At 45.6% G+C, this 538,082-nt stretch overlaps 2 protein-coding genes, 2 long non-coding RNA genes and 1 pseudogene across 8 annotated transcripts; 1 reads left to right on the forward strand and 4 right to left on the reverse strand.

The window, feature by feature from the left end:
- Positions 1-29,323: 29,323 nt before the first annotated feature.
- CACNG3 (calcium voltage-gated channel auxiliary subunit gamma 3) lies at positions 29,324-114,453 on the reverse strand. Of its 3 annotated transcripts, none has more exons than XM_086692706.1 (5): positions 113,294-113,407; positions 40,885-40,950; positions 40,732-40,815; positions 35,820-35,960; positions 29,324-30,414 (listed from the first exon to the last, which is right to left on the reverse strand). In XM_086692706.1, exons 2-5 carry the CDS (start codon positions 40,925-40,927, stop codon positions 29,903-29,905), a joined length of 780 nt encoding a protein of 259 aa, XP_086548832.1. In that variant the 5' UTR covers positions 40,928-40,950; positions 113,294-113,407; the 3' UTR covers positions 29,324-29,902. The 3 variants fall into 3 exon arrangements, with proteins under 3 accessions (XP_086548832.1, XP_086548833.1, XP_025772655.1); XM_086692707.1 differs by having other exon boundaries at positions 40,885-40,946; positions 113,294-113,398; XM_025916870.2 differs by lacking the exon at positions 40,885-40,950 and having other exon boundaries at positions 113,294-114,453.
- LOC112853366 (U6 spliceosomal RNA) lies at positions 86,123-86,221 on the forward strand (annotated as a pseudogene).
- Positions 114,454-140,732: 26,279 nt separating the features above from the next.
- On the reverse strand, positions 140,733-145,691 carry LOC147573062 (uncharacterized). The gene is made up of 3 exons (XR_015245655.1): positions 143,842-145,691; positions 143,631-143,749; positions 140,733-142,675 (listed from the first exon to the last, which is right to left on the reverse strand). It is a non-coding gene; the product is annotated as an uncharacterized LOC147573062 (long non-coding RNA).
- A 5,094-nt stretch (positions 145,692-150,785) lies between these two features.
- On the reverse strand, positions 150,786-487,352 carry PRKCB (protein kinase C beta). Of its 3 annotated transcripts, none has more exons than XM_086692704.1 (17): positions 486,981-487,352; positions 485,941-485,972; positions 349,435-349,517; positions 316,869-316,980; positions 316,411-316,539; positions 257,283-257,439; positions 255,937-256,071; positions 245,505-245,601; positions 235,841-235,987; positions 209,858-210,031; positions 197,429-197,520; positions 195,494-195,556; positions 190,270-190,408; positions 181,404-181,484; positions 181,010-181,117; positions 175,715-175,855; positions 150,786-151,438 (listed from the first exon to the last, which is right to left on the reverse strand). In XM_086692704.1, exons 1-17 carry the CDS (start codon positions 487,151-487,153, stop codon positions 151,286-151,288), a joined length of 2,016 nt encoding a protein of 671 aa, XP_086548830.1. In that variant the 5' UTR covers positions 487,154-487,352; the 3' UTR covers positions 150,786-151,285. The 3 variants fall into 3 exon arrangements, with proteins under 3 accessions (XP_086548830.1, XP_086548829.1, XP_086548831.1); XM_086692703.1 differs by lacking the exon at positions 150,786-151,438 and adding an exon at positions 156,123-157,497; XM_086692705.1 differs by lacking the exons at positions 150,786-151,438; positions 485,941-485,972; positions 486,981-487,352 and adding exons at positions 156,123-157,497; positions 483,794-484,102.
- On the reverse strand, positions 308,655-311,279 carry LOC147573063 (uncharacterized). The gene is made up of 2 exons (XR_015245656.1): positions 310,923-311,279; positions 308,655-310,678 (listed from the first exon to the last, which is right to left on the reverse strand). It is a non-coding gene; the product is annotated as an uncharacterized LOC147573063 (long non-coding RNA).
- Positions 487,353-538,082: the final 50,730 nt, after the last annotated feature.

Genomic DNA, 538,082 nt, shown 5'->3' on the forward strand with positions numbered 1-538,082 from the left:
GCATCCTCCAAGGAGCTGGCCACCCACGTCCCTGCCTCCTGCACACATTCGCTTCCCTCTGCCAAATCGCCAGATGTGAGACGTGTCTCGGCACAGGAGAGAAATGGGTAAAGATGGCTGGGATCCTGAGCCCCTGAGTTGTCAGCCTCCTGCTCTCCCTGCTCGGTTAAGGGAGTTGTGTCTACACGAAACCATGGTTTCTTTTTTTCTCTAAGAAATGTCTCTTCGTGTGTGGCCTCCAGCCATCTCCTTTAAAACCACCTGGCACACATGTATAATCCTGGCCTCTACCCAGGCCCACCAGGTTATAATCTCTGGGGGCAGAGTCTGCAATTTTAACTGCTCTACTGATTCATCATTCTTCTCCTGCGGGCCTGCTGTCTGCCAGGCACTGTTCTAGGCTCTGGATATGCCAGGGAACAAAACAGACAAAAATCCCTGTTTGCACGGATGTTATAGCTAACGGGGAAACACCAAATAGACAAGGTATTTAAGTAAAATATATAGCATATTAGTCAGTCATAAGTGTTAGGGTGAAAAATAAAGCCGGGAGAGAGGGTAGGAAGTATGAAGGTGAAGTTTGAATAAAGACTGGAAGAGGAGTCATGTGAATATCTGGGGGAAAGGTGCTCCAGGCAGAGGGAACAGAAAACCCAACAGCTCCGAGGAAGGACTTTGCTTGGAGTGACCCATGAATAGGAGGAGGCCAATATGACTGAAGGATCCCCAGAACATTCTTCTGTGCGCTAAAATGGAGAACTCCCTCTGTGGGCAAATGCCACTAACTTTTTCCTGTAAAGTCTGCCATCCTGGGCGCACTGACACTTCCGGAATCTTCCTCCGGTTCATGTGTGTCTTTCACCAAGTTCTTCCTGAGTACTTAGGAGGTGCCTATGAGGTTATGAGGCTGAAAGTCCTTCCCTTGTAAGGGGGTTCCTGTTTCTTTGCCTGCAATCCAGCTCTGGGACTCTGGGACTTCATTCTTCAGCTCCTTAAGCTTTGCACCATCCTCAAAATTCTCTTCAGTTATCCTTTATTCTCTGCTCTTGGCCACGGGGTAATAGTACTACCCAGCCTGGGTTCAGCTCCCAGAACCTCTGTCCCAGTGAAAGGCATGGGTCCCTCATTGGCCTGCAGGGGATGCCAGGAGGTTGAGTTTAGTCTTGGACATACTGGGTCTGAATAGGAGGACATGTGCAGGAGTTGGGTTGATACGTCTACGGCCCAGAAGAGAGGTCAGGAATGGAAGTACTGTTCGAAGTCAGTGGTAAACATTTGTTGAAATGCTTTTCATGTGCTAAGCTGGTGATTCTCAACCCTGACTGCACATTAAAAGCACCAGAAGGGCTTTTAGGGGCACCTGGCTGGCTCAGTAGGTAGAGCATATGACTCTTTTTTTTTTTTTTAATGTGTATTTATCCTTGAGAGACAGAGAGAGATAGAGCATGAGCAGGGGAGGGGCAGAGAGAGAGGGAGACACAGAATCCGAAGCAGGCTCCAGGTTCTGAGCCATCAGCACAGAGCCTGATGCGGGGCTCAAACTCTCAAACCGTGAGATCATAACCTGAGCCGAAGTCAGATGCTTCACTGACTGAGCCACTCAGGCTCCCCTAGAGCATGTAACTCTTAATCTCAGAGTCGTGAGTTTGAGTCCCAATGTTGGGTGCAGAGATTAATTAAAAAAATAAATAAACTAAAAAAAAAAATACAAGGGTCCTACTTCAGACCAATTAGCATTGAATCTTTGGGGGTGAGGCCCAGGCATCTGTGTATTTTAAAAGTTTCTTACATGATGCTATTATGGAGCCAGGGTTGAGAAACACTGTGATAAGTAATGGGGTAGATTGGTGTTTCTCAACCTAGGTGTCTGTCACATTGGAACAATCTAGGGAGTTTTTGAACATATTGCTGCCTCGGTTTTACCCGTAGAGAGATAATTGGTTTGGGTGCAGGTGGACCTGGGGATTTAAAAAAGCTCCCCAGGGCTCCTGGGTGGCTCAGTCAGTTGAGCATCTGACTCTTGATTTTGGCTCAGGTCATGATCCCAGGGTTGTAGGATCGAGCTCCTCATTGGCCTCCATGCTGAGTATAGAGACTGATTGGGATTCTCCTTAATATTCTCTCTCTCTCTCTCTCTCTCTCTCTCTCTCTCTGGACATCTGGGTGGCTCAGTTGGTTAAGCATCCGACTTTGGCTCAGGTCATGATCTTGCGGTTCATGAGTTTGAGCCCCACGTTGGGCTTGCTGCTGTCTGCCCATCAGCGCAGAGCTCACTTCAGATCCTCTCTGCTCCTCCCCTGCTTGCCATCTCCCCCAAATAAGTAAATATACAAAAACAAAGATTCTCTCTCTCCCTCTGCCCCTTCCCCACTCACACACTCTGTCTCAAATTTAAAAAATAATAATAAAATAAAAATTAAAAAGCTCCCGGGGTGATGTAGTCAACGTTGAGAACCACTGAGCTGGGTGCTGCACGCTTAGGAGGAGAGGATTACAAAGATGAGCCAGAAATCTTTCCCACGTCCAGAATCTCACTTTGTCAGAAAAGGCACCGTAAACCAAAAGTTTGCCACCGTACCGGAAAAAACATTCCAGTTGACTTCCGGTTGCTCCACATCCTTGTCAACACTCACTATTGTCTGCATTTAAAATTTTAGGCGTGCCAGTAGATGTACAGTAATATCTCACTGGCATAAATTGTAAATTTGTTCATACTTCTTCCTGCTCCACTGTCTGCAATTCTCTGTTGCTTTTGGATGAAGCTCAGAGTTGTTACCATGAACTTGGAAAAGGTACTTGCTGAGTCCCCTGCTTACCTCTGAGACTCACAGGTATTTCATGCTCTAGCCACATGGAACTACTTTCAGCAACCTCAACGCACTATGTTTTCCTCGCTTTTGCATTTCTCTGTCTGTTAGTACCTCTGCCTAGAACATTCCTCACCCTTCTTTCATTGGGTCCATCCCTATTTTCCTGTCCTTAACTTAGAGGTCAATTGCTCCAGATGTCACTGACCGCCTCTTTCCACTCCTAGACTCCGTCCTATCTTTCCTGGAATACCCCATTCTCCCCCCTCCTGCCCAGTTTCCCCACCCCCAACCTGATGAATCCCCTTCCAGCTGATTCCAAGCTGGTAGATTTCCAAGTCAGCCCCCATACTCTTGCCATCAAAAAATGGGGTCTTTCTCTGCTCCCTTGAATAACTACCCTTATAAGGAAAATATTATGCTCATCTTACAGACAAGCAAACCGAGCCCAAGATCACATGGCTTGTAAGTGACATAACTATATTCAAAGGCAAGAGTCCTGGCTCCAGACCCGAAGCTCTTCCCACTAGGCTGTGGGAATCTGGCTGCCGTGGGCGTGCTCGTCTATAGCTCTTCTTGCCCCAGACTCTCTTCTGACAAGGAGCATCACCTGTCTTCTTTAGGGGGAACTCCTACTCTCATTCTAACGGGGATTGCCAACCACAACATGTCCTGCTCCTGTGGCTTCAGGGCATCAGACCTGACCAAGAAAATCGGAGCCTTCCTTGCAATTTTCTGAATTAAAACTTATGAAACGTTGGGTGAAGCTGACAAGAGGTGATGAATTGCCATGTTTTCAGCTTCGTGGAGAAAACAGGTCTGAAAAAAAAGGAAGTACCACCCACCTGGTTTGTGTGTGTGTGTGTGTGTGTGTGTGTGTGTGTGTGTGTGTGTGTGCTGGGGGTACAGGGGACAGTGGGGGTGGGGGGTTGCTGAGTGAGCAGTCACACGCTCAGTGAGAGCAGGAGGTATGGAAGTTCTCACTTTTATTGACCGTGAAGTCAGTTGCATCCCTAGTCTTCCCAAGGTTTAGTTACTTTGGTCAATAAATTCCCCCACTTTGCCTCAGTTCCTTGAAACTAGGTCACTTGCAACAATTTAAAGAACCCTCATAATATACAAGCCTTGGAGGAATTAATCAAGGGGGGAGGATTAAGGCATTAGGTAAAACCGGCTTCTTCGAACAGCTTGGGGGGTGGCAGGGGTTGAACTGGAGTAGGGTCTGTTGATGACAAAGGTGAGAACGTAGTCTCTGCCCCTGGCTCCTTCTGTCAAGTGAAAGCCCTCAGCCCCCAGTTCAACTTGACTGCAAAGGCATTTAGGACTTAGGGGAGAAATGAAAATGTATTCTTCTACATCAGAGGAAAAAAAGTGTCTAACAGGTTGTGAATAATTCAGATTTAATTACAAGGAAAATGCCTTCCTTTCCTTTTTTCTTTTTATTCTGTCCCCTGCCTGATGCTTAGGCAGCAGGTTTAGGAGATATTTTTGTTCTAGAAATTCCACTTGAGAAATAGCTAGCCAAGTCCTCAGCTTTTCTTCTTGCTGGGTGTGAAGACAGGGGTGTTTGGGATGTGGGTAGGGAGGAGCAGCAGATATGCCTCAGCTCTTCCTACCGGAGGCTGCCAGGCTTGGTACACCACTCCGGGGGTCCTACTCCAGTGTCTGGGTCCTCTGAGCTTGTGGCTTAGAGACCGAAAGGGACAGATGTGAGACGCTGCCAACCACGCAGATGGGCGCCATTACAATGTTGTGGTGTTGCGTCTCGGAAGGGGCCTTATCGCCGCTCAGCAATCCTATTACACGCTTACTGCCGTTGATTTCAGACCTCATTACTCACCTCCAGCCCTCAATACTCACTCTCCCATCCCCATTCTGCCCTCCTCTCCAGAGGCTGATTTTTTAAAATACAGCTCTATTGAGATATAATTCATATGCCATAAAATTCACCCCTTTAAATTATAGAATTCAATGATTTTTTTATTATATTCACAAAGTTGGACAACCACCACCAGTCTCTAATTTTAGAACATTTTTATCACTCCAAAAGGAAGCCCCATACCCATCAGTAAGTACTTCCCATTTCCCCCCTCCCCATAGTCTCTGGCAACAACTAATCTAATTTTCTACCTATTATCTCAGTAGGATTTGCCCATTCTGGATATTTCATATAAATGAAATTCACACAGTATGTGGTCTTTGTGACCGGCTTCTTTCACTAGAATGATGTTTTCTCAATTGATCCATGTTGTAGCATGTATCAATATTTCATTGCTATTTTTTTTTAACGTTGATTTATTATTGACAGAGAGAGACAGAGCATGAGCATGGGAGGGGCAGAGAGAGAGAGGGAGACACAGAATCTGAAGCAGGATACAGGCTCTGAGCTGTCAGCACAGAGCCCAACGCGGGGCTTGAACCCACAAACCACGAGATCATGACGTTCAACTGACTGAGCCACCCAGGGGTCCCATTTCATTCCTTTTTATGGCTGAATAATATTCCTTTGTATGGACATGTATTTGTTTTTTTCCATTCATCAGTTGATAGACATTTGGGTTGTTTCTAGTTTGGGGCTGTTATGAATAATGGTGCTGTACACATTGGTGTACACGTTTTTGTGTGGATATATTTCCAATTCTTTCAGATGTATCTCAAGAGTACCATTGCTCAGTCACATGGTAACTTTCTGAGTCACCATTGAATAGGTAGGTCACATCGGGACTTTTGAGAAATTGCCAGAATGTTTTCCAAAGTGGTTGCACCATTTTACAATCCTACCGACAATGTATAAGGATTCTGATTTCTCCGTACCTTTACTAACGCTTGTGATTGTTATGTCTTTTATATTTTAGTCCTTCTATCATTGTGCTTTTGATTTACATTTCTCTAACAACTAATCTTTTCCAATCCTAATGTCCTTTGCCCATTTTATAATTAGGTCATTTGTTTTTCTTTTTATTCTTAGGTTGTAATAGTCCTTTATATAGTCTGGGAATAAGTCCCTTATATTATCTCCAAATACTTTCCCCCCTTGCATGGGGTATCTTTTTGTGTTTTTGATAGTGTCCTTTGAAGCACAAATTTTTAATTTTGATGATGTCTGATATATATATGTATATATATGCATATATATATATATATTTTATATATATTTTTTCTTATCACTTATGCTTCTAGTGTCATATCTAAGAAATCCCTGCCTAACCCAAGGTCTTGAAGATTTAGTCTAGTATTTTCTTCTACAAGTTTTATAGTTTTGGCTCTTACATTTAGATCTGATTCATCTTGAGTTTATTTTTGTATTTGCGTGAAGTAGGAGTCCAGCTTCATTCTTTTGCATGTGGATATCCAGTTGTCCCAACACCATTTGTTGAAAGATTGTTTTTTTCCCAGGTGCCTGGCTGGCTAGGTTGGAGGAGCGTGTGACTCTGGATCTTGGGGTTGTGAGTTTAGGCCCCACGTTGGAATTAGAGATTACATAAAAATAAAATCTTAAAAAAAAAGTCCATGGGGACGTCTGGGTGGCTCAGTCGGTTAATCGTCCAACTCTTGGTTTCGGCTCGGGTCGTGATCTTGTGGTTCGTGGGTTCGAGCCCTGCGTGGTCTGCTTGGGATTCTCTCTCTCCCTCTCTCTCTGCCCCTCCCCTGCTCACACTCTTTCTCTTTCAAAATAAATAAATAAACTTAAAAAAAAGTCTAATCTTTCCCATTTGAGTTGTCCTGGCATTGGTGTTGAAAATCAATTGACTATAAATGTAAGGGCTTATCTTTAGCATCCGAATTTGATTCCATTAATCTATAGGTTTACCCTCTTGCTAGAACCACACAGTCTTTATAGTGTAATTTTGAAGTGTGTTTGGAAATCAGGAGGTGTGTCTTCCAACTTTGTTCTTCTTTTTCAAGACTGTTCTGCTATTCTGAGTTTCTTGAATTCTATATGAATTTTAGGGTCAGTCAGCCTGTCAATTTTTGCAAAAAGGCTGCTGGGATTTTGATAGGGATTGTGCTCAATCTGTAGATCAGTTTGGGAATTATTGTCATGTTAGTAATATTAGGTCTTCTGATCCATGAATTGGGATGTCTTTTCATTTCTTTAGGTCTTCCTTAATTCTTTTTTTTTTTTTAATTTTTTAAAAATGTTTATTTTTGAGAGAGAGAGAGAAAGTGTGCAAGCAAGAGAGGGGCAGAGAGAGAGGGAGACACGGAATCCAAAGCAGACTCCAGGCTCTGAGCTGTCAGCACAGAGCCCGATGCAGGGTTCAAACCCATGAACCATGAGATTATGACCTGAGCTGAAGTTGGCCGCTTAACTGACTGAGCCACCCATGCATCCCATGTCTTCCTTAATTCTTTCAACAATGTTCTTCAGTAATCAGTGTACAAATCTTGCACTTCTTTCATTGAACTTGTTCTCAAGTATTTTATTCTTTTTGGTGCTCTTGTAACCCTAATGGTTTTCTTAATTTCATTTTTGGCTTGTTCATTGCTGCTGTATAGAAATAGAATTGATTTTTTAATAATTGATTTTTATATGTTACTGTTGTTGTATTTGTTCATTAGTTCTAATAGTTTTTGCATATCCCTAAGAATATTCTATATATGAGATCATGTCACCTACAAATAGAGTTAGATTCACTTCTTCCTTTCCAGTCTGGCTACCTTTTATTTCTTTTTCTTATCTAATTGCCCTAGCAAAAGAGTTTTGAAATGGCTTAATGTAGTTGTCCTAAGGTATATCCTGGGCTTTGGATTCAGTCAGATCTGGCTATGATTTCTGGCTCTACCCCTCCACTCATTGTGTGATTGTAGGCTGGTACCTGGACTCCTTTGAACTTTGATATTTCACTTGTAAAACCCAACTCGTAGGGTTTTAACAAATGTTTTTTATTTTATCATTTCATTTCATTTCATTTCATTTCATTTCAGGCTCCATGCCCAATGTGGGGCTTGAACTCACAACCTTGAGGCCAAGAGTTGTGCGCTCTACTGAGGGATAACGATTTTAAGTGAGCATTTTCATCTTTCTGGAAATTTTTAGGATTTTCTCTTTATTCTTGATGTTTCCACCACCATGTACCTGAGTGTGGACTTCTTTGACTCTTCTTCCTCCCCAGTGCTCTTATCTGGTAAGCTGCTCACTGTTACCACAAGGGCTCCTAGAGTTGTTTTATCTCCCCAGTTAATCACCTTGGCAAGTACTCCTGGGCCCACCTTTCCTTCTTCTATCCACGTGCAGCTCAGAGTCCCTGTCCCCACATTTCCACCTTCTCTGGACATTCTCTTGCAGATTTGAGGGATGGTTTCCTCCCGTTTTGCTTACCCTTATTGCTGTCTGCCTCCCTGCTTTCAGCTTTGATTTAAAATTTCTGACCATCTGATGACATTTGCCTGTTTTCCCATGCTGATATAGATTTTCTTCATGGGATTTGAGGGGAACACAGATATAGGTGCTTATACTCAGCTTCTCATGTGAACCAATCTCCAAGGGAACTTTCGAACACACTACTTACGTATTGAGTACAGAGCATGGAATTGGTTCACCGTAGTTACTCAGCAAGTTATTTTCAGATCAAATCAAGGGACAGGTGGATGGTAGAGAACATTCCGGACACCGTAAAGCCCATTAGCCTCTCAGTCCTGACCACCATAATATGTTTAGGAGATGTATTGTGGAAAAAAATGGACTAGTTAGGGGACTCTCAACATTACTTTATCTCTCTGGCCCTCACTTTCCAACTCTTGAAATGGGGCTGGTAATAATTCTCACCTGGTGGGATTGCCATGAAGATAAATTCAACAACGCACAGAAGGTGCTTAGAATGTTACTCATGGCATATTAATCAATAAGGATTATATATTTTTTTAATAGTGACAGGGCATCTGGGTGGCTCAGTCAGTTGAGCATCTGACTCTTGATTTTGGCTCAGGTCGTGATCTTGTGGTTCATGAGTTTGAGCCCGCTTGGGATTCTCTCTCTCCCCCTCTCTCTGCCCCTGCTTGGAGATTCTCTCTCTCCCTCTCTCTGCTCCTCCCCTGCTTGTGTTCTCTCTCTCTCTCTCTCTCTCTCTCAAAATAAATAGATAAACTTAAAAACAATAATTAAAAAAAAATCAGGCAACAGTGAACATGTCAGATTCAAAACTATTCAAAAGTCATGTGATCTGTGTTACTTGAAGCCAATCTAACCTTACCAGCAGCCCTCCCTCCTCCAAGTCTATTTCCCCATTCACCTGCACCTTCCTCCACTTCGCCCCCACCCCTCCACATCGCATTCGTGTGCCTGCTCTCCCGGCCAAGCAACCCAGAAGCTTGCCGCATTGTCTTCCCTTTAATGGGCCTTAATAAAAACCCTTAACCAAGGCTGTCATTGCTGTCAGCAGGGGGTGAGTAAGCAATTAGCATTCCTTACTTAATGGGCCAGTATTTCTCTTGGGGTGCCAGTACCGATTAGGAGAAGGAACTAAAGTTTTCATCTTGTTCCCTGATGGACAGAGTACAATGTGTGGCAAGACCCCTTTTCTTCAGGGTACCACACAGGTGAATTTGAGAACAGCTCTACCTGTGGTGGCCCTGGAGCGGTGACATAGAGGTCATCGTCTTACAAGTCACGCTTTAGAAGTACAAATGCTCCTTATGCTCTGACAGTGGCCATATGGATCTAGCTGGGCGAGGTTGGAAGGCACAAAGCTATGAATCTAGAGAAAGAGATTGATAAAAAAGAGCATAAAGGATGCATTTCTGGATTTCTGGCGATTAAGAAAGCATCACATACCAAGAGATGCCTAGAAGAAATGTAGAGAATGTATTTCTGGGTGGATAAAAGAAAGCTCTCATTTATTTGCAACTATTTATTGAGCAGGGGTTATGGCTGGAAACCAAACAGACCCAAGTCTCTTCCCTCGTGTCTCTTACATTCCAGTTGGAGGGTACTGGGGGACCAAGGGGCCAAAGGAAAAAGAAAGTTTAGATGATGGTGGTTAACATTTCAAGATTAGCGATGAACATGAGTAGGTTCTTCAAGGTAGATCTGTAGGGGCAAATGAAAGACCGCAGATCCCTGATCTTGGCTAGCAAGAGGAGGGGAGAAATTCCAAGAGGTCAAGGAGCTTGTGGGGAGAGGCTGAGAGCTTCTGGGGAGGGCTGGGGAGGGCTGACAGAGAGCAAGGGGACCTGTGACCTAGTTTGGTGGCTGGACGTGGGTTCTTGAGGGAGACACGGTAAAGGGCTGGTTGGTTGCCGTGGTGTGAACTCACTAGCAAACTTGCCTTGCTAGGTGCTGGTGGCTAGAGGAATCCAGGGTTTGGGGACCGAGGAAGACAGAACAGTGTACTGGTTATAGGCCTGAGATCCAGCAGAACTGGGTTTGAGTTGCAGTCTGCCGCCTGCTGTGTTATGACCTTGGGAAGTTTTGTAGTTTCTCTGCTGATGAGGACTTCAGTTTCTTCATCTTTAAAATGGGAACAATGTTGTAGCTTAGTTGTATGCATTTAGCAGGCTAATGAGTGTGTGTGTGTGTGTATATATATATATATATACACATATATATGTGTATATATATACATATATATGTATATATATTTATGTGTGTATGTGTGTGTGTGTGTGTGTGTGTGTGTGTGTATATATATATATATATATATATATATATATATATATCTGACATTATTATCCTGTTTGCAAAATTGTCTCTGCACAGGCTGATTCACAGCCGCCTCTGGAGGGAGACTGGGTGGAAACATGCCTCTTTCTCAGACCTGTCAAGGCTATCATCCCAGGGGGTGAGCCGCTCAGACGCCCAGGGTTGCTTGGGGTCCACTCCAGCTGGGCAGGGGCTCCTGGCTGCCTCTGTGTCCTTGCACTTAGAGGCCTCTTTTCACTTTGTTTTTAAATATTTCCCGAAGCTCTAATTGCTACACTTCCTCAAATGTTTTTAATACAGGCAATCAGCGAGTACTGCAATTAGGAGGGCCTAATTACCATCGGCTTTCTTTCTCTTCTCTCAGAAACCACCATTGGAACAGTCACAAATAAACCTTAATGAAGACCAAAGATCTTTCTCCAGTCGAAAGGCGTTTGTAATCATGATCTGTTATTGTCCAAGCCAGCAGGCAGAGGGGGCTTTGCAGGGGCTCTTACACATTCAGCAGCAGGAGGTGCAGGGAGAGGTGTGGCTGGGGTCTGGGAGGAGGTGAGCAGGCAGGCTTAGGGCTGGGGGTCTGTGATCCATGCAGGCGTCCCAGGGGGCTTGCATTCAGTCTCCCTAGCGTTGTGCTTTAATTTATGTATTTGGCTGGTAGAGTCTCTTAAGTCACCCTTCGAAACACTTTTTGAGATGCAGCACATGAATGGGAAAGTGTATGCATCTTAAGATTTGTGAGCCTTTAAATGTGTATGTAGATCCCAAATAACCACCACTCAGATCAAGACTTAGCACGGGGGATTGAGCAAAGGCACTCCCTGGAAGCGGGGACACAGGTGAACATGTCAGTGTGGGGAAGCCTGGAAGCCAGTCACGTCCAGCTGGAGGAGCAAGACCACTGAGGGGCTGGTGCAGAAACCATGGAAGGCCGTAGGCCCATCGGAGCTGCCGTCTCTGTGATTTCACACCAAAGCGTCTGATGGTGGATCAGGTCCCTGTGCATCAGCAAAGCCGGAGCTCAGGCTGGACGTGGCGTGAGGATTGCAGGGCTGGGGCGAGCCGGAGCCTGGCAGCACATCAATGTCTGCCTCTCACCACCTGGAACCTTCGATGGTACCGTGTCCCTTCTTCCCTCCTCCTCCCCCCACCACCTACAGCTTCGCTTCACCAGTTCGGACCTGGAACCACGCAGGGAAGGTGGTTGTGGGATGCATGGCCCCCAGTCTAACCAGGCTGATGGTAGAACAATCCAGCACAATGGAAAAATGTCCGTGTCCACCAGCTGTGGCTCGTGGGGTCGTGTCCTCCAGCCCCAAGATGTAGGGCCCTTGAGAGAGTCTGTGTTCCAGCCGCAGGACGCCTAGAGCAGGGTCCTTCCCAGAGCTGGTGCGAGGTGGAGGTCTCTGGCTGGATCTCACTCTGTGTCCATCTCTCTCCAAGCTAACAGAACTGGGTCGAACTCTCAGCCGGTGACCTTGGCCACCGCACTGTTAGCACGGCATTCACGGGGGTGGGGGTGGGGGGTGGGTGCGGTTCTCAACCTTGGCTGCACAATGGAATCATCCGGGGAGCTGTACAAAGTGCTGATGCCCACCCCCTAGAGAGGTCCATATGACTGGTCTGCAGTGCGGCCTGGGCGTCAGAATTAAAAAAAAAAAAAAAAAAATCTCCCTAGATGATTTGAATGGGCAGCCAAGGTTGGGAACCAGTGCAAGACCTACAGATTGGGAGGCTGGCTCTGCTCTCAGGGGCTTTCTGCTTCCCCTCTGCAGCAGAAAGGTTAAATGGAACGGAGGCTGACCTCCCTGGGGTAGGTTCCCCCGCCCCCCACCCACCCACCGGGCATACTCCTCTTCTTCCTTCCAAGCTCATTGCTTTTGGCTCACAGATCAGCTCGTGATAAGATCTGGAACACGGGGGAGCTAGAAGGTCTGCTTAAGCCTCAAGGCCGAGTGTCCTCCTTCCATCCAGCTAATGAGATTCCTACACATGCCCAAACAGTCCCCATTTCTCCCCATGATGGCGAGGGGAGAGAGGGTCTGCAGGGTCAGAGAGAAGCTACCGGAGCACAGGTCCATTCATGCGGGTCATAATCCTCAAACTGTAAACTCCCCTGCTGTACTATATAGTGTGGCAACCAGAGTTAATCCTGTGTTGTAGATCTGAAAGTTGCTAAGGGAGTAGATCTCAAAAGTTCTCATCACACAGACACAGAAATGGTGACCCTGTGAGGTACGGATGTGTTAATTAACCCTAGGGTGAAGATCATTTCACAACATATACATATATCAAATTGTGAAGTTCTATGCCTTAAGCTTACACAATGTTATGTCGATTCTATTTCAATAAAGTTGGAAAAAAAGAAAAAGAATACTCAGACCCTGACTCTTAGATGATCCCCTTGTCTGGGTCCCATCCAAACCCAAGTGAATCAGACTCTCGGGGAAGTGGGTCCTGGCATAGGTATTTTGTATTTCATATAATTTTGCTAATTTTATAAACATTTGCATGGAGTTATATTACAGTAGAATATGCAAATCTTAAAAAACTTAAAATTTTTTTTTAATATTTATTTATTTTTGAGAGAGACAGAGCGTGAGCAGGAGAGGGGCAGAGAGAGAGGGAGACACAGAATCCGAAGCAGGCTCCAGGCTCTGAGCTGTCAGCACAGAGCCTGATGTGGGGTTCGAACTCACAAACCTTGAGATCATGACCTGGGCTTAAGTCAGACGCTCAACCAACTGAGCCACCCAGGTGCTCCAAAAACCTTTTTTTAAAACATTTATTTATTTTTGAGAGACAGAGAGAGACAGAGCGCGAGTAGGGGAAGGGTAGAGAGAGAGAGGGAGTCACAGAATCCGAAGCAGGCTCCAGGCTCTGAGCTGTCAGCACAGAGCCCGACTCAGGGCTCAAACCCACGAACTGTGAGATCATGACCTGAGCCGAAGTCGGTCACTTAATTGAATGAGCCACCCAGTTGCCCCTAGAATACACAAATCTTAAAGTTTACTTACTTATTATGAGAGAGAGAGAGAAGCAGAGAGAGAGAGGGAGAGAGAGAACCCCAAGCAGGTTCCATGTTGTCAGCACAGAGCTTGATGGGCTCGATCTCACAAACCCTGAAATGATGGCTTGAGTGGAGACGTCAAGGGTTGGACGCTTAACCAACTGAGCCACCCAGACATGCCGCAGTTGAAGTTGTTTTTTGTTTTTTTTTTAAAGTAGGCTTTATGCCCAGCAGGGAGCCCAACATGGGGCTTGATCTCATGACCCTGAAATCAAGACCTGAGCTGAGATCAAGAGTCATATGCTTAATCGACTGAGCCCCCCAGGTGCCCCTTATAGTAGAATACGATGAGGGAGCATGGGGTGGGATGAGGACAAAATACAGGTTAGTTCTGCCCCCCCCCCACCCCCCACTCCCCAACCAGGTGGGATATGTGTGATATTCCGCAGGCAGTCCTGGCTGCCCAAGGACAAAGACAAGGAAAGAAAACAAATGACCAACTCATAGAAATCACAGTGATACAGGACATGGGTCTCCATCAGTTTACGAATATCTAAGTAAAAAAAAAAAAAAAAAAAGGCAATCTTATCAATAGCCTAATCTCCAGAAACCTGTAGGCTCAGTTTCCTGGAGCCCCAATATCACCCCTCCAAAATGTTATGGGGAACAAAGGCAAGAAGGAAATGGCAGGGAAAATTAACTTTCCTTATAACCTGCAGCCCACTGACAAATACTTAAGGCAAATACAGGGTATAACATTTCTCCTGGAACTGATGTTAACACCTTAGTGAAGGGAAAACAGCCTTAGCTTGACCATAGCAAGGCCTGGGGTATCTTAGGAGTCCTGTTTAGCATATCAAAGTCCCTCTGGAGGCCTCCCTTTGATTTTACCTCCCCAACTTCATAGTATATAATGAGGCTCTTTTTGCCCTTGGGTCCTGTCCCCGTGCTTGAATAAAATCACCGTTTTGCACCAAAGAATTCTTTCCTGGTCCTCGGCTCCGGAACCCCCCCCCCCATCACCCCAAAACCTCATCAGAATACACAGATCTTAAGTGTATAGCTCAATGAATTTTTACAGAAATATATACCCATGTACCACCACCCCAATAAAGCTATAGAACTTTCGGGCACCAATCCCCCAACTCCTTGTATGCCTCTCCCAGGAGGTAACTGCCCCTCCCCCCACAGGATACCACTATTCTGACTTCTATCACCTCGTTTAGTTTTGCTTGCGCTTGAACTTCATCTAAATGGCAGCATGCAGTACACAGTCTTTTAGATCTAGCGATTTCTCTCAATGTCTGTGAAATTCATCTACCTTGCAGGGGGCAGCAGTAATTCATTCCATCGACTGAACATGCCCCAGTGTATCGATCCATTCTATTTATGATAGAAATTTGATTGTTTTCCATCTCTGGCTATCCTCACAAAAGCCCCCGTGGTCACTTTTGTACGTATCTTTGGGTGTAACTCATGTTTTGGGTGCACATGTTTTTCTTGGGCATATAATTGAAAGGGGAACTGCCAGGACATAGGTTCAGTGTATGTTTAGTATTTACAGACAGGAAATAGTTTTTTTTCTTTGTTTTGTTTTGTTTTGTTTTGCCTTTTTGAACTTCCTAAGGTGGTTCTAATGTTGAGTCCAAGTTGAGAGTAAGGAATCTGGAAGGTCAGGAGAGGCACTTTCAGTAAATGCATCGTATGAGAAAGGGGTATGCCAGCAACCTGGCGTAATAAGGCCAGGTTTATTATTTCTCAAGTGTTAAACAAAATTCAACAGAGTAAATGTGAAGATCGAATTGGCTTTATTAAGTGATTCATGACTCAGGCAGCGTCCCAGCCAGCAAGTAGAGGGGAGCTCCGATGAGTCGTTCAAAATGGAAAATTTTTATAAGTAGAAGTGAGGGATGGGGAGTTATTAGCAAAAGAAAAGGAAAGAAAAGATTGTTTTGGGCAAGGTCACCTTCCCTTAGGGGGAAGTGCAGGGGGCAGGTGGATTACCTCATCTTCCCGTGGAGAGCCCATGTGACAGATTACCTCACTGGGACTGATCAGAAAATCCCAGGTTGATTGGCTCAAAATTCTGGAGAGAGGATAAACCTGCAATTAAGTCCTGGTTTGCTGTCCTGGGGGCAAGTGACCCCACTTTGGCCCCGTGGCTTTTTTTTTTTTTTTTTTTTTAACGCCCTCAATCCTGTCCCGATTTTCTCCCACTCTGAAGCCTGCCTATGTCCCGAGACGTCCTTCCTTAAAATCTGCTCTCCTTGTCCAGCCTATAACCAGGCCCCAGCCACCCAAGCTGCCCATCCTGGTGGTCGCTGTCCTCGCCACTCTGGCCAGTGAGGAAGGATGAGCTCTGATCTCGTTTTCTCCTGGTTTCCCAACATGGAGAGAAGGAAGGGTCCTGGCCCCACGGGTGAGGGGTACAAGGACAGAGGGGGATACTTTCCAATTCAGGTCCAGTTTTCTTTCCTCCTAAGGCAGCCGAAATCAGACACTACTTGCTTCCCTGAGGATTGACTTCCTGATCAAATTGGTAGACCTCCAAAGGCTACGCAGGGAAAGCCTGCCAAACTAGGAGAGAGGTGTGGCTCAAGCCCGTTCTGAGTTATTTTGGAGGAACGTAAGCTTTATTACTGTACTGATTCCCGGCCGATGACGTGAAATATTTATTTTTTTAAACATTTATTTATTTTTGGGACAGAGAGAGACAGAGCATGAACGGGGGAGGGGCAGAGAGAGAGGGAGACACAGAATCGGAAACAGGCTCCAGGCTCCGAGCCATCAGCCCAGAGCCCGACGCGGGGCTCGGACTCACGGACCGCGAGATCGTGACCTGGCTGAAGTCGGACGCTTAACCGACTGCGCCACCCAGGCGCCCCAATTATTGAGGAATGTGAAAGTGTTAACGTTCCCAGAACTGATGTTACCCGGGCCTAATATTATTCAGGGGGAAGCTTACTATTCAAACAGAATTGGAATGAACTGGACGGCTTTCACCATCTTCCTTTGTGTTCAAAGAGGACATTATCTTCTCAAGGGGGGAATGGCTGCCATTTGCATAATGTCATTCCTTTTGTTCCTTCTGTTGTCCCAACTGATTGCTTTAGAATATTCGACCTCTGCTACTCCCCTGTCTTTCTTGCCAATAACGATCGTCCTCTTCCCTCTAGATATGGCAAATGTAGGTAAACCGAGCCCACTCCAAAGCGCAAGCCTCCCTGTGAATCCCCCTCCACTGGGGTGGTGACATGAACACATTGACCGTAGGGTGCCAGAGACTGGATGGTGGGGGGGGGGGGGGTAGGGAGGGACAAGCCGGCTCCCTGGGCTCCCTGCTGAATGGGAATGTCTCATTACCTGATGGGAGAGGGTGGGTTTGAAGAAAACAAGCCAGATTGGAGTTTTAGGAGTTCTCTTTCCATCTCAGGAAGTAGGGATTGCTTGTTTCCTTGTGGTTAATAAAATCCACTAAGTTTCTGCAACTCAGCTGTTCTGCCTGCTCTAAATTGTTCTGAGACCTTAAGGGGCAGGGATACTGGGGCTGGCGATGGATAGGACTTTGTAATACTAAATGTTTTCCTTTCTCAAGCACTGGCTATGAGCTGGTCGTGTTAAGTGCCACACAAGCATTCCCTTGTTAATAAACAAACACCGCACCCAGTGAGGCGGATTCTACTGTTAACCCCATTTTGGAAAATAGGAAGAGAAAAAACTTTTCCTCTATTCTCTTGGGTTCTGTCCCTGGGTCCTGTAAATTAAACCGACAAAAGATCGGTTAATGGGAGAAGATGCTAATAATTTAATTTTTTGCATGCACTCCAAGATCTCACAGGAAAGGAATAACTCAAAGTAGCTAGACCACAAAGGGTGATAAATTTATGGAGAAGTGACACAACAAAAAGGAAAGAGGTTTGGGCTTCGGATGGCAGTAGACTGTAAGAAGGTAAATATAGGGGGTAACTAATGGAAGGTTATTTCAGTAAGATTTGTTTATGCAGATCCAAGTTGGTGCCATCTCCAGTGATAAGAATCCCTTCCTTTTCGTGGCACGGGAGTGGGCATTTGGGGGATAACTTCACAATGGGAAATTTATGCCCTGCCGTTAGGCAGAAAGGGGGAGGGTAGAGAGATTTTCTTATTTCTGCTGTTTCTTGATTGCCTTCAGCTCAAAATAATCCTTATGTGTGCTAGGGGGTGAGCCATATTTTGACTTGGCATACCCCGAGCCCCTCCAGCAGCTGAGTGGGCTATAGAGTGTAACTTGCCTATCAAATTACAGAGAAGGACTTGGACTGGGTCTGTTTTTTTTTTTTTTTTTTTTTTAATTTTTTTTTTTTTTTAAACGTTTATTTATTTTTGGGACAGAGAGAGACAGAGCATGAACGGGGGAGGGGCAGAGAGAGAGGGAGACACAGAATCGGAAACAGGCTCCAGGCTCTGAGCCATCAGCCCAGAGCCCGACGCGGGGCTCGAACTCACGGACCGCGAGATCGTGACCTGGCTGAAGTCGGACGCTCAACCGACTGCGCCACCCAGGCGCCCCGAGACTGGGTCTGTTTTAAAGAGAGGAAAGTGGGGTTGAGGCAGCAGGGGCAGACCTCCAAGTGCAAGGAGGTCAAGGTCATGTAGCTCAAAATTTCCGCTCTTCCAAGCCCGTTACCCCTCAGGACACTCAACAGAGGAAGGACTTGTAGAGACGAGCGGTAGCAGGAGAGGGAAAAGAACTAGGACGATGAAGACTTGCGAGTCAAGCCAGGAAGCTTCTATCAGGAAGGCTGGGAGTCAGCCCCAAAGGGTCAGCAACCAGAGATGAATCAACCCTAGAAGTGGGGAATAAAACCCAGGATTTATTGTTTTATAACAAGGCAGTAGGGAGTGGGAGAAGAGGCAGGGAGAGAAGAGGATGGTAAGGGTTAAAGCTATGAAGAAGTTTATTGCAAGGAAACTGGCTGATATGAGTGTGGGGTTGGCTGGACAAATCTGAAATCTGGAGGGCAGGCTGTTAAGGAAGGGCAGGCTGGAAACTCTTGGGCAGGGGCTGATGCTGCTGTGCATGGGTGGAGTCTCCTCTTTAGGGAAGCCTCAGTTCTGCTCTTAAGACCCTTCAACTGATTGCACCAGGCCCACCCAGATTCTTGAGAATAAGCCCTTTCACTTAAAGTCAAATGATCATAGATGTTAATCACACCACACAATTTCTCCACAGCAACACCTGACTAGTGTTTGATGGAATAACTGGGTTATTCACATAAAACTGCCCGTCACAGTGCTCAAAAAGCTCTTGCTGAATTATTAGGCAACAAGAAGCCAGTATTTATTGAGCAGTTAATAGATGTCAGGCACTGTTCTAAGAAGTTTGTATGTGTTAATTACTTTCCCTTCCCAACACATTTATAAAGTCAGTATTATTATTACTTGTGTCCAACATTAGTGCTGCTTATCAATCTGTATTTCCTCTTCTTCCTCTAGGGACATGGTAGGTTTTTACTTTGCTATTCCCTTCAAATTCAGTAGAGCCACGTGACTTGTTTTCATCTATGAATCATGAGCAGGAATGACGTCTATCACTTCCAGGTCGGCACATTTAAGAGCGAGCTTGTCACCTCTTTTTCCTTCCATCTTGTCACTTTGACCAGCAATATCCAGACGGATATCCCCACCAGCTTGGGTGTCCTGGAGCGGGCGATGTGAGCAGAGCCCCCCGGCTGACCACACTGGACACACGGCATGTGTTTTCAGCTACCGATATCTCGGGGCTGTTTGTTTCCACTGTGTAACCCAACCTATCCCCATTATCTGGTTTTGCGAAAGGGGAAACCGAGGCACATGGCGATTGAGTAACTCTTCCACAGTCACACAACTAGGAGCCGGGATTCAAATGCCACCATCTATGCGTCCTTGCTGTCTGGAACCCTAGAATGACTCAGACTGCCACTTTTTCTAAAACTTGATGCTTCAGTTTTCCTTTCGGGAGAGACTTTTACTTCCTCTTCTCCCATCGCAGACATTTGGCGACGTCTGGAGACATTTTTGGCTGTCAGAACTTGGCGGGTGGGGGGAGGGGGCTTTCTGCTACTGGCATCTGGTGGGTAGAAGCCAGGGATGCTGCAAACATCTAATGCACACGACAGTCTCCCCGCCCCCCCCCCCAGCCCCCCCAAAGCTATCCAGCCCAAATGTCAACAGCACAGCTGGAGCAAAGCCCTGACTTTCCTCTAGAAATTCCTCTGTTGCTTACGTTAACCACAGTTGGCTTCTTTTGCTCGTAACCAGAGACGCGATTGGGTTGTCATGAGTGAGTTAATTAATTAATCGAAAACAGTGGGGTGTCAGTGCTGGGACTAGTCTTATTTGACATTTGCCTAAGTGATCTGGAGGAGTAAGGGGTGTGGGCCCCACATTCCCTGTGACACTTAGCTGTGCCAGGTAGTGAAATGCCAAGCCACTGGTGAGAAGCTGCAGGAAGGTCTCACCAGGCTGTGTGAGTGGGCAAGGATGAGCTTCAGTGTGGGCAAGTACACGGTGCCGCGTTTGGCAAAAAATAATCCAAGCTATACTTAGAGGTTGGAAAAGGATGGAACGGGAGAGGGGAAAATAGATACAAATGAAAGGACTTCAGGAAGTGATTCCCAAGCCTGATTCTCAGCCTCACCTGAGCTCTAGACAACAACACGGATGCTTAGGCCCTCGTCCGGACGCGCTCGATCAGAGGTCTGGGCGGTACTACTCAGGCCTGTTTTTTCTTTTCGGCAGGAATACAGACCCAGTTTCCCCAGATTTTCTGATTTTCAAAAGAAGCGAAAGAGACTGGCTTTTATGTGTAAGTTCCGACGCCCCCCCACCCCCCTTTTGGTAACTTTTAATTTTGAAGTAATGTCAAGCCTCTAGAAAAAAATTCCAAGAATGGTATAAAGAGCTTCCTTTTTCTTTTTTAAGTTTACTTATTTATTTTGAGAGGGAGAGAGACAGCACGAGCAGAGGAGGGGCAGAGAGAGGGGGAGACAGAGAGTCCCAAGCAGGCTCTGCACTGTCAGCACAGAGCCCAGTGTGGGTCTCGAACTCACGAACCGTGAGATCATGACCTGAGCTGAAATCAAGTGTCTGATGCTCAACTGACTGAGCCACCCAGGCGCCCCAAAGAGCTTCTATATCCTATACCCAGATTCGACAGTTGGTAACCTTTTGCCTCATTGGCTTTATAAGTTCCCAGTTTTTAGAAACATCCAATGGATCAAGCTACACAAGAATGTAAATGGACTTTCACCCTTAAACTATCAGTTGATGACTTCTGAAGGTCAGGCTCACTTCAAACCAATCAAATAAGAGTCTCTGTGGTGGGGCCTAGACATATGTATTTTTTTTTAATTTTTTTTTTTTAACGTTTATTTATTTTTGAGACAGAGAGAGAGACAGAGCATGAACGGGGGAGGAGCAGAGAGAGAGGGAGACACAGAATTGGAAGCAGGCTCCAGGCTCTGAGCCATCAGCCCAGAGCCCGATGCGGGGCTCGAACTCACGGACCGCGAGATCGCGAGATCGTGACCTGAGCTGAAGTCGGACGCTTAACCGACTGAGCCACCCAGGCGCCCTGTATTTTTTTTTAAAAATTTCCTCCAGACGATGCTAATATGCAGCTAGGGCTGAGAACCATTGGTCCTGGTCCCTCATGGTAATTGCATGTCCCTCATATGTGGTGGCTTTAGGCATAGACAGACATGTGATCCCATTCGTGTGACCCCATCTGGGCCGGAGAGGAGGGGGAAGTCTAATGGAATGATTCTAGGGAAGTTCTCTTCCCTCCTAAAGATACACAGAAATGAGTCAGCTCTCCTTCTGTGGGATGTGTACTTGGATACAATGGGATGTTGTACCTGGATGTGATGGATGCTGGCCTAAGGACGCAAGGCCTAAAGACGGCCTAAGGGTGGAAAGGTGACAAGACTTTGGGTCCTTGGATTTATATTTGAGCTGCTGAATTAACTAACCTGGGGTCCCCTTTCCCCGGGGATTGCTTTTTACAAGGGATGCATGTTCCCTACTCCACTTGTGTGGTAGAGGTGACTAGACACCTACCAAAGATGCATGCATACCTTATATTATGTTGAGTTATTACCGGGAAGTGTGGAGGCCAAGGGCAGCCTATCCCAAGATGGGTCACTTTGCAATGAAGACTATTCTGAATTAAAAAGCGATCAGCAACTGGAAGGTTTAGGAAAAGTTCTTTACCTCCCCCACAACTGCCTAAAAAGAATTTTGATAGAGAAACTGCTCCAGGAAGAGAGCTACGCCCATAGATAACCCAACAGTATGATAGAAACTAAGGTATGGTAGACAGGGACGCACCCAGCAAGGCCTGTTTAGTCAATGTTCTCTATGTCCCACTGACCCACAAACATTTGTTTCATTCCCTTGTGAATCACATTCCTTCCTTTTGAAGTCCCAGACCCCACCTCTTTCTCCTTAGGTCAGAATGACATGTATACGTTCATTTTGCCTGATCGTCTTTGGATTTTCTGTGTCTGTGTGGATTCCACGTCCATACGCTGTTAAATTTTATTTTCTCCTCATCATCCGTCTCACATGCAGTTTGATTTCTCAGTCTGGCCAGGAGGACCTCGAGGGGGACAGGACACCCTTGCACCCAACAGGAGAAACTCTCCAAACATGGATGCCATTTTCAGCAACTCCCCTGGAATCTAGATGGGACCATGTGACTCGTTCTCACTAGTGGAATGTGACACGAGTGGGTTACTTCGGGTCCAGGTGATTGAGTGTAGGTGTACAATCCTTCACCTCCTCACCCCACCCGTAAGCCCCCTTCACTCCGTCTACCCACGTGGATAACATCAGGACAACCCTGGAGCCCCAAGATGGCACAGCTACGAGACAGAAACAATTTGGTTTCCTCGGTTACAGCCTGGAGCAGAGCCATCCAGGAGCGCGGCTCAGCTAGGAAATCTACACTGGGCTTTGTGTGAGCAGGAAATCAAGGTTTGTTGGGTTAAGCTCCCAAGATTTTGGGGTTTCTTTGCTATGACAGACAGGCTCGACGATCTAAGGAAGACAAGCTATTTGAGTTAGAATTGGGTGTTCCTTGTAGACCAAAGATTATCATTATTTTTTAAGTAAGCTCTACACCCAACATGGGCTTGAACTCACAACCCCAAGATCAAGGGTCTCGTGTTCCACCAACAGAGCCAGCCAGGCACTCCTCAAAGATTCTTATTTAAATGATCAGAGAAGGACCTATAAAGTCCAGATAACCATCTCAAAACTAGTTTTTGTTTGTCTGGTTTTGCTTTTATTTGCAAAGAGGCAATCAGGATTCTGCAAATTAAATCACTGTCCAGGGGCACCTGGGTGGCGCAGTCGGTTAAGCGTCCGACTTCAGCCAGGTCACGATCTCGCGGTCTGTGAGTTCGAGCCCCGCATCAGGCTCTGGGCTGATGGCTCAGAGCCTGGAGCCTGTTTCCGATTCTGTGTCTCCCTCTCTCTCTGCCCCTCCCCCGTTCATGCTCTGTCTCTCTCTGTCCCAAAAATAAATAAACATTGAAAAAAAAAATTAAAAAAAAATAAATAAATCACTGTCCAGGAGTTACTTGCTTTCTGCCTGGTGACTTGGCTGTGCCATTGCCTTTGTGGTGGCTTTGATTTTAGACTGATGATTTGCTAGCCCTCAAGACACGTCACCTGGTTTCTGGTCCCTGGTTCTTTCTCTGTCTTGGCTCTTTCTGAACGGAACTGGCTCTAAGGTTCTGATTTCCCTTGTATAAACATCATGACTAAATGCCCTCCTGGTCCTGCTGCCCTGCTGTCCCTAAGGGGAACTCTCAGCCAACCCCATATGGCTGGGTATTCCCCAGTTCTGGAAGCTTCCAAAGGCACAGGTTCTGGTCAGTGCTCCTTTGGTAACTAGGAGCAGAGATGCACTCAGTCTTGCTCAAAGGAAAAGGGAGATTGTTGAAGGGATGCAGAAAGTCTCCCAGAGGAAATGGGATGGGAAGCTATCAGAAACCAAGGAAGCCACACTCTGCTTATGATGCTGTGGCTTTCCTTTAAACAGTTCTTAATGCATTCACAATCCCTGCATCCTTCCTTCAGACAGTGCACTGTTCACCAGATGAATAGTGGTACCACATTTGGCACAGAGGACAATAGTGGAGGACGAGACAGTTGGGTACACTCCTCTCATGGATCTAACATTCTAGTAAGCAAACAAATACACACGCACAAAATATTACAGACTTTTGAACTATCAAGGGCATAAGTATGGACTATACCAAAGAAAAGCAGTGGCTCTCCTGCCGAGAATTGAAGGAAGTCCTCGCTGAAGAGATGATTTGTCAGCCTGGACCTGAAGGATGAGAAAGGGCCAGTCATATAAAGAGATAGGAGAGATTTCAAGCAATGGGAACAGCAGGTGCAAAGGCCCTGAGGTGGAAATGTGTTTGGCTGGGTCAAGGAAGTGAAAAGAGAAGACACATGATGAGAGGGTAGGCAGCCAGGTGAAAAGTGACAGAATAAAGTTGGACCGGTTAGCAGGGTCTCCATAACGCAAGACCTTGGAGCCCATGGCAAAAATTTGGATTTTATGTACATACAGTGAGAAACCTTTGCAGGGTTGTCCTCTCTTTGCCATGTATGTGGCCCATTGTTGCTGCCCTGGTCCCAAGGCTTCCTTATATCTTTTCTGTCCTGTACCCTTTAGCCAACTAGCAATTGCTTTGTGTCTCTTTGTTAGAATTCCTGGCAGAGATCATCTGACTGGCTTAGTTTACCTTTTTTTCTTTTTAAGTTTATTTATTTATTTTGAGAGAGAGACGAGAGAGACAGAGCACACTAGTGGGGGAGGGGCAGAGAGAGAGGGAGAGAGAGAGGGAGAGAGAATCCCAAGCAGGCTCCACACCACCAGTGCAGAGCCCTGTGTGGGGCTCGAACCCACGAGCCCTGGGATCACGACCCGAGTCGAAGTCAAGAGCTGGATGCCTAACTGAGTGAGCCACCCGGGTGCCCCGCTTAGTTTACCTTTTTAAGTCAAGTCACAAATCCCAGGCTGCTGGCCACCCGACAAACAGATTGGCCGGCTGCAGATCTGGTATGATCTGTGATCCAGCCAGCTGTGCTCTGGGGCAAGGTCATGTCTAACTGATGATAACGTCCACATACTGGAGACTTGGGCAAAGCCAGCAATGATAGAAGCTCTTAGAGAAGTATTTCTGAAGATAAAATTTACGAAACTAGGATGTCACTGGGCACCTAACTTATTAAACTTCCAAAAAATATGTATCACATTGTATCTGAGCAGCACATGCTCCCCCCCCTCCCCCCCCCCAAAGGAACTCCAACTCTTCCTTTAGGTCTGACTGTAAATATCACATCCTCTTCCTTGACCGTCCATCAAAATTAGCACCCGCCCCCCCCCCCCACCCCATATATTCCTTGGTATTCTTTGCACTATAGTTTCCCTTTATGACACAGATCACAGTTTTCCATGATGTTGATTTGTGCGCTCACTTGTCTGGTGCACGTTTCCCCCTCTGGATGGAGCATTCCACCAGGGCAGGGCTTGTACCTGTGAGGATTATGGCTGTTTTGGTACACAGTAGGTCCTCGATAGTAAGTGCTAGGTGAATGGGTGAATGAATGAATGAATGAATGCACGGGAGTGAGAGATCGTGTGGCCTGAGGAGTCACCAAAGATTTCGTGGAAGCAATGAGGCTTGATCTTGATCTTGAAGACTGGACAGAATTTGGAGAAGACAAGGACAGACAGTTCAGGCCGGAATAATACTCATCAGCAAAGCCCGTGCACAGGCAGTAAGTGCAGTACGGCCAGGGCCGACTGTGGGCACTGATTAGAGCAGAGGGGTGTGTTGATAAGATCTGGAAAATCAGGGGTGCCTGGGTGGCTCAGCTGGTTCAGCACCCAACTTTGGCTCAGGTCATTATTTCGCAGTCCATGTGTTCGAGCCCCACGTCGGGCTCTGTGCTGGCAGCTCAGAGCCTGGAGCCTGCTTTGGATTCTGTGTCTCCCTCTCTCTCTGTCCCTCACCTGCTCGCGCTCTGTCTCTCTCTCTCTCAAAAATAAATAAACGTTAAGAAAATTTTATAAGATCTGGAAAATCAAATTGTCTGTGTGGGAAAGGGCCTAAATAGGAAAGATAGAAATCTGAGAACTGGATTAAAACAATAGCTAACATGTGCATGGTGATTGTGTTTCAAGCACTTTTCTAAGTGTTTTATGAGCGTAAGCTCATCCAATCTTCACAGCACACCTGAGGAGTAAGTACTGTGTTTGTGGCCATTTTACAGACGGAGAGGCTGAGGCACAAGGCAATTACCCCGCCGAAGTTCTCACGGCTGATGAATGCAGAGTTGGGATTCAAACGGGCAGACGCGGCTGCAGCGTGTGTGGGTTTGAAGGTTATGCCAAGCCACCTCTCTGCTCTGGGAAGGTAGAGACAGAATTTGGCCAGAGATCAGCTCTGGGGGCCACAGAGCGTGACAGAGACACCCAGGGGTTCTGGTCTTGAGATTGGCCGGAGGATGCTGCGGGTCCAGAAATGAGCGGGCTGGGAAATGGAGCCGCATCTGGGGGAGAAGATGAGGGACTCAGTAAGGAGCAAGAGGTTTGAGAATCGTGGTCGGCAAGGCTTAGGCGGTGACTCTTTCCTACGCTTTGGAATCAGGCAGACACGGCTTTGAGCACCTGCTTTGCCGCAAGTTTCAACATCAACAATTCAACAAGAGTACCTATCTCAAAAGTGAGGATTAAAAGAGGCAAAAGAAGTGAAGTTCACAGCACACAGAGTGGGGGCCAGGGACCACGAATACTCCTCACGGGGTTGGCCGGGCTGGAAACTGCAAACTGCGAGTGGTAATATTAGTCTTCATGTGATGTCAGCCACCTAGGTCTCTGAGGCCGCACGCGCCAAAGCCTTGCTGGGAGCAGACCTTAGATGGAACAGGACGTGGGAAAGGTGGGCAGGGGGTCCTTCCAGGGGGTCAGGGGCCTACGTCTCTCTTCCTGCTGTCTGGCCTTTGTACCTGTAGTTTGTACTTGGCCTCCAGAGCAGATGTCTGGCTAGTGAAGCCCCTGGGACCTTTCTCTCCGTCCCCATCTCCCCAGATGCCCTGTTTTTGATAAAGTCCTAGTTCCCAGGGCTCCGGGCTGCGGCTTGTTCTACTTCACAGGATTCGTCACCTGTTCACTCCATCCCTCAGATCCTTCCCTCTCCAAGGGTGCCTGAAGCCTCGAAGCCCAAAGCCAGGGATGAGACAATGGGACCTGAGTCACCTCTGCAGTGTTAGAGGACACCGGTCCCGTAGCTGAGACAGTTACCCCCCCCCCAGTGCGCCTTGCATCTTTCTGATTAAACCGAGGAAAGTGTCTTCCCCGGTGAGAGAATATCTCTGACATCTTTCTAACACTTTGGTTACATCCTTCTTACAGAGATCAGGCAGCAGCCATCAGCTTCGAACGGGCAGCAGCTAGAGGATGGCGTGATGGCTTTGTTTTGATTGTGTCTATTTTCCCAGTTGCCATTTCCTTACGGCGAACGATTCCGGTTTTCCTTTCAAAGCGGTGACATAAAGTTCAACTATCAAACCTACTTCTTGAAGTAAAACGAGTCGATGTAAAGAAAAACGGTCGACAGGTAATTGTCGATGTAGTATGTGCTTATGAAAAACTTGACGAGGGTAGTGCTCGGATGGCCGGTCCAGAAAATCCTGGTAGACCAGGAGGTGGCTCACATTAGGGACTATCAATAGGCTGACTATCAATGTCGGTTCCGCTCGTTAGCATCTTACACACGTTCCCTCTTCAAGCCTCTGTTCCCTCACTTGCCAAAATGAGGATAGTAATTCCTACTGCACACGGGGTTGTTTTAAGGATTCAGTGAGATAATTTGATGTATGTGAGTGTAATTTGCATGAGATGACTCTTAAAAAAATTTTTTTTTAATGTTTATTTATTGTTGAGAGAGACGAAGACAGACAAAGTGTGAGCAGGGGAGGAGCACAGAGAGGGAGACACAGAATCCTAAGCAAGCTCTGAGCTGTCAGCATAGAGCCCGACGCGGGGCTCGAACTCACAAACTGTGAGATCATGACCTGAGCCGAAGTCAGACGCTCAACCGACTGAGCCACCTAGGCGCCCCTGCATGTGACGACTCTTAAGGGTTAAATGAAATGAGTTGTTGGGAGTCTGCGTTCTACAAATTCACCGCGTGGGTGTGGGCCAGCGCCTCCCTCCCCAGGCCTTCTGTCCCATGGTAAAGTCTGGGCAAGTCATGTAACCTCTCTTGCCTCAGTTTCCTCCTTGGGAAAAATGGGGCTATTACTGGCAGGATTAAATAACGAAGTACGTGTCTGCTGCTAGATCACAGCCTGGCACGTGACAGCGTTAGGTAAGTGTGAGCTCTTGGGACCATCGCTATGCCCTCTGCGGTGATCGCAGCCCTAGGTGGGAAGGCTCTCCGGAAGTGTGAGCATCTGGCGTGGGCCAAAAGCCCTCTAGGAAGCCACTGTTGGCAGAGGTGACTTTGACCTCTCTTGCCTTTTGGTACGGAATATTCAAAATATTCAAATGTCCTTCCCCCATGCCCTCAGGCCCTCTCCCCCCCCCCCCATATAGAACATCTATTTGGCTTCTGTCGTCCTGCAATGATGCTTTTGCTGTATCCCCCTCAACCCCCAAATTCATATGTTGAAGTCCTAGCTCTCCTTGTGATGGTATTTGCAGATGGGGCTATGGGGAGGTAATTAGGGCTCCATGGGGGGCGGGCTGTGCTGGGAATAGTGGCTACCTAAGAAGAAGAAGGAGAGAGAGAGACAGAGACAGAGACAGAGCGAGAGAACTGCCACCTCCGAGCTGTGAAGACACAGTGAGAAGGGGCCATTTGCAAGCCAGAAGGAAAGCCCTCCGCCGCCAGTGGCTCTTAGGCAACAGACTTGACAAGACAAAGGGCCCACAGTGACACCTGGCTGGATACAAAGAGGCTCTTTAAGCCACAGGCCCTATGCAGCTGACCAATGGGCTACTTGCAACCCACCTAAGATTACCAAAAAAAAGGGAAAGCTCTATCCGTCCCTCCCCCCCAACCCCACCCTCCCTGACTCTGCCCTGTGACTCTGGCCCGTCACCACCTCCTGCGGCAGGACGGCCTCTCCTGTGCTGTCCTGCCCGCTGCCCCCATCGTGGTGTATTCAATAAACGCTTCTCTCTTCTGTTCTGCTTTGGGCGAATCCTCGCCCGGCCCTCGCCACCGTCCTCCACCCAATCGGGACACCCCACAGTCACCAAGAACCAAATCTGCCGGCGCCCTGATCTTGGACTTCCCAGCCCAGAAGGATGAGCAGCAAATATCTGTTGTTTAAGCCTAACTCCTAAAACTAGGAGTTTTGTAAGAGCAGTGCACGTTGACTCAAATAGTGCTCACTCTGCTTGGAATACATCCAAAAATTAAAAACCTATGTATTGATTATTTGCACATGACATTTTGTTTGAGCCTCACAACTCTGTGGAGAACACTCTACCATGTTCCATTGTACAGATGAGGAGACTGAGGCTTCAAGGTCAGGTGCACTCGCCCCGGGCCTAGAGCTCCTGGGTACCAGAGCCAGCTTGCTTGCCCCCAGCTAGCCTCCAGGGATTCAGGGGAGGGACTCGCCGACTCTGACACTGGTCGGGGGAGCACCTTGCTGGCCTCAAGGGGTGACAGGGTGGTGGGGAGCCTTCCTGGTGGTTAGCGTGTGACGAGCAGAATTCAGCTTCTCACACAGAGGCGAGCCAGTCCCACGGCAGGCAGGGAGTTTGTGCAAGAAGTAGCCGGAAGAAACAGAACACGCCCAGCTTGGTTGGTTACAACAAGGCAAAACCTTTAATAACATGAGTGCTTATTACATTAGCTGCTTCAGGGCTCTGACATCTTTGATTTCTGGTCATGTTTTTCTAACACGTAAAGGTGAATGCCTCCCTCGGGGCCACCTGGGCGGTTGGGGTCCTGAGGATTCATGTGAGTGGGCAATGGGGACAACTGCACGCGCCTGGGGAATCGGGGGTCCCCCTCCCCCCCAAGCCACCACCCGTGACTTTGAGTAAAGTCCTCTTCCAAGGAGGGAAGAATGTGGAGGTCCTTCCAGTAAAGAAGGAAGAGAGGAAAACATCTGGCACAGATACACAGAGAGAGAAATGACATCATGGGGTTGCCTTGAAAAGTGGGGGGGGGACCTGGAGGGGGAGGGTTGGGAGTTGGGGGAGGGGGGGTAGGACGCGGAGGGCCCCGGGCCAAGTTTGGGAGAGGGCTGAGTCCATTTGGTTTCATTCTTTGTAAAAAGTAATACCATCACGAGGACCATGCCATGCAACCTCCCGGCCACCTCTGTTCGCTGCCCCCGCGGCTGTGCTGGGGCGGAGGTCAGAGGGCAGAGGTCAGTTCAGACGGGCGTAGTGCGCCTGTTGGCCGGATTATTATGCAGCGACTCCTTGAACTCTTTGGGCGTGGAATTGTGGAACTGTAGAAAAGCGTGGTCCCGGTCGGAGTTGAGGAGGGTCCCCATGGTGATCTTTGAGGGGTCCCGGGAGAGGGTGAACATGGAGATGTCAGTGGAAGGGATGGTGTGGAAGCCTTTGCTGATGGGGGACAGGTCTCGGGATCTGGGCTCCGTGGAGCGCGAACTTGAGCGCCTCCGGAATCGATACCTGTAGGGCGGAAGGCGCGCAAAGGTGGATTTCTTCAGGAGCTCCGAGTGGGATTTGGCACGTAACTGCTGATGTTTTTCTATATAGATGTGCACAGCGACAACTCCCACGATTTCTGCGATGATGAAAGAGAAGGCCCCGAAATAAAAGGACCAGCCATAGGAGTAGCTTTTTTTGGAGTCACGCTGCCCGGGGTCTCCGGCATTGGCTGATATATAAACTATGATGCCGATGATGTTGCTTAACCCTAAAAGAAGGGAAAAGAGAAACACATCTTTCACACACCTCTGCGGTAACTTTGAGCCTTGAAATATTTATAGAAAGTGTGGAGGTAACAGGGAGACGGGTGAATGGATTTATGGCTGGGAAATCCCACCACGGGGTATGTCTCACGAGGTCCGTCTCTTGGGAAGTGAGGAATTCTGCTGCTCGGTCCCCGGTGGCCTGCGTTCAGCTATGGGATGCGCCCTATTCCTGTAGCGAGAGCCGGCGAGCTCCAGAATGCATGCATTCTCCCTTACGAGCCATTCATTCCATCAAAACCTGATCTCTGGCGCTAAGTCATGAGGATGGCAGAATGAAGGAGGTACAGGTACCCGCCTCTGAATGCCTCACCGTGGGTAGGAGAGACTGACATGTAAATGCAATTAGAGCAAAATACAGTGAGGGCTCTATCAGAGACGCATGTAAAATGGTTCGGGAGCAAAGGGAGGCAGGACAGGTGCGCCCCTGGGGTTTGAAAACAAGGTGACATTGAATGGGGTTGAGCCAGGAGCTGAAAGGCTACCGACTACATAATGTGACAGAAGAAATCAAGAGTGACCTGCTAGGGTGTTAGCTTGGATGATGAGGTGACACCCTGAGCTAAAATGAGAGGCAGCAAAGAGAACAGGTTTAGAGAAGAGGAAAGATTGGAATGCACTGAGGCGGACGTGTTTATCGAGAGTCTAAATGCAGCTGTCCGGTGGACATAGATGGGTCTACACCTGCAGTTGGGGGACCCAACGAGTCCAAGGGGAAGGGACAGTAGCTTACTAAGTCTTTTTTATCTGCACCGGAGAAGGTAATGCTTTCAGTTAGCTGTCGGTTGAGCGTCAGGAATTGGGGAGCGCAAAGCCGATGTCCCCAGTAGGCATGGCCTGCAGACTTAGTGTCCCTAAGTGCCATCGGAGTAGCCCTGGAAATAGTCACTTAGAGATGAGCTGATTCTCTAGGGAGTGGTAAGAAGAAACAACAGAACCTGAGGACCCAGGGGCTGTGATGATCTCTGACCACCTTCCTCACATTACTGTTCCAAAGGTTGAGTCTCTCTTTTTGTCTCTTCCAGGGTGTGATACCAACATTGACTCGGGGGAGTTGGTATATCGGCTGGCATCTCCTTGCCTCCAATTTTAGGGCGGGGCTAAATGGAGGCCCTCGTTACAGTTCCTAGCACAGCTGGTGAATAACCAGATCCAGCGGCCTCCTGTGCTCCCTTTCTGGTCCTTGACTGCTCCGTACTCTTCTTGTGGATCCCCAAGGTCTCCCCAGTGGTCCATCAACTAAAGGGTTAAAGCTGGGCACGGCAGGGGCCACGAGACTCTGCTCCAGTGCTGTTCTGACCTGCTGGTGCACGTGCATTGAGGGGAGTTAATATTGGATTATGATCTCTGGCCATTCATTCTCCATCTAGGACTTGCTTCAGGAAGGCGGGCTGGGGGGTCTGCTTCTGCCCCGTCTCCTCTTGCAGGCATGATCCTACGCAGGCATCCAGCAGGTAGGCAGCGAGTTCTAATCACTGAGCTATTTCTAAACATGGGCGTTGACACAGACAGCCCGTGTCAGGCTGCAGGAAACCACAGGATGAAAAACTCCTTCTCTTTCTGGAGTGTCAATTCGGCTTGAAGATTAGTGGGGAAGACACATTCTTTTATATTAAAATGAACATGGATATAATAAGGAGGAGAGAGCAGAATTCACATGAATTTTTAAGTGTAAATGGGAGACAGACTTCAAAGACATTTCAGCTCACTCAAGGCGCTTCTAGTGATGCCCCCCGAGTCCCCAGGGCCATGTTTTCTTTCTCCTCTGCTAGCAGGGAAATTCTGGTGGCAAAGTTTGGGAAGCCCCTCAAGGAAGCCTTTTTTGGGGGAGGGGGAGGAGGGAGGGGGAGAAGTTCAAAGAAAGACCTGGATGTCAGACCAGGTTAAAGGAGGCAGGAAGCCAAGTGACTTGCCATTAACTTATAGGGCTCTTACCATGTGCCAGGCACTGTACAAAGTCTTAACATGCACCATCTCAGTTATTACAACCGACCTGCTCCTCCCTTGGGGAGTCTGGGTGGCACAGTTGGTTAAGCATCTGACTCTTGGTCTCAGCTTGGGTCACGATCTCACAGTTTTTGAGTTTGAGCCCCACATCAGGCTCTGAGCTGATGGCACAGAGCCTGCTTGGGATTCTGTCTCTCCTTCTCTGTGCCCCTCCCCAGCTTGTGCGCACGCGTGCTCTCTCTCTCTCTCTCTCTCTCTCAAAATAAATAAATAAACTTAAAAAATTAAAAAAAATTAATCCTCTCTTAAAAGTTTATTTCTTTATTTTTTGGTAATCTCTACATCCAACGTGGGGTTAGAGCTCACGACCCTGAGATCAAGAGTTGCACACTCTTCCAGCTAAGCCAGCCAGGTGCCTCTAACCCTCTTTTACAGAAGAGGAAACTGAGGCACAGAGAAGATATGTAACTTTCCACGCTAACAGTGCTAGGAAATAGTAGAGGTGGGATTTGAACCCAGGACTGTGTTTTGGCCACAGCGCACTTAGATTTCAGTAACAAATTTTAGGAAGAACAAGATGTAGGTGGGCAATCACTTTCTCCCAACCACTAGACTGTCAACATCTTGAGGGCAGACCTAGGCTGGCTCTGTTCATGGCTTTGGCCCCATCTCCTAGCCCAGAGCCTGGCCATAGCCAAGAGTGTTTCCTGAATGACTAGGCACATTGAGTTGCCCGAGAATTAACAGGTGCAATGTATATACCAGCAGCTCCTGTGTAGTAAGTGATTACCGTGTACTAGGTGCTATCCTAGGCATCTTACAAATACCAACTCATTTCAGCCTCTTAACAGCCTCAAGAAGTAGGGCTATCGTTACCCCCACTTTTCAGATAAGGAAACTAAGTCACAGAGAGGTGAAGGGACTTGCCCAAGGTTACACAGCTGGGAAGTAGTAGAGCCAAGATTTGCACCCTGCAGCCTGGCTTCAGAGCCTATGCTCCTCCGTATTATGCACAGTGCCTGTCCCGTAGTAGGTGCTCAACAAAAGGTTGTTGACTGCTTGCCTGAAACCTCAGATCCTAAGAAGAGCTGAGCAAAAAAGAGCCTTAGAGAGTGCCGAATCCTCTGACACTTTCATTTTATAGGTGGGAAAATGGAGGCATTTTGGCATTCCTTTGGGAGATGGGGGTGTCTAGGAATAGACCCCAAGCTTCTGGCTTCTCCTCAGGGCTTTCACTGCTGCCCCTCATGTTTCCCAGTCCCCATGTGTCCGATCCACCTGCCATCTTTCACAATACCCTTTGTGAGAAAGAAGTTGCTGGTGACACACTCTTCCCTGACAATCCCCTTGGGGGACAAAATAATGATCCTTCTCCCACATGGGAAACCCGAATGTCAGCACAATGCATTATCCACTGGGTCAGTCAGAGCCCAGCGGGTCCTGGACAGGCCGCAGATGACTAGAACGTGCCTCAAAGCCACACAAACTCCTGAGTTTCCCAGTTGCTACCGTCAGTCCACACAGAGCGTGGTCAGCTGACCACATCCCCATGGCAAGATGGCGGCTTTCTCTCTGGTCTGTTGCTGGATTTGGTGTGGTTCAACTTCCCCGTTTTCCTGTTTCCCAGGGCAAACAGTGGGGGAAGAATGGGGGCAAGGTCTAGGAGGGGGGCAGGGCGCTGGGTTTTAGACTTTGGAGCCATGTTGTTGCTGCTTTTCCAATACTAGAAAATAATATTGGGGGGCACCTGGCTGGCTCAGTCGGAAGAGCATGTGACTCTCGATCTCGGGGCTGTGAGTTCGAGCCTCACGTTATGTGTAGCGATGACTAAAAAAAATAAACTTAAAAAAGAAAATAAAATAATATTGTGCTTTTTATGGTCAGCCTCTTTCCAACAACACTGAGACGTGGATACTATTATTATTTCCCATTTTACAGTCGAAGAAACCAGGGTATGGGGAGTCGGGGAGGTTCCCGAGGCTCACCCAGGTAGAGCCAGAATTAACATCTAGAAGGAAAGTCCCCCCTTTACACACCATTTCTTCTTCTACCGTTCCCACCCTGCTAAATAGTCTGCCATCACTGGGCCAAGTTGGAAGGCCACCACCAGAGTTGAGTCCCCTTCCCCCACCCACCTTGTTCTATGCTTCTCTAAAGTATTCGTCCTGAGGGCACTGGATGAGGGGTGGGGTGGGAAGAGATGGAAGGGGGGATGGAAACGCAGGGGTAAGAGAGGAAATGAGGCGGGTGGAGGAGGGATGGAAATGGGGGGAGGAGAGAGAAGGCAGAGCATAGGGCCCCTTCCCGAACTGACTCATCCTTCTCGCCACCTTCTGGACAGGCCAGGTATTGGTTATGAGCTCTTCCCAGAGGGCATCCGGGGCTGCTGGCTTTTTACCTGGTTCCCGGAGACGCTTTGAACAATATGAGGATTTGAGCCCTTGGAAAGCCGTGACACGTCTCAAAGGGCCAGACGTGCCCAAGTGAACAGAAAGGCGGACCCCGTCAAAGCACACTGAACCAGTCCTTCAGGTCACACATTACACGCACCACACCTGCCCCCCACCCTACACGCAAGCATGACACTTGAACAACAGGGGAGTTAGGGGTGCTGACCTCCCACACAGTCAAAAATCTGTGTTTAACTTTTGGTTTTCCCAAAACTTAACTACTAATTGCCTACTGTTGACGGGAAGCCTTACTGAGAACACGGTCAACAAACTTGTATTTTGTTTGTTCTATGTATTCTATACTGTATTCTTACAATGAAGTAAGCTAGGGAAAAGAAAATGCCATTAAAAAAACCATAGGGAAGACAAAAATACATTTCCACTACTGTATGCATTTACTGAAAATCCATTCCTCAGTGGACCCGCGCAGTTCAAACCCATGTCGTTCAAGGGTCACCATACATATGCTGTCTCACTAGTCAGCCCCTGTCCCCCTCTGAGCTGATCCTGCCACCCTAGTCTCCTGCCTTCCTATGATGCCACCCTCGTGTATCAGCATCTTTGGTTCTAAGTGAAGTCTGTGGCTCTTCATTCTTTTTTTTTAATTTTGTTTCAGAGAGAGAGAGAGAGAGAGAGAGAGAGAGAGACAGGGAGAGCAGAGGAGAGGGGCAGAGGGAGGGAGAGAGAGAATCCCAAGCAGGTTCCACGCCCAGAGCAGAGCCTGGTGCGGGGTTCCATCCCACGACCCTGGGATCATGACCTGAGCAGAAGTCAAACTTGGAGGCTCACCTGACTGAGCCACCCAGGGGCCCCTGGCTTTTCATTCTTCACACGAGCGGAGTATTTTCTCGCTCTTGCCCTGGACGGAACCCTGAATAGCACTGCTCTGTCCTTGTGGGCCTGGCTGGGGGTTGGTGCCTGTGAGGACCTCGGGGCCGGGGCCGGAAGCTCACCTGCAGAGACGAAAAAGATGCCCGCGCTGAGGATGACATTGTGTCTGCTTCGGTGGAATTCGCTGGCCGCCACGCAGAGCCCGCCAAAGAAGAGCAGCGTGACGCTGAGGATGGGGAAGACACTGGAGGCCCTCACAGCTCCTGCGGAGAGAAGGGGAGAGGGTTCCACCTGCGTCCCCGCCAGCCCCGGGATCCACCCATCCCAGGCACAGGCGCCCCTGGGGAAAACAGCACCTGCGGAGGAGGACAGAGCCTGCATCTAACATGGGTGTGAGACCAGTACGGCCGCTCAGGGCTCTGTGCTCGGTGCTAACGCTCTCCAGTCGCCGTCCTGAAATTCTGAATCAGTCTGTCTTTGAACTGCGTTTTAGAAGTGAAGCCTGATGGGCCCACAGACATTGCACTAGGGGACTCGGAGCCTTGACTTGTGTCATCGTCTCTGTCTCCCACACCCCCTTCTCCTTGGGATGGGATCTTAGCTGCCCATTCTCCTGCCCCAACCAGTGATCACTGGCACCCTTCGTTCCTGATGGGGGCTGGGCACGGACGGAGGAAGGGTCAGGGTTCGGTGCGAGCCCCAGGCACCTGCAAAGCTATGCATTCACCCCTCAGAGTGTCTCCATGCCCCTCGGGGTAGTGTGACATTAGGTAGGCAAATAAAAGACACTGTGACAGATCAAGAGAAAGAGAGAACAGAAAAGAAGAAAAAGCTTTTTTGCCTGTGTTTTGAAGGAGGAGCTGGGATCTTCCTTCACCCTGGGCCATGCCAATTCTGTAGCCAGCCCTGCACCCAGAGTCCCTCCCGTCGGCTCACACGCTGTTGGCCAAAATGCAGAGCCTTTTCCCACTGCACACCTATCTTTGCCTATTCCTTGGTCTGGCAATATTCTCTTGATACCCACTTAGTCACCGAATGAACAAAGGAGTTTACTTATCCATGCAACAATGTTACTGTGTACCTACTGGATGCCAGGCGCTGTGCTGGGCCCTCAGGTACCACCAGTGGACATGTGCGGCCACCCCCAGGGCACAGGAGCTGCCCTTCAAAGTAGGGGCTGGCTGAGGGGCTGGAGCAGCTCCTGGAGGCCCCTGTGTTAACTCTTTAGTTGCTGGATCATGGAAAGGCCCTAAGGGAGGCCCCTTAGGCCTTGGGGAGGGGTCCTATGGTAGGGGTTCCAATATTTACCCAGCCAGTATAAGGGTATTTCCTGGTCTGTCCAGACCAGAATATACCAGTTGAATAAATTCCATGTTCACGGTGTACAAAAGAGTTAGGGTCCCAGGTCTCATGGGGCTTACAAGCCAGTTGAGTTGACAGTCAGACATGGCTATGTCATTTGCAGGCCCCAGCGCAAAATGAAAATGCAAGGTCTCTTGTTCCAACATTAAGCATTTCAAGATGGCGACTGGAGAGAATTGAACACCATGAGGCTCTTGGAAGGGCCGGGGATGGTGAGAAGTTGTAGGATTTAGGGTATATTTCTTTTGATCGATCGATCGATTGATTGATTTAGAGCAGGGGAGGGGCAGACAGAGAAGGAGAGAGAAAGAATCCCAAGCAGGCTCCAAGCTGTCCGCGTGAAACCACATGTGGAGCTTGAACTTACAAACCCCGAGATCATGACCTGAGCCAAAACCAAGAGTCGGGTGCTAACCAACCGAGCCACCCAGGCGCCCCAGGATATGATCCTAAGGTGAAGCCACCAGAACTGGCAGTGCGTGGTGGGAGACACAGGAGCTGAAAACCGTGCCCATATTGGGTGCCATGCTGCTGAGCTCAGGGTGGTGCCCAAAATGCCTAGGGCATGTGCAGGTGCAGCAGTGGGTGGGGGGGGGGGTCACGGCAGGAAGGGTGTGAGTTCATTTTTGGCCTTGGGAAGTTCAAAGCTGAAGGTTCAAGGCTTTCAAGCCTCCATTCATGGTGACCCTACCCCTGCTGTTTCTCTTTGCTACTGCACGGAGGTGCTTATGTGCCAACTGCCAAACTCTTTCTACAACTTAATGTCATGTCACAAAAGTTTTCTGAAAGTCTGGTAGCTGATTTAGCCAAGGGGGCTGCCTGGGAAGGGCATTGGAGTAGACGTGGGGTGAGGGTGTGCGGGCACACAAGGGTGAGGTTCTCTTAATGAGAAGAAAATGAAAGAGTGTTTGCTTTTGCTTAAAGACAGCCACCCACATACCCAGCACTGGAGTCTGGGCAGACCCGGGGCCCCATAACAGCGTCCCTCCCAACACTCTGCTTCCATGGTGAGGTTTTGGGAGAGGCTGGATTCCCTGCTTCCTTTAGCCCCCAGTTGAGGGGTACCCTGGGGAGGGGGGCTCTGGAGTCCCGGGTGGGCACATGAGCCTGGCTGCAGGCACAGCTCATTTATAACTTCTCAATATTGACACGTATGACTTATGGGCTTCCATTTGGACCCTCAGTCTGGGACCCCACAAATATCAGGGGTTGATCTGCCTCCAACGGCTTCAAGGGAAACTTGCGAACAAACCTTTAAAGCATTCGTTCGCATTGTATATTGGCAGGAATTGCGCAAATATTCAATGTGATGAGTTTAATTGATTGAAAGAGCCTTTAAATTAAAAAAAAAATTCAAAGCATGATTAAATTATGATCATGCACAAAGGAGACAATCTGAACGTTTGACGCTCTTGAATTGTGTTGCTTATAAAGGTGCAACTTTGCAAGGTGGCTGCGGTAACGACGTGGCAACCAGCTGGTGGCCAGACTCACTCTTTACCCACAAACGAGACACAGGGTTGCAGGTGTCTGCCTCAGGACGTTGCTTCTGTGATTTAGTCTACTTTCATTTTAGCTCTATGGACACAAGGGGGCTTCAAACAAAAACGTTTTACTGTCTTCCTCCCCTACTTACTTCTTTCCTCTACTGTTCTTCCTCCCCAAACTATCTAGGGGTAAGTTGAGGTTGCAGACCCCTGCAGGAGCGCACCCCTGGCTCCGTGTGGTGGGGTCGGGGATTCCAAAATTCCCAGCGGGACATTCGTGTACTCGTAAAGGCCTCTCCTTAACCTCAGCCTGATTCTGTGGCCAGTGACGTGTGGGTAGACCGTGGGATGGGGGCAAGGACCGTCACCTTCTTAGGGGGAGCAAAATACTCTGTTGGAAAAGCAATCCACCTCTGGGAAGAACTTAAATCAGTTTTGCAAGTTGTGAAATAGAAGTTATAGCTGTGTTTCACCTCCAGCAGGGCAAACATCACCATGTTGCATTAAAGCAGGAAAGAAAAACAAAGAAAAACCATGCGTACTCAGTAAAATCCCCCTGGAGATGACACTAAGGTCATTCTTCTGAGGAGGTCCGTGTACGAAGCAACATCTCTACATGTGGCCTGTAGTCCCCATACCAAATTTTTCTGCTGCTGGTACAAATTCCCGTAGGCATTTGGATAAATCCTACCAGATGCATAAGGACCGCAAACAGAGAAATGGTATGTTTACATTTTAAAAATCATCTTAAAAACAACTATTTCTTAATCGACCCTACTACCCCTTACATTGTAATGTGGTTCAAGGCTCATATAGAGACTTACAGTCCGTCTGCAGACTAACAGGTGTGAGTACGGCTAAAAATGGTTGAAATTGAAACACCATTCTTCTTGAGCTACGAGTTACAAACATACTCTGAATAGGACAATTTATTGAAGTTTTTATTATTTTATTTTATTTTTAAAGTTTATTTTTGCGCGCGCGCGCGCGCGCGAGAGAGAGAGAGAGAGAGAGAGAGAGAGAAAGCAGGGGAGAGAAAGAGAGAGACAGAGAGGGAGACAGAAAATCTGAAGCAGGCTCTGTGTGGACAGTGGAGAGCCCTGCTCAGGGGTCGAACTCCTGAACCTCGAGATCAGGCCCTGATCCCAAGTTGGACACTTAACCGACTGACCCGTCTAGGTGCCCCTCTTGAAGTTTTTATTTGTAATAGCCATAAAAAAAAAAACACCCCTTACTTTTAACATTCCCTAACAGTAAATTTAGTCAATGCCTTTGAAATTCCCTTTTGTCTGAACTTGACACACATTTTGTTGAAGAAGTTACATTTAGATTATGTTAAGCCCCAAGTTCTCTCTGTGCCTAGATCAATGTCAGGCCCCTATTTGCAGCTGGACTTTGCTATGCTTGTCTCGTGTGACAGAAAAGAGAGAGCCCACATTGCTTCATCATTCCAAGTTGAGCCCTGGGCTGAGGGTAACGTGTGTGAGCTCAGTTAAATTTCTTGAGCCTGTCACGTAGATGACATTATCATCTCCATATCCGACTAGATAAAGACAGCTGAGAGATGGAAAGGTTAAGCAATTTGACCCAGGTTTAATCCAGCCAGTAGGGAGTCAGACAAGGGTAAAAGCCCAGACCAACCAGAACCCAGAAACCTCACACCAAGCCATCATCTCTTCTGCCCCTCACGTGCTGCCTTTGTGACAGTCCCGCGTCAGATCCAGATTACTGATCTCAGGACAACCCCAGCCCAGATGCTGGCCCTGCCCCAATAGGATGGAAACTGCAGAGAGTGAACTTGGATTTACATCTGTTCTCCCAGGGCTTGCTCCTTAGGACCGTGCCCATTAATACCTCAACTCAACTCTCTCAGGAAGGCAAAAACTTGTGTTCTAGTTGAAGAAAATTCCTTAGATTTTCTCCTAAGCAGACTAAAAAGAACCTTTCAGTTTTGACTCACCTACTTTTCCCCTTTCTATTTCTGGTTTATTGACATTAAAGAGACTTAGATATCAGAATCGCTTGAATGTCTCTGTCTAGTAGCAAAGGTCCCAGAAGCTCCTTTGGAGTATCCATTTCCAGGGGTGAGCATTGAGGAGCCTCAGGGGCAGCCGGGTGACTGCAGGGCCACCCTCCCCTCCCTGTCCCCCCCACCCTGGGGGAGACCCCAGAAGTGGAAACTTACGCAGGAGGTACTCTGCTGTGTCTTGTTCATAGTCTGCGTCTTCAGGGAAGTGATCGATTTTCTTGCACACTCCTCGGAAAGCCCCTGTGGAAACAAATGTGGGCCTGAGCTGGGGGAGGAGCCAGAGCCCCTGGGGTGAGCCTGGGTCCTCACCCCTACGGTGAAGATCCTTCCATGGTTGTTGCTGGCTGTGCATATTGTTGGCCCGTCAGCATCTGTCTGGGACACAAAAGAGAGACAAGTAGAGGAGGAAAAAAAAAAAAGAAGCAGAAGACTTAACTTTTTTGCCTCCTAGATTTTTTGCATGACGTTGAGATCTATTGGGAAGGGCAAATAGCTATGAAACATAATCATTCATTATGAGGACTGCTTTATCTATCCCCCCCCCCCACACACACACACAATTGGAGAGGAAAAAAAGAAGGAAATGGAGTTTGTGTGTATTAATTTTCTGTTTTATCGATGAGGAAACGGGCCTAAGAATTTTGCTTGAGCGCACATGGTAAATAGGGGAGCCAGCATTCCAATCATGATCTGCTGACTCCCAGGTGTCTATCCTGGGCGTAGCTTCAGGAATAGCACACTGCCCCTGATCCTGCTCATATCGGACACGGGACTATCCCCTCAGTCCTTCTCCTACCCTGAGTCATAGTCTGCTGTGCTTGGCTGTGTGGCCCACGCCTTCAGGAGACACAGAATGTACAGGTTTCTTGCAGAAACTGTCAGCATTTGCTTCCTTTTTTCTCTTCAAGATCAGTTTATAAAAAATGTTTATTTGAGACAGAAAGAGAGTGGGGGAGGAGCAAAAGAGAGAGAGAGAGAGAGAGAGAGAGAGAGAGAGAGAATCCCAAGCAGGCTCTGTGCTGTCAGTGCAGAGCCCGACCTCACGAACCCCTGAGATCATGACCTGAGCAGAAATCAAGAGTTGAACACTTAACGGTGCCACCCAGGTGCCCCTGATATCAGTTTGACTTAAATCATTTTGGGTATTTGATAGTCATTGTGGGTGTTTGTTAACTAGGCAATTAACCAATCTCTGGGGCAGCTAATGGCTGCGCCAGTTCTTATAAATGACAGCAATTTCTGAACTCCTCACCTTAACCCAGCAGGACATTATGCATCATTGTTCTCATCCCAGCCTGAGAAGGTGGCATGGAGGGGAGGGGCAGTGTGATGTCATGGAGAGTAGACAAGGTTTTGGATCACACAGATCTGGCCTTATACTGCAGCACAGTTACTATAAGGATTAAATAAAGTATGTGAAGTGGAGATAATTTTTGCAAAACTCCAGGCGTGCCATCATAACAGCTAGTGCTTATTCAATGCTTCCAGTGGACCAAGCACAGAGCTGAAACCTGACATCCCTTCTCTCAGTGACTCTTGTCCACCTCCCTGGGAGGTAGGGGCTATTAATCCTGACATTTGATGATGAGGCAACCCAGATCACAGAGGAGACTGAGGTGTCACAGCTGGAGAGGAGAAGAATCGATATTGGAATCCAAGCTTCAAAGCCTGTGGTTTTCACCATTAGACTATGAAAGGTAGCCATTATTATTATGTCGATTATTATCTTGTAATAATGAGTGTCATGCACTTAACCCCTGCTACAAGTAGGCTCCGAGCCAGAGGCATTTCCCAACAAATGTGATGCGATATGCAGAACATCTCCTTGGTTCTGATTCTCGGCTCACCAGGCAAAGGGTGGACACAGAACCAAGGAGAGGGTCCTGGAGAGGAGACTTGCAGATTAAAGGAAATTCTTGGAAGAAACACAAAGTCATAGCTTCTTCCCTGATATTGAAAGAAAAAGCCTTCATTTTTTTTTCTTGTTCAGACTGTGTAAAAATTTTTGAATATTTATTTGAGAGAGAGAGAGAGAGAGAGAGAGTGAATGGGGGAGAAGAGCAGAGAGAGGGAGAGAGAGAGGATCTTAAGCAGGCTCCACAGTCAGTGCAGAGCCCAACGTGGGGCTCGATCTCAGGACCACGAGATCATGACCTGAGCCGAAATCAAGAGTGCATGGTTAACCGAATGAGCCACCCAGACGCTCCTTTTTTTGTTGTTTAGATTTTAGAGTTCCATTCGCATATTCCTGTTAGTTTGTAAACCCCATTCCCTTCCAGCTAGTTGAATAATAAGTCATAGGAAGTCACACACGCTGAGCCCATGTCATGCACTGGGTGCTAACCTAATTCCTTTACATGTTTTATCCTTGTTAGCTCTCAAAACTGCCTTATGAAGTACCTGGCATTTTGATCCCCTTTTACAGGCGAGAACACAAAGGCTTAGGAAAATGAATGATTTCGTCAAGGCACACAGCCATAAATGGCATTCTCATAAGTGGCATGCTTGAATGGAAGTCTGCCTGACTCCAAATTTAAAAATTTTTAAATGTTTTTTTATTTTTGAGAGAGAAAGAGAGAGAGAGAGAGAGAGTGAGTGGGGAGGAGCACAGAGAGGGAGACACAGAATCTGAAGCAGGTTCCAGGCTCTGAGCTGTCGGCACAGAGCCTGATGTGGGGCTCGAACTCACGAATGGTGAGATCGTGACCTGAGCTGAAACCAGGAGTCGGCCGCTCAACCAACAGAGCCCCCCAGGTGCCCCTCCAAAGCCAGAGTCCTAACCACTGTTGTGAACTGCACTCTCTTCCACACATTGAGAGTTGCCAGCAACATCCTGGGCCAGGTGGCTTTATGATAATTTCGTGGTCTATCCACAGCCACCAATTGTGGAAATGAATCGGACCAGTGAGTGATTTTTTTCCACCAACCATGTTTTTTTGCCCCATAATCTATGCTGGGGACCACCGAGCAAGGCAAAGGTGGTGGTTGTAGGACCGCCTACTGTTAGTTGTTTGACAGGCACCACAAAGGCTTTCATAGGAAGAAATGTTGGAGCTGAGAACGAAATGTGGACGTTACTGAGACAGACCCGTCGGATCCACGTGGGAATAAAGAGCTCCACGCACGTCTGCACCTGCTTGCGAACCGGGCCTTACCCGAGGTGGTTCACACCTGGAAACTAGAGCTTAGAGCCAGCAAACACTGGAAGCTCCCGGAGAAACAGTCCCCGGTATTTAGGGTCTCAAGCCACCCACCACCTGTTCTTGCACAGCCCATGAGCTAAGAATGGTTTTTGCATATTTAGATGGCTGGAAAAAAAAAAAAAAAAAAAAAACAACCCGAAGAATATTGTTTCATGACACGCAAAAAACTACATGAAATTCAAATTTCAGTGTCTGCAAATAAGATTGTATTGAAGCACAACCGTGCCTGTTTGTTTACGGCTTCCACGCTATGATGGCAGAGCCGCGGAGTTGTGGCAGAAACAGCAAAGCCAAAAAATATTTACTATCTGGCTGGGGAAGGTCTTGCTGATCTGTGGTCTGAAGATCCCTGTCCGGTGAGAGAACGCAAAAAGAGGAGTCTGGGCCTTCCGGGGACTCTCGGAGGACATAATCCGAGCTGGTTCTTCTGAAGGGGATAACATCTAGGGCAAATCTGGGTCATGGAATGTTCTGTTTGGTGTTTTTGCCTGGTTTGTTTTATTTTTTACCTGCTGTAGTTTAATGCCTATTTTGATGTATTTTTTTTTAAGTTCAATATGTTGCTGCAATTTAAAATTCAGGATATGTCACATGAAAGCCTCATTTACAGCTTCTGTTAAAAAAATGGGGATCTCTGTCCCACATCTCCATGTGAAAATTCTCCCCTGCACCTGGGGAGTCGGCCGCCCCCTGGAGACCGGTGCGAACTTTCCAGCTGGCCAGATTCCCCACCTGGCTCTCTGGCACTTGAGCTACCTGTGGCGAATTACCTCCCCCAGCCTCAGTTTCTTCCTCTGTAGAATGACGACAGCAACAATAATGTCGTGGGGGTTGTCATGAGAATGAACGGAGCCTCTAACAGCAGACAGAGCGTCGGCTGGTATTCTCAGCACATACTCTTTTAATCGGGCAATGACGTAAACCACTTAGCACAGCTCTTGGCACATAGTAAGAGCTCAATAAATTATAGCTATTACTACCATTGGTTTTGGTAGGTATTTTAGGACCAGAAGAGACACATTGGTGCCAGGTTGAGATTTAAAAAAACAATCTAAAACGAAAGGGAATCAAGAATTTCCCTGAGGAAGACTCCACGCTGAAAAGGAAGCTGCTGCCATCACGACTCATCAAAAAGTGAACTTGGCTGTTCATGCAAAGAGCACATTGCCAGCTCCCTGAAATAACCACTGTTTAGCATTGCTGTATATTTCCTTCCAGACTTTTTCCCCCCCCTCCATGCTTTCACACACAAATGGTTTTATAAAATTGAGATCATGATGTTCTTCTCACTTACATTTTTCTCAGGAGTATTTCCCCCTATCAGTAAATCTAAGAAAAACAGGATGGGTTGGACTTGCCCACGAACCGCAGAGGGTGGAACCAAGAGAGACGTTGAAAGCATCTTCCCTGCAAGGATGAGGCAGGACACAGGGACAAGCACTCACCCAGCACAGTTTAAGCCAAGGCCCTGGGGCAGAGGGAAGCAGAAAGCAGGACTGTGGTAAACTGGGAGGAGGATCGGTGGTGGGAGGTGATCTGGGCGCAGATCCGGTGGTTACAGGGGAGAGGCAATGTGCACGCACGCAGGGTAGGGCAGGTGTGAGACCTAGGCTGTGAGAACCCACAGACCGCAGGACCCCGGGAAGAGGTCTGGAACGGAAGAGAGAACCAAGGTAGATTTCCTGGCGTGTCAAAGTGAATCAGTTGCAGAGACTGGCTTTCTGGTGAAAACAAGCCTCATCCTGGGCAGAAAAGAATGTGCTGATGGTTCATCTCTGGCTCAGCCAATGGAAAACCATGTCTTCCGTAAGAGGAAGGGGACTTTCTTTCAACCAACAAGCCTTCTTAAAGGTCAGACCCTAGAAATATTCCCAGTAAAATAAAAAATGAGGTAAGAACGCCCACCATCGCTTCTGTTATTTACCACGGTTCTACAAGTTCTAGTGCAAGAAGAAATAAAGCAGAATTGAGAGTAACAGGCAATAGAAAAAAATAGGACAAAGTTATCATTTTTTTTCCAGGTGAGAGAATAGTCTGCTTAGAAAGCTCGAGGCAATTTGCTGGACAAAATATTAGCATGAATGAAAGAGCTCAGTCAGGTGGCTTCTTCTAAGCTATTAAACCACATAAGAAAGAAGTAATAGTTAAGTCATTGTGGCACCGATGTTTGAAGAGTAACATTGATCAGAATATTTGTCAATGCAGAGAAGTATTACAAGGAAGGCAAGAAGCAGTCCATTATCCGATGCTCAGATAATCGCCGTTAACTGAAAAGAATAGAGGTATTCAGGGGCGCCTGGATGGCTCAGTTGGTTAAGTGTCTGACTCTTGATTTCAGCTCAGGTCATGATCTCATGGTTTGTGAGATCGAGCCCCACATCGGGCTCTGTGCCGACAGCATGAAGCCTGCTTGGGATTCTCTCTCTCTTTCTCTGTCTGTCTCTCCCTGGCTTGTGCTCGCTCGCTCTCTCTCAAAAATAAGTGAATAAACTTAAAAAAATGGAGGTATTCATAGTTGGAAAATTCAGACAGTATATATCAAAAGGCATAAGATTAAAAGTGAAAGCATTTCCGTAACTCCCCTCCCCCCCCCCAAATTCTGTCACCTGATAGCTCAGTAGGGCGACTTCTGTTGACCAAATGTTGAGTGAAATCATGTCTATGCTGAGATCTGAAGGGTAATTAAAAGTTCAACGGAAGAAGGGAGGTGTGTTGTCCCAGTCAGAGTGCAATAGTGTGCATGTTATCGAGAGGGAGAGGAAAACTCGTTTGGGAACTCAGAGTAACTGAGGGTGTTTAGAGCAGCAGTGGTGGTTGGTCTGAAAGACAGTTCCAGTGGTTCCCGGTGGGTGGCAGAAAGGTGGTGGGAACCTGGGATAGGGCAGGTATGACATCTGGGCTGTGACGATTGGTCACTTCAAACTTTGTCCCCCCCCTTCCTAGGAATTCACTAGTGGCCAAGGCAGAAGATTCTGGTTCTAGGAACGTACATTCTCACTGGGGACAGAGTCTCCAGACTACATAGATGAACAAGGTCCCTGTGCTTTGAAGGAAACAGAACAGGATGATGTCATCGTGACTAGGCATGGGGTGGGGGCAGACGGTGAGCAATTTGGGGCAGTGTGGTGGTGGTTGGGGGGGGCGGTGTTCGGGCTCTGACCTGCATAAAGAGAAGGAGCCAGTTATGTGAAGAGTGCAGAGAGGGCTTTCTAGGCAGAGGCATGGGCTCTGAGGTGGGAATGAGCTTCGTTAGTTTGAGGAACAGAAGGAAGCCCAGAGGGGCAAGACAGGGTCTCTTGTGGCAGATTTACTGGGTCAAACTTCAGCGAGAACAAGCCTAGACCACCTGCTGTGCCAAGTTTGGGCAAGGGCCAGATAGAGCTTTTCTGGGTCATCTTAAGACAGCTCTGCTCAAGTGTTTTTGGCCTCGGGTCCAGAAATACTGGACACAGAGCAAACAGACCTTCTCAAATTTGAAGTCCTGAAGGGAGACCCTGAGTGAGGGGCAGCCATCCACTGGATGTCCCTCCTCCAGCATCAGCAGAACCTCTAGATGGTTTTCCAGGAAGGACCCCCACATCTGCCTGCATAGCCCACACTGATGGTCCTGGGAGAGAATTTGGTGGCTGGGGCACCTGCCTTCCCCAACCTAATAAAGGGACATCACTTCTGAGTAGTCTCTGGATGGTTACCATGTGCTCAGAATGACGGTGGCCCTCTCAGCTCAGTGCCAGTGCCCAGAACATGGTCCAGCCCAGGAACCCTGCCAACCCAGTGCCTGGACATGGGCACCCATCTCAGCCAGCAGCCCATCTGGGGCACCCAAATTTCAGGCCCCCAAAGTCCAGCTCAGAGCTCAAAACCAAGGCTAAGTGGAGACCAGAGCTCTCGGTCTAGAGACATAGGTCTTTTGTTAGGTCCCCATCGTGACGACTTTGCCTTAAGGAATCAGGAACGAACAAACATCAAGTTTGTTTATGCACCAGGAATACTTAAGAAAGCAAAAGTTACTGCCTGACTGTGAGAATGTAATAGAATAGAGCTCTATTACGGAGGATAAGAATAGCTTAAAACAGTGGTTTTCCAAATGGGCTGCATGTTGGAACTTCCGGAGTGGAGGCTGGGGTGGCTGGAAAATATTGGTGCTCTGTTTTACCCCCGGAGCTTTGTACTTAATCTATCTGGGCATGTGGAGTTTTCTATTTTATTTTTATTTTTTAATGCTTATTTTTGAGAGAGAGAGAGAGAATGAGCATGAGCAGGGGAGGGGCAGAGAGAGAGAGGGAGACACAGAATCCGAAGCAGGCTCCAGGCTCTGATCTGTCAGTGGGTTCAAGCCTGATGTGGGGCTCGAATTCACCAACTGGGAGATCATGACCTGAGCTGAAGTCGGACACTTAACCGACTGAGCCACCCAGGCGCCCCTGGGCATCTGGAGTTTTCAAAGCTCCCCAGATGAACCTAACTGTTCAGCTGAGATTGAGAACCACCCCCTTCCAGGCAAGTCCACTTGCAAGTAGGGACCTTTATTTCATAGTAAATAATGAGGTTCAAAGAGACGCTCCCATCTTTATCTTGAAAATGAAACGATCATCTATGAGCATACATTTGTTTTGTCTTATCTTTTCCAACTATGCGCTGGGATGAACAAAAAAGCAAGCTGTGTTGATTTTCAGCGGGAAGAGAACATAATTTCTTTCTGGTAAAATCACGAGAGCCCAATATGAAATCCTTCACTCTCCCAGCTGGATCGTAAAGTCTGACTTTCCCAGTAGGATCATAAAGTAGGTCCTTTTGGCAAAAAATATTTGAGTACGTCATCATCTTCTCAAGAGGTTCTCTTAATCCTTTGATATTCAAATCACTGGATGTGCCCTATAGCACATCATCCTTCTTGTTGATTTTTTCTTCTTCCATTGCTAACGGGTGTCCCTCCGCCCGGCTCCTGGGGCCCCAGGCTGGCATAGCACATCACTCCTCACATCCATTCTGTGACGCTCTGTGGATTTTGCTAGATGTGCAATCTCACTTTGCAATCGTTTTTGCCTCTATTTGCATTGCATTGGATTGTCCCATGTTGACAAGAGCTGGCAATCAGAGAGAGGCTGCCAGACAAAGATGGTGAATTGCGGGGTACAGAATGGGGGTGGGGGTGTGGGATGGGGCAGGGAGGGTGTTTTAGTTGAGCCTGGTTTTATAAGTGGTCAGGCCATGCATGCACATATTCCCGTGAAGGGGATTTGCTTGCTTGTCCCCGCAACCGAGCATGTGCGGGGATTTGGGTAATGAGTTCCTGAACTAACCTGGTCTGTCTGAGCACATACAGTATAGCTACTACGGCTCATGGCTTCTAATAAGAGGACCACAGGAGTGAGTGAGTTTGGGAGAAACAAAGATCCTCTTTGATTGAAGTGTACAACCCGATTCACTCTCGTTCAGTGGATGTCTGTCGAGGTGCCTGGTTTGCATCAAGCTCTGTCCTGGCACTTGGGGTTTTATCAGCGAACTAGATAGACTAGGTTCTGGATCTCAAGGCTGTTATGCTCTAGTGGGGAGACACCTACAGAGAAGGAAGAATAACTACAAATGTTTCTGTACAAAGGAAAAGATCCTTTTAAATAATGATACGTGCCATGAAAATAATAAACGTGGACTTTATTATTTTGACTCGGGGACGGACAGTCATGAGATTGGGCAGACAGGGAAAGCCTCTCCGAGAAGGTGCCATGAGTGAGAAGATGAAGCCAACCACGGGGAGATTTGAGGGAAGAGCTTTCTAGGAAGAAGGCATCACATAAGCAAAGGCCCTGGGGCAGGATAATGTGTAGTGTGTTTCTGGAACCAGGAGAAGTGATACAGAGTGAGTAGGGGGAGAGCAGTTCCATGAAGAAGCTAGACTAAGCTTTAGGCAGCTGAGAAACGCAGTCTGCCTTATAGTTTTAAAAGATCTCTGGATGCCAGGGGTTCACAGAGGAACAGGAATGGAGTGCACCTTCAGAGGAATCATTGAAAGCCACTGTGAACCCTTTGAAGAAGTAACTGGCGATTGGGGGTGGAAAGGCAAGCCAGCCAGAGTCCTCGCACATCCACTTGAAGAGAGATGCCCAATGGAGAGAGCATCCTGCCTTGGGACCAAGTACGGGAAATTTAGCCAGGACAAGGGACTCTGGGTCCCTTCTCTGCACCTAGTTGATAGGCCTGCTTCCTTCCTTCCTTCCCTCCTTCCTTCCTTTTAGAGAGAGAGAGAGAGAGAGAGAGAGAGACTGAGGGGGAGGGGCAGAGGGGGAGAGAGAGAGGGAGAGAGAGACAGAGAGAGAGAATCTTAAGTAGGCTCCATGTTCATGTGGAGCTGATGCAGGGCTTAGTCCCACAACCCTGGGATCAGGACCTGAGCCGAAATCAGGAGTCAGACGCTCAACCAACCCAGCGCCCCTGGCTTGCTTTATTTCTGAAGAGCCTGGTGTTGTCGATCAGCCCATTGGGTGGGTTTGGGGTAAAATACTTTCCCTGGTCCTTAATTATTTGGCTAACTGCAGGTGCGACAGGAACACCAGCCTAGCCCAAACTCAGGTCCTAGCCAGTCCCGGAGCCCAGAGCTCCGCCCATCTTGACCGAGATGATTCCAGTCCACACCTGTCCTCTGCCTCTCCTTTGCATTCGCACCCAACTGCACAGGCACCGGAGTGAGATTCACCAATGAGGCATGTATTTGGGGTACAGCAAAACGGGGTACATAGAGGGAGAATGACACTGGAAATTATTTGATTTTTTGACTTTTACGAAAGAGCATTAAAATAGTATGGAAAAAAATCAGAAGTGTGTTGATTTTCCTTGTTTGATAGCTTATTATTATTTTTTTTTAAGTTTACTTTCTTGAGAGGCAGAGACAGCGTGAGTAGGGGAGGGGGAGAGAGAGAGAGAGAGAGAGAGAGAGAGAGAGAGAGAGAGAGAGAGAGAGAGAGATTACCAAGTAGGCTCTGCACAGTGAGTGTGGAGCCTGACGCAGGGCTCGAACTCATGAAACCATGAGCTGAAATCAAGAGTGGGATGCTTAACTGACTGAGCCACCCAGGCACCCCAGTATTATTTTAAAGGTGGATTACTATGAGGGTGGGGTGGTCACCATAATCACTTGTGTGCTTCTGAAAGTCCTCCTAATCCTACCTAGGCAGGCATTCACAGGAGTGAGAACTCAGCCCGTTTCCTTACCACAGGGGCAGCCATGGCTGGGCAGGGGCTCTGGGGAGAGGCCTGCAGCCCCTTCATTTCTGCTGCTTTTAGGTGATGGCATCTCTCCTCCAGAGGTGCCTGGGAAAGTTGCATGTACCTGTGAAAGGTCCGTGAAGGTCCATGAAAGGTCCATGAAAGAGTCCACTGGACCTTTGTTTTAAAAAAAGCACACTCCCGGGCCCCTTACTGGAGGCACTAGTTGGATTCTGAGAACCTGTGCTTCTTATCAGGCACCTCAGATCCCAATGCACATCAGAGTCTGAGAGCCACGCTCTCTAGCCAAGTGGACACAAGGTCATCGTCACACGCACAAAGGCCATGGCCGAGGACAAGGAAGGTGGGGTCTGGAGTGTGGAGGGTTTAAGGACAGCGATTCCCCCTTACAAGATCTGAAGCTGGAAGAGGCTGGAAACGGAACAAGGTTGTCTGAGGTCTTCCAACATGTGGGCACCCCACAGCCCTGTCCCTGGTACACCCGTGCCTTGGACTTAGCTTTCACGTTCACCAGTGTCAGCGGACTTCGGCACCACTCCCAAACGCAGCCCTGCACACGACCACGGAGGCGCGCTGACATTTGAGGGAGATTCGGTGACCTATCCCTCGTGACCTGACCCCTCCGTTTGCTCTCTAACTTCTGCATGTCACATGTCAACGCCACAATCACAGCATCACGTGTGGAGGTGTGGCGTTCGAAAGGTTTTTATTTTGAGTGGACTTTATTTTTCAGATCAGTTTTAGGTTCACAGCAGAACTGAGCAGAAGGTACAGAGATGCCTCATATCCTTCCCATATCCTCCGCACACATAGCCTCCCCCGCTATCAGTGTCCCTCGCCAGAGAGGTGCACCATCAACGAACCTACCTTGACACGTCATTATCACCCAAAGTCTATAGTTTACACGAGCGTTCGCTCTTGGCGTCGCACATTCTATGGGTTGGACAAACGTGCAATGATGTGTATCCACCATCATGCAGAGTAGTTTCACTGCCCTGAAAATCCTCTGTGCTCCACCTGTTCGTCCCTCCATGTCCCCAGTCCTTGGCAACCACTGTGCTTGTTACGGTCTCCATAGTTCTGCCTTTTCCCAGCATGTCAGAGAGTTGGGATCACACAGTATGCAGCCTTTTCAGATGGGTTTCTTTCACTGAGTAGTATGCACGTAAGGTTCCTCCGTGTCTTGTCGTAGCTTGAAGTTCATTTCTTTTTAGCACGGGTTAAAATCTCATTGCCTGGATCTAGCACAGGTTTATCTATCCATTCCCCTACCGAATGACGTCTTGGTTGTTTCCAGGTTTTTGGCCTTTATGAATAAAGCTGCTATAAATATACACTTGTGGGTTGTGTGTGGACATAAACACCAAGGGGTATCTGGGTAAATACCAAGGCGTGTAACTGCTGGATCATATGGTCACAGTAAATTCAGTTTGGAAGAACTGCCAAACTGTTTCCTTTAAAAGGCTTATTTATTTATTTTGAGAGTGAGAGTGAGCAAGCATGAGTGGGGGAGAAGCAGAGAGAGAAGGAGAGAATCCCAAGCAGGCTCTGAGCTGTCAGTGCAGTTCCTAACATGGGGCTTGATCTTATGAACCTCGAGATCATGACCTGAGCTGAAATCAAGAGTCAGATGATTCACCGGCTGAGCCACCCAGGCGCCCCACTGTTTTGAATGAGTTTCTGTTCTCCACGTCCAGCAGTGAATGGGTTTCTGTGGCTCCACATCCTTGCCAGCATTTGGTATTGTCAGTGTTCTGGATGTGGACCATTCTAATAGGTCCACAGGTCCATAGGTCTAAGAGGTATTCTGTGGTTTTAATTTGCATTGCATGACGACATACGATGTGGAGCATCTTTTCATACATGTACTTGACATCTGTATATATTCTCTGAGGATGTATCTCCTCTGTTATCTGTTCTATTTTTTAATCAGGTTGTTTGTTTTCTTATGGCTGAGCTTTAAGACTTCTTTGTATATTTTGGCTCACAGCCCTTTATCAGATGTGTCTTTCGCAAATGTTTTCTCTAGCCTGTGGCTTGTCTTCTTATCTTCTTGACATTGTCTGTCCAAAAGTTTATTTTTTAAATGCTGATTTGGCACTTTCTTCATTAGAAAAAAAAAAAATTAATCCAGTGGAGCGTTTTAAAAAGCGGCGTCTCTTAACTCTTGAGAGAGCTGGACTCAGATTTCTGCCGCTACAAACTTTGTAAATATGTTGCAAAATCAAACCCGCAGCACCAGAGCCTGTGTTTAAACTGTCTGTGCAGGAAGTCATACTTTTTGACATTTTGTGCCATTCTGACTCTGCTAAATGGAGGAAAGGGAGAGAGAACCTCCGCGGTCTGTTTCCCCGCTACCCTGGGCTGCTCATTTCAACCTCCACTGGTCAGCTCTGCCCAGCGCTAAACAGCTTTGCTCCCAAGCAAATCCAGCCCAGGCCCTGACATTTATATCCAGAATCCTTTACTCTCTTCTATTCATTAAGCATGGGAGGTTGCCATGGCAACCATTAACCGCACCTGACATCCAGGAATAGTTCTGGCATTTTGAGCAAACACCACACTGGGATTTCGTTCTGCAAGGTAACCTTGCAGCCTGCGCGGTTTCTCCCCGGCATCTGAGCTTTTCCTTCCAGGCCCTTTGCCTGGCTCAGAGGGGGAGAGAGAAGGCGGGTCTCTCCTTCTCGATTCCCCATTCCCCTGCCCACTCGCCCACTAGGATCTCCTCGGGACCTGCAGTATGATGGAGGTGTGGTGGGGTGTCTCTGGACAGGACGTGTGAGGGCCGCAGCGCGCGCACGTGTGTGTGTGTGTGTGTGTGTGTGTGTGTGTGTGTGAGAGAGAGAGAGAGAGAGAGACAGAGAGAGAGATGGGGTCGGCAGAGGCGGATGCCAACGTATTCCAGAAAAGCAGAGAATGGAAAGGGGTGTGCACATGACTGTATACACGTGTGCTGGCGGGGGTGTGAGCTGTGTGTGGTGCACGCACGCCTGGGTTGCACCTGAACCAGAACCACGGGCTGCGTGTGGAACCCACGGGACCTTCTCTCCCCTCTGCCATCCCGCCTTGTCCTTCTCGCATCCTCTCCCTCTTGCTATGCTCTAGATCAGCCATTCTCAAACTTGAATACGTGTGTGACTAGCCTGGGCACCCCTGAAAACGCAGGCCCTGAACACGCAGGTCTGGGGGAGACCCTGAGATTCTGCCTGCTTCTGGGATTTCTAACCAGTTCCTGGGTGCTGCTCATGCCCCTGGTCCATGAACCACACTTTGAGTAGCCAGGCCTGGCTGACCCCAGAAGCAACCCACCCCCACCCCAGAAACTGAAATAGCACTGGTGCCTGGACCCTACCACGGAGATTCTATCAGAACCTGTGGATATGGGCCCCGTCTTTTTATTTAACTTGTTTTTTAAATTTTTTATTTACTTTTGAGAGAGAGAGAGAGACAGACAGAGCACGAGCAGGGGAGGGGCAGAGAGAGGGAGACACAGAAGCCGAAGCGGGCTCCAGGCTCTGAGCTGTCAGCACAGAGCCTGACACGGGGCTCGAACTCACATTCGTGAGATCATGACCTGAGCCGAAGTCGGATGCTTAATCGACTGAGCCACCCAGGAGCCCCGGGCCCGGTCTTTTTTAGAGGCTCCGCCAGGTTATTCTAAGGTGCAGCCACAGCCCTGGGTCTGCTGCTCTCCTTACTGTTCCTCTAACACACATTTTCTGTCTGTGAGACCTTTGCTGTGGCCGGCCTGTCTGCCCGACCACTCTGTCCTGGGCCTTCGGGGAGCTGGCTCGTTCTTAACACTCAGGTCTCCGCCTGCCTTAACCGCTTCCAGTCACTTCCTTCGTAGAGCTTATGATTCTATGTGAGTGTGCTAATTATTTCCATTTATTGCCTTGTTTACTTTCTGACTCCTTCACCGGAATACAAGTGCCTGTGTGTCTCAAACGTCTCACACGAGACCTCATGCGAAGTAGGTAATGTGTGAGTATTTATCAGATGTCTGTCCGTTGTGTGTTGCATGGGAGGGAACCTCAGACAAGGTGGCTTCTCATGGGATAATGAGCAAAGTTGTTAACCTGGCCTGTGTGGTCCTGTGTGATCTGGCCCTTGCCCACCCACAGCTGCTTCCACCCTTACTCCTCTTGGCTCCAGTACGAACTAGCTGTTTATCCTCAGGCAAGTCACTTGACTTCTCTGAGCTTTAGTTTCCTTAGCTTAAAATGGGTATAATGATGGTACCCTCGGAGGGCTGCTACAAGTGTTAAAGGGACAGTGTTAAGAGCCACAAATCTTGGAAACATCTTCTGGTGGTTTTATGGGTTGGATTCACTATATAGGTGACCAGGAAAGAGGTCCATATGGACCTCAATATGGACCTCAATTCAACTTATGAATTGAAGTTGCAGTTCAATATGGAAGCCCTCATCTCATTTTTGTAAGCAAAAAATATGTGCAAATGGATTATAAGGCAGTTAATGTGAATGGTGGCCCCAGGAGTTGAGCAGTGCACTGCCTGAGCAGCTGTACATAGGTTCTTTTGTGGATTGAAGCTAGATAGGTAGATATTGATTTAGATTTCAAATAGTCATGGATACAGATCTGCACATAGATATGTCTCAGTAGGCACAGGAAAAGATTAATAAAGTTACTTTCAACAGTGGTTACCTCTGTGGGGGGGGGAGGGCATAGCATTTGAGTGGCAGAATTGGGAAGGCAACTTTTGCCTCTTACTCTCTATTTTTTAAAGTGGATTATGAGTGGGTTTTGCTCTCTTTGACTCTGTTTTCCTATATTTCTCAAATTTAAAACCTGAAAATTTTAAAGTTTAAAACTAAAAGCAGAGATAACGTATAAGGAAATGTCTAGCTGATCACTGTCTGGTGTGGGGTTGCGTGTTCAGGAAACAGGGCAACTAGAGGGGAACGAGAGGCCGTCGAGAGTCTGCATGATGGGGGCGGGGGGTGCAGGTAGGTTGGAGGCTAGAAGAAACCCTCAGCATGAAGCTTACAGCTTGTCTTGGCACTTTCTGGCCGTACCCAGGGGTGCCCCAGGGTTCCTTGGAAGTGCTAACGAGCTCACAGAGCTGTCCTCGGGTGCTGGCTGGGCCGTGTTTCTCTGGGGCATCTGGAGGTGGTGTCTCCTCTGTCTCACCTAACTACACAATGATGCTGATGTGAGGATCTCAATCCAAGTAGGTCAGTGGGAGTCACCAGGAGGGAATGGCGGCGGCTCCACGTGAGTTCCGGGCTGTTTTGCTCTCCTACTCGTGCGTTTCTAGCTTCTAGTGCAGGTTCTGCCATGGTGCTAGCTGTGTAACCTTGGCAAGTGATGTCTCAGTTTCCTCATCTGGGAAATGGGCATAATCATAGTACTTAACTCTCAGGGTTGTTGTGAGGATTGAATGAGATCAAATTGATGAGGCAGATAGCATGCTGAAATACTCATTTTTAAAATTAAAGAAAATTTTCCAATGTTTATTTTTGAGAGAGAGAGAGCACACATGAGAGAGTGGGGGAGGGGCAGATAGAGACGGAGACACAGAATCTGAAGCAGGCTCCAGGCTCTGAGCTGTCGGCACAGAGCCTGACACGGGGTTTGAGCCCACAAACCGCAAGATCATGACCTGAGCCAAAGTCTGATGCTTAACTGACTGAGCTGCCCAGGTGCCCCTAAAATTCTTTTTAAAAAATTTATTTATTTAAGTAACCCCTATATCCAATAGCGGGGCTCAAACTCATGACCCTGCGATCAAGAGTCACACGTTCTTCCAACTGAGCCAGCCAAGTGCCCCTTGGTGAAATACTCATTAACCCCCAGCTAGGATTAGTCTAAATATCATTTCCAAGGGCTACCATCCCTAATTCGAAATTCGGAATTCCAAACAGCTCTGAGCAAATAAATGCACCTTATGATTTATTTGGGAGCAAAACTATGAGATTGTCACATGGACTCAGCTGGGGGCAGAACCTGACCTGAGCTGACTTGGGAAAGCATTCGTGGTCTTCGTTGGTCTCACTTGGTGCAATATTCCCGAGTTTTGCTGCAGAGCGACGGATGCATCTATCTGATGGCGGGAGGCTGTTACAGAGGTATCCAGCCATCTATAGTAGATGTCCCCTAGCACCTTTCTAAAATCCTACCGTTCTGATTCCTGGAATGTTCTGAGGAAGAGACTAGAGGTACAGCTACGGCAGACCACACACTCTTCATTTGTATGCCTTTCTCCATATATTTATATCACATGTTTTGGCATTTGTCTTCTATTGCTCTTTAAATCAACTCACTTTTTTTTTTTTTAACTGAGATGTATTTTAAAAGGAAACTTTATAACCCAACTGTAAATGGAAAGCTAGTACCGCTGGCCATAAATAGAAGGGCATTGCAAAAGATACATACAATGGAAACAAAGTGATGTTATTAAATCCAAGCTGGATACTGTGAATTGAAAAGCAAATACCTTTCTCCTCATGGGGTGAGATGTTATTTAGTGCCCTCTCTGGGGACCAGGCATCTGCCTTGGGAGCATGGGTGTCCCCTGCTGGTGGGCTGTCGGGTAGCCCCCTGGGGGAATGAAGGGACCAGGTGACCCCCTTCTATCTGGGGTGGGCAGCACTCACATTCCATGCCCACAGGCACGTGACATCAATGGTCATACTTCATGTGATGAGAGCAGCCTGAATTTGCTCAGTGCCACCCTGCCCCCATCTGCAACCAGAAATTTCCTTCTGATCCACCAGGCCCTTGGGCCTGTGTTGCTGAGACTGCCCCGAGGGAGGCATCATTTAATTTAACTAGAGGACTTCGAGCCTATAAGCTGGTTTGGCCAGGAGCTAGACTCTAGGCAGGAAGATGTTTGTTCATTAATTTGTCCAAAAAAAAAAAAAAAAAAAAAAAAAAGATCTACAGAGTGCCTACTATGTGCTAAGCACCATGCTTGGTTCCATGGGTGCAGAAGAACGTTAGATGAATGAAATCCCTGCCCTTCTGGACGTGGGGGAGAAGGAGCAAGCTCATTACTGCGTAGGAAACATGCTATGAAGGCAATAAGTAAGGTGCCATGACCGCCAATCACAGTGGGATGGACGGGAAGCCTCTAGAAGGGTTGTCTGAGCTGAGGCAGGATGCTGAACGTGAGTCAGCCACGCTGAGAACAAGGGGGAGAGCATTCTGGAGGGCTGGCCGACATGTGCAAAGGCCCAGAGGCTAGACTCCTCAAGGGTGGTGTTCTCAAACTTCAGGGGGTGCAGCACCCCCAGGAGCACTTGCTAAAATACAGATTCCTCAGAGATTCTGAGCCGGGAGGTCTGGAGCGGCACCCAAAATTCTGCATCAGCACCCAGGAGATGCTCAGGGTCTTTCTATTCTGCATGCCCCGCCCCCCTGCACATGTGATGCTTCTCAAGAGAAGCTCCTTTCCTTACGGCCATGGATGCCATCTCCAAACACAGATCCCCCAGGCCAGGGTGTTGGGGGTGTGCGTTCTCTCTGGGCTTCCAGACTCACCAACACTCCACACGCCAAAACCAGGCTGTGGTCTCTCCAGACCTCACTTTGCCAGAACCACTCATCGGCCTGCACAGAAACGGGAGCCTCGTTCTCTCCAGTGCTGTGACTCTGGGGTCTCGTCCATCCCTGGGAGCAGTGACTCCTCCACATTCTGCTGTGGTCCCTGGAAGAGGCCGAGGAGCACACACAAGCCCTGTCCTCTACCCATCTCGCCTCCCACTGTCCGATTCCTGCACGATGCAACGGCCTTGAAGAGAGCCAGAGGGCTCTCATCTCTTCTCTCATCTGCTGGGATGGCTTGGTAGTTAAGAGCACAGGTTCAGGACTAGCCAACCCCAAGTTCGAACCTGCCTGCCCCTTCTTGCTGGTGCAACCTCGTTCAAATTTCTCCATGTCTATGCTTCAGTTTTCTCAGCTGGAAAGCCAGGGAGGCCAAGCAAATGAGATGCTATAAATACAGCATTTGGCATGTGTCTGGGACCCAGGCTACGTGGACGATGGTCATGATGACGGTCACTATGCAGCCTGGTGGGTCACTCGGGGGAGCCCTTCATTCACAGGAGTCCCCTTTCTTCCCATCTGGGAAGCTGGCCCCCCTTGTGAGGTGTGTGTCCCAGGACTGTAGGAGGCCTTTGTCTTGTTATGTGTTTGCCTGTGCGTTTTGCCCCATGTCTCACGGGAGAGGGCACTGCAGCTCAGGGAAATGAAGGACGTGATCTGAGGAAGACCCAGCCAAGTAGCCGAGTTGGAATCTGAACCCAGACCTGTTTGTTTTCACTCCCCAAGTCGCCGCCATAATAGGACTGTGGGAGACACCAGACAAACTGGGCAGACCTGTCACTCATTCCAGGAGCCAAGGGCAGACAAGGCACACACAGCCTGGGTCAAGCTGGGGGGCTTCCGGGGGTGGGGTGGAATCTTAGGGCGTCTCAGCTGGGCTGCTGGGAGGCCATCTGGAAAGGCGCCCAGAGCAGAATGAAGCCACAGACGGATCGATCCGTCGTCGCCCCAGTGAGCAACATGGCCACCCGCACCATGCTGGCTCTGTGGGGATGTCAGGAAACAGGCCAGGACCTTCCCGCGGGAGCTTTGTCTCATTGGGGAGAGAGCACACAGCTCACAAAGAGGGAATCCATTTGGAGTGGGCAGTGAGTACTCAGAGTTCAGAGGAGCTTCTGGAGTGCTGGGCATCAGGCGGGGCTGAAGGGAAGTCTGAGCCTGGTCCCCAGCCAAGTCACTGACGCGGAAGGCGTGGGGCGGTCGTGTTTCAGGAGCTGGCGTAGCCAGGGCGGCATCCCCAGGCGGGGGTTCCTGCCAGGGATTGGAAAGGATGGCTGTGCCTGGCCTTGGAGCCCTGCAGGATGGGTAAGGTCCAAAGGGTTCCTGAGACCCTCCAGGTGGTCTTGGGACCTTGGGATCACTTACACTCTCTGAAACTCAGTTTCCTCCTCCATAAAAGAGGGATCATAACAGTACAAGACCCCCGATGAGACAACGCCTGTGCAGCTGTTAGCAGGCAGGCACAGAGTACACGTTCAATACGTGCTCTCAATTAACACCTGATGCTGGGGATACGGAGGGTGGTGGCCAGAGTTGGGGGAAATGAAGTGACAGGTGTGTTCTCACAGCTGAGGAAATACACCCCAGAAGTCCAAATGCCCCTTCCTTGGATTTGGAGAAGACCTTTCTCCCAGAATGTCTGGGCAAGGCGCAGAGGTGGATAAATCTTGGCCAAAGACACAAGGCAAAGGAGCTGTATGACAATGTGGCCTGGTCCCCTGTAAGCGGTCAGTGAATACTTGTTGAGTTAAGAGAACTCCAAAAATAATTCTGCGGGGCGTCGAAACGGGGCTGGGGCTGCTGAGTTGCGGAAAGTGCCAGCACGAGCCGTCTCCTTCGAGCCTCAGGTGGGCCCGGCCACTCCCTTGTTCCGGGAGCTTCCCTAAGATCCTCGGCAGAGAATAAAAATAGCCGCACGAATCTGCAGCTTCCTCAGGCGCTGACCGAGGGGCTCACAGCCTTGCACACTCGGGGACTGTGGCTCCTCAAACACCATCATGCTCAAAGCCCACGGCTCCTGTTTTCTACCCACTATCATTCCTGATTGTGCAGCAGGGGGGCTCCCGGATGGCATGGACTTGGACAGGGGTTGGTGGTGGGAGGAGGAGGTGGAGGAGGGGGCAGGGGGTGGGGGAGGAGGAGGCGGAAGAGGAGGAGGGAGGGAGCAAGGGAGAGGAGGGAGAGGAGGAAGAGGGGACAGGAGAAGGGGGAGGAGGAGAAGGTGGAGGAGGGGGAGGAGGAGGGAGGAGAAGGTGGGGGCAGGAGGAGGAGGGGCAGAGGGAGGAGGGGGAGGAGGAAGAGGGGGCAGGAGGAGGGAGGAAGAGGAGCAGGGGGGAGGAGGAGGAGGAACAGGAGGAGGGGGAAAGGGAGGAGGGGGAGGAGGAGGAGGGAGGAAGAAGAGCAGGGGGAGAAAGAGGTGGGGGCAGGAGGGGGAGGGGGCAGAAGGAGGAGGGGAGGAGGTGGGGGAGAGGAGGAGGGAGGAAGAGGAGCAGTGGGGAGGAGGAGGAGGAACAGGAGGAGGGGGAGGAGGAGGAGGGAGGAAGAGGAGCAGGGGGGAGGAGGAGGAGGAACAGGAGGAGGGGGAGGAGGAGGAGGGAGGAAGAGGAGCAGGGGGGAGGAGGAGGAGGAACAGGAGGAGGGGGAGGAGGAGGAGGGAGGAAGAGGAGCAGGGGGGAGGAGGAGGAGGAACAGGAGGAGGGGGAGGAGGAGGAGGGAGGAAGAGGAGCAGGGGGGAGGAGGAGGAGGAACAGGAGGAGGGGCAGAAGGAGGAGCAGGGGGGACGAGGAGGGGACAGCAGGGGGAGGAGGAGGAGGAACAGGAGGAGGGGGGGAGGGGGAGGAGGAGAGGGGAGGAGGAGGAGAGGGCAGGAGGAGCAGGGGGCAGGAGGGGGAGGGGGCAGAAGGAGGGGGAGGAGGTGGAGGGAAGGGAGGAAGAGGGGGCAGAAAGAGGGAGGAAGAGCAGGGGGAGGAGGAGGAACACGAGGAGGGGGAGGAGGAGGTGGGGGAGGAGGAGGGAGAGGCACAGGCAGCCGTGAGAGTCCGTAGAGAATTTGCCAGGTTTCAGAATGAAGCTGCCACATGGCTGTAGGGGAGTCGGTGGGAACACAGGGACATATATGTCTGTGCGTGAGGGCTGTGGCACCCACACATGCAGAGCATTGTGCTGGCTAATAAACCCTGGGGAAAAGAACCAGGCTCCGACCAAAGCAGATCCTGTTGTCCAGACTGGGCCACGAGGGCAAGGCTTCCTATGTTCTCCGCATCACCGTGGTGCGTTGGGGCAGAAGGGCAAAGCCCCTCGCTCAGGCGGCGGGCTCCGGGTCAGCCTCGGCTGCCGGGCTGCCCTGTGGGCGGAGGGGCTCTCGGTACCCTGCAGCGGGCCGCTCTGTGCGCCTGGGCCCAGGGCTGTCTTACAGGGTCCCGTGCTTAGAAGAGTCCTGTGCTTGACCGAATGCTCTGCCCCACTGTCTTGAAAGCCTTCGTGTTTCCTGACCCGGGAGCTCCCCATTTTCAGCTAGCACAGGACCCCACAAATCATGCTGCCCATCCTGCAGCCCACACAAGGCGACCAGAGAGGAGCTTTGTTTGGGGGCCGTGTACACATCCTAGATCTATCTTTTGGGCCAATTTCGTCTTTTCACTGAACTCAAAAAGGGTAGAAAAGTTGAGGTCTTAAACACAGAAAAGTGCTAAGAAAAGGAACCTCTCAACATAGGGATTGGGGCGCCTGGGTGGCTCAGTCAGTTAAGCAACTGACTTCAGCTCAGGTCATCATCTCATGGTTCATGAGTTCGAGCCCTGTGTTCGGCTCTGCACTGACAGCTCAAAGTGTGCTTGGGATTCTCTCTCCCTCTCCCTGTCCCTCCCCGACTTGTGCTTTCTCTCTCTCTCTCTCAGAATAAATAAATAAACTTAAAAAACAACCACATAGGGATTATGAGCCTTGACTCTGGAGCCAGAGTGCCTGGGTTTCAATTCTGTCCCTGCTGCTCAAGCTGTATAACCTCGGGCAAGTTGCTCTAGCTCTCTGAGTCTGACTTTCCTCATCTGTAAATCAGAGATAATAGATTCATCTCAGAGGGTTTTTGTAAGAAATAATGATTTTACATATGTAAAGTTCTTAGAATTGTGAAAGTTTCAGCTACTATTATTTTTTTTAAAAAAGACAAATTGTTATACACGCTGTGATTACTATTTATTCAGTGCCTACTGGGTGAGAAACATAGTTTCATTTAATCCTTACAAGAATACCGTGAGATACATACTGTTGTTTTCATCTGCGTTGTTATAGATGAGAAAACTGAAGCACAGAGAGGGTAAGTGACTTGTGCAAGGAAGCACGGCTAAAAAGGGGCCTTGAACACAGGTGGCCTAGCTCTGGACCTGGACATTATATTCCTCTTTGCTATGCAACTCACCAAAATTGGGGAGGGACGTAGATTGTTTTGATGGGGAGGGAGGCGCCACTGAACTAAATTATGGGCAGGTCGATTAGAGAGGATTATGGAGGAGCCAAGTGGAGATGCCCAGTGGGCTGTTTCCGACCCACAGCCTCGGAACAGGAGGCCATGGTTTATAGTCTAAACCACTTTTCCCCACTGTCTGATACGGTCCAGCCCCAGCCACCAATGTTTAGTTCTGTCTTCCTTCTTGTTGGCTGGGATTTCATACTTAGAGCAGGTTGGTGAAGGCGGGCTCTAACAGTTTTCCAAATCAACTCCTAAACGGGTCAGGTCCAGAGACAGACGGGGCAACCGATCACGCTGGAAACACGCATCTGAGGACAATAGGCCTGGCCTGGAAAAGCTTCTCCTGCTTCCTTGTGCCCAACCTCCCGCCTCATTGCTTTTTATCACATACTTAAAAAGGTCTTAAGATGCACCAGGTATTTTTAAAAAAAAATTTTTTTTTTCAACATTTATTTATTTTTGGGACAGAGAGAGACAGAGCATGAACGGGGGAGGGGCAGAGAGAGAGGGAGACACAGAATCGGAAACAGGCTCCAGGCTCTGAGCCATCAGTCCAGAGCCTGACGCAGGGCTCGAACTCACGGACCGCGAGATCGTGACCTGACTGAAGTCGGACGCTCAACCGACTGCGCCACCCAGGCGCCCCGCACCAGGTATTTTTAAATAGCACTTTACAGATACTAACTCACAGTAACCCCATGGGATACTGACTTCCCATTTTACAGATGGGAAAGTCGAGGCACAGGGAGGTCAAGTAATGTGCCTGTACCTGTCTGTAGAGCTTTTGCTCTTAAGTTTTGCCCCATACTGTGGCTGAGAGAGGCAACCCAAGTGTGCTGTGGTTGGCTGCCTCCTCCTGACACAGAAAAGGGAAACAGCCTGAGAATGCTCTGAGGGTCTTGGTCCCCTGTGTCCATGCTGGAGAGCTGTCCAGGAAGCAGGAGCCTGTAGAATCCTCGATATTCGTCCCTTATTCGTCAGACATCACCTAGAGGGTGTCCAGGAAGAGCGTCTACCTCTGTTTGAGCTCAAGCTCCCTCAGGAGAGTCGCTCCAATGAGCTGATCTGTGCACACTGACTGAGCACCTCACAGCAGGATGTGGGGAGTCCAGAAAGCCCCCCACTTTTTGAACCCTCCTCCTTGAGGAGGAGAATCCAAGGTGAAATTCCAGGATATGGACACCGGAGCCAGACCGCCCAGGTTCAAATCCCTGCAGCAACACCTACTAGCTGTGTGACCTTGGGAAAGTCACCTAACCTCTCTGTACCTCAGTCTCCCCACGTGTAAAATGGGGATAACAACCACCCTATTGCATAGGAATGTTGCGAGGATTAAACGAGTTCATCTGTGGTAAGTGATGACAACAGTGGCGGGCACGTAGGAGACACGGTCTAAGCGACAGCTATTTTCATTGTTGGGGATTTCCTGTCTCAGATCGACTATCTGATACCTTTCCCTTGCCCTCAGATGTTCAATTTGTCAGCAGATTCCGTCAGTCTCCAAAGCGTGTCACCGTGTGGAACACTTCCGCTGCATGCTGGTCCAAGCTACCAGCACCTCCTGCCTGGATGGCTCCAGTAACCTACATGTTCTCCCTGCTCCACTTTTCCTCATGCCTGGCCCACAGTGATGTTTTACAGAGAAAACCACTTCGCATGACTCCCTCGCTTCCCATCAGATTTAGGACCACCTCTGAAGTTCCCACCAGGCTCAATGGTCCCTCCATCATCCGATTCCCTTCTGTCTCCTAGCCCTCATCTCCTACCATGCTACCGCCTTGGTGTTCCAGTCACACCAGCTGCAAACACACGGAGCTCTTCACTGCCCCAGGGCCTTAGCACATGCTGTTCCATCCACCTGGAATACGTATCTGTATTCTCACATGCCTGGCTTCATCTTCCACTCGGGTCTCAGCTCAGATGCCCTCCCCATCAACCATGGTAGGACATGATCTGATTTCCTCTTGAAGATCTGCTCCCGTCTTTGGGGAGAAATCATTACTTACACAGCGTGCTCTTGCAATGTTTCTACCAAGTCCCACCAGGCACTAGGCACCCCTGTGTGGAAGCACGTGAACTAGAATTCATCTGCTCACTCAATAGGCATTGTGCTAGGAAGTGTGTGCAAAACCAAGGCAAACGAATAATGTGCCGGCTCACCAGGAGATCAAAGCCCGAGCTAGAAGCTTATCTGGTGGTTTTCTCAGGCTGAAAACATGCCGTGGCCCAGAACTTTCCGTGAAGAGTGAAACTGCTCTAACAGGTGTCAGGAGGCCTAGGTTTGAATCCCAGCTCTGATGCTTGTTGTGATGACCTTGGGCAAGTTACTTAACCTTTCTGAGCCTCTCCTACCTGATGATGCTGCTGTTGGGAGAAAAAGACATAAAATACAGAAAAGCAGCTAGCACATTAGGCACTAAATACTTGTTTGTTGCCTTCTTTTTCTACCCTACATACTCATTAGTCCTTTTTTCTTCGTTCAAATGCCTTAACTTTGTGTACTTTGCTGAGATATAGAGCAGTGGTTAAGCATTTGTACTAGAGCCTGACTGCACTGCTTTCTCAGCTGTGTGACCTCAGGCAGGTTGCTCGACATCTCTGTGCCTTAGTTGCCACATCTGCAAAGTGAGAATAATAATTCACAGAGCTGTTATGAAGGATGAGCTAATTCAGAAAAGGTGGGTTGGCCGGTGGCACCTAGTCAATGCTTTAAAAACCATTAGCTGTAGGGGCGCCTGGGTGGCTCAGTCGGTTGAGCGGCCGACTTCGGCTCAGGTCATGATATCCTGGTTCATGAGTTCAAGCCCCACCTCGGGCTCTGTGCTGACAGGGCCTGGAGCCTGCTTCCGATTCTGTGTCTCCCTCCCTCTCTGCCCCTCTCCCACTTATACTCTGTCTCTCTCTCGCTCTCAAAAGTAAATAAAACATTAAAAAAAAAACCAAAACGATTAGCTTTCACCACTGATAATATTAAGCAGTGGGCTCAGGCACAGACAAGGGCAGCCTGCAGAGAGGACGGATGGGATGGAAAAACACAAGGCCACAGCCTCGAAGTTGTAGAGATGGCACAGGCACCCCAGAACGCAAGAGGGAAATGCGTGCTCGGTCTGTGCCCTGGCCAGCTGCAGGCACCAGAAGGGCGGATTGCTTCCAGAACAGCCACACTCAGACGCAGAACGCACTGCACTTCTGTCTACGGTGGCTACAACGGGGAGTGCTTTGGGGTGACCCAGCATCTCCCCCCCACCGGGTGCACTGGCCTTCCTCCTGGATCCCTGGCTCATCTGTTCGTTCATGTGAGCTTTCCCGAGGGTCCACAGAGACAAAGCCTCTGTCCCATGCCCAGGAAGTTTCAGGTGCAAACAAGAGTCGGGGTTGGGGGGCAAGTGAAGAGTTCAGGGCGGAGAGGAGGCAGACGCATCGTCAAGCTCATCCCCCTCCTCACATGCAGATGAGGGGACGCTAAACGGACACCCTTGTGCTGCAGGCCCAGGGCTGCTGGAGGCGTCCGGCCTCCGCAACCCACCCCCTGTTTTCGGAGATGCCACCGCCAGCCCCAAGATGCGGAGCCATGCCTCAGAAACACGAAGGACACAAGGACGTTCCCCCCACCACCCGGGGATGAGAGCCCTTCCCTGTCACACACCAGGCAGGATTCCTTCCCTGGCTGTGTGTTCCCCACGAACATTTTGTCGCAGGTGGGGGGCCTCTGGTTCTCTCAAGGGGTGCATGGAACGGAAAGGTGACCCTTCCCTGTTCACTGGGTGCCGTGATGGGGGGAGCACGCGGGTGCAGGTTACAGCAGAGTCTAGGAGTGCAGTGTGTGACTTAGGAGTTGTCGTCGCTTGTGTTGCTGGTACACACACTCCTGGAGCTGTGTGTGCCAGAGGCTTCCGGGCTGGGCTCTTGGGAACAATCCCCGAGGGGTGGCGGAGGGAGAGGGAGAGCGGAACGGCCGCGCAGCTGTTATGTGGACTCAGCACTTCCACGGGGACTGTGGAGTGAGAAGGCATTTTATTAAATTATTTACTTATTTATTATTTTCTCAAAAAAAATTTTTTTTTTGACATACAGAGGACCGGTGGGGGAGGGGCAGAGAGAGAGTGAGGAAAGAGGGTCAGAAGCGGGTGTGGCCCTGACAGCAGCTAGCCCGATGTGGGGCTCGAAACTCAAGAATCGTTAGATGGTGACCTGAGCCCGAGGCACCCCGAGAAGGCTTTTTTTTTTTTTTTTTTTTTTTTTTTTTTTAATTTTTTTTTTTTTCAACGTTTATTTATTTTTGGGACAGAGAGAGACAGAGCATGAACGGGGGAGGGGCAGAGAGAGAGGGAGACACAGAATGGGAAACAGGCTCCAGGCTCTGAGCCAGCAGCCCAGAGCCTGACGCGGGGCTCGAACTCACGGACCGCGAGATCGTGACCTGGCTGAAGTCGGACGCTTAACCGACTGCGCCACCCAGGCGCCCCGAGAAGGCGTTTTTGAGTGTCCCGAATGAAGGCAAGGAGGGAAGGCCTCCGCATCCCCACCTCGACCAGCTGCTGGATGTGGGATGCGCGTGTGACCTTGGCCAGGGCAGCTCCCTTATGCGAAGGGCAATTCTGGGATAGGGGCTCAGCTGTGAACAGGCTGGGCCAGCAGGTGCAATCCCAGCAGTGGGAGGAGGAGGGCTGAAGGGGAGCTTGTGCACCTGCTGCAAAGGTCAAACAGACAGGGGTGCGAGTCCTGGCTCTGTCGCTTTCTAGCCCAGAGATCTTGGCTAAGTCAACCTCTGGGAGCCTCATTTCCTCCACCTGTAAAAGGGGGAAGCAGCCAGGATGGGCTTCCTAGGGCTGGGATGAGGGCTGACGGAGGGCTGCAGGTGGAGTGTAGCCTAGAGCTTGGCAGTGTTAGGAGAGGTCATTATTATGCCCGGAAACAGCACATGGAACTGGGGGATTGGTGTGTGGTGGGGGGTGGGGGTGGGCAGGAGTTAGGGGTGGGAAAGATGGTTCCCCGGGAAAGCGTCTCACAGTTGGGGACGGCTGAATTTTGAAGAAACTGGCCATACAGGGAAAGGTGTGGGGTGGGGGAGGTGAAACACGGACAGAGGAAGAGTTAATAACCCAGTGGTGGGAGAGAGCCCGCAGATGGCCAGGCGGTCCCTGTCCTTTGGGGTCAGCACCTGCCTCCCTTTGCCCCACACCTCTGCTACACGGGAAACCAGAGTTTAGTACCTTTCTGCTTCTGAAACTTCCATTCAGCCTTTTCACCTTGCTCAGCATGGTGAGCTTCACCAGCTGGAAGGGAAAAAGCGAAAAGCCCAGAAGGAAGAATAGGAGCCCCGAGCTTCCATGGGGCTAAATACAAGCCCCAGTCAAATGCAAAGAAACCTAAAAGGCAGTGAGCACCGTGACTCCAAGAAAAGCCCACTGGAGGGATAATCCCCTCAATGGCCGTGGCACGGCTGGGTGAATGACACCAGGTAGGCACCAAAGAAAATTCACTGGGTTGGTTCCATCAAAAGGCTCCACGCCAACTGGACCTGGAAAATGTGCCATACTGCCTGGTGTCCAAAAAGGAGACTGAGGCCAGCTCTGAGCCTACCTCTTTTTTGGGTTCAAATCAGTTCAGTCTCTGAGACTGGATTCCCCAGAAAGGGTGAGCAGAGAGATGACTGGAGGCGAGTAATGAATGAATTAGTCCATTAGTTCATTCAACAAACACCGAATGGTCAGCTAGTATTTGCCGGGCACTGCTTAGTCGCGGGGCCTCAGAGGAGATGACATCGGATTAGCACTTTCAAAAAACCCAGTCTCCCCGGTTACAAGTCAGAGCTGGTGGTGACCGGAAGGCGAATGACAGAGGCTGAGCAAACGCACCTTTCTTGAGCCGGGTGCTGGTGACCAGGTGTGTTTAGTTTATGGAACTTCATGAAACGGTATGCGTGGGATGCATCTCTTTGTGTGCACCTTACACTTTGATTTTTCTTTTTAAGTTGAACAACTTAAAACCTCTAAGTCCTAAAAAAGATGACGGTACCCTTTTCCATGTGCAATTAGAAAAACCACTCTCTTTAACATATGTATGAGGAAGTACAACACATTCTAATTTTTTCCATGATGACTACTCTGGTCAGTTTTTGAAATATCAAATCTCATTTTTAAAAAGCTTTTCTCTCTCTCTCTCTCTCTCTCTCTCCACTCCCCCACGTGTTCTGGCCCCAAGCACACACGCTTAAGTTTGCTCCGAATCCAGCCCTGGTGGTGACTGAAACCCACCAGGTCTCTGTCTTCCCGAAACTGAAATTCTAATGAAGGAAAGCAGCCATTCTGTAGGCAAATTAATACAGAAATGAGTTGACTGCAGATAGCAATGAATGCTATGGAGAAAATCAAACAGGGCAACGGAGCACAGAGCTGGTGGGGGGTGTGAAGAGTCAAGGAAGGTTCCCTGAGACGATGATATTTAAGTGGATTTCTAAATGGTGGGACAACCTCCACAAGAAGAGCTTTGTAGGCAGCAAGAATGCGCGGTTGAGGGACCACAGAGCTTGCTAGATATGAACAAAGGGTTGATGTGGCTGGAGGAGAGGAGAGAAGGGGGAAAGGAACGGGAAGGAAGCTGGAGAGGCAAACAGGGACAGAACGGGCAGAGCAGCACTTTACAAACACCTAGGCAGCTTTAAAAATTCCAGTGCCTAGAACCCTTCCCCCCCTCCCCCCCCCCCGACAGTCACTTGCAGCCCAGGCATGAGTGTGTTTAAAAAGTCCCCAGGTGAGTTCATGATTTTGAGCCCCACATCGGGCTCTGTGCTGACAGCTCAGAGCCTGGAACCTGCTTCGGATTCTGTGTCTCCCTCTGTCTCTGCCCCTCCCCCACTTGCACTCTGTCTCTCTCTCTCTCTCTCTCTCTCTCAAAAATAAATAAACATTAAAAAATTCTTTTTAAAATTGGATTCTGTGTCTCCCTCTCTCTGACCCCCCCACTTGCACTCTGTGTCTCTCTCAAAAATAAACATTAAAGAAAATATTAAAAAAAAAAAAAAAAAGTCCCCAGGTGATTAAATGTGCAACCATGGGCACCGGAAGCCCACACAGAAGTTTTTGAACTTTTATGTGCATCCCATTCACCAGAGGATCTTGTTAAAATCCAGATTCTGATTCAATAGGTGGGTTTAGGAGCTGTGTTTCCTTTTTTTTTTTTTTTAGTTAAAAAATTATTGATTTTGAGAGAGGAAGAGAGCAGGGGAGGGGCAGAGAGAAGGAAGAGAGAGAGAACGCCAAGCAGGCTCTGCACTGTGAGCACAGAGCCTGTTTCGGAGCTCAAACTCATGAACTGTGAGATCATGACCTGAGCCGAAACCAAGAGTCAGATGCTTAACTGACTGAGTCGCCCAGGTGCCCAAGGAGCTGCATTTCTTTTTTTTTCTTTTAAATGTTTATTTATTTTTGAGAAAGAGCATGAGCAGGGGAGGGGCAGAGAGAGAGGGGGAACAGAGAATACAAAGTGGGCTCCATACTGACAGCAGAGACCCTGACCCAGGGCTCGGACTCATGAACTGTGAGATCATGACCTGAGCCAAAGGGGGACCCTTAACTGACCGAGCCACCCAGGCGCCCCAGGAGCTGCATTTTTAGCGAGCTCCCAGGTGATGCTGATGCTCCTGGTCCAAGGACCACACTTTGAGTAGCAAGGTTTTGGGCTGTGATAAGGAGGCTTTTTTTTTTTTTTTTTTTTTTTTTTCAACGTTTATTTATTTTTGGGACAGAGAGAGACAGAGCATGAACGGGGGAGGGGCAGAGAGAGAGGGAGGCACAGAACCGGAAACAGGCTCCAGGCTCTGAGCCATCAGCCCAGAGCCTGACGTGGGGCTCGAACTCACAGACCGCGAGATCGTGACCCGGCTGAAGCCGGACGCTTAACCGACTGCGCCACCCAGGCGCCCCAAGGAGGCTTATTTTTTAAAGAGCCGGGGAAGCCATTGGAGAAGAGTAAGCAGGAGGCTAGCACGACCTTCTGGATGTTTCAAAAGATTACTCAGGCGACAATGTGGAAAATGGATTGGAGGGAGAAAAGAGTGGGCGCTGGAAGATAAGGGACAAAGGAATCAAGGGGGAAGGCTGAGTGACTTCTCTTGCTTTTCCTGCTGCCCCAGGCCCTAGGGGCCATGGGCATTGAGAGAGCACGAGACAGATTACAAATCTACAGCATCCAAGGCTTTAATCTCGAGTACCTATCTGTGTCATCTCACTAGACAGATATTCAGAACTATCCCACGAGGAGTAAGTCAACTAAGTAATGACTTTCAAAGCCAGATCTATGCCCCAAGCAGAGCAGAAAGGAGGTGCAGGTCTGGGGAAGCACAGAGGACCAGCAAAGCATACGGTCGTTTTAAAGTATAAGAAAATGATCACGGATGTCTCAGCTCTTTGGTTGACAGCTAATAGCAGTCTCTTGGGTGACAGAAAGGCCAAGGTGGGTGAAGGAAGCATGTTGTTATTTGGAGAGCTGATCCTGCTGGATGCATATTACCAATTCCCCCAGCCCTACTCCCTGCCTCGGGAGCAATGCCTTCAAACCAGTCTCCACAGTCCCGAAAAGAGTCAGGAGCCAGAGAAGCAAGGGGTGCAATGAAGATCGCGGGGGATGAAGGGCAGACCTTCGCAGAGCAGACAGGGGTGCTTCCTGCTCACGTACTTGCTGTGACCGTGTTGGGCTGTGGGATGTCACACTCCTCCCAACCCTGCCAGAGAAGCTGGCTGACTTGGGTTGCTGTGCCTCCAGTGGTGCGCTAACATTCCAGGCTTAATCCCTCAGCTCCCAGGGAATAGATCCCAACTTATCTGGAAATTCATTGACCCAGGAAAGAAATAAAAGTGAATGTTTCTGCAAGACAAAATGACCCAATGTTACCCAAACTTCATAGTGTGTGAGACCCCTTTTTAGTATAAAGGACGGCCATAGATCCCCAGATAATTGAGTTATTATGCTTTTTTCTAGCAACCAGGGAGTACAAAACCAGGGGTTCTGAAGGTCATATCCTGCCAGAGAACTTAGTGTGGTTGGCTCTTATAGCATTTTGGAAAGACTGACAATCATAGCTAACATTTGAAAACTTCAGAAGCTCACACAAAATCTAGAATTCTGGCTTTCTTCCAAAAAAAAAAAAAAAAAAAATCAGAGGACCCGGCAACAATGGGCCCACATTTCTGTATGGGGCCATATAATTTCCGGCTTGCCATCATGCCTCCAACCCCTTCCCTCGAGACAACCCATCTGGCTCTGTAGGCACCTGGGTTTGTGGCCCTTGTCTCCACATTCCAGAGTCCATTGCTTGGACCCATGAGGTCCCAGGTCCACAAGCTGGGAACAAAGGACTGACTCTTTATCTGCACTTAAAAGCAGTTTGGAAGCCACTCAGATCAAAGATCTTAGTCATAGCTCAAAAAAGGAGCCTACAAAGTGAGAAATGAATGTAGAAATAACCACAGCTTTCCACCCAGAGTTCTTTGATGTCAGTGGTCTCTGATTCTCAAAGTGGGGGAGTTGTGCACACAAGTACTTTCAGATTTTGATCTCTCCAAGCAAAAAGGACTGTAAGTCCCTCAAATAGCATGGGAAATGTTGTCCTAGGAGGCATCATTCCATCCTCTGTGTGTGTTCAAACGACTTCATTAAGACCTGATGGGCAGCAAATAGGTTCAGGTCATACTTCTCCCCTTCCTGTCCTCCCCTCACCACTCCCCGCCCCCCACCCCAGAATAAGTTCATGGAAGGCAACATGGCAATATAAATCAAAAGACTTTGAGATATGGCTATCTTTAAGGAGGGAGAAGGCTGGAATAAACCATGTGATTCTGGATTTCAACTGGAGATATGATAGCAAACTCATGTTTAGCTTAATATCAATATAGATTGGGAAATATCAGATTATAGATATGTCTATACACGTGGGTTTGTATACACACATACATTTCCAAGCTCTGTCTGCCGGCAGGGTCTAGAAGCAACAGCATGCTGGTACACCGAGCGTAATCAGTACCCCGGATCTTGATCTCCAATCAGAGAACCAGAGCTCTCTGGAGAAATAATTTCCTCTAGGACTGCAGCAGGAAACACATAAGATGAGTCTGGAGCATCTCGTAGGCCAGGAAACGAGGAAGTGTCCAAGATACCCACCAGTGGGCATCTATCAAAAGGACACAGGTGGGGTGCCTGGGTGGCTCTGTTGATTAAGCGTCCGACTTCCGCTCAGGTCATGATCTCATGGCTCGTGGGTTCGAGCCCCACGTTGGGCTCTGTGCTGACAGCTCAGAGCCTGGAGCCTGCTTCTGATTCTGTGTCTCCCTCTCTCTCTGCCCCTCCCCTGCTAGTGCTCTGTCTCTGTCTCTGTCTCTCAAAAATAAATAAACATAAAAAAAAAAACAAAAGGACACAGGAGCCAACCAACAGAGCTCCCAGTAGCCAAAGCTGGAACATTCTCAGCAACGAGATAAACAGTGGAGTAATGGATTATAATCCAAGGTATAAAATAAGTAGCTATGGGTCCATAGTGACATAAAGCAATAAACGGATGAATAAGTAAATGGGCGGTAGGGAAGGAGACAAATCTCCTGTACAGAAGAATTCCAAATAATTTATACAGTTATGGCCACCTCAGGGAGGGGAGCATAATTCCCCAGAGGAATTTCCTTCCAAATAGCAATGTCTAGAAAGGGGTGCAATGCAACTCTACAGGGGAGAAACCTGACACACACAACCTCGGCCAGGTGACGGAGGTCAACATCAACAGTGACAAGTCATGTGGAGAGTTCGCGCCCTTGGTAAGATGTGATGAGAACGGCACTTCGTGTGGTCCTTCCTCTCGAAGCTCCATAACCCCTGATGTAATCATGAGAAAAGCATATTCTACAGAATCCCCAGACAGCCCTTCTCAAAACCCCCGAGGTCATCAAAAACCAGGGAAGTCTAAGAAACCCACAGTCTAAAGAAGCCTAAGGAGATATGACGGCTAAACATAATAGGAGTGGCCCAGATGGGATCCTGAAACAGGAAAAGGACATTAGGTAAAAACTAAGGAAATCAGAATAAAATTCAGCTTTAGTTAATAATGTGTCAATATATTGGTTCATGAGCTGGAACGAATGCATCATTCTAATGTCCTTAACACCAAGGGAAACTGGATGTACATATACAGGAACTCACTCTACTATCTTGGCAGCTTTTCTATAAATCAAAAACTATTCTAAGTCGAAAGTTTATTGAAACATATGCTCATCTTTTAACTCAGTGTTCTCAGCTCTAAAAATTCCATAAAGAAATAATTCTGAACGTGCGCGAGAATTTATTTACAACAGTGTGTGTGTGTGTGTGTGTGTGTGTGTGTGTGTGTGTGTATTGTTTTTAACTGGAAGCAGACTAAATACCCAATAATAGGGGATGAAGTAAATAAATTATGATACATTAGAAAATGACATACTATCTGGTCATTAAATGATGCAGTAAAACATTTGTTCATGTAGAAAAGATGAACGTGATGCTTTAGTAAATAAAAAAGTACTTTACAAAAAATTTATGGTATAATCTCATTCTGGTTAAAAATAAGGGATTCCTGGGGTGCCTGGGTGGCTCAGTCAGTTAAGCATCTGACTCTTGATTTTAGGTTAGGTCATGATCTCACAGTTCATGAGTTTGAGCCCCACCCACATCAGGCTCTGTGCTAGCAGTGTGGAGCCTGCTTGGGATTCTCTCTCTCTCTCTCTCTCTCTGCACCCCCCCCCTTAAAATAGATGCATAAACATTAAAAAAAAATAAGGGATAGGGGTGCCTATGTGGCTTAGTCAGTTAAGCAACTGACTCTTGGTTTTGGCTCAGGTCATGATCTCACAGTTTGCGAGTTCAAGCTCTGCATTGGGCTCTGTGCTGACAGTGCAGAGCCTGCTTAGAATTCTCTCTCTCTCTCTCTCTCTCTCTGCCCCTCCCCCATTTGTGCACGCTCTCTCTCTCTCTCAAAAATAAATAAAAATAAACTAAAAAAAAAAAAAAATAAGGGTTAGCTAAGTAGGGCATAAAATGTAAATGAGCCTGGGTGGCTCAGTTGGTTAAGCGTATGGCTTCAGCTCAGGTCAGATCTCGCAGTTTGTGAGTTCGAGCCCCGTGTCGGCCTCTGTGCTGACAGCTCAGAGCCTGGAGCCTGCTTCCGATTCTGTGTCTCCCTCTCTCTCTGCCCCTCCTCTGTTCACATTCTGTCTCTCTCTGTCTCTCAGAAATGAATAAAAATGTTAAAAAAAAATAAGAAAATGTAAATATATATATTTGATGGGGGTTATAGCTGTGCTAAGAGAATATGAGGATTATCATTACTTGTTACTTTCTTTTTTTTTTTTTTTTTTAATTTTTTTTTTCAACGTTTATTTTATTTTTGGGACAGAGAGAGACAGAGCATGAACGGGGGAGGGGCAGAGAGAGAGGGAGACACAGAATCAGAAACAGGCTCCAGGCTCTGAACCATCAGCTCAAAGCCTGACGCGGGGCTCGAACTCACGGACTGCGAGATCGTGACCTGGCTGAAGTCGGACGCTTAACCGACTGCGCCACCCAGGCGTCCCTCATTACTTGTTACTTTCAAGCTAATTTTTATTTCCTAAGTTTTCTATAGTGAACAATACATTGTTTCTATTGTAAAAAAGAACATTAAACATACATATATATTTATGTTTGCATATGTTTATGTATACATATGTATTAAGTATATACATATATAGTTTATATGGATATATATTTTTTCTTTTTCTTTTTCTTCTATATATATGTTTATATATACATATGTATTAAGTATATGCATATATATTTATATGGTTTATGAGACTGACTCAGGACAATATTTATATGGTTTATATGGCTATATATATATATATTTATTTTCTTTTTTTTCCTTAAGAAAAGGAAACACAGGCCCAGGCTGTGGACCCCCACTTGACTATGGCGACAAGCAGCTTTGGGGTAAAATCCAGTTCTTCTCTTTCTCAAGGCCACCAGGAAAACAACGAGGAGATCCTTCTCAGTACAAGGGTTTTGTTGCTGGACACGTGTGGGAAACAGAACAAGATGGCACACATGGGTGGAGAGGTTCTAGAACTTTGCAGACCCACGGTCCTTCCTGTCCATCTTCAGGCTCCTTTCTTGGATGATTCTCCAAGAGGTTTCCGTTTGTTCAGGCTGCCAAGTCTGGGGGACTCTCCCAGCTGCCTGGCATGCACTAGGCTCTCACAAAATGCTTGCTGAGCGAGCCAGTGAGTAAGCGGACGGACACATGCATCTTCTGCTCTGCTTGCTCCTTGTCCTCTCTTGTTTCCATATCTAAGTTGAGAGGATTTCTATTTTGGTTTTTGGAGGCCTTGCTTTCCATAGCACAGCCGTCCTCTTTCCGGCTGCCTGTTCCAATCCCCCGAGCAGCTTCAAAACAAGCCCAGGACTCGGGGTCTTGGGGGTCTGGAGGAGGGGGTGGGCATCAGTGCTTTTGAGCATTCCCTGGGTCACCTATGTAGCCAGGACTGAGGACCGCCCTGCCGACTGTGCTCCCAGCTCCTGTCCCTGGGTGGGGGGCGGCTGCCGGTAAGGGCCACTCGCAGATCCAAATAACCAGCAGACTCTGAATGAATGACCAAGCCCTTTCTGGTGCAGGGCATCACCTGCTTGGGACTTTGGTGACTCATGCAGGCACCGGGCAGCCCCTCCCTCCTCCCTTCCTTGGCATTCTGATAATCCTGGGTTTACAGATAATTTCATTCTTCAGACACAGTAGTTGTCATGCACACCAAGGAATGAGGAGGGTTAATGCTTTAAAATCATCACTTAATGTGTGTGTGTGTGTGTGTGTGTGTGTGTGTGTGTGTGTGTGAGAGAGAGAGAGAGAGAGAGAGAGAGAGAGAGAGAGAGGCATCACAGGGGAGCCTGTAGATCTTGAAACAGGGATGAGCACGCGTCCCCAGCAAGCCCAACCTCCCTTTCCAGAGGATAGTTCAGGAGTGTCTTCAGAGATAACAGGAATATTGCCTCAGCCCCCCTGAGCTTGTCCTTTGCAGCACTTATCTCAAAAATAATTGATTAATTTTTTGTGCACAGCTGGGTGTCTGGTGAGGAAGAGGTTTAATTTTGTTTTCTGCAAGAGAAACAGTTGATGTGTGGTTCTGGGAAAGCTGCAAGTTCAGAGGACAGATTTATGGAAGGAGACAAAAATGGGAAGTTATAGAGCCCTGTCAGGGCAAACTGGCCCAGCTGTTGGTGCGGGAAGGCAAGGTGTACCTGCCCCCAATATGGAAGCCACCCTGGGGTGGGGGTGGGGGGCAGGGGAGGATAGGACCGGAAGTGAGGTCATCGAAAGGGAAAGACAGTCACGGATTGATGGACAATGGGAACACTCCTGACCTTGCCATCCAGAGAGCAGGCTCGTACTTGAATCTAAAAAATCTGTATGTCTTATTCTGGTGTGATGTACCTCTTGCAAAATTCTCCTCTTTAGCTGCTCCAGCAGAGTTTGGTGGCTGGAGGTGATGGCTCTAGGTAAAATCCTGGTGCTGTCCCTTAGAGCTGTGACCTAGCAGGTTACTTAACCTCTCCAAACCTTAATTTTCTCACCTGTAAAATGGGTTTAATCCTAATACCCCTTAGAGTTGTTTTTGGTTTTGTTTTTTAGAGAGAGAGAGAGAGAGCACGTGAGTGGTGGAAAGGGCAGAGGGAGAGAGAGAAAATCTCAAGCAGGCTCCACACTCAGCATGGAGCCCACTGGGGGCTCTGTCCCATGACCCTGGGATCACGACCTGAGCTGAAATCAAGAGTCAGTCACTCAACGGACTGAACCACCCAGGCGCCCCACCTCTGAGAGTTATTTTAAGGATTAAATGAGATATTGTGTGAAACATGCTCAGAATAATACCCAGTCCAGAAATCGCTAAATCACTCAATAAATGTCAGCTTTTTCCTTTTCTTCTTTTTTTATTCACACCTTAAAGGATTATAGCAGCATGGGTAGAAATTGCACTATCTCTGGATACTGAGATCTAGCTGCCATCAGCGCCAAGAGTAGCAACTTGAGAACGTATTTGGGATTTTCCTGTCCCAGGAGGCAGGCTGGGTGTCTCGGCAATGGGGATCCTTTCTGAAGCTAGAATCTATGGTGGCAGTTGTGACACATTGTAGCCTCCAGGGAGCACATCTCCCTGGGCTCCAGTTCAGGCAGAGACTCTGCAGAAAGATAGACTGACCATTTGGACCCCAGGAAGCAACCTGGAGACTTAGAAGGACCCAAGGAGAGAAACTGGACCTCCCGCTGAACTGGCAGGTGGACTGCTAGGGCCTGGCCTCTGGAGGGCGCTCCTGAGAAACCATTCCTAGGCTCAGGCGGCAGTCCCCTGTCCCCCACCTCGAGGGCAGTCACCACCTAGCACCACTCTATCCCCAGTGCCTGGCGCCTAGTGCACACTCAGTGTCTATCTGAATGAACAAGTGAATTAATGAATGACATACATTTTTCAAAGTCCTTTCACACCTAGTATCTCATTTAATTCTCATAACAGCCCTATGAAATATGCAGGGCAAGGATCATTTTCCCAATTTTTACCGGATAAACCGGACCAGGACTCATACGTAGTTGGCAAGATTCCAGGTCTCAGACCCCTATTGCTCTTTCTACTATAGCGTGCTGCTTCTAAAATGTGTTTCGTTTGTTCTGCCAGAAGTTAAGGACAGTATGGTTTTATCACCATCGTCTGCCTAGACTTTTTTGGAGTGTATAAAGTCACTTGACCTCCTTGCCAAGCATCTCCTGGCTATGAAGACAATTATCTCCTCCAGTGCCCTGGAACCTGGACCTTCTGCCCATCAGAGCAGACAGACTTCTCCCTTGGCCTGTGGGCAGCATTAATGAACAGCGGCTGGGAACCCCGTGGCTTTGGCACAGGAAGCCCTGCTGCCAGCAGGGATGGTGTTGTGTCCCTTCACACGGCTAATTCAGGGGATTTCTCATTCCTAAGCCAAGGGGATTGCTGGCCCAGCTGCCTGGAGGGCAGACATCCTGGTGTCTTCTCCAATGCCCTCTCTAAGCGAAGAGTTTTCAGATAAGCAAAAGGACGCAATTTCACTACCTAGATTTGCCTTCCTGCTCCTGGACCTACGACAGGTGCACAACACTGTTTGTGGGAAGAATAGATCTTTTTAGAAGCAGCAAGTTTTTCTCAGAAGGGAGATAAGGCATGCACAGTTTTCTATGAAAACACATTCCTGCAGCTGAGGAAGAAGCTGGGGAATCAGATGGATGGGATAAGAGGCAAGAGGATTGGAAAGGTTTTGATTCAAGGTTTTTATGTTTTTTTTTTCTTCCCTACCCATAATGTTTCTAGTGTGGATCCTGGAACCAGATGCATGGTCAGGGGTGAGAGAGAACCTCTCCTCTTTAGATCTCCCTTGGTGATTTCCAGGGGACTCAGAACATCTGTTGACTGATGCGAGGCAGATAGATTTGCTTCAGTGGGGGTCAGGTTTCGCAGGCTGGAACCGAAATGGAACCAGATCCGAGTTGGAGAATATTTCTCAATCACTTGTAGAGGGTATCACAAGAATCTTATTATCAGTAACTGTAAGTTCTGAAATGTGCAAGGGACGTGCTTCTTATTTTTATATTAGGGCGGCCTCTGTTCTCACTCGATTGCATTCTGATATACTCACTTCAATGGGATGGAAAAAGAAGGTGGAGCGAACAACCTTATTGTCCATTTTGCAGATGAGGAAACTGAGGACACCAAGAGTTCCACAGTCTCTTGTGCAGATTCACAGCTGTCAGGTATAGAGGAAGATTCAAATGCTGCAAGGTAGCTCTGAAGTCCACACTCCCAACTGGATAAATGGAGTAACAAGAGAACCAGAGATTGTATGACAGAGTTGGGGGACCCTAAGGTCATCTAATCTTCTTGTTCTGTAAAGATGGGGCCCCCAAAGGGCTTGATTTATTCCGGGGCACAGAGTAAGTCGGGGCAGAGTGGAGTCCAGAACTAAGATTCTGGCTCTTCTAACAGCGAAGATTTCAAATATTTTCCCAACATCTCCAGGATCTTTAAATCCAAGGGACAGGTATTTTCTTGACTTGGGTGAGAACCCATGTCCAGAGTGGTCAAGATCTGAAAAACCAGGTCTACACAATCACCCACACGTTTTCAGAGCCAGATGTTTAGCATGGAAGAAACTTGACATCCAAGCAACGGAAATAATGTTTCACTTTCTCCCTGCCAGCTTTCCGGTCTTCTAATCAAACACCTTGGTTTGGTTTCTTCTCCCAACACACCAGCGTCAAGTCCTCTCTGGCCTTCCCCGTGCCCCATCCTGGTCTGGGGAATTTAGGCTCTTTTCCTTAACCCATTTCATTTTTTAGGATTATTGTTTGATTCATTCTGGTTTAGACTGTACCCAAATTTCTTAGGACTGACTCAAAGGAAAAAGCATTTTGTTAAAATAGCTGCATTGCTTTTAAACAATTTGTCCTCCTACTCACTTTTTCTTTTTGGAAGACAGAAACTGAATATAGATTTGTGGGAGAGAGATACAGAGGGAACCAGAGAAGAGGGGCAGAGAAGAGAGAGGCTCGGGAGAGGGGACGGGAGAGAGGAAGAGGGGAGGGCAGGGCAAGGCAGAATACCAGCTCCAGGAATGACGCCAGGAAATCAGCCAGGACTCTTCCCCACTTCTGGTTGTGTACAGGCTGAGACCCAAAACCAGTCCCTGTTTCTGTCAAAACGGAATCAACGCCCAGCCCAAATGTATATTTTTAAAGATCGCATTTTTTCCACTGCCCCTAAACAGGTAGTTTCATTAACGAAGGGAAGGGAGGTCTCTCTGTGGTCCCCTAACCGGGTTTGGGTTTGGGGAAGCTGGTAGCCAGAACACAGGGAAAACAGGCACAGGCTGTACCCCACAGGGGGGATTCCTGCTGACTCTGTTTCCCCATTCATGACTCCCCAGGAGGAGCAATTGAAAAATTGAGCTGCTTGGCACAGCGGGAGGGCAGTTCATGCATATTCAAATCCCTCCCTCCCAGCACTAAACTTAGCTGCCACCTTGCTCATCCTGAATGCCTTCCACCTCCGCGTACCGGTTATCCTATCTGCTCCACCTGTGCCCAGGAGCCTGTCTCCTCTGTCGCCCCCACGTGCTTACCTTGTCATTGACCGTGATAATAACAGCTAACACTTAGGCTGGCTCTACCCGGTATCCCTGTTCAATGCATGCTACACGTGCGAAACCGTTTAATCCTTATCACAACCATATGAGGTTGGTGCTGTTATTGTCCCTTCCCTTTTGTTGACAGATGATGAACCTGAGGCACAGAGAGGTTAAGTAACTTGTCCCAGGTCACACAGCCAGTAAGTGGCAGAAACAGGTCTTGAGCCCAGCACTGTCTGACCCCCTATGCCATGCTTCTGTGGCATACGTCTGACCCCCTATGCCATGATAATAACTCAATCCTGTGTACCTGGCTTTCGCCAACACAACTTTTCTGAGGAGAATACTGGCCTTTCATTCTGGTCCAGGTTCCTATAGGGCCCCTTGTCATCTTCTCCTAAAGGATATCGCTTCTACCCCTCACTTGATTATTTAGGACTGAATGGTTTGTACTAAGTCAGCAAGATAAAATAGTTGCCCTTGAACGCCTGGCAGAGAGCGCATTCTTCAAGTGCATTGTTACAAGGTGGTCGCCGAAAGTACAGAAGTACCACTGAGAGGAGGGTATTTGGCAAAGGTTTCACCCATCTCCCAGGTATTCTGAGTATCCCTCTGGATCAAGCCGGACTAGTGCTGGATCACTCAGTGCTGTGAACGTCCACAATGCCAGCACGGTCACTGAGTGAGAACGATACACAAACACTTGGCCAAGGGCTCTATCAATTATTATCTCATTTAATTTCCATAACAACCCTAGAAGGGAGGTACTATTTTTAAAAATGTTTTTAATATTTATTATTTTTGAGAGAGAGAGAGAGGCAGAGAGAGAGGGAGACAGAATCTGAAGCAGGCTCCAGGCTCCGGGCTGTCAGCACAGAGCCTGACGCGGGGTGTGAACCCACGGACCAAGAGATCATGACCTGAGCCGAAGTCGGACGCTTAACCGACTGAGCCCCCCAGGTGCCCAAGGGAGGTAGTATTACTTTGCCCATTTACAGATGGGTACCTGTGTACCGGAAAAGTGAAGCAGTGTGCCCAAGGTCACACAGCCACTTAATGGCAGAGCCAGACGGGACTTCAACACAGAGCACTGTGCTCTGTGGCTTTGGGGACTTTGCCATCAGCCGTGTCGAGAATACTCTGTTTTGTGACATGAAACATCATCCACTTAGGAAAGAAAATGTTCTTATCTGATCTTGGTACCAAGGAGAGTGGGATGTGTCTATAAATTCTAAAACTTATTTATTCTAGCAACTATTTATCAAACACATACTATGTGGCTGGTGCTGTGCTAAACACTTCATATATAATATTTTATTTTGCCCTCAAAATAACCTCATGACTACAGTTTTATCCCCAGTCCATGTAAAGAAACTCAGACTCCAAGAGATTAAGCAATTTGCTCAAGGACAAAACACGGAGCCTGTTGGAGAGTCAGGTCGGCTTGACTGCAGGTCTGCTTGGCCACCGGGTTCTCCTGTATTCTGAGCACTGTGAGTGTGCGGTTGACCAGGTTTCCCCTAGACAAGGGACTGCGAGGAAGCTTGGTTCACAGGCGGCTTTATGAACCACCCTTAGCAAGAATGTAGTTCATTGTCCGGTGCAATTCACTCTCATTCTTGGCTCTGTCCAGTCCCTTTTTTCCTTTAGTCCAATTTTAAAAATTGGACCCATCTTTTCTTATTTTGTGTAATTAAAGCCCCCTTAACTCTTTTCTGGAGCAAGATGGGTATCAATCGACAAATATATTAAATATTATAGCCCCATTTCACAGTTGAGGAAACCGAGGCACAGAAGAATTAAGTAACTTGAATAGGGTCCCCTAGTTTACAGGTGGTAGAATCAGGACTGCAAACCCAGGTGATCGGGCTCCACAGGCTGAATCCTTGCCCACTCTGCTAAGCTACCAGCAGCTACCGGGGCAATGGAAGGAGCCAGGAGCGTCTCTTAGAGTGAGCTCTGCAGGTAGCTAGAGGGGAGACTGGGACCCAGGCACGAAGGGCTCCCTGTGAGTGGGTGGCCACCCATTGTGTTGATGGCTCAGGCCCACGGGCTCATCAAAACCCTCTGAAATGCAAGGCTCCCACTCTTGTCAAATTGAACCGGCTTTGCAGATTTCAGTTTCAATCCTGCCAACTTGAAAGTTTTAGCATTTCAGCTGTTTCAGAATTATAAAAGCCTACAAATGCTAAGGTGCTTTTTTTAGAGTTAAAAAAAATGTGTCTTTTCCCCACCATCACATAACAATCTGAAGGGATTTTTTTGCAGATTCTTGCCAAATGTGTATTTTTAAAGATTGCATTTGGCTAAAGACCAGAAGTGGAAAATCTGGGAGGAATGTTGAGGAAGTTCTAAGGCATATTCATAGAGGAGGAGAGGGGAAAGCTCTTTCCTCTCTGCAGACCCCTGGGTCTGCTGGGGTGGATGTTGTTTATTTCAGCTTTCTTGCTACCTTTGGTGACAAAGAGTTTCTTTAAAATACTGACACCTCAGCTGGTCGGGTGGCCCAGAGGACATGTGGAGTGTGGCCCTGGCCAGGGAGGACCACCATCACTGCATGAAAAGCTCCCGGCTCAGCAACTGTCACCAGGAGCCAGATGGCCTCTTAGTGGACAAAGTTACTGCACTTATTGGATCAGGTGGCAGCTCAGTCCTCACTAATTAGGTGTCTTGTGTGTGTGTGTGTGTGTGTGTGTGTGTGTGTGTGTGTTATGTGTCACAGACTCTTCCCCAGTGTGAATCAGCTCAATCATCATTTTGCAGTGTTTCAGATTCAGATTGCAAACATCCACCAACAAATAGGAGCCTTGCTTTCTAACGAGCTGGAGATGTGTGGAAAATAGAATCACTCACAGTAGTAGTGAGCCACAGATGTTCCATGGAGACAGCCGGCTGTGCCAAGCACAGACGGTATGTGTGACCACGAGACAGGATGCAGAATCTTGCAATGAAAGTGTTGCCCACAGAGCCCAAAAGATGAAGAGATGAAGACAGGCAGAGATGGAATCTGGTTTCTTCTTCCAAAGTCCTGGCCTTCTGTATAGCTGCCTGACACTCCATTTGGGAGTGGTCCAAAACGCTGAATGTTTAAATTTGAGTAACTGCCACCAAGGCCTTCACTACCAAAGTAAAAAGATGCTTCTAAGGAATCAGAATAACCTGGGTTCAAATCCCAGCCCCAACCCTCAACTGACTGAGTGTCTGTAACAAGTCATTTAATCTTTTAGGACCTTGGGCATAATAATAGGGCTTCCCTGTTGGGTTTTCATGAGGATTAAATGAGAGAATACAAAGAAGTCTCTTGGCATCATGCCTACTCACAGCATATGTTCAGTAAACAATAGCTATTGCCACCACCATCACCATCATCACCATTACTACATCATCATCACCACCACCATCACCATCATCACCATCACCACCACCCTTATCACCATCATCATCATCATCATTATCATCATCACCACCATCATCATCATCACCATCATCACCATCACCATCATTTCTAGCTCTGCAATCCTAGCAAGTTTGACCTGCTAAATTTCATTTTTCTCCTCTGTAAAAATGGAAATAATTATGTCTACTTCAGAGTTGAGTTAATGTTTATTAACTTCCAGCACAGTGCCCAGCACATAGATGCTCAGGAAATGTGAATTAATTTTTCTTCTCCATATTACCTTCAACCTTACTTTAAAACATCACTGAATTTGGTTATTAAGAATCAATATTTATCGTTCAATGCAGGTTCCCTCAGCACCTGTGAACCAAGAGGCATGGACATTGACCTGTCCTCCAGGAGATGATCCTCTAATAGGTAAGACAAAAGCTGAGTAGAATGGTTATGTTTCCGGGGAGACCAAGAGGTTAGAGAGTCTCAAGGCATTTGCTCAAGGAAAACAAAGTGGTTTCCAAACAGGTCATTCTGAGTCCAGAGTCTACACTTTTAACCATGATTATCATGACTACCATGGCTTCCAGGAGAGAATGGGTAGAGGTGAAACCAAGGGTTTCCATTTCTCTTAATTGCTTCAGTTCTTTGTTTTGAGGAAGAAAAAGACAGAAGGGGAGGGAGAAGAAAAATGGTTTCTGATTTGTGTGCAGGGGAAAACAAGTATGCTCCTAGTGTCCTGGGAGCTCACTCAGTTTCCTTTGAATAAGGAAGGCCCTACTCAGAGGTCAAGATCACTTTAAATACCTTATAGAGGAGTACTCCTCCTTCACAGCAGGAGGCAGGGCTTGGCCCCTGCCACTGTTCAAGGCAAATAGCAGAGTTTGTGTCACTGTTGGGGCTCTGATGAAACAGCCCCAGCAATGGCATCCTTGGAAGAAATCCCACACAGTGGTTAAGAGCCCAGGTTTGGAGCCAAACAGAACGGGAATCATATCCCAGCTATGCTACCTACTGGATGGGTGACCTTGAGTAAGTGGCTTAAACTTTCTAAGTCCCCGGTTTCCATTTCTGTGAAGTGATCACTCAATAAATGGCTTTGCTGTTTTTATTGTTTTCAGAACAGTGCCCCCTGGGGGCGGGCATGGTGGTGGCAACAGAGGGTGCCAGGGACAACTGAAACTCAGAGCTCATATTTGTGCTTCCAGCCCATTCTAGGTGGTCTCCTTTCACTGCAAAATCTTTGAATGTATGTGTGTGTGTGTATGTGGGGGGTATCTTTTAATAATTAAGACATTTTCCTGATAACCACCCCCTTGCTACAATCTTTCAGGATAATAACCTGTCCATATCTATTAAAATCATAACCCCATACCTCTACTGACTTAGCAATCTCATTTTTGGTAATCTAACCTACAAAAACAAAAGCACCAGCATATAAGGACACATGTGTAAAAATGACTGAAAGTGAGACAAAACAAAACAAAATTGGAAACAAGGTGGACAGTGCTCGCTTCGGCAGCACATATACTAAAATTGGAACGATACAGAGAAGATTAGCATGGCCCTGCGCAAGGATGACACGGAAACAAGGTGGATATTCATCGACAGGGAAAAGGTTGAATACACTGAAGGGATTCCAGTCTGTGGAATATTATGCAACCATTAAAAAGATTGAGTCAGATCAGTGCCTATAAACCTGGAGGAATATCTACGATGTATTGAGGGAAAAAAGCAAGTGGCAGACCGGTATCTCCAGTGTGGATTCAATTTTAAAAATCAAACAATGCCGCTCCCCCACCATGTGCATGTATGTATGCGTTTCGAGAGTGAAGATACAGAGGAAACACATCTAGCTGTTGACATTGGTCACTTTGGAGTGAGGTAGGGAGGGGACAGAGTGGGAGTCGGGCAGGGCATATTATTACTTCTCTTTCTATTTTTAGATGGTTTCACTGCTTAGAGTAAACAAATGTTACTCTTATAATTTTATCTAAGTAATCTCTACACTCAAGGTGGGGCTCAAACTCAGGATGCCAACAGCAAGAGCCACACGCTCTACTGACTGAGACAAGCTTGTGCTATAGGTGATCACATAAAATGGGCTTTTCTTGACACTCCCAAGTCCTTGAGGGAAGGGGTCACACCTTTTCAGCTTTGCTGGTCTCAGACCTGCTCAGTGCCACCCTTACCCAGAGGAAGTCCTCAGTAAGTGTGAAATACATGAGTGAGCATTTACTCAGCCAATGTTATGGGATCTGGCTTTCCAGGGAGCCCATTGACCTCGAAGTGAGTTTCCACTCAGACAAACCTCCTGATGGCGATCATGCTTAGCTAATTCCCTACCACAGAGCTGTGTTCTTCAATGTTTCCTTTTCAGTGACTGATGACTGTGAAAAATTGAAGTGGCAAAGCTGATCAATCACCCTGGAAGATGACACTTAGCTGGGAGGTCTAGTGGCTTTGCTGGATGACAGTTAGGACCCCTAAAAGGACCTGTTCACATTAACACACACCAACCTGAACAAGGAGCAAATTTAAATCTGGGTTAAAAAGTCCCGAGGGCAAAAACGTGTTGCTCAAAATGGCATTTGGCTAGCTGCCTTCCAACAGCTTTTCCCAGCTTCTTAAAAAATACATAACATACCAGAAAGAGATAAAGACTCATAAGCCTAAAACCAAAGACTGAAAGACAACTTAATGGCACGGTCTTGGGAGAAACAACGCCAACTATTAATGCAGTTGGAGATAAATGAGAAAATAGAGGGGGAAGTAAGACAGATTTGAAAGAAAATAAACTGTAAGCAATCACACTGTTCAACTCTGTACTAAAACATTTATACGTTTCTATGAAGCAAATGATTTTCTAGACAACAAAATGACTCCAGAAAAAGGCCCAATATAGACAAGACATGAGAGAAGTTGTCAAAGAACTACTTTCAAAAAAGCCCCAGGCCCAGAAGGTTTTACATGAAAATTTCCATGCTGCAGAATCTACGTCACAGCATAGAAAATCATTTTATCAAGCTACTACCACTCTGATTCCAAAACTTGACACCAGGAGCACACAAAAAGGCAAATTTCATTGACAAATACAGAGAAAAACCCTACATACATATTAGCAAATCTATTTCAGCATTATGAAAAATTAAGTATGTCTCAAACAGATTTATCACAGGAATGAAAGATAGTTGGCTAATATGAAAGGCACTAACTTCGCCTATTAGCCAGCCAAAGGAGAGAAAGCTAGCCATGTCAATAGATACCCAAAAATGGAAACCTTCATGCCCAATTAAAATTCTTACTTAGCTACATAGTGACAGAAACTCCAGAGCATGATAAAAAAAACACTTTACGCCAATAGCAGATGCCAGGCTTCTCGGTGAAACCCTGGAGCAGCTAGCTGTTCACTTTAGGGGGAGCAGGAATCACCCCTAGGAGTCTGCTAAAAGGCAGATTACCAGCTTTGTACAAATTCTATGATTTATATCCAAATCTGCAACCACACTTTGAGAAACACAGTCTGCAAAGCATTACAATTACAGTTAGGAGCAGGGCAAGGTGACCTTTGAGCATCACCACTACTTAACTAAGCCTCTAACTAAGCCTTGACTATTCTCTAAGCCTCAAAGGAAAAACAGCAGGGGGAGAAAAAGTTCTATCTACTATTTGCAGATGATATGATTGTTTACCTGAAAAACCAAATTAAATTAATTACATTGCAGACAGCACCGCTAACCAAGTTCAAGCAACTTACAAATAGATAATTACTGATCACTAGCTTCTTCATATTAGTAATACTAACCACTTAGAAAATATCTTGGAGAACACCACCCGTTAACGTTAGTAACCAAAAATATAAAACCTACCTACAAACAATGTGCCCAATCAACATACAGGCTTGAATGAGGAAAATGGAACTTCTCTAAAATACATAAAAGAAAACATTAATAAATGGGATATATATTATGTTTTTAAATGGAGGAAGGCTCGATGTTTGAAAGAGGTCAATTGTGCCCAAATAAGTCTATTAATTAAATTTTTATTAATATCCCAGTTTTCCTGGCAACTTGATAGAATGGTCAGAAAATTCACAGGGAAAATCAAAACGTTAGAACTAAGAAGATGTTGATAAAGAAGCATGGTAAGGGAGAACATGACCTTCTGGTATTAAGGGTCTCATGAAGCTATATTAGTTCAAACAACAGAGTGATAGAGCCTCAGAAATAAAAATATATTGGGGCGCCTGGGTGGCGCAGTCGGTTAAGCGTCCGACTTCAGCCAGGTCACGATCTCGCAGTCCGGGAGTTCGAGCCCCGCGTCGGGCTCTGGGCTGATGGCTCAGAGCCTGGAGCCCGTTTCCGATTCTGTGTCTCCCTCTCTCTCTGCCCCTCCCCCATTCATGCTCTGTCTCTCTCTGTCCCAAAAATAAATAAACGTTGAAAAAAAAATTTAAAAAAAAATATATATAGATTAAAAGAAAAGAATAGAAAATCCAGAAACAGATACAGTTCTAGTATGTGTGTGTGTATGCGTGCGTTTAACAAAAGATAAAGGTCATAATTCAACTCCATGTGGATGAACTATTTCGTAATTCATAAATAGTGTAATTTGCAGTTTAAATATCTAGGGCAACTTTGTGTCCAAGTACTTGGTATTTTCCTACTGCTTACAACAAACACAGGAGGAAAGTAGCATGGAGGCGGGAGAGGGGTATAAAGCCTTCAGGATTAGCTTGCTATGAGCCCAATACGAGTTTCCAGGCCTTTGTGGTTTCCCAAACATTTATTAAGCTCTTAGGCTCCATTATTGCAGGGTCAGAAAGGATGGGAGTGGGGTTTCAGTTCTTGTTCCTCTGTTTACTTGATGTTTGACTTGGGGCAAACCACTCAGCCTGAACCTCAATTTTCTCACCAGAAAATGAGGATAATGCTCCCAAGTCTTGTGTCGTTACTAAAGTTGGGAGGAAAAATGAAGTCATGGATGAAAGCTCTGTAGTCGTAAAGCATTGAGTGAAGGTAGACATCTGGTGACCTGATCCTTATTTAGGGTTAAAAGCCCAGGCTGTGCTTAGAGGCTGCCTTAATTTGCACTGGGGCTCCATCACTTCCCATCTGTGGGTCTCTGGAAAGGCTGTTTGTACGTTGGTTTTGTCATTTACCAGCTGTGGGTCCTTGGGCAGTTTAGTTAACCTCACTGTATTTTGGCTTTCCTCATCATTAGAAGGGTGATAACAACAGTGGATAACTCAAAGTGTTGTTACAGGAAGCATACCACTTAGAACAGTGCCCAACATGTACTAGCTAATCAATAATGTTTGTTGTTTATCATCATAATTATCTCTGGGGATCTATGCCTCTCCTACTCCAAGGTTAAAAGACTGGGCCTGAGCCAATCAGCCCCGTGGGACCTCTGGTCTACAGTGATTGGGTCAGTAATGGACATGTGACCTAATCAGAGCCTATGAAATGAAATGAGGCTTGTACCTGCTGCAAAAGACACTCCTACACTAATGCTGGATTCAAGCATAGAAGAATCTAACCCTGAGAGCTGTTCTCATACATATTGTATCCGTGAGTCTCTCATTGTTGGAGGAGGTCATTGAGAGGATGTGGCTGCCAGTTGACTTATGAATTGGACCCAGGCAATTGGAGGCTCCTCACACCCCCATCCCCACCCCCACCCCCCCCTTTGGAATGTATGCTCTGCTCACTGTCCCCACAGTGGAAGCCATTTTCAAGGACATAACCTTGAGAGGGTAAGGTGGTGTTGAGACCTTCTGGACTGAAAATGTGACTGAACCCAGTTATAAGGCCTCTAAGTAAACTTTTACGATTCTGGCGGGCAATGAAGAGAATAATTTGTCTTGCGGCCGGCTCAAGACAAGCCTTGTATATAAGTTCTCTTGCCTATTAAAACTACCACCTTCCAATCTGTAGTGGTCTGCCTCTTTCTTGGGTCTCTCCTTGCCCTCGGGGCATGCGGGGACAGTTTACAAAGCCCCACTCCTGTGCTACTATGAACCGAAGTCAACAGAGAGGAAGAGAGAAGAGAATGGTAAGAGTAATTCTGTACTTGTGAGTTTGATCCCTGTGTGAAGCCATCCCTTTACTATCCACTTATGTGAGCCAACAGAGATCCCTCTGAATGTCTGTCTGTCTGTCTCTTTTTTCTTAAGTCCATTAGAATTGGGTTTTCTGTCACTTACAATTGAATGAATTCTATACGATACAACAGTATTATTATCCTGTTATGAGCTCAGACAATATGTTCCCAAATTCGCCAGAACAGTTGGGTCTTGCTGTTAACACAAACTCGGCACTTAGTACATTTTTCATCCTCAGTGTGTGGTCACAGTATTATGAATGACGATCCTTCATCCAAATGATGGGCACTTTTAAGGATGAAGACGACACTGCCCTTTTCCAAATACTGGTTGAGAGCACAGACTAGGGACAAGTTCGGAGCTTCAAGCTCATGACCTTCAAGCAGCAGCCCCAGGGCTGGAATGGAAATTAGCTGAGACCATCATTTCAAATTTCAAAAGGTCACCATTTATGAATAGATTCTTTAATGTTCACCCAAAACCGGATGATAAATCAGAATTGAAAGGATAAAGGGCTGAAACAATGGTTACACACGACTTGCTTTCCATGACCCGGTAAACTCTATCTGTGCCCAATTAGACTGGCAATGACCTCCTGGGGTTGCATTCAGACTTTTAACATCAGTTACTCTGTCACATGGCACCTCATCTAATAACCTTTCGCTGGCTGCCTGTGATAGAATTAGCAGGGGTTGGAATGTCCGTGTTTGAGTGTTTCCTGATCAAAAAATACAGGATGAATATGGGGAAGAAATTAGATAAAACATCCCTTCTGAGTTCAGCATTAGTGCATCCAGTGGCCCTCTTAACACCCCCACTCGAACGTTAGATGGGAAGCTGTAAATTCGTCATGTTCAAAACCTAATTACCAGCTCCCCTACAAACTTTCCATCAATAGAAGGCCTCGCCATCCATGCAGAGGTTAAAGCTAGAAACGTAGGAGTCCCCTGACCTTGTTTTCCCTTGTCCTTGATGTTCAACAGGGAATTCTGTTGATTCCAGCTTTTAAGCATCTCCCAAAGCGATAGCCAATGTCTCTGTCACCACTGCCACTTCCCAATGGGGAAATCCATCACTGAACCTGGATTATTGCATGAAGGACCTTTTTTTTTAATTTTTATTTGTTTTGAGGGGTGGGGAGGGGCAGAGAGAGAGAGGGAGAGCAAGAAAACTGAGCAGACTCCACAGTATCAATGCAGAGTCCGATGTGGGGCTTGACCCCATGAACTGTGAGATCATGACCTGAGCTGAAATCAAGAGTCAGACTCTTAATCAACTGAGCTACCTACCTCAGGCGCCCCTGCACGAAGGACTTTGAACTGGCCTTCAGATATTCTTCTTCCCATTGATTGTCCACACTGCAGCCAGAATGAGCCTCAAAAATGAAAACCTTATCATATCAGATTTTTAAACTTACATTGTAAATGTTCCAAAGGGCTCCTTTGCTCTCAGGATAAACTTAACATACCTTCCACAGATCGGAATGGCTCCTGCTATTCTCGGGATTCACCCCACCTGTGAATTTACACCTGCCTCTAGCCACTACTGAATGCTTAGGCTTCCCTATCAGTCCATACTCTCCCTAGCCCTGAGACCTCTGTGCCTGCTGTTCCTTCTGTCTGGAACAACCACCTTATTCCTTCATCTCTGTAACTCCCCTTCCTCCTTCAGCTCTTAAGAGAATTGTCATTTTTCTTAGTTCTTTTTAAATGTTTATTTATTTTCGGATGCCTGGGTGGCTCAGTCGGTTGGGCGCCTGACTTCGGCTCAGGTCATGATCTCACAGCTTGTGAGTTCGAGCCCCGCATCGGGCTTTGTGCTGACAGCTCAGAGCCTGGAGCCTCTTCAGATTCTGTGTCTTTCTCTCTCTCTCTGCCCCTCCCCCGCTCACACTCTCTCTCTGTCTCCCAAAAATAAATAAACATTAAAAAAAATTTAAAAAAATAAATGTTTATTTATTTTTGAGAGACAGAGCACAAACGGGGGATAAGGAGAGAGAGAGGAAGGGAGACACAGAATCTGATCTGGGCTCTGAGTTGTCAGCACAGAGCCCGATGTGGGGCTCGAACCCACGAACTGCAACATCATGATCTGAGATGACGGAGCCACCCAGGCGCCCCTGTAATTTTTATTTTGGAAGATTCTTCTCAGCCCAGGGAGGAAGCAGCTTGGTGGTTAAAAGGAAAAACCACGGAATCGTGTTGTTGTGAGTTCAAACTCTGTCTCAGATAATAACTAGGAGTGTGACTTTGGGCCACTTACTTAACCTCTCCATTCCTATGTTGTCTTATTTGTAAAATGAGGACGATAAGCATTGTTAAAAGGGTCAAATGTGATCACATAAATTACTTAGCATAGTAGCTGGCACATAAATTCTCAAGCAGTGTTAGATATTGTCATTATTATTTCACTTCTATACACGGTCGCTTGAAAGGCTTTGTCTTTGGTTCCGTTCTCTTATTTTTCACACCCAAAATGTGAAATTTTTTTCACAAATGTATTTTCACATTTTGCCACTGACAATTTCTAAGTATGCATTTCCAGATCAAGCTTCTAAAGTCTTCTCTTACTGGGGTTGTTGTAATAGCCCCATGGCTTAATCTCTCTGCTTTCCTTTTAAATCTCTAAAATCTGTTTCCACATAGCACCTGACCATACTTAAAAAAAAAAAAAAATGTCAGTTCAGACCACATCACTCCTCTGCTCCAAACCTTTCAATGGCTTCTCATTATCTTTCTTTCAGTCAGGTGTCTCAACCCCAGTTGCCACTGTTGACACTGGGGATTGGAAAGCTCTTTGCTGTGAGAACTGTCTTGTGCATTGCAAGATGTTTAGAAATCATCCCTGGCCTCACCCAGCACCTGCCAGTGCTTGCCTACACCCCTACCTAAGTCGTGACAACCAAAAATGTCACTGGACATTACTAATGTCCCCAAGGGGCAAAACCACCCCCTGTTGAGAACCACTGCCTTGGCATAAACTCTTGATACCTTATGATAATCTTCAAGATTATTCCTGGGTCACATGCTCATCCTGAGAGCCAGGCCGGGGTTGGTGCCACATGGACAGAGAGGAAAGAATGATAGAGCGATGGGGCAGCCCCCAAAGTAGATTAGAATACTGTTATCAGAAGGCGGGGGGGGGGGGGGGGGGGGATGGATGCAGGGCTGGCCAAACAGCAAACCAGCAGGAACAGACATTCCTGGAAGCATCCACAATACCCTTTGATTCTGCATTTCACTTTGCTTCCCAGGGCCCAGCACTGGGACGGGCCAGGAGCAATGTCTGTTCTCTGGAGGCCTGGCAGCACCCTCCCTCCCCTAAACTCTCCATCTTCACGCACAGGGTCCTTTAATTATAGGTAGAAGGTAGACTGTTTATACATTTAAGCCCCCATCCGCTAAAAACCTGAGGACTCAGCTCTGTTTTCCTGTGCTTTGCTTTGTCTCACATGTAAGGTGTCTCTCAACAGATCCTGAGCCTCCAGCTCTCTGTGGAGTCGTGGCTGAGCTTTGTTGGTGTTCCTGAACAAAGACACAAGGCGCAATGAATCCTCCAGGCCCTGTCGGGCGTTCTACCAGCAGGGTTGCATTTTAATCAAAGACATTGCTTTCAGTGCTTGCTGGAACCTCACGTTGCCTCTTACATCCCAGTGGTGGTGCAACAATGGTGGAGCTTAGCTGCAGCCAAAGAGAACTCAGAGCAGAGAGACTGGAACGCGCCAAGGGGACTGTTTCATCTCCCAGTGGGGAAGATAAGGCACAACTAGAAGGAAATCTTCTGAAGGAAGTACGAAAATGGTTCCTTCAGGTTCTCTCCTCAGCCACTGGAAGTTTGTCAACAAAATTAAAGTAACAGCTGTAGCAGCCATTCTCCACGTTTTTGATCTCAGGACCCCTTTCTATTTGTGCAAATTACTGAGCTGCTGTTAACGTGGGTTATATTTACCAGTATTTCCTGTTTCAGAAAATAAAACTCAGAGAATTTAGAAATATTTATTTTAAAATTCGTTTTCCAAATATTAAACTCGACCTCATGTTAATACAAACAACATATTTCTATGGAAAATAGCGATATTTACCACCCTCCCTCCCCCCAAAAAGTAGAGGAGTGCTGTTTGTTTTTACATTTTTGCAAATCTCTTTAATGTCTGGCTTAATAGAAGACAGGTTCTCGTATCTACTTCTGTATTTGACCTGCTGCCAAATGTTTTGGTCGAAGCACAGGAAGAAAACGCAGCTTCACACAAATATGTGGTTGGGAAACACACGAGTATCTGAATAGCCTTCAGACATGATTGTGGATATTCTTCTTTGATACGACACCAAAACTCAACAAGAACTGATTTCTTAAAGGCTGGTGACTATGTGGAATCTGAAACCATATTAATTAACTTTTCATGTTCTTACCCACTAAAATCTTTGTTCTAATCCTGTATTTTGACCAAATCTTTTTTTTACCCAGGGATAATTTTTTAAGTAGGCTCCATGCCCAATATGGGGCTTGAACTCATGACCCTGAGAGATCAAGAGTCATGTGTCCTACCAAGTGAGCCAGCTGGGCACCCCCAGAAATAATTTTTAACATGATGCATTGGTCCTTTGAGAAATATCGGTTCACTGAGTTACACGGGTCTTCCAAATTTGGCACATTTCTTGACACAATATAAAAAAAAATCACATTCACTCACAGGGGCAGATACAAGCAAAATTGTAATTTTCATTTGAAATCTTGAATTTTACCCTTGGCAACAAATGCCATCAGTGGCTTTCCTCGAAGTGACAGGATCACTTAGCTCATTTTCAAGAAAATGTCTGCCAAATATCCAAGACCAAATAACCATCATTTGCCTGTCAGTCATTCTTTCAAGTGAATGTGGTGTTTCATGGGAAAAAAAAGCAGCTAACTCAGCACACAACTCAGTTGCACAAATGCCTTTGCTGGAGACCAGCAGTGTAGCCTGGCTTGCCAATGAAGAGCTTTTGTGTGCTTCCCATGCTGTTACATGTAAGGCTTGAGATTTCATAAAATTTAATAAGGACACTTTGAAGGGACACTAGTGTTTTCTTGCACTGTGAGTTAGCGATGGTGATAAACACAGTGACAGCTAGTGTGGATGGGTGCTACTGCCTTTATTCGAGCTCAGGTTCCAGTAGTGTCACCCACTGTTGGCTTTGGCATCATTGGTGCAAATGTCAACACAATGAAAAAGGCGGATCACATCTAATTATTGCTCTGAGATAGTCTTGACCTTGAAGACTCGCGGCCATGAAATGGTCTTGGGAGGCCTTCCTTAGCCGCTGGAGTTAATAACACATTCTCTGAGAACACTGAACTATCACAACAGTGTTAAGGATCTCAGTTGTCAGATTTGAAAGACTCAGGGTTGAATCCCACCTCTACCACTCACTAGCTGTGAGACTTTGGAAGTTACTATGCTGAGTTCCCCTTGTTCATCAGTAAAATGGGTATAATAATACCCCATGGGGGCCCTTGAGAGAACTAAGTGAGATAATGCATGTAAACACTCAGTATGCACCTGCTATTGTTATTTATCAAGGTTCTAATGGAACTAATGGTTCCTCAGTGTGGCTTATCTGGGGGACATTCTAAAATACACATTTCTTAAAATTTTGACCACCTCATCAACCAGTATGAAAAGAACCTGGCTTAAGATCACTAGTTGGGTTCTGTGCTGACAGCTCAGAGCCTGGAGCCTTCTTCGAATTCTGTGTCTCCCTCTCTCTCTGCCCCTCCCCTGCTTATATGCTGCCTCTCTCTCTCTCTCTCTCTCTCTCTCTCTCAAAAATTAATACAACATTAAAAAAAATTAAAGATGTGTCACTAGAGACCATGAATCTGATTCCTTGGTAGGATCTCCGTCAGCTGTATCACTGGCTTTGCTCCTAGAAAGCAAAGATGCGAAGATTTGTGAGGGTGAGGGGACTAGCAGAATAGTGGTAACCATGGCCTGGAGAGTTCCTTGCTGTGGACAGAACTACGAACATGGGCAGACATTGCCCAGTGCCAGACACTGTTCTATGTGTTGTACAGATATTCGCTCATCAAATACCCATAGCAACCTCTGGGTGGTACAGTAAGAACCTCCATTTTACAGATGAGGAAAGAGACACAGAAAGGTTAAGTAACATTGGTATACTGTCGTGCACTGTTATACACTGTTGACCTAGGGATGTGAGCCCAAGCAACCTGACTGTAGAGGTGAGCTCTTAACTACTACACTATACTAGGAAAGCAGAAAAAAAGGAGGGGCGTAGGTAATGGCTTTTCCAGAAGGTTCTTTCCTCCACCACAGGACTTATATTTAAAAAGCACAATTTTGCTCTGAAATAACCTGTTAAGAAACGCTTTGAGTCACTCAGAAACTCTAAGAAAAATGAAAACTGTACCAAAAAGCACAGTGCAATGCAGATAAATATATGGCATGATTTTGAACAACTGGTTAAGTGTTAGAAAAAAAAGATTCCATTTGGACCTTTTTTTTTTTTTTTTTTTTTTTTTGAATGGCTATGAGACTGTGACATTGAAACCACAAAAAGGAAAATGAAATCCTAGAAAACAACTTAGATTTGCACTGAACATTGTCCACCTAATCATAATAATTTCATTGGCTTTCAAACTTCAGAATCGACCTGTAGCCCCAGCATGGGAGGCACTGGCATAGATACAGAACAAAATGCAAACAGGATGAATTCTTGACAATGTAAAAGTAAAAATACAACTAACAGATATGGGTGAGTGGAAGGGACAATGTGGACACCGTCATTCCAGAAAGGGGAAGCTGAGACCTTCTATCCAAGGTGGATGGGGAAAGAAATAAAGATTTATGTTATCTTTAGAAATTGGAAAGGTAATCAATACAGAGGGTGGAGTGATTTAGCTAATCCTCCTCTATTATGGCAGGAAGTCGATAGATTGTAAATCAAGAAATAGAGGATAAACATGTTATTTAGACATACAGATGTAACCACTGGGAGAACCAAATCAGAAATGGTTAAAGAGGAAACAAAAATCTTGCTCTGAGGAAGAGAACTTGGGGTAGGGGGAGTAAGCACCCCTGAGGCAGATGCTTGTCATTAAAAGCCCTTCTGGATGATTTAATTTTTTAAGTAGGCTCCATGCCTAGCGAGCAGCCCAACGCGGGGCCCAAACTCATGACCCTGAGATCAAAACCTGAGCTGAAATCAAGAGTCGGATGCTTAACTGACTGAGCCACCCAGGCGCCTCTACATGATCTAATTTTAAACATAATGCGCATGATTAAATGCCTTCATAAATTATAAGATAATTTTTAAAAGCTTTTTGAGTAAATTGTGAAGAATTTGAACCGGAGGAGAAAAACACACCCTTTCCCATCTCTTTCACACAGTACAGCACAAAGACAGGGAAATGATATTTATTACAAATTCACCAAACTGGAAGTAATAGTCCTTTCGGGGCAAGGGGATGAGATTCCAGTGATGTGGATCCAGCACAGAGGAAAGCTTGCCTGGCCTGTTTTGTTTTAAAAGTTAATATTGAGAATGCGTTTTGTGTTACTTGTATGTTACCAGTGTTTTAAGAAAATACAGTAAGAAAAATATGCCACTCAAAAAACATGACAAAAATCAAATATCCAGGTTTTTTTTTTTTAAAGACAGTTTAAAATTTTAACCAATGTGTGTAGTCACTCAATTTGTCTCCATGGATTTTTCTAGAAGTAGGCTATTGTCCTGCTTTCTTTCCCCTCTGCTTAAGGATAAGAAACCAGGAACTCTGAATTCGTTTCTACTCCAGCCCCCAGCACTTAGGAGAAGTCAGTTCTCCTCTGTGTGACCTACACAGCCTTTCAGTGAGTGCATTTGGCAAATGTGTTTTGAGCCCTTACTGTAGGTCAGGCTCCTTGGAGACATACAAGCCCGAAGAGAACGTTCTGTGGCAAGCCCCTTCTCCCCGTGACTAATACAGGACCCTTGCTCCATGTTCTGAGAGTCATCTGGTCCGAGAGACATCCTGGTCTGTTCACCTGGATACACTCTCTCAGCATCTTTCCTACGCATTTCTGGACTTACCAAAGATGAGAACTTGGCTCCTTTACTCTCTGCTGAGTCCTCAGCACCTAGAACACAGTAAGTGCTCGCTAAGGACTTGGAGAGCAGGGGATCCAGGATGGGTCTGCCCCGGCTGCAAACCACTCACTTCCCACCTCCCATGGGATCTCCAGGGTGAGAAGAGGGACCAGCCCGGGAGGAGGCGTTAGCCTGGGCTGGAGAAGGGCGAGGATCTGAGTTAGGAGGGGCTGCCCACTGGGAGGGGTGAGTCTAAGAATTTTGCAAGATTCGCTCAACGTTAGAAACTTCCGTGTCACTATCATCCACCCCATTTCCCCACAATAAGAGATACAATACTGAAAACAGTAAGGGGCCAAGAGCTTGCTTTCAGGGGAAGAGGTAAGATGAGGGTGAAGAGGTGCTATTCCACTGTGACCAGTTTTCTAGAAGCACCAGGGCAAGGTGAGGCAAAAACTTAGAAGACTAGGGTCGAAGTTCGTGCCCACAGGAAGCCAGGGAGGTCACAGGACAAAGCACTCCTTTTATCAAGCAGCAAAGAACTCCATTGAGGAGGAAACCCAGACCGTGGCAAACTGAAGAACATGTCAGTTGTGGGCTTAAAACCTCCAAAGCCTTCCAGTTCAGCCAGAGTCAAAGTCAAAGTTCTTACAACATCTTTCAAGGCCTTATACAATCTGGTATCTAGCTCCCTCGACTGATGTACTTGCTCCTCTGAGCTCATCCTCTTCAGCCACAGTGGCTCCCTTGCTCCTTGAGCACCCCAGTCACATCCCACCACTGGGCCTTTGCACTTGCTGTTTTTTTCCCCCTGTCTGGAATGATCTTTCTCCCAGTAGCTGCCTGGCTTGGCTCCTCATCTCCTTTATACCTGGGGTTAAATGTCACCTTCTCAGGGAAGCCCACCTTGATCACACTACACTTTCACCCTCCTTCCTGCTCCAGTGCATCTTCCAGCTTTTGGACAGTTTGGAGAAAGTCCCTAGTGCTGGGCTGGGACTCTCCATTACCTAGGCTAAAGGGATGGGCTCGCAGCTCAGCCCCAGGGACTGTGACTGGAAAATCATCTTTGGAGGTGGCCCAGCATGAATTTTCCTTGGTTCAGACCTTATGATCTCTTGGAACCTAACCCCTGCCATCCCCCCAGCACACGGGAGCTGAGCCATCACTCACCACAGAGCGAAAAAGCAGAGAAGAGCAATTATTATGCTGTGCAGCAGACCTTTGACTGAGATTAACATCATTGCCTGTTGATTTGATCTTTTTATTTCTCTAAACACTTAGAGCATTTTGATCACAAGCCGGATTCATCTCTGGTGAAAAGTACTATTTTGAAAAACCAGGACTTACATGGTAGTATATATTTTAAGGCATTTTCAGCTGATAAACCGCTAATTGGTCCTGTGGTCCTGTAATTTGCAAAGGGTCAAAACGATTTGTTGTAAATACACATCTGTATTGACCGCGGCATGCCAAAACCAGCTTCCACAGGTGAAGCAGAATTTTGCAATGGCTGAGATGTGGAAGACACTTCAACAGTTACCCATGATTTTTGGAACTATTTTAACAGGTGGGTGTTATTGTATTGCAAGACAGCTTTGCCTCATGCTGAATGGCATATGCCACGGAATACAGAGTGGTGGAGATACCATTTCCTAAACACGCAGGTAACTGAATATACATAGAACCTGAAGCACAAGGGATGGGAACAGGGTCTGATGGATTTGTGCACACTATGTCCCCACAACATGTATTTACTTTTTTCTCTCCCCGAGTGTGCACCCAGAGTATTGCAAGAATTTGAAACGAGACTATTGAACTACTCTGGATAATCTTTGAGGGAAAAGATGGGAAATAAGGGACAGACAAATAATGTTGAGATATTCAACATAGTGACGTCAGTCTTCCTCAAAAGACACGCTTACTGAATTGCTAACAGTCATGGCAGAGATTATAGGATACATTATTTTAAAAGTGGTTTGTGAACGCTTAAGAGCAGAACAGTGACTGGTAGGGATTAGCATGGGTTCACCAGGAGAAGCTCAAGGTAATTGAATTACCCACCCTGAAGCGACAAATTCAATGAATATTTATTGAGTATCTAGTATGTTCCAGTTCTAGGTGGTTCAGCAAAATGTGGTGGGTAGAGCTATTTGATAATATTTCTTAAAACGCACAGGCTGAAAGGTAGATACATGGTGTCAGGTTTGGCCTGCCCCAATCTCATCCTAGGTGCCCACTTCTGTCCTCTCCAAGCCCAAGGTCATCAAGACCCAGGCCTGGTGGTGTATTGGTCTGCTGCATATCTAGTGGGTGTTTGTGCTCCTCGAAGATGATTTCAGGGGTGCCTGGGTGGCTCAGTCGGTTAAGTGTCTGCCTGCAGCTCAGGTCATGGTCTTGCCTTTGGTGATTTTGAGCCCTACATCAGGCTCTCTGCTATCAGCAAGGAGCCTGCTTAGGATCCTGTCTCCCTCTCTCTGCTCCTTCCCCACTCTCTCTCTTTCTCAAAAATAAATAAACATTAAAATATATATATATATATATTTCCGCCTTTCTGAGTGCTGCGTGAGAATCAGGCTGCAGATCCCGAAGTAACAGCAATCTACACCAGAACTTGATTCCTGCCTGACACAGAGGCGAAAGCTCAAAGAAGTCAAACAAATGATGGGTCCCAGTGTACTCCTCAGGAAGTGGGACAGCCATGAACCTAGTGGCTTCCCCAAGTTTGCAGACACTCAAGTGCAATGTAGAAGATGCAACGATCTCCAGTGGTTTGCTTACTTGCATCTAATCAGGTTCTTTAAGAAACTCTGTTCTTCTCACTTCCAAACCATTGGTGTTGCCATTAAAAAAATACACACACACACACACACACACATACACACACACACACACATCACAGGGCGCCTGGGTGGCTCAGTCGGTTGAACGTCTGACTACTGATTTTGGCTCAGGTCATGATCTCACGGTTGCAACATGAAGCCCCACATCGGGCTCTGTGCAGAGCATGGGGCCTGCTTGGGATTCTCTCTCTCCCTCTCCCTCTGACCCTCCCCTGCTCCTGCACACACACATACACACACACTATCTCTCTCTCTCAAAATAAATAAACATTAAAAACAATTTTTTTAAATTTACATTTGATTTAAAGAGGTGGTGTTTCTCAGAAGCCCAGTGCTACAGTATCTGAATCTTGTTAGCTTTACCATTTCTTTTCCTTGACCTTGCTGGATTTAGAGTAAACATTGGGGAAGGTTGGGATAATTCTTTTTCACAGTTGTTTCTGTTGTTGAATGGCTCAGAGCCAGTGACTAACACCAAATACTCCTTGGCACAGGAGTGAGCTGGTTGGAAGAGACCTGTCCGTCAGGCCCCAGGCCCTTCAATAAAGGCAGTGCAGTGTGGTGGTTCAGGTGAAGCTTCTGGCGATCACATTGGCAGGTGACCCAAAGCAAGCGAGTTACTTCTATGAGCCTCAGTCTCCTTGTGGGTGGAGCAGGTCTGCTAACAGTACACAGGACTATTATGAGTTGCATCTATTTACCCTAAATGCTTATCCAAGTGCATGGAGTACAGTCATGAAAGGCAGCACAGGGTAGGGTTGGAATACCAGCTCTGCTTCTTACTAACCATGGACTCTCTGGGTCTCCATTCTCTCCTTTGCAAAATGGGGATAAAAACAGTATCTACCTCCTGAAGAAGTAACAAGGATCAAATCATATTTGTCAAACACTCACTTAGAACAGTGGCTGGTATATAGTATGTGTCTGGGTTTTTTTTAAGTTTATTTATTTATTTTTGAGAGAGAGAGAGAGAGAGAGAGAGAGAGAATATGAACAGGGTAAGGACAGAGAGAGAGGAAGAGAGAGAGAATCCCAAGCAGGCTCTGCACTGTCAGCACAGAGCCCAACGTAGGGCTTGAACTCACAAACCGTGAGATCATGACCACAGGGCCACTGAGGCGCCTCTATGGTATGTGTCTGTTAAGTAAGTAAATAAACGCTCAGGATTTAGCCCAGACGTGAACATTCAGTCGGCCCCAGTAATCGTAGCTTGGTACACGCAAGGCGTTCGTTAAGTGTCAGTTATTTCTTATTTCCTTGGCCCTTCCGGGTTCTCATGGCCCAGCATCTCCTTTTCCAGCTTCCTTGGAAGCAGTCCCCAGGATCTATAATTGACACCTGCCCCGTTTCCTGATTCCAGGAGGGAGGGCAGGCCTATCCTGGAGGTGTGGCCTCTTATGCAAGCCTCTTGGGCTGGAGAGCTGCTAGTCTAGACTTTACTGTTCATCTACATCATTTTGGAGCAAGCCTCAAGAGACCCTTAAAATGCTAGTCAAATCCTGACAACTTCTTCAATCTCTGCTTTTCTTTCCAATTTTCACCAGCCCCTCTGCTCCTTGCCCCCTAAGAGTCAGTGCTCCCTAGGGTTTTGTCATTTTCCCTGTTTATATTCATTGGCTTTTCTCTGGCCCTTCTTGTGTGCTTTCATGTCTTCAATTTCCACCTATGTTTAGGTGATCCTAAGGTCATGCCTGGTTTCACCTCTGACCTAAGCTCTACAATACTGATCCTTAACATTTTGGAGGATGCAACTCTCTCCTTAAAAGCACGTATTTACATAACATTTTTCTTCAAGTTTCATGAACTACTGAACCTCATGTATAGAGCAAATGGAGGGGAACTGCTGTCTAGACTTCCAATACCAGCTGCCTGTTTTTTGTGGACATCGGTTTCTTTACCCTCACTTACTCAGTAGCCATCTATGATTGACTCCACCTTCACCCTAGTCTCTAGGGTCCTGTTCTTTCCACTGCCATCAGAACACTGGCTCCTAAAGTTTCCCCCTTTTGCCAGCGCTGACAGATGCTGTTCCCTGCATACCTGGGCAGGGGTTGCATTTTCCTGGAGACCTTTAAGAGGGAAGGATCTCACGGACTTTCTTCCACCCTCTCCAAGTCTCAGGAAGAAGTGAAGTACTACCTGGGCAAAGAATTAAGTGCCAGTTCTCCCAGAAAGAGAAGAGGATGCACAGAATACCTGGTGAGATGAAGAGTCTATGATGAAGGCAAGTAGTACAACCACCTCTCCCGACCCAATATTCTTTTATGAAAAAGACTATTTTTTTACATTTATTTATTTTTGAGAGACAGAGTGAGACAGAGCACGAGCAGGGGAGGGGCAGAGAGAGACAAGGAGACACAGAATCTGAAGCAGCTTCCACACTCTGAGCAAGCAGTCAGCACACAGCTTGATGTGGAGCTCGAACCCACGAACCGTGAGATCATGACCCGAGCCGAAGTCGGACGCCCAGCCGACTGAGCCACCCAGGCTCCCCCGCCCCCAATATTCTTGAGAAAACAAAGGCTACTTCCAGAAATAAAATGTTGTTATGGATTCCTACATGCCTCTCCAGTGAGATATAACAGGAGTTGGCAAACTTTACTTCTTCTGTAAAGGGCCAGACAGTAAATATTTTAGGCTTTGCAGGCCAAGCAGCAAAATTGAGGATACTATGTAGGTACATATGCAACAAGAGAGAAAACAAATTTCCATAAAATTTTTATTGGCAACGTTCAGAAGTACAGATGCTTAAATTTGAATTTCTCATCATTTTTATGTGTCATGAAATATTATTGGATATTATTTAATTTTTTCAACTACTTAAAAATGTACAACACATTCTTAGTTTGTGGGTTGTACAAAAATAGTAAAAGGGCTGAATTTGGCCCATGGGCTATAGTTTGCCAACCCCTGAGATATAGTTACGTATCATGGTAGATATATACTACTGTGTTTTCGGCTTCCAGAATTTTAGAGACAAAGCATGAGGATATATACCCTGTCTATTGAAGAGTGTCAAATGAGTGGAGTGTAAGTGTGTAACTTTTATTTTAGCTTTCAACTGTGTTATATCTAATTTCTTATTTCCTTAATGATATTTTGGGCAGATGTCAAAACTTTCCAGTCACTTGTGCCTGTTAAAACTTCCAGATTGCAATGCTCTATCCATGTTTGTCCCTCTTAAAAAAATTTTTTTTAACATTTATTCATTTTTGAGACAGAGAGAGACAGTGTGTCAGTGGGGGAGGGGCAGAGAGAGAGGGAGACACAGAATCCGAAGCAGGCTCCAGGCTTGGAGCTGTCAGTAGACAGCCTGATACGGGGCTCGAACCCACAAACCACAAGATCATGACCTGAGCTGAAGTCCGACGCTTAACCCACTGAGCCACCCAGGCGTCCCTCGTCCCTCTTTTAGCTTCTAGCACCTTCAGTATGCTGTGGCCGGGAGCAGAAAGAAAAGAAGGCCAAAATGTTACTTTACTCAACTTGGTGAAGGTATAAACCTTTACTATTTGTTGTTACTGCTTCGCCAGCTAACACTGACGGTCAGGGTTCTCTGCGTGGCGGGGACCTACGTGTTGTCTGTCTTGTGGAGACACATGCATTGGTTACTGGAGGCCTTCCCACTGCAACTTCCCTCTCTGATGTGGGGTATCTGAATCTGATCCAGTCTCTTCCCTCCCACTTGGCTTCCGACACTGGAAACTCATGGCTCCACGCTGCTGGACCAGCAGCTCCTGTGGTCCTGTGGTCACGCTCCTGTGACCACTTTCGAAAGGACTTCTTCCCTTTGGATGGACTCAGCTCTGGGCCAAGGTGCAGGGTTTGGGGAATGCAGCAGGAGATGACTCTCAGTCCTTGCTTCACCCCCAGGCCCAGCAGCCCTGTGCAGGGCAACATCTTTGTGAACATCATGTAGCTCTAACTAGGGTCTGCTTGCCTAATGGATGGCTCTCTTGGGTGGGATACTGACCAAATGGCTCACGCTCACCTATTCACCAGTTCCACACAACCCACTGAACCTCCCCATTCCAAAAAGGCTGGCCCAGTGTCATTCCCTCTCTCAGCCTGGTGTCTCCCCCAACTTCCCTGCCCAAATAGGCACACAAGTAACGTCCAAACCAGGAATGTGATGCCAGTCTCTCTTTTTTCCAGGCACCCTCAATCTTTATAAAAGATTCTTCTTGGAGCCACAGGTGACTCACTAAAAAACCACAAGTATTTAGGAGAAAGGGAGGTGGTATAAGAAAGCTAGCTTATCGTTTGTCTTTGCACATGGGTATTATCTTTACAGGATGAATTAAGGACTACTGGTCAACATATTATTTAGAGGTATGAAGGAATAAAGGAACTGTAAGAAGCATAAAAATACAAATAGTTGAAAATGCTTGCTACTGTGTTTCTTCATTTTACAGGTATGGAAACTCATGATCAGAGGTTAAGCATCTTCCCAGGTGTTGCAGGCAATAAACGGCAGGATCCAGGTAAGAACCCAAGTCTATCTGATCTCAAGCCCCTTGCTGTTATCCCATGTTCTCTGTGGTCAGAGAACAGTGCATTAATGATTAAAGGCCCATTTGCTCCTACAGTGAAAAAGTGGGCTTTGGCAGGGTCGTGTGGATGGAGGAAAAAGAAAAACAACATTGGAGTTTTGTGGGCTTCTCTTTAGCCTCAGAAACACTGGTGTCACTGGGGGGGGGGCACTTCCACATGTCAGAGTATAATTTTTAAATGGTTAGAAACATAATTTTCCTAAAATATACAATGAGCTCATGTCAAGTTTTATTCAACTCCTCAATGAGAGAACTGGCAGAATGACAAAGCTAGTTCAAAGGGGGATGTTATATATATTTTTCAGGGAAAAAATTCTGAAGTAAGATTGTCAAGTTAGGAAACTGATTCATGTTCTAGAGAAAGGGCAATAAATCTACAACATTTGGGGTTATGTCTTCTAATGAACAGAAATCATTTGCACCTCTAATGAGCAAATTAATTTGCATCTTTCCACGTTTCTACAAGTAAACATCTAACTATACCACTGACCCTGAATCTGTAATGAAACTTAAGTCAAACAAAATTACATTCCCCTAGAGAATCCGATGACCCCTTCGGTAAGATTGTTAGAAACTGCTCTAAGAGAACATTCAAAGGATACAGTTATCTTTTTGGGGGCTTTTTTTTCTTGTTTTATTTTTTCTTGATGGATACCAGTAAGCCCACTAGTCACCATGCTAATAACCTACACTGGTTACCCAACCTTGGAACTCAGATCACTTGCCTTTTTTTCTAATCCAGAAAATAAAATGTCAAGTGATGAAGCAAACAGAATTACTTTCAAATCATCTACTTCCTTGAATGAGTAGGATGGTAGGGGGGCTGGTTTCAGGTAGAAGGAAGAGGAGTCAGTCCTTTTCACCAATGATAGAACTTAGGAATAAGATTCAGAATATTTAATCACCGGTAAGACATGAGACCAGTCAGAATAGATGCTTCCGTAGGGCTGGGGCAGGATCATGATGGACCCTGCTGGGCTGGGTCTTAACCCTTTACTGGACAAACCTCATAGATGTCTGGGAGGTTCCAGGATAGGCTAGGGTAGCTACAGTGGTGGTGGAAGGGGGAGGGTTGATGGGGGACTTGGGCCAGATGCTGTTTACCAAGAAGTAGGAAAGTATTTCAACATTTTAACAAGCAATATGGCCATACAGACATGTTCTAGTTGAATGTTATCATGCTCACACCTCAACCTCTGCCACCTCCCCAATCCTGACTGGCCCTACAAACACAGGCATAGTTACTCACCCCCATCCTGCCTTAAAGCTCCAGTCCACTTCTCTCCTCTATTTGCCTCTTGGGCTTTAGGGACAAAGAAGAAGCATGCAGGGAAAGGAACAGGAAGGAGGTCAAGAGTAAGGAAGAGAGAGCATTCTGTACCCACGTCTCAGGGAAGGTACTGCATCAGATCTAGGAGAGGAGGAGCAGAAGTGACTGGTTGGTACTGTTCCTAAGCTCTAGAGATAGACCAGGGCTCCCAACAGCCAAGGATCCCTGTCCTTATATTCTATTGGAGGGAGCTAGGAAATATGAAAAGTATGAGTTACCATATGCGAGAGCACCCAGCACAGAGCTTGGCACATGGGAAATACTCAACAAACGTTACACCCTTCTCTCATCCCTGTCCTCAATCACATCTTTGCAGCTTCCCCGAAGGCTTCTGAACACATAAATAAAGCTGCAACCCCATCTGGCTGAAAAAGTCAACCATCTGGAGATTTGGAAATATAGGGGAACTTCTAATGACTGGCTAATTTTTTTTTCAGTTTTTCAGCCAGATGTTTGATGTCATTCAGGCCCATCTGTAGCAGAAATAGCATTTTGTTGAAACTCTTTTCTGTCATTTTAAGTTCCTTGTCCTAAAAGCTAAGTGGGCTTTATTTTCTTCGTAAGCATTTTTTTCAATGAATTGAAAAAGTGATCACTGACTAATGGAGAACAATTCAGGAATAAAATACAAAAATATCAGAAATTTAGATTAAAAAGGACTTTTAGATAATTTCCAGGGCTCAAAACTGGCAGCCTATGGATCAAATTCAACAATAAGGTAAGTTTGGCTTGGCAGGCACTGCATTAAAAATTGTTTTAATTTAGTTTCCCACATTTTATTTACTTAAAAAATTTTTTTCAGTGTTTGTTTATTTTTAAGAGAGAGAGAGAGAGAGACAGAGACAGAGACAGAGACGAGACAGAGTATGAGTGGGGAGGGGCAGAGAGAGAGGGAGACACAGAATCTGAAGCAGGCCCTATCTAGGCTTGGAACTGTCAGCACAGAGCCCAATGTGGCGGGGCTTGAACTCGTGAACCACAAGGTCATGACCTGAGCTGAAGTTGGATACTTAACCAACTGAGCCACCCAGGAGCCCCTAGTTGCCCATATTTTAAAAATCAAGAGATCTTACAACTGGCTTTTTAATATTTGGAATATTGGGATGAATTTGGTACACATCGGCCCAGAGTAAAAATCAACTCAAGTCCCATAGTAATTGTCCCTTAGATGGGGGATTCTTCTCTCTGGTTTGCCTCAGTCCCCACCACTCTCTGTTGCCCCACCCTGAGACCACATTTCAGTTACTATAGATCTTCTCAAATGCAATTACTTCCCCCTCACCCACCACAGAATTAAGAGGACAGGGAAATCCCTGTTCCAAATGTTATATTACCTGCTTCATCTGCATGGACATTTAGATTTGTTACTCCTTAATCTTACCTGGGGCTTTCATTTCAGAATTGGATAAACTGAGGCTCAAGGGAGGAAAATAACATGTACAATTCACAGAACTGTTAGCGACAGAAATGTGATGAGTCCTTGGGGTTCCTTGCTACCAGGCCAGTGGTCTTTCCATTATGTAAATATATCACTTTGACTGTGTCTCAGACTTCAAGAGGTCTTAATGAGAGAATCATGCATTGAACGTGTTCTCATTCAAATGCACATGCTGCCATTGAAAACACGCAGCAAGTTGGGGCCCTACTTTGTGAATGCCTTGCGTGCTTTCCAGATAATGAGTCAGGCATTCGTTCTGCTTTCTGAGTGTGGGTGTCTCTACATAGGTCGATTGTTTTTTTTTTTTTTTTTTTTTTTCATTCAAAACGTGTCCTTTGCTGTCTCTGAGTGTGTGCCTGTCTGATGTCTCCTGCACTCCTGCAGATGCTGCACAGGCATGCTGAGTGTTCCGGGACCTGACACTTCTGAATGGAAAAACCCATGTGTCTGGGCATTCTCACGAGCTAATGTTTGTAGCAGTAGCAACCTATCCACTGGAGCATGAATTAATGTTCTCTAGCAAATGCTCTGAGAAGAAACATGGCTAAGGTGAAGTAGGGCCTGCTGGGTTTAGGTATATAACCTCAGGCAAGTCATATAGTTTGTCTAGGCCTCAGTTTTCATCTATAAAGTGAGGATAACATGGGTGCCTGGGTTGGCTCAGTCGGTTAGGCATCCGCCTCTTGGTTTCGGTTCAGGTCATGATCTCACGGTTGTGAGATCGAGCCCCACATCGGGCTCTGTGCTATCAGCGCGGAGCCCACTTGGGATTTTCTCTCTCCCTCTCTCTCTGTCCCTCCCCACTCTCTCTCCCTCTCAAAATAAACTTTAAAAAATGAGGACAATAACAATGCCTACATCAATGAGCTCCTTTAAAGAGGAAAAAGTTAATTTTTCAAAATTGTGAGAACAGTGCTAGCATATAGTAAGTACTAAATATAAATGACATTCTGGTGAGTTATAGAAATGAAAAGTGGAAACATCCCTTCTCTCACTTGAGTGATGTGATCCTTCTTAACTCATGTAATCTTGCCAGGCCCGTTGTAAATAGTCAATACTTGTTGCTTTTAACATCATAATGACTTAGAGGAGTTTCAGAAAATTTAGATTCCAGTGATCCACTACAGACCTATAGAAGCAGAGAATCTACTTGTGAGGCCTCATAATCTTTTTTTTTTTTTTTTTTAAGCGGCCCATGTAATTCTGATGATTTAGCCAAGTTTGGAAACATTGATGTAGTTTCATTATCCTTGAATATCTTTGGTGGTGGAGAACTCATAACCTCTTAAAGCTCCCCATTCCACACTGCATAGTTATTTATATTGAGGTAACACCTATTTTCCTCTAGCTCTTACTTCTACCCTCTGGAGGCCACAGAGAACATTTCAAATCTCCTTTCCATATGACAACTCTTCAGATATTTGCAGACAGCTGTCATGTCCCTCCCAAGCATTCTCTTTTGGACAAAATAGTCACATTCTCTCATGGTTCTTAAAAAAGTGTGGATGAACTGACTCTTCTAATTTGATATTAGGGAAAACTGAGCTACAAGACCTCCAGTTATCCTTTGACACTAAAAGACCAGAAAAGTGAGGATGTCGAGACTCTGGGAGACAAGGGATCCTGAATGAGAGATGGGTATGCAGCTTTATTCCACAGGATGAATGCTGCCTACTGCATGTGTCTTCTCATGCAGGAGATCAGAGGTTCCTGAAAATTCCTTGAACATTTGCTATATTCATACACAAAGAAAAATCTTGGCTTCAGATTTTCATCCAGGTCCATCTAGGTGGTAGTTCTACAGGTGTACACATAGCTAATAATTCACTGTGATTCATTCAAGTTCATGCATCTTACTGTATTTAATACTTCAAAAATGTAAAAAAAAAAAAAAAAAGTATAGCTGGGTCAAGTTGCATGAAGACTGCAACAAATTTTCTCCAAAGAATTCACCTAAAAACATATCTTAGATTCATCTAGTTCCATCTTGATTCAAATTCTCACTTCTCCCACTAAGCCCACAGAATGCCTGGGTGGGATTCCAATTCCTTGTGCAAACTGTGGGTGTAGGACATGATGTTGGAGAAAAGAGAAACCATCAGTTGAGAAATTCTGAGCAAGGATTCAGGGATTTTAGGCCCTAACAGGGGAAGCCAAAATTGGTGTTTAATTCTGCATTCCAAGGTTAGTTCCAAGAGGCAGAAGAATCAGAAATAACTGAAGCATGGTCTACATATGTACCTTGTTTGACTCAGATTTTTTATGCCATCCCTAGAACCATGTATACATCAAAACATCCACCAAATCACAACTTTACAAAAGATAACTCAATTCTTTGTTGTCAATATAGGAAAGGGAACTATGGAACTTCCCTAAGGTAAATGACTTCACCATATCTGATCACCAATGATCACAAACTTTAGATTTTTGTCAATGTTTGGGAAATAATTATTCTAAAATTTCCATCAGTACCCTGGATAAAATAAGAGCTTTGGATAGTGCTAATTCATGACTACCTATTCCAAACTAATCATTTCCCAGATTAATAATTGAGGGTTGGAGTAGGTAAATGTCTTAGCCAAGGTCACATGCATAGTTTGCAGCATTACCCAGGTCTTCTGGCTTCAAGTACAATGATCTTTGTTGCATTTAAAGTAGTCTTTTCCTACCTGGGATTCCCACCAGTTGCAAATTTGTGTTGGAAACAGAATCAATGGTAGTAGTGCTACAGTCAGGAGAGCAGTTGTTCAGAGTGTGAGGACATGGGAAGAAGGCCAGGGAATGATGCAATATTACACTAGCAAGTGATGTCATAGCATGATTTCCTAAGAGATTTACATAAATGCAAGTTCTCAAAAAGCCCTGACAAATGCCAGCCAGTGGGAATGCAGGCATGGAGAACCAATGGCAAACAAGGGAGGGGAACATACAGGAAACCCAGATTTCCTTGCTCGTCACTGTGACAAGCTTCACAGATTCCTCAGAAGCCTGAGAAAATTCCCTTTTGCCCCTCTAATCCAGTGCCTTCCCTCAGGCACATAAGCTCCACAGAGCTTTGATTTTCTTCTCTATTTTCCTATTTGCTACCACTGACATTCAGGCATTTCCCAGTGATGCTGAGAGTGACTCTTCATGTAGTGAAAGTGAGTTTAATCATCAGTCAGGCTACCCAAGAGCTTGACATTCTAAAAATTGGTCTGTCCTCTTCGTTATAATTTGGAGCAAAAATCTTCAATTTTTTAAATTAGAAGTGTGTCTGTCCTCTTCGTTATAATTTGGAGCAAAAATCTTCAATTTTTTAAATTAGAAGCTGTGATTTTTGGAGAATCAATCTTATACAAATGTAATGGGAATATATTTGTTGAGTTTGGAGATGACTTAAGAAAGAAAACAGATGGATACCAAATACTAACACTTCAGTTTTGGTTTTTTTTGTTTTTTTTTTTTTTTAACATTTATTTATTTTTGAGACAGAGAGAGACAGAGCATGAACGGGGGAGGGGCAGAGAGAGAGGGAGACACAGAACTGGAAACAGGCTCCAGGCTCTGAGCCATCAGCCCAGAGCCCGACGCGGGGCTCGAACTCACGGACCGCGAGATCGTGACCTGGCTGAAGTCGGATGCTTAACCGACTGCGCCACCCAGGCGCCCCTTCAGTTTTGTTTTGATCCCAAACAGTGAAACATCTATTAGTAAGGAAGTTTTGTTAAAATGTGTGTGTGCATGTGCGTGTGTAAGGGTTCACATATGTTAAGTCTTGTTGGCAATGCAAGTTCGTGAAAATATCTACTTAGACCAAACTCATAAGAAACTGATAAGACTATGTTAGAAATAAGGAAATAGCTCAGAGTGTGCCAGCCTAGGTCACAGTTTCTCCCTCTCTCTCTCTTTCTCTCTCTCTCCCTTTCCCTCCCTCCAGTCCTCCCTCCCTTTTGCCCTCCCTTCCCCTCTCTCTTCCTTCCTCCTTCTCCCTCTCCCTCCTCCACTGAAAGGCAATTTAAGCAGAGCCAAAGACCCCATCTCAAGCCACAGATCAAAGCAGTTCACAATATGCTTAGGAATTTTAGATTTGAAGACTTTGCTCAACTGCAGAAGCTGCCTAGAGTGCCACAAAATCGCATCTCACGAAGCTTAAACCATAAACAATCAACAAGACCCAACCCCTTCATCCCACTCAGCATTTGTCTTGCTGGAAACAGTCTGGACATCTGCACATTCTCAGCAATAATTCAAACTATTCCTCTTTCCCCATCACTCCATCTCCCCCAACACCCGCTGGAATATCATAATATCAGAAACTGCATTATTTGGGGCCACTGAGAGGAATTTTGTAAATACCTTCTAGGCAGCAGGTCCTCCACAGCCCCGAATGGGTCATTACTTCTTCATTCTTCCTGCTGGTTTCATTATCACTTGTAGATTTAGTCCTGCACACACCTCTGGAATATAACCAGTAGTCCGTGCCCACTGCAATGGTCATTAAACTAAAAGCTGCGAAGGCTCCCACGGTGGTGATCAACATCTGGATACCTCTGTCACACATCCTCATAATTCTTCATGGTACTCTGGATGGCTGGGGGTTGGAGGGGTAGGTTCAATGCCAGAGGGGAAAATCACTCTGCAGCTGGGTAACCTAGGGCAGGCTCTTCCAAAAATTCGGGTCTCCTTTTGTCACCATCCACAGAGACTTTAGGAAACCTGGGATCTCCTGTCTGGAGCTCTCTCCGGTTCCCTGGGTCGCCTATGGCCCTTGGAAGGGTGCAGGCTCCAGGGGGTTGGTCCACATCACTGCTGCCTTCTGAGGATCCCTGGGTTCCTTTCATTCCTCAGGAGCTTGGTAAAGATGAGGGTCCGTGCAGGGCATGGCTCCGGAGCCTGGAGCTGCCAGCTTGGTTTGAGATGCGCCTGGCTCCTCACAGCCCCGGGAGACTCAAGGCAAAGAAATCCAGAGAGGTCTATGTGTGTGTGTGTGCGTGCGTGCGTGTGTGTGCGAGCGCGTGTGCTGGGGGTGAAGGCGGATGGCAAAAAATAGCACTGCTGGGAGGCGAGTCGCTGAGAAGAGTGTTCATTGCTTCCCCAGCCTCCCAGGAAAGCTCTCCGCCTGCTCCTGACACCCCCGCTCAAACTGGAGAAAAGACAGAGTCCTGGGGCGGGGGCCGGCCGGTTTCATCGGAGGGCAAAGGTCTGCGGTGCTGAAGGGACAGCTCCCGCCTGTTGCCCCGCCTCCGCCTCCCTAACGCCCAAGCTTTAGGTCCGTGGTGCTGAAGGGACAGCTCCCTGGCAGCCGCTGCTGTTGCACCCCCTGCCTTTCCAGCGTCGGGGCTAGATTGCTGGGGTGCCGGAGGGTCAGTTCTCCCTCCCGCCGCCCTTCCCCAGTCCCTTTCCAGGCCAGCCAGCCGGCTCGGCTGCCGGATCGATCCCACGCTCCGCGCAAAGTTTCCGGAGCCCAGGGCAGTCAGCGCCCCGGCTCGTCGGCGCTGCAGCACACCCTGTTCCTCCGCTCCCGGAAGGGTTAAGAAAAGGGGAAGGGGAAAGAAGCCCGCAGCGCACTCTGGCGCGCTCTCAGCTCCCACCCAGCGCGGCGTTTTCCCCCCACCAATGAGCCAGGCAAGTTTGCCTTTTGCTGCGGGCGCCGCTGGAGCCCATTGGGGAAGACCGAGTCTTCTTAAAGGGACCGGCAACTCCCGGCGACAGATCTATGTCTTACTCGGGCGGGTAAAAAGTGTGGTCACAGGCACATCTGTGTATAGTCTGTCTCAATTTGGCTCCCCAGAAAACAAACCAATATGTCTACCCTCCTTTCTCTGGAGCTCTCGTTTACACCGGAGACAACGTGCTCAGATCAGACCCGGAACTGTTCATATACATATGATCATGTATTCCTAAAAGACAGAAGGAACTGAACGTATATAGACTCTGTTGTACGCATATCACAGATTTGGGGCGATGGGGTGTGAGATATTGGTCTTTGATCTCATATACTTTAACATCTTTACATCTGTGGTGGTGGGGGTTGATGGATTCAAGGTGGGATAGTCAATAAAAATGTCAAATTCTTTCCAAAAGTCCCTGGAATGTTCATTTGTTTACATTTTTGTCTAAGTTAGACCATGAAGCAGGTGAAGTTAGGTCTGCTTTCCTTGTTAGTCCAAAGTGCAAATGCCATTGCACACTTGAAAGCTAGTGAGAGTCTCCCTTTAAAATAGTGTTGCAAATGATCAGCATTTGACCAGCTTTCTATTACTATTATTCTGGCATACACATGAACACAGAGTTGACTAATGACAGTCCACAGAAATGCCATTATTATTATTATTGTTATTATTATTATTTTCCTATGGCATGACGGGAGGCTGGGTGTTTGGAATTGAGGCTGCTTGGGTTGTTTCTGCAGTTTCTGAGATGTGACCACTACCAACTGTCATGTTTGAGTATTATTAAACTGGACAGAAATATAATGGAAGGTAATCACAAACACATATAGTCTCCTGGTGCCAAGTCAGGCTCTCTGTCTGAGAGCATCTATACAGACGACTGAGTAGCAGTAATGTATTGAAGAGTTCTCAGATGTAATCACAACTTCTTGGTTACTTTGCTACATTGGGGGGGGCAGTTTAAGGTCACTTGAAGACTTGATTCTTGGTGTTAGATAAACATACCTGTGCATACATGGATTTGAATATAAGGTCATGGTGTGATTGTGTTTAAATGTTAACCTGTGCTGTGTTCAATTTAGTTAGGAGTTCTGAATGCCTGGGAATTTGTGGCAGAAGAAAAGAATGCATGCAAATATATACATGTACCTGTAGACACTGTTGTGGGCCATGTAAATATGTTTGCTATAAATACATAGCTGTGTGGATGGGTGGGCACGCATGCTTGTGTATAGGCATAGCATATGTTTGTGCACCTATATGTATTTAATTCCATATGCATATGTCATGGTTCACAAATACTGTTTTATGGGCAGGAAGTAGAAATATGAAAAATCTGCCACATAACCAAAATGAAAAAGATAAACTTGGGCCCAGAACCATAGCTAGCTTTACTCCCAAAGAATGTAAGAGACAACAGAGGAAGGTCTCCAAGGCCTTCTATAAGTGACTTAATTTTTTTCTTAAAAAGGAAATTTGCTTCTTATTATAATGTTCTGCTTTGGCTTTTTTTTTTTTTTTTCTTTTTCAAGGAAAAAGCTATCTGTAACTTGGAGATGAAGTTGCTTTTTCCTGGGAGATGTTATTAGATGAGTCAAATTTTCCTTCCCTCCTCTCAGAAAATTAAATAATATAAAATAATTGAAAAATGACCATAATAGCCATTCCAGGATCTGTTTCTTTCTTCCTTTAGTCCAGTAAGGGTGAGAAGGGTCTTTTCCCAGAGCAGGGCCATGTAGATGGGAGGTCAGTGACTTTGGGCTTAAGGAGAGTATGCTCTAGTCACTCCATTCACCAGACCTGCAGTGAAATGAGAGCAGCTTCAGCTAAGGTGATTGTGCCCAGGAGGTCCAGCAGAAGGAATTGGGTATCCAAGTAAGATACTGTGGAATAGTGAGGGGAGAGTCAGGAGCTCAGGCAGATGAAAGTGATAACTGTAGATCAGGATACTGTAGACAGTAGGAGGGAAAGAAAGGGGCATGTGTTATAAGATGGAGCTTTATACTGAACCTTTGGCCTGATGAAGCAGGATCACTCTTTGCAACTTCTGCCCAGGACCAAAGCTGATCACAGAATGTGGGAAGTCCTGAACCTGCATTTGAAGCAAGTAAGAACACCTGCCTGGAGTGGGAGTGTGGAGGTAGGGGGGCCATCAGTTAGTTCCCCGTGATGATTCCCCACTTACTAGGGGGTGACCTCATCCTTTCATTCAATTGAATGTGTAGGCGGTATATCCATGGGCGCGTAGAATCGGCTTCTAAGCTTAGATTTAATTGCTTATTTCTACCACTAGAGGGCTCTTTCACCAGATCAATCTGGGACCCAAGAGATTCAAAGCACTATCACATCTGAGGAGCCAAGATGGCAGAACAGCATGGAAGGTTTTTTTTTTGTGTCTCGCATCCATGAAATACAACCAGATCAACACCTAGAAAACCGATCTGAGAATTAACACAACAATCTGCACAACCTGAACCACAGAACTCAGCAGGTACACGGCGCAGAGAGGTGAACTGGGGTAGAGAGAAGCCGCAGAGGGCAGGGAGCTGGTGGAGAGAGGATGGAGCCGGTGAAGAGTATGGGAAAAGCACTCCCCAGTAGCAGCTGGAGAGAAAGTGGAAAAGTAGAAACAGCCGCAGGGACCGAACTAAAAAGGAGAAAGGAGAAAGGAGAGGGTTTAAATTTCATTAAGACTATAAACAGGGGGAGCGCAGAGTCTGAAACGCCGCAGCTCTATACCTGGCGGTGCTCTGGTGAGAAGGGCGAATCCCCAGGAGCACAGTGGGGTCCGGTGTTCTTCAGGCCACACAGGAAAGGCGGTTCCCCTGCTGGGAGGACATCTGGTAGAGGCTGTGTGGGTCCCCCCCAAAGCAAGGCTCCAGTGGCCCCGGGAGAAAAACCACTTTCGCTGGTGCTGGAACAAAGTCCCTGGGGGTGAAGCCTGGTGCCAGATGCGTGTTGTGATTTGCCATAGACCCTGAAACACTGCTGCTACACTGTCGCGCAAACTTTTTCTGGGGCGGGCTGGCACCCGGTCGCAGTCTCGGGCCCACGGCAGCAGTACAGTCTTGCGAACATTCCTGAGTGTGGCCGGCATCCGGCCATTGCTCGGTGAGACCCTCCACAGAGGGGCAGAACAGGTCGATGCCGCAGTCCCTCAGAAGTGAGGGGTCCGCAAACACAGCCGCATCTGCCTGGGTCTTGGTCATGGATGGTCTAAAAGCGGGGAATGGATGGAAGCCGAAGACAAAGGATAGATGTGCGATTGCTGATCCGCGAGAACAGAATTCTGATACTAGAGACCTGGCGGCTGGCTGACGCCATTTTCACTGCCCCCGCGCATGCGCGTACGCCCCTACGAGCGCCACAATCATCCACCCCAGTAAGCTAAGCAGCGCCATCTAGTGGAGAATGGAGCCATTACACTAAGCCCCTTCCAAATGGGCCAACATCGCTCTTCAGGAACACAACTCTCTGCCTGCTTAGTTTACGGACAATAAAGCGCTTCACAGTTTGACGTCTAGGGGAAAACGAAGTAATTTCAATCATATTTCAGTCTGTTTGCTGGTCCATCTATTAAATTTTCTTTTTTTCTTTTTTCTCTTTTTCGTTTCTTTTTCTTGAATACAGAAAGAGAAAAAATATTTGAATTTTTAATTTTTATTAAAATATTTTTCTTCAATTTTTTTCTACTATACTTTTTACTTTTGTGTAAATTTTTTCAAATTCTATTTTACTTCCATCATTTCATTTTATTCTACTTCAGTCTATTCATTTTTTCAAATTTTCAATTTCCTTTTTTTCTTTCTTTCTTTCCCCCATTTCTCTAATCTATCAAGCTCCTTTCAACACCCAGACCAAAAGGCACCTAGAATCTGACATCATTTATTTCATTAGTGTGTGTGTGTGTGTTGTTTTTAATTTTTTAATTTTAATTTTTCTAACCTCATTAATTCCTTTTATCCCTTCAAAATGACAAAACGAAGGAATTCACCACAAAAGAAAGAGCAGGAAGAAATGACAGCCAGGGACTTAACCAACACAGATACAAGCAAGATATCTGAACCAGAATTTAGAATCATGATAATAATAATACTAGCTGGAGTTGAAAATACATTAGAATCCCTTTCTGTGGAGATAAAAGAAGTGAGAGTTAGTCAGAATGAAATAAAAAATGCTAGAACTGAGCTGCAATCTCAAATGGATGCCACGGAGGCAAGGATGGATGAGGCAGAGCAGAGATCAGTGATATAGAGGACAAACTTATGGAGAGTAATGAAGCAGAGAAAAGAGGGAGATTAAGGGGAAAGAGCATGATTTAAGAATTAGAGAAATCAGTGACTCATTAAAAAGGAACAACATCAGAATCATAGGGGTCCCAGAAGATGAAGAGAAATAGGGGTAGAAGGGTTATGTGAACAAACCATAGTGGGAAACTTTCCCAACCTGGGGAAAGACACAGACATCAAAATCCAGGAAGCAGAGAGGACTCTCATTAGACTCAACAAGAGCCAACCATCAACAAGGCATATCATAGTCAAATTCACAAAATACTCCAGGTAAGGAAAGAATCATGAAAGCAGCAAGGGAAAAAAAGTCCTTAGCCTACAAGGGAAGACAGATGAGGTTTGCAGAAGACCTATCCACAGAAACTTGGCAAGCCAGAAAGGAGTGGCAGGATATATTCAATGTGCTGAATCAGAAAAATATGCAGTCAAGAATTCCTTGTCCAGCAAGGCTGTCATTCAAAATATAAGGAGAGACTAAAAGTTTCCCAACAAAAATTAAAGGACTTTTGACCCCTAAACCATCCCTGCAAGAAATTTTAAGGGGGACTCTCTGAGGGTAGGAAAGATGGAAAATAAATAAATAAAAATAAATAAATACCAAAAGCAACAAAGACTAGAAAGGACCGGAGAACACCACCAGAAATTCCAACTCTACAAGCAACATAATGGCAATAAATTCATATCTTTCAGTATTCACTCTAAACGTCAATGGACAGATGCTCCAATCAAAAGACACAGGGCAACAGAATGGATAAGAAAACAAGATCCATCTATATACTGTTTACAAGAGACCCACTTTAGACCTAAAGACACCTTCAGATTGAAAGGAAGGGGATGGACAACCATCTATCATGCTAAGGGTCAACAAAAGAAAGCCAGGTTAGTCATACTTATATCAGACAATTTAGTCTTTAAAATAAAGACTGTATCAAGAGATGAAGAATGGCATTATGTCATAATCAAGGGGCCTATCCACCAAGAAGACCTAACAATTGTAAACATTTATGCTCCAAATGTGAAAGCACCCAAATATGTAAATCAGTTAATCACAAACATAAAGAAACTCATTGATAATAATACCAGAATAGTGGGGGGCTTCAACACCCCACTTACAGCAATGGACAGATCATCTAATCAGAAAATCAACAAGGAAACAATGGCTTTGAATGACACACTGGACCAGATGGACTTAACAGATATACTCAGAACATTTCATCCAGAAGCAGTGGAATATACATTCTTCTCCAGTGCACATGGAACGTTCTCCAGAATAGACCACATACTGGGACACAAATCAGCCTTCAACAAGTACAAAAAGACTGAGATCATACCGTGCATATTTTCAGACCACAAAGCTACGAACCTTGAAATCAACCACAAGAAAAAAATTTGGAAAGGTAACAAATACTTGGAGACTACAGAACATCCTACTAAAGAATGAATGGGCTAACCAAGAAGTTAAAGAGGAAAATAAAAAGTACATGGAAACCAATGAAAATGATAACACTACAACCCAAAACCTCTGGGATGCAGCAAAGGTGGTCATAAGAGGAAAGTATATAGCAAATTCAGGCCTTCCTAAAGAAGGAAGAAAGGTCTCAGATACACAACCTAACCTTATACCTTAAAAAGCTGGAAAAAGAACAGCAAATAAAACCCAAAACCAGCAGAAGACAGGAAATAATAAAGATTAGAGCAGAAATTAATGCTATCAAAACCAAAAAAAAAAAAAAACAACAAACAAACAAACAAACAAAAACCAAAAAAACAAAACCGTAGAACAGATCAATGAAACCAGAAGACGGTCCTTTGAAAGAATTAACAAAATTGATAAACCACTAGCCAGTTGGATCAAAAAGAAAAAGGAAAGGACCCAAATAAGTAAAATCAAGAATGAAAGAGGAGAGATCACAACCAACACAGCAGAAATAAAAACAATAATAAGAGAATATTATGAGCAATTATGCGCCAATAAAATGGGCAATCTGGAAGAAATGGACAAATTCCTAGAAACACATATACTACCAAAACTGAAACAGGAAGAAATAGAAAATTTGAACAGACCCATAACCAGTAAAGAAATCGAATTGGTAATCAAAAATCTCCCAAAAAACAAGAGTCCAGGGCCAGATGGCTTTCCAGGGGAATTCTACCAAACATTTAAGGAAGAGTTAACACCTATTCTCTTGAAGCTGTTCCAAAAAATAGAAATGGAAGGAAAACTTCCAAACTCTTTCTATGAATCCAGCATTACCTTGATTCCAAAACAAGACAGAAACCCCACTAAAAAAGGAGAACTATAGACCAATTTCCCTGATGAACATGGATGCAAAAAATCCTCAACAAGATATTAGCCAACCAGATCCAATATACATTAAAAAAATTATTCACTACAACCAAGTGGGATTTATACCTGGGAGGCAGGGCTGGTTCAATATTCGCAAAACAAACAATGTGATTCATCACATCAATAAAAGAAAGGACAAGAACCACATGATCCTCTCAGAAGATGCAGAGAAAGCATTCGACAAAATACAGCATCCTTTCTTTTTTTTTTTTTTTAATTTTTTTTTCAACGTTTATTTATTTTTTGGGACAGAGAGAGACAGAGCATGAACGGGCGAGGGGCAGAGAGAGAGGGAGACACAGAATCGGAAACAGGCTCCAGGCTCTGAGCCATCAGCCCAGAGCCTGATGCGGGGCTCGAACTCACGGACCGTGAGATCGTGACCTGGCTGAAGTCGGACGCTTAACCGACTGCACCACCCAGGCGCCCCTACAGCATCCTTTCTTGATGAAAACCCTCCAGAAAGTAGGGATAGAAGGATCATACCTCGAGATCATAAAAGCCATTTATGAAAGACCCAATGCTAATATCATCCTCAATGGGGAAAAACTGAGAACTTTCCCCCTAAGGTCAGGAGAAAGACAGGGATGTCCACTCTCACCACTGTTATTCAACATAGTATTGGAAGTCTTAGCCTCAGCAATCAGACAACACAAAGAAATAAAAGGCATCCACATTGGCCAGGAGGAGGTCAAACTTTCACTCTTTGCAGATGACATGATACTCCATATGGAAAACCCAAAAGATTCCACCAAAAAACTGCTAGAACTGATTCATGAATTCAAAAAAGTTGCAGGATATAAAATCAATGCACAGAAATCAGTTACATTCCTATACACCAACAATGAAGAAACAGGAAGAGAAATCAAGGAATCGATCCCATTTACAATTGTACCAGAAACCATAAAATACCTAGGAAGAAATCTAACCAAAGAGGTGAGCAATCTATACACTGAAAACTATACAAATCTTATGAAAGAAATTGAAGAAGACACACAAAAAATGGAAAAGTATTCCATGTTCCTGGATAGGAAGAACAAATATTGTTAAAATGTCAGTACTACCCAAAGCAATCTACATATTCAGTGCAATCCCTATCAAAATAACACCAGCATTCTTCACAGAGCTAGAACATACAATCCTAAAATTTGTATGGAACAAGACAAGACCCTGAATAGCCAAAGCAATCTTGAAAAAGAAAACCAAAGCAGGAGGCATCACAATCCCGGACTTCAAGCTGTACTACAAAGCAGTAATCATCAAGACAATATGATACTGGCACAAGAACAGACACAATGAAACAGAATAGAGAACCCAGAAATGGACCTACAAACATATGGCCAACTAATCTTTGACAAAGCAGGAAAGAATATCAAATGGAATAAAGACAGTCTCTTCAGCAAATGGTGCTGGGAAAACTGGACAGCGACATGGAGAAGAATGAACCTGAACCACTTTCTTACACCAGACACAAAAATAAACTCAACATGGATGAAAGACCTCAGTGTAAGACAGGAAACCATAAAAATTCTTGAGGAGAAAGCAGGAAAAAGCCTCTCTGATCTTGGCCTCAGCAAATTCTTACTTAGCATATCTCTGGAAGCAAGGGAAACAAAAGCAAAAATGAACTACTGGAACCTCATCAAAATAAAAAGCTTCTTCACAGTGAAGGAAACCATCAGCAAAACTAAAAGGCAACCGACGGAATGGGAGAAGATATTTGCAAATGACATATTACATAAAGGGTTAGTATCCAAAATCTATAAAGAACTTACCAAACTCAATACCCAAAAAACAAATAATCCAGTGAGGAAATGGGCAAAAGACATGAATAGAGACTTTTCCAAAGAAGATATCCAGATGGCAAACAGACACATGAAAAAATGCTCAACATCACTCATCATCAGGCAAATACAAATCAAAACTACAATGAGATACCACCTCACACCTGTCAGAATGGCTAACATTAACAACTCAGGCAACAACAGATGTTGGCGAGGATGTGGAGAAAGAGGATCTCTTCTGCACTGCTGGTGGGAATGCAAACTGGTGCAGTCACTCTGGAAAAAAGTATGGAGGTTCCTCAAAAAATGAAAAATAGAACTACTGTACAACCCAGCAATTGCACTATTAGGCATTTATCCAAGGGATACAGGTGTGCTGTTTTGAAGGGACACATGCACTCCAATGTTTATAGCAGCACTATCAACAATAGCCAAAGTATGGAAAGAGCCCAAAAGTCCATCGATGGATAAATGAAGATGTGATATATATATATATATATATATATATATATATATATATATGTACATACATACAATGCAGTGTTGCTTGGCAATCAAAAAGAATGAAATCTTGCCATTTGCAACTATGTGGATGGAACTGGAGGGTATTATGCTAAGTGAAATTAGTCAGAGAAAGACAAATATCATATGACTTCACTCATATGAGGACTTTAAGAGACAAAACAAATGAACATAAGGGAAGGGAAGCCAAAATAATATGAAAACAGGGAGGGGGACAAAACAGAAGAGACTCTTAAATATGGAGAACAAACAGAGGGTTACTGGAGGGGTTGTGGGAGGGGAGATGGGCTAAATGGGTAAGGGGCACTAAGGACTCCTGAAATCATTGTTGGATGTAAATTTAAAAAATTTGGATGTATATTAAAAAAATACAAAAAATAAATTAAAGAAACAAAACAAAAACACAAAGCACTATCCCATCTTACAGTAATGGAGCCTGGCTCTCCCTGTTTGCTGATAATTTCTGATCCTACTTTTGTGGTGGGAGACTGGGAGGCATTTACATGGTTTAAAACTGATGTTTGATCCTCTTATTAAGGCTTCGTTCTATCTCTTCTTTAAGTAGGCTTCATGCCCAGCACAGAGTCCAACATGGGGCTTAAACTCACAACCCTGAGATGAAGACCTGAGCTGAGATCAAAAGTTGGATGCTTAACCGACTGAGCCACCCAGGTACCCCGAGGCTTATCTTTTTTTTCTTTTTTTTTTAATTGGACTCTTAGTGGAGTAGCTGGCTTGGTATATCTGCTTTTTTCTCTGTGTATCCTTTTATATATTGGAGTCACCTTCAACTCAGGAGGGGTCAGTGCCCCTTGAAGGTGGTTGTGTTTTTCAGGAAGGTGTACTGACAGTTGTTTTAATTCAATAAATGCTTCCTGTGTGCCTACTATGTGCAAAGCTTACCACTTTGCAGGACACAAAGATATGGTTCCTATCCTCCAAGGAGCCCATAACATAGTAGGGGGCATTTCATTACTACATTTGGCTGTAAACACTGGAAACTCACTGGAGACAGTTTAAAAAATTGGGAGATTTTGTATAAAGATATGGTGGCATTTCAAGGAACCTTAGGGCAAAGACACAATCAGGCCTTAGCAAGGAATTGAAGCCAGGAAATAAAAGCCATCAGGGGTCTTGCCAGTCACTTTATTTTTCATCTCAGCCTCTTTTTCTTATTATTTTGCTGTTGTTGTTATTGTTGAGAAAAACCATTTTGCCTTCTCTATTCTTCAATCCTTAAGATAAAACCTGGATTTAGAGTTTTTACATCATCTCTACTCAAGAGACCCAGACTGAAGTGGGAAATTTTAGTCCCAATTCCAAATTTCCAGGAGAGCAAATGATTGGTCTGTCTTGTTTCATGTGCCATTTCTTGGCCCAACCAGCTGTGGTCATGGAGAGAGGATCGTGTGCTACAAACATGGCTATCGGGACCAGCCGCTGGGAGCTGAGGAAGGGAGGAAAGATCTTGGGGTAGGAGGAATTTCTATAATGTCTTAAATGACTACTACAAAAAGTCCATGTAATTCACATTTGGAGACACTCCATGATGCCCAGGTATTCAACAGTAAAACAGGATCACAAATGAGAAGACAACATGGCAGGATTGGGGGACTCTTGGAGCACTCTGATAGAAGTGGTACTGGGCTAAGTGTCAGTGATACCAAACCAGCCTCACCTTTTGTCTATGCCCTTATTCCAAGGGCAAAAGGTTAAAAGAGAAAAATTTTTCTAGACTTACCTGAGGTAAAGGTCAAGGAGGATGGTGGAAACCAAGCTGACTCAGCCTGGGTAGTATAGTTTCTGCTGTCTTGTAATTTCTCCTTGATGTTTCCACATGGTCTAGTTATTCGTTTTTCTACTGTTAGATTCAACTTCATGCAAAAAAGCATTGAAAATGACATGTGGCTATAAAGCACACCTTCCCATTATTATTGAAACTCTAGCCTTACCAACATTTAGGCAACTGAAGCCCCCTGTTCTCACTTGCTCACAGCCAAGTGCTTGCGAGTTTGATTCCCACTATACACACAGGTGACGGGACAGTGGGTGGTGGAATGGGGACGGTGGGGGGGGGGGGGAGGGATGGCAGGGACGCAGCATCCTGATATTACAAAGAGAACAGCTAAGATATACCGTCTAGAGTTCATGAAAGGAGAACCAGAGGTTGAGGCATGTTATTGAGAGTTACAAAGATAAGAGAGGAACTAAAAATATCCTACAACTGTATTTGGGGTGAAGCAATTTGAACTAAGACAAAAACACAACTTGGTTGCCTTCTGGGGAGAGGGACAGGAGTGAAACCAGTCCCTTGGGACCGGTGACGTAGGGCCTTGCATCCTATTGGATTAAAAATCTTGTGCATGTATCCTCTGATAAATGTTTAGTCAATTAGAAAATAAATGAAAACAGTATGCAGCTAGCTGCCACCTGCCCATCTCTCTCAGCTACCTCCTGCTTTATCAGTATAGAAATGCCAGGTGTTTCCTGTGACTCATCTGTCTATTCCCCGTGCCTGGAATGCTCTTCCTTGAGATAGCCTTTTTATATAAAAAAAACACATTTATTTTGAAATAATTTTGAATTTACATAAAAGTTGCTGCCACCAGATGTTCTCCTGGTTCAATCCCTCACTTCATTCATATCTCAGCTCAAATGTCACCTTCTCAGAGAGTCCTTTTTTTTTTTTTTTAATTTTTTTTTCCCAACGTTTATTTATTTTTGGGACAGAGAGAGACAGAGCATGAACGGGCGAGGGGCAGAGAGAGAGGGAGACACAGAATCGGAAACAGGCTCCAGGCTCTGAGCCATCAGCCCAGAGCCCGACGCGGGGCTCGAACTCCCGGACCGCGAGATCGTGACCTGGCTGAAGTCGGACGCTTAACCGACTGCGCCACCCAGGCGCCCCATAGAGAGTCCTTTTTTAACTGCTCTCTCTAAAATAACACCCCGTGCTTCTCTCTGTCCTCTTACTCTTTTCTCTTTCTCCATAGCATTTATTAATATCTGACATTATTCTACGTATATATACACATATGTCCATATGCATGTATATATGCTTTTATGTTTATTGCCATCTCCCCCAACTAGAGCAAAAGAATCCTGAGAGGACAGGTGCTTTGTCTTGTTCACATTTAAATTAGAAGACCCTGGAACAGTGCCCAGAATATAGTAGGCACTCAATTAGCATTTGATTAATCAATTAATTGCATAAAGAATCATTACATTTCACACACTGCAACAGGCGCTGGAAAGTCAGTAATAATAAGCAAGACAGACATGTTATTAATCGTCTGGAACTCTCAGTCTACTGGAGAGGACAGGGGTAATTGAACAAATCAGAGTAATTGTAGTAGATGCTGCCGGTACCCCCCAGAAGCCCAGATCCCCTTTACTGGGTTGGTGCATTTTTACCCCCAATCTTGATCTCTTTAGCCCCTCTACCTGCTCTCAGCTGCCTCTTCTTGGGAGAATTGCTCTCAGCCAATAGGAGCCCCCCCCCTCCCCCGAGGAACTGCGAGGCCCTTCCTCAAGGACAGCCTGCAGTCAGCCAGTGGCTGAAACAAGGGAGCAAAAGGCAGCCCTCTTGCCAGATTGACAACTCTGTGACACAGGTGATGCTCCAGAGTCCTCCGTGGGCCAGGCCAAGGCTAGACTCCACCTGGGGCCATGCCCTTGTTTGACTTTGTCCCCTTTCTCTGTGGTTCTCAAACTTTTAGTGTGCATCAGAATTGCTTTAGAGACTGACCACACAACATATTATCACTGAGTTCCATCCCCAGAGCTTCTAGGGTGGTTCTTGAAATTTTTCATTTGGAGTAAGTTCCCAGGTGATGCTGATGGTGCTCCTCTGAGAAATCACAAGTGGAGAATCACTGCCTTCCTAATGCTGCTCCCCATGCTCCCTTACAGGTTTTCCCCAAAGATTACTCCTTCTATAAATCACATGTATCTGAATCCCTGCCTCAGGCTCTGCTTCCAGGAAACTCTTCCTAAGAAAACAAGGAGGGCCGTCAAGGGGTCTGTGAGGGGAAGTGCAGGTCAGGGACAATTAGTGTTGTCGAGGGTCATGGAAGAAGGCTTCACAGAGGACGTTCCATGTAACCTGAACCCTTAGGGATGGGTAGCCAAGTGAAGAGCAGGGGAAACTGTGTTCCGTGCACTGGACTAGCATGTGCAAAAGATGGTGCATAATGAACTTGAGGGAGTGAAAGATGTTTAGTGTGGCAAGTGTATAATGTGGGGTCAGCGTGGTCGACTCTTCATGCTTGAATATTGTACATAGATAAGATGCTTGGCCATGAACACTCTTCAAGAAAATATTCGAAGCCGATTAGCTTTTTGGAAGAACAATATTGCCAACTGATTACCAAGCTTGATATGTAGCAACCTGTGAATATTAAACTTTGAAACAAGTAAATCCCAGGGGTGCCTGGGTGGCTCAGTCGGTTAAGCGGCTGACTTCGGCTCAGGTCTTGATTTCGCGGTCCGTGAGTTCAAGCCCCGCGTCGGGCTCTGTGCTGACAGCTCAGAGCCTGGAGCCTGTTTCAGATTCTGTGTCTCCCTCTCTCTGACCCTTCCCCGTTCATGCTCTGTCTCTCTCTCAAAAATAAATAAATGTTAAAAAAAAAATTAAAAAAAAAAACACAAGTAAATCCCGAAAAGATCCTTGAGCCCAGTTGGGAGCTGGTCATCCCCCATTCCACCTCAGACGAGTCCAGGAAGAGAGATGGACAGAGGAGCATCTCCCAGAGGGCAGAGAGAAGGGTGGTGGAAAGCACTAAATAAAGGAGTTCTCCCTGCTCACTAGGAAACTTCTTTCATTCTCAGGAAAGGGGAATTTTTGTTATTCCTACCCAGTTGGATTAGATGGTGTCTATGGACCTTGACTGCTGTGGGTACCTCGGTCTCTGCTTTCAAAAGGAGTTCTTCTTCCAGGCCAGGACTGCTTATCTACGACATTCTTATTACATGACAAAAATAGATTCAATTTATTTCATCCCTTTTCGAGTTTAGCAGATGAACATAAATCCCAATTTATACAGATGACAAGAAGTGAAATTAGACAAGTAGTCTATTGGTCATGAAGTTTCTAGTCAGTTGACAGAAACCCAGCTCCAAGCATAAAAGACAAACGAAAGCAATCAATCAGTGCACGTGACTGCAAAGTAGATATGCCCGTGGATGGCTGGACCTGGGACCTGCATCTTCCTCTCGGCCCTGTCTCCCTCTAGACAGGTCCATTCTTAGATGGGCTGTCTTCTCAAGTACTAAGAACTCCTGGCTTGCATCCTCCCAACTGAGTAACCCTAGAAGAAAGAGAACATTTCTCCATCAACAGTTATAGTAAAGGTCTTGGGACAGGTTTCTCAGTGACTCATTTTGTTCATAACCACCTGAGTCAATCATTGTGGCCAGGAAATGAGGTTCACTGATTTTCAAGTCTGGGCTATCTTTTTGTCCCTGAACACACAAGAAGGATGATCGGCCTCAGCTTAATTCATGTAGCCTGAGAGTGGGATAAGGGGCTGACTCTTTAGGGGAAATCAAGGTAGTGTCTGAAGAAGGATAAGTAGATGATGAGTTGTAAAAGCTGACAGATGTTCATGGTGCTCTACAGATAAAAAGATGCCAGATCATGCAGGGTCTTTTAGCCACGTTAGATTATTCAACAGATTATCTCCTAAGATCCACTGGTTTACCAGGTCCTGCTGTAGCTACTGAAGATACAGTGATGAGCAGTACAGATTCTCTGCCCCTAAGGAACTTCCATTCTAGGTGAGAGAGACAGCCAGTGAACACGTAACCCAACAAAAAAGGCAGGTAGTGATAAGGCTGCAAAGGATATAGAATCAAGTAATCTAATGGGATATGACTGGTGTTGGCAGCAGAGGAAGGATCACACTAGGTAGCATGGTTGGGGGGGGGGCATTCTGAGGAGGTGACTAAGTTGAGAAAAGTCAGCGGTAGAGGAGTCAGCCCTAAAAGGATCTAGAGCAAATGCCCACAGGAGAGGGGTTTTCAGATCCCTGAAATGAGCATGAATGTGGCTCGCTGAAGAACAGAAAGGATAGTGTGGTGGGAATCTTATGCACAAGACAAAAAACTCATAGCAAAGTGAGGTCAGGGAGGTGGGCTGGGATCAGGTTATGCAGAACAGGGGCCAGGGTAAACTGGTTTTCTTCAACAGTGTAAAGCCACTGCATGATTTCAGACAGGGAGTAAAATTATTTGATCTATACTTTGGAAATTTCACTCTGCCCACTGAGTGGGTAGACTCTACAGGGGCAAGAGTGAAGGTCTGGAGACAAATTAGGAAGCTATTTCTTTTTTTTTTTTTAATTTTTATTTATTTTTGAGACAGAGAGAGAGAGAGAGACAGAGCATGAGTGGGGGAGGGGCAGAGAGAGAGGGAGACACAGAATCCAAAGCAGGCTCCAGGCTCTGTCTGCACAGAGCCTGACGTGGGGCTCAAACTCACAAACCTTGAGATCGTGACCTGAGCCGAAGTCAGACATTTGACTGAGCCACCCAGGTGCCCCAGGAAGCTATTTCATTAACTCAAGCTAGACATATTGGCATCTCAGACTAGGGTTGCTAAGGATTGTGACTTTTTCCTGAGGGCAGTGGGGAATTGGGATATTTTAGCAGGGAATGATGTTTTCAGGGTTTTTTTGTGTGTTTTTTTTTTTTGGGGGGGTTGTGTGTGTGTGCATGCATGCGCATGTGTGTATGTGTGTTACATCGGAGCTTTGGCTGTACTCCATGGAATAGAAATTACAGCAGAGATCAGGAAGATAACAAGAAAGTAGCAGAGTCATTTGGCCCCAAACTTCTCCCGGACATTTGCTCTCCTTCCCACCTTCTAGGCTGAGGTATGTGGAAGGAGGGCATTGTCTTTTCCTCAAGACCTCGCTAAGGAAATCAGACTTGGGGGTAGGGGGTAGAGACCCTCAAATGGTATCCTGGACAAACTTAGCCAGAAAAGTTAGGAGAAAGAGCCTTTCTTCTTCTCTCATCCTAAACTGGTTTTGGGGACAGAGGCTTACCTCTATAGAAGCACCAAACATTGTAACTTGGTTGACATCTGACAGAATTGGTGGAGAGTATGGGTTTGGAGTCTGTTGAAACCTGGATTCAAGTCCTAATTGCATTACTTGCTCTATGACCTTGAGAAAACTACTGAATCCTCTGTGCCACTCTTTCCTTGTAAATACAATGATAGGACCTGTGTCTTTGGTCCATGTGATCTCCTTATTATATAATAAGGATTATATATGACATTACACATAAAGGCTTAATACAGTGCCTGGCATATATGAAGTGCTCAATAAATGTCAGCTGTAGCTATAAATAAAGCGATGATGCCAAAGAAGCCCGTCCTCTTAACGAGATTAGTTTTAATCTGCCACCTTCAGAATAACAAACGGGTGACTATTACATGGTTAATCACTTTCCATGAGAATTCTGTGCTAGGAAAGCAAAATGACCCAAGAGGCACTTAGAGATTCAAAAGGTGTCTTTATTGAGAGGTAGGATTAACACCTCAATAGATAACTAAGAGGCATAACATCCTTTTGGATACCTTCCTAAAATCAGTGGAACAGGATGTGGTTTCGGACTTTTCCTATGGCTTGGAATGTTGGCCAAAGTCCTACGGCTAAAAACAACAAGCACGAAACAGTTCCACATCTGGAGCCACAGAGCTGCCAAGCGACTCCCCCAGGGTCTTGAAGAGATGGCCAGATCGGTTCTGCAGCTCTGCCTCCGATAACTCCCATCTAGACTCTACGGGCTGAAGAGTAGGACTCAATGAGGTAGGGGAAATAAGAGGGCCTGGGGGAGAAAGGCGCTTTGGTTCTTTTTGTCCCAACCCCATGGTGGAGGAGGGGATGGTTCTTACCCACCAAACCGGTCAACTCATGAGAGAGATTATGGATACGCCAGAGGGGAGGCTGAAACCTCATTCCCTGGCCAGTGCTTGCCGAGACGTGGATGCTCTAGGCTGGCACCTGAAACTAAGCGTGGGCTGGAGCAGAGCCCCAGGAGGGAGCACATGAGACAGACTGACAAGTGTCACCCATGAACGCGTGAGCATAGAGAGGTGCCTGGTTCCTGCCTGGAGAATGGCGAAGGCAAGAGGCTGGCTGGAGCAGCTCTCCCGTTCTAGGGTGAGGAGAGAGGGCGCCAGAAAGGCAGTCTGGACTATCAGGGTGTCGTGAGGCAACGATGCACTGAGTGCCGCACAGGTACTGAAGAAAATCACTGAGCCCGAACTCTCTTCACGGGACCATTCACACAAGAGATCAGCATTCGGGAGAGCGGCACCTGAGATCAGCAGCTACAAGAGACCCGCTTGTGGCACCGTCTAAGTCAGGCGACTCTTGACTCTTGCCCTCTGCCTACCACTCCTTCCCCATCCTCAGCCCCAGAGGAGGAGGAGGAGCAGAGAAGGACCTCCTAGCCTCCTCTCCCACTGCGGAGGCCCAGCACTGGCAGCCAGGCTGGACCTGGAGAGAGAGAAAGACTTTGGATGGAAGGCGAGGTTGGGGTTTTGACTTTGATGGAACTGGACCTAAAAACCCTTCCATTATGCAAAAATTCCAAATATGCATAAAGGCAGGGAGGAAAGTAGAATGAATGAAGGCCCCTGTGCCACGTGCCACACGCTGCAGCAGTTACTGGCATATGGCCCAAACTGTCTCGTCTCTATGTCCCATCACTGTCCCTCCTCACTGAATTATTTTGAAGAAGGCCCCAGATATCATATTGTTTCTGGGTTGGGCTTTTGACTGCCTACGAATGAGTCCTAATTACAAAACTCAGGTTCTTCACATTGAGAGTGACCAGGAGCCCCTGGGTTCCGTCTGTTGCTTCCTTTTATGTTCTAGAACATAAAGAACATAAAGTTCCATGGATGCAGAGACTTTTTCCTTTTTACTCACTGCTCTATCCCCATACTTAAAAAAATATTTTTTAATGTTTATTTTTTAGAGAGACAGAGACAGAGAGTGTGAGTGGGGGAGGGGCAGAGAGAGAGGAGGACAGAGGATCCGAAGTAGGCTCTGCACTGTCAGCACACAGCCTGACGTGGGGCTCCAACTCACAAACTGTGAGATCATGGCCTGAATTGAAGTCCAGTGCTCAACCGACTGAGCCATCCAGGAGCCCCAAGCCCCCTGGTTTAGAACCAAACAGAGACATGGAAGTACGGACTCAACTTCTGTCAGTTTGCCCAAACGTATGATCTCATTCATGAAACCAAGTGGGCCCACGGCCATTCTTTGGCTAATTTTTCAGTTTTCCCCGCTGTGTTGTATTGCACTCGGATCTTTTGAATCTTCTTTTGGAATCAATTTTTTGGCCATCTATATTTTCCTATAATATAACCTAGTTCATCAAAATTTTCTAATTTCCTAGTCTGTATGTAGTTATGCATAATATTTTCTCGCATGTTTCATTTATTTTCCTTAGTGGTAATTCTGATTCATCTTACTCTTTTTTTTTTCTTGATTTCTCTTGTTCTTAATGGTTCCTTATCTCCCTTCTTCTTGATCAGATTAATTTAAGATTTCCCTTTTTTCTTATTGATCCCCAATACCCACCAAAGATCCACTTTTGAATTTTGTCTCACCCATATCATATTGGGTGTAAGTGTTTTAAAGTTTCAAATATATGCATGGCAGCCTTCCATAATTGTTGACTGAGAGATAGCTTTACCTCTCTTTAAAAAATAGGTAAATCCAGGGGCGCCTGGGTGGCGCAGTCGGTTAAGCGTCTGACTTCAGCTAGGTCACGATCTCGCGGTCCGTGAGTTCGAGCCCTGCGTCAGGCTCTGGGCTGATGGCTCAGAGCCTGGAGCCTGTTTCCGATTCTGTGTCTCCCTCTCTCTCTGCCCCTCCCCTGTTCATGCTCTGTCTCTCTCTGTCCCCAAAAAAATAAATAAACGTTGAAAAAAAAATAAAAAAAAATAGGTAAATCTGTATATAACTATATATACTGTGCATACATACATATGTGTATACACATACATACATATATGTTTTTATGTATAAACATATATACATACGTATCTATTTTTTTAAACAATTTAAAAAAAAATTTTTTTTTAACATTTATTTATTTTTGAGACAGAGAGAGACAGAGCATGAACGGGGGGAAGGCCAGAGAGACAGGGAGACACAGAATCCGAAGCAGGCTCCAGGCTCTGAGCTGTCAGCACAGAGCCTGATGCGGGGCTCGAACTCACGGACCGTGAGATCGTGACCTGAGCGAAGTCGGACACTCAACCGACTGAGCCACCCAGGCGCCCCTTAAACAATTTTTTAAAAGTAGGCTTAACGCCCAGCGCAGAACCCAATATGGGACTTGAACTACGGCCCTGAGATCAAGACCTGAGCTGAGATCAAGAGTCAGACACTTAACTGACTGAGCTACCCAAGCATCCCTATACACATCAATTAAACAAAAAAGGGGTGTATTGGGGCATCTGGGTGGCTGAGTAGGTTAAGCATCCAACTTTGGCTCAGGTCACAATCTCACAGTTTGTGGGTTCAAGCCCTAAGTCGGGCTCTGTGCTGACAGTTTAGAGCCTGGAGCCTGCTTCAGATTCTGTGTCTCCCTCTCTCTCGGCCCCTCCCCTGCTTGCTCTTTCTCTCTCTCTCTCTCTCTCAAAAATAAACATTAAAAAAATTAAATAAAATAATAAAATAAAAATAAAAAATGGTATCTGGGAGGTAGGAGGGCCAGATAGATATTAGATATGTGATCAAGTGATCAAGTTTCCTTTGTCCCCAGAAGTTTCCTTTGTCCCCAGAAGTCTAGATTGTTTATTAGTCTCAATTAACTTTTAAATTACTTTATACTCTTTAATCAATCTGGAATTTACACTGATGTATAGTGTGAGATGAAAATTTAATTTTGCTTTATTTATTCCTCCCCCCCAAATATTAATCAACTGTCCCACTGTCATTTATTGAATATTTTTCTTTCTTGCCTTTGTGTGGCTGCTTTTATTATCTAATAAAGTCAGGTACATGAAAGATTATCTCAGCACCATCTGCTCTATTCCATTGATCTATGTTTCAGTACTTACACACACTATGCTCTTTTCATCTTTGAAACTTTATAGTCCATTTTAGTATCTGTATTCAGTGTGTCCCTTAATTATGTTTCACTTTCAAGTCTTTTGGCCATTTACTTACCTGGTTGAATTTTAGAGTTATTTTGTCAAATTCTCTTCCTCCCCACCAAAGGAAAAGAAGTACAACAAATAAAAATTAGGAGTATGGGGATATTTGTTAGGATTGCATCAAACCTATGTATTTGTTTAGGAAGAACTGACATTATGAAATAATTATTCTTTAATTCCATTCATCTGATCTTGTTTCAAATTCCCTGGCTGATTTTTCTTCACATATGTTGCTTCTTGTTCTATTTATCCTCATTTTAAAAGGGAAGAAATTGGGGCGCCTGGGTGGTTCAGTCGGTTAAACATTCGACTTCGGCTCATCTCAGGTCATGATCTCATGGTTCCTGAGTTTGAGCCCTGCTTTGGGCTCCCTGCTGTCAGTGCAGAGTCTGCTTCGGATCCACTGTCTCCCTCTGTCTCTGCCCCTCCCTCACTCTCTCTCTCAAAAAAAAATTAAAAATTAAAAAAAAAAAAGATACAAGGGAAGAAATTGAGTGTTGCCTGAGATTACATGGCTAGTATGCAGTAGAGGCTGGATTTGAACCCACATCCATCTGATGGGGGAGCCTGCCCTCTTAATAATCACTATGCTCCTTTATTTAAGATTATATTATACTAGGAAAGAATGCTAATGACTGTTTTCCGGAGGAGTATCAATTTCATCAAGATTTTCTAGTGTTCCAGCATGAATTGCACATTGCACTTTTAATTAATAATTTTTTAAATTAATTAATGGAAACTATTGTGGCTACCCTCTCCTTCCCATGCCCCTGGCCCACTCTCTCATCCTGAATTCAGAACCTTATGATTTGGGCTTTTCCACACGCGGGTTCGTCAAGCCCCTGTTGCGTGAGTCGAGAGAATTCTCGCTCAGGATAGAGTGCTCTGGTCAGGCCAAGCAGTTCAAGTCTCGGATCCCAAGGGTCTGGTGTTCAGTTCAAGTTCAGGGTTACAAGGTCCAACCGTATGCCCTTTGGCCAACACTGAGTAGTTTCCTGGCCTATGTGTCGCCCCCTCAGGTGGGTCCATGGAACAGCCAGAAATGCCACTTTTTTAGAAGTTAACCAGATCCTGTCACTACCCAATGAAAAAGCAAAAACTTTCACATTTCCCATGTTTCTTAGGACAGACCTATGTTCTCTTTACCTTGGTCAACAGGGCTGTGTGAAGTCTGGCCTCACTTCCCTCTTTGTCTTCATCTCCCACCCTGTTTTCTTTCGTTCATTTCGAGGCTGGTGTCTTTATTTTGCTTCTTGAATGTGCCAGGTCCTTCGCCCAACCCTGGCTCCCCTCTGGGTGTTTCTGCTGCCCGGGATGCACATCCCACAAAGGCCACTTCCTTGGAGGGGATTGAAGGCAGCTCTTTGGCTCCTACCAGCCTCACTGCTCTTCCCAGCAAGGCTCACACAGCAATGCTGTTATTTATTGACTTGCTTGCTTGTCTGTTTCCTTACCACCCGCCTGCCGCCCTGGAGTCCGCATGCACGAAGTCTTCTCCGCAGTGTCTCCAGAGTCCGGCACAGTGTGGGGCACATGGTAGGAGCTCAATTCATATACGTTGGACCGGGAATCCATGACAACCTGGTCTTGCGGCATCCTAGCTGTGTGCCTCTGGACAGCTTAACTCCTTGAGTACAGTTCTGAACCTGAAAAACTGACAATACCGTGGGGATGTTTTGGGAAAGAAAGAAAGAAAGAAAGAAAGAAAGAAAGAAAGAAAGAAAGAAAGAAAGAAGGAAGGAAGGAAGGAAGGGAGGAAGGAAGGAAGGAAGGAAAGAGAAAGAAAGAAAGAAAGAAAGAAGGAAGGAAGGAAAGAGAAAGAAAGAAAGAAAGAAAGAAAGAAAGAAAGAAAGAAGGGAAGGAGAAAGGAAGAAAGAAGAAAGAAACAAGAAAGAAGGAAAGAAAGAAAGAAAGAAAGAAAGAAAGAAAGAAAGGTGAAGCCCTTAACTCTCCATGTGGCATACACAAAGCTCTCAAGAAGCACTAGCACAAATCACCCCCCCCCATCATCATCATCACAATTAATTAATAAAAGCGCGGTGAAAGAAGCAGGCAGAGAGTGGCCCAGATGAGATTTTGTAGGATTGGAATCTATTCAGTTTGGAGCAAAATCATACAAGTCAAACAGCTCATTGCTATTTTATTTATTTATTTTTTGCCAGGGCCCAAAGACGGATAATTTTTTACAGGAACTAATTTCACCCTAACTGTTGCTCACACCAGCCATTTATTATTACATCTCATGGTTCTGGGAACTGACCTGGGACCAGCTGTGTGGTGCCGTTCAGAGTCCTTCCCTGGTTGCAGTTAGTTGGTGGCTGGGGCTCGATTCATCCCAGGGGCTTCCCCACTCATGTGTCAATGCTGGCGGTGGGCTGGGACCTCAGCAGGATTCTTCGAGGGAGCACCCACACGTGGCCTCTGTGTGGCCGGGCTTCCTGACAGCATGGCAGGTGGGGCCCAAGAGCGAGCATCCCAGGACATGAAGCCAGGTGGACACTCTGTAGCTTTTTCTAACCTAGCCTTGGGAATCACAAGGCATTACTTCTGCCACATTCTATTTGTGAGAAGCAGCCCAAACTCAAAGGGAGGGGGTTAGTCTCTACCTTTGGGTGGGTGACGAGTCAAAGAATTTGTGGACATGTTTAAGACCACCAAACTAGCCATAATGAGAGAAAACTGGGGCATGGATCAGATGATTCTTTTTCTTTTTTAATTTTTATTTTAGAGAGAGAGAGAGAGAGAGCGTGTGTACAAGAGCAATGGAGAGGGGTAGCAGGAGAGAGAGAATCTGAAGCAGGCTCCACACTTAGTGCAGAGCCTGATGTGGAGCTGGATCCCATGACTCTGGAAGCATGACCTGAGCCAAAATCAAGAGTCGGTCACTCAACCCACTAAGCCACCCAGGCGCCTTGATTCTTTAATCATCAGCAGAAATAAATACAGTTGTCAAGTGGCTCCAAACATTCACGTCAGCTCTCTCTCCCGGTAGGCATTATGGTTATTACGTTGGAGCGCTAGGTGTGTACCCACCGAGGTTCAAATTCTGGCTCTGCCACCATTAGCCTGGAGACTCTAGGCGAGTTTGCTGGCCTCTCCAGGAAGCGGATGTGATAACGGCAGAAGCACAACGAGCAGCGGCACACGGGAGATTCACTATCTCTACTGTCACAGGCACTCCAACCGGGCAGAGGCACACTCCTTCCAAAGGAGGGGACAAGTGTGAGGGTCCCTTTGCCCTCAGCCAGGTCCCTTGGGGACTTGAATTCCACGCTTCTTACCGTTCATGCGGCTCTCAAGTGAGCCCCTCTAAAGGCTGGGTTCCAGGTGCTGGGGTGGGTGGTCATGGCAACAGCCCCGTCGCAGCCGGCGCGTGGCCAGGGACTCAGATTTGCCAGTGTGGGCGCAAACACTCTCTCCCCAGAAAAGCTGCTTGAAGGCATAGACTAGGGGAAGGGAAGGTTAAAAATAAAGAGTGGTCATGTTCGGTTTTGAAATTAAGGAAAGCCTGGACTCAAAGGCCCTTTGATTCTCTTGCTTTGGGAGAGGCAGGCTGTTGATGGAGGCATCATGGAGCTTCCTTCCCTAGAGCTTTTATCCGTGGGAACATGTCGAACCGAACGACTGCACTTCCTGGCTCACAGCTGGGGTCTCCTCTGGAACATTCATGTTTCAGTTGCTTTTCAAGGTTTGTGAACTGGCAGCCGTCGTCCTCAATTTGTTTGAGAGATTTTGAATTTTCAAGCTTGAATGTTGTCGCAGTGGTCACTTACTCTCCAGTTGTTCCCTACCCTCCCTGTTATCTGTGTCCAGACAGCTCGTTTACATCTAATGTTTTCTTGGCTCCAACAGTCATCCAAGTTTGGTTTTGATCCCGCTTCCTTTGGCTTTCATTTTCCTGCTCTCCCAATGCCAGTAAAACATACCTGTATGAAGTGCCCATGGCGTTGCCAGAACTGTGCTCAGTACTAATCAGCTATAACCTCAGTTACTATCCTGGAAACCCTGCCACGGAGTGATCTCCACTCCACAGACAAAGCAGCCAAGAATCAGAGGGTTCGTCGATTTACCCAAAATGACAAGGTTTATAAAAGTGACAAGACTGGTGTTTGAATCTAGATGGTAGCAGTCAGGCATTTTTAGTTGTAAGTGACAAAGAAATCCACTTCAAATGGGCTTAATTTAAGAAAAAAAATAATGTGATTGATTGTCTCTAATAGTGTATGTCCGGGTCCAGGGGCTCAAACTCGATCTCCCAGTTCTGGCTTCCTCTATCCGGCATCATTTTCAGACCAGCCCTATCCTTGTGACAAGACGGCCTCTAGCAATCTCCTAGCCAACAGCCTACCCTCTCACCAACCCTAGTAAAAAAAAAAAAAAAAAAAAAAAAAAAGAAAGAAAAAAAGAAAAAAAAGAGCTTTTTTTTTCCCCTCCAGTAGGCTTTTTTTTTTTTTTTTTTAACACCCAGGACACGATGACTCTGGTAAGAATCAAATCCCATAATCATCTCAGAACTGATCTTGAGGCCAGAGGTATACAGTGGACTTAGGTCACATCTTCATGCTTGAAGCCTTGGTGGGTTAGCCCCACCTGAACCGAAGTGACGGAAAATGAGGGATGCACTGTATCGCAAGGAATATTGGTGTGCTCTTTTTTTCCTGAAGGGAAAAATGTCCAGTACCTATGCTAGCAAAGACGTTTATGGACTTTCTCATAGGCCTCAGAGGTATTGAGAACCTTCCACTAAGAGTGAATATGTAAGCACATTAGGGACTAGATGGATCTGTGCCTATAATCTTAGCATCTAGAGGGTGACTTTATAATATGAGCTTATAGAGGACACCTGTTGTTGGCATCTCCTAGAACCCATTCTCCTCACTCTTTTAAAAATTAAAAGACCGGGGCGCCTGGGTGGCGCAGTCGGTTAAGCGTCCGACTTCAGCCAGGTCACGATCTCGCGGTCCGTGAGTTCGAGCCCCGCGTCAGGCTCTGGGCTGATGGCTCAGAGCCTGGAGCCTGTTTCCGTTTCTGTGTCTCCCTCTCTCTCTGCCCCTCCCCCGTTCATGCTCTGTCTCTCTCTGTCCCAAAAATAAATAAACGTTGAAAAAAAAAAAAATTAAAAGACCATTTTCTTCTGGAAAACCACCTATCTCCCATGTAATCCAAGGAGACTGCTTCTTATCTCCACACTATTCCAAGGGCAAACATGTGACCCAGGCTTGAAAAATCTGATATTTATCTCCCTGGTGAGGATAATTAAATTAGAGATGGATATTCAAACCAAGCCAGAAAAACTCCATCCTAACACTTTCATGGGGACCATTGGAAAAAAAGAAATTCTCCTTCCACTCGTATTGCTAAGCTCTGGGGATAGTGACTGGAGCTTCCAGGGGCAACCAAGAAAATGAACTACAGAGAAAATTAGATGAAGGTAGAGAGGGACATCTTTCTGATATTGTATGAATCCCTGGATCTGTTTGTACCTGAAGCCAGACAACCCAAGGCTTATTTGGTTACCGAAACAAAGAGATCATGTCTCTCTTTTTTTCTTTTAATGACTCCACTTTGAGGTGGCTTTTGCCACTTGTAAACCTAAAAGCACATACAAGTGCAATCCCCAGGCAGGAATTGCCCTCCAGGAGGGAACAAGGCGGAAGGACACTCTTCACATTTAGCCAGAGGGAAAGGGAGGGCAGATGGCCCTCTTGTTTTAGGCTGCGGGGTGTCTGAGGGCTGGGGCTCATCCCTAGTGAGGCTCTGTCCTAAACCTTGACCCCTTAGGCACTGCCCGGCTCTGTGGACTTCTTTTTGGAAATTCCCTGGAAGTTATTCCATGGCTGATTAGCAATAGTGATACTAATACTGTTTCCATTGATTTCATCTTTTTTAGCAGAAGTTGTTCTGGAAGAAACAAACTCCTGAACATTTAACGTGGGGCTTAAGCATGCAGGCAGTAGGGTCTGAAAGATCTGCATTCAAGCCCTCATTTGATCACTTACCAGCTGTTTGACCTTATTCAAGTTCCTTGGAACCTCGAGATTCTGCTTTATCGTCCATAAAAATGGGTTGAATGATAACATCCAGCTCCTGCGGTTTATATGAGGCTAATGTGGACTTAGCCTTGGTGAGAACCTAGTGAAAACTCAATAAAAGCTAGTTGTTGTCATCTTTATGAAGCAAACTGCATTTCCCCCAAAATGTTCAGTTTTGTGAGTAGTTCAATTAGAAATCTCTCCCTCTGAGGGGCACCTGGATGGCTCAGTTGGTTAAGCATCTGACTCCTGATTTCAGCTCAGGTCATGATCCCATGGTTCATGGGATTGAGCCCCAAGTTGGGTTCTGTGCTGCAAGTGTGGACTCTCTTTTCCTCTCTCTCTGCTCCTCCCCCCTCTCAAAATAAATAAATAAACACTGAAAAAAAGAGAGAAATCTCTCCCATTGCTCTGTTCTTTCTTGCGCATGGGCATTTTGGTAGTGGATGTAACTAGAGGTGATGGGTATTATCGAAGATTTATGAACAGAGTGCAGTTAAGACTTAGACTTAGGAACCTATCCTCTTTTGTGGCTGGGTGGACTTGGACAAAAGGCTCCATCTCTTTGTGACTCAGTTTCCACATAAAATGGGGATGATGGAAATTAGTATCTGTCTCTTTGGAATTAAGTAAATTAATATTTGTAGAGTGTTTAGAAGAGCGACTGGAACATGGTACATGCTCTATGAAGGCTGGTCATCAACTATGCATTTAATGTGGTGCCACATCAAATGGAAACATGGCTCAGTGGCCAAGCACTGACTTCTGGTAGACACCAGCAACTCTGGGAACGTGCTAAGGCTTTGCTGAGTTCCCATTGCTTGGGTCCTCCTGTGGTCTTGCTAATCTCAACATCCCTCAGCAATGCACATTTTGGTGACAGCTCTGGCCATGCCGACATTGTGTGTGGGCTTTAGAAAAATTTTATGTGATTCATCACAAAATTTTTTTTTAATGTTTATTTATTTTGAGAGAGATAGAGGGAGTGAGTGGGGGAGGGGCAGAGAGAGAGAGGGAGAGAGAGAACCCCAAGCAGGCTCTGTGGCTGTCAGCGCACATCCCGACGCGGGGCTCGATCCCACGAACTGTGAGATCATGACCTGAGTCAAAACCAAGAGTTGGACGTTTAACTGACTGAGCCACCCAGGTGCCCCTCATCACAATCCTTTTTTCTTTTTTTCCCTCATCACAAATTTTTAAAGGCAGCATTCAAAATCTGGCTCTTCCACCTGCTGTCTTATCTACGGCAAGTTCCTTAACCTCTGAGCTTTCAGCTTCCTCCTCTGTAAAATGGCAAAACTAATGGTCCCTACCTTGTAGGGTTGTTGTGAGGGTCAAGTGAGTTATTATGGTAAAGCCCCAGGATAGGGCTTGACACACTGTAAATGTTAAATTACTACAGTATTTACATTATTATAATACGTTGTTATAACAGCGTCCAGTTAATGAGTTCTGCAAATAAAAGGCCCCCCAAATACCCTCAGCATTCTTTAAAAGGGCTGAAAATATGTGCCCATTGATTTTGTACATTAGAGGTTTCAAGCTTGTGGCCTGCTTGAAATAAGTATCCAATGGGCATATTTTATTTGCATAGCCTAGAGGTTCAAAAAATTAGAATTCGTGGCCCATGTTTTAAAATCAGGATGTTTTAAAAAATAAAAAAATAAAAATAAAATCAGGATGTTTTACATAAAAATCCAGACTTCCCGCTTTTCTGGAGGAATGGGAAAATATGGCATTACTGGCCTGTATTCCCGCACATTGTCTCTGGGAGAGGACACCACAGTGGTTGCTCACATCAGACAGGACAAAGTACTCTTCCAGTCAAGACCTCTTGGCTCACAACACTTGTGATTTTCCCCCCTGGAATGCTTCATGCACTTGGCTTATCTGCCTGGCTCCTGTAATAAGGAAAATAATAGCTAACACATATACAAAACATACCATATTTCAGGCACTGTCTTATTTGATCACCACAACAATCCTAAGGGAGAAGTATTAGTATTGTCCCTCACCTTAAGGATGGGAAGTCATGGCTAAGGAAGTTCCCAAGGTTATGAGCTCACCATTTCACTTTTCTCTAGAATAACCCCTTTATTCTAACCTAGGTAAAGTTTTCTGCAGTTGTATCAGTGAGATGGGAACATGGTCCGAGAGTGTCGATATTCAGTTGTCATGGTCATGTTGGCCAAGAGGGCTTAGTCATGGATGTCTAAGGTCATAACTTAGGGAATTAACTGCCTAATTTCCCCATTGCCCTCAACGTCACCAGACTCATCTCTGATACCCGAGGACAGTCCTACTCAGAATAGAAGCTCCTATCAGAAACCATTGCACTTGAAGTGAGTGTGACCTCCCAACTCAGCCCTGTGCTGTAGGGCATGGAGGAACAAAGCTACCCACAGAAGTTGGTCCATTCTGCTCATCTTTGACACCCCTTCCTAGATGGTTGTACTCACTTCCCAAATGTGCCCAGAATCAAATGAAGATGACACACCCCTATACTGAATGCATTACCTACCTTTCTTTTTTAAACCTGTGTCCTTTTTTTTTTTTAAATGTTAACTTACTTATTTTGAGAGAGAGAGAAAGAGAGAGAGAGAGGAGGGAAAGCATGAGCAGGGCAGGGAGAGAGAGAGAGAGAGAATGAGAGAGAGAGAGAGAGAGAGAGAGAGAGAGAGAGAGAGAGAGAGAATCCTAAGCAGGCTCCATGCTGTCAGCACAGAACCCGATGCAGGGCTTGAACTCATGAACTGTGAGATCATGACCTGAGCCGAAATCAAGAATCAGATGCTTAACCGACTCAGCCACCCAGGTGTCCCCTGTGTCCCTTTTTGATAAACATAAAAATCTCACCAAGGCCAGGAGATATCCATAGGCTTTCATCCCAGAGCCTGTGATTCTCGATTGAGAAATTTCTCCATTTCCTACACCATCCTTTCAGCAAGACTTGGTCTGGCTTTTCTTCCTGAAATCTGTATTATAGAAACAAGACACCTTATTTCCCTTTTCTGGTCCTACAATTATGTAATAATATTTGAAGATTTTGTTTCAAAATACGACTCACCCTTTCTTCCAAACCCTGGAGAATCACTGATCTCTGAGTGATTCTCCTGGATATTTAAGAGGATATCTTTATCCAAATGGTAGCTTTGGAGATAATGCCTGACAACTGCTATCAAATGCTTAACATTTGAAAATAAATTCACAAAACACAGAAGATGAACAGATGGTCTGTGAGTTTTGTCCATTCTCTGTAGCTTTCCACCACTCTCTGCTGCATCAGACATAAAGGAGTTGGAGCCAGCCCCAGGTGGGTGTACTTTGAGGGGGAGGTGAGCGGTCCCCGGGCCTGAACCATACAGAGCAACAGCTGTCTTCAGGGGCCCTGCACGAGGGCTACGCCCACAGAGGTGGGGGGTCCTTGCTCCTGGTTCCTGCTGGTGGGGACAGCGCGAATGGGGAAGGGGCTTAAAGTCATCCGGGTCCTCTGGCTGCTAGGGCGGCCTTCTTAGTTTCTTTTCATCTTGTTCCCCGGACAATTAGGAGTGAGATTTCACCCCTGCCTGTGCTTGCCTGGGGCACCCCACATTGGAAGGTGTGGTTCCAGAATCCCGTTTGGTCGATTTACTGGCATCTGGGTCAGACTGTAGGCTACAATCTTGTCCACGCTAGGTGTATCAATTTCTTGGGGTTGCTGGAACAGATGACTACAACCTGGATGGCTTAAAACAGTAGAAATTTATCCCGATCGAATTATCCTCTTAAAACAATAGAGATAGGCAGTTCTGGAGGCCAGAAGGCTAAAATCAAGCCGTGGGTAGGGCTGCGCTCTCTCTGGAAGCTCAAAGGCTCAAAGGGAGACTCTGCTCCTCACCCCTTCCAGCCGCTGGCAGCTGGCAGTATTCCTTGTCTTGCGGCCACATCTGCACCCCAGCTCCCCCTTTGTGTGCCTGTGTTGGCTCCCTTCGCCTCTCTCTGATAAAGATAGCAGTGATGGTGTTGTGGCTCACGCTGGTAATACAGGGTAAGTTTTCATCTGAAGATCCTCAGTGTACTCACACCTGCAAAGACCCTTTTCCCCAAGGGTAAAAGCTAGAAAAGGTGACCTTTACAAAGTCCAGGGTTAGGACTGGAAATCTCAGGGCGGTCATTCTTTGACTTACTACATCAGACCAGAGCCTTAGTCTTATCCTTCTTCTCCTCCATTCCAGTCCTGGCCTCCTCCTTTCAGAACAGTCACACAGACCCTGGCGGTTCCTACAAAGTCTGATCCTGGGATGGCTGAAAAAGCACCCTACTGGGAATCAGTAGAACCAGTTTGGTTGGATAGTCTGAGAATCAATCACTTTTTCCTCTTATCTCTTCAGGGATAGCAGTCAAGGTCAAGTGCACCTCTGCTTGCTCACTGCTCTATTGGAATGGTCTCTGTTGATCTTCCTTCTCTTCCCCCAACTCGTGCACTCGTGTTCTCTAAGGTAGATCAGATGTTATCCCTTTGTTGAGAGTCTCTGTAGAAAGACAGAATAAGGGCCCTTCAGAGATGTCCATGTTCCAATCCCTCAGACCTGTGAGCACGTTCCCTCACATGGCAAAAGGGACTTTGAGGATGTGTTAAGCATTCTGAGTTGGGAATATTATCCTGGGTTATCCAGGTGGGTCCAAAGTAATCACACTGGGGACAGTCACAGACAGAAAAGGAGACATGACAACACACACAGAGGTTGGAGTGATGTGTTTTTTGTTTTTTGTTTTTAATGTTTATTTATTTTTGAGAGAGACAGAGACAGAGCACGAGTGGGGGAGGGGCAGAGAGAGAGAGAGAGAGAGAGAGAGAGAGAGAGACAGAATCCAAAGCAGGCTCTAGGCTCTGAGTTGTCAGCACAGAGCCCAATGCAGGGCTTAAACTCACGAACCACATGACCTAACTCATGACCTAAACTCACGAACTCATGACCTAAGCCGAAGTCGGATGCTCAACTGACTGAGCCACCTAGGCGCCCTGGAGTGATGTGTTTTGAAGGTGACAAGAGGCCATAAGCTAAGGAAATGCAGTAGCCTCTAGAAAGTGAAAAAGACAAGGAAACAGCTTCTCCCCTAGAGCCTCCAGAAGGAATCTGTTCTTCTCACACCTTGATCAGTAAGACTGATTTTGGACTTCAGGCCTCCAGAACTGTAAGATAACAAATGTGTGTTGTGTTAAGCCAGTTTGTGATCATTTGTTACAGCCACAGCAGAGGGAATGAATATGGTGTCCACGGGATTCTCACTGGACTTAGAACAAAGTCAAGCTTCTCACCAAGGTTGACAAATGCCTACCAGATCTGTCCCCTGCCTTCCTCTCTGGCTTTGTCTCCACCACTTTGCCCGGTTCTTACTATTCTCCCCGTGCTGGTCTTCAGCAGGCCAGGCCTCACGCTCTGGCCTTCGCTGTCCCCTCTGTCTGCAATGCTTTGCTCTGGCTCCTTGTCACTCAGATAAAACTAGCACCTTCTCACAGAGGCCTTTCTTGAGCATGTGGGTTAAATAGCTGACAATCCAACCATCCCATCCCTGCCAGTCTTTATTTATTTTTTTTCATAGCACTTGCTGCCATCTGCAATCATGTTATTCACTGTTTAACATGAATCCCTCCTGGAACATCAGCTGCATGAGAATAGGGCCCATGTTTTGTTCCCATCTGGATCAGTCATTGGTCCTAAAGACGGATTTATCGAAGGAATGAATGAATGAAAGATATTCATTCATTTTCAGCTCTAATAATTTCTCTCTGCAGTCATGGACTGTTTGACATAGCTTCAGCCTTTGTAGCATAAGAGCAAATCACCCTCAAGCCCAGGTTTGAGGCAGGAGATGATAGAGGATGGGATCTGGAGGCCTTTTCTGCTTGTGCCTTTCTTCAATCAGTTTCCTCTCCCTTAATAATATTTTTAAATATTTCCCCCTTTCCCCCTTCTTCCCTGTAAGCCCTCCTCTGGGTTCTGTCTACTTACAGCCAGTGGCACTTCTCGAGGACAATCTTGGGGTCAGATACCTTCAGGGGCTCCTCCACTAAAGTTGCCATGGTTGCTTTTGGCCTTCTGCTGCTTAACTAGGGCAGTGATGTGAATCTGATGCTGCTCATGTTTAGGGGCTCAAGGAAAACTCCTCTATTTTGAGACTAAGGGCCTTTAGTTCTTGTGGGCTTACATAAATGATGATTTCTGTTCCATTCACAAGGGGCCTGAGTCTTTTGATCCCAGGAATAAGTCGTTTCCATTTGGATACATGACGTCAGTCTGCTTACCCACAGCAGCTCAGAAACTCTCGGTCAGGGGAAGGATGACCATAGTGCCTCCTCCCACCCTCCACTTTACCTCAAGGGGGAGGGTTGATCTGATCCATCAAGATCGTGCACATACATTAGACACAGTGCTAAGACCCCTTTTCTCTCCCATACTCCACCCTGTATTATGTCTCTTAGAGGAAACCTTTTCCATCCACGTGGTAGGCAGGTTCTCACATGGCTCTCACTAAGTCTCTGCCTTGCCTATTTATGCCTTGTATAGTCTCTTCTCCTTAAGCATGGGCTGGACCTAGTAACTTGAATGGAACTTCCAGCTTAGAGGTATTATCGCTATACTGTCTTTTTAGCTGGTGCACTTTGATAAAGCAAGATTACATTTTGGAAGAGTGCATATGGTAAGGAACTGAGGGCAGCCTCCAGCTAGGAACCACTGAGGAATTGAAGCTGTCAGTCAAATTCCTCACAGGCAACTGAATCCTGCCAGCAACCATGTGAGTGAGCTTAGAAGTGGATTCTTCCCTAGTTGAACCTTCAGATGAGACCACAGACAGTGACGGCCTGAGCCAACACCTTGATTGCAGCTTGTAAGGGAGCCTGAATCAGAGGACCCAGCTAAACTGTCTGGATTCCCAATCCACAGAGACTGTGAGCCAAGAAATGTGTTGTTTTAAGATGGTAAGTTTTAGAGTAATCTGTTAACAGCGATAGATATGTAATACAATCCACATGACATCTAAGAATTCTCTATGCAATACAGCTCACGTTAGAATTAAGATCCCACATTGGGATATGCAGTCCAATCTTCAAATAGTAATCAACGTTTTATTTGCTAGGCACTGTCCTTTTTGTATTTATTCCCTCTTGGACCTTGTGGGGGAGAGTGACCGGTTGAAACAGAATTGGATGTTGTTGTGTCTCTTGTCCAAATACCATTTTAATCTTAACCTGACATCTGGCCTAATTTGGGCAGGCTATATGCCAGGGAGAGTTGCATTTAGGGGACAAAATCCATAGTGGAGAGAGTGTGGTTCAATCATTGGGCAAGGGCTCTAGAATTCAAACTTTTATTGCTTTCAGAAGTCAGGATTCACTTTTGGAGCCAGCGCTGCAGGTCTAGGAAATGATAAACAGCAGAATTCCATGTGGGTCAAAGCAATTTCAGATCAAAACCAGCAAAGACAGGACCTGAGATATTTGGCTTTAGGGCTTTTACAGCCAGATATTGATAGATGGCACTGGATTGAGTGTCCCAGATTTGGTTCCTATTTATCTTGCTTTGCATTCCTCTCTGATTTTTCCAGCATCTGTTTGTGTATGAGGTTAGAAAAAGAACCACAGCAGAAATAACATCTGAAGATTTCAAAATGTTGTCCTCATTGGTTTATAAAGCCTGTACCATCAGCTCCCCAGTTGGCACTGGTATTCAGTTGACAAGCCTGAACTCTGGAACCATGTCTTTGTATGTTGAGATTGAAGAGACAAATAAGAAGACTGACTTCTGGTGGTCCATAACCATGGGGAAGCCCAGGTAGTTTTCTGGCAATTTCTTTCCCATCTATCTAATTTCTCTAGTGCTCCCTAAGTTCATGAGTAGCTCCGTTGCGGGACTGGGTAGTAGATACAAAATTGGTCACTTCTGAGATTAGATGGCTTCCATACTGGTCACTGGGGAAAGCCACTTGCCTTGTGCAGACAGTCCTATGGAGATGTCTGGTGAGGAACTGAAGCTTCCAACAACCATGTGAGTAAGCTTTAAAGTGAATCCCATCTCCCCTTCGTTGATCCTTCATATGTTAACTGCAACCCTGGCCACCAGCTTGACTGCAACCTCATGAAAGGTATTACGCCAGGTAAGCCACACCCAGCTTTCCTGCCTGTAGTGATTGAGAAGCAATACATATTTGTTGCCTCAAAGTTTTGGAGTAACTTGTTATACAGCAATAGATAACTAATGCAATGTAGGTCTGGCCAAACTACCTCCCCCAACTCCCCGCTCTACCCCAGACCTAGTCCTTGGTTTAGGACTGTGCACGTGACCATGCTGAGTCAATCAGAGTAAACTGCTCCCACTCTTTCTCACTGGACATGATGCTAGGAAGAGAAGAGGCTGGGGCTTCTGCATCTTCTTGTCCTTGTGAGTGGAAAGTTCTGGGATGTCTTGTTGGTCTCTATATCCTCAGCACCCAGAATTGTGCCTGGCTCAAAGGAGCTGCTCAATAACTATGAAGTGAAAGGTGGGTTTGTATCCAGCAGAGGGAGAAAAGATGAGGGGGGGGGGGCTCAGAAGTACAACAGCAAGCTCTTCTCTAATACCATCTTAAATGGAACATGTCATCAAACATCTATAGAAATCCGGTTATTTTTGTTTTCTCCATGTGATGCATAGAACACACAGTTTCTTCCTTACGTTTAAGTTGGCTTTCCCCAATGTTAACTGGCAGAGTTTCTAAAATTCTGCAAAGAACGTACTAGGATCAATGGATTCACTGCATCTGCCCGATGCTCCATTTACTGGGCGTTTTCCAAGGAGGCAGGAGATGAATAAATTTTGTGGAATCATAATGTACTTGGTGTGACAGGTTTGCTCTTTTCTGCTACCCACTAGCATTAGCAGCAACAAAGGCATGTGCTTTTGGATAGATTGGATTAGTACATCTTTCAAAAGGAAAATAGAAGCATGATTTCATTCAGAGAAGAAGATATTAGGCTGACACCCAGTGATTCATTAATGTGCCACTCTGATCTCAGAGACTGGGGCTCCTTCTCATGCCAAACATATGGCATATTTTATTTTCCTTTCCTCTCCTGGCCTCCCTGGGGAAGTAGGGTTGTGGAGAAAAGGGCATACACTTTTTTTGTTGTTGTTGTTGCAGATGCTGAATTAGAAAATAGGAAAAGGTAAGTCGTTTGACAAATAGTGACATCCTCATTGACCGCAGAAAAGTGTTGCTTCTGTACTGACAGCGACCTCCTTGCTTTTGTCGTAGCTGGGATGAAAGTTTTGTTAAGTACTTTGTGCCCGAGGATTTCACACACCAAGCCACACTGATTGGGTCACTGAGTGGATACTCTGATTCTGGGCACAGGAAAATTATTGAGTCCATTAAGTGTGAGATTTGCAAATGGCAGAAGTCTCGACCTCAAATTTACAGCAGCCAGGTAAGTGGATGGAGAGTGTGACACAATAGGGCATAGTGGAGACTTTGGTGGAGTGAGAATCCGACTGCTTTTATAACTTTTTTTTTTTTTTTAAGAGAGAGAGTGCACATCAGTGGGGGAGGCGGCAGAGGGAGAGAGAGAGAAAATCTTAAGTAGGATCTACACTCAGCACAGAGCCCGACGTGGGGCTTGATCCCATGACCCTCAGATCATGACCTGAGCTGAAATCAAGAGTCAGACGCTCAACTGACTGAGCCACCCAGGCGCCCCAGAGCCCACACTTTTAAAGGAGACAGCCATTTCTCAGTTTGGTGGAATTATTTCCACGTGGAAACCAGGCCGAGGGCTATTAGTCTCCCAATTTTTTTTTCAAGTGAATCTTATTTATATAAGTGAATCAAAATTTATATAAAGTATCCCATTTTTAAATGTTGACAATGATTTCAATGAAATAAAATTGTGTGCCTGTGAAACAAAGCTCATCCACTGGCTGCCTCAGCTTATGGCTCTCAGTTTATAACCCCTGTACCAGGACCTATTTAAAAGCAGACATGTTAACAAGAGAGTTTGCATATATTAACTCAGTTTAATTATATCAATTCTTAAACAAAAAATTTCCTCCAAGAGACAATAGTTCACGGTAACTGCAAAGCTCACTCACAATTTTTAAAAATACCAGTCATGCTTAGCATTCAAAGAAGATAGGGTAGAATAACTGTAAAAACATTTACTGGGAACATCAGCCTCTGACTTTAAAAATTACAAATACTGAAGCGTTTTGGTATCAGACACAGTAGTTTTGACATCGTCTGTTCATTTGATGAGTTTCTGGAAGTTTGGAAAATTGTACCTCTATAATTGGATAAAGCGCTTACTCTAAACTAAACATTTTCAAATGTAGAAAACAAACTAGCAAGCTACACATACAAAGAAAAGCCCTCTAGGACAAGCCCTCCACATGTTGAATGCCAGCAAATGCACCATGGATCCTGGAAGACTAGAATTGATACATACACTTGGCCTGAAGTCTTAACACTTCAGGCTTGACAATGGAGTCTGCATTCACCTACACATTAATGACAAACTCTGGGTTAGTATAGGAGAAGCCAGCAAATTCATTTTGGTCCAAGTTCATGATGAAGAGTTTATCAGTAGGCGTGAGTTCCACAGGCTGTCTGGTGAACTCTTTGTCGAAGTTGGAGGTGTCTCGCTTGTCTCTCTGCCAAATGGAAAGCAAACACATTAACATGGCATAAGAAGGAGACACGACCCACACCTGCCAGTCAGTGGGAAGCCGATGACATCTCATGGGCAGAGTCAGAAAGAGCCCTGTGCTGAGCTTTTTAGCAGGTGCATTGTGGCATACTACCCCTGGCTTTCATTTCACATTGTATGTTGTCTTCAGGAGAGAACATTTGGTGGAGATTGCCTAAGAAAAGAAATGAAACATGAATTTCTGTAAGGATTGCCATACAGTGGTATGTGTGTATGTGCGTGTGTGTGTGTGTTCAGTTTTCTTTGGCTTTGAGATGAACTGAATTGGAAACAACTTCTTACCATGCAAAATGCAATAGAACTAGTCATGGGGTAGGGCGTCCCGGAGAAAACCATCCAACAGCGACCCCTGTGGCTAGGAGGCTCCTTTCTTTAAAAAGGAGAACAGGTGCACCACCACTCAGCTCCCAAGAAGGTAGAGTGGCATGTGGGGACATCAGATGGCTGCCTGATGAAAGGAGCTGACCACTGTCCACCCCACATCCCCTGGTGCAATCTAGGCTTTGAAGGGATGCTCATAAATCCACCCAGACTAGAATTTGGGTCTTCGTCAGCCACAGGCTCTCTCCAAGGACGTTTACAGCATGTATCTAGTTAACAAACTATAAGAAACAAAACCCAAAGCTTAAAGTCAAGTCTGTAAGGGCAGCCTTAGAACAAACAAATATTCTATTCTGGTGAGTCTGAAATTTCTTTTTTTCTGGTGGGGGGGACATTAATTGCAGTTTACTGACCACAGTTTGGGGCAATCTTTTCCAGGGAACGTCAGACAACTGGGCTAATGACAACATCTCACAGCTGTATGATGTTCTCACCTCCTCAGGGTCCTTCAGCCTATTGTCCCCTGCAATTCTCACCACCCAAAGGCAGGGGAGCTGGAGTCCTCACCCTCCATGGTTTGACATATGAGAAAACTGGGGTGCAGGAAGATACAGTGACTTGCCCAAGGTTGTACAGTGGGTTAGTGATCTTCACTTGACCACACTGCTTTTAATTCACCTCAGCCCCTCTGACTGGGGGGAAAGCCTGATGGCTGGTTTATTACTGGATAGCCAAGAAGGCCAGAGTTTGCCTGGCAGAAGCCAGAGCTGGGTCAGATTGTAAAGAGGGGAGGTTCAGTGAGTACTGACTGATTTGCCGGAGTTCGGCCAATTGCCACCCATGCTTTAGGTTTAGCTCCTAATGGGCGCTGACTGGTAGGGTTTCTCATTGCTGGGCTCACGCCTCTTCGCCAAATACCTCCCACAAGAATTCCTTCTTTTAGGATGCTCCTTTGAGATGGGCAAAGTGTCCCTAGGAAGTTGCCACTTACTCTTGTGTTGTATGTGTTGTGGTGTGGGAATGGGAAGCGGGGAGTATAAGCAACACACTCGAGGAAGTGTAGCCAGACTGCAGTGGGCACAAGATGTCAATGGAGCTGTTTTCCAGACGGTGGGCCATCTCCTGCCATGTCCCACCCACTCTGCTTTGTCTTGTCCTGCCTGATGTCAGCCTGTCCTGTGCTGTCCCAGGCACTGCTGGTGTTATTTCCTGTGTTCAGAGAAAGCTCAAATGTCACCTCTTCCTAAGGGAAGTGCCTGTACATCCCTCTCTGGACCTACAAGTCATACATTGGCACCTTTTTAATCATCTTCATTGCACTTACTTATTATCAGACATTGTCTTGTTTACTTATTGCCTCTCTCCAGGTAGGGAGGGTCCTTGCCTGTTTCTTCACTATGGTATTTCCAGTGCCAAGAATAATGCTTGGCACACCGCAGGCTGTCCACAACTATTTGTTGAGTGAATGAACCAGTCAATGAACGAAGACTTGACTAAGGATGAGCCTCTTTGCTTTTTTCCAATTTATACTTGTCCTTGAGTCAGAGACTACCCTCTATGGCAAAGCAATGAAACTGTTCCCACTGATCCTATGGGTCCCTCACATTGGCCTCTGTCCATTTTGAGCTGCAGTATGGATTGAACTGTGTTAGGTCCCTTCAAGGTCTGAGAGCTCCACGATGGTATGTGGGCGCCAAGAAGGCAGGCACTTGCCTCCTTTCAGGTCTCTCCTGGGAACATCGACCCCATCTGGCCTTCCCTGCCTTTGGGCATCCCTGGAGGTTCCCTTACCACGAGCCCCAGCTTTCAAAGCTCTTCCCCATCTGTTGTGCTGGTGAGGTCTCGTGCTTCAAACAGCCACATGGTCCAAATAGAACCTGCCATTCTAGATTTTGTCTTCCAGGCAGATCCCCCTAGGAAATACCCCTGAATTTTACCCTAGAAGGTGGGAGAGGATGGGCCTCTCCTTTGTGGGTTGATAGCATCTGAAGCCACGTGAGCACAGCATCACTCATGCAAGGAGGTTTATCAATTCCACTGGCCTTCTATTGATTCCCCAAGAAGGCCATTATGGTCCTACCCTTCCTTAGAAGAGGTACAGGTGAGTGAGAAGGCTCAGAAATGCCAAGAGGGATCCTTGGCATACCAGCAGACAATTACCCATGGCCAACACGGACTGTGTTTAGGTTTCTTTGGATTTTATTTAATTTCTTTTTAAAAATTCTTTCTTAATTTAAGTTCTTTTGGAAGATCTCAGCTTGTCTCATCTAGAAGAGCCAGGCAGGGTCAAGCTGGGGGCAGTGTGCTGGCAGAACTGCATCTCCCTGAGGGCTGGAAAGGATGCCTGCAGGATGATAAACTCTAAGAAGCAAGACTCAGGCCTCAGAACTGAGCTGTAAAATCAGTTACCTCTCTCTCTATGGGGATCTGTCTCTGTTCAAATCTTGGTGATTTTGTGGTCTGTTCAAGCACGGAGACTGTGCCTTTGGCCTTCTGGAAGAAACCCACCCCGCTACCATCTAGCCTCTGTCCTTCCCCCCCGCCACCGCCCCCCACATTGCACTCGAGGAATGCCCCAGAAATCCGGGTCAAGAGAGCATTGCTGCATTTCCTCCTTCAGCCTCAAACTATGGTCTGCAGAGAGAAAGACGGGCCCTGAAGACTTCTGATGACTTTTTCTTTCTTGTAAGAAGGCTCCACCGACTAACTCAGAGACTGGTTATCTCTAGATCACATCATGCTTTCAATCACTTATTTAGCGGCAGCGGCATCTGTAGGGCTCCCTACTGTGCTGCTGACACCCAGCAGAGAGCCTGACACTCAGCTGGTGCTCAACGAATGCTTCCCAGATGAACGGAGAGTGGAATACATGGACGATGGCACAATGATGTGGAAAAATCTTTCTTCCTGAATAAATTTGCAAAGTGTTGCCCGGAGATTACGTATGCTGAAAGCTCTGTTTCTTGGTCTTCCTTGTACTTAAAACATTGATAGAAAAGGAAACTGCAGGAACTCTGACCAAGGATCCCTCACTTCCACAGAGGCCTTTGTTGACCAGCCCTCAGCAAGGTGTGTTAGGGGAACAAAGACTTTGGCTTGAGTACCTCTTTCTGCAAACTATTAAACTATTTTGAAAAAATAATGGCAGCAATTTGGAAAATGTAGAGTGCGGTGTGTATATACAATATATTTTTTCTATCTATCATCTTATCTATCTATCATCTATCTATCTATCTATCTATCTATCTATCTATCTATCTCATCTATCATCTATCTATAGCTACCTATCTACCTATCTTACATTGTTCTCTAAAGTTGTCTCAAATAATCTGTCAGTGGCCCAATGCTTCTGTATGGTTTTTATCTTCCTGACAGCATGTCCAAGGAAAGACCTGGTGACCCAACAGCCAGACGAAGGACCTCAAATAACTTGCCTATTGGTGGGCATGGCTCAGAGATGCCAGCTATAGAGTGGAAAGAGTCTTGCACCGAATCAGGAAACCTGGGTTTGCACCCCAGCTGACTGACCTTGGGCAAGTCACTCCCTCTCTCCAGATGCCAGTTTCCCCCACAATAAAATGGGGGTGGAGGGTTCCGCCCCAATTTCCCTCCTTCTCTAACTTCCTGAGCTCATCAGCTGAGACTTCAGGTTTGCCACACATGAGGTCCTGCATCAAGGAGACGCGGAGGGCAGACAGGAGCGAGCCAGGGGCCTCTCTGCCTGGGCAAATCCAAAGCACGCTTTTCTTAAAGATGAGAAGTCTTACTTCAACGGCATTAGTCAAGTTTTTAAAGTTCTCCTGATGGTCTCTTAGAAGCCCTGGTGCTTCTGGAAATCACTCGGCTTGTGATAGGAATTCTCTGTAGGGCTGCCTGAGAATAGAAGGGGGCAGTAGGCAAGGATGGGAAACACCCTGCTGTCCTCGTCCACTTAGGCAGAAACAGGATTTCTCCCACCTGAGGGCTTTCCTTGGCTTCTGAGGGCTCACAAAGCTGCTTGCAAGAAAGAATATTTAGTCCAAGCTGGGAGGAGTGGTGATTTTGATAAGAAAATCAAGATCTCCAGCCATGCTCCTAGCTGGCCCCTAAACCTGACTCTGGCTTTGAGCTCCGATATCGTTGGAAGCCTCAGCCAGCTCATCCCATCCCGCTACAGGCCACCAGAAGTCCCTGAACGGTCCCCAGCCCTGGCCTCTCTGACCAGCTGAACCCTGGGGCTGAGGTTAAAATCTGGGTTTAGTTCCTTTCTGTCCCAAAGCCTGAGGAGCCCTGCTTTGTAGTTTGGGTCCACGTTTTTCAAAGAGCCGTTTTCTTGAAATAGCATTTCTTCTTTTTTTTTTTTTTTTATTGTATCTCGATGCTAGAAAAAAAATGGCACAGAACAGATATCCAGATACAAATGGACATTTCCACAAACATCTTGCAAAACAACATCAAAGTGAAGAATATGACTGTCTATGTTTCAGGAAATGGTGTCTTTCTCAGAGTGCTTATTTAGTTTCCCAAAACCAGCCACAAACCTAGGCGAATCCCTTCCACCCAGGCATGGGTCTGCCAGGCTCCAGAGCCGCCTTCTCGACAAATCAAAGCAGGTCATTGTGGTTAATAACACTGGGACACATATTTCAAAGCATGTGTAACAAAGTGGGTTTTTTTTTTCTTTTTGCGTTTGAACAACAACAGAAATAAAACCCCAAAGCAAATAAAATTTGAAATGTAATGTAAAACCACGGTCCTCTGGGACCTTGCTAGAGTGACCATGTCTTTTCAGGGAGTGGTGCAAATGCCCTTTGCAAGTAGTTTGAGGATGAAGGTGATCAGGGATGCAGAGGATCAGAAATCACAGCATTGGAGGTGGTGCCCGAGCTGGCTGCCTTTTGACTGACCCCTTGAGGTACTTTTAGATTGAGACTGTCTAAAAGCACACTCTCGGCATTTTAAAAGGGCCGAGATAATCGTCTTAACTTCGAGTCTAAAAAAAATAACAAATAAAATTTTATTTCTAGCATGCGGCTCACGGTGCCTCCAAACCGGGCAGAATGGAGGGCTTCCCTCTAAGTGAAAGCCACCATATACTTGGATACACGCCAAGCTCTGGGTCCGGCAGGAAGGGAGAGAATACTGCTAGCGTCCGATCATCGGCTCGCTTGGTGGGAATAATCTAGACTGGATGCTTGGAGTTGGAAAAATGTGTGAAATGGGAGCGCTGGAAAAAAGGGAGAGAAAGCAGGCATTTTCTGTCCCCACTGGATCTACTGAGCTGACACACTGGCGAACGTGGATTGTAAGAGGACTTTGCGAATGTGCTAATTATGCGGCAACATTTTCGCCATGCCATCTGCATAATCCCATCTCACAGAGATGCTCCAAACGACCTGAGGACATTTGGGTTCTGAAACATGGTCACTCTAGTCTCGTCAGCAAATAAAACATGGATGCAACGTTGCAACGAAAAAAAGATGTCACCACGATAGCCGTTGAGCTTGAATGACAGAAATGAAGGACGGAGGTCTACACATCTACTTAGCTCTTGACTTCAGGTTTTAAAAATTCAGAGTTAACAAAGGAAAATCCTTCGAATTCTGATTGGTCAATATTCCTGATGACTTCCTGGTCGGGAGGTGTTAGGACGGGTGGATGGCGGGTGAAAAACCGGTCGAAGTTTTCAGCATTTCGCCCACACTATGAGAGGGGAAGAAAAGAACTTGTGGTAGGTGGAAAAACAAAAACGAAAACAAAACCCCGAACAAAACAGAACCAAACAAAACTGGGCTGTGGTTTTCTCGGATCCCTTCCCTTTCGCCGCCTCAGAGAGGTGGTTTCAATGACCAGAAATGAGAGCAACAGAAAATGCAAAATTCTCATGACCTTTGGTACATGACCTTGGGCTCCCGACTTTCAGTTTCTAGGGCTCGTGAGCCACTCCTGGGTGTCCCCTGGGCAGTCAGGAGCTGCATGGCAAAGGCATGAGATGGTGGGGCTGGTGACATGTGGCATGTTCCCCCTTCCCCCCCCCCACAAGGCATCAGCCAGGCCCACCTGTTGAAAGAGATGGGATTAAGGTACCTGTGATGTTTCATGTGGCACCAGATGCTAAGTCATGAGCCAGTTATACGTCACCTGGGAGATCCCAGTATTTAGCAGTGGATCCCTCAAAGGGCTGTCCTCTGGCTGCCAGTCAGGAACAACGTATGATTCCAGCTCCAGAGATACAGGAATTTACAAACTCTAGTCCATGAAGACAGATCCCAAGACCTGGGCTTGGTTTCTGCAATTGCCAGCCAACCACGAGGCCTTGGTGAACTGGGTGGGTCACTGACGCTTAAGTGCAAGATGCCAGCAGGCAAGCTCAGCCATTCTCTCTCCAAATGGGAATGGAAGGTGTGGAATGAAACACACAGCAGTGCTTGGTGGGGCAGTTGGGATCAAGAGAGAAAAGCATGATCATTTCTCACCCATCCTGGGGTCCTCGGGCTGAATCAGAGTTGTAACATGTGTGTATGTATGTGTGCGACTGATTCCCACCCAAACATTGGCACGAAGTTCTGGTATTTTGAACACAGTGTCTACAGGAGGCGACCACAACCTGACAACACAGTAGAAGCACTAGCAGTCATGATGGCTAATATTCATTACACATTTGCTAAATGCCAGGCACCCTAGAATGCTCTACTTGCATTACCTTATTAAATCTTCCCAATGACCCTACGAAGTGGGCATCATCCCTACTGGACAGATGAGGAAACTGGGGCCAGGGAGATTACGTAACTTGTTCAAGGTCACACAGTCAATGGATAGCAGAGCTGCAATGTGAGACAGGCCCCTCTGACGTCGGAGCCTAAGCTCCTGGCTCCATTTTACACGAATGGTTTGTCGGTTGATGAGTACGTGACTAAGTGGGGCAGGGGGGTGGGGGAGGGAGGAGGAGTCAGGGATGGGGATGATGAGGTCTCTGGTTTGAATGACAGTGAGAATGTGGTTATAGCAATCCCAGAGGCAGAGAAAATGGGAAAATTTGGAAGGACAGCTACTTCCGTTTGGACATGATGACTTTTTTTTTAATATTTATTTTTGAGAGAGAGAGAGAGCGAGCGGGGGAGGGGCAGAGAGAGAGGGAGACACAGAATGGGAAGCAGGCTCCAGGCTCAGAGCTGTCAGCACACAGCCCGACGCAGGGCCCGAACCCATGAACTGTGAGATCATGACCGGAGCCGAAGTCATATGCTTAACTTACTGAGCCACCTAGATGTCCCTGAACACGATGACTTTGAGGGACCAGGGAGGTTCCAAGAGATGACCCAAGGGGGTTAGAAGTACAGATTCTGGAGCTAAGGAGAGCAGTCTTAGAAAAAAAAAAACAACTTAAAGTACAGAACATGGAAAGTGGGAAAAAGATAATAATAATAGTAATAAAACCCACTGAGCAGTTTCCAGGCAACCCGCACTGCTAAGGGTTTCACATACATCACCTCTTTGCTTCACATAACCACCCTGGGAGGTGGGGATCTGATTCCATGTGCCAGGAAGAAAATTGCCCCTAAAACTGAGAGCGGGAAGAGGAGAACCAGAAGGGAGCACTGTCAGGCAAGCGGGGGACTGAGGGAATCCAGGGAGAAGGGCGTTGTCGTAGCTATCTCCAAGAGGTCAAGCAGGAAAAGTTGCAGAGAACAGGCCACCCCACTTGGCAATTAGGAAGAGACAGATGAGAAAATGGAGAGCTGACACTGAGCCTGAGTCGCTGGCAGAGGGAAGGAAAGTTGAGAAAGTCAAGGAGTGCATATTTCCCCTTTGCTCCTTCAAGCCCTACAGTCAAGGGAAGCAGAGATATGGGGGGGGGGGGGTGTGCATGGGACTCAGCTCTCAGATGGCCTCAGCTTCCTGCTTTGTTCCCGTCTGGGCAGAAGGCACCCACGAGGCCATAGCCTGCAGACTCTTACAGGGTGTGCGGAGGAGATCAGGACATCATGCGTGTGACTGCTCCTGGGCACTGAGGAGTGTCAATGCACCCTAGCTATAAGCATTATAACAAACTGATTTGTTATTCCAAGCTAAATTCTTTGAGCCCTGTTGATATCTTTGCCTCGGGTCTCAGAAAACAAGAAGTGACCCCCCCCCCCCCCCCCCAATGCCCAGCCATGCAATCAGGACTTAGGATATGCTGTGCTGGCCAGTTGGGGGGGGGGGGGGGGGGAGACTTTTGCCCAAAGAAGGATGGACCCTCAGCGCAGTGTGGTCAGGATTATTGCTCACGTTCTTGCATTGCTTATGCATTTGTTTTCACTCAAGAGATATTTACTGAGTTCCTACTGTATGCCAGACCCTGTGCTAATAGTAAATTATACAGAATCTATGCCTCATGGGAACCTACGTCCTACTGGGGAAGGAAGGCAATAAACACATAAATAGAAGGGGAACTGTAAATGTAAATAGAGGTATCTTAATGTCAGTCAGAGGTAAGTGGTATTAAGAAAAATAAAGTCAGGTCAGTGATAAAGAGCAAAGAGAACACCATTTTCGAAAAAGTGGTCAGCTCTGAGGAGATGAGCTTTGAAGCAAGCCCTCAGTGAAGTAAGGACATTTGAACGTCTGGAGGAAAAGCATTCTAGGTGGAGGAAAGTGCATGTGCAAAGGCCTGGAGACAGGTGCTCGCTCGGCAGAGTCACCCAACAGCAGTGAGGCCAGTGTGGCCAGAGCAGTGACCCGGAGGCAGAGGATTTCCATCTCAGCTCGGTAAGAAGCCACTGCAGGATGCTGATCAGCCCACAGGCTCTGCTCATATTTCTGTGGGATCATTGGTGCCGCGTACAAAGTTGATGGACGGGCAAGGAGCAGGGATGCCAACCAGATGAGACAGGATAGTGCCTCAGAAGGAGGTACCTCTGGGATAGATGGAAAGGTGCATCTGGAGTGGGGGAAGGGGTGCAAGATTTGCTGATGGGTCAGACCAGCATTTCAGGACAAGAGGACTTGTCGGACCCTACAGCTTTGCACTTGGGCTCCACGGTGAATGGGGAAGGGGTAGAGAGCCTTCGGGGGCCAAGGGGGCACTTGGTTTCCTGTTTGATAAGTCTGAGAGTCCAGTGGGGATGTCGAGGGTTGTAGGAGTCCCCTCATCTGTGGTGTGGGGACAGAAAAGGGGCAGCAGCTAGACTGACAGCAGAGGCACTAGGGAGGGTTAGAAACTGGGTGTCATCATCCGGAGCAGAGAGACGGTGCATGGAGCCGGGGGGCAGAGCGTGGCAGGGACCGGTGGTTGGGAGTAAGGCAGACCTGCGAGGCTTCCTCTTTGGCCTGGGTGCTGGGACCCAAACCAGCCAGCATAGGAAGCACGTGAGCTGAGACACAGAATCTTCGGGGGCCGTTTTTCTTTAAAAGCCATCAGTTTCCCATGCACACCAGAAGGGCTGCTGCTTTGCCGGGGCCTCCCCAGAGGCTGTGATAGGACACAGAGAAACAGCTTCCGGAGGCTCCGAGCCTCCCCCTTCCCTGCACTCCCCGCCACTCCCCCCTCCCCATCCCTGCCTCAGAGAACAATGAAATATGAAATCTTTAAGTGAGATAGCAGAGGGGACATGGAAAAACAGGGGTTAGCCAAGGGGGCACAATACAGCGGGAGCGTGATTTTCCTGCTAATAAGCAGCTTACGGAGCTGGCAGATCACAGCCTCCCTAAGTGTTTCCGTGTTTTTCAAATGGAGCTGTCACTGCCCATTAGCTTCAGGAGCGCTCCCTAAATGGAGACGTCAGCCCTGGGGAGGCACAGCCTGGAGGGCTCTGAGCCTGCTGTGTCCTTGGAGAACGTGCTGCTCTGCGGCTGTGATCCAGTGACACGCGCAGCGTGGACCACACCTGTTTCTCTGGCTGCCCTGGCTGGGTACTTCAGCCTCACTTAGCTACTGAAAGAAAACCCACCTCCCTTGTGGCCAGGGCACCACTGGAGCTCCCGGAACCGTGCCGGGGACCCAAGCCAACATGGTTATTTAAATCACAAGGCGCCTCTTTCCAGGGTGGGGGAGGAGAGCAATAAGGATTTTGACTTGTTGTTCAATTGTGCCTCTGAATCTGAGAACCTAGACAGTTTGAAAAGCTTCTCTGTGAGCTGCTACATGTGAGCTCTTTGCCCCCCACCCCTTCTCTTCTTTCTAATTTCTGTTTCATTGTGTTAATAACAGCTCCGGGTCTGGCTGTCGAAAGTGGAGTTGGCTTAGTCATAGCAGCAAGAGGGATCTTTCAGATGCCAACCTGGATATGTCATTTCTCTGCAGTGGCTCCCCCTTGCCCAGGGCCTACACTCCTCAGCATGGCTCACAAGGCCCTGGTCACCAGGTCACTAGCCTCTCAGTGCCCATTCCCCCACCCCAACACGCCCTCCAGCTGTACTCGGTCCCCGGGGTTCCCAGAACACTCATGCACTCTGTCACTGCCCAGCCTTTGCAATGAGCTGTCTCCTCTACCTGGGGGGGGGGGGGCGCACAACACCTGCCTCCAACCCCCCCCCCCCAAACCAGGGCATTTCCTACACATCTTTTTCCTCTCCAGACAGATGTCACTTCCTCAAGGAGACTTTCCCTGGACCCCTCCTCTATATGCCTGGGTTTATCCCACCAAGATATAAGATGTTCATCAGACAACTGGTGGGGGGGGTGGGGGGGTGGGGGGGAAGAAAGTTGACATCAAACTATCCACCAATAGGGAAAAGAAGTTAAATAAGTAATGATACATCTATTTGATGTATTATAATGCAACACACTTTAAAAATTAAAAGGAGATGTAGAAGAATATTAAATGGCATAGTTACATATAATTACTAGCTGCATACAATATGTTCCCATTCTATAAATTATACACACAAATGTGTGTGCTTACAGATATTGTATACTGTCTATGTGCATATAATGACCAGCAAGTTACAGACTGCTTACTTTTCTCCTTTATCTCTTCTGCTTGTGTGTTTGAAAATTTAAATGACAGATATTTTTTTTTTAATAAGAAAAAAACCCACAAAACCTCATTTAAATGAGGGAGCTATTGCCATTTTGAGGCCTTGGTGCTTCTTCTGCTGGAGGTGTGTTAAAGCATTGGAGATATGATGGCACACAAGAGGATCCCTGTCCTTGTCATCACGGAGCTTGTGGTCTAGCAGGAGACAGACACACACACAGGCCACCACATGGCACCATGTGACAACTGGGGCCATTTAGCACAGAAGTGAGGCACCTAAGAAGGGCCAGGAAGACTTTCTGGAGGAGGTGACATCTAAGCTGAGTGCGACCAGAAAGAAAGACACCAGGGGAACCCGGCCTCTATCAAGACAGCAGGAACCCAAACTAGAAGGTCACACTGAAAATATACATAAGCCATACAGCCTGGGCAAAAAGACAAAAGAGTATTCTTTTTTTTTTTAATGTGCAAATTCAATGAAATTCTGGGTCCTTTTCATGCCTTACAGACAGTTCTCCGCAGCAGGACAACACAGGAGGGCCCCACCCAGTGAGAAGCAGTCAGTTAAGCACAGAGCTGTAAACACGTTGGATCATTTTTAAGTCGTTTGTGTACCAAGGTTTCTCTCCCCAGCAGAGTCAGACAAAATACAGCGTAGAAAGAAAAGAAAGATTAAAGCTCCTTTGTCTGCAAATAGTGAAGATTCCTTACAATCGGGGTGTTTGATCTCTTGTGTCTATTTAGTTAGAAGGAAGTCAGCAAGAGAAGGGGCTTTTGCACTGGGTAGCAAGTTTGGTGTTTTGTTTTATCTAAAAATAAGATGCAATGCTTTCTTTTCCTCCAGATTTTGGTCTAAATGCCATCGCCTCAGAGGAGCTGTTCGGGATCACCTCCGGACAAAATAGGACCTCCAATTCTCCCTTCCTGTTAATTCTCCCTCAGGGCATCACTTTCGCACAGGAAATAACAATACCCAAATAGCCCAATCTCTAGTACATGTTTATTTCTTTGCTTCTCTGCTGATGAATTATATTCCCATCTAGACGGTAAGCCCCACAAGAGCTCAAGTCACACCATGGCCTTCCCAGGACTCAGGACAGGTTTTGGCACACAGCAGGCACTCAATGTTGTCAGACGGATGAGTAGCAGTGCCTATTAAGTACATATAAGCCCGATATTGTTTAAGTACTTCATAAGCAGTATCTCATTTAATCCAATGGTTCCACGATGTCTCTGCTGTACAGCAAGGCTTAAGTACCTATGATTTGATCCCAGATCTGGCAACAATCCAGACTCTTCCATCAGCCTTGTACATTTCTTGCCGAAACAAACAAGTCATTCAAAAGCACAAGAAAAAGAAGAACAACAAAACCCTTTGTTATTTCACCCTCTCCATACCTTCATGACCTTAACATTTTAGTCTGCTGTCCTGGCCGGACAAACAGATGGATGGAGACTTTGTATAAAGATACAAAATATAGAATCAGTCCTTTATTATTCACCCTGCTTGTAAGAAACGAGATGAAACACTCTAAACATTTTCCCGTGTGAACAGAGTGTCATATTTTTCTTATCTATTCTTCACCCATGTCGCTGGCTTCAAATAAAGTTACCCCATTTATTTGCCTATGTTTTTATAACTTCGATTCTCACGGGTCTGTGAGACAGGCAGGAAAAGGGTTATCTCCACCGAACAGATAATTTGGAAAGTTAACGACTTGGTCAGGGCCATACAGCGTCAAGGAGGGGAAGCAAGATCCAGGGTCGGGTCTGTTCGATTCCAAAGACCACAGGCTTCCTACTTTGTTTTACTGTCTTACGAACGGTGGGAACTTAAATGCCGACTCGGGTACCGATTCCTTAAGCAGGTGAGCTGACTTCCCTAAGCCAACTTTTTGTTATGTCGAATTAACCTACCTTATCGTGTGGGGTGAGGAGGACTTGATAAAATGCACAGAAGACATGTGACATGGTAGCTGGTAGCTTCCATGGAGTGCAGTGAGCTCGTCTACTGGCAGTGGCCGTGCTCTGGCTACAGAGGGGTCCTGCAGGCCCTGCCATGACTCAGCCCCTCCTGGGATATTGCTGTTGCAAGTACAGACGTTTAAGACACAAACGGGTATCTTTTCCACCCGAGGCTAGTGGGATATGGGAGGGTGCAAGGTGACGTCAGGCCCTAAATGGGGCTCCCAGTTAGAAGTGAGGGGCAGATGTGGGCCCGGGGGCAAAAGGGACACATTTCCACTCCCTCCCCCCTCACCAACCCAAGCCTTGCTGCCTTGAAAAGACATTTTTAAAATTTTTAAATGTTTATTTATTTTTCAGAGAGACAGAGAAAGAGTGAGAGTGGGGGAGGGGCAAAGAGAGGGAGACACAGAATCGGAAGCATGACCTGAACCAAGCTGGACGCTCAACTGAACGAGCCACCCAGGCGCCTGGGCTTGGAAAGACATTTTAATGCAGATTTACATACCAAGAAGTTGTTGTTCTTCAGTGGTTGTTTTTAAGAAACTGCACGTGTAAATAAACAAGAAATGAAAGTTTTTCTTTCCCTTTCTGGGTCATGCATGTCTTGACATCATGGCCTCAGAGCCTTCATGGAGTCAGTATTTCTGGACAATCAGTGAGCTCAGGGCCATATAAATGAGAAAGAAGAGGGGCTTAAAAAGAGTGGAGGAGGGGACTCTGAATTTACCCTACAGAGGCACTCATGCGTATGCGAAACTAGGAAGCTATTGAAAATGAAGTAGATCTCGAGATGCTGACAAAACACAATCTGCGAGACAGAAGGTAACAAAGTGAGGCACGGGAATCAAAGATGCGTGCTGGCATCCTCCTGTGTGATGTGGGGCAGTCCTGCGCTTGTACTCAGCCTCTCTAGAAGGCTGGCCCAGAACTGGGCCACTGTGAGTGGCTCCGGGGAGCAGAACCAAGGCACCTAGCTGAGGGTCAAGGGCGGGCGGAGGAGACAGTCTCACTGTATAGTTTTGATGCTGCTTTGCATAGTTCACATATTTTAGGATTTTTTTTTTTAAAGGAGAGAAGATCAGAATATCGAATAATATAATGAGGTCAAGAATGAGAAGACGAGTCTCTGAGAGAAGACTGTTCTGAGGTCACTGACAACTCCCCGGGAGAAATGTCAAAACAGAGAGGTGGAGGCAGAAGCCAGATGCACCAAACTAGAAAAAGAATGGATTGTCATGAAATACGATCTTGGAGGTAACAAGAAATAGCAGTTCTTTCAAAGGTTTGTGTAAATGAGCAGACAGGGGCAGCGGTCCTACTAGTGGGAAGGAGCGATCCCAGGTTTGAGGGAAGGGGTTTTTCTTTAATGTTTATTTATTCATTTTGAGAGGGTGGGGGAGGGGCAGAGAGAGAGAAAAAGGGAGACAGAGAGAGGGTCTCAAGCAGACTCCGTATTTTCAGCACAGAGCTTGACATGGGCTCGAACTCACGAAACAGGCCTTTAAATTAAACTGGCACTCATTTGGACTTACTAGCTGTGTGGCCATGGGCAAGTTACTTAACCTCTCTGAGCCTACCTCCTTACCTACACACGGAAGGTAATAACAGTAGTATTTCACAGGGTGGTCGTGAGTAGACCGAAGGCTCTGCTTTTTGTAAAACTGAATAATTTCACAGAACATGCCTGGCCCATTTTATCGTTACGGTTGTAAACAGTATTAATAAAGTCCTGCATCCATTAACTGCAGGGCCCATCTTGGCCTGGTTCTGTTCTATTTCCTGTGTAAGTCACCGAAGCAAATCTTCTGGCCTCTGCTTGTTCCTCTCTAGAATGATGGTATCTATACCCACGTCGAAGGGCTCCTCCAGTTCTGGACTTCTGTTACTTTCCAGAAGTTATTGCCAGACACATCCTAAGAGCTTTGTGCTCTCCCCCAGCATGTGACCTTCCCATCTACCAGTTCAGTTCACACGGCTGGCATCTCCACCGGGGGACAGCTCAGAGTCATGCACTTGGCAAGTGATCTAGGAACTTCAGTTGGCCCAGGAGTCTGCCAACTCCAACTGCCCAAAGGGAGCCTGGTTTGATCCACAGCTCTCCACGGGTGGGTGGAGGGAGGGAGAGAAAGATAAACAGACAGACTCCGGGCCTCTGTGTCCTAAACAACTCTTGGCTATTTGTGCGTCAGTGTCTGAATGTAGCCTAATATCTTGACGAGGATCTGTGTAAACTCCACAATCTGGATAACCGAAAGAACAAACAGAGCCGAGTGGGGAGATGTCTACTCCTTAATGAGCCCGTCTTGAGTGCCTCAGCTCGGATGCTGCCGTGCCCTGCCCTCGGAGGGCATTCAACGTCTGCGGTCTTTGTCAGCCTCGAAATCAAAGCCTGAAGGAGCCGGTGAAATTTGCATCTTTGAAAACCCTGCCAGTGAAGTGTAAAAGGTGTGAATATGTTACTTGTTTGTTGCGACATTTTAAAATAAATTTTAAATCATTTGAATTGTGAAGAATATCTAGTCTCCGTCTATTATGTAACAGACACTGTTGGATGGTGGTATTGGCTCCTTCCCACCGGTGCAATTTCAAACCTTAAAAGGGGCTCCAAGTGCTCCTGATAATCTTTCCAAGGATACTGGCAGTGTGGAGCCCGTGGTTCAAGGCCTCGCTCTGCCACCTGCTAGCTGCGGGACCTTGAGCAAACATCCTAACCTCTCCAGGCTGCGTGCCCTCATCTGTCATACGGTGACAATGACACCCATAGAGACCCCCATAATGACACCCATAATTCTCTCTCATAGAGAATTAACTGAGGTAGTGCCTGGAAGGCACTTAGAACGCTGCTTGGCACAGACAGTAACTCAATATTTTGTCCGGTATATTTGAATAGTACGGGTTTCAGAAGAATGACTTTAAATCCCAGCTTTCTGAAAGGTATTGTTCTCCTGAGCATTTGGTGCTGCCTCGGGGAGGGAGGTTCTATTCTTAAATAAATCGTATTAAGTAGAAAGTTCGCCCCCTTTCTTAAGCCTTGCTTTTGGAGTTGTAATAGCAAACATACAAAGGTTACACTTTGTGGTTTCAATTCAGAAATGTCAGCACATCAAACACACATTCAGACATGCACTCAGAGACACTTACTCATACGCTGTAAAGGGCAATTAGGTTCGGAGGAGAATGTCACATGAACAGAACTGCAGCTCATTAAAGCAGTACTTGAAGCTTTTGACCTCGGCTACACAAACAATGTTTTCAGATGACAGGATTGCCGAGAAACCAAGTCCTGGGAGCATGATTTACTTTCCGAAGCAGTTCGGCATCTAGACTCCTGGAGGATGCAGGCCATGATATGTGATCAGATAATGATGCAGTGTTTGGGAAACGCTATCACATGAAAGGCTGTCGTGATGTAGAAAGGGGACCAGGGGCTCTGCGTTTTCAGCCTCCAAGATCCCAAAGCTTTGCTGATGTGCAGATGCCTGAAAACCATACGGGGCTTTATGTCAAGTGACGAGGAGGACAGGTAACAAAAGCGGAAATGATTGGAATCAGACTATCACATGAGGAGGGGTTGGAGTCGGTGAGGCCTGACACCCGGGCTGGAATGAATGGAAGGAGTGAGCAATGCTGATCATGTCTGGGTGGTCCCGGACGGTTGCCCAGGATGAATGGCTCTTACTGTCCGCTTCTCAGCGAGCTGTACTCCTCAAGCCCCGCTCAGAACGAATGGGCCATCAGATGGAGCACACTTTAGAACCGAAAGAGAGCCATGTTCACTAGCGGGCAAGTCGCTGTACAAACACCCTAGTAGTTAGGCCTCCGTGGGCCGTAACGAAGCAGGGTGTCCTTGTGACCTGGTTACTCTTCTCCCACCTCCTCAATTTGCTGCATCTCTGCTGACAGCTGGGGAATGGAGCCCAAGGCGTGTGCCTCCACCCAGTTTTCACAGCAAGCTTTGCACTGGGCATTAGGGACACCGCCAGACTTCACTAAGGCAATTCCTACTAGCGTATGAATGCCACCAAAATCTCGATCGGGCATGTTGATTTAAACACACTACATCAGCATATCTTCTACTGTGACTCGAAGCACCACATACGACAAATTCAGCCAGCAGACATGCTCACCCATGGCCTCAATGCACCCTCTTAGTGCAGCACAGCCAAATTCTGAGCTGCTCACCCAGACCAAGGGGACTGCCCGGCTACCACCCTGAGCACGTGGGACCTCTCACACCGCCACAGAATTTATACTGACAAGAGGAGGAACAGCCATGCCCCACTCCGTGCCCCACATGCCAGCACTCTGAATTCCAGACGCTTTCACGACAACCTATTTCATTCCTTCATCCTGCTTTTCGCCAGGACCAACAACTGGCTACCACATTACACTCGAGGAGCGATTATGCAGGCAGTCTGAAGGGATTCTCCTTCATCCATTCCTTCTTGGCCCCTGGGGTAATCACTGGGCGTCCACAAGGTGCCAGGAACCAGGGAGGGCTAGGTGTGCCGATATGAACACATCCTGGAGGCCCTCAGGCAGCTCCGTCCCGTCCAAATGCCCACTGGCTCCCACCTGGATGACCGCAAGAGCCTCGAACCAGTCTCCTGATTTCACCCCTGCACCTACAACAGTCAGAGTGATCCTCTGAAAACCCAAAGTCGGATCATGCCATTTCTCTGCCCAGGGCCCTCCAAATGCTGCCCATCTCAGCCGGAGTAGAAGCCACAGATCCTACAGTGGCCTGCACCATCTGCCCCTCCCGTGGCCTCACCAGTATCATCTTCTTTTCCCCCTTCCTTCGCCCACTCAGCTCAGCACTTGTGCTCTTCCTTGAACATGCCAGGCAAGCTCTTGCCTCAGGGCCTTTGCACCTGTTACCACCGCCCGAACCACTCTCCCCCCAAGATACACACATGGCTCACACATTCCTCCCATCTTTGCTGAAATGCCAGCAAGGCTTTCCAGCCACCTCTCTCTGATCCACCTCTCACCATCCTCACCCCTGCTCTGATTTCCTCTACAATGCTTATCTCCTTCTAACATATTTGCTGATGTTTTTTAGTTTATTTATTTTGAGAGAGAGAGAGAGACTGAGTGAGCAGGGGAGGGGCACAGAAAGAGGGAGACAGAGAATCCCAAGTGGGCTCTATGCTGTCAGCGTGGAGCTTGACACAGGGCTTGAACCCACAAACTGTGAGATCATGACCTGGGCCAAAACCAAGAATCGGGCGCTTAACCGACTGAACTACCCAGACGCCCCTATTTGCCGATTTCTATGTCTATTGTTTGCCCACTCCTTCTAAAATAGAAGTTCCACGAGAGCCAGAGATTGTGTTATTTTCACTTCCGTGTCTCCAACACCTAGAATGGTACCTAACGTCAATAAACACCTGTGGAGAGGATGACCCAGGGCGCTGGGCGACATCCCAGGAGGACAGAACCAGAACACCCTGCTTCTCAACCCACTGCTCCACCACACGCTCAGCCACACACACCGCCTTCTAGCACACAAACTAGCACCACCCACCAACACACACTGACCCACCACAGCCTGCCGTGTGGCCTGAACCACATTCACCAGCACGCTCTGTACTAGAGCTTACACACCCCTGCAGCACAGCCTTCACCATCCTACACGGCACACTAACTACAACAGGATCTGCCTTTCGTTTTCAGCAGATGAAAGGTCCGGCAGCAGCCCAGCACATGTGAAAATACGCAGCATCTCGGGCCCTACCCCGAACCCGCTGAATCAGAATCCATATTGTAACCAGGTACCCAGGTGACTCGTGTGTGCACAGCAGCATTTAAGAAGATCTGCTAGGTGACCCCAGGGCACCCATAACACTGAGCTGGGCGACAGCAGAGTGCAGGAGCCACGGCCCTCGATCCAAAGCGCAAGGATTCACGCGCTGCATCACCGACCCTTCCCCATGCTCTCCCTGCGCACACAACCACACGATGCCATGACCGATATAACTCAGCACCCAAATCAAGCTCTTTAGGAACTTACACAATGACCTATTCCTTCGAGATGCCCTTCTGCACATGAGAAAAGCACCCCAGGTTCTAGTGTATATCCCTAGAGAACCCCTTATGTTCCTCTGCTCAGAGCATTGCAGCCTCTTACCTTACAGCCGTTCGTGGATTCCTTCATTTATTCAGTAAAAATTATGAAGTGCCGGCTAGGTGCTAAACCTTAGGCTAAGCACCGGGAATCAACACTGACAAAGACAGTCAGAACCCTTCAGTCCTAGTCAAGAAGACTGGCATCGCGTGGAACACGCAATTACAATAAAGTGTGATGAGTTTGTTGATAGGACACTAGCAGAGAATCAATAAGAGCCTCCCTGAGGGGATGATGTTCTCCTGATCTGATGAGGGGGAAGGAGCAAGACACCAACAAGGGACAGAGGACGGAGGTGGGCGAAGCGTGGGGAAGGGTGCGGGCATTCCAGGTGGATGGCTACGCACGGACAGAGCCGGGAAGGGAAGAGAACACAGTCGCATGTTTGAGGAACCAAAAGAAGCTCAGAAACGCTTGTTTTTGGAGGCAGGAGCTGAAGCTGTGGAGGGGGCAGACGCCGGACCATGGAAGATCCCTAGATGCCACATATGCTAAGGAACAGCAGGCACGATTCTGGGGGCAGCAGAGAGCCATCAGGGAAGCTTTAAGCAAGAGCGACACAATCAGATGCACATTTGAAAAAAACCACTCAGGTACGTGAAAGAATGTGCCAAAGCTAGTGTATCTCAGTAGTTATGAACAATGCTCCGCATACGGCTCCCTGCCATAACAAAAGATGGCAAAACCCACGTTAATGAACCTCCAGTAATAGCACCCTTCACTGATGTTTGAATATGATCCTCTGTTATTACCCCATGGTTTTTTTTTTTTCCTCCCGTTGCTCTCTGCTTAATAGTATGCATGAATCTGGAACACTGACAGATACACGCATGCCTTTTAATAACCCGCAAGGCACATGGCACTCTGCACACACTTACCACGGTCCTCGGGGAGGGTGTGCGGAAGGGAAATGTGAAATCCTTGAGTGGGATGAGGACTCTAAGGCCAGCATCCACAGCCCAAAGGCACAGGTGCAGGTTGAATCGGAAGACGGGGTGATGCATGTGTTATTATTTCTAATTCAGTCTCAGGCAGCAAGGGCAGTTCCTGCTTCCCCTGAGAGCTGGCGGCTGAACATCTTGAAATATCCAGTCCAGGGCAATCACTGCACTTTGAAAGCCACTGTTCAACCCACCAGAGGGAATTCAAGACATTGGCTGGTTGGAAACCATTATCGAATGCAGAACAGTCTGAGGATCCTATTGATCTGTTATTAATTATTGTAATCTTTTTATATTATCAGTGGTTAGAACAGCTCCTTTTTCCTAAGTATCTTCTATGAGCCAGGCGCTGGCTAGATATTTTTATATTCATTATTGCTCAGCAGGAAGTTTCAAAATATTTACCCAGTCAGCATGGACTCAGTTGTAAAGAACCAGTACTAACAGGAACCAGTTAAATGCCAACCTGACTTTGAGTAATCACTACCCCCCAAAATTTTAAACTGAGTCCTTGGGCCTCGTATGACTTACGGATGTGTTTACTTCGGCCTGAACTGGGTTTAATTTTTAACAATGTGTGGCTGATATATCAAAAACTAGTGAGCTCTCACCTAAAAATCTTGGTGAGGACAGAGCACGGCAGAGCCTGTATCCCTGCAGGGCAAACCTGGCTCGTAGAAGATGCTCAGAAAAAGGTAGCTGTTATTATGGATAATTAAAAAAGAAGATCACAGTCATTAGTAACAGTCACCAGAACCCTGCAACTGGGCAGCTGGAGGTGAGCACCTGTGGGGCCTTGTAGATAGCTTGCCCGCCCTGCCCTGCGGTCTGCCTCTGTCCCCAACCACTCCCTCTCTCATATTTACATTACCTGCCTGGCCTTGTAGGCAGCTGAGCCTGTGACCTGTTCCCAGAAGGCACCACCCCTCACCCAGACTAGGCGAGAACCAATGTCTTCCCCTTAAAGAAATTTTCCTCCTTGCCACGTCCGCCTCTCCCCATGAGCTCTTAACACTAAATTCCACAGCACAGAATCTCAGCCTGGGGCACATCAGATTCACCTGGAGGCCCCACCCCCAGAGTTTCTGAGTCACGGTTTCTGGGGAGGGGCCCGAGCATTTCATTCCTCAAATTCCCAGATGATTCTGCTGGTCTGGGGACCACCCTTTGAAAACCACTGCTCTACAACTAAAGAATGAACCATACCCAGAATGTCACCGGGTTCAACGCTGGGAGAGATGCAGACATTTGCATCTTTCTACCGGCCAAGTGGAGGGGAGGGTCCACATTTTGAGACGTCATGAATAGCCCATGAAACCCCTGTAAGTTTTGTGTCCCATCTCTGAGTTCCCAGTTCCCTGAACAGAGAACCTGTTCTTCTCTCCCAGGCTGCCATTTTGATCTTTTTCCAAATGGTTCATTAGAAGTGAAAGTGCTGCCTAGGACATGCAGTGCCCCTCTGTCACACCCAGTGCACACACGGACGTCATCTTTGGGAAACAGCATCAGTTGGACTCAACACTGTTCTATCCCTCAAAGACCCTGCACCCAAGACATCAATGTGTGACGCCGCTAACAAAAATCATTATCCACTCTCCAAGAGGGCCGACTGCATGCCTGGCATGCACTGAGCACTTTACGCGTCATAACGATCCTGTGATGCAGAGACTATTAACATCGCTGAATCACAGGTGATGAAACAGGGGAGTAGACAGGGGAACAGAGTTCACCAGCTCTAGAATAATCAACAGATTTTTGTCGGACCCCATTGTATTCACTTGAGGGTCAGACACGATTAGAAACGTGCTCAATCCTGTGCCTGTATTTGAAGACGGATGCTGATGACCTGGCAGACAATCAGCACCTGCAGGTGATGTCATTTGGGACATGCTTGCAGGTGGAAGGTGTGCATGTGTGTGGGGGGGGGGGGAGGAGGGGGGTGGGGGGGTGGGTATTTGGCCTGAAATCACAGGGCTCAGGAATTTAAGACCAGCATCTGCAAATGTCTGAAGGGTGCTCTGCAGAGAAAGAGGCTCTTGATGACAGAACAGGCCAGAGGGATGGCAGTCCGGGGAAGCTGATTAGACACCAACATGTAGGTTTGCCACAATTAGAAGGGCCGGAAGGTGGAACTGGCTGTCTCTAAATAATCTAGCTTCCTAACCTCAGGAAGTGTCCAGAGAGACACAGGATGCATCAAGGATGCTGTAAAGCAGGGATGCTAATGGTGTGGGATGGTCGGGAAGGTGCAGCACCAGGGAGATGGGGAGAGTCAACTGGGAGGCTTTCTTTTTTTGTTTCTTTAATTTTTTTTTAGTATGTTTTTACATATTTTTTGAGAGAAAGAGAGAGTGCAAGTGGGGGAGGGGGAGAGAGAGGGAGACACAGAATCTGAAGCAGGCTCCAGGCTCCGAGCTGTCAGCACAGAGCCCGACGCAGGGCTCGAACTCCCAAACCGCAAGATCATGACCTGAGCCCAAGTTAGACGCTTAACCAATTGAGCCACCCAGGTGCCCCACCTGCGAGGCTTTCCTAAACCTACACGCCCTTTGCCCCTGGGCATTCTGCTATGCCTCGATGGAGTCAGGCTGTCTGAGATTTGAATTCCTATGTCCTTGCACGCTGGCCGAGTGACCCTGGACAGAGCACTTAAGCTCTCCATTTTCTCTTCCAGGACACAGAGTAACAGCACCTCCGTAACAGGCTGTGGTGAGGATTTCATCAGATGCCACACGTGAAGCGCTTACTAGGGTGCCTGGCGCGTAATAAGTGGCCACGAAATGAATAATAATGCTATCAACATAACTACCGTTATCGTCATGGATCTTACAATTTCCGGTTCCAATGACAGTGTTTTTGTGCATGTTTCAGCCTCGGTAGGCAGTTTCAGAGCTCATAATAAAGTCATCAGGTCTCTGCTCATCTTAGTCTAACAAAGAAATATCCTGTCTGGGGAGCTGTAGTTCGGATTGGATTCATTCAGGGCGAACTCCTCCTCCCTGGGTGTGACAGTGCACCCAGCCGAGTCTCTGGGGATGGAAAATCCTCCCGTGTGTGCACAACTGTGGAAATGGGAGGCTTGTCTTTTTTTTTTTTTTTTTTTTTTTAATTTTTTTTTTTCAACGTTTATTTATTTTTGGGACAGAGAGAGACAGAGCATGAACGGGGGAGGGGCAGAGAGAGAGGGAAACACAGAATCGGAAACAGGCTCCAGGCTCCGAGCCATCAGCCCAGAGCCCGACGCGGGGCTCGAGCTCACGGACCGCGAGATCGTGACCTGGCTGAAGTCGGACGCCCAACCGACTGCGCCACCCAGGCGCCCCGAGGCTTGTCTTTTTATACTATAGACATTGCCTCCCAGCTGTACCTACACTCAGAGCCTCCAAGAGGTCTACGAGCGGGCCAGCTTTTGCTTTTATTCTGTTTCACTCGGGTGGGAGCTGGCTGGTGGAGCTGTCTTTATTTACTGGCTCAGATGCACTGTATGTTTCAGAATTAAATTTAAATACTGTAACGTGGCCTTTTCAATGTCAATTTGAAGAGAAAAGAACACAGTCGAACCAAGGAAAGAACGAGGGCAAAATGAGACTCTTTGTCACAGTCCAAAACCGGACCTGAACTCCCGCTCACTGACGAGACATCTCCAAAAAGTTGCCAGCGAAGACAGTCATAATAACTGAACCAATAAAGCAAAAGTTCGTATCTAGCATCTCTCCTGCATTTGTAGAGGCTGGGCTGTGTGAACGGAGATCTCCGTTTTTGTACCCAGTGACTGTGTGCATCAACGGGAGCACTTACAGACATATTTGAGGGAGCCGTCGATGTCTAGCCCTCGGAACACCGAGGGCGCACACACTCGTGAGAGGAGAGGGTTATGTTACGCGTGTGAAGCCAAGAGTCAGAGAGTCCAGTTTACTTACGGCTTTTGGCTTATACGGGGGCTGGATCTCTTTGCGTTCAAGTTTCTCCCAATCAATATACCGGAAAAATGCATGCTCTTTGATGTCACGTTCACCTTCAGGTCCACAACCCAGACGTTTGCCCGGGTGTTTGGTCATCAGCTTCAAGAGAAGAGAAAGGTTGAGTTTAATGAACTTCGGAGGACACGTGAGCCACTCAGAAATGAGGACTCCAATGAATTAGGGAAGAAACGACAATAAGAGACTCAATTTTTATCTTCTGCTTTTCATTCCAGCAACACTTTCCCAGAGAGGTCTTTATAATCGGAAGACCTGACAACAGTGCCTGCCGCTGCTTGTCCCAAAGCAAGACTGCTTATGGTTAATCAGACCTAAGCCTCAATGTGGCCCTGAACTTCAAGTTAGAAATGTCACACGATGCATTCTGATTTAAGAATGAGTTTTACGCAATTACTGGTGCATTTAATGAGGACAGTTTCAATATCTTCAAATGCCCCGCCTCCCACCTCAAGAAAGCTGGAGTGTGACCAAGGCAAAGGCCACGTTCATTCTGATAATATTTGCATTTCTCAGTAAAGTGCTTGTGAAAATGACAAAACAGAAGAAAAAATATTAGTCAAATGGACCCAAGTTTCAAGTAATTACTTTCCAAAAGCTCATTAAATAGTCAAAAGCTAACCCAGCTCATTTTGCTTGGATCGCACATTACACTAAACTCCGCTGAGGTTTCTTTGGTGTTCCATTTAAATTACTTAATTATCAAAACCCTCCATCTTTGGGTCTCTGAGCCAGTGCTAAATAACAAGATGAATAGATGCTCCAAGATGAAACCAGACAGGCTTCCTCTTGTAAATGAATCCAAAGCAGCATGAAAATATGTCTGATCTCAAGATTTGAGCAAATGCACAGAGAGCAAAGACAGAGCTGGTGATTTCAAAACAAAACAAAACAAAACAAAACAAAACAAAAAAACAACCAACAAGAAGACCCTCAAAGAGGAAAAACAAGCAATGGAACATATAAGACCAAAAAGCTTCCCAGAGTTGACCTGACACCATGATGTCAGAGTCCTTGGGTTTTGCCCAGGATTTATGGATTATGGCAAAGAGATGAACCCAGCAATGTATACCTACCCTGCTGGACACTCAGCTTAGCCTGCTTCCTGCTTCCAAATAACTTGTCATCAGAAACTATCCCCCTATACTCACACATACTCACACACATACTCACACACACACACACACACACACACACACACACTCACATGAGCACATATACTCCATATGTGCTATTCTCATATTCTCAGGGGGGAAATAAGTGGGCATTTCTATTCTTTTTTTTTTTTTCAATGTTTTTTATTTATTTTTGGGACAGAGAGAGACAGAGCATGAACGGGGGAGGGGCAGAGAGAGAGGGAGACACAGAATCGGAAACAGGCTGCAGGCTCCGAGCCATCAGCCCAGAGCCTGACGCGGGGCTCGAACTCACGGACCGCGAGATCGTGACCTGGCTGAAGTCGGACGCTTAACCGACTGCACCACCCAGGCGCCCCTCTATTCTAAGCTTCTACCTGATTTGCATGCACCTGATTCCCACAATAACCCAGTGAGGTGGGTTTATTATTTTTCCCATTTCAATGGGAACAGACACTCAAAGAGGTTAAACAACTAGCAAGGACTTGGAGAAGTGAGAAGTGACAGAGCTGAGCTTGGATCTCACCTCTGCCTTCTCCAGAACTTGGACTTTTATGTTATTTTTAAAAGTTTATTTATTTATTTATTTTGAGGTGGAGGGGGTAGAGAAGGAGCAGAGACAGGGAGGGAGGGGGAGAGAGAATCGAAGCAGGCTCCGTGCTGTCAGTGCGCAGCCCGACCCAGGGCTCGATCCCACAAACTGTGAGATCATGCCCTGAGCTGAAATCAAGAGTCAGATGCTCAACCGACTGAGCCACCAGGCCCCTCCAGAACTTGGGCTTTTAATAACAAAGCTCTTGGTGTGTGGGCTCCCAGGGATATTTGTGGTGTGGCTTGGTCAGGAAGGGTTTATGGAGGGCAAGCACGTTGGGCCAAGCCCTGACAGCTATGTAGGGTTAGGATAGGAGGAAAGGAAGGGCTACGAGGTCTTGATTAGCACTACCAGTGATATTATCAACGATGGCCTCTGTGTACTGAGTGCTTCCTGTGCACCCAGGCTCTGTGCTAAAGGCTTCCTAGCCATTACTCTTTCATCTTTATTTTCACTTTACAACTAGTATCCTCATTGTCCAGTAAGAAACTGGTCCAGAGAAGTAGTCATTTGCCCAGAGGCACACAGCTAAGTAGCAGAGCTGTGCTTTGAACAGATCCGCCCTACCCGGAGCTCTAGGTGCTCTGTGTTACGCGTTCTGCTTGCTTTTGTGCGAACGTGTGGCCAGTGGGGGCTTCTGTCTGCTTTAAGTTTTTCGAAGTGGGAGTGGCATTCTGAGCACGTGATACTAATTTTTTTTTTCCTGGCAGAAAATAGGTTCTTTAATGGGATGGATATATAAAGAAAGGACTTTTCAATGGGAACGGAATGGTTTTCAAAAGCCGAGCTCAATTTCCGCATAAGGACAAGGATGGCCAACCAAAGAAAAGCCACTGCAGAATCATCCAGCACTAATGCGAGTCTCTGCCCAGTTACTGCACTCTGAGCTGATGTGCCTGCAGCCATGCAGACAGCTGGATTTAATCACTGTTCCGATCTCTGATCACCTCCCAGACGCATCCCCTGGGGCCTGCGGTTCGGAGGAAGTGTCTGCTGTTCGCTTGAGTGTTTTCTCTTCTTTGCAGCCTCAACCTTGAAGAAAGAGCCCACACCGGACGCAGCCCACTCAACTCAGAAAGGTCCTCCAACCCGATAGTAAGAAAGTCACCCCAGTTAATCCTGAAGGTTATGGGTCCTAAATTAATAGAAATCTGCTCCACCAGGGAAACCGCTAATTGGAGCTGAAGCTGAATGCAGCTGACCTGGAAAATCCTCTCTCCTCCATGACCCACTTAGAACCCCCAGCTGTCCCAGCAGGGCAGAGTCGTGAAGGGGAATGTCTTGAGCGTGTATGAAGCACCTACTATGCGCCGATACCACAGAAGGGGCTTTCTCTTATGTTACCTGATTTAATGCTCTCAGACAACTCAATGATCAATGAGGGTTGTTAGTCCATTTTTAGAGGTAAAGAAACAGAAGCCCAGAGCTGCAGAGTAGGACCATACACCTAGGAAGTGGATGGGGTGAGATGTGCAAAGGGTCTTGGGCTCCCAAATCCCCCATTAAAACAATTCCTATGGCAGCATATGCATACTTAGATGCCAAGAGGGGCCTGGCGTGTAATGTAGTAGTGCCAGCATCAGCAACAGTAATAATAATAATGGCCCATGGGTTCTGGATCAGAATGCCAGGCTCTGTTGTAAGTGAGCCGCTGGTATGAACTCATTTAATCATCACAGAATCCTGTATGGAGAACTATCATTATCCTCAATCCACAGACAAGGTTGAGGAATTTACCTACAGTCATAGTGCCGCTCATGCTGGGACCAGGATTTGAACCCAGATGAAAGTGGGCCGGATGGGGATTTCTGCAAATTGGAGAAGGCACGCCCTTCAGGGGACATGGGCTTCCCATCCAGCTGGCTATCACATGCTTTATAGGAATGACAGACCAGCATGGCGGGATCAGATTTCTCAAGAGAAACTGGAAAGTTAATGTTCATGGGAAATCCCTTGCCCTTTAAATGGTGGCAATTGCCAAACAAACTAAAAGCTCAGTATATGACCTCCGCCCGCTCTTCCTCCCTCACAACAAAATGTCTACAGGGGTCTGCACTGGCCTTATGCTGTGTTCTCCTCCTCCTCTTCTTCTCCTTCTCCTTCTTTTTTTTACAAGCCTCACTTAGGCTCCTCACGGCCCTCTGGATCTCTATTCTCTGTTCCTCGTTTTCCCTCCCCTTCCCTCATACTTTCAAAGAAAATATTTTCACCCAATTCACTTCAAGATGTTGGGGACTGAGACAAAGTCACACGTGGTTTCCCCAGGGATATTTGCAGCTTAACCTATACAGCTGAGATACAAAGCTCAGGTGAGTCACCAAGAGTGAGAATCCAGGTGGTGTGAGAAGGTGCTCTACACGGAGAGGGCGGCCCAGCTAATACAAAGTGCCTGCGTTTTCCAGCTTTTCTGCATCCACGCAGAGCACCAGGCATCTGACTGGGGCCTGGAAGCACGGGGCTGGGTCAAGCCGTGGGAAACCAGCAAACACCCCAAGGATCTAAGACCGGCAGCCCTGGTTTATTCAGACACACAGGTGGGAATCCACTGGGAAGGCATGGTCATGCCCTAACCTTGAAAAGGCACCTGTACCTCCACCTGGTGGGAGAGTGAATACTTCATAAAGGCAGGATCCACGAGCCATATTCTCTGCGGCTCTCACAGCGTTTTCACACTTCCATCAGAGCTGAAATGTTCTCACATTTGGGTAATAGGTTTAAAAGCAGTGGTTCTCAAACCACTTGGGGACTTTTGTAGACTTTTACAGATGTCCAGACAATCTCTGGGTGAGACTGAGGTTATGTACAATCTGAAAAAGCCCTGCAGATCATCCTGATGGCACCAAAGGCGAGGACCAAGGATCTGCAGGGACTCACCGAGGTCAAGCACATCTGGCTTAATGCCAGATGCATAGCAAAGCAATCTTCACCAGCACCCATGTGCCCTGCCTTCTTCACAGGTGCAATCTGCATACACTGCAGGATATAGTGTACGTATGCTTTTCAGCCCTTCGTGGGTTGGGCGAGGGGAGACCAGGGGTTTTGAAGACACAAAATTTGGGTCAGCTTATCCAGAGAATCCCTTAAACTCAACACTGCATGGTATTTTCTTAAGACAAAAGTTACACGCTGTTAGTATTAACCACACACACATATAGAGCAGAGCAGGGCGAGGCTGACAGATCGGTGCTGCAGACCTCTTGCTCACCTTCCCATGGGTCCCAGCTCTTTGGCAAAGACTCTGTGTTTCCTATCTCATTCATTCAATATGCATTCCCCTGTGCCGGGCTAGAGCCTGGAGCCCAGCCAGCAGCAAGATACTGTTGCAGGCAGACCTCTCTGGTACTTTTATGCAGATTGGAAAAAAGCCCCCTTTGCTCCGGGAGGTCCAAGCCAGGCTCACAGGCCAGCAAGTGGGGAGAAAGATAGAGCTCAGTCTCCATTCCCCCTCTCTCCCTGGGTGAGTTGTCCTTGCGCGGGGTCCTGACCGCAAGCTTTCAGGGGCTCACTCACCCCTTTGCAGATGGCCACAGCTTCCTTGGACATGGACTTTGGGTAAGCCACGTTGTGTTCCATGATGGACTGGAAGAGCTCATCCTCATCCTCCCCTTCAAAGGGTGCCTGTGGGGCAGAGGATAGTGTGGGAAGAAAGGGTTCCTGCCTGCCCCTCCCCAACTGCCCCAAACCATTGGGCCCTTCCCCTGGGGTCCACAGCGAGGCCATACTCAGGGGCTTCAAGGGAGAAGACAAAGAAAAACAGTCAAAAGAGTAAGCTAACCCTAAGGCCAAGGAAGTCACAGCGTTTCCAATCTATGAGCTGGTACCGAAGGGATACCTTTGTCTAGAGAAACCATGCAGATGGGGTTGGGGGAGGACTTTTCTTACCAATCAGTTAAAATTCAATTACCTGGCCAGCTAACATTTCATACAGCAGGACTCCAAATGCCCACCAATCCACGGACTTCCCATAGGGCTGATAAGCAATTATCTGGAAAAGAGAAGGCATTCCATCAGGGAGGCGGGCAGGTAGCCATGGCTGGAGACTGAACACTCACTTCTTTAATGTAAGAGTGGAGCATCTTGGGGCTGGGAGGTGGAAGGAGAGCTCTCCGTTTGCCTGTCATCTGCCTACTGCGAAGGATTCAATTGGCTGTTACAGTCCCAAATATGAGCCACTAAAAGAGTGACTAAGGAGTCTAGTGCCCACTCAAGCCATTTCTTTACCTTAGGAAGACGGATAGATGCCATTTACAAGAGTACCTGCAGGTGGGGGAAAACATCTGTGGCTGTCAACATTGCCTTTTAAAAGCTCTTAGTACAGTGTATTAATTTTATTTTTTTGAGAGAGAGAGCAAAAGAGAGTGAGCTAGCAGGGGAGGGGCAGAGAGAGAGAGAGGGAGAGACAGAATCCCAAGCAGGCTCTGAGCTGTCAGCGCAAAGCCCGATGCTAGGATCGATCTCACCAACCGTGAGATCATGACCTGAGCCGAAATCAAGAGTCAGACCCTTAACTGAGTGAGCCCCTCCAGGAGCCCCCAGTGTGTTACTTTTTTCGTTTTAATACAGTGGATGGCATTTTTAAGAAGGAAAACAGTGTTTGCTTCTCATTACAAAAGTAATCACATTTATACAACAACAGAAATACACTTAACTGAATGCTGAACTGTACTCCTAGAAAAGAGTCTAGGAAGAAACAGACCAAAGAGCTATCATAATTTTTCTCTTGATAAATGATTATGGGTGATTCTAATTATTATATTCTCTCAGCTTGTCTACTGCTACTACTGAACTGTGCCTTAGAAATGGTTAAGATGGTGAATTTTGTATTTTTTTTACCACAACTAAAAATTTGTAAGTTACAAAGCTGTAATAGCATTCTTATTATTATACTATTTATTTTAAAATATAGATAAGCAAATAAATAAATAATAAAAATATAGACAAGCTAAGAGAATACAATTAGTATCACCCATAATCATTTATCAAGAGAAAAATTATGATAGGTCTGTGGTCTATTTCTTCCTAGATTCTTTTCTATCAATACATAGTAAATTCAGTGTATATGTATGTGTTTTACACACACACACACACACACACACACACTTTAATATGTGGAATTTTAATGAAGTATTTTATTCACTTAAAAGTTCCACGCAATAGTTGCACATCGATGTAATCAGTTTTTATCTCTGCACAGCATTCCCCTGGATGGCTATACCAAAATTTATGTTGTCTATTCCCAAGATCAGGTTTCTTCTGATACTACAATATAGATCCTTGCAACTGGATAGTTGGACATTCGTCCAATTATTTCCTTAAGATAAATTCCTAAAAATAGAATTGGTGGATCAAATGGGATGTATGGTTTTTAAAAATTATTTTATTTTATTTTCATCTTAATCCCCTTCACCTATTTCCCCCATACCCTCCTACCCACCTTGTGTCTGGTAACCATCAGTGAGTTCTATATAGTTAAGAGTCTGTTGATTTGTCTCTCTTTCTTTCTCTCTTTCTCCCTTTGTTCATTTGTTTTGTTTCTTAAATTCCACATATGAGTGGGATTGTGTGGTATTTGTCTTTCTCTGACTGACTTATTTCACTTAGCATTATATCCTCTGGATCCATCCATGTTGTTGCAAATAGTAAGGTTTCACTTTTTTATGGTTGAGTAATATTCCATACATATATAATCATGTATATTCATTCCACAGCTTCTTTATTCATTCACCTATCGATGGACACTTGGGCTGCTTCCTTAGTCTGGCTATTGTAAATAATAAACACAGAGGTGCATGTGTCCCATTGAATTCGTGTTTTTGTATTTTGGGGGTAAATTCCCAGTAGTGCAATCACTGCATCATACGATAGATCTATTTTTAATTTTTTTGAGAAACCTCCAAATTATTTCAGTGGCTGTACCAGTTTGCATTCCCACCAACAGTGCAGGAGAGTTCCCCTTTCTCCACATTCTCGCCAACACTTGTCGTTTCTTGTGTTTTTGATTTTAGCCATTCTGACAGGTGAGAGGTGATCTCATTGTTTTGATTTGCATTTCCCTGATGATAAGTGATGATGAGCATCTTTTCATGTGTCTGTTGAACATCTGGATGTCTTCTTTAGAGAAATGTCTGTTCATGCCTTCTGCACTGATAACATATTGTTTTAAGATTTCTGATACTTATCACCAAATTGTTCGAGCATGGCCACGTCTGGAACAGCTGTGTGACCATCCACCTTTCAATATATAGGGGTGTAAAACTAACTGTATCAAAAGGTTGAAAAGGTGATACAGCAAAGGTTCAGGGTCGGTCCCGACGGCTACTTCCGAGTTGTGTGACCGTGGGGGAGGTTACTCAACTTCTTGATGTCTCAGTTTCCTCACTTACAAAAGGAATTTTAGAACATCTAGATCACGGGGTTTTGCGAGGAAGAGAGGGAGATACATTCCTCTCGCACACTACGTCCTCCAAATGTTAGCTGTTAAGTAGAAGGTTTTCTCACTCAGTCATTGTTTTACTCAATGAACGTGTCTGAGCAAACTTGGCTCTAAAATGAATGTCTGCTTATTGAATTCCATCTTCTACCTAAAATCTTCTACCCTAAAATCAGAAATGCCCTCTGAGGAGAATTAAGCAGCAAGAGACCGGAGGGAAAGCTTTCCGTGAGAACACTTACTGAAAGTGTTTTCACACTTTTAAAGTACTTCATGTCTTATTTGATCCTCATGACAACCTAACAAGTTAATCCTTTCACAAAGGAAAACAGAGCCTGGGAGGTGAAAGAAGTTGCCAGAGGTGATGTGGCTATTAGTTAATGGCAAAGCCAGGGCGAAAGCCTGACCCCTAGCTTATTCCTCCCATCAGTGGGTTGGAGGAGGGAGCAAGGGCTTCCCCGGGAACACAACTCCAGGCATCTCAGGTATCACAACCACCCGGGAACTCTGGAAAATCACAGATATGTGGGTCCTTCCTTCAGAGATTCTGATTCAGTTGAGGGTAACACCTGACCAGCCTACATTTTAAGAGCTACCCGGGGACCTTGAAGTGCAGCAAGCTTCGAGCCAGAGATTACTGAACTCACGGCAGATCAAGGACTTGTCTGATGCTCTATTTAACGAAATGATGATGAACCAAGGTATGGCACATAGGGAAAACACCACTGGATTCTAATACAGGTGTCCCCTGCGTTTTGAAAGTTTGTTATGCCACTTTGCTTCTACAAGAGACCTACAATACTTCCTGCTTTCATTAGTCTAAAGAAATATGAACAGGACTTTTGCTTTTATGCTAAAGGGAAAAAGCAAAAATAGAGTTCAGCATTTGGTTTTCGTGGAGCCATTACAGAGGCAGCGAGAGTGGTACTGCCACGCTTCTCCCCAGGAACGACAGTCAGCATCAAGCAGTCATAGCTTTGAATCGTGTGAGCATCTGTGCTCGATCTCGATTTATTTTTCTTAAAATCCTTATTTATTTTTGAAAGAAAGAGAGCACAAGCAGGGGGCGGCAGAGAGAAAGGGAGACAGAATCCGAAGCAGGCTCTAGGCTCTGAGCTGTTAGCACGGAGCCTGATGTGGGGCTCGAACTCAGGAACTGTGAGATCATGACCTCAGCCAAAGTTGGATGCACAACTGACTGAGCCACCCAGGCGTCCCTTGATCTCAATTAATTTTATGTACCCACTAGCCAGATGTGTGTTAATGCATCAGAAGAGGCAAAGAGAAGTTATTTTTGGGGGCTCAGAACATTAAAAAAATGTCTCCATATAAAATTGCTATGCTATAAAAATACTTCTTCAGGGGCGCCTGGGTGGCTCAGTCAGTTGGGCGGCCGACTTCGGCTCAGGTCACGATCTCGCGGTCTGTGAGTTCGAGCCCCGCGTTGGGCTCTATGCTGACAGCTCAGAGCCTGGAGCCTGTTTCAGATTCTGTGTCTCCCTCTCTCTCTGACCCTCCCCCATTCATGCTCTGTCTCTCTCTGTCTCAAAAATAAATAAACATTGAAAAAAAAATTTATAAAAATACTTCTTCACTTCAAGCCATTTTGGCTTAGAAAACGTTTCACAGGAATGCTCTACTTTTAATAGAAGAGGAAATCTACAAAAGCATTAATTTAAAAGATTACTTTTCAAGTAATCTTTCAAATAATTATTCAAGTAACACACAAACATATTTACCTTGTGAAAAATGTAAACAGTATACAGATTGAGCTAAATTACTCGTCACTGTGCCCTTAACCTCAGAGGTAACCAATGTTTTGAAATCAGTCTGTAACCTTCCAGATTTTCTATGCTTTTACATGAATTTCGACATACTCATAAGAAGCATATAGCAGTGTTCTGTGCATTGTTCTTGTTTTCCATACATGGTATCATATTGTATTTAACATTCTGTACCTTGATTCCCGCCCCCCCAATTTTATTGAGAATAATTGGCGCACATCACTGTGTAAGTTTAAGGCATACAGCATGATGGTTTGATTTACATATGCTGTGAAATGATTAAAATAAGTTCAGCTAACATCCACCTTCTCATATAGACACAATAAAAAGAAATGAAAGAAAAAAAAGGAAAAAAGTTTTCTCCCTTGTGATGAGAATTTTGGTATTTATTCTCTTAACTTTCCTACAAAACACAGCAGTGTTTGCTATGGTCATTGTTTGTACATCCTCAGTAATCTTATGACTAGAAGTTTGTATCTTTTGACCACCTTCCCATAATCTCCCTCCCCATCTTTCACCTCTGGTAACCACAAGTCTGATCTCATTTTCTGAGTTTGGTTTTCTTTTTAAAAATTCTACATGTAAGTGAGATCATACAGTATTTGCCTTTCTCTGTCTGACTTATTTCACTTAGCATAATGTCTTCAAGGTGCATCTGTTGTTGCAAATGGTAGGATTTCCTTGTTTCCTACCGCTGAATAATATCCATTGCATATATATACCACACCTTCTCTATCCATTCATCCATGGGGGGACACTTAAGTTGTTTCCATGTCCTGTAAATAATGCTGCTATAAACATGTGAGTGTAGATGCCTTTTTGAGTTAGTGTGTCTCACCCCCCCCCCCCCCCCGCCGGATATATTCCCAGAAGTGGAATTGCTAGGTCATATGGTAGTTCTATTTTTAATTTTTTGAAGATCCTCCACACTGTTTTCCATAGTGGCTGCACCAATTTACATTCCCACCAATAGTGCACAGGTTTCCCTTTCTTCCATGCCCTCACCAGTTCTCTCGTGTCTTTTTGATGATGGCCATTCTAACAGGTGTGAGGAGACATTCTCATTGTGGTTTTAATTTGCATTTCTCTAGTGATGTTGAGTATCTTTTCATGTACCTGTTGGCCTTTCATTCATTTTCTTTGGAGAAATGTCTATTTGGGTCCTTTGCCCACTTTTTAATTGGGTTATTTGTTTTGTTTTGTTTCTGCTATTGAGTTGTAGGAGTTCTTTATATATTTTGGATATTAACCCCTTATCAGATATGTGGTTTGCAAATATTTTTTCCCATTCCCTAGGTTCTCTTCTCACTTTGTTGTGGTTTCTTTTGCTGTGCAGAAGCTTTTTAGTTTGATATGATCACACTTGTTTTGATTTGTTGCTTGTGCTTTAGGTTTCATACCCAAAAAACATCATTAACGAGACCCATGTTGAGGAGCTTTGCTCCTATGTTTTCTTCTAGGAGTTTCATGGTTTCAGGTCTTACATTTATTAATACTTTTTGAGTTAATTTCTGTGAGTTGTGTAAGATATGGGTCCAGTCTCATTCTTTTTTTTTTTTTTAATGTTTTTTTTTTTTTTTGAGAGGGGGAGAGAGAGAGAGAGAAAGAAAGAATGAATGAATCTAAAGCAGGCTCCAGGCTCCAAGCTGTTAGCACAGAGCCTGAGATGGGGCTCGAACTCATGGACTGTGAGATCATGACCTGAGCTGAAGTCAGATGCTTAACCTACTAAGCCACCCAGGCACCCCTCATTCTTTTACATATGAATACCCAGTTATCTCAGCATCATTTGTTAAAGAAACTGTGCTCTGCATTGAGTATTCTTGGCTTCTTTTTTAAACATTAGTTGATTACATATGCTTACGTTTTGTTCTGGGCTCTCATTTCTGTTCCATCCTATTTATCTGTTTTTGTGCCAGTACCATATTGTTTTGATGACTGTAGCTTTATAGTATAGCTTGAAATCAGGAAGTGTAATGCCTCCTGCTTTGTTCTTTCTCATTTCTTTAGCTATTTGGAGCCTTTTATGCTTCCTCATAAATTTGGGGAGTGTTTTTTGTACTTCTGTAAAAAATGAAGTTGAAATCTTGATAGAGATTATATTGAGTCGATTGATAGCTTTTGGTAGTACTGACATTTTAATGATATTAATTCTTCTATCCATGAACATGGGATGTCTTTCCATTTATTTGTACCTTCTACAATTTCTTTCAGCAATGTCTTGTAGGTTTCAGAGTAGAAATATTTCACCTCCTTAGTTAAATTTACTTCTAAGTATTTTATTGTTGTTGATGCTTTTGCAAATGAGATCCATTTCTTTATTTCATTTTCAGAAAAATCATCGTTAGTGTATAGAAATGCTACTGGTTTTGTATACTAATTTGGTATCTTGTAACTTTACTAAATTCATTGATTCTATCTAACAGTTTTGGTTGAGTCTTTAGGATCTTCTACATATAAAATCATGTCACATGCAAATAGAGACCATTTTTACTGCTTCTTTTTCAATTCTGATGTTTCTTTTTCTTTCCCAATTGCTCTAGCTAGGACTTCTAGTACTATGTTGCATAAGAGTAGTGAGAATGGACACTTTTGTCTTATCCCTGCTTTTTCTGCACCTATTGAAGATATGATTCTTTTCTTTTATTTTATTAATGTGATGTATTACAATGATTGATTTGCACATGCTGAGTCATCATTGCATCCCAGGGATATATCCCACTTGATCGTGGTGAATGATCTTTTTAATGTGCTCCTGAATTCAGTCTGCTAGTATTTTACTGAGAGTTTTTATATCTATATTCATCAGGGATATTGGCCTGTAGTTTTCTTTTCTAGTAGTGTCCTTTTCTGTTATTGGTATTAGAATAATGCTGACCTTCTAAAATAACTTGTGAGTATTCCCTCCTCTTTGATTTTTCAGAAAAATTTAAGATAGATAGATGTTAATTCTTCTTCAAATGCTTGGCAAAATTCACTAGTGAGGCCATCTAGTCCTTGGTAAAATTCACTAATGAAGCCATCTAGTCCTTTGCTTTATTGGGAGATTTTTTTATTACAAACTCAATCTCCTCACTAGTAATTGATCTATTCAGATTTTCTATTTCTTCCTGATCAGTCTTGGTAAGTTGCATGTTTCTAAAAATGTTTCCATTTCTTCTAGGTTGTCCAGCTTGTTGGCATATAGTTGTTCACTGTACCTTGATTTTTTTCTCTTAACAATATGTCTCAAAGATCTTTCCATATCTACATATATATCTCACTCTTAAAAAAATTTTTTTTATGTTTATCTATTTTAGAGAGAGAGAGTAAGTTGGGGAGGGGCAGAGAGAAACAGAGACACAGAATCTGAAGCAGACTCCAGGCTCTGAGCTGTCAGCACAGAGCCTGATGCAGGGCCTGAACCCACCAACCATGACTGAATGACACACCCAGGCACCCCTAACTCACTCTTTTGAATTGAATTGATGTGGTATTCCATACTATAAATAATTCAGTCTATTGCTCATTCCTTGATAGACATTGCTCAAGTTAGTACATATAGATGTGTTCTGATCTTTATAAGAGCTGTATGATATTTCTTAATGTGAATGTAACATATTTTAGCTAACCATTCCTTTGTTGATAGTCATTGAGGTTGTTTCCTATTTTTCATTATTTAAAAATAGCACTGTAATGAAGAAAGGACTTTGAACATGTATCCTATCAGCTGTGCATGTACGTGTGTGTATTGTAAGCTAAGTTCCTAGAGGAGGAGCTGCTTTGGTAAGAGTATGCAGGTTTTAAATTGTGTGCCAGATTATTTAATTACATGGGGCCCTCCATCATCATTGTTCCATATAAGTGACAGTCAAGAAAGGAATTCTAGAATTCCCATTTCCAAGACTCTGTGCCACATCCTCAGTTCCTTTCCTTAAAAATCTAGTAACAGATTGCAAAATGCCACTTCTCTGAGCACCAATTCAGAGAAAAAGGAAGGCTATCATCTGGCACAAATTCTGTACCATGCCATGTTGGGGAAATCCATTCTGCAACTGACCGTTTCCTTTGGGAAGGGAGGGGGAGGCACTAGAATTAAATCTTTTCCCTTTCATTTATATCTTACTCACGGAAAGGAAAATTCTGAGTCTTTCAGGGTTTAGTATCAGTACACAGATCCTGTGTCATATGTCAGCCCAGGAAAGCCCTCTCTGTCTGTCTCTCTCTCTTTCCCCCCTCTTAACAAATGTTTCAATGTCATAATTAGGCAGTATCATATGGCCATGAGCCATCGCAGCTTGAAGAATTTTACTGATGTGCGGTGGATGGTTCTTTTTGAGTTTTATTTAAATTTTCCCCCAAACCTTGATGTATTTTGGGCCTGAGCTTCTGGATGTGTGCTAAGTTAATTTGCATGTGTGATAGCAAAGGAATGATTTAGAGTACAGGAGAAGGACCAGCCTGAGGTTTGCTTGCCAGGTACCCCCTGGACCTTTCCCAGTCCTGACATGGCCATCCAGGGAAGAGAGGAGACATCAACGCAATGTGGACACGTTAGGGGTCCCACCAGCTCTCACCTCAGGGGCGATGTAGTCTGGAGTGCCACAGAATGTCTTGGTGGTCACCCCATCCCAGATGTTTTCCTTACACATGCCAAAATCAGCAATCTTGATGTGGCCCTCTGAATCCAGCATCACATTGTCAAGTTTGAGGTCACTGCAGCAGACATAAGAATTTAAGGATTTAACCAATGCTATTTATTTCAAATCAACCAACAGCTACTCATGATGCGCAAAACACCATGCTTAGTGTTGGGGAAGCACAGAAATGGATATAAACCAGTCCTTGCCCCCCGGTAGCTTCCAATCTGGCAGATAAAGAGAGGTCTACGCGCTTGTGTGTTTTTCTTTTCCTACAGATCCAACTGTGCCAAGCATCTCACAAGGACACAATGAGACAGCAGCTCTGAGAAGAGAGAGATCCACAGGAAGCTAAATAAAGAGCAGAGCATCCATAGAGCTAATCTTTGTAATTTAAGGGCCCCTTATATTTCATAGTAAGATATATTTTTCACAAAATTATTATTTTTGAAAATAACTCTGAAGATCATGGAGAAAAAAAAACTGATGGGGACAATCTGATTTAAGTTCAAGTGCTCTAAGCTCTCCTAGGCAGATTCCTAGCACATGACCCCAAGAGTTCCAGTTGATTCTTTCAATTAAAAAAATATGTTGCACACCTACTGTGTGACAGGCACTATGCTTGGAGCTACTATGAACGAGATAAACATCTTGTCCTTGTTCAGATTAAATTCCAATATAGGGGAAAAGACAATTAACAAGTGTTCACATCTATAAGCATGATCATTACAGATTTTGATGGGTGGTGTGAAGAAAATGAAGAGCACGATGAGTTAGTAACTGGGGAAGGTTTCTCTAAGCAGGATGTCAGGATATGTCACCTCCATGGAGGTAACATTTGAGCTTTAACCTAAAGGACATGTGCTATACTCTCATTCTTTAATTTCATCTGTGTCGATGAGGAGAGCTTGGTTATTTTGGTAAATGCTTGCACAGTCCCAGCATATTGCGTTATTCCAATATCATCACACTTTCCTCTTCCCTAAACATCTACTCCAATGTCAACACTTGGCATTTCAGTACCAATGAGGAGTCATGATCTGTGGGCAAGTCTTCCTTGATCTCAATAGAGACCACTTTCCTGAGAGATAAGAGGGTCTACTATACAATTCAGATCTCTACTTTAAGTCATCTTCATTGGGTGGTGGACATCTGTGGTCCCTACCTATTTTAGCATCTTATGACAAGATCATCCCAATATTCCTTCGAAGGATCACCCTTCCCTGATTCTCATGCCATAGAAGGTGGTGGTGCTGATCCTAGCTCCTGGCTCCAGGAGTGGTTATGTGGGCCTGTTCTGGCCATATGAAACACCCCACCGTGCTGGTCACAGTGATAGCTTCAGGAATGGCTATGTGATCCAGTATGAGCTAGTCAAAGACATTGAGCATCAGCCCCTGGCACTTTGGCTGGTATCGTCAAAAAAGAAATGAGCTCTTTTTACTCTGGGATTGCTCAGCTGGTAGAATGTAAGTCTAGAAGTCCCAGGGGTCACCAGAAAGAGAAGAAAGCTAGTATAGATAAAGAGGAGTCTAGAGGAAAGGTGATACAGTGAACACTCATAACGTCATTTGAGCCCTGGATCCATCCATGTGTAAAGTCAGATCTGCCCCTTGGGCTTTTCAGTTATGTCGGCCAACAAATGTCTCTTTTAAACAAGTTAGTTTGAATTGAGTTGCTGTCATCACTTTAGACTAAAAGAATACAATCAGAAAAAAACAAATACATCGGCATCTCCTATCTGTGTCTGTGAGGTCTATGGGGGGGGGGGTGCCCACTTGGCACCACCTGTTCCATGATCTTTGGTACTGTCCATGGTACCACCATATCCAGGTTTCATACTCATCTACAAGCCACAGTGGTCTCTGAATGTCAGCTTAGAATTTGTAAAACTGGATTTTGCAGCAACATTCCAAGTCTACACGTGACCTGATTAACAGAGACCCATGACATTCCCCTCAGCTTGACCACCTGCCCCAAAACAGGCAGCTGGGGCAACTAGGGAAGTGATAACATCTTCATGTGTTCTAGCAAAGGAGTGGGCCACCCTCAGGTGCCAAGGGCCAACAGGTTGTGCAGCTAGGGGACACTCCAGTCATATTCATTGTCACAGAGTAGCATTTTGATAGTCTACTGCATTCTTTTGTTCAATGCAATAATCCTTCATTTCTGTTTCAAAAGGAGGCTGGAGCAGTTGTTTACATTTTCAGAAATCCACCAATGGCAAAATCATCACACATTCCAGGGATGGTGATCCATAAATAAGACTCTAAGCTTGGAAGGATCTTTGTCTCCCCTCCATCCAACATCTCCAGCCATGGTCCTCAGAGAGGGCAAGTCTAACATAATTCCTCATCCTCTTTATATAAGGATTGTCCAATTAACTGTAGAGCTAAATGAAAGAGGGAAAAAGACTTTTACCACATGAAGGTAGTTTCAATGAAGTTATAAAACCACACATCCTCTGTTGTGTGATTTTTTTAGTTTTCATTTGATTATCAATTTCAAAAACTCTGTCTCAATCAAGGTTCTTGACTATGAGCAACCCCCCCCCAAACAAACAAACAAAAAAACCCCACAAAAAACAAAAACAAAAAACCCAACTCTGACCATTTCAACCTAGAAGGAATTGTTTAAAAGGTACTGGGAGTTCACAGAATCTCCAAGGAGGCTAGACAACCAGATGTGGAGGCAAGGCAGCCAGGAATAATGCTGAACTGCAATGCAGAGCTAGTCCAGTGACGATGTCACAGATGCCACCACAGACGTCTTGTTCCATGAGGCCTAATGCTGGACTCTGGGTGCTGTTGCTGAGAACTAGTTCCCCTCATGCCTCTGGAAACTAGATGTGGCTGATTACTATGGCCACTCTCAATTCTACAGTCTCTGCCTTTCTTGGTCACTACTTTCTGATTCACGGTGTTGTATGAGTGTGACAAGTGTCAAAGCCTAGGTTATGTGTCTGCCCTTGCTGCAGGAAGACTGTAAAAGTATGTCATTTTCTCTCTGTAGAGTAGGAGCTAGACTCTGTTCCTACACACAAATGAAAGAGATTCAGATGCTGAATTCCTTAAAAGAGTGACAAATGTCCCCTAAAAAATATGACTAGTTGAAGAAGAATGGGAGAATGTGTAGTTAGGAGAGATAGCTTTGAGAGTTAGCTGAAGTCTCAGCACCTGAAATTTAACCTTTGTATTTTATGACCTGAATGGCAAAGGTCCTGGATGCCAGACCCCAAGCCAGGTCCCTACTAGATTGGAAACCTAGCCCTGGATCTCAACCCAACTGACAGGAAACTCTACTTCCTCTCCTGGTCCCTCCCCTGGAACGGGATTTTCTTCCAATAAAGTTGCAGTCCCACATTTAATCTACTCAGCAATCCTGAGCGGCCAGTTCTATTCTAGTCAAGACCCATCCCTCACAAGAGTTAGGTTCTAATGTCAGCACATAAGGTGAAAATCATGTAGAGCCAACGATTACCCACAATCCCCCTTTCTTTAGTTAAGCACCTGCTGAAGTCACTGGCTTGAATTAGGAGGTCATGCCACGGGGTGGATAACGTGTTCCTTTTAACACCAGAGTTCTGTTTGGCACAGGACACTCCCACTATGGCAGTCAAATGGAATCGGGGGCTTCACAGGTGCCATCTCTTGCACACGTGGTGACACAGTTTCATTGAGGGCAAGCATGGCCAGAATGAGCACACGATTTACGGTTTAAATTCTTATTTTTCTCTCTCTTCCTATTTCTTCACTGAGCTCACCCATGTGCCAGGTGAAACCACTCCTTTTCCTGACCTTCATTCTTCCACTATCAGGAATAACTATGGAGAGTAGGGATTCTATGTACTCAGGATGATTGTCCTTCTCTGCTAGCTTCATTTCATGACTTCAAGGAGTAAAAAAAAAAAACCAAAACAAAAAAACAAAAAAACAACAAAGCCCCTGGACTCTGCAGGCTTCTGGCAAGATACACACTTTCCATCCCTTCATTCCACCAGTGCCCACAGCCTCCCCTCCACCATCTGCCTTGAGCCCAACAAGGTTCATCTCTTTATACCTTTTTGGTCCTATGTCTTTCAATTGCACTGCGATGCCCAGGACATTCAGGTCACCCTAACCCTCCAGAGCCCGATCCCATGCTCTCCACAGAATGACAGGCACTCTGCTCACCACATGGCACACACCAGCCCCCACCCTGCTTGACTTTTCTCTACAGCACTTATCGCAACCTGACACACCGTATCTCTGGGATTTATGGATCTGTCTCCAACCACTACGACAGAAGCTCTACAAAGGCAGGCGGTTTTGCCTGTTTCCTTCCCTGCTGCATCCGCACCATCTAGAAGAGTGTCCAGCACATAGTAGGCTTTTAATAAGTGTATGTCAAATAAATGAATGACATGGAGTTTCATGGCTCTTCACGATCTTTTCGATAGACTCTCGCCCATGCCAAGTGCCCTTTGGAAGCCCTGTGCCCCTGCCAGCCTCTCTTGCATAACCAGCCAGCCCAAGCCTGCACTGCCTATGCCACTTGCATCCATGTGGCATCAGGAGAATTGTACACACTGGACTCACTGACCAATAGCAGCCTCAGGCTCAGTAGTCTGCCGTGCGTGAAATATAAAACGGTATGACTCACACAGCCATGATCATACACTTGCTCCTCCAAAAACGGGCAAATGCCAAGTCCTGAACTTAATCCTGTCTTTCAGGGCAAGCATTTCAGAGATTCATTTTTAAATTGTAGTTACATAGCAAAAAAAAAAAAAAAAAAGTGTTTCATAATAATAGGATCCATCATATCCCGCCAGCTGAGATTCTCGGCTTGCTCCCTCAGATTGGGGGTCCAAAGACAAGAGAAGGAAGTGCCAGGCCCCCACCGGTGAGCCTCCCCTTCTTAAAGCGAATGGTCTCACATCCGAGGCTCTGAACCATCACTGGTGGTGGAGTCCATAGAGATCTTCCCATCACCATCGAGAGCTGCCCAAACTTTGCCAGGGCAGTGGGCGATGCTGCCTGGCAGAACACATGCCCAAGTCAGGACTGGAGGATTCCTCCCCCACCATGGATTCTAATTTTAAAAGCAGTTAAAGAAAGAGGCAGGGAGGGAAGGAGCTGAGGGAGCCTCAAGGATGGAAAGGGTAGCAGTGCTCACTTACCGGTAAATGATGCCCTTGCTCTGTAAGAAGAACAGACCGATGGCAATTTCTGCAGCGTAAAATCTGAAATTAGAAAAAAAAAAAAAGCGATGGAGAGATTCAAGGACATCGTATGCCTGGCAAACCCTCAGAATTCCATACAATATTGAACCAGGCGTAGGGCATTAACATCTCACCATGGATGGTCAGCCACACGTCTCCTAAAACGATGTCTGGGAGTGTAGATGTGTGGACAGAGTTTAGAGAGCCGGGAGGCTGCCTTAAGGACAAATCAGAGGTTCAGCACTTGCTCAGCGGGGAGGAGGCCCTGGGAGAGGACGGACTGGATGGAGAAGGACAATTTCTGTCTATGACAAATCGAGTATCTGAATACTAACAGCTAAACTGTTGAAGGCTTACTGTCTACCTGCCACCATCTCAGGTTATTATCTGATTAAATTCTAATAACAGTTCTGTGAGGTAGGCCCTACTTTTACCTCCCTCTTCCTGACATGAGGAAACAGAGGCTTAGTGACAGAAAATAACTTAAGTGATATCACTAATGAATGGCATGACATCTGTCTAAAGTGTAAGCTCTTTTTTTTTTTTAAGTTTATTTATTTATTTTGAGAGTGAGGTGGGGAGAAGCAGAAAGAGAGGGAAAGAGAGTCCCAAGTAGGCTCCAGGCTGTCGGAGCAGATTCCAATGCGGGGCTCAATCCCACGAGCCCGTGAGATCATGACCTGAACCCGAAACGAAGAGTCAGACTAAGCCATCCTGGTACCCCTAAAGTAAGCACTTAGCAAAGGCTGAGAAGAAAAGAGATTTTGAGAGAACCAGAAAGTCCAGTTATACCACAGGGTTAGGCAGGGCTTTAGGGAACTATGTTAAGCGTTCTGACAATTTGTTTTCTGTGATAATGAGCATAGGGTCCATGCTCAGTTAGGCATTAGAAGCAAAAGAAGAGCCAACCCCCTGGTCCTATGGGAATTATGACTAGATCTAGAAGCTCAAGAATGCAAACCCTACCAGAATACAGTGCTCACAACCTCAGCAGGTGGGAAGAGAGGGGGCAGAGCTGAACTGAACAGGAGCCAGCAAGCCTTGGGAGTGACCAGATAGAGCCCTAGATTGAGCCCTCAGGGGCTTTCCAGAGGGACAATAAGATTTTAGCAAACCCCTCAGGAGAGGCTAACTCTGGTCATCCCACAACTTGCTGTCCCTGTTTACCAACAGCAGGGGAGGAACACGATGAGATCTGTGTTCTCAAAAGAAGATTCTGGCTGCCTTGGAACTGACAGGGACAGAATGGACTCAGCAGGGGAAACACAGTTCCAAAAACCTGAATCAGTCTCCCCACCCAGGAGCCACAGGGCACAGCCACAATGCAACTTGATTCCTCATCCCCCGGGAATAAGGGCATCTGAGTGTGTGTGTGTGTGTGTGTGTGTGTGTGTGTGTGTGTGAGAGAGAGAGAGAGAGAGAGAGAGAGAGAGAGAGAGAGAGAGGGAGGGAGAGAGGGAGAGAGAGAGGTGTAGGACAAAAATCTGGGTCAGAACGTGGATCTGTCTCACACCAGCTCTGTGACCTTGAGCAAGTTTCTACAAACTCTGGGCCCAGGCACATACTAAGCTCTCAACAAACACTGACAAATGAATAAACAAAACCTACAAGGATATCCCCCGAGGCATCTAGGGGGCCTTTCCCTTAGGAGTCTGGGGCAAAACATCAGCGATAAAGAAAGAACTATGGTTCTCAAGCTTTAGGTTCTTAGCTGGTATCAGGAAAACAAAAAAGAAAAGGATCCCATATCAAGCAGAACACCTTTTTCCCCTGGCCATACATTTATCATGAAGCGGTTCAAGATGTTAACAATCCCTATTCAGCTAAAAATCCAAGGGAACTAACGTGCAAGGATCCCACAGGAAAAGAAGCACAGCACAAGTTTGTACTTACACAGCATGAGGCTCCTTAAATCGGCCAACTTGTTGGATGTGGTACATGAGGTCACCCCCGTTCACATACTCCATCACAAAGTACAGGCGGTCCTGGGACAGGAGAGCAAAGGGCACATCAATATCCTGTGTTTCTCAGGTTCCAGATGGAGAGCAGCGAAGAGCTGGGATTTATGATCAAAACCCCCAGGACTCTGTGACAAGCCCCTATTTGCCAGGCCCATTATTTCCCAAATGCAGTATTTGTGCCACTGGAAGAATGCAACTGGGCCAAGGGGGCACATGATTTTTTTTTTTAATTAATAACTGCAAAGTTCTATTTGTTTGTACTAGAAAATGTAATTAGCAGATTAATATTGTGACTTAATGGATATTATTATTTAGGATAAAAGCTAATTGTAACGAAGAATGGAAAATAAATTCATGGATCATATTACAGATAACAGGTAACTGTGGTAACCAGCCTCCAGGATGGCCCCCTGTGATTTTCACCCCCTGGTCCTCACGTCCTTGTGTAGCCTCTTCCCACAAGGAATAGGACTGACTTGCATAACTGGTAGAGCAGTGTAAAAAATGGGGGCACCTGGGTGACTCAGTAGGTTAAGTGTCCGGCTCTTGATTTTGGTTCAAGTCATGGTCTCACGGCTCGTGAGATTAAGCCCCGCATTAGGCTCTGTGCTGACAGCATGAAGCTTGCTTGGGATTCTCTCTCTCTCTCTCTCTCTCTCTCTCTCTCTCTTTCTCTCTCAAAATAATTAAATAAACATTAAAAAAAGAATATTGTAAAAATTACAGTGTGTGACTTCCATGACTAGGTCACAAAAGATACTGTAGTTTCCATCTTGCTCTCTCTTGGATCATTTTGTTTGGGGAAGTTGGCCACCACGTCATGGGAATGCTCAAGCAGCACATGGGAAGGTGCATTTGGCCAAGAACCAAGGCCTCCTGCCAATGGCCAGCACCAACTCCCCAGCCAAGGGAAGGAACCACCTTGGGAATAAACTCTCCAGCCCCAGTCAAGCCTTCTGATGACTGCAATCCCAGCTGACCACTTGCCTACAACTTTTCATGTGAGACCCCAAAACTAGAACCACCCAAGTTAGCCACTCGTGAGTTCCGACCCCAGAAACGGCGAGATAATAAATGTTTATTGTGGTTTTAAGCCATTAAGTATTGAGGTATTGTAATAGATAACTAACTAACATGTGACTATGGAGGGAAACGAATTCTTTGAATTTGAGTGGCCTTGGAGGGCATATCTAGAAGGAGTGCAGGACTGTGAGACAAGGAGCCCACAGAGAACTAAGCTGACATACGTGAAGTGCTCTAACACGATGGTGGCCTCATCACAAATGTTTCAGCCACCATCAACAAAATCTTATGGCTCACAGAAGATTATTTTCTACATAACAGTCATAGATGCCTTTGTCCAATGTGTACTGTCTAATAACTGGAATGATAACTATTATAAAATAAAGCTGCCAGGGCACCTGGGTGGCTCAGTCGGTTGAGCGTCTGACTCTGGCTCAGGTCATGATCTCATGGTGTAAGAGTTCGAGCCCTGCGTCGGGCTCTGTGCTGACAGCTCAGAGCCTGGAGCCTGCTTTGAGTTCTGTGTCTCCCTGCTCTCTCTGCTCCTCCCCCACTCGCACACACTCTCTCTCAAAAATGAATAAACATTAAAAAAATTAAAAAAAAAATAAAGCTGCCATCTTGTGAGCATTTATTATGTGACTTAGCCAACTGTCTTTACATATTTTGTCTCACTTATCTCTCTAAACAATCCAACAGGACAGTATTACCATGCTTCCCCTTTTAAAGATGTTAAAGTTCAAGCCCAGAAAGGGTAAGTAACTTGCTGATTGTCAGTGATTCAGCTGTTCAGCGGCAGAGCCGGGATTTGAACCCCAGGCAGATTGGTTCCAAACCTTATCAGGCTGCTACCCGTGTTAAGACTCTGACTAGACATTGTATGGATGTGTGCATGTGTCCTCCCTTCTAAGAGCTTCCAGTCCAGGAGGGGCGAGAAAGGACCTAGAGATCCAGCCACACAGCAAGACAGAAGCTGACAGGTCACAGGGCAAAAGTACAGGTTAATCAATTATTTTTGCAAAGTCAAGGGACTTTCTCACACTACTTCACCCCCTCAGCATCTTTACTGAGAGGCAGAGAGGGAGGCAGAGTTATCACTTCTGTCTCTCAGTGTCCAAGGCGTATGAGGCTTGCAAAAAAAGGTCATCCACAAGGTAGTGGCAGAGTGGAGATAGTCAGTCAGAACCGCCGACACCCAGCCCCTGGTTCTTTGGGGTTTTTTTTTGATAGAAAACAAGCCTTAAAAATAGCATCTGTCTTTGCTGCACGTTGAAGGGAACCAAAACACTTGCTTTTAAAAATTATTTTTAAAACTAGCAGATGGCATTGGCCACAGAGAGAAAAGTAAGTAAAGGAGAGATTTCACTTGCTTGCTTGCAGCTTTGGAAGAACTCAGCTTGCCCCCCAAACTCATTAGTTAGATTCCCAACATCAGGGAGAGCTCTGCTTGTAGCTAATGCCGTGTTTTGTGGTTTGCTTCTGCCATGAACCGTATGTGGGAAAATCCTGAGATCCATCATCTTTGAACTGTACTGAGTCTGCCTTGGGCACACCAGTGCTTCATATAGGAAACAGTGTGGCTGGCGCCCTGCCTTCCCTGTTTTCTGAACGAACACTTAATGATGCCCGCCCTAGGCCGGGCATGATTTTACTATCAGGGAGGCTGCTATGAATAATCCATGGTGCCTGATGTTAAGGATTCCCCAGATGCGTGAGGAGACCAGGTAAATTTCTAAACGGCACTGTTTCCCAAAATGTGGAGGGAGGTAATTTTAGGTGGGCTATGGATGCATAAGGCTTTACCTTCATAGTTTTGTGTTTATTTTAATGTGTATTTTGGAAAACAGAACTAGCCCTTGAAGCCCCTGATTCTGTGGCTATTATTGCTCAGGGGACAGCGGAGTGCATAGAGTTACAAAGGACGAAGGAGTGAGGCAAGGCTGGGACCAGATTATGATAAATTGCATAAGGCCATCAACTTCAAACTTTGGTTGTCTCCCACACGAGCTCCAAGATTTTACCACATTTACCCGCCTCATCTGCTAAAATTTACTTATTTTAAAGATATTTCCATTAAAATTTACTTCACTTTTTTTACTTAGACACATTATTTAACAATTTTACAACTTCATACCAAAGTCATAAGTGGAAATTCATTGTCTCTGTAAAAAAACAAAAATGCATATCTGGAGTCTATCAACTCTATGCTGTATCTGGTCTGGCTTTTGCTCTATCGGTCCCTTAACGGACTTATTTTTAAAGCAAATGCAATTTGTCCATGTACCACCAAGTTCATCTGGCACTCCAAGGTAAGGCACATCCAGATTTGAAAAACACTGCCAGGGGCAACCTCGAGCCAATCTTGAGCAGGGAGGTGAATTTTAGAACGGTTCCTTGAGCATTTATTTTTGCAAGTCATGTATTAGGTGTTAAAGGGGTAAACAATGATGAATAGCATATGGGCCTTGCCCTCAGAGAATTCAGAGTCTTGTGAAAACAGATATGCAACCAACTCGAGCCAGAATCTAAAATAAAACGTGATAAGAGGAATTGCGTGACAGGCACGAAGAGGGAGCTCTGGGGGCGTCAGCTAACTAAGTGGTCCTCACCCACTGCCTCGGATTCTTACATAATTATCCCCCCCACCAACATAATGCCCTGAGATCTGACTTTGCTCCCCACGCTTCCAATGAAATCATTTCAAGGCCTCGAAAGATCTTTCTTCTGGTCACGTGCAGGGTTCTCCATTAGGACCTCTTCGCTGTACTCTACTCGTGAAAATCAGAAAGGTGTTGGGTATTGAGTCTCCCCGAATTGTTCAAGTTTCCAGCGAGGACTTGTCACAGCTTAAGACTTCAGCCCTCATCTCTCTGGGCTGATGAGTCTTGACTTATATTTCCATCCCCTGTCTTTCTTCTGAGCTCCAGTTCGCTCCAGCTGGCTACAGGACGTTTCTACGTGGGTGTTCCACTGTCGACTCCAATTAAAAGCGCAGAAAGGCAAGCTCTCCCTTCCCTCTTCAATCTAGACAGCCTGCTCAACTTTCAAAGCGTTTCCCCCAAAACTGTCATTGTTATTGTTGTTATTCTTCATTAACACGCTGCCCTTGTCCCCCGAGCATGAAACAACTTCAGGTAATTTTAAATTTCCCTTCCCCTTTCTCGCTTGTGTTCAGTCACTGAGGAAATCAAACTAAATGTCTGTCTGTCACACCGCATCATGCAAAATGGTTGGACAGAATGTCTCACATCTGGAGCGGGAGTGTAAGGGTAGTTTGATTTAAAAGAATGACTGCAAGGCATGTGCCGAATTTATCGGGGTGGGGGAGGGCGGGCATGGCAGAGAATTCAAAGAAATCGTCATTCTTTCCCCAAGGCGGCTGAAAGCGGGATGTGATGTGACACCCACGTGACTGCTGGGGGGGGGGGGACACCTGACACTTTTAAGAAGATGCCACAGTCAGAGAGGATCCAGAATGTGGGCAACTCCAAGAGCATGCGCCATGCTTTCAAGTGAGTTTCAGTAAGCATTTGCCTATTGAATGATCTTTAATGGGTTGCGAAGCTGGCCAGTGAATCGATACTGTCCGTAAGCCGTTCCTTTTATTGCTCAGATGCAAGTATTCGTCTCGAGAAGCTGTGCAGTGCCATGGTGGAGAGCCGTACCTGTAGCATGCACTAGTCCTGGGTTCAAGTCTCAATTACACTGCTTGCACGCTCTGAGGGCTTGCATCCAGTACTAAACCCTCCCTGCCTTCCTAAAGGGGTAACGATAGCTTCTCCTTCAGAGGGTTTTGCAGAGATATAGAGATGATGCATGTCACATCCTTGCAGATTCAGTGCCTCCCTCAAGTAGTCATGGACATGTGTCACGCACAACTTTTCCCCCTCTGTATTCTATAGCCTTAGAATCCTTCTCAGAATCAAGCAATGGATGCTCCTCTAACTTTCTTTCCAGCTTTCCAAGCCTTGCCCTTCCACACAGAGAGCAAAGCTCTCAAGGGCTAGGACCGTCTCTACTCTTCCTTGGACTTCTATAGACCTTTGATTACTGAATGAACATGCAAAGGCCACCATTATATGCCTGGGCTGCGTTCCTGAGTCCTCTCCTGAGCATCACGATCCTCAGATGCTTCAGTTGCCTAAAGCGCCAACACGTGCAAAACTCTCACCAGCTTCCCCTCCTCGGAGGCACTCGATGCTGTGTTTGTACCACCAGCGGTAGGTCACGCCTGGCTCCAACCCATTAGTTTCCTTGCACTCAAAATGGCGACTCCCACTTGACAGGAGCACCAGTGGTCCCTTCCCTATAGATCCAACCCCTTCTTAAGGGTTCCTACTGAGTTGGTAGCGGCCAACTACCAGTGGACTGGGCCAGGAATAAAACTTCTGACCTATGCTGAGCCAATCAGATTCTGTTTCCCAAGAGTACGAATTAGAACCAATCAGATTCTCTTTCCCATGAGTGTGAATCAGGGAATTCGGCAGATAGGCAACCTGCAAGGAGTTAGAGAGGCTATGCTGTTACCATGATCAGGGAGAAACAAAGAAAACAAGGATAAAGAAACAAACATCTATTCTAGAAAGCTTTGAAGTTCTGGTTCTTCATGAGGCTCAAGTATATCTTTGCCTTTGGGTTGTTTCCTTCCAATAAGATTCTCTCTCTCTCTCTCTCTCTCTCTCTCTCTCTCTGTCTCTCTCTTTTTAATGCAATAGTTTGGAGGAGGAGGTTTTCTGTTTCTGGCAACCCAACTATTGCCTACTGAGACTCTGCCAGAGTTCCTACAGCAACACCCTTCTATCAAACCATACCCCTGGGCACTCATGCCAACTCTGAGCCGATCCTGAGTTACCAGGACCCCTTGGACGTTCTCGGTGCTCAAAGGACATGACCTCAGGGGCCAGGTCTACAAGTAGAACCATCCTCACCCCTCTCCCTGTCCCCGCGTGCATTCTGGGGCGATGCCCATCCCAGCATGCCTTGCAACTGAGTTCTTGCTGGACCACGACAGCAAATTTGGGGAGGAAGTAACTTCTGTCCTTCAATGACTCATAAAATCTAATTCTATTTAAAAAAAAAAAGAAGTGCATATGTTCAATTGAAAAGAAAACATTTAAAATAGATGTTTTGCTAAGGAGACTTAACTGCCTGTGCCCACTGGCAGTTGGGAAATTGTATGAATGTGCCAGGCTGACAATTGTCCCTGAGAAAAACTGTAAAAGGACCGGAGGAAACATAATCCTTTTGTGCCCATGCAGCAAGGCGCCCCTCAAACTCAACTCCATTCGTGCAGGTAGCCTCCATTTATTATTTATTCTGCACATTGTATATCATCGTCTCAAATCCTCACTTATTACGCTCACTTGAAAGATGATGAAACCAATATTCAGAGCTGTTAAGTGACTTTCTAGAGGTCACACAGCCAATAACCACACACACAGACTTATGTGGCTGAGGCGCTCATGCTTATCCCTCTGTGCTTCTAGAACAATTTGCCTAAACCCCAGTTCATCTAATGAGCAATTTTAAAAATTCAACTTCTTTCTGATGGCTTTTACGTCTCCTTGGGTATTAACTTTGGCCATCTTGTGGCACATTCAACACTTTCAAATCGTTTTATTATAGACATTTCTGAAATAATATAAATTCAAAACAAAGATAATTATCCACGGACCCCTCCCTAAATCAAATCAAGGTTTTCATTTGTCTGTGTCTTTTTTGGATTCTTTTCCATGTGCATATGCAGTTTTAACACGTTTAGAACAATCTCTTAAATAAAATTTAATACCTTTCATTTTCAGTTAACGTTGTGCCATGCATATTTTTCAGAGATTTTTTTAATCCATTTTTTTTGAGAATATACTTCTGATGTAACTTTGCTTTTCCAAATAAGTTTTTTAAATTTAAATTTGCATCATTCTAAGAATGACAAAAGTTGTTTTGCATATTGGTGGGTGTCTTTTTCCCTTTTATCTATTTTGGCCACCTTCGGATTTTTTTTTTTTAATTCTATTAAGGATCTTTCGTTTTCAAAATTCTAAGTCACTAGCGAGAAAAACACATCAAATTTGCAGCACGTTAGACTGGATTTGTCATTTTTTCAAAGTAGCTGATTCATAAAGGAATTCTGGGTCACAAAATACAAAATGACAATCCACTCGGGTTACACTGGCCTCCTCTCTGCTCCTCAAACACGCTGAGTATATTCCCGCCTAGGGCTCTTACACTCACTCTTCCTCCTTGTCTAGAACGCTTTGCCTCCAGATAACCACATGCCTCGTTCCCTCACTTGCTCTGGTCTCTGCTCAAACATCACCCTTATCAGAAAGACTTTTCTTTGATCATCCTATCAAAAATAGCATCCCTCCGACCCAATCCCTCCATCTCTTCCCCCGTAATGTTCTGTCGCACTGTTGTTGCTTATCTGTCTCCCCCCCTTGGACATAAATTCCACAGGAACAGGGGACTTTATCTCTTTTGTCCACTGATGGAGCCCTCACAAGGATGCAGCTGGGTCCTGACACATTTATTTCAACAAATAAATATTTGCTGACAGGATCAATAAGCATTAGTAGCCTCTGTATACTGCAGGCATGGTCTGACTTCTAGGGAGGCTGGCTTTAGAGATACTGCCTGCTGCAGCCCAGCCTGCCTCCCCTCCTCCGCAGCACCAATCAAGGGGTCAGGGGCGATGCAATTCCAGAAGGTGAGTGTGAGCCAGATGACTGCCTCTATGGGCCTTCTCCAAAAAGGGGGTGTCGCCTTCCTGCTCACCTGAGACAAGCAACCGATGATGGTTTGCCTCACATATATGCAGTGCTCCCTACATTTGAAAATCTCTCCCACCATAAAACCTTTCCAATCACTGCAGTATCCTTGTAGGGTGAGCAGGTGACTCTTCCATAGTGGAAGGAACCCCTGAAGGGGCTTTAGGAAACCCGGCTGTCTAACCAGACATTTCGCCTCTCTGAGGGTTGGTTTCCACCGAAATGTGGACAGCACTTGCTTATAGTGTTCTGGTGAAAACTGGATGGAATCATGAGAGCGAAAGTGACTTAGAAACTAGACAAAGGAACCTGGGTCAGGATAGCAAGGTTGGGGGTCTGGACTCTTGCAGAACAAATCCCAGTGTCACCATTAACCTACTGTGTGAGACTGCACGAGTTACTTAACATCTCTGAATCTCAGCATCCTCCTGGAGAAAGCAGGGACAGTACCGGTGTCTACCAGGAGAGGCGCACAGAACATACACTGTGAGCACCTGCAGAGTGCGGAGCGCACAGCCGGCCCACGCTGACGTGCTCACAACGCCAGCTGCTGGGTTTTGTTGTTTGTAACATCACGGTTAAGGCCATGTGGGCTGCAACTCAACATAATGTGCTAGCAAAAGCCTGGCTCTGCATTCAGTGGGCCTGGGAGCCCGTGCTGTGTCTGGGGAAAACTACCCCCAATATCCTACGTCCTCAAACCTTTCTCCTGCAAAGTGGGATGACAGGTAACCCTTTCCGTAGCATGGATTTTTTGGTGAAGCGAAACCAAGTGTTTGGAAGACCACACGTGGGAGATGCTCGGATGGAAAGTCAGGTCCATTCCCAAGACAGAAACATGGGGGAGCACCACGAGCCTTCACTGAGCAGGGGAGAGGTGAGCCAGCAAAGGGTTGGGGCTCGGGCCCCTGCCAGAGCCTACGGACAGGATGGCTGCTGGTGGCTCTGCCCCAGGGGCATCACATGGCCTAGAAATCCAGGCAGCCATGCTCAGCACCCTCAAAAGACTGAACATTGGGGGCGCCTGCGTGGCTCAGTCAGTTAAGCGTCCAACTTTGGCTCAGTCATGATCTCACGGTTCATGATTTCACGTCCATGTGCTCTGTGCTGACAGCTCAGAGCCTGAGCCTGCTTCGGATTCTGTGTCTCCCTCTCTCTCTGCCCCTCCCCTGCTCATGCTCTGTCTCTCTCTCTCTATCTCTCAAAAATGAATAAACATTAACAAAAAAATTTTTTTAAAAGACCTAACAGTGTCACAGTTAAGTGTAAAACCCCGTGGAGCCAGGCTGCCTGGGTTCAAATCCTGGCCCTGAAATGTACTTGCTGTGTGGCCTCAGTCCCCTCGTCTTAGAGGGGTGATGACAGGACCCATCCAAAGGCTGTCATGTGGTTTAACAGTGTCAGCCTTTGCCTCACGTGAGTAGGCATTATTATGTCTTTGAAGTGAATTTAATTTATGTAAACTCAAAGTATATGTGCTTAAAAAAACTATCTGCCACGAAGGCAGTGAGGGCATCTCCTCAAGCCAAGCACAACTGTAACATTTATGGTTACATTTTCCCCAAACCATGCGGCCCTTAGAGAGAGTAGCTACTTTGATCCGCACCAACAAGATGGCAGTCTGTTCCACCCTCAGCCTTGCTGGATTAGGAGACTGCGAGGTGGCCTCCAACATGGGCCTCCATCCCTACACAAGACTCGAACCCACAGAACTGTGTTCTCAGCACCGTCTGTCTTCCCTGACATGTGACACCCCTTGAGGGGACCCAGGGCACCGCATGATTTCCAGATAAACCCCAGCCCTACTGTCTAATGCCAGAAAGCATACTGAAATACGAGTGAGGCAGTGCAGTATGAAAAGAATTGCCTCAAATCCACTCTACTATCATTTTGAAAGCAGTACCTTACTAATAAAGATACTGTACGTTAATAATGTTTGTCACACATGACTAATACCTCCAATCTCAATACATTCAACTGAAATTGAAAATGGCGCTCTAAGTTGGTCCAACCTCTTGCTTCAGAACAGGATCTCTTCTTGGTCTATTCACCAGACTGAGACCCTTCTTGATCTACTGATGTCAGTGGGTAAACCTGGGGACCCACGATGCGAAAAGGAGAAGATGCAGCGTGCAGGAGTTTAGAGGTTTAAGAATCTAGTCTGGTCCTGTCTCTGCTACCTCTTGAGTGCCTGAAGGACCTAATTCCCTAAAACTCAGGCTTTGGAACTCTCTTCACCACTGTGCCAAGGATGTGAACTGTTGCTCGCGTAATATTTTTCTTTACATCGACTCTCTTCTTTTACGCAAACATTTTATTTTAGAAGCAAGTGTCGACTAGTCACCTTTGGAGCATAATCATGAACCAATTTGTGACAAACTGTCCAGTAACAAGAAAGAATCAAGCGTTTATCCAGCGTTTCCTATACGAGCTGTGCCATGGGGAACCAGGCAAGTGAGGAGGGGCAGCCTGCCTTCAAAGAGGCATATCCTACCAGTAAATGAAAAAGAAATGACAGAATTAGGGTACCGCCATTAACGGGCCTAGGGGCTGAGTGAGCATCAGTGACGGCCAACATCACAGAAAGAGAGACACGGGGTGTTCTGTGCCTCTGAACCAAAGAGCACGCCTTCTACGTTCTTACCAAAGGGATCGGACCTGATTCTGCCCGAGTCTCTAGGCCCGGCTACCGATTTGCAGGAGACACATCAGACAGGAAAACTGTGCAAGAGGCCCACACCTGTGCAATCCGCAAATCCAGACCGTGAAAATGCTCTGGGTCAAACAGCCCAGGATCTTCAGCAGATGAAGGAACGGATAAACAGAAGGGATGGAGGGGAGAAATCACTGTATTAAAAGGCTTAAAAGACACAGCCAGTGTCTAAAAATGGGAAAGATTAAACTACCGTATTAAGAGACGATAAGACTCAAGTGATAAAACTATAAAGACGCACAAGGAAGTCAAGCCACCGCTTGCCGGGAGATCGAGATTAGAACACGAATAACCTTCCAGAGTGGCGGCCAGAGTTGTTTCCCAACCGGGGTGGTGGTTTGAGGAACTTAACCTTATAAGAACTCATTACTAAAACATCTATTTTGTGTGTGTGTGTGTGTGTGTGTGTGTGTGTGTGTGTGTGTGTGTGTGTGTTTAAATATTTGTCTTATAATACCTCGTAAGCAAAACAGTGACTTAGAAACGGGTGTTTGCCAAAGCTTAGAAACGGAAGCCTGGTACTCTTCTGTTAAAAAGAGGATACAGGTGTGCTGACACCAAACAGAAACATTCCCCTTGAGGCATTCAGGAGAACTTAAAGCTAATTAAAAGGGGGATGTAACTTTAAATCTATGCACCAGCCAAAGTCACCCTTTGTACCCAGGGCCACTTTGCGCTGGGGTATATGCACCCTACTTTGGCAAATACGGTAAGTGACAGAGCCGGGATCTGAGCCCAGGTCCTTCTGACCCCAAAATGTATCAAGAGACTTCTTTGAACAGGGAAGGAGCCGAGGTCTGGTTCCGTCCCTTTCACACAGGGCTGTTCTAAGCCCGGTGTGCGGTTACACTGAGAAAACCCACCCCAAACCCAGTTTTAGATCTTTCTGGGCTGGGAGTGTTGAATCTAACTTAGCAGAGCACAAGACTTGGTGATGTTGGAGAAGAGAGGAAGTCTCAAGCCTTAAATTACATGCAATATACGATAGCATCCCGTCTTACATAGGAGGTGGGCTCTAAAATTAGCACGCATAGTAAGAGCTGCACAGAATTGAAATCATCTCAAAGAATCCCTTAAAGCATCTTGAAGTCACTGGGCCACTGGCCCTTTAGAAGCTCCAAAGGCAAGGATTAATTTTGTACCTTTTCGCATTTGGGCTCTGGCCACCCCCTCCTTAGGCATGGAGGCCAGGGTCTAATTCGAACGGGGAAAGGTGACAGGTTACTTAAAGGGATGGCCCCTGCTCTCGCAGGTAGACATGGAATCACAGTTAACAGCGAATAGGGCACAAGGGTCCCCTTCTTTTCTTGGGAGCCACGGTTTTGTGCTCACTAGTCCCTGCCTAGGACACTGTGCCCCCTGCTCCATTAGTCTCCCACAGGCTGTGTTTTCAGGCAACCCCTCCCTCAGGGAGGTCCCTGCAACTGGCAGAATATACCGGAGCATTTATCTGGAGGGTCTGGAGGGCTGACTATAACCGTCTAAACCCACATCCTGTGGCCCTTCGCAACTCACTCCCATCGCTAAGCTCTGCTAGAACATCTTATATTGTGAGAGTAAAAGTCCTCAGCTCCTGTCCTCAAGTCACCTCTTGCTGTCTGAGAAAGACCCTGCTCTGTTGGTTATTAAACCAATTGCCTGAGTTCTTTTATCCTCATTGAAACAGCATCTGCCTAGGGGAGAGCTTCTCAGTGGCAACCTCAGAAACTTTCAGCAGCATCCCCTGGGCACAGCAGCCTCCCATCTCCAGAATGGAAAGGGTCCAGGTGCTTCTTTGGAGTGAGCACTGCTGGGATGGCTTTGGTCAAAGCCTGGAGAAGCCCTAGAGGTGGAATGGCCAGGCCCCCGGACAAATTACCATGGTCTGGAAGCAGGAATGGAGCTGGGTCAGGAACGGCGGCTTCCCGGGCAGGGCCAGCACCCGCTTCTCCACCATCGTGCATTCCACATCGTCATCTTGGATCACGACGTCCTTCTTCAGGATCTTCACGGCATAGAGCTCGTCTGTGCCTTTCCGCTCTGAGAGCATGACCTGGGAAAGAGAATAAGCCTGTCAGGGTGGTCGGAAGGGCCCAGAAAGCCGCGGCAGCTGATGCTCATTCAGACCCACTCCGAGCTCTGCCCAGATGCCCTCTGTGGACACTGAAACAATGGATAAAGTTTTCTCCAGACCTCGCATTTTGAATGGCTAAACCCAATCAGTAGGGAGGGTTCCAACAACAACAAGCAAGTATCGATCCTTTTGGGATTTGTATCAATGCCCAGCCAACAGGGCTAGGATGTAAACCTCATGAGGGAAAGGATCTTTGCTGGTTTTGTTTACTGCTGTCACCCAAGAGCCTGGTATAGTGCCTGGTACATGGTAGAGTTTCGATAAATATTTGTTGAATGAGAGAATGGGCAAATTCCTGATAAAACTGAATTTGGAGCACCTGTCTCCTTATTCACTCGATTATTTAATATTCAAGAAAAGCCTGCTAAGCACTGGGAATACAGCAATAAAGAAGCAGACACGTTCTCTGCCCCTGCCGTCCAGAGGAAGAAAGCTTCTGATATTCATTACAGGGATGATTAGTGTAATATTTTAACACCCTCTCCTGTTGTCCCAGGGCTTCCTTCCATGCAGCTGTGGTCACCAATCCAGCATGTTAATCAGGGTGGCTCAGGACACATCATTATTTTCACTGGTTGTGATTATGCCAGATGCCACAGCGGCCAGCGGGTACCATTTTCAAGAAGCCTCTTAGAAGCAGCACCGGGCAGTACCACTACCCCGCAGGAGACCTGATCAGCCCTGGGGCTTCTGGGAAGGCTTCCTGGAGGAAGAAGCAATCAGACTGCAATAAGCATTCACTGCATGCACTGTGAGTCATGTCACCACTACATTTTTGAGTACTTATCAATGCACCACACAAGTAGTGGTTTTCATTTGTTATTTCTCATTACTTTGCAGAACCCCAATTTACAGGAAAGCCAGGCTCATGGAGGGGAAGATGCCCTCACACAGCAAATTCAGTTAGGGACAGGGCCAGGGTTTGAACTCAGGTCTAACTGACTCTAAAGTCTCTGCCTTTAAACACCTGACTTGCTCAGAGCTCCAGAAGAATCCTCAAGGTGCTTAGGTGGTTGGGTAAATAAAATGCTCACACCTGACTAAGCTGGGGGACCAGAGAATGCAATAGAGCCTTAAGGCCAGAGGGAGGGAGGCCTAGAAAGCTCTTTGAGGCAGGAGGGTAGCTTGGCATATTTCGTTCAGCTCTTATCTTAATGGTAAATTAGAGTCTAACTGCATGGAAGCTTCCAGGCTGAGCCCACCGGCTCCCAGAAGCCCCATTTCCTGCTCTCACCATCTTCTTTCTCATCACAGCCAGGGGTGGCCATGGGCACTGTAGACCCAGGAATTTAGAGCACTTAGCAAGAAAGTTCCTGGTGCACACTGCCACTACCATAGGACTTTCTCAGCTTCTCCCCTCCAGCCCCACTAGAGAAATAAGGGCTGCCAAGCTGAGCAGGGCCTACCTGCTGGGCATCTACTCGATCCCCACGCAGACCCGCCAGTCCACATGGCAGGGTGGGGCTCAAAGCGCTGGGCCACGTGTCTTCAGTTTGTTTCCGGTCTTCCCTGTTCTCTCGCTAGTCCTCAAGGGCCATTTTCCCTTCCCCGGCCCTCACCACAGCAGAAACAATGCCTCCAGGAGGCCAGTGTTCGAAGACGCAGAGAGTCAGGTGGAGATAGGGCTGTTCTGCTCCCAGGTTCCAGAGAAGATTGGGGAAGGGACAAGTGCAGGGTGGAGGCAGGGACGTGACTTGCCTGGGAGACAAACCAGTAGAGGGGCTGAAGGTGGAAAAAAGAACCTTCAGCTGAGAGGACCCCTGAGCCCAACAGGAGGGGGCTCAGTAGTGAGCCGGTTTCAAGTGTGGACAGCCCCACCGACCCGTCACCACTGGTCAAGGCACCGTCTAACAATCCGTCTTTTTTTTTCTTTTTAAAAATTTATTTATTTTTTATTTTTCATGTTAAATATAATCTATTGTCAAATTGGTTTCCATACAACACCCAGTGCTCATCCCAACAGGTGCCCTCCTCAGTGCCCATCCCCCACCCTCCCCTCTCCCCCACCTCCCATCAACCCTCAGTTTGTTCTCAGGATTTAAGAGTCTCTTATGGTTTGCCTCCTTCTTAAGTTTCTCAGGATCCACATATGAGTGAAAACATAAGGTATCTATCTTTCTCTGTATGACTTATTTCACTTAGCATAACACTCTCCAGTTCCATCCACCTTGCTTCAAATGGCATGATTTCATTCTTTCTCATTGCCAGGAAGTATTCCAAACAATCCCCTGCTCGACCACCCAAGACACAGAGGAGGGGGCCCTGGACACCTTGAGTGTCGATGCAGTCATGATAGGACATCCCAGCCCCCTGACAGGAGGAGAAGCAGGACAGATGGCTGAGAAGTTCCCTGATAATATTTCCATTATCCCCATTTTACAGATAGACTAACTGAGGCTCAGAGAGCTTAACCTGCTTGAGCTAACAACTGCTCTAAAAATGCTGCTCTGGCCATGTTACTCAAATGCATACAATCCTTCAGTGATCCCCACAAGCCAGACAATTCCGTGACCACATTCTCTTCTTTCTTTTCCTTTGAATATTCTACTCCCACCGCTTGCAATGTCCTTCTACACTCTTTCACTGCCCACAAAATCAGTGATTCAGCTCAGATGTCACCTCCCTCTCAAACCCTCAGGGATGTACTCAGACCAAATGGGTCACTCCCTCCGCTGGGCACCAGGACTTTTTTGTAGCTATGTCAGTCACTTTAACACAAGTTTCCCAAACTTCCATCGATCATTCGTGTGCCTTTTGCACATCTTTTCCCATCACCTAAACTGGTATTTGCTTAGTATTTTAACAACCTCGTCATATTTTTACTTAACTAAATTTATCTGAAAAAGGAAACTCTGTATCACCACTATTAATGGCAAGTCAGTATCACCAGCCATAAATGGAAATAAGCATAAAAATAAATAAAAGCAAAGCAGTGCTAGGAAATTCTAGTTAGCTTTTGCTAGCTGCTGAAGGTTCCTAGCCAGCCCCTGCGTGCTCTCCTTGTTAAAGGGAAAAATGATGTTAGCAAGTGTTAGAGAACTATTAACGGCATATTGTCATCAACTGAGATTTTCTTGTTCAAGTAATAAGAAAGACTGAAAGAAAACATAAAGAGAGAATCGTTCTATCATGATGTGATTTAATTTCATTTAATATCACTTCTATGTACCACCTAAAAAAATCTCAAGCACTAAGCTAAAATCACCTTGCAAATCATCAATGCTACGTGCTTTGCACCTCAGGAAATACTGTGGCATTTGCAGAAATCAGGTTTTTTAAAAATTTCTTTTGCATTTATTTTTTTTTAAGAGACAGAGAGAGATAGAGCACAAGTGGGGGAGGGGCAGAGAAAGGGGGAGACACAAGCAGGCTCCAGGCTCTGAGCTGTCAGCACAGAGCCCGACGCGGGGCTCGAATTCACAGACTGAGATTGTGACCTGAGCCGAAGGCGGACACTTAACCGACTGAGCCACCCAGGCGTCCCTGAAATTTTTTTTTTTTTTAAGTCAACTAACAGAGATGGGTATGGATTCTGGTGCCTTGCTCTGTCCCAAGCAACGTGGGTAGGAGGAAGAAAAAACCGATACCAGATAGCATCTCTGACATCGTGTGAGTGGTGTACAAATGAGCCAAGGTCGGGAAATTCCCCTGTATTGGCTGGAGGAAAGTAGGAATGAAACACATGAAACGCTGGTAACTATGGAGATACAGAACTGAATCAAATCCTAGAGCAGGGGTCAGAAAACTTTTCCTGGGAAGGGCTGAATAGTAAATATTTTAGTCTCTATATCAACCACTCAACTCCACCACCATAGTGGGAAAGCAACCATAGACAATACACAAATGCATGGGTGCAGTTATGTTCCAATAACATTTTTTTTTTGTATAAAACTAAGTGATGGCTAAATGTCCACTGATAGATGAATAGATGAATGGATAAAGAAAACAGTGTGTGCATGTGTGTGTATGTGTGTGTACACAGTGGAATATCACTCAGCCACAAAAAATAAGGAGATCTTGCCAAGTGTGACAACGTGGATGGACGTAGAAGGTATTGTGCTAAGTGAAATTAGTCAGAGAAAGAGAAATACCATACGGTTTCACTCATATGAGGAATCTAAAAACCAAAACAAACACACACACCAGAAACAGACCCACAAATACAGAGAACAAACTGGTGGTTGCCAGAGGGGAAGGGGTTTCAGGATGGGCGAAATAGGTGAAGGGGATTAAGAGGTACAAATTTCCAGGGGTGCCTGGGTGGCTCAGTCGGTTAAGCATCCGACTTCGGCTCAGGTCATGATCTCACAGTTCGTGGGTTAAAGCCCTACATCAGGCTCTGTGCTGACAGCTCAGAGCCTGGAGCTTGCTTTGGGTTCTGTGTCTCCCTCTCTCTCTGGCTCTCCCCTACTTGTGCTCTCTCTCTCTCAAAAATAAACATTAAAAAAATTAAAAAAAAAAAAAAGAGGTACAAACTTCCAGCCATAAAATGAATAAGTCATGGGGACGAAAAGTCCCACATAGGGAATACAGTCAGCAATATTATAATAACATTGTACGGTGATGGATGGTAACATTGAAGTGAGCATAGCATAATGTATACAATTGTAAATCACAATGTCATACACCTGAAACGAACAGAATAACGTGTGTCAAGTATACTTCAATATAATTAAGTAAATACATACATACATACATAAATGGAGATAGGTCAGGCACCAGATGTTTCTAGAATATGTGTTTCAAGAAAGATCAGGAGAAATAAAAGTGACCACATATTCACACGGGCAGTTCAATTTGGAAGTGAATCTTGGCATGACTTTCAATTCTTCTGACTCTATTAGAAGAACCTTCTGGTTGGGCAGTGCACCCACCTGGCCATAGCTGATTGGATCAGAGGTAGCTACTGACCTAAGCTGAGCCAATCAGTTTCTCTCTCCAAAGAATTTGGAATAGGCTACTGGGCAAAGTCAGTCCTGGGTCCCTGAATAGAGAAACACATAGGTCTGCCTAGATTGGTCCTTTTCTACCACATGCAGGCAAAGAAGAAACTGATGTGTCTTGGGGGCAGGGGGGAGGGGAAGAAGTTCAGAGAATGAGAAGAGGCCTTCCTTTCCAGTTCCTGGTTCCAATTTCTCATGAGGCTTGGCTGTTACCCATGAAAAACCTCCATATCCCTACAATAAAGTTACCATTTTTATTTATATCAGTTGGAGAAGATTTCTGGTACTTAGGGGGTCCTGTAAGACAAACTTATTATTTGGGTGGCTCAAATTCTTTTTTTTTTTTTTTTTAATTTTTTTTTTCAACGTTTATTTATTTTTGGGACAGAGAGAGACAGAGCATGAACGGGGGAGGGGCAGAGAGAGAAGGAGACACAGAATTGGAAACAGGCTCCAGGCTCTGAGCCATCAGCCCAGAGCCTGATGCGGGGCTCGAACTCACGGACCGCGAGATGGTGACCTGGCTGAAGTCGGACGCTTAACCGACTGTGCCACCCAGGCGCCCCGGGTGGCTCAAATTCTTAATCAAAATTAAAATTTCAGAAAGCCAAATACCAACAGGTCAGTATGCAATCAAAGCCAAGGCAAGGTCCATTCTCTATAAAGGACGATGCCTCCTGCTTCTTGGGGGACACTTATGACACAGATCCCAAGCACCAGAAGGTCTGGGCTGTGGCCTGTGGTCTGCATGTTAACAAGTGTTTCTCCCCCTCCCCCTCATGACCCTAATCACGAAATCTGTTGATTTGCGGAACTCCGGGGTACTCTCAAAATCGATTCATTTCATATGGTGGTCAGGAGGTATCCATGGGGAAAACAGACTTCTACCTTGATGTTCCTAACAGCTTCTTCTTCTCAGCAGTCATTAACAGGGGTAAGAAGGAAACTTCTCTTTGTTCCTCCTTAATATTCTCATCAGGCTTTCCCTTTCAATAGGAATCTCTCCGGCCCCTCTTGGAGGTCTTTTTGAGAGCTTTCCTCACGTCATGAAGGAGGTGGTTTTTCACAGTGCTTATAAAGATTAATACTCCTCTATCCAAGATGCAATTTATGCCCCTTGAACCTGGGCAGACCTTTGCGACTGCCTCAATGAACAGGATGATGGCAGTGGCCCCCTGTGACTTCTGAGTAGTAGCTTTTTAGTTTCTCTTGGGACACCTGCCTTTGGAGCCCTGGTGCCACCATGCCAGTGAGGCCAAGGAATGAGACCCCGTGGAGAAGCCCTGGGGCTGCATGCCAGCCAGCCCCAGTGCTCCAGCCTCAGAGGTCCCAGCCACTGCAGGAGAGACCCCGAACCACGATCAACCAGCAAAGCATTCCCAATTCACGATCCCTGATGCACGGAGACATTGGGAGATAATATCTGTGGTTGGTGGAGTTTGGGGATGATGTCTCACCAGCGATAGATGACTAGAACAGAGTCTTCTAAGTTCCCACGTGCACTGATGTAACCCAGCGTTGCCAGGTGTGGTCCCTGTTACATTGGTTTCTTTAATTCTTGGGTTTTGTTATGCATATTCTCTTCTATCACTTTCTTTATTTTATCTTATTTCATTTTTTTATTTATGTTATGCTATTTTATTTTTAAATGTTTGTTTATTTTTGAGAGAAGGCGAGAACAAGGGAGAGGCACAGAGACGGGGGGAGACAGAGGATCCGAAGCAGGCTCTCTGCTGACAGCAGAGAGCCTGATGCAGGGCTCAAACTCACAAACTGTGAGATCATGACCTAAGCCGAAGTCAGTCTCTTAACCGACTAAGCCATCCAGGTGCCCCTCAATCAATTTTATTTTTAAAAGGCTTCAATTAAGAGATGCAACAGAGAAGGAATTCATTGTGCCTTCCAAATGTGTCATCTTTTCTAGTCTTATCCAGGACTTGGAAGGCTGGCCAATTCATCCATTCATTCAGTAAACATTACGTGTCTGGGATGCACCAGGCACTGGGATAGGCACTGGGGATGCAGGGCTCACAAAGCTCGCCCTCCTGCACAAATAATTACCTAAATCAGTGACGATTAAACCCCAGCAAGAGAAGTGCCCGGCGCCTCACGACTGGTTAAACAGAGGACCCAACCTGATCGCGCAGGTCAGCGAAAGATGTTCTGGGGAAACAATAGGGAAGTGTGGACCTAGAAGATCAGCAGAGCCAGCAGGCATATTCCAGGCAGAGGGAAGAGAACTGTGCTCCCTTAGGATCAAACTATCCAAACCCACAAACCTTCTCCTAGAATTACTGTAGGAAGTGAGCACTCAAGCTCTAGAATGCAGATCCTAGATTTCAATTCCCAGCTGTCTGCGAGGCAGCAACCAATCATCTCTAGCAGAATTGGAGAGATCCAGCAACCAAAGCAGCTGGGATGGAATGGTACAGGGTTTGCACCAGGAAGAAGGGAGGGGGGCGCTGGAGGCGGGACCAGCACAGGTCCGGAGCGGGGGGGGGGGGGGGGGGGGGGGGGGGGGGGTCCTTATGGGTTGGTAATGATAACCCCTCCCATTTCTTGCTTATACTGCTCAGGATCTCCTTTAATCTCCACTGGAATGCACAGTGGGAACTTCAGTACCTCACTTTACAGACGAGGAAGCCAGGGCGTAGGAAGTGCGTGTCTTGCCTAAAGTTTCTCCCCTAGAAGTGAAACTTCCTACGGCCCCTGTCTCCAAAACCCACGCACTTAACCATATTCTATCTGATTCTCTGGACCTCAGGCACCAAGTGTTCTGCTGTGGGAAATTATTCAAATTATTTACTGCAAGCTGTCACAGGAGGGTTTCACACTCGGCTCCAGATCCCAGCCCTGTTCCTCCTTTTCTACCCACCCCACGTGTTGAGGCTGGGGAGCTCACGGGCTAATTCAAGGCCACAGACAGAACAGTCATTTCTTTCTCTATTTCTTATACAGCCATTGACAAACCATTCATTTACTTGGCGAGATGGGCTTGGTCTGAGTTGGTGCCACAACCATGCATCCAGGTTCCTCCATCCACAAGCTCTCTTGGGGATTCTGTGCCAGGCACAATGCTAGGCATTGGTGATGTGCCCTAAAACAGGATGGGCATGGCCCTGCTTCCAAGCATTAAGCGGCCCGGGGAGATCTTCCTTCCTCCCTCTGTGCCCTGATGCACTGGCATGAGAAAGGGAAATAAATGGCAGAGAAATCGCCATTGCCACAGCCACAGCGATGGCCAGGTTCTAAAATGTTCCTCCAAATGGAAATGATCTTTTGCTTTTCATTAATTGCCTCATGAAGTTTCTGGAGCTTCCAGTTCAGTTAATACCAACATAGAGGGCGTGGGCTGTTTGCTCAGCTGTCCCTCCGTCTCCAGGGTGAGGATTCCAAACAGATTGAAAGGATGTGTTGAAGTGACGCTCTTATCAAATTCCAAGCCACATCTGTTACCCAAGAATCTTCTGGGAGAGATGTGATAAATAACAACGCTCCAGTGGCAGCAGATAAAATGTGGGAAAGTAGCCCAGGGACTCCTGGATGCAAAGTAGGTTGCGATGAACTTTACTGGTGAATGCAAACGGCAGAACGTGTCTGGAGTCGTGGCCTTTGCATAATGTTGCATGATGGTTAGGGCATGGGGTTCAGAGTCACGGGACCTGGTACCTGCCCGAGTTCCACTGCACACTAGCTGCGTGACCTTGGGAAGTTCACCGAACTTCTCCTCCTCTGGTAATACGGGGACACCAACAACACTTAGCTGTTGGTGGTAGTGAGGGAATTTTACAGGATACAGTGAGCAAAGTGTGCACCTTAACACCGTGCTGGGCAAATGATGCGGGTTTAACACCTGGTGGTTGTCCATTTTTCTAGGGCTGCCGTAGCAAAGAACCAGAAACTGGGTGGCTCAGCACCACAGGATTTTATTCTCTCACAGTTCTGGGGGCCAGAAGCCTGGAACCAAGGTGTTGGCAGACGTGCTTCCTTCTAGAAGCTTCCTTCTAGATTCTCACAGAGAATCTGTTCCATGCCTCTTTCCTGATTTCCAGCGGTTGCCAACAATCCTTGGCTTACAGATACGTCACTCCAATTTCTGTTTTCACGTGGCGTTCTCTCCTGTGCCCCCGTGTCTGTGTCCAAATTTGCTCTCCTTTTAAGGACACCAGTCATTGAATCACCATACCAGAACTTGATAACATCCTGTAGTTAGGACTTGAACACATATTTTGGGGGAAGACAATTCCACCCACTACAGTGGTTATCATCTATTCATCTTTATCAGAGAACGATCGACCGAGAACGACCGAGGGGCCTGATCATGATCCTTGCCCACCAGCCCCAATGTCCGCTTCTCAACTAACTGTGGGTCCGTGCACTTACCAATGTGAAAGGGCAGGCATAGTCAGGGACCCAAGACCCTGCTCCCTTTCCCCAACTTCACTGGACACCTGCCAAAAGTCCAAAGCCAAACTGAGCCTCTCTTAACTCCTCTTGGTTACGCCCCTCATCCAAGGCGTCAACAAGTTTTGTCAGCTCTGCATTCAAAATGTATTCCCTCCCCGACGTCCTTCCTGACCTAAGCCACCATGCTCCTGAGTCTGGCCTCCTGAATTGTCTCCTAATTATTCCTTGCTCCCCCGCCCGCCCCCACCCCGACCACTTGTTCCCAACCAACACGCCCACTGTTTTCTACATACCCCAATGATGCTATAAAATGCAAGTGGGTCTGTGCTCACTCTGCCTTCCTAGGGTCTTCCTCTCCCCCCACTGCACTTAGGACACCCCCCCTAGATATGCTCAAGTTTACTCCCTCATCTCCTTGCAGAGGTCCTCCCTGACCACCTTCTCTAAATTAAAAAAAAAAAAAAACAAAAAACTTTTTTAATGATTATTTATTTTTGAGAGAAACAGAGTGTGAGCAGAGGAGGGGCAGAGAGAGAGGGAGACACAGAATCCGAAGCAGACTCCAGGCTCTAAACTGCCAGCACAGAGTCCAACTCGGGGCTTGAACTCACAAACTGCAAGATCATGACCTGAGCTGAAGTCAGATGCCTAACCAACTGAGCCACCCAGGTGCCACTGACCACTCTCTCTAAAGTTACAGCCCAGTTTGTTATTCCTCATCCGCTTCCCCTTACTTTGTTTTTCTTCATAGTACTCACCACACCTGGCATTAGAGTCCTCTCTGTCTCTCCTTCCCTCCCTCCCTAGATGTAAGCTCTCTGAGAGCAGTTATTTTGTTGACTTGTTTACTGTTGTACCCCCAACAGACACTCAAGGAATATTCATTGGATAAATGAATGGGAAAAATCTGCATGAGGAGAAAATAGCTTCAAAAAACAAACAAAAACCCTAGCTCTGGGTCACTGGAGATCTCCAGTGACTTAGGTCTAAGCGTTGTTTAACTTATATATGGCCATATCTAACCCATATTTCACAAAGAAATTGAAGTGGCATTCAAGATTATATAACAGAAACAAGTGGATTTCATGATATGTAAATTATACTTCAATAAAGGTGGTTAAAAGCATTATACACTATAAAGTGTTTACAGTTTCTCTCTTTTTCTCTTCCTCCCTCCTCAGGTTCCTGGAGGCCAAAGCAACCAGAGACACATGAAATCTAACACAAGTTCATATTTCCTTTAAGGAAAATCATTTTTTAAAGAGAAGAATAAGCTTTCCCTAGAACTTAAGTCTCAAAGAAATGTCTCGCATGGATCTTGAACTCATAGTGCTACAGTGGATGGTGTTCTTAACAACATCCTTACAACAGGGAAGGTGGAGGAAGGGGAGGAGGAGGAAGGGGAGGGGGAGAGGGAGGGGGAGAAGGGGAAAGGAGGAGAAGGGGGAGGGGAGGAGGGGGAGAGGGGAGGGGAGGAGGGGGGAGAGACCAAGCATCTAGCACTGTTGGAACCTCCAAGCTGAACTAACACACTGGGATTAGGGAAAGACTTGAACTTGAACTCAAATGGTGCATCCAAAAGAGAAAGACAGAGACGGACTTGAGGCTCATGGGGTCCCGAAAGTCCAACCTGGGAGAAAAGGATGGGTCAATAAGGTGCCTGAGCTCAGGTTGGCATGGGACAGGGAGAGAGAAGCAAGTTAACGCCGGGTGTATACGCCGTAGGCTCACTGTAGACCCTGGCCCCCTCCTCTCCCACACCCACCACACAAGGGAGCAGGCTCGGGGGCAGATCTTGGGTGGTGGTCTGCTGCAAGGTGTGCATCCTCCCTTATTTTAGGGTTCCATCTTTTCAGGGGTTCCCCTGCTCTCTGGGCTGTCTCCTGTGGGTTGCACCCAGCCCCACGGAGGCCAGCAGAGGGTACTTTAGATCAGCTCAGCTCTGATCTGAAGGCAGATGCTGCTCCTCCCCGCCCCACCCTTAGCTGGGGTCTGCCTTGCAGGCTGGCACCAAGCTCCTGTTTCTCCAGGACGCACATTAGAATTCTCTGCGGAGCTTCCAGAAGCTGATGCCTGGGCCACAGTCCAGACCAATTAAATCAGAATCTTCTAAATATTGGGGGCCTTCTTGTGCCAGGCTTGGCCTGCCCGGGGGAGGACGCAGTGGTGGTTTGGCAGGCCATCAGGGTGGTGGTGTAATCAGGGGCTGGAGCACTGGGCAAACACTGTCCATCTGCCCCTCCCAAAGTGTTCACCCACTCAGGAGGAGGACTGTGAGAGAAATCTGGGTGCGGCTGCATTACAAAATGAAGGTTAGCTCCCGCATCCACATCTTCTAACATGACAGGGACGCTGACAAGCTCTTTGAGGTAAGAATGCAGCTGCGACAGAGTCTGAAGAGCTGGAAGCTTTGCATCTAATTAGAATTGTGAGACCCCGGTGGTACAAGTTCGGCTCTGTAATCATTAGTTTAAAGCCTGGCTCAGTCATGTGCTTGCTGTGTAATCGTGGGCGAATTACTCAACCTCTCTGAGTCTCAGTTCCCTCGCCCATGAAAGGGCCACAGTGGCAGCTCGTCCCCCACAGGGCTGCTGTGAGAGCGAGTGACGTAACGCAGGTGACACTGGGCACTCAGCACCACAGCAAGCCACATTGTTAACACGAAAGCAGAGTCAGGAAGAATAAAAGAGATGCTCCAACTCTCTCTATGGGGAGCATGGTTCTCTCTCCCTTTATCGGAAGGGACAAAAAGAAAGGCAGAAGGCGAGCAGAAGCCACAGACCAAAATGTCTGCAAAATCAATCTCCCAGGAGATGTAATGCCAAGTCCGGAATGAAAGCCAGGTCCTACATTCTGTGCTTAGAGATGGGGCAGGCACAAGCCCTCCCCAGGAGGCTAAGAGGACCCTTGGGGAGGTGAATGCTCAGTGTGGACAGGGCTTCCCTGTGAAATCAGCAGAGCCTCTGTCAGCTTCTAAAGTTCTGAACGAGGGAGGACGATATGCCTGGCCTCCAGGCCTTCATCGATCGGTCTGTTGTGGCATGCAGATGTGCCGAAGTCCGCCCTCGGACTGGGCCAGGGATAAAGACTTGGCTCGAGCCACTCAACCCTTGGTAACCAGGGGCCTGGAGTGTGGAGCAGATCCATTCCAACTGAGCGATCTTAGAGCATGCTGGATGTGGGAGCAACATGTAGACAAGAGTCCATCAGTCCATGGGGCCACGAGGATGACTCCATGGCATAAGGCATGTGAAGAGCTCAACAGAGAGAAAGAACAGAAGGTGCCATGTTGATCATGGCCGATGAATTGTTAGCCTTTGAGGCTTTCCCGACCTTCAACTTTCACTGGACAAGAAGATGTCCTAACATGCTCTAGGTTACCCTCAGGGCCCCGAGTTTGATTCTACAAAGTGTATTCTTATCGTTCAAACTTCGGATCAAGTTTTCTAAGCACGTATGTCCACACATACTGTGCGTTTAAATTTTATTTTTAATGGTGGTCACATTAACCAAATATGAAGTCATGTGGGTTGGGGGAATCAAATGCCTTTGCCTCTAGCCACAAACAGGAAGTTAACAGTGTAGAAATGATTTCTGGCAACTGGGGAGACTTGTTAATTGAAGAAGTACTTCAGAAAAAATGGAAAAGCGATACAGTGGGGAAAAGATGTTAATTGGGAGTTAATAGTGTGGATCTGGGTAGGACTTGGTGGGTACAATCTTCAAGTTGGACGAACAAAAAATAACAACAGTGACAGCACGCAGATCAACTCCGATGATACAACTTGGTTATTTCATGATTTATTATGTAAGGCTTTCTGTATTTAAAATAAAATCTCTTTATATGGTTACATATGTATGATTCCAACTATATGACATTCTGGAAAAGGCAAAACCATGGAGACAGTGAAAAGATCAGTGGTTGCTAGGGGGTAGGGGGGCGGGAGGGATGAATAGGCAGAACGCAGGGGATTTTTAGGGCAGTGAAACTATTCTGTATGATACTATAACGGTGGATACATGTCATTATACATTTGTCCAAACCCACAGAATGTACAACGCGAAGGGTGAATCCTAATGTAAACTGTGGACGTTGGGTGATAATGACGTGTCAACACAGGCTCATCAATGGTAATGAATGCACCACTGTAGTGGGGGACATTGATAATGGGGGAGATCAGCCAAAATTTCAGGTCAGAGTTTGGGTTAACAGGTGTTAAGATTTAAGCCTTTTAAAACGATGTCATGTGACACCTCAGATTTAATCAAGTTGAACTATTGCCCACTAGCAGAGAGAGCCGGAGGAAGTGTGAAAGGAAGTTTAGAATGGAGGTTCTTTTAGCCGAGTCATCCCTGGGCTTGCTATTGTTAAGCAAATGTCACTACACCGAGGAAGGAATGACTCACAGCCAATGCTGGGGACAGGGGGGCAGCGGGGGATAAGGAGATTGGAACCTCATATGCCTAGCTCCTATGTTTTCAATGAAGACGTTTAGTTGGATTTCATTTAAAAAAATTTTTTACTTGTTTGATTGGGTTGTCCTAAGAAATGCAAAAATTTCAAAACCCTGGGCTATATCACTCCTAATTACTGATATCATAGAATCGGTTAATGATAACTGATAGGTATCAACTCCAGTTATCGTAGCGTTCTTTTGAGCCAAAATCAATGCTGGCGATATGTATGCTTAGTCAATTTTCTTTGAATCATGTGTTACAACTGACAAAGGTAGATGGTTAAAATAAAAGCAGATTTCATTTGACTGTTTTTTCACACGGTTCCCCAGGGAAAGCAAACCAGTAACTGATGCCTTTTACCGAAAGAAAATGCAATGAAACCCTTAAGGGTCTGTCATCGATTTGAACAATTAGGTTGCACAAAGGAAGCCTGTTTTCTCTCTAATCTGATCTGCCCTGTGTGCGCAAGCCTTCCTTTGCTGGTGGTGTTATAGGCTAATGGAGAACGGGCTTCCTCCAAGGCAGAAATGGAGCACTTGGAGGGCAGCTGGCCATGTGGCTTAGTGGTTATGCATTCAGGAGACGGACCCCCTGGGTTTGATCCTGCATTCACTGCTTGCGTAAATCTGCAAGTCTCTTGTCTGTCTCAGCCTCTACTTCCTCATCTGTGAAATGGAGCTATCAATAGTACCCACCTTGTAAGATCGTTGTAAAGTTTAAAAAATTTTTTTAACATTTTCTTTATTTTTGAGAGAGAGAGAGAGACAGAATGAGCAGGGGAGGGTCAGAGAGACAGGGAGACACAGACTCCAAAGCAGGCTCCAGGCTCTGAGCCATCAGCACAGAGCCCAACGTGGGGCTCAAACTCACGAGCCGTAAGATATGACCTGAGCCGAAGTCCGACGCTTAACCGACTGAGCCACCCAGGAGCCCCAAATTGCTGTAACATTTAAATGAGCAATGCATATAAAACATTTAGACAAGTTCTCAATGTTCAGAATATATTATCAATCTCTGCAGTGGTTTTCAATGAGGTTTTGGGCAGGAGGGGGGGTTGAAACACACTATGTCTAATCGTATTCACTATCCTTATTTGTGCATGCCACATTTTTACCCTGGGTGTTGGGCAATTATAACCTACAGGTTTCTGCTATTATGTTTGTTGTAGAAAAAAATTATGGGTTATGCTGTTAGAAACCCGGGATTCATCTTAACAGGACTGTGGATTTCTGAAACAGCACATAAAGATGCAGTTGACATGGCTATGCAGAGAGTAGCAGGAGCCGTGACAGCACAGTAATTGGACCAGTGGCCATGAATTATCACCTGAGACACAGTTTCCATGCTAATAGCCTCTAGCTGGCCCTTCAACAGCAGAAGTAGAATTCACTTCGTATTATTTTTCCCAAAGAGTCAGGCAATACGTTCAAGAATGTACAGGCTTAACAGCAACTCCCACTTTGGTCTGTGTATCAGACAGGACAGTTATTTCCTTCCTTCTCTTAGAGAAACTGTCCAAACCCCCCTCTGCTTTTCAGAGAGCCTGTTTCTGTTGTCCTTCCTGATGGATGGCTGGCAAAGCGACCTCTCCCCATGGCCACGGATCATCGGGATCCCTGTGCCATACTGGCCCATCAGATTCTCTTTCCTGGGATTTTAAAATTCTAGGATAGTCCAGATGTGAGAAATAGATATTGGGAATTGAGAAGTGACACAGGCTGGTGCATATCCACAGAGAAAGACATTAGCAAGAAGCAGGGATGACAGACTGGGGCCCCCAAGATGGAGGCCATGTTGTTGGTTTCCTGGAAGAAGCTTCCTTGTTCTGGCTGTACTTCCTGCCTTTGGGTATTGATGAGAGACACAGAAACAGGCACGTCTTTCTAACAAGTACCCCCTTTGCTCACTCTGGCTTGACCATCTACTTGTAGCAGGGCAGAGGCTTATAAAATTTGAATTCCAGAGATCTCATTTTCCTTGATATAATCAATTTTGTTGGGGGAAAATGGACCCTTCTAATTTCTTGTTCTGTAATGGACTCTCTTCTGAGGAGTGGAGGTAAGGGCTGTAGAACAGCAGCAAGTCATTTCACGGAGGAGAGCCGTGGAAAAATCAGGAAGGTGGAAGGACCTCACCATGATTTGGGAAGATGAGTTGGCAAAAACACGCTGCAATCAGAATTGCATTTGAAAACGGCTGGGGGCTGGGAGGAAGGTGCCATAATTGGGATAGAACCAAAGAGAAGGCAGGAATCCAAGATCAGACAGCAAATGTCAAAAGGTTCTCTGGAAGAGGATTAAGGGAACAGGTAGCAAAGACTTTGAGCTATCTGTGAACCATATGATAAAGGAGCTCACCATATGGCGCAAGAAGATAGCAAAGCAGGTTCAAGGAAAGGAAAGTGCTTTTGTCTGTAGGATTATATAACCACATCTAATGTATGTACGTGTATGTGTGCGTGTGACTCCATACCACTAATGAGATTAAAATTAGGATAGACTCCTACATCAGGAGCTCCAAGACTTAGGAAAGGCCTTTGTTACGGGTTTGAACTAAACTGCCTTTTCATTCCCTCATGCCATTTCTTCCTGTGTTAACTCAGCGCAGTGGCTGGTTCCAGCAGAAGACGCTGTAGTCTGGGGCTCGGAGCTCTGGATTGCTCTCTTGTGCACGAACCCAGAGCTCACGCTAGCTAAGCGTGCTGGTGGCTTTCAGGGAGACAAGCCTTGACGTTGCTGAGGATGCAGTGCTAGGGGGCGAGTGCTGGCAACCGGCACCCACTATAGCAGGCAAACTAAGCACAGAGCTGGGGGTGGGGGCACAATCTTTTTAGGGGCTCGTGAGAGTGTCTTAATTTCTCTTAAAATCACAAGAAAAAATGGGCTTTTAGGTTAAAGAAAAATGCTTTAACTTATTATATTAATATATTCGTCCTTATACCAATGCAATCACATAAGGCATCATTTTTAACTTTTTTTCCACAGCAGAAGGAGGGACCCACAAATGTCATTGTGCAGCTCCCTAGCAGTTCTGAAACTGCCATTTCAAATAAAGACAAGACCAGCAGGTTGGGGGAGATGAGTGGACCCCAAAGCAGAGACAAAATCTGTCCGAGATGGGAAGTTGTAACTAGAATCACAAGACCTACTTTCAAATCCTGGCCCTGCCTCCTTCCCGCTGTGTGGTGTTGGGGAGGCCACTCAACCTCTCTGATTTACAATTTCCATGTAAGTATAATAGGGTTCATGTCAGTAACTACCCCGCAGGGCTCAGGGGAGAGTTCGTATGACGTAATGCATGTAAATCCGTAGCATGGTCCCAGGCAATTCATACGAGGTCAGTCAACGTTGGAGGCAATGGGGATGGGGTCTGTGGAATTGTAGACGTAGGACAGGTGAAAGGGTGGGTGCAGGTTAGGAGAAATGGAGGTTGGGGGCTGAAAGGAAGCCAGCTGAGGAGTTACCACACACACTAGAGATGCCTCCCGGACCTGGAGGATCCCACCAGCTGAGACCCTCAGAGAAGGGAGAAGGGCAGGGGCTGGAAGCGGGGAGTCCATTGTCATGAGCCTGCTCAGGAATCCCTGCAATGGCTCACAGGTCCCATGAGCATCTGCACACAGGTAGGTGATTGACAGGCGCAGTGATGAGGGAGGGCAGGCAATCTGGAGCCTTCCGTCACCACAGGCATGCAGTTTGTCCAATGGCCGAGGCTCAAAGTAAAACCAAGGCACGTAAACTCTGCTTACACTCAGAGGGAAAAAGAAGAGAGTGGGAAATGAGAAAATAAGAGGGAAAGCTGTTAACCTTCTAGAATATGCCTGAGGTATACCACTGTTGGGATCAGGAATGCGAGATTGCATGCATCTAAACCAAACCCTGTCTGTCAAATGCCACTGACTAGCTATGTGACTTTAGCAAGTTATTTTGACTGTCTCTCATTTCCTCATCTGTAAGATAGAGATAACAGCAGCCACATTATAGCATAAGTGTGAGTGAATACATGCAAAGCCCTTACAACAGAGCCTGGCGTATAGGAAGGACTCAATTGTTAGGTGGTATCATCACCATCATCACCACTGCCACAGAATATATGTTCCATGAGGGCAGATGTTTATCTCTGTTTTGTTCACATCCATTTCCTCTTCACCTAGAAGAGTACCTGGCACATAGTAGATGCTTAATAAATACTTGTTCGAATGAGGGAATCCTTCATTATGCCTGTTGGTGAGGAGTTTATAAAAGTGATGACTTCTCCTTGGGATGGGGTATGGATTCCAATCTCGGCCCCAGTTCCTGTCCCTCATGTCTGCCCTCTGCTGTCGTAAGCAGCCACCATGCCTTGTGTTCAGATGTGGGGAGTAAGGATCCAGGAGATCACTGATAAAAACTGGGAGGCAGGTGTTTCAGAATTTGCTGAGGGTAGAAGTCACAGTTCAAAAGGACAGGGCACAGGTGGTGGGTAGGGAGTGGAGGCAGCAAATCTCAAAAAGTAGTTTCATTCTCTGGATATATTTGGTGAGGAAAGGACCCAGAGGGATGGTCAAGATCACAGGAAAGATTTTTAAGGGTACAGGAAATGTTGAGCATGCTTCTCATCTAACAGAAAGGACATGGGGAACAGAGAAGATCAGACACTTTCTGTACCTTCCAGATATTCACTGAAAAAGGAAGCAAAAGACCTCATGTTCTTAAAAATAACAATAGTAATTGAAGTGCCAAATCGTTGTGTGAATGTAAGATCTTTAAGACAGTTTTTCACAAAACATGACACTTGTACCATCAGCAATACAAGGACAAAAGTATTTTTCTTTTAATAAGTTTTCCTAAAACATAGTAGAGTAAATATATAAGTGGTAGATCAAGTCTGTGACTTTATATATATCATTGTTTAAGGGCAATGCTAAGAGAAGAAAACAAAGTCAACTAAATCCATTTAAAGAAAAAAATTTAAGATAGTAAGGAGGTATGTACATGCCCCCCCCAAAAAAAAACCCTAAACAAGTGCATGAATAAGAGAATATTTGGGAAATATGGCCAAGGCTACATTCAACTCTGTTCTACAGTCTGCATTTTGAGCTAAAGGAATTAGCATCAGCACCTTGGAGAGTGGCACACAAGTTCTAAGTCTCTAGGGGTACCTTACGGGAAGGCGCCATGGCCTAATCCTCAACATTCTCCTTAGTGACACTCAGGCAGTAATGTCACCAACCTCTTGGGCATTATTCTAGCAAAGTCAGGCATTTGGCGAGGACACTGAATGGTGTCTCATCTCTCAGTTTTTTTTATTTTAAACCTTCTTAGATGCATATAGAGCAACGGACCTGGATGGGACCTTTTGAAGATAGAAGTGTTATACCTGGGCACCCAGTTTCTATGGACTTCCCACTTTTTCCTTTTAATTTCATAAGCTGCTGACTTCTTCCTACTTAATTTATTCCTGGCTTATGCTATGCTTCAGGAAAAGCAGCACCAACACCTGGCATGTTCCATGATTCGAACACAAGGAAATGTCACCAAAAAGAGGAGCTTGATGGTTTTTTGTTTGTGGAGCATGATAAGCCGGGAGTTCTGAGGGCAAAAGTCAGAAAGTCTCTTGTGTCCCCAAGAAGGATTCCATCCAGAGCTGAAAAGTAGGCTGATGCCACTAGCTTTCCACCAAAATTGTTCTCCCAGCCTCCCTTGTACAGAGGCATGGCCATGTGACTAAATTCTCTCTAATAGAGTGTAGGCAGAAGTGATCGGTGTCACTTCCAAAGCAAGGCTTTTAAGAAGCAGCTTGTGCCTCCCCCATACTTCTCCCCCTCCGCCCTCTGAATGTAGACAAAAAAACAAGGCAGGAGAAATTAATGGAGTCATGTAAGACGGAAGGAACCTGGGTCCCTTAATCACCATATGGAGAGAGTGGGTGAGGTCAGGAACACCCATCTCAGACTATTACACGAACGGAAATTGAACTTCCTTCATGTCTGAGCTAGTGTACATTTGGGGGTCTATTTGTTACAGCAGTCGAATCCACCCTAACTCGTGAAGGAGCTCAGGTACCTTGGCCACCACACAGGTCAGCCAAACCTGGCTTGAGGCTGGGGTCAAGAAGAGGAGACCTTCTGAGATTTTCATTTACTCCCCCATCGCCGTTTTGTGAAGCTCACTTAACTCATCCTTTAGGTACAGCCCAAGACCCGCTTTCTCACGGAAGCCTTTGCTGACTTCCAATGGGGGCCAAGCCCACTCCCGTGAGCTCTCACAGCGCACATCAAACATCACAGTTGCACGTCACGTGTATCAGTGTGATTTCTTGACTAATGTTTATACCTCCACTGCATTTTAAAGTATGCACTTTTCAGAACTCATAGAATGACACACTACTTAGTGAATTTTGTTGTATGTAAATTTCACCTTAAAAATTACCAAAAACAAATACTGAACTCTGGTTAAATGGCATGTATGCTGAAGAATTTAGGGGTAAAGTATACCAGTGTCTGCAACTTGCTTTTAAGTGCATTAAAAATGGGTTGACAGAAAGACGGATGGATGGATTGATGTGTGATGAAGCAGAACCAGTCAAATGCTGTTGCAGAATCTAGGTAGTGGGTATTAAGGATCTTCACTGTACAATTCTTTCAACCGTGCTATATTCAAAAATTGTTTTTCCCACAATAAGATACTGGGGAAAAAGTTCAATGAGAGCAGGGACCATGAGTACATTACGTGAAAAGAATTGTTCTGTGTATATTATATATTTTTAATCGTAATATTCTATGATTTGCTTCTGTTTAAATTGATATTATGTCATGGACATCTTTCCATGATGACAGGCAGGCAGGCAGACAAAGAGAGACCTCGTTCTTTTGAATATATCATGGATATACTATAATACGTTTAACTTTCACGTTATTGAACTGTTTTCATTTTTCTCTATTACCAATCATTTCCCACGATTTCCAATCATTTCCCATAGACTTTTGTGTTGCTGGGTTTGAACTTCTTTATGTTACGTCTACATTTACCACAGCGTACATCTGCCTCCCCTTGCTCCCCACCCCAACTAGCACAGGAGTCCATAGGCAAGAGTCAGGAGTATAACAGAGAAAGGAGTCTCCACTCAAACATCTCAGCATAACTTTTCAAAAAAGATTTGGGTCCTACAGATCACTACCACAAGCACATCTGAAGTCTTAGAGGGCAGGCGATACTGGCCTCAGTTAAATGTTTGTTGTGGCCACATTTGAGAGTTAGAAGAATCAAGTTTGTAATGTAGAGAGTTGTACTGGTGCTGTGTCCATTCTCTATCAGGTACCTGCTGTCTTGTTCTTATAAGGTCCACTCATGCAATCCATCTGGGCAGTGCACAGCTGCCCAATTTATATAGCTGGAGAATAATTTTATCTCCAGTGATCCCTTGACAACCACAGAGGTTAAATTCTTACAAAGTGTAGTGGCTGGTAAAGCAGAGAACTCACAGATGAAAGGAATCATGGAAAACAGAGAGTCAAACTCACCGTAAGGAAAAAAAAAAATTTAACTATGGATGGGGACAGACGTTAGCTAGACTTCACCGCGGTGGTCATTTCACAATATATACAAATATCGAATCATTAGGTGGTATACCTGGAGCTAATAAAATGGTATATGGTGATTATACCTCAATAAGAATGCATGCATGAATGAATGAATGAATGAATGAATGAATGAATGAATAAAATAGAGCATGAAGGATAAAACTAGAAAAACAAACATCAAATAGTAAATGAGTAATAGATTTGAAATGCTCTGTTACAAAAGTTCCAGAAGGCATCTATCTCCAAGTAAGCCAAATGTGCCAAGAAGCCCTGCTTAGCAAGACAGCCCTTGCAGGTAAACACTCCCACCTGTTCAGGAAAGTAAACTCCAGACTGTTCTCTTTTTCAGAGTTTTTGAAACAGGGCTTACTCGTTTGGAACTCAGTGGCCTTCCCGCTTGCTTTGTCATTTGTTTTATTTCCACAGGTCTTAGCAAAAGGCATGTGTCACTCCCTAGCTGCCCCACAAATTATGACAGTGCTTAAGAGCACATTTTTCTGGGCCGGATCTGATACGGTGGACCTGGGAGAGGAGAGGTGTGAAGGCATCACCTCAAAGACCGATGCCTTCCATCTTTGGAAGAGGGAGACCAACAAGCATGCTGTGCCGTTCTGTTTAAGCGGGTTGACCTATGGGGCGCCCCGCGTCAGATTCTGTGCCGACAGCTCAGAGCCTGGAGCCTGCTTTGGATTCTGTGTCTCCTTCTCTCTTTGCCCCTCCCCTACTCACAATCTGTCTTTCTCTCTCCCTCTCTCTCTCTCTCTCAAAAATAAATAAACATTAAAACAATTTTTTAAGGGGATTGACCTATACACCTGACAAGATTGCAACTGTCAAAAGTAGGCATTCAGGGACACCTGGGTGGCTCTGTCAGATTTCAGCTCAGGTCACGATCCCAGGTTTGAGGGATCAAGCCCCGCGTCAAGTTCTGTGCTGACAGCATGCAGCCTGCTTGGGATTCTCTCTCTCTCCCTCTCTCTGTCTGCCCGCCCCAAATAAGTAAATAAAGCATTAATTTTTTTAAGCAGACATTCAAATACAAAAATCACATTAATTTAAAACCATGGTGGGCAAAACCGGAGGTGCAAAGGGTTACTCTACGTTTTAGAGGATCACTGAGGTTTTGTTATTCTGTCTCGGCTTTCATGACATACTTTGTTTTCATCTGTGATTTGTTTGATGCCACATCCCCAGCCTGGAGCAGAACTCTCAATTATTGTCACAGTTTCCATGGAAACATATGATCTATTCTCTCCCATTCCCTCACTGTTCCCCAAAGACCCACTCTCCCACTTGTCCAGCCACCCCCCAACTCTAACCATTTCCGAAAAGTCCTCTGATACTTCCGTTCCTCAAAAACTCTCCAACCTGTATAGTTAAGTGACCACAAAGGTGCAGAACGATAGGTAGAGTATGCTAACCTTTGCAGTAACAAGGACAAAAGAACCCATATTTATATTTGGTAAATTAGCATGTAGGAACCAGAAGCATGCAAATTCAATGAACAAAATGTTTGCACACGGAGGGCAGCAGCAGTGAGGGGGCACAGAAAGGTGTGAACCTGGGTGGGAGCAGACTTCTCAATGTTTATCCTTTCCATATAATTTTAATTATGAACCACGTGAGTACACTGCTTATTAAAAACAGAATTTCATTTTTAAAAACTCCCTGACAGGCTCATATTACCAGAACCCCTTCTTCATTTAGGCCCCTTCTTTCCTGGTCATCATCTGAATGCCCCTGTTCATAGCAGTTTAAATCTCTTGACCTCACCGGTTTGTCTTTCATCCCTAGGCTTCCAGACTCCTTTCCCACTCAGGTTGTGACCCTCTTCCTGTTCTGACTTCTTTTCCAACCTGATCTACATTCCATTTGTATTCATTTATTCCATATGCTTTTATTGAGCACCTATGAAAAGCAGGCTATGTTGGATCTGCAGTGGGCATTTCTCTTCCCAGAATCCTTGACTCCCTTATTACTGTAACCTTCTGGCTCACTGGTCCTGTTAATTCCCCCCTTAGCTCAAATTTGCCACCAGCTTCCTCACGTCCACACCCAGGCTGCTCAGAGGTACCAGCAAAAATCACACAGAGGCATGGACCACTTCCATCACCAACTTTAGAGAGCTGCTCAGCAGTCTTACTGTGTTTTCCTGCTGTCACTCCCATTTCCTGCCCAAGCTCTGCAAACTCTCAGCCTTCACCTCAGATCCTTTATTTCATCTCAGCAGATCACCCTGTGACCCACGGACAGAGAAAATGCATGCATTCAATCCATAGGCACTGGATGCACAGTGGTGAACAGGGTGAACAGTGGATGAAGAGTGGCGAACAGGGCAGAGAAGGTCCTCCTCTTGTGGCATTCAGCTCTTAGCAGGAGCGGACAGACAAACCAACCAACAAACAAGAAGTGTACCATCGGTTATGGCTGGAGGGGAGAGAGTGGAATATGATGGGGAATGATGAGTGGCTGAGGAGGTGGCTATTAGGGAAGGCTTCTCAGAAGAGGTGACGTGGCTGAGATGGGAGTTATAAGAAGGAGCCAGCCATGCCAAGAATAAAGGGAATAGCATCACAAAAGCTCTAAGAGACGGGGGCGCCTGGGTGGCTCAGTCCGACTTCAGCTCAGGCCATGATCTCACGCTTCGTGGGTTCGAACCCCACATCTGGCTCCACAATGTCAGCAGAGAGCCCACTTGGGATCCTCTGTCTTCCTCTCTCTCTGCCCCTCCCCCACTCACACTCTTTCTCAAAAATAAATACATTTTTAAAAAAGTTTAACAACTGTGAGAAAAACAAACAAACAAACAAAAGCCCTAAGAGAGGAAGGGGCTTTCTGTGTTTCAAAAACCCAAGGACCACGGCGGTCAGAGCACCGGGGGGTCACAGGGGCAAGAAAAAGAAGTCAGGCAGAGAACTGGGATCAGATTCTAAAGAGCAATGTAGGCCAAGGACACAGTATGAAATTTATTTCAGTGTGACGGGAAATCATTGAAGAGGTTTATTATTATTAATTATTATTATTATTATTATTATTATTATTATTATTTTAAGTTTATTTATTTATTTTGAGAAAGAAAGAGAGAAAGGTGCAGAGAAAGGAAAGAATCCCAAGCAGGCTCTGTGCTGTCAGCTCAGAGCCCAATGCAGGGCTCGAACCCACGAACCATGAGACAGTGACCTGACCAGAGCCAAAGTAAAGAGTTGGATGCTTAACTGACTGAGCCACCCAGGCGGCCCATCATTGGAGAGTTTTAATCAGGGGAGCGTCTTGACCTAATAATGTAACTGTTCCAGAATGAGCACAGGTGCTAAATGGCACGTTACTGGTTACAGGTAACAGGAGTGGCCGCAGGGAAGTCCAGCGGGTGTATGAGGTTTAGACTAGTGCTGCATTTGTGAAGGTGGAGAGAAGTCAGTAAATGCACAACATGCTTTGGAGAAGGATGTGTCAGCATTCATGAATGGATTTCACACGGCTGGGGGAGGGGAGGGAGGCAGCTAAGAACAACTCAAGGAAAACTCCCAGATTTGGGGCTTAGGCTGCAGAGGTGGAGAAGAAATTTATATTTTTTGCACACTTAAGTTCATGGTATGTATGAGATTTACACAAGGCATATCTGTGGCACACAGAGGGATTAGAAGACCCAAAACAACACTAAACAACTCAGGAATACTTATAGCACAATCTCAGCTTCACTAAAACAGCGTCTCCCAGTATCTATAAAAGTATCTAGAACCACTCTACGAGTCCCAGGGTCATCCTTCAACTCTGCTGCTGTTTGAGAGGAGGGGTTCCTATTCTTGGCTGCAAAAGTGATCTTTTCCAAAAGGCACATCGGATCGTGTCACTTCTCTGTTTAAAAACTTCCAATGGTTCCCCAGTGCTCTATGAATAAAATCCAAACTCTTCATCACAGCTCACAAGGCTTTGCAGGATCGGGCCCCTGCCCATCTCTGCAACTGCACATCCTCCTACCTCGCCCTGCTCATGACATCTTGGCCCCGACACCTTCTGATGGTACCTAGAGTGTGCCAAGCCCTTCTGCACCTCAGGACCTTTGCACTTGCTATCCTCTCAGCTGGCAACATTCATTCTTAGCCCTTGGAATGTATAGCTAATTCATCCTTATCTTTCAGGGCTCACCTCCTCAGGTAGTCTAAATGGGTTCCCTCTGGATGTGTGTTTGTGGCGCACAGCAGGCTATTCATTTTCTTCACAGTTTTCCTTACGAACTGTAGTGGGGATCTACTTTTTACTCTCTCCCTCACTGGAATGTAAGCCCCATATGAACAGCAAATGTGCCTGCCTTGTCACCTGCCCTTCTGGAGTGGGTGCAGCCCCCAGGCCATACTGTACCTTGCCAAAGCTTCCTTTCCCGAGCACCATCAGGAAGTTAAAATCGGTCAGTTTCATTCGGTCTCTGTTCCCATTGTTGTCAAGTTTGGATATGGTGTTGGTCGTCTTTTCTTCTGGAGCCTTGGTCCCCTGACCGATCTTGGCCCTCTGGCAGAGGAAGCACACAGAACACATCATTAGGGTTTGAGGATGCCCTTGTTGGAGGACACAGGTACACGCTGTGAGCTGTGGTTTCTGCAGCTCGCCCCCTCCCCCAGCCTGCCTCTCAATGAAAAGCATGGCCAACATCCACTCTGCAAGCCCGAAACCTGGAAGCCACCCTTGACACCTGTGTTTCTCTTTTATCCATCATGTCTCAGCCACCACCAGGAACTGTTCTTTCTTCCTCCTAGCTGTCTCCAGAATTCATCTTCCTTCCACAACCACCTGTTACTATGTCGCACCGGGACAACCCACCTTGGTTCCCCTCTCACTGGGCTTTTCATGCAACCGGAGTGAGCCTCCACCTCTTCATACCCAACCAAGTCACCACCTGCTTAAAAGCTGTGACCCACTAGGTTGGGGATAAAGACCTCGGTGCTTTCACTGGCCTACATGGCCCGGTATGATCAGGTTCTCCAACCTCATCACTTCTTGGATCCTGCCCTGCAACCCACCTTCATTTTTTCATCTCCCACCTCAGGGCCTTTGCACCTGCTCTTGCTACTACGGGATGGCTATTGTCTCCTCTTTGCCAACCGAGTTACCCCTGCTTCACATTTTCACTTCCCCAGGGAAGCCTTCCTTAACTGTCTATATCTGGATTAAATGTCCCTATTTGCTTCCTTCATCCACTTTACCCCCCACTTATACTGGATGGTAACTGCTCACTATTTTCCCCAATGCACTGGAAACTCTGTGAAGGCACAGAATCTATCTCTGTAACTTCCCTGACAACTAATACAGTTTCCTGCTACACAAAGAGATGGATGGGGGAGGCCCGTGTTGGCCCTCAGTGCAGTGGGGGAGGGTCTCGCTGCTGTGAGCAGCAGAATGGTGACTCAGAATAGCAGCAAATGCTTTGCAATGGGGAGAGAAGAGAAGGTCAGCAGTGAGAGATACAATTGCCAGGACTTTGTTACTGGGTTCACCTCCAGGGCTAGAATCCTGGCCCTGGAGTGGAGGAGTGGTGCGATCCTGAGGAAGTCAGTCAGCTCAGGATGCTCCTCTGCTCAGATGTCCCGTACTTTAGCATCTCTCTCAGATAAAAGGCCAGAGGCCACAGACGACCTGGCCCCTCTGTACCTTCTCCGATTTTGGCCTCTTCTCCTTGCATCACCCTGGTGTCATGGCTGTTCTCTGATAGCACCAAACACGCCCTTGCCCTTGGGCCTTTGCACTTGCTGTCCCCTGTGCCTAGAGTCCTCTAGTCCTCAGTCCCCTGAGCTTCCTCACTTCAGATAAGACAGCCTTGCCCAACAATGACACGCAGAAGCTCTCAGCCATTGCCATGACCCTTCTTTACTTGTTTCTCATCATATCCCTTATCACCATCCTACAAACCCAATATTTACTTGTTTCTTAATGTCTCCTCTTTGTCCTCACACTAGAACATGAGCTCCATGAGGTCAAGGATTTTGTCTGTCGTGTTCTCCTTTCTCTGGCACAGAGTAGGCACTTAGTTGTATTTGGCACTTAGTTGTTTCTAAACCTTAGTCCTCTTTTCGAGCACATGGAGATCATGAGAGAATGTATCTTGGAGTTCTTTGCACCATGCCTAGCACATAGTAGGTGCTCAACAAATGGCAGCTATTTTTTTTTTTTTAGGTTTATTTTGAGAGAGAAAGCATGAGTGGAGGAGGGACAGTGAGAGAGGGAGAGACAGAAAATCCCAAGCAGGCTCCTCACTGTCAGTGCAGAGCTTGATGCAGGGCTCGAACTCACAAACCGTGACATCATGACCTAAGCCAAAGTCAGAAAGTCAGACGCTTAACCGACCAAGCCATCCGGGTGCCCCAACAGATATTATTGTTATTGTCCCATTATTCAGCTGTCTGTTAGAGACAAAGAGGCAACAAAAGTTTTTTCAGGGTTTTGAACTTCGGGAAAGACTCATTCATTCAAAAACTACCCACCGAGTGCCTGCTAGCTGCCAGGTGATACTCTAGATGCTGAGGATCAATCAGGGAGAAAACCAAACATGGATGCTCAAAGAATTTACACTGCAGCAGGAACCGAGTCCCCCACCCTGTGTCCAAAGGATATTCTGGAGTTATCCAGATAAACAACTTGGTGTCAGCAACAGAAACAGCATTTATGGAGCAGAGAGTAAGACATATTCAAAGAACCAAACACCATTTAGTCTGGCCAGAACACAGAGTGCAAGGTAGATGTGGCACGGGATGGACAGGACTTAACCCTGTCAAAAAGTCAATGCTGGGGCACCTGGGTGGCTCAGTTGGTTAAGCATCTGACTTCGCTCAGGTCATGATCTTCTGATTCGGGAGTTTGAGCCCCTCTGGCCCCCCCTCTCTCTGCTCCTCCCCTCATACCGCTCTCACTCTCTCAAAAGTAAATAAACATTTTTAAAAGAAGAAGTCAATGCTAATTATGAGCATAAAAGGCTTTAAGGAGGCCCTGGTATGATCATATTCCATTTAGAAGATCATCCTCAGTCCAGAGAAGAGACCCATTTGAAGGAGGGGAGTTTGGGAAACACTGGACGTGACTAGAGACATCAAGGTGCCAGATGCCGGGTGTCTCCGGCACGGAGGGAACAAAGTGGGTCGGTTTGGAGGTAGACTTATCGGAGCTGGGTGCAGACTGGGAGAGAGGCTCAGGGATGAAGCCCTTGGCTCCTGTGTTGAGCACCTATGAGGACAGGATGCTTCTCCACTCAGAGGAGAAGTGGAGAAGGGGCAAGTGTGGAGATGTGGGTGAGAGGCTGGGAAGAGCCTGACTTCAGACACACGGAGACTCCCCCCTTTCCCACAGGGGCTTAAACTCTGAAGTTTACTTCGTCCTTGGGACACGCCTGTTCATTGTCGTTGCCCCATCTGTCCTGCTGACAAAGCATCCACCGTTTTTCCTCTTTTTGCAATTGACGTTTTTTAATTTACATCCAAGTTAGTATATAATAATACTTTTTTTAATGTTTATTTTTGAGAGAGAGAGACAGAGAGAGAGAGAGAGGAGAGGAGGAGACACGGAATCTGAAGCAGGCTCCAGGCTCCAGGCTGTCAGCACACAGCCTGATGCAGGGCTTGAACACACAAACCGCAAGATCACGACCTGAGCTGAAGTTGGATGCTTAACCGACTGAGCCACCCAGGTGCCCCTGTAAATTAATGTTTTAAATATTACAGTGGATAGACTGAAATGCATAAATCTCAAGCGTACAGTTCTAGGAATTGGGACAAATGGATACACCCATGAAGCCAGACCCCAATCAAGAGAGGGAACATTTCTATCACCCCCAGAAAGTTCTCTGTGCCCCTTCCCGGCCAATCCCCACTCCCACGAACACAACCTCTGTTCTGATTTCTATTCTCATAGGTCAGTTTCGTTTGCTCTTGAACTTCATCTAAATGGAATCATAGAGTGTGCCATAACCATAGAGTGTGACATAATAAGGAAGATATATTTGGTCTCTGCCCCTGGTTCCTGACACAGAGCTCCTAAAGTTCTTGTTAATTTCCCGATAGGAGCATCTTGTATTCTAATTCTCTTGGTGGGCTCCTGGATGGGGCATGGTCACCAGAAGGACCAAGCCATGATTTTTCAGAAGCTTGGAATTTTCAGCCCCATCCCAGGGTTGGAGACTGAGTTAGTTAATAATCAGTCATGCCTCCATGATGAAGCCTCCATAAAAATCCCTAAACTACGGAGTTTAGAGAGCTTTCAGTGTGGTGAATCTCAACCCCCTGGGGGATGGAATCTCCTGGGCTCCTTTCAGACCTTACCCTGTGTATCCCTTCATCTGGCTGTTCATCTGTATCCTTTATCATATCCCTTAATATATAATAAACCAGTAGAAGTAAGTAAGTGTTTCCATGAGTTCTGTGAGCCATTATAGCATTATCAAATCTGAGGAGGGGGTGGTGGGGACCCCTGATTTGTAGCAAGTCAGACAGAAGTGTGGGTGAGCTGAGAGCCCACAATTTGCGACTAGAGTCTAAAGTGGGGACAGCCTTGTGAGACCAAGCCCTCAACCTGTGGGGTCTACACCATCTCCAGGTGTCATCCGTGAATTAAATTGTAGGACACCCAGCTGGTGTCCACGGAGGACTGGAGAATTTCTTGGTGAGGGAAATCCACACATTTGGTGAAGATCTGTGAAAGTCTAACAGGCTTCCCTTTATGGAATAAACAGTCCTTGCATCTGGCTGCTTTCGCTCATCATCGCATTCTCGAAATGCACCCGTGCTGTTGCCTGAATCAGTGGTTTGTCCCTTTGTATTTGCTGAATAGCGTTCATTGTTTACGTTTATCCATTCTCTTCTTTACGGGCATTTGTGTCGTTTCCATTTGGGGGGCTGTTAACAGAGCTGCTGTGAACACACACGGTCAAGTTATTTCCTAGTAAGATACGTGCTGATTCCAGCGTCCGTGGGGCAGCCAAGCATGTGCACCTGGGAAGCACATGCAGGGACAACTGGCATCTGAGCTGGAGACAGAGGTTTGGGGGTTACAGGCGTAGAGCGAGTGGTTAAAAAATGAGCTCATCAGGTAGAGAAGCAAAGCGCCAGGGCAGAAGTAACACTGCCTTTTCCGGGCCATTATCTGTCCGTCATCCCAAATCCTCACCCTTGGCCCCAGGGATTTTTGCCCAGGCTGTCCCGACTCGAACACGTTCCCTCCTTCCTCCCTGACCCTACCGTCTTCCCTGCTTTAGGACCACATCTCCCGCCTTCTTGGAATCCCAAGTCAGGACCCACTCAATCCACACACTGCATTCTCCAACCTGTGAGGATCCAAATCCTGACCGTCCCTGGTCCCCAGTCCCCATTCCGGCCTTTAGGGGGGACACTGCAGGTCTCAGCATGGCCGGCCAGTGAAGCACGAGTGAGGGACTCACCCAGTTTCTCCGTTTGCCTTTGCCTGGTGCAAAATTTTTTTTCTGTTCCTCAAGGAGCAGCAAATGGCCAACCAGCTTCATCCCTCCGTCCTGTGAGTAACCTCCCTCCTCTGAATTATGGGACCCAAACCCTCTTTCCACCCCCATCTCAACTTGCTTCTGTGACTTTTCCCATAGGTACAGGCTATAGACCTATAAAGTGTATGTTCCCCATACAAGCTACGGTGTTTGTGTCTCCCCCAACTCCCATGTAGGCTATAAGTTTTGGGTCTTCCCCTCCAAAATTCACACATTAAAATCCTAACCCACAAAGGTGATGGCTGTAGGAGGTGGGGTTTTGGGGAAGGAATTAACTCATGAGGGTGAAGCCCTCATGGGGGGGCAGCAGTGACCTCCCTCCTAGAAGAGTCCCTCCCCCACCAAGAGCTCCATGGGTCCTTCCAGGGGGTGAGGACACAGTGAGAAGAGAGCCATCTAGGAACCAGGAACGGGCTCCCTCACCAGAATACGACCAGGCTGCAGCTTTGATCCTGGGGTTCCCAGCTTCCAGAACTGTGAGAAAAAAAGTCTCTATTGTTTAAGCCCATGGGTTTTTTGTTGTTGTTACAGCAGCCTGAACAGACTAAACCAGATTCTAAACTCTGGATCAGAAGTGGCCCATCTGCCTGGTTTGCACAGTGCTGATGTTGTTTTAATAATTAAATTAGTTGACAACTGTTGAAAATCAGATGTTCTATAAAAACCCATATTTGCAGCTTCTTTCAGGGAAGTAAATATGGCCACATGGGGCCCCATCCAGCAAGGCATAGTGTTTTTAGATAGGACATGTTCTCTCCAGTTTCCCACAGTCCCCACCATGCCCTATTGTACGACACCAAGCTTTTCTCCCTCCTTGTTTCCTGCCTGGCTCCTGAAAGCATTTGGGTTTGTGACCCCCTATACGGTGAGCCTGTGGAGGACAAGAAGCCCATTCTGGGTCCCCTCTGAAAGTCCCATGATCCCCAGGAGCCCCAGGCCTAGCAGGTACTTTGTCAAAGAGCAAAACTTTTTAAATTGAGGCCCAAATTAAAATTAGCCCCTATCTTTCCAGGTTGGATATGTCTTCAGATACAGGAGTACACTAAGAGTTGTCTTTTCATGTTTGCAATTTAGAGCCCTAGAATCCAGCACTCAAAGGGAAAGCAAACTGACCACGCGTCTGAGCAAGAAGCCTGCCTCCTTCCAAACTGTGCTGGAGGGCAGCAGAGGCGTCTCGGTGGCCGGCACCCAGGGCTCCAATTCAGATGATGAGTGCCTCCCCTGGCTTAACCTACAGACTCCACTGTCACCCCCACCCCTATAAGGAGCTCCGGAGGGGCACCCCAGGACCAGCAGCAGAGGCGCGGCTTCAGGAGGCTTGGAGATCCTTCCTAATCCTCAAGCGGCCCTTCCAAAGCTCCGAAGGAACACGTTCTGAGCTTTATTTATTCCAAGGGGGAAGCTGACGATGGCAACAGTGGCCTGACATTTATATGCTATGACGTGCCAGACGTCGTTCAAAACGCATTATCTCATTCAATCCTCACATAACCTTGGAAGCTAAGAAGTGTTGTGATTCTCCCATTGTACAGATGGGGAAGCAAAGGCTCACAGTTAAAGTAACTTGCCTGCAGTCACCCAGCGAGAAAAGTGGCAGAGCTGGATTCAAATCCGAGCAGCCGGGCCCTTGAACCACCCGAACGGAGCAGACTTCCCACTGCACCCACAAGGCCCAGGTGTCCCTCCAACCCCCCCCCCCCAACACTGTCCTCTCCACACCTGAGGCTCCTTACGGCTCACACCTGCAGCTCTGCCTGTGGGTTCATTTCCTGGCTGCAGGAGCAAGCGGAACCCACAGGCAGGGCGAGCAGCAAATGCTGGCCGTTAACGCCACTGAATGCAGCCGCTAGCCAGTGGCAGAAGTTGAGCCGGTGGATAAGAACTACTGCAGTTTCGTGTCCCCCACATGGGACCCCGTGAGGCACACGTTCAGCTTCTCTGACGAGTCAAATCCCAGCGGCCCACAGCGCTGACCTGCTTCACGACACACACTTTCCCGGCCTCCTGCCTTCCCAGCGTCTCCTCCCCGCTCGTCCGTGATGCTTCCCAGGATCACTTCCTGAAGAAACTACTTGTGCTTGAATCTTTTACGGGCTGCTTCTGGGGAAAACTCAACCCGGGATGATGACCAGCGATGGGATGTGAGAAAGTTGCTTAGCCTGTCTGGGCCTCAGTTTCCTCATTTGTACACCAAAAATGGGGGTGCTCATAGTATCTCCCATTCGGGGGTGTGGTGAGGAATAACTCAGTTAATATTTCGCAGCACTTAAAATAATAAAGGGCACACGGTAAGCATTTTGTTACGTAAGAAAATCCCAAGACCATCAGAAAACCCATTCTGAACCGTCCAAAGTGGAGTTCTCCCTTCTCTGGCCAATAGGCAAGCCCGTGGTCAGACACAAGGCCCCCAGGCTGAGCCGACTCGGACGTTCTGAAATACACCCCACGCAGTAACTGCACTGAGCTCACCCTACCGTGAAATTCTATTACCCCAACTCCAGCAGCTCGATTTTACCATCACTCAGAATTTCTCCAGATAAGAGGCTTGAAAGTAATTTCTGAGTCATTCTGGGTGCTAATTGCTTATTGCGTAGGGATTACATTTCTCACGTTCAAGGTCAACTGAAATTTCTCTGTGTCTGAGAATAATTTTCGGTCTGTTGGAAGCATTTTTTTTTTAATCAACAACTATGGTATGGGGCAATTATAATTCAGGCATAAACAAGCGTTTGCAGGCTCTTGCTAGAAATAAACGGATGCGTTTTGTTGCACGCAGATAAAACAGCCCTGTACTTCATGCCAATAACTGGCCCCAACAAATGCCATGTTCATGTAGGAACTGTTTTCTTTGACGTCCTGAAATGTCACCCCGGCTGCCCTAGGATGGAAGAGATCATTTTGCAAACTGAGACTTTATTTTATGTGAGAAAATAGTGGCCTTTTTTTTTTTTTGTCCCCACAACAGTACATTTTTGACACGGCAGCAAATGGGCACCTTCATCCAAAAGCTGAGGGAAAGCGATGGAAGGCGTTCTCTGGAAGGGTGAGTCAAGTGTCCAGCTGTTGGCCCTGCTGCGTGGGAAGTCCTTTTACTCATATGGGCTTGAGCCGGCTCCACGGCAATAACCTTCACTTATCAAGTTCACTGGAGAGTGACCGATAAGCCCAAGGCCCGTGTGTTTGTCCCACTGGTTTCCAGGAAGGGATATTCCCTTCCCCCTGGGTCAGACCCATCACCATAGTCTAGTGCTGTGGAGGGCACAAGAGTCAATACTTAAATGCTATTTCTGTCAAGTTGAGGGGGAAATTAAGGTAGATCTTGGGACAAATGCCAAAATCCTTGCCAAGGCCAGCAGTCCTTCTACTGTGATGACCAGCTACTTCCTTAGTCTTACCTTGAACTCATCCATTGTTCTCTCTCCTTCACCCACACTGGCCTTTAAATTTCACACAGTTGCCATGTAACCCCACCACCACAGGGCCTTTGCACATGCTGTCCTCTCTGAATGGAATTTTCTTTTGCCTCTCTATTCTGTTAACTTGCACTGTTGATGCCTCAATGACACCTTCCCTGTCCTCTGAGACAAAGTTACATCTCCCTCCTAGATGTTCTCAAAGTAACATGGACCTCTATTTCACAGAACTTTACCTGGTCACAATTTTTTTTTTTTTATTTGCCTGTGTGATTACTTGATGAACAAATGATAGTGATCTAATTCATTTTAGCTATTTTATTCATTTTTCTTTGGATTTAGCAGGCCACCACTGTTTATCTAGAATTGATGATTTCCCATCAGACTCAGTATATTGAGTTTGTGCAAACAAAATAATGTGTTTTCCCTTCTGAAACTACTTTAAAATCATTCAATACATATGTAATGAAATAACGCAAATCCATCTTCCCCGAAACATTTTCTTTGTAAAACTGGAATGTGTCCTACACATCTGCTCCTCTCACGTAGCTGAAAATGGGGTTTATTGGCCCCACAGAAGGGAGGGGGCTCAGCTCAGGTAAATGTAGAGGCAGCACTCTAGTCCAAGGTTACGGCCAAGGGCTCTTCATCTTTGGAAGATACACCTATGAGCATTTCATGACATCACTAGCACAAACAAGTCCATTTGTTAACAGTACAGCACCATCCCGCCAATAGATCCAAACCCAGATTCTATCCCTCAGCAAGCCTAGTTGATTCAGCCTCCAAAATATATCACTTCTCAGTCCACTTCGTTCATTTACCATTACTACCGTCCCGGTCCAAGCTACCATCACAATGACTCAAGGAGCGAATGAGCACTTTCGAGGAGAAGTCTAAATCTAAATGAGGACAGGGAGGTGGGGACGGCTTCACAAAACAGGGTACGTTTGGCTGGGGTTTTGCAGGATACATAGGAGTTTTCTGGGAGGCGGAATAATACTGCAAAGGCACAGAGTCATGAAAGGCCTTGGTAGAAACCACACCATAACTGGGCAAAATGGCACAGAGGCAGACTCAACCAGTTCCCACCGGTGTAGAAAGAAAGACATCTTACCTCGAATTTCTGCCGTAGTTCTTCATTCCCTTCACTTCCCTCTGGCGGCACGGGCACATTGAAGTACTCGCCTTCCTCCTGGCTCAGCAGCTTAAACCTAAAGGGAGACAAGGAGACATGACAAATTCCATGACTGTACTCGATATTATTTTGTTGATTAGGATAAGAAAAGGAAGACTGTAGACAGCTCTACCTTAAAAAACGTGTTGAGGGTTTTTTCTTTTGGGGAGCGTGTGCGTGCGTGTGTGTGTGTGTGTGTGTGTACACATGCATGCATGTCTGTAGCCAGGCATGCTGTATTTTTGTCACTATTCCACAGATATCAGAAAAAATGAATGTACTGTGTTTAGAAGATGCAAACTTCTGGCTGACTCTGCCTCTCTCTCCACATGCACATACTTTCTCCACCAAGTGCTTTCCCATTCTGAAAGAATGCTACGAAGATCTCCCATAGTCGATGGATTCTTATCACGTTCTCCCAGCATCCTGGCACTCACTCAGCAGCATTTGGATGACTACAGACTTGTCTCCATGACGCTGTTTTCTCTGCAGATGCCTTCCTAAAGTGCCCTGTATTAACCTCTTGAGAAACGGCATCCCTCAGTGGGTAAGTACGCAAGCCCCTGGTCAAAGTCTGCCTGGGTCCAAATCTCACCTCTGCCTTTGCCTCCCTGGGTCACTGGATAAGCTAGCTAGGCCCTCTAAGCCTCGATCTTTCTCATCTATAATTGGAACAGGGGCACCTGGGTGGCCCAGCCGGTTAAGCATCCGACTCTTTATTTCAGCTCAGGTCATGATCTCACAGATTGTGAGTTCGAGCCCCGCATCGGGCTCTGCGTGGAGCCTGCTTGGGATTCTCTCTCTCTCCACCCGCCCCCCCTCTGCCTCTCCCCAACTCGAGTTCTCTCCTCTCTCTTGAAATAAATAAATAAACATTTAAAATAAATAAATAAATTGGAACAAAAGTCTTTTTCAGGGGCGCCTCGTTGGCACAGCTGCAAGAGCACGTGAGTCTTGATCTCAGGGTCATGAGTTTGAGCCCCATGTTAAGCACGGAGATTACTTAAAAAAAAATCTTTTTCACAGGATTATTGTCAAGCTGAGATCCGGTGACTCACGTAAAATGATAAGCATAGTGCTTGGCATTTAGCAAGAGATAAAAGAAATCATCATCATCATTACTGATATTGACATTATCCTAATAAACAAGATGGCTTCAGTAGGCTTTTGACCACAAAGATCTTTCTATCTACTCAAAGGGTAACATGAGAGTGAGGAAGGAGAAGGAACCTTCCAAAGATATTTGAGTCACTGGGGTGGGGGGGAGGGGAACCACCTCACTCCCAAAGAAAGACTTCCTAACCCCAGTTCACAATTTTCATGACGACTTTTCCTCCACTCACAAACCTTCCTCAGCAGCTTCTAAAAATAGGAGGAGAGGTGATTCAAAGCAGAGGGGACTAGTTGAGCCTTTAGGCCTCCACGTTTAATATTCAATTACCTTCTTCCCAGTTTCCATTGAAATGACCAAAAGAAATGCAAACGTAGGAGAACAACTGTATCTTTGCTGGCAATCAAGGGTGCCATCCACACAGCAGAGACGTCTAGGAATTCCCGCAAATTAAAGTCATAGTAAGAGAACATGAAGCAGTGGTTGGCAAACATTATTGGCCTTTGTGAATTTTCCTAGTCTAGATATTATGGTCAGCTTGATGTTTTTCATTATATCATCTCTTTTTTAAATGATAAATACACTTCAAGAAGGAAGCCAATGGGTTACAAGTAAAGGAACTATAGAAGAGTAAATGTATGCAAATCAAAGTTACACAAGTCCTAGCAGATGGCCTGGCTTATCAGAGGCTCTGAGCCTAATGCCTGGACCTCTTTGTTAACATGAGAGTTCAGCCAGCAGCAAGAGTTAAAGAATGTTAAGGGTGCGGCAACAATGTTAAGGGACTCTCTCTTTGTGGTTAATCTGAAGGTTTGAAGGAGCGCTGGCCAAAGAACAGCTTGGTCAGGGTGCAACTCAGTATTACCAATGCCCAACCATGAGCCATCCAAACCGTGTACAGTCTAAGCCACTTTGGAAACTACAGATCAAGCTGTGACCAGTCAATGGGACCTCTGACTGAACCCCACTAACAACCCTGGGCCAGACCACAGGGACTGGATGACAGTCACCAATTCTGGTCCATAGTCAGGAAGCATGGGATGCATCAAAGTGCCCTGTAGACGGTATGCTGTCACTATTGCCGATGAACAAGGACGCTGTACCTGTGAGAAAAGGAAAGGAGGGATCCCTTCCAACTTGGAGTTGCACAAAACCAGCAGGGGAAAATGCCCCCCTCTAGAGCAGGAAGGCTGCCTATTGGGTAGCTGTCTCCAGCAGTGGATCTCTCAAAAATAGCCACAGGGAACAGGATCCCTGTTCTGACCAGGAAAAGTTCCAAAAAATTCAAAAGACCCCTTTCTCCCTTCATCTGAATTTGAAAAATTAGAACTGAGAAACTCATCATTCCTGTGCTCATCAGTCTACAAGGATGGGCAGATATAAAAAAATAACAGGATATATGACAAACTCATTCAAATAAAGAGAAACAATGAGAAATCGGGTAAGTACCTCCCATGAAACAGAACTATTGCCAAAAGAGAGAAAATTCTAAAAAATATCTGGTTTGTACTTTCAATGAGATTCAAGAGGCTAAGTCATCTCTGAAAAGGGAACCATGGGAGATTAGAAAAGGCTACTTTCAAAAGAAAAATATAATTACTAAATTTAGAAATCCACTGGAAACAATGAACACTAGGATAGATAATTCAGATAACAATGAGGAAATTAGAAGACAAACCTGAGAATTTTTTCTGGCAATTAAGGCTGATATTTACATATTGATTAGGGCTTAAGTGAATGCTTAATATACCATTAAGAAAAATTCAGGGCACGTGGGTGGCTCAGTCGGTTGAGCATCCAACTCTTGATTTTGGCTCAAGTCATGATCTCATAGTTTGTGAGATCGAGCCCCATATCGGGCTCTGTGCTGACAGTGTGGGGCCTGCTTGAGATTCTTTCTCTCCCTCTCCCCCCACCCCGACCCCACCCCACACTCACTCTCTCTCCCTCTCTGTCTTAAAAATAAATAAACTTAAAAAAAAGAAAAATGCATCTCACCAAAATTAACATACAACATGAAAGGAAGGAATATCACAACATATATACCAAGAAACACATATTATGATCCATCTTATATAAAAAGTTCTTATAATTCAATAAGAAAATGAGAGGCGAAAATCAGGACACAGCCATTTGTAAATACAAACAAACGGCAATATACAAATGAAACTATTCCACATAATTAGTAACAAAGTATGTATGATAATGAGTATTATATAAATATGTATAATTAGTAACAAAATATGTATAATCCTTGCATTATATCTTTGAAATTTACAATACCAGGTGTTGACAAGCGTGGGTGAAATAAGAAGCATCACACAGCACTGGTGAGAATGTAAATTGAAAAAAACTGCAGAACAGTTTGGCAAATGCTTTAATAATACATATGTTCTCAAAGCCATCAATTCCAGGATTAGAGATTCCTTAGGAAATAATGAAAGTTGTGCATAAAGGTTTTGCTGCAAGGATTTTTGCTGTAGAATTATTTACATAGGTAAGCATTACACATCTTACAGTAAGGAAATAATTCTGTAAGTGGAGGCAGATCTGTAGAATGGACCACAGAAAATGATGTTGCCCAAGATGAGTGATTTATAGGGAGAAGTGTTCATTACACATGGTTAGGTGAAAAATGCAAAAGCTGCTAAACACTATGTCCAGTAAGATTTCATTTGTGCTTCATACACACATACGTGAGCACAGACACATGCACAATCACATGTACACAATACAGACACACAGAAAAGAACCTCTTAATCAATAGTGATTATTCCTGGGCAGTGGGATTCTGGATAATATTTTTTTTCTTATTTATATTTTTCTAATAATTATTCAATTTATAATAACCACTAACACTTACTGAGTGCTTACTATTCAGCAGACACTGGGCACTTCACTGATATTAATTATTTTAGTATTATAGCACTCCTATGACATAATTACCACTATTATCTCCAAATGAGGAAAGGAGTCAGAGAGGCAAAGTAAGTTGCCCAAGAGTGCACAGCGAGGAAATGATGGAGCAGAGATGTTAACCCAGGAAGTCTGATTCCAAAGCCTTAGTGTTTTGTTTTGGGTTTTTTTTTTTCAAAAGAAAAATAATAAGCCAAATGACATTATTAGTAACACCAAAAGAAAGCTTAAAGAACATAATTTTAAGGTAACAATGATATAATAGTTGTCTGAAGAAGGAGAAGGAGGAGGAGAAGGAGAAGAAGAAGAAGCAGAAGCAGAAGAAGAAAAAGAAGAAGAAGAAGAAGAAGGTTGGACCCTGTGCTGACAGCTCAGAGCCTGGAGCCTGCTTCAGATTCTATCTATCTGTCTCTCTCTCTGCCCCTGCCCCACTCACACTCTGTGTCTCTCTCTCGAAAATAAACATTAAAATCTTTTTAAAAAGAAGAAGAAAAGGAAGAAGAAGGAAAATGAAATAGGATGGAAAAAAACCCTCAGAATCAGAAACACCATGATGAAAACATGTCAATTATGACCATAAACATTAAAACGTTTCCCTATGGAAAAGAAGAAAGACTTTCAGATTCAGGGTTTGTTTTGTTTTGTTTTGTTTTGTTTTGTTTTGTTTTGTTTTGTTTTATGTCCAAGAACACACCGCTTGCTATACCAAACAAAAGGACTCAGATTAAGCAGAAGAAAACGCACAGGGTCCATGAGGTAAGCTGTATTCACCACTCTGCAACCAAAGGTGGCAGGTTAAAAGGTAAATCAGATGTCCTCATTCCTTGGCTTCTCAACTTACTCCTGTGGGCAGAAGACAAAGTTCCTAAAAGGCCCCCATGGTATCTGCCGAGCATTCCCCCCGATCCTGCCAGTCCTTGTCCCCCACCACTACCCCGTTTTCAGATCCAGCTTCAGCCACATAGGTCACTTCTCTGCCCCTCAAGCCTGCTAGGGATGCTCCTGCCTCAGGGCCTTTGCACTTGCTGTTCTCGCCAACTGGGACAATCCCTTCCTAGACCTCCACATGTTCACTCCCTCACCCCCCCTTCAGGCCTTTGCCATATGTCACCTTTTCAGTGTGTCCTTTCCTGGGAACTGTATTAAATAAATCAGATTATCACCACTGCCTGGCATTCCCTATCCTTGTTTCTTGTTGACTTTTCTCTATAGCATTTGTCAGCCTCAAATGTGCTATTTTTTACTACTCATCTTTAAAAATTTTGTATATTGTTCTCCAGATAAAAAGAAAACTCTGTGAACACAAAGATTCTTGCCTGTTTGCTCACCAAACTCTCCTCAGTATATAGGTACTCGCGATGTATATCCACTGAAGAAATGTCAGCCACAAGGCAAAACCATGGGCAAAGGGTATCTATGGCAACAGACATAATTCAGTGTTGATAGAAGTCATTTTTGAAAATAAGTCTTAAAGAGTCATGTGGTCAGTGATGATGCCACACACATATAAGACCAAACCCATCAGATGAAATCAGATGTTTGAATAAATCATTACTGGGAGAACCTTAGAGAGCACTATACATTTTGGCCAGATGAAACAAATAAAAAAATAGGAAGGCTTAAGAGATCTAGATATTATATTAAGATGGAATTAATAAACACTGAAATGCATGCCCTACGAGTAGTAAATATAATCTCTGTATTGAAATGTGAACATTAAGCAACAATGAACTAAGCTAAATTGGAAAGAAAGAAAGGGGAAGGGTGGGGAGGGCACAGGCCATATTCTCTGACCATAAAGTACTGTACTGTCATTTGACATTATTAATGAAAAACAAAACAAAAAGCTAGCGTCAGAGGTTTCCAAAATGCCTAAATAAAAGCACGCTTGAAAGGAAATTAAAAACCCAAGTGCAGACCTTGAACAAGCAACAAAGGCTGGAACTCAACATATCACGAGTTGGAGGAAATCTTGATTCTCTCTAATGCTTGTTCTTTATTCTTGAAGAGCGGAGTCAGTTCAGAGAGGAAAAATAAATTAGCGCAACGTTCAACTGAAATTCAAAGGCAACGACCCAACAAACCCACAGAAAACAAGAACACCGAAACGCAGAATTGATATGTAAATCCCAGAGCTCCCTCTTTGCAGAAAAATAAACCACAGCAAAACAGAGGAACCTCTGGAAAACAAGGGGAAGGAAAGGAGACAGGAGAAACAAATAAAGTTAGAAACAAAGGAGCAGATCTGACGACAGATGCGGGGCTGGTGGCAAAGCAGCAGATGAGGGGCCTGAGGCTGGCACACCACATCTGGGAGCTCTCACAGCCGCCGCTGTTCTGTATCTGTCACGTGGTCTCCAATCGCCACGCAACAGAAGAGCGGGGAGAGCTCAGTCCCCGCCAGATGGGGAAACTGAGTCTCCGAGACCAGATGTAACTCACCCAAGATCACATGGGGACAAGAATGCGAATTTCTAGAATTTGATACATTTACAGCCAAGACACCAGCATAGATGTCTTGGCCCTGAATCTGAAGAGGACTTTTATTTGCAAAAATCCCAAAGGAGATTTTATTTAGCAAAAGTTCCCTCCTCTAATTTCGTCGGCTTCACGATTCTCCTAGAAGGGGCATGAGAGGGGCTGGAATGATCTCTGATGGATGGAATCGTAACTGCTGAGAAGGCTATAGTACAGAGAGGTGAAGTGATACACCTGAAGTCACAAAGCATCCATCCCCTTAGGAGACCCAGGGTCCAAACCCACCCATCTACCCTCTAAGCCTCTGCCAATCCCCGTCCCAGCAGGTGGAATGTGGTGTGCATGAGCTTAGGCCCTGGCATCATAAAGACCTGGGCCCAAACTCAAGCGCGTCACTTACAAGCTGTGTGTCCCTTCACACATTGCTCGACTACCCTGATCCCAGGAACGACGATGCACCCAGAACTGGCGGGACAGTTGAAGGATGATGAGGTGTACATGCGGGGATAGTTTGGACTTGGTCCTTCTGTCCTCCCTGTGCTCTGCCATCTGTTTCCAGGGGGTCGATGGGGGCAGGCATGGGACCAAGGAAGGGGTGGCACCTGTGGGAGAGAGCCCTGCCCTGTGGGCCTGAAGAACCACGAGAAGAGAGCAAGGAGAGGGTAAAAGCAGAGGGGCTCTGCCCCACCTTCTCCCTGAGCCCTGGACGCAGACCTACGTGGAGGGCCAAACGTCACAGGAGCAGCAGGCCAGGGAAACAGGGAGAAACCAGACGGCACTCTGGGTCCCCGTGCAGGAGACAGAGATGATGCTCCAAAGCCAGGGAAAGGACCCGTCCTGCCTCAGCGGGCACAGGTTCAGGGACCAGGTAGGATCGGCCGCTTCGTGGCAGTGAAGCCCAGAAGGCACCATATGCAGGATGGTCCCCTTGTCCTCGCCACCAGGAGGTCACAGAACCACGTAAGAAAGTCTGGGTGCATTATAGAAAATGAAGAAGCTATTATGGGTACCTGTGTATGACTTCAGGACACCTGGAAAGTGATCAGCACAGAGTCTGGCATCCAGTACGAGTCAATAAGTGGTAGCTATTGTTCTTGTAATTATTATTATTATATTCTCTCCTGTCTCACTTAGACCCCGTAGAGTTGTGTTTCTCTTTAACCTCTTTACTCCTGACTTAAAGAGAAAGGAACATGCAATCTGTCAGTAGTGACAATGGCAGCATGCGAAGTCAGATCATCCACATGCTAAGAAAAATTACCCATGTTTTTGTCATGAATGGAGGTTGTTACTTTGTCAGATGCTTTTTTTTTTTTTTTTTGCATCTATGATCCTGTGGGTTTTATCGTTTCTCTCGTCGATGTAATGCATCACACTGATTGATTTGCGAATACTGAACTACCCTGGCATCCCTGGGGTATATGCCCCTTGATTATCGTGAATGATTTTTTTAATGGATTATTGGATTTGGTTTGCAAGTATTTTGCTGAGGATTTCCACACCTTCGTTAAACTTGGGAAAATGGCAAAAAGATGGCAGTGTGACCTTTCACTGTCACGTGAGAGTATTTTCTAATTAATTCTCCTTCCTCACTTCTACTTATTAGTTGTTACTATTTTTTAAAAATTTTTTTTAACGTTTATTTATTTTTGAGACAGAGGGAGACAGAGCATGAACAGGGGAGGGTCTGAGAAAGAAGGAGACACAAGAATCCGAAGCAGGCTCCAGGCTCCGAGCTGTCAGCACAGAGCCCGACGCGGGGCTTGAACTCACGAACCTCGAGATCATGACCTGAGCCGAAGTCGGACGCTTAACCGACTGAGCCACCCAGGCGCCCCAAGTGTTACTATTATTTAGTCTTGTTACTTATAAGCCACAGTCAAATAGGACCCAGATGGCCTCCCAACTCTGCAAAGATAGACACTAATTTCTAGAAGTTTTTTCCAGTCTGGAGCGCCTGGCTGGCTCAGTCGGACGAGCATGCAACTCTTCATCTCTCTGGGTTGTGAGCGCCTCGGTGGCTCAGTCGGCTAAGTGTCCAACTCTTGATTTGGGCTCGGGTCGTGATCTCAGTCTGTGAGATCGAGCCCCACATTGGGCTCTGTCCTGAGTCTGAGCCTGCTTGGGATTCTCTCTTGCCCTCTCTCTGCCCCTCTGCAGCTCAAGTGCTCTCCCTCTCTCTCTACCCCTCTACCCACCCCCCAAAATAAATAAATAGACCTAAAAAAATAAAACAAAATCTTAAAAATATATATAAAAAAGAAGTTCTTCCAGTCCGGTAGACGGATGCCCTCCGTGGTTGTGATTTCATTGCCCTGGTTACCAGCTAGTGTCACCGCTAATTTAGCAACGTTATGTCAGCATTCCTGTGTCTCCTGGCATACCAGAATCAGCTTCTCAAACCTTCAGAATCAGCCATTCATCTTCCTGGCTTCCAATTTGTGAGCTAAGGAAAACTGTGACAAATGCTCATTATCTATTTTTTGAGAATTAATGTTGTTAACCATTTGTGAGCTGTGCTTGAACACACCTTATTACTACTATTCTTTAAAAAAAAATTTTTTTTATGTTTATTTTATTATTGAGAGACAGAGTGAGACAGAGCATGAGCCTGGGAGGGCAGAGAGAGGAGGAGACACAGAATCCAAAGCAGGCTCCCGGCTCTGAGCTGTCAGCACAGAGCCCAACGCGGGGCTCAAACCCACAAACCGTGAGATCATGACCTGAGCTGAAGTCAGATGCCCAACCGACTGAGCCACCCAGGCGCCCCTCCTATTCTTACTTTTATACACACTTAGCTTCTGTCCTCCTTCACAGTCAATAATAATTGATTATTAGTTATTCCTGACATTTCCTCTTCTCTTCCCTTCCGGAAGCTAAGCTCCATGAGGGCGTGTTTGTCTTATACCTGACGGATCTCTAGTGACCCAAATGGAATAGAGACTCAGTATCTATTTGGATAAAAGTCTACAATAAGGAGGACAGACAGGGAAGTTGTAAGGTGAACGATGGGAAGAGAGTGGAGTCCAGATGCTACATTCTCTTTCTTGCTACACGGTTGGATTCTTATTTTCTTGCACTTGTAACTGAAAAAGCCCTGAATGAAGGCATTCAGAAAGGAGACCATTTCTCTTAAAGAGATAAGAGCATCCACTAACCCCTGCTTTGTCCAAAGCTATGGTGCCAGGTTAGACTATGTATTCTGACTCCTTTCCTCAGATGATAGAGAAACTGTTGCCCAGGGGGCTTACCCAGTCTCTTTGCTGGGAATATGGGAGCAAGGATTTTTTTGCCACAAGAAGGGAACAAAAGAGACCATTACAGCCTCTTCCCAGCACGTCTGTGGCCAGGCTTGGTAGGCGGGCCCAATGCAGTAGTATCTTCTTACGAAACCAGAATCTGACAGTGGATTGCAAATATCTTTAGGGTATATCGTGAGAGCCACTTTAGCACCCATGGGGCCAGCCAAGACATAGAACTGCGTCAAGTAGGACAGACAGAAAACAATAGAATAGTGAAGACTATAGCAAACAGAAAATCCGTGTCCTGTCTGGAGGGGGCATTAACGACTCACCTGTTCTCAACCATTGCCTTCTAGGCCCAGTCGTCCAGGTATTTCTGGTTTTGCAAGCCAGAAGTCCAGACTTCCATGGAAAGTGTTCTGATTTTGAAAATACTAGCGAGTGATTTTTTTTTTTTTTTAAGCACAAGGACCAAATAAAACATATATGTGAGGTAGGTCCAATCTACCAGCCATCACTCTGTGACTCTGCCTTCGTATTTCATTTTAGGAGGAAAAGGAAAACATTGTTCCCACGTTCGACGGACCAAGCTGTATGGTAGCTTTCAAAGCAAAATCCTCCTTACCAGCCATCAACACCGGCTTTCTGCAGTTCGGAAATCCCAAACGACAAAGATCCCATGAAGTCGTTCCTGCTGGTCAGATCCCAATCCCAAATCTCTACAGACAGCCTTCTGTCTTTGTCTGATTCTTTCAGTTGGCTGCAAAGGGAAAGAAGAGAGAAGTCAGAGGAGGTCACAGTGATTTTGCAAGCAGATGAAATGTTTAAGAGGACAAGGCCCCCGAAGGTAGGAATTTTTAAAGAGTACAAGATATTGCAAGAAACGTATTCTGTTTCCAATCCCAGACGAGATCCCCTGGGAGGGAGAGGCTTTGCCAGTTTGCCAGGCTGTGGCTTAACCGAGCAGAGGACCTAGGCCAGCTCTGACAGAAACAGTTCTAGCTACTCCTGCTGCCTTATGTCTTAATAGGGCTCGTGGTGTTCAGGAAACCCTGCTGCCACAGTCAGTCTAAGAAATGTGGATATCAATTATATAATTGCGCGAGTGTTTGCACACACGTGAGTTCGCGTGAGGCTGAGGACGTGTACAGAGGAAAAAGTCTCGTTGGTGCTGGTCAGGCCAATGGTTCTGAGGTGCATCCCTGAATGAGACTGAGATGGGCCCCCAGTTTTGCCCTGAGAGAGGAGCGAGGGGATGGCGTTCCCACAAGCAGTCATGCTTTGGGCCCACAGTCCCGGCGAGTCAGACTGTTGGAAGCCGAATCCCCCTCAACCCCATATCTTCTGGGGGGACTCTGGCCACATTCTTTAGCCTCCTCAAGCACCATTGGTTATTGGGGATGAAATTGCCAGTGGAGTTAGATCACTGAATATCGTGCTTTTTATAACCACGATATGTTCAATAAATATCGGTTCACGTAACTAACACTCGTGGGCCCAAATGCATCAAAAAGTGGCCCCAGGTCCTTGGAGCACTAGCCAGGGAAGACCCTCCATGGAAGCTAGCAGAGAACTCCCAGCAGGCTGCAGCCTCAGCACATGCATATCTACAAACTGAGTCCTAGAGGGGTTATCACCACACCCTATGGGTTATGTCCCGCTGTTCACAGAGACCACTTCTCCCACAACTTGCCTTCACCTAGCAACACATCACACTATTTTCTATCCCACCCACTCCCCACACCACAGACATTCTCAACTCTATTAAAAAAAATAAGTTCCAATTTTTACTTGGCTTGCAATGCAAAAATGCATATGGAGGGGGAGGAAGAGAAGGGAGGCGGGGGAGAGGGAGAGAGGGAAGGAGGGAAGGGAGGAATGAAATGGAAGCTAGGAGAGGCACTCCCCGATCTCAGGTGGCCCACAGGCCAACCTCCACCACCCGCGCTGGGCGTAATAATTTTAACTCACAATCTGAATGTCTCATTCCACTCGGGGTTGAGGGAGCATTTGATGGTTTTGGTCTTCTGCTTGCTCTCGCTCTTGGGGTCAGGAATCAGTTTCAGTTTCACATAAGGGTCTGACAAGCCATTGGGGTCCATAGGTACAAGGTTTTTAGCATCTCTTACTGGAAACAGAAAAAGCAGTTTCAGCATTAATAGCCCCAAAATGTTTTTGCATCAACCAGTGAGGGTTGTAGAACGTCCGGAAGAGTCCTTAGCATCACACTTACTTACTGGGAGGTGTAACTTATCAACATCAATAGCTAAGAAGCATACAAAGTGAGATAAACTGGTAAGATGCAGCCTCTGCTCCATATTGGTTCCAAACTGATTTCTGACTTTCATACTGCTCTACCCACTGTGCCTCCGAGATTAGTTGTACGTTCTCTAAGCTTGCTTTCCACAAAGCCAACAAGAGAGATTGGCTTCTTTCATGGAGCATGTTTTCAAGGTTCATCCATGTTGTAACATGTTTCAGTATTTAATTCATGGCTGAAGATCATCCCCTTGTGCGGATAGATCAAATTTTGTTTATCCATTCATTGGTTGAACATTTAGATTGTTTCCACTTTTTGGCTATTGTGAGTAGTGAAGCTATGAACATCTGTGTACTCTGCCCTAAAAGGTCACAAGTTGTATGGTTGCATTTATATGAAATAATCCAGAACAGGTAAATCCACAGATACAGAAAGCAGACCAGTGTCTGCCAGGAGCTGGTGGGTAGGGGGAATGGGAATTGACTATTTAATGGGTGAGGGGTTTCCTTTACTAGTGATAAAGTTTCTTGAAACTAGATACAGGTGATGGTTATACAGTCCCGTGAATGTACTAAATGCCACTGAACTATACGCTTTAAAATGGTTAATGATGGACACCCGGGTGGCTCAGTTAGTTAAGCATCTGACTCTTGATTTCAGCTCAGGTCACGGTCTCATAGTTCACGAGATTGAGCCCTGTATCAGGCTCTGCACTGATGGTGCAGAGCCTGCTTGGGATTCTCTCTCTCCCTCTTTTTCGCTCTCTGCCCCTCCCCTGCTCATGCTCACTTGCTCTCTCTCTCTCTCTCTCAAAATAAATAAATAAACTTTTAAAAAATGGTTAACGGTTAATTTTATGTTACATGAATTTTACCTGGATTCAAAAAGCAAAAGCTAAAAAAGAAAGAGTTGCGCTCCAAACCAAGGTGTACCTGTCATCCCCAGACAGCCCAGAGAGAAGGCTGGAAAAATATCACAGCATTACAGGTAGACTTCACCCTCAATGAAGAACACCCTGAGTAAAGGAAGCTGTAAGACCAGCTTAAAGAAGAAAGGAATCAGAGGGTCAGTAGTGTAGACGCAACTAGCGACAGGAAGGACGAGGTGGAGTGAGACATCAACTTACAGAAACAGGAAGAGGTTAGCTAGGAGTCAATTTGAAAGTCAGTAATGTAGGTAGCCAAGAGAAGGAGACAGGAAAATGAGAGTTGTGCAGATCTTAAGGATACAGTGCCAACCATCTGACTTATGATAGAAAAATCCAAAGTATTATATTAGCAGATTGAATCAAGCAATGTAACAGAAGGCTAATATAGAATGACTCCTACCAGGAATGCAAAGATGGTTCAATCTTAGACAAATCTATTATTAAAATTTTTTTCATTATATGTATAGGTCAAAGGAGCAAACCATAGGATCACTGCAATTAGCTAGAGATAGCAGGAAATTTTCTTCACGTGATAAAGGCTATCTGCAATAATAGCTCCGTAGTTAATGATAAATGCAGCCCCATTAAAGTCTGGAATGAGACAGACATTCATTACCACAGCTATTATTCGACATTTTTTCCTAAGTGTTCTGTAAGCGCAATAATACAATAGAAACAGAATATTGGAAAGTAGGGGATAGAGCACCCCCTCATCACCTTTGCTTCTACCCTATTACAGTCTTATCACCTTATCACCTTTGCTTCTACCCTATTACAGTCACCTCCTCCCTGAAGTTTATCATCCCAGAAATTACACCACTTTCCCAGTCTCTGTTTCATGTACCCTGCAATCCTATGCTCCTTCCTGTTTTTCCACTTCATTAACCCTAGTACTCCACTGCAACAAGTCTTATACCACCAGTCTGTTGAGCCAATATTATTTTTAATTTGTTTTAAGAGAGAGAGAGAGAGCAGTGGAAGAGAGAGAATCTTAAGCAAGCTCCATGCTCAGCAATGTTCATTCTCAGGTTGTTCAATCCCACAACCCTGGGATCAGGACTGAGCAGAAATCAAGTCAGACACTCAACCAGCTGAGCCACCCAGGTGCCCCTGAGCCAATATATACTTAGCCTAGTTTCTCCTCCCTATTTCCGCTTGCCTTTACTTAATTCACCCCCAGCCTAGAGTTCATAGTGCATTATAATCACTCTCTTGGAAACACCCAAAACTCGCTTGCTTGTGCCTCTTTCTTTCCATTTTATTTATCTGGAAACAAAAAACACAAACAAACAAAAAACCCAGCACTACTTAAATTCAAAGATCTTTCCTTTATTTTCCTACAACCAAGCCGCAGACCATTGCTGGTGTGAGTGGAGGTAATGACATCTGACTTGTCTAAGAGTATATCGCTAGTAATGGGTTAGGACTGAATAAATGAGATGGAAAGGGGACTGGGAGGACTTCCGGGGGAGTGACAAAGGGCCCCAGGACACAAGCTGTAAGTTATTCTGCACGGATGCATTTCTGCACTCCAGCATATGGCCTTTGCTTCCACTTATCCACAGGCTGAATTCTCACTCCATCTCATCCTCATGCAGGTTGTACCTCATTCTTGCACCCAAAGCAAGAACTTTTCCTCTTTGACTTCGACTCAGTGAAGGTCGATAAGCAGGTCCCCACGAGGCATTAAGAATTCTGCTAGGCACTGGGGACACGGGGACACAGGGACAACATCAGATGTCGATCCTGTCCCCAAGGAATATAGAAAAACAAACGTATTCAAAGTATAGCTGATTGCTAACGAGTCGGTAGCCAGGTCACATAGTGTGGTGGATACAGGCTACAGTATGTCAGGGTCTTGCCTAGAAGCTATTTACATTTCAGAACCATTCAATCGGATGCAGAATATACACATTTAGCAAAAAACCTGGCACCCAAGGAATGGTCAATAAATGCCACCTATTGTACTGCTATTGTAGTGTTATCATGCCTCATATTCAGTGTCTTCTCTTATTGTATTTGTCCATTTTTATTATGAAGACTTAACCATTTCCAAATGGACTGATATCAAACAGCACCACTTCTGGAGTTTTTTCTTTGCGAAAGATGCATCTGAGCTTTCCACGAGAACCTCTCCAGAGCGCTGCTCAAACCTTAGTGTGCAGAAGAGTCACCCACAGGGCTTGTGAGACACATATCCCCGAGACCCACTCCTACAGATGGATTCTGATTCAGTGAGTCTGGAGTGAGAGCTGCTCATTTGTTTTTCTAACACGTTCCCAGGTGATGCTGCTGCGGGTGGTCCATAGAGCACACAGGAAGTAAAGCTTTTCTAGAGGATATAATTTCTTCAGATCCCCATGCATTTTCCCCATCGAATATAATCTCCAACTGTTACTTCTTCTCATTTATGGAGCCTTCCAGGGAAAATAGCATACACCAGTTTCCAGGCTGGGATCTTGTAATGCCGCATCTATCACATAGGGAGCTGCATAAAAATCTGATCTGAGACGCCATGAAGCACCAGAAACTTGTCTGTCTGGTTGATTGGCAATACATACGCAAGTGCGAACAGCTCACTTCTCTTCTCTCTTCCAAGGCGGACACCCCTGTCCCTCACTCTCTGTTTCATGAACTGACACCAAAGGACCATCGCCAGAATGTTCTTCTATTGTAAGTTTACAACTTCACAGCTCTTTACAGAACAAGTGTGTGCTGTATTCTTGAGCCAATCTCACAGTTAACAGTTTAAGAATGACCTCTCCTTGGGCATCTACTTTTGCCGAACCCAACATCTGTGATAGTGATATGACTGTACCTCTTCCCCAGACCTTATAGATCCTTTCTTCCCCTTGCGTCCTTTTGGGTTGATCCTCTACTGAAGAGGTCAGAACTCTCTGTGGAAAAGAATGGAGTGGAACTGATTCTGGGGCTGTGGCATTCACATCTCAAGAGCCCTAACTACTAAAACCACCATATCATGAGCCGTTGACAGTAGCTGCGGGCTAACAGCCAGAGGCCTGTCCCTCCTGAAGCTTTTCAAAGTAGAGTCCTGTTTCCCAGCCACAATGTATTGAGGAAGCAAATCTCTCTAGACCACACTTGGCGAGACTGACTTTGATTTTTCTTGATAAATGTTTCTTTACTATCTTTGTTGATATCCAGCCAGCCCAGATGGTACAAAATGCTTCACACAAAGCAGAAATAGCAACCTTCCCCCCTGGTGGAAGTTTGCTAAATGTACAGAAGAAAAGTGTCCTGATCCAGAGAACACTGCTCGTCTTGGACATGAATCAGGTCGGCGGGGGGTGGGGGGTGGGGAGGGAAGGTCTGGCTGTTTCCATCAAAGGGTCTTCAGAGCAAAGGAGGCCTTCTGCATTCTGGTGGAAGCTACCTAAGACAGTGCTGAGTCCATAAAAAAAACAGCACTACTGTTAACTATTTTCCTAAGAATTGTTCTTCAACCAAGAACTTTCCTACTCTTTCCCCTGACCCTCCCCCCACCCAAAATACAACTCTCTATTGGAAAAGTCTGAATAATTGTGCTGCTTTAAAGCCTCTATCTCACACTGTGGGAGATAAGCAGGAGCTTCTCTTCATCAACTCCTTTAAAAGGCACTTCCTTCAACATTATGAGTCCTCACTTGTCCTCCCTGTGTGCCCTTACAACAGTTCTTGAAAGTACTGGCCACTATGATGACAGCACAGAGGAGGAAATACTGAATGCCCCTCCACAGGGGAAGCATAGATAATCCATAGCACAGTCATACTGTGAAATCCTGTGCACAGGTTAATAACATGAACTATATGCGTTAACACGTTGAACGAAATGGCAAGGTGAAGAGAGATGATCACAGTGTAAAGCTTCTTTGTTTTTTTTTTTTTAAGAAAAACGTCTGCGCCCACCAGTGGTTCAGTTGTGGAAAGGTGGATCTCTGCTGCGAGTTACATAATAGCATTGGGTCAATGTTATATTTCCTGGTTTGGATAACAGTACCATATGCCCATGTAAGAGGATGCTTTCGTTCCTAGGAAATACACACTCAGATATTTAGGGCCAAGGGAACCATGACTCCAACTTACTCTCAGATGGTTCAGAAAAAAATATGTACATTGGTAAAAAATATTTACTAGAATGATAAACCAAATGGGGCAAGATATAAACGACTGGCTAATCAGGTAAAGAGTATACAGATGTTCCTTGCACTAGTCTCACAACTTTTCTGTCATTTTGAGATTATGGCAAAATAAAAGGATTTGAAAGACAGGGCCCTCCAAATCTTCAAGGGAGAAGTACAATAAAATACATTTTCTGATGAGCACCAGGTGATGTATGGAAGTGTTGAGTCACTATATCATATGCCAGAACCTAATAATACTACACTGTATGTTAGCTGACTGGAATTAAAATAAAAACTTAAAAAAAAAAAAAAAAAAACAACCACGACCCAGCAATTGCACTACTAGGCACTTATCCACGGGATACAGGTGTGCTGTTTCGAAGGGACACATGCACCCCCATGTTTATAGCAGCACGATCAACAATAGCCAAAGTATGGAAAGAGCCCAAGTGTCCATCGATGGATGAGTGGATAAAGAAGATGTGATGTGTGTGTGTGTGTGTGTGTGTGTGTGTGTGTGTGTGTGTGTGTATAAAATGGAGTATGACTTGGCAATCAAAAAGAATGAAATCTTGCCATTTGCAACTACGTGGATGGAACTGGAGGATATTATGCTAAGTGAAATTAGTCAGTCAGAGAAAGACAAAAATCATATGACTTCACTCCTATGAGGACTTTAAGACACAAAACAGATGAACACGCGTGAATGGAAGCAAAAATAATATAAAAACAGGGAGGGGGACAAAACAGAAGAGACTCATAAATATGGAGAACAAACTGAGGGTTACTGAAGGGGTTGTGGGAGGGGGGATGGGCTAAATGGGTAAGGGGCATTAAGGAACCTACTCCTGAAATCATTGTTGCATTCTATGCCAACTAATTTGGATGTAAATTTTAAAAAATAAAAAATAAAATAAAAAAAAAGACAAACAACAACAATAACAAATTTTCCACAAAGTCGTGTATGAATTTAAATATCTAGATAAGAACCTGGAAGGATATACCCAAAATTTACTTAATGTAATGATTATATGTGAGGAAGAGGGGAAAAAAACCTGGTTTGGGGGTTGTGGGCAAAACAGATTTCAGCCTTGTCTGTCACATTCTGAATTTATCACAAAGAGAAAGCATTTTGGTATTAATAGCATTTTTTAAACTAAATTAAAAAAAAAAAACACACAACTCGGTTGTGCACTTCCGGCCTCCAAGAACCCACCGCTCTGGCCTTCAGAGACCCCGTCCTTGTTCCCCAAGACCACACAGCAATTTGGGTCGGCAGAGTGAGGCTCACAAACTCGTGGTTTGAATCACAGAACCTTTGGTGAACCATGCACAGACGCAGGATGACCTCACTGAGATCAGATGGACCCCTTCAGCACCCACCCCAGGAGGAATGGAGCAGATAAACAAAACAGGTAAAAAACAAAAACAAAAACAAAACAAATGCAGAGCCCATTTTTTGCTATCCCGCCCCACCCCTCTCCTATTCCAGTGACCCCCTGGTGGCTGACGGTTTACCTGGGCCTTTGGTTAACCCCAAATCCCTCCCCATTTCCCTGCCACACTGTCTCAAGTTGCAAGCTTCTTTGGCCTTTGCTCTAAAGTCTACCCCTGGATCCGTGTCCCTTTGATTCCCGTTCACTTATTACTTCCTCTAACCCCAAGGTTAGAGGCTGTGGCTTTTGTGAGCCCTGGATCCATCAGAATCCTCCTCCCATAGGTATCTTAACTGGCCATGCCCTGTGGCCTCATCTGATGGGTTCTAACTGGTAAGCAAGCAAACCTGGGGTCTTTGGGCAGCACACATGCAGCATCTAAGTCACCCCAAGTGTGTTGTGGCCAAGGGCTCCCGGAACAGCTGGCTTCCTGTCACTGCTGGCAGGGGCACAGTTATCACACATCTTATTATCTGTGTTGAGACAGACTTCCAGCTGGGACCGTCACAGTGTCTGTCTAGAAGAGAGCCTGTCAAGCCATGGCAAGTGATGATCAGGGTGGAGCATTACTGCCGATGAAATCAGGAACTAAGTTAGCAATGCTCAGACTTTGGAGTCAGACACATCCAGGTTTGAATCCTGCCTCTGCCATGACTCTCATTAACTGGGTGACCTTGGTTAAAAGGCTTCTCTGAGCCTTGGTTCCCGTGTCTCCAAAATGCTGGTAAAACCACAGACAACTCAGTGGGCTGTTGGATACTAGCTAGGGCAACATTCATCCCAATTTGCCCAGGACAGTCTCAGTGTATACCTGTTGTCCCTTTACTCTCAAAGTGAACTCTACCTCGGACAATGGATTTGATGGTGACTGTAAATTCGGAGGACAGTAGTGTTAGGGCAGAATGTAGAGTACGCGACAGAGGCTCAACAAATGTTGATTTCCCTTTCTCCTTGGGGAAAATTCAAATCAAATTATGTAACTATCAAATTATAATCAAATTATATCTCTGGCCTAGGAGAATATCCCTCCACTGCAATGTTCATGCAAATGAATCTGGAGGAGGTACTAAGAGAGCAACAGGTAATCTGAAACCAGATGTGACACATCTACTTGGAAGCTTCCTGTTATGACTTGCCTCTCCATTCTGATCCAGCCACCTGGAGCCTCACGTGGAATGTTTTGTCGATCTCGTTGAACCCTCTGATACCTCAACTCTTTCCTTTGCTCTGCTCCATGTATGCACTGCTACGGTATGACTTCTTTCCTGACCCTGCCCATATAGAAACCTTCCAGTCATTCTGGCCAGGGACTTCCCCATCTTCACCACATCTAGTCTTTGCAACAGCATCCTCTCTGCATCCCTCGGACCATCCGTGACACATGGCGTAGAGAGTGTTCCTGGAAAAAGCATCCTACGTGGGGCTTGGTACCACCATACACACACACTCCTCGTCTCCAACCACAACTTGGTCCTCCACACTTCCTGTCCGCCCTATGGGGTGTCCCTATTCTCTGCAGAATCAACTGTCTGTCCCATTCTCTGCAGAAACATTAGGAATTCCCATTTTTTAAATGTTTGTTTGTTTGTTTGTTTGTTTATTTAATTATTTAATTATTTTTGAGAGAGAGAAAGAGTGAGAGAGAGAACACAAGTGGGGGAGGGACAGAGAGAGGGAGACACAGAATCTGAAGCAGGCTTCAGGCTCTGAGCTGTCAGCATAGAACCCAATGTGGGGCTTGAACTCATGAACTGTAAGATCATGACCTGAGCTGAAGTTGGGCGCTCAACCAATGAAGCCACCCAGGCGCCCCACAGGAGTTCTCATTTTTAAGGCTCTCATCAGATTCCCATTCCTTCTCATTCACTTGATGATCTTCTGTTCCCTATGTTTGTGTCATGGATTTCTAGTTCCATTATGGAAATGTGGGCTGAGTAATTTGTGGGCATTGGTGGGGGGGCAGGATTTAATGAGGTTTCCCTTGAAAATTAACATATCACCAATCTTGTGCATACTAGAAGATTGTCTCATTAGAGGGTACAGGCTTCAAGATAGAGATAATTAGTAATGACTCTAATAATATTATTTAAAGTCACCTATATCCACATTTTTTTAACCTGTTTTATGTGTCAAAGCCTGGCAAAGTATGTTTAAAACCCTCTAACAAGAGGTGTTTTTTTCTGTACATTTCTTTGTTCATTTCTACTGGTTTTTGCTTTATGTATTTTGACCCTATGTTATCTGAGATTCATCACCACTTCTCAGTCTTAAAGTTACCTTGCACAATTAAAATATGCTTTGTGTACAGTTTATTATTTGTCTTGAACCCTACTTTGAATACAGGTGCTTTTCCATTTGCCCTGGCCTTTTTTCCAGGAACATCTGATACCCTTTTACCTCTGGATAAATATTGTTTGTCCTCTACATCTATCACTTTTTCATGATTGTATTCATTTCTTTGTCTCCTTCCTCCACCCTCTGGGAGCGATCCTTAAAATTTGTTTCCATATTACTGATTATATTTTATGCAGTAGGCATTCCTGCATTCACTGTTCTATGCATTTTAATTTATTGTTTTAAATTACCTGGTATCATGATATCCTTCTTGTTTATGCCTTCTTCTTGACCAGCTCCTTTTTCATTTCAGTCTATTGATTTATTCCCTCCTGCCCTCCCTCCCTCCCTCCCTCCCTCCCTCCCTCCCTCCCTTTCTCTCTCTCTCTCTCCCCCTTCTTCCCTCCCTTCCTCCTTCCTCCTTCCTGCCTATGGTATTTTTTTAGGTTTTTAAACTGGCATTCAGTAAAACTGACTTTTTCTTTTGATATATAGTCCTGTGAATTTTAACACATGTATAGATTCATGTAACCAACATCGAACCAGGATATAGTTCTGCCAACCCCTAAAAAATCCCTTGTGCTGCCGTCTGTGGTCACAACCTCCACCAACTCTCAGTGCCTGGCAACTACTGATTGTTTCCCATCACTATGGTTTTATCTTTTCAAGAATGGTACATGGGCGCCTGGGTGGCTCAGTCAGTTAAGTTTCCGACTCTTGATTTCAAATCAGGTCATGATCCCAGGGTCATGAAATCAAGTCCTGCATCAGGCTCTTTGCTGAGTGTGGAGCCTGTTTGAGAGTCTCTCCCTCTTTCCCTCTCCTCCTCTCCCCTGCTTGGACTCTCTTTCTCTCTAAAAATAAAATTTAAAAAAAAGGTATATAAATGGAATCATATAGTATGCAACCTTTTGAGACTGGCTTCCTTCACGCAGCATAATGCCTTTTGAGAGTCATCCAAGTTGTATGTATGAGTAGTTAATTCCTTTTTATTGATGAGTAAGTAGTATTGTGCTGTACGGAGGTACCACCATTTGGTTATCCGTTCATGTGACGAAGGACATTTGATGAAGGACATCTGAATGGTCTCTAGTTTTTGATGATTATGAATAAAACCACTACAAATATTCATAGGTTTTTGTGTGAACATAAAGTTTTATTTCTCAAGGGTAAACTCCTAAGAGTGGCATCATTAAGCCATATGGTATATATATACATTGCCACTGGCAATGACTGAGAGAGTTCCTCTTGCTCTGTATCCCTACCAGCACACTGTATTCACAGTATTTATTGTCATTACTATTTTAGCCATTCTAATAGGCGTGTAATGGTATCTCATTGTGGCTTTAATTTTCATTTCCTTAATTTCCAATGGTATTGAATATCTTCTCAAGAATGAATTTGCCATCCTTATATTATCTTTGATGGTATATTTGTTTAAGTCTTTTGTCTTTGTTTTGTTTTTGTTTTGAGAGAGAGACAGGGAGGGAGGGAGAGCAAACATGAGGGTGGGGGACAGAAAGAGAGGGGGCAGAGGATCTGAAGTGGGCCTTGCACTGACAGCAATGATCCCAATACGAGGCTCGAACTATGAACTGTGGTATCATGACCTGAGCCGAAGTCGGACACTTAACCAATTGAGCCACCCAGGTGCTACTGGTTTTTTAGTGAGGCTGGTGTTTTCAAGCTTATGAGTCTGAGAATTCTTTACTCTGGATACAAGTCCTTTGTCAGATATGTGATTTGCAAATATTTTCTTCCAGCTTGTAGCTTGTCTTTTCATTCTAGAACAGTGTCTTTTGCAGAGCAAAAGGTTTTTTTCAATTTGAATGAAGTCATTTTATAATTTTTTTCTTGAGTCATGTTTTCAGTGTCATGTAGAATTCTTTGTGTAACTCTAGGTCATAAAATTTTTCTCCTGTGTTTCTAAAGTTTCATATCTTTACATTCTACATTTAGATCTATGATCTACTTTCAGTTACTTCTTATATAAGGTATGACGTGAAGGTCAAGGTCCATTTGTTTGCATATGTCTGGTCAATCATTCCAACGTCATTTGTCAAAAGACTACTCTTTTTCCATTTGTTTTTTTTTTAACTTCTTTTTTAATCAATGGGCCATATTTGTGTGGGTATACATGGACTCTCTACTCTGTTCCAGTCATTTACGTATCTATCCTTTTGCCAAAACCACAATATTCAAATGCTGAACCTTTATATAGTAAGTTTTTTTTTTTTTTTAAATTTTTTTTTTCAACGTTTATTTATTTTTGGGACAGAGAGAGACAGAGCATGAACGGGGGAGGGGCAGAGAGAGAGGGAGACACAGAATCGGAAACAGGCTCCAGGCTCCGAGCCATCAGCCCAGAGCCTGACGCGGGGCTCAAACTCACGGACCGCGAGATCGTGACCTGGCTGAAGTCGGACGCCTAACCGACTGCGCCACCCAGGCGCCCCTATATAGTAAGTTTTAAGACTGTACTGTGATTCTTCCAATTTCATTTTTCATTTTAAAACAGACAATAGGGGTGCCTGGGAGGCTCATTCGGTTATGTGTTCGGTTTCTGTTCAAGTCACGATCTCACAGTTTGTGAGCTCCTGTGTGGGGCTCTGACTGAGAGCTCAGAGCCTGGAGCCTGCTTCAGATTCTGTCTCCCTCTCTCTCTGCCCCTCCCCCATTTGTTCTCTCTCTCTCTCTCTTTTAGAAATAAATAAACATTAAAAAAATAAAACAGACAATAAAGTCTATAGTTCAATCTATAAGAACTGACATCTGTACTATGCTGAGTCTTCCAATCCATGATCATGGTATGTCTTTTCATTTATACAGATATTCTTTATTTCAGTGTTTTGTAATTTTCAGAATAAAGATCCTAGACATGTTTTATTGGATTTATATCTAAATATTTAATTTTGGGGGAGTTACTATAAAATTTTTTTTTTCAGTTTTGTTTCTAATTGTTTACTACTGATATATGGATTAACAATTGGAGCACATGAGTGGCTCAGTTTGTTAAGCACCCAGCTCTTGATTTTGGCTCTGGTCATGATCTTTGCTGTTTGTGAGTTTGAGCCCCTGCACTGTCAGTGCAGAGCCTGCTTGAGATTCTCTGTCTCTCTCTCTCTGCCCTTTCCCCACTTGCATTCTCTCTCTGTCTCTCTGTCTCTCTTTCTCTCTCAAAAATAAATAAACATAAAAAATTTTTAAAGGTGTTTATTAAAAAAAAAAAAAAAGAATAGAGGGGCTCCTGGGAGGCTCAGTCAGTTAAGTGTCTGACTTCAGCTCAGGTCATGATCTCACAGTTCATGAGTTCGAGCCCCCTGTCAGGCTCTGTGCTGGCAGTTCAGAGCCTGGAGCCTGCTTCAGATTATGTGTCTCCCTCTCTCAAAATAACTCAAAATAAACTCAACATGGATGAAAGACCCCACCCCCACTCATGCTCTGTCTCTGTCTCTCTCAAAAATAAACATAAAAAAATAATTAAAAAATAAAATTAATAAAAAGAATAGAAAACTTATGAAAGAAATTGAATAAGACACAGAAAAATAGAAAAATATTCCATGCTCCTCAATTGGAAGGACAAATATTGTTAAAATGTTGATACAACCCAAAGCAATCTACATATTCAATGCAATCCCTGTCAAAATAACACCAGCATCCTTCACAGAGCTAGAACAAACAATCCTAAAATTTGTATGGAACCAGAAAAGACCCCGAATAGCCAAAACAATCCTGAAAAAGAAAATCAAAGCTGGAGGCATCACACTCCCGGACTTCAAGATGTATTACAAAGCTGTAATCATTAAGAACAGTATGGTACTGGCACAAAAACAGACACTTATATCAGTGGAACAGAATAGAGAACCCAGAAATGGACCCACAAATGGATGGACAACTAATCTTTGACACAGCAGGAAAGAATATCCAATGGAATAAAGACAGTCTCTTCAGCAAATGGTGTTGGTAAGACTGGACAGTGACATGCAGAAGAAAGAGCCTGGACCACTTTCTTACACCATACACAAAAATAAACTCAAAATGGATGAAAGACCTAAATGTAAGACAGGAAGCCATCAAAATCCTCGAGGAGAAAGCAGGCAAAAACCTCTTTGACCTCAGCCACAGCAACTTCTTACTCAACACATCTCTGGAGGCAAGGGAAACAAAAGCAAAAATGAACTATTAGGACCTCATCAAGATAAAAAGCTTCAGCACATTGAAGGAAACAGCAAAACTAAAAGGCAACTGACAGAATGGGAGAAGATATTTGCAAATGACATATCAGCTAAAGAGTTAGTACCCAAAATCTATAAAGAACTTACCAAACTCAACACCCAAAAAACAAATAATCCAGTGAAGAAATGGGCAAAAGACATGAATAGACACTTCTCCAAAGAAGACATCCAGATGCCCAACCGACACATGAAAAAATGCTCCACATCACACATCATCAGGGAAATACAAATCAAAACCACAATGAGATACCACCTCACACCTGTCAAAATGGCTAAAATTAACAACTCAGGCAAGGATGCAGAGAGAGAGAATCTTTTTTTGCACTGCTGGTGGGGATGCAAACTGGTGCAGCCACTCTGGAAAACAGTATGGAGTTTCCTCAAAAACTTAAAACTATAACTACCCTACGACCCAGCAATTGCACCACTAGGTATTTACTCAAGGGACACAGGTGTGCTGTTTTGAAGGGGCACATGCACCCCAATGTTTATAGCAGTGCTATCGACAATAGCCAAAGTATGGAAAGAGCCCAAATGTCCATCGATGGATGAATGGATAAAGAAGATGTGGTATATATATACAATGGAGTATTACTTGGAAATCAAAAAAAAAAAAAAAAATGAAATCTTGCCATCATGGATGGAACTAGAGGGTATTATGCTAAGCGAAATAAGCCAGTCAGAGAAAGACAAATATCATATGACTTCACTCATACGAGGACTTTAAGACACAAAACAGATGAACATAAGGAAAGGGAAGCAAAAATAATATACAAACAATGAGGGGGACAAATCATAAGAGACTCTTTTTTTTTTTTTTAATTTTTTTTTCAACATTTATTTATTTTTGGGACAGAGAGAGACAGAGCATGAACGGGGGAGGGGCAGAGAGAGAGGGAGACACAGAATCGGAAACAGGCTCCAGGCTCTGAGCCATCAGCCCAGAGCCTGATGCGGGGCTCGAACTCACGGACCGCGAGATCGTGACCTGGCTGAAGTCGGACGCTCAACCAACTGCGCCACCCAGGCGCCCCCATAAGAGACTCTTAAATACAGAAAACAGACAGAGTTGCTGGAGGGGCTGTGGGTGGGGGCATGGGCTAAATGGGTAAGGGGCATTAAGGAAGACACTTGTTGGGATGAGCATTGGATGTTATACATAGGAGATGAATCACTGGAATCTACTCCTGAAATCATTATTACACTATATGCTAACTAACTTGGCATGTAAATTAAATGTAAATTAAAAATAAATAAATAAATAAATAAACAAATAAATAAAAAGGAAAGAAAGGAGGGAGGGAGGGAGAGAGGGAGGGAGAGAGAGAAAGAGAGAGGGAGAGAGAAAGAAAAAGAAAGAGAAAGAAAGAAAGAAAGAAAGAAAGAAAGAAAGAAAGAAAGAAAGAAAGAGAAAGAAGGAAGGAAGGAAGAAAATTGACATTTGTGTGTTGACTTGTATCTGGCAGCCTATTTAAACTTATTCTTTCTAGAAGGTTTTTTGGTAGACTGTGTGGATTTTCTACACAATCACGTTATCTGTGTTTACAGCCAATTTTATATTTCCCCGTCCAATCTGTATTTATAATTTTTTATTTCTTATTGTCTTATTGCACTGGTTAAATCTTCCAGTATGATTTTGAATAGAGTGGTGAAAAGGGACATTTTTGTTTTGTTCCATAGCTTATGCAGAAAGCATGTGGTCTTTCACTATTAAGTATGTTGTAGATTTTCTACAGATGATCTTGATCAAGTCAAGGAAGTTCCCTTCTATTTCTAGTATGCTAAGAACTTTCATCTAAGTGGATATTAAATTTTGTCAAATGTTTTTCAGCATCAATAGATATGTTCGTGTGTTTTTTCTTTCTTTAGATTATTAATATGATGGATTACATTAATTGATTGTTTATTACTTAAACAGCCTTGCAGTCCCAGAATAAAAGTCACTTGGTTGGGGTATATTATTGTTTTTACATATTTCTAGATTTTATTTCTTAATATTTAGTTGAATATTTTTGCAATTATGTTCATAAGGAATATTTTTCTGTATTTTTCTTGTACTGTTTTTGTCTGGTTTGGGTCCCAGGGTAATGCTAGCCTCATAAAATAAATTAAGAAGAGTTCCTCTTCCTCCATTTTCTAGAAGAATAAGTGTTATTTCTTCTTTAAATATTTGGTAGAATTCCACAATGTAAGCTTCATTTCAAGCACTTCTTTATCTGGATGCTGCAAATTTTGATGTGTTATATTTTCATTTTCTTCATTGGTTCAAAATATTTTCTAATTTTCCTTGAGATTCTATCTTTGAACCATGGGTTATTTGGACATTTGTTTTTTAATTTCCATATTTTCCCATGAGGCTCTACTCCCATGATTTTAATATCTATACCTAAAAACTCTTTACTGAGCTATAGAACATTATACACAACTGTCTAATGTATATCTAGTATTGGATGTCCCATAAGCACATCAACTCAAAAGGTCCAATAATATTCATTATCTCCCTGTTCTCTCCCATCACCATGTCTGCTCCCCCTCTTTCAATGTCACTCTTGATGAGTGCTCAACCATCCACCCAACTGTCGAAGTGAGAAATCTGGAAATCTCCCTGGTCTCCTCCTCCTGGTGCAACCTCACCTATGACTATGTACTGTTCATTCTACCTCTTTATCACTTCATGTACCTGAGCCTTTCTTATTATCCATACAGCAACCATCTTAATAGTAATAACTGTGTCACAGGATTACTGTAATTATCAGGTTAAATTTGAAGCCTGTAAAGTGCCTGGTATTGTCCTTGGCAGGTTATGAGTGATTAGTAAATAGCAGTCGTCATCTGGTTGTAGTTTGGGCACTCATTTTTTTTCTTTCCTGGTGAAATTAAGATCCTCCTAGTTGGTTTCTTGCCTACAGTCTTGCTCCATCCAGCCCTTCCTCCACACCCCCACACCAAAGCAATCTTTCAAAAACTCAAGTCTGAACACATACTTTCTAAACTAATCCTTCATAGTTTTAGAAAATCTATTAATATTATTCACTCTAAAACTAGGTCAAGGGAGAAAATATCTCCAAAAAATTACAAAAGGAAAGTGACAAAATTCAATAATCATTCTTTTTTTTTAACCTTTAGAAAAATGGGAATAGATGACTGCTTTTCTTGGTAAAATAAATACATCAAAGGCCTTCATCACACTTACTGGTACAACTCTAGAGGCATCTCCATTTCCATTAAGACCACAATCAAAGGATTGCCTGGGTGGCTCAGTCGGTTAAGTGTCGGACTTTGGCTCAGGTCATGATCTTGTGGTCAGTGAGTTCGAGCCCCACATCGGGCTCTATGATGTCAGCTCAGAGCCTGGAGCCTGCTTCAGATTCTGTGTCTCCCTCTCTCTCTGCACCATCCCCCCACCTCATGCTCTGTTTCTCTCAAAAATAAATAAACATTAAAAAAAAATTTTTTTTAAAGACCACAATCAAATTAAGAATGCCCACCATCACTATAATTTAACATCATTCTGGGAGTACCAACCAATGCAATTACATAATAGGAAAGTATTAAGAGGCTTAGACATTGGAAAAGAAAAGACAAAATTAGCTAGTATTATCCAAATTGTATCCTACAGAAATTCCTCAATGGTCCTGGCATGTGACTGACATTCTCCTTCTGGTTTGCAGCCTTCATAAATTTTTCCCATTTTCAATCTCTTAGTCATTCAGTGGGAATTTGGATGAAGGAGAAGTTAAATATATGGTCTCAGCTGAACATGAATTACTTTTTTTAATTAGGAAAAAAAATGTTACTCTAAATCTGAAAGAACTCATTGCTTAATGGAAGGCCAGTCTTGTGCACATTATTCTTAATAAACTAGCACTGGATACAGCTTGGAGGCTCCAAGATTCAGTCAGCTGCTTTCCCTAACTTCTGACCTCCAACTGTCATGCTCTGTTGCTGCGTTCTCCTTGGAACCCAAAACCTGGGAAGCTGGCAGTTCCGTACTCCCCTAAGCCCAGTTCAGTGTCATCCATTCTCTACGAAGGTTTCTCTGGTCACTCAGGGTGCTGCAATTCCCAGGGCTGCTCGACACCCACTGACTCTATACAACCTCACCCCACCCTCCTGGGGAGGCTCTGATTTGGTCTTCTTTGAGGTCTCACAAGCCCGGTCTCTTCATACCTGGTACTCCCCAGTGGCGTGGGCAATATCACTGCCAGGTTCTCTTCCCCACCCAGGGATGCAAGGCTTGATGGAGACAGAAGAGGAGCTCTTCAGACCAGCTTCGAAAAACAAGAATAAACCCTGCCCCCATGCACATCTGTTCCCCTGAGGCTGGCCCCGGGGGTCTTTCCTTATGCGTAGGACAGATGGCTTGTGAGTAAGGCATCCAAAAAGCTAGTTTTGGTTCTTGTTTGGAGACCATCTCATGCCCCAACTTGAGAGAAAACAAGGACAGATGAGGCTTACAGCTTCTTCACCCACAACCTTAGGACAGGAACCATGATGGTGTGCCTGGGCCAACCGCCCCCCCCCCCGCCCCCCACCCCCAGCACTAAATGCAGCAGAAACACCACGCGGATGCCGTTCAAACCCTCAGCTGCAGAGGCTGCTGACATGGCTCTGGGCGCTGCTTCACAATATGATTATTTCTAAAGATGTGACATAAATACTAACATGGGGTCCCTGGAGCTGTAGAGTCGCTACTTGGCAGCTTAATTTGGACATTCAATCAAAACTGTCCATCGGCAGCTTTGCACATTCCAAGCAGCAAGGGCCAGAAGCCCCGCAATCTGCTCTCTAAGTGATGGGTTTAATTTCCAGAGGCTTGGGACAAAAGCCTACCCAGCTCCAAGGAAGGCGGGCTTACCTCCCTTCTCTAGAGAAAAGTACATATTTTCTTATTTCTTCAATGGGCTCCCTGCTTTGATAGAAGAGCCCTATCTGCGTTAACCACATCACTGAATCATGGAATCCAACGGATTTTTTAAAACTTGACAGCCACATTCCCATGCCATGTTCCCCAGGCAGTCAGAGGAAAGGGCTGTCATTTGAAGATAAGTTTTCTGTTTCTTCAACCGTCATACGGGGGTGATGGGGGAAGAAAACATCTGTTAAGATGAGTCCCAACAGGGGAATGTTCCCCCTTATGTGCTGTCAAACATCCTCAATGGTGCAGAAGCACTAAAAGAGGGAGATTTTTCCTGCTGGATTCACTTATCCTAAACGGATGGATGGATGGATGGACAGATGGATGGGTTGGGTGGATGGATGATTAAAGCAATGGGTCTTAACCAATCTGAGAGAGACTGCCATCCTTCCCACTTTTTTATTATAATTTTACCAAACTATTCACATCCCAAGGTCATTGTGGCACCTACTGAATATTTACCACCTTTCCTCACTCTTCACACACACACACACACACACACACACACACACACGCACACACACACACACACATTATATTCAAAATACTTCCAAAATGGCATAGCCCAGGCACCTGCTAACCAGTACTGATGCCATCATCAGCACTGGAACAGGGTCGTGGAGGCTGCTGATTTGTCCAGGTGCTGACTTTAGTTACTGGGCTGTGGGGAGGTTCAAGAAGGATCCCAGGAGAGTAGCTGAGACAGTGAGGAGGGCCAACTTGGGAGGATCACAGCTATCTGCCCGCTGATGCAGAATATTGCTGGTGTGTTCTGAAAGAAGGTCTATCCTAACTGCACTAAGACACTCATGCACATCTGATGACCATTTATAAAAGGGTGCACAGCTGGGATGAGGAGCGTTTTATTGCTTCCGGTCTATCACAGCCCCATTCTATGCCTCTGCCTGATAGTCCAAGCTCAGCTCAGACCAGGTGAACACTCAGGGGACCCTAGCTCGCTGAGAACGAGCCCTGGGATGTTTACTTCTGCAGTTCAAACAACTAGTTTGAGGCACACTTGTGGCTGGGCAATATGTTGAGGTTTTCAGTGATGTATTTCTTCCACTTTGCATTTCATTGAATTCTGTCACTCACCTGGAGGCCCTTTCCTCCCAGCCCCTACCACGCAGCTAGATATGAGTCATTTGTGCCTCGGGGAGAAGGTTGCCAAGGTATGACTGAGGGACAAAGGCAGCAAAGTCTTGGCTTTTTAATTCTGGAAGCTTCCGTCTCTACCTTCGTTGCCATCAGACCTCTTTTATTTATTTTTTTTTTTTTAATTTTTTTTTTCAACGTTTTTATTTATTTTTGGGACAGAGAGAGACAGAGCATGAACGGGGGAGGGGCAGAGAGAGAGGGAGACACAGAATCGGAAACAGGCTCCAGGCTCCGAGCCACCAGCCCAGAGCCCGACGCGGGGCTCGAACTCACGGACCGCGAGATCGTGACCTGGCTGAAGTCGGACGCTTAACCGACTGCGCCACCCAGGCGCTCCAAACCTCTTTTAAAAGCAAAGCGCCAGAATGGTAGGGAGAGTACAGAAAGCAGCAGGTATCACTCCTTTGGACTCTGAATTCGTTCCACCTTTCTCCTTCAGCCAGAAAAGCCGAAGCTCCTATGCACGTCCCCTCATGAAACAGCCTTCCAGGAGCCTCCCCAGCCTGCCAATCCTGGAAAGAGGTGGGAGTCCAAATCCCAAATGAGCTTAGCTAGGACATAAATAAGACCCACATGGTTTCCAACAAGCTCAAAACAACTCCCCTTTCCCTCACACCATGAAATGAGAAATGCTATTCCAGGGAAGTGGTTCTCAAAGTGCGGGGAGTGGGCGGGGGAGGGTGTCCCAGACCAGAAGCATCGGCATCTCCTGGGAACTTGTTAGACATGCAAATTCCCAGGCCTCACCCCAGACCTCCTGAATCAGAAAGTCTGGGGGTGGAGCCCTGCAATGTGTATTTTTACACACCTTCTAGGTTACTCTGATGCACACTCAGGTATGACAACCATTGCTCTCAACCTGCTCTGTCCAACAGAACCTCCTGGGAGGATGGACATGTCTACCGTCCAATACAGTTGCCACCGGCCACATGTGGCTATTGAGTACTTGAAAGGTGATGATCGTGTCCCAGGAAATGTTCTTCGGCTTTTGAAATTTTCATTCACAGCCACATGAGTGGCTGCCATGTTGTATGGCACAGCTTAGACCATTGCGTCAGACTCCTGACAGATACCGCTGCCTTCACCCTGTCTTCCTTCCAGGTCAGCCTGTGAGCTGCAGACAAATTAATCTTCCTAAAGCACAGACCTTACCATGTCATCCCTACTCTCAAAAAAATCCTCAGTGACTCACCATTGCCTACTGATTTCCAGTCCATGTTCTTTTCGTTCTTTTTTAAGAAGCTGAAAATGATTTATTCCCAGATATGATAGAAATAAAGGTTAAATAATAACAACTAGTGGCAAATAAGCTCTTGCTACGAGCCAAGCACTGTTCTCAGTACACATAATATCTCATGTAGTTCTCCCAAAAGTCTCATGATGTGAATATTACCATTTCCCCCATTTTACCGATGTGGAAACTGAGCAGAGGTTAAATGACTCATCCCAGGTCACATAGATGGTGACCGTATGGTAGGGATCTGAGCTCAGGCCGTCTGGCTTCAAGACTGCATCGTTAACCATGACATCACACAGTCTCTGAAAACCTACATGGGTCAGACTCTTCCCCTTATTTAATCCATAACTACAGTCCTATGTTCTGTAGCAGCAGTCTGCCTTAAACATATCACTTGCTCTCTTGTATTGAACAAGCAAAAGCCATCTTCAGATGTCTTAGACATATTTCTCCCCAATATAGCATCTTTCCATCTCAAAGTTGCCTCTGGCACATTTTAGGTAAAGTCAGCACATCATTTATCATGGTGTTAAAAAAAAAAAAAAAACCATGGTGAAGAAAATATTGAACTTTAAACTAAGAGATTTAAAAAAATGGCCAAACTGTTGAAGGCAGGTGGGATGCAATCAGGTGAGAAATGGGAGGCAGTCTTTGGATTAGGAGAGGCTTTTACATCTAGAAGAAGCCTAGCCACCACAAGGCTGACAGCCAAAATGTTTAGCAAGCAGTGTTACCCATCAGAATGGACACAGTCAAAACCCTGGAGTAGATGTGAAGGCTCCCCCTGGCCTAGACATTCACCTTTTCATTGTTGGATCACTTCCCAGGGGGGTGGGGTTCTGGAGAAGGGACCAAGAGGTCAAGGAAGCAGAGGGCACTTGGGGTCTTGATGATTTGCAAACTGGTACAGAGGTATTTGATGTTTTGACAGCAGCCCTGGTCTAGATGACAGAGCATTGCATGATTATCCTCCACTTTGTGGTAAAAAATACTTATGGGACCGAATCATTTTAAGCAGTTAAAAAAAAAAAGAGTTAAAGAAAGCAGATGGATGGTTGTCAGGGGCTGAGGGCAAGGAGGAACGGGAAATAACTGCTTCAATGGGGGAGGGGGTTTATTTTGGAGTGATGGGAATGTTTTGCACAACACTGCAAATGTATTAAATGCCACTGAATCATTCCCTCTGAAATGGTCGGGTTTATGTTATATGAATTTCACCTCAGTAAATAGGGTGGAAGAGAATCAAGCTCCATCCAAAGCCCAGAAAAGATGAGCAAGCTGACCTTCATAATGATAATCACACCGTAGCTGAGACTGTGGAGCAGGGTCTGAAGATGTCTACGATCCCTCCAGAGTTTGGCCACTCTGATCACTGGCTCCTTTCTGTCCCCACGATAACTTTCCAGCCTTCTCTGCCACTTCCCTCTGAGTATCCCAAACTCTAGTCACACTTGGCTGCTATTTCCTGAAAGTTCTGCTTCCTTAGGAGGAGACAGACAGGATCCTGTCTGCCAGCAGCTTCTCACAGGGTATGTGCAGAGTGGCCAAGCCGGGCAGATAATCACTCTCTTTATGGGAACTTTGTTTACCCTAATCACAAGTAGGAGCCCTGGTGAGTTGGGCTGGACCAATTCTCAACTCTGGGGACATATCAGAATCAGCAGAAACGGGACGGGTTCCTTTTGCTTCCTTTCCTCTAATCCTGTTCATTTTCAGGGCAACTCGGAGAGAGACGTCTCCATGCAGGAGACCCTTTCGGGCCCCTCTTACCGTGCAGGTCATAGGGAGCACTGAGAGATCTGAAGGCAGAGTAGGCTTCAAAGAGAAACCCCCGGGAGAGAGTGCTTAAGGGTGTGTCATGATGGGGCACCTGGGTGGCTCAGTCGGTTAACCGACCCGACTCTTGATCTCGGCTCAGGTCATGATTTCATGGTTCGTGAGTTTGAGCCCTGTGTGGGGCTCTGTGCTGACAGCGCAGAGCCTGCTTGGGATTCTCCCCACTTGCACTTGTGCGTGTAGGCTCTCTCTCTCTCTCTTTCTCTCTCTCAAAATAAATAAACTTTTAAAAAGGGTATGCCATGATGATGAGGTCATTAAGCTCCTCCTCTTCTGTCTGGAAGCCCCACTTGCCCTGTAGCTAAGGCTCAAGAACCAAAAGCATCATGCTAGTCCTTACCCCTGACCATATCCTCACAGCTGCCCTGGAGGGCAGATAATGTCAACTCCCCCTAGAGGTCAGAATGCACACAACCCCTTACCAAGTGGGTTCCATCCCTTGGTCTTTTGCTCAAAGCCAACTCATCTTTGAAGTCCCATCCCTAGTGCCGCCTCTTACCTGAAGCCTTCCCTGATTTCATCTAACCCTTCAATGGGATTCATTCCTTTTTTATGTTCAGTAGCACAGTACATGTTGGGGATGTGTTTACTTGCCTTATGTATTCTATTATATTTAACAAGCTCTTTAAGGGAAGGGACTAAGACTTTCCATTTGGGGAAGGAGCACTGCCCAGTGGCTAAGATCTTGGCCTCCGACAGACCTGGGTTTCAGTCAGAGTGATGCCATTTTCTAGTTGTGTGACCAGGGAAAGTTACAGAAGATTAACTGCTACCTCACCAGGCTGAAGTGGTTTTAGGAGCTATAATGCATCTCTCCCATTAAGCGCCTAGGACTGGGCCATATGTTTCCTAGGTGCTCAATATATGCTTATTAAGTGTCATTAATTCACTGATTTCCTGCAAGGTTAAAAGCCTCGTGACAGCAGGGTCCCTTCCCATATTATGTTCCTAGTCCTAGCACAGTGTCTAGCACACAGTAGGTGGTCAAAAAATGTGGAGGACTGAATTGATAAGTGGATAAATGAGATGTTCCCTCCTCTCCATGCCCTAAACCACCACAGAGCTCCAATACCTGCATGGGTGGATGGCCCTCCTTGGGTTTCTCAGAACACCTTGCACTGATGTCTGACACAGCACATCCAACATTTTATTGTGATTATCCACTCACTTGTCTTATGCACAGTGGTGACTCCATAGCCTAACCCAGTGTGAGGCACAGGTGGAAGGAAAGAATGAATGGCCAAGAATTTTGTCACCTTGGGAGTATCCCGAGGTCTCAAGCCCAGAAAGAATCTATAGGTTTTGTGATTTGGGTCGTTCTGGCCAATGATGATGGTGATGACATTTACTGAGCATGTATTATGTGGCAGGTGCTGAACTACCGGCCCTCCAGTGCCCAAGCTTTACCACTGCTCTCTGGGAGGCAGGAATCCAGCCCGTTCAGAAAAGGCAGGGTCTTGGGGCACCTGGTGGCTCAGTTGGTTAAACGTCTGACCTTTGGTTTCAGCTCAGGTCATGATTTCACTGTTTGTGAGATCAAGCCCCACATCGGGCTCTGCACTGACAGGTGGAGCTTGCTTGGGATTCTCTCTTTCCCTTTCTCTCTGCCCTTCCTCCCCCCCCCACCCAACCCCACTCAAAATAAATAAATAAACTTAAAAATAGTAATAAAAAAGAAAAGGAAGGGTCTTGACTCATTTAAGAACAGACTGTTCTGAGACCATCTGCTTCACTGCCCCAGGATCTGGGGACTGAGCTCTTCCTCGGCATAGCACCTCCTGCATTTTAAGTTCCCTTATCTGATCTAAAGCCTCTTTCTTCAGCAAATAAGTATCGTGGGGTGTGAGGGGCTCAGGCACAGAGCCAGAGTTCCTGGGTTTTAATATAAGCTCTGCTACTCAGCACAGTGTGCCCTAAATGCTCCCTAACTCCTCAGTGACTCAGTCTCCTTGTTTAAGAAATGGGCCTGGGGTGCCTGGGTGGCTCAGTCAGTTAAGCATCCAACTTTGGCTCAGGTCATGATCTCGCAGTTCGCGAGTTCAAGTCCTGCATCTGGCTCTGTGCTGACAGCTCAGCCTGGCCTGCTTCAGATTCTGTGTCTCCCTCTCTCTCTGTTCCCTCCCCTGCTCATGCTCTGTCTTTCTCTCCCCAAAATGAATAAACATTAAAAAATAATAAATAAATAAATAAATAGAAATGGGGCTAATGATAATGATATAATCTCATAAGGATATTGTAATAATTAAATGAATTAGCAGGGATGCCTCGGTGGTTCAGTCAGTTAAGTGCCCGACTTCAGCTCAGGTCATGATCTAGCATTCGGGAGTTCAAGCCCCACCGTCAGGCTCTGTGCTCACAGCTCAGAGCCTGGAGCCTGCTTTGGATTCTGTGTCTCCCTCTCTCTCTGCCCCTCCCCTGTTTGTTCTCTCTTTCTCTCTCTCTCTCTCTGTCAAAAATAAATAAACATTAAAACAATTTAAAAATGAATTATCAGACTGTCTGGCACATGGTAAATATCCTGTTTGTGTTAGGTTGTTATTTTTGGCTATGATTATGTATTAATACTTCCATAATAAACTTAGTGACCTTGACCATGGTGTCTTCATTCCCCAGAGCTCTCAGGGTCCTCCCACCAGGACCCGGGAGAAATGGGCACTCTTCATGCTATCTCTGAAGCTCTCACCACCTCCTCTTTAAAAAAAAAATTTTTTTTAACTTAATACATATAAAACAGAATCCAAAGCAAATGTTGCCTTTCATCCTACCTGAACTTAAAATAGATGCTTTAATTTGTGCATTCACCTTTGGGTCTTTATCCACATTAACATTCAATTTTTACCTAATCATAGAACCATAACTCTATTTCATATTTTACATTTTCACCTACCATCATCCCACGTGGGGCCATGATGGAGTAGCTCCTAGAAGCTCAACATTCCCACTGAGAACTATAAAAGAGCCAGATAAACAAACAAACTGATTGTCCAAAGAATTGGAATGTTGAAGGAACTAGAAATGAAACGAGCCCCATATTTTATGTGGCACTCTCGCATTGGGGCGTAAGCCAATTCTCTGCACAGGGCAAGAGGCTGGGTGGGAAGCCAAGAAGAGGACCGCTGCAGAGACACAGAGAAGTCCGGGCCAAGGGATGAGGGGTGAGAGCTGCAGAACTTGAGGCGCTAAGCGCCAGACAGAAGGAAAGAGCAAAGAAGCCAATCTGACACCAGGGACTGGTTTTCCCTCCAGGTTTTGCCAATGTAAATGCAAAGGCTGAGACACAAAAAAGCCATCCACTGAGAGTTTCTGACAGTATCATGCATGGTGCTGGAGAAACAAAAATTGCAGGTCAGGACCCAGTAAGGAAGAGCACCCTAGGAAGTGGTCAGCCTTATGGATGGAAACCTTTAGCTGGCTCCATATAAAGCGGGAGGAAGAGAACCTCACGCGCAGTTCTCTAATTTGGCAAAAAGTTGACTGGAATTCAAACAAAACTTGCAAGCATACCAAGAAACAGGACTAAAATAAAAAACAGATGGAAGTATGGATCAACAGGGGACCCAGGTGCCTGGGTGGCTGTCAGCTGAACGTCCGACTTCAGCTCAGGTCATGCTCTCACAGTTCATGGGTTTGAGCCCCATGTCGGGCAGGCTCTGTGCTGACAGCGTGGAGCCTGGAGCCCGCTTCAGATTCTGTGTCTCCCTCTCTCTCTGCCCCTGCCCCGCTCATGCTCTGTCTCTCTCAAAAATGAATAAGTGCTAAAAAAAATTTTGTAACTAAAAAATAAAGTAACCTCCATTAAGATTTTTTTAAAATGTGGGTGGGGGGGATAACAATATGGGAAATTTCACCAGAGAACTATAACCCATAAAAAGGTAAACTTTAGAATTAAAAATACAGTAATTCCCAAATTGAGGGATATTCTACAATAGTACTCTTCAAAACCAAAAAGATTACAAAAAGCAAAAAAAGAAAAAGAAAAAAAAAAGACAAATTGTCATGAACCAGAGGAGTCTAAGGAGACATGACAACTAAATGTGATTTGGTATCTTGGGTGGGATCTGGGAACACATAAAGGATATTAAGGAAAAAACCAGGGACACCTGAATAAAAGCTGGAGTTTAGTTAGTAGTAATGTACAAATTAGCATTAATTTCTTAGTTTTGACAAATGTACCATGATAATGCAAGATGTTAACAACAGCGGAAACTAGGTGAGGGGTATAAGGAAGCTCTGTACTATCTTTGCAACTTTTCTGTAAGCCTGAAAGTTTTCTAAAATGAAAAGTTTATTTAAAAAATGCAATACCTAAAATTAAGAGCTCAATATAAGGGGTAAGCAGCAGATTAGAAGCCGTAGGAGGGCATATTAGTGACTTGGAAAACAGCTCATTGAGAACAATCAGACTAAACAGAGAGCATAAAGGATGTTAATACTGAACACAGTGTCAGAGGCAAAGGGACACAGAGGTCTAACATATGTGTAACCAAAACCACAGATGAAAAGAAGAGAAAGAATGGGGCTGAGAATGGCCAAACATTTTTCAGTACTGATGAAACACAACAAGCTCAAAATCCAAGAAGCATACGAACATCCAACAAGATAAACCCACAAATGTGTGCATACATGCCCTCCTCCCTAGGAACAGCATGGTCGAGTTGTTGAAAATCGAAAATAAAGAGAAAATTTTAAAGTAGCTAGATGGGGGGAAAAGACATTATCTTCAAGGAGCAACAAGAAGAAAAAGAAAAATTGTGAAAAAGAAGCACAATGAGATGATGTCTTGAAAATAATGAATGAGGGGCACCTGAGTGGCTTGGTCGGTTGTGTGTCTGACTCTCAGTTTCAGCTCAAGTCATGATCTCTATCTCTAAAAATGAATAAACATTTAAAAAACTTTTTTTAAATAAAAAAATAAGGTAACCTCAATTAAGATTCACGGATTCAGTTCGTGGGTTCAAGCCCCACATCAGGCTCTGTGCTGGCAGCACTGATAGAGCAGAGTATATCTCTCTCCTCCTCTCTCTGCCCCTCCCCCACTCTTGCTCTCTATCTCAAAATAAATAAACATAAAATAAAAGAAAATGCTGAACAAAAATAACTCCCACAATCCCTATCAAAATAACACCAGCATTCTTCACAAAGCTAGAACAAATAATCCTCAAATTTGCGTGGAACCAGAATAGACCCCAAATAGCCAATGTAATCTTGAAAAAGAAAACCGAAGCAGGAGGCATCACAATCCCAGACTTCACGCTATACTACAAAGCTGTAATCATCAAGACAGTATGGTACTGGCACAAGAACAGACACTCAGATCAATGGAACAGAATAGAGAACCCAGAAATGGACCCACAAACAGATGGCCAACTAATCTTTGACAAAGCAGGAAAGAATATCCAATGGAATAAAGACAGTCTCTTCAGCAAATGGTGCTTGGAAAACACTTTCTTACACCATACACAAAACTGAACTCAAAATGGATGAAAAACATAAACATAAGGCAGGAAGCCATCAAAATCTTAGAGGAGAAAGCAGGCAAAAACTTCTTTGACCTCCGTCCCAGCAACTTCTTACTCAATATGTCTCCAGAGGCAAAGGAAACGAAAGAAAAAAGGAACTACTACTGGGGCCTCATCAAAATAAAAAGCTTCTGCACAGCGAAGGAAACAATCAGCAAAACTAAAAGGCAACCAACAGAATGGGAGAAGATATTTGCAAATAACATATCAGATAAACGGTTAGTCTCCAAAATCTATAAATAACTTATCAAACTCAACACCCAAAAAACAAATAATCTAGTGAGAAAATGGGCAAAAGACATGAATAGACACTTCTCCAAAGAAGACATCCAGATGCCCAACCGACACATGAAAAAATGCTCAACATCACGCATCATCAGGGAAATACAAATCAAAGCCACAATGAGATACCACCTCACACCTGTCAGAATGGCTAACATTAACAACTCAGGCAAGGATGCAGAGAAAGAGGATCTTTTTTGCACTGCTGGTGGGAATGCAAACTGGTGCAGCCACTCTGGAGAACAGTATGGAGGTTCCTCAAAAAAATTGAAAATAGAACTACCCTATGACCCAGCAATTGCACCACTAGGTATTTACCCAAGGGATACAGGTGTGTTGTTTCGAAGGGACACATGCACCCCAATGTTTATAGCAGCACTATCAACAATAGCCAAATTATGCAAAGAGCCCAAATGTCAATCGACAGATGAATGGATAAAGAAGATGTGGTATATATGTGCAATGGAGTATTACTCAGCAATCAAAAAGAATGAAATCTTGCCATTTGCAACTACGTGGATGGAACTAGAGGGTATTATGCTAAGCGAAAATAGTCAGAGAAAGACAAATATCATATGACTTCACTCATATGAGGACTTTAAGATACTAAACAGATGAACATAAATAAGGGAAGGGAAGCAAAAAGAATATAAAAACAGTAAGAGGGACAAAACATAAGAGACTCTTAAATATAGAGGAAAAACAGAGGGATTGCTGGAGGGCTTATGGGAGGGGGGATGGGCTAAATACGTAAGGCGCATTAAGGAATCTACTCCTGAAATTATTGTTGCACTGTATGCTAACTAACTTGTATGTAAATTAAACAATAAGCAAATTAAAAATAAATAAAATAAAATAGCTGAAAAAAAAGAACTTCCAATTTTGAATTCTATACCCAGCAAAAATATTCTCCAGATGTGAATGTAAAAAACGTATCTTTTGATTCATTTCCAGCTGTCCTAAACTAAATGCTAAAGGCTTTTTTTTTTTTTTTAACATTTATTCATTTTTGAGAGACAGGGAAACAGACTGCAAGCAGGGGAGGGGCAGAGGGAGGGAGACACAGAATCCGAAGCAGGCCCCAGACTCTGAGCTATTAGCACAGAGCCTGACGTAGGCCACAAACCCATGAACCCTGAGATCATGACCTGAGCCAAAGTTGGACACTCAGCCAACTGAGCCACCCAGGTGCCCCTAAGGGGGTTCTTTAGATAGAAAGATAATAATTGCACAGGAAAATGTGACTGTGTAAGAAAGAATGAAAAACTAGAAAGGATAAATATATTAGTAAGTCTAAACGAATGCTGATTACAGGCAATAATAATAATAATGTATAGTTGAAATGACATGTGAAGTTAAAGTACATAGGGTTGGATGTGTAAACGGAGCTAAAATGTTTACACACCTAGGGTTATTTGGTTGGTAATATAATGACTCTAAAAGTCAAGGATGCTTGTTGAAATCCCTGGAGACAACATAAAACTGTAATAATATGGGGCGCCTGGGTGGCGCAGTCGGTTAAGCGTCCGGCTTCAGCCAGGTCACGATCTCGCGGTCCGTGAGTTCGAGCCCCGCGTCAGGCTCTGGGCTGATGGCTCGGAGCCTGGAGCCTGTTTCCGATTCTGTGTCTCCCTCTCTCTCTGCCCCTCACCCGTTCATGCTCTGTCTCTCTCTGTCCCAAAAATAAATAAAAACATTGAAAAAAAAAAATTAAAATAAATAAATAAATAAATAAATAAAACTGTAATAATATATAACTAACCAGTTAACAGGAAGGAGAAATGAAATGAACATACTTGAGTAATCCAGAAGAAGGCAAGGCAAAACCAAAGAGAAACAGGAACAGAAAATGGGGGACAAATAGAAAATAAATAGGAAGATCACAGATATATATAAATGGTCCAAATGCTCACATTAAAAATCAAATAACACTGAATTAAGGTTGTGTCATATATATACACGATACATATCTCCTTTTTCCTTTCCCTTGTCATCACTCACTTTTCAACCACTTTTATTTTGCATAAATATATATACATATATAAGAAACAGTATACATTAACCAAATGAAAACTTGTATCTTTATAGGAGGCAAAGAGGCTTCAAGGCAAGAAACATTACTTGAGATAAAGAGATACATTTTAAAAAGGTAAAAAATATCAATCCAGCAAGGAGATATAACAACTATAATTTATAATAATAACACTGCTTCAAAATATATAAAGCCAAAGTTGAGAAAACTGAATTGGAGAAAATCCACAATCATAATAGGGAGACTTGAACACTGTTCTTTTAGTAACAGAACAAGCTAGCAAAATAAAACTCAACAAAGATATAAAGGACGTGGATAACACAGTGAACAAATTTAACCCAATTTACACATATTAATGTAGTGTGCAACAACCAGGAAATATATATTCTTTACGAGTGCAGGTGAACTATTTACCCAAATGTCAAAGGAATGAAGTGAGGCATGTTCTCTGATTACATAGAAACAAAGTAGAAATTCATAGCAAAAAGACAACAAGAACATCTACAAATGTTTGGAAACTAAACACGGAAATACCTATCCTTCTATGTCCTTCCAAGAATCCTGAGACTATCCTTGTTTTTCATTCTTTCTTACATAGTCACATTTTCCTCTGCAATTATTACCTTTCTATCTAAAGAGCCCCTTTAGCATTTAGTTTAGGCCACGTGGAAATAAATAACCCACAGGAAAGGAAAACATGGAAATTCAGAATTTTCAAAATGTGGGAGAGTCCACTAAAGTTGTGTTTAAAGGAAAAAGTGTTCATCTGACAAATTATAATCTAAGCATTTATCTCAAAAAAAAAAAAAAAAAGATTAGAAAAAGACCAGCAAATTAAATCCATGTGTACTTTCTCATTTTGCTGGGTTTTCCCCCAAGTTCCCCTCCCCCATCCTCTGCCACCTTCCTTTCTCTGGCTCCCCGACTCCCAGCTAACCAGCCAAGTGGCAACCAGGGGTCTACCCTTCCACACCTGTCCCCTGCTGAGACTACCACCTGGAAACAAATGGATCAAGAGGGTTATTCTCTGAAAATGGAATCACACTGTACACGTTGCTCGGTAAAATGCTGTTCCTACTTAACAAGACATCTTGCCGATTCCTCCGCATGTCAGTTTGGAACTACCTCATTCTTTTCAAACTGCCTGTTACACCAGCACACAGACCGACCACAAACTATTCAGCCACTCGTTCTCCCATCAACAGGCATTCAGGAGGTGATTAGCCAGAAATAGCCTTCTACCTCCTTCCCAGAGTCCTGAGAATCCCTGAACGGAGCCTAGACGATGAGAATTCTCAGGCTCTAGCACTCAGGTTCTTCCTGCTACGACAGCGTTTTTGTAGGCCACACGCTCCCTTCTGTGGGCATGCCCAGCATGATGCTTGTTTCCCAGACTGCACGCTGTGAACTCCGTTTCTTTCTCCCCTTACAAGAAAAATGAGGAAAGTATACCCTTGTATGCCCAAGCAGGAAGCAGAATCCAGTCCGGATGGTTCAAGAGATTTTAATCAAAGGACTGTCACAAATGTGAGGGTTGAAAGGGTCAACAATGGATGGTGAGGCACTGGGGACCAGCAACTATGAACACCCCCCACCCTCCACCCCAGGCCAGTGAGCCTGGACCTGGGGAGAAGTACTGACACCTGATCTCTCCCCTACAGTCCTACAATTGCTTCCCAGTGCTCGACCAGAGGCTAGAGGGCAAGAGGACCTGGGTGATGCTGGGGTCGGCCTGCCCAGGCACAGAGAAGAGCAGAGAGTGGAGGGGGACTGCAGGAGGCCAGCAAAGAACCACCAGCAGGACCGGCCAACGTGAGTAGTAATAGATAAAAGAATAGCAGCATTTCAAGGCTGAGTGAAGGGCCCACCATGTTGATACTCCCCACAGGAGGAAGCTGTCTTCCCGGATGACAGCTTCCAGAAATGGTCGAGGGAATGGAGGAAGGGGAGATAAAATGTGGCAGCAGAGGGTGACCTCACCTATGGTGGAGTAGTTACACAGAAGGTTCTTGGCTTGCTGTGTGACCTCAGGTCAGTTGTTCACCCTCTCTGATTCTCAGCTTATTAGCTATAAAATAAGACTGCTTGGGATATTCCCTGCCCACATGCTCCTCTCTGTGGCTGAGAAAATGAAATGCCAGTGAAAGTCTATTTCTCCGTTCTCTGAATGTGGGCTTGGTCATGCGACTTGCTTTAGCTGCTGGGACGTTAGCCAATGTGGTGCAGAGTCCTAAAAAGCGTATGTGGTGGCATGAATTGAATTGCTCCCAGTTAGTGCTCTTGAGACTCCTAAGTCAATAACCGTGAGAACAAGTTAAGGCTAGCCGGCCCCGTCGTGGGAAACACACGGCCACGCCGTGCCTGTCACTCCAGCTTAAGCTGTGCCAACCACCAGACATGACAGTGAGGCCATCCTAGATCATTCAACCCCAGGCAAGCCGACTCAGGTCGGAAGAACTTCCCAGCACACCCACAAAATTGACAGAAAATTTGTTGTTCTAGGCCCACTCCATTTGGAGCGATTGGCTGCACAGTAAAGTTTACTGATACAAGATAGCAACAGAGTGGGGGGTTAGGGTTCCAGAGGTGCAAATCTCGTGGGGCAATGCTCCAGAGGATACACCGCTCCCCTGTCCCATAACGATGCCAGGGTGAGCTCTCTCCACAGTATGGTTGTTGTCAAAGTCTAGTGAGCCTCAAGTTTTTTTGTTTTTTTGTTTTTTTTAAAGGAGGGAAAAAAAAGATACAATCTAAATGTTTAGATTGCTTTGCTCCTCCAGACTTCCTCTTTTTTCCTTTCCTTTTTTAACAAATTGCCCACTGTAAACAGTTCTTTTCTTTTTTCCCCTCCCGGGAAGTTATTTATTTTTATGGGCTTCTTTCGGGAAATAAAAATCAATTTTGGAATGCAAGTGATACATTTTACTCTTCCAATAAATGAAAGCTAGAAAATTAAAGGCCCCGAGGAACAACCCCTCTGTACTAAAATGATGTAGAATGCAGCCCAAATGTTCTTATGTGAACGTTTTATAAATCGTGACTGCTGCTTGCTGATGGAAACTTGGAAATCACTCATAGAAGACACAGAACCACAGCTAGGAATGGCTTAAGGCCGGGCAGGCCTGCACAGACTCACACATCCACAAAAAGGCACTTCTCAGTAACCTGTTCCTGTAACTCACCATTCTAGAAAATTGTACGTATCAGGGCACACTTCCTATATGTGTGTCTGGGAAACCTGCTCGTTCATTTATTCAGTATATAATTAATGAGTATCTACTACGTGTCTAGACCTGGTGTCTGAACAATGAACAGGACAGACATAGATGGTGCCTTCAAAGAGCTTACAGTTGGGGCGCCTAGGTGGCTCAGTCAATTAAGCGTCTGACTTCAGCTCCAATCAGGACCTCAAGGTTCCTGAGTTCGAGGCCCGCGAGGGGCTCTGTGCTGACAGCTCAGAGCCTGGGGCCTGCTTCAGATTCTGTGTCTCCCTCTCTCTCTGCCCTTCCCCCACTCACACTCTGTCTCTCTCTGTGCCTCAAAAATAAATAAACATTAAAATAAACAAACAAAAGTAGCTTACAGTTTAGGGAAAAGACACAGACATTAATAAACAAGATGTCTTAAGTCAGGGTCCCTGAAAACAGACTCTGATGTGGACACTGGTGGGCAGGGGGCTTACCGAGGGAGTTTCATTTGGAAGAGTCCCAGCAAGGAATGAGGGGAGAAAAGTGAAACAGAGGGAGGAGTTAAATGGCAAAGAAGACACAACAGAGACCTCACCCCCTCTCTCAGGAGCTCTGTGGTTGGGACTGCCCTTCAGACATGTCCCCAACTGAGGCAGGGGCTGGGCCCTTGTTCTCACTCCCCACCGTAACCAGTCACCGGGCTGGCCCTGTAAGCGGGCATAACCTTGAACGATGCAACTCAAGTTCCTGGAGAAGGACTGAGCTGTGAGCGGCCAGCAGCCAACACTCCCCACAGCTCGGGGCAGAAGTGCCTCAGTCTTAAAAGGGGACCTGGGTATCACACCATAGTGTGCACGACACAGGAATTTCTGCCAGGTGTGACAATGTGTTGTAAGTTCCAAGCTCAGAGCAAAAGGGACCTAATGTGGACTAAGGGTCAGCAGGTGTCACTGTGCTCTTTTCTAAGTGGTATAAATAAAGAAGTTTGGGGGGGGGGGAGGGCGCCTGGATGGCTCAGTCGGTTGAGCATCTGACTCTTGATTTCAGCTCAGGTCATGACCCCAGGGTCATGGGATGGAGCCCCACATCAGGCTCTGTGCTGTGTGGAGCCTGCTTGAGATTCTCTCTTTATCCCCCTCCCCTCCACCCCCCCAAATAATAATAAGAAGGAGGAGGAGGAGGAAGCGAAGAAGGAAGGAAGGAAGGAAGGAAGGAAGGAAGGAAGGAAGGAAGGAAGAGAGAAAGAGAAGGAAGGAAGGAAGGAGAAAGAAAGAAAGAAAGAAAGAAAGAAAGAAAGAAAGAAAGAAAAGGATGAGAGAGAAAGAGAAGGAAAGGAAGGAAGGAAGGAAGGAAGGAAGGAAGGAAGGAAGGAAGGAAGGAGAAAGAAAGAAAGAAAAGGATGAGAGAGAAAGAGAAGGAAAGGAAGGAAGGAAGGAAGGAAGGAAGGAAGGAAGGAGAAAGAAAGAAAGAAAAGGATGAGAGAGAAAGAGAAGGAAAGGAAGGAAGGAAGGAAGGAAGAAAGAGAAGGAAGGAAGGAAGGAAGGAAGGAAGGAAGGAGAAAGAAAGAAAGAAAGAAAAGGATGAGAGAGAAAGAGAAGGAAAGGAAGGAAGGAAGGAAGGAAGGAAGGAAGGAAGGAAGGAAGGAGAAAGAAAGAAAGAAAGAAAAGGATGAGAGAGAAAGAGAAGGAAAGGAAGGAAGGAAGGAAGGAAGGAAGGAAGGAAGGAAGGAAAAAAGAGAAGGAAGGAAGGAAGGAAGGAAGGAAGGAAGGAAGGAAGGAAGGAAGGAGAAAGAAAGAAAGAAAAGGATGAGAGAGAAAGAGAAGGAAGGAAGGAAGGAAGGAAGGAAGGAAGGAAGGAAGGAAGGAAGGAAGGAAGTTTGCTATGCATTCACAAACTCAAAACTCACTAGCCACTCAGCCTGATACACCTCCCTTTCATCCTTGCCATGACTCTGGGAGGTACGTGCTCTCTCCACTGGGAAGATAAGGATGCTGAGACTCAGAGGGTTGACTCACTTGTCTGGAGTCCCAGAGCCAAGTCCCAGAACTTGTCTGGATCCCAGTAGCAGAGCTGGGATCCAAACACTTGGCTAGCTCTGTGAGAACAAGGCCTATGACCCTTTCTGCACACTTCTGGTCTCGTCTCTCCTGCACCTCGGGCCCCTCCTTCACCATGCTTCTTCCACTCACATTATAAACCTGCTCACGTCCCTCCCGTAAATGACCTTCTCTTAAGCTGACTCTTCCTTTCATAACCCACGTTCTCTTAAGAGCTGCCCAGGGGCGCCTGGGTGGCGCAGTCGGTTAAGCGTCCGACTTCAGCCAGGTCACGATCTCACGGTCCGTGAGTTCGAGCCCCGCGTCAGGCTCTGGGCTGATGGCTCGGAGCCTGGAGCCTGTTTCCGATTCTGTGTCTCCCTCTCTCTCTGCCCCTCCCCCACTCATGCTCTGTCTCTCTGTCCCAAAAAATAAATAAACATTGAAAAAAAAAAAATTTAAGAGCTGCCCACACTTTTCTTTCCACTTGCTCTCCTTAATGCCCAGCCCCTCCCCGCCCACACTTGCTCCCACCATGCCATTGAACCAGCACCATCCAAATCTCGATGTTCAATGACCACATCCGGTGACTTTGTTTCCACTCTTAGCCTGTTCCCTCTACCATTACCAGTTAGCAACATCTAACAGGCCGGCCACATCCACTTTCTTGAACATTCTCCTATCTTGGTTCTTGTGACCCCCACCCCCACCCCCAGCTCTCTGGTTCACCTTCTTCCTCTAGAAGCACCACTTTTAAATTCCCCTTCACTGGCTCCTTTCCTTCCACAAACCCCTGACGTGGATCTGTTTCACAGGGTTCCAACCTACCACTGCTTCGCTACTGACCTGAGTCTCCAGATACATAAACACATCCACCTACTGGACATAGGCACCCATGCAACCCCGAAACATCTCAGACCCAGCCCATACAAAACCAGCATCATCACCTTTCCTTCCACGGGAGCCTGACTTCTAACCCTGATCACTTATCACGCTCGCTATTCACACATCTTCCCAAGCCACCAATCTCACTTAATCCCTGACCCTCCCCCCCTCCTTGATTCTCCACCTCAACTCTTCTCGTCTGTTCATTTCTTCTGTCACTTCCTTAATTCAAGCATGTCCCACCTCATCCATCCTACCAAGATCCTTCTTTTTAACCATCACCTGTGGTGTCTAGATCAGATCATTACCACCTCCAATGGCTCACCATCTACCAAATAATGTGCAAAATCCCTAGAATGTGTGAGCAAGGTCTTCTGCGACCTGGCATTGATCTGTCTTCATAGTCTCATCCTAGAGTCTCAACATACCAGAAACCTTCACTCGTGGGGTCACTTCAGCCTGAGAGCCCACCTATTCAACCCACTTTTCCACCTACTTAGGAACCTATTTAGAAACATTGACTGTGCCCCTGCATGTGTCAGTTACATGGTAGGCACTAGCATATTGTGGTAGGAAAAATAAGGTGGGTTCCTGCCCTTCATCCAGTGGAGGGGAACAAGTAAGAAGCAAATAAGCAAACATCATGACGGCTACATGTGATAAACAGAAAGAAAGTATTTAGACAGGGGAATGGGATAGAGAGGGCCTGGGAGGAACTTCTTTGGATAGGCTCAGGGATGGCCCTTCTGAGAAGGTGACATTTAAGTGGACAGCTAAGGGGTGCCGCAAGCCAGCCACATATAGAGACTGAGGAAGAACAATCCCAGGCTGAGATCTTGAAGAGCAGGTGAAAGAAGGAAGGAAATCATCTGGTGGGGCAGGGAGAAGGACATCACTGAAAGGGACAGAGAGGAGATGGGGTTGGAGAGAGAGGCTGAAAGAGAAACCCAGATCCTGCAGGCTTCTGGAGCAGTGGGGAGGGGCCCAGACTGCAGGCAGAAAGCTCTAAGAAGCAGCTCTGGGGCAGTGTGAGCAGGGGAGCGGCATGGCCCCATTCACATTTTAGCATGGATCTTTCTGGTATGAAGAGTGCATTTCAGAGGGCAAAAGCCCATGAAAGCTGCTATTCATCTTTCAAAGGACAAAAGCCGACAAAGCACCTAGCTGAGCCCTAGCAGGGGGCTGGTGCTCCCCCCCACCCCCACCCCTCAGAACTAACTCCTGGCTCTGTGAAGCCATTCCCACCCCATGGGTAGGGATTCCTGTCTCTCATCAGCAGGCACCCCACCCCCAGCACTTTCTTTCAAGCTGGGTTATCACTTCACACACACCCCCTTCTAGAGTGAGCTCTCTCTTCCTCTCCCTCTCTTAGTAGGCTGTGAAATACTCTGTGTGTAAAGGGTCACACTCCTTCATAAAGCCCTCACGGTGTCTGGCACACGGCCTCCCACACGGGAGAGACTCAAAGAACAAGGGAGGAATGAATGAAGGGAGGAAGTCCAAAAGGGAATAGCTCTGTGTTCCCCGGGAACACTGTGCGTTAAGAGCCTTGGTTTAGAATCAGTCACATACGTATTTTAATTCAAGCCCCGCCACCCACTAGCTGTGGGACTCTGGGCAAGTGAATCCACCTCTCTGAGCTACACTTTTCTCTTCCGTAAAATCAGAATAATAGCGGGTGTAGGATGGATATTTTTTCATACAGTTGTCTCAGGGACCTACAGAGACCAAAAAAAAACCACCAGTGTCTCTTCCCCTTCCCAAAAGTATACCTGCTGGGGAAGGACAGGGTCGGCACAATATAATACCTGTCAACAAGGTTCAGTCTTTGTTGTTTTCCACAAACATCTGTTGAGCGCTGACCATAGGCACCGTTACAACCATCACCCCGTTTTATCTTCTACAAACATTTGGGGAAAGACACACCAAATGTGGTCCTGGGTGAGGGCTGAATCTGGCCCTTGCCAGTGTGCCCTGGGCCCAAGACCCACCAGTAGCCAGGCCGGGGAAATAGGCCTTTTGAGTTCACTTTCAGCCCCCAAGCCTGAGTCACCAACCCCCTTCCCTGGAGACCCAGTCTGTGGCACCCCTGCTAAGGCAGTCTGGGGCCAAAGACATTTCAAGCCCAGGTTCTGCCTACCCATCATGCCCGTCTAGAAGAACCTTTACCCACAAGCCCCCTGAGCTGTCCCTGAGTTAATGACAGGCAGAGACAGGGACGAGCCCAGGGGCTTCTTTGGATAAGAATGGGAGAGGACAGGGTCAGCACAGTCCAAAGCATGGACTTGCAACTACAGAACACCAGGAAGGATAGATGAAGAGGCTGGGGCCAAGGGGGACCACATGCGGAGGAAGGAAGAAAGCTGTTCATCTGCTACAAGGCTGAAGAAAAGCACACTCATCCCTCAGTTGAAATCACTGTTTCAATTCCTAAACCGTCCATCTGGCACCGTGGCCAAGGGCCTGGGCTTTAGATTCAAACGGACCTCAGATCAAACCTCAGTTCTGCCACTTATAAGCCAGACCTTGGGCAACTCAGGTAAGCTCCCTGAGCCTCAGTTTCCCCATCTGTAAATGGAGATAAGATGCATTCATTCGGGTAAAGAGTTCAGCGCTGTGCCTGGCACTCAGGAGGCCCTTGTTTTCGTGCACTTTGTATTTACAGAGAGGGAGAGACTTTAATGATTTTTGCCAAGGGAACCGTACTGCACACGCCCCTGCAACACAAGGAGAAATAAGCAGAAAGATGCCACGGAGCATCCTTTGCACCTGTTGGCTCTTCGTGCACCTGCCCACGTGTCTTTCTCCACTAACGATTCCATAATCTCCTGCCCTTTGATTCCCTTTTCTTTCTTTAATTCTAAAGGCCTCTAGGATTGAGATTTCTTCAGCTACTGGTGAAGACGGTGGGTCAGATTGGAAAAAGAAGTAAAATCAAAAGATCATTGATCTTCAACTCAGGGGGCAGGCTCTCAGCTCTTTTTCCAAGCCCCTGTGTGGGCTCGTCCTCTAAGCCGAGGCAGACACCCAGCAAGGACCACGGAAGCTGGCGTGAGAGTCCCAATCCAGCCATCCACGGCCGCCTCCGTAGGGGGAGGAGGAACACACAATAGCAGTCAGTTACCCACCATTTCCCTCCTTCCCCGGCACTTCTCAGAGCCCAGCAGGCAGCTGATGATAACGCGGTGACATCTGACAGCTCATGGAAAGCTCGCTGTCTCTGGAGCTTCCAATCACCAGGTGTCTGAAGAGGCTGCAGGAACAGTCAGCTTCTGCCCTCATTAAGAGCCCTTTGGTGGGCAGAAGGGATGATTGTTAGAGCAACTGTCAGGTTCATCAGCCGACTGATGAGGAGGGGAGGGCGGCAGCCCCCAGAGCTCTGACCTCCTGACCCATGCCAATCCGGGCTCCTCATTTGCATCTCATTTGCATGGCATGCTTCAGAGGAGGGGGGCTGCTCCAACTACCATGCGGAGAACTCATTCCCTGTTTGCCGCAAAGCCAGTCCGCACAACGGTATCGGCCCTCCAGGAAAACAAGACCTCAATCAGACCATGGGGAGGAGGACAGATGTAGTCCGCACTATTCCGGGACGCATGACCAACTAAATAAAGCCACGGTTACCTCATGCGCGAGGCCAGACAGAGGGAAAATTCCAAATGTTTTCAAGACACTGTGTTAGAACGATTCAGGCTAATCGCATGCAAGTCTTGTACTATGAATGTCAAGCTGCACCAGCATCAAATAAATGAGCTGTCAGCAGCTTGGTCAGAGTTCCCAGAGAAAAGAACCTTTCCCTTCTCTCAGAACAGTTGCTATTTTGTTTGATTGATATACACACACACTCCTCCTTGGCAAACGTTTTCCATGGTACCATTGGATCCAAAAGCCACAGGGTCCCCCGATCTCGGGAGGATTATAGCATTGTCTCTCAGTGTGATGTGGGTGCCAAGATCTCTATGGGAAAGCAGGCTTGGGTTCAAATCCCAGCTCTGGCACTTACGAGCTGTGTGACCTTAGCCAAGTCACTTAACCTTGCTGGGCTTCAGTTTCCTCCTCTATAGAATGGGGACAACGTTAGTCTATCTTAAAGGGATTAAATGATGTCATGCCTGTAAAAGGACGTGGTACAACACCTGATACCTCTCACGAAATACAAAGTCAGGAGATGCTTCCTATAAGCATCTCCATTTCTCATGTATAGTTGAGAAAACAAGAAATGGAGTTGTAAATATGTACCTCAAAGGAGCTACGAGAACCCCTGGAGTCACAATAATGGATTCGCATTGAACTAAGTGTAAAAGGCAAAATCCTTACAGGGGATTACAAAGCCTTCAGCAGCAGCCTCCTGTTACGTCTGACCTCCTTCTTGCTCCCCTCTCTTTGCCTCACTCCACCTAGACACTGAGCCTCTTCGCTATTTCCTCAAGCATGCTGAGCCCACTCAGGCCACAGGACCTTCCACTGGCTGTTCCTCCACCTGGAATGCTCTTCTGGAAGAGCATGGCTCTTTCCTTCAGCTCCTTCAAAAGTCTTCACTTGGGGCGCCTGGCTGGCTCAGTGGGTTAAGGGTCTGACCTCAGCTCACAGTTCGTGAGTTCGAGCCCTGCATCGGGCTCTGTGCTGACAGCTCAGAGCCTGGAGCCTGCTTCGGATTCTGTGTCTCCACCCCTCTCTCTGCCCCTCCCCCACTTGCACTCTGTCTCTCTCTCAAAAATAAACGTTAAGAAAATTTTATAAAAAAAATTTAAACACACAAGTCTTCACTCAAATGTCTCCATCTCGGTGACTCCTTCCCTGCAACCATAACTAAATTTGCAAGCCTGATCCCTTCCCTCATACTTCCTGCCCTCCTTTTCTGCTTTATTTTTCTCTTTAGCATTTACCATCTGGCATATTGTATATTTTACTAATTTACCTACTTTATAGTCTCTCTCACACACTACCACAGAGATCTATCTAAGTACAAACTGCAGACCAAATCCAGCCCCCTGCCTGTTCTTGTAAATAAAGTTTTATCGGAACACCTCCTCCCCCGTTTGTTTACATACCGTGGCTGCTTTCATATCATCGCAATGGCAGAGCTGAGTAGTTGTGATGGTGACCAGATGGCTCCAAAGTCTACCTGGTTCTTAATAGGACAAGCTGGTGGAGCCCGGCACAGCATATGCGCTCCCTAAGGGCAGGACTTTGTCTTGTTCTCTGACAAATCCCCGTGAGTAGGTCCAGTGCCTGACATCTACAAGATGCTCCATAATAATGCCTTCTTGCTGAATGAGTCAAAGTGGGGGTCAAAGTGGGGTACCAGAGGGATGGTGTCAGAGAGCTAAATCCTGCTCAGGAAGTCAGAGCCATGAAGCAGTGAAATGAAACCATGACAAGGTATGTCATTAAAATATAAAGTGCCAGGAGAAAGAATTAAAAATGGTGGTTCTCAGAACACCTGGGTGGCTCAGTCGGTTAAGCATCTAACTCTTGATTTCGGCTCAGGTCATGATCTCACAATTTGTAAGATTGAGCCTTGAGTCAGGCTCTGTGCTGACAGTGCAGAGCCTACTTGGGATCCTCTCTCTCTCCCTCTCTCTCTGCCCCTCCCCTGCTCATACTCTCTCTCTCTCTCAAAATAAGTAAATAAGCTTAAAAAATACTTTAAAAAATGGTGGTTCTCAAGTGTGGTCCCCTAGTATGATGATACATTGGCCACCCCTGGGAACTTGTTAGAAATTCAGAGTCTCAGGTGTACCACAGACCTACAGACTCAGAAACTCCAGGGGGTGGGGCAGTCTCCAGGTGATTCTGATAGAAGTTCAGGTTTGAGACGCATAGCTCTCCAGAGCGGAACCGGGGTTGGGGCAGGGGATGTTGCTTTTCATCATAAGCTGTTCAATGCACACTGGGTTTTTTAACTCTAGTCTAAAATGTATCAATCATAGCTTTTTATTTTCTGTATCTCTGATGCTTTGACGACCCTTCCCAGGGCTAGCCAGTTCCAGGAAGTAACAAGTGCACCTTTCAAAAGCCAACCAACCAATCCCCAACTCACACCCCAATCATCTCCTCTGTGAAGCCCTTACATTCCAGGCCACTGTTCCCCTGCACTGACCTCCCCCCGGCCCAGGTACCAGAAAACCAGAGACAGTGCCTGCACCTCAGAGCCTGCTATTACTCAAAGGAGCCAGTCCTAAGCCTGCTTCCCCTGCCTCACCTGTTCCTTCCCACGGAAACCACAAGAAAGGCTCCTCCCCACAAGTCCCCCTCCAACCCCCAGCCTCCCGACTGAGCCGGTGCTCCCCTGCGTGGCCCTGCGTGGGGTGGCGAGGCGTGGCCTCCTCCTCTTGGGAACCATGAATAACAAACTCCCCTTTCAATGACAATCACCTCCTCACTGCTGGCCTTACTATGCCTGAATAATAATAATATCGACATTAGACAGGTGGGGGAGGGGAAGAGGCACAGACCTAACACAAAGAACAGTGTCAAAGAGGTGACATCCAGAAGGCAATTGGCACAAGAGTGACGGGATACAAAAAGCTCTCAACACGGCCCCAGAGAAAAGGGCCACAGCCAAGAAGATGAAATACATCCGGCCCAACCCTGAGTCTGGAAAAAACCAAAAACCTGCATAAGAACATGGGGAACGTAGGCCAGCAGCACCTGGTGTGGTAGGCGGAGAGGTTTCACTGACTGTAAACCCATGATAAATCAATAGGGCGATGTGGCTGGCCTGAGCCCAAACCCCCACCCCCCACCCTGCAAACAAAAGAATAATGTCATCTCGGGATGCAGAAAGGGAATCATGTTGACTACAGCACTGATTTTTCAAATGGCAGGTCAACGGTCAGTGAAATCAATTGAGAGAGTCTAGGCCATTTTTCTTAAAAGGTTTTCTTTTTTTTTTTTTTTATTAAAATTTTTTTTTCAACGTTTTTATTTATTTTTTGGACAGAGAGAGACAGAGCATGAACGGGGGAGGGACAGAGAGAGAGGGAGACACAGAATCGGAAACAGGCTCCAGGCTCCGAGCCATCAGCCCAGAGCCTGACGCGGGGCTCGAACTCACGGACCGCGAGATCGTGACCTGGCTGAAGTCGGATGCTTAACCGACTGCGCCACCCAGGCGCCCCTTAAAAGGTTTTCTTAAAGGAAGGAGAACAGAACAAACCAGAATACAAGGCTGCGGAAGGAAAGATACCACATCAGAGTGCCGCACTGGCTTGAGGAGAGGGGAGTATTATTTCGTGACGGCTCGATTTCAGTTGTGAATGTGCGCTTGTGTCCGTGATCTGTCACACAGCATAGCAGGCTGCGGTCAGGAAAGACTGAAAGCCACCGACATAGAACAAGGAAGGTGACAGCCCCTTTCTTTGCCGTAGCCCTGGAGGATTCTCCTTCACGCGGGGCCTCCTGCTGGATACGGGAGCTCTTTCACTTGGAGAGGGGTCTGGAAAGAGCTCTGGCTTCGTGCAGGTGAGGAGGTGCACACCTACACCCACTGGGGCTCCGGGCTGTGGGTTAGGTGTTAGCAAGTGGCTGAAGGAGCTGGGGCAGCTTCACCTGGGAACTGAAAGATGCTAGGGCACCTAAGAATGTCTTCAGGTCAATGCCAGCCTCCTAGTGTACCTGTACTGGATGAGCCAAGGAGAAGCTTCCCCAAGTTCATTAATATCCACTGTAGCAGCTCGCTGGGCCTGGCTTCTGGGATCGCCCACTAACTTCACCCCATCCACCTGTGCCATGGTCCTTCCTCTGGGTCTCCTGACTCCCCCTCCCAGAGATCTTCCCCTCCCCAGCTTCTCCAAGATTGCGTAAGATCTAATTCCTCCCGTAAACCCCTTGTTCCATGGTTCTCAGAGTGGCTCTGATTTCCCTGAATACCGGAGCCTCGCAAGGCCCAGCACCCACAGCGCTAGATGAGCAGTGGGTTCTGCCATGGAGCCCTGCCCCTCCCCCCGTGCTCAAACCCCTTTGTATCCTGATGTTTCCCAGTGTAACCTGAACACCCCGTGAACACCTTTTTATTTGTAAATGAGAATGCTTTCAAGACTTTGCTGTGAACTTTATTCTATCCCTCTCCCTCTCTGGATGCCCTCAATTCCTAACTAGCTTGAGCTGACCCAGAGCACTCAAGAACAGGCCCCGGAATCACACAGCCCGGGATCTGGCCTGCCACTTCATAACTGCGATTTTTAAGCCGGTTGCTTAACGTTTCCCACATGCAGCCTCTTCCCCTGAAAAATGGGGAAAACTTCAAAGGTTCAAGGTGAACATGACTTGAGACGGTCTCCTTAAAACACCTGGCATATAGTAAATGCTCAGTAAATGCTGGTTGTGTATATAATTGGGACAGCGTGTCTTCAGGCGGCAGATTTACAAGTCATGTGCCCTGAACACCTCGCCGGCCAGATACCATCTCGCAGGCCATTTTAGGCAGAACCGAATGTCTCGTAAAAGACTCGGCCCAGGTCTCATAAGTTTTCCAGGACACACGGAGCGAGGGAGCGAGGTAACGAGAGAAGTAACAACAGCTGACATGCATTGGGGGTGCCTCTGACCAAAGCTCTCTCTGCCTGCCCGTCACAGGCGGGGTCTCCGAGAAGCTGGACTTCTGCCTCGGGAAACCCACGTCCTGACATGGCCACTTTGGAAGGAAATAAAAACGTCACTCAACAGGAAACTCCCAATTGGGCAAATCCAGCAAAAATCAGCCAGGAAACTCAGAAAGGGCAGGGAAAACCATGCCAATCCAAAGAACAGCAAATACATACAGCACCCCTGGGACATAGCAGGTGGTGTTCTAAACACTTTACATACACTGCCGGTGGGCTTCTCTCAATGACCCTACGAGATGCGCATTTGGGCAGGTCTTGGCCAGTGAAGTCTGCCTTTCTGCAAAAAGACAGGCTGCCTTCAAGAGGGGGCATCATCCCAGGCTCACAATCCAGCAAACACTGGCTCTCATACTCCCAAAGGAGATAAACTGATGAATGGGGGCATTGGGAAAACGGAATCCTATGAAGCAAAATCTCCATCACACAAGGGAGCCGGGTCCTGCGCCTGTTTCCTCTTCCGTAGAATGGAAAGAAGCACACTGACAGGGGAAGTCGTGAGCCAGATTCACTGAGGGAATGGCTGTAGAGCTCACCAGACAAGCACATGTCAAGTGTTTTAGAAAAGGAAGCGGCCTGGGTGGCTCAGTAGGTTGAGCGTCTGACTTCAGCTCAGGTCATGATCTCACGGTTTGTGGGTTTGAGCTCCGTGTCGGGCTCTGTGCTGACAGCTCGGAGCCTGGAGCCTGCTTCAGATTCTGTGTCTCCCTCTCTCTCTGCCCCTCCCCCACTCATGCTCTGTCTCTATCTTTCTCTATCAAAAATAAATAAATGTTGGGGCGCCTGGGTGGCGCAGTCGGTTAAGCGTCCAACTTCAGCCAGGTCACGATCTCGCGGTCCGGGAGTTCGAGCCCCGCGTCAGGCTCTGGGCGGATGGCTCAGAGCCTGGAGCCTGTTTCCGATTCTGTGTCTCCCTCTCTCTCTGCCCCTCCCCCGTTCATGCTCTGTCTCTCTCTGTCCCAAAAATAAATAAACGTTGAAAAAAAATAAAAAATAAAAAATAAAAAAAATAAATAAATAAATGTTAAAAAAAAAAAAAGAAAGAAAAGAAAAAAGAAAAGAAAAGAAAAGCTGCTGTAGGGGGTGCCTGGGTAGCTCAGTCAGTTAAGCATCCAACTTTGGCTCAGGTCATGATCTTGTGGTTGTGAGTTTGGGCCCCGTGTCGGGCTCTGTACTGACAGCTCAGAGCCTGCAGCCTGCTTTGGATTCTGTGTCTGCCTCTTTCTCTGCCCATCCTCTGCTCGTGCTCTGTCTCTGTCTCTCAAAAATGAATCAACATTAAAAACAAATTTTAGAAAAGGAAGCTGCTAATAGTCTCCACCATCACCACCTGCCAGCTCAGGACAGACGGGATCAAGTCCCGGTTGCACTCCTCCCTGACCATTTGACTTGGGCAAGTTATTTGAACCCCCCCCCCTCTTGGTGCCTCAGTTTCCTCATCTGTAAAATGGAGATGATATTAGCAACTATCTCATAGGGTCATTGATGGGATTTCAGGAGGTGACTGGGAAGGGACTTATGCAGCCCGGGGCCCGGCACCTCTTACCCCAAGTGTTGTTACTGCTCTGTTTCTTGCTGGCAATAGCAGCAGGAAAGAACCCCAGTCAGTCGGAGAGGCAGCTCAAGATCTTGAACAGTATCCCCTCACCACCCACCCCTTTAGCCTTTTCTTCCCCGAGGCGGCCAACCCAGCACCGGGGTCATGTGCACATCTATTAGGTGTCAACCATCAGCCCTCCTCTCTTCCCTCACCCTCTATCCAGTACCCATGCTGCCTCCTCCAGGGAGCTCTCTGGGATGTCTTGGGCCCATACTGCTCCCTCCCTCACCAAAACTACAACTGCAAGAAAGGTGGGGACCCCATAGAGGCAACAGGCAAAAGATGAGGTCTCTCCTATGGGCTTGATGCTAATCTGCACTCAGGGAATTGCCAACGTTAAACCACCTCCTGCCACTCTCCCCTTGGCGTGCTGGCTGTGTCTCTGTTCTAATACCCTCACAGCCTCAAACTGTATCTTTCCAACAGATGCCGATATGCTGGAATCCAACAGACGGCTCCTGGGTGCAAACCCTGCCTCCCCCATGTGTCGACTGGGTGACCAGAGGCAGGTGCTCAGATTCTTTAAGGAATGAGGAAAATAAAATGACTAAGGACGGCAGTGAGGACTGAACACAGTGACCTTGGCTCCACAAGTACTCCCAGGATCTAAGTCCCCTGCAGCCTCCTCCCCCCACCACCCCCATCACTAGGCTCCAGCCACCCCACTTCCTGTCAGTTCTGAACATAATGCCTAAGCCCACCTCTCTCCTCCCTAGGGCCTTTGGCTGTGTTGTCCCTCTGCCTGGCATGTCCCTCCCCTGGATTTCAGGAGCTGGCTCCCTCCTGCTCATCACGCAGGTCTCAACCAAAACCTATCATCCCTGCCCACACCCAAAGGCCACCCTCAATCACAACACTCTGCTGTTTTTACTCTCTTTATGGCCTTTATTGTGGTCTGAAAGTATTTTGTCGACTTTACCGTCCTCTTTGACTATTAGAAAGAACTCAGGGGCCACAAGAGCAGGTGTCTTATTTGTAATAGTAAGCAGTGCCCACACACAGGAGGCACCCTGTTATTGAAGAAGTAGGGAAGCCAATATTCGAACCCAGGCCTGACTCCACAAAGCCCTTCCTCCAAAGCCAGACTATATTGGCCTGCAATTAGTACAGGCTCGCAGCAAGTCAATGAGAAAAGCAGGCTGGAGGCTGGTAACTGGAGAGCTAGGTAAGCCCTCTCCCTCTGGATGCTGGGAGTCAAAGGCAAACCAGGGAGGAAAGGTTCTGGGTCATTTTACACAAGTGACTCATGCCAGGCGCTCGTGCTTCATGAGGTCTACCCCAGGGCAAGCAGGTAGGTCCAGGACACCGAAGCTTTGTGACCTCTGAAATACCACAGCCAAGGTGAGGCTGGATGTCACAAAACCATCCCAGGCACGTCCGTCCGCCTGTGGGCGCCTGTGTGGGAGCAGAGCACGGGTAATGCCTGCCACCTAGTGGACACGGCACACCGTCCTGTTTCATTTCGATTGAGCAAGGGTGATGGAATTTTTAAAGTGCATACAGATGACCTGGGATTTTGTGGAAATGCAGACTCTGATTCCACAGGCCTGGATGGAACACGAGGCTCTGCATTTCGAACCAGCTCTCCAGCTGGTGCCGATGCCGCTGGTCCACAGGCCCCACTTAGCGCAGCCGGTGCCTTGCGATTCCTCAAGCGTGAACGCCCCCAAATGAAACTCCGAGGCTTGGGGCGGCCACGCTACGGGGAACAGAATCGGAAGGCACCAGAGTATTACAAGCTTTTTGAGTCAAGGAAGTTAGACCTGGGGGCGGGGTGGAGGGGGCGGGCGGGTTGTGTGTCTGAGGGATCTCCCCAGGGAGGTGCTGCTAAAAGGGCTGCAAACAGGCATCAAATGGCAAACACCAGGAGGGTCAGAACTCAGGCCCAGCTCACAGGATGAATGTCACACAGAGGCGCACGCTAGTGACAACGAAAACCCGCAAACACCCAGACAGGGCCTGGGCCCGGCTCTGCCCCAGCTCAGACTCACCCAGCAGTCCTCCCAGAAGCCACAAACACCCTGTCGCTGGCATCGGCCGCTTACTTTTCGCTGCTACTGCGGGTGGAGAATTTCATTTGAATTCATTTTTCCTATTCGGAGATTTTTATCTTACGTTTGAAAAATCACAACTTGTAAGTAATAGGTTTACTGCAACCGGAGAATCAGTTCCTAAGACATATAAAGAGCGCCCTCCGCAACCCCAGTCTCTCTCTGCTCCTGCTTCCCAATCCTTCTGCGATCCCGGTGTTTACACCCTGGTTTGTATCCCTCCACACCTTCCTTCCCATCCTTATAAAAATACACACACATCACTTCACACACAGGAAGTGTCTGTTGCGGCCATTTATTTCTTCGAAATGAGATCATACAAAATATATTTTTATGCAACCTGATCTTCTCACTTAATATTACATCAAAGATGTTCCTCCAGGTCAAGGGTTGCCAAACTGTTCCTGGTAAGAGCCAGAAAGTAATAATTTTAGTTTCTGCAGATCATCCAGGCTCTACCACAGCCACTCAATGAACTCACGATTATGTCACCAAAGTGGCCATAGTCAGTATGTACATGAATGATGTGGCTATGTTCTAATAAAACTTTATTTGCAAAAGCGTGCAGTGGCCATATGCACAGGCCATAGTTTGCCAACCCTGCTTCAGATCAACAGCTGTAGCTCTAACCTACTAGTGTTTTGTTTTTAATTATTTAGAATGTTTAACAAAAGTATAATACGAAGTGTAAAATACTATAGAAAAGTATACAAGTCATTAATTGTACAGTTTGTGAATACATGTGTGCTACCAGTTCCCATATCAAAAAACAGAATATAACCAGGTCCACAGAAGCTCCATGCACCCATTTTAATTCACTATTTTCTCTTTATTTTATTTTAGAGAAAGAAAGAGAGCACACAGGGGAGAGGGCAGAGGGAGACAGATAAGAGAATCTTAAGCGGGCTCCACGCTCAGCACAGAGCCCGATGTGGGGCTCAGTCCCATGACTCTGAGATCATGACCTGAGCCAAAATCAAAAGTCAGACGCTCAGCTGACTGAGACACCCAGGCGCCCCTTAATTCACTACTTACAACAACTGCATAATATCCCATAAAATGGAGACGCCCTAACTAGGCTGATTCCAATTCTTTGCCGCCACAAAGTATCAATTAAACATGCTTGTTCTGGACTTTGTTTCCTTGCATGCTAGTGTTTTATTTCAGTAAGACAGACTCCCAAATGGGAAATCTGAAAAACAAAGTGTGCATATATATGCATGTTTTAACAAATGTTACCAAACCACTTTCTGAAAGGCAGTAACAAGTCACAGCCCTGCAGGTCCTGGCCGTCCCCCCTTCTACACAATTCAGCAGGCATTCGGGATCCGTAATTGTACACCCAGCATATCCTGAGGGTTGGGGACCTCAGATAGTGATCTGGGCTTGATAATGCTTTTTTTTTTTAAGTTTATTTATTTTTTGAGAGAGAAAGCGCCAGTGGGGGAGGGGCAGAGAGAGAGAGAAAGAGAGAGACACGGGGCTCGAACTCACAAACTGTAAGATTATGACCTGAGCCAAAATCAAGAGTTGGACACTTGACCAACTGAGTCACTCAGGCGCCCCTGGGCTTGATAATTCTGATGAGAGTAAACATTAGGAAGAGGGGAAAGAACACTGAGTAGACTGAGTTTGGCTCCCTCCATCTCCGAACAACTCTGTCTTTTTGAGTACCTCACAGCCCATAATAAGGCTTCAAAGGAAGGGTGGGCAAGGATCCCCTGGCCTCACAGGTGTGCAAACAACTATCCAGGATGCACTGAGAAAAACGGCTAAAGCTGCATAGACAGAGACATGATTTAACTCAATTTCTTCATTAAAAAAACAATGAAGAGCAGCGGGTGTCTTGCCAGCTTTGTTTCAAGGCAATTTGCTCTCCAGTGAGCACACTGGAAGTATTTTCAACAAACCTATTCTACTGCATTACTTTCTCAAAACAAAAAATCCAACAACTAAGGAGTGTGATGTAGTCTAAGGGCTCGTGGTGCCATGGCGGCCCCATTACCACAGCTCCCACATGTGTGTGGGGTGTGTGGGGCACCCATGTCTGCACACACTGGGCACTTTCCTGAGGACAGATGGTGTTCGCAGCTTTTACCAGACCCTCAATGGCAGCTGTGACATTAAAAAAAAAAAAAAAAAAAAAAGGCTTAACTTGATGGGGGTTGAGGTGACACAGCAGAACGTATTTGTCAAAACTCAGCCATCGTACAGTGAAGATGTGTGCACGTCACTGTTTGCAAATTTACCTCAAATGTAAAGAAACACCACAACCGTAAATAAGTGTCATCTTCTAGCTGGTGGTTTGCATGCTTCAGTGTTTAGGAGAAAAACTAAATTGCTGTCTTCGATCTGCTTTGAAATGTGTCAAAAATAAGACTGGTCGATGCAAGGAGGGTAAGGGGGATAGACAGTGATTAAGCAAGTGTAGTAAATGTTAATGGCAGGTTCTAGGTGGGTGAACCAATGGTTTGCCCTGTAAAGTTCTTTCAGCTTTGGGGCGCCTGGGTGGCTCAGTCCAGTTGAACTTACAATGTCAGCTCAGATCATGATCTCACAGTTCATGAGTTCAAGCCCAGCATCGGGTCAATGCTGTCAGCACAGAGCCCGCTTTGGATCCTCTGTCGCCCTTTCTCTGCCCCTCCCCTGCTCATGCTCGCTCGCTCTCTCTCTCTCTCAAAAATGAATAATCATTTTTTTAAAAAAAGGAGGGGGTTGCCTGGGTGGCTCAGTCGGGTGAGCGTCCAACTTCGGCTCAGGCTATGATCTCACAGCTCGTGGGTTCCAGCGCCACATCGGGCTCTGCGCTGACAGCTCAGAGCCTGGAGCCTGCTTCTGACTCTGTATCTTTCTCTGCCCCTCCCCTGCTCATATTTTCTCCCTCTCTCTGATACACATAAACATTGAAAAAAATTTAATTCATTCAGCTTTGCTGTATGTTGGACATTTCTCTTAATACAACATTGGGGAAAAATACTAAGCAGTAACATATAAGGGAGGGGGAAATCCACAGGAACTGGATCCTACCCCTGTTCCATAACGAATGGCTTTGAGAAGTTACTTCCTTTCTCTGGGCCTCAGTGACCCACCTGTTTAACAGAGGTAAGGGAGAGGGGGCTGAGCTGTACTCTGTGTCTGTTATGGGCAATGATGATGCTGTGGTTTCATCTCATTCTGTAAAACTTGGGCATCTTTATAATATAAAGATCCTTTGTGGGGAGGAATGGTTTGAAGGCAGAGACTGCCCCCTAGTGGGTCCTAGTGGCCTAATTTATGATCATTTTACATACCTGCAATTGACGCACGGCTGGAAAATATTTTGAGATATTATTCTATCTGTACTCTCTTTCTTCACATTTTCCTGTTCTTCCCCCTCTTCTCTTTCCCTTTAAAGCAGAAAGTCAGCTCAGTAGAAGTGCGTGGTGATGCCAAAAGCAGAAACAGCCTTCAGGTCATTCTTGCTCTGTGTCCCAAACTTCCAAACCTCAGAGGTTTTAAAGAGGAAATCACATTAATGTAGGGGATTTGTGGGCACTGAGTGTCTTGAAAAAAAGTTTTGAAGGGGAGTGGATTTTCATGACAAGAATGAGATTCCTTATGGCTAACAGAAGGAAGAAAGGTAAGAAAAGATCCCAACGGTCCCAAGGGCATTGGCAAGGCCAATGTTCATCCAGGCAAAGAGACCTGTCTTATCCCCTGCTGTAACTCAAGGGTCTAGAATACGCTGGGTGAAAAGTAGAAACTCAACTGATATTGTTGAATGAATAAGTGAATGACTGGGAGAGTAAGTGAATGGATTCTAGAGGAGTTTATAGCCAGAATGTAGGGAAAGAAAGCCACACTCAAGAGCTAATAGTCTCCTACACCCCCTGCCATTCTGGTGTCCCCACTCGTGTGCACCATGTACGGTATTCCTTCTCCCTGGGACATGGTATCCTGGTGACAATGTGGCTGTGGAGCCAGACTGCCTGGGCTCAAACGTGAGACCCACCACTTGCTGTGCGGCTCCTGGAAAGTTATTCAACTGGCTCTGTGCCTCAGTTTCCTCACATGTGACAGGGGGATGATAATAACACCCATGACAGAGGATGGCTGTGAAGATCAATGAAACAATCTATGTACAGCATGCAAGAAGCACTTAATAAACACAGCTAGTTTTTTTTTTTTTTTTTTTCTCAAGTACCTTGGCACAAAGCTCACTCCATCCAGATAATTCCTATACATCTTACAGACTCAAGTCAGCCATGGTTCCCTTTGGGAGGCTTCAGGTGCCCCTCTGCATGCCCCCAAGGTACCAACACAGTATGTCACCTCACGACACAATCATCTCTTCCCCCCCTAGGCTGTGAGCTCCCTGAAGACAAAGACTAGATGTCACTGGTCATCAGATCCAAGCTGGTACTCAGGCCCTTCCTGAATGAATGAATACCCATGCTTAGGGAGCTCACCTTACTTTTCTGCCCATAAGATGCCACCTTTCTCATACTGCAAACACTGAATCACTCCAAACTACTCCCACACCTCCCACCTCACCCCTCAGGGTACAGCACATACCCAAGTCTGCCCTCTGCTCTTCTGGCCATGTCCTGCCATATTGGCTTTATCTTTAGAAAAAGATACCCAAGTGGAATATGAAGGCGAAGGCACCCTCATAGGTTTTCTTATACTCTTTCCCCATTGTTAGAGTCCCCATGATGGCCAAAACCTTCTCTACCCTGAAACAGTCTTTATTTTTTTTTTTAAGTTTTTTTTTTTTTAACGTTTATTTATTATTTTTGGGACAGAGAGAGACAGAGCATGAACGGGGGAGGGGCAGAGAGAGGGAGACACAGAATCGGAAACAGGCTCCAGGCTCCGAGCCATCAGCCCAGAGCCCGACGCGGGGCTCGAACTCACGGACCGCGAGATCGTGACCTGGCTGAAGTCGGACGCTTAACCGACTGCGCCACCCAGGCACCCCTGAAACAGTCTTTAAATAACAAGAGAGTCTTCTGTGAGCCTTCAACATCGATTTCCTTTCTCCTAAGAGTGCTTTTGAAATCTCTTTTGGGATAAGGTGTATGGGTAGATGTGATCCTCAACTTTTCCCAACAGCCTGTCAAGGACTTATGTCTCTTTGGTGCTCTTCTCCTTTTGATGTGTGAATATCAGATCTTGGAAAGGATTAAAATACCATAATATTGGGAGTACCTAACTCTTTCTGGGAGATGCTTCAGTCTAAGAAGGTTCTGTACAGCACAATACAATGGGGAGGACTTTGAACAGCGGTCTTGAAGAGAAACATCAAAATAATTGCTCCTTCTGCTTTTCTTTTTTTTTTTTTTTTTTAATTTTTTTTTTCAATGTTTATTTTATTTTTTTTTGGGACAGAGAGAGACAGAGCATGAACGGGGGAGGGGCAGAGAGAGAGGGAGACACAGAGTCGGAAACAGGCTCCAGGCTCTGAGCCATCAGCCCAGAGCCTGACGCGGGGCTCGAACTCACGGACCGCGAGATCGTGACCTGGCTGAAGTCGGACGCTTAACCGACTGCGCCACCCAGGCGCCCCGCTCCTTCTGCTTTTCTTTACAAACAGTCCCAATTTTTGTGAGATAGAGTTATGGATACAAATACGGATATCGTTAAGGATTTGCAGATGGCCATAAGGTAGATGAGAATGTAAATAATGGGATGCCAGTTGTTACGTTAATAGAGAGAGACTGAATTGAAAGGGGTTGATATGTATAAGAACCTGGGCTTTGTAAACTCAAGGAGCATCGCACAACTTTGATCTGGGCTTTCCTACATTGCATTGCCTGCTCCCGTGATAACGCTCAGCCTCATGATGTCTATATGGTTTTCTATTATTCTACAAGTCCTACTGCTCTGGATTTTTTCTGCATTGTCCAGGGAATGACAGTGGTCATGGCTCCAAAGAGTAGGTCCCAGTCTCAGTAATACTTGCTGTTTACCTTGGACGTGGTCCTTAAGAGTTTCTGTGTGGTCTCCCTTCCTAGGAGAGTGGTGTATCATTCATACATACATCCGCGGATGCCACAAATAGTTAGTGATGTCCATCAATCAAGGTGCTGGGGAGAGTGTGAGCCAAAGCAGACACTGTCCTGCTCTCATGGAGCTTAAAGCCCAGCGGGAGAGGTAGGCGTAATCACGCCAACACGAAACCGCACCTGACACAAACTCAAGTTCAGGGTACCATGAGTGTCCAGTATAGTTGGAGGTCAGGGGAAGCTTCCCTGATGGTGAGGGTGAGCTAGGCCTGCAAGAAGGGGGAAGAGTTACCTGCAGGAAGAAGACGAGAGGGCAAAGATGAGCATTCCAGACTGAGGGAACAGAAGGTGTAGAGGTCGTCCAATGGCGGTGGCGGGGGGTGGGGGGGGGCATCCTGGAGAGGATGAAGGGTTCGGAGAAAAGCAGAAGAGACAGAGAAGAGAGAATGAGGCCGCCACATGAGACTTCTCTGTCCTAACGCAATGAGAAGCCACGAATCCGTTTTTAAAAGAAAGAGAACTGATCAGATTTCCATTCTGATCTTGACCTGCAAGATCCCTGACAGCAGACCTCAAGCCTGGATTTCAGGAGCCACGGGAGATGAGGAAACCTTCAGATCTTTCACAAGCACCTGGCCTCTGGACACGATGGGACTTCTGAAGAGCATGTGACATTCAGAGAACATGGCAAAGTGCCCTGGGCTGGTGAGTAGAAGGTCCTGACACTGAATGCGCCTCTACAGTCTGCAGGTGAGATGATTTGGCCCTAGCTCTGCTGGGAAGGGCTCTCTCCTCTCTGATCTACCTGGCTGAGGTCAGGCAGGAGGGCCTGGAGACCCAAGCACAAAACCAGAAGGATGCTTGAGAGAAAGGAGGGACATCTGGGCATCCAGGGCCCTCCACACTGGGTCAATGCACCCATCTCCCAGCTGCTGTGAGTGTTGCCCATTAAAGGCTCACTGGTGCCCCTGTGTCCAGATAATCACCCTCAGCCACACAGAAGCCACCTAGCTTGGGAGGACACCACCCTCCCACCTCTGACCCCAGCAGCCTGCAGCAAAGACTGACCATCCAGTAAGCTCAGGCTGCCAAAACAGAACAGCACAGACTAGGTGACTTAAACAACAAACACTTAAGGGGCGCCTGGGTGGCTCAGTCAGTTAGGCATCTGACTTCATCTCGGGTCATGATCTCACAGTTCATGGGTTCGAGCCCCACGTCGGGCTCTGTGCTGACAGCTCAGAGCCTGGAGCCTGCTTCACATTCTGTGTCTCCCTCTCTCTCTTTCTCTGTCCCTCCCCCATTCACACTCTGTCTCTCTCAAAAAAATGAATAAACGTTTTAAAAAATTAAACAACAACAAACATTTATTCCTCAGAGTCCTGGAAGCAGGGAAGTCCAATATCAGGTGCACACCACTTCAGCTCCTGGTGAGAGCCCTCTTCCTGGCTTGTAGACAGCCGCCTTGTCGTTGTGCTCTCACGTGGTGGAGAGAGGGAAATCTATTTCTCTTCCTCTTCTTAAGCCACTAGTCTCATCAGAGAGCCTCACCATTATGATTGCGGCAACTCCTAATTATCTCCTAAAGACCCCATCTCCAAACACTATTCCACTGGGTTAGAGCTTCAACATATGAAGGGCGGGGGAGGGCAATGCAGTCCACGGTGGACTGACCCTCATAGGCCACCTCCCTTGCCTCAGGGAGGGAGGATCAGGCTGACGCTAGTGTTCAATGGAGACCATTCTCTTCCTTAGCTTTTCCTGCTCTGTCCTCACTCTTCTCCTGTGAGCAGCCCCAATAAATCACTTGAACAAAAATCTCCATCTCGTCTCTATTTTTAGAGAACTCTGAAAACTGACAGCTGATGAATCAATGCTATCAGAACCCTGGGCATGCAGATATCCTGCCCCTGACTTTAAAGGAGCCAACTTCCCTCCTTTCCCCTTGTTATGGGTTGAATTATGTCCCCCCCACCCAAGATATATTCATGTCCCAAGCCCAGTACTTGTGAATGTGACCTTACTTGGAAATAAGGGCTTTGTGAATGTAATTAAGTTAAGATGAGGTCATGCTAGATTAGAGGAGCTATAATCCAATGACTAGTGTCCTTATAAGAAGGGGAACCTTGGACACAGAGACACCCAGGGAAGAATGCCATGTGATGATGAAGGCAGAGACCGGAATGATGTACCTACAAGCCAAGGAACATCGAAGATTGATAGCAACTACTAGGAGCTAAGAGTGAAGAATGGAACAGACTCTCCCTCAGAGTTCTCCAGAAGAAACCAAGTCTGCTGACACTTTGATCTCACACTCCTGGCCTTGGAACAGCTAGAGAATAAACTCCTGCTGTTGCAAGCCACCCAGTTTGTGGCACTTCAGGACAGCAGCTCTAGGAAATTATATACCCTTGGTTCATAGGCATATAGTGGGACTGCCAGGGAATCATCAGCTTGTGATCAAGATACACCCAAGCAGATCTGCAAATAAAGGGGAAGACTTTGACCTTGAATTTGAAGGGATGCTATATTGTACCACATCAGAAAAAGACTCTCCAAGAAATGCTCCTAAGAGGTAACCTAGCAAAACCACAAAGGAAATACATGGTGGGGGGGGGGGGGGGGGGAGAACCAAACTAAAAAGCAACCCAGTATATTGTACTAGAGAGTCCACCAGACCTAGATGATAAAGTGTCTTTCTAAGCCTATTTCCTGATGAGTAGAATGATACTACTACTCAGCTCATTAGAGTTATAAAAAATTTTAAACAAGATAATGCCTGTAAGTGCTCTGCACAGTGACTGACACATTAGAAACAATTCCAAAGTTAGCTATTGCTTTATTATTGCCGTCATCACTAATGGTGTATGTTCCTGGAAGCCTAACTTCTCCTCTAAATTATCTTCATTCATAAAATGAGCATAGTAGATATTTCACAACGGTGTTGTGGGGATTAAAGAGATAACGTGAAAGGCTTTTTTACTAAAATATAGATGGCATATAAATGCTATGTACGTTTGTATATAATGTGTTGATTTGACACATTTATATATTGTGATATGATTATTGCCAGAGCGTCAGCTAACACCTCTAACACATCACATAATTATCACTTCCTTTTTTTTTTTTTTTTTTGTGGTGGGAACCATGGATGGACTTTGAGGGCATTATACTAAGTCAGGTCATGTGTACGATGGGTTCCATAAATGTTGGCTGTCCCCAATAACATAATCTGAGCCAGCGTAGTTCCTAGAGAATGACACTAGAGGGCAGGAGGGTCTCATTTTTGCCCAACCCCAGCGCCAGGAAGCTAGGAAAACCCTCTTCTCCAGAACCAGCATGCTTCTCCCCGGGGTTCCTCCAAACATCCCTATGGCAAGAAATCGGCCACTTGCCTTCCTTTTAAAGGAAAAAGCAACTCAATGGAATGCACGTTTCTAAAGAGCTCACTGGGTATCATGAACCTCAGTTTAAAACAGGGATGTAGTTTACAGGGATATTTTTACATGGTTTAAGCAAAGCCCCTCCCTGCACAGAGCGACTGAACCAATCTGGGGCCTCAGAAGCAGACCCAATTTTTGCAAAATCAGTCCCTTCTGTGATCAGTTTCCTAAGTTACCAACTCATAAAACCTTGTTTGTACGGATTAGTTATAAAGTCTATAATTTGTGTCACAAGGCTTTGAGAGAGAATTCCTCCAAAGTTTTAGTCCTGTTCTTGTGTGCGTTTTACTGTAGCTTTATGGCTCAGTATTTACCAGTTCCGCACAGCTGCATTTCCGTTTTGCTGGAGCTCCGCATGTCAGGGCCAATTATTTCTTGAATGTTCTATTCCAGGAGCAACAGATGCCCTGCTCCTGTCTTCCCCTAGTCCCCCCTGCACCTCCCCAACCGGCTGTATTCTCCCTCTTTCTTAGTATGGATATTTCAGAAGTGCAAAAAGTACAGGGAATAATAGAACGGGGACCAGCGCAGCCACCGTCAGGTTTAGGAAAGAAATATTTCAAATACGTGGAACGCCCCCAGCGATGCACACTGCGTCCCTCCTCCTGCCCAAGTTGTCACAGTCTCAAATTGGGTGTTTGTCACCAAGACTATTTTCCCCACTGGGAAAGTCTGCGGAAGCACCAAGCATTCCTTCTTGGCTGGAACAGAACTGGACACTCCACAGACAAGGAACGGGGGTGGGAAAGGGAGAGGGAGAGAAGGGGAGTGGGGACTTCCCCGAGCTCCAGCCAGCCCATCGGCTGAGAGTGGGAAGGGGGCGGGGTACACTTTCTAAGGATGCCTGCAGCGGGGAGGGACTGTGATGGGGGGAGGGGGGAGGAGGGAGGCAGGGTCACGCAGTCCCCTTCCCGCCCCTGGCACTGCCCATCCCTCCACCAGCTTCCCCTCCCCCAAAACACAGACGGGACCCGCGGAGCTGGCGCCGGAGCGCCAGCGCCACCTACCGACGACGATGAGGACTTCCCTCTCGATGTGCGCCTGGATGTAGATGCGGCCTCGGCGCTCAGTGTGGTCTGTGCCGCACAGGCTGGGGACGTTCATCACGCAACGCTTGTGCACGTTCATCATGCAGGCTGCGAGGGCACAGAGGGGCGCGGCTCAGGCTGGACCCCTCCCGTCCAGCCTCTTTAGAAGGGCTCCTCCAACCCCTTCCACCCCCGGGCCCTGCCAGACAGAGGAGGTGGGACTTGTCTGTCCTCTCTGAGCCTGAGCCCACACCCTGCATGCCTCCAACGGCTCTGAAGCCAGCATCACTAACTTCAATGCCGCTACATTTGGAGGTGAGAGGCTCATTACTGAGCAACAGACAACTGGTACACCAGCCCACCCATGACTTGGGAGGTTCCAAACCACGAGGAGGCAGCCCAGCCACCAGAGGCCGCCACTGAGCAAATGTACTTACTGTCACATTTCATCCCCTGGTGGATGAGTCCATACAGCAGTGACCCGCAGTGGTCACAAAACGTGGGGCTGGAGTATGTGTGGATCTTAAACTTGTGTTTGCTCCGGGGGTCCTAAGGCCAAGAGAAACAAACAAGAGAGACTAGTGTCAGCGTGGCATGCCAAGGACTCACACAGCATCGAGTATCAGAGGAGAACTCGCCGAGAACTGCACCTGGCCCCCAGCGTTCCTCACACCTCTTAGGACCATCACCAGAGTTCTGCTCAGACGTGCATTTAATAAAGAGCTGTTGAACGAGTGGACGACTAGAACAGCAGGTGGTCCCACAGCAGCCCCAGTACATTTGCTGGGCTTCAAGTCCTCCAATCGAGAGCCTCACCCACTGACTCCTGCCTGAAGCAAGGCCTGCAGGGACAGCAGACAGTTAACAGTTAACCGGGTCCCCTTGATTCTGTTTCTTCCCCCTTTATCCTCTGCGCAAGCTTTGGGAACTTTTAGAGTGATCTAAAACCCAAGTCTGAGCATAAAACCCCCCTGCTTAAAGGCCATTTGTTAATACGTCATCACCTACAGAACAGAGTTCAACGTCCAGTGAAGAGTCTGCAGGTTGTGGCAGAGACTGCTAGTTTTTCCAACGGCCATTCTTTAATAACAGAACCCTTGAGTTTGAGCAGACAGTGTGGCCACCCAATTAGAGACCGCATTTCCCAGACTCCCTGGAAGCTTTGGTATGGCTGTGTGATGAAGTTCTGGCCAGTGGGATAGGTGTGCCTTTAAAAGAATGTGTACACGCCTCTCTGGCCCCTTTCCTCCTTTCCTCTGAAGGAGGAACTGGAATCAAATACCTCAGACCCGAACCTGGAGCCATGTGTTGAAAGAATAAAGCTACACTACTGGCCTTGGACTTCATCCCACTGGGCAGACACCTCAGAGAAAACCTACCTTCTGTCTTGTTTAAGTCACTGTATTTGGGGGATATTTGTTACAGCAGCTTATTCGGTTCCCTAACAAGCATGCCCTTCACAACCTGGCAGTGTGGTACGGTGGTTAAAGGTACAGATTTTGGAGCATAAACTAGCTGGGTTCTTCTCAGCAGTATGACTTCGGGCAAGTGACTTAACTTCTTTGTGTTTCCGTTTCCTTGTCTATAAAGTGGAGGTAACGATAATGCTATAAGCTTGTTAGACCACTGGGAAGAATAAAGGCATTCATCTGTGTACAGATCTTCGAACCAGCTGGCATGCTGTAAGGAGTACACACTCTTGTATTATTATCCCTACATCTCCCTTATGATCCCACCTCTGTCCCCAAATACACACTCTGCTCTCGGTTACACAGGACTCGTTCATGTCCCTCTGGCTCACACGGTGTCTGTCTCCCTCGAGAGTGGCTCTTCCATCACTGCACTCGCTACAAAGCTCCTTCTTCTCTTCCCCCAAAGCCAGCAGGAAAGCTGCTTTCCCCGTGAAACAGTGTACCACAGAAGCCGAGAACGCGGACCCTGGGTTCCCACCCAGGGCTCATCTGACACAGCAGCCTTTGGTATATGCCACCCATCTCTTCCCTCATTCCTTCTGCTCGCCACGAGTTTACGGGTGCAGGTGCCTTCTTAAAACTGATATTCTTGCGGGGCGCCTGGGTGGCTCAGTCGGTTAAGCGTCCGACTTCGGCTTAGGTCATGATCTCATGGTTCGTGGGTTCGAGCTCCATGTCAAGCCCTGTGCTGACAACTAGGAGACTGGACCCTGCTTCGGATTCTGCCTCCCTCTCTCTCTGCCCCTTGCCCACTCACCCTCTCTCTCGCTCTCAAAAATAAACATTAAAAATTTTTAAAAACTGATATTCTTGCGACAGACAGAAAATAAACAGACACAATGAGTAGATGTTATTTTATGTGCTATTCAAGTGATGAGTGTTTTTCCTGAAAGATTCTTTATAGATAAACTGTACTGAATTCTAGGGTATGTAAAAAAGGTGAATTTTTCCTGCATGAAAACAATACCTTAATAAGGCTGACTAAAAACATCTTCAGTCACTGAAGGCTTTGGGGGCATTCACCTTAGAGCTGAGAAATGCTGGTCTCAAACGCTCCAGGGAAACACCTGTTCATGACCAGGGTTGGCCTGTAGGGGGAGCTCAGGGCTTTCCCTCACTCCCCGCTCGCCTCGAAGCAGAACAGATCTGGTTGGTCAGATTCCAAGACGCTGATTGGCCCGGCCTCAGTGGGCGGAGCTTGCACACGTGTGGAAAGGTGCACTTGTCATCTTTCTCTTTCTGTCTCCTAGCTCTCTCAGCTCCCAAGAGACGGGTGGGTTCAGATCCCGTGGTCCAGCCCTGAGAGGGTTGGGAGTGAGTGGCTTGGGGCAAGTTCTCTCTCTCTTCTTGGCTCTTGTGCTCTCTTCGGGTTGCCTGTTATGTTGACCTTATAGAAACCAAGAATTCCTTTTGATTACGGTTTCGATTTCCCGAGGCCTCCCTAGTATAGAAAAAAGGGGTCTCCGAGGGCCTCAAGAGGTTGACCTTGAGATTTGGGACAAAATCCCAAATAGTAATAAATGGCCTCCTTGCTGGGTTTCACTTTCCTCCATGTATACACCTCCTTAGAGTATCTTGGGGCGGGGAGAAGGCTTTGAGCATTTCTGACTAGGTATCACCAAGAACCTTCTCCGTCCCTTCATGTCTCTCCAACAACAAGAGATGCCAAGTGGCACAAAGAATGGGAAGGGAAATGAAACATTTACCGAGAGCTGCCCCTGTGCCAAGCGGATGCTGGATGTCTCACGTGCACTTTCTCCAGCCTTCAAGCTATTCCATTTGGAAGGTGCAATTCGTTTCCATCTTAGCGCCAGTAAAATGGGCCCAGACTAGAGAGTGAGATTTTCCCCAAGGTCACTCAGCTGGCCCACCGCAGCGTGGGGATTCACACCAGGGTCTGCCTGGCTCTGAAGCCGGGACGCACTAAGCTTCTCTCCCTGCTCCCCAACTTCATTAATGCCCCACTGTTCCGGTCCAGCTACAATAGCACCTCCTTCCTTCACTCATTCCCCCAGCAAGTGACTCCTGAGAGCCAGGGTGGTCCCAAGCATCGGGATACAACTGTGAGCAAGGAGACAGAATGCCTGCTCTTGCTGATTCACACTCTAATGGCAGAAAGAAACCAAAAACAAAACGAGACAAAACAAAAACCCCACACCCTGCCCTCCCAGATCTTCCCCATCAGAGCATTTAACCACTGTGCTGCAACTGCATGTTTAATCCCATGTCTCCAATGCTTAGCTGCAAGCAACACGAGGGAATTTTGCTCCGGGGCATATATTGTACTTGGCATACAGAAGGTGCTCACTAATAATGAGTGAGAGTTAGCATTTACTGAGCATTTACTCATGCCAGGAACTATTTTGCAGGGACTGATCAGGCATTAACTCATGTAGTCCATATAGCATCGCTGTGAAGTAGGTACTTCACCCATTTCACAGATGAGGGCCGAGGGGTGCAGTGACTTGCCCAGGGCCCCCCCGGCCTTGGCAGCACAGCACTTTGCACAGTGGCTGGCACCTACTAAGAGGTTCGTGAGCTGTGGTGGCAGCTGCAGGGCTCCATTCACCCCTGCTAACCACTGAGAGCCCCTGAGCAATGCCCGTGCTGTTTCAGAAAATGGCTTGGGGAGTACTGTGCAAGACTGATTAGAGCCAGACAGGAGAAAGGAAGGACAATTAGACAAGCTGCAGGGACAAGTTTGTGTATTTAGAGGCTGTGGAGGCTCCTCCAACCTTGCTCCCAGCCCCGGCTTTCAGGAGGGCTCACAGTTATAAGTACCAACTCCACCCATCCACTGCCCCATCCCTCACACCACCCAGACCAATCAGGTCATCCCCTGACCGCTGCTGTCCTCTACCCTTCTGCCACCTGGGAGAGCTTGGGATAAAGCCACAGTCCCACAGCTGTGGGACTCCACGACCCACAAGGAAAATCTCTCAGGGTGCCCGTCCATGCCTGCTCATGTCCAGCACCATCTCTGAGATGGGTGGGTTTGCACTTTGAGACATCCTACTCCCCCAGACACAGGTGACCGGCGCAGAGGTAGGCACTTGGCTCAAATGACTCACACGTTTAGTGAGTGGAACACAGGCAGGCCAGGGATCATGCAGCTCGGGGGCTGAGGGGGCCATTTTTTTTACAGTGGGCTCCAAGGAACAGAGAGGAACAAAGACAAAAGGCCGCATGACCCGAGGGAAGGCGCTCCTGGTTCCCGTCCCTCAGGGGCCTGGCATCCTGTCCTCCAATTCCATCTGACTCTCCTGGGTCCTCTGTGTTTACGCCAATCCAAGTAGGCATCTGTAACCTGCAGCCAGTGATGAGCATCGAGATATTTCTAATCACTTTGGCTCAGGTACTGCCCATTGGCCAATCAGAAGGAAGAGCAGGTTCAGCGGTGCTGGGAGTTAACTCTTTGGTTGCTGGATCATAGAGAGGTGGTGGGGAGCTGGCAGGGGAAGAAATGGGGGAGAGGTAGAAGGAGAAGGCTCAGAGGGCCTGGCAGTTATTTCCCAACCAGTTTTAAAGTATTTCACGATTATCAAAATTGGTACAGTAATGTCAGTGCAACAGGTTAAACATCAGCCTGGCCTTTGAACAAAATGCATTCCCTTCCTAGCCTCGGAGGCTGTGGCCATTGACCAGCTCTGGGATGAGCCTGGGGATCCACGTAGCCTCAAAGTCAGAACTTTCCCTATGGTCTTGTTTAGATCCCATCCAAAGAACCCTCCCCCATCTTTCTAGTCGGATCTCCCCATCCCAGGCCATGCACAGCCCATTCCTATCCCTGGCCTCGGTCCTCCTTGATGCTCAGAGGTTACAATCTGGAGCCCGTGGGCCATTCTCAACTTTGCAAACAAGCTATATTTGCTTCATATGGTGCTTCTTAAAAATTCAAGTTAATTGACTACATTTACAAATCACGAAATGTCAGATAAAAATGTAAACCTCTGGCCCTTTTTGAAAAACCCCAACTTACAGCAACAATGGACACACGTTCCCAGGGGCTGAGCAGGGGTTGCCCCCCTCACATAGGGATAAGCCTTCCACTTTTCCACAGTCCCTGCCATTCTCCATTGTCTTACACCATGCCTGCTTCACTCATTTCCCCCCCTGCCTGGTCCCTGTAGGAATTTCGGTTTCTGACCTCTCTTAGAGCCCCCCACCCTCTCTACCTACAGTCCACTGGCTGGGAACCTACCGCGTGTCAACATGTCCCCTAAACTCCTGAATGAGTTCATCTGGCTCAGTGCCACATGCTTTCAGAAATAGGTTTGAAACTACTGTATCCCCATCCCAGTACCAGCCGTTGATTTCCAGGGTCCCCGGTCATCTCTCCCACCCTGGGAGTCACGTCTCCACAAACACCCTGGTATGATTCCTCTCCACACTAGTTCGTGTGGTTGGGGTTCCTTCACGCTTCCTACTAGGCGAGCTTGGATTTCTGAGTTTCCTACCACTTCTGATCCTGCTCGCAGAGATTGCTCAATCACAAGAACAAAATGACAACGAGCTCCTGTGACTCTTACTGCCCCCACGAATCGAACACAGACTCTCTGCCTAGCACTGTGCCAAGTGTTCTGTATCACATCATTAAATCTTCAGAATGGCCAATGGGAGAAGAGCTGTTATGACCCTGGTATTCCAGATGCGCCCACTGAGGCTTAGGGAAGGAACTTGTTCAAGGTCACAAAGCAAGAGAGTGGGAGAGTCACGACTGGAATCCAAGTTTGCCAGGTTCCAGAGCTATGGGCAGTGGAGTTGGGAACACCTGCCTATCACCTGTCTGCCTCCCTGCTCCTCGGTGTCCCCAGAGGGTCTCCCACCTGACAGGGGTTACAGGTGACGGCAACCTTCATCTCACGCAAATGCAGCACTGGCCAGTGACAGGCTGCTTGCGGTTCCTCACCGCCACCCCCCAACCCCCAGGACCAGAGGACAGGCAGATCTCAGCTCAGCATCTTTGGTTCATCGCCTGACTCCAGGCACAAGCAGCTAAGGAGGAAGGAAGCACAGATCAGAAACCAAAAGGGAAAAAAAATGTTTAAACATCTAAGTCACAGCCCAAAATAGCCTTTCTCGGTCTGAATGGGCTGTGTGGCTTTGTTCGCAGGTGGGCCAAAATTTGGCGGAGCTGGGGCAAAGCTGCAGGAATCAGGAGACTGGATTGAAGCATAGAGGCCAACAAAACACACACCAACATCAGTCAGACGAGGAATAAAAGCAGCCTGGACATGTACAGGCTACAAAAGCCCCTGAGGGCACATTTCCCAGGAGGCAGCCGGGCAAGGTGAAATCGAAGATGGTGTGGAAATGCCAGCTGAACAGAGGGAAGGTTCCAAACAGGGGCTCTGGGGTTAACTGTGTGACCTCCGGCAAGTGACTTCACCTCTCTGAGTCTCTGGTTCTTGTGCACAAAGTGGAGATATAAAAACAGTACCCACTTCATGGACTGGCTTCATGGATCGGCTCCCCAGCACAGGGCCCCCTGCACACAGGAAGGGCAAGCTCTTGCTTCCAATGTCCCAAAGAGAAAAAATCATCGCGGGGACACTTTCCCAGACTTCAGTCCTGAGCCATCCTAACTCTGCACATCCACATGCTACGTATAATATGTACTTGGCATTTTTCTTGAACTCAGCAGGCCTTTCACTTAAATAAGCCTATTTTAAAATAAAACTGTTTACAGAGTGTGAACGCGTGGGATTGATGTGCAAATTATGTTTTTTTCTAATACACCTTAAAGTGAAGGAACCAACTCCCAAAATAAAATTGTAACATGTGCGTCCCAACAGCGTCCATTGAGAGGCGGCAGAGACACAGATACATATATTCTTAGTGGGCAGGCCCACTGCCATTCGGCATTATCTATCAAAAGTACAAATGTTTCAAACTGAGGGTAGATGGGGGGTGGGAGGGAGGGGAGGGTGGGTGATGCCTTCCTTGAGGAGGGCACCTTTTGGGAGGAGCACTGGGTGTTGTATGGAAACCAATCTGACAATAAATTTCATATTAAAAAAAAAAAAGTGGGGCGCCTGGGTGGCGCAGTCGGTTAAGCGTCCGACTTCAGCCAGGTCACGATCTCGCGGTCCGTGAGTTCGAGCCCCGCGTCGGGCTCTGGGCTGATGGCTCGGAGCCTGGAGCCTGTTTCCGGTTCTGTGTCTCCCTCTCTCTCTGCCCCTCCCCCGTTCATGCTCTGTCTCTCTCTGTCCCAAAAATAAATAAACGTTGAAAAAAAAAAAAAAAAAGTACAAATGTTTCTTCCCTGGTGACCCAACTGCCCTACTCTGGGAATTTATCCTGGAGCTAAACCCAAATACATAGGAAATAATATGTATATGTGGCTGTTCCCTGCAGCGTTATTTATAACAGCAAAATACTGTACATAAGCCAAGTGTTACAGGTAGGGAGCGGCTTAAATAAATCATAGCGTAGCTACACGGTGATATGCTGCTCAGGTGTCAGAAGAATGAGTTTTCTGCACTAAGAGGGAAAAACCTTAAGGGCATATATGTTTATTTATTATTTTTATTTTTTATTTTATATTTTATTTATTACTATTAATGTTTGTTTGTTTATTTATTTTTGAGAGAGAGAGAGAGAGAGAGAGAGAGACAAGTCGGGGAGGGGCACACAGAGAGTGGGAGGCACAGAATCTGAAGCAGGTTCCAGGCTCTGCACGGTCAGTGAAGACCCCAACGCGGGGCCCAAACTCAAGGGCTGTGAGATCTTGACCTGAACCAAAGTCATATGCTTAACCAACTGAGCCACCCAGGTGCCCCTTAAGGATATATTTTAAAGTGAAACTTAAAAAAAAAAAAAGCAAAAAACAAAAAAACCAAGATGCAGAGGAGTGTAGGCTGCATGCTACCATGAAGAAGAGTAACTATATTCCAAGTTACTCATGCCTACATAAAAATACACTGTAACAGAAGCTAATAGAAGTGTTTGTCTATAGAAGCAGGAAGAAAACAAAATGTACAGAGAGTAAGACTTCTCCAAAGTGTTGGGGCACCTGGGTGGCTCAGCAGGTTAAGAAACCAACCGACTTTGGCTCAAGCCATAATCTCTTGGTTCGTGAGTTGGAGCCCCTCATCAGGCTCTTTGCTGTCAGCATGGAGCCCACTTCCAATCCTCTGCCTCCCCTTCTCTCTTTGCCCCTGCCCTGCTCATTCTCTCTCAAAATAAACTTTCAAAAAAGATATGGAAAAAAAAGAGTATTTAAGTGTTTATCTGAGCGCCACAGAAACCTCACAGCAGGTACCCCAAATTGCAAACAAAATACCAAAGCTTCCTAAGAGACCAAGAAGCGCGGAAACCTTCACGGGGACTGTGTGGACTCTGAGGTTTTGGGAACATGAAATGTGGATCATGTGAGAACCTGTAATGACACACACGCACTGCGGTCAAAGGCGGGGGGATTATAATTTGGTGAAGATCTCTCATTTTGTTCCTGGGAAGAAAGTCAACAGAGCCGATAACGCTGTGTAAATGTTCCTGCCCTGGTGACGGTGACTCGGTTTGCTCAAGCGTCTGATAAGCCCTGCCTTCTTCCAGCCGCCACCCCTTTGCAAATAAGTAATTGTTCGATCGCAAAGCCAAGCTTCTGTTGTGTAAACTGGGGTAGAATTTTAAATATGATTTGCTGCATTAAGAGCTGCACTGGGGTCAATGTCAATACCAGGGGTTAATTAACAGCCACGTTCAAACCTAACACTGGGCTCTGGAAGTTAGGAGCTTTTTGATGCAGGGGCAAGTTCTTTAACCCCTTTTAAGTGTTCACTCCTCCATCTGAAAATGGGGTAACAATTATATCTAATTCCCAAGTTAATGAGAGTTCAGTGAATGAATGCATGGAAACTGCCTAGTAGTCTCGTGCGGAAATAAACATTTAATCCGTGTTCACTGTTACCATGAATTTTCTGTCCACACCCTTTGTCTGTATTTAAATTCAAATCTGTTTCTTTCTAAATGACTTGTAACACATTTCCCATATAATGATTAGGGATATGAATCATTCACCTACAATACATGCAGTAAATATTTTTGCAGTTTTTCATTTGCCTTTTAATTTTGTTTCCCCTTTTTCAACATATAATAAGGCGTGTATGTGTGTGTATATTTAAATAAAGTGCCAATTTTTTCTCTTTTCTTTGTAGTCTGTGTCTCTGCTGTTATATTTAGAAAGTCCTTCCCAGTACGATATTTTCTTCAATGTCCTACAGTTTCACTTTCTGCACTGAAATCCTTACTTCTCTTGGAATTCATCTTAGCAGGAGCTCGGAGAAAAGACCTTCATTTCTCCCCCTGAATGTTTAGCCAGTTGTAACAACTGTAGGGGGATGTATCTTCTCCCTGCTGACTTCTATCACACACTCGTTTCTCGTGTGTATCCTTTGTTCACTTCTACATTTTCTCTTGTGTTCCACTGATTTCTCTCTAGTCCTGCCTCAGTACCACACTACTTCAATATATCATAGGTTTACAATATCTGAGCCTCTAAACGCATGCATTTTATACCCACCAACCCCGACCCCAACATTACTGTCCACTTTGAAAATCTTCATGGTTATTCTCACGCACATAGTTTTCCAGATTGTATTGGACAGGCCCATCTCTGCCAACCCTACCTATTTTATTGTCCTTCTAGAAAAATCCCCACCTACAGCACAGTGGAGAGTAGAGCATCTGACCTTGGGCTTCCAGCCAGTGCTGAGTGGACCAAGGTCTGGTCAGTGGCACGCAGCTTACGAAGGAAGAACTGGACCGATCAGAACTGGACCGATAAGAATTTACAACAAGGAACGGTGCAGTCTTGGGAGCTGGAGCAGAACTAAGGGGATGCGTGGGTGTCTGATGTTGAGTCAGGGCTGGAGGGGGACAAGGAGAGAGGGAGAGACGGACAGAGAGAATGAATTCACATGTAATTTGAGTCTTTTATGTCCTTCCAGAAAACTTGTCTGTTTAAACTCTACTTAGTTGCCACCAATGTTAAGCTAGTCTTCCTTTCCAGGGTTTACATTTTATTTCAACAAATGATCTCAGTGCATTAGTTAAGTCGGTGGTTTTCAACCTGATTACGCCAACCACTGTGGCATGCATGCAATTTTTTTTTTTTAGGGATGTATTTCCAGGCCTCTGGGTGGGACTCACAGCAATGGGGAGCCACGTTTTTCTGGGGGTGTTGCATCGCTTGGAGTCACACAGAACACTGGTCACAAGCTCAGAACTAGAGACACTGGCCCATCTCTGCTGATGGCAGCCACGGACTAGACACGCATCCTGACCACACTCTCCAAGTGGGACATATAGTCTGCTGGTCCCCACGGTCTCCACTCGCTGCTGGCTGGCCCCAGCTGGCATCTGAGTAACTCCTGCTGGATCCCGGCCCCAACTAGGATGACCGAGGAAGTCCATTTGAAATAGCAGCCTCATCCATTCGTTGGGTCTTGGAGAGAAATATAGACCCGACCAGCCCTTGGGTGCAAGTGGGAGTCCTCAATCTCACAGCGAACAGGGAACTGCCTTCCTTCTTCTGGAAGGCTGTGTGCACTTATAAGCCGGCTCCAACTCTAAGTGGCTTCGGGACATCAAGCACTGGACCGGCAGATTCAGCTCCAATCTGGTCCCTGAGTCAGCAGAGAGTAGGAGAAGCCCCATCCTTTCCAGAAGGTGATGCCGAGAGCCTGTGAGGAGCCTCCCAGCCTGGAAAAGGACTCAGTTCACCGGGAACAGGTGGTTTCGTAGGATATTTAAAAGATGAGGCTTCAGGTCAGGTTGCCTAGACTGAAGAGCCAGTTCCACATCTTCCTGGCCATGTTCCTTGGCCACGTTGCTTAAAAGCTCCACACTTCATATTAACTGGTGATAACAGCAGCATTTATTTCCTGGGAATGTTATGGGGTGTGCTTTACCGAAAACCTTTAAAACAGCTCCCCAACAGAGAGAGGGCACTCAATAAATACCAGCTGTTATTATTAATCATTAATGATTGCTGGCCAGGGCATCCCTAGGTCTACTGAGTTACAACTTTTTCCAATAATCCCCACTTGCATTCCCCCCTCTAGAACTTCGGTCTTGATTTCCCGCACCAATTCCCTCCACTAAAGCAACGAGCTATTCATTCATTCATCCATCTATTCACCCAATATCTGTTGAGTGTATCAGGTGCTGGATGAGCAGAAGCAGACACAGGGTCTGCCCTCGTGGGCCCCAGCCTAGTTCGGAGGAGACCATAAAGAAAGAAGCACAAACAAATGGCAGGCTTCCGACCGCTGCAGAGAAGCCTGGAGTGCTTAGACAGTTTTCGGAGGGCTTCAGCTGGGCAGACAGGTCTGGGAGGTTTCCCTGACAAGTGACATGTGAGCTAAGATCTGAAGGATGGGGGGCAAAATCTGGAGAGAAGGCACCAGGCTGGGGCTCTGCCCCAACCCCAGGGGGAGCTACTTCACTGCATGGGGTCCTGGCTCAACCCAGGTAGATTTGGCTGACATCACCCCATTGCCACCAGCCTGGCTTCAAGCTCTGCCTCAGCCCCTATTCCCTGTCCCCAGCTCGGACCCCTCAGCTATGACATAGATCCTAGCCCCCATGGGAGGGAATTTAGTAGAGAGCTCATGAGTCAGACTCTAAAGCCAGAGAGTCTGACCTCAGTCCCAGCTTTGTTACTTCACAGCCATGTGGCCTCAAGCAAGTTAATTACGTTATATGAGCCTTGATTTTCCCACCTGCAAAATGGAGCCCAAAGCTGTCATGTGGAGAGACACTACAGCAGAATAGCACGCACTACAAAGTCAGGCCGCCTAGGATTGAATCCCAACTCAATGACTTCCTAGCTGTGTGACTTTAGGCAGGTTACCTAACCTCTCTGTGCTTCAGTGTCTTCTTTAAAGTAGAAATAATGATAGTAGCTCTGCATGCTCATGAGAAGCTAATGAGCAAATATCTGTAAAAGAGTGCTCAGTAAATACTATGTAAGTGCCTGTTGAATACAGTAAATAAACGTTCCCGCCTTCCAGGTTTGTGAGGAGTCATGAAACCATGATTATACGTCGTGCTTTAGCCCAGTGACTAACAGGTAGTCCAGACCCCATAAATGTTAACTTAAAAAGAAAACTACATCTGTGACCTTGGGCAAGCCACCCCATGCTCTGGTCTCAGTTCCCCCTTCAGAAAACAATGGGGTTAACAGAGCACTCCCCAGGGCCCTTCAAGTTCTAACAACCACCTATGCAGGCTCTTCACAGAGTCTGCCCCGCCTCTTCCTGTGCGGGTTGTTATGTGAATTCACTGCTCAGAGCGGACGACAGAGGTCTTTCAGGGGCCAGTCACCCTGCCACAAATCACACCCCAGCATTACATATAAACCCTCCAACACCCACAAGGTACGCACACACATCCTCACCCCTCACCGCCCCCCCTCCCCCCAACGGTGCTATCAGCCCACAAAGGCAGGAGCATCCCTCTGTCCCTGCTGAGTGAGGGTCGCCCCAAAGCAAGACCGGAACACAGGGTTTTACTCAACTTGCAAAGATGCTGTCAGTTCGATTTCTAGGTGTAGAGCACGGTGCCACCTTTCTGACAGCTCCCTCTGCCACAGGGGCCCTTGGCGTACCCACGCCTGCCTTTCAGAGGGGCAGAAAGAACCTTCATGCAGAAGGACATGAGGGACGCTGCTAAAGCCAGTGCCTGGCGGGCCACCGTCAGCACCTGGGACTCTGGACACCACAAGACCATGGAGGGTATCGTCCTAATGATCCTAATCACTAGCAATGAGGATCCTAAGCCATTAGGTCCACAGAGACAAGAAGCCTGAGGAAGATGAGTTCTGTGCAAGCTGGCCCTTCACCCTTGACCAAGAACGTCCCTGAGACACTGCTCTGCTCCACAGAAAGTTCTGGAAGCTATCATGTGCCTGACACTGCACTACGTGTGTGGTGATCAAACAGCAGGTGCTGACCTCACCTCCAGGGATTCATAGATTCCAGTGGGGGATTATAATTACAGCGGACCCTTGAACAATGTGGGTGGTTAGGGGTGCTGACCACACCCACGCAGTTGAAAATCCACATGTAACTTCTGACTCCCCAAACACTTAACTACAAATAGCCTCTGACCAAAACCCTTACTGATAACATAGTTGATTAACACGCAGTGTGTATGTTACGTGTATTATATACCATATTATAATCAAGTAAGCTAGAGAAAAGAGAATGTTATTAAGAAAGTCATAAGGAAGAGAAAATATCTACACCACCGAATCGCAAAAAATCATGCAGTTCAAACTCACGTTGCTCAAGGCTCAGCGGTATGCGAGTAACAGCTAACATACACCAGGCACTATGCCAAGAACTTTGCATATAATTCATGCACCAGACCCTCACTGATCATGTGAAGTAAGTTTATTTTTCTCCCCATTTCACTGGGGAGAAAAGTGAGGCACAGAGAAGTTAAGTCACTGGCCCAAGGTCACATAGCTAGTGATTTGGATGCAGGATCTGGGCTTTTTGTCACCATGTAAGTCAATGGAAAGTGGCCCTGTGATGTGTGACAGTGGTACTCGCAGAGTGAAAAACAGGAAGAACAGACCTGGTCAGGGAGGTCAGGGAGGGCTTCCCTGAGGAAGTGATGCTTGAGCCGTGGTCTGGAGGGTGAGTTTTGAGTCAACCGGGGTTCTTAACCCTGGACGCACATTAAAGTCAATCAGGAGGCTTTGAATCAAGCAGAGATTCTGACTGACTTGTCTGGGATGGGCCCAGGCACTGGTATTGGGTTATACAGCTTTGCAGAGGATTCAGATGTGCAACCAGGATGGGGCCTCCCTGAACTCCGGGGCAGAAGAGAGAGAGGAGCTCAGCACAGGGAGCCCCAAGTGCAACCACCTGGTGTGGGAGAGCAGGGAGGACCGGAGGCTGCAAGGAGGAAGCTCGGTGGGGAGGAAGGATGTGGTCAAGGAAGGGCTGGAGGGGTGACAGGGCCTTCCGAGCAGGGCGACCCTATTATAATCTCTCTTCCAAAGGGGACTCGGTAAGAATGACAGGAATGCCAGGGGCACAAACCCTTTGGGATTCCAGTGCAACGTAACAACCAGGTCTGTCTCCAGGAAAGCGTGGCAAAGGAGGATGTGTGAAAACCTTGCTTGTCAGCCACGTCAGAGCGTCGGCTTTGTCCCAAGAACAGTGGGAAGCCACTGACGTGTTTCCAGCAAGGATGATGACAGGATCGTATCTGGTTTGGGGAAAGATGACTCCACTGTAATGTGGAGGTGACAGGCTGGTGAGAACAGAGAGGAATCAGGGAATCGAAAAAGGGGCTAATGGTCCAAGGAGGGCGAATGGAGCCTGGATCGGGCCCTGTCTCTGGGGATGGAGAGAAGTGGGTGGTCATGTATTGTGGTGGGAAGAGCAGGCTTGGGAGCCAGACCACGCTCAAACTCAGACTCGGCTTATTAGTCATGTGACCCAGCAAATCAGCTAACTTCTCTGTAGGTTGGACGTAGAAAGAGGATCTTTCTCATGGGGTGAGGCTTCAATGAGTTAGTGCATGTAAATCACTTAGAACAGCGCCTGGCATATGATAGGCATTATATAAATGTTAGCTATAATTACTGTTCAGAAGGTACAACAGGAGCTGGCAATGGAGAGAATGTGAGGGTAGGGAAAGGCTGGGGACACAGAAGAAGAAGAAGCCCTAAGAATGGAGCCTTGCTCAGTAGGATGCTGGAGAGCCACGGCTGAAGGGTGAAGAGGACGAAAGACAGAAGGTTGCATGACGAAGGGCTGAGATGCAGAATGAAGGAGGAGAGCCCGGGCCGGAAGGCCACGATTGAAAGCAAAAACAGGTCCAAGATTCTGAGTCAAGCACTTACATAATATGCCAGGCGCTGTGTTACGCTTTTTGCATACATTACCTCATTTAATGCTCATGAAGTAGGTATATTATCATCCTCATCTTGAAAATGTAGAAGCAGGGGCACAGAGAGAGTGAGTAACTTATCTGAAGTCACAGAGCTACTAAGTAGAAAGCTGAGCTTTGAACCCAGGCAGACCAGCTCTAGAGCCCATACTCTTTATGTCCAAGACCATAAACCTGACTCTGAACATTTCACTCTGCCCTCACTCCCAAACTACCACTACAAATAAAAAAAAAAAAAAAAAAAAAAAGTTTAAAAATAGGAGAATCCATTTCAGCACAGAAATCAGGGAGAGGTGCCAAGCAGAAGCCAAAATCTCTTCAAATGTTTTTCAGTATATGAAAAAGGTGAGGCTTGAAGTGGTCTGCCTCTCCCAAGCCTAAAGAGTTAGAGTCACAAGGCCTGATGATGGGGTGGGTGGTGGACCAAACACAGCAAGCCAAGGTGAGTCCTTGAAGGCGCCTGAGCAGTCCCTGGCGTCCTTGAAGGCGCCTGAGCAGCAGCAGGCACCTGATAATTCTGCAGAATGATGACTGACCATCACCCTCTCAAAGCCTTCAGGGGAAGCAAGTGGCTGCCAGGGCCAACGGCAGAGGCCAGTGGACGTGGAGAGTGCTGACAACAGCAGAGGGCGCTGTAGCAGCTGTTTCCCCGACCAGGGCTGGCTCTCCCGTTCCAGCAAGGGGTGTGCCCTAGCCCATTTAAAACTCAACTGTGCCACAGCCAGGGTAAAGGGACCTGGGCATACTTCTAAGGTTCTCTGCCTTGGAATGTTGCACCCTCCCTACTCCCCCAAAGAACGCTGATTTGACTAAATCCACATGTTATCTTCTCCCTTTTTTAAAAAAAGTTTATTCTGAGGGAGAGAGCATGAGGGAGGGGCAGAAAGAGAGGGAGAGAGAGAGAATCCCAAGCAGCCTCCACGCTGTCAGCAAGGAGCTCGATGTGGGACTTGAACTCACGAACCTCATGACCTGAGCCGAAATCAAGAGTCACATGCTTAACCGACGGAGCCACCCAGGTGCCCCATCTCTTCTCCCTTTATAAGAAGGGTGGGGGAGACCTTCCACTGACAGTTCCCACCTACCAACGTAGAGCTTACTCACTGGTGGTGTCCAGAAGGATCCCAGTCCAAAAATGTGCTTAAAAACCACCACAGCTGTGGGCCCCTGGGTGGCTCAGTCGGTTAAGGGTCCGACTTCGACTCAGGTCACGATCTCTCTGTTCCTGAGTTTGAGCGCCGCGTCCGACTCTGTGCTGACAGCTCGGAGTCTGAAGCCTGCTTTGGATTCTGTGTCTCCCTCTCTCTGCCCCTCCCCCGCTCATGTTCTGGCTCTGTTTCTCTCAAAAATAAATACAAATTAAAAAATTTTTAAAAACACCACCGTTGTGGGGCGCCTGGGTGGCGCAGTCGGTTAAGCGTCCGACTTCAGCCAGGTCACGATCTCGCGGTCCGTGAGTTCGAGCACCGTGTCAGGCTCTGGGCTGATGGCTCAGAGCCTGGAGCCTGTTTCCGATTCTGTGTCTCCCTCTCTCTCTGCCCCTCCCCCGTTCATGCTCTGTCTCTCTCTGTCCCAAAAATAAATAAACGTTGAAAAAAAAATTAAAAAAAAACAAAACACACCACCGTTGTAATTCTCAGATTTTTGTTGTCAACATCGAAATTTAGGAGATTCAGACTTCTCTTGAAAAATGAAACAATCTAGGTCCTTTAAAGAGCAGGAATTTTTTTTAAAAATGGAGCTGGGTAGTGGCTTCTCCTTTCAGACAGGGTGGACACATCGCTTCTCAGCCTTTTGGCTAAGATCAAGTGTCGTATCAGACAGGGTGGACACTCCTTATTGTCACACACTTGATTCAGCTACTTGCCTGCCAGGCCCTGGCTGGCTTTGAAGTTGGAAATCCTGATAAATGGGATGGAACGAGTCCTTCCAAAGTCATGTGGCCACAAACAAAACATTGAGGAAAGCAGAGGAAAAAGGAAAGAGGGGGTCTACCATGTCATACTATTTGTATAGACTTCAAAAGAAGGCACACTGCTCTCCCTAGTGGCCGTACCATTCTGCATTCCTCCAACAGTGTGCAAGGTTCCCATTTCTCCACATCCTCTCCAACGCTGGTTGTCTTTTGGGTTTGTTTGATATTAGCAATTCTGACAAGTATCTCACTGTGGGTTGGATTTGCATTTCTTGGTGATGAGGGATGTTGAGCTTTTTTTTTTTTTTCCCATATACCTGTTGGCCACTTGTAGGTCTGCTTTGGAGAAATGTCTATTCAAGTCCTTACCCCATTTGGAGGTTCTTCAACAAATGAAAAATAGAACTACCATCTGATCCAGCAATCCCACTTCTGGGTATTTATCTAAGAGAACTGAAATCAGGGTCTCGAAGATACAGTTGCACCCTAAGTTCACTGCAGCATTACTCACAATAGCCAAGATGTGGAAACAGCCTAAATGTCTATCAACAGATGAATGAATCAAGAAAATGTGGAATAGGGGCACCTGAGTGGCTCAGTCGGTTGTGCGTACGACTCTTGATTTTATGATCCCAGAGTCATGGGATCAAGCCCCAAGTCAAGCTCCATGCTAAGCGTGAAGCCTGCTTAAGATTCTCTCTCTCAGTCTGTCCCTCTCCCCCACTCACTCTCTCTCTCTGTTTAAAATAAAAAATAAAAATAAATACATAAAATCTTAAAAAAGAAGAAAATGTGGTACATATATGCAATGGATTATTATTCAGGCTTTGAAAAAGAAGGAAATTCTATAATATGGGACATGGATGAACTCTAAGGACATTATGTCAAGTGAAATAAGCCAGACACGGAAAGACAAATACTGCGTAATTCCACTTAGATGTGGTATCTAATATAGCCAAACTCATAGAATCCAAGAGTGGAATGGTAGTTGCCAGATGCTGGGGGGAGGGGGACATGGGGAGTTCCTAATCAATGGGCACAAAGTTTCGGTAAGCCAAGATGAATAAGCTCTAGACCTGGAAAACACTGTGTCTGTAGTCAAGAGGACTGCACTGTGCACTTAAAAGTGTGTTAAGAGGGTAGATCGTATGTAAATTGTTCTTTCTGAAATATAATAAGACAAGACAAGACAAGACAGTAAGTAGTTCGATGGGGCAAAAAGCGAGCACCGACTGCTGGCCTGGGTAGCTGGTCTGATGGAAGGGGTAGGAGGTGTGGGAGACAGAAGGCACTCCAGAAAGGCTTCTGGTTATAGAGAAATGTGCTTGCAGAGATACGTCAAGACGACACTTTTCACGTACAGTAAACAGTTTTCAAAGGCCATGCGACCACTGCAAACTAAAACCAGCACCTTTAATTCCAAATTCTAAATTCCTAAAGAGAGAATCTGATCAGTCTAGCTTGAGACAGATGTCCACATACATATGGACCAAATGGGGCCGAGGCTGTGGGGTCACAGAGCTTGGGGTGGGGGGAGTGCATATTTGGAAAGGCAGGTCTCAGAGAACAGGGTTGTCTGCTTCAGTTAGATTCGTCCAAGTGGACAGCGTTGAGGTTATGAGGCAGTCTGGGGTACTGAGTAAGAACATGGCCTTGGGGGCCAGACTCCCTACATTTGAATCCCAGCTCCACCACTCACTGGTCATGTTTCCTTGGGCAAGTCACTTAGTCTCTGAGCGTCTCAGTTTCCTCATCTGTAAAATGGGGATGATAACAGTGGTACTTCTAGAGTGTAATGAAGAATAAAGAGTTATTATATGTAAAGTGCCTAAAACAGAATTATATCTATGAATGCTGGCTCTTAGATATTACTATTTTTTTTTTACTTTTTTAATATTTTTATTTTATTTTTGAGAGAGAGAGAGAGACAGAGCACAAGTGGGGGAGGGGAAGACAGAGAGAAAGAGAGAGAGACACAGAATCTGGAGCAGGTTCCAGGCTCTGAGCTGTCAGAACACAGCCTGACATGGAGCTTGAACTCATGAACCGTGAGATCTTGACCTCAGCCAAAGTCGGATGCTCAACCACCTGAGCCACCCAGGCATCCCTTGGTCATTACTATTTTTAAAAAATACTGTATTTAGGGGCTCTTGGCTGGCTCAGTCAAAAAACCATATGACTCTTGATCTCAGGGTCGTGAGTTCGAGCCCACATTGGGTGTAAAGATTACTAAAAATAAGTAAGTAAGTAAGTAAGTAAGTAAATAAATAAATAAATAAACTTAAAAAAAATAATAATAAGTAAAAATCAAAGTACTGTATTTAGAAATCCTAGAATCCTAGGCCACTGAAGACAGGGGAAGCCATCAGGAATACAAAAAGCTGGAGACAGAAGAAAGGCGAGAAATGAGGTCTTTTGACTCTGGGACCAATGCCTTTCACATCCCTGCAGGCTGCCTCTCTCCAGGGTCATCAGCCTTTTGATTTCTCTACTTCCCTCAGGCCCACAGGCTCCACGGGCTAAATCTCTGGGAAATTGCCTTTCTCGGGCTCTGAGGCTGGTCCGCCACCAACTAGGAGAAGCCAAAATAATTCATAAGACAGGACACCTCCACCCCATTCAAATCACAGCAGCCCTGCCCTTTTGGTGCAGGACAAACAGTTGGTTTCTGTTCTCAGGACGCTGCGCATCACAGATTTGCTTCTTCCTCCACAGCATGAAGCTCCGTGTCTTTATGACAGAGAACTATTGAGAAGCAATCCGTGCTGACCTTTACCTGCTGCTTCTGCATTGCGCAAGCCGTCACAGGCACGGGGCAAACGGGAGCGAGCGGAAGAATCAAGTGCAATTCTCCCCGAAGTCGGAAGATGTGCATTTTATCACATCACCCTCATTTTATCAGACTCTTCCTCCAACCAGCCCATGGGACGTGTCTGTGTGTTTCCATTTCATGGCAAGCGAGATGGATACATGGCACGCCAAAAACAAGGCTGCACTTTTGAAACCCACTCTCAAAGACCTGAAAGGACCGCTGGTGATAATAATTTTGGCACGTATTTTGTGCCAGGCATGGCACACAGCCCTTCACAGGGATTGGCTCATCTGATCTTCATCTGAGCCTTATGAGGAGGGTGTTATTTTATCCTCTTTTTACTGATAAGGAAACTGAGGCAGAGGGCAGGTAACTAGCCCAAGATTATCCAGCCGCTTAGCCAACTGCAAACCTAGCATTCAAATACAACTGCCCCGGTTTCAGAGCCAGGATACGATATTGCCTTACACTAGCTTCCAAACTCAGTCACCCATCAGAATTACCTGAAGGACTTTAAAATACCTGTTTCCAGGCCCTTGTCTGTATTTCTAAAGGTGAGCTCTGTTTTTAGCAGGCTCCCCAAATAATGCTTAAGCATTCAACCTGTCTGTATTCTGCAAAGCAGCCATCTAGAAACTGTAGTGGTCTGTGTATTGTTTTGATCTGCCAAACCTCTCTGCTTCCTTTTCTTTCTTTTCTCTATCTATCTATCTATCTATCTATCTATCTATCTATCTATCTATCTATCTATCTATTTTGGTAGCAATGCCTCATTTCTCCTTTGAAAGCCATCGCACCTACACTGTATTTAGACTTGGAGGGAACACTATAAAGATCCAGCCAAGGTCTACTTAGGTAACTTGAACTTGACGAAATAAATACTCTTCTGGAATTTGAATTTAAAACCAAAGCAACACAAGAATCAAAATGAGACACAGCTGGTCTGATTGTTCAGGTTTTCTTCCAATTCTCTAAAAGTACATCATATCTTGGGGTGCCTGGGTGGCTCAGTCGGTTAAGCATCCGACTTCAGCTCAGGTCATGAACTCGCAGTTTGTGAGTTTGAGCCCCGCATCAGGCTCTGTGCTGACAGCTTGGAGCCTGAAGCCTGCTTCGGATTCTGTGTCTCCCTCTCTCTCTGCCCCTCCCCTGCTCATGCTGTGTCTCTCTCTGTCTCAAAAATAAATAAAAACATTTTTAAAAAATTTAAAGTACATCATATCTTTTCCAATAAATTCTAATCTGAGTTAACCAAAGATGGTTTCCTTTGCACACAGCCAAACAACACCAGTAAAAGAACCACCAATGTGGTAGAAACTCACATCTACCACAGATACCCCCTATATAGCATCCATAGCAACTGATCTTAGCTCTGCCAACATGGGAAATTAATATCCTTATACAGCAACTGGTTGGTCAGTTTGGGATGCCCTTCTTTAGCCAAAATAGACGGTCCCCAGTCCCGATTCTGTCATTTGAATCTATATTTTAAAAAATCTATACAACAGCTCTTTGGGTATTTAATGAAAGCCTAGCCTCGGAGCTAAACAGGCCAACTCTCAGAGCACCTCCAAGCCTCCCTGTGAGGCATCTTTTTGGCATTTGGTAACACACACTCTGGTTACTGAGCACTTTGGCCGTGAATGCAGAAGTTACAGACTGCAATGTTACATAACATAAATTGAATGTATCTTCAGCACAATGATGCACTTTCAGATTTAGATAGGTAATAGATATAAATAAAAGACAGACTTCCTGGGGCGCCTGGGTGGCGCAGTCGGTTAAGCGTCCGACTTCAGCCAGGTCACGATCTCGCGGTCCGTGAGTTCGAGCCCCACGTCGGGCTCTGGGCTGATGGCTCAGAGCCTGGAGCCTGTTTCCGATTCTGTGTCTCCCTCTCTCTGCCCCTCCCCCGTTCATGCTCTGTCTCTCTCTGTCCCCCCAAAAAAAATAAATAAATGTTGAAAAAAAAAATTAAAAAAAAAAAAAAAAAAAAAAGACAGACTTCCTATACTGCTCAGACTGAACTGCACCTGACATTATTTGTCCTTGAGAGATACAGATGGGCCTTCTTTGGTCCATGTGATGGTGAGATCTTACCATGATGCCAAGAGGGATGGTGAACCCTAACTGTTGTTTCCCCTCTTGGAAGGAGCTAGACAGGCTTGGAGCATCATTAGAGCTCACCTGTGGGGGTCCCCAGTTGGTGTTATGTGAGACTTAACAACCCAGACTTTGAAAAACATGGAGTACACTGTTATGTTGCTCTATCTGAGCCAAGAAGACCAGCCAATGTAGGTGGGAAGTGGGCAGGACCTCAGACTATGGCAGAGCTAGGACTTCCCTCCTTCTCTCAGCCAAAGATGAATTGGCCCAGATTTATCAGGAGCCAGAATCATTTTTTTAATGTTTATTTATTGAGAGAGAGAGAGAGAGACAGAGAGACAGAGACAGCATGAGCAGGGAGGGGCAGAGAGAGAGAGAGAGGGAGAGAGAGACACATAGGATCGAAAGCAGGCTCCAGGCTCTGAGCTGTCAGCACAGAGCCCAACACAGGGCTCAAACTCACGACCTACAAGATCATGATCTGAACCAAAGTCAGACACTTAACTGACTGAGCCACCCAGGCGCCTCCTGTCAGGGGCCGGAATCTTATCAGGGGCATCTGAAGATTCTCATTTGGGGGATAAGCTGGCCCCCAGCCGGTGGATGACCTCAGGAGTAACCATATCCAGAAGCAACTGCAACTGCTTACAGGTATCCTCAAGCCATCACTCACATTTGATTTCAACTGAATTAAGTGGGAAGCCTGAGTCCACACTGGAGGTGAAGTAGCACCCAAAACAAGCAAGGCGCAGAAACCAGTTAAAGAACACCCCAAAGTGATCTCCGGAGCTCTGCAGGCGACAGTCTGGAATAAGACAGTGAGCAGAACTGACAAGTGGACGCCAGAATATGTTCAGAAAATGTGGCCTTTTGTTTTTGCATGTGTGTGTATTTTTCTATTTCCTGGCCAATCATACCATACACAGTGCTTTGCTGTCTGCCTTTTTCACTGAGTAAGATATAATGACTATATTCTCATGTCAGTAATATTTTAATCACTGTGACTTTTTAAGTATAAGCTGCATATGATAACGTACAGGTTTTAAGCTGACAGTTTTGTCAGTTTTGAAAAGTGTGTTCACCTTTATAGGCACAATCTCAATCGAGACATAGAACATTTTCAGCTGTGGGTACCAGGTGGCTCAGTCGGTTAAGTGTCCAACTCTTGGTTTCCACTCAGGTCATGATCTCACGGTTTGTGAGTTCGAGTCCTGCATCGGGTTCTGGGCTAACAGTGCAGAGCCTGCTTGAAATTCTCTCTCTCTTTCTCCCTCTGCCCTCCCCGCACCCCGGCTCGCACACTGGTGCGTATGCTTTTCCTCTCAAAAATAAATAAATAAAGTTTTTTTGTTGTTTTTTTTTTTAAGAAAGAACATTTCCAGTTGTTAGCAGGCTACCCAGATGTTGTGACATTTTAGTAACTGTGCAGCAACCAAATTTGGGATACACTTTACTTACATAAACCCCAACTGGCAGCCATTTAGGAAGTTTCCAAATTTTTGTTAGTATGAATACTGACGCAATGAATATCACTTTAGCTACCTATATGTGCATATCCTTAAGCAATTCCTCAGCAAAAATTTCTAAAACTGTAATTCTTAGGTACAAAGGATTAGGCTTGGTAATTATTAGGTCAAAGAAAAGTCATTAAGTCTTTTGATACATGTGGGTAATTTTCTCTTGAGAAGGATTATACTGATTTACACACTCATCAGTAATATATTAGGGTACGTTTTTCCTCCTCTTCCTCTTGTTCAGGCTTGCGGCTTGAGTCCTCTTTCTTTTGACATTATTACTAAGACCATGCTTTATATTTATGTATGTTTTTGCAGTATATCTTTGCCCATTTTATTTATATTTAAGAGGACAGGTGATTCCTTTTTTTTATATGTTTATTTACTCTGAGAGAGAAAGAGCATGCACTCATGCAAGCAGGGGAGGGGCAGGGAGAAAGGGGGAGAGGGAATCCCAAGCAGGAGCCACACTGTCAGCACAGAGCCCGATGCAGAGCTCGAACTCATGAACCATGAGATAGGACCTGAGCCAAAATCAAGTCAAACGCTTAACCGACTGAGCCACCCAGGGGCCCCTTCCCATTTTGTTTTCAACCTATGCCTTACGTTTCTCTTATACATTGCTTAGACTTATACATTGTTTGTCCAATCTGATAGTCTTTACCTTTTAGCAGAGAATTTCAATCCATTTACATTTATTAGATAACTGATACTATCTGCTATCACTTCTACCATCTTAGTATATATACTTTTCAGAATTCGTAATTCCTTGCTGGCTTACTTTTATCTTTGTTCCTATATTTTAATTTCTAAATTGTTTCTTCCACATTAAAAAAAAGTCTATGACTCAGGTCAAGAACTCACACTTTGTGAGTTCAAGCTCCATGTTGGACTCTGCACTGACAGTGTGGAGCCTGCTTGGGATTTCTCTCCCTCTCTCTCTGCCCCTCCCTGGCTTCTCTCTCTCTCTCAAAAAATAAACATTAAAATAAATAAATAAATAAATAAATAGTCTATTTGAACCAATACGTCTATTCCAACAATTAAATAGCTTATTTAGCATTTGTTAATCTAGACTCATCATTGACTATGGCTTACTTTTTTAAAGTTTCTTTATTTATTTTGATAGAGAGAGAGACAGACAGAGCCAGAGAGAGAGTGCATGAGCACACGAACAACGGAAGGGCAGAGAAAGGGAGAGAGAGAGAATCCCAAGCAGGCTCCATGCTGTCAGTGCAGAGCCTGATGCAGGGGCTCGATCCCACAAACCATGAGATCATGACCTGAGGCAAAACCAAGAGTCGAACATTTAACTGACTGAGCTACCCAGGGGCCCCTATAGTTTACTTTTTAAAAAAAATTTTTTTTAATGTTTGTGTGTTTTTGAGAGAGAGAGAGAGAGAGAGAGAGAGAGAGTGAGTAGGGGGAGGGGCAGAGAGAGAGGGAGACACAGAATCTGAAGCAGGCTCCAGGCTCCAAGCTGTCAGCTCAGACAGCGAGATCATCTCACAAACTGCGAGATCATGACCTGAGCTGAAGTCAGATGCTTAACTGAGCCACCCAGGCACCCCTATAGTTTTCTTTTTTTAATTATAGTTGGCACACAATGTATAGTTTACTTTTTTTGCCAACTTTATTAGGTTATGTTGGTAATTGTGATCAAGCTAGCTTATAATAATAACATGTGGTAGCTACTGATTTTGTCAGCCCACCCAAGTTTCCCAACCCTTCTTCTTATAACAGACTCTGCTCTCAGAGCCACAGGGATGTCACATGATCCAGGCCTGATAACTGTAAGAGCTCATTCTCCCAACAACAGAAGACCAACCAATCAGAACTCTTCCCCAAGACTGATTATAAATGCAGCAGGAGAAAGCCCACTTCTTCCCCTGGGTCTCCATCTTCCCACAGGGTTGAATATCATTAGGTTGATAGACATAGACGTGCCCTATCTACAATAAGAGCAAATGAGGCAAGGACAAACCAGTCAGAGTCCCAGCAGGGAACAGATGTCATACCCAAATTAAGAGAGCTTAAGAGAGTTTCATAAAAGGACCACTTGCAAAGATGTGGGCATGGTGCTGGGAAGCCATAGGGGATAGTGCAGTACCTGGGGGCTAGTGAGAGCAAAGGGACAAGGGCAAAGAGTAGCTCCTGGAGCCCAAGGAGAGAATTATGTAGAGAAGACTGCCTTTGGAGGAGTAACCCTTAGTCAAAGGGTAGAGCCAAGATGACCCCATGTTAAATACCCAGCTCACTCTCCCCTCACTTTCCAATCTACTGGTCCCTCTGGCTGAGCCCAACCAGGAGTCAGGGTAGAAAGGCAACCCCCAGTGATGCATTCCTTACAGGTCAGTATCTCAGGGAGGAAGCAGAGTGGATCCAGAGGGCAAATGAGACAGCTGGCACAGATGAGGGCCACTGCGGCAGAATGCAAAATGGCCACGACTCGTCCATTCCTGTATGCATCCTGGCAGTATAACTTTGTAGCTCCTCCTCTTCAGAGGTGAGGTCTATTTCTCACCCCTGATTCTGGTCTTAGCCATAACCGGTGTGCCACAAAGGAAGGCTTGAAAAACACCTATGCTTTGGGGATTCCCTCTCTTGCCGTGCTTGAAACCCTAGGCCAGTGTGTAAATGTGCCTAGGCTAGCCTACTGGAGGAAAAGAGACCACATGGAAGACAAACAAAGCACCCATGCCAACAGGCTGCCAACTGGCGGTCATGTTAGTGAGGCTATCCTAGGTGATCCAGCACCAGCCAAGTAACTGTCTGACAATGACCCTCGACAGAGCCCAGCAAAGATCAGCTGAATAGACTCAGATCAGAAGACCATCCAAGTAGCCCAGAGAATCATGAAAGATAATAAGGGATTGTTGCTTCAAGCTACTAAATTTTGAAGTGGTTTGTTACACAGCAAAGCTAACTGACACAGGTGATAAGGAGAATTCACCTTGCAATTAACAGGGTCTCAGTTCCAAGTATCTGAAGCCCTTGTCCCTGGAGCTTATTCCATTCCCTATGTCCTTCCCACGAGCCAATCTGTTTTCCTACTGCTAATTTCAGTAGGGTTTCTCTACTTTCAATTAAAAAAAATTGTGAAGCTTTACTTTTTCTCTGTAATCTGATATAGTTTAAAATGTACAGAAATCCTTCGTTCCTCTCAAGAGCATTTACCCACGAAGCCTATTATTCTGGGAGAAGAAAAGTTTCTTGGGCAATGTTCTCATTTCTTTTTTGGTTACTTGCCTATTCTGGTTTCCAATTTCTTCTTGAGACAAAATTGGCAAGTTAGAATTTCCTAGAAAATCGTCCATTTCAACCAGATTTTCAAACACATTTTTATACATATTCATACATTATATATATAATATATATACACATTCTTTTTAATATATACATTCTTTTTAAATCTTCTATTTTCCTTTTATTAAATCTTTAACATTTAGCTCATGATTTATCATGTTTAATATATTTCTTCATAAAGACCGGATTCAAAAACACAAAAGCAGGGGTACCTGGCTGGCTCAGTTGGTAGAGCACATAACTCTTGATCTCAGGGTCATGAGTTCAAGCCCCACACTGGGTGTAGAGATTACTAAAGAAAATAAATAAACTTTTTTAAAAAATAAAATAAAAACACAAAAGGATATATGCAATATTAGTGTGCATCATCCTTAACTGCCCTGATCCAGTGATGTAATCAGGAAGATACAGGACATAGCAACGGCTTCTATTCAGCATCTTGACTCTAAAGAGTAAGAAATCATTGCTAAAACCATAAAATGTTGAAGAAAGTGTCTTTAGACAAACCTACAGAATCCTTTCGTAACTTCTGTACTGCCTGGCAGAGAGCCCCTGCTCAACAAAATTAGTTATTATCATTGGCTATTATTCCTTGACAGGTCAGAAGGTAACTGGCATCCCTTCTTGAGTAGGAGAGACTCACCCAGGTATTAATAATAATTCAGAAACCATTTGTTCAGTGCCTTTTTTGTGCCAGACACTATTCTGGATGTGGCTCAAGTCTCACTGAATATTCACCAAAAAGGAACGATGATTTAGGTATTATTTTCCCCATTTTAAAGATATGAACTAAGGACTACAGAACTTAAATTATTTTCCCAAGATCACTGGCACAGTAAGTAAATGGCAGCATTGAAATTCGACACCAAGGTTTCTGGCTCCAAAGTCCAGGCTCTTTTCTCAGCATTGCACTCCAGACTTTGAGGTTTTATGTCAAGTAATGGAAATGGAGACAGCAATTACCTCATAAGGGCATTCTCTGGGTGGAGCACTGTACAGAATTATCAGTGCATTCATGATTAGGGGGTAGACAGAGCAATCGAAATGCCCTTAGCTACTTGTACCCAAGGGCTCACCGTGTGGCGGGCAGTGTGCTAAGCACTTTCATGCAATGGCTTTTTAATCCATTTGTTGTTAACGCTACTGTGTTTGTTGTTAACCCTTTTTCATTTTAAGGATTTTAAAAAAATCATTACAACAAACCCATGTGGTTGGTACTAATATCCTAGTTTACGGATAAGGAAACTAAGACACGGAAAAGGAAAACGAGACACCCAAGTTCCCCAAGTGACTTGCAGAGTCAGGACCTAGACTCTGATAGGTCTGCCTATGGAGTCCACAGTCCTAACCACCATTGTCTCTGGACATGATCAATAAATTACCCACCTTCCCATTTGTAGCTGGAGATGGTTAAATCCTATAGAAACCTGGGGCAGAGAAAAAATGAGATGCATTCCCGTATGAGGCTGTCTATGACTCTCTGAACCACACTGAGATCTGTGGATCTTTTACGAAGTCCAGTGTGATGGTTTCCAGGAATTCTGTTCTGTGGTGGCCTCTTGGGTCAATGGGATCGAAGCGGACTGACCGGAGATCCTTCCCCCACCATCCCCATGAAGAGTGGAGTCTATTCCTTTCCCACTTGAATCTGGGCTTGGCCGTGACACTACTTTGTTTAGCAGGACATTATCAAACATGATGCGCAGGCTGAAAAAGCTCCTATGTGTTGGGGCATGCTCTCTTGCTTTTCTTGGAACCCTGAAACCACCATGTGAACAAGCCGGAGCTAGTTACCTGGGGGATGAGAGGTTATGTGGAGGAGAACCAAGGAACCCAGGCTGACAACCTGCTCACTGCCAGTCATGTGAGTGGGGCCATCCTAGATCATCAGATATCCAGAGACACCGGCAAGGACCCTTTACATTTTGTGCCCAGGACAAGTACCTCACTTGACTCACCATAGTTCCAGCCCCAAGAGACAAGTCCTCTTTTCTTGTTCTAAGAAGATCTCCTGGGAGGCTGTGTATGTGGTTAGTATTCTAAGTGCTGGGTAACTATAATGTCATATGTAATGCTTATGGACCTCTCTACAGAATCCAAGAGACCACAGGATCGAGGGCTTCCAATGAGGAGGGGACCAAGACCATGCCTGCAGACGACCAGAGGTAACACCCAGGAACTCTGCCATATTTTCAGGTCCCCCACTGGCGGATGCCTATTATATTGTCTCTTCCCATTTGCGCTGAATGGTTGGATCGGCAACTAAAGTCACTGGGACAGAGCCTGTTCGTCAAGTTTCCTCAGGTAGCCTAGTAGGCCATAATGTGGAGCTATCTGTAGAAGAATGCCAAGTACACAAAGTTCTACTAATATGCAGAATATTTCCTGGCTCAGACTGGGGTTAGGGTAGCAAAGGGGTAGAAGAAGGAAGGAGCCCAGCACATCCCTTTGCATAGATGGAGACTGTGCTTGTCTGCTCCATGAGCTTGCTGCGCACCAGGTCCTCCAAGGTCACACAGGAGGAGGGCATCCCTCCCTAACTGCATGACTCTTACAGGCAGCCAAAAGAGAGCCTGGCCAGGTTGGCGAGCAGGTGTGACCAGATCTTTAATCATGTCTCCAGCCACAGATGGGAAAAGGTCAATGAACTGAGTTAAGCCAGTTCAGGAGTCTGGACCGACTTATCATCCTTAGTGCCAACTGACCTTCTTGGAGCTGTGTCCAGAGATAGAATCATTCCAAGTAGGCTGCCAAATCCTATGCATGCTAGCTGCAGGGAGTACTGTCTGCCATCCCCACACCCAAAGCAATGAATGGCTGCACTGCTCCATTCATACGCACAGGGGTCTCCTACCACTTAGGGAGCTTGCATGCCCCTAGGAAGGACTGCCAAATGGCAGGCAGGGGGCCTGTGAGTCCTTCAGAATCACTTGGTGGCCATCTGTCCTTGCTGCCCACCCAGCATATATTCACTGTTATTCATTACCACCCGCCATCATCACCTTCACACATATAGCGCTTGCTATGTATCAGGCACTTCTACAGATAAATATACACACTGGATACTCATAACAAGAGTATTATTTTATCCATCTTTCAGCTGAGGAATCTCAGGCACAAAGAGATGTGAGTACTTTACCTTGCCCAAGGTCACCATTTCTGAGCCTAGGAATGCTGGCTCCATCCACAGTCTAGATTTTAACCAGTACACAATCCCTCTTCTCCAGTTCTCCTCTGAGGGACCACACCTCCCCGGTGCTCAGATCACCGAGTGGCCAACGGGGCCTCCACACCAGCAGTAGGCACATGACCAGACCTGGCCAGTCAGCATCCTTCCGGCTACAAGTAACCCACGGCACAATGAGACTTCAGCCTTTGTCATTTGAACTGCAGCATCGATAAGACATAAGACCATAGGTATCTCAGCCCTCACGCTCCCTTAGGAGAAAAGCCTTTCTAAAACAGGTAGCAAGACAGGAAGCTTAGCCAAGAAAGGGAGAAAGGTCCTGAGGACCTCCTTCTGGTACCTTGATTCACTGTGTCTGAAGCCAGTCTCTCTACCCTTGGGCTTTTCAGCTTCGGGGACCAAAAGTTTCCCTTTCCACATAAACCAGTCTGAGCTGAGAGTCTGTCTTAGGCAACAGAAAAAAAAGTCGATAGATAGAGCCAAGATACGGGAAACATCATCCTCTTGGCTGCTGCGTGAGACTGAAGCCTTGGGCTGCATGAACATTCAGAGCTGCATAATGGAGCCAGGATGAACCCCCAAACTTCCCTGCTTATTATCCTGGGGAACGAGAGAAGGAATTGCATTAAAAGGGCCAGGAAGTGTGATGTAAGAGAACGTGATGAACGGGCCCATCTTCCTCTCTGCAGAGAAGTCTTGGTTGTTTCATGGTGAACTTTTGGAGTTCTTAAACCCAAGGACCACAGTTTCCGAGCAAAGGAACTGTCACCACAAGCTCTAGAGTGTTCATGTTGCTGTGGCGATAGTTACGCCCCTGATTTGCAGCGAAACGGCAGATGACCACTTACAGAAGGCCAACCCTGGTCGACAAATGCGATGACAGAAGGTAGTCACCACTCACGACTGGCCAGCCGTTGGCTGTCAGGTCTAAGTGGGTAAGGACCGACCCAGTAATGAAGACAATGCCACTGGGGGAAATTCCAGGAAGGTGAACCAAAGCAGGAACGAAGTAAGAGAGGCAGGGGTAGTAGCCACACACAGGGGACGCAGTTCATTACTGGGCCAAAGGAAGAGTGTGCGTGCTGCACAGTCCCACCAAGGCGTGTTCAGCTGTATGGAAAAGAACGCCCCCTAACAATGAGACTTTACTAAGAGGAGTTCCTCATCTCACATAGGCACTCCGGGCAGAAGAGAACTCAGAGTTGGCTCTGCAGCTCACCAGTGTCATCAATGACCCAGGTTCCTTCCACTCTTCTCCCCGACTTGGGATGAGTGCATGTCCCTCATTAACCCAAAGGTGCTGCCACAACTCCATACATTATATCCTCCCACAAAAGTCCCCAACAGGAAAAAGGAAGGGATGTCTGCTCTTATCAGAAAGTCCTTCCTAGAAGGCCTCCCCCAAGGGTCCCACTGAGCAGAACAGGATCACCTGGTCACTCACTAACTACAAGGGAGCTTGAGAGGCAAGTATCAGGCATTTTCAGCTTTTGGCAAGATAGCTGACATCTGCCAGAAAGAACACAGGGAGGGCTATGAACGGCTGTTGAGTAGGCTTTCGACGGTGTACCCCAAGTTTTGGGCCCCAAAGCCCCAAGGCTTTATTTGTTAATGTTTATTTATTTTGATAGAGAGAGAGAGAGAGACAGAGACAGAGACAGAGACAGAGCGTGGGTGCGGGAGGGGCAGAGAGAGAGGGAGACACAGAATCCGTAGCAGGCTCCAGCCTCCGAGCTGCCAGCACAGAGCCCAACGCAGGGTTCGAACCCACAACCTGTGTGACCATGACCTGAGCTAAAGTCGGCCACTCAACCGACTGAGCCACAAAGGCTCCCCCAACAAAGGCTTTGGTCATATCCTTATAGGGCTCATACAGTCGTTCACTATTAAGTTTCCTTAAATCAACTTATCTTTTCTTTAACCTAAATACCTTTATTTAGGTAGGAAATTTTACATCCCTACTGTAAATTCAAAAACCACTACCAGACACATTTTTCTGATCTATATTAAAATAAGTTCATAATGATTAAAATAAAAGTTATTTGCCTGTTCTACCCAGCAGGACCCCCTGCCCCACCAATAATAGCCAGACTTTGGGACACACATAGCAGGGTAAACTCCTTTCCTCCTAATTCTTGGGCCCTGGTGTCAGGAATCCCCTCACAAACTTCTATAAAGTGCATCGTAAGGTACCGTCCTGACTACATTTTTACAGTAGTGGGAACAATCTAGCATCTGACCGCCAGTCTCCATGCCGCGCCCCCCTCCCCCCCGCCACCAAAGATGAAGACATTTAGCAAAACCATAAGAGGGGAACTAGCTGGCTTCCTAGGAAGTCACACCCCACTCCCAAAATGCTTTGTTTTATCCTTTCTGCTAAAATGAAAAATGTCTCAGAGGCTGAAGGGACCACCTCATGCCTTGGAATAAGAACAGTCCAACTTTTTTGGGGGCACCTGGGTGGCTCAGTCGGTTAAGTGTCCAACTTCAGCTCAGGTCACGATCTCACGGTTTGTGAGTTTGAGCCCCGTGTCGGCTCTGTGCTGACAGCTCAGAGCCTGGAGTCTGCTTCAGATTCTGTGTCTTCCTCTCTCTCTGCCCCTCCCATGCTCATGCTCTGTCTCTCTCTGTCTCAAAAATAAATAAACGTTAAAAAAACAAAAGTCCAACTTTTTTTTTTTTGGTGGGGGGCGTCTAAACATACTCCTATTTACCCCAAAGGAGGCACTGACTATGGGCTGAGAGAGGTGACAGGTGACCAACGCCCCATTACTTACATCAGAGGCTGGACCTTTGTCAGCGCCTGGGCAGGAGAAAGTGACAAATTCATGGCACCGCTTGTGCACAACGAAACAGCAGACTGCAAAAGACAAAATAAGGGTAGGAGGAAGGGAGGAAGGGAAGTGGAGAGGGGGGAGAGAGGGAAAAGGGGAAGAGATCATTAAACCTGACTTCTCAAAAAGCAAAGGCTTTTACACCAAAATAAACAATGACATCAGCTTCCACACCTTACCCTTTGTTGAAGCCAAACCCTTGGGTACCCTCCTGCCGCATCTTGCAAAAGTGTTAAACTAGGGGTTCAAGAGATCACAACCGCTCAAAATGACACCCCTCCCCCTCCCCAAAGATCACTTAAGCTGTCTGGTCTTGCGCTGGTTTTGAAACAGAATGTGATCTCTTAGATTGGGCACCACAAGACGCCGTCAGCTCATGTTTAGATCCAGAATGCATAAGAAATACATGTCTTTAAACACGAGAATCACACTCAGAGACTGCCATGCATAAGAGGAAGGGCTGTGCAGAAAAACAAAGTAAGCAGAAATGGCAGACCCGTAACCCCGCTCACCCAGAAGCAATGCCAACTGTAAGTGCAAGAAAAAGCCACAATGTTCACATTGTTACTACAGTAGTTTGTAACCAAATACATGCATACCTATATTTGAACTTGTATGAGTTAAATGCATCTATGATACGGCTCCACTACCTGGGAATTACACACTCGGGGGAAGGGGCAGTCAGAGACCATATGCAAAATAAAACTGATTTGGGGGGCACCTGGGTGGCTCAGTTGGTTGAGCGTCCAACTCTTGATTTCAGCTCAGGTCACCATTGCAGGGTCATGGGATTGATCGTGAAGCCTGCTTAAGATTCTTTCTCTCCCTCTCCCCTCTCCCCCACTCACACACTCTCTCTCTCTAAAATAAAAAAAAAATTTTTTAAATGATTTTTGTTGGTGTGTTTCAAATCTACCTTTACAAACTCCAAACTGTGGCTTCCTGGAGGACGCATGCCACACTGCAGGAGCCAGCTCAGAATCTTCCCAAGGAATATTCTCAGCGAATGAAACAGGCCAGGAAAGCTCAAGACTATTCCTAGTGATACAGTGAACCTGGGCAACAATCACCAGTGGCTGTTAACATCACAAAAAGACTCGGCCTGCCTACTGATGAAAGTTACCACGAAGTACTCACCACCTACCAAAGTACTCTAGCCAAAATAATCAAGCCTGAATCAGTTCAAGCATTTGGATCCAACTACCGATTTACAGAAAATACAAGTGACAGAGACACATATTAAATGACATCACAGCGAGGCAATGAGGAAAGAAATTTTTTTAATTTTTATTTATTTTTGAGAGAGAGAGCGCGCACGGGGGAGGGGCAGAGAGAGAGGGAGACACAGAATCAGAAGCAGGCACCAGGCTCTGAGCCGTCAGCACACAGCCCCATGTGGGACTCAAATTCACAAACTGCAAGATCCTGACCTGAGGGGAAGTCAGATGCTTAAGGGACTGAGCCACCCAGGCGCCCCATGGGAAAAATGTCTTAATATACAACATTGTAGAAAAACTACAAGACAACCAAATAGTTTCTTCAACAAAGTAGTTGCAAAGAGGACAGGAGAGACTTTTAGAAAAGTTAAGCTCTTCTGCAGGATACTGTAGTGGTGGGGACACTTATGGAACGTACAACACAAAGTGGGAAACCTAATATACACTGTGCTTTTAGTTACTAACAGTGTACCCACAGCAGCTCATCAATTGTAACAAATGTACCACACTACTGACAGATTTTTTTTAAGTGCTTTACATATATTACTTTGTTTGATACTCGTAACAATACCTTAAGGCCTTTTGTTATTTTAATTGAGATATAATTGACATGTAACATTATTATTAATTTCAGTGTACAAAATAACGATTCGATGTTTGTATATACTGAAAAGTAATCACCCAAATGCCTAGTTAACATCCATCACCCCACATTGTTACCAATTTTTTCTTGTGATGAGATCTTTTTTTTTTTTTTTTTTTTAATTTTTTTTTTTCAACGTTTATTTATTTTTGGGACAGAGAGAGACAGAGCATGAACGGGCAAGGGGCAGAGAGAGAGGGAGACACAGAATCAGAAACAGGCTCCAGGCTCTGAGCCATCAGCCCAGAGCCCGATGCGGGGCTCGAACTCACGGACCGCGAGATCGCGACCTGGCTGAAGTCGGACGCTTAACTGACTGCGCCACCCAGGCGCCCCATGATGAGATCTTTTAAGATCTTCTCTCCCGGTAACTTTCAAATATACAATATAGTGCTATTAACTGTAATCACCACACAGTACATGACACGCCCAGAACTTAGTTCTTTTGACCACTTCCATCCCCTGCCTCTGGCACCAACCAAATTGTTCTCTGTGTCTATGAACTTGGTTTTTGTTTTTGTTTTTAAGATTCCACATCTAAGTGAGATTATACCGTATTTACCTTTCTCTGTCTGATCTCATTTGCAAGATGTTGATAATAGAGAAACTGAGGGGGGATAGCGTTGAGGAAGCATATGGGAACTCTCTGTACTTTCTTAATTTTTTTATTTTTTATTTTAGAGAGAGAGCGTGCAAGCAGGGGAGAGGGACAGAGGGAGAAAGAGAGACAATCTTAAGCAGGCTCCACTCAGCACGGAGCCCAACACAGGGCTCAGTCTCATGACCCTGGGATCGCGATCTGAGTGGAAATCAAGAGTTGGACGTTCAACCGACTGAGCCACCCAAGCGCCCCAGAACTCTCTGTACTTTTTTACCAAGTTTTCTGTATATTTAAAACTGTTGCACCTGCTTCGGATTCTGTGTCTCCCTCTCTCTCTGCCCCTCCCCTGCTCGCACTCTGTCTCTCTCTCAAAAATAAATAAGCATTAGAAAAAAAAAAATTAAAACTGTTCCAAAAGAAAAAAAAACTGCAAGAAGTAAAGAGTAGGGTGCAGAAGCAACTTATATATTCAAAGAGATTTAAGAAATCTATCATCTAAATGCAATATGTGGACCCTGTTTAGATCCCAGTTTAAATAAGTTACTAGTCTGGACAATAATGAAATAATCAGGAAAATGGATACATTCACTTTGTGATGATAAGAGGGAATTACTGCTATGGATAGGGGATTAAAAATTTTTTGATGTGGTTATTTTTTTGTTAAAGAATCCTCATCTTTGAGGCTACATCCTGAAATCTCTATGGATAAAATGATTTAATTAAAATAATTAAGCATGACAGGAAGGAGATAGAGAGGGAAGGGTTATAGATGGGGAAAAAAAATTAGTCATGACTAATCATTATTTGAACCTGAATTATGGACACATGAGGATTCATTATACTAAGCAGTCTACTTTAATTTTTTTTTAATGTTTTATTTATTTTTGAGACAGAGAGAGACAGAGCATGAACAAGGGAGGGGCAGAGAGAGAGGGAGACACAAATCTGAAGCAGGCTCCAGGCTCTGAGCTGTCAGCACAGAGCCCGACTCAGGGCTCGAACTCACAAACCGCGAGATCATGACCTGAGCCGAAGTCGGATGCCCAACCGACTGAGCCACCCAGGTGCCTGAAGCAGTCTACTTTCATGTATGTTTGGTATTTTCCACAATGCAAAAATTTTAAATCCTCGTGGTTGGGAATCAAGAAGAGGTCCAAAGGAGGCAACTTCTTTCTCCTTTGCTTACTCCCTTTTCTGTTTTAATAGTTACTGTATTTTATGAGTCATATATACTTTGTATAAAGACGTTTGTGTTAAACAGTGTGTGTGTGTGTGTGTGTGTGTGTGTGTGCGCGCGCGTGTGTGTGTGTCCCGCTCTGGGCCTATATGTCTATGAATGCCAAGAGAAATATATGAACAGTGGTCAACAGAAGCCAGGGATGGTTATCTCTGGGCAGTAGGATTGCCAGTTGCAGGAACCAGACTTATGACATCTGGACAAATTTGCCATGATGACGGCTCTGTGACCTTGAAGCCTTCTTGAGCACAGCCCCCAGCCTCATTCTTTGTTTTGTTCAACCACACCCTCAAGGACACGGTTGGAACATAATGTTCTTGATGTGCTCTGGAGATAGGACGATGGCACACAATTCTGCTTGAGTGTCTCTCCCAGGTGGTCTACTAACACATACTCCCCAGCCTCTGGGGCTATGAAAGCAGGGCTTGTGGAGGTTGGGGCTGTGGAGATCCACTCATCTTGCAGCCACCCAAGACCTGCTTCTGTGTGTAAGTCCCCTTGCTGAATCATTTCTTACCAAGCTGGATTTGGCTTTTTTTCCCCCTTTGGTCCTGTGACTCCTTCAGCCTTTAGAGGTCATTTTGCATACACCTCCTTTCCACAGAACACCAATTATGTCCACTTTCAACCTTACATTTTTCTATATTGTTCAAAGTGTTTACAATGAGTAAATATTAGTTATATAATCAGGAAAATAAGCTTATTTCCATTTTGAAACAAAACCAAGAGTCAAAGAAAAACACAGGTCAGGGAATGAAAAATATTATTGCCAGAATTGGAAACTCAGGGGTTGGGGTGATCGCTGAATGGACACGGCTAAAGAGGAATTTAGCAAACTGGAAGTCTAAATTGAGGGACTGCCCCAGAATTCAACAAAAGGTGTGGGAAGGCATAGAAGAAATGATACAAACATGGAGGATAGATCCAAACATTTTAATATCCATCTAAATGGATGTTCAAGAGAGAACAGAGAGAATGGTAAAGGTGCAATCAAAGAAAATAGAAAAAGAAAATTCCCTAAAGATTAAGAAGAATTTGAGTCATTAATTTGAAAGAAACAATCAAGCAAGCATCAGTATGTATAAAGGAAGAAAAGACTGACAGTGACAGTATCTGGGATCATTCCAACATGTCCAGCAGGGGCAGGAAGAGAGGAGGGGGAAGACTACCAAAAAAGGAACCAAAATAATTTTGACATCCGATTTCTCATCTGCAATTCTGAATTCGTGAATATGATAGAGCAGTATCTTCAAAGGCTTAGGAAAATTCATTTCAACTGAAAACCTCATACGAAGCCAAAATGGCATTCAAATGAAGGTTCAAAATAAAGACATTTCCAAATACAGGGACCTAGAAAATTTACTTCCCACAAAAGGAGTACTAGAGTATATACACCCCACAAAACAATAACCCCACCGAAAAATGAATGAAAAGAGGCATAAGAAACAGTAGTGAAAGAAAGAACAAAAACAAAGAGGGAGGGCCGCCTGGCCCACTCAGTTGGTAAAGCATACCACTCTTCACCTCAGGGTTGTTAAGTTCAAGCCGCACATTGGGTGTAGAGATTAGTTTTTTTTTAATCTTTAAAACACACACACACACACACACACAAAGGGAGTGAGGAGGAGGAAGAATCTAAGTCATAAGAAATGGGGGTGGGAGAAGAGCTGTAACACTGAGATGTGCAAAGAGTCTTGTCTTATTCCTCAAGAGGTTATGGATGCTGAGAAGGCACATATAAGACACTGTAAGCTTGAAGATATGTGCTAACTATTAAGAACAAGAATAGAAATATTACGTGTAATTTTCAGACTACTGAAAGAAAAAACTGGACAAAGAAAACTCAATCCAACTACACTTGAAAGGGCCCTCCCACACGCCCAAATTTCATATAAATATTATATTCTTTTCTTTTTTTACTCCTGTATAGAATGACTTACACTTCAAATTCTTTAATCCATCTGTAATTTCTTGGCACCTGATGTGCATGGGAATCTACTTTGCCTTTTTTTTTTTTTTTTTGTCCAAATAGGTGATCAGTTGTCCCAATGTGTTTCATTGAATAATCCATCCCTTCCTATACACTGGGGTCTGTCTCTGGACCTTCTGTTCTCTTCCACTGGTGTGTCTTAGAGCACAGCAGTGTGAGTTTTAATTATAGTAGCTTTATAATATGTTACATCTCGGCAGGGCAAGTCCTCTCTCCTTATCCTTACATCGAACATTTTCTTGGCAATCACTGCGTGTTTATTCTTCCAAGTGAACTTTAGAATCAGTTTACCAAGCTTTTAAAAATACCAATGGAATTCTTATTGGAATTGTGTTTAGTCAACCACCCTCCACAAAGAAATATTCACTGGAACTTTGTTTGAAATTGTCTCAAATTTAGAAAAGTGTCAAGAGAGCTGACACTTCTACAAACAATGAGCCTTTCTATCAGGAATAGGGTGTCCCCTTGTTAAAATCTGACTTTGTGTCATCTAATGAAGTCTTCAATTTTCTCCACAGGTCCTACACGTTTCTCCTTTAGTATGAGTCGAGGGAACCTTTTTTTACGCAATTGTGATTTGGACATTTTTTTCCATTTTATTTTCCAACTGGTGATGGTTTACAAATAGAGAAACAATATATTTGTTTTGTAAGCATTTTTTTAAACTCTTAATAGTTTTTTTCTGGGTTTCAGTTGCTTTCTTTGAGGTTTCTAGAAAAAGAAACATATTAGACCCATTAATAATATTTTTTTTCCTCTCTGATAGATACACCTCTTTTCTTTCCTTATCTTTCCCCCTCCTTCTCATATTTCCACGTCTGTAACTTTCAGAACAACGTGGAAAAAAGGGGATGAAAACAGACAGCCCTGCCCATTCTGAACTTTTACCAGCTTTACCTCTCCCTCACTCTCTTCTCAAACTAATTCTTAGAATTTATACTTCCCTTGGGAACTGTCCATAGTGTTCTCCTCAGTGTATGTCCACTGTGTCCGCTCATCTGGGATGATAATATGCACCTTCTCATTCTTTCTTCACATTGTATTTTTAGGTAGTTTCTCTTTTTATTTTTTCCAGAGATTTGTCCCATTCATTGTCTATTTGATTTTTCTACCATTAGAGATGCAAATCATGGATATGTTTCTCAATTCAACTGCTTTTTTTCTACATTATTCATTGCTACTTTTATTTTTATTGCCCTGCTTATTTTAATTGTACTGCTTATCCATATTTGTTATTGCATTACTTCCTAGTTAGGAGGATGAATTCTGGAGTCAGGTGGCGAGGTGTGGATCCTGGGCACATTATCTTATCTCCCTAGGCCTCAGTTTCTTCTCTAGAAAATGACGGTGATAATAACAGCAACTATATTACAAGGGTGTTGTCAGAATTAAGTCAGTTAATACATGCTCAGAACTGTGCCGAGGATATCAGGAGTATTCATCAAATGTCTGCTGCTATTATTTATAGTTCTTTCTCAAGCTTCTTGAATGAACAGCTCAGTTAATTTATTCCCATTCTTCTTCATTAAAATTCAAGATTTTTGGGTGCCTGGGAGGCTCAGTTGGTTGAGCATCCAACTTCGGATCAGGTCATTATCTCTCAGTTTGTGGGGTGGAGCCCCACATCAGGCTCTGTGCTGACGGCTCAGAGCCTGGATCCTGTTTCAGATTCCGCGTCCCCTCCCCCTCTCTCTTCTCCTCCCCTGCTAGTGCGCTCTCTCTCTCTCTCTCTCAGAAATAATAAATAGATAAACTTAAAAAAAAATTAGGGGCACCTGAGTGACTCAGTCAATTAAGTGTCTGACTTCGGCTCAGGTCATGACCTCACAGTCTGAGAGTTCAAGCCCCACATCAGGCCCTGTGTTGACAGCTCAGAGCCTGAAGCCTGCTTCAGATTCTGTGTCTCCCTCTCTATCTGCCCCTCTCCTGTTCATGCTCTCTCTGTCTCTATCTCAATAAATAAACACTAATTTTTTTTTTTAATTAAAGATTTTAAAGCTAAAACTTCCCTTTCAAGTACAGCTTTGGTGGCATTGTATGTTTTATACTGAGTTGCCATTTTTAAGTTACTAAGTGGTCTCTTTCGGTTCTAATTTCAACCCAGAACTGTTTAGAGAAGTTCTTCCCCACCACCGCCATTTACAAGTAGTCACTGTGGTCTAGAATCTTTCTTCAAAACATCTAAAATCTCAGTTAAGATCTTATTCATCCTTAGTCTCTTTAAGGGGGCAGGGTGCAGGATTCATCTCTACTTTCCTAGTGTCTGCTCCAATTCCTGGCACATAAGCAATACTTAGTAAACCAGTATTTTGTGAATCAACGAAAAAAAGAACGAATTACCATCAGCCACAGAAGAAAAAGAAAGCCCAATCAACCAACCTCTTGGTAACACGGAGCTCTGTCAGGCCTTCCACAGTCCACCACCATGAACAGGGATAGAAGTACAGCGGCCATTGTCAAGGTCTCTTTAAGGGAGCCTTCCAACTGACCACAGAAATAATCCATTGCCACCAAGCTAGAATCAATGCGCCAAGTGACTTGACTACACTCCAGCCTACTTCATGGAGAAGCTGGGAACATACTGGAACATCGATGTGCTTCTGGTACAGGTACCTCCTTTACACAATGCGTTTCTGGAAGTTGTGTAAATCAAATTCCCCATTAACTAAAACACTATAAAGAAAAGTAGTAAGGCTGGCTATTTAAAGAAACAAACTAAATCCTTTTGTGATACAAATAAACACCCCCTCATTTCTGTTTGGCAAATTCAGGGTAAAATCAGTTTTTCTTTAAAAAGAGACAACATTTACTGAGCTGTGAAACACACACCAGGTCCTACTTTCAAACAGGTACTTGGTGAGAGCCAAGAATTCCTAGATCCTTCATGGTTTATTCAACAGCTCCTTGCTCTGCAGAAGTTAAAAGCCCGCAGCCCACAGCCCTCAGCCCTCAGAATCCAGCCTGTAGCCATGCTTCACTAGGACTATACAATGGAGTCTCAAACTCAAATGCCTGGGGGCCAGGTGAGCAATGAAACTGTCCAAGGGTCAGGTGGAAGAATGCATGCATGACCTAAAAGGGAAAATTAGGACTCGGCTCTAGTAGGGAATGAGATGAAAGGCCCCAGCTCTATCCACCTCCACCCCTCCCTTTTTACATGTAAGATCGTGAAGGTCACAGGCCAGCTCTGTAGGTAGAATAATGCCTTCCTCCAACCCTCACCAAAAACGTCCATGTCCTAATCTGTGGAACTTGTGAATGTTACCTTTGGTGGAAAAACAGACGTTGCAGATGTGATTAAATTAAGGATCTTGAGATGGCAAGTTATCTTGGACTATACTGGTGGGACCAATGTAATCACAAGGGTCCTTACCAGCTGGGGGCAGGAGGGTCAGAGTCAGAGGAGGAGATGTGACAGCAGAAGCGGAGTTTGGAGTGATGTCACTGCTGGAAAGGAACACGAGCCAAGGAATGTGGGTGGCCTCCAGCAGATAGAAAAGGCATGGAACAGATTGCCCCTGGAGCGTCCAGAAGGAACTCAGCCCTGCTGACACCTGGATTTTAGCCCCATAAGACCCATTTCAGACTCCTAACCTCCAGAACTGTAAGATTATGAATCTGTGTTGTAATAAGCCAGTATGTTTGCAGTAACTTGCTACAGCAACGATAGGAAAACAATATCCCAGCTACTGGTTGATCCCAGAAGCAGAAGACCTTAGTCAAAAGCCCAGGGTACTTCTCTGGAGCATCTGTCCCAAGAACACACTGGGATCCTGACTTCATTTCACACTGCACCCCACCCCTAAATTCCCAATTGTAACCACTATAATGTATTTATTCATTGCATCCAAAGGGGTCTGAATCAAGTTATCAACATTTCATTTTTTCCTTTCGGAGTTGATTCTCTCCTTCTACCTCATTCTCACTGGGATCTATAGTGGCAAATTGACATCCTGGAAGTAATCTTTGTCCCTGAATCCTGCAACATCTGCCCGAGACAGAAATTCCAGTGCTAATCGCAGCTGCCTGTGGAGGGAGAAGAGAAGGGCCCTCAGCTGTTTCCTCAGCCCTCACCTGTCTCAGCTTCCAAACAGCTGGCTTGCAAGAGAGAAAATCCTGTCTTCTGCCAAGAGTTACTCGGGGCTCTGCTGGACCTCGGTTTGAACCTTCATTTACCACCTATACGCTGAAGCCATTACTCCAACCACTATACCTCTCTGGGCCTCAGTTTCTTGTCTCCAAAATGGGAACAATAAGAGTGTCTACTCCCAGAAGGCTGTTTTGAAGCTTAAATGAGACAACACACACAAAGTGCTGGATGGACAGGGACACTGGAGATGGAACCACCAGTCCTCGTATTTTGCTTTGCAATGGCTGGGGAGGACCCCTTTTTCCTCCAGGGTCAAAGCCAAATCACAGGCATGAAACTCTGCCTAGTGTCCAAGATGAGGCAGGGCTCCCCCGTATGTTTTCCCAAACCATCTCCACAATCAAAGGCACGGTTTGCACCCAATGCCTGGCCCCCTGGCATTCAGAAGCCTGACCCACACGGTCACACTACTTGAGTCCACAGAGGGATTTCACATCCGTGATTTCACCCGAGCCTCATCACGGCCCTGTGAGGAAGACGTTTTGACCTGCATTGTGTTGACAGAGGTGCTAATGCTTAGAGAGAAACGATGTGTCCAAGGGCGTCCAGCTAGTCAGTGGCACTTCTTATACTAGCAACCAGGTTTGTCTTCCTCTGGAGCCCACACTCAACTAACACGGTGTCACTGCTTTTGTGTTTGTCATCTATCTCACTGTTCCAGAAGAAATCCTCCCCCGCTTTCCTCACCCCCGCCATCCAGTCAGTTGCGAAATCTTACTGAATCTTCCTTCGCAACATCTTTTATACCATATCCTCTTGTACATTCCCCACTGATTCCACCCTAACTGCCCCCAGCATCTCAGACACGCAATCTTGCCACGAAGCCTGGTCTCCCCAGAAATGGACGAGTCCACCTTGATATAGCATCCCTACGAGCCAAGGTTTTCCAGAACTGCAAAGGAGCTGCGGCCACCAATGTCACACGACAGCCATGATTTCTAAATGAGATGTCATGTACAACTGTGCAGCAGGAGGGCACAAAGCAAGCTCTCAAGGAAGGTTTATTTTACTTCCTTCCAGGTTACAGGGGTTCATGGGACAAGCTCTGCAGCCAAGCTGCCTGGATTCTACAGCAGGTGCCACTATTTATTAGCTCTGTGACCTTGAATAAGTCCATTGACCTTGCCGTGTCTCGGGTTCCCAGTCTATAAAACAGAAACAATAATAGTACTTTTCTGACAGAGTTGTTATTAGGCTTATGAATTAATCTTGGCACAGTGTATGGACACAGTAAGTGCCAAACAGATACTAAGTATTGTCAATAAGATTCCTACCTACTCCCCTCCACCCCATGCAGCCTACACACTCTTTAAAAATTCATGCTCTGAAAACTCACTCTTTATATCCTTTCCCTGCTCTGACACACTCACTAGCTGCCTACTGCCTAAAGCTTCAGTGACCAATGGCAGCCACTAGCCACATGGGGCCATGCTTATTTAAATTCATTAGGTAAAATTTAAGATTGAGGTCCTCAGGGGCACCTGGGTGGCTCAGTCGGTTAAGTGTCCGACTCTTGATTTCAGCTCAGGTCAGGATCTCACGGTTCATGAGATCAAGCCCCACATCAGACTCTGTGCTGACAGTGCGGAGCCTGCTTGGGATTCTCTCTCTCTCTCACTCGCTCGCTCTCTCTGCCCCTCCCCCCACTTGCACTCTCTCGCACACATTCTCTCTCAAAATAAAGTTTTAAAAACTTATTTAAAAACTAGGTAAATAAGGGGCGCCTGGGTGGCCCAGTTGGTTGGGCGACTGACTTCGGCTCAGGTCATGATCTCACAGTTTGTGACTTCGAGCCCCACGTCGGGCTCTGTGCTGACAGCTCAGAGCCTGGAGCCTGCTTCGGATTCTGTGTCTCCCCCTCTCTCTACCCCTCCCCTGCTCACACTCTGTGCCTCTCTGTCTCTCAATAATAAATAAACGTTAAAAAAATTTTTTTAAACTAGGTAAATACAATAAATAAAATTGAGTTTCACATTCACACTAACCACACTATTGCAAGTGCTTAATCTTAAGTGGCTAGAAACTACCATATTGGACACTCAACTATTGTAAGTGCTTAATCATCACAGAAACTCATCATAGAAAGTCTTATTGGACAGCACTGGCCTAAGAACAAAGTTCGAATTCTGTAGCTTGGCATCCATTGACAGTATAACCACAGGATAACTTTAGTCTTGTCTCCTCTGACTCTTGTGCCTCACACTCCTGCCCAGGCTAGATGACTCTCCCTTTCCATAACGCGTTTTCCTCACCCCCTACTGTGCAAATTTGTTCCACAAACATATCCATGCCAGCAGACCATCATATGCAATCCACAAAGGAAACTCAAGGCAGAGGAGCTCCCGCCGGCATATTGAAAGCCAGATTGGAATAGAAACGACACATGCCACATGATAACTCAACTCAGGAGCCCCACGGGACAATGGGTGGCTCATCCTACTTACTTTAAAGCAGGGGTTACAGGGGCGCCTGGGTGGCGCAGTCGGTTAAGCGTCCGACTTCAGCCAGGTCACGATCTCGCGGTCCGGGAGTTCGAGCCCCGCGTCAGGCTCTGGGCTGATGGCTCAGAGCCTGGAGCCTGTTTCCCATTCTGTGTCTCCCTCTCTCTCTGCCCCTCCCCCGTTCATGCTCTGTCTCTCTCTGTCCCAAAAAATAAATAAACGTTGAAAAAAAAAATTTAAAAAAAATAAAAATAAAAAAAAAATAAAGCAGGGGTTACAAACTCAAATGCCTACTGAGACTAGCCCTTGTGACTAAGTGAAGCAAGCCAGTGCAATCCAGCAGAGGAAGGTGGCTGAACTGAAGTGGAGAATGCATACCCATCCCAGAGACACTCCATCCAACAGCAGCCCTGGGGTCACCAGCCCAGCACAGCCAGATAGGATTTTTTTTAAAGCTCTGCACGACCCACCCAAAGACATCGAGTCTCGCCAGTTTACGAGCTCCGCTTTTGTGGGTCATCCTGACTCACGTTGGTTACATATTATCTCTGAGCTAAAATATCCTCAACCACACAATAGGAATAAGACCACCTACTTCATACAGGATTATGAGAATGAGACCAGATTAATGTGCCTGGAGTGTGCCTGCCTCCCGTCTAATTCTTAGTAAAAATATGAATGAATGCATTAACAACGAATGGATGAATGAATGAATGAATGAATGGGCTCTTTGGTCATTCTCACATTCAGACATCGCTCACCATGGCTGAGTCAAGAGGCAAGCAGCTGCGGCCAGGAGCAGTGGGGCAGTTCGTACGGATCCATAGGCGGCTGGCCCCAACAGTCAAGCCGCGTGAGCTCAGAGGGCCGCCTCCCAGTCCTGTGTGCAGTCAGATTTCCTTTTGAAACAGTATGCCAGCTTATGGTTTCAAATTCAAACACTGCAGATGAGCATACGGTCGAGAATCACTACTTTACTCCATTATCAGAGGAAACTAGTCTCTCCAGTTTCTTGTGCGTCCTTCTAGAAATATTCTCTGCGTGTGTGTGAGCACATGAGTCTACACCCATAAATGGAGTGAGACATTCTGGATCTCCTTTTTGGTATTTTTAATCTATGGCCCTTTGGTTTTCCCCATATGATACAATTCTACACCACGGTTCTCAGCCCTGGCTGTACACTGAGTGGCCTGGGATTCTGGAAACAGATCAGTGCTCAGGTCCCACCTCCAGAGAGTCTAATTAATTGGGGAGTAGTAAGGGGTGTGGGGGGAGAGGCTGAGGACAGGTACACTTAAAAAGCTCCCCAGAAGATTCACATGTTGAAAAGCATCGCTAATCTGCAGAATCCACTCATGCTTTTTCCCAAACGAAGACATCTGGGGGCCCATTCCATCTCAATATGCAAAGAACGACCCCATTCTAGTTCCACAACTGCATCTTACTCCATCACATGGGTGGGCGACATTTACTACCCAATCTCATAAGGACTTCCTAAAGCTCCGAGGAGGATTAAGGAAGAAGCAAACTTCATTTGTTTATCAACAGCCAAGCTGTGGGGCGGGAACCACACAAAAGCAAAAGCAATAACCTTGCAGTGGTCAGCAATTGCAGGAAAGGAATGTTTTCGTTTATAATGTTACCAAATTTATTTAACTAAGCAAGAAAAAGCAGCAGAGCCAACAAGAGGTAAATAATAGGCCTCAGAAGTAAACAAAGACGTGAGAAGAAAACCACCCCCCACCACCACCTTCTGCCATACCAACCCTAGGGAGACAGGCCCCCAGGCGGGACAGCTGCTGGGAACATCCTGCTTGTTTGGATAACACTTGGAGACTGTTCTTGACCCCTTGGCCTCCCTCTTTTGATCAGACTCCGAAAGTGGGGCCAGCAGGACATAATGCCACGGCCTGAGTGAAAATATCAACATCCCCTCATTCACCAGGCGTATCTAGCCCTAGACGCATTCAGATCAGAAGACTCGGTCCCAGAACCAAGCGTGGTGGGCATCTCTTGTCTGGCCTAACCAGCATCCATCCTTTGTGTTTCCCCTTTGGCAACCGGTCCCTCTCTGACCCCCTAGTTCCTGTGAGCTGGCTAAGGTGGCCCTCCCCCTCTGGCTCCCCCGGGGGTGTGGAGGTAGGACCCAGGCCACAGTGTGGATTCAGGGATGGGCATGTGACTCAAGCTACCCAATGAGAATCAGTTTCAGCACTTGTGCTGGCATCATTAGGAAAGAGGCCATCCTTTCCAGCGGCGCTGCTAAGCTGGTAGGGAATCAGTCTGCATGTGCCACCTTGATTACCACAAAGAAAAACACTGTTCTGACGGTGAAGCCAACAAAGAGAAAAGCAGAGCTAAGAGATATCTGATGAGCCCGTAGGAGCGCCTGGATCCAACCAGGCCTGAATCCCCACCCCTCGACTTTTCGAGACAAGTTAAAAATCCCTCTTTGCCTAAACCAACTTGAATTGGGTTTTTGTTTCTTGAGACCAAAGGACTTCGGACTAATAAACCGAAAGGTGAGAAGTTGAAGAATGGCCAGTGAGGTCTCCTATTTTCTCCTGTGCTTCATGTATTCCTATAAATAAACCTCTTTTCTATTTTAATTAGGAGTCTGGTGTTAAGAACACTCAATTGGATCGGTCTGTGTGGGTGAATCAAGGAAAGGTAGGATACAGTGCCTCACTCTTCCCTTAATTCCTGTAAATACTGCAGCCCTCAATGAAGAAAAATACACCTAAGAGTTTGCTCCATAAGAGAAAGCACCAGAAGATATAACAACTGACAAGTCTTTATCCACAGACACCTGTTACTTGAGCTTCTTTTCAGTAAGTGTGCCCCTAGGGTGGGCACATGCGACTCACTCTCACGGATGCAACTGTGATTTATACCATCTGCCTACTCCCCGTTCCTATCCTTGCTCCTGAAGGAGGGACCACAGATCCACAACACCGAGGCCTTTCTGGACACGACAATGAGTCACATCCACCAAACTGTGCCTCTGGAGCTGAGTGGCTTGAAGCCCAGAGAAATAAATCACATCAATCTCAGTCACTCTAAAAAGCAAACAGAGAAAGCTTAATTCTCTGGCTTACAAACTCAGCAAGGAGGGCAGCCTGCTGTGTGAATATCTGCAAAAATCACCAAATCAAAGACAGAGCTATGGACATTCAGCAGGGGGTATCTGTTGGTTTTGCCGGTCCGGTCCAGCGTCCACTGCCCCTTCTTCTGGTGACTGGCATGTTGATTCTCCTTTGGGAGGCTGGCCCGTCTCCACTGTGCACAGTCGATCAAGGCTGCAGCTCTCCCTCTGCCAAGGGGTTGGCAATGTGACCCAGGATCAATCCCACTCTTTCTCCTGGGAATTTGATTCTCGAATCAATAGTGTCATCCTGCAAAGGCTGCCTATCAGTTCCTGCCACCTAGATCCAAGAGCTACTCTGAGCCCCATACTTTCTAAGGCCTGGTACTGCATGAATGTGGTACCCCATACGCTCTCAACGGATTCTGTGAAGAGAACTAGAGTCCGTTTGTGTTGCTTACAAAGCACCAAACAACCCTAGCCACTTCAAAGGCATCTGATCTCACCCCATCCTGATGCAAGCATCCTTCCTACAACATCCCCAAGAGATGGTCACCAAGCTTTCACTGCACACTTATAGAGCAAGAAGCTCTCCACTACCTATAGACAACTCTACTATCAGAAAGTTCTAAAGACTGCACAGATGTAGCCCCCCCCCCCAATAACTCCCTGACCCCACCCTCTGCAGCCCCTTCCTTCTTTCCCTGACTCCTCCTCCTCCTCCTGTTCTTTCAGGAAGCCAATGACCAGGACCCCCCCCCCCCCCCCCCCCACCGCCACACACACACACCTGTTTCCCCGGTATGTCCCTTCACCAGACTAAACATTTTCATTTCCTCTCAATACATTTGGATACACAGGACAAAACCTTCTCACTATCATCGCCAGTGCTCTGAGGCCCAATAAAGTCATAGCAAAAACGTCCTCACGATGGAGACTTTCCACTTGCTTTCTTTATTATTCGAATAAGACAGTTAAGGGTGGAACACTTACACACAGAAAAACAGGAAAAAAAAAAAAAAAAAAACCCTGGAAGGAAACATGAAATGTTGACAGTGGCGATCTCTGGTTGTAAGGATTTTGGGGGTTTGTTCTTCCTTTTATAATCCTGTATTTCCCTAAGTATTCTAAAATAATAAAGCAAATATGAATTTTGATCAACTTCATGAAGTATCACTTAATACAAGAAAATAGACCCTTTTGGGCACCTGGGTTGCTCAGTCAGTTGAGCGACTGACTCTTGATTTCGGCTCCGGTCATGATCCCAGGGTCATGGGATCAAGCCCCACAGTGGGCTCTGTGCTGAGAGTGGAGCCTGCTTGGGATTCTCTCTCTCTCTCTCTCTCTCTCTCTCCCTCTCTCTCTCTCTCTCTCTCTCCCTCTGCCCCTCTCCCCCGCTCTCACTCTCTCTCTCTAAAATAAAAATACAAAAAGAAAGAAAGAAGATAGACCATTCTAGATGCACAGTTTGATGAGTTGTGACAGGTGAGTCAAACCTACGTAACTACCACCACAATCAGGACACAGAATGTTTGCACCGCGGCAGAAGCCCTCCCGTGCCCTTTTGCAGTTAGCGCCCTCGCCCCGCCTCCCGCCCCCAGCACCCACTCAGCAGCTTTCTCTTACTACAGATTAATGGGATCATACAGTATGGACTATTTTGTGTCTGCCTTCACTCACTCAGAGTAACGTTTTGATTATTAACAATTAATATAGCACACTTATCAGTGTCAGTAGCCAGTTCATTCTTCCTGCTGAGTAGTATTTCGTTACACAGTCCTTTCAACGTTCCCTTATCCATTCATCTGTTAACCGATGTTTGGGGATTTTTCTCCCCCCCAGTTTCTAGCTATCATGAATAAAACTGCTACAAACGTTCATTTATACATCTTTGTGTGGACACATAATTTATCTTGGTAAATACCCAGGCAGGGGGCTACTGTGTCTTATGGGAACTCTGTGTTTAACTTTGTGAGAAACTGCCGCTTCTTTCCAAAACTGTTGTACGGCTTTATTTTTTAGAATGGAAACAATCCAATGCATTGTTGTTGTTTTTCTATAGATTTATTGGTCTGTCGGGGGTCTCAGTAGGAAATGAAATTCACCCTGGATGTTCAATTAAAGACACGAACAACTGTGGGATACTGTCACACCACATGTCATGAAACGGTATCGACAACAGCCAAGTAAGAGCTGGAACCAAGGAACAGGGGCCGCTGGTCAGGAGCAGTCACTGCAGAAGGAGGCCAGAGACAGAGGGGAGGCGTGCGGGGTTGGAGGGGGCGTAAAGTACCTCGAGATCTCCCCCCTCCTGCCCTCTAGTCTCTGCTCGCCACCTCCCACTGGCCTAACCGAGGCAAAAGTCAGCCAGCAAAAGAGCCCGGGAGATGCAGGGCACAGAAGTCCACCCCAGGACACAGGACAGGGCAGAAAAGGGCAGAGGGTGGTGGTCCTAGAAAAAGCATCAAAGAATCAGTAGACACTGTCCATCCCCTGAGGAGGAGAGAAAAAGAACAAAGATTAGATTTGCAGTCCTCTGAGATGTCAACACTCACAAACCAACGTGAGTCTTGGAAGATGGAACGATTCTATCACTATGACCACCACAGCTACAGCAATAACTACTACTGCTTATCCCTATTACTGCTAGTAACAATAGCAATAACTTTATCGAGTGCTTACTATATACTCCAAGCACATGCTGTGTTTATAGCACTATCTCAGGTAAACCTCAAAAGAACCAGAGAAAGCAAGTCTATGATTATCCCCCATTTTGCATTTGAGAAACACTGAGACTCACAGAGGTGTAAAAAACCTGCTCTCAGGGCTCCAGAGGTTGGTGACGCCCCAAGCACTACTCCATATTGCCTCCCAGAGGCTCCATCGCTTACCCACGCTGTGCTGTGGACAAGCCACTCTGTGCCTCGTCAACTCCTCTGTGAAAAGGTCTGTCTGTCCTCCCCTCGGACCACTGGGAGAATTTAACACAACAGAGCAGTTCGGCAAACACTTTTTTGAGACCCAGGGGTCCTGTACCACCGCGGTCTCTAACCTTGCAAGGGTTGCCACAATCCTTTCAAAGGAGGAAACGATGCCTCAGAAAGATTCCCTGCATCCTAAAGATGAAAGAGCCAGTAAGAGGCAGAGGAGGGATTTGACCTCAGGTCTTCCTGTCTCCAAAGTCATACTTCGCCCTTGGGGAAAGGAGAGGAAGGGTAAATAATGTGCAAACGGGGTGGGTTTGGTGCCTTTACCTTGTAGATCCACGTTTTCACACGCATGTGTTTTGGTGCCCGTCTGTGGCTTACTGTCAGCAGCACAGCTTCAAAGCTCCCAGACATCCCGCAATGATGTGCTTCCTTCCATCACCAGGCATTCGTATCTGCAGAACCCCGCGCCCCAGAGCCCAGGACTTGGGGCAGCCACCCTCTCCATTCCCACCATCCTTCTAGAACATATAAACGTGAAGGGCTGAGAGGTGCCTCTACCCTTTGATGCCTCCTGAGAGACGACACTAACCTTTGACACCTCTACTGATTTCCCAAGAAATCCAACAAGGTCTAAATACAAACACACAAGCTGCCTGCAGTCTCAAAACTCAGCATTCTTGTCACGTCTTAATACCCTGTCATTTGAGCTACACTCACCCTCCATGCACTTTGAAATCTCTTTTGCTTTATACTCTGCCAAAAGGTTCCAATTTTTCTGTACTGGCATTGACATGATGCAGAAAGGAACATGTGAGCCATGAGGGCTTCAAAAATAGCCTGGAACTTTTCAAGGAAGGGGACCGTAGTGGGATGACAGGCAAGCTATTCTGCATAACAAAGCACCGTGTCCCCAGAGTCAGGCACAAGCCCACCCTTCCCCACGTACACACACACACACCTATCAATCACTCCCTGAAATATCATATCTGTGGGAGGACGAGAAGATAATGGTATGATCCATGGGGCTCCAGAGAGGAAGGGTGGGGTGGACTCCATCCAGTGGGGAATTTTCTACTGACAACAGGTCAGTTATGCTTGGAGTTAACCAACTCATCATGGTAATAAGTGATGATGATGATGATGATGATGATGATGATGATGATGATGATGGAGCGGGGGGAGGAGGAGAAAGATGGCAACAACAATAACTAACAATATTGATAAAATGCCTACTATGTGCCAGGCACTGTTCTAAACTCTTTACATAGATAAACTCATTTAATCCCCACAAGTCAATGATGTAGGAACTACTAATAGTCCCATTTTACAGATGAGGAAAGCGAGGCACGAGAAGCTAAGTAACCTGTCAGTAAGTGACAGTCGGACTAGAACGCAGGCTCTCAGACTCCAGAGTCTTTGTTCTTACTCACTATACCTCCAGCTCATACTCCCCCAAAAGAAGCACTCATTCCAGGCCACCACTGCAGGGAAAGGAGGGGGAAGAACCCTCTTCTCTGGACCCTTATTCCCTAGGAACAGCTTGAGACCCACACCGAGCCTCAGCTTTATTGAGCACTTACTATCTACTAGGCATGTCCCTGAGGGAGTACTTTCACCCTCCCAATGACCATTTGAGGCAGGCTGCCATATTAATTCCTCCACTTTCTATTTTTATCAACTTTTTTTTTTTTTTTTTTTTTGGGGGGACAGAGAGAAACAGAGCATGAACGGGGGAGGGGCAGAGAGAGAGGGAGACACAGAATCGGAAACAGGCTCCAAGCTCCGAGCCATCAGCCCAGAGCCTGACGCGGGGCTCGAACTCACGGACCGTGAGATCGTGACCTGGCTGAAGTCGGAGGCTTAACCGACTGCGCCACCCAGGCGCCCCCACTTTCTATTTTTAAAAAAATATTTATTTATTTTTGAGAGAGAGACAGACAGAGACAGAGAGTGAGTGGGGAAGGGGCAGAGAGAGAGGGAGACACGGAATCTGAAACAGGCTCCAGGCTCTGAGCTGTCAGCACAGAGCCCAACGCGGGGCTCCAACTCACAAACCACGAGATGGTGACCTGAGCAGAAGTCGGACACTTAACCTATGGAGCCACGCAGGCGCCCTGCTTCCACTTCCAAGATAAGGAAACTGATGATCAGTGTGCTGGTTTCCCCTCATCTTCCCTCCGCATCCATTCTTCGCCTGACTGCTGTGTTCTGAGCCCTGGGAGGCTGACCCCTGCAGAATTAACCCAATTCCCCTTGCCTCTGGGTTTCCAACTGGGCTCAGCCAATGGGTGAGACCGACAGGTGACTGGAGAGGAGAGAGGCTGGGGTATTTCTTCCTTTTCCTCCTTGCCTTGGTTCTGCCATGTGGGAAGCAGTCGCATCCCTCCAGAACCACCATACCTGCTGGTGGTCCCTTCATCCTCAGCTCTATAGACCCCAGACTATTTCCTCCACTTGCTTCTTCCTCCTGAGAGATGTTAAATAATCCCATCAAGTTTTCTTCATTCGAGCCACCCAAGTGATTTCTGTTTGCTGCTAGGATCCTGCAGGTATAATCACAGAGAGAGCAACTTGCCCAGAGTTACACCACTAGTAAAAGGCAGATCAGACAGATGGGTTTGAGCCCGGAGCCCACTGTCTCCAGCACTCTGCCATGCAGCTTTCCTCAGAATAGGGGGGACTAGTCCTAAGTCCCCTGAAGGTAGGGCCAGTAGCATAAATGCGTCAAGCATGTAGATAAAGTGCAATAGAGAGTGGTGGGGACTGAGGCAAACCAGAGGGCACATGCCCCACTTACAGGTAACCACACGTAAAAGCAAACACTGTGCAAACAAAAAGTAGATCCATGACTGTTTCTCACATTTTCCCAGGAACCTCACCACTCACTCTCCAGAAACCTCCTGCTGCTAGAAATTGTTCCTGACTGCACCCTAAAGTTCTTTGCACCTCAGTCCTATTCCCAGTCCTTCCCACACAGGCTTTTAGATCTATTCTCCACTTTTAAAAAAGAGTCAGGCAACAAAGATAATTAATTCCTTGGCTTCAAAGGCTTCTTCCCCGACCCAACGCATTTTCTCCGCATCAATTCCTTGGCTTCAAGGGCTTCTTCCCCGGCCCAGCGCATTTTCTCCGCATCTGGGCCACCACCCTATGCCTCCCGCAGGCGATAACCAGGAAGCTGCTTCTGTTTCCCTTGTTGTCTGCTCTTTGGGGGCTGGGAACCCAGCTACACCTGCTGTCCAAAGGAAGGATGAGAGAAGAAGTGTTAGGACCCGTTGCCCACAGTCTGCAGCATAGCAGCATCATCTGCGCTGCGGGCAGAAAAGGCCACAAGAATCTCCGCAAGTGAGAGAGGAAGGAGGCGCTCTGCGCCACTGACCTTGAATGAAGTCAGACAGCTGCCGGTTTGCAGAGCAGAGGCACCTCTCGCCCCAGAGCTATTTGCAGGCATGTCTCACAGCAGGGGCTGCAAACTGGTGGCCCTCAGGCTCCTGGGCTCCCTCTGCGCTGTGCTTCATAAAACGACATGAAACCACTGCCAGTACGTATAAGATAGGAGAGCTTACAATTTTTAAAAATCTAAGTTGCTGGCTTTCGTTTCCCCAAATTAGAAGTTATAGCACCAATGGGTCCATATTCTCCCACGGTGACAAGGCCGATGGACCCGAGTTCAGTAAAATGCGAAGTCCAAGGGGGCAGGGGATTTGTCTGGTTCATTTGCTGCTGTGCTGTATCCTCATGCCCAGAACCATGTCTGGCACACGCAAGATACTCAACGAACATGTTGTGAGCGAATGAGTAATTGACTCATGAGTAAAAGGCAAACTTTATTCTCCACTTTACCAGCAATCCCTACTGGGTTTAAGTCACTTGTTAATTGCCTTTCCAAGCCTCTGCAGACCCCCAGCTCTTAGTGAGAGATTTAAAGGCAGGCAATACATAGCCCCTGCTCCTCGGAAATGAAAGATCCAGAACAGGGAATCATCACCACCACCACCAGCACCACCCTCCATCATCATCCCTTCTGGAGCAGGTACCGTGAGCCAAGCGCCATTCTGAATGTTTTGCACGTGTCGGTTCTTTTAATCCTCCCAACAGCCATATGGTAGGTCTCATTATTGTCCTTTCTATGCAGAAGAGGAAGTGAGGCAGGGGAAGGTGAATGAACTCATCCAAGATTATGTAGCAGCAGGTAGGAGAAGGCAGGAGGACTCAAAACCCGGCGGCCCAGCCCCACAGCATGTGCAAAATAAACACGTGATGATAAAGCCAGGCCGTGAAAGACCCTGTGGCTCTAGTCTTCACAGCCCTAAAGAAACGACTCCCAGTGCAAAGAGATGGGATCCTGTGACGTGATGGCTGTGAGCAGTGACAGACCAGATTCATTTAACGCATCTTCAACGTGATTCAGCCGGAAGCCACTTCAAGCAGACACTTCCGGGAGAAGCCATCTGAGAAGGTGCTTCAAAAAACACAGTTTCCCTCAGCCTCTGGCTTCGTGGCTAAAGATACCTCCCCCACCCCCCGGTCCTCTTTGTTTTGCTGAGACAAGCATATCAAATCACAGATGGTGTCGACTCGGACGCTGGGGCTGCAGTGGCCGAGAGAGATCATTCAAGCTTGGCCGACCTACTTGGACCCAAGAGCCTCAGCAGTAGAGCAGCAGAGCTTCGTGGTGACACGGCATCAGAAAGGGAGCGTCAAGCCCAAGGGTGCCACACAGCAGCTGAAGTTAGCGGCTGGACAAGGGGGGAAGGGCGCGATAAACAAATGTCTGGCTGCAGCGGGGACAGGGGAGGTACCCGCTCTGCATGTCGGCAGCTTCCAGAGAGGGCGGAGGGGTGGGGCGGAAGGTTTAGAAAACACGCAGACTGCCTCAGCCTGAGATCCAGCTCCACGCTCACACCAGCTACGCCACCTCCTGCCCAGGCAACGTCCCTCGGAAGGGCCTCTGTTTCCTCATCGGTACGATGGAGCTGATCGGATTTTTCTTTCTGCTCAGAAAATCAGGAATTTATTTATTTACCCATTCCTTGCACACCACCCATGTACGGAATGTCTACTGTGGGCCAGGCGCTGCCCTAGACAGCAGAGTAAATGACAAACAAGACTGAGGAGGTCTTGCCCTCCTGGAGGTTCTGGTATAAAATCCCCGTCCCAGTTTCTCATCCGGGATGGAGGGAACGAGACCTACTTGGAAAGGCTATTTAGAGAAGTAAAGTTATGTTATTTTTATATAAATAAAAAATAGAAATAATCTACTTAACACCATCAAGTGTCAGGCAATGTTCTAGACCAGAGGTCGGCAAACGTTTTCTTCAAGGATGAAGGAGTGATTATTTTAGGCTCTACGAGACCACATAGTGGCTGTTGCCACGACTCCATTCTGTCCTGGGAGCGCAAAAGCAGCCACAGATGACACACACAGAAACAAACAGGCTCGGCTGTGTTTCCATACAATTCTGTTTGCAATCCAGTCAGCGGATCCATGAGCCACGGCGTGCGACTCTGATCGAGACCGGCACCATCCAGGAGCAGGTGGGGCAAGGACGGAATCATTGCATCGCCCACTTGAAATGTGACTGGTGTCGCCGAGAACCTGAATCTCTTCATTTTATTTAACTTTAAGATTTCAGTGGAAGGAACCACAGGCTCACAGTACGGATCCGGGTGCCCGGTAACTCCTTTCATCCTCAAAGCAGCCCTGAAGCAGGCAAAGTGCTAGCACACTGTCACCAGCGGATGTTTGATAAGCCAGAGAGAAGGTGCCGCTCTTGCTGATGGCGAGGATGATGTCTGGGCAGCGTTTGAAGAGAAGGGCCCAAGCCAAGGGCAGGGCCCGAGGAGGACCCATTCCCGCAGCCAGCAAGAAGGAGGAACATCATGTAGACAGCACCAACATCTACTTGAGACAAAATGAGAAAACGGGAACACCTTGTGTGGCAGCCCCAGGCAGCCCTTGGAACTCCTCGGAAACACACCCCTCGGTAACCTTAATGAGGCTCTTCCCCAGGAGAGGCACGGCCACCCCCTTAGATCAAACAGGCAAACAAGTGCCTGCGACTCTCCACCTAACCGGGCCCCCCAGCGACATCAGAGAAGACCACCTCCCTCCACAACGGGGATGGCCTCCAGCCCCCAACGGAAACTGCCCTCCCCACCTCGAGGGAAATAATGAGCTTGCTACTCCTAACTGATGTGCAGCAAAGGAAGCGTCAAAGACTCTTTTCGTTTTGTTCTTCAAATTTCGAAAATGCAAGTTTCAACTATCCAGTGAACCCCACTATGCTTCCGGGTTCTGTTCTGGACCAATAATAAGACCTATCATTGGCTGAGAATTTATATGTGCTGGACACTAGGGGCGCCTGGGTGGCTCAGTCGGTTAAGCATCCGACTTCAGCTCAGGTCATGATCTCACAGTTCGTGAGTTCAAGCCCCGCATTGGGCTCTGTGCTGACAGCTCAGAGCCTGAAGCCTGCTTTGGATTCTGTGTCTCCCTCTCTCTCTGCCCTTCCTCTGCTCATGCTCTCTCTCTCAAAAATAAATAAACATTAAGAAAAATTTTAATAATAAATTAGGGGCACCTGGGCAGTTCAGTCAGTTAAGTGTCTGACTTTGGCTCAGGTCATGATCTCTTGGTTTGTGAGTTCGAGCCCCGCATCAGGCTCTGTGCTGACAGCTCGGAGCCTAGAGCCTGCTTCAGATTCTGTGTCTCCCCCTCTCTCTGCCCCTCCCCCACTTGTACTCTGGCGCTCTCTCTCTCTCTCTCTCTCTCTCTCAAAAGTAAATAAACATAAAAAAATTTTATATGTGCTGGACACTAGATAAGGTACAATAATATTCCTAGTAAGTAGAAATAATCATAGTTAGCACTCATTCAATGTTTACCACATGTCAGGGACCGGGCTGAGCACTTCTGCGAGATCACCACATACTCCTCTCGGCCATTCAGTGAGTGGCGGATTTTCGTTATCTCCATTTTAGGGATGAGAAAACTGAGGTGTGGTGAGAGCTGAAGGAACATGCCCACGTTCTCACAGCTCAGAAGGGGGACAGAATGGATTCAAGCCCTGGTTGTCAGACACTAGCACAAGCTCATAATTACAAGTCCGGACTGCTAAAGATGTAATGGCAGACAAGACAGACAGGGCCCTGCTCTGAGGCGAAAGACAGACAACAGAACAGGTCAGTTAAAAGTCTGGGTCAGAAGCAAAGTGGTCGTCGAGCACGAGGAAGCAAATCTAACCCAGACTTGGCAGAGAAGGGTAATCAGGATAGAAGTCCCTTAGAAGCTAAGGTCCAGGGGTGCCTGGGTGGCTCAGTTGGTGAAGTGTCCAACTTCAGCTCAGGTTATGATCTCACAGTTCATGGGTTCAAGCCCTGCCTTGGGCTCTGCGCTGACAGCTCAGAGCCTGGAGCCTGCTTCAGATTCTGTGTCTCCCTCTCTCTCTCTCTGCCCCTCCCCAGCTCATGCTCTGTTTCTCAAATTAAATAAAAATGTTTAAAAAAAAAAAAAGAAGAAGAAGAAGAAGCAGCAGCAGCAGCAGCTAAGGTCCAAAGCAGGGGGTGGGGGGTGGGAAGGGGGATTCACCAATCAAAGAGCATGCCAGAGGGGTTCCAGAATAGGAAAAGCACATGCAAAAACCCAGAGAGTGTGTAAAACATTCAAGGAACCACAAGAAGCATAATATGGCTGGAAACCAGTCTGGGAGGACAAAGAGATGGAAACCCAAGTGGCCCCATGGTTAAAAACAGAGATGTCAGGAAAAGGAACCAGGTGGGAGGTGGCCACGCTTGGGGCATGTTGAATTTCAGGTCTGAATGGTACCACTAAATGGAAATGCCTAACTTAAGAGGATGGGGAAACTGAAGCTATAACTCAGAAGTGAAGTCAGGACTGGAGATAGGAGTTCAGAGTCTGCAAGAGCAAAAATAGGAGATAATCCACAGAGACAGAGAAAAGCAGAGTGCTGGGCCCAGAGACTTGGCACTCGGACATCCGATGTTTCTGCCGGGCCGGCATCCATCCCGTCATGTCACAGCACTCTGGTTTTTCTTTGGGAAACCACCTGTTCCCACTCTCAGTCCTTGTGGTTCAGGCAGACCTAACTCTATCTTGGCTCCCAGGGTGATTAGGTAACCCAGCTTGGCCGACGAGAATACCGAATCCTCCTGGCCACTGAGACTGGTTTAAGGATGTATACACGATCCAACACAGGCCAATGAAAACGATACTGAAAATTCCTACAGAGACTCTCAGGTAAGAGGTATTCCCATTCCATTGATGCAGCTAATGGAAGTTGCTGGAAAATAAATTTGGATCCGCCAGTTACCACTGCCTCATCAGGGAAGAACATGCCTGAGAATAAAACAATACATGGGAAAGCAGAGTCATGATGCAGGCAGAGTCAGACGGTTGGTCACCACCTGGATACCTGGATCCCACCATCCCTGAAGCCAGTACACATACCCGAGATTCCCAATTTAGTGGCCAAGTAATGTATTTTTTGAGTTGCAGAACCATCATCTGCAACTGAAATACTGTGACACTGGAGGTACCTAAAATCGGGCGGCCAAAGAAAAGAGAAGAACCAGTGAACGAGGAAGGAAAGTAGCCACGAGAGCAGAGACAATCTCACCAGGTGTCACAGAACCCAAAAAGGGGAAGTTTTCGAGATACGACAAGCCATCAATAGTGTCAAAGGCCACAGGGAGGATGAAGACATAAAGGCTGTTGCATCTAGTGAGGATCTTGGTGCGATTGTTTGGGAATCTCCCAGAAGCAGGTCCTAAGCCGCGGGCGGAAGTACACATAGTTCATTTGAGAGGCAAGTTCAGGAACACTGGTAGAGGGTTGCGAAGTAAGACAGAGAGGAGAAGGAAGCCTACGGAGGATGCGTTCCCAAGCCAACTCCCATCTCTCACTGGCTGAGGGCTGCTCCTGGACTGGGAGCGGGGGCATTAAATCCCCCAGCCCCCACACCTCAGCCTGGCACACCTGTGGACAGAATGCGCCCAGGGCCAGAGCAAGCCCTCAGGCAAAAAGATACAGGTGCTGCCAGGCGGGAGTCAGGGCAGAATGCAGTGAAATGGAAGGCCATGCGCCCCAACGGTGTCTGCCTCAGCACGACTCTCTGTACCTCAGTGTCCTATCTGTGAAATGGGGGGAGTCGCCTAGAACTGCTGCGGAAACAAATCCAAGTCAGTACTTAGCCTGGCCCCTGCGAGACAGTGCTCACACAGCCCTGATAACTACAGGCATACCTCATTTTATTGTTCTTCACTCTATTGTGGGTCACGGGTTTTTTCGTGTGTTTTCACGAATTGAAGGTTTTGGCAACCTTGCATCGAGCAAGTCCATCAGCACCACTTTTCCAACAGCACTTGCTCACTCTGTGTCTCTGGGTCACATTTTGGCCATTCTCACAGTATTTCAAAGTTTTTCATTCCTATGTGATGGCAACCTTGCGATCGGTGCTTACAACTCACTGAAAGCTCAGATGATGGTCAGCATCTTTTCGCAGCAAAAGCTTCTATTGAGGGATGTCATCGTTTTTACAGACATATTGTTATTGTACACCTAGCAGACTATAGTATCGCGTGAACATAACTTTTATATACACCGGGAAACCCAAAACTTCATTTGGCTCTCTTTATTGCAATATTTGCTTTACTGCAGGGGTCTGGAACTGAACCTCTAACCTCTCTGAGGTATGCCCGTGTTTTTACTCTTGGTGACCGCTGCGGGAGTGATTCCTATATACAAAGTTAGAGAAAACGGGACCCAGTGAAGAAGTGGCATCAGAGAATGCAGACGGACAATCGAGGACAGCAGCAAACCCAGGACACTCCGGCTGGATAAATGAGAATCACTACTATTCTATTTAACCAGCAAGCAAGCTTGTGTCCATTGGTGTGCAAAAGTCATCGATTTAGCAAAAAGGCTTTTTTGCCAGGTGCTGCCTTTTCACCCATCCCTTTGCAAAACATCAGTTATGCCCACTGTTAAAAACAAAACAGCAAAAACAAAAACCAAAAAACAGCAACAGTACATTCATCCTGTGTCTTTGGTCCTATCCTGTAAGTTGCATAAGTGAAAGCTTTAGAAAGATCAGATGCAGGGGCGCCTGGGTGGCTCAGTCAGTTAAGTGTCTGACTGACTCTTGGTTTCAGCTCAGGTCATGATCTCATGGTTCATGAGTTCAAGCCCCACATAGGGCTCTGCGCTGACAGTGCGGAGCCTGCTTGGGATTCTGTCTCCCTCTCTTTCTGCCCCTCCCCCACTTGTGCGCGCGCATGCGCTCTCTCTCTCAAAAATAAACAAAAATAAACTTTAAAAAACAAAGATCAAATGCAGAGAGGAAGAGAGACTCAGAAATTGCCCCCACAGTGTCAGCTTCTCAACAGTTGTGGCTCTTCCCTCAAAATTGGCCAGTTGATTCTCAAAGGAAAATACAAAGTAGCCAAGGCAAACAATGATGGATCCTCAGAATGCTTCTCATAGGCACACAGCACAGGAGGGTTCTCAGCCTACTGTTCCCTTTACCCTGGACCTGATCCACAGAGGGTAAGCAACATATCTAAGTGAGACTATTTATTTTGTATTTATTGTAACAAATGTCTGTGTAGCACTTACAATAAGCCAGACGTTCCTTACAGATTTTACAAATACTAATACATTTAATCTGCAACACAACCGTGTGACGTAGGTTCCATTATTATCCTTCTTTTACAAAGAAAGTAACTTGCCTAAGGTGCACACCATAGGAAGTGGCAAAAACAGGATTTGAATGAAGGCGGTCTGGGTCCAGTGGCCCTGAACCACCACTTTGCTTACCCCTATGGCAATGAGGGAACCGGAGCACTCCTAAACCCTGACACTAGATCAATCTATCTCTACAGGCATTGGTAAGAAGGCACTTAAAATAGCAAAAAAAAAAAAAAAAAAAAAAAAGGAAGAGGAGGAGGAGGAGGGAGAAGGGGGGAGGAGGAGGAGGGAGGAAAAAGAACAGTAGCCAAAACAGCTGACATGGAGCATTTTCTAAATGCCAAGTGCAGGGCGAAACCATAATAATAATGATAACGGCAATCCTCAGAGCAATGCTGGGAGGTAGCACCATTTTATCATCATTTTGTAGATGCGGAAATGGAGAATTTGAAATTGTGTGAGGTTATTCAGCTAGAAAGCGGGAGAGATAGCAGTTGAAGCCAGGTCCACCTGCCTCCAGAACCTTCACTACTAAATTTAAGATCAGTGATCCCCGCAGGTGCAGAATAATGGGAGCCTTGAACTTCAGGGCAGTGGGGCCGTCCACTTAATTTCGTTGACCACAGTACCCTGGTGATGGCTCAATAAAAGGGAAAAGTACAAAGGGGCGTCTTTGGGGGTTGATTCGAGCGGTGGTACAACTACAAAGGTGAAGGGCAGGAAAAGGGACTTTACCAAAAACCTCCGGGAGCAGCCCAAGAGAGACTCAGACTTCGAGATGCCGCAAGTGGGAAGAGGCACGGAGGGAGTAAGCACAGAGCTGCTGCTGTCTACTAGAACTTGTAGCTGAAGCGTTTGCTTTGATGTTGTGTTTTTATCGTCTCTCTCCTGGGACACCTGAGGCTTTGGGCGGGTACTGAACTTTCTCAAAACAATAAAAAAATAAAATAAAGAAACAGAAAACAACATTTCCTTCCCTTTTCTTTGCTCTCCCAGAGCTTACCAGGTTCAGGGGCCACACGTGTACTAGTTTCTCATTCAATGTCATTTACAATACAACTTACAGGATCCCTGTCCTTAACCACAGTCTCCCAGACATGTGTACATCCTAAAACTTTTTTCTTTATTAACTTCTACTTCATCCGTGTTGGGTACCACTGTATGGCGTCTACTAGGTCTAGTTTTTATGGCATATCTTTTATTTATTTATTTTTTAATGTTTATTTTTGAGACAGACAGAGCATGAACGGGGGAGGGTCAGAGAGAGAGGGAAACAGAATCTGAGCAGGTTCCAGGCTCTGAGCTGTCAGCACAGAGCCCGATGTGGGGCTCGAACTCACAGACCATGAGAACATGACCTGAGCCAAAGTCGGACGCTTAACCACCTGAGCCACCCCGGCGCCCCTACTTTTTATAGCATTTCTTTTTTTTTTTTTTTTAATTTTTTTTTTCCAATGTTTTTATTTATTTTTGGGACAGAGAGAGACAGAGCATGAACGGGGGAGGGGCAGAGAGAGAGGGAGACACAGAATCGGAAACAGGCTCCAGGCTCCGAGCCATCAGCCCAGAGCCTGACGCGGGGCTCGAACTCACGGACCGCGAGATCGTGACCTGGCCGAAGCCGGACGCTTAACCGACTGCGCCACCCAGGCGCCCCTCTTTTTTTTTTTTTTTAACGTTTATTTATTTTTGAGACAGAGAGAGACAGAGCATGAACAGGGGAGGGGCAGAGAGAGAGGGAGACACAGAATCCGAAACAGGCTCCAGGCTCTGAGCTGTCAGCACAGAGCCCGACGCGGGGCTTGAACTCACGGACTGCGAGATCATGACCTGAGCCGAAGTTGGACGCTTAACCGACCGAGCCACCCGGGCGCCCCTAGCATTTCTTAATTAAATCAGCAATTCATAAATACACTCCCCTTTTCAAAGGCTAAATTGTTTTTACAAAGTGAAAAAAATGTCTAACCTTTTCCTTTCTTATTTTTACTTTGAAAATTTACTTCGTCCATAATTTACCCCACCTATAATTTACTTTTGTGTAAGATGTGAGTTAAGAATCAAACTTGGCATCCTTCCACACGGCCACTCAATTATGCCTGTACCGTTTCTTAAATAAACCATTCTTTTCCCACTGATCCAAAATGTCACCTTTTGATACACTGAATTCCCACATTTCCCAAGACCTTTCCGTCCTCTCTGGGACTCTAGTTTCTTACGCCTCAGCTGGAAGAATTTCAGCAATTATTTGAAATGTGCTTCATGGCTTAACAATAGGTATTTTATCTTTTAAAAGACATTTCTAAGAGGCACTTTCATGCACTGTTGGAGGGTGCATAAATTGGTATAACCTTTTGGAGAGCAATTTAGCACCGTCTACTACAACTGAAAATGCTCACATCCTCTGCCTGAAAAACCCGACTTCTAAGAATATTCTACAGAAATCCTCACTGAAGTGCCCAGGAACGTTTATACCTGCACTGCTCATCGTAAAAACAAAACAAACAAACAAAAAACTGGAAACAATCCAAAGGCCCATCAATAGGGTATTGGTCAAATAACAAATACAAATTAATATAAATAATATGGTGTCCACCATATTATGGAGTACAATATGGCCATTAAAAAATATGGTAGATCCCGGGGTGCCTGGGTGGTTCAGTCACGCTCTCTCTCTCTCTCTCTCTCTCTCTCTCTCTCTCAAATAAATAAATAAATAAATAAATAAATAAATGGTAGATCTAAATAAGGTATTGATACAGGAAAAAATCTAAGATATAACAGGCCAAAAAAAAGTAATCTGTAAAAATGTATATAGAATATTTCATTTTTGTTACTTAGTAATATCTGCTTATATTTACCCATAAAAGATTTCACAGGATAATACACCTAAATGCTAAGTCTGCAGTTTCTATAAGGTAGAGACTTTCTATCTAGATTACCTATATATAGTTATACATTGTTACATTCTTTTTAATAAGTGTTTCTTTGGTGACAAAAAAGACAAAGATATTTGGTGATTAAAAAATACAAAAAAAGAGGGGTATCTGGGTGGCTCAGTCAGTTAAGCATTCAACTCTTGATTTAGGCTCACATCATGATCTCATGGTTTGTGAAATCGAGCCCCACATCAGGCTCTGCACAGGGCCTGCTTGGGATTCTTTCTGTCCCTCTCAAAATAAATAAACTTTGTAAAAAATACAAAAAAAACTAAACGTAGACATCAGCTTATGAATGAGTGAGTATGAGATACTCCCATTTGATGAAGGAGGATTCCATGGCACAAGAAGTCAGTGTAGGAACAAAGCTCAAATCCAAACGAAAATTCTGTTCAGCCCTGTGGTACAGAGGCCATCCGACCCACTGCACGCTAGCCCTTCAGCAGGAAACAAACCCATCTCTGGCCTGAGCCCTGCTTCTTGGCCTTGGTCATCCCACATCTACCATGTTCTCCTCCATCAGAAGGCTCTCATCATCACAGACAATTCAGGGCAGAGTGACAAAGGGCGAGATAAGGTGACACTTCCAAGTCTTGCCCACGGTGCGAGATGTAAATGTTTCACTGGCTCCTGCTAAAAGCCATGAGCAGACAGGTGAGACCAGTACTTCCCTTTACCTGGTACTGCACAGCCAAGGACCTTATCTTCCCATTTGCTTATGTGATGTTACAGGCAGCCTTAACTTCTGGGGCTGGAACTGTCCAGAGAATACCTCCACCCACCCTAAAGAAAAGACAAAGCCCACAGCCTCTTCTAAGGAATTCCCTGTGGAAGGCTCTTTCTGCAAGAGTCCCTGAGGCTCCTGTCATATGAAACTAACAGAGTTTCCGTGGTCACAAAAATTAGCCTAGGAGGATTTGCCTGATGCTTCCTTCTGCCCGCCCACCCATATCCCACTTAGTAAGTCTTAGATTTATGTATTTCCTTAGTCCTTTTTATAGCATTCATCACATTTAGTGTCTGACTGCCCTCTAACTGTAGACTCTGAGAGCAGTGACTGTATCTGTCCTCTTCACTGCTATACTCCTGGAATTTAGCATAGGGTTTGGTACATAAGTAGGTGCTCAATTAACATGTGGTATGGAACTGGATGAGTGGATGGATGGATGATGCATGGCTGAATGGATGGACGGTTGGATGGTTGGGTGGCTGGATGATGGATGAATGGATGGAGGGGGTGGATGGCTGAGTGGCTGGACGGTTGGATGAGGTGCCTTGGCATAAATTTTCCATACCAGACGGTGCCAAATTAAACCAACCAGGGCCTCTCTTGGGTGAAGAGATAAGGAACACAAGCAGATAGCTTTGGTGAGCTAGAGTGTCCGTGGATAGATACCCACAGCCTTAGCTGTGAGGGCCAACAGAGTACATGGTCTTGGAATAACCATGTGGTTGATGAGATCATTTTACCCTCCATCACATCTTGCAGCTAACCCTCACTCCATCTAAGGTATCCCAGACAAGCCTTCCTTTGCAACCTGAAAATCCAGCTAGCACTCAGGAATATTTCACTGCCTTCTGGCTTCAGAGCAAGTTTAGGGCCAAAGAAATAATTCTAAGAAGCAGAATTTCAAGCAATGGGGAGACAAGCAGGGAAGTCTTCCTAAACGTCCTCAATTCACACCAGGAGGGAGGTGATCTACTAAGCCAAACATAATAAAGTCAGCCTTGGCCATAAAAGGATCTCCACATCCCCTTGATGTGGTCCCCAGATTCAGTTCTAGAGTACCCTGTGGTGCTATCTACCCACCAACCCAACAGCCCTGTGTCCAGCAGAATTTGGTTCAGGAGATATGAGCGATTGTGTGATATACCTAAAGATTGACTCAATTCCTACTGACCTCTCCAATGCCAAGACTTGCAGTAACACACACACACACACACACACACACACACACACACACACACACCTCTCCAGCCATACTGAACTCTCAGGCATTGCCCACATGCATCACGCTCTCCCCTCCCATCCTTTGTACATGCTATTTCCTTGGCCCGAAACATTCTTCCCCTGATTATTCTTTGCCTGCCTAACTGTAATCCACCCATCTTTGAGTCTCAACAGATAACACCTCTTCTCAGAAGGTCTCCCTGACTTGTCCCCAAGATTTGAACAGATGTCCTCTTATACAGTCTCAGAATTGCCTGGCTGTACCCTAATTGTGGCATTGCTACACTGTTTCGTAATGCCCATTCTGTCTCCCAGTTAGATCATCAGCTCCTTGAAAGAAAGACCAAATATCATTCATTGTTGTAAGTCCAGCACGCAATGCTCAATGAATATGCTGAATGAATGAATGTACAAATGAATGAATGCACTAACACACCGCGCCCCCTTGCTGCAGCCTTCCTTTCCTGCCATGAAGATCTTCACTCAACCACCCACAAGCTCTTGAGACCACAGGAAGAAAATCAAATAATCTCAAAAGCTCTAACCAGCAAATGAAAACAACAGCTAAAATTAAGCATAATTTCTAACAGGATGAGCTCGCAGCAGACAATTCGCAATTAATTAAAACAGCTCCTGAGGGTGATGCCCAGTGCTTTCTCCCAGCTGCAGCGGGGCTTTGCCCAGTGCCGGCTGGAGCACTGATGTCCCTGCTAAACAGGGTGGCCAGTGGGGAGCAGCTCCCAGGGAAAGGCAGCCCCACCATTGGTAGCCAGATCATCCACATTTTCAAGCGAGGCTGGAAACTGTCTATGGTTTCGAAATGTCAGCGGCAAATTCAATGATGAAAAAGAAAACCTCCATGGACAGCTAGCTAGCTTTCTCTGGAGTAAATCATGGCGAGAGAGATGGCTTTGTGGCCGTAGAGAACCACAGTCACGGAGCTCTGCCATTCATTGACCGAGTACCTTCGACGTAGTTTTCAAACTCCGTGCCTCAGTAAACCAGGAGGACGATGGCATCTCAGAGGGCAGGCGTGAAGACGAAGTCCCTGCAATAAGACTTACAGTATCCTGCACGTAGTAAGCGATAAACACGTGCCATCTCCATACAGCTGACTGGGGACCAAGGTCTGCGGCCTCAGCCAGGTGCACTGAGACTCTAAACCTACCGCGCTCGCTCCTACACCTGCCAGTGCAGGTGGTATCGCATCCCAGGGCTCCCAGAGCGCCTGGGCCAGCTTCCCTCCATTACCCAGATCTGTAAGCGGAGCATTTCCATGGCAATAACCTGCTCCACAAAAGGTACGGTAAATATTTACTACTTTTTCGCACATTTCACATTATTTGGGTCTAACTACCTAACTGGCACTCTCCACCACTCCAGAAAAATGGCACTGGAGAAGCCAAGCCTCCAGGGAACTAAACGGAAGTGCCTTCAGCAACAGGGACATGGGCTGCCCGCATGGGCAAGCAAGAGTGCCACATGGCCACAGATCTAGAGACTTCAGGGGGTCTGCTCACAAGGATGTCCCCAGAGCTGCTTACTCCCCTCCAGCTGCCCCATCCTCTCAGCGGCAAAAGCAATACATTGCAAATATTCTTAACACCCCCCCCCAATCCCTCTCTCCTCAGCCCCCAACACCCACATACATCCACGGAGCCTCTCAGAGATTTTTAAAGCCTTGTTCACACATTCACAGAACATGATACCACTCAGAGTTCCAAATGATAAACCCTCTACGTGTGTGTGTGTGTGTGCGCGCACACACACACACACACACACACACAACCCCACTGTGTCTGCTCAGGAAGGGAGAGCATCCCCTGGAATAAGGGGTGGGGGGGATGCTTCTCTGCTCCGGGCTTTTGAAATGTCAGCTGAGCCAGAGAAGAGCTTGTGATTCACTCCCTGACTCACCCCCATCTCTGCAGTGAACGCAGCACACAGATTTTCATTCACTCCCTCATTCAGGCATGAAACCTGCTTTCAGCAAAAAAAAAAAAAAAAAAAAAAAAAAAAAAAGGAAGGCGAAGAAGTGATGGAAGGAAGGAAGGAAGGAAGGAAGGAAGGAAGGAAGGAAGGAAAAAGAAAAATCTCATTCAGGCACAAAACTCTGTGCCCAGACTTACACCAGTCCCCAAAGAGATATAGAAAAATAAAATGCAGTTCCTGCCCTCAAGTTTTTCAGTCTGATGGCTGGGCAGGGGAGCAGCTCACTACCAATCAGTGTAGTAAGTTCTATGGCACAGGAGAAGCAGCTAGAAGCTTCGTGGAGGACAACACATTCGACTGTACGAGCATGAAAGTTTTGCATGACAAAAGAAGTCATAAGCAGGAAGGAATGACACAGGACAGAGCAGGGGGACCTATTTTCAACATATATCACAGATAAGGGATTCGTATCCACAATATATAAAGACAGCTACTATCAATCAATAAGAATCCCACTAGGAAAAGGCAACAAAGTAATACAAAGAGGAAATTTCCAGAGAAAGAAATACAAATGGGCAAGGAGCATATGAAGATATGCCCGGTTTCATGAATATCTGGGAAACAGGATTTAATACAAGATAGTTTTCCACCCATTAGATTGGCAAAAAATTGATGCCCAGTGTTGGCAACCATGTGGGTTGAATGCATGATGAGCGAATGAAAGAATGTAGAGTTGACCCTTGAACAACGTGGGGGTTCGGGGACGTTGACCCTGACACAACATAACTACTAGTGACCTACTGTTGACCAGAAGCCTTACCGTAACATAAACAGTCGATCAACACACATTTTGTATATGTATTCTGTACTGTATTCTTGGAATAAAGTAAGCTAGAGAAAAAAAAATGTTATGAAGAAAATCATAAGGAGGGGCGCCTGGGCAGTGCAGTCGGTTAAGCATCCGACTCTTGGTTTCGGCTCATGTCATGATCTCACTGTTCATGTTGGGCTTGGCATTGACAGCATGGAGCCTGCTTAGGATTCTCTCTCTCCCTCTCTCTCTCTCTCTCTCTCTCTGCCTCTTCCCTCCTATCTCTCTCAAGATAAATAAAGAAATATTTTTTAATAAAGAAGAAAATCATCAGGAAGAAAACATACATTTACAATGCTGGACTGCGTTTCTTGAAAAATAATCCACATATACGTGGACCCGCACAGCAGTTCAAAGTCCTGTTGTTCAAGGATCGGCTGTACAGTAAAGCACCTTCCATGTGAGGGAATGAACACTGTTACCTCACGATTCCCTTCCCTCCTCCGGTGTTCCTGGCACAAAACAGACACTCAGCAACCCCCTGCAGAATAGCGTCAAATAGGGGAAGCATTGCTACACAGCAGAGCTTCAGAGGATTGTTATCCTTCAAACCCTTCTTGATGGCTCTTCTGGGATATGGGGGGTGATTGCAAGTAGCCCAGTGGGTCTGGGAGCAGGAGCTGGGGACAAGGCAAGAACAGGGACCCAGCTACCCAGGGACCAAAGTGCTCCTCGGATGACCGCCACTCCTCCTATCCTCACCAAAGGCAAACCGGGGGTGCTCAGACATTCCTCTTGCCCACAGACAGAAATGGGGAACAGGGAGAAGGGAGGCTTGCATGTGACTGTTCCCTGTGGAGAATAGGGAGGAAACAGATCCAGGAATGAGAGGCAAAGTATCGAGCAAGGTGGTGCCTTTTGCTAAAAGTGAAACAGCAGACAGCTACCACTGTCAAAAGCAGAGCCACGCCTTAGAGATGGGGGCTCCAGGGGCCACAGATACGAGGAGGCCCCTTCTGTTCTACCCACTAGTGGAAAGAGCCAACACTTACTGTTTACTCTGTGCTGGGCACTGGCCTAAGACTTTCAGGTGCCCTATCTCTACAGCCCTCTGACATAGGTACTCCCGGGCCTATTTTACAAAGGAACTCACTCAGAGAAGTTAATCAACTTACAGGAGGCCACACAGCTTGGCAATGGCAGCACTGGGATTTGAACGTAGGTCTATCTGACTCCAAAACTCCCTGATCTCAACTACACGGCTTGACTCTTAGCTGGCCTCATGCTAGTTAGTCAACCCTCAAGGAAGAAATCCTGCCCTGTAATGGGTCAGTACCAGACAGGGGTTTATCCACCAGTGGGAAAAGGGAAGTCAACTCCCAAGAAGGAAGTCCCATCCAGTAATGGGTCAGGACCAGACAGGGGTTTATCCACCAGTGGGAAAAGGGAAGTCAACTCTCAAGGAGGAAGTCCCACCCAGTAATGGGTCAGGACCAGACAGGGGTTTATCCACTGGTGGGAAAAGCAGGAGCACAATTTAGCGGGGAAGGGTCCAGCAGACCAGATATCTAGGGAGGGAACCACTATTATCATTCGGGGCACAAAGAGTCTGGAACCTGGGTTACTTCTGGGCTTAGGTGAGTGTAGGTGTGCCTCACTGTTCTCCCCACCCACATCTGTTTCCCCTAGAGGGAGCAACAGGAAAAAAAAAAACCCTTCAAATCAGAAGAGCCCATGCCACTGTAGACAGAAGCAGCAAGGAAGTGGGCAGCTGGGTGGGCCACATCCGCCCTGCAGCCTTGGGGTATCATGGGTGGTGGCAATGCTGGGGAGAGTGAAAGAGGCTGGTCCCTCAGCCCAGGAGAGGAAGGGAGGAGAGGCTCCCTTGAGACACAATGCGTCCATGAGACACAATGCAGAGTCAGGTCTAGCACTCCTAGATCTCATGGAGACCTGGGGCCTAACCATGAGACCTCAGGCAGTTGACTTAGTTTCTCATCTGTGAAATGGGCATAAGAATGGTATAGTCCCAGGGAATGGAGTTAGGACTGGGGGCAAGGATGGAGATACCACTACTTAAACCAACTTGAACCTGCCTGGCTTTGAGCCCACCAGACCGCCCCTCTGCCACTAAATTGGAAACTCTCTAAGAGAAACTGTCTACTGTAACTCCAGCACCTACAACCATGTGTGGCACATAGTAGGCACCCGATAAATATTGCTTGAATTGGTATATACTAGGTGCTCAAAATTATTTGTTGGGAAAAAAAATAGAGAGGTGAGAAGGAATGAAAGCACATAAAGACAGAGAGGAAGGGACAGAGGAAGCTGGACCCCCTGGAAGGCTCCGGGCCCAGGAGAAGCAGCTGAGGTCGACCAGTTAGTCAATCTGCCTCCTTTGGAGTTCTAGCCAGAAGAATATTAACTACTCTGTCCCAGTTAATGGGACCAAGTAGTGCTGATCAGTAGGTGATGGCTGGACTCACTCTCGGACCAGTCTCTGGGATTGAGCCAAGGTAACCTTTCTTTTCCTTTTCTAAGGAGGTTCTTTTCTCCTTTGCATGTGAATCTCATTCTCTTTCCCCCAGCATCCACCTTTAAGGCTCCCGTAGAGTGCAAACACTCAAATGGTCATCTGTGGTCTGCAAACTCTGGGCCCAAACCACATGTTTATGCCTGAATCACTGTCACTAGAACAGTCTGTCACTGTCACTATCACTAGAACTGTCTCCATTACCACTCCTCAGGAAAAAAGGCGTATTGTCAGTAAAAACCCCAACATAATAATGGGGTGTCCAGGCAGGGTGCTAAGCACTTTATATGCTTACCTCACTTAATCCTTTCGGCAATCCTTTGAAGTAGACTTTCAGGGTCCCATTTTACAGATGAGGAAACTGAGGGCTAGACAGAATGTAACATACTCCTTCGCAACTGTGTCCACCTGGTAACCTACTCTACTCATTCTTTTTTTTTTTTTTTTTTTCAACGTTTATTTATTTTTGGGACAGAGAGAGACAGAGCATGAACGGGGGAAGGGCAGAGAGAGAGGGAGACACAGAATCGGAAGCAGGCTCCAGGCTCTGAGCCATCAGCCAAGAGCCCGACGCGGGGCTCGAACCCACGGACCACGAGATCGTGACCTGAGTTGAAGTCGGACGCTTAACTAACTGAGCCACCCAGGCGCCCCTCTACTCATTCTTTAGGTGGCCTCTTAGCAAAGCTGTCCCTGAATGAAGCCTCTCTCCAATACTATCCTGGCAGAATGAGCCAGCCCTGTTATTCTCTGGTATTAAAAGGTGCCTTATGAAACTCATCCTTTGACCTTTGACAGCCCAGTGAAGTGAGTGGAGAGGGTGTGGCTCCTAGAATCCACTCTGCTGCTGATCACAGTAACAGATACATTATTTAACTTCTCTGAGCCTCAGCTGCCCCACCTGTAACAGGGGGAAAGGAACCCTGGATGCCGGAGTTACTGCAAGGGTTACTGCTACTCATCGTTGCCCCATTTATACTCCCTCCTGTGCTTGAGCCAGCTCATGAGCCAACTGTATGCATCCCTTCTCAACTCTGTGCTCAGACATGTCACATGAAATTGACCACGGTGGGATATTTACACCCATGGAAATCAGCACTCAGCAAGCATTACACACCAGGGTTGTGTTTTTGTTTCTTTACCAGAGAACGGATTATTAGGCATTTATCAGCACATCACTGCCTCTTCCATCCTTTCCTGATGCACAGACCAGGAGGACCTCTCGACACAAAGATTCTACAGCTCCTGGTCTATGATGTCCAGGAAGCCAAGAGGTCACTTAGCATCTCCCCCAAAGAAGTGCCACAGAGACTCACTCATTCAACTGAGAATTACTGGACACCTATTACGTGCACCCACAGCCTACCATCCTTTGGCAAGGGTTATAGGAACCCTGCCATCTATCATTCATCAGACCTGAAGGATTTTCACAGCTGTGACAAATGGGAGAAGGAAATTAATAATAAGTCCCAAAGGTGGCAGGGGAGGATCACATATATCATTTCCGTATCATCCCCCATCAATGGCAAATTACCTCCTGATGACAGGATACCCCGTCCCCCGGGCTCACCCACACTCACCACACATAGCAGGAATTGAGTGAAATAAAGACCCAGTCTTTCATGTTCTCACTGCCAGAATTGTCAGAGTGCCCCCTTGGGTGCTGGGAACATCAGAGAGCTTGGAGCTTTGGTCTCTGAAATGAGGAGGCTGCTGCCCCATGCAGAACCCCACTCTCTGCCCCTCAGTCTGCCATGCTCTTTGTTCCTCCCCGTCCCTCCAACCTCCTCTCTGCCCTTCAGTGCCTTCTCTTTCTGCTTATCAGTACCTCCTTCTCCCCACCCCCAGTCCCCTTCTCTCTCTGCCCCTCATTCTCTTCTGCCCATTTCTTCTCAGCCGGCAATGACAGGAAGTACAGATGGAGACAAAGCAGACATTCCTTAAAATGCTGATATGAAACTAGCCAATTCACATTAATTTGGCACACTGGCTCTTGGAAGACTGACCTAGAGCTACACCATGAACTAGATCCCCATGAGGATTTGGGAGCAGGTGGTGGAGGGAAATTACTCAACTCCCAGAATCTGGCCCATCAAGACCTGTCTCTGACCCTGACACTGTCACCCTCTACGGTCCTCCCTCCAGTCATCGAATGACAGATGTCCTGTCAGCAGGAAGGGGATCTGGCTTGAGTAAGGTATGAACTCCAGGGACCACCTGTACCCCTAAGCTCTGCCAAGAGGAAATGTGGGCAAAGCAGAGAACCATTTGAGACCATGGGGGACCCTGACTTCCCCAGAAGGGCCAAAGGGCCGTAACATTTGACTTTGATGACTCAAGCGTTTGTCATTCCAACTCCCCCACAGCAGGGTGAATAAAAAAATCTAAAGATTTAACTTAAAAAAAAAAAAGTTTAACAAGTTAATTTTCTAAATTTAAAATGTTTCAGAAAGAAACAACCTACAGAAGGGTAATTTTAAGCTATATTAAAGCACAAGGATGACATCATGAAATTCTAATTATATAGACTTTGAGGCAATAGAGTCAGGCAATTCTTCTGGATGCAGTTAGAAATTTCTCACAATATGTCAACACTACGTGGGTAACCCATCTTCTGGACATACCGAAAGTCCGTCTCATAGATTATTTGAAAAAGGGAAATTATAGGTACCCTTCTGAGACCCCACGCAAGATTAGAGCTCGTCGGTCTCACTGTTGACCTGGAATTTCTCTCCTAAGCTAAGATTATTTCTAAGAGCATATTTATAAAGATGAGAGTTGGGACCAGACCAAACCTATCATCAGTTTATAGATCCATATGGAACCAAGCTGTTACCTCTCCAGAAAAGGGACAGCAGTGACCTGGGGTAAAAATCTGGGGGCCTGGTGCCTTCCCCAGGTGATCTCTTTCCTTCCATGTCAGGAAAGGAAAAGTGAATTAATCCATTAGCAAAGTGTCCTAGAGCAGTGCCTGACACACAGTAAACCCACAGAAAGTGTGATGACATCCGTGAGGAGGACGGAGAAATGCACTCCAAGCCACCCGGTGCTATTTCTTGCAAGTGCCGTGTGGCAAGGTGGAAAAAATGGAAATCACTCCATTCGCTAACTTTTCCTCTAAAAACGCATCCTGTTTCTGAGACATCTTACGCATCTCAGTAAACCTTCACATTTTTAAAGGCACAAGGCCCGTATGATTTATATGCGTGCGTAACAAGTCAAATAGAGCACATGCGCACACGTGGAGGCTTTACAACAACGCCCAAAGGTAGGGCATCATCAGGTGTCTCATTTTATGGCTGAGAATGCTCTGAAGCTTCAGAGCAGTTAACGGAGCCCCACATGACCCTGGTGGGGACAGTACAGCAAGGACTGGAGTCCCTGACCCTTCCTCCTCACAACTTCTCCTTTTCTGCTGTCCTGCTCTGCCTGACTTTATCACTACAGTGCTCTTCCCAGAATTGCCCCGGATGCTCCACGGGAAACAAGAAGTGGGAAGAGACAGTCTCTGCCCCCAAGAAATGAGAATCATGAACAACTTTTGTCTCCTTTCCTGAAATCACAGCAAAACTCAGAGGCCGGCGACAGGTGGACCAGAGGAGGAGCGGAAGTTAGGACGCCTCCAACCCTAGGTTTGATTTCTGAAAAGGAGTTGAGGGCCAGGCTTCTTGGTGTTTTTATTTATTTATTTTTTAATGTTGATTCGTTTTTGAGAGAGCGTGTGTGATTGGGGGAAGGGCAGAGAAAGAGGGGGAGAGAGGATCTGAAGCAGGCTCTGCACTGACAGCACTGAGCCCGACGTGAGGCTTGAACTCACGAACCATGAGATCATAACCTGAGCTGAAGTTGGATGCCCACCGACTGAGCCACCCAGGTGCCCCACAGGCTTCTTGGTATTTTTAAAGGGCCAAGGGAATGAGCCTATCCTAGGAATGCAGCAGAGAGGAAATTAACTTTCAATGAGCATTTGTGGAGGTTCTTTAAAAAAAAAAATCCATATTTAATGCTACAGCGAGATTGGATTATTTCATCATGCGAGCAATGCAATGGAGGCTCAAGGAGACTGAAGAACACAAAATTAGAAAAGAGGACAAAAATGGAACATGCACCCAGCTGCTGTCCATATGCTCCCCGGGACGTCCCAAGGCCTTCCTCAAACCACTATCCAAACTCCAACTCTCCAAACTCCAGGGTCACACATCTTTGAAGGAACACAGCACTGGCGAGAACCTAATTCTACACAAATGCCAAATATTTTCCCTGACACAATACACCCACACTCTGTCCCTCACTTTGGTATGCTCTGATGGCATGATACGCTCTGGCCTGCCAAGTCTGACTTTTTCTTTTTTAATCCTCACTTTCCTATAGACACACGGCCGAGGTGGCTTTGCCAATCCGTGATTAATATTCAAGGTTCCTACATTTCCTTCTGTTGTAGAGGGCTAGGCCACCCTTCTCTGGCTTTCTGCCAAGACAGCAGAGGAGAAAGAGCCAGTGGGCAGGGAGGTGCTCAGGGGGATGACGGCTGGAGACTGAAGGGATCATTTTTTTCCCTACGTCATCCAACTAGTTAGGGCTGCTAAGAAAGTTACTGGTTTTGGCTACTGGGTGGTGTTTTGTAACCAGCTCCCTTACCTAATGGTCTTAGCAGGAAAGGTTTTTCCAAGTGATCCCTTTAGAGCTTCTGAAATTAATAATAATGTAATTTGTGAATACTGTTAATGTGGCATTCTTTTTTCTGATATGTAATTACTATTTATACGTTCCTCTTCTTGTTTCATTGACAAAACAACAACAAATAACGTGCTGATAGCAACCATCCTTCATTTATTCTTGACTTTAATGGGAATGCCTCCAGTAGCATAAAATTAAGCATATTTTTGGCTACGAGTTGGCCATAGATCGTCTTTATCAGGCTGAGAAAGTATATTTTTATTCTTAGTTCTTTCTCTGAGTTTTCACCAAGAATGAATATCGAAATTTTAGCAAATACTTTTTTGGCATCTATGAAGAAGATCGTATTTTTTTTCCTTTGACAGATCAATGGGATTTGTTAATAGACTTCCTAATAATAAACCATAATGTATTTCTAGAATGAACTTTCCTCGACCACGGTACATTGTTCTTTTCATATCCAAAAGATTCAATCTGCCAAAGTTTTATTTAGGATAATTTTCTCTGTGTTTGTAAGTGAGATTAGAATGTGCCTTTATTTTTTTGTGCTGTCTTTGTCATAATTCTGCATCTTTATGATGCTAGGTCAGAGAGAAAAACAGATTGTTTTCTTCTTTTTCTATGGTTTAGAGAAGTTTTTCAAAAACCAAAAGGGTTACTAGTCCTGGAGGTTTTGCTGATGGGTTTGAAAATTTTCATCATTTCCTTCTTTGCACTTAGTCTAGACCAGGGGCCAGTAAATTATAGCTTGCAAGCCTGCCCCTTGCTTTCATAAATAAAACTTTATTGGAACACAGTCATGCCCACTTCTTTACAAATGATCTATGGCTGCTTTCATGCTACAATGGCAGAGTTGAGTAATTGCTACGGAATGTCCCGCAAACCTAAAATAGTTACTATCTGGCCCTTTAATAAAAGCTTTTCCAACCTCTAGTCAAGACAGGCTCTCTTTTATGAAAACAATTTGGGGATTTCTGTTTTCTCAGACTTTCAGATTTAATACCAGAAGTTAACAACAACTACCTTCTGAGATCTACAAAGTGCCCAGCAATGAGCTGAGCTCTTAAAATGTATTTTTTCCACTGAATCAATACAATCACTGCATTATTATTCCCATTTTACAGTGGAGGAGAGTAAATAACTTGCCTAAGATCAGGAGAGGGGAGTGGAAAAGCTATGATATGAATCCACACGTACGTGTGCTGAACACCATTGTGGGATTATGTCTTGTTATCTTATAATTTTTCCTATCTCTGTATTTATATCTTTTCTCATTCTTAATTTGCATATTAAGGATATATATCCATTATATGTATTATATATTCACTTTCACATATTCATTTTATACACACACACACACACACACACACACACACACACACATATACGAAGAGTTAAAACATCTATTTTATTGGCTTTTTGTTTGTTTTGCTTTGTCCTATTTTCCAGGACTAATTCTTAGAGTTATCCACACAATGCTTTTTAAAATATGTTCTATACTACATCGGAGTATAAAATATTATATATTCTTGAGGCACCTGGGTGGCTCAGTCGGTTAAGCGTGCAACTTCAGCTCAGGTCATAATCTCGCTGTTTGTGAGTTCAAGCCCCACGTCGGGCTCTGTGCTGACAGCTCAGAACCTAGAGCCTGCTTCAGATTCTGTGTCTCCCTCTCTCTCTCTGCCCCTTCCCCACTCACACTCTATCTGTCCTTCTCAAAAATAAACAGAAAGAAAGAAAGAAAGAAAGAAAGAAAGAAAGAAAGAAAGAAAGAAAGAAAAAATGCTATATATTCTAACACTATATCTATTTTTTTAATGTTTATTTATTTTTGAGAGAAAGAGAGAGACAGAGGCAGAGCACAAGTGGTAGAGGGGCAGAGAGAGAGGGAGACACAGAATCTAAAATGGGCTCCAGGCTCTAAGCTGTCAGCACAGAGCCTGACACGGGGCTCAAACTCACGGACCCTAAGATCATGACCTGAGCTGAAGTCAGGCGCTTAACTGACCGAGCCACCCAGGCACCCCATATCTATTTTTTAAGTTTTTATTTTTTTAAGTTTATTTATTTATTTTGAAAGAGAGAGAGAGAGAGAGAGAGAGCACAAGCGAGGGAGGAACAGAAGACAGAGGGAGAGAGAGAATCCCAAGCAGACTCTGCACTGTCAGCACAAAGCCCAATGCGTGGCTTGAACCCATGAACTGCGAGCTAATGACCTGAGCAGAAATCAAGAGTTGGACACTTAACTGACTGAGCCACCCAGGTGCCCCTAAGTTTTTCTTTATTTATTTATTTTGAGAGAGAGAGAGAGAGAGAGAGAGAGAGAGAGAGAGCATGAGCAGGGGAGGGGCAGACAGAGAAGAGAGAGAATCCCAAGCAAGCTCCACTCTGTCAGCACAGAGCCCAATGCAGGGCTTAAACTCATGAACCCTGAGATCATGACCTGAGCCGAAATCAAGAGTTGGACACTTAACCAACAGAGCCATTCAGGTGCCCCTCTAATGCTATATTCGAATTCTACATTCTTAGTTTTCTCCTGGGGTGTTTTTTTCCTTCCCGTTACCCCTGCAGTGGAATTAAGCTAATCTGTAGTCATTTTGGTCGGTTAATTTTTTTTTATTTTTTTTAAATATATATTTTAAGTAGGCTCTACACCCAACATGGGACGTGAACTCTCTACCCTGAGATCAAGAGTGGCATATTCTACCAACTAAGCCTGCCAGGCACCCCTAGTTGGTTAATATTTTTTATTTCTAAAACTATAAATTTGGGATACAGATTTGACACTATACAGATTTGACACTGTGACTTATAATACTTTATCATCAACTATAGTATATAGCCTAAAATAAAACTTTTCAGTTTCTTTTTTCATTAAACTTTGTATTTGGAGATAATTGTAGAGTTTGATGCAGTTATAAATTATAAAGGATCGCATGCATCCTTTACCCAGTCTCTCCCAAAGGTAACATCTTGCAAAACTTACCACATCACAACACAACCAAGATATGTGACATTGATACAGTCAAGATACAGAACATTTCACAGGATCCCCCATGGTGCCCTTTTACAGTCACACCCACTTCTGTCCACCCCCACCCTTTCCTCACTCTTGGCAATCACTAATCTGTTCTCCATTTCTATAATTTTGACATTTCAAGAATGTTACATAATTATAATCATACAGTATATAACCTTTAGGGATTGGCTTTTTTCGCTTGGCATAATTCTCTGGTGATTCATCCAGGTTGTTGCTCATGTCAATAGTTCATTCCTGACTGATATTATGTGATGTGGAAATACCAGCTTGTTGAGCTATTTACCTGTTGAAGAACATGTGGGTTGTTTCCAGCTTTTGGCTATTATGAATGAAGCTGCCATAAACATTTGCATAGAGGTCTTAGCATGAGCTTCTAAGTTTTCATTTCTCAGGGATAAATACCCAAGAGTATAATTCCTGGATCGTATCACAACTGCATTTTCAGTTTTTTAAGAAACCACAGAGCTATTTTCCAAGCTGGCTGTCCCATTTTACATTCCCACCAAAAATAGGTTAAGAGTGAGCCAGTGTCTCTGCATCCTCGCCAGCATCTGCTGTTGGCATTATTTTTTATTTTAGCCATTCTGATAAGTGTGCAGTGATATCTCATTGTGGGGCATGTGTGTGTGTCTGTCTCTGTGTGTGTGTCGTTAAACATCTTTTTATGTGGTTTTCATCTGTATCTCCTTTCCTGTGAAATGTCTGCTAATATTTTTTGCCCATTTTCTAACTGGATTGTTTGTTTAGTTGAGTGTTAAGTGTTCTTCATACAGTCTAGATAATGGTGCTTTGCAGATATGTGGTTTGCAAATACCTGGTAGCAGTCTGTAGTCTGTCTTTCTTTCTCTTAAGGGGTCTTTCACAGAGCAATAGTACAAAATTTTGACGAGGTCCAATTTTTCCACTTTTCCTTTTATGGTTCATGCTTTTGGTGTCAAGTCTAAGAACTGTTTGCCTGGCTCCAGATTCCAAAGATTTTCTCCTGTGTTTTCTTCTCAAAGTTTTATAGTTTTACGTTTTAGTTTTAAGTCCATGATCTATTTTGAGTGAGTTTTTGTATAAAGCATGAGACTTAGGCCGAGGTTCATTTTTTTGCCCATAGGATACAACTGCGCCTTGTTGAAAATGCAATTTCCTCCACTGAACTGCTTTTATGCCTTTGTCAAAAATCAATTAGACATACTTGTGTGAGTCCATTTCTGTGTTCTCTATTCTGTTCCATTGATCTACGTATCTATCTCTCCACTGACACTACCCAGTCTTGATTACTGTTGCTATGTAATAAGACTGATTCTTCCCACTTTATTCTTTTTTTCCAAAACTGTTTTATCTATTCCAGCTCCTTTGCCTTTTCACTCAATTACTGAATAATCTTGCTTACATCTATAAAATAACTTTGTTGGGACTTTGATAGGAATTACATCAAACCTGTGTATCAATCTGGGGAGAACTGATATCTTTATTATGTTAAGTCTTTCATGTTCATTGCTAGTAGATAGTAATACAATTGATTTTTGTATGTTTATTCTGTATCCTGCAACCTTGCCAATTGCAGTACAATTAGATTGTGTGTGTGTGTGTGTGTGTGTGTGTGTGTGTGTGTGTGGTGTTTTTTTAAGAATCCCTGGGATTTTCTGCATAGACAATCATGTTATCTGCAAATAAGGACGGTTTTATTTCTTCCTTTCTTTACCTGTATGCCTTTTAAAAAACTTTTCTTGCCTTATTACAATGCTTACAACTGGCTAGACCATCCAGACTATGTTGAATATGTCCCAGGATTATTAAGTAAAGTGTTTTATTTTTAAACCCTTGAGTTTTATAACCTTAGTTACTAATTTCTAGTTTTATTTCATATTGATCAAAAAGTTGATGGCATATTTTCTGATTAAATATTCCATATATAAGACAATCAATTACGTAAGTTTCCCTTATCATCACTCCCATACTATCTACTTTTCAGTCTTCATTAACATAAACTGGGATTTTAAACTCAAATAGACTATGAAGTTATTTTTATGCCACATGGCCTTTCATTCACAAATATTTTTGACATCTGCTATATATTTTATTATTAAGACTTTTTTACTTTTTAAAGTTTTTTTTTTTAATGTTTATTTATTTTTGAGAGAAACAGAGAGTGCAAGCTTGGGAGGAGCACAGAGAGAAAGAGACAGAGGATCTGAAGTGGATCTAACAGCACAGAGCCCTATGTGGCACTCAAACCCACAAACTGCGAGATCATGACCTGAGCCAATGTCGGACACTTAACCAACCAAGCCACCCAGGCACCCTTAGATTTTGGTTTTTCAATCAGTTTAACATTCAAAGCAAAACTGAGGGGGAGGTAGAGAGAGTTCCCACATATTCCTGCCAAACGTGCACAGCCTCCCTTATTACCCTAACTGACACCAGAATGCTACATTTGTCACAAGTGATGAACAATCTGCCAACTATTTTAATACAAGATTTATAGCAATTATTTGGACTTAATATTATGTTTAAGTACTTGATGTATTCACCCCAGTTCCTCTATACCATAACTTCTTCCTTGTTGAGTTCCTAATATTGGATCTTCTCTCAATCAGATGGACAACATCTTCAAAGAACTCTTTCATCAGTGGTATATTTCCAGAGCCTTTTTATATCTGAAAACTGTCTGTTGCCTTCACACATTAATGAAAGTTTGAGAATCAAATATGTAGATGATATTTCCTCTCAAAACTCTGCTGATGGCAGCTGCATTGTCTTAAGTCTCCTATTACTCACTGCAAATACATATCCAGACCCTGGAGTTGCCAAAAGACGTATGGTGTGGATTATCCTTAGTCCTGCTCTCTGCCCACTTTGATGATGATCAGATCCACTTCTCAAGCCGAGGCTGGAGGCCAGGACAATGTACACAGCACCAGGTTTCTAGCACGCACTCATCCACTGCTGCTCTGTTGTCCTCAAACAGATTCCTCTCTCCTCCACTATCTGGTTCTCCGATCCCAGGATGCACTCACACCATAGTTCCTCTGGTTTCTCCTTGGCACCTTACCTATGCAAGCCATGCCACTCGAGGTTCAGTTCACCACCAACAGTTCCCTACACAAACCAGGGCACAATTAAACTGCCTCACTTAACTTCCTGACTTCTCTGAGTAAATGTAGGAAGATTAGGGGTTGTAAGAAGGCTCTGGCCATTTCAAAAGTAATTCCTGAGCAGAAGAGGGCTGACTTTTTACTTGGTACAAACTTGGGTCTCTTAGTTTAGGAACAGAACAGCAGAAGAGACACTACTGTTTCGATTTATCTTTGCCTCCAGAAGTGATGCCTAGAGTGAATGGACCCAATCCAGCCCTATCTGCCTTACAGTTTATAGAGATTTCACTGAGATTCCACCAACTGGTTCTCTATTTCCAGTGTTGTCAATAGCATTCCTCCTATTCTATGCTATCATAGGCATTTGAGGGAAAAGTTAGAAATGCTGCATTAGAGGCTGATAACCAACTGTTATTTTCAACCTGTGCCAATACTAAGTCTTTACTTGGGGTTATAGAGCTTCCAATGTTCATGGCAGTTGCAGATCCTGTCTTGCATGAACCAGTGTGGTCCTACTGTGCTAATAATATGGAAGGGTTTCCTTCCAGGGGATAGCTCTACAACAAATCCCCATAGAACAGTGGTTCTCAGAGTTCAGTGTACAGAAGCATTGCCTGGGTAGCTTATTAAAAATTGATCAGGCTCCACCCCAAAGATTCTAATGGAATCCAGGGTCTACATTTTTTTTTTTAATTTTTTTTTTTTTTGCAACGTTTATTTTTTATTTTTGGGACAGAGAGAGACAGAGCATGAACGGGGGAGGGGCAGAGAGAGAGGGAGACACAGAATCAGAAACAGGCTCCAGGCTCTGAGCTATCAGCCCAGAGCCTGACGCGGGGCTCGAACTCACGGACCGCGAGATCGTGACCTGGCTGAAGTCGGACGCTTAACCGACTGCGCCACCCAGGCGCCCCAGGGTCTACATTTTTTAACACCAGGGGGTGCACGCAGGTGGTCCAAGAACAGCTCTTGGAGAACTGCAACACCAGAAGCACCTCCTCTAAAACCATCAGGCATGAACTTTTCAGCTGCCTCATCTGGTAGTTCCTCAAGGCCACAAATGGAAAGAGGTAAATATAATTCTGCACCTACTACAACTGCTGCAACAGAACTGCCTGGTGCAGCCACACTAGATAAGGCAAAATGTTCTCAAATTTTTTTCACTGCTTGTTAGACTCCAGCAAATGCCCTTTCGCCAAAAAAATAGCACTTAATGGGAATTCTAAAGATGGATTTCTACACATCTGAAATGATATATTTACATTATTCTTTTTTTTTTTAATTTTTTTTTCAACGTTTATTTATTTTTGGGACAGAGAGAGACAGAGCATGAACGGGGGAGGGGCAGAGAGAGAGGGAGACACAGAATCGGAAACAGGCTCCAGGCTCCGAGCCATCCGCCCAGAGCCCGACGTGGGGCTCGAACTCACGGACCGCGAGATCGTGACCTGGCTGAAGTCGGACGCTTAACCGACTGCGCCACCCAGGCGCCCCTTTACCACATTATTCTTAATGGCATTGTCTGCAAAAGCCCCAAACTGGAAATAATCTAAAGTTCACCACTAAAGGACTGGTTTTATAAATTATGAATCATCCATACAATGGAATACTCTGCATCTGTTTGTTTTTTTTTTTAAGTATGAGAAAGCTCTTTTTACTACTTATACAGAACGATCTCCAAGATGCAGGGTGGGAGGGGAAAGGGGAGTAATTCAAATATGTAAAGATTGGCATGGCGTGAGCCCCCAGCAGTCAGCGAAGATACGCAACAAATCAGGACAAACGTCGGCCATTACACCATATGGAGTCTAATGACCAAATATCAGCAGACAAAAACAGCAAAGAATGTGGGTTGTAGTATCCCACCTTTTCCCATGAAAACATTGGGGGTGGGAGAAAAAAACTTCTGGAAGGAGTAGGGAAAAAGGGGTGGGTAGTGGATAAACAGGAGACAAATAAGTAACAGACTTTAAAACTACATACTTCCTTATATTTCTTGAACCATGTGAATATATTACCCCCCCCCCAGTTACATTTTAAAACTCTCTAATTTTTTTTTTTTAACTTATGAGATTTTTGATGTGGAAAGGGAAATGCATGCCCAAGGCTGGTGTGACTTAATTTTAATTTTATATTCCTTTTGGGTCCCTGTGGTTTGGTATTTGTCAAATGTGCCCATTAGCAAGCAGTCTGCTGCAGTAATGAAGGTGGGGTAAGCTTGCCTCGCCTATAACGGTAAGTGGCTATGGTCCAATCAATGATGTTCAAGAGACTGACTGAATCAGGCTTTACAAAAAAGTACAGATTATCTCCCCCAGTAGCTCTCAAACCTGGCTGCTTGCTATAATCACCTGGGGAGCCTTTAATAAAACCTGCTGCTCCTGCCTCACCCCCACATATTCTGATTGAATTGGTTTGAGGTAGGGCCAGAGCACTGGGACCTTTAAAAGCTCCCCTAGGTCAATCTAACATGCAGCCACTAGTGACTACCTCCTCACTTGGCAGGTCTGAGGTGAGATTCCGAATCCATATGTATAAACACGGCCTCCAGGTGATACTGTTCAGCCAGGTTTGTGACCATCGGCTCCAGATGTGCCTGCCACCCAAAATAAACCCTTCCTTGTTACCCCAACCATCACCACACTCAAGCAAGGACTTAAGCATTTGCAAAGGCCAGGTTTAGAGGAGAAAAGCCAACTTTGTTCAAGACGTAAGAACTCCATTTCCTAAATGAAGTCAGATATGGTTATTTCTGAGAGTGTGGCTCACACTCCTACAGCCCCGGTTTCTTCCTCCTCCTCTTTCCTCCCCACACACAACTCCAAGGGCCTTGATCGGAAATCTGCCAGTGCTCACACCCCACCCTCTAGTACCCCAGTAACAGACCCAGAGGGAGAAAGCACACACGCGAACGCGTTCCATTTCGAACCTGAAGTGGGTAACGGTTCAAGGAGGGGAAAAACTTTGTAAACTGAAAATACTTTCTAGAACTGGTTGTTGTAACAAAGACCAGTGGTGAGAAAGCCCAATTCCTGAGAATCGAAAAATAAAGATCTTCCTTCCCCTTAAAATTACTACTAAAGATTTTTTTAAATTTTATTTTAGACAGAGCACACGAGCAGGGGAAAGGGCAGGGGAAAAGAGAAAGAGAAAGCGAATCCCAAGCAGGCTCTGTGCTCAACAAGGAGCTCAATCCCACAACCCTGGGACCACGACCTGGGCCAAAATCAAGAGTCGGACGTTCAACAACTGAGCCACCCAGGCACCCCCAAACTACTATTAAAATAAGTCATGATTTCCTGAGGGAGGGGCTCCTGATGCAATGCCATAAGATTTCTCTGCAGACATACCTGGGCCCTCTCCAGGCAACAAAGTCAGGCCTTATGCTGACAGGGCTTGAATATATTTAAGGAAGCTCCAGGGAGTAAAATAAAGGGAAATGGGAGCTTGTAATGTCCTAAAAACTGAAGAAACACTTTTTTCCCCCAAGGTCTAAAAATCAACACTTCTCTTACAAATGCTAGACACTTTGGAAGGCAAGGTGTCCCTAGAGAGAAGCTTCAGCAGAATCTCCTTCACACCCTCTATGACCACCTAATCCTGGTTCTCTACACATGACCTGATTGGAAAAAGAAAAGCTTTTATTCTGAAATGATAACAGACAGAATCAAGCAAGGCCAGGAAGGAAATCCACCATAGCTCAAAGGGAGAATTCCATAAAAAGAATGTCAAATGGAGGGATAGATGGATGAATGGATGGATGGATAGATGGATAGATGGGTGGGTGGATGTGTGGGTGGGTTGGTGGATAGATGGACGGGTGGGTGGACGGATGGATGGATGGATGGATGGATGGATGGATGGATGGACGGACGGACAGATGGATAGCCGGGTGGCTGGGTGGGTGGGTAGATGGGTGGATGGGTATCAGTTCACACAACTCTCAAATCCAGGGCTCTATATACCAGAACTGAAAGTCTTCATGTGAAAAAGTGTTACTTCTCTCCTTAAAAAGGTTATTTCCCCCAACTGTACATGCTATCACCTTGTTTCCCTCCCAAATCCCCAAATCACGAAGGCTACCTATATCGGTTAAGATGCTTTGTGCTTCACTGACAGAACAGCCAACTACGTGCTGCTTAAACAACACGAGTTTATCAATAAATCTCACACACACAGGAGTTTGGAGCAGGAGGTTTCTGGGGCCGAATGAGTGATCCAAGGATGTCAGTGCTCCAGGCCAGTGTCACTGCAGCTCTAGGCATCTAGTTATAGTCAAGAGGCAGTGGCCGTAGCTCCAACCATTATTTTCACGTTTGACAACCTCCGAGGCAGGAAAAAAGGAAATGGGATGAAAACAAGAGTTCTCCTGTCTTAGGCTGACCAAAATTGTGTCCCATGCTCACCTCTAGACCAACCGCTGACACGGGAAATAGAATCATCATGGATCACTCTTACCTTGTCCCTTGGGGACGTTGCCACTAAACACAATTAGGAACAAAGGGACAATGGCTACGAGAAGGGCCCACATCACCTGCCACAGCAGCTACTTCTGAATCCCCAGATACCTACGAGGCCCCCTCCAATCAGAACTGCACCCTAGTAATTCCCAAAATGTGCCCTCCACAGAGATTCCAATAACCTCTTCCACCGATGGCTATGTTTTGCACCATCACCTCAGCCTCTTACTCAGAATCACACTAAAACCGGCTCAAGCAAAGGAGGAAGTCTGTTATAAGGAAAGAAAAGTACCTCATGGAAACCAGGGGCAGTAAGTGTGATTTGGCTTCAACGCAGGAGCGTCAAGAACCGACACGGCCACCTGCATCTCTCTGATCCACATGACCTCCGAGCCTGCCTCCCGCGGCTGTGTCTCTGCAGTTAAGCTTTCTGTGCTTCCTGGTGCGCATCGCGCAGTCCCCAAGATGGCACACCCTTCCAGTCTGGCGTTGATGGAGGCTGGCTGGCATCTCTCAACGCAAAGCCCAAGCACCCAGAGGAAGAATCGGGGGAGCCATGCCTGGTCCATCATCAGTGGGCAGGGAAGGGCAGGCCACACAGTTCAAACATGATTGCTATGGACCACTCCTTAGGGTCTGTTTGCCCAAAAGTGGGGGATGTATGGGCCTCAAAGTCACCCCAAAGGATCTGTGTGAGCCCTCTTTGCAGGCTCTTCACCCTCCTCCTGGGGCATCAGCCGCCAAGACCCAGCAGGCCAGAAGGATGGGAAGGAAAAAAACAGTAGGCATCTCTGTCTGCCCACCTGACCCTCACATCTCTCGGTGGCACAGCTGGCAGAGCGCAGCTGGAGAGGAGGGAGGAAGCCATCATCTTGCCTGGCAGCCACTCTCTCTCTTCCCTCCTTCCTGCTGTGCCTCAGGTTGGCTCCTGCCCAGGTCCCTGCTCACACCCTCACACCCACCTAACTACACTCACCCTCACATTCAACGCTCCCCTCTGGGCTCCTCTTTGCCAAAATGCTTTCCCACACAGGGGTCCCTGTCTTCCAGCTCACTCTCCACGCACATGTCTACCTCAGAAGTGAGCTCGGTCTATTTTAAACTCCTGTAGCTGTCTGCCATCTGTCTCGTCTGGAGGCCTCGTGGTCTACAGAGAGGAGAATAGAACCAATTTGGAAATCCGGAAATTGAATTCTGGTCCTTGCTCCACCATCAGCTCCAGAACCTTGGAACCATCATGGCATCCTTCCGGTGGCTGACAGAGAAAATTTCCCCTTGGCTGGTTCCTGGGGTTTCCGGCAGCATCAAAGGCGGTGAAAGGTAAAAGTCTCGGGCTGTGAGGTGACAGTGGACAGTAAGGTCTTTGGGGGTGCCTTTGCTGACCCCAAGTGGGCGCTGTTTGGGAATTAATGGCTCCCTCCACTGCCTTGACCAGACACTCCCAGTGTTCTGGGAGACCAGCCAATGACGGATGGGGAATCCTCAAGTCCATCCTTGGGCACTGATGCTTAGAAACGGTTGCCATGGCAGAGAGCTCTGCCGCGGGCTTTCTGAGGGATCCTGAGCAAGTCGTCAGCCTCTGTGAGCTTCTGATTCCTTCCGACGTGACTAGGCATCTGCTCAGAGTCATAGGATGTGACAGGTGTGTCTCTGGCTGTCACATAACAGTGCCTACCACACGATGTTGTTGTAAGGATTAAATGGGCCCAGTGCTAGCCAAGAACAGTAACGACATTAAGTGTTTTCTATGTGTCGGGTACTAGGCTAAGAACTTCGCATGTACAAATTCATAACAAACCTATGAGGCCCAAAATAAAGCACTCGATGTTTTCGTTTGGAGACATCACAGCAACAACAAGTTAGAAGAGAGAAATCTAGAAAGACACACACTGAAAACCAAATTTAACTCCTTTCCTAGAATCTGCACACGAGTTGTTGAAATGCTTTTCAAAAGAGTGACTCCATAAATTCGGGTGGGAAAAAAACAATCTACCTTGAGCACCTGCCCATCCACAAAAAATAGAGCTGCTATGGGGGTTCGAGAGACTGGCCTATCAATATTCCACACACACATGCTTCCTGCCATCTTTCCTCATACCGCTATCCTCCCCCAGATGAAAGCTTCCCACATCCAGAAGACACCAGCTGGCTGGGAGACAGCTGCCTTCCTGTGTAAGGAGAATTACTAGGGGGTCTGACCGTCACCTGGGTCTCTACAAATCCCATTTTGACCATCGCAGATGGGAGAGAGAAGCATTACAGGTGTAAAATGTTACAGAAGATGTTCAGGGGCTTCCACGGTGGTGTGGGAAGGGGGGGTCACATTCCACAGAACACTGTCTCCCACCACCTCATCGATCCTCTGCTCCTCACTCGCCTCCCTCCCAGACGGTCTCAGGAACCCCAAAAACCTACTCCGATTTTGCAGGTCAGCCTCTCTTCTTGGAAACCCAAGCACTAGAAGAATGGGAACCTCACCTTCTCCCATAGATTCTATCAAGGTGTCAAAGAACTCTCCCACGTGAAAACAGGCTCTTCCAAAATGAAGCTGGCACAATCACTTTTTATCCAAGAAGTATTTACTGAGCATCCACTATATGCCAGATGCTATCCCAAGCTCTGAGGCTACAGACATGAACAAGTTGCTAAGGTGATACAAGAGTCCCCATGTTTCTGTGGGTCTGATGATATATAACATATTATTACACTGACATGAATTAAGGGATTTCTGTCCTGCAGCCTCTGCTGAGTGCTTTCTATACCTTATCTTACTTCCTTCCTCACAACCACCTAGGAGGCTCTTCATTCCTATTTGACAGTTGAGAATACCAAGGCTCAGAGAGGTACATAATCTGCCCAAGGCCACGTAGCTAGAAAGCAGCTGAGTTCAAATGCAACTGTCTGGTTCAAGAGTTCACACTTTTAGCCACTATCCTCTGGAGACCACACCGGTCTCTGAATTCTAATCGTTCAATAACCCCCCAGGGCCTCCACAACGGACGCCAAACCTTCCCACAACAGTAGTCCTCCTTATCTGAGGTTTCATCCTCCCCGGTTTCAGTTACCTGCGGTCCACCAGGGTCCAGAGGCAGGTGATCCTCCTTCTGATGTATCATCAGAAGGTCAACAGAAGTCCCCTTGCTTCATCTCATCATGCAGGCATTTTATCATCTCCCACCATCATGAGAAGGAGGGTGAGGACGGGACAATCAGATATTTTGAGAAGGAGAGGGACCACACTCACATAATGTTTTTACAGTATATTGTTACAGTGGTCCTATTTTATTGTGAGTTTTTGTTGTTAATCTCTTATTGCACCCAATTCTGTATGTATAGGGAAAAACCTGGTTATGTATAGTGGTCAGTACTAGCCCCTATTTCAGGCATCCTCTGGGGGTCTTGGAATGTATCTCCTGTGGATAAGGGGGGACCGCTGTATTTTCTATTATGACCTCCCACAAATATTTCTCAGTCACCTTGATTCCTGCCATGGCAAAAAACTAACCCTTCCTGAAAACATCCCTCATACTTCCTCTCCTCTGGGCTATCCTTTACTCTGTTCCCTCTTACCAATCTGTCCTCTGTCCTTTGGCTCCATTCCAAAACTCCAAACCCCATCTGACAAGACCTCCTTAAACACTAGCTACAAAAGCTACCTTCTTAGTTTTCTTGTGTGAGTAAAGAGAACCACTATATTACTCATGTCCAAGGTCAGCCAAGAGTGTCAAAGTAAAGTCATGTGTTGAGGTTACTATTCCAGGTTTGGGGCGGGGGTCGGGGGGAGTCACCTTCTCCAGGCAGCCCTCACAGTCCCTCTAACAGAGGGGTGTTTTCCACCCATTTGGCTCCCTGCCCTCTTTTTCTACCTCACCCCCCAGCCCTTCTCACCACCCCTTTTACATGGTGGGCATTCATGGACAGCCTCTAACAGTGATCACTGCTGCCTACAATGCCTGACTTGCACGTGGCAGAGGGTCCCCCCCACACAGCAGTGACTTGCACAAGCTCTTACTTAATACACGTTTGCTGAAATGACTCTGCAATTTCTTACATTTCTACACACTTCAACAATATTTCCAAAGCCGGTGTCCCCACCCAGAGCCCACTTCACCCCAGACCTAGCCTATGTGAGCATTTTGGGACAGCTCATGACACCCCATGGTTGCAATTACCACTGATATGCAACAAAGTCCCACATCTCCGTCCTGAGTCAGATCCATGCCCCAAGCTCCAGCTCTGAAGCCCCACATGCCAACCAGGCTGTGCCATGTGGACATCAGCGAGGCACCTAAAAGAGGATCTCAGAATTCCCTCAAAACCTGGTCTTCTTTCCATAGTCCCCCATTCTGCAAACGGCACCACCACCACCCCTACACAGAAGCCCGACAACCATCCCTGCCTCCTCCCTGTCCTGGCCCCCTCCACATCCAATCAATCACCAATTCCTCTCAATAACTCCCCCTCCAAATAAGTCTCCAACCATCCACCCCCCTCTCCTTCCTCACTACACCCAGGCATCCTCCAGTCCTACCCAGACTACTGCAAGCACCTCCCAACCCAAGTCCCTTCCAGCCTTGCCACCTGGAAATTCATCTTTCAACTGGAACCAGAGTAGTTTTCTAAAAGGCAAATTGAATCATGTAATGCTAAAAAAAAAAAAAAAAAAAAAAAAAAAACAAAAAACCTCTGCACCCTCAGAATAAGATCTACACTCTTTAATTGGACACATGAGCCATTTGTGATTGGATTCCTGCCTTTCTTTCCTTTAACCACATCCCCACCCTGTAAACACACAAACACAGATGCTCTCTGCACCAGCATGCCAAATTGATTTTGCTCCCTCAGCCCTCCTGTGCCTTTGTTATTCTCTCTGCCCCGAACCTTCTTCCTCTTCTTTCCATGCCCTCCTTTGACTTAATTAAACCTATCATCTTTAAGGCTGGACTTTGATATCACTTAGTCCTGGAAGCCTTCCCAATGCCTGCCATCAGGAGCCCCAACTCTGCACAACTTAAGGTCTTGTGCTTACAGTGACCACACCACACAGGCACTGTATGTGCACCTGCCTGATTATTTGTCTGTGTTCTGTACCAGACGATGCTTTCATAATGGCAGACTGTTGCAACTGTATTCACTGTTAAACACCCTACCACCACCACCGAGCACAGCCAAGTATTCAATAAATACTTCGACGAATAAATAAATCAACTAATGTAGACATCAAGGCTTCTGAGAAAACTCTTGACAAAAATAATCCTGCAGGGTGATACTCTGATGCCTGGGAGCTGCCTGGCAGACTGACATCCTTTATTTAAGCTTTTAAGAAGGGTTCACATTTGGGAGAGAGACAGGACAATCTTGGGCAGGAAAGGCTGGAGTTCAGCATTGCAGGGCTAATAAGGCAATGTCAAGAACAGAGTCCCTGGCATCCTACTAGAAATGGTGAGAACGCGAGCGTTCTTTCCAAGGAAAGAGCCAGGCTCAAGAACACACGTATCCTGGTTAATGAGAGGAGAGTCATGCCCAAGAAGAGAATGAGCACCCATGGCTACAGATGCCCAATGACCAGCCAGGCCTGACAGTGCCCCAGTGGGCATATCCTGCAGAACGAAAACAGAAACTGCTGTCTCTTCTGGTGCCTCTTCCTGGGTGGTGACCCACTGAGCCAGTCCCAGGGTGAAGGACGGGGATCCCAGTGGAAGGCACCCCAGGCAGGGATCTTATAAAAAGGAACGGTCAAAAGGGGACAATTTCAAAGTTTTCCTATTCCTGGCACTTTCTATCGCATTCTCATTTCCCCCCATATCTCAATATCCTTTCTGGAAGCAGTGTTCCGTTCTTCCTCCACAGAGGGCTCAGGATTTGAGGTCCATTAGAAATTGGGCAAATAAGTGTACCCCAAATATACTAACCAACGGCCAGATGTTAACCTAGATGGTCTTATCTAGCGTCCTGTGCTAGAGTCCAAGGAAACAGCCAACCTCTCTATTACCTATTAGTTTTTACCCAGATCTAGAATAAAGCTACATGGGATCTACTCATCACAGGCGAAGATGATTTGTGACTGGAGCCTTTGGATTTCAGAATCCAGATCTAGAGATATCATGCAGTAGTAGAAAGTAACAAAACAAAGATGAATATTAGGGTCTTGAAAAAGAATTACTTCTTCTTCTCATTAGAAGAAGTAGAAATGGGTTAATAAGAAACACAGAAATACAGAAGCTGAGCTGTGTGGTGGCCACTAGATCAACAATTCTGATTCTCTCCTCCTCCGGAGCATAGAGCAGTATGGCACCTGTCTGCCCCTGTTTGAAGTTAGCCTGGCCACATGACTTATTTTGGCCAGCAGTATGTGTTGGGCAGTGATGGGTACTTCCAAGGAGAGCTTCAAGAGCAACCACAAGACTTGCCAAGGTCCCTTTTCCCACCTCAATGATTATAAAAGCATGCTTCAAGCTAGGGTGTCCATTGGCAGCTCCCTGTTGCGGTAACCAGCAACCCTTCCCCTCACGTGCTAGCCAAACCATGCTGATCGTGGTTGGGACCCAGAGATAATGCCAGGAACTCCAGACATGCCAACATCAGCTCAGCATTAGGAGAAACTCTGTCATTACTAGAGCTGCTGGGAGCAGTATGTTAGCTCCTGAAGATTGGATGGTGACCAGTGATATGCTGGGAAGGGGATTCAAGCATCAGGTGGTACAGCTAAGCACTTAAATTAATCATCTTTTAATAACAATACCACATACCCTCTGAAGAGCTATCCCTTTCCCACTCTTTGTCCACAAAATGCCACCCTGAGTTCCAAAAGGGCACAAGGCTGGTTAATCAGACCATTGTTTTCTCACTGGCCCCTGTGGCCGATTCAGATCCAGTGAGATGCAACCACAGAGATGCAAATGCTCTTCGTTGCATAAACTTGAACACAGAGGAAATGTAGAGCTTCCAAGGCCATCTTGGCATATCAGTGAGGGGAGGCTCTTTCGTGTGAGAATGTAGTTCAGATGGAGTAAGAGAAACGCTGACCTGGTACCACAACAAGCCCCTGGCTCAAACTGTATCTGAAGGTAGATACCCTTGGACTTTTCCGGAGCGCGAAGCAATGAATTCCCTTCTTAATTAAGCTAGTTTAAGTTTCCCATCATCGGTCACCAAGATTTTTGACTCATACAAAGGGCCGGTTGGAATAAACGAATTTTTAGGTTCCATCCCATCCTGAGATTTTAAGGTTCGTATGTTAGCATTAGCTAGCTACCCTCAGCATTAAAAGGTGTACGTAGTTAGGAGAAAAGAAAAAAAAAAAAGATTATTCTAAACAGCAGGTGGATCCTGTAAGATCAGTCAGGTCTGTGCAAATCTAAACTGTGTTTGCAAACTCTGGCTCCTAAAATAAATAGCTGCCCTCTGGACATTAGCCAGTGGAGGTGGCTCATCTAGACGTTAGCGCAGCCACAACGGTCAATCAGACCACATTCCCTGATTCCTCAATAAGGTGCAACACTGGCGAGCCCAGGTGGCTCAGTCAGTTTGGCATCTGACTCTTGATTTCAGCTCAAGTCACAATCTCATGGTCTATGGGATTGAGCCCCATATCAGGCTCCACGCTGACAGTGCAGAGCCTGCTTGAGATTCTCTCTCTTCCTCCCTCTGCCCCTCCCCAGCTCGCTCTCTCTCTCTCTCTCTCAAAACAAATAAACTTAAAAACAAAATAAGGTGCAACATTGGGTTATGGTGGTAGAAGCTGGTGGGGCTAAAGCCCCTGGATAAGGGAGGTTTGCTGGTTTTCTTTTTGAGAATGTGTTGTCAAAGCACACATGTCATTGAGACAAAACGCAATGGAGATTCCTGCAGAGATGTGCCATAATGACCACGACAGTCAGCGTGTATACTTCAATATCGACGCATTCAAAGGTATCATGGGAAAAAAATACAACATAAAAAAAATAAAAAATAAAAGCTAAAGGGATCATGGCCCCTTCAGGTGCTCTCACCACATGAAGATTTGACAAAATAATTCTGCTAAATGTAAACACAGTTCGTATATATCCTTCAATCTAACGAAGTGCAGATAAGGCGTTACGAAGTGCCAGGAGGCAGACGTCTTCTGTTTGGTCTACACTGTGTCCTTAAGAGAAAAAAAAAACCTTGAATTTTACATAAAATCCAGATTCTCTTGAAAAACCAGAGGAGCTGGCAGCCGTGGTTCACACTCCAACAGGGCAGAGGTTACTATTAAGTGTCCTCTTTACCAGGCACCTACTCCCCAGTTAGACCGGGGCACTCCACACCGCTGCTTTACCCCCAACTCGGTTCCTCGTTAGGTCTCCTGCCTGGATCCTGTAGGACTTGAGTTTATAACCCTTTTACATTTGCCTAGGTGTCCACGGAGAGCAAGGAAGTGTCATTTTAATTGGCCAGGGTCGTTTTTGGACATTGGACTCCAGTGTTTGCGTGATCTTCCGGTAGCCTTCCAGGCATCACCAAGCCAAATATCACATACCGCGAACCATCAGCCCCCAGGCCTTTTGCTGGTATCGTCCCCCCTCGCCTGCCCTTTCCCGAAGCCTTTGCCGACGGGAACTCAAGTGAGCCCATTAAGATTCGACTCAAATGCCTTCATCTTGTGAAGCCTGCCTTGATGCTAGCCCAAGAATTATGGTTCAGAATTAATGGCTTGTTTCTTAAAATTCTAGTAACGTGAGGGCAAACCACATCTTAGCCCTTACTTCGTCCTGCTTTGCTTTACACTTTTGTAGGGACCAGGCTGTCTCCTCATGAGACCAACGTGTCTCTAAGGACAAAGACGAAGTCTCCAGCTCCTCAATCATAATTCGTGGTCACTCGCTAGGCACCAGCACTTTATCTTCCTCTTCTCACTGAAACCCCACCACAGCCCCTACGAGCCCCTATCCATGTGTCCATTTGAAAGATGAGGGAACTGAAGCCTAGAGAGACTCCGAGTCCCAAGAGTGGTTTTCTTTTTTTTTTTTTAATTTTTTTTTCAACGTTTATTTATTTTTGGGACAGAGAGAGACAGAGCATGAACAGGGGAGGGGCAGAGAGAGAGGGAAACACAGAATCGGAAACAGGCTCCAGGCTCTGAGCCATCAGCCCAGAGCCTGATGCGGGGCTCGAACTCACGGACCGTGAGATCGTGACCTGGCTGAAGTCGGACGCTTAACCGACTGCGCCACCCAGGCGCCCCCCAAGAGTGGTTTTCTTAACTGCTGTGCTGCCTGGGCATGCTGCCTCTGCTGCCCTGTACTTGGAAGGCAGTCGAATGTGTTGGGTGGAACAGAACACCTCCACCCACTGCTGCAGGACTCTTGAAGGCAGGCACCTTCCCCCGCCTCCCATCCCCACCCCAGGCTCAGCCTTGAGCCTGAGGGGCCTGCAGCGGGCTGTCTCACCCACTTCTCTCCCCCAGAGCCTGCAGTGAATGCCACTCTCTGCTCCCACACGCGCGCCTGGCAGCGGGGCTGGGCAACCTTCCCTCATCAAACGACCCCTTCCGGCAGCTCTGCTTCCCTCTGAAATTACATTAAATTGTTCCATTAGTGTCAAAAAAAGGAAGATGCATGATACTTTTATGAATTTCCTTTTTTAAAGAAAGTTATCTTCAGAGCTGTGCTCGTGCTGACGGCTTCCAGAAAGTTGGAGGTTATGTGGGGGCAGGATTTATTTGCAGAAAATCACATAATCAGTCTAAATACCAGAGTTTATTCCAGTTGGCTTGCCTGAATCGATACAGATATGATAATGCAAAATCATGGAAGTTGACTTCAATAGACAGTTCTCCAAAAAATGATGTACGAAACAACGATAAACACATGAAAATATGTTCAACATCATCCGTAGGGAAGCGCAAATCAAAACCACAATGAGGGCGCCTGGGTGGCTCAGTCAGTTAAGCGGCCAACTTCAGCTCAGGTCGTGATCTCGCAGTTCGAGCCCTGTGTCAGGCTCTGTGCTGACAGCTCAGAGCCTGGAGCCTGCTTCAGATTCTGTGTCTCCCTTTCTCTCTGACCCTCCCCTGCTCTCTCTCTCTCTCTCTCTCTCTCAAAAACAAACATTAAAAAAAATTTTTTTAAACCCATAATGAGATACCACCTCACACCTATTAAAATGTCTACTCTCAAAAACAAAAAGAGAGAAAGAAAGAGAGAGAGAAAAGAAAAGAAAAAAGAGAAGAAAAGAAAATATCAAATGTTGATAAGGATGTAAAGAAATTGGAACCCTAATAGACTGTTGGTGCGAATGTAAATTGGTGAAGCCTCAATGGAAAACAGTATAGAGGTTCCCCCAAAAAATTAAAAATAGAATTAACATATGACCCAGCAATCCTACCCCTGGGTATATATCCAAAAGGATTTAAAGCAGAGATATTTGTATACCCCTGCTCATAGCAACATTATTCACAATGGCCAAAATGTTTCAGAAGCAACTAAGCGTCCATCAGTGGATGAATAGATAAACAAAATGTGGTATATACATACACTAGAATATTATGCAGTCTTTGAAAGGAAGTAAATTTGGGGGTGCCTGGATGGATCAGTGGTTTAAGTGTCAGAATCTTGATTTCGGCTCAGGTCATGATCTCAACGTTCATGAGATCAAGCCCTGCATCAGGCTCTGCACTGACATCAGGTAGCCTGCTTGGGATTCTCTCTCTTCCTCTCCCTCTGCCCCTGCCCTGCTCTCTCACACTCTTTCAAAATAAATAAATGAATTTTTTTAAAAAGAAAGGAAGTAAATTTTGATACATGCTACAATATAAGTGAACCTTGAAGACATTATGCTAAGTGAATTAAACCAGCCACAAAAATACAAATACTGTATTTATCTGAGGTACCCAGAGCAAGCAGAATCATAGAAAGCAGAATAGTGGTTGCTAGGGGCTGGAGGGAGGGAAGAATGAAGAGGTGTTGTGTGATGGGTACAGAGTTTGAGTTTTGCAGGATGAAAGGAGTTCTGGAGATTGGTTGGTTGCACAACAATGTGAATGGATTTAGCACTACCGAACTGTAATGATAAAATGGTACAGCCCGGAAAGGACCTCGGGGAAAGTTTCGTGGATGCCTTGTGGAGCAGAGGGGTTTGGGTTGGAGATGAGGGGAGGTGGACCAGTTGTCGGGAGCAAGCTGCTATTCTCAATGAACCTCTGTCTCCCAAACCAAAGACTATGAGGGTCAGGATCTCGCGAGAGTCCATGCAGCTCCCCTCCGCACTGCCCATGGTAGAAGGGGGATGCGGAGTGGAGCAGAGACACAGCCAAGAAACATCATGCCCATGGCGAGGAACTGGCTGCTCCAGGGCAGAGGGAGGGATGGCTTCAGGGAGATGAAGGGAAGCATGAAGGTATGGCTGCCCCTCTGTCTGAGCTCCCTCCATCCCCCGCCACTCCTGGGTGTACCTAAGCTGCCAAAACAAACTTCTAGAGACCTAAACTCCTCCTTCTCCTTTAGTCAGAGACAGAAAATGGTGAAAATGCCCAGACTCCGGCAAAAACCCATCCCAACAGTCAGTACTGGATAAACACAGACCATCTCCGCAAGAGGAAACAGGAAAACCCTCTGTAGATTCACTCACTCAAAAGCACTTATTATCTCTGATTACAAGCCAGACACAATCCCTGTCTGATGGGAAAACAGACAAAAATCAGTCTGGTAAAAATTAAACCACAATGTTCAGAAAATGCCATGAAGGAAACAAATTTGTCATAGTAATGATGAAGACTAAGATGGGGGGGGGGTCTCTCTGGCAAGTCTAGCAGCTACACACCCAGTGTAGCTCCCATCTCTCTTACTAACAGAACCTTGATATTATTCAATGTTCATGGATGAAAATATTCTAACTCGTAGCCTCATTTCCAGTCCTGGACAATGAGATCTCGATGGACTTCTTGGGTAGAGTTATCACTACCCCTTCTAGACTAAAAAAGACAAAGCTTTGCAAAGAAGAGAGTTTTGACCCTTCTTTATTCTTCATGCCTGGAATGCAGATTAAAGACTTGGAGGGGCGCCTGGGTGGCTCAGTCGGTTAAGCACCCCGACTCTTGATTTCTGCTCAGGTCGTGATCTCACAGTTTCTGAATTCAAACCCTGCACAGGGCTCTACATTGACTCTCTCTCCCTCTCTGCCCCTCCCCTGCTTGCACAAACAAGCTCGCCTCTCTCACTCTCTCTCAAAATAAATAAATTTCCGAAAACATTTTTAAATAAATTCATAAATACATACACACACACATACATACATACATACATATATAAATAAAAATAATAGCAAAGGCTTGGAGGTTCTGCAGCTATTTTGGGACCATGGTAAGGCCGAACTACCTGCCAATAAGCTGGTGGACCAGGAAGACCAAAGGGGTCTGATGGCTTAATGACATCATTTACCTGTTCTGCAAGGTCTGGTTTACCTACAGTCCTCTCTGCCTTTTTTTTTTTTTTTTTCCTTTTTGCTGGACCTTACTTTCTTCTTCCTTTTTTTTTTAAAGATTTTATTTTTAAGTAATCTCTACACCCAACGTGGGGCTTGAACTTACAACCCCGAGATCAAGAGTAGCATGCTCCACTGACAAAGCCACCCAGGCACCCCTGATCCTACTTTCTTAATTTCTTCAATGATGACATACTCCTTCTGTGTAATGAGAAAAACTAATAAATATACTTCATTTTAGGGGTGCCTGGGTGGCTCAGTTGGTTAAGCATCCAAATTCAGCTCAGGTCATGATCCATGATCTCACAGTTCATGGGTTCAGGGCGTACGTCGGGCTTTGTGCTGACAGCTCAGAGCCTGGAGCCTGCTTCAGATTCTGTGTCTCCCTCTCTCTCTGCTCCTCCCCCACTCACACTCTGTCTCTCTCTCTCTCTCAAAAATAAGTAAAACATTTTTAAAAATTATATATATACACACACACTTCATTTTGAAACATATACCTATCTGGTTATATAGCAGAGATCATAAAAATATTTTCATGAGCTCTAGTATTTTTGTCAGACTCCAGAAAACTTTGGAGATTTTTTTTCTAGATTTTTCCGTAACTATTCTATCAGGAACTTCAGTCCTCAAAGCACCTTCATATAGTATCTCCTCAGATATGTTTTATGAGTATTATTATTCAATTTTGTTTTATTTTTTTTAATGTTTATTCATTTTTGAGACAGAGAGAGACAGAGCATGAATGGGGGAAGGTCAGAGAGAGAGGGAGACACAGAATCTGAAACAGGCTCCAGGCTCTGAGCTGTCAGCACAGGGCCCAACGCGGGGCTCGAACTCCCGGACCACGAGATCATGACCTGAGCCAAAGTGGGATGCCCAACCGACTGAGCCACCCAGGCGCCCCTCAATTTTGGTTTAGATCCATCCTAGGAAACATTCCAAAGGTAATAGAGCTATAGTTACTTTCCCTCAGAAACAACTTTGTTGCTGGATCCTCATCAATTTATAGCCCTCACATCATACTTACATCACAGCTCAAAAATAATTTGACAGATAGTACAGTTAACATGGCTTTTTAAACAAAATACTTGAATTTAAACAGTAAGAGGAATGTTTCACCTTCAAAATACTCATTCTAGAAGGTTTAATCAAGAAAACTGGGTCTGAATGGAATTCCCAGAAAAGGTGGACCAGAAATATTTTCAAACCACAACCTGTTAGCATAAGGGAGCAGCCAAGTCATGTTTAAAGCACAGCTTCACACAGATCTATAATCATGCACATGCCAAGGCTATGAACTTCTAAGCACAGAGTTGGCTGAACTCGTAAGTTTTTATTATTTTATTTATTCACCTATTTTTGAGAGAGAGAGAGAGATAGAGAGTGAGCAGAGGAGAGGCAGAGAGAGAAGGAGAGAGAGAACCCCAAGCAGGCTCCACACTGTCAGCACAGAGCCCGATGAGGGGCTTGAACTCACGAACTGTGAGCTCGTGACCTGAGCCAAAAGCAAGAGTCAGACGCTTAACCGATTAACTCCAATCTCATAAGTTTTTAGACGGCACTCTATCTTTCTTCATGTATAGCCTCTCTGCAGTTGTAGTTTTGAATTCTTCTTGATCCAAGAGTTATTTTAAAAGGTAATCTTTTGGGGCGCCTGGGTGGCGCAGTCGGTTAAGCGTCCGACTTCAGCCAGGTCACGATCTCACGGTCCGTGAGTTTGAGCCCCGCGTCGGGCTCTGGGCTGATGGCTCAGAGCCTGGAGCCTGTTTCTGATTCTGTGTCTCCCTCTCTCTCTGCCCCTCCCCCGTTCATGCTCTGTCTCTCTCTGTCCCAAAAATAAATAAACGTTGAAAAAAAAAAAATTTAAAAAAAAAAATAAATAAATAAAAGGTAATCTTTTAATTGCCTGATGGTTAGGTTTGGTTGGATATTTATTTCATTTCATCCCTGACAAAATAGGTAACATAATAAAAGAATGCCTATTTACTCTTGACCTGATTCTACTCAATAATGAAAACCTGGTCATGTGGAGTTGACTGCAATTAGGGAGAAAGTAATAAAGTTTCTTCCAGTGGATTTAGCCTAATGCACCAAGGACAGATTGTTGCTTCCCTGGTTTTCCTACAGAAATCCTCTCCGCTTCCCTATTGTCACCATCCCAGTTTCCTTTATATCCGATGGGCTCCCTGCCATCCCTCCAAGTGTGGAAAATGCCCCATTCCCAGGTTAGATCACCCCTCTTGTTTAGAAGGTCACAACACTCATTACTTATACAAAATGACCCCACCCAGCTCAAGGGGGGGGGGTGTCTTTCACTGTCTTTGCTGACAAACCCCATTCATTAAGACCCCGTATTTCAACTCATCACAGTAATGTGAAGTGTTTCCTCAACCCACTGAAAACATTCTGGGCTAGTACCCTCAGACCACCGAGAATGACAAACACCTCAAATGTGAAATGCTTTGATGAGTCCCTCACATGCCGTTGATTTGGAGGCAAGTGGATTTTTCTAAGGCAGACACGGAATTCTTTCTCACTTTGAACTGGCTTTCTGAGATCACCTACCCTCAGATACCCGTCAACGTCATGCCAGAAAGTGTAAGAAACATCTGATCCTCTCTCTGGGCCCCTGAGGAAACATTTTTTTCAACCAGGTGTAAATGAAGGTCAGTGCCTCTGTTTTAAATGTGGTCCATCTGGAGAAGTAAAGATAACTTATGAATGGCCTTTTGCCAGTGACCACCACCTGCATGTGGCTCGCCAGCTCTGCTCTTGTCCTTGTCACTCATATCTGTCTGGATCGATCCCATTCATAATCTAGACCTGCGGTCCCTCCTAATCTCTGAGGCAGCATTTTTTCTTCAACTGCTCAAAGCCAAGCCATATAAACAAGGAGCCTGGACGAAACCACAGGGAAGGTTTCTCTGGGTCAACACATCACAATTCTAAAACCACACCAGGAGTGTCCGTGCCATGGACCATGTACTGGTATATGGAACAAGCTCCGGGTTTTATTTTAAAAAAGCAAGGTATGCTAACATTTGAATGTGTTCCTTTTGGGAGGAAAGAAATAAATGCATGTGATATGCATGTGTATTATGGACTGGTTCCAGAAGCACAAACAAGAGATCAGTAATATTTCATAGGGAGATAACCTGAATAAGGGTCAAGGGTGGGAGAGAGACTTCTCAAGGCAAACGCTTGGGTACCTTTTTCATTTTGAACCAGTGACTATATATCACTATTCAAAACGTAATTTAATTAAAGCTTTCTTGAAAAGAGATCAGAGACCCAGCCATATAATAGGAGACAAAGATGCCTGATAAACGATGCCATTGATCTATTATTTCTTGACTTGGAAAAATGTTTACAATACCTTAGTTGTGGAGGATAAAAAGAGATTTGAGAATAATGTGTTTTAGTCTGGGTTTCTAATTTTAACTTAAGATACATATAAATGATGATTAAAATCTACAGAAATATAAACCAAAATGTTAATGGTTGGCTTTTTCCTAAGTAGTGGAAGGATGGGTGATTTTTATTTTCTTCTCTTGGTGATCTCCACTTTCTAATTGTTCTGTAATAATAGGCAAGCTTTTGGGAATTTTAAAATGTATTTATAAATTTAAAAAAAGAAAGAAGAACCCATCTCCTGCTTTTGTTCTACACACTCCGCTCCTTCCTAGGCAAGGCAGTGGCTTTGGGGCCACAAGACTTCACCGCGAATACCTTATTTGGAGGGGGGGCAGGCGGGCTGCCAGGAAACTTCCCCGTGGCCAGAAGCAGAGTGGGGGAGGCAGGATTTTAAAAGTCAGAGCTGTAAACCTCGGCATAAAATAAGCAGCCAGGCTCTCATTTCAGCCATGTAAACAGTAATGTGTATTCATTAAAACTGCATTAGTCTAAAGAGTCCCCAGGGATTGAGGGCTAACGAGAGGGGGTGGGGAGAGAGGCTGCCGCCGCACCTGCTGTTTGCCACACAGTGTCACGGCCAGAGAAGGGCCACCCAGAGGGGCTTCGTGGCTCTCATCAGTCTTGTTAAAGGTAAACAGACATTGAGAAAAGGGAAGTAGCCAGGAACCCAAACGTCTGGCTTGCCAGGCCCTAACCTGCCCTGCGAGATGATTCTTGAGGAAAATGTACACCCCAAAGAGGAGGCCTGCTAGGCATCACCAGCAGGGTCCACTGCAGAGCTGGGCCACAAAGAGGCGGGCACAGGAGGCTCCTGCCCCTTCCCCTGGAGGCCGTGCAAAATGTGATCGTGGGAAACCAACCAGGTAGGAGAGTGGTGGCCGACGTGTATCAAGGGTTTACTGCTCTAAAGGCTGTACATGTCTTAACTCATTTAAATCTCCCAAAGGCCGCATGAAATGTGTGCCATTACCATCCCTATGTATGGGTAAAGAAAAGGAGGCACAGGAAAGTTGAGCAATCTTCCCAAGGTCACTCAGCTAAGTGGTGGTGTCCAGACTCAGAAACAAGTCTCACTCCAGAGCCCACAGTCTCAGACTCAACACCAATCTGCTTCTCCCAAATCTTGCCTAGCATCCGATTCAAACCCGGGCTTTAAAACGGTGACCTAGGGGCGCCTGGGTGGCGCAGTCGGTTGAGCGTCCGACTTCAGCCAGGTCACGATCTCGCGGTCCGTGAGTTCGAGCCCCGCGTCGGGCTCTGGGCTGATGGCTCAGAGCCTGGAGCCTGTTTCCGATTCTGTGTCTCCCTCTCTCTCTGCCCCTCCCCCGTTTGTGCTCTGTCTCTCTCTGTCCCAAAAATAAATTAAAAAAAAAAAAAAAAAAACGTTGAAAATAAATAAATAAATAAATAAATAAATAAATAATAAAAAAAAATAAATAAAACGGTGACCTAGAACCCTGGCCAAGGATCTACTGGGTAGCTAGTGAGAGTAGGAACCACAGCTGTCAAACCCACAAATGCCAACAGTAGGCTGTATTGGCCCCATTGTACAGATTAAGTAACTGGGCTTAAGAGTTTGGGAATATTTCCATGTTCTCATCCTCACGACAGAAATGGAGACCAGGGCTACCCTCTGCCCCCAGGCAAGTGACACAGAAGGGACACAACTTAAGCTAAGGAAACTCAGAGAAGTATCAACAGCTCCCAGAAGCAGGGAACAAAGTTTCCTTTCCTTTTCTCTTTAATGTTTTTTTTTTTTTTTTTTTTGAGATTAAGAAAGAGAGCCAGTGGGGGAGGGGCACAGAGAGAGGGAGAGAGAGAATCCCAAGCAAGCTCCACACTGTCAGCACAGAACCCGATGCAGGGCTCGATCTCACAAACCATGAGATCATGACCTGAGCCAAAATCAAGAGTCAGACACTTAACCTACTGAGACACCCAGGTGCCCCCAACGTTTCCTTTTCATTTTGCACTGCACAAAGCCCAAAATTACCTGAGCAGGAATTCTGAGATGAAGAACAAAGAGAAGGAGCCAGGAGGTTCCAACTGATACTCCAAACCTCCCCACCTCCAACCCCCCAACTGAGCCAGAGAAGCCAGAAGAACTTCCTTCCCCGAACTGGGAGCAGATCAGCAGCTTCATGCTTACTTCCCCTCTCCGAATCTCTATTTAGAGCTTTCAAGATTAGCAAGTCTGATGATAACTGTTTTGGTCGCTTCACACTCTTTTCCCACACTCACAAATGACTTCCCTGAAGCCTGGTGAAGAAGGAGAAGATGAGGTTCATGGCCACGTATCTGCCAGTAGGACACCATTGAGAGCTCAGCCCCCCACCCCCACAGTGTTGGTGTTACAAAATCCCACCCCTCGCTCTAGTTCATTGGCCACCAGATCTAAGCTGGGCCAATCAGATTCTTTCACAGACTTTAGACTGGAGGCTGAGAGTCATGGCCACCAGCATCTACACATCTCCCACGTAGAGTTAGACACAAGGAAGGCAGGTGTGCACAGAAGTGAGAATAGTGAGTACAGGCAAGAAGGAGAGGTGAGAGAAATGGAGAGCCATCTTCCAGCCCCCAGATTCCTCCCCTCTCCTTTTAGCCAGACTGACCTTCCCCTTGGTCCCAAGCAATGTCCCCACACTCCTACACCAGATAGCCCCTCTAGCTTTAGCTGACTTGAATTGGTTTCTGTTACTTGCAATCAAAAATGCTTAACTAACACACACCTCACCCTCACTGGCCTCACACATGAAGACCTCTGGCTAATGCACCCAAACAGCGGGAAATAAGTTAGCTGACGGGTAAACAAGCCAAAAGTAACAGCAAACAGGATGACAGTGAGGACAGCAGGACTGGCTTCAGCCTGAGGGCAGGCCCCAGGACTCAGCCAGTGTCCATTAAGCACCTATCAAGGGAGGCTGCCCTGGGAAGACAATATCAGGGGCCACTCAAATATAGACCCTGCCTTCAAGCAGCTTATAGGGGAGCGGAAAGATTCACCAACAAAGCCATTAGCGAGAAATAAGGGGGGAAATGAATTTAAGGGTTAATCTGTTGATTCTAGGCAAAAGGGGAGTTCTGAGAAGTCTAGCCCCGTGGGGGACACAAGAGGGAACACACTCCTGATGGGCAAAGGGCAGCATCTTTGAGAAAGGAGCTCCTTGGGGACAAGGAGAAGACTGGCTTGGCTGCACTGAGGCTCCAGGGAATGGAGGGTCGTAAGACTAAGCAGAGGGATGGAAAACAGGAAACAGGTCATGGAGGGGAGTCACATCCAGGTAGACATTTCCTACCTGCTCTTCCATCATTATACACCCCCTTCACGACATCCGCTATTTCCACACACCATCCACAACACTATGACTACTTCCCTTTAAATTAAAGTTACATTACTTTTTAACTTCAAGTGTTTTTAAAATGGAAATGGTCTGAAAAATATAAACCGTATGACCAAGAAATTCCACTCCTAGGTAAATACCCAAGAGAGCTGAAAACATGTTCACACAAAAATTGTACTTGATGCTCATGGCATTACTCATAATAGCCAAAAGGTGGAAACAACCTAAATGTCCATTGGTAGATGAAAGGATAAACAAAAATGTGCTATATCTTGATGGGATATTTTTAGCCATGAAAAGGAATCCTGTCACATGAACCTTGAAAACATTATACCAAGGGAAAGAAGCCGGCCCCAAAGGACCATACATTGCATGATTCCATTTATATGAAATGTCCTGAACAGGCAAATCTAGAGACTGAAAGTAGATGAGTGGTGGCCAGAGGGGGGGACGGGGTTGGGCTGGAGACAAGTGGGCAGTGACTGCTGATAGATGTGGGTTTCTTATGGGGTGGGGGGTGATGAAAATGTTCTGGGATGTTCTAGAATTAGATGGTGGTGGTTGTACACCATCATAAATATACAAAGCACTGAACAGTACATTTGTAAATTTTGGAAATGGTGAGTTTTATGTTATGTGAATTTTAACAAATGTCAATAAAATCGGAATAATAAGTAATTTTAAGAAAAATAATAATGTTTTAAAAGGAAGTGAAATGAAAAATAAAAATCCAGCATCTCTTAACAGAACTAGGAGTCAACCGTAAAAATAAACACAACCAAAACAAAAACATGTTCGTTCATGCTGGCTTGACACCATTGCCTGCCTGGCCGCAGCGTTAGGGTGGGGGTTGGGGTGTGAGTGAATTTTAAAGCACACTGGTGCCAACCTGAGGCTTCCTGCTTTGCCCAGTCAGAAGAATAAGGGGAAAAAAAAAAAAAAAAGGAGAGGAGAGGAGAGAGAGAAGAGAGGGAGAGGAAAGGGAGAGAAAAAGAGAAAAGAGAAAAAGAGAAAAGAGAAAAGAAAGAAAAGAGAAAAGGAGAAAAGAAAAGAAAGAAAAGAAAAGAAAAGGAGAAAAGAAAAGGGACTATGTCTGCCACACTGTGATCTCATGTTAGTGTCAGGTCTTAAAAAAACTTGTTGCCTGCCCCAAGCCCCACCTGGACCTTTGGGAAACTTTGCTCTAAAGGATGAAATCAATGTTCACGTGTTGCCTTACCATGTGCCAACCGATGTACCTGACACTCAACATTGGGTCATGTCATTAATCTATCACAGCAAGCGTGTGGCCTCAAGTCCAGAGAGAGCAGGAGCCAGGAGGGAACTCGGAGGGGGGCGGGGCACATAATGAGGAAGGTGACACTGACCTCAGGCGATGGAGGAGAAAAAAGTTCAGAAGGGGGACAAAGATCTCACCACATGCTCTTCCCCAGGCAGCACAGCTTGTCGCTATGGACTGAATGTGTGTGTCCCCCTAAAATGGACATGTGGGAGTCCCATTCCCAGTGCAATGGTATCTGGAGACGGGGCTTCAGCAGATAATTAGGTGATGAGCACTCATGAATGGGATGAGAGTTCCTATAAGAAGAGACCCCAAGAGCTTGCTTCCTCTCCCTCTGCCCCCTGCCATATGAGCACACCCCCGGAAGTCAGCCTTCCATGAGCCAGGAAGAGAACCTGCTGGCCCTCGGACCTCCAGCCTCCAGAACCGTGAGAATCAATTCTTGTTGTGTAAGCCACTCAGTCTGCGGTACTCTGGGAGAGTAGCCCAAACAGACTTGTGATATAGAAATATGGAAGAAAACTCACAAACAGCAGGAAGGTGTGGTTGAATGGAACGGGAGGGACCTGTTGGCACCATGTAAAACCTGTGCCCCAGAAAGGTATCTACTGAGATGGAAAGTGGATCGTGACCCAGGAAGTGAAAGGACACGTGACATCAAGTTTGTTGTTGTCTGTTGGTTCCACAACCAGGTATTGAGTGTCAGCCGTGTGCCAGGCACTGTTCTAGGCACAGTGCATGAAGCAAAACAAGCCCCTGATTTTGGGGGGCTTATATTCTCGTGGATGTGAGGGGATCACACTACTGGCGTGCGGGAGGAATGGGAGGGTGCTCATGGAGGTGGTCACTGTCTTCCTTTTGCACACTTCTACTTTATGGTTTTTCTTTTTAAGTTTTTTAAAAAAAATGTTTGTTTTCAGAGAGAGAGAGCATGCAAACAGGGAAAGGGCAGAGGGAAAGAGAGGCAGAGAAAGAGAGAGAGAATCCCAAGCAGACTCTGCAGTGACAGCGTGGAGTCTGATGCAGGGCTCCATCTCATGAACTGTGAGATCACGACCGGAGTGGAAATCAAGTGTTGGATGCTTAACTGATTGAGCCACCAAGGCGCCCCTACATTATGGTTTTTCTATATTGAGTATGTGAGAGTATTCTGAAACAAAGGGAAGGCCCAAACATCTCAGCTCGGCCAGGCCCCTGAGTTCTGGCTCTGTCTCCTGTCACAAGTGTCACAAGTGTGTCAGAGCCACACATAGTGAAGCGTGGTGTTGGTCCAGTATACTCCATGCAGGTGCCTTTGCAAAGCTGTTCGTGTGTCGGGGCCGTCCTCCCCGTATTCTGTCTATAAAATCCCCAAGGGGACCCCTTTTTCAAATCACTCCTACCACCTCCAGGCCTCAGCAGCAATCTCTGCCCTACAGTCGTCCTGAATAATCCCATCTAACCAGTTAATCTCCAGAGTCACTGCTCAAAGCTCAGCCAGTTCCCCTCTGGCTCTTCCTTCTCCCAGGGCTGGGGATTTCAGCCCCCTTCCCTTTCATCTTTAGTCTCACTCACACCCCTACCTATGCTACATGGAATTTCTCTCCTCACCTGCCGTCCCCAATCTCCCGGCACACTTGTTTCCCCCCCTTAAGGACAAGCCCATGGGAAGAAGGCAATGAACTGACCCTCTGTTAAATCACAAAACTGCCACCGCAAGCCTCAGAGGTTGTGCTCCTGGATCCAAGGGCAGGTGAGGTCCCTTGGCCTGAGGGCGTGGCTGGCAGGGGAACAGGCTCAGGCTGGGGCAGAGGAGTTTGGTAGAGTGTCTGCAGGGCTGGCTGGGAATCCCTGTTCCTCCCAGGGTCTGCCTGTTGGTCCCTTCCCCCACAGACTCCATACTCACACCAAAGCTGGGGTCTCTGGTCTCTAAGAAAGGCACTTCCCTGACTGGCTCCTAGATGTCTGAAGCCTTGATATCATGGATGACCGCATTTCAGGACATGAAAGGGCCTACGTGCACCTGATCAAGAGTCTATTCCACCCAGGCCTGATACAGCAGTGGTTCTCAACTGGAGGCCATCTGGAGCCCCTAGGAACATTTTGGCAGTGTCTGGAGACATTGTTGATTGCCACAATGTGGGGTGAGAGCTGATGCTCACATCTAGTGGGTAGAGGCCAAGGATGCTACTAAACATCATACACAACACAGAACAGCCTCTAATGAAGACTTATCAAGCCCAAATGTCAATAGCACTAAGGTTGAGAAATGCTGCTCTAACTAAACTCCTCCCAGCACTGGGAACTCACGGTCCCCTCCCACCAGCCCATCCCCATCCAGGCAACCCACTGCTCCTACACACAGTATTTCTGGATGGTTGCATAGATGAGGCTTGGTTCCAAATCCTCCAGAGGTCGGGGTCTCTGCCTCTCCTCCGCTGAAGCCCCCTAAAACTCCTTGTCACCTCGCTGCCTCTGGAGGCTCTCAAAAAATGAGTCCAAAATCCCTCCTCCACAATTTAATATATGATAAAGGCAGCATTTCAATTCTGTGGGAAGCGATGGATTATTCAATAAATGGTATTGGGACAACTGGCTGGCCATCTGGTAGAAAATAAAGCTAGATCCTCACCTCCCTCCTAAAACCAAAATAAATTCCAGATGGATTAAAGATTTAAATGCAAAAGGAAAAAAAAAAGTTTAAGTAGTAAAAGAAAATATGGGAGAATTGCTCTCTAATCTCGTTGAGGAGGAGGCCTCTCTAAGCAAGACACGAAATATAAAATACACAAAAAGAAGAAGGTCATCAGTTTGGCTATTTAAGAATTTTAAAAACCTACAGAGTAAAAGAGTCCATAATAAACCAATTTCTCAAAGTTAAAAAACCAACTTTACATACTATTATATATAAGACACATGCCAAAAACATGTTCTTTAACCATAAAAACCTGTTAAAATCAGCAAGAAAGTAGAAAAAGTAGGCAAAAGACAAGAGACAGTTCACAGAGAAATGCAGAGTTTTCAAACATAAAAAGGTGCTCGTAGGCAAATAAGAGGGATACCCCAGTGAGACACCAAGTTGCCACTAATGAGGTTGGAAAAATGAAAACATTTCAATAGTGTTCTGTGCTGGTAAGAGTAAGGGAACACACACTGTCAGATGGAAATGTAAACAGACCCACTCTGTCAGGCAAGTCAGCAACATTAATATTAAAGCACACGCCCTTCGTCCAAGAGATGTCAATGCTGTATCTATCCCTGGACATGAACCCAAACCCACACAGGTAAATACACACAGGAATGTTCATGACCGCATCATTTGCAACGGCAAGAACACTAACAACAACATCAATGCCCATAGTTAGAGAACCAGTTCAATACATTATCCTGCATTCATAAAATGTTATGAAACTCTCAAAAGTAAATGAGGCCGCTCTATGTATCGATCCCCAGGAGACCTTATCAAAAGGAAAAGCCATGGATGAATGGGTATCACAACAGATTTCCCACTGGACAAAGAAAAATGGACAGGTGCCTATTCGGTCATTCATTCAACCAATATTTATTAAGCACCTACAATGTGCCAAGCACTGTCCTAGGTGCTGGGACTCCGCCAGGAGAAATTCCATCACAGTATGCATGACTGCACACGCCCGGAGGAAGCCGGGGAAACTGCGAACAGTGGAGGCTTTGGGTTGGTAAATTTGGCAAATAAAACAACAGGGCAGCTGGGTATATTGGAATTTCATATAAACAGTGGCTAATTTGGTAGTACAAGTTTGTCCTACGCAATATTTGGGATATACTTATATTAAAAAAAAATTATTCCTTTAGCAACCTTACTCTGGAGGTGCAGTGAGGGAGAATGAAGCCTCTTGAACAGGAGAGAGATTTCCTTCGGATGCTACTGTATGTGGTAATGTATTGCACTCCTTGGAATTATAATCAAGTACATGCATTGCTTTTTGTTGTTTTTTTTTTTTTTTAAATGACACAAATGAGTAAGAAGAGAGAAGAAATTCCAGCTTACACTGCAATGTGCTTTCCTGGCCAGCTCGGCCCTTGGAGTCAGCCTGGCAGCCAGGCGGCCACATTCCAGGCCCGGCTGCTTCTCTAAATGGAAGCACTTGTCCCACACCCCAGCAGCAAGCTAGCAAACAAGATTCCAGGCTGTGCTATTTTTTTTTTTTTTAAAAAACAGGTTCGTTGCAAAGAAAGAAATATAGAATGCAGTGGGGGAAAGAAACACCGGGCATGGTAGAAACTAGCCTTTTCCAAGAGAATTGAGAGAAATAAAGTTACATCTCTTGAACAGCCTGGTTTTTTTAAAGATCTCTGGGGCCTCTCAGATAATCTCCGTCTGTCCTTCCCTCTTTCTTCAGAGAGATCTTATCACTCCGAGAGGGAAAGTGCATTTTGTGCAAAGATCCCACCCCCAATCATTATGTCCCAAATATTTTTTGAGCACGAACAATAATGATATTTATAAAACACTATATGCCAGGCCCTCTTCAAAGCATGTTAACCAATATTCACTCATTGAATTATGTCAGTAACCCCAGGAGATAGATGCACGTAACATCTTTTGTACATATGTGGACACTGAGGCACAGAAAGGCTCAGGAGCGAATGAAGACCACACAGCCGGCAAGCAGAGGACCCAGAATTCGAACGCAGCTAATCTGACCCCAGAGCCCACCTCCTTCACCCCAGGCCACGCCTGTCGCAGGCACTGGGTGGTGAACCAGAAACCAGACAGACACAGTCCTGTCTTCACGGAGCCTGTGGTTCGTGAGCGAATCAATCTAATATTGGGCAGATGGCGCTAGGCTCCACGACAGACACAAATAAACACTGGAAAGGACCACTCACTCATTTATTCAACAAATATTTAATCACGCCCTCATGTGCACCCAGCACTGCTCCAGGATGCAGCAGAAACAAGGCAAGCAGATCCCCAGCCTCGTGAAGCTCATGGTCCAGTAAACACCCAGGAGGAATTTCAGAAAGGATGTCAGCAAAGGCCTGTCTGGAGAGGAGACTTCTAAGCCAGGGTGACATTTAAAGCTGAGACAAAGAACATGAGCTTAGCATCTGAAGAGGAAAGTATTCAGGGCACAGGGAACCACACAGCTGCAAAAACCCTGGGTGGGGAATGAGTTCAAGTTCATCCTCAATCCCCAAACCCTTCCCTGGAGGCCTTGTCCCCCACAGCATCCCCCCTCCCATCCAAGCCAAAACAGCTGCCTGCTTGCTGAGCTCCCCTCCCAGCTATCTGCACAATCTAAGGCAGAAACAATTTAGCCTCTTGCAGTTTAGAGGCATGTGCTTGCTGAGTAATTGAAGTATTATCTTTTTTAACTCTCGAAATGAAGGCACTTCTGACTGTTCACGTTCTGACCAAGCTTCGAGAATAGCTGCTGCTGCTGCTGCTGCTGGGAGAGAAATGATGTGGCAAATCCAGTACCCAAATGTACAGAGCAGATCTGTCTAAATCCAAGTGGAAAAAAACTAGGCCAGAAACCAGCAGAATCTCCAGCTTGCTCACTCTCTCCCTCTCTCTCTCTCTCTCTCCCCCTCTCCCTCTCTTTCTCTCCCTCCCCCTCTTTCCCTCTCCCTCTCTCTCCCCCTCTCCTCCCTCTCTCCCTCTCCCTCTCTCTCCCCCTCTCCTCCCTCTCTCCCTCTCTCTCTCTCTCCCCCTTTCTCTCCCCCCCTCTCTCTCCCTCTCTCCTCCCTCTCTCCCTCTCTCTCTTCCTCTCTCTCTCCACACACACGCGCGCTAAGTTTCCCTTCCTATCCCTACTCACAAAACCTTTGGGCCATGTATTTTTGTCCCAAGCAGGACAGCAAAAATCAGTGCTCTTCACCAAAGCCGTCTCAGTGAGAGGAGGGGTTTAGAAATAACACATGTAAAACTCTGAATCCGGGTTCTGAGCACAATGTCATCAACAAATGACAGCTATTATCATGCAGGAAGAATGGTGAAGAGTGAGAATCTGAAGCCAGACAACTTAGGTTGTAAATACTAGCTAGAGGCCAGCTGTGTGAGCAGAGCAGCTGCTCTGCCTCAACCTCCCCATCCATAAAATGGGTACTGTTATGACAGGGCTTACACTTCACATGAGTTACTACACGGGAGAGAAAGGCTGCAAACAGTGCTGGGCGCTCAGTAAGTACTATCTCCCTTGCTACCCTCTACTACGACCGCTACTCTTATCACCATTGTTGTTGTTAGTAGTAGTAAGACCCAAATTGAAATTACCCGTGAATTCTTTCTCAAAGGACTTCTGACTACTCCACAAAAAAGCAGAGGCAAATGTGCCACAGTTACATAAGATCAGCAGCAGGGAAAACTGGATGAGGGGTATACGCGAACTCTGTATTAACTTTGCAGCCTTTCTGAAAACCTAAATATTCCAAAATAAAAGTTGTTTTTTAAGGCAGAGGCAAACATTTTCTCCCTGCCTCCTCAGCCCTTCTCCCTCACCAACAGAGAAATCCAAGTCTTAGAAAGGACATAACATCATGCACACAGATAAGAACCACACGCCCACCCCACACACAGCCCTCCCTCTGCCCTGTGAGGCTGCTTGTCAACTGGCGGGGAGTTAAAATCAAGTCCTCTCCCCAGGAGTAAAAATCCGGGACCTCTGCCTGCCATCAGGTTTTCTCTCTTGTGAGTGAACATTTATTGAGTGCCCACTGTGTACCAGGTACCGGTTCCAGGAGCCAGGGAATACAGTGAACAAGACATACACACAGGCAGTGATGGGAACTCAGAGAACATATTTGCCAGGCCAGAGTCCTCCTGTGGCCTCCGGTGCTGGGGAACGGTCACTGCAGGGTTTCTTTTTTGGCCACTCGAATCTTTGGGACCTCAGAGAAGGTGCTGCTACCAGCCAATTCCTGCAAAGGAGACTTTGGGGGCAGGGGAGAGGAGGGTGCGTTCAAAGCTCAGACGAGAGTCTGCAGCCCCAGGAACCCAATCAGGAGGGTTTCTGGGCAGGACTGGCAGAAGCAACCCAATTTCCCATTTAATTCCTACTTGGCATTCCAAGGAGATGGGCAGGAGAGACCTGCCACGTTTGTCTTTAAAAAAAGACATTTCTCCCACGGCTTCCTCTTCTTCTAATTCCCTCATCTATCCATCTACTCTCCCCTTCCGCTCAAAGCTGTTTCCTGCAGATAAAAACACCACACAACTTCCAGTCTGCAAAGTGAGATTGCAGCCAGCAGGCTCTAAATGCCGCGCGCTCCCAATCAAGCGGCAGGCGCCCCCGTGGAGTTAACGATTTTTCTTTTAGGCAAGAGAACCCATGCCTTCTACTTACCCTTAGGAGAAAGCCCATTGGGGAAGGGGGTGCACGCGATCGATCATGAAGGATTGGCTGCAGAGAGAGGGGCTCTTGCTGCACCGTACGAACCGTGAGCAATTTGGAACTATACCCAAAACCCCCACAAGCTCAGAGCCAGAATGACAGACACAATTTATATTTCCAACCCGTCTTTGGGAACTGCATTTTGATTAGGGAAGAAAGTTCATCCTGTGGATTAGTCAGTTCCAAGCAGGGGGAGGGGAGGAGGGAACAGAGGTGCCCTTTTCAGTTCAGAAACCTCACAGGAGAGGGGAGAGGGTCCAGCAGGTCTAGAAATGGGGACACGAAGAAGGCGTGGCACATGGGACCAGATCCCACTGCCAGAAATCTCTAGCCAAGTTGAAAATGCACATGCCTTTTTACCCAGAGCAGTTCCATTTGCAGGACCCCAGATTACAGATGTGCTCACAGTCTTATACCCATCACCAGGAGGCTGCACGGGACATCCGCCGAAGGGAGCACTGTGTGGCTGTTAAATGAACACAGCTGCTCTAGATGTGCTTGGAGAGCTCCACGATACATCGCCAGGTAAAAAACAACAAGCCAAGAAAGGTGCATACGGTGTTACTAAGGGTATAAAAAAGATTCATACATGGACTATCTCTTTACTAAGACATCCAACACTAGTAACAGTGCTGTCCCTCCAGAGACGAGAATAGAGCACCTGGGGACAGCAGTCAAGAGGGAGATTTGTTGCTGCTGCATACCGTATTATGCCTGCGGGATTTCAAACTTCACATTACATATTTATTTTTGTTAAATATTTATTTACTTTTGAGAGAGAGAGAGACAGCACAAGCAGAAGAGGGGCAGAGAGAGAGGGCAAGAGAGAATCGTAAGCAGGCTTCACGTTGTCATGAAGCTCGATCCCACGAATGGGGAGATCATGACCTCAGCCTAAATCAAGAATCAGACGCTTAACTGACTGAGCCATCCAGGCACCCCTGTATTACATATTTAAAACAAACTATTTTAATGCATAATAGATAAATAAAAATAATTTGGAAAAAGAAGACAAAGGAGGTCATTATCAATTATGATCAGCACATGCATACACACACACACACACACACACACACACAGAGTTTCGCACTGGGGCTGTCTGAATGCTGCAAAGGTACATCCATCATCGTGTTCAAGCCAGTAAGTTGATACTTGATTTTTGTAACCAGGAAAATGGCCCAAGTTCTCAGCAGAGAGATTTGGGGGAAATGTCTTCCCAACAGTCAAAGAACAGAGAATATATTGGTCTTACCAACAGATAAGGAATGGAATGCACAGTTTTCCCTAAGCTGTCTGTCCTTCGACAATTATTACCCTTGACCTTCCGTGCCTTCTGCAATGCCAACCAATGTTGCAAATGCCAAAAGCCAGTTCCCAATGTCTCTGCTGCCTGAAGGCCAACCTGTGGCCATCAGTTCCACCCCCTTTTCCTTGGGAGCAGGTGGAGAAGCAGTGTTTCACATGTTTGGCTGTGCTGAGTGGCAGATTTCCACTTCTGCACAAACTCCAAGAATGACCTCAAAAAACAAACTGTCAACAGGACCAAGGACAAGTCCTGAGCCCCAGTGAAAACTATCTCTCACCTAATACTATTCATAAAATGAAGAGTGTTAACTATTTGTCTTCTGGACACCTACTATAGTTCAGGCATAGAACTAAAGAATCACAGACATTACTTCATTGGACCCTCAAAACAACCCAATAAAGTACAGTCATTATCACCCCATTTTACAGATGTACAAGCGAAGTGAAGAGGTTAAATGGCTTGATAAGGATCACACACTTAGGGGCGCCCAGCTGGCTCCATCAGTAAAGCATGTGACTCCTGATCTTGGGGTTGTAAGTTCAAGCCTCACATTGGGTGTAGAGATTACTTAAAAATAAAATATTAAAAAAAAAAGACTGCACACTTAAGGATTGCATAGTGGCTGGCAGACAGTAGGTTATCATTAAGTAGTAACTACTATTATTACTAGTATTATTATTTTATTATGAATTTTTACCTTTGTCAATGTTGTCATACTCCTTCCTATCTAAGAGTCTTTGCACAGGCTGTGCCCTCCGCCTGCAATGCTTTTCTGCCCATCCTCGCCTATTTTTTATTTAAACTTCACTTAGTCAAGAAAGACTTCTCTGACCCCCCAAAATAAGAGAGGTCACCTTGACATACACTCTCACCCACCTTATTCTTTTCATTTATAGCACATATCATAACGGGAATTATACTATTATCTGTATAATTATTTGCCTGTCTGTCTCTCCTGTTAAGTGGTAAGCTCCATGAGGTAGGGACTGTTCTTGGCATACAGCAGGCATCAATTAAATACTAGATGGCAGGAACAGGAAGGAACCAACAAATGACTGAACTTTAAAGACAGACAGGGTCTGGGGCGCCTGGGTGGCTCAGTCAATTGAGCGTCCGGCTTCATCTCAGGTCAGGCCCTCACTGTTTGTGGGTTCGAGCTCCACAATGGGCTCTGTGCTGACAGCTCAGAGCCTGGAGCCTGCTTTGAATTCTGTGTCACCCTCTCTCTGCCCCTCCCCTGCTCATGCTTTCTCTCTCTCTCTCTCTCTCTCTCTCTCTCTCTCTCAAAAATAAACATTAAAAAAAAATTTAAAGATAGACAGGGTCCCAAAAGATCAACTGGTCCAATACCCTCCCAGCTCACAGTTGAAGACAGGAAGATTCGTGGAGGTCAGGGTCAAATCAGACAGGATCCACTATTAGAAACTGGTCAGTTGCAGAAAACTGGTCCATTCCAGGAACTGGAGGACATGAGCTTCCATGTGACAGCTGAGTGAGCCAACTGCAGGTGCCTAGCAGAACCCCCCAACCGGTGATATCTGATATAGCAGGTGTTTGATTAGGGCTCCACCTAAGAAAACATGTGCATTTAAATTCACCTCAAGAACCTTTTTCCAAGCTTATGAAATCGGTCTGATTATCCCTTCACAAAGTCTAAAAAAGCAAAAAAAAAAAAAATTCTTCACACATCAACAAGCAGTAGTCTTTAGATTCAAAATGCCCTTGCAAACCCACAGGAAACGCTGCTCTTGTGTATCATATCACAGCACGAAGTCCCCACTTCCTTCAGGGGGAAGAATGAAGCCATCTGGCAGGAGTTGCTCTCAGCTCTTTCCCGCCACCCCCCTCCCTGCTCAGGGCTCTACAGAGCTTCTCACTCATGCCTCCTCCACCCCGCTGATCCATCCCACTCCAACAGAAGCACAAACTTCATCCTCATGGGTCCTCCAGCCTGTTTACATAGTTAGGCTCTCCATTCCAGGGGAAGCTTACACTATTTATATGGTCAATACCCCGCACAGAGCCTGGCACATAGCAGGCACTCAATGTTTACTGGAAGGATGGATGGTGGATGCATAGATTTATGAAAGGATACATGAGTGGATGGGAGAACGAGTGGATAGATGGTTGGATGGATGGGTGAGTGGATGGACGAATGGATGAAGAGCATTCCACCTGACCTTCAGATGCCCTTTCCAACCTTTCATATGATAGCTTACAAGAGATTAACTGTGCTTTTGTGTATTGCTTTAATCCAAACCCTAATTGTTGAATATAAAAAAATTTTTAATGGAAGCAATATTAGAATAAGGCTATTTATTTCCTCTCGCAGGGCCCTTGCACGTACTGGTCCTTCTACCTGCAATGCCCTTCTTCCTCTCTTCTCATAGCTCTCTTCCCCTCTTCTCTTTTCCTTAAAGTGCCAGCATAAATATCACCTGCACAAGAAGCCCTCCCTCATTAAACTTCCTAGATACCCCCCACAAGCTCACTATTCTCTTGAGTCCCTTATCTATTTCCTTTTTTTTTTTAATGTTTATTTATTTTTGAGAGAAAGAGAGCACAAGCAGGGGAGGGGCAGAGAGAGAGGGAGACACAGAATCCAAAGCAGGTCCCAGGCTCTGAGCTGTCAGCACAGAGCCCGACGCAGGACTCAAACCCACAAACTGCGAGATCATGGCCCGAGCCAAAGTCGGACACTTAAACCGACTGAGCCACCCCAGTGCCCCTCTTATCTATTTCCTTTATACTTGTTTTAACTTGCAGTCTATTTTTTTTCTGCTTACTTCTTTTTTGTCTCTCTCATGCTATAAATGTAGGTTTGATGAAACACAGACTAGCTGTATGTCACACACTTTTTTCCCAGCACCTAGCATAATGCCTGCATATAGTATATCTTCAATAAATATCTGCTGATTGAGTTAATTAATCAGTTAGTTAAGTCAGTAAGAGGGAAATGGGCCCAAAGAAGTAAGTTTTAGGAGTTATGTCTCAAAAAATCTTCTTGAATCAAATTAAATGATGCAAATATCAGTAACAATTTGTGTGAAGTAACATATATATAATTTTTTTCATAAAATCCTGGCTCAGCAGTCTTTTTTTTTTTTTTTTTTTTTTTTTTTTTGGCTCAGAAATCTCCAAAGGCAGAAGAGTAGACTGGAAGAGGGAAGAAGTAAAAACTTGCAAAATGCTTTGTCTTGCAAAAATGTGAATGGGTTGATTATCATATTAAAAGGCAAAGTTTCTGGGGCGCCTGGGTGGCGCAGTCGGTTAAGCGGCCGACTTCAGCCAGGTCACGATCTCGCCGTCCGTGAGTTCGAGCCCCGTGTCAGGCTCTGGACTGATGGCTCAGAGCCTGGAGCCTGTTTCCGATTCTGTGTCTCCCTCTCTCTCTGCCCTTCCCCCGTTCATGCTCTTGTCTCTCTCTGTCCCAAAAATAAATAAACGTTGAAAAAAAAATAATTAAAAAAAATAATAATTAAAAAATAAAAGGCAAAGTTTCATAATTCAGAGAAAAATAAAAATTCAAATATATGTGGTTCACAAGAGACTTGCTGAAAATAAAAAGACACAAAATAAAAATGAAAAAAGGGAAATCTGTAATGAGTAGGAATATTAATATCAGACAAAATTTAAAGCATGGAAATATTACAGAGGACAAAGATGAGTGTTCTGTATTCATAAAAAGTGTATCAATAATAACAATTCCATGTGCCTGGCACTGTGTTAAGCTCTTTACATTTATTACATCATTTAAGTATTAAAAGAAGAGTTATACTGGCATTATTATTATCACCAAGTTTGCAGGAGAATATAAAACCGTCCCATCATTTCATCATTTGCAAAGAGCAGCCAAGAAGGGTTTGAGCTTAAACGTGTCTGACTTCACAAGGAAGACTAGAGAATTGTGAAATTCTGACTCCTACAACATAAAACTACATGCAGAATACATAAAGCAGAATTTGTTTTAAAAAATATATAAAGAGGGGAGCCTGGGTGGCTCAGTCGGTTAAGCATCCGACTTTGGCTCAGGTCATGACCTCACAGGTTGTGAGTTCGAGCCCCGCGTCGGGCTCTGTGCTGACCGCTCAGAGCCTGGAGCCTGTTTCGGATTCTGTGTCTCCCTCTCTCTCTGCCCCTCCCCCGTTCATGTTCTGTCTCTCTCTGTCTCAAAAATAAATAAACATTAAAAAAATTTAAATATATATATATATATATATATATATATATATATATATATATAAAGATGTGTTGAAAAAAATCACTATCATCGGAGACCAGCATACATACTATCCAATCTTTGACAGAACAGTAGACATAATTTAAATTATAGAAGGAATTCAACTCAAGAAACTAGGAAGAAGCCATAACGCTGAGGAAATAGTGGAGAATAAGGCAGGAATTAATACAACATGAAACGGAATTGAAGGATCAATTTAAAGGGAGGGTGTTTGAAGGGAGAACAGTAACACTCTGGCAAAGCTCGTCAAGAAGATTTCAAAAATCAAAAATAGGAACATCTCCGTAAAAATGAGAAACGAGACAGAACTTCAGATGGCAAGGAGGTTTTACAAATCACTACAGAATAATATGTACAGTCCTATACTAATAAGATAGAATTCAGTTAAATGATTATTCTTGGGAAAACATACAAAGTATGACAAAAATGGATACACAATTGGAAATTATATAATAATGGAATAAATTGGAAAAATGATCAAATAATTGATCTCAGAAAAGGCACTAGTCCCCAAAAGTTGTTTTTTATTTGTAGGCGGGGAGTGGTATGGCAAATATGCTCAAACTTTTAAAGAACATTATCCTAAGTATCAAAAAAAAGGGGGGGGGGGAGGAAAGAAAGAAAAGATAGGCTTCCCAGATGTTTTGATGAAAAGAGCAAAAACTTGCTGAAGATAACAGACCAACAAAGTAAACTTCCAGACCAGAGATACTAAATGTAATGTAAATAAATTTAGCCCAATAACATAACAAAAGAATAATGTCAGAATGAATCAAGTACCAGGGAGGATAGTAACAACAGATGTCATAAAGGTTACACATTATTTTGGTGTTTTACGATGAACATCGATTTTTCAAAAGCAACAGTGTTATTTTCTGGGAGAAAATTGAAGTGATGATCCTATCTAGTGATCAAGAGAATTTGGAAATGTATGTATTGTAGGTGAGGGTATAGATTAGTGACCACTTCCCTGGAGAGCCATCCGGCAACAAAAACCTTTAAAATGACCAAGTCTCTGACACAGAAATTGCAATCTGGGGAACCGTGCTAGGATATGTATAAACAACAGTTCCAGTGTTTTCATGCCTCCTGTAGCCGTGCCCTTTGGTAATGTCCTCCAAAACATGCTCTGGGCTTGGCCACTGTCACATGCTTTGGCCTATGGGACAGACAAAAGCTTGACACAAACACAACAAAGTTCGTGCATCGGGGACTTTCATGCTGCTGCTCTTGCAACTGTGTGACTGCTATGTAGACAAGGCTGGCAGGCTGTGAGATGAGATACCACAGTCATCCAAGCAATCCAAGCAATCCACCAGCTAGCTCACTGCAAGCACCTGAGTGAGCCTAACCTATATCCACAGATTCCAGCCCAGAACAAAAGAACTGCCTAGCGCAAATTACAGCCCTGCCAAACGGAAGTATTTGTCGTTTCATACCACTAAGTTGTGGGATGGTTTGTTACACAGCAAAAGCTAACTAATACTAAGGATACTAACTTATCCTTAGGAAATATTCAGAAATAGCCATCCAAAGAGATAAATAGACAAAGATGTTATTTGTAACAGTAATATTACTATTACATATTGACATTAAATATTAACATTATTTAAATATACTTAAATAATATTAAATAATAGGGGCTGCTTTAGGTAAATTTTGGTATATACACTCCATGAAAATCCACACAATCATTAACAATCCTTTGTAGAAAAACGTTTGATGTGGCAAATATTTACGATGTACAATTTAGTGAAAAAAGAAGACAATAAAACAGTATTATGGTATGACATGATTTTGGTTAAAACATGAAAATAATTACACATATTTATCTGCATGGAAAAACACTGGAATGACATAAAAAGTGTTACCAGTGTCAGTCTTTGAACATGAGGGGTTTTTCCTTTTTCTTTCTTTTTCCTTTTTTTTTTTTTTCTTTACACTTTTCATATTTTCTGCATTGATCCTAAGTCAGGACTTGCAAACAATCACTGGGCTGCCCTGGGAGCTGAACCTGGGACACTCTGAGCCCACGGAAGGCCACTGCTGAGAAATCAGATAAAGGGTAATCCAGGCATGGATGTTAGAAAATCCTCCTAGTATAATCCCTGTTAAACCAGCCTAAGCATGGTGCTTGTCAGCACACTTGGGAAAAGCAAAAGGAGAGAGAGCTAGAATAGAGCCGCCATGTTGCTGGCAAAGCCCTTCATGCCATGGTCAATGTATCGACTCCGCATCCACCAAGGTTTCCTGGCTTCTCCTGTCTACAAGTGTCATTCTCTCCTCCAGGCTCTCTCTCCCATATTCCCTTCTTACCTTTCCCTTTATCTATTGGTCTTTTGGATTTTCTCAGAGTCCCTTTGAGGGTAACAGGAGAGTTCAAATAAGGGGCTAGAGGAGAGGTATCCAAAGATAAAGTACATCCAGGGTCTTAGCATGGCTCCCCTGTTACACTCCATCAGACCATCCCTACAGTCAAGAATACGCACAAGGGCCAAGGGCACCTGGGTGGCTCAGTCACTTAAGCACCTGACTCTTGGTCTCAGCTCAGGTCATGAACTCACAGCTTGTGAGTTCAAGCCCCACATCAGGCTCTGTGCTGACTGTGTGGAACCTGCTTGGGATTCTCTCTCCCTCTCTCTGTCCCTTCTGGCTCACTTGCACTCTCTCTCTATCTCTAAATAAATAAATAAATAAATAAATAAATAAACAAACAAACAAACTTAAAAACAAAAAGAATAAGCCCAAGGGCCACTCCAAGTCCACCCTATAGACAGAGGGATCACAGGATGCAGATTTCCGATCCTGCTAAAAAGGATGCTATCTGGTCCATCCCCATGTCAATAAGCTGATTCTACTCACATGGAATCGTGGACATAAAGCTGGAACCGGTGACAGACTGAGATCACAAGACTTGGATAACAGTCTAGTTCTGATGCTAACTTGACACTGAACCTAAGAGTTCATGTCACCTCCCTGAGCCACCCTTTCCCCCACTGCAAAATAGGTCCAATGCGTCCCCTTAGACTGTGTTAAGCTCCCGCAAGAACTGATGTTTTTCTCAGTGCTGTATACCAACGGGCACTCAACACATATACATCAAATGCAATAAATAAAACTGGTGGGGCGCCTGGGTGGCGCAGTCGGTTAAGCGTCCGACTTCAGCCAGGTCACGATCTCGCGGTCCGTGAGTTCGAGCCCCGCGTCGGGCTCTGGGCTGATGGCTCAGAGCCTGGAGCCTGTTTCCGATTCTGTGTCTCCCTCTCTCTCTGCCCCTCCCCTGTTCATGCTCTGTCTCTCTCTGTCCCAAAAATAAATAAATGTTGAAAAAAAAAATTAAAAAAAAAAAAAACAAAAACTGGCTGACCGCTAGCTCACCCAAAGCTTCATGTGAAGAACAAGGGATGGGAATGCAAGTGCTTTGAATGTATAAATCACACTACGATGTATACTTTCATGTTTTTTTACTAATACGAAAACAGAAATAACATTGTCTTGGAAATGACACGCTCATCCCTTGAGACAAAAAAGCTCTGGGGCTTTTGCAAAACAAGGTTTGAGAATCACTGAAGTAAGAATTAAAGCTCATGACCTTAAAACGACTTAATCCCCCAAATCGGCAACACCGCATCCTGAAGCAACAGAGTTATTTTAACCAACCATGTAGTCAGTGTTTAACGTCCAAGACATAAGGCACAGAAGGGCAAAGGGGGTGCTATTTCACAGCATTCTTATTGAAACAGATGGGGGCAGTGGGGGTGAGCTTTCCCAACACATCTGTCTACCGCCAATTAAAACGTTGAGTGTTGAGGCCCTCACCAAAGATCTTCTGTCAAGGGCTCATGGTAACAGGTATTTCTTTATCACTGAGACCAAGGGAGCCAAGGTACTTATTAACAGGAATTTGTTCCAGCAAATGACACAGAGAGATGTGGGATCCAGCCGTCTCCCAATTTGCACACACTTGAAAGCTGTTGGTGATACAGCTCTGGGAGGGCGTGGGCAGGGGGCCTATGGTTTTTCACACATTACACTGGAAAGGCTTCTAACTGTACAAGAAGGTAGGTTGTGGGAAGCCAGCCAAGCTAAACACTGACAAATTCCCTTCTGGTCAGCGTCTGCAAAATTTCTATGCTGTCTTTGGTAGAAGCTCCTTTCCCGGGTCAATGTGATGGGCAGACATGCGGCATTCTCTTTCACAAATGGTTTCATGAGGATGCTCATCAGCCTACCCAGGTCATTCAGAGCAACACAACCCCTTGCAACTGGGCATTAGATAGATCTAGAGCTAAAATCACATAACTGACTGGTTACTCTGGTTAAAATCTCATGCCTCTGGTTAAAAACCATACTCTGGTTAAAATCCTCTTGAACTGAGGATTCTAAGAAGTGATAATAGTAACTCATGACACCCTCGTATATACTCTGGAGATATGTCCAACAAAGGAAACTGGGCAACACAGTTTAGGAAATGCCCAAGAGAATCCCTGCTCTCCAGTTATGTCTTTATTATTTTAAAAAATAATATTTGTCTTTTTTTAAGTATATTTATTTTGAGAGAGAAAGAGAGCATGTGAGAGTGGGGGATGGACAAAGAGAAGGGGAGAGGAAGAATCCCAAGCAGGTTCTGCACTGTCAGTACAGAGTCCTACTTGGGGCTTGATCTCACAAACCATGAGATGGTGACCTAAGCCGAAATCAAGAATCAGACACTTAACCGACTGAGCCACCCAGGTGCCCCAAAAATAGTATTTGTTAGCACATACTCAATGGGAAAATTAGAGAACACAGATGTATGCACCTGTAAACATATACAACAGACACAACACACACACACACACACACACACACGCACGCACGCACGCACAACAGCACTTACAACTTCACATGATAAACTCATGTGATAAACAGATATAAATTGTGTTTTAATTTTGATGATAAACACATATAAAAATATATAAGAATACCATGTGTCCCTTTAGGTTTTTTTCCTAGACATATACACACATATACACATCTTACTTCATAACCTGATTTTTTTTTTCCTAACCAACCATATATCATGACCATTTTCCCAAAGAATGCAACCAGAATATTACATGGCAGTATAATATTCCATCAAATGTTTTAACATTATTTACCCATTGTATAGTTTGGCTATTTACAATTATTCTCTGTTATCAATGGCAGCACAATGGCTTTACTAGTACATGTCTTTACACACATCTCTGTTTCCTGAAGTGGCTCTGGAATTGAAAATACTTTAAGTAAGGGATCACAAAAATTATAAGACTAGGTTGATGCAAAGTATGCCTTCATGGATATTGAAATATCCTAAGATTACAGTAGACATCGATGTCAGGAGGAAGATCATGACTCGGGGTCCCAGTGTCTTCAGTAAACGGGGGGCGGGGGGGGGACTGTATAGTGTATAGTGGTCGACAGATGAAAATGAGAAGAAGCAAGAGGGCAGAATGGTCACTTACTAGAAGTCTTAAAGGTCAGCTCTTAAACAAGAGTGGGACCTCCAGGAAGCAATAATAAAGAACAACAGAAAAGTCAACTCCTGACTCAAAAGGGTTGTTATTCCTGACTGGGATGGTATCCCCAGAGGAAAGTTGGGGTTCTCTGCAGGCAAGAGGAGACACTGTTCAATAGAAGCAAGTCCAGAGTGTATAGTGAAGGATCATCAAGGGCATCAAGAGAGCCAGGAACCAGGTATGAAGCAGGAAAGGTACTGGGACTGGAGCTTGCCTCTCAGCCCATGACTAAGAATTACAAGGTGGGAAGCATGGTTGGAAGTGACCAGCCTCCTAAGAATTCTATGGGGTACATATCACTTTGCTTCCAAAAATAGTTAAAGGTACTGAGGAGTGTCTCTCCTGGTTTCAAAGAGGTGGCCAAAGATATGCTAGATGTATGAAGACATTCTGTTCTATCATAGCTGTCACAGGAAGGGTCAAAGCCCCTACAAGGTTCAGAGCAAGAAAACGGAGCTTTATTCTGGGCAAGGACTATCTCACAGGGTACAGGGAAGCTTCTTGCAATAGAGTAAGGGTATTAGGAGCTTTGCAGAGTGACAGTGAGGTCTATCTCAGGGAATCTTTTCTTGATTCAGACAATAAAATTGGAGAATGCAAGGTCAGTGTGTTCGTTCTCAAATATTAACTCCCTCAGTAAGGATTTTCAAGGTAGCTGCAGAATGTAGGATTCTATAGAAACTCCTAGAAGTTAAGTAGACCCATTCATTTATTAATTCATTTAAAGAGTATGTATTGTCTACTCTGTGCAAAGCAACATTCTAAATAGAAGAGTGAACAATTGAGTCCCTGCCCTCATGGGGAATGTACTGTTTATCATTAACAGCAAACAAAGAAATATACAGTAGAATGCCAGTTCATATTAGGTGCTCTAAAGAAAAGGGAAAAAAGGCTATAGTGTTATTTATTGTACAGAGATAACAAAAAAGAGAGATTGAAAGAGAGAAACAGTCAGGAAAGCTGGGTTATACTGCAGTAATAAGCAACCCCAAAATAGGCAAAATGTTTCTTTTTCTCTGATACTACATGTCAGTGCCAGGCTGTTCTACCTAACCAGGATCAAGCTGATGGAGAAGCCTGAACTCAAGAGACTCTAGAACCAGTAATGGCATGCTCCAGCATAAAAATGGCACAGACCACTTTGGATTACAACTCATTGGCCAGAATTACTAATATGGCCCTACCTACCCACAAGGGAAACAGGAAGTACAATCCTATCATAGGCCCACAAGTCCAAAAACCAGAAATACTTAGTGACAAGCATTAGTGATTATGACAGTAGATAAATAGATGCAGATTTACTAATAGTAATAGCTAACACTCATATAGCACCACTACAAACTAAGCACTAATGAAAATACCTTACACATACTGACTTACATATCCCTCATATCAATGCCATGGACATAGGCTCTATTAATATTTTCAATATTGATCTCATTTTATAGCTGAGGAGGCTGAGGCAAGGAGAGGTTAAAAATCTTAACCTAGATCATATACTTGGTGAGTGACAGAGCTGGGATTCCAATTTACTCAAGATAACACCAAACTCTATGATCTTAATCATTACATTATGTTGAATATGGATAGAGGATGGATGGATGGATGGATAGATGGGTGGATGGATGGATGGATGGATGGATGGATGGTTGAACAGACTGATGTATGAATGAATGGATGGGTGCATGGAAGGGGTGGATGGATGGATGAGTGGATAAATGAGTGAATGGGTAGAAGGATAAGTGGATGGATGGATGGATGGGTAGATGGGTAGATAGGTGGATGGGTGGATATGTGGATGGATGACTAGTCATGTCAAATGGAAACAATAGCATTTACTAAGAAAATAAAAGAGCTTGACTCACGCTCCACCAGTATAAAGGGACTCACACGCTTGCAGGTCTCACATTCACCCCACCAGTCTTGGTCATCCAGCTATGTCACTATATTCTCAACAGCACACCTGTGGAAAAGCTGTCACAGGGTTCTAAGCACAAGGCCAGAGGCCAGCACAGATGCGACGTGTGCTTGCCAGTGAAATCCTTCCAACCATCTTATAACCACAAGATGGTTATATCTTGTAACCCTTTTTGGCAGGTGAGTTGGAGTAATTCCTTACAGATAAAGACAGTTAAGCCCAGGCCAACCCAGGGATGGCCATGACAGGCTGTGGCTGAGAAAAAGCAGCCATGACTGGGGCGGTGGAGAGAGGGTAGATCGACTGGTCATTATGGCAAAACCAATGGTGTCTGAGTCAGAAGCAGTAGGTTTTGAGGATTTCCCCTCTGGCACCAGCACACATTAAAATGGGAAATGGTTACCAAGCAGCATTTGCTTGCTAACGGCATTCAACTTCCTGGGTAAAGAAAATACAGAAAGGCAGCAAGGAAGACAGCCTTGAATGTTCTGCCTCTCCATCCCATACCCACTATTCCCCTGCTACACGATCATGACAAATTGGTTTCCTCCTTACCACCTTTACATGGTTCATCCCAGGGCCCAGAACAGTACCCTCCCCAACTCTGCATGGCTGACTCATTCCCATCTTATAGTCCTCAGGTCAAATGTCAGTTGCGGGGGAGGGGTGTCCCGTATCTAAGATAGCCTCTGCTGCCTCCTCCTGATTCGGCCTCCCATGACATTTATCACAAACTGAACTCACTCTGTGTTTTTTCAATTTGCTTACTTGAGTATTGTCCATCTGCTTGCTGAAGTATCAGCCCCATGAGGACAGGGACCTATCTCAGCCATTCTACCTCTACAGCCTAGCTCAGTGACTGGAACATGGCTGGTGCCCCATAAGCGAACGGATGTGACAGCTGGGGGCACGGAGGAATTGGAGGCCAAGTCTCCAGAAGAGTCTGCCCAAGACACTTCCACTCCGCCATTCCACTTCCAGGTAGACGTTCAAAAGAGTCATAAGCAGGGTCTCAGAGAGACATCAGACACCCACGTTCACACTGGCATAATGCACAATTCACAACTGCCAAGAGATGGAAGTAACTCCAGTGTCCATCGACAGTTGGATGAATAAGCAAAATGTGATATATACATACAATGGAACATTATTCGGCCTTCAAAAGGAAGGAAATTCTGACACGTGCTACAATATGGATGAACCTTGAGGACATTATGTTAAGTGAAATAAGTCAGTCACAAAAAGACAACTACTGTATGATTCCACTTACATGAGGTACCTAAAGTAGTCAAACTCCCAAAAACTCCCAGAAAATGGAATGGTGGTTAGCAGGGGCTGAGAGAAGGGGGAAATGGGGACCTGCCCGTGGCTATAGCATCTCAGGCTGCAAAAACCTCTGGAGATCTGCTACACAACTTACCACACCTATACTATTCACTAAAAAATGGTGAAGGTGGTAAATCTTATGGTATCGTACCATGATTTTTTTTTTTTTAATTTTTTTTTTTCAACGTTTATTTATTTTTGGGACAGAGAGGGACGGAGCATGAACGGGGGAGGGGCAGAGAGAGAGGGAGACACAGAATCGGAAACAGGCTCCAGGCTCCGAGCCATCAGCCCAGAGCCCGACGCGGGGCTCGAACTCACGGACCGCGAGATCGTGACCTGGCTGAAGTCGGACGCTTAACCGACTGCGCCACCCAGGCGCCCCGTACCATGATTTTTAAATGTCTTAATATTTTTTAAACAATAAAATGTCCACCTATCCCAGGGAACAGCAGAAAGCTGTAGCTAAATCAGCTAAAAGGAGAGAGGGGTGGGGGCTGGAATTAGGGAAAGATCCAGGAGCAGAGGGCCCACTTCCTGTCCTGTCCATTCTTTGACATACACCTTGGGAAGATGGACACAGGGGTCCGTGGGCCCGGGAGAGTCAAGAGAACAGGCAAACACTCCTTTCAACATCATGATGACTAAAGACTTCTAGAAATCTGCTCTGAGAACCTAATTAGGGTGCAAGCCCAGGATGCTTATCAGAGCCCTGTTATAATAGTGAGAAATGGGAACACTCCCAATGACCATCCTCGGGGCACCTGCTAGGAAAGGGTGGTCAAGCCGTGCACTGGAGCCCACAGAGCCACACAAAAGAACAATGGTGAAATGGAAAATGACGAACGGGTAGTCTCATAAATCATCATAACCCCATCTGTGTGTATAAGAGACTCAGAGACAAACAAAGAAAACAGACAAATACACCAAGGTATCAACATTTGTCGGGGGTAAGATTACTTGCTTCCTCTGTATCTTGCGATGTTTTGTAATGAATATGTATTGCTTCGGCAATGAGAAAGAATTATTTTAAAGAAGAAAATACGGCAGGGAAGTTGTTTATCAGGAAACACTAGGGGATCCCAAAGAAAATTCTCATACCCTAAGAGTCAAATTATAGCACAGAAGAACCCCCAGTAAGGAACAGAAAATACAAAACTTCAGTTATATAATTCAGAAAGGCCTGCAGAGGCTGCCAGACACCCACAGAGACCCAAACAGACCTTCTGGAACTCAAACCGGGGCACAGAAAACACACAAAAAAGTACAAGGACCCATCCAGAGATGAAAGATTCTATGTACAGCATCACAGAGAAAAAAATGAATGTAAGAAAGAGTAGGTAAGAAATAATGTTCTTACTCCTTTTAGGTACCAGTGCCAGCTCTGGGGGGAAGGGTGAGGGGGCCGTTCTCAGAGCACATTCCCAACACCCACTTCCAGGGAGCCCCTATAATTAAGCTAATGCTAAGAGGAAGGAGCCCTTCTATTTAGCTGTCATCTGCGTGAGCACAAGAGGTGAGTCAGGCAGCCCCTGTAGCAGAATGGAAAAGACCCAGGAGGCTGCCAGCTGACCTAGCTTCCACGGTGATCGCTCAAGTGAGGGTGGGGATACACACAAGGGAGTCTAGCGCGTGACCCTCACAGCTGGGGACAAATAATAACAATAGTAAACACCTTTAGAGCATGTCTTATGTGCCAGGCACTGTTCTAAATGACATATGTATATATCAGGGATTATATACATATACTCATTTAATTTTCTCAACAGCTCCATGAGATAGTTACTGTTAGTATCCCCATTTTGCAGACAAAAACTGAGAGGTTAAGTAACTTCCCAAAGGTCACAGACGCAATAAAGAGAGGCAGGGTTCAGACCCAGAAAGCTGGGGTTCCAACGTCCATGGTCTGAATTACTATCCTGTTCTCTCCTGGGAATCCAAAAGACCACAAACAAGTGTTTCTCCCAGACTACCCAGACATTGGTTTATAAGAGATTCATCTCAGGAAGTTACGGGGGGGGGGGGGGGGGGGGGCGCCTGGGTGGCTCACTTGGTTAAGTGTCCAACTTTGGCTCAAGTCATGATCTTGTGGTTTGTGGGTTCCAGCCCGGCATTGGGCTCTGTGCTGACAGCTCAGAGCCTAGAGCCTGGAGCCTGGAGTCTGCTTTGGATTCTCTCTGTCTCTGTCTCTGTCTCTGTCTCTCTCTCCCTCTCTCTCTCTCTCTGCCCCTCACCCACTCACGCTCTGTCTCTCTTTCAAAAATAAATAAACATTAAAAAAAAAAGTTGTTACATAGAAAGCGTCAGGGTCCAATATCCTTGGCACCTCATCACAGGATATGAAAACAGCAAAGGCTTACTCAAGAAAACCACTTTCCCACCCCCACGTCCCCTACTACTTGGACCCGCAGCCTTCCGTATTCTCTAGTTCCTAAGTGCCTACAAAGTGTGAAAACCAGCTCTCAGCAGGGGCCACACTGCATTCAACCACTGCCCTGCCTCTTGAGAACAGAGTCTGCAGGCAAAATGACAAGTCTGACTCCACTCTCCACTCCCTGCTTGCACCCTGCTTGCACTACCTTCAGAAGGCTAATTACCCCCCCCTCTCCACCTCCATTCTGCTTTTGTAAAACAGGAAGAACAGTATTAAAGTCAATACTCATTACTCACAGATTCTGTACTTGCAAATTCGCCTACTTGCTATTACTTGTAACCCCAAAATCAACACTCAAGTTACTTTCCTGGTCATCCTCAGACATATACGCAGCGGCAAAAAATCTGAGTCACCGAACGCACACATTCCCAGCTGAGGTTGAACAAGGTGATGTTCTACCTTCTCGTTTCAGTTTTCATGTCGGAAAGTTTTCTTTTGTTTTTTTTTTTACAGTATATTTAGTACCACATTTTTGTCCTTTTTGTTAGAAACTTTGCTATTTCAAATGGCCCCCAAGGGTGTGTTCCTAAGTGCAAGAAGGCTGTGATGTAACATTTCAAGAAACTAGGTGTGTTAGGTAAACTTCATCCAGGCATGAGTTGTAGTGCTGTTGGCCATGAGTTCGATGTTAATGAGTCAAAAATAGGTATTAAATAAGATGACTTTAAAGCAGAAATACACATAAAACAAGGTTATGCATTGATGGGTTGACAAAAATGTCATGGTCAGAAGCTCAAGGGACCTGCCCCCGTATTCCCCTAGGAGCAATGTTTCGGTATTTACTAATTCGGCATTTGCAGCAACTTTATCCAACATTAACTACCACAAATAACGAGAACTGTACCTCAAAGTACTGTCAGTCTTAAATGAGCTGGTATCGGGGCGCCTGAGTGCTCAGTCGGTTAAGCATCCAATTTTGACTCAGGTCATGGTCTCACGGTTCAGGATTTCGAGCCCCACGCTGGACTCTGTGCTGACAGCTCGGAGCCTGGAGCCTGCTTCAGATTCTGTGTCTCCCTGTCTCTCTGCCCCTCCCCCACTTGCACCCTCTCTCAAAAATGAATAAACATTAAAAAAAATTTTTTTAATGAGCTGTTATCACTAAGGCACCTGCAATAGTGCTTTGACAATACTAAGTGCTAGGTAGGCATTCTCCGTGTTCATTTATACAGATCTCTTAGCTTGAAGACTGAGAGAAATGAAAAAGAACTGGGGCCCCACAAAGAACAGCTAGCGTTCATGACACTAGTGTTCATTAGACAAATATTTAGAAAGTGAGCAGTGATGATATGGCACCTCATTGGTGAAGAGCTCAGAGTCAATAACTGTCTTTAGGTTGAGGAAAGAAGACTCCAAGAAACACACGTGGGGTCCACGCCTGGGGTCTACTCCCCTTGGTTTTCCTTGAGCATCATATGGGGTCTTGACGGTGTCAGAAAGCTGGGCTGGTCATGTGACATGGTAGGCTGATCAGAAGCTCCCTCCATGGATTTCACATTTTGAACAGAACCATTCCTCCTGTCTATGCTATCTTGAAGGAATGGACCATTCCATCTACTTCCTGGATCCCCAGAACTTCTCTGGTTCCAGAACTTTCCAAAGCCTAAGTCTTCACCTTTTCCTTCACAGCTCTGATTTCTCCCATATCCTTCTAATAAGTTCACTTTTGCTTAAATTAATCAGATTTAGCCTATGCTACTCACAGTCAAAGGATCCTAAGACAGGAGTTTTCAAGGGATAACCTTTCTTCTATCCACCCTCAGAATAAAGGAAATTCCAGTGCTAACCACTTTCCCCCAGTGAACACTTTATTTTGAGAGGTGATATTCTGAAGGGAGAAATCAGAGTGAATACATCTATGAAATACCCAGATACCTTTAAATGAGTTCACTTCTTCTGACACAGAGGAATTTCATAAGCAGGGTTCTCAGAGATCTCACAAATGATATCACCAAACTGCTACCTGGGCCCCCAGAAAAATCCTGAACAATAAAATACTACAAATTACCCCAATAGCATTCTGTTTTCAGAAAGGGAAAGAAACAGCAGATTCTACAGACAAAGAGCCAGGGCAAGGAGAATGAGACTTATCAGATGAAACTCATTTCCTTTACATATGTGTTTTATTTTTTCGGTTTCGTTTTGGCTTGGTTTTGGACAGTTGCAAGCAGGTGGACAAGGGAAGTGTGATATGGAAGATGTGTCTGGACCTTAGCAAAGCTCTCCTCAGTGTTGTTCTCAACAGTCTTTTAGGAAAGTCAGAAAAACGTGCTCCATCTTCTCAGATAATTTGGTGGACTAGTACCATAACACAATTAGCCTTCATGTCATTTATACGCAAAATGACATAGAACTTTTTCCATATCTAGCTTCCCCAGTGGACTGGAGAATGTGTAAATGAAGGGACAGCATCCGTCTTTGACACCATTATATCTCCCACATCTAGCACTATGCTTGCTACTTACATCAGAGTTCAAAAAACTGCATGCATGCATGCATGCATGATCAACAGGTGAATGAATTTATGCCACCTGGTGAGAGACCTCGACAAGAGTTGCAACCATAAATGCCTACAGGGCCAGGCCGGATGTGAAAAATGAGGCAGAGACAGGAGGAGCCACATCCATCCAGAGGAGTCCCCTCCTGTCGGTTCCAGCTCTACCACCTGATGGATTGAAGAAGGCAGGCTGCCGGTTACTGTGATCTTTCAAAAGGCACCTAAATACAAGTATTTTAGGGTGCCTGGGTGGCTCAGTCAGTTAAGCGTCCGACTTCAGCTCAGATCATGATCTTGCGGTCCGTGAGTTCAAGCCCCGCGTCGGGATCTGTGCTGACAGCTCAGAGCCTGGAGCCTGCTTCAGATTCTGTGTCTCCCTCTCTCTCTGACCCTCCCCCGTTCATATTCTGTCTCTCCCTGTCTCAAAAATAAATAAACATTAAAAAAATTTTTTTTAAATACAAGTATTTTATGATGAAACCCTATTTTTAAACATAGGTCTTAAATTTTTTTAATATTTTAACTTTTTAAAAAAAATTTTAATGTTTATTTTTGAGACAGACAGAGAGAGAGAGAGAGAGAGAGGGAGCATGAGTGGGAGAAGGGCAGACAGAGAGGGAGACACAGGATCCGAAGCAGGCTCTAGGCTCTGAGCTGTCAGTACAGAGCCCGATGCAGGGCTCAAACCCACGAACCACAAGATCATGACCTGAGTCGAAGTTGGATGACCAAGTGACTGAGCCACCCAGGCACCCCTAACTCTTTTTTAAAATATTTATTTATTGGGGCGCCTGGGTGGCGCAGTCGGTTAAGCGTCCGACTTCAGCCAGGTCACGATCTCGCGGTCCGTGAGTTCGAGCCCCGCGTCAGGCTCTGGGCTGATGGCTCAGAGCCTGGAGCCTGTTTCCGATTCTGTGTCTCCCTCTCTCTCTGCCCCTCCCCCGTTCATGCTCTGTCTCTCTCTGTCCCAAAAATAAATAAACGTTGAAAAAAAAAATTAAAAAAAAATAAATAAAATAAAATAAAATAAAATATGTATTTATTTATTTTTGAGAAAGAGAAAGAGAGAGAGACAGAATCCAAAGCAGGCTCTGAGCCATCAGCACAGAGCCCGACTCAGGGCTCAAACCCATGAACCATGAGACCATGACTTGAGCCAAAGTTAGACACCTAACCGACTGAGTCACCCAGGCACCCCTAATATTTTAACTCTTTTCAGTTGAAATAAAATTATGTCTAGGGTGAGATTTAGCCCTTAGACGCCACCGGTGAGCTCTGCTGACTGATAAGTTCCGGCTCCAGAAGTTCAGTCCTGTCTCACTCAGTGTTTTCACAGTAAGACCAGAGAATGGATCAAAGGAGTCAAGTTTTCAAACAACACATAACCAAGAAGGTTAGTGACCAGGCTGAAAGACAGAATTAGGATTGTCAGCATATTTAACAGAAGGGATTTAGCATGAGCTAAATAGAGGGTCCAGAAACCAAATTTCCAAGTCCAGGAACCCAGCTTGGATTAAGAGGTTTTCAGATTCAAAACCTATCAATCACTGAAGGATTTCATTAGACAAAAAGCTCAGTGAGTCAGCAGTATGAGAGAGCAGCCAAAAATTAGTTAGTGATTTTAGACTAATTGAACTATATTACCAACATCAGTGATTACAAATTGGCGGCCCACACATTGTTTGGCCTGTGAGTTGGGTGTTTTTTTGGGGGTGGTTTGTTTTTTTGTTTTTTTTTTTTGGTTTTGAAAAAATAAATTACCAATACTCCAAAATTAAGAGAGTTCCCATAAACAGTCTGGCTTCCTGTCTCTCTTGAAAAAATAAAAAAGGAAGCATCCAACAACAGTAGGCCTGTGTTCCCACACTCACAAGAGACAGGCTTGAGCTAACAAGTGGCCACGCCTGTGAGATGGGACAGGTTTCCCATTTCCCCAAAGTCCTAGCCACTCCCTGCAGCCTCACCATCACCAAGACTGTCAGTTGCCAAGTTCATCACACTTAACACTGTTATTTTCTCTACGGTACTCTTACAAGAAAACAAACATTCCTCTGCCCCCACATCGCTATGAAAAGGGGGGAGAAGCGTGCATTCAAAAAAAATACATGCTGCGAAAAATTATATATTCCTTGTGTAAGTGAAGAAAATCCTTATGGTTTAAAATATAGGCCATTTCTGGGGCGCCTGGGTGGCTCAGTCGGTTAAGCGTCCGACTTCGGCTCAGGTCATGATCTCGCGGTGCTTGAGTTCGAGCTCCGCGTCAGGCTCTGTGCTGACAGCTCAGAGCCTGGAGCCTGTTTCAGATTCTGTGTGTCTCTCTCTCTGCCCCTCCCCTATTCACGCTCTGTCTCTCTCTGTCTCAAAAATAAGTAAACGTTAAAAAAAATTTAAAAAAATATAGGCCATTTCTTATATCTGCAATGCTTCATTCAGGTAAGGTATCTGCCCGCTTCCTATAGGAATCTGTGTTTGTAAATCCCGATCTGCACCATGAGATGTGAAGGTTCATCTCTAATCAGTGATAGGCAGAATCCAGCTGAAGAGTTACACGGGATTTCAGAATCCAGTACATGAACAGGCTGGGAAACTGAGGACAAGTTCAAGAACTTTTAGTTCGTGTACAACAAAATTCTATGATGCCAATTTTAATGTCTGTCTGTTCTGACATAGAAAGCTAGACGTTGTTGGTGAAATCAGAAAGTTGTGGAACTGAACGTTTAGCCTAATACTATTTTAGTAAATACACAAGGATGTGGGTGTAGGTGTGTATTTGTTATAAACATGAAAGAGTTTTCCCATCCAACCCTGAAATTCAGAGATTCTGTGAAATTTCTACATTCACTGACAGCCAAATACAAGACCAGGAAATGACCAAGTGATTTATAGAGGAAAAAGGCAAGAATCTGGTGGAATCAGAAGTAAGTGTGCTGGGGAGTATTTAAAAAATAACAATTTTTGGTGAGGCTGCGTGGGAGTATATGCGTGAGAGCCTCAGAAAACCGGAAGAGGAGAGCCTTGAAGCAGACATACTACGGTAACTGCCTCTAGCTGACATCTTTTGGGGTCTCTGCCCATCCCTGGAGGCCTTCTTGGAAACCTGTAGGGTGGGACTCCAGCCCATGTCCCCAACCGCTGGCCACAGTTCGATGGCTCAGGGGTGGGCACCTGACCCAAGGAGGGTCCCAGAAACTTGGAATTATACCTAAGAGATGCTACGCGTCCCAGTTGGGAAACGGTGTGAATATGGCCACAAAGAGCATGGCTGATGTGGTGCAAACACAGGCCAAGGAAGGAGAACAAGGCAGACATGCAGAAATGAAAAAAACCAATGGGCCAGAGACAGAGAGAGACTGAAAGAGCACAGCTGCCTGTGTTCCTGACAGTCTTCCAGTTCTTCCGTCCAGCTGCTCACAAAGGCCGGCTGGACCTCCTGCCCTTTGATCCCATTCGAGACCTTCCAGTAACGACCGTCACAGCAGCAGTGGTTCAGGACTCACAGATGCTTGCCATCAGCTTGGCAGTAAGTGCTTTCCATATAAAGGACCATTGAATTTTCCTGAAAACCCGAAAAGGCAGCTACTATTTCCCCTCCTCCTTTTTTTTGCAGGGGAAGAAACGGGCGCAGAGACTTTCAGTAACTTCCCAAAGGTTGCGCAGCTAGGAAGTGGCTGAGCAGGAACCTGAATCCAACAGAGCTGCTCCAGAGCCTTGCATCGGACCATTAAATATCCTGCCTCTTGGCCTAAGTGTGCTTGAGTGAATTTCCATCACTCGTGACCCAGAAAGCCCTGCCTGAGACACACGGGGCCCACATGGACTTGGGGGAAAGCAGCCACCTGGAAGGTGCTGTCCCGGGAGCCCTGCCAGATCTTCCTGCAAAGTTGGCTGGCAAAGGGCTATTTCCTGCGCCCGAGGTGGCTGCTGGCACCAGGGCCTCTGGGCACAAGAAGAGCCCTGGGGAAGCCATTCGGGTGCTGATATTGTTTCCCCACTTGACAAACACGTGTTGAGCACCTACTAGGCACCAGCGACTGCTCTAGGCACTGAAAAAATAGCAGAGACAGGCAAGGCAAGGGCTCTGCTCCCCTAAAGCTTACTTTCTACAGGGAGGAGACATGCTCATCATTTTAAATGGTCAGAGATGTCATGGAAGAAACAAAAGGTGATGTGATAAGAGAGTGTGAAGAGGGACACCTTGCAAAGGACAGTTGGAGAAGGCTTCTCAGAGGCAATGGCGTCTGAGCTGAAATGGAAACAATGAGAAGCCATGATCCTGGGGAAAAAGTCCGCAAGAGGGACTGAGGCAGGAACAAGCTTGGCAGACTCAAAGAACAGAAATAAGGGGCACCTGGTGGCTCAGCCGGTTAAGCACCCCGACTCTTGATCTTGGCTCAGGCCATGATCTCACGGTTCGTGGGATCCAGCCCCACGTTGGGCTCTACGCTGACACTACAAAGCCTGCTTGGGATTCAATCTCTCTCCCTCTCTCTCTGTCTCTCCCTCCCTCTCTCCCTGCCTCTCCCTGCTCGTGCACATGTCTCTCTCAAAATAAATAAATGAACATTTAAAAAAAAAAAAAAAAAGGACAGAAAGGAGGTACAGTGGTCGGAGCACACTTTCACTCCACATATCTATTCAGGTCCCTTGGTATGCCGGGCACGTGGAGAGAAAGGCACCCGTGCCTCAGTCCCCTGGTGCATGCAACTCAGAGGCTGGCAAAGGAGTGAGAGTGCAAAAATGGTCAGTTGTTCATTCCTCCCTGTATCCACACCCTTTGCAACATGACTCGGCAGCTCTGGTCCTCAAGAGACAGTGCCTGCTCCCCACTTCTTGAGTCCGGGATGGCCACTGACTTCTTCTTGGCCAGGACAATGCAGCAGAGGTGGCTGAGGGCCAATTCTGTAGCAGCTCTCCAGAGTCCATGCAGGGCTGTGTTCTTGGAACCTTGGAACCTTGCCCCACCGCCACGCCAACAAGCCCGAGTAGCCGGCTGGGAGAGGAGACACACGAGGCCCAGTCCCCCCACCGCTCCAACTAACACACACCCAAGAGGTGCACAGGGGAGTGAAGCCACCCCAGGCCGGACAGGCCCCAGGTAACCTGCCAGCCATCCTCAAACACACCAGGAAGCCAGCCAAGATCAGCAGAGCTGCCCAGCTGACCTGTACACTCTCCTGCGTTCTGGGGTTGGGGGGCGAGGTGGGGGGGGGGGGGGGGGGGAGCGGCGTCTGTAATACAGAAGCCGCTAACTCATACACTAGGGTGGATGCCCAGGCAGAGAGAAGCACAGGCGCCTGTGAGGAAAGTGGGAATCAGCCCATGAGAGCCTGCTTTGTGGCCGTGCTTGGTACCCCTTCCCCCCAGAGGCAGCAACGGCTCCCACAGGCCACACACAAGAGAAACACCTCAAGGCGTCATTGGAAGGTTCCAAGTGAACTAGAACAAACCTCTGGTTCAGCCCGAAGGTCTCGACTCACCCACCTGGCTTTGCATCCTAACCTGCCTCTTCCTAGCTGGGAAAAGTTGCTTCACCTCCCCGGTCTCTTGTTTGCACACCTAATGATGGAGTAAATAGTAACGCACAGAGCAGAGCATGTGCCACACAGCACGCACTGCAGAAGTGTTCACAGTTGTTGTATAAAAACAGAAAGGAGGGAAACTCCCCACATGAGGCACATGTCACTTGCTGGTGGTTTTTAAAAGGATTTCAGGTGGGAACACAGACATGCTTTCAATCACCCTAAACCACAATAGGTGAAAACTGTTTCCTTTTCAATTCTTGTTCAATCCTCCCAATTATATCAAACAAGAGCATTTTAGGCTGGTGCTTGCATGTTGTGAACCCCACTCTAATAGCTGCTAAACTCTTGGAACGAAGAGGGAGGAAGTTCCAAACTCAGATCCTCGTCAGCAAAGAGTACCTACAATTATGTAATATTCATAATAGAGTTCTTCATATATACAGTCACTAATTATTTGTGGTGATATTGTTTTTCCATTCAGATAGTGATAAAGTTTCCTTTTTTTTTTTTAAGGTGTCTTATTGGGGTGCCTAGGTGGCTCAGTCGGCTAAGAGTCTAAGTCTTGATTTCGGCTCAGGTCATGATCTCACAGTTCATGGGTTTGAGCCCCACATTGAGCTCTGCACTGATGGCATGGAGCCCGCATGGCATTCTCTCTCTCCCTCTGCCCCTCCCCCACTCATTCTCTCTCTCTCTCTCTCTCTCTCTCTCTGTCTCTCTCTCTCTCCCTCTCTCTGCCCCTCTCCCACTCTCTCTCCTATTCTCAAGATAAATGAATTAACTTTATTTAAAAAAATAAAAATTGGGCACCTGGGGCACCTGGGTGGCTCAGTGGTTAAGCATCCAACTTCGGCTCAGGTCATGATCTCACAGCTCATGAGTTTGAGCCCCACGTCGGGCTCTGTGCTGACAGCTCAGAGCCTGGAGCCTGCTTCCGATTCTGTGTCTCCCTCTCTCTCTGCCCCTCCCCCACTCATTCTCTCTCTGTCTCTCTCTCTCTCTCTCTCGCTCACTCTCTCCCTCTCCCTCAAAAATAAATAAAATACTAAACAATTTTTTTTTTAATTTTTTTTTTCAACGTTTATTTATTTTTGGGACAGGGAGAGACAGAGCATGAACAGGGGAAGGTCAGAGAGAGAGGGAGACAGAGAATCGGAAACAGGCTCCAGGCTCTGAGCCATCAGCCCAGAGCCCGACGCGGGGCTCAAACTCACGGACCGCGAGATCGTGACCTGGCTGAAGTCGGACGCTTAACCGACTGCGCCACCCAGGCGCCCCTAAACAATTTTTTTAAAAAAGCTTCTGCTTAGATGCAACATACATCATGTCTGTTCACATTCCACTGGCCAGTGTGCCTCACATGGCTAAGCTCTGCACCAATGGAATAGGAAAGTACATCTATCCTGTAAGTAGACCCTGTAAGTCATGTAGCAACGAGCAGGGATGTACCTCCCCTTACAAGGAGAAAGCAAATAACTGACTCAGTAATATAATCCACCACAGTGACCTTGAGCAGTAACCTCACTTCTATTTCTCCATCTGTGAAATGAGAATACCTACTTCAGAGTCAAAATCGATAAATATGAGTTCCTTTCCCCTTTCCCATCTTCTGAGATTCATCCAGGGCAGCTCAATGCAAATTTAGAAAGACCTTGGTAGACCAGCTGTATTCCAGCATCTGGTCCAAGACTTGCAATCAGCTGTAAACAAACCCCCAAGAATGTGGTACTAGACGGGGTGCACTCCCCCCGCAGAAGCCAGCCACGGTCCTTTCTATGTCCCTCATGTCACCAGTTTGTAAAAGTCATATTGGACAAACACCAGTTCTGGAACCAAAGACAAAACAGCGGAAATGGGTCCATTAACTGACAGCGTAACATTAGGGTAGTCGTAAGCGCACACATTTTGGAATTTCAACGGTGGCTCTGCCACGTGACCTTGAACGAGTTGAAAAACCAGACCGCAGGTTATCTGTAGTAAAATAGGCACGATGAGCTATTAAGTCATAGGGTACTATGAAAATTAAGTGAGGTAATCCCTATGCACAGCTTTTTATGGTGCCTGGCCCAAATAAATGCTCAATAAATAGTAAGACTTATTAATGCTGGTACAGGTCCCAGAGTACAGACATTCAAGTATTTCACATCGATGTTTGCCATCCAGCATAGGAAAGTGCTCGCTTATACCAGCTGTAAAAGTCTGAGTTCAGTTTTGTTTCCCATTCTATAATATGGGACAGTGCACTGTTCCCTGTGAATCCCATAGCGATGCCGTGACCGTGCCTCTGACTATAAAGGATTTTCAATTCTTTTTGAAGGATATCAACAAATGAAAGATACAGAGGTCATTTCTGAAGGTGACAAATGGCACACAGAGCATGACAAAATCAGTTCCCCCAGCCTTCTGTTCACAGGGCATATCAACCAAAGGCTGCTATGTATGTATATATACACACGAGGAGACCACAGAAACAGACTCCCCCCCCCCCCCCAGGAGAAGATCTCCATTTCCCATTCTTGGGGGCTGGATCCCTTGTTTTCTGTGTGGTGGATGTTTTTAGCAACGAAGCTTGTTCATCTCCCAGCCGGAGGACCTGTCACCAATTACTTGGAAAAGAAATGAATAATTAAACAGACTTCTCTCCTGAGATACCAAATGGAATGTCTGGGTACCAGTGAAAGGTTACAGAAAATCGTCTCCCGGTGCCTCACAGCAGTTTGGTCTCTTCCTAAGTCTGCTTAAGCTTTCCAAGTTTACCTCTGACTGCACCAGTTGTGACCCTGAGTTAGTCACATAATCTCTCTGAGCCTTAGTTTTCTTATCTTTAAAGTGGGACTGATGGATTACTTAAAAGGGTTATTCGGGCTTCAAGAGCTAACTCAGTATAGATGAGTCTATCATTCCCGATGCTAGAGTGACACAGGACTCAAGACTTGATGGAAACAGACCAGAACAAACACAAACAACTTGGGAAGGACTGGTGTCCAGGAGATTGAGGTAAAAATTCTTACAAATTGATGGGGTTTTGGGGTGCTGGTGGGGTTCGGAGCTGATGGCCAAGAAAAAATTCTTGTAGATGTCTTTGGTGCAAAAAGGCGATTTCATTAAAGCACGGGGACAGGACCCGTGGGCAGGAAGAGCTGCACTGGGGTCCTGACCGTTAACTGATTTTATACCCTCAGGTTGGGAGGGGGTCAGGGATAGAGCAAGTCTAAGGAATTTTGGAAGCAAGGTTTCTAGGACCTTGAGGGGCTAGCTGTTGCCAGGGAAACACCATTTATTACTGTTTAGAAAAACCTCAGTCATGAGACCCTTCAGATGTATATCAGGGGGCCATAAACTTGGGAGTATGATTGCCAGCATATATCATGGGGGAGATAAAGGAAGTTTCCAAAGGAATTTTTATATGTTAAAGTAGACTTACGGATCCTGTGGGGTCAGGATAATATTAAGCCAAGATTCCCTTTTGTCCCTAGCAAAGTGTCATCATTGAGGCAGCTGAGCTCCTAGAGAGAGGTCACTCTGCCTGTTTCAAGGACTTGTCAAGGGAATTTAATTTTTCATTTGCCCTTAGTTTCCCACATCACCACGGCAAGCACGTAAACCCGTTTCCTTTGTTCTTGGGGAGCCAGGAGTGCAGAGGAATATCACACACATCCCACCTGGGGGAAGGGGGTACTGTTAGCCTGTACTTTGCCCTCAGCTTGCCCCACACTCCCTCATCACAAATCAATAACAAAATATTAAAAAAAAGGGGGGGACATTCACTGAAGATGAAATATAACTAATTGTCCACTAAATATGTAAAAAGATGCTCAACCTCACTAGTGATCAAGACAATGCCTTGATAAAATTAAAATGCTATTTTTCTCCCACCAGATTGGCGGAAAATGTTACAGCTTGACATATCATGATGTGGGCAGGAGGCAGTGAAAAGGAAACACACGTTGCCAGCGGGGGCATACACAGGCCCAGCCACTTAGAACACCTGGTGATATCCATTAAAATCTGAATTGTGTACGCCCCATGGCCAAGCCATTCTACTTTTCAGTAACTAGAAAAATATTTGCATGTGTATCAGACATGCATAATTAGGATGCTTAATGGAGTAGGGTTTGTAATAGATGCCACCTCTAAAAAAAAAAAAAAAAAAAAAAGAATCTCAGTGTTCATCCACAGGGGAGCGGCCGCAAAATGGGGAGAAAGTTGATAACACGAAATACTACAGAGTAGTTAAAAACGGTGACAAGAGATTGCTCTTCAAGACACCGTGAAGTGAAAAGCCCACTTGTGGGATGATGCCTGCTATGCGACACCATTTAGCAAAACACACACACACACCAACTCTGCCATATAATCTGGATGGTTACAAATATGAACACAGAAAAGATTCTAAAAGCAGACGCCAATGGTGAGCTCTGGCGAAAGGAGAGAAGACCGCGGATGGGATGTCAAAAGGGCCAACTTCATCTTATTTGTGATATTTAATTTACCTTGATGAGTAATTGATGAGTAAAATTACGCATTTCTTATGAACCTAACTTTTTTAACGTTTTTTTCTTAAGCAAATTCTACACCGGACATGGGGCTTGAACTCACGATCCCAAGATCAAAAGCCACGTGCTCCATCCACTGAGCCAGCAAGGAGCCGCATCTTATGAACTTAATTTTTTTAACACAGGAGGACAACCTCACTGCATCATCCGCAGTGGTCACAAAATCTAGTGGACTCCAGAATCAACAGAAGCTATGCTTATGGGGATAAATACGGCCATAATTATTACCACACGACTGCAGCTTCTGTCTCCCCGATGTTTTCTCTTTACTGGAAGAAACAAGAAGCCGTGGCACATCTGGCTTTTTGCTTTTCTAAGAGCTGGAGACCTACGAGCTTAATCTCTTCCCAGGGGCGATAATTAACATTTTTAATGCAGGCACTTTACAATCAATAGAGTTAACAACTGCTGCTCTTATCTACTTACACTTAGGTGAGAAAAGGAGGGGAAATGATGCTTTAAGGCTGGAAGAGCAGAAAGGATAGAAATTCAACAGGAATCCAGAGACCAGGGGTAATTTGGCCAGGTGGGGGTTCTGAACTCAGGAACAGGAACTTGGAAGCTTGGAGTACAAAGTCTAGAAGGCAGATTCTTTAGCCTGCCCCTCCACAGCCCTTCATATTCTGGGCTCAAGTCTAACCCTTCCGGAACTTTTATTCTACTCCATTTCGGCCAAAGGGCAGAGTCTGTGCCAGGTGGAAACGGTAGGACCTGTCGCAATGGAGGGGCAACCTATTGCAACCCAGAGGCACCAGATGAAACACAGTGACCACCCTAAGAGCCCATTCTGGTCCATCTACTGTTTCTTGCATTAAGAGACCTCAGCAGTGTTAATCATAAGAAATATCCAATCTTCCATGTAGGGGTGGAGGAAGGGGAAGAATGCTTGACTTTGTTTCCCATTTAATCACATACATACACCACCACCACCACACCCGAAAAATAGGTTTCGGCTTTTTAAAAAAAATCTATTAAGTTTTTCTCTTCCCCAGCACATATCACTATCCAAATGGTCTCTTCTTTCTTTGTTTACACATTTGTCTGCCTCCAACTAGAATGTAAATTACATGAGGACGTTCTCTGTTTTGTTCACTCTACTGCATCCCTGGTATCTGGCATACAGTAGGTGCTCAATAAATATTTTTAATCTGGAAGGTGGGGATACTTCCGGAAAATCAACAAGAAGCTTGACATCTAGTACCTGAAAGTGAACTAGGTCGTTGAGCAGAGGGTGGTTAGGAAAGAAAACTGAAAATGATTCTTTTGGAGGGAACCATTTCTGTTCCTGAAGAGGCAAAACATCCTAAGATTTTATGAGGATTCTTCTCTGTGGCTCTGTGGGTTGTTCAAACATTACAAACTTTATGCCAATGATGCTACAAAGGAGAAAGGGAGACCCTTATTACAAATGTTCAAACCCAAGGGATGCCTGGGTGGCTCAGCTGGTTAAACAAATGTTCAAACCTTGACCTCAGTTTAGCTAAGATTTTTACTCCATGTCCATAACGAGTGACAAAGCCAGTACAAAAATAAAGAGCAGTCACTTCCTCTTTTATGTTTAAAAAAGAGAGAAAGAGAAATGGGGGGGGGGGGGGGCGGTGGATCTTACTGAACTCTGAACTTCCTTTCTCATAACCACAACTTACTACTGACTTACTTTGGTACAATGATTGCCGAATAAATAATAATCAGGCACCTCGTTGGTGCTGACTGATAAAGTTTTATCCAAAACTCTGCCTGGAACACTGCTTACTGATTCCACCCTTGAAAGGAGCCACACCAGGGATTCTGATTAGAAGACAAAACTGACCCAAGGCTACCATGAAACTCTGTGGCCGCTACAGCTCCACTCAAAGGACTGACATTTTTCATGCCAAAATGAAACTAACCCCAAACCGGCAGGCAGGCTATTCTCAGGCACAAATCCACAGCCAGGTATCCTGGAGGGAGCCTGGATACTGAGTGCAGCCACCTGAGTTTGGGTCCAGGTCCTGCCATTTTCTTGCTCTGTGATGTTGGGGGAGTAGCTTAACTTTTCTGGGCATCAGTTTTCCCATGTTAGACAGAAAAAGGCTTTTGTTCCTGGTCCGGTCAAGCCAATTCCAACTGCACCCAATCTTCCTGTGAACGACAAATACAACTCTGGACAAAATTTTTAAAAGAGTAAACAAAAGAAGTCAGATTCTGGAGGGCAAGGATGAAATTTGTAGAAGGGGAATGGCCTAGCTTTTACTAGGAGAGCATGCCAGTCAGCAGCAAGCAATAGCTAAAACTCCAACACCAAACCCTAAGTTTTTCTGCCTTGCGAAGCCAGAGGGCAGATTTCAGGCCAACCACAGCTACTGGAAAGTAGGAAGGGAATCTAAGAACAGAGCACCAAGAGAAGAAGACCCCAAATGTGTATAAACTCTATCCAAGTGTCTGGCCAAGTCCTGAACCATGCATGTGTGGGACAACCTCAGAGAAGCCTCAAAGATAAAACAAATGGAATTGACATCTGAGCTGATGTCCAAGAGACAGTTATTGTCCAACCAAGACAACAGCTTACTAGGACGAAAATATCAACATTCTTCAGACAAACACAACTCAATCCCGTGTCTACAACATTATTAACACGATGTCCAGGATACAATCTAGAATCACTCAACCGACATAGGAGAAACCAGGACAATAGGAGCAATCTCAAGAGAAAAATATAATCAAACCAAAAAACAAAGGGAGGAATAATTGCTAGTCGGTTGGGGCAATACTCTGAAATTATATGAGAGGCAAGGCATTTGGCTGCAAGTAACAGAAAACCCATCTTGAAAAGGTTTAAGCGGTTAAGAGAATTTGCTATCTAACAGAACAAAGTTTCCAGGGAGGGGACTGTATCAACGGTAGTTAATTCAGTGGTTCGATGACACCGTGAAGGACACAGATCATCTCCTCCTCCCTCCACCCTGCCATTTATGGCTGGTCAGCCCTGTCTTTCATGGTCAAACAAAGTTACCACAGTTTCAAAGTATGACATGAGGTAAAGACAAATCCTTTGTCCTGTGTCCCCTTCCTTCCGGCTGTTACATTGTCCTATGAGCCTATGACTCTCGGGGCCCTATCACAGCCTTCTTGGGACCAAGAGGGGAGATCCTGATGACACTTTGAGGATAGCAAAGAAATAATTGGGAGAATCCTGAGTTTTTGATGACCCTGATAAGCCCCAATCAGGCTAACCCTAGAGCCACTTCCCTCCAGACAGTTTGTTAAGTATTCTGTTATTAACAACCAAAGCATCCAGTCTGAGACAACCACCAGAATTGGGAAAGTAGGAACGAGGTTGCCTTCCTGGTTTTATTAAAAAGGGAGACTACTGGGGTGCGTGGCTGGCTTAGTTAGTGGCGTGTGATACTCTTGATCTTGGGGTCATGAGTTCAAGCCCCATGTTGGGTGTGGAGATTACTAAAAAAAAAAAAGATAAATAAACTTTTTAAAAAGTAAAAAATAAAAAAATAAAAGGAGATCAGCATGCTTTAGAAAGATGTTTAAGCATGATAGCCCCAAACTGAGACAACTTAGCAACCAGAAAAATTAAAAGAAAATTGAAGAGATTAAAAAAGAAGTAATTCCATGTTGTTCAATGTCTTATACAATTAAACTCTTTTGAGTACCACCAGTAATATGCGTTAGATATTTTGAGAAAAATATAGCCCTGTATTAATATTAATAATTCTCAAATCTCTACCTCCATCCCTGACTTCTTAATATTCCCAGTGGCCTTTTGGATACCCAGACCTGAGTATACCACAGGTATCTCAAATTCAACTGTCTTTACCCACAGAATTCACGGTCTCTCCCCACAGGCCATCCTCTCATCTTGAATTTACTACTGCTATTTATGATTCCTGCATTCATCAAATACCCCAACAAGAACTCGCTCAGCAGCTGACGATATTCATATGCTTTACTTCTGTGCTATGTGCCAGGCAAAGTCCTGCTCTGCCCCACACAGGCATTGCCATATTTGATCCTCACAACTCTATGAGGAAGGTACCCCATCCTTATCATCTACCCCTGTCTAAAAATGAGGGTGCAGGGGCACCTGGGTGGCTCAGCCAGTTAAGCGTCCAACTCTTGATCTCAGCAAAGCCATGATCTCACAGTTCGTGAAATTGAGCCCCGGGCTGGGCTCTGTGCTGACAGTGCAGGGCCTGCTCAGGATTCTCTCTCTCTCCCTCTCTCTGTCTGCCCCTCCCCCACTTGTGATCTCTCTCTCTCTCTCTCTCTCTCTCTCTCTCTCAAAATAAATAAATAAAACTTAATTTTTTTAAATAAATAAAATGAGAGTGCTAAGGACAAGACACTTGCATAGCATTTGAATCTAGATCTTTCTCTTTTCCCTACTTCACAAAACAAATAGAAACCAACGGGCAAGAATTTCTCAACAGGCCTCTAAGCTTACTTAATTTCCAATCCATTTTCCCTTTTCTGTTCATTTTAACCCATGCTCCCCCTTCTCTCCTCCCCCCTCCCCAAAGATGTCCTTGGGGTCCCCTTCCCTTACTTAGACACTCTCTTGTCAGCACTTAAAGATGTTGGCCCACCACCCTGAAGTCTTCCTCTCCCCTGCCTTCTGTCTGCCACCTCCAAATCTTCTCTTCCTGAAGCCTGACATTCCTGGTGCTTCGACTTCCTCCTAACACGTGTCCCTTCTCTCACACATCCTCTCTCACCTCGCAGACTCACTTCCTCATTCCCTCACTGCCTCAACTTCCTCAAAACCCAGCCCGGAACTTGGGCCCCTTCTGTGCAGCCTGCCCAGGACCCTGGGAAGCGAGACGCCCCCAGTGTTCCCACCACCAGCACGATTACAACACGTACCACACTGTGCTACACATGTTCGATCTACAGGTCTTTCCAGGAGACTGGGGGCCGCCTGAGAGCAGAAACATGCCTGGTTTCCCTGTATTTCCCCACACAGAAGGGGCGGCCAAATATACCAGCTGGACCACACTGTGCTATTTCTTCTCTGTTACTCTCCTCTGGGTGGATTTTGGAAAAGACACACAGGGATGGAAACCATGCCTTCCGTGCTCCCGCCAAAGGCTGATCAGGGCTCCTGGCAGGGTATGTGAACCGTGAGCTTCAGACTCAGCCAGCCTGGGATTGTCACCCTCTTCAAATACTTCTTAGCTTCAAGACCTGGGGCAAGTTACTTAAGGTCCCTGAGCCCTAGATTCTTCAGGGAGTTAAAATGAGACTTAGCTCCTAAGGTGCTTTGAAGGAGATCATGTGTGAGCATTCGGCTCAGCGCCTCAACAAATTAGAACAGGTCCCCAGGAAGCATTATCATTCCATGAACACAGCTGCTGTTTGTGACCCTTCCTTCCAAGTGACCCAAGACTTTGACAGTTCTCAACTCAGCAACAAAGATGCAAGGAAATCAGCTGACTGTGGTCGTATGACCACCCCAAGCCCTCAGACCAGAAGTCACTTTCTGAATTCTTTATTTGGGGCTATGGCAAAAAAAAAAAAAAAATCCTATGGCCAAAAACAAACAAACAAACAAAAATCTACACATATGCAAACTCCCTCACTGGGAAAACAAAACAAAACAACAAAACAAAAACAAAACAAGCAAACAACAACAACAAAAACCCACAACGATTAAAGCACACATTTCTCCCACTAGGAGTTTCCACATCCCATCATTTTGCCAATTTTCCCGCTGCTGCCTCTGGAGATGATCTTAGTCATGGTCACATACCCCAGAGCTGGCCTGACTGTTCTCACTCACCCTGCCCGGGACCTTCCCCACCACACAGCTCTCCCACCCTGAGCCCCTCACTGTGCAGGAGAACTTGGGTCTGACTCCAGTGGGTCTGAACTCAGTCTAGGCTCTGCAGTTCTTAGGAAAACTCTTTATCCTCACTCAGCCTGTTTCCCCCTCTGTGAACAGGAACAACAATCCTAGCAAGTCTTAGTGGAGGGTAAAGATTCACAGGGACACAGTCTGAGAAATGGCCAGCTCATCGCAAGCCCGCAGATACCAGCTGTCTTTCCTCCCTTCCCCATCACACTCAACTCTACATTCCTTCTATACAACCCTGAACTGAAATCTATGTTTCAGTCCTGACTCTATGTAACTCTGGAAAAATCTTCTTAAAGGCACTATAACAGGAGCAACCTTATATGGCTCTGCAGGAATTAAATGAGTTAATGTACAGGGGCGCCTGGGTGGCTCAGTCGGTTAAGCGACTGACCCCTGGTTCGGGCTCAGGTCATGATCTCAGGGTTTGTGGGTTTGAGCCCCGATGTCAGGCTCCACAGCAGGCAGCACAGAGCCTGCTTGGGATTCTCTCGCTCTCCCTCTCTCTCTGTCTGCCCCTCCCCCGCTTGTGCTCTCTCTCTTAAAATAAAAAAAATAAACTTAATAAATAGATAAATAAATAAGTTAATATACAAAAAACACTTAGAACAGTGCCCGGCACATAGCACATACTCAATAAACATCAACTCAAGTGAGCTGCATTTGAAAGCCTTATTTGAAGATGTCCAGGAAATAGCTCCTCTCCCAGCTAAGAGAGCCCTCCCATAGGGATTACAGAAGAACATACACATTCACCAAAGCAGGAACAGGTCTACCCTTGATTTCATTTTTTCCCTTGCACTTGACTTTTTGTCCCATCTGGGGCAGCCTGACACCCACTGGGGGCCTCGGGCACCAAATCAGAGAAGGTCTGAAGGGGAAAACAATGAGGCCAGCTGTCATTTTGGCCCCCTCCTATCGGGAACCCCAGAGAATATAAACACATACTGACCTCAGCCCTTGGAAATCCCAGCTGGAGGCAACCACGGGGATACGGGGATACGAGGCACCTCCTCGCGAGCATGCCGTTCCCAGGTCTCCCGGAAGCTCTGTGCAGACCTTACCCAGCTCCTCCTCTGTGCTGATTCTGTTCGCAGAACACTTCTCTCTCAACCCACAGTATCCCCCAGGATAATCAGTTCCTTCTCTCTGCAGGAGCGGGACGGCTCTATGCTAGCACTAGAGACAGTACTCAGGTCAGGACAAGTAGTTCCACTGAACCCAACAATTCCACTTTCAGAACCTCTTATCCTATACTTAGAATTCTATTCGGAAAAAGAACTCTCATCAGTGATATCTGAAAGCTCAAAGATACCGATCAAAATAATCTTGGGATATTGTGACGGAGTGAAAATACAACCTCTAATTATAAAGAATTCAAAATAATGCATTTATATCCTCTCTAGAAAGAAATAAAGCCTCCACAGTCCGTGGGCCAATTTCACGAGCCTCCAGGGCCTCTGCTCTATACTGTTCACAGTGATTTTCAAACCGCAGTGACCATTACCCATAGTGAGAAACACTTCACATTTGACCCAGTTCACGCGTGCCTACGTACGCGCGCGTGAAATAAAAGTTTTATGCGGCAATACTTACGCTTCCTGAGTATTATCCATTCTGACAGTCTTCTATTTGTTCATGGTGTTCATGACCTACTAAATTGATTTCATGACCCTTCATGAGTGACGATCCAGTTAAAAAATACATTTAGAGGAATTCAAGAAAACTCATCCCTGAGTGGAGCTGCAATGAGGTGTAAGGGTCGAGGGCAATGAGGCATTGAAGTCACAGAGTCCAGGCTTAGAAAACAGGCTGGCAAGACAGGGTATAGGGGAAGTCAGGTCAGCTATGTGAACACCAGATCTCCTTCCTAGGAGCTGGGTGGCCGTGGGCAAGCCAAGCTCATGCCCTAGGCTTACTCGGATTAAGACTCTCTGTAAATAATATTCTGGTGCTGACAAGATACGGTCTCTGAACCCAGACAGCAAATAAATCAGTTCTGTGAAAGGGCCAGTGAAACCCCACAGGCTTACTAATGATCAACAAGACACAGTTTGGAGCTAACCTCTAAAAGACACCTGGAAGCATGGATTGGATTCCTCCTCACCCCTCTATGGACAAGGTACCCCTTCCCCCTGCAGCTGGGGGTGTTGAAGCCTAACGCTCACAGGTGCATCCTCCCTCCCCATGGTCATGCCACCTTCCCAAGAGCAGCCTTCAACCAATGTCTCCTTGGTGCGGGTCCGCATCATCCCACCTCTTTCTTTTCTAAGTGTATTTATCTATTTTGAGAGAGAGAGAGAAAGCAGGGGAGGGACAGAGAGGGAGAGAGAGAATCCCAAGCAGGCTCCATGCTGTCAGCACAGAGCCCAATGCGGGGCTTGAACCCACAAACCATGAGATCATGACCTGAGCCGAAATCAAGAGTCAGGAGCTTAACCGACTGAGCCACCCAGGCACCCCCAGCCCCCGCCACCATCATCCCACTTCTGAAGGGCCATCCCAGCTCCAGTCATGGATTGGCTTTGGTCTCTATTACAACTACTGCACCAGGGTGCAGCCAGCCTCTTTCCCTGCTTCCCTCAATCCCTCATGCGTGTCGTGCCCCAGACCTGATTCTCCAATAAGCCACCTGTGTGCAGATCTTCATCTTTTAAGACAAAGCAGCAATGATATTGGCCAAAGTCACAGGAGGAAAACTAAGTGAAAATGCTGACCTCAGGACATTTTTCCGAGGGTATTTTTGAGACCTTTTTTTTTGTTTCCAGAGCTAACATTTAACGAGCAATCACATGTCTTTGCATACCATGTCTCGTTCGATCTACATGGTGCCCTGGGAGGTAGGCTCAGGATCCTCACCTTCATCCCACAGATGAGACACCAAAGATCAAAGAGGCTAATAAGAAAGGACTCCACACGTGCTCGGCAGAGGAGCTGATGTCTGACCCCATGCCCTTGACCTCATCCTATCCCACCACAGCTCTATAATCACACTCGCCACACTGGATCACACAAATTCACTCTCGTGTCTGTCTCTTTGAGGATCTCCCCCCCACCCCACTCCCCCCACAAGGGCCAGGACCTCATGTTCCAAATCTCAAGCTCTTGGTGCAGCACCAAGCACAAGGCAGGACCCAGATGGTTGGGAGTAATGGTGGCAGTATTCAGTGGCGATGGTGTTAGAATTCAGCGTGTCCTGTGTGCCAAGCCCCGCGCTGTGCCTGTTACACTACAACATATCGTTTGGCCCCGCCTCTTCCCTATGAGGTAGGTGCTCTTATCAGGTGCAAGCAGTGGGCACTCACTTAGGACCCGCCACAGAAGCCAGTACACTTCAGCAGACGCGCTCTGTATGAGGGCATGTTTTCTAGAGCTAAGCAGTCATGCGGGCCTGAAATTGGTCTGGTAGGTTCCCCAAAATGCCAGCCATACTTTGCAGCTTCTCCCAGCAAGAGGAAGAGCCCATTTCCTCCTTTATTTCCTCCTTTAATTCTGGGATGGGCTTGTGGCTTGCTTTCACTGACCAAATATGTCACAAGTGACACAGTGCAACTCCAAGCCGAGGCTTCAAGAGGCCTTCCAGCCACTGCTTTGTGCACCGGGAACACGCTCACCTCCGTGAGATGAAGCACAGGCTAGCCTGATGGAAGACGAGAGACCACCTGGAGAAAGGCCCCGGCATCCCAGGCCCATCAGCTGGGGCCCCAGACGTGTGAGCCCAGCCAGCAACCGCCAACCCCTGTCCAGACCAGAAGGGTCACACAGCTGAGCCCAGCCCAAATCACTGACCCACAGAAAGAAGAGCTAAATAAAACGGTAGTTATTTTAAGCCACTAAAGTTTGAGGTGATTTGTAACACACAACAGGTAATTGGTCTATTAGATGTCCAGATAGCCAAAAGCAGAACCACCAAAGGATTCGTCTACAGGAATGGTGACAAATAAGCAAAAGAAAAGAACATAGAAGTGTTTATGACGTCCACCGGCAACCAGGAGAGCCAAGAATTCTGACCGGCTGGCAAACTACCACTTGTGACAAGCACCAGACTGTTCTAATACCTAAAAACAAGGAGAGTGCTTCTTCATTTCATACTTTGCAGCAAAACAGACCAGGCTCTCCCCCAAACATACCCTCATATGTTTGATAAGATGAAGAGGTCTAGAGTTGCACATCTGTTTTTACTGAAGTCAAGTGAGAGATCAAATCGGATACATCATCCCAAAGGAAAAGGAAATCACGGCTGTGGGGACCGGGGCAGGGCTTGCTGTGTTCACCTACATGTTTTCCCACCAGACAGAGCTGGCTGACATGTGCCAGTGCCCCTCGCAGTCGACACAGCCCTCCCTGTGCCAACAGAAGGTGAGCAGAAGTGACATATGTCCCTTCCAGGCTGGAGCAGTTAGGAAATGAGTGTGCTTTTGGGGCACCTCAGTTAGTTGAGCCTCCGGCTTCGGCTCAGGTGGTGATCTCACAGTTCGTGAGTTCAAGCCCTGCATCCAGCTTTGCACTGATGGTGTGGAGCCTGCTTGGGATTCTGTCTCTCCTTCTCTCTGACCCTACCCCACTTATGCTCTCTCTCGCTCTCTCTCAAAATAAATAAATAAACTTAAAAAAATAAAATAAACATTAAAAAAAATTATTAAAAAAAGAAATGAGTGTGCTTTCTCATGTTTTCTCCCCATCCATTGGGCTAACGGAGAGAAAGCTGGAACCCTCAATGACTGCGTGGAAAAATGCCTGACCAGGATCACCCACAATGGTCTGGGCCATGAGAGAGAGAAATCGCTTTCTGTTAAGCTGCAGAGACTTTAAGGCTTATCTGTTACAGCAGCTTTAACAGATTCTTACTAGTACGTTAACTAGCATAGATGTTTTGTTTTTTTCTTTTAATATATTTTCAATGTTTTTATTTATTTTTCAGAGAGAAAGACAGAGCATGAATGGGGGAGGGGCAGAGAGAGGGGGAAACACAGAATCCGAAGCAGGCTCCAGGCTCCGAGCTGTCAGCACAAGCCCAACCTGGGGCTCCAAGTCGCAAACCGTGAGATCATGACCTGAGCCGAAGTCGGACGCTTAACCAACTGAGCCACCCAGGTCCCCCATTACAGACATTTTTAAATGCAAGCCCTAAAAACAGTTTGAGCTCCAAGTTTTCCGTGTATTAGCAGAACTAAATTTTTTGATGGGAAAATTGTCAGAATGCCCTGGCTTCCTGGTTCTACAGTTTGCACCCGATGGGCAACATTGAAATAAGAAGCAGATGTCCCCCCAAGAAGGCAAACGGTACCAGCCCTCAGTGACTGACTCCAGAAGGTGCTCGTCTCCCATACAGATGTCACTTCTGTGTGTACAACCAAAAAAGTCCCAGCTGATATTTTTGAGGTTCAACCTCAGTGATTTACACTTGCTTTTTAAATGTTCTGTTAAGGGGCCCCTGGGTGGCCCAGTCGGTTAAGCATCCAACTTCGGCTCAGGGCATGATCTCCGTGAGTTCGAGCCCCGTGTCAGGCTCTGTGCTGACAGCTCAGAGCCTGGACCTGCTTCAGATTCTGTGTCTCCCTCTCTCTCTGCTCCCCACCCCTACTCGCACTCTGTCCGTCTCTCTCTCAAAGACAAATAAACATTAAAAAAATAATAACAAGGGGCGCCTGGGTGGCGCAGTCAGTTAAGCGTCCGACTTCGGCTCAGGTCACGATCTCGCGGTCCGTGAGTTCGAGCCCCGTGTCAGGCTCTGGGCTGATGGCTCAGAGCCTGGAGCCTGCTTCCGATTCTGTGTCTTCCTCTCTCTCTGCCCCTCCCCCGTTCATGCTCTCTCTCTCTCTTTCTCTGTTCCAAAAATAAATAAACGTTGATAAAAAAATAATAACAAAATAAATGTTCTATTAAAGTATAGTAACAGAAAAGTGCTTACAAGTATACAGCTCAGTGAAATGTCATGATCTGAACACATCAGTGTAACCAGCACTCAGATCAAGAAACAGAACACTGGTGGCATCCCAGAAGCCTCTCTCAGGGATTACCCCCTGGTAATGGCTGTCCTCCCTTCTGACCCCTCTAGTTACTTTCACCGGCTCCTGAACATCAAGTAAATGGGATCAAACAGAAGGTACGGTGCCTGGCTTTTGCAGCTGTCATTACACCTGGGAGAGTCATCTATGTTACACATAGCTGCAGTTTGTTCCCGTACGTTGCTGTAAGATATTCCACTGTGTGCCCACTATTCTGCTATTAGACAACTGAGGTGGCTTCTAGCATATGTTATATCGGAAGACATTCTTTTCACTACAGTCCACCAGGGCCCATGATGAACAAAGGCAGGGACTTCAGGAGAGGAACTGTTCATCTTCACAGAGAAACACAGGCAAAGCATGAGACTGTGTCCCCAAGTTAGCAGCATTCACATATTTTTGAAAATCTTCCCAACAGGCTCTATGAAGGGCAATTTGCTGGGGGTGGGGGGAATGGGAGGGGGAGAGTTCAAACAAAAGTGATCAAAGCCTGTAAACTAGAAAGTGATATAGTTCTCATAAAAATCACAGATCAAGCCATAGAAAACTAGCACCAAAACCCAAATCACAGGACTCCCTCTTACAGTCATTTCTCCCCTATACCATTCGTTCAGTCATCAGGTATTTACTGAGCACATCCTATGAGCCAGGTTTGGAGCTGGGTACTTGAGAAAGAACAGGAAGTGAGACAGATGTGGCCCCTACTCTCACAAAACTGACACTCTGGTGGCAAAGACTAAACACTCAAACTAACATACAATTAGAAAATGTAAAGCTGACAAGGAGTTATAGGATTGTACGAGGGGGGACCCGGTTTGGAAAAGCAGGGAAGGCCTCTCTGAAGAAGTGACACTGAGCTAAGTACTGAAGGAGGAGTAGGAGGCAAGCTGGGGGAGAGGAGAGGAAAGAGCAGTTGAAACTGAAAACAGAGCATGTGCAAATGCCCTGGGGTAGGTAGGAGCATATCATGGTTGAAGAAGACAAGTTGGGTCTTTGGCTAGAAAGTGAAAAGTGGGTAAAAGGGAGGTACAAGTGAGGTTCATGAGGACCCAGGGCAGACAAGGACTTGCAACTCATATGAAAGACTCTGGACTTAATCCTGGGAAGAACAGAAATGCCAGCCATCAAAAGAGGTGTATCTGGGGTGCCTGCGTGGCTCAGTCAGTTAAGCGTCCAACTCTTGATTTCGGCTCAGTTCATCATCTCACGGTTCATGAGATCAAGCCTCAGGTTGAGCTCTGTGCTAACAGTGCAAAGCCTGCTTGGGGTTCTCTCTCTCTCTTTCTCTCTATCCCTTTCATGCTCATGCTCACAAGCACATTCTCTCTCTCTCTCTCTCTTTCTCTCTCTCTCTCCCTCTCTTTCCCTCAAAAATAAGCTTTTAAAAAAAGAAGAAGAAAAATTTTTTTTTAAAAACATGAGTATCTAACTGAAATACAAAGAGGTCCCTCACCACTCTATATGCCAATCTTCCTTCCCTAGGTGCACTATTTGGCCCAGATAGAATTATCAATACTCCCAACCATACATTTTGCCATATACATAAAAACAACCCAGATAACTATTGAAATTCTCATTTGCAGCAACGCCAAAATTCTAAATAATGGCCCCCACTTTGGGGAGGGAAAGGAGATCTTCAAAATATGGTTAGCTCCTAAAAATCACCCAAGCGCACCATCACAAGACTAGAGGCAGTCCTGCAGACTTCACCCTCCACCTTCACCCACATTATTTGGCAGCTTCTTCTTCAACCCAAAAGAGCACGTAAACATTCCATCTGGAGGATGAAGGGAACTCAAAATTTAAAAAGTGAAATGGTCAGAAATCTATTTAAAGTTGAAATGCCATCAACACGTTTTCAAAATGAAGACAGCAGATGGGACCATCACAGATCTCAATTCAGCTTCTGAGGTTTCCCACAAATTAAAGATTCCAAAGCCAGGAAACTGTTGCACAGAAAACACTGTTGCTCACCCGTGTTCCTGTCACAGCTCTGACCCCAGCTAAGAGTTTCTCACTCAGAAACATTGTGAGTTGCACCTGCACCTAATACTATTGCCCACAGCGTGGAAACACGTTCATTCTTGCATCAAGTCCTTGACTCAAGTTCATTGCACTTGCCTCCCCAACGGGATTATAGAGTCAGTAAGGACAAGACGGCACCCAGCCCCAGGAATAAATGCAAACAGCTGCCATTTATCAAGCGCTCAGTGCACGTCAGGCGAGGCACTAAGGAATTACTGGACGTGTGCCCTCTAAACAAGATACTATTGTTTCCTTTTACCTCTAAAGCAACAGAAGCTCAAAGTGTTTAAGGAAATATGTTCCTCGGCCCTGTACCAAGAAGCCAAGATTTGAGGCAATGCCTTTCAATTTCCAAAGCACAAACTCCTCACTACCCATGCAGCATGGGCTCCATGAACACGTGTTGGATAAGTGACAGCAAACGGGCGGGAGAAAGGCAGTGGGAGGATTCCTTTCAGAGGAAAAATCATTTCCACGGCCCTCTCCGCCTAAGGATGCAGGGAAGAGAGATATCCCTATTGTTAGAACCGTAAAAATAACCCAGTAACCACCTCCCAAAATAGAACAATCAACAATATGACTGACACGAAAATCCAAATGTCTCTCTACGACGTGAGACCCTCAGTGCTCCGGTGACACCCCCCACAGCCTCTAAATGGTCATTTCAGCTTCTCGTACCTGCCCTCCAAGCCCACAAGCCTGGAATTTCGGGATCTGAGTCACAGCAATTACTGTTTCAAATGCGATTCATGCTCCTCTTTTTCACACGTTTAGCCACTTCCCTCACCCTCTTTAGAACAATGACAACAAGCACCTCCTAGTCACTATCCTGCCTTCACAAGGTCCAAACCCTCCTATATGACGTTGATCTCCAAGCGCCGCCCCTCCCCGACCCAAGCACACCCTCCTTCCCATTCCCTGCATGTGCTCTGTTCTCTCCTTTGTGTGTTCAACTTGAGTTGTCCTCTGCGTGAAACACCCTTCCCAGCCCCCAGCCTCCTGTCAATCTGGGAACTCCCACTCCTGCTGTAAGATTGTTCCCAAATGGTACCTCCTCTGTGGAATCTTCTCCACCCCTCCCAGGAGTGAGGATGTCATCCCACTTCTCATTTATGTGGCAGAACTCACTGGCCATGTGCTGTTCTCCCCACAAATGACTAGGAAGATTGTCAAGGGCACAAGGATAGATTCCTCTCCAAAGCCCATACTGCAACAGGACATTTTACAATACATTTCTTCTAAGTTATTTATTAGTTACTGTTCTTCTTCCACTAGAATGTAAATTCCATGAGGTCAGGGACTCTGTCTGGTTCACTGCTCTAGTTCCAGTGCCTAAAATAGTACCTGAAACATGGTAGGCACTCAAATATTTGCTGAGTGAATGAATGGACAGATGGACAGATGGCTAGATGGATGGTGGAATGGATGGATGGTTGTGTGAATTGATGGATGAATGGACAGCAGATGGAAAAATGGCTGAATAGATAGATGAACGGATTAGTGAGTGGGTTGGTGGGTAGATGGATGGAGAGATAGATCGTTGGATCAAGCAGGATCGTGCTTCACCAGCCCAGGGTCATAGAGTCATGGAGACAGAGCAGGATTTGAAATCAGGCCTATCTGATTTTTTGAGCCTGTACTCTCAATTCAATTTATACTGCCTCTCTAGAAACCCAAAGTCTGGTCACTGGAGAGCAGCAAGATAAAAGAAGAAAGAGTCTAAAATTCCCGCCCCCCCCACCTGGGAACATGGTTATTGTTGAGCTAAATTAATTTCCATCTACTTAGTAAATGCCAAGACTCAACAGGAAGGCATCTGAACCCTCCTAGTCTGGGTCTCAGTTCCCCTTCTGACTCAGTAGGGCAACGCTCTGTGTGTGGGCTGAGGGAAAAGGACACATCCAGGAGGCACAAACAAGCAAGACAGAGGACAATAAAAAGTAACAGCAACAATACCAATAGTAATATTAAAAGACTGATACTCCTGAATAAAAGCCACCGTCTCTTCCAAACCTCATTGGAGCCTACAATTGTGATGTCTTTCAATTCTCGGCTACATCGAGTTTTCTTCCAACACCAACCATTTCCAGGAAAAACAATGATGCTCCTTCTCTATTCACAGGAAGGAACAGCCAGTATGAAATTAGACCCAGAGGTAAAACAGGACGAGGCTTGACATTAGGCAAAAGTGGGTGTGGGGAGGATGGTTTAAGGGTAGAAACTAACATACCCCTATGTGCTCATAACTCCCTGTAGTTCTTTTATAATAAAAAATAAAAAGCATCTATTAAGTGCCCAAATTTGTGTTAGAGAGGCACTAAAGACATGTTCGCACCAAACCGAGATCAGAAAAGATGGAGATCATTTTCTGCATGTGATCAATGAGGCTTACTGTGAAACTACTTACAAATTACCTTCCAAATGAAAGCAAACACCGCCTAAGCCAACAAAACGAACAGCTGTAGAACATCGGACCTCGACCCAGGGTAAGGAAGGTATCTGGGAGTCAAGGCGAGTAATCCTGTGTCCCTCAAAACTGGCTTTCAGTTCAGATGCCTCTCACTGAAATGCTTTACGCTCCCTTTTTACTTATTCTCAACCTGTCAGCTCAAACTTGTTCCTCCACCTCTGAAATGATCTGATTTTTTCTCCACCTCAAACTGCAACCCCTAAAACAAAAAGGAAGCCAGTTCATTATCTGAGTTATTAGCCAGGAGGTGATGAAGTTCTTTGTCGAACTGGGAGAGAAGCCATCTTCAGGTAGCTATCTGATTCTACTAAATATTCATCTTACTCGCGACCATGGCACAGGTAAAGATTCAGGGCTTCTCTGCAGAATGTGACAGAGATAAGACCTTCTCTGTATCTTCACCCAGGATATGAGCAGCTTCACACAATACAGATTTTTTAGCTCTGGCTCCCTGGCAACTCAGACTTTCTCCAATTACTTCGAAGGATGGGAAGTTATTTGCCTTTCGTTTTTGGTTTTTCATTCTCAGATCAGACCAAAGAATTCCCTGACTCCACCCCAACCACTGCATAGGGTAGCATCCCCCTTATAAATTCTCATGCACCCTGTACACTTCCTACAAAGTGCTTAACAAAAGTAAGCTTAAATATGGTTACAATGATCGGTAGAATATTGATCTTTTAATGTTTATTTATTTTTGAGAGAGAGCTCAAGTGGGGGAGGCACAGGGCGGGGCAGGGGGGACAGAGGATCCGAAGGGGGCCCTACACTGACAGCACAAAGCCCAACATGGGGCTTGAACTCACAAACTGTGAGATGATGACCTGGGCTGAAGTTGGACGCTCAACCGACTGAGCAACCCAGGTGCCCCATGATTCACAGAATATTTACACTGTAAGCTGCATGACATTAGGATCTTCTTGAGCTCATTCACCATAGTATTCCTGCCATCTAAAATAATTCCTGACATATAGAACTTAATGGGTGAATATTTTTTGGAAGCATGAATGGATATATAGAATGATAAATGGATGGAGGGATGGATGGAAATGGATGGATGCATAAATGCATGTAAATATATAAGGTTCCTACCAGATTTTCAAGCAGCCATCACACCTCCAAATGCCACATGTAAACACTGTGGATTTTGTATACCCTATAAAAAGCCCAACAATCTATCTATATAATATCACACAATTTTAATGGAGAAATAGGATGAGTCAAGCCAAAGGATCCATGAAATTAGATCAAATGCCAAAAATGATGAGACCAAGCTTTTGAATGCATCATCCAGAGATGGTGAAATATTCAGCTGATCCCTCTACCCACCCAAGAAGTAATTAGACTACAAAGTCAAAGGAGCAGAACACGGATTTTAAATTGTACTTAGTAGTAATTTAACTACCTGTAGCTGAAAAGCATCAAAAGGAGATGCATATTCTCAAAACTGTGACATACTGATGTATTTACGTATGTTTTTTATATACACACATGTGTGTGCGTACTCACAGAGACAGAAACAGAAAGCTAGTCAGAAAAAGACAGAGAAAGAAGAAAGACTCCAATAACAAGAATACATATAAATAACTGTCAAACCTTTGGTTCATCCTTTGACCAATTACTTTCTCTGTTATCTTTTACTTTCTTGACCCAAAGACACCATAAACATGCTGGACGTGGTTCTAGGCAGGACACCTGGAGTATCACCAGTACTCAGAAACAACATATTTTTTTAATTACTTTCTAAGAACCTGCATATCATATCAGTTACATTTCCAAAGGTGGCATTTTCCATATTTACTTAGAAAGGCATTCTGTTGCCCAGGGACAAAGCTTTTTGAGTTTGCCCTGAGTGCTTGACAGCTCAAAATGAATTTACTGTTGCCTCTCCAACAAATCAGCCCTCCTTTTTAAGACCCAACATTAATTCACTTAAATATTTTTTTAATGTTTGTTTATTTTGGAGGGAGAGAGCGCGAGCTTGCATGACCAGGGGAGGAGCAGAGACAGGGAGACACAATCCAAAGCAGGCTCTGTGCTGACAGCAGAGAGCCCAATGTGGGGTTACCGGTTTTTAAATTTTTTGAATATTTAGTTATTTTTGAAAGAGAGCGAGCATGCACGTGAGCAGGGGAGGGACAGAGAGAGAGGAAGAGAGAAAGAATCCCAAGCAGGCTTCCTCACTATCAGGGCAGAGCCGGAGGTGGGTCTCAATCTCAGGAATCAAACCCTGAGATCATGACCTGAGCCAAAATCAAGAGTCAGAGGTTTAACTCATTGAGCCACCCACGCACCCCTCACCTGAAGATTTTTATTTCAAATGGGACTTTGGGCCTAAAATCCCACTTCAGGTGGAATAAAAAAGTCAAACCGGGGCGCCTGGGTGGCGCAGTCGGTTAAGCGTCGACTTCAGCCAGGTCACGATCTCGCGGTCCGTGAGTTCGAGCCCCGCGTCGGGCTCTGGGCTGATGGCTCAGAGCCTGGAGCCTGTTTCCGATTCTGTGTCTCCCTCTCTCTCTGCCCCTCCCCCGTTCATGCTCTGTCTCTCTCTGTCCCAAAAATAAATAAAACGTTGAAAAAAAAAAAAAGTCAAACCATCAAATACAAAGTCAAGAGCTTCTGCCTTTTACCCACATTGAACCCTCAGGACACATTCAGAAAAAGCTAAGAGGTGAGCAGAGTTTCACTCACAGTCCTCTGGGATCTGCTTCTGGAAGGGAAATGGAATAACAGAAGGCTGCTCCAGTAGCTCACAGCCTGACTTACCGATCGTACAAAAAACAAACCAACAGGGGCGCCTGGGTGGCGCAGTCGGTTAAGCGTCCAACTTCAGCCAGGTCACGATCTCGCGGTCCATGAGTTCAAGCCCCGCGTCAGGCTCTGGGCTGATGGCTCGGAGCCTGGAGCCTGTTTCCGATTCTGTGTCTCCCTCTCTCTCTGCCCCTCCCCCGTTCATGCTCTGTCTCTCTCTGTCCCAAAAATAAATAAATGTTGAAAAAAAAATTAAAAAAAAAAATTTAAAAAAAAACAAAAAACAAACCAACAAACAAAAAAACAAAAAAAAAAAAGCCCTCTTTATAAGAAAGTCCTACCTAAAGTATAAGATATCACATTATAAGTTGCCAGGGAAAACTATGCCAAAAATAAAATTAACCTTTGATTCAGCTTTAATTGTTGTTTTTAAAAAGAGCACACTTTAATCTCTATGTGTTGACTACACACGAAAATAAACTTGTATCCCATAGAGTTAAACGTGGATAAAAACGGCAATGTTTGAATTCATGCAACATTTTGGGGTTCTTAAAGAATAACTTCTATTAAAAGGTTAAGAAAACCGCTTTCAGATCTACACAGGAAAGGGAAGAGCTGGCTTACTCATTATAATCATCCCTGCTAGGTTTTCATAGTCAGAAAACTAGTGAGCTGGGGTTTTTCTAGAGAGTCCCTGACAAGTTGAGATCTTTCTCACGAGGAAAGGGTGAGAAAAGAGAATCTAAACAAGCCTGGCTGGCTGAGCAGTGCACTCACTGGTGCTGCCCAAAGTCTATGAAGAAACACATCTGAGAGGAAAACCTACCTAAATACACAAAAGTGGCCTAGTCATTCAATGACTTCCAGAATGAGCTCTCCCACTTTGACAGAGTTTCCTACCATGAATCAAGTAATAATGATCGTCTCACTTAGAGTCATGGATACTTACTGTGGATATTTCTCTTATACCTTGGTGTAGACCATAACTCTATGAGATAGGTACTATTAGCCCCATTTTACAGATGAGGAAACTGAGGCCACTACAGGTGGACAACTTGCCCAAGTTCACAAAGCATGTAGGTGGCAGAGCAGAGATTGAAACTCAGTTCTACCTGACTCTAACCCCATGCTATGAATTCTGAATCTCTAAATTGTATTGCTTGCCTGTTTATACTAAAGTGACTTCCTTTAAAAAAAAAACAAAAAACAAAAAACAACAGTTTTGGGGCTCCTGGGTGGTTCAGTAGGTTAAGCATCTGACTTCAGGTCAGGTCATGATCTCACAGTTCATGAGTTTGAGCCCCACATTGGGCTCTGTGCTGACAGCTCAGGGCCTGGAGCCTGCTTCAGATTCTGTGTCTCCCGCTCTCTCTGCCCCTCCCCCGCTTTCTTTCTCTCTCTCCCTCTCTCTCTCTCTCTCAAAAATAAATAAACATTTAAAAAAATTTTTTTTAATTAGTTTTTCTCTGCCAAACTGCAAAAGCTTCTTGGGGTAAGAGTCTAATTCCACCCAAAGTCTTGTTTTCATTACAATTAACACACAAATGCAAGTTCTCAGGTCCTCTAAAGAATGCCAGAGGGGGCGCCTGGGTGGCTCAGTTGGTTAAGTGTCTGACTTCAGCTCAGGTCATGATCTCGCGGTCCGTGAGTTCGAGCCCCGCGTCGGGCTCTGGGCTGACAGCTCAGAGCCTGGAGCCTGTTTCAGATTCTGTGTCTCCCTCTCTTTCTGCCCCTTCCCTGTTCATGCTCTGTCTCTCTCTGTCTCAAAACTAAATAAACGTTAAAAAAATTAAAAAAAAAAAAAAAAAAAAAAGAACACCAGAAAAAAGTCAGCCTTGCTTCTCTGAGGGTCCCATTTATTATCCAGAATTTAGTTTCATAATACAGATGTTCAGCCCTAGCACTCTGTCACCAGAGGCCTTAAGCTACCTCACAGAGAGTGGTTTTATAGAACATAGAGACCGTGAGTAACAAAAAGGGGAGAAATTTTATGGCAATCTAGAATTTTGTCCTCTAGCAGTACAAAAACAAGGGAATCTATTCATAAGCTCCCCTGATCACACAGAAATCCATGATTTCCCATGGCTGATGGACTTTCCATCCTTCCTCCCTCAGCCCATCCCAGCATCCCCAATTTCCATGGCAGCACGATGGAGCACGGAGGCTCAGGGGGTTCCCTGCCTTAGGATCATCTTACACAACTCCTACCCAAGAATGGCACAGACCAAACCCCCTCTCCCCTTCTACTTTTGAAATGGAACACCGCCACCTTAACTTGTAGCCAGGAACAGGACAACTTGAAATTAACACCACATTTTCCATATACCCCTTTGTAACATGGTGTGGGTATACGATTAAGTTCTAGCTAATAGCTCAGATGCAGAAGTATCTTGCAGCAAGTTCCATAAGGGACAGTGAGCATGTGACCTTTGCCTGTCTTTTTACCCTTTCCTCCTTCCTGCTGGCTGAAACAAAGATTTAATGACTGGATCCTAGCATCCAGTCTTAGACCTTCTAAGCATCTAGCATCCTTCTTAGACCATGAGCTAATTGTCACCTCCTGGATGGTGGAGCAGAAAACTGAAAGGAGATAGGACCCTGGGCTCTGGACCTCTGACTAATGTAAGAAACTAAAACCTTATGTATTCTTGGGGTACCTGGGTGGCTCAGTCAGTTAAGCATCACACTTCAGCTCAGGTCATGATCTCACAGTTCATGAGATCGAGCCCCACTTTGAGTGAGTTCGGGCTCCGCACTCTCTCTCTACCCCTCAAGGGATTCTCTCTCTGTCTCTCTCTCTCTCTCTGCCCCTCATTCACTTGCATGCTATTTCTCTCTCTGAAAAATAAATAAATAAATAAATAAATAAATAAATAAATAAATAAATAAATCCTTATGTGTTCTCTATAAAATGTTGATCCCATTTTAATTGGGCGTACTTTCAGAGGAAATCGGTGGTGTCAAAATATTCAGGTGGCTCCAAAATCAGTCCCAGGCAACTCTGAGCAGATCAGAAGATAACCTTCTCCCCTTCCTGGACACCTCCCTCCAACCTAAGTATCTCTATGTCAGGGGCTGCCAATCCACCCTATCCCCTCTCTCTTGCTCCTTCCCACTCCAGCCCAGATGGAATAAACTGCCAAAACAGTGACATGGGTGACCAGATGTTCACAGCTGGATTTCAGCTCTCACCTAGCAGCTGGTTCCATGGCAAAGCAACTCTCTAGGGGCAGCCTTCTCTCACACCAGCCCCCACCTTGGGGGATCTGGGGGACAATCCCAGGGGCTGCTCTTTTCTGAGCACTTACTCTGTGCTAAGCTTTGATCCAAACATCTCCCATGCAACAGTTTTGGGCTACTCAGCAACTTTTTAAGGTAGGTCCTGTTTATTGGACCCATTTTATACACAAGACACCTGAGCTCAATAACACGGCTGGGAAGCCTCGAAGCCAAATTCAAACCCACAGTGACCGGCCTGATGGCCTATACATGTACGTGCACTACCCTACACTGCCCCTCAGGGACAGAAGAAAAATAAAGGTGATTAATAATAATAATAATAATAATAATAATAATAATAATTGTAAGTACTTCTACCTCTGAAGTTGCCGTATTTGATTAGAAACTTTAATTCTGCTTTACTCTCACTACACCAGAAAATTCCTACCACTTTCCAGGCTTTGAAAAACAGGATCTCCTGCTTCAGGTATGTCATCACCTACACATCCAGAATGACTTCCCCAAGCATCAGTGACTGCAGAGCGGGTGGGAAAGCAGCAATAAAAATGTTCAAAAATCACCCTGGACACCAGCAAGAGACAAAGACAGAAACAGATGCATGGAAGTGAAAGGTAACCTCAAAGATCATCTACACATTCCAGCACTAAGACACCACTGATATTCTGCTTCGGGGGCCAAAGTTCTACAAAACAATCTGTTTGCAAAAGAGCCTAAGCTGTTGCCACTTTAAAGGGATTTGGAAAGACCTGAAACTAACATAACACTGGATGTTAATTATACTTCAATTAAATTAATAATAATAAAATTAAAATAAGATCATATAAAACTGGAGGGGCACCTGGGCAGCTTAGTCGGTTAAGTGTCCGACTCTTGATTTCAGCTCAGGTCATGATCCCATGGTTCGTGGGTTCAAGCCTCATGTCGGGCTCTGTGCTGACAATGTGGAACCTGCTTGGGATTCTCTCTCTTTCTCTCTCTCTCTCTGCCCCTCCTCTGCTCACGTGTACCTTCTCTCTCTCTCTCTGTCTCAAAATAAATAAATAAACTTTAAAAAAGAGAGTATGTAAAACTGGAAAAAAAATTATAAAGGGATTTAGGAAGTTCTCTGGTGCAGAGTGTGAGGCTGGCTGGGGCTCCACATCTTGGTAAGAGAGGCTGGGAAGGTCTGAAGGCTCACTGTATGAGCCAGCTCTTCCCTGGATCTCAGGTGAAGGAATCTGAGAGTCTCAGAAGACAGCAGTGCCACAATGAGAGCACCGTGTATGACTGACAATGCCACCTACACTCACCAGGGATCACTGGACTTTTCCCTGGAGGGTTGGAGGTGCTATAACAAAAAAAAAAAAAAAAAAAAAAAAAAAATCAGTACTAAGCCACGTCGCAGACTCTTGAATGCTCAAATGCTTTCTTCTCCTGATCTAAACCCCGCTCCCCAGTGTGGTCAATTTGCCCCTACGACACGCCCCAGAAATGAGACATTTCTCACCAAACTCAACCACACATGGCTCAGAATTGGGGAGGGGGGAAAAAAAAAAAACTTCCCAGAACAAAAGTTGCAAACTTGAATGCCTACCAGAGACAGAAATTCTGGGTGAGGCGGGCCCGGTTGGGAAGGACTGAGATAAAATGGTGAATGTGTGCCCCCCCCAACTATGAAAATAACTCCAAATGACTGTTCCAACAAGAAAGTAAGACCAATTCTCAGCAAACTCGAAGCTGGAAATTCAAGGATGTATGTGAAATCTCCCAGTTCTGAATGTGGACATCAAATTCAAAAAATGTTGGATACCCTAAGGGCTAAACAAGTCCACAGGGAATTTGACCATGGAGAGCGAGTTTGCAGTGAGAAATGGCCAAGGCCACCTTACACAGGAGTACAAGTCACTACTAGGTTGAGCATCTCTGGCTAGGGTCAAGGATCTCAAACCAGGTGCAAAGACCCAGGTAACCAGTCACTTGGAGTCCTTCCTGTAGGTAGCCAGAAGATGGAAAGGCAATCAGCATCGGCGAGGCACCCCATCTGGAACGACCTCTTTCAGAGAGGGAGGAGGCCCAGGGGACAACCCCGGTCACTTTTCTAGGGGATGCACCATATGCAGAGGCGGCAGCCACCTGTGGAGACTTCTGTGAAGCAGGGGGAGAGATAGAACCTCTCTCTGTGAGATGAGGAAGGGCCTCTCTGAGGAAGGGATCCTCCCAGAAATGGCCCCTGGAGACACTTCTTCCAGAAGCAGGACTGGCCAAACAAGATAGGTTCAGGCTCTTCCAGCCGCGAAGGCAGAAATAGGGTCTCTCACGGCACTCACCTGTCCTGGATGAAGCATCACTGCCCCCACATAAACACACGCCTTAAAAGGACCCTTTTGTGGTGATGCATTCCTAGCTTGGCAGGTCACTCTGACAGATACGATTCCTTCACTCCCTGCCTAACTCAGTCACTTCTAGAAAGTCTTTTTCACCATCTCTTCCCACAAACTGGGCATCCCCAGAGCCCCACAGCCTACCTTGGCACTGGAATCCTTGCTTCCCGAAGCCCCTGCAAAGGCAGAAACAGGCATGTCAGGCAGCCCTAGGGGCCCAGCCACCAGCTAGTTCCCCCACGTCACCCCCCTTCCCCGGTCCCTCTACCCCAGGTGCAACCTCCTAGCCACAGGCGGGTGCCCAAGAGTCTTCCGCCTTTGGGGGAGGGGGCAGCTGGGAGCTCGACGGTAACCCCCACCTCCCCCTCAGAAGGCAGAAGAGAGAGGCTGCGACCACCAGGTGGCGGGATGGGGGGAGCCTTTCCGTCGCAGGGAGGGTGGGGGGCAGGCGGGAGATCTGCCCGCAGAGATGCCCCGGCACCTTCGGGGAAAGAGAAGAGATAAAGCCACATCCAGAGGGAGGATGAGAAAGACCCCGCGGTGGTGGGGTTCCCCAGGGGGCTGCGAAGAGAGAAAGGGCTCCCCATGTCTAGAGGGACGGGGCGAGAGCTGGGAATAAAGGTCTCCGCAGTGAAGCGAGGGGAAAACTGAGGAGCGCAAAGGGGAACCCTGGCCCGCAGGAAAGAGCAGTAAGAGATAACCCGGGGCGGCACGGCGGGAGACACAGAAGGGGAGGAAAGGATGCCCCACGCCCGCAGGGAGATAGACAGGACACCCAGGGCACTGCCCCCGGAAAGGAGGGGAGGGGGTGCGGGCGCCGCGAGCCTGGAAAGAGGCGGGGAGACGGGGAACCCCGAGCGAGCGGGCACTCGAGGCGCTGCCCTCCAGGGAGGGACAGCCACCCCGCGCTCGGAGCAGCCGGAGAACCAGCGCCCGCGACGCGGCCCCGGGGCTCTCCCGAGGCGTCTGGGAAGAAGAGCGGGCAGGAGGCGCCCCGCGGCCGGCCGTCTGGGGCCGGGGAGGAGGAAGCCGCAGGACTGTGCACCCGGGAGTCCGGGGCGGGGAGCCGGGGATGCGGGGCCCGGCGGCGCTCGTCCCCCCCTCGGGGACGCGGAGAGGGGGGCCCCGCGCGCGGCGCTGCCCTCGGGGCCCCAGGAAGGTGCCCTGCGCCGGCGCGCTCTCACCAGATGAAGTCGGTGCAGTGGCTGCAGAAGGTGGGCTGCTTGAAGAAGCGGGCGGTGAATTTGTGGTTCTTCACCTCGTGCACGTTTTTCTGCCGGAGGGCGCCTTTGCGGGCGAAGCGCACGGTGCTCTCCTCGCCCTCGCTCGGCGGCGGCCCCGCAGCCGGGTCAGCCATCTTGCGCGCGGGGAGCGGGAGCCGAGAGGTGCCGGCCCCGGGGCGCGGGAGCGCGGGCTGCGGGCCCGGGAGGCGCGCGAGGAGGCGGCCGCTGCTGCCGCCCGGGGCCGCGGGCGCTTCCCCTGCGCCGGCTCTGGCCGCCGCGGCGCGCGGAGCTGAGGCTGTCACTCGCCCAGCTGCCGCCGCTCGTCCAGCTGCGCTTGGCACCGCTGGCCCCAGCTGCGGGGGAGGGAGGCGGAGCCCCGTGCAGGCCCCGCCTCCTTCATTTGCATCGCGCCCAGGCCCCGCCCAGCGCCGCCAGCTGCTTTACATATTGGCACCCCTGAGACTGCCGGCCTCCCAGCGAAGTGTTCACCGCCGCAGCGCTGCGGCGCGGGGACCGCAGCCTGCTATCGTCAGCCCTGAGCCTCGCCCCCTGCCCCACTCCTGCGCCTGAGGTTGCATTAAGGGGATGAGCACCTTGGGTGCGCCCCCTGGGGAACCCAGAGCGGAAGGACCGACGGGGACTAGGGGTGGGAGGTGGCAAGGGTGGGCGCGACGGATTCCACCCGGCCTCTGCAGAGACTGGTGCCCATCCACCCCGCCTCCATCCCATTGGTCATTCTGCACGCGTCTCCTGGAGGGATGGACTCCCGCTGTCACTCATTCGGAAAGGCCTGTGGCTCCACACACTTACACACACATACGCACACACTGCAGAGGTAGGGGAGGAACACAATTATTATTATGTGTGTGTGTGTGTGTGTGTGTGTGTGTGTGTGTGTGTGTGTGTGTGAGAGAGAGAGAGAGAGAGAGAGAGAGAGCGTACGTGTATATATATATGTATATACACATCTCATATATATATATCCACCACAAAGACATTTCTTGGCTTTGCTTGCCCAACCATTTAGAAGGGAACTTCCTACTTTCTGTCCATCCCCTCCACCAAGAGACTCAGTTTCTTCAATTGTAAAATGGGGCTGAAGGTGACCCGTCTTCACAAATGCTAGTCATATTTGTGCACCATCTGAAAAAAGAAAAAGTCTATCCGGTTGTTGCATTTGAATAGCAAGAGGTATCCATAATAGTAAAATCTCTCCAGATGCTACCACCTGCCCAAACTACCTGCATCTGGAGGCTTCTTCTATTTGTTAAAGAGGGAAATTAAAAGATATTAGAGAGATGCTAAAGACACACTAACGTCCAACTGGGATCCTCTCCTGGATGGAATCTGAAGGATGGAAAGGTAACCAAAAAGAATGATAATTGTCCAGATGAGTAAATAATGCAGTATGATTTAGCCCTATCCATGCCCTGTGTCTCAGACATCCCCCACACCAAGCCCTACTCTCTGGGAACACAGTGCTGCATTAGACCATGAACTTCTTCACTACACCTAGGTTCTGAGAGCAGGCACTGCTCACCATTATGTCATCAGAGCCAAACTCCGTGCCTGACACCTTCTCAGAGCCCCACAAATATCAGTTGAATGAGTAAGTGATTATGTAAATATGTGAGCAAATGAAAGCTTAAAGGACACTGCCCCTCACCCCTCACTGTGTCCTGTATGTGTTCAATAATAAAAAACCCTGAGTGCTAGGTAGATGTCACAGGTACTTGCACTGTCTTACTTAGTCCTTGCAACAACGACCTTGGGTAAGTCCAGAATTTTCATTGTGAAGAAGGATGGTGAGGCTCAGGGTGATTAAGATATACCCCCAAAGTCACGCTGTTGTTCAATGGAGAGGTTAGGCCACGCTAACTACAAAGCATACTGGTGATAAAGGCGCGAAAGAGAGCAGGGTGGAGTTGAACAAGCTACAGTGAACTCCTGCCTAATGAAGCTCAGGTACCGCCATGACGATTTCGCCTGGAAGCTGCTGAGTGGTTAAGTCATTATTAGGCTACATGTGGAGAGCCAGGGCTGTGTTAATAGAATGTCCCTGTGCTGCATAGGAATTCAAAGGTAAGGAGGAAAAAATAGCATTCACTTTTAAGGTTGACATGTTTTGGAAACTGGACGTGCCTGTCTATTATTAGTCCTTTCAGAGGCCCCATCACCAACCAGGGAGGCTTGGGAAAACATCCCAGGAGACATTGCTGCTGAAGTAGATTTCCTTTGAACCGATGAGCTGGAAGCTTGCAGCCCACATCCTGCCTTTTGAACGAACTGCTCTGGATGACTTTGCTCTGTAACAACAAACAGTACCTCATGGGGCCCGAGCCTGGAGAGGCAAGGGCTGGTGGATACCAAAGAAACACTGGATTCCAGGAGGGGCTGCACCATCTGAGGATGAGGGGACACAGTTCCCATTGGACCCAGATCCCCAGGGCAGGGGTATACGACCGGTGGCCCTTAGATGCATTTTTTTAGCCAGCGAAGCAAAATTTTTTTCGTTCATATTGGGTATAGATTTTCACATAAATATCCAGATTCTGACTTCTCTAGGAAGCAAGATATGGTTACTTGGAACCCACATTCCGCCATTCACTCATTCATTTGTTCATTCCTTTAGCAATGAATTTATTGAGCACCAGCTAGGTGCTGTTCCACACACTGTTAAATAAAATAGACAGCAGGCCCAGCCTTCATGGAGCTTATAGTCTAATGGGCAAGATAGGCAATAACCTAATAAACTAACAAATCTATACCAGGTGGTGTAGAGATTGATGCCGTAAAAGAAACAAGAAAACATGGTAAAGGAATGAAGAATGACAATAGCCAGGAAAATCCTTTCTGATAAGGGGACATCTGAGAAAAGATCTGAATGAAGTGAGAGGGTGAGCCACCGTGCTGAGGGTAGTGATAGAGACAGAGAAAACAAGCAAATGCAAAGGACTGGGGAAAGGAGTGTGCTCAGCATGTTGGAGAAACAGGAAAGAGGCCTCTGTGGCTGGAGAGGAGAGGACACAAAGGGTACAAGACAAGGTCAGTAAGGTAGCAGGGCACTGTAGACTTGTAAGGAGTCTGGATTTCATTTCAGCGAACAGGAGGCTATTGGACAGTTGAGAGCAGAGAAGTAGCCTGATTACTTGCTTCCTTTTTTTGTTTGTTGTTGTTGTTTAAATGTTTATTTTTGAGAGAGAGAGAGAGAGAGAGAGAGAGCAAGAGAGCGAGCGAGCGCGCGCACGCACGCACGCACGCGCGCGCACACACACACACACACACACACACACACACACGCATGCGCGTGGGGGAGGGGCAGAGAGTGAGGAAGACAGAGGATCTGAAACAAACTATTTGCTGACAGCAGAGAGCCCAATGCAAGGCTTGAACTCACAAGCCGTGAGTTTTGAACTTGAGCCAGAGTCAGATGCTTAACCGGCTGAGCCACCTGTTGTTGTTGTTTTTAAAATTACCCCAGATACTGTGTGGAAAATAGATTGGAAAGGGGATAGAATAGAAGCAGGAGAAGCAGTCGAGATCATTTGAGTAGATAAGGCAAGAGATGGTGACAACACAGCTTGGTGCCACATGGACCTAAAGGCTTGCTATAGATTCATTGTGGGTCCTCTAGGTCACCAGAGCCCCACTCGGTCCACCCTGCTAATAAAGGCATGAATGCTAGCCACTTGAAAGATTTCAGAGGCAACGGGAGGCAGGTTGCTCTGGCCAGGAATGGAGCCCAACGTGTCTTAAGTCCAAGCGTCAAGGTTTCTGTGGGTGCCATAATGAATTATCACAAAACCAGGTGGGCTGAAAACAACAGAAATTGATTCTTTCACAATTCTGGGAGCCAGAAGGCTGAAATCAAGATGTCGACAGGGCCCTACTCCCTCTGGAGGCTTCAGAGAAGAATGCTTCCTCGTCTCTTCCAAATTTCAGTGTCTGTCAGGGCATCTGGGTGGCTCAGTTGGTGGAGTATCCGACTTCAGCTCAGGTCATGATCTCACCAGTCGTGGGTTCAAGCCTTGCGTCGGGCTCTGTGCTGACCGCTCAGAGTCTGGAGCCTGCTTCAGATTCTGTGTCTCCCTCTCTCTCTGCCCCTCCCACGCTCATGCTCTGTCTCTCTCTGTCTCTCAAAAATAAGTAAATGTCAAATTTCAGTGGCTTCCAACATTCCTTGGCTTGTGGCCACATCACCCCCATCTCTGCCTCCATCTTCATATCAACGTCTCTCTCTGGGTCTCTCTTCTCCTCTGTCTAATCACCTCTGTGTATCTCTTACAAGGACACGGGTCATCAGATTTAGGGCTCAACCAGATAATCCGGGATGATCTCTTCATCTCAAAATCCTTAACATAATTACATCTGCAAAGAAACTTTTCAAATAAGATAACATTCACAGGAATGTTAATTCCAGGAATTAAGACATGAACACTTCTTTTTTGGGGGGCAGGGGCCACCACCCAACCCACCGTAGTGCATAACCCTGGACAAGCCACTTCCTCCTTCTGTGCCTTGCTTTCCTGTAAAACAGGGGTGGAGATGTAATAGTTTGCCTTCCAAATCTTTCATTCCAAGGTTGCGTTCTCCAATATCATAGTCACTAGCCACATATGGCTAGTGAGTATCTGGAATGTAGCTCATCTGAATTGACATGTGATTGTAAGTATAAAATACGTCCCAAAATATCAAGTACTTAGAATGAAAAAGAATGTAAAATGCTTCATAAATAACTTTTATCTTTATTGCATGTTGAAATTGTAACATTTTGGATGTATTGGGCTAAAACGGATTTCTAAAGTTAATTTCACCTGTTTCTTTTCACTTTTTTAATGTGGCTACTAGAAACTACAAAACTATATATGTGACTCACATTATATTTCTCTAGACTATTTCTCTATTCGAAAGAACAGACTTTAAATAATACTAAATAAATTAATTGTTAAAATTGGGTAATGTAAATAAAAGCTTATCTCTACTCTATGTGGTATCAGCAGTGATGGCTTGACCAGAGGCTGAAGGACCTGCTTTCAAGATGCTCACTCACATGGCTGATAAGTTGGTGCTGGCTGTCAGTTGAGAGCTCACTCAGGGCTTTGAACCAGAGCCTTTGGGTCTCTTTATGTGGGCCTCTCCATGGCAGCTTGAGCTTCCTCATAGCATGGTGGTTGAATTCCAAGAGTGAGTGCTCCAAGAGGTAAGAAATAGAAGATAACAGTTCTCAAAGCCTGACCTGGAAACTGGTACAGCATCATTTCTGACATATGCTAATGGTGAAGAAATCACAGAGCCTATATTCATGTCCCAATAAAAAGACCCCATGTCTCAGGGCACCTGAGTGGCTCAGTCAATTGAGGGTCTGCCTCTTGATTTCAGTTCAGGTCATGATCTCCTAGTATGTGAGATCAAGTCCTGCGTTGGGCTCCATGCTGACAGTGCAGAGCCTACTTGGAATTCTCTCTCTCCTGCTCTCTATCCCTCCCTTGCTCATGCTCCCTCTCCCTCAATCTCTCTCTCTCTCTCTCTCTCTCTCTCTCTCTCTCACTCAAAGTAAGTAAATAAACATGAAAAAATACCCCATGTCTCAATAAAGAGTGTCAGAAAATTGGGGGGGCCACACAGGAGGAGCTCAATAAATGTATATTGAATTAATAAAACGCCACGATTCCCATTTAACATATGAGAAAACAGAAACTTGGAAAAGTGAAGCAATTCTCAAGGTCACTTTAGAACTGCTATTAATGGTAAATTAACTAATATTAAGAAACAGAAAAGTATGGCCCATTCAAAGGGAAAACATAAATCAACAGAAACTGTCTCAGTGCAAGACCCCATAGAGAAACTACTAAACAAAGATTTTAAAACAACTGTCTCAAAATGCTCAAAGAACTAAGGGAAGATATGGAGAAAGTCAAGAGAAGGATGGATGAACAAAGTGGAAATATCAAAAGAGAACCTAAAAAGAAACCAAAAGAGATTCTAGAACTGAAGAGTACAATAATAGAAATAAAAAAATTCAGTAAAGGGATTCAGAGGCAGATTTGAGCAGACAGACGAAGGAATCAGTGAACTTGAAGATAGGACAATGGAAATTATCAAGGAACAGAAGGATAAAACAAATGGAAAAGAAAAAGTAAGCACAGCCTAAGGATCTGTGGAATGCTATGAGTAAAGGCACATACTTATTGTGGGACCACCCCAAGGGGAAACAAGACGGAAAGGGCAGAAAGATTATTTGAAGAAATAATGGCCAAAACTTCCCAAGTTTCATGAAAGTCATGAATACAGTCACCCAAGAACCTCAAATAACTTTAAGTGAGGTAAATTCAAAGACACTCACCCCGAGACAGATTGTAATCAAATCGTCAAAAGACAAAGACAGAGATTCTCGAAAGCAGCCAGAGAGAAGTGACTCATCACATACAAGGAATCCTCTATAAGATGATGATCAGATTTCTCATCAGAAACTTTGGAGGCCAGAAGACAGTGAAATGATACATTCGTAGTGATAAATGGAAAAAAGAAACAACGACAACCCTGTCAACCAGGAATCTTAAAACTGGCAACACCGTCCTTGCAACTGTGAGGAAGACAGTAAGAAGATTCGTTCTTGGATAAACAAAAACTTAGGGATTTTTTTCATCACTAGACTCGCCCTGCAAGAAATGCTAAAGACGATCATGCAGATTGAAATGACACTAGATAGTAACTCAGAGCCATGTGAAGAAATAAAGATCTCAGTAAAAGTGAACATATATGGGCAATTATGAAATCCAGCGTTATCATAGAAATGGTTTATACCTCCACTTTTTGTTTTCTACATGGTTTCCAAGACTAATACAATTTGGGGCACCTGGCTGTCTCCGTCGCAAAGGTATGCAACTTTTTTTTTTTTTTAATTTTCTTTTTTTTGAACGTTTATTTATTTTTGGGACAGAGAGAGACACAGCATGAACGGGGGAGGGGCAGAGAGAGAGGGAGACACAGAATCGGAAACAGGCTCCAGGCTCTGAGCCATCAGCCCAGAGCCTGACGCGGGGCTCGAACTCACGGACCGCGAGATCGTGACCTGGCTGAAGTCGGACGCTTAACCGTCTGCGCCACCCAGGCACCCCTACAACTCTTGATCTCAAGACTACAAGCCGTACACCAGGCATGGAGCTCACTAAAAAAAAAGAAAATTAAAAAAAAATAATAAAAAGACTAATACATTTTGTTTATAAAACAATTATTAGGCCTAAAAGCTAGTACCATTGTAAGTCTGGTTTGTAACACCACACGTTTTTTTCTACGTAATTTAAGAGGCAATGCATTATTGGTTTGTATTTTTGGACACACAGTATATAATGATGTCATTTTGTGACATCAATAATTGAAGGAGGTGGGGGTTTCCTGGGGGGCTCAGTCAGTTAAGCGGTCGACTAGTGATTTCAGCTCGGGTCATGATCTCGCAGTTCGTGAGATTGAGTCCCACGTTGCGGGGGGCTGACAGCACAGAGCTTGCTTGAGATTCTCTCTCTCTCTCTCTCTCTCTGTCTCTCTCTCTCTCTCTCTCTCCCTCTACCCTCCCCTGCTGTCTTTCTCTCTCAAAATAAATAAACATTTTTAAAAAATAAAAAAATATAATTGAAGGAAGTGGGAACAGTACCGTATGGGAGCAGAGTTCTGTATGTTGTTGAAGTTAAGCTAGTACAAATTTAAATTATAGTGTTTTAACTTTAGGATGTTAAATGCAATCTCCATAGTAGCCACAAAGAAAACAGTTATAGAATATACACAAAAGGAAATGAGAAGGGAATTAAAATGTTTCACTACAAAAAAATCAGCTAAACACAAAGAGAGTAATGCAAGAAACGAGGAATAAAAAAACCATAAGGCATATAGAAAACAAATAACAAAATGACAGAAGTAAGTTCCTCCTTATAAGTAATTCAGTAATTTTTGTTTGTTTGTTTTTGAGAGAAGGAGACAGATAGCAAGTGGGGAGAAGAGCAGAAGGACAGAGAATCTCCACACTGAGTGTGGAGTCTGACACTGGGCTTGATCCCACAATCCTGGGATCATGACCTGAGCCAAAATCAAGAGTTGGACACTCAACTGACTGTTGATTTCAGCTCAGGCCATGATTTCAGGGTTGTTGGACCAAGCCCCACATTGGGCTCCAAGCTGAGTGTGGAGCCTGCTTGAGATTCTCTTTCTCTCTCCTTCTGCCCCTCTCCCCTGCTCACACACACACACTCTCTCTCTCTCTCTCTCTCTCTCTCTCTCTCTCAAATAATTAATTAATTAATTAATTAATTAAAAGGGGGGTTAAAATGGTACTTAAAATTTTTTTCTAATGTTTACTTTTGATAGTGAGAGAGAGAGCATGCAAACAAGCAGAGAAGGGGCAGAGAGAGGGGGAGACGTAGAATCTGAAGCAGGCTCCAGGTGCTGAGCTGTCAGCACAGAGCCCATCGCAGGACTCAAACTCACAGACTGTGAGATCATGACCTGAGCCAAAGTCTGACACTTAATCGACCAAGCTCCTAAAATGGTACTTTCTATGTTTTGTTTTCTTTAGCACAACAAAAAAGTGAATGGAAACAAAAACTAATATTGCTGGGACACAGACATGGAACCAGACCCTGTGCTAAACACTTCACATGCTCTAATGTCTCCGCCTTATGATTCCTATATTATAAACACGTGAGGAAACTAAGTGACAAAGGCTCCGAGGCTCCATGTTACTAACTAGTGCCACTAAGATTTGAACCCAGGTCTTCTGACTCCAGAGCCCATGCTTTAACCATTATGGCTGTTTTCACGACATTCCCTGGGAAATATACTCATATCTCATTAGGATGGGGAATTTCTGCATAGGAAAAGTCTACCAGAAAAGACACCTTAAAAAAAAAAGATTTTTTTGTTATAGTTTTGCATACATACAATAAGGTACATTAACTTTAAGCCTACGGCAGAAATGTTTTTACTTGTGTCTACACCAGATCAAATTACAGAAAAGTTCTAGTTCCCCAGAAAACTCTCTTGTGCCCTTTTTCAGGAAATATCACCAGAGGAATCCACTAAATGACTTCTATCATCATAGATTAGGTTTATTTATTTTAAGAACTTTTTTAAATTGTGGTTTAATATATGGAATATATATCTTAACCATTTCTTTTTTCCCAGTTTTACTGAGATATGATTGGCATAAAATATTGAGGTTTTTTGGTTGTTTTTTTAAATGTTCATTAATTTATTTTGAGAGACAAAGAGAGACAAGCAGGAGAGAAGCAGAGAGAGAATCCCCAGCAGGCTCCAAGCTATCAGCGCAGAGCCCAATGCATGGATGGCTTGATCTCATGAACCATGAGATCATAACCTGAGCCGAAATCAAGAGTCAGACGCTTAACCGACCACTGCTAGATGCCCCTGGCATGAAATATTGTTATAAGCTAAGGTGTACAACATAATTGTTTGATATATACTGCAAAACAATTACCACAATGTTTAGTTAACGTCATTCAATAAATTGCAAATTTATTCCCCTGAGTTAAGAACTTTTTGAGATCTACTCTCTTAGCAACTTTCAAATATACAAGATAGTATTGTTAGTTATAGTCACCGTGTAGTATATTACATCCCCAGATTTTATTTATCTTCTAGCTGGAATTTAGTACCTCTTGACCGCCTACTCCCATTTCATCTACCTCCCATCACCCCTCTCTGGCAACCATCAATCTGTTGTCTGTTTCCATGAGTTCATCTTTTTAAGACTCCACATATAAGTGAGATCATATACCATTTGTCTTTGTCTGACTTATTTCATTTAGCATGATGCCCTCAAGGTCCATCCAAGTTGTCACAAAAGGCAGGATTTCCTTCTTTTTATGGGTGAATAATATTCTATTGTTTTGTGTGTATGTATGTGTGTGTGTGTGTATACACCATATGTTTTTATTCATTCATCCATATTCAGCCATTGGTGGACACTTAGATTGTTTCCGTGTCTTGGCTATTGTAAATAAGGCTGCGATGAACATGGGGGTGTAGATATCTCTTTGGAATCGTGATTGTGTTTCTTTAAAATATATATCGAGATGTGGAATTGCTGGATCATATGGCGGTTCCATGTTTAACTTTTTGAGAACCTTCCACACTGTTTTTCAAAACAACTGCACCAATTTACATTCCCACCAACAGTGCAGGTGATTGCCTTTTCTGCACACCCTCACTAATACCTATTATCACTTATCTTTTTGATGGCAGCCATTCTAACAGGTGTGAGGTGACATCTCATTGTGGTTTTGGTTAACCATCTGTAAGTGTATGATGGTGTTAGGTGCGTTCACAGTGTTGTGCAACCCATCTCCAGAACTTCTTTCATCTTGCAAAACTGAAACTCTATACCCATTAAACAACACCCATTACCCCCTACCCCGGCCCCTGGCAGCCACTTTTCAACTTTGTGTCTCTATGATTTTGAATACTCGAGGTGACTCATATACGTTGAATCATACAGTATTTGTGTATAACTGGTGGTCTTAGTCCAGGCTGCTCTAAGTTACCATAGACTCAATGGCTTAACCAACCTTCATTTCTCATAGTTCTGGAGACTAAAGATCCAAGTTCAGGATGCCAGCATGATCAGGTTTTTGGTGAAAGCTATCTTCCTGGTCATGTCCTCACATGGCCTTTCCTTGGTATGTACATAGAAAGAAAGAGAGAGAGATCCATCTCATGTCTCTTCTTGTTTTTTTTTTTTTTTTAATTTTTAAAATTTTATTTCAATCCAAGTTAGTTAACATGTAGTGTAATATCAGGTTCAGGAGTAGAATTTACTGATTCATCACCTACATATAACACCCAGTGCTTATCTCAACAAGTGCCCTCCTTAATGCCCCTTACCCATTTAGCCCATCCCCCCTACCCACCCTCCCTCCAGAAACCCTCAGTTTGTTCTCTGTCTTTAAGAATCTCTTACAGGGCACCTGGGTGGCTCAGTCGGTTGAGTACCTGCCTTCAGCTCAGGTCATGATCTCACCTGAGTTCAAGTTCGTGAGTTCGAGCCCCACATCAGGCTGTCTGCTGTAGGCACAGATCCTGCTTTGGATCTTATCCCTGCCCCCTCTCTGCAACTCCCCTACTTGTGCTCTCTCTCTCTCAAAAATAAATAAACATTTTTTTAAAAAGTCTCTTATGGTTTGCCTCCATCTGTTTTTATCTTACTTTTCCTTCCCTTCCCCCATGTTCACCTATTGTGTTCCTTAAATTCCACAAAGGAGTGAAATCATATGATATTTGTCTTTCTCTCACTGACTTATTTCCCTTTATTTTTATAAGGGCATTAATCCCATATGGGGGCTCCATCCTCATGACCTCATCTTAATCTAATTACCTCCCACAGGCCCCGCCTCCACCTACCATCAAACTGAGGATTAGAATTTCAACAGATGCATTGTGAGTGGGGCACATTCAGTCCACAGCACTGGCTTATGACCCTTAGCATAATGTTCTCGAGGTTTATCCGTGCTGTAGCATGTATCACAATTTCCTTCCTTTTCAAGGCTGAGATCATAGATTAGTCTTGCTTACTCTTGAACTTCATATAAATGGGAATCATCCAGTTTCTGGATTTTTTCATTCTACACGATGTCTGTAAGATTCGTCCATCTTTTATTATGTATGTCAGTATCCATTTTTTTTATTGTTGATCTGCATGAATATATCACAATTTGCTTATCCAGCCAATGTCAATAGCCATTTGGGATGTTTTCGGTTTTGGACTGTTTTGGAAAACTTCATTATGAACATCCTAGTGTGTGTCTAATGTTAACACGTCTTTTGAATAAGCGCCCAGGAGTGGCATTTCTGAAAACCAGCTACTTTAAAGCCTTTTGGCCCTACTCCCAACCACTGAGGCTGGGTTGTCTCTGGGATGTCCCGTGGTCCTGTGTCTACCCCTCCTCTCCTAGCAGAGGCCTCCTTCAGGGGGGAGGCTACATCTCCAGCATCCCTGTCATTCTTTTCAAGGCCTCTGGGTCCTAGGTGGGTTCTCAGAGCACAGCAACAAACAGGAACTTGAACAGGAAGTAATTGTGGGTAAAATGCTGTGTAATAATGAACACAGCACAATTAAACCCAATATTCAGGTCAGGGAAAGTTCTTGTATGTTTTACTGAGTCCTAGAAAAGAAAACTGGAAAAAAAAAAAAAATGAAGCCATGAGGGCACAAACAAAGAGGCTAATATGTAGAAGGACCTTGTTTCCATCAGGGTTCTCCAGGGCTCCCTGCAGTGATGGCGACAGTAATTGTGGCTCAGATCCCAAGACAGACTTGCAGTTGGTAGGGTTCCGGCTCTGCTCCCATCCTCATTCAAGAGGCTAAGGGGGAAAACATCAGAGGCCCGCTCATTCTTTGTTCAAAGAGGGTCAGCGGGCATTGGAGACACGGTAGAAACCCTCTAGCACCAATCTGAGACTTTCTCAATATTTTCAGAATAATTGAGAGCCAGTTAAATCAGGAATAACTTGGGGCGCCTGGGTGGCTCGGTCGGTTAAGCGTCTGATTTCAGCTCAGGTCACGATCTCACAGTTCGTGGGTTGGAGCCCCATGTCGGGCTGTGTGCTGACAGTTCAGAGCCTGGAGCCTGCTTCTGATTGTGTGTCTCTTTCTCTCTCTGCCCCTCCCCAACTCACATTCTGTCTCTGTCTCTCACAAAAATGAATAAACGTTAAGAGAAGTTTTTGTTTTTTTTAAATTAGGAATCACTCTTCTCTTGAGGCCCAGGGTGATTTGGTGCCTTGTTAAAGCAACGCTGAAAGTCATTACAGGGTCCCTGTTTTGCGAAACAGGATGCCAAGGGATGACTAAGTCTGAAAAGGGAGCACTTTCTCTTTCTCTTTCCTCCAAGACGCTGTCTGGAAAGGAGGAACTGGGAAGGCCTTCTCCACAGACAGCTTGAATTGGGTGGGAAAGGCAGTTATGCCTTCCTCACTTAGGACTTCCTCAGTAGGACGAGGGGGAAGCCAGTGGGACCGAGTCATGTAGGTACAGAGGATTAAATGAGCTGATGTCGGAAATGTGCATGGAACAAGCCATAAATATGTTTTCAATTACCGTCATCATTATTGTTTCATACAATCATACTGAATTTCCTATTATCATAATTATCATCATTTTGTCATTATTTAATTATTGTCATTGTTACTCGTAATTATTTTTGCTGTAGGAGGGAGAGGGTTGTTTCATCACTGGGCATAGAGAGGATCTGCTGTTCCCATCCTGGCCTCTAAGAAGTCTTTCTTGGGGCACCTGGGTGGCTCAGTCGGTTGGGCATCCGAATCTTGATTTCGGCTCAGGTCATGATCCCAGGGTTGTGGGATCAAGCCCCGTGTCAGGGTCCACACTGAACGTGGAGCCTGCTTAAGATCCTCTCCTTTGGGGCATCTGGGTGGCCCAATTGGTTAGGTGTCTGACTCTTGATTTTGGCTCAGGTCATGATCTCATGGGTTCATGAGTTCCAGCACTACATCAGGCTCCCCGCTGACAATGTGGAACCTGCTTGGGATTTTGTATCTCTCCCTCTTTCTCTGCTCCTCCCCTGCTCATTCTCTCTCTCAAAATAAATAAATTAACTTAAAAAAAATTTTTTTTAAAAAGACTCTCTCCCTCTGCCCTTCTTCCCTGCTTGCTCCCCTGCTCTCTAAAAAAAAAAAAAAAAAAAAAAAAGTCTTTCCTGATTCCTAGATTTTTAAGTAGTTTTTTAAGTAGTTGTCCCTCAGCTGTGACGCTCTAGCCATCCCAAATAGACCAGATCATTGCACTTACCCTGTACTGTGTCACCTTGTGTACTTGTCCATCTCTCCAAGTCACCTAGGACCTCTGAGAGTACAGAAGTCTTGTGTTGCTTACCAATACATCCTCCCCAGAGCTGAGCACAGAAGCTGTCATATAATAGCCACTGGAACTATACTTATTATCTTACATGACTCTGAATTATTGTCCAGAGACCTCTCCTCAATTTTTCCTCAATGGGATTGCACTAAATTGGTAGGGGACAGAGGGGAAGGCAACCTTTTCCAAACCTGTCAAGTCTCCTATTTAGCCTGAAGGTATGTAATAATAAAACTATCATTACTGTTTGTTTTAGTGCTAAAATTTACTGAGGACTTCATATGTACCAAGCATTGCTATAAACTTTTTTTCATGGAGGAATTCATTTAATCTTCACAATAATGGTATCGATAGGTAATATCATCACCCCTTTTCTACAGAAACTGAGACACAGAGAAGTCCAGTGGGCACCCAAGATCACTCAGTCACCAAGGGAAAGATCTGTGTTCCATCTGACCTCAAAGTCTGTGCCACTGAGTTCTAAGTGAGACTCGGCTCCCCAGGCTAACAGAAACTGCCACCCACATTTGTGAGAAGATGCCAGCTCCGTGCTGCCCCCCCCCCAAGCAATCTTTACTTACTCCCTCTTAAAATGAGAGAGTGCCAACAGGGAGAGCATATGAGGAAGAGAAAATAGATTTTGTCATTTCTGTAAGAGGCCACCTGATCCCTGCAGGTTAAAAAGAAACCTTTAATATAATATCTCTCTTTGTCCTGGAATTCTTTTATACGCTTGGCCGGTCAGCTTCATCTTGAGCTGGCCAAGCAAAATGCCCATCCATAAAACTGCTTCTAGATGCAGGACAGCCTGGAGAAGGGAGGTTTTAACAAGCAACCTCAGTGCCAAATGTGGAAAGCATAAAAGAAGCTATTCTGTCAAAGGGATATTTATTGCACACCTTCTCTGCTTTGGGATTTTTCATCAGTACCTCCAAGGTTTAGGTGTTTTTTTAAACAAGTGTCAAGGTATCCACAGAGTATGTTTTCTTCCCACCACGCTGAATTCTTCAGACAACAGGCTAGCAGAGAATAAAATAATAGAATATTTCGTTGGAAAATGACTTTTTACCTCTGCTCATTTTTAGAAGTTAATATGTTCACATTTGCAAAAGTCAAAATGATATAAAAAGATTATCACTGAGAAGCGTGCCTCCTACCCCAGCTATTCTCTCCAGCCCGTCAGAAAAACCATGTTTAGGGGCGCCTGGGTGGCTCAGTCCGTTAAGCATCCAACTTCGGCTCAGGTCATGATCTCACAGTTCGTGGGTTTGAGCCCCATGTCAGGCTCTGTGCTGACAGCTCGGAGCCTGGAGCCTGCTTCAGATTCTGTGTCTCCCTCTCTCTCTGCCCCTCCCCTGCTCGCTCTCTGTCTCTCTCTCTCTCAAAATAAATAAACATTAAAAGAGTAAAAAATAAAGAGAGATAACCATGTTTATTCATTTCCTAGTTTCTTGTTCATCCATGAATACCTCCTTTGTCAGATTTACCTGTTTCAGTATGAGAAAATGAGAATACAGAGGTGCCTGGTGGCTCAGTTGGTTGAGTGTCCGACTCTTGATTTCAGCTTGGGTCATTATCTCACATTCTCGAGATCGAGCCCGACATCGGGCTTCCTGCAGAGCATGGAGCCTGCTTGGGATTCTCTCTCTCCCTCTCTCTCTGCCTCTCCCCTCCTCAAAATAAATAAATACACATTTTAAGAAAGAAAATGAGAATACATATTTTTACATATTCTTCCTTCCCCTCTTCCTTACACAAAAGGCATTGAACTATGTACAATAATCTGCACTTTGTTTTTTACTGAATCTCTCCGGAGGCCTTTCTGTATCAGAGCATAGACAACTTTATTAATTTTTACAGCTGCATTTTATTCCATGTAAGGATGTACATAGTTACTTTAACCAGTCCTTCATGGGTGAATACTTGGGTTGTTTCCAAGCGTATTTTATTACAAATGGCACTGTAATAAATGACCTTGTACATACATCATTTTCTCCCCACGGCTGAGCATCTGTACAGTAAATCCCTGAGCTAAGGATTGCTAGGTCAGAGGGTAAGTGCATTTTCAAGGTTGGTGGATGCTACAGCTCACCCTGCACGGGGGCTACAACCTTGTGCGCCCACACCAGTCATGATGACACTGCCTATTTCCTCACTGCCTCCCAAAAAAGGTAGACCTTTCTCTCTATGTCTTTCTGATGAGTGATAAAGTGTCTGAGTGTAATTTTAATTTGCATTTATCTTATTATGAGTAAGGTTGGGCATCATTTCATAAGAACAGCGTGTTAAAAACACTTTTGTTGTGAGTGACAGAGGCTCATTAGGGGTAGCTCAAGCAAATGCAGGGGAAATTACTGTAAGAATTACAGAGGGGTCTCATGAAGCCAAGACTAACGATCTAGCCAGGCCCCCGGAATGATGATCAAGAACATTTTTAAGTGGTAAGCAGATGTCTCCCTCCCTCTCTCTCTCTCTCAACCCCCACCTGTGAAATATGGCCTCCTCACATCTCCTCAGTGTCCCTGATACCATTCTCATCCTCCACAGCTGCTACCAGTAGCTTCCATCCAAATACCCAGATTGAGATTCTTGTTGACCCATCTTGTTCCCTAGGGCATCCCTGGTCCAATCAGCCATTGTTGGAGGTGGGGAGGATGAAGAGAATCTGAAAGGGCAATTGCCGGGGGCCGACCTACAGCAGATGTCTAGTGCATCCCTACAGAAGATCCCCGGCCCCTTCACCCATTGTCCCTCCTCCATATGGGGCTCTGCCAAAAGGACAGAAGGCTTCTGTTGTTTTTGGCAGAATCGCATTTGGAAGAGAGTCTACTCTTCTCTACATGGTCACAGTGCTTTTCCAAGCCAGTCATGGTACTTCCACTCCCATTGCTAGTAATGGGTTTAGGAATAGACATGGGATGCAGTTCTAGCCAATGATACACAAGGAAGTGTTCATTCCTCACTGCTGAAAACAGATACAGTGTCAAAACAGTCCCTTTCCTGTAACTGTATGTTGTGCTGTCTGTATGTGATTCTATCAATTAGTTTGTGCTACATGGCAAATGACCCCCAAAATTTAGTAACTTAATACAGAATCATTTATTATTTCTCATGATTTTGTGGGTTGGCCAGTTGGCTCTTTTGGTCTGGGCTAGATCAGCTGGGATTGGATGGTCCAGAGTGACTCACTCACATGTCTGATCATTGAATAGTTGGTTGGTCTAGAGTGCAGCAAAGGGAAAAAAAAAAACACAAAACTCTGATGTGCAAGCACTTTTCAAGTGTCTTCATGTAGAACATTATTATTGTCCATTCACCAAAGCAAGTCACATGGCTAAGCCCTGATTGGGTGAAGAAACAGTCTGTCTGTCTCGACAGGAAAAGCTAAAAAGTAGTGTGGCAGCTTTTGCAATCGAGCACAGTGATGCCTAGAACTCTAGCCATCTTGGAACCATGAGGGGTGACACCTTGAGGATAGCAAATGAGAAGATGAGAAGGATTCTCAACCTTGACATTGAACCAATGATTTTCTTAACCCTGGAGAGGTGCTACCTTAGAGGCTCTTGTTACATGAGATAATTGGTTTTCTTTTTGGTTTGATATAGCTGACTTGGTATTACGTTATCTTTGCATATCTGTGGAGGTGTTGCGGGGGAGGGCTGTCGGTTCCCAGACAATAGAATATGGTTCACCCACAGACAGATATCCCATATTGGATATATGGGATATATAAAGGTTGGATATAAAAGTTGGATATAAAGGTTGGATATAAAAAGGTTTTCCATGAAGAAGTCCTGGCTGATTGCATATATAATATGAGCGAACTGTAAGGGGTGGTTCCCCAAAATCAAATGCAAACAAACTTAAGCATCCTTAATATTATATTGAGTCCAGAAATGACAAGGGTCACTCCTACATAGCTGGTGAACTATAAAATGGTACATCCGCTCTGGAAAAAAGTATGGCAGTTTCTTACAAAACTAAACATGCTTGGGACTACATTAGACATGAATATTTGCAAATCATATATCTGACAAGGGGTTAATATCCAGAATATATAAGGAACTCCTACCACTCAACAACAAATAAATTGCCCAATTTAAAAATGGTTGAGTAGGGGTGCCTGGGTGGCTCAATTGGTTGAGTGTCCAACTCTTGATTTTGGCTCAGGTCATGATCCCAGGGTCGTGGGATCGAGCCCCACATAAGGTTCTGTGCAGAACATGGAGCCTGCTTATATTTCTCTCTCTTTCCCTCTGACCCTCTCCCTGCTCGCACACACACTCTCTCTCTCTCAAATATAAATAAATAAATAAATAAATAAATAAATAAATAAATAAATAAATATTTTAAATAGACAAATAAAGATGGCTGAGGACTCTAATAGATATTTCTCCAAAGATGATATACAAATGGCCTGTAAGCATATGAAAAGATATTCAAATCACTAATCATCAGCCAAATGTAAATCAAAGGCATAGGGAAATATTACTTTATACCCATTAGGATGGTTACTGTTTAAAAAAAAGCAGGAAATAACAAATATTGGTGAGGATGTGGAGAAATCAGAACCTTTGTCATTGCTGGTGGGAATGTAAAATGGTGCAGCTGCTATGGAAAACAGCATGAAGCTTTCTTTAAAAATTAAAAAACAGAATTATCCTATGATCCGGATATCCCACTCCTAATTTTTTTTAACCTTTATTTTATTTTGGAGAGACAGAGAGAGAGCATGAGCAGGGAAGGGGCAGAGAGAGGGAGACACAGAATCCGAAGCAGGCTCCAGGCTCTGAGCTGTCAGCACAGAGCCCAACACAGGACTCGAACCCATGAACCGCAAGGTCATGACCTGAGCCAGAGTCAGACCCCAAACTGACTGAGCCACCCAGGCACCCCCAGAAATCCCACTTCGAAGTATGCATCCAAAAGAATTGAAAGCAGGGTGTCAAAGTGATATCTGGTACATCCACATTCACAGCAGCTGTCTTCACAACAGCTAAGAAGCAAAGGCAACCAACCCAGAGGTCCATCAATAGATCAATGGGCAAACAAAATGTGCTACATACACACAGTGGAATGTTATCTAGCCTTAGAAAGAAGGAGGGGCACCTAGGTGGCTCATTCGGTTGAGCGTCTGACTTCGGCTCCGGTCATGATCTCTCGGTTCGTGGGCTTGAGGCCCGCGTCAGGCTCTGTGCTGACAGATCGGAGCCTGGAGCCTGCTTCGGATTCTGTGTCTCCCTCTCTCTCTCTGCCCCTCCCCCACTTGTGCTCTGTCTGTCTCTCTCTCTCAAAATAATAAATAGACATTAAAAAAATTTTTTTAATTAAAAAAAGATAGGAAGGAAATCCTTCACATGCTATGATATGGATGAACCTTAAGGACATGCTAAGTGAAATGAGCCAGCCACAAAATGACAACTACCTTATGATTCCACTTCCATGAGGTATCTAGAGTAATCAGATTCATTTCCTTCCTCCATCCATACAGCCCAGCTTCAGGCAGCCTCCCTCTCCCTCAGCATTAAGCTCTGACATAGCCCAGGGGTTCTCCTTGTGGCCTTTGCTGTTTGTATCTCCAGCTCTGAGACTGCTTTAGAATCCCTGGCACCCCTGTCAGCCATTCACTCACCGCCTCGTCTGTATCATTGGGCACTCGTCCTTCATCCCATCTTTCAGTCACGTCCTCTAAAATTTAGCCTCACCAGGGGTGCCTGCCAGGCTCAGTTAGCAGAGCATGTGACTCTTGCTCTCAGGGTCGTGAGTTTGAGCCCCGCATTGGGTGCTGAGATCACTAAACATAAAACAAATACGTTAAAATTTAGCCTCTTTTCGTAGTCCCCCTTTCTCTTTTTCAAATGTTTATTTATTTTGAGACAAAAGGTGCACACACACGCAGGGGAGGGACAAAGACAGAGGGAGAGAATATTCTTTTTTTTTTTTTTTTTTTTTTTTTGTCAAAGCAGAGCCTGCAACACGGGTTTCTGTCCCATGAACCTTGAGGTCACGACCTGAGCCAAAATCAAGAGTCTGAGTCTGACGGAGCCACTCAGGCGCCCCTCCCTCCTCCTCTTTATTCTTACCAGCCATTGTGAGCATTTCCCCACTCTCTTGAGCTAGCTTCCTTTCCAAGCCTTATTTCATGAAATCCTGGATAACTTCTTTTCTGAATTGTCTGAAATCTGAGCATTAGTTAGGAGTCTTTCAGTTGCAAGTGACAAAAGCTGAATTTAAATGGAATCCAGGACTTGTTTTATTTTTTAGGATTTTTAGACTCACGTAACTCAAACCTGCAAGGATAGAATTGTCTTCAGGCACAGTTTGATCCAGGTTTTTCAACCATGTCCTTAGGAACTACTCTCTTTTCTGCCTCTTGGCTGTACTTTCCTGGGTTGATTTCATCTTCAGGCACAATCTGCCTATGTAGGGGCACTGGTAGCTCTGAGCATCGTTGTACTGATTTAGTAACCCCAAAGAAAAGAGAGCTTTCCTTTCCCCATAGTTTCAACACATGTTCTGAGCAGAAATGGCTTCATAAGTATATTAGTTTCCTGTGGCTGCCATAGCAAATTGCCACAATCTGGGTGGCCAGACTAGAAATGTATTCTCTCACTGTCTTGGACAAAAGAAGGTGGAGATCAAGGCAGTGGCTGGACCACTCCCTTTGGAGACTGTAGACAAGATCCTTCATTGCCTCTTCCAGCTTCTGATGGCTGTCAATATTCCTTGGCTTCCTCGGTTTGTGCCCACATCACTCCCGTCTCTGCCTCCGTATTCACATTGCCTTCTCCTCTGTGTGTCTCTCCTGCTCCTCTCTATCTGTCTCACCCCCCTTGTATGTCTCTTATAAGGACACACGTCGTTGGATTTTGGGTCTACCTGGATAATGAGGTGACCTTTTCATCTCAAGACCTTCAACTTAGCTACACCCACAAAGACCTTTTCTCCAAACAGAGTCACGATCACAGGGGCCATGTATTTGGACAGGGACACATTTTTTGAGGGCCAGAATTCAATGCCCTGCAATGGGAATGCAATCCATGCAGTGTCAAAGGACTGTGCTCTCAAAAGTGTCCAGGACTTGGTTTAATGTTCTGTTGTCACCATCTCAAAGTTTGTAATTGTTTAAGGAGAGGCCTTGCAGTTTCATTCTGTACAAATCCCCACAAGTTATGTCGCTGGTCCCGCTCCTGGGTAGACAGACTATGAGAAATATTTACTGGGGATCTATCCCAGGCCACTTTCCAGGCTATCAGGCCCCTGGAATGCATGTGGCTTTCCCACCCCTACCCTATCAATCTTGGATAAAGACTAAGAATGGATAGAAAGTACTATGGAACATCTCTAACTTAGGATATCAGGGAAGACTTCACATTGGAGACAACCTTTAAACTGAAACATGGAGGATAAAGAATTGGCTAGGCAAAGTGGGAGACAGTCTTGCAGGTGAAGGAGAGATCATATGCAAAGAAAAGAGGCAGGAAAGTTTGGGGAACTTGCTCATCAGACTTCTTGTAGCTAGAGATAGAACCCAGCTGCCAGGGATGCTAACCACAAGGGATGTTCCCAACTGGGCTGGATGGAACTGGGGGGTTAACCAAAGTGGTAGGAAGCAGACAGAGTATCTAGAATGGCAGAGTCACTTTCTACTAGGGTTCTTGTCACTTCCCCTCCCAGTTTGTTCCGCCTGGTTGGCCAGAATTTGGCCCAAGACAACGGTTCCTCTAGATACTTCCTCTACCTTCTTGAAAGACAACAACATCAGCAAGAAAAATGAAGAAACTGGCCAGCATCTCAGAGTCCAGTTGACCAAGACTTTCTGCTGGTATCCATATCATTGAGCCCCTATGTAGGATAAGAGAGGCATTTCAAATAATTGGCGGGAAAGATGGATTCACCAGTAAATAGTTTCAGGAGATCTGGGTAGTCATCCAGATTAAAAATGGTGGAAGGTTGGCTGAGTTCCTACCTCACTCTTGTTACCAAATTATTCTGAGATAGAGCAAAAATGTTAAAACTTCAAAAAAAAATTAAATAAAAAAGAAACTACTACAACACCAGAAAATGTGAACATTTTTTGTAATCTTAGAAGAAAGAAGGCCTTTTGGGGCACCTGGGTGGCTCAGTCGGTTGAGCGTTCGACTTCTGCTCAGGTCATGATCTCACAGTCCGTGAGTTTGAGCCCCGCGTCAGGCTCTGTGCTGACAGCTCGGAGCCTGGAGCCTGCTTTGGATTCTGTGTCTCCCTCTTTCTCTGCTCCTCCCCTGCTCACACTCTGTCTCTCTCTCAAAAATAAATAAAGATTAAAAAAATTTTTTTAAAGAAGAAAGAAGGTCTTTTTAAAAAATGTTTGTTTATTTATTTTGAGAGACAGAGAAAGAGAGAATGAGCAGGGGAGGCAGAGAGAGAGAGAGAGAGAGAGAATTCCAAGCAAACTCTGCACGATCAGCACAGAATCCGACTTGGGGCTTGAACTCATGAACTGAGGAAGATCAGGAACTGAGCTGAAATCAAGAGCCATAGACACTTTATTTTTTTAATATTTTTTATGTTTTTAATTTATTTATTTTTAATATTTGTAATGTTTATCACTTATTTTTTTGAGAGAGAGAGAGCACAAGTGGGAGAGGGGCAGAGAGAGGAGACACAGAATCCAAAGCAGACTCCAGGCTCTGAACCATCAGCACAGAGCCCGACTTGGAGCTCAAACTCATGGACCTTGAGACCATGACCTGAGCCGAAGTAGGATGCTCAACTGACTTGAGCCACCCAGGCACCCCTTTTATTTTTTATTAATTAATTTATTTATGTATCCATTCTGTGACTGACATTTAGATTGCTTTTTTTTTCCAGCTTGCGTTTATTGTAAACATTCTTTTTTTTTTTTTAAGTTTATTTCTCTATCTTGGGAAGGGAGGTTCAGAGAAAGAGAGAGAACCCCAAGCAGGCTCTGCACTGTCAGTGCAGAGGCCGACTTGGGGCTCAAACACATGAACCGTGAGACCATGACCTGAGCTGAAGTCAAGAGTCAGACACTTAACTAACTGACTGAGCCACCCAGGTGCCCTGAAAGAAAGCCTTTCTAAGAAAGACACAAAATCTGAGGAGAGAAAAGATCGATAAATATCAATAAGTTAAAAAAATGTAAATTTCCATAGAACAAAAAAAGAAAGATACCAATCAAAATCAAAAGGCGAAGTGCAGGGACGCCTGGATGGCCAAGTCAGTTGAGCCTCCAACTCTTAATTTAGATTCGGGTCATGATCCCACGGTCGTGGTTCTGAGCCCCAAGTTGGGCTCGGGGCTAATCGTGGAGCCTGCTTAAGAGTCTCTCTCTTTCTCTCTCTGCCCCTCTCCCCTGCTCATGTGCTCGCTCTCTCGCTCTCTCTCCCTCTCTCAAAAATAAAAAGTAAATAAATAAAACAAATTCAAAAAATTTTTTAAAAGACAAACTGCAAATTGGATGAAATATTCACAACATGTGTAACAAAGCATGGGCTACTTTTCCTAATATAAAAAGACTTTTAAAAATCGATAAGACAGACAAAAGACCCAAGGGCAAAACAATGTTGACAAAGGCTAAGCATAGGCAGTTCCCAAGAAAAGAAGTCCATGTGGCTTATAAACATATAAAAGTGAGAGACCACTGTTCACCCATTAGATGGACAAGATTAAAAGGGTGACAGTAGATTAGATTTAAAAGGAAGTATAAACGCAGACACCTTCACACATTGCTCGTGAGCACATGTTGGTACAACTTCTTTGGAAGGAAATTATAAGCGATTGAAAATTACAAGTGTCAAAAAACAAAACAAAACAAAAACACCTTTGACCTGGGAGCTCTAGTTTCAAAAGTTTATCCTAGACATGCTCTCAAATGTGAGTAAAGATGTTTACTCAAGATAACTTTTTTGGTTATTGTTTGCAGTCGCAAAAAACGAAAATAGCCTTTCCCAGTCAATGGGAAGATAGTTCATTATGTTAGAGAGCTTCCATATACAAATATTACAAGGCCATTTTTTAAACTTATTTTTATTTATTATTTTTGAGAGAGAGAGAGAGCATGAGCAAGTAAGGGGCAGGGAGAGAGGGGGATAGAGGATCCAAAGTGGGCTCTGTGCTGACAGCAGAGAGCCTGATGCAGGGCTCAGACTCAAGGGCCATGATATCATGACCTGGGCCGAAGCAGACACTTGGCCGACTGAGACACCAAGGCGCCCCACAAAGCCATTTTTTAAAGTGAGGTGGATCTGGGGCGCCTGGGTGGCTCAGTCGGTTGAACATCCGACTTCGGCTCAGGTCATGATCTCGCGGTCCGTGAGTTCGAGCCCCACGTCAGGCTCTCTGCTGACAGCTCAGAGCCTGGAGCCTGTTTCAGATTCTGTGTCTGCCTCTCTCTCTGACCCTCCCCCGTTCATGCTCTGTCTCTCTCTGTCTCAAAAATAAATTTAAAAAAAAAAAAAAAAACATTAAAAAAATAAATAAATAAAGTGAGGTGGATCTTTATGGGCCCCGATGTTAAACAATTTCCAAGATACACTGTTGGGGGCATAAAAATCTGTATGTGATATACCCACTAGTGTAAAAAGAGTAAAGGATGAGAGACAGACAGACAGAGATAGACACAAATACAGAGATGAGAAAGACAGGGAGAGAGATGATACACAGAACATGTCTGGAAATTTACATAAGAAAGTGATCATAGTAGTTGCCTCCAGGGATACAGCTAAAAGAGAAACTTCATTTTCATTATACATATTTTGTTACTCTTTGAATTTCACCATATTATTACTTTCTCTGTAAAATATTTAAATGACAAATATTAAACGGATGGAGATGCCTGAGAGGAGGGAAGGAAAGTAAAGCTCCCCATAATCCTCATTTAAAAAACAGTGTTACAAAGAAACAAAATCCCCTTCCCTAAGTCAACCACTGACAAGTATTGGGTGCAGTTTCTTCCAGAACCATTTCTGTGTTTACACAGATATGGTTGAATCTTACTTTGGCATTTTTTTTCCGGGGGTGCAGGGAGGGGACTTTAACATAGGGACTTTTATACACTTTTCCTCTCCCCACTGTCTTTCTTCCACCCAAGCAGAGAGCCAGCTTTGAAAGCCTTGGCACAGAGGTTCGTGGCAGATACACAAAGCAGGACACCTCCATCAAGACTTTCTTGGCTTTTCTCCAAACATCTAAGCCCACAGGAGAATATAGAGGGCTTGCAGGAGGTCTATAAGGGAGAAAAAAGTTTTCAGGAATAGGGGCACCTGGGTGGCTCAGTCGGTTAAGCGTCTGACTTCGGCTCAGGTCATGATCTCACAGGTTCGTGAGTATGAGCCCACATCAGGCTCTGCACTTACAGCTCAGAGCCTGGAGCTTGCTTCGGATTCTGTGTCTCCCTCTCTCTCTGCCCCTCCCCCTCCTTCTCTCTCTCTCTCTCTCTCTCTCTCTCTCTCTCTCTCTCTCTGTCTCTCTTTCAAAAATAAACATCAAAACTTTTTTTTTACGTTTTCAGAAATAAAAGGCACCTAACAAGACAAAGATGGTTATTTCATATTTTACACTTACAGAAAGTGTATTACTACCATGGATATGTACCATTCACCTTACTGGGACAGAGAACAAAGCATGGGTATCCGGATTAATAGCAGGCATTTACAAATTCAAATAGGTAGAGGAGGAAGAAGGGAGTAGAGAAGCATGAGGAAGGGGAAAGGAGAACTTAAAGCAGATTGAGGATGCCAAAAATAGACCAGAGGAGGGAGCTGAGTAATAATGTGATCAGATAAGAAAAAGAAAGTACTGAGCGGGAGGAGATAGAATTTCCATTAGCGTGAAGGACATAAAAAGGCAATTCACAGAAAAGGAAATACAAATGGCTTATAAACATAGGAGACAACGCACACAATTGAGGGAAAGCAAATTAAAGCCAAGATGAGATGCCATTTCCCCTTATCCCACTGGCAAGCACAAGGTGCCAGGAGCCAGAAAGTGCCTCGGTGCAAGTTAGAGAACGGCGCCCCCTTCTGAGCAGCGGCGCCGGTGACCGTGGTGGGGGCGACCTGGAAGTCAGTCCTGCCTGCCCTCAGCCTGGACCTTTTGCAAACAGACACAGAGCAACACATACAACAAAACATATGAAAGGTTGAGAATACACAGTATGTAAAAAGAAGTACAAAAACCCTCTCTCCCTCCTCAGATAACCTTTTCTTGTTTTACCTGTGGCATTAACGTTGTAATTCTAAATAATGTGATTATACCTCTGTCTTGAATTATCAGCCTGAAGCTGTTATTGTCTCCATTGTTATTAAAGTGAAGTTCAGCTCAGTGTCACTCTCCCTCTTTCCTGTTCCCCCGGTTTTGTGTGATATTACTTCTAGCTAATTCTTGCTGTTTGCCAAAGAATATTGATGAAGAACCCATACATAGTTGTCTCTTTTCTACATGTTGGTTCTTCTTAAGAATTTATTATTTGTGGGGCACCTGGGTGGCTCAGTTGGTTAAGCGTCCAACTTCAGCTCAGGTCACAGTCTCACAGTTCCTGAGTTCGAGCCTCGTGTCTGGCCCTGTGCTGACAGCTCAGAGCATGGAGCCTGCTTGGGATTCTGAGTCTCTCTCTCTCTCTCTCTCTCTCTCTCTCTCTGCGCCTCCCTTACTTGTGCTCGGTCTCTCTCTCAAAAATAAATAAAAAATTTAAAAAGAATTTACTAATTGTATCTATCTCTTGCTTTCATGATTAAAAAAATTTTTTTTACTTTATTTATTTATTTTGACAGAGAGAACAAGTAGGGTAGGGACAAAGAGCAGGGAGAGAATCCCAAGCAGGTTCCTCACTGTTGGCAAAGAGCCTGACACAGGGCTCAAACTCACCAAGCATGAGATCATGACCTGAGCCGAGATCAAGAGTTGGACACTTAACTGACTGAGCCACCCAGGTGCCCCGCTGCCTTTGTGATTTTATTTTTATTTTTTATTATTTTTTTATAGTTTACAAATTTGTTGGAAATTTTTTTTAATTTTTTAAAATTTGAATCCAAGTTAGTTAGCATCTAGTGCAACAATGATTTCAGGAGTAGATTCCTTAATGCCCCTTACCCATTTAGCTCATCCCCCCTCCCAAAACCCCTCCAGTAACCCTCTGTTTGGTCTCTATGTTTAAGAGTCTCTTAAGTTTCATCCCCGTCTGTGTTTTATTATTATTTTTGCTTCCCTTCCTTTATGTTCATCTGTTCTGTGTGTTAAAATCCTCATATGATATTTGTCTTTCTCTGACTAACTAATTTCACTTAGCATAATACCCTCTAGTTCCATCCACATAGTTGCAAATGGCAACATTTTGTTCTTTTTGATTCCCAAGTAATACTCCATTGTGTATATATACCACATCTTCCTTATCCATTCATTCATCAATGGACATTTGGGCTCTTTCCATACTTTGGCTATTGTCGATAGTGCTGCTATAAACATTGGGGTACATGTGCCCCTTTGAAACAGCATCCCTGTATCCCTTGGATAAATGCCTAGTAGTGCAGTTGCTGGGTCGTAGGGTAGTTCTATTTTTAGTTTTTTCAGGTCCCTCCATACTGTTTTCCAGAGTGGCTGCATCATTTGCATTCCCACCAGCAGTGCAAAAGAGATCCACTTTCTCTGCAACCTCGTCAACATCTGTTGTTGCCTGAGTTACCCAGGGAACATGTTAGCCATCCTGACAGGTGTGAAGGCGGTATCTCATTGTGGTTTTGATTTGTATTTCCCTCATGATGAGTGATGTCGAGCATTTTTTCATGTGTCGGTTGGCCACCTGGCTGTCTTCCTTGCAGAAGTGTCTATTCATGTCTTTTGCCCATTTCTTCACTGTTTTTTTGGGTGTTGAGTTTGATAAGTTCTTTACAGATTTTGGATACTAACCCTTTATCTGATATGTCGTTTGCAAATATCTATTCCCATTCTGTCTGTTGCCTTTTAGTTTTGCTGATTGTTTCCTTCACTGTGCAGACGGTTTTTATCTTGATGAGGCCCAATAGTTCATTTTTGCTTTTGTTTCTCTTGCCTCCAGACTAAGAAGCTGCTGCGGACAAGATCAAAGAGGTTTTTGCCTGCTTTCTCCTCTAGGATTTTGATAGCTTCCTGTCTTACATTGAGATCTTTCACCCACTTTATTTTTGTGTATGGTATAAGAAAGTGGTCCAGGTTCATTCTTCTGCATGTCGCTGTCCAGTTTTCCCAGCACCACTTGCTGAGGAGACTGTTCTTTATTCCAGTGGATATTCTTTCCTGCTTTGTCAAAGATTAGTTGGCCATCGTTTGTGGGTCCCTTTCTGGGTTCTCTATTCTGTTCCATTGATCTGAGTGTCTGTTCTTGTGCCAGTACCATACTGTCTCGATGATTACAGCTTTGTAGATAGCTTGAAGTCCGGGATTGCGATGCCTCCTGCTTTGGTTTTCTTTTTCAAGATTGCTTTGGCTATTCAGAGTCTTTTCTGGTTCCATACAAATTTGAGGATTGTTTGTTCTAGCTCTGTGAAGAATGCTGGTGTTATTTTGATAGGGATTGCATTGAATATGTAGATTGCTTTGGGTAGTATCGACATGTTAACAATATTTGTTCTTCCTATCCAGGAACATGGAATCTTTTTCCATTTTTTTTGTGTCTTCTTCAATTTTTTCATAAGCTTTCTATAGTTTTCAGTGTATAGATTTTTCACCTCTTTGGTTAGATTTCTTCCTAGGTATTTTATGGTTTTTGGTGCAACTGTAAATGGGATAGATTCCTTGATTTCTCTTTCTGTTGCTTCATTGTTGGTGTATAGGAATGCAACCGATTTCTGTGCATTGATTTCATATCCTGCGACTTTGCTGAATACATTAATCAGTTCTAGCAGGTTTTTTTGGTGGAATCTTTTGGGTTTTCCGTATAGAGTATCATGTCAAATGCGAAGAGTGAAAGTTTGACCTTCTGGCCAATTTGGATGCCTTGTATTTCTTTGTGTTGTCTGATTGCTGAGGCTAAGACTTCCAATACTATGTTGAATAACAGTGGTGAGAGTGGACATCCCTGTCTTGTTCCTGACCTTAGGGGGAAAGCTCTCAGTTTTTCCCCAATGAGGATGATATTAGTGTTGGGTCTTTCATACATGGCTTTTATGATCTCAAGGTATCATCCTTCTATCCATACTTTCTTGAGGGTTTTATCAAGAAAGGATGCTGTATTTTGTCAAATGCTTTCTCTGCATCTATTGAGAGGATCATATGGCTCTTGTCCTTTCTTTTATTGATGTGATGAATCACATTGATTGTTTTGCAGATATTGAACCAGCCCTGCATCCCAGGTATAAATCCCACTTGGTTGTAGTGAATATTTTTTTTAATGTATTGTTGGATCCGGTTGGCTAATATCTTATTGAGGATTTTTGCATCCATGCTCATCAGGGAAATTGGTCTATACTTCTCCTTTTTAGTGGGGTCAATGTCTGGTTTTGGAATCAAGGTAATGCTGGCTTCATAAAAAGAGTTTGGAAGTTTTCCTTCCATTTCTATGTTTTGGAAGAGCATCAAGAGAATAGGTGTTAACTCTTCCTTAAATGTTTGGTAGAATTACCCTGGAAAGCCATCTGGCCCTGGACTCTTATATTTTGGGAGTTTTTTAGTTACTAATTTGATTTCTTTACTGGTTATGGGTCTGTTCAATTTTTCTATTTCTTCCTGCTTCAGTTTTGGTAGTATATATGTTTCTAGGAATTTGTCCATTTCTTCCAGATTGCCCATTTTATTGACGTATAATTGCTCATAATATTCTCTTATTATTGTTTTTGTTTCTAGTGTGTTGGTTGCGATCTCTCCTGTTTCATTCTTGATTTTATTTATTTGGGTCCTTTCCTTTTTCTTTTTGATCCAACTGGCTAGTGGCTTATCAATTTTGTTAATTCTTTCAAAGAACCAGCTTCTGGTTTCATTGATCTGTTCTCCTGGGGTTTTTTTGTTGTTGTTTCAATAGCATTAATTTCTACTCTAATCTTTATTATTTCCTGTCTTCTGCTGGTTTGGGGTTTAATTACTGTTCTTTTTCCAGCTCTTTAAGGTGTAAGGTTAGGTTGTGTATCTGAAATCTCTCTTCCTTCTTTATTTTTTTTTTCTCTTCCTTCTTTAGGAAGGCCTGGATTGCCATATACTTTCCTCTTATGATCGCCTTTGCTGTGTCCCAAAGGTTTTGGGTTGTGGTGTTATCATTTTCATTGGTTTCCATGTACTTTTTAATTTCCCCCTTAACTGTTTGGTTAGTCCATTCATTCTTTAGTAGGATGTTCTTTAGTCTCCAAGTATTTGTTACCTTTCCAAATTTTTTCTTGTGGTTGATTTCGAGTTTCATAGCGTTGTGGCCTGAAAATATGCACGGTATGATCTCGATCTTTTTGTACTTATTGAGGGTTGATTTGTGTCCCAGTATGTGGTCTATTCTGGAGAATGTTCCGTGTGCACTGGAGAAGAATGTATATTCCTCTGCTTTTGGATGAAATGTTCTGAGTATATCTGTTAAGTCCATCTGGTCCAGTGTGTCATTCAAAGCCATTGTTTCCTTGTTGATTTTCTGATTAGATGATCTGTCCATTGCTGTAAGTTGAAGTCCCCCCACTATTCTGGTATTATTATCAGTGAGTTTCTTTATGTTGTGATTAATCAATTTATATATTTGGGTGCTCTCACATTTGGCGCATAAATGTTTACAGTTGTTAGGTCTTCTTGGTGGATACACCCCTTGATTATGATATAATGCCCTTCTGCATCTCTTGATACAGTCTTTATTTTAAAGTCTACGTTGTCTGATATAATTATGCCTACTCCGGCTCTCTTTTGTTGACCAGTAGCCCTATAGATAGTTCTCCATCCCCTTCCTTTCAAACTGAAGTTGTCTTTAGATCTAAAGTGGGTCTCTTGTAAACAACACATAGATGGACCTTGTTTTCTTATCCATTCTGTTGCCCTATGTCTTTTGATTGGAGCATTGAGTCCATTGACATTTCAAGTAAGTACTGAAAGATATGAATTTATTGCCATTATGTTGCTTGTAGACTTGGAGTTTCTGGTGGTGTTCTCTGGGCCTTTCTAGTCTTTGTTGCTTTAGGTCTTTATTTGTTTTTTTCACCTTTTCTCCCCTCAGAGAGTCCCCCTTAAAATTTCTTGCAAGACTGGTTTAGTGGTCACAAACTCCTTTCATTTTTGTTTGTCTGGGAAACTTTTTATGTCTCCTTCTCTTTTGAGTGACAGCCTTGCTGGATAAAGAATTCTTGGCTGCATTCAGCACATTGAATATATCCTGCCACTCCTTTCTGGCCTGCCAAGTTTCTGTGAAGAGGTCTGCTGCAAACCTGATCTGTCTTCCCTTGTTGGTTAAGGACTTTTTTTCCCTCACTGCTTTCATGATTCTTTCCTTGTCTGAGTATTTTGTGAATTTGACTATGATATGCCTTGTTGATGGTCGGTTTTTGCTGAATCTAATGGGGGTCCTCTGTGCTTCCTGGAGTTTGATGTCTGTGTCTTTCCCCAGATTAGGCAAGTTCTCCGCTATGATTTGCTCACATAGCCCTCTACCCCTTTTTCTCTCTCTTCATCTTCTGGGACCCCTATGATTCTGATGCTGTTCCTTTTTAATGAGTCACTGATTTCTCTAATTCTTAAATTGTGCTGTTTTGCCTTAGTCTCCCTATTTTTTCTGCTTCATTATTCTCTGTAAGTTTGTCTTCTGTATCACTGATTCTCTGCTCTGCCTCACCCATCCTAGCTGCCATGGCATCCATTTGAGATTGTAGCTCCGTTATAATATTTTGTATTTCATCCTGACTAGCTTTTACTTTTCTTTTATCTCCGCATAAAGGGATTCTAATCTATTTTTGACTACAACTGTATTCTTATTATTGTGGTTCTAAATTCTGGTTTAGACATCTTGCTTGCATCTGTGTTGATTAAGTCCCTGGCTGTCATTTCTTGCTGCTCTTTCTTTTGGGTGAATTCCTTCATTTCATCATTTTCAAGTGAGAAAAGGAATTAATGAGGTAAAAAAAATTAAAATTAAAAAATATATTAAAATTAAAAAATTAAAAACACACACAAAAAGAATCAAATAAATGATGCTAGATCCTAGGTGTGTTTTGGTCTGGGTGTTGAAAGGGGCTTGATAGATTAGAGAAAAGGGGGAAAGAAAGAAAAAAAATAAAAGGAAATCATTTGAAAATTTGAAAAAATGAATACCCTGAAGTAGAATAAAATGAAATGATGGAAGTAAAATAGAATTTGAAAACATTTACACAAAAGTGAAAAATATAGTAGGAAAAAATTAAGGAAAAATATTTTTAATAAAAATTGAAAATAAAAATAATTTTTTTCTCTTTCTGTATTCAAGAAAAATGAAAAAGAAAAAAGAGAAATGAAAAAAAAAGAAAATTGAATAGATGGACCAGCGAACAGACTGAAATATGGTTAAAATTACTTCATTTTCCCCTGGAAGTCAAACGGAAGCTCTTTATAGTCTGTAAACTAACCAGGCGGAGAGTTGTATTCCTGAAGAGCGAGGTTGGCCCAGTTTGGTGGGGCTTAGTGTAATGGCTCCATTCTCCACTAGATGGCGCTGCTTGGCTTACTGGGGTGGATGGTTGTGGTGCTTGTAGGTGCGTATGCGCATGCGCCAGAGCGGCAAAAATGGCGTCACCCAGCCACCCAGTCTCTTACCAGATCTCCGTTCTCCCTGATCAGCAATCGCGCACCGTCCTTTGTCTTCCACTTCCATCCATTCCCTGCTTTTACACCCTCTGTGACCAAGCCCCAGGCAGCACCTCCCTTCTGAGTTTTATCTCAGATGCGGGTGTGTTTCCCGACCCCGTATTTCTGCGAGACTGCAGCCTTGAGCCGTTCTGCCCCTCTGTGGAGGGTCTCACCAAGCAATGCCCGGGTGCCGGCCACACCCAGGAACGTTCGAGAGACCGTGCTGCTGCCAAGGCCCAGAGACCGTGACTGGGTGCCAGCCCGCCCCAGAAAACGTTTGCGCGACAGTGTAGCAGCAGCGTTTCAGGGATTATGGCAAATCACAACACGCGTCTGGCACCAGGCTTCACCCCCAGGGACCGTGTTCCAGCACCAGCTAATGTGGTTTTTCTTTGGGGTCTGCCGAGGTGGCCACACGGACTCTACCAGATGCCCTCCCAGCAGGGGAACCACCTCTCCCATGTGGCCTGAAGATCCCCGGACTCCACTCTGCTCCCGGGGTTGTCCTTCCCACCAGAGAACCACCAGGTATCAGCTGCGGCGTTTCAGCCTCTGTGCTTCCCCTGTTTATAGAGTATAAATGGAATTGAAACCCTCATCTTTCTCCCTTTTTAATTCAGTCCCTGCGGCTGTTTCCACTTTTCCACTTTCTCTCCAGCTGCTTTTGGAAGGGGTGTTTTCCAGTATTCTGCCCCCACTTGCCTCCCTCATCCCCGTCTCCATCCTCTCTCCACAAGCAAAAACGGCTCCCTACCCTCAGCGGCTTCCCTCTCCCCCATTCACTTCTCTGCACCATGCACCCGCTGAGTTCTGTGGTTCAGGTTGTGCAGATTGTTGTGTTAATCTTCAGATCAGTTTTCTAGGTGTGCAGGGTGGTTTAGTGTTGATCTGGCTGTATTTCATGGACGCAAGACACAAGAAAGTCTTCCACAGTGTTCTGCCTTCTTGGCTCCTCCCTCGCCTTTGTGATTTTAAATAATAGATTTAATCCTTTATTTTTGCTAGCCACGGAAACCATCTTGATTCATATTTTTAATTCAGGTTTTTGCTTTTATGCATTTGTAATTAATAGATGCCCGCCCTGCCTGGCTTAAGAGGAGTGGGGAGTTGTAAGAAGTAAAAGCTATTGGCTGGGGACTGAGGTGTATTACAGAATCCAAAGAAGGGCTGAGTGGCCAGGAGGAGCAATCAGGACAGGCTCAGCAGCAGGGGATGCTCAGCAGCAGTGGGGATGTTCTCCTCAGAGCAGCCTTCACAGTCCTTCTGTCAAAACCTCAAACTCCACGTGGGACAGGGGTTTAGGGTGTTGTGGTACAGATGTGGCTGCTGAGTCAATTCCAGAAAAAGGGAAACGGTTAAATGGGCACCTGTAACACAAACGTTGACTTCTTTGTTCATCAGAAGGTTGTTGAGTGAGAATGTATTTGGGTCTGTTCGGAGGAAAAACAGATCAGGTCCCCAACCCTATGACAGAGCTATCTAGAGACCAGACTGCCCATGCCCCCAGGTGCTTGGTTCTCCCTCCCTCAGAGAACCCGGAAGTTTCTGTGCTTCTAGGACCACCATCCCCTTCTTTGGATGTGGTCCTTGCTTTGGTGGACCAAAGCTACAGGCAATTTCTGCAGAGGGAACTGCAAGAAAGCAAACCTCCAGCCTTCTGGGTTCTTTTCCATTCTGTACACAAAGGTGCAGGCCTGCCCCCTGGTGGACGCAGTCAGATAAACTCGGGGAGGAAATTACTCCCCCACATAGTGGGGAAATGCCTGAATCGGATAAATACATGTAAAGTGCTTCGAACGGATCCTGGCAGAGGGTCTGCACTATATAGGTGTTTGCTCAAAAAGAAAAGAAAAAAAAAAGTCCTGTTTGATTAGGAGCGCTGGCTTTGGGGTCACACCTACATGAGTTTAAATGCCAGCTCTGTTACACACTAGTTCTGGAAGTTTGCATGTGTTTTAGTTTCTAGTTTTCTAGGACTGCTCTAACAAAGTACAGCAAACTGGGTGGCCATATATATGTGTGTGTGTATACATATATATATATGTATATATATATGTATATATATATACACATATATATATATGAGTTTTATACTTTATACATACATATACTTTTTAAGTGTATTTATTTATTTTGAGTTGGGGGGTGTGCAGAGAGAGAGGGAGAGAAAGAATGCCACCAGTGCAGAGCTGATGTGGAGCTCCATCCCATGAACCCTGAGATCATGGCCTGAGCCGAAATCAAGAGTTGGTCGCTCAGCTGACCAGCTCTTTAAAAAAAAGAAAAAAAAAAAAAAAACAGAGGTGACTGGGTAGCTCAGTTGGTTGAGTATCTGACTCAATTTCAGCCCAGGTTATGATCTCATAGTTCATGGGTTTGAGCCCCACGTAGGGCTCACCAGTGATAGTGCAGAGCCTGCTTGGGATTCTGTCTCTCCCTCTCTCTCTGTCCCTCCCCTGTTCACCGTAAGCTCACTCTCTCTCTCTCAAAATAAATAAATAAACTTAAATATACATATATGTATGTACATATAAATACACACACATAAATCAAAAACAGAAATGTATTGTTTAACAGTTCTAGAGGCTAGAAGTCTGAGATCAAAGTGTTGGTAGGACCATGCTCCCTCTGAAATCTGTAGGAGGAATCCTTTCTGGCCTCTTCCTAGTTTCTTGTGGTTTTCCAGCAATCTTTGGTGTTTTTTTGGCTAATGTATGCATCACAAGCGTCTCCCATTAGATCCCTTTAGTTCTGCTTGAATTGCTTTTACAGAGACACGTTTTCTTTTTATAATTTAATAATAAAAAGAAAGGGGAACAAGCCACAATCATGTCTGACTGGCAGGGTTGTGAGAATGAAATAAATAAGGGATGTGAACCACTTAGCGCAGTAAGCACTCGATGAATAGTGACTGCCTGTATTCTCGCCGCAGCTGTCATCAAAACATTAATTTTAATAGACAGCAACTGGAAACAAGCTAATTGTCCAACTAATGGGAAAGATTTATTCAGGAAATTACAGTTCAGCCACTTGATACATTATGCAGCAGCATTAAAAATTACATTGACCAAACGTCTATAATAACAAGGAAAATTGTTCGCGATATAATGTAAAAGGGAAAATACAAAGCAGGACACAAAATTCAAGCTTTGTAGCATGTTTAAAAAATAACGTAAGATAATGGAAGCAATGTAAAAGCAGCTTTGCTAGTGTAGTAGAATTGTGAGCAATTTCTTTTTCTTCCTTCTGTTTCTTTTCCTGTGTTGGTAGTTTCCATGCCCCACTTTTGGGGGACATTTTAATTTTTTTATTTGTTTGATTTTAAGGGGTTTCTTAAGGTGTTTTTTGTTGTTGTTTAGAGAGAGAGAGAGAGAGCGAGTAGGGGAGGGACAGAGAGAGAGGGAGAGAGAGAAATCCAAGCAGGTTCCATGCTGTCAGTGCAGAGCCTGATGTGGGGCTCAGACTCACAAACCATGAGATTGTGACCGGAACCAAAATCAAGAGTCAGCCACTTCACCGACTGAGCTCCCCAGGTGCCCCTTGATTTTAAGTTTTTAATTTTAATTCCAGTATAGTTAATATACAGTGTTCTATTAGTTTCAGGTGTACAATACAGTGATCAACAATGCTAAACCCTACTCAGTAGGAACATGCCCTACTTTTACAACAAGAAAACAAGATCACTGCAAGTAACAACAACAGCAACAAAAAGATAAAGTTGACATTATACCCCCTTTAGAAGGATTTCATATCCAGCTGAATAATCACCCTCCCCACTTTACAGAAACCCTCATTTTCCAGTGAGAAACATCTCCAATGTCACCACTGAGAGGCTACGTTTTCAAATCTGCAGTGATGATCCCTCAAGTTGCTAGATCTTTCTCAGCATTTCTTTTTTCCCTCACTTCTGCCAGTTCTATTCTAAACTTTTTAATTTTTCTTTTTCAACATGTTCCCGAGTCTCTCCTATCTCTCTCTGTCCCTAAACACTTGTATTGAGAGAAGATGAGGGACAGAATCCATTTTCCCAACCTTGGTTTTCCATCTTGATAAGCAGGCAACTGGCCAAGCAACCTTGATGTTCCCAACCATTTCAAGTCTAAATCTTCTCCTAACAAACTACTTCTGTAGTTCTTGTTACTTGAGGTCATAAATGTCTTTATTGTTGAGAGCTAAGGGGAACATCCTGTTCTTCTCTTGGTAGTTTTTCTAATTCTGAAGCGTTTTGGTCCCTCCTTCAACTCCTGCTACTTTTTCCCTTCTTCTTGGCTGCTGCCCGGAAATGGTTTTCCCAAGTGTAGTCCCTCTTAGCACCCTCAAATGGGAGATCTCGCTAGGGATAATTCCTAATTCTGTGTCCTTGGGGCCAGGGAGAACACAAATGCCTTGTCCCACTCCATGCTCCCTTTCCACCCTGCATTTCTGGCTCCCATCTGTTATTATGAACACATTGCACTTTGTAAGTGCTCATTACCCAAAACTCAAGTTCCAGTTTCCTCCATTCTCCTTCAAGAATCATCTTCTGAGATATTGGAGTAGGGTCTTAAGACCTTATTAAAAGGATGGAAAGATAGACTGGTACCTACAGACTAAGAGAAAATATTTGTAAACCACATATCCAATAAAGGACTAGTATCCACAATATATAAAGAACTCTTACAACTCAATAGCAAAAAAAGCAAACAAACAAACAAACAAACACCAATCCAATCAGAAAATGAGCAAAAGATATGGAGATATTTTATATGAAGAGAATATATAGATGGCAAATAAGCACGTGAAAAGATGTTTAATATCATCAGCCATGAGGGAAATGCAAATTAAAATCACAGTGAGATATCACCTCACACCTGTGAGAAAGACTAAATAAAAAATAGTGACAACACCAAATGTTGGCAAGGATGTGAAGAAATATACATTGCTAATGAGAATGCAAAATGTTACAGCCATTCTGGAAACAGTTTGCTGTTTCTTTTTTTTGTTTTTAATTTTTTTTAATTTTTTTTTTTTTTTTTTTTTTTTTTTTTTTTTGAGAGAGAGAGACCAAGCATGAGCAGGAGAGGAGCAGAGAGAGAGGGAGACACAGAGTCCGAAGCAGGCTTCAGGCTCTGAGCTGTCAGCACGGAGCCCAACCTGGGGCTCGGACTCACGAACCATGAGATTATGACCTGAGCCAAGTCAGATGCTTAACCGACTGAGCCACCCAGGTGCCCTAACAGTTTGCAGTTTCTTAAGAAACTAAATATGCACCAGCTATATGACCCCAGCCATTGCACTTTTGGGCATTCATCCTAGAGAAATGACCATTTATGCTCACACAGAAATCTCCACACAAATGTTTACCATAGCTTTATTCATCTTAGTCAAAAACTGGAAACAACACAAATGTCTTTCACTAGATAAATGGCTAAATAGACTCTGGAACACCCATACCATGGAATACTATTCAGCAATAAAAAAGAATGAATTATTGATACAGGCAACAGTCTCCAAAAAATGATGCTGAGGGGTAAAAACAGCCAGGCCCCAAAGGTCACATACTACATGACTCCATTTATATAACATTCTTAAATTGATAAAATTATAGAAACAGAGAAGAGATTAGTTGTTGCTCAGAATTGAGGGGGAGTGGGGGAAGATGAGAGTAAAGTAGTTGTGGCTATAAAAAGGCAACGTGAAAGGTCTGTGTGGTGATGGGAATGTTTCTGTATCTTGACCATAGCTTTCAATATTGTGGTTGTGATATTATACAATAGTGTTGCAAGGAGCTGTAATTGGGAGAAACTCGATAAATAGTACTTGGGATCTCCCTAAATTTTTTCTTACAACTGCATATAGATCTACAAAATCTTAAAATAAAAAGCTTACTTTCTTTATGAAGGAGAATTACAACATGTAAAGGGGAAAAAATGACACTGGTTGTTAAATATTACTCACCTTATGGCTAATACTTGTGTACTACTTACTATGGGTGATGTACTGGCCATAGGTACTGCTAGGTACTTTACATTATAATTTTTTAATATCTATTTATTTTGAGAGAGAAAGCAGAGGAGGGGCAGAGATAGAGAGAGGGAGAAAGAATCCCAAGCAGGCTCTGTGCTGTCAGCACAGAGCTCAGTGTGGGGCTCGAACTCATGAACCGTGAGATCCTGACCTGAGCCGAAATCAAGAGTCAGATGCTTAACCATCTGAGCCACCCAGGCGCCCCTTTTATTTGTTTATTTTTAAGTGGGCTTCACACCCACCCAGCAAGGAGCACAACATGGAACTCGAACTCACAACCCTGAGATCAAGCCCTGAGCTGGGATCGAGAGTTGGACACAACTGACTGAGCCATCTAGGTACTTCAAATTATTAATTTCACTTTCTTTTTTTTTTTTTAATTTTTTTTTAATGTTTATTTATTTTTGAGACAGAGAAAGACAGAGCATGAACGGGGGAGGGGCAGAGAGAGAGGGAGACACAGAATCGGAAGCAGGCTCCAGGCTCCGAGCCATCAGCCCAGAGCCCGACGCGGGGCTCGAACTCACGGACTGCAAGATCGTGACCTGAGCCGAAGTCAGATGCTTAACCGACTGAGCCACCCAGGCGCCCCTTAATTTCACTTTCTTAAATTCTATAAAGTAGTACTATTATGCTCTTTTTTTATAGGTTAGGACACTGGTGCTAAGCAACTTGCCCAAGGTGACATGGCTAGTAGGAGGTGGGTGTGGAATTAGAACACAGGCACTCTGATTCTACAGTCCTTGGTTTTAGTCACTATGCTGTGTGCAAAGCCAGGCCACTCACAGGGCCCTCTTCCTAGAGAAACACTCTAGTTTCCAGCCTTGCTATTCTGGCCTCAGCCTCTCCCTTCCTCAGTGCCTCCTTTCTTGGCCTCCAGGGTGTATGTCTCCATCTCTCTTTCTAGGGAATGTTCAGCATCAAGAAACAGAGCCTGCCAATTCATCTTACGTTAAACTCTGAGGAATTGTTATTATCTCCCATAATAAAATGAAGCAGCTTCAGAGGTGGTTGAGTCGGCAGCTCAATTATATCAGTGAAGCCCAGCTTCTTTCTGCTTTTCCGTTCTGCCATGCTTGACCTATCAGCCTCTTCATGGCCACAAGATGGCTGCCCAAGCACCAGGCAGCACTTTTACACAACAGTATCCAGAGACAGTGGAGGGGTTGTTTCTTCCCTCTTTTTCTCGTTTTGATTGACAAGAAAAACCTTTGCCAGAACCCCCAGCACACTCTCCACTTGTGTCTCCTTGGTCAGAATTTCTAAGGTCATGCATAAGCCAATCATTAAGCAAGGGGAACAAGAAAACAAGGTTGGTTTAGACCAACTATGCCACTTCTCAGGGGTAGAGACTACCTTCCCTGAAGAACATGACCACATGAAAGACAGAAGGTAACTAGAAGAAAAAAAAAGGGGGGGGGAGAGGAAATGCTCACATGCTCATTGCCTAGCAAAACCGGTGTTTGTCTCACACAACACACGGACATGGACCTCATCTTGGGATTCATCCTTGTCTTTTCACGAGCACAATCTCCTGAAGACCAGCCTTGCAGATCAGAAACGGGAACGTCTAGCTCAGCAGTTCTCAAACATTCATGTGCCCAAAGAGGAGAGTGCAAGAAAAGCAGCTCTATGGGAAGCTGGAACTTGATACTAAATCTGCTTCATTCTAACACCTGGGCTCTTCTTAACCACTGTGCTATTAAGCTCCTACTGTGTGCCAGGTATTGGACAAGGAGCTCCCTTAATGCCTAGAGTGGGGGTCAAGCCTGAGAATTTTCCCTTTCTAGTGTCCACATGACTTGTTCCATCTCTCTCCAGTACAAGTTATACTCGGCTACCAGTTTCCATTCCTTCTAGGCAAAGGTCTGCTCTAGAAATTCTCATCGAGGGATCCTGGCCCCATTGTGTGTTTCCATTCTGTCCTCAACTCATCAAGATTCCTCACTTCCCATGAAAAAAAGGGTGTGTGTATGTGTGTGTGTGATAAACAGATTCTCTCCCAACTCCTTCCATGACCAGTTCTGTGTTCCAACCCACTTGGGACCACAGTTTTCCCATAGTGATGTCCTGACCTGAGAGTTTCTACTGTCCTTCCAGCTTTGACATCCTGAAACCTGGGAACACAGAAGGGCTGCAGGTGGGCATGAGAAAAAGAGGAGGAAAGGAGATTATAGCTAAGCTTGGGGAGCATTGCCTTTCTCTGGGGAGAAAGGTGGCTGATCATTGATGCTGCTGGATCTCATCAAACACGGGAGCTCTCTTAGAATGCTTATTTGAATCTAGGAAACTAATGAGCAGTTGCCAAAGCCACCTTTCTGCTAATGGTTGCACGTTGTATTCCAGCTAATGAGCCTTGATTGGCACCACATTCAAATGCAAATCTGGGTCTTTGTTTCTTACAAATACCTTTTTTTTTTTTTCTTTAAAATGCAAGCCCTGGGAGACTGGGAGTTTCAACTTGATTGCAAATCTAAAATGAGGCTTGGGGACTTTATTCCTTTAATTGCTACCCCAGATCTGCCTGCTCACCCCATTTTCCCAGAGTCATCAAAAATGTTCTTTTGGAGTAGACCTTACATCTAAAAGAGAGAGTAGGCTCAAAACTGGATAGAAGTTGGTGCAGGTTCTAACCTAGTACGATCGGGGCATCTGGGTGGCTCAAGAGTTGGTTAAGTGTCCAACTCTTGATTTTGGCTCAGGTCATGATCTCACAGTTTGTGGGTTCAAGCCCTGCATTGGTCTCCGAGGTGACAGTGCAGAACCTGCTTGGGATTCTCTCTCTCTCTCTGTCTCTCCCCTGCTCGTTCACCCGTGTACATGCGCGCGCGCTCTCTCTCTCTCTCTCTCTCAAAATAAATTAATAAACTTAAAAAAAAAAAAAAAAAACCTAGTAAGAGGCAGTAGCGTCTGCACCAGTATTGTGAAAAGATGCCCTCCCTTGTCCACTCCTCTGTGAATCTCAAGACCTGACTATCTCGTACCTTCTGAGTCTGACAGTTTTTCATCCTAGTCTTAATAGCCATTGTTAAAAAACAAAAATTCAACTGAAAAATCATGAACTGAGAAGCACCCAATCTAGCAGACAGAAAGGGGCTCTGAAGAGCTATATAGGCAAGAGACTGTATAGGCAGAAGGGAGCAGGAACCATGCAAAATGCAGATTGGTTATTGCAAGGTTACTTTCCTTCTAGGGGAGGGAAGAGGTCTGTCAGGCAGATGACCTATCAAATGCTGCTCTGACAACTCCTGACTGGCTGGTTTAAGATTCCATTTCTGGGAGAGTCAAAACTGTATTTCAGAGAGGTCTTGTTGTGGTGATATGGGCTTAGCATACACGACTCCACTTTAGGTCTGTTGTCTTATCTTTAACACAATTGTGTCAACAAGTTACCTTACCATGCCTTGTTGAAAATGTACTTCAGAGAACAACTATTCCCCTGACTGTACTTCTCCTGAACAAAGAGGATCTAGCTCAGACACAGTGGGTGTTTAATGATTGCCTGTTGGGCTAATACATTTATGTGCAGCAAGATAGCCCATTTCTGCCACCGTCTTTTAGTCTTTCCATCTATTTCTGACATTCCCAAGATTAGTCCGAGGGTACAGCATCCAGTGCAATAGCTGACCTATGAGTCAGGTTCATGAGGATTATTTTCTTCAGAGATGGAGAGGTTGTTAAGCCCAGCTGACTAGATAGGCTCCCACCAGTCCCTATGGCTGAGTTGCCCCTGGCCGAGACTGCTGAAGTGAGCACCTCTCTCTCCTCTCCTGAGTTGTTGCACTGGGACACAGTGGCTCAGGTCTGAGAAAGGAGGCAGTACACATGGCATAGGCTTAAAGCATGGACTTTGCCACCCCTTGTCCTGGATTTGAGACTGAGCTCTGCCCAATAGCAGCTGTGTGACCAAGTTCCTTAGCTTCTCCAAGCATCTGTTTCTTCATTAGTAAAATGGGGGTGATAAGAGAATGCAGTGGGTTGTTTGCAAGATGGCTCCCATAATTCTCTTCCACTCCATAGCTTGAGTAGGTCACTTCCATACATAATCTGGTTTTAGCCATGTGACTTGCTTTGACCAATGGGACATTAGCACATGTGGTACAGGCAGAGACTGAAGATGTATTTGCATATTAGGGCTTATTCTCTGGCTGCTGAGAACCTTCCCACTACTATGTTGAATAAGTATGGGCTAGCTGATGAGAAACATGTGGCAGTCACTCCAGTTGACTTTGGGCCAGTTGCCAGACATATGGGTCAAGCTATCCTAGATCAGCTCCAGCCAAGCCACCCCAAATCAGATAAACTCCCAGCTGTTAAAAAAACAAAAACAAAAAAACAGGGGCATCTGGGTGGCTCAGTTGGTTAAGCATCCAACTCCTAATCTTGGCTCAGGTCATGATCTCACAGTTCATGAGATCGAGCCCTGCACTGGGTTCTGTGCTGACAGTGCAAATCCTGTTGGGATTATCTCTCCTTCTATCTCTGTCCCATCCTCTCCTTCTCTCTCTCTCTCTCTCTGTCTCTCTCTCTCTCTCAAAATAAATAAATAAGCATTTTTTTAAAGACTCAAAAAAAACCCCAAAATCAACTGAGTAAATGTCAACTGTATTGGCTTTATTCAGTGATTCGTGCATCAGCAGGTAGAAAAGAGTCCTGAATAGTTGTACAAAATAAAATAAAAGACTTACAGGCAGAAGGAACAAGGGCAAGAAAGTTATATGTACAAAAAATGGATTGGTTGTAGCAAAGTCACTTTCCTTTAGGGGAGGGCAGGAGTCTATCAGGCAGATTACCTAACTAGTGCTAACCAGGTAATTCCTAATTAACTGGTTTAAAATTCCACTTCTGGGGGGCGCCTGGGTGGGTCAGTCGGTTAAGCGGACGACTTCAGCTCAGGTCATGATCTCGTGGTCCGTGAGGGCTGTGAGTTCGAGCCCCGCGTCGGGCTCTGTGCTGATAGCTCAGAGCCTGGAGCCTGTTTCAGATTCTGTGTCTCCCTCTCTCTGACCCTCCCCTGTTCATGCTCTGTCTCTCTCTGTCTCAAAAATAAATAAATGTTAAAAAATAAATAAATAAATAAATAAATAAATAAATAAAATTCCACTTCTGGGAGAGCCAAAATGATAATTAAGTTTCAATTTGGTAACGTGGGACTTACCACAAGAGACGCTGCATTTGGGGCCTGTTGTCTTATGTTTAATGCAGCAAAACCATGGAACTATGAGAACTAACAAATGTGTGTTACTTTAAGACATGACGTTTGGGGGAAGTCTGTTACGCAGCAAAAGCTGACTAATACACGTAGTCTTACTCCTAGGGATATGTGAGCCTAAAATGCATATGCATTTAAAGTGCTTCAACCAGTGCCTGACACATAATAAGCATGAAATCAGTATTGGTTGCATCATCTGATCTGTGAAGGCAGGATACTTAAAAGCTCCTGGCGGCAATCTCCACTGTGATAGAGAGGGTGTGGGAGGAAAGTCTGCTTTATTTAGTCAACACATAGGGTCTGACCTGGTTCTCACCCACAGGGAGGCTCTTCCAGAGCCTGCAAAATTACCACCAATCACTGCTGATCTGCATGGATTGTGACATTCACATTTCACATTCTCATGCCCAAATGTCAATGCCTCTGAGCCTCTGACTTGCACCCCGTTCCTATGTCCAAAGAGCACCTCATGTGTACTCACATACCAGTTTTCCACTGCAGTCTTGAAGCACAAAAGTTCCTTCTCTCTTTGGCCTCAGATTGAGGCACAGGACACCACATAAAGGAAGAACTGTCTGAGAGTGTCCCTTGTGAGACGGGTATACTGGTATTGAGTACCAGCTCCCCAGATTCACAAAGCTTCCAGGAGAGGTGAACTCTGCACAGAACCAGCTACACCCCATCACTACACCATGGCAACCCTGTTTGTTTTCCCGACAATCAGCAGGGTTCTCATAAAAGCAGTTCTGCATATTCCTAATGCCAAACACTGGAAATAACCCACACGTCCTTCAACAGTAGAGTGGGTTAAAAAAAAAAAAGGTGTGGTTGATTCACACAATGGAATGGAATGCCATAGAGTAGTGAAAATGCACAAACACTTCACATAATAACATGTATGAATGTCACAAACATAAAGTTAAGTGAAAGACAGAGCTAGAACAAACAATCCTAAAATTTGTATGGAACCAGAAGAGACCCCGAATAGCCAAAGTAATGTTAAAAAAGAAAACCAAAGCTGGGGTGATCACAATTCCAGACTTCAAGATGTATTACAAAGCTGTAACCATCAAGACAGTATGGTACTGGCACAAGAACAGACACATACATCAATGGAACAGAATAGAGAACCCCACAAACATATGGCCAACTAATCTTCAACAAAACAGGCAAGAGTATCCAATGGAAAAAAGACAGTCTATTCAGCAAATGGTGTTGGTAAAACTGGACAGCAACATGCAGAAAAAGTATTTTCTTACACAAAAATAAATTCAAAATGGATGAAAGACTTAATGAAAGACAGGAACCTATCAAAATCCTTGAGGAGAAAGCAGGCAAAAACCTTTTTGACCTTGACCCCAGCAACTTTTTACCAGACATGTCTCCAGAGGCAAGGGAAACAAAAGCAAAAATGAATTACTGGGACCTCGTCAAGACAAAAAGCTTTTGCACAGCAAAGGAAACAACCAACAAAGTTAAAAGACAACCAATGGAATAGGAGAAGATATTTGCAAATGACATATTGGATAAAGGGTTAGTATCCAAAATCTATAAACAACTTATCAAATCAACACCCAAAAAACAAATAATCCAGTGAAGAAATGGGCAAAAGACATGAATAGACATTTTTCCAAAGAAGACATCCACATGGCTAACAGACACATGAAAAGATGCTCAACATCACTCATCATCAGGGAAATACAAATCAAAACCACAATGAGACACCACCTCACACCTGTCAGAATGGCTCACATTAACAACTCAGGAAACAACATGTTGGAGAGGATGTGGAGAAATGGGAACCCTTTTGCACTGTTGGTGGGGATGCAAATTGGTGCAACCACTCTGGGGAACTGTATGGAGGTTCCTCAAAAAATTAAAAGTAGAACTACCCTACAACCCAGCAATTGCACTACAAGGTATTTATCCAAAAGATGCAAAAATGCTAATTCAAAAGGGCACATGCACCCCAGTATTTATAGTAGCACTATCAACAATAGCCAATTATGGACAGAGCCCAAATGTCCATTGACTGATGAATGGATAAAGAAGATGTCGTATGTATACACACACACACGCACACACACACACACACACACACGCACACACACACACACACTACACACTACACACACACACAATGGAATATTACTCAAAGATCAAAAATGAGCTCTTGCCATTTGCAACAACATGGATGGAACTAGAATGTATTATGCTAAGCGAAATAGTCAGAAAAAGACAAGTATATGATTTCACTCATATGTGGAATTTAAGAAACAAAAGAGATGAACAGAGGGGAAGGGAAGGAAAAATAAGATAGAAACAAAAGGAGGTAAAACATAAGACACTTAAATACAGAGAACAAACTGAGGGTTGTTGGAGGGGAGGCGGGTTGGGGGATGGGCTAGATGGGGGATGGGCATTAAGGAGGGCACTTGCTGGGATGAGTCTGGGTGTTATTTATATGTAGGTGGTGAACCACTAAATTCCACTCCTGAAACCATTACTACATTATGTGTTAACTAACCTGGATTTAAATTAAAACATTAAATTAAATTTAACCATTAAAAAAAAGAATGCCAGGGGCGCCTGGGTGGCGCAGTCGGTTAAGCGTCCGACTTCAGCCAGGTCACGATCTCACGGTCCGTGAGTTCGAGCCCCGCGTCGGGCTCTGGGCTGATGGCTCAGAGCCTGGAGCCTGTTTCCGATTCTGTGTCTCCCTCTCTCTCTGCCCCTCCCCCGTTCATGCTCTGTCTCTCTCTGTCCCAAAAATAAATAAACGTTGAAAAAAAAAAATTTAAAAAAAAAAAAAAAAAAAAAAAAAAAAAAAAGAATGCCAGAAATTAAAACAAAGGAAAACAACTATCCACTATATTACTACCATAACAAAGTATCTCTTTCCTTTATATTCTTTCTCAGCCCTTTATATAAATACAACCATAATTTATGCAGAGTTGTGACCACAGCATGGACACAATTTTATACTGGGCATTTCACATTATATGGTAAGCATGTCTATGATGCTGCATTTCTATGGTGCTGCAATTATGATTATAAATGCATGCAGTAAAAATTTTAGCAGCTTCTTATACAATTAAATCTTTACCGATCACAAAAAAAAGGTTAAGTGAAAGAAAATGCTCCAAAAAAAAGTATTTTGAATAAATCTACATAAAGCTGAAAAAGAAGCGAAATCAGGGACAATAGACACAAACTGAAAAAAAACAAAAAGCAATCTAAATGTCTATCAGCCAGAGAATGGATACATTAATTAATTAATTAATTAATTAATTAATTAAAAATAAAAGGGGTGTCTGGGTGGCTCAGTTGGTTAAGCATCTGACTTTGGCTCAGGTCATGATCTCGTGGTCCATGGGTTCGAGCCCCCACTTGGGCTCTGTGCTGGCCACTCAGATCCTGGAGACTGCTTCAGATTCTATGTCTCCCTCTCCCTCTTTGCCCCTCCCCCACCCACACTCTGTCTCTCTCTCTCTCAAAAATAAATAAACAAGCAAAATCAAATGACATGGTCCAGAGATACACTCTAAGGTGATACATGTATGAAGAAAAGCAATAGAGTGATTACCAAAAACTCAGGAACATGGTTCCTTTTGCGGGGCAGGGACGAAAGGGTTTTGAAAGTGAAGGCCCATCGAGGGGGGTCCTGGGGGGCTGGTCATATTCTGTCTTTTCATCTGCGTGGTGGTTACTTATTTAAGTGTTTGCTTTATAGTAGTTTCTTATGCTGTCCCCTTGCTTTGTGGATTTTTCTCTATACGTGTTATATACCCCACTCATTGCAAAAAAAGATTTTAAAAAACAATTCCTTTAATTTAATTCAATTTATTTATTTATTTATTTTAAATTTTAGACAGAGAGAGCATGAACAGGGGAGGGGCAAAGGGGGGGGAGAGAGAGAGAGAGAGAGAGAGAGAGAGAGAGAGAGAGAGAGAGAGAGAATCCCAAGCAGGCTCCACACTCAGCATGGAGCCCAACGCAGGGCTCAGTCCCCCAACCTTGGAGTCATGACCTGAGCCGAAATCAAGAGTCGAATGAGTCAGACACTCAACCGACTGAGCCACCTGAATGCCCCTTACAAAACAGTTCGATAGCACCTGCCCTTTACTCCTAACGACAAAGGCTCCAACCTATTCCAAGGGGTCCAGCAGGCACAGATGCCATGACATCCTTCACTCATGTCTATCACTCCTGCTTCCCCGTGCTGCCTCAGACCCGGCTCCTCATACCCTCTTCCCATGCCAGCTATACAATAACAGCCCCATGGCCATCCATGCGTGGAAATGGATATTGGTAATAACGGTGATTGGGGTCAATGGTGTTTATTTCTGCAACAAGGTCTGAGCTCCTTTTCAGCCGATCAGAATGCCAGTGATAGCAGTGGCAGCAGTAATAATTGGACTGGTAGTCTTCTGCATGTGTACTGACTCTGACTGGAACAAGGTTAGAATTTGCTAGTACATCCTAAGTTTGATTTCCAATCACACTTGGTTCCTGTTCAGTTTTAACTTGGCACATATTTCAATAGCAGGTATGGGTTTGCAAGTCTGAAGAAGGGAAGATATATTCTGTGCTCCATCAACCAGAGCCATGAAAAACACCAACCTTTAGAGGAGAGGCAGATGAGAGAAGCCCCCTATAGGGAAACGAAAGGGAGCAGCCAGAAAGTGGTCCCCAGGAAGCCTAAGAGAAGTGAAGTTTCAATAATTGTGGTCATGTTCGAATCCTGCCAAGTCATACAAGATACAGTTGGAATCAGTCCAAATCCTAGAGCTGTGATTTCCTTCATCTGCCATTTTTTGAATAAATTATGCACATTTGTACTAAAAACCCATTAGTCTGAATTGCATTTTGGAAAATAGTTCTGGAAGAATGAACACAAAACTTCTCACAGTGGTTATCTCTGGGGACCAGGATGAGTCGATTGAAGAAAGGGCTCTCCCCTTTTTCCTATACATGCTCCTGAATTGTTTTAAATTTTTAAAAGAAGCATTAATGCATTTGAAATTTTAAATGAAGATTATAAATTAAAATAGCTACACATTAACTAATACTAGCATAATGTTGGACTAAGCGACCAGTAGCCCCTGGCAATGGAAGGGGGAAAGAATCAGCTGGGCACTGTTGATGGCAGATGGGGGATTCGGCAGGCTGAGGACCCAGGATGGACAGAGTGTTATGAACAGGTGGTGGGAAGTGACTTGGCCCAGTAACTGCAAAGGAGGTGTGGTCTTCACGCGGGTGGAAATACAACAGCAAGAGCAATGCACCATCAAGAGTTTTCAGGGGGCTCCTCCGGTGCAGATGGTCTCATAAAGATGGGCAGGAAATATAGGCAAAGAGAAATAGGGACACTATTTGAATTCTCACTGGCACCTGAGGTCCAGGGCTTGGGATACACTTGTGTTGAGCTCACCTTGGGGCGCCTTCTCCAAGAGGCAATGGGAAATAAGGAGGAAGCTGCTCCTCACCTACCTACACCCACCCCCAGGCAAGACACATAGGTCCAAGAAAGAACCCAGAGCAGTTAACAAAGGTTTAATTTAGCCAATCTGTATAAAATTGACCTGCTTCAGAAGTCTACATAGTGCCCTTTTCATCACCTCCTAATAAGCCTCGATTGTATCTTTTGTTTTGTTTTTCAGTCTCTGCTAACTTGGCTGGCAGATTGTGATATAGGTAACATTTCATATCAATTGCTTGCTTGCTCAGGTCCTTGAGGGGGAGATTGTAGCTTTCATCTTTGCATCCCAGGCAGGTCATTGGACCTAGAATTAATGAATAAAAGTGCTGTGGCATTGTTGTTTTCTTTATATTAAAATAATATAAAGAGTTAAACATTTTATCCATAGGTATAAGTACAGTAAAATTTTGTGAATACTTGACCCATAGTAATGCAAATTCAGGTGTGATTTCCAGTTGGCTACCATCATCAGAAAAGGTTAACCCAGGATATCTCATTAATACTGCAATACACAACCTTGCATTTTGTACAGTTGAATTGCTGGACCAATTTACAGCATAGTGGAGAAGTTACAATGTAGTCAGACTTCCTAGTGTGAGATGCTTCAGCTAGGGGGCGTGTCTAAATGAGGGGTCTAATAGAATAAGCACAAAAGAAAATAGAAATTTTCACCTTAAAAGTAAAACTGTCAGTTGGGGTGATTGGGTGGCTCAGTCAGTTAAGTGTCCAACTTCAGCTCAGGTCATGATCTCATGGTTCATGAGTTCAAGCCCCATGTCAGGCTCAGAGCCTGGAGCCTGCTTCAGATTGTGTGTTGCCTTCTCTCTCTACACCTCCAGTGATCATTCTCTCTCTCTCTCTTTCTCCCGCTCTTTCTCTCTCAAAAATAAATAAACATTAAAAATTTTTTAAAAACCTGTCAGTTATTTTACCAGCAAAAATGGGCTAATTTGGGGATAACAGGGAATGACAACTATGGACATAGAAGCCACAGCAAAACCACAGGAGGCCCAACAAGCCAAGAAGAGGAGCATTATTTTACGGAGGAGGAGGAAGTTGGCAGGGGTTCTTTTAGAAGAAATTCCATTGGAGAATTTCTCCAAAGCAAGAGCTCAAGGTGAAGTCTTTTCTCATTTGCTGAGTCGCATCTCTTATAGGATATGCAATGTGCAGCTTTTCTTTAGTGGGTCTATAATTGACAGTTCTTCTCTTGGGGTCTATAATGGACAATTCTCCCTATGATCGACATTAAGTGGTATGGCTCTCCCTTCTAGCCTCTTGACTGCAATGAGGTTTCCCTTTACATTTTTCACAGTGTCTTCTCCGTCACATCAACCTGTGGTCAGTGGGCCAAAGCGACCTGCCACCGTGTAAATAAAGTTTTATTGGTATACATCAGTGCTCATCCATTTACATTTTATTTTTTTTTAATGTTTTTTATTTATTTTTGACAGAGGGGGACAGAGCATGAAAGGGACAGAGAGAGAGGGAGACAGAATTCGAAGCAGGCTTCAGGCTCTGAGCTGTCAGCACAGAGCCTGACGCAGGGCTTGAACTCATGAACCATGAGATCATGACCTGAGCTGAAGTTGGAACATCCATTTATATTTTGTCTGTAGAGGCTTTTGCACCACAGTGGCAGAGTTGCGCAATTGTGATAGAAACCTTATAGCCCATAAAGCCATACATATTTAGTATCTATTTCTTTACAGATACAGTTTGCTGACT

The sequence above is a fragment of the Puma concolor genome, chromosome E3 (assembly GCF_028749965.1).
Source record: "Puma concolor isolate L17-30 chromosome E3, mPumCon1.1.hap2, whole genome shotgun sequence".
NCBI lineage: Eukaryota > Metazoa > Chordata > Mammalia > Carnivora > Felidae > Puma > Puma concolor.

What these genes read in the sequence shown, in the direction of transcription:
- PRKCB (XM_086692703.1), bottom strand. Translation starts at nt 487,153, where the DNA reads ATGGCTGACCCGGCTGCGGGGCCGCCGCCGAGCGAGGGCGAGGAGAGC. An exon ending in AAAGCCGGTGTTGATGGCTG is followed by an intron (nt 245,602 to 255,936) that starts GTAAGGAGGATT and finishes GTCTCCCTTTAG; the next exon opens with GTTTAAGCTGCTGAGCCAGG. An exon ending in CAGACTACATCGCCCCTGAG is followed by an intron (nt 181,485 to 190,269) that starts GTGAGAGCTGGT and finishes TCTCTTTTCCAG; the next exon opens with ATAATTGCTTATCAGCCCTA.
- CACNG3 (XM_025916870.2), bottom strand. Translation starts at nt 113,504, where the DNA reads ATGAGGATGTGTGACAGAGGTATCCAGATGTTGATCACCACCGTGGGA. An exon ending in GAGGACCTGCTGCCTAGAAG is followed by an intron (nt 40,816 to 113,293) that starts GTATTTACAAAA and finishes TTGTTTCCACAG; the next exon opens with GGGCTTTCCGAGGAGTGTGC. An exon ending in CACAGCAGAGTACCTCCTGC is followed by an intron (nt 35,961 to 40,731) that starts GTAAGTTTCCAC and finishes TTCTCTCCGCAG; the next exon opens with GAGCTGTGAGGGCCTCCAGT.